The sequence below is a fragment of the Miniopterus schreibersii genome, assembly GCF_964146895.1.
Source record: "Miniopterus schreibersii genome assembly, chromosome: 2".
In the NCBI taxonomy this organism is placed as follows: domain Eukaryota; kingdom Metazoa; phylum Chordata; class Mammalia; order Chiroptera; family Miniopteridae; genus Miniopterus; species Miniopterus schreibersii.
The window spans coordinates 88,934,966-89,511,681 of NC_138102.1; the positions used below are offsets into that span (position 1 = coordinate 88,934,966).

The window sequence follows — 576,716 nt, forward strand, 5'->3', positions numbered from 1 at the left end:
TTTGACACCTTGAAGGAAAACTATTTTTGGCCCCCACACTAAGATTGCCCAATTTACAGAAACCTTTCAAATTATATATTCATGAAAGGTAAGGAATTGGACTTGGGTACTAACTGAGAGCCTGTTAAATACCCCTCAACCCACAGCCTATCTCTCAAACAAACTAGATCTCAAGACAAAAGGATGGCTGCAATGCCTCCAGGCAATAGCAGCTACCTGTGACATCTTACAGGAAGCAGAGGAATTTAATCTGTGGCAAAGTACTGTGATATTTCTATGAAACCAGGGAACTGGCTGACTGCAAGGTACATGGGAAAATATCAGGCCATTTTTTTGACAACCCAAATGTTACCTTACAAATGACTACTACCTTAAACCTGGCCATCTTGTTCTTGGACTCAGAGAGAAACTCAGATCTCCAACATGATTGCTTAGAAAGCATTGAAAAAGCTTATTCCAGCAGAACAGATCTATTTGACCAGCGACTGACAAAATCTGACTAGAAATTATATACAGATGGGAGCAGCTTCATGAAGAATGGTCAACCAATGACAAGCCAGGTAAAAGGTTGTCACCATAGACAAGGTAATAGAAGGCCAGCCCCTTTCTGTAAGAATCTCAGCACAAATAGCTGAACTGATAGCCCTCACCAGACCCTTTGAATTATCCCAGGGAAAGAACATTACCTTACAGTCTACACTGACTCTAAATATGCCTCATGGTAGTCCAAGCCAATGGGGTAATATACAAAAAAGGGGGCTCTTAACCTCAGGGAATAAAAATATCAAACATGTAAAAGAGATTCTAAAGTTGCTAGGAGCAGTAAATCTACTGAAGCAGATTGCCATAATGCATTGCCTAGAACACCAGAAGAATGGTTCCCAAACACGTGAGGGAAACCAAACTGCCAATAAAGCAGCAAGACAAGTTATCTCAAGGTCACCACTTTTAGGGGATTTAATTCCCCACCTGGACTTGTCAGAATTTAAAACCTATTATATAGAATGAGATGAAGAATGGGTCTGTGAATGGGGATCTTCTAATACCCTAATTTTATATGGAAGATCAACACTCATAGTATGATCTTACTCCCTAAAGCTCTAGTATATCCCATCCCAAAACACCTACATGAATAAATGCATTATGGAAAGGATGCTTTAATGGACCTCATTAGACCACATTTGAAGGGTCCTCATTTAGAAGGGAACATTCAGAAAATTATCCAATCCTATCAGATATGTGCCAAAAACAATCCTAAAACAGAACATGCCCCAACAGGAAAGGGAGTACAATATAAAAGGATACGCCCATTTGGTGATCAGTAAGTTGACTACACAGATGCCTAAAACCATAGGAAACTTTAAATTTTTATTAGTTTTTGTAGACACTTTTTCTGGATAAGTAGAGGCATACCCCACTAGAACTGAGAAGGCACCTGAGGTAGCAAAGCTTCTACTCAAAGAAATAATCTCTAGGTTTGGACATCTTTACAGCATTCAAAATGAACCATCATTTACCTCAGAAATCACCAAGAAGATAGGACACACACTATAGACTCAATGGAAACTATATGCATCTAAAGACCCCAACCTATGGGGAAGACTGTGAAAATGAACCACACAATAAAGAAGACACTGGCAAAAATATTCCAGAAAACACATTTGAAATGGGGCCAGGCACTTCCTGTTGCCTTGCTCTGGACTAGGGTAGCACCTGGAAGCAGGCTTAAATTAGGCCCTTTTCAATTACTTTATGGAGATCCAAGTTTCTGTTTTAGGAATACCCCTTTAGATTTGGAACATGAATAAAAAAATCAAACAATTTGTACATTTAGGGTCAACTCGAAAAACTTTGCACAAGTGTGCTCATTGCAGGTCTACCTACCCATTTGACAAGCCCTTATATTCATTCCAGCTGGGAGACCGAGTCTTACTAAAGACCTGGAAGATTCAAGGTTCTGAACAGCAGTTAGCCAAACAATGGACCAGTCCCTATGATGTTCTGCTGACAACACACTCTTTCCTAAATCTCATTGGAATCAATCCTTGGATCTACGACACATGGATAAAATGGGTGCTGCCTGAGGAGGACTTGGATCTTGCTGCTGCTGTTGATACTGCAAAGGAAAGCTGGACCTGCACTCTCAAAGGAGTTTTAAAATTCATTTTTTGGAAAGGGATAGTATCTCCCAAAACTAAGTGACAATGTTACCTTTTATTTTATTATTATTTTTTGAGAATTGCTATACTTTATGCCCATGTTTGGATGTTAACTCCTTTATCCATTTCCAAGACTGGTTTCCTCAGCAAACGTATGTGGCTGTTGGCTATGCCACCCAAAGTTCTGCTCAAGATTAGATCATCAGGATCCTTTAGTCTCTCCAGTTTCTTATTTCACTACAATTCCCCCTGTGCTACTAGGCATATCCCTCACTAAATACTTGATTGTTTGTCTACACAACATATCTCACTTTGGAAGCCCATCAACAACACTACCTCTTGTAATATGAAGCAGTTAACCGGTTTCTCTTGTTCAGCAGTGCCATCCTTTAGACACCACATATGCCTTTTGAAGACAGCAATCCTTCTCTCTCACATAAAGGCTTCCCTCCATTCTTGACTCCCTTCATCCTTTAGTAGAAAGCAACAATCTCTGGACCCAGGGATAGGTAATACTATACCCATTAACAGCAGGAAAATACTGCAAAACATGAGACCTTCATCCATTTACCCCTGTAAGGTTACAAGGGTCCAGAGTTTTGAAAGGGAGAATTGTTAAAGTAGACAGTCAATTGGAGTAGGGGCAGCTGAGTGCAGTGTCATCACTGGTCTGGAGGGGCTGGCTGTGCGGGGATTGTGTAAAAGATGTGGGAGCTCTGGGATTCAGGGGTGCCATGCAGACTCCAACCAACTCCTCCAGATGTGTGGGCACAATGTCCAGTGTCAGGAGATGGGCTGAGGGCTGAAGCATCTCTAGGCTTCTTGACGGTGGGTCCTGCAGCACCCCTCCTCACTGACCCGATACCACAGACAGTCAGGGAGCACATGGGAGTTTCTCCCATTGACCAAGATGTTGCAGGGGCTGGTTCTTACACTGCGCATGCCAAAAGCTCAAAAGCTGTTGGACAGGGATCCAGTGTGCTAAAAGCTTGCAAGATAATTGGATTGAAAAAAAGTCCTCCCTTCCAGATTCCTAGGCTTGAGCAGGAAGGGGGAGATGGTCTTTGAGAGAGGAGTCCACCATTTTCCTAAGGTTGCAGCACCTGAATAAACCTTTTTCCTTTTAAACCAGCACCTGTCTCACAAGTTGGGTCTTCTTTGGGGCAGGCAACTGAACCTCTGTTTCAGTAACAATACCAAAAATTGGGACTACTTTTTGAAGGTCATGATATAAAATATGCACTTAATCACAAAGCAAATAGAAAGTTTTGCGATTGTTAACCGAAGAGAGAAATTAACATATTTGCCTTTCAAAAACACATTGTTGTTTCTCAACTATTCCTCAAACCCTCATGTCTTTTCTAATAAGTAGCTCTTCCACAGTGGTTTTAGAAATAGATATGAAGCCACGCCAGTGTGGTTCAGCGGTTGAGCATTGACCTATGATCCAGGAGATCGTGGTTCAATTTCCAGTCAAGACACATGCCCTGGTTTTGTGCTAGATCTCCAGTAGGGGAAGTGCAGGAGGCAGCGGATCAATGCCTCTCTCATCATTGATGTTTCTATCTCTCCCTCTCCCTTCTTTTTTTCTGAAATCAATAAATATATATATATATATATACATATATATTTAAATAGATATGAATATATTTTAATAGGTAAAACAACTAATAAAGAAATTTCTTTGAATGGGTTCAAATGGTTCTGCTGTATTAAATTGCTCTAGAAAAAGCTGTAGTACTTTGTTATATGAAAAACAAGTAACTAATTTATAGGTATAGTATAATCCTATTCTTGATAAAAACAATAACAAGTCTATAACCTAAATTTGCACCGTATTTACATTTGCAAAGGCAAGGGAAAATATGAAAAACAGCAAATTGTTAACAGTCATTTCATTAGGAGATTAGGAATCAAGGAGCAATGGCAAATTTTAGTTAAGCCAGATTAATATTTTTTGAGTAGTCAAATATGTAAGTTTAACCTATGAAATTAAAATGATGGGTAGACAGGAATTAAGTGAAACAAATAGATATGCTTCAGAGCACCACTGTCCAATAGAAATGTACTGCAAATTACAAATGCAAGCCATATATATATATATTTAATTTCCTAGTAGCTACATTATAAAGTTAAAACAAATATAAAACTAATTAGTATATTTTGACCCAGTGCATCCAAAATATTATCATTTGAACATGCACTCTCTATAAGATATGAAGTATTTTACATTGTTTTCATACTTAGTATTTGAAATACAGTCTGTGTTTTACACTAAGAGCTACATTTCAAGTGCTTTGTAGCCATATGTGGATAGTAGCTACCATATTGGACAATGCAGCTCTAGGAAATACCAAATGTTTTGTTACTGGTGAATTTTACTGGCAAAGGCAGTTTCACTGTTTGTCAGCTTGGCCATATCTGGCTGGTCCCATGGTCTCAATCTTGGTTCAGCTTCATATTTTCCAGACCTATTATTTTTCAGTCAGAAAGCTTTAATATTATTTAATACATTTTATTATTACCAGTGTGAATAAAGAATTATCACAAAACCTACAGTTGAAGTGAAAACAAAAAAACAGTGTTTTTTAGAAAAGAATAAGAAACCAACTTTTAAAAAAAATCTATGAACACAGTATAGGGGGGAAAAGGGTATTATGAGACTAATTCTGAATTTTAACTATGGAAAGTTAAAACAAGTATAAATATTTCCTACTAAAGGGGAGGACAAAATTCTAGAAAATTAAAAATTCATTAGCCAAAACATTTATGACCTAATGTCTCATCCGAATATCTATATGAATAGTTTTTACTATAATTACAGTTCAGCAATTCGGTAGCTGAATATATTTGTGTAACTGCCATAAATACCCTCAGTATTAGTTTCTCCAGTTATTTATGGAGAATTTATTTAAAACAGTTCTAATTTTTTAAAAGTCATGCAATATAAACAAAATGCATTATAATATATTGTGAAATAACATTTTTGAGGTTGAATTTAAGATTGCCAGAGATATTAAATTTCTAAATTCTATGATTACTGGAAGGTTTGAACTTTAGAGAATACAAAACAAGAAAAAAGATACAATGAAGATCAACTAAAGAAAGTCTTTACAAAATGGTGAAATATGTTCATAAATTTGGCTTTTTAAAAAATTTAAAAAGTTTGAGTCATGCCCGGCTGGGTGTGCCTCAGCTGTTGAGCATCAACCTAGGATCCAGGCGATTGGGGTTCGATTCCAGGTCAGGGCACATGCCCCGGTTGCGGGCTAGGCAGCCGATCAATGACTCATCATTGATGTTTCTATCTCTCTCTCTCTATCTCCTTTCCTCTTTCTGAAATCAATAAAGATATATTAAAAAAAAATTTGCTAAAAGTTTGAGTCATTATAAACATATTTAGAGAGACATGGATAGTATTGGTAGGCTGATTTTTAGGGGTCCTATCTTAACTGTTTAAACTGGCAGCTGTGTAAACTGTAGAAGATTCTGCTCAAACACAATGCACAGTAACTAAGAATGTACAGATTTCAGAATTTGATATTGGCTCTTCAACACAAAGTCGTGGAAATGGACAATAATTCATTGAACTAAATCTCAGGATTATTAAGGATAATTGAATATTAGAAGAGTGAATTTTTATACCACTTTGGCTGAAAATTTGACTGCTTTTTTGGGAATAATATGATGTTTACTACTCTTAACTTTTCCTCATTTTTGTTTCTTTACATCCCAAGAGAAATTTCATCCCAAGAAATTTCATCATTTGGGGTTGTGTGTTTGTTTAAGAGTGTCAAGTTGCTATCTGGGTCAAGGGGAAAAAAGTGAGAATTCTTTTGGTGTATTTTAATTACCAAATAAAATGTTAGGGTATGGCCTGTGACGTGGGCTGTGAAAGAATTCACAACTAAAAGAAGAGATGCAGAGAGGAAGTTTATTTTACTTTTCAAGAGGGTGGGTGTATTAGTAGTCAACAGGGCATGGGACAAAAGGTGGCCTGCTCTTTTGAGCAGGGGCTGTTGCTAAGTGACAAGGAAGGGAGGGGGATTTGTGTTGAAACTGAGCAGATATCAGTGTGTCTTGAAAAATTAGTTTGCATTCCAGGAAACAGTCTGGTAGATATCCTACGGAGGTGTCTTATCAGCATTTCTCCCAAGCCTGTGAAACAAGCTTAGAACAAATGTTATGAAGCGTTTAAAAGAGGCTTGTTAGAAGGGGAAGGGAGAAGGGAACTTTGCACCAACTAGAGACTCCTTGGTGTGAATTATCCATGAGTCATGAAAACAAGGAGGGGGATGCAAGAATGTAGACTTGAGAGTGGTTTATCTTTTCCCAAAGTTTGAACAAAGGAGCTGTTTGAATCAGAGGATCCAAAAATCTTGGGGTTTAATTACCAGGTGCTTCTCATAAACTAGGGAAGGCCACTGCAAAGAAAAGGAGAGGCCTTTTTCTAACCTTACATAAAATACCTAATTTATGAAAATTTGATATACAAATGTCCAACTTATAAAACAATTATAATTTTGAGGAAAATCATCACTTTGAAAAGTAATTCACTACCTTTTCTTTTATCGTTTTCTTTTCTTTCTTTTACATAGACCATTTCTCTACTAAAGTTAATATACATTTATTTACATGGATATTTTCAGGTACATCTACCACAAACAGTGGCGTACATCTTTATAACATTCTTTCTTATTTTTCAAAATATATCAATGATAAGTGAAGGGCTTTGAATTTAACTTAATTTTATTAAAATTAAACTAAATTGTCTAGACACTTTCACCCAATCCTGGCAATAATAAATAAATTAAATAAATAAATAAATAAATAAATAAATAAATAAATAAATAAATCTGAGCAATTGCGTGATCAAGAGGGTGTGAAACAGAAAAAACATTATACAAATGAAGGTACGATGGCAAACTTCTCTTTGGTGTTTAAGACTTTCTGTTGATAGGAATCTGAGTAGAAATGAAAAGAAACCCCAAATCACTCATTTAAAGACCTCAAAAACATCATCCCTTAACTTGCAATCCTACCATTGTTTTATGTTTTCTTCTCCCCCCCCCCACTGATCATCTTCCTTAATGTTAATTAATATCAGTACATATTTAGAAAAATATTTAATTCTAGAACTTCTGATACTAACAACATCAAACACTTTGTTTAAATTCATAAATGTATCTGTTGGTGACATCTGGGAGTTGTTAGAAACCATCTTTTCTGGAACATTGAAAAGTAAGATATTACTGGCTCCAAATAAATTCATCTATGATCTCTGTGTTTACCTGTAAAATATCATCTCCCTAACCATGAATATAAATTAGCTACTGGGGAAAAAATTTTTTTTGTCCTCGTTGTTGGTGTCATTTGAAGGAACAGAAAAAATTGAAGTTACATTCTTATAGTGCATATAGATGGTGATGTATATGATCTTTACTTTGGGGAACAAAACAAAAAAAAATCAGCAGCAAAAAAGAAACTGTTGGAAAATACCCTAAGTATTGAGAATAAGTTTACAATTCCCTACTACTGTCTGCCTGATTTAGAATAATTTGGGTATTTCACTATCCCCAGTGCTTATTTGAGTCCTAACATACTTGAGATAAAGGTGTGCTTGAAGCAAGAGAACATTCATTAGCATTGTTGTTTTCTCTAAACCTACTGGGCCCATTCTTAAATCCATAGGACAAAACCAGATTTAGGAATGAGCAGTGTATCAGTGCCCATGGTTTTTCTGAAAACTAAAATCTTATATTTCAAGTTGAATTCTGATATTCCATACCAAATGTGTTTTTAAAAGTCTGTAATATAATTGAGCCTAAAGAATCACATATTTTACATCATTAATTTTGGGCATTCCTCTTGCTTTATAACAAAGGTTACAGATTTATGGAGTTTACTCATTTACTCTCAAAACATAGCATTTCAGAAGTGGCAATAATAAATCAAAAAGTCATGGGACTGGACAATCATTCACTCATTTAAATCACAGCATTATTATGTGCACATGTTTTTGCTTGGCCTATCGCTTAGTATGAACCCAGCCTAGTTAGTACTTGCCTCATTTTCTTAATCTATAAAGTGGGGATAAGAATAGTGGCTATCTCAGAGTGTTGTTAGGAGCAGTGCATATGTGTTAATACATGCATAGCACATAAAACTGACTGGCAATGTTATTGCTGTTATTCCTTATTTTTATGTATTGTAATCAGAAACTGAGTTTTGCAACACAATGCAGTTTTTGGTTAATGCTATATCACATACAGTTTGTCTAGCCCATGGAGGTAATCTTTGAAGTAAAATGAACTCAGCATTTTTCTATTGATTTGAAATAAATGTTAATTGCATGTGGTCAGAAAACTTGCATTTCCATGGTGACTTAAATAGACACAAGTTATACAATTTAAACTTTAAAAAGTTTCCAGTACCTCAGTACACTTACCCTTTAGTAGTTAAGTGAGGGAGTGAAATATTGCTAAATTGCTTTGAAAACAATAGAAGAAATAAGCAGTTAAGAATGTTGTCCCAAGGATATGTACATTGGTTGCAGGCTTGATCCCTGGCCATCAATTGATGTGTCTCTGTCACATTGATCTTTCTCTCTCTCTCTCTTTCTCCCTTACACTCTCTCTGAAAAGCAATTGAAAAAATATCCTCAGGTAAAGATATAAATAAATAAATAAATAAATAAATAAATAAATAAATAAATAAATAAGCATGGATGGACCTACAGAATAGTATGCTAAGCAAAACAAGCTAGGCAGACAAAGACACATGATCTCACTTATATGTGAAATCTAAAAAGCAAAATAAACTGATGAACAAAATACATCCAGTGACACAGAAGCATAGAACAGACTGATGAATCTCAGAGGGAAGGCGGGAGTGGGTAGGTGGGCAGAGATTAACCAAAGAATTTTTATGCATAAACGCACAACCCATTGACACAGACAATAGTGAGGTGAACGCCTGGGGCAAGGTGTGGGTGTGGGGTAGAAGGGGTCAATGGGGGGAAAAAGGGGACATCTGTAATTCTTTCAACAATAAAGATAAATAAATAAAAATAAATAAATAAAAAATAAAAAATAAATAAATAATGTCCTTATAGGGAAAACTATATTTCTATATCTACTGCTAAAATTAATAATTATTTTGGGTAATTTTAATTACCCCTGAATTTGTAACTGTCACTGGAGGAAAAAAGAGGAAACTGCTAGGTTTTTGAATGTCTTTAGAATTGACAATAATATTGTGCTGATTGAAGATAGAATTTAGTTTTGTTTCATGATTGTTAGAATTAATTTTCATCTGGATATTATGAGCATGCAATCAATCATGTTCTGTTTAAGGTGCTTAAATTATTCTTATTGATTGTAATTCTTTTCTGGCACTGAGAACTTTTGTCACCTTTTTGAAATTTAGGTCTATTCATAAAGCCTCATTTTTATACTGATTAGTAGCTGAACCTGAAAAAGGCCACTTCAAAATAAAGTAAAACTTTTTTTCTGGCAAAATGTTCAGTCATCCAAATTTATTAGGACAAACATTTCTTGACTTTCTGAAAGAAAAAACTGGGCAAACTAAAACTCTATGAAGTATACCAGCTTTCTTTTCTTTTTTTTCTTCAGTCTTCAAACTGAGGATACATTTATTGATTTTAGAGAGAAAGGAGGGGAGAGGGAGAGAGAGAAAGAGCGAAAGAAACATAGAACCCTCACAACCTGAGTATGTGCCCTGATGGGAATTAAACCTGCCAACTTTCTGTGTACAGGATGACACTCCAACCAACTGAGAATTTTCATTTTAAAGAAAGAGTTTGATCATGACCCCATGAAAAGTGTTCCTTGGTTTAATTGTGTACTATAATTACTTATTTGTCCTTAAGAAATAATTTGCTAATATTTATGTTTTAAAGCTAAACTGTAAGGCTGAGTGAAAAGTCCTTGATAAGTACCCATATCTAGAGACCTTAAAATTTTATGAGAAGCTCTAATATTTCAGCTACATTAATTTTTGGATATAAAATATCTATTATAGGAGTCAACTACCACATGAAGTTGAATTTGTTTTAATTGAAAAAGATAGTTAAAAATTTCCTGTGTTATTGTGACAGTGCAAGATACAAGGTGAGTTTATTTATTAACAACAAAAAAATGTAAAACAAATTCTGAAAGCAAAAGTGGACTACAAAACAAAGGTTTTTGATAGCTTTCGCCTTATTTAAATATGTTACACATCATTATGCCACAGCTGATAAATGCTATAGAGTGTAAGTTAGCATTTGATAATTTACTTTTAAACATATCCCCCCAACTCAGTGCACTATGGAAACAAAATATATGCATGATAAACTCTTCCTCCTTCAAGTATCACAGTCTTGTGGTCACATAATCTTCATGGGTGACTGTGTTTATGAGGGCTGCATCATAGTCTGTATTGGAGTCCTCTTCCCTTGCATGCTTCTCCTTTGGTATTATTGGGACAGTGTCCTCCACCACTGCCTTCTCTGATTTGAAGGAACACATTATCTTGCCAACCTGTAAACCCAGACTGTCCGCATTCCTTTCCCGGTGGTCTACTAATATGCATTGTTCACTGAGACCAGGGATGCTCAGGTCACCCCTTGAAGCTAATCCTCGAGATTCCAGTTGGCTATTTCTCTCCAGTGATGCTTCAGCCTGTTGACAAGCAACCTCTTCTGAAACAGAGAAGATTTGGTTTGCATTTTGCTCTGCAGCATTTTGTTTTGATCGTCTATAAAATAGCCCGAAGTTTTTGATATCGGTCACAAAATTCATTTTTCTCTGCTTTTCCCGCGGGCGCTCCTGCACCACTGGAGGGGAGCCATTGCTTATGTTGTGTCTTTCTGCAGCAATTGCTGCTGATCGAGGGTGGATCAGGGTGGTTAAATCGAAAAGACTAAAGTTCTTCTTCTTGTCTTTGCTGGTACCTTCGTTATCACTCTTTTCATCAGACCCTGCTGAATTAGAAGAGTCCTTCGTGGCCTGAGCAGACTGTAGGGCAGACAGTTTACTTCCTCTTAGTAACCCCAGGACTTCAAAGCGAAAACTAGAAATGTCTTGCTTTAGCTCCTAAATGAAATTTAAAATGATGAATTTAGTTTGTGACTTAAATAAACATTAGGAAACATTATTTGCTCATTTCACATATGGGTCTGATGTGTTTTCAGGCATTTTTAAGAGCTAGGATTCTACTCTGCTGTGGTTCTATCTAGCATTTCCAGTTTTCTTCCAGGTACTTATGTCATTGTGATGTCTATTAATTTTCTTATTCAAGTTCTGTAGTAATAAGGAGATTTCTTAAGGCTCATGTAAAAAGAAACAGGAAGAGTTTTCTTTTTCACCACTGTGTAGTCTAATATATTGGTTTTTTTGGGACTACACTTTCAAATACATCCTCTTCAAATATCCTTCTGCTTTTAAATCACCTCACACTCTTTCAAGGATACATTTTGTAAAGATTTTTAATATAGACATATTTTGCTGTCCAAACAGACATATATAACAAAACAATGAAAATGAAGCCTGCCCTTTCTAGCGTTGGCAGTAACTTTCCATTGTTTATTACCTTAAAGTTGATTTTACCTCAACACCTGGGTTAGCCACTAAATCTTGCAAATTGCTTCATTCAATTAGACAACATTTCTGAAATTCATCCTTTTTCTTCTCTTTTTGGACATCTGAATTCTCAGTTCTAACCTGATGGTGACCTTTGGGTTAGGCCCTTGTCTCTATCCTATCTCCCAAAGTACCAAGAAACACTTAATTCTAAAATTTGAATATTGTGTCTATAAAGAACATATTGGATCCTAGCCAACTTTCAATGTGCTTTTAGTTTTGCAATTTATCTTCTTAGCTAATTGGCTGCTTATATTTGTTCTCTGTCAAACTTGCTGCTTTTCTCTGTTAGAAGTCTCCTGTAGTATGCTTTTTTGTTTGTTTGTTTTTCCTATAAGATCTTATTGACTTTAAACATTCTTCCAAAATATTGAAAAACTCAGGCAGAATAATAGAGGTATTTTATACACATGATATGAGCATATATATATGCATATATTTATATTTATTTAAGTATTTCATGTATTCTATCTATCTCCTCTGGTCACAATAAAAAGAAAACTCAGGGAGAAAAGCTAAGTTTCTAAGTTACAATTTTCTAAGTTTCTAAGTTAAAATTTTCTTTAACCAAAGCTGTGCAAAGCACAAAGAAGGTTTTTGTTGTTGTTTTTAATATGTTCACTACTAAATGTTTCAGGATTAGAAATCAGACTGAAATTTCAAAAACTAAAGCTCACTCAGTAGAGTGTTTTTGGGATAGGCAAGTCAGAATGCCACAGGCTCTAGGATTTCTCCTCCTCCAAATAAGTCATCTTGACATGTCAGATTAAGTATGTTTGAAAACAATGCATTTTGAGAAGAAATGCCATCACTTTTTTTGATAATTCAATAGTGCTTTAATTTAAAAATCAGAAGACACACAATCTTGCTGGAACACATGGCTGCATTTCCTGTTCTGATTTTCAATGTGCTGTGAGTGCACCTCTTGGTGATTTCATTATGAAAATAAAAATAATTACCTTAAAGTTCTCTTCAGTCAGGCCTTCTTCAGTTTTGGCATCTCTAATCATTGCAGCAACATATCGCTTCACCAGGTTCCTCATAACTTCCTGAGGTATTTTAAAATAACACAATTTATATTCATGTATAAATATGATTTCCTTCTTTAGTCAGTTCTGAAAAGGGGACTGCATTTTATTTTATTTTTTTAAAGTTTTTATTGGTTTTAGAGAGAGAGGAATGAAAGGAAGAGAGAGAAACTTCAGTGTGAAAGAGAAACATTGATTGACTACCTTCTGCACACCCCCTAATGGGGATCGAACCTGAAACCTGGGCATGTGCCCTGACTGAGAATGGAACCAGTGACCATTTGGTGCATGGGATGGTTCTCAACCAACTGAGCCATATCAGCCAGGGTTGAAGAGGGGACTGTATTTTAATGCAAATTTCAAGATATAATATAACTTACTTGATACTGGTGGTGTCGTCTCAAATTATCAGCAGCTCGCCTCTAAAAAGGAAAATGATATTTACTTTTCAGTTATATTGATATATTACCATTCTAGAAAATAATTCATTTGTTCTTTTAATCAAGAATATTTTTCCCTCATTTCTTCAAAGTGGGTATTTAACTAGACAATGGACAATTGCCAGAGAGTGCTTCACGTGGATCAAAACAAGGAGTGAATCAAAACAGCAAGTGCAAGGTTATAATCTGTATGGCATTTGATATATAAAATAAGTTAAAAATAATGGAAATATTGCTTTTCTAATATAAGGTGATGGGGAATTAGGTAATTATAATTGACACATAACCCAAATCACTTGAAATGATACTAAGAGAAATAGGTGGACCATATCAAATAAAATATAGAGCAAATATCAAATAAAAACAAAAATTCAATAGAATAAAAGCTATTATAATAACATAAAGGTTTTCATAAATATCAACATAGCAAGATTAAGTATTTAACCGTGACATTTAACATGTAATAAGAAACATGGTTACACAGTAAACACTCCAACACTAATTTCAATCAGAAGTACATTAAGAGAAAATTGCTATTTTAATTATGTGTTTGGATTTAACAATAAAATAAAATAAAAGATTCTGTTCAAACATAGAGTTAATTATTTTACACTTATTTTTAAAATAAATATGAATCTCAGATATCATTTTGAAGAGATAAAAATGGTTTGCAAGCACAACTAGGGTTAGCACAGAACAGTGATTCTGGAGTGAAGAATGGAGAGAAAAGATGTTTAATGATTTAAAGAAATCTATTATAAATTGAATTAAATAATAATACTAAAATTACGCATTTGAAGATTTCACAACTATTCTAAAGATTCTAGAGGGAAAAAGCTATCATTATCCCAGTTTTATGTATGTTAAATAAATACCAGTATTGATTCTTAAAGAAGGAAACTGGCCAAAATAATCTAAAATAAAAGTATTTCTGAAATAAAAGAATGAATCTGGTAAATTGTGAGAAAGCAAAAAAAAACTAACATATCTTAGTTTTAAATAAGTCTTTTTTGATCTTGTTGCTTACTAAATACTTAACCATAGGCTGATAAAATTGAATTTGGAAAGAGTTATGCATACATCACTGTGAAAATGGTATTAGAAAAAATAAACAATTCAAAAGACAAAAGTAACTTTTATTTTCTCTCTCTCTTTAGGGAATAGGAGAAAATGGCATTTTTGGTAGCCATAAGAATGGATTTGTCTTTCCTAATTATTAGTAAAAAAATTTTATGACTGAGCCACCAGATGGAGTTATGTAACTGAGACATAGCTCACTAAAATCCAAGACAAAAAAGTACTTCTATAAGAAAACAAGCCTTTCAGATCTCCTTAAATTTACTTGAAGTGAACACAGTTTATAAAGCCAGCTGTACACCAACTTCTTTAACACTCTCACTATAAATATTTACAGGAAACCCATGTTCCATGATTTAAATAAATAGAAATTCTGAATTTAATATGGGATTTAGTGACTCAAGTTATTTCCCATCATCTTTCATTTTATTCCTGATTAGTAAGATGATTTAATAGTTTTTAAAAAATATTCTTGAACCAAGAAAATTGTGGATAGTTTGACATATATCAGGATTACTTCTGAGGAAGTAAAAGGATATACTTAAATGTAATTATCTCTTAGCCATACCGGCCAGGGTTCTCTCCGTGTGATTAGCATGGCATTTCATACTTGAGGAGAGCATTTTCATTAGTTATGGAGCTGGAAGCTATCAGCCTAGGCAGAAGAGGTTTGGAAGTAAGAAATTTGTATTTAAGTAATAGGGTGAGGGTATGGTTCCAGTAAATATGGATAGATTTAACACATTACTGTAGGCAGTGAATTTTATTTTATTAAGACATTTTTTTAGAGCAATTTATGGTTCACGTTAAAATTAAGAGGAAGATGCAGAATAAAACCAGGAGGAGAGAAGATGGCTGCACTGTGACAAGAAGCAGAGCGCCCTTGCTCCCAGGCATGGACTCAATTTATCATTAAAATACTGTGTAACCAGCTTGGAAAAACAAGAGAAATATACCTGAGTGTACATATTTCAAGTAGGGAGCACTGAAGAAACATCATAGAGTCTGGTTGGGGGGGTGGGTGGTATAGAAAGGGGGAGTCCCTCTTGAAACCTGTGCTGGGCTCGGAGGCCAGAAGGCTAGAGGCTGCAATGTTCCCTCCCCTTGGGAGTATAGCATCCAAAAGCTGGGATCTCAAAACCAGAGCAGAGGAGAGGGGAAGGAGAGCCTGTACAGGGCAGGCAGAGGGAGCCAGGGGAACAGTATGCCTGTGAGGAGGGAATCACGACTCCCCAGTGAAACAATGCATCTAATGGCAGCAGATGGGACAGGAGCCTTTCACCCTGGGTGCTGACCATGGGAAAGGCTGTCCCACAGTGTGTGGCTTCTAAACAGAAAGGAGCATGAGGGTTGCACTGAGCAGCCACATAAAGGGACCCTCTGTTTTCCTGTAAGGCATTGTGTAGAACCCCAGAAAGCATCTGAACTGTGTGACATGGGGAAGGGGAAGAGAGCCCTCCCACTGGCAGAGAGGGACTGGAGCCATCAGTGGGGCAGATCGGGTCTCCAGCCACCGGAGCTGCTGGAGCAGCAAATTGGGGATTTTTGACCCACTCTGAGGGTAGCCTGGAGGGTGTGCAAGAAGCTACCCCAGCTTTACTGAAATTAGCTGTACAGGGGACCTGCATTGGGCTGACTTTGTGAGTTCTCCTGCTTGGTTCTGAGGCCTGGGGGCAAAGGGACCCCGCAGAGTAGGTTCTCTACCTGTGTGTTGCTTTGTGCATTTTTGAGTTTTTAATTGCTGAATGGGTGTCCATCTTTCTGGCTTGCACTGAGGAGACAGACCAGCAAAAGCTGGTATTTCTGCATTGTGGGGAGTTTGAACTGAGCACCCTGTGAGATCAGCCAATCGTATCTGGGAAAGCAGGGACAGAGCACACCTAACTCTCCTGCAGGCTAGGAGTACCACTCCCAACAGGAAAGGAGCTGGTTCATCTCACTGAAGCTCCAGATATCCCCCACATGGCACAGTCCTGAGAGGGAGGGGAGAACAGCTCATAGGATGACAATACCAGACTAAGACTCTTAGGGACTATTATTTGGGAACTGGAGGAAAAGCTTAAAACCCCTGCTGGGGGCTGGGCAGGCAAAGGGCTCACCAGAAGTTTTTTTTAATCAAACCCACTGAGCCCAGGCTGCTGAAACTGCCCATATAGAAAAAGCAACAGACTAAAATCAACCTGAAACTGCAGTAGACCACTATGTGGTCAACTAGAATTGGAGGACAGGGTAGAGACTAAGGAGCTGGTTTTGAAGCAGAGACTAACTTCCCCATAGTGATGGATTGACAGTGAAGCCTCTAAGTAAGGGGAGCAATATCCCTAGCTACAATAGCCAGCCTACACCCAAAAGACTCTTCAGAAGATTCTGGAGTCTAAGATCAGGCAACCACAAGTGAGAGGCAAAATAGCTGACAAGTGGAGGTGGTCCACAGAGAGACTCAGATCAGCCAGCTACCTAAGGACACCAGAGCCAGTCCTAGAAAGCTCCTGACATTGGCTGATACACAAGTAACTCCCAGGAGAACCTAAATTAGCATACAAAACAGTGAGCCTCATAAGCTGCCCAGATGAAATTCACCTGGCTTTTGTTTAGAATAAAGAAGGAAAAGAAAAAAATTAATTTCTAATTTGTTTTGCTTTATTTTGTTCTGTTTTTTGTTCTATTATCAAGATTTTCTTGATATTCCCTGCTTAATTGCTGGGATATTATCATTATTACCAAAAAATTTACTGCTTTTCTCTTTGTGTTTTCTCCCCTTTTATTCTCTGCCTTCTCTTTTTGTTTGTAAGTTTGTTTCCCTTTGTCTCTTTATTTTTAGTTTTTCTTTCTCAAATATTTTCCTATTCTTATGCTCTACCCTTAAATTTTGTTCACCCTTCTTTCAGAATCTTTTCTCTGCCCCTTTTATCTCCCACTAGCTCTTCTATTTGTTACTTTTCATTTTGTTATTATTTTGTATTTTTTTTTACTATTGGCAATAATATCCTTTTTTCTCTCCCTCTCTTTTGTTTGCTTTTTATTTTATTTTATTTTTTTGCTTTATTATTTGTGTACTTCCTTTGCTCTCCCTATTCCACTTTCTCATGTGATGTTTTCATTATGATTGTCAGGATGTTTTGTAAGGTACTTCTTGTTTACTGGCAGTTTGGTTGTGTTTTGTTTTGCCTGGCCAGCACCTGTACAACAGCTCACATGACATAGTTGGAACTGAGCCACAGAGTTAGCCAACCTGAGAGGAGAGTCCTCCTAAGGGCGGGTCAAAAAAATCTAGAACCAATCACAACAAGAGAGCACAAAGAACACACAAAAGGGACACCCACAGAAAGCACAAGCCCTGAGCAAATAGATCAGAAGTATAAGGAAAACACACCTCTGGGCTCCACTGGACATATTCTATAAAATTCCACCCCACAAGACAGGGAGACAGGAAATATTTCTAATATACAGACACAAACACTAAGTCACCAAAATGGGGAGACAAAGAAACAACCTCCAAACTAAAAAAAAAAAAAAGGAAATATTGTCAGAAAAAGACCTTGATGAGATGGAATTAAGAAAGTTATCAGAAATAGAGTTCAGAGTAATGGTTATCAATATGCTTAAAGAAATTAATGAGAACAATAGGACACGTAATGGAAATGTCCAAGAACTTAGTGAAAACAGGAAAAAAGAGCTAGTTATGATAAATAAGAACAAGGCAAAAATGAGGACTACTATATTTGATATCAAGAATATGCTGGAAGGAATTAAAAGCAGGCTCAGTGAAGCAGAGGATAGAATCATGTGATCATATTAATAGATACAGAAAAAGCATTGGATAAAATCAAGCACCCATTGTTGATAAAAACTCTCAGCAAAGTAGGAATAGAGGAAACATGCCTCAACATAATAAAGGCCATATGCAACAAACCTACAACCAACATCATACTCAATGGGCAAAAACTGAGACCATTTCCCTTAAAAACAAGAACAAGACAGGGATGTCCACTTTCACCACTCTTATTCAACAAAGTACTGGAAGTCCATGCTATAGACATCAAACAGGAAGAAGACATAAAAGGTATCCAAATTGCAGGGAGGAAGTAAAACTGACATTATTTGCAGACGACATGATATTGTACATAGAAAACCTAAAGAATCCACCAATGTACTACTAGATTTGATAAATGAATTTGGCAAAATAGCTGGATACAAAATTAACATTCAGAAATTGATGGCATTTTTATACACCAACAATGAACTCTCAGAAAGAGAAACTAAAAAAAAAATACCATTTACCACTGCAATTAAAAAAAATAAGATACCTAGGAATAAACTTAACTAAGGATGTAAAAGACCTGTATTCAGAAAACTACAGGACACTGAAAAAAGAAATAGAGGAAGATATAAACAAGTGGAAGAATATATACCATGTTCATGTATTGGACGAATTAATATCATTAAAATGTCCATACTACCCAAAGCACTCTATAGATTCAATGCAATTAATATTAAAAATACCAACAGCATATTTCACAGAGCTAGAACAAAAATTTCAAAAATTTCTATGGAACCCAAAAAGACCCCAAATAGCTGCAGTAATCTTGAGAATAAGAACAGAGTGGGAAAGATCACTTTAACAGATATCAAACTGTACAACAAAGCCATTGTAATCAAAACAGCCTGGTATTAATATAACAATAGATATAGGTCAATGGAACAGAACAGAGACCCCACAAATAGACCACGTCATTATGGTCAGGTAATATTTGACAAAGGAGGCAAAAGTGTACAATGAAGTAAAGACAGACACTTAAATAAATGGTGCTGGGAAAATTGGATAGGTACATGCAAAAAAATGAAACTATATCACCAACTTACTCCATACACAAGAATAAATTCAAAATAGATAAAAGACTTAAATGTTAAAAACCATAAAAATCCTGGAAGAAAACTTAGGCAGTAAAGGCACAGACATCTCACGTAGTGGAATTTTCACTGATACATCTCCTAGGGCAAGAGAAACAAAGGAAAAAATAAACATATGGGACTGCATCAAATTAAAAAGCTTCTGCACAGCAAAAGAAAGCAACCTCAAAATACAAAGGAATCCCACGGTATGGGAGAACATATTTGCCAAGGATATATCTGATAAGGGGCTAATTTCCAAAGTGTACAAAGAACTCATACAACTCAACAAGAGGAAGACAAACAATCCAATTTAAAAATAGGCAAAGGGTCTGAATAGACACTTCTCCAAAGAGGACATACAGGTGGCCAAGAGACATATGAAAAAATGCTCAACGTTGCAAATCATCAGAGAGATGCAAATTAATACCACAATGAGGTATCACTTCACACCTATCAGAATGGCTACCATTAACAAATTAACCAATGACATGTCCTCATGAGGATTAGAAGAAGGGAAACCGTGGTATACTGCTCGTGGGAATGCAAACTGGTGCAGCCACTATAGAAAACAGTATGGAGGTTCCTCAGAAAATTAGAAATGGAACTGCCTTTTTACCCATTGATCCCACTTCTAGGGATATATCCTAAGAATCCTGATACACTAATCAGAAATAATATATGCACCCCTATGTTCATAGCAGCACAATTTACAATAGCTAAGATCTGGAAATAGCCCAAGTGCGCATCAGTAGATAAGTGAATAAAAATGCTATGGGACATTTACACCATGGAATACTATGCAGATGTAAAGAAGAAGGATCTTGTACCCTTTGGGACAATGTGAAAGGACCTGGGGAATATTACATTAAGCTAAATAAGCCATGGAGAGAAAGACAAACATCACATGATCCAGCTTATATGTGGAATCTAAAGAACTAAATAAACTGATCAACAGAAATGATTCAATGACATGGAAGCATGGATCAGACTGATGAATCTCAGAGGGATGGAGGAGGGCGGTGGGTGTAGGGGGAGAGATTAGCCAAAGAACTTATATGCATATATGCACAACCCAAGGACATGGACAAGGGTGTGGAGAGCGACTGGGGAGAGGGGTGGGATGGGGTGGAATGGGTCACTGGGGAGAAAACGGGGCATGTGAAATATTTTGAACAAAATATGCTGTGGGACATTTACACCATGGAATACTATGCAGCTGTAAAGAAGAAGGATTTCATACCTGTTTGGGACAGTATGGATGGATCTGGAGAATTTATGCTAAGAGAAATAAGCCAGGCAGAGAAGTACAAACATAACATGATCTCACTTATATGTGGAATTGAAAGAACTTACTAAGCTGAAGAACAAAATAGGTTCTTCATGAAAGCAGGGGTCAGACTGACGAATCTCAGAGGGAAGGTGGGTTGGGTGGGGGGATGAGATTAACCAAACAATTTATATGCATGTATGCATAACCCAAGGACACTGACAATAGTGTGGTGATGGACTGGGGAGGGGGTTTACTAGCGGGTGGGAAGGGTCAATGTGGAGAGAATGGGACATCTGTAATATTTTGAACAATAAAAAAAATAAAGATTAAGAAACAATACAATTTGATAAATTTTCACCAAAATAAAGTCTGAAAGTATAAGCATTTTTTTCCTTTAGTGATTATAGGTGGTGCTAACCCATTCACAGTTGCTAATTTTCTTGCAGTGACATAACTTAGCATTTTTGTGGCAACTTCTCATGTGTGAAATTTCCACCTGTAGTTCTAGAACTGAGGGGTGGTAAATTACCCTATGTACTCCTGAGAAAACTAGAAAGTGGAAAACATTAAATTAAAGAAGTAAAAATCATTTTTAATGATATTTTGAGAAATCTTAATATTTTTTGTTTCAGCATAATGACCTGTTCACTTAAGCATTCCATTTGGAAACTTAGTCTATGGCATTAAACATGTTTTATTGAGGACCCAAGATGCCTGTGGAGTAGGTGGAAACTACACTCACTTCTTCCCAGCACCTAACTGAATTAACAACTGAATTATAGATAAATCAATCTGAATAACCAACAGAAGACTAGCTGAACTAAAATATCATAACCAAGAATCTACAGAAGGAGCCACATAGAGACTAGTAAGAAGGGCAGAGACAAAGAAAGGGCTGGCCCCACATCCACATGCAGCAGTTGAGAATCCAGAAGGATATCTTGCCTGCAAAGGTCCTCACTTAGAAGCGAGGGATTTCAACCCAATGTTGAGACTCCCCACCCAGAGCACCAGAGTTAGGAAGAGGAGTCTGCTTAACAGCAGGCTATAAAAATCAGTGGGGATTCTTTCTGCCAGGGAGCAATGGGAGTCTTCTAGAAATCCAGGTGCTTTCTTAAAGGGTCAGTGTACAGTGTACTGTGAACCTGGGTTCTCTGGTGGAGGGATGGTAACTCAGGACAAACTAGAGTCATACAGAGAAGACGTGGGTTGCATGGTCCCAAGAAAAAATCTGGAGGGTCAGACACAGAGATCTTTGTGCTGAGTCTTTCTCCAACACCATCCACAGACACCGCCTTCCCTGGTTCAATCACTCCTATCCCTATAGCACCAGCCTGAGGAGTGCACTAGCCCAGTCCTCTAGTACCAACAGCACCATTCTTCTGAGCTCACTTTCTGCAGAATGTTTGCTGGCTGCATGCAACCGAAACTTTTGGAGTGCTTTTCTTCTTGGAATGCTCTTGTCAGAGACTTGAACTGTCACTGAGTTGTGTGGCTCCAGAGCAGTGAACATTTGTTCCCCTCTTTGTGCTGCCAGCACCCATCCCTTAACAGGAGACCCATCTGTCCTGTCCTTCCAATTCCTGGTGGCCCTCCCTATTGAGTTCAAGTCCTCCAGAGGGGTTGGCTGGCTGCACCCAACTGAGATTTTTGGCGTACTTTTCTTTTTGCGGAGTCCTAGTTGGGGACTCAGACAAACACTTTACTTGAGTGGCTACAGAGCAGTGGCCATTTCCCCACACTGTGTGCCACCAGTGCCAGTTCCCCAGTGAGACACTCACTTGTCTTGTCCTGATTCCCAGGTAGCCTCACCCTGCTGAATTCCTGTCCTGCAGAAGGCTTGGCTGGTTGCACCCAGACAGAACCTATGTTGTGCTCTTTTGAGGGGAGCTCTGGTGGAGACTCAGAGACAAAGTGGTATGGCTCTGGAGTAGGAACCACTTTATCCCCACTGAGTGAGTGACTGCATGCTTCTAAACAAGAGATCCTTTAGGTCCCTTCTCCTGACCCCAGTATCTCAACCTTGCACCTTTTGGAAGGGACTATGGGTGGAGGCCAGCCTGTGGCCACTCTAAAGACTTTCTTGAGAAGGTTTTGAAGAAGTCCAGGCAGCCTCAGGGGGTGGTTAAGCAGCAGTCAGGTGGAACAGATCTTGGGATTCACCGGGCCTTTTATTTATCTGCTGTCCTCGCTAAGAGCTGGTGGAAGCTCACAGTGTACACAACTTGGAACCTCCCAAGCACACTCAGGCCCAGTACAGGTAGGCATAAAACGTGGATTGCTTGGTAGCTCCAGACAACTAGCCCAAAGCAACTTACAGCGAGGGTCTAACATGGACCTGCACTGAAGTCCCTCCCAAGTCATCACAGAACAACTCAACCAGTGGTTGGCTTCAAACCACACCAGAGCATGACCCAGCTAGCCACAAAAGTGGCACAACCAAAGGGAAATCCCAGCAGGCATCAAGATCTTCCTGGGCCAAATTCCACTTAGGAGGGCAGCTCCTGCACAGCGGCTCATAAACTGTGGTTCAGTTTGATTCTCACAGTCAGCCAGACTGAGGGATAACACCACTCACAGACAGGCCAATAGCATTCAAGACTCAACTGCAAAAGGAAGGCTAACAACTCACACAAGAGACATTCCTGGAGCATCAGCTCATATAACACACACAAGAGATGTTCCTGGAGCATCTAGCTCAGGTGATCAGAAAGATTGCACCACTGAGCCTCAGAAGAAGCCTACTATATAAGACCACAATAGGCAAATGCAAAAATGCAGACAAAATGGGGAGACAAAAAAAATGGCCCAAATGAAAGAATAAGAGAAATCTCCAGAAAAAACAAATAAAATGGAAGCAACCAAGCCAACCAATGCATAGTTCAAAGCAATGGTTATAGGATGCACAAGGTACTTAGAGGAAAAATGGATGATCTCAGTGTGAACTTAAAAAGATAGCAAGCATTAAAAGAACATAGAAACCAAAAAAGATCATCAGTTAGAAATGTAGAATACAATATTTGAAATGAAGAATACAGTAGAAGGAATCAACAGCAGATAAGATGAAGCAGAGGATTGAATCAGAAAATTAGAGGGCAAGATAGCAGAAAATACCTAATCAGAGCAATAAAATTAAAAAAAAAAATTAATGAGCAAAGTCTAAGAGACATCTGGGGCAGCAGCATGTGTAACACCATCCACATCATAGGGGTAACAGAGGGAGAAGAGAGCAAGGGATCGAAACCTATTTGAAGAAATAATGGCTGAAAATTTCCCTAACCTGGTGAAAGGAAAAGGACACACCTGTTCAGGAAGCACAGAGAGTCCCAGTCAAGATGAACCCAAAGAGGCCTACACCCTGACACACTATAATTAAAATGACAAATGTTAAAGACAAACAGATAATCTTAAGAGGAGCAAAAGAAAGACATTTAGTTATCTACAAGGGCACTCCCATAAGGCTGTTAGCTGATTTCTCAAAAGAAACACTTCAGGCCAGAAGGGATTGGCATGGAATATTTAAAGTGATGAAAAGCAATGACCTAAGAAGAAGACTACTCTACACGGCAAGAGTATCTTTTAAAATAATAGGAGAAATAAAGAGCTGCTAAGAAAAGAAAAAGCTAAGGGAGTTAATTAACACAAAGCCAGTTTGACCAGAAATGTTATAAGGTCTTCTATAAAAAGAAGAAAGAAAAAAAAGCATAGAGGGACTTAGACATAAGGAATAAAGTGGCCATAAATATGTACCTATCATTGTTTCTTTTAAATGTAAATGGACTAAATGCTCTAATGAAAAGAAATAGGGTAGCTGAATGGAGAAGAAAACAAGACCTATATATATGTTGTCTACAATAGACCCACCCCAGAACAAAATACACACAGATACTAAAAGTAAATGGATGGCAAGTGATATTTCAAGCAAATGGAAACATAAAAAGATGGGTTAGCAATATTTATATCAGACAAAATAGACTTAAACAAAGGCCATAACAAGAGAAAAAGAAAGACATTACATAATACTAAAGGGATTGATAAAACAAGAAAATATAACTCTTGTTATATATGCACCCAATATATAAAGGAGCACCTCAATATATAAAGAAAATCTTGGTAGACATAAAAGTGAGTGATCAACAGTAATACAGGTATAGCAGTGGATTTTACCACCCCATTGACATCCGTGGTTAGAACTTTCAGACAAAAAAATTCAATGACACTCTATAACAGATGGATTTAATTGATATTTTCAGATCATTTGGTTGCAAAGCAGCAGAACATACATTTTTTTCGAGTGCACATAGAACAGTCTCTAGGACAGACCAAAATGTTAGAACACAAAACAAGTCTCGTTAAATTCAAGAAGATAAAAATCATATCAGAATCTTTTCTAACCACAATGGTATGAAACCAGAAATCAAGTATAAGAAAAAAAACAAAAAACACACAAACATATGAAGGCTAAATAACATGTTACATTAACGAGTTAACAATGAGATCAAGGAAGAAATCAAAAGTTACCTTGAGACAAAAGAAAATGAACATACAAGAACAAAAATCTAAAACAACTGTTAAGGTGAAATACAAGCCTACCTCAAAAAGCAAGAAAAACCTCATCTGGCCCGGCCGGGCGTGGCTCAGCAGTTGAGAATCGACCTAAAATCAGGAGATCTCTGTTTGATTCTCCGTCAGGGCACGTGCCCGGGGTGCGGGCTCAATCCCCAGTCAGGGGCGAGCAGGAGGCAGCCCATCAATGACTCTCTCATCACTGATGTTTCTATCTCTCTCCCTCCCTCTCCTTTCCTCTCTGAAATCAGTAAAGACATATTAAAAAAAAAAAAAAAGCAAGAAAAATCTCAAATAAATAATCTAACCTTACATCTAAAGGAACTAAAAAGAGAACACGAAACAAAGCCCAAAGTGAGTATAAGAAAGCAAATAATAAAGATTAGAATAGAAATAAATGAAAAAGAGTCTAAAAAATACAAAAGATACATGAAACCAAGAGCTGGTCCTCTGAAAAAATTAACAAGACTGATAAACCTTTAACTAGACTCATCAAGAAAAAAGGAGAGAATATAATACATAAATCAGAAAAGAAAGAGGAGAAGTAATGACTGACAACAAAGAAATACAAACAATTTTAAGAAACATTGTGAACAACTGTATGCCAATAAATCGGACAATCTAGAAGAAATGGATAAATTCCTAGAAACACATAATTATCCCAAACAGAATCATGAAGAAACAGAAAATCAGAAAATCTGAACAGATTACAATTAATGAATCAAGACAGTAGTCAAAAGACTCCCAGGCAATAGAATCCTGAACCAGATGACTTAATAAGAGAATTTTACCAAAAATTCAAAGAAAAATTGACATCTATCCTTTGAAAACTATTCCAAAAAATTCAAGAAGAGGGAAGAATCACAAGCTCATTGTATGAGGCAGGCATTATCTTATTTACAAAACCATATAAAGACACTACAAAGAAAGAAAATATAGGCACATATCTCTGATGAATACAGATGCAAAAATTCTCAGCAAAATATTAGCAAACTGAATTCAGCAATACATTAAAAAACTCATAAGGGGGTGGGGGCGGAGTGGAAGGGGTCAATGGGGAGAAAACAGACATCTGTAATATTTTGAACAATAAAAAATAAAATCATAAATAAAAAGCTCATAGCTATGATCAAAGAGAACTTATAACTGGGATGCAAGGTTGGTACGATATCCACAAATCAATTAACGTGATACACCATATAAACAAAATGAAAAATAAAAAACATATGACCACATCAATAGATGAGGAAAAAGCATTTGACAAAATCCATCATGCATTTAAGATAAAAAAATCTCAGTAAGTGGGAACAGAGGGATCATACTTCAATATGATAAAGGTGCCGCATAACAAAACTACAGTCAACATCATACTCAATGGACTAAAACTAAAAGTGTTTCCCTTAAGATCAGGTGCAAGACAGGAATGTTCACTTTCACCACTCCTATTTAACATAATACTGGAAGTCCTAGCCACAACAATCAGATAAGAAGAAGAAATAAAGTGTATCCCAACTGGAAAAGAAGAAGTAAAACTTATAATTTGCAGATGACATGATACTGTATATAGAGAAACTCAAAGACTCTGTTCAAACAACTACAGGAACTGATAAATAAATTCAGTAAAGTAGCAGAATACCAAATTAATATTCAGAAATTAGTTGCATTTTTATACACCAATGATGAATTATCAGATAAAGAAACTAATGCACAGCAAAAGCAACCATCAACAAGACAAAAAGGGAACCCACTCTATGGGAGATCATGTTTGCAAATGATTCATCAGATAAGGGGTTAATCTCCAAAATATATAAAGAACTTATACATCTCAACACCAGGAAGACAAATAATCCTGTAAAAAATGGGAAAAGGACCTGAATAGACACTCCTCAAAAAAAGGACATAGAGATGGCCAATAGACATATAAAACTGCTCAAGATTACTAATCATCAGAGAGATGCAAATTAAAACAACAAAGAGGTACCACCCTACACCTGCCAGAATGACTACCAGCAACAAATCAAACAAGTGCTGGTGAGGATGTAGAGAAAAAGGAACCCTAGTACACTGCTGGTGGGAAGGCTGGTGGGAAGGTAGGGAGGGCAGGAAGAGATCAATGAAGTAACTTATATGCATATATGCATAGTCCATGGACACAGACAAGAATGTGGGGAAGGCCTAGGGGGGCAGGAGCAGGATGTAGGGAGGCAAAGTAGGAGAAAATGGGGGACATCTGTAATAGAATCAACAAAGAAAAAAAAGAAAGAAAGAAAAAGAAACTAAAGACAATCCTATTTACAATTGCATATATAATAAGGTACCTAAGAATAAATTTAGCCAAGGAGATAAAAGACTTGTACTTGAAAAATCATAATATACTGAAGAAAGAAAGCGAAGATACAAATAAGTGGAAGCATATACCGTGTTCATGGACAGGAAGAATTAACATCATTAAAATGCCCATACTACTCAAAGCAATCTATAGATTCAATGAAATTCCTATCAAAATACCAATGGCGTTTTTTACAGAGCTAGAGCAAATAATCCAAAAAGTTATATGGATCCACCAACGACCCCCAAATAGCTTCAGCAATCTTGAGAAAATAAAACTAAGTAGGAGGTATCAAACTACTTGATATCAAACTATACTATAAGGCTATAGTAATCAAAACAGCATGGTACTGGCATAAAAATGACATATAGATCAATGGAACAGAATAGGAAGCCCAAAAATAAACTTATGCCTATATGGTCAATTAATATTTGAATAAGGAGGCAAGAACATACGATGGAATAAAGATAGCCTATTCAAAAAGTGGTGCTGGAAAAATTGGACAGATACATGCAAAAAATGAACTAGATCTTCTTACACCATACACAAGAATGAAGTAAAAATGGATTAAAGACTTAAATGTATGATTTAAAACCATAAAAATTCTAGAAGAAAAGATAGGCAGTAAATCTGACATTTCTCTTAGCAATATTTTTTTCTATATATCTCTTAGGGCAAGGGAAATAAAAAAGTAAACAAATGGAACTACATCAAACTAAAATGATTTTGCACAACAAAGGAAACCATCAACAAAACAAAAAGACAACCTACTGAATGAGAGAGCATATTCTTCAATGATAAATGGATAAGGGGTGAATATCCAAAATTTATAAAGAACTCAGACAAGTTAACACCAGAAAAACAAACCTAAGTGGGCAGAAGACATGAAAAGATGCTTTTCCAAGGAAGACATACAGATGGCCAATAGACATTTGAAAAGTTGCTCAAAATCACTAATCATCAGAGAAATGCAAATCAAAACCCCAATGAGATACCACCTTACTCCTGTCAGAATGGTCATCATCATCAGTAAATCAACAAACAACAAGTGTTGGTGAGGATGTGGAGAAAAGGGAACCCTAGTGCATTGCAGGTGGGAATGCAGATTGGTGCAGCCACTATGAAAAACTGTGGAGGTTTTTAAAAAATTAAAAATGGAATTTGTTATGATCCAGGGATTCCACTTCTGAGACTATATCCAAATAAACCCAAACACTAACTCAAAAAAAAAAAAAAAAATGCATCCTTATGTTCACTGAAACATTATTTACAATAGCCAAGATATGGAAGGAACCCAAGTGCCCCTCAATAGATGAGTGAATAAAAAAGCTATGGTACATATACAAAATGTAATACTACTCAACCATAAAAAAAGATTGAAATCTTACCCTTTGTGACAGTATAAGACCAAGAGAGTATTACTGTTAGTGAAATAAGGCATACAAAGACAAGGACCAAATGATTTCCCTTACATTTGGAATCTAATGAACAAAATAAACCAACAAATAAAATAGAAACAGACTCATACATACAGAGAACAGACTGATAGTTGTCAGAGGGGAGGGATGTTGGGGGCTGGGTGAAAAAAGTGAAGAGATTAAGCAGTAAAAATTGTTAGTTGCAGAATGTTCACAGAGGTGTAGATTATAGCACAGGGAATATAGTCAATCATATCGTGATGACTATGTTTGGGGCCAGGTGGGTACTTGAAGCAGTGGGGGGAACATTCTGTAAAATACATGATTTTCTAACAACTTTGCTGTATACCTGAAACTAATACAGAATAATATTGACTGTAAACTGTAATCAAAATTTAAAATATATATATATCTAAATAAATGTTTCATATTAATTAAACACTGGTGAAGTATTGCATTAATTGCTTTTTACTTTAATTAAGTGATCTAAACCTCTCAGGCCACAGGTAGAAACATTGGTTTTGTTTTAGGATAAAAGCCTGATCTAGACACCAGTCCTTTTTTTTTTTTTTTTTTTTCCTTTTTTTTAAACAGGAGTTTCTAATTAAAGGTACAAGCTATAAGTGCTGTTAAAATGGAGATTCCTGATGATTCCAATAACATTAAAGTTTGAGAACCAGTGTTTTAATACTGAGAAAGGTTTTGCTGATAAAATGAGATTAAGCAAAAAATTCAGTGGGTAATATAAAAAACCAAAAAAGCTACAATATGTTTCAAATTTTATTATCGCACTCTCAATAAGTTGTCCCTTTGGTAGGATTTTTATGATTTCCCAGAGAGAAGCGATTTCTCAATGAGTTTTCTCCCTACAATAAAGGTTTTGATCAATAAAGCATTTCTGCTTCATTTATGCTCTCCCCCATAAAACATTCCAAATACAAAGTTAATGTACCTGGAACACCTAATTATCCATAGAAGAAAGTCCAAAGTTTTTTTTTTTTTTAGAGTTATTTAAGCCTGGCCAGCATGCTCAGGGGTTGAGGGTTGACCTATGGACCAGGTGGTAAAGGTTTGATTCCCAGTCAGGGCACATGCCCAGAATGGGGGCTTGATTCCCCGATTGAGGGCTCGATCCCCAATTGGGGGTGTGCAGGAGGCAGCCAATCAATGACTCTCTCATCATTGATGTTTCTGTCTCTCCCCATCTCTCTTCCTCTCTCTGAAGTAAATAAAAATACATTTAAGAATCATTTAATTCTTCAGGGCTAGTTGTATTAGTATTACCCAGTAATCATAAATAGCAAGATAAAATTGCCAGTGATGGAATCCTAGAGAGGGCCAATGGTGGCAAACCTAAAGGGAAGTTAAGAGAATGAGCATCAGTGTGACATTCAGGCAGCTGTTGGGTGACAAGAGTCAGTAAATGAATCACAAAAATACCTCAAAGAATGCATAAACTCTACCTAGAGTTTAGTTTCAATTTTCTGTTTCAAAAATATGGAATAAATATAAGCAAGTTGGGATGAGAGCAGAAGGTAACTTATCCTGTTAAACAAGAACTTTGAGATACAGAAACCTAAGAGGCAACTGGAAAACAGCAAAAGCTGTTGAGAAAACCTGAAAGATGAATACACAACATAGGATGTATTGTTGAATGGTCATCAGACTTTTCAGGGAAACAAGAAAAGGCAGTGAAAAACACATTGAACTGGGAAACAAAGACCCAGGTTTTTTCCCAGCTCTGCCAACAGAAAGGGGACCCTGAAACACTGGGCAACATAAACAAGTTCTCTTTTAAAGGAAATAGTTGAATTAAATGATTTCTAATATCCCTTTGAAGTGTAATGCGTGATTCTAAGCCATGTCTTGGTTATCCAAAGTGACTGCCACCTTTTTATTAATGGCTATGTATATATACCCTAATCTTCATGTTTATACAAATAACTATTAGGAAGATTATCCAAACTGAAAGGAATTCACAGCAAAAACAATGCATTTTTGACATTATTTTCTCATTTAACTCCTCTATTAATATTAGAATCTTCTTAATTTACTTTTTGTTTATCTTATATTTTTCTTACAAATGATATATACTATTTATTTCCATCTAAAATATAAATGCATAAAACTCAACTAAGAGTATGCAAACCAAAATATTATAATCTTTTCATTCTGGAAATGCAGTCTAAGTAGAGGGTAAATTTTTAGCGTTCATTGAGTTTGATTAGGCTGGTGCTTTCCCAAAACCTTAGCTTGGCAGAGAAGAGGCAGGCTTGAGAGTGGGATGAGGCTGGAGAAGAGAGACAACATTCACAATATTTATTTAGTTTGTCATAAATTCCCAAAGCATAAAACTATCCAAAGGTTAGTAAAATTAACATGGCTAAGGAAAAAGGAATGGTTTGACATCACAATTGTCAATTATCTTTCTGTGCATCACCTTGGATAAAAATACTTAAATTTAGAGATAGAGACATAAGAATAAATATTTTTTAATGTATAGAAAAGAAGCTTTTAAACTTTACCTTCTCCCTCTGAAAGGAGTGAATCATTGCTTTAATAGGAAAGCCCAAGTCAGTATTAAGCTCCTTTTTGCATCTAAGAAATGATGGTAACATATTCCTAGCAATGCATCAACAGTGTGGTGGGGATGGGAGAGTTGGAAATCAATTTTTTAGAGTGGTTCTCCATGATTCTGGTGGCTGCACACATGGAGTTCTTAAAACAGTAGAGCAGAGCCTCATATCTTCTTAAAAGCTTTGTGGTATCTTAAAACCCCAAATTCCAATTAATATGGCCTAAAATTAAAATATTAAAGACAAATTTCTTTTGTGTGTGGCCTTTATTTTTGGACCCAGAAACTCAAATTAAATCAAAATACTCCTATGACAGGTAGCATAAGATAGTATTATTCACTAATAGCTTCTTAAGGATTATATAAATTTCTTATAAATTTAAGAAAAAGATAGGAAAAAAGGCATGTATATTTTGATGTGAAAAGGTATAAGCCAGAGATTGGCTTCTTTGAAACCTTTCCCTATTTATCTTAAGGAAAGCATTATTTCTTGCACTGTTTAAATTGCATTTTGCATGTGATTATATTATAATGTCAAATATTTTATATAAAATTATAGCAATATGTTCTCATATCTGTATCTCCCATATTAGAAACATGAATACCACCACAAATTCCTAGCTCATCCCCACCCCAATTCCTAGCTCAGTTACTAGCATGTGGGACACATGCAATAGTTGCCTATTGAACTTAAATCATTACATTTATTTTTCAACTATAGGGTATTTTTTAATAATTTGAACTTATTTTTTAACAGAGAAATTAAATGTTTGGAGTAAAATAATTTATCTGTTCTAAAATCAGTGAGGTAGTCTATAAATTAGTATACAGATTTCATTGTAAGGACAAATCATAATCTGTTTCGAAGATCAGGTATATGCCCAAATTTAAGTCTTCCAAGTTTATGAAGTAACAGCTTAGAAGGAAGAATATATCTGCCCTTCCTAACCACCTCTCTCTTTGCTATACTCTCTTGCCAGTCAATTTCTCTTTAGAATTAGAATTGTTACTGAGATTATAGAAATATCAAGGCCACTTTCAGTAGAGAAAACCCCATTTTATGCTGATAACAATGCCTTGGGCAATTAAGTTAAGAAGTGAGAAGGACCACTTAGGTCATAACTAGCTGTCATAAACTATATTAAATAAAATTAAAAACCAATTATAATTTTTAAATTAAATAACTGATTTTAATATAAGGGCATATTAGAATACTCCCCAAAACAATTTCTCTTAGAAGGTCAAAGTGACTAATGAATATTAGGGTATTAATTTCCAAAGCATCACTATGAGAACTTTGAAAATTAGGATTCGAAGTGAGAAATAAATGAGGAATGACTTGTCCCATGTCAGTGGTTTGATGAAAGCAAATACCTAAGTCTATATATTTTCTGCTTTAATTGCTTGAACTCTTGGTTTCCAGAAGAAATTTCCTTTTTTTTGTTTGTTTTCTTGTTTTTTATTAATTTATCTTCATTGTTGAAAGTATTACAGATATCCCTTTTTCCCCCATTGACCCTCTCCACCCCGCATCCACCCCACCCCCAAGCCTTCCCCATACCAATGTCTGTGTCCACAGGTTATGCATATAAGCATATAAGTTCCTTGATTAATATCTTCCTACCCACTCCCCCAACCTCACCTTTCCTCTGAGATTCCTCAGTCTGTTTCATGCTTCTATGTGTCTGGATCTATTTTGTTCATCAGTTTATTTTGTTTATTATATTCCACATATGAGTGAGATCATGTGGTACTTGTCTTTCTCTGACTGGCTTATTTCTCTGAGCACAATACTCTCCAGTCCCATCCATGCTGCCCCAAAGGGTAAGAGATCCTTCAAAGTATGTAAAATCTTCCAGTATAAGAGGAGTGTAGTTCTGAGCAGTCCTGATATTTTTTACAAACACAACTTCTTGGCATTTAGTATGATTGAGAGTAGAAGCAAAATGTTGGACAATTAAACATATTCTGAAATCACTGTGCCTGAATATGACACAGCATTTTCTAGTTATAACAATTATCTAATCATTTGAGAAAATTTTATGAATCATAATATGCTCTAGAAGAAGCCTATGTTAGGCACTAAGAATAATGAAAAAATATTCAATACAAAATACAAATATATTTAAATACACAAAAGAAAGAGGAATACTAACATGCTGTGGTCTTACCCCTATTGTTCCAAAACTTTCTGGCTTTCTTCTCATCTTTTTCTTGCACAGGTGTGTCCATATCCATTTGATCAGGTACCAAAGAGACTTGGGACTCGGGATGACATTGAAGGGAGTAGGCAGGGTACCTCCTTCTTCAAAATAACTCATCCAAAGCTTTGTTCGAGCAAATTTCCATTCTATATCTGCATGGTCCTGAAGAGAAAAATATGACAGCTGCTGCTAAGTTTCTTAATTATTAAGGTTAGATAAACCTCACAGAGAGCCTGTAACCTGCCTTGTGTGGCTCTTGGAACATTAATTAAATTACTCATGAAAACACTGCTGAATCCTGGAGATAGTCATCTAAACATTTCAGAGGATGGCTTAACCTGGTAAGGAGTCACAGCTTTCTTGTCAGTTTTCATCCTTTCCTCTTCCCTGAAACAGGCATCTAAAATAATTCCATGTTATAGAGACTTCAGTGATTAGTTATACCTTGAAGATGAATCTTAATTTCCTGCATTGTAGGCTTACATTAGGCTCAGTTTCATTAGATTTTGGCCACAAATAGGGCTTTATGTCTTATCCAAGCCTTTGAACCCTTGCCTATGTGAATGTCACCCTCATGGGTGCTCATGGTTTAGTCTCCTGGTATTTCCAGGAAAAATCTTACTTGATACATTTCCATGTGAATAATTAGTATTCACCTTTAGGCAACAGGCATAAAGTCAGAAAGAAGTCCTCTAATAAGTGTAGACTATAGACTCTGACACAACACTGAACCTTGACATAACCCTGGCCAAATTGCACCAAACAGGAGACTGGTGGTTGCCCACAAGCCCGAGATTATCCTTCATCATCATTTGTTAATCATTTTACTTTATTTATCTCCTGGAAAAATTTAGGAACATTTGTGACATTTAGTTAGATAGCAGCCAGTCTTCTCTTAAATTAGCCATAAACTGAATTAAGCAGAAAATTTGGGAAGTAGGAAGTGCTAGAAACTAAGCATACATATAGTTAAAGAATTCAAAATAATTCATTTTATTGCATTGCTATTATAAAAAAGAACTCAGACTTTAGAGTAACGTATTAGATTATGCATCATTCTAATATTCCTAAATTGCTGTGTGCTAATGAATGCATATGTTGTATATACGTTTCTACTATGAAAAATATAGATTTTAGTCTAGGCACTGGGCAAATTGTACTTTCAATAGGAATCACTATATCTAGAAAATGCATGGCCTACATTATTGCTTAGCAAATGTGTGATTGGAGGGATCTATCAATAGATGGAAGCACAGAAGTTAGTTTTCCTTCCATTTTCTCTCCTGTTCCTCTCTAGTTTCCTCTTTTTTTCTTTCTTTCTAAACAAGCTTACAGATTCTAACTTAATGAAGAAAAATATATTTATTTGCTATAGTTATGGAAAATGGGACTCAGCAGAATCGGCTTAAGGTAATAAAGAGGTAGTCACTTAGGTAAAGTATTGGCCTGTGAGTAACTTCTGCTCCTCCTGATTCTCAGGGAGTCACAAAGTAAGTGTTATCTTGATCCTATTATGTGCTTTTACTATTAACACAAAGCAGATTCTCCCTTTGTTCCTGGTTTGGGATTCTGAGAGAGTATAAACAAAGTCTACAGTGGTTAGAAAAACTGGGACTGTTGATAGATATGCATTTATTTCCATTTTATTGTTCATACTTTTGATCTTCTTCTTCAAGAATACTCTTCAGTATTTCATACAATACTGGTTTGGTGCTGATGAACTCCGTTTGCTTTTTCTTGTCTGGGAAATTATTTATATATCCATCCATTCTAAATGATGGCTTTGCAGGACAGAGTAATCAAGGATAGAGAGATCCTTGCTTTTCATCACTTTGAATATTTCACGCCACTTCCTTCTGGCTTGCAAAGTTTCTTTTGACAAATCAGTTGACAGTCTTATGGGAGCTGCCTTGTAGGTAGCTAATTGCTTTTCTCTTGCTACTGTTAAGATTCTCTTTCTCTTAAACCTTTTGCATTTTAACTACAATGTGTCTTATTGTGGGCCTCTTTGTGTTCATTTTGTTTAGGACTCTCTGTGCTTCCTGGACTTATATGTCTGTTTCCTTCACCAAGTTAGGGAAATTTTCTATCATTATTTTTTCAAATAGGTTTTAAATTTCTTGCTCTCTCTCTTCTCCTCTGGCTTCCCTATAATGGGAATGTTGGTATGCTTGAAGTGCCAGTGGCAATAAATACATATCTATCAACAATTGAATCTACAAACAAAGTGAACAAGCAGAACAGAAACAGACGCATAGATGCATAGAATTTTTTGTTGGTGGCCAGATGGGAGGAGGTAGGGAGTGGGTGAAGAGATCAAGAAGTACAAATTGGTTGTTATAGAATAGTCATGGGGATGTAAAGTACAGCATAGGGAACATAGTCAATAATATTTTAATAGCTATGTGTAGTGCTGGATGGCTACAAGATTTATTGGGGTAATCACTTATTAAGTTATGTAATGTCTGGTCACTGGGGTGTACACCTGAAACTGATTTAATGATGTATGTCAACTGTAATTGAAAATAAAAAATGATTTAAAAAATGAACTAAACTAGGTTGGTGATGACTAAAAACCACCTTTTGCTACCCATCTTCTAATTTAGTCAATATTTAAAACTTCACTTAGGTATTTCCTCTCATAGGAAGCTTGCCCCAATTGCCATTAGCCTCAACTGCCTCCCACCCTAGTATGCATGGTCCTCTCTTCTGTACTTTCATCACATTCTCAAATCCCTTTTCTCAATATTAAAATTATATATTTTGTCCCCACACTACTTTACATTTTTCTTGAGGGCAGAGACTTCATTATTCTGTGTATCCCTAAAGGGAAGCTTATGCTTGGCATATATTAGTTGCACAATAAATATTTGCTCAAAGAACAAGTGAATGAGTGAGAAGCAAGCTTTAGATATGGCTTGCCTTATTGCTTTTGCCTTTTAACTATTAAACTTTACTCTTTTTTTATGCTTTACCCTAAAACTCCGAGTTAGGACTAGTAAGACAAAAGAGAAAGCCCTCAGGGTAAATTCTGATATTTTAGGACAGGGGGAAATAAAATACTTGGCATGTTCACATTCCAAGGAGGCATCATGTGCAGGATGCTGGGAAGGACACCTGGTTCAGTTTTTGAGTGTCTGGTGTCCTCTCAAGTAGTTTTAGTGTTTGGGCTAAACAAAAATAGAGATTTGAAGCTCATTCTCATCTCTTTAAGAAGTAACACTCCACAAAGAGGCAAAAAGAAAATGTCATACTATTCTTGAATAGTGTTCTATTGATAAAATCCATACATTTAATGTTTTATAGAATCCAAATTGTATATACAGCTTCTTTGTCTATATCTTTATAATTAAAGGCTTCCTAATGTTTTTGAATGGTTAGTCTGGAAAATAGAATTCACATTAGGGAAATGTGTTGACTAGAGGAATACAGAAGTTTTCAAGCAAATATATAGGGATTATCTAAACCATTTCAGATTTGTAAGATGCTTAAATGAAGTTCCACAAATTTAGCTATTCACATGTAAATCCTAGGACCTAGGTATACCTGTGTGGGATTATGTTAGATTGTGAATCAGTAAATGAAAATCTTTTATTCTTATATTTATGCAGTTTTTCACTTGTGAGAGGTTTAAGTAAAATTCAGAATGTTGCTTTTCAAAATAACAATAATACTCGAGAGTTTTAGCAATAGATTCCAAGATGCAATATAATTGTAGTTATTTATGGAGAAAATAAGCAGCCTATAATTATCCTTATAAAATGATACTTGTCTAAGGCATAAATATTAAAGACTTAAAAAACATATCTCATTCCAGTATGATGTATTTTATTACTATTGTTATTGGCCATAGACATATATCATTAACATGTAAGTTCATGGGGTTTAAAGGCTTTATCACCCTTGTTCATTGCTGTATTTCTAGTTCCTAGAACAGTACCTGGCAGCAGAGTAAATATTCAATAAGAATTTGTAGGATGAATGAATAAATAAGTTAAACTAAGAGTTTGGAGTCCAGATTCAAATAAACACATATAATATTCTATGTTCTGCTACAGAATTCAGGGTTACACCTATATTGTTTTTGCTAGGTTTTAAGAAACTGAAAATCCTCTGACATTTTCCCTCAGACTCCACTCTGAACTATCTTTTGTATCTTGCCAAGATAGCCTGAGTTTGCTTATATCAAGATTGTAGGTTAAATGGACAGAGACAATGCAAAGTCCAAAGGGCACTTAATTACAACCATAGCCAATGACAGCCTGGAAAGATAAACCTAGTTTATTTTATAATCATGTGTAATATGATAACACTAAATTAGTACACAGGTAAATACTTCTTAGAAACTTCAAAGTAACCATTTATATTATAATTCTGTCTTATCACTAGCCAATTAGAAACCTTATTTCCAATGATAACAGGATGGAGTATAGCTAGGAACAATGCACTCTAAGGGGAGATATTGAATTAAAATAAAATTATTCAACTTACAGCAATAAGTTGGTAAGAATTATTCATCATAGCTATTAACATGTTGAGTAGGACAACCAGAGAGATGACATTGTAGGTCCCAAACATGGTAGCACCAACAAACTCAGTGAATTCATGCTGTGCTTTAACATTGGTCACATATAAATTGATGAGCCCAAATATTGACCAAAACAGGGACTGGAGTGTCTCAAATAACCTGGAATAAAGATAAAATGACACTAATAGCTATATTAATAAAACCAGTATACAAGAAGATATAAGAGTAAAATTTGAATGCTGTTATGTATATATCATTAATTTAAAAATATATGTACTCTTTTGGGTATCTACCCTCAAAATTTGAAAACACTTATTTTCAAAGATATATGTACCCTTGTGTTCATTGCAGCACTATTTACGGTGGCTAAGGCACAGAAACAACTGAAGGATCATTTGATAGATGATTGGATAAAGAAGATGTGATACATATATAATATGGAATACTACTCAGCCATAAGAAAAAATGAAATACTTCCATTTGCAACAACATGGATGGATCCTCAGAATATCATGCTAAATGAAATAAGTCAGGTAGAAAATGTGAAGAACCATGTGATATAAAACTGAAAGAAACAAATGAACAAACAAGAAACACAAACAAAAATAACTCATAGACACAGACAACAGTATGGTGGTTACCAGAGGGAAGGAAGGTGAGGGGATAGTAAAGGGTAAATGGGGTCAAATATATGGTGATGGAAGAAGATTTGACTTTGGGTGGTGGGCACACAATGCAATATACAGATTATGTTTCACAGAAATGTACATTTGAAATTTTATATAATTTTATTAACAAATTTCACTCTAATAAAATTAAAAAGAAAAATAAATAAATGAATGAATGAAAAAAGGAAAAATACATGTCAATAGTAAAATAAAATTTTAATGTAATTATAAAATTAAACTTAATAAAAAGAATAAATGGTGTACTTGATTTTCCTAAGAGTTTTGAAAGCTACATTTAGTTTTCTAAGTCAGAGTTGAAAAATCTGACCCACAACCTGTTTTTGTATGACACCTGAGTTGAGAATGATTTTTGCTTTTGCAAATGGTTGGGAAAAACAGAAGGAAGAGTGGTATTTTGTGACATGTGAAATTATATGAATTCACAATTCAATGTCCATAAATAAAGTTTTATTGAAACACACCACACTCATTTATTTATGCATTGCCTATGGTTTATTTTGTGTTACAAAGGCAGAGATGAGTAGCTGCAGCAGAGAACATATGGCCCACAAAAGCCTAAAATATTTACTATGTGTCTTTTTCATAGAAAGTTTATCCCATCTTAGAGCAATTAGTAATAGTTAACAAATAATAGAGCCTCAAGCCTACTCTTTGAAAAATGTAATTTTTTACCTGATTTTGCTTTTAGTTGTAGGAGGATTAAAAATAAAGTTATCAATATCGATTTCCACATTGGCAATTAAAATTGCACAAAGTGAATGCTGTAAGATGGCATAGTGTCTAAAAATGCTGAGATAATAAAATTTGCTCTTTTTTTATTTCAGGAAACATTTTACTTATTCTTATCAAAGAATGAATTTGGTGATTTCATTGAAAGTTAAGTTTCTTTCATTTACTGCAAAAAATGGAGACTGTCTGAACTTAATGAAGAATTGTTTCAAGAGGACCATTGTAACGCCTTAATATGCCATAAAAAGACAACAGAATTCTTCTATGCTTTGATAAATGGTTACAACAATACTTGCTCTTAAAGTACAATTTATATTAGATATTTTACACCAGACTTCTCTAGTCATACTCTACTTGGATGGAGATTTAAATTAGTTAATAATTAATCATTTACCATGAAGTTACTAATAGGGCAAGGGGATTCCTGGGAGTTTTAGGGATCATAAATTAGGATGAGATTAAGTATAACCTTGTTAGTTGCAGATGAATCAGATTTCTGAGATGAGGTTGGGATCTTGGAACCAGAGCTCTTCCCTGAATTTAAAGAAGACATGGGAGGGTACTCATTTCTACATTCTTTCTGGAATACAAAGCATGGAATCAGAAGAATATGGCAACAAACGTAGATGGCGTGGTATTGGCAAGCAGTTTGCATCACGGTATGCAGTCCAAAGTAACAAAGAAGCTGTGCAAGACAGAGCATGCATAAGGGCTCTCCATCAGAAATCTGTGAGTCCAGTAAGCAGACAGACAATATCCAGGAAGCTTGCTGGAGGTGGAATTCTAAGGGGAAGTGGTAGGATCTGACCATTGTAAACCCTTAGATGCTAGAGGCAAATACCAAGACATGGATCACAAATGAGTGGGGAAAGATAGGTTCAGGTATCAAAACTGAGATAGCAGCCCAAGAGCATGCTAGTCACAAGGATGTTGTTGCAAGGGATTCATTCAACCTGCCCTGTCCAGAGTCAGAAAAGAAGATACGGAAGACAACAAAGCTAGGTAAGGTCATCAGGTGAAGAAATGCTCTTTAAGCCCAGAAGAACAAAGAGTCTGGGAGTAAGGGATTACACTGCAAGGGGAAGCTGGAATGACTTTTTGTTTTCTTTATGATTTGTTATTTGTAGCGAATCTATTTCTGAAAAGATTTGAGGCAGCTAAGGCAGCAATTAAAATTTCATGTGCAAATACTCAGATCTTGATTAATTAAAATGGGATCAAAGATAAAATAGACACAGAATTTAATCAACAATTTTTTTAGCCATAAGTGATTTAGTTCATGTGAGGTTATTAATTTCCTTCTACTTGAGAAATTACTGTACTCTCTTATATTACATAAATTTCTATAATGGCCCATGAATAGGGTCTGACTTTTAAAAGTCATCTACAATATGGCCATGTATTCACATATGGTTACTGTGTAGATGAAAATTGCCTAACTTCTTCATTAATCTGCTAACTGTTTATCAGAGTGGGAAGGAGATGGAGAGAGATATGTAGAGGTATATTCCATGAGAACTGTGTGAGCATCAAACAGTCTTATTGTAAGATATAGATGGTGATACTAGACAAGGCCTATTGTTTTTCAGGCGTAAGGGCACAGAAAGTTTTGTCTGTATAATAACAATGGACTAGGTTTGGATTATTTCTACAAGCTTAGATTTTTTGTGTGGAAAACTAGAGAATCAAAGGGACATGTGAAGGGACTGTTAACTTCTGGAAAACACTGAAAAAGGACTGAAAAGCTCTTGGATTTTCTTACGATTGCTTTTACATGTATACATTCTATCTTTTAATGTGTATGTAAGCTGTCAATAGTACACAGATTTCCATTTATTCCACATTTTTAAAAAGTACATATGGATCTTGAGAATATCATACTAAATGAAATAAGTTGGTCAGAAAAAGCTAAGAACCACATGATTTCACACATATGTGAGATATACAACTAAAATTCATAGACACAGACAATAGTAAGGTGGTTATCAGAGGGAAAGGAGTTGTAGGGGTAGTAATGGGTAAAGGGGGACAAATATATAGAAACAGAAGACGATCTGACTGTGGGTTGTGGGCACACAATGCAATATACAGATCATATATCATTGAAATGTATACTTGAAACCTTTGTAATCTTATTAACCAATGTCACTCCAATACACTTAATAATAACAAACAGTATATATAGGTATCTTTTTGTGAGGTCATTTTGAAAAAAAAGTTCATTTTACGAAAACTTAGCTAAAGAACCTATATGCACAGCCCATAGACACAGACAACAATGTGGTGATGGCCAGAGGGAAGAGGGAGCAGGGGCTGGGTGGGGTGTGCAAAGGGCAGGGGAATGGGGACATCTGTAATAATGTTAACAATAAAAATAAAGTTAGAAAAAAAGGACTATTTAGTATGAATACCATGAAGATAACCAAAGAATAAATGATAATTTTATTATTTTTCTTTCACATACTATATGACTTCGTTTATATAAAGCACCGCAAAAAGCAAAATGAACGAATGAATCAATGAATAAATAAATAAATAAATAAATAAATAAATAAATAAATAATAAATAAATAAAATGTAATTTTTTAAAACTGAAGGAGGCTTATATACAAAGACATGCTAATTCTGTTCTCTGCATTAAGCATAATTTTTTTTGCAACCACTTGTCAGATTTTTCAAATTCATAATGTATTACATTCTAAATTTTGCACAAAATTCCTGATAGAAATGTTTGGACTTACGTTGAAAATGCATTATTCTGCTTTTCACATCGTATGCCTTTGCAGTTTAACCCTTTTGTTTCTTCGTAGTAGAAATACAATTGATTTAGGCCATTAGCAAATGCTAACAACACAAGGCAGTATATGAATAGAAACTTCAAAATGTCCAGGAGCATTCTTCCCAGAGATATCTGCAGAGGCCCCAGGTGAGAATTTGCAGTAAAGAGTGAGATCAGGCGTAAGGAACTGAAGATGTTTGCAATCGCAAATAAAGCTTCAGCCACCAGAGTAGGATGCCACATGTCCCAAGATTCTCGAGGATTAAGAGCACTGTACTGAAGAAAAGAAAGAAACAAAGGGAAAGTAAAACAAACACAAACATATGAATATGCCAAGTTCAGGCCAGGATGCTTTTTCAGGTAGGTCTAGCACAATGACCTATCCTCAGGAAGCTAATGTACTTCACAACAATGGCAGCAATACTAATCTGCAAAAAATTAAAAAAAAATTGTCAATTTATAATTATAAACTTCAAAGTGCCTTTCTCATTTGTCCTTGACATTTGTAGTATTTGTTAATATGTTAATTATGTCTGCTTTTGCCTTTCCAAAGGAATTTCAAAAAAAGAAGTGTTACATAGGGAGGAAAAATCTGACTTTATATTCAGAAAATATAGCAATATTATTATAACAAAGAAAAATACATTATAAATGAAACACGCTAAATTTTTAACAAAATAATCAATGACTACTTACCACATTTGACATACTTGGTTATTCTAGAGGAATGCACACATGATACAAATTATATATAAATAGTGAAAGTAGTGTTCTGTTGCCTTGTAACTACCAATATAGGCATAACAGTTAGTACTTTGTATCTGTTATATTTTAAATGTAGTTTATCACCACCAAACCATTATTACATGAAATGTTGAAGGGTCTTCTTTAAGAAGAAGCTAATGAACAACAGAATCTGACAAACTAAATAGATCCAAAGACATGGAAGCATGCAACAGACGGTCATGTCTCAGAGGGAAGAAGGAAGGGAGGTGGAGGGTGGGAAGAGATTAAGCAAAGAAGTTATATGCGTATATGCATAACCCATGGACACAGACAATAATGGGGTGAAGGCCTGGGGAAGGGGGGAAGGCCTGGAGAGGGGGTGAGAGCGAGGTGGAGGAGGTCAATGGGGGGAAAAATGGGATACCTGTAATACTTTCAACAATAAAGATAAATTTAAAAAAAAATTGAAACAGAAAAATAAATAAATAAATGTAGATAAAACCTAACTTGGAAATCATCCTGGGTGTCAATGAATGGCTAATTTTTTATATTTAATGTGTAGATAATGTGATATTTATCAGAACATGTCTTAACTATATAACATGTGATTTGAGGAAAAATATTTGCTACATTAAAGTTTGACCAACAATTATTTTAAAAGTGTTAAATGTCAGCTTTGAATTATCTTGATATTGAGCTATATAAGAGCACAATAAAATGTATTCCTTATAGTATCAAAGAAATTTATTCCCTTTAAAAAAAGTCAAATATGCTCTTTGAAATATTGCATTATGAAAACCTATAATTATATCTGTATAAGAAGTGAACAATAAATTGAATTTTCTTCTTCATACATGTCACTAATAAATATGGCTAGGCAATTGCATATTTTTCCTGTCAAAATAAACTTTTTACTTCTGTATGAGTTCCATCAGAATATTTTTCTCTTTTTATTGTATTTCATACCAGTGACTTTACAAACGTTAATTCTCTTGAAAATAACAGATAGTATTTTTTAGTCTCCCTGGGGGAAAAATACATCACAAGTGACTGATTTTGTTCAACAAGCAGACTTTTGCTTGGGTGACAGTTTAAAACAATTGAGTTTGCCACAGAAGCTGTACCAATTTGCATTCCCATCAACAGTGCACGAGGGTTCCCTTTTGTCTATATCCTCACCAACACTGGTTGTTTGTTCATTTATTGATGATAGTAGTTTCCTCAAAAAATTAAAATTGGAACTGCCTTATGACCTAGTGATTCCACTTGTGGGAAAATATACAAAAAAAACCCAAACACTGATTAAAAAGCATATATGCATCTATAGGTTCAATGCAACATTATTTACAAGAGCCAAGATTTGGAAGCAGTCCAAATGCCCATCAATAGATGAATGGATAAAAAAGCTGCAGTACATTTAAACAATGAAATATTATTCCCCCCTTGGCCATAGAAAAGAAGGAACTCTTACCATTTGTGACAGTGTGGATGGATTTGGAGAGTATAATGCTAAGTGAAATAAGCCAGTCAGAGAAAGACAAGTACCACATGATTTCACTTATATGTGGAATCAAATGAAAAAAAATAAACTAACAAAATAGAAACAGACTCATAGATACAGTGAATAGACTGGCAGCTATCAGAGGTGAGCGTGGTTGTGATAGGGGAAGGGTATGTAATAGAAATAGAATCATAGTTGTTTAATAGCTACTCATGGTACAGAGAGATTTTCTTACAGATTCTGGAAAACTGTGTTACAAGAAGAATAGGCCCTGGAGATAAGGCAGTCAGAGCCCAAGTCATGGACAGAACCTATCTGAAGGGAGACAGCATTCCATGCTAATCTTTGCAAGAACAATGGAAAAAGGCAGGTTCTAAGAACTAACTAACTTTAGATTTTTCCCCCCACCCACTAACTCTATATAAGAGTTTGTTTAAAATGAAATGCCAAGGAGTAGGTCTCCCCCTCCCGGGAATTATCCCTGCTGCTCACTCCATATTGTTGGCAATATGAAATAAATGTTTATAAATTATCCAATCTTGTGTTTGTTTATTGGCTCAGTAGTGACAGGCAGTGATGGACTTGATTTTGGGGTTCAGTTTCAAATTCTGTGTCCATGGCAGGACTGAAAAGCTGGACCTTTCCCTGGGTATTACAGAGATCCTGCTGACTGCCTGGACTGTGGGCTCACAGGGCTGAAATCAGGGCTCTTTTTCTTACTTGCAGTGCTGCCAGGGATTTTCCTGTTGAGTTCCACTTTCAGTTCCAGCAATTCCCATTGTTTCACTTAAATTGAATTGAGTGTTTCTTTGTGCGGATATGGGAAGTATCTGTTGCCTCCTGTCTGGGTTGAGCCTGATCAGCTCCAGGGTGCAAGAGAAACTCCCACAGTCCTTGCTCAGTCTCTGAACCTGACCGGTTCTGGGTTGAGATATTACTCTGTTAATCAGTTGGTTTCCTAACACAGGGCATTCTGATTCTGTGGCTATCCAGATAAGAGGGTACGGTAAGCCATAAAGCCCTTTTCTGTCTGTTGTGCACACTTGTAAATATTCTATATGAGTTTCTCTATAGATTATTGTTTTGCGCCTCTTTGTTGCTTGATTTGTTTAAAGATGGGGGCATATCCCACTTAGCTTGGGGCACCAGCTGCTTGTGGCAGGCTCACCTGTGTCAGCGATTACAGGAACTTCCCAACAGCTGCTGAGAGTTGTCTGGGGACTCTCCCTGCTCTCCATATCAAGGCATCCATTGCCTGAAACACTTAGCCGGTGAAAGGAAACAAGTCTCTGGGGAGCCGACAGACTCCAAGTTTGACTGGGTAAGTCAAACTGGTGTGTATGCTGGGAGTTCTCTATCACTTCCATCTGGGCTTTTTAGCCATCTGAGACTTGACAGTAAGTAATCTGTGGTACTGTTTTGGCAGGGGATAAAACTCTGTGATGTTAATCCCAGTTCTTCCACAAGAGGAAGTCACTCTCAGTCCGAGAACTCTTATTTGTATGTTGTGTTCTGTTTAGTCTAAGAGCTCTCTGAGAGCTCTTATCTGTCAAGTGAAACTTTGATTACAGATATTCTTTACTTGCTTTCTTATCTTTTGGGGACTTGGTTTGCTCTTTTCTGTTTTATGAACAAAGGGAATTCCCTGTCTCAGTCATTTGGGCTTTGTGACATTTAGACCCTGTGAAGGTTATTTGCTGTACCAGTTGGTGTGAAATAAGATTCTAAGGCTAGTGTCCCAGTTCCTCCTTTTGAGAGTACTTGTTTGTTTGTTTTAGATGTTGTTTTTGTTTGTTTTGAAATGGGATAAGATCTCTTATGTACAAGTTTTCATGTTGTTTCATCATAATAATTTCACTCAGAAAGAAAAATATGGGAAAGCAAATCTTATAAACACACCAAGTTCTTCTCCTGGAGGTCCAGAGCTGCAGAGGTGTCCTTACACAGGCTGCACAAGCTGGGGGTGAGGAGGAACTCCCCACTTGTAAAGGAAAAAAATGATACTTTTACGCTAAAGCCCCTGGAGGCCCAGGAATTGCTGCAGTCCTGGTAAAAAGCCATAAGGCCTGATATCTCCCTTCCCCAACTGCTTTTCATCCAGCTTCCTAAGGGTTGTCAAGGTTATGTTATCTCTGTTATGCCTCTTAAAAATGTAAATTTATTTTCCAATGGAAAAAAGCCTGTTTCTGAAAGTTATGAAATGTTTTCATAAATTTACCAAACTAAAGAATGCTGATTGCTTGCTTTTAGTTTTCACTAAAAATTAAGTTTTCTAAAAATTGAGAGAGGAAAAAAAGGTGAAAAGGAATACTCAAGAAGGTAATAGAAAAGGGAAACATTTTTCTTGTATCTGCCTAGAAAGCAAAGGGTCTATACATTATTGAAATAGTTATATGATATGTTATGATAATCAAGTATTTGATTACTTAAAAAAACCATCTTCTTAATCATAGGAACTGAAGTTTTGCTAGCCTGTGTTTGTGTTTAACACCTTTTGTTGTCACTTTGGAGGAATATTTAATATTATTTCATAATGATATATGATTTTTGGTCCAATATGTTTGACAATGTTCCCAGGGATTGGATCTGAAGAGACTTCGTTGACCTAGAATTAACTTTGGATCATTCCAATGTGCCCCTGGAATGCCTCAAAGATTTTTGTCTCCTTATGAGGGAAAATTTTATACTGAAGGTACATGGAAAGATTTGTCAAATAAATAACTATATTAAAATAGATATTCTAGAGATTGTATAAAAATTTCTAAGGGCCTACAAAATTCTGATATGCTCTTATTTATAACTTTGATTGTTATTCTGAAATGTTGTGTCTTGCAAAAAGGGCAGGGTTCCATGTGAATCACATTATAATCAAATCCATAACCATGTTATTTTAAGTTTTTTTGTTACTTAGAGACAGTCACTATTTGATTATAATACATTTTCAAAAATGTTACATCTTCTGAGAAATATATGGAAAGGACTCTGACTTATTTTGAATGGCATACCTCTGAGAATAAATTTTCAGATCATCCCCTTGAATTGGATGAAGATTACTAGAACTCTGGGGATTATCTAATTTATTGAGGTACTGGTGAATGATCAGGAGAAACAAAAATTTAACTGAATAAACTGAAGATGATTGTAGTTTTTGTAACTTTTTTATTGAAAGGATTGCTGATTTTTTAAATCCTTTTGTTTTTCATACATAAGGAAACTTAAATTTTAAAGAAGTTTAGTAAGTTATACCTTAGTAAACAATATTAAAGCACTTAGATTTTCTTCCCTACCTTATCCCTCTAGAATTTGAAAACTCTTAATGAGCAAGTATTATTTAATTTCCAAGGCAATATGGTTGTTTGCATGAATTCAATGAGAACCTGTTCTCTTTGTAACAGGACATAATTGAAAACTGATTTTATTTACCAAGACTTTGAGTGGCCTGTCGTGTTTGAAAGAGGCATGCATAGACTCTGAATGTCACCAGAAAACTTTAAGGAATTAAGATTGACTTTGACTGACTCCAAATCTTGACTATTGTAAATGAAAAACTCACAAACAACAGTATGGTGATCACTAGAGGGAAAAGGATGGAAGGAGTAAGAAAGGATATGGGGGTGATAAATGGTAATATAAGGTGACTTGACTTGGGGTGGTGAACACACAAAGCAGTATACAGATGATGTGTTGTAGAACTGTGCACCTAAAACTTTTGTATGCTCTTATAAGAAAGGGACAACAGCAGTATTGGCATGAAAATACCAACAGGCTTATGAGGAGGCAAAAGAGCAATTAAACAGGTACAGGCACTTAGTATCTATCATCCGGTCCTACCTGGAGAATTGAATGTACATGTAACCAAGGAAGGGATGTCATGGGGGTCTCTGGCAGCAATAAGGGAGACTCTGCATCCCAAAAGGGTTTTGATCCTATGTATGGAAAGGGGTTGAAGAAAAATAAAACCTAATAGAGAAACAGCTTTATGCCACATACCATGTCTGGCAAACAACAGAGCCTACAACTGGAAGCTCCATTCTAACAGCGAAGACCACCTATCCCATCACAGGGTAGCTGCATGCAGCATGGCATGTCTCACACCCTCAAATCTGGTGCAGCACAGACACAAACTATGAGATGGAGTGTTTACCTGCAGCAGAGACATGTCCATTCAACATCCCCTCTTAGCCAGGAATTGCAGACACCATTGGGGCCAGTCACCTTTGTGTCAGAAGAAGATGCTGAAAAGGCACTCAAGGAAAAGCCTATTGGCCATTTGCCAATGAAAGTAGGAACAGTTCCAGTACCACCTGAAACATGGTATACTGATGGCCCATGCAAAGGACATCCCTCTAAATATCATTTTTAGGACTGGACTATTAACAACACATCCCTATGGGGATAAACCATGTAGGTTGGCATATGGACAGTTGTACAGACTAAGGAAATGACCCTATATCATGTCATAGGACATCAGCGATTTCAATGTCCAGGGAATGATGAAGTAAATGTGCTTGCTTGCATTCAATGGCTAGAAGAGGCCCCAGCAGAAGACCTGGCTACACAGGAAAATGAAACATACAGGGCAGAACATCTGGTAAGCAACAACTAAAGCCTGGGGCCTCCAACCAAAAATGACTGATATCATCACAGCTTGTCAACAGTGGTCTGTATGTGTGGAACAGCAATGTGTGTCCCTGACCAGCAATTAAAGGACATTATGTGCAAGACTGGGCTGAGAGCCACAACACCAAGCGGTGATGACACCTAGGTTATAATCCAACTAGAGCTGGACTGATAGAATGTTATAATGGACTGTTGAAAAATGCCTTGAAAACAGGGAGGGTCATTACAAGGATGGACCACAAGACTCTCTGACTTACTACTAACCATGAAAGTAAAGCTCTGGCCAGATGCAGCAGTAGATGTGGGCATCCCCACTGAGAATGCAACTAAGATAAGACCTTGTTGGGGAGTGGAAAATAACCTGTTGTTGCCAGCACCTTAGGATATATATCCCCTAGAGTTAGTATGTTAACTTGGCCCTTGGAAGCTCAAGTGGTACCTACTAGTGTACTGTACTAGCCCCTTGTGGGAGGATCTTGCCCAGGGTTTGCTCATTAAATCTATCATAATTAGTAAACAGCCAACTACTATTCCATATGGTAGATTCATATTCCCTCTCTCACAGCTAGTATTCTAGGCTGGAGGGGACATCACCAGTCAAAAGGTGTAGTACAGAAGGCCAGGAATACCATCTGAATAAGCCACTATTCTTACACAGGACAGAGCAACAGGCTGTATTCTACCCACTGGTACTGATTTGCCTCTGTTGGTGACTACTAAACATTTGTCTTATTTTCCTTAGTTGAGTGCAGGCTAACAGCTTTACAAGATGGGCTGATAAAATGGCTCTCCAGTCCAATGTTTCAGACGGGTATGTTTGAAGATGCCTTCTCTGTCACTGCTGGGCTGCCTTGGAGAACAAATCCAATCAAGCTGACAGAATAGTCCAATCTCAACATGATTCGAAATGTTTTATTGGAACTGGAAAACTGCTTTACATATTCTGATACTAATATGTATGTCTGTTATTCCTTTACTGTATGTTATATTATTGCTATAAAATATAAATGCAATGTCTCATCTATCCTCCTCCCTCTCCAGAATACAAATGGAAAATATTACAGGCATATCGTATGGGAATGGAAAGAAAAAAAACCCATATTGGGGTAGTATGTATAATATTAGGGTAGCATGGCCCCATCCCATGCTCCAACTCCCCCTCCTACCTTGTGGAAAATATAATGAAGACCATCTGTAAACAAAGCTGTAATACCTTGGGATAGGCAGGACTCCTTCACCTCACTCCCTTCAGCAGCAAGGTGCTTTCTATATGAAACTAATCGCATAGATATAAGGTTTAAAATTAACAGGGGGAATTATAGGGGAGAAGCACATAATAGAAATAGAATCACAGTTGTTTAATAGCTACTCACTATTAAGAAGAGATTTTCTTACAGACCTTGGGAAACTGAAGGATATGTTACAAGGAGAATAGGCCCTGGAGATAAGGCAGACCAGAGCCCAGGTCACAGACAAATAGAACCTATCTGAAGGGAGACAGCATTTCATGCTAATCTTTGCAGTGTTCTGGGGTTAATATTTTCAAAGACAATGGAAAAAGGCAGACCCTGGGAACTCCCTAAATTTATATATTTTTCCCCACTACTAACCTTATATAAGAGTTTGTTTAAAATGAAATGTCAGGGAGCGGTTTATTTCCCCACCCAGGGAATCATACCTGCTGCTTACTCCATATTGCTTGCAATATGAAATAAATGTACATAAATGATTCAACCTTGTCTCTACTTAATGACTCAGTAGTGACAGGCAGTGATGGACTTCATTTTGGGGTCTGGTTTCAGTTGTGGGGGCTGGTGAAGGGATTAAGAAAAAACAAACAAACCTTATAGACACAGACAACATTATGATGATTACCAGAGGGAAAGGGGGATGGAGGGAGGTAGAAGAGGGTAAAGGAGAGATAAATGATGATGGAGGAGACTTAACTTGAAGTGGTAAAAACACAATACAATGTACAGAGGATATATTATAGAATTGTTCACCTGAATCCTGTATAATTTTATTAACCAATGTAACTCCAATAAATTCAATAAAAAAATAAATATATCTCTCAGAGATGGAAATGGATTTATTAGAAACAACTCTGACATTCTCCCAGGACCAAACTGGAATTACAACTAAAATGTGGAAAAATCATTCTGAATAACCAACTGTAGAGCAGCTGGAGAGAACCAGTGTAAACAACGATGTAAAGAGGAGGCTTCATCGAGACTGGTATGAAGTGCAGAGGCATGAGAGGGATGGCTGGGCTCCTAAAGGCAGAAGCTAAAGTTCTGGAGGGATATCTCAGCTGCCATAGGGTTTTCCCCAAGAAATCTGTAGTCTAAACCCCAAGCTGGGCTCCCCAGCCCAGAGTAACAGAACCAGGAAAGTGGCCCACATAACATCTGGCTGTGAAAAGCACAGGGGCGGGGACATGTCTGTCTGGCAGCTAGAAACACAGGGCCAACACACTAAATTTCATTTGCAGCAACCCACCTTGGGTGCTGGCAGACAGACAGCAGAGTGGACTACAGCTGCATGAGGAAAGTCTGGGGTTGGAGAGTACAGCAACCAGGATCTCTGTGCTGAGCCATTCCCCCATACTACAGAAGCCATCCTTCTCAGGTAGAGCTTTCCCATCAATGCAGCTTTAGCTTGGCAGGAACCAATTGCCCCATCCATTGGAAACCCGCTCACTGCACCCTGCAGAGTTTATACCTTGCTGAGGACTAAGGCCTGAGGTTCATTAAGTGAATGAGACTAACAGAGGCATGCAGGCAGAGGCGGACCTCTGGATGCTTAGAGTCTTTGCTTAAACTGCTTCTGGGCCTGGGCTAGGAAAAGCAGACCTTGGTGTGCAGTTTGGTCCCTTGCATGCACACCCAGCCTCAGAAGAGGAAGCCACAAGCTGTGGATCACTGATAGCTCTAAACAAGGTACTCAGGGCCAAAGACAACGCTTGATATTGGCCTGCACCAAAATGTTCGTCAACAGAGACATTTGAAAACCGAGGTACCACTGTATATGACAAAACAGACTTCAAAGCAAAGGCCATAAGGGACAAAGAAGGTCACTACATAATACTACAGGGATCACTCCAATAAAAGTATATAACCCTGGTAAACTTATATGCATACAATATAGGAGCATCTAAATATATAAAAATTCTCTTTCAGGACTTTTAGGGAGAGATAAATAGCAGTACAATCACAGTAGGGGATTTCAAAACCCTACTGACTTCATTGGATAGATCTTCCAGACTAAAGTCAACAAGAAACAGTGACTCTCAATGACATACCAGATCAGATGGGTTTAATTCACCTTTATAGAATATTCAACTCCAAAGCTGCAGAATACACATTACTCTCAAGTGCACATAGAACATTCTCAAAGATAGAACACATGTTAAGACACAACACAAGTCTCTACAAGTTCAAAAACATTCAAATCATTTCAAGCATCTTCTCAGATCATAATGGCATGATACCAGAGATCAACTACAATAAACATCCCTAAACATTCAAACACATGAAGGCTAAATAGCATGTTATTAAAAAATGAATGGGTTACCAATCAAATCAAGGAAGAAATAAAAAACTTCCTGGAAACAAATGAAAATGAACACACAAATACCCAAAACCTATGGGACACAATGAAAGCAGTCCTGAGAGGGAAGTTCATAGCATTCCAGGCCTACCTCAAAAACAAGAAACATTTCTAATGCATTATATAACCCTAGAACTAAAAGAATTAGAAAGAACAAGAGAGGCACAGAGTAAGTAGAAGTAAGGGAATAATAAAAATCAAAGTGGAAATAAATAACATAGAGATAAAAAAACAAAAAAAAACAAAAAAATAAAAATATTGCTGAACCACTAGCTAGACTCAGCAAGAAACAAAGAGAGAGAACCAAATTATCAAAATCAGAAATGAAAGACATGAAATAACCACTAATTGCAAGAAAATGCTATGAAAAACTATATGCCAACCAGGTGGACAACCTAGGCGAAATGGACAAATTCTCAAAAACATGCAATCTTCTAAAACTGAATCACGAAAAATTAGAAAATCTGAACAGACAAATAACAAGTCATGAAACTGAAGCAGTAGTATAAAAATCCCTGCAAACAAGAGTCCTTGACTGGATGGCTTCAGAATGGGTCATAACATACAGTCAAATAAGAACTAACACCTATCCTCCATAAACTATTCCAAGAAATTCAAGAGAAAGAAAGACTTCCATGCTCTTTTTATGAGGCCAGCATTATCCTTATTCCAAAATCAGATAAAGACATTACAAATAATGAAAATTACAGGCCAATATCCTTGATGAACATAGATGCCAAAATCCTCAAAACATATTAGCAAATCAGATCCAGCAATATATTAATAAGATTATTCACCATGACCAAGTGAGATTTATCCCAGGGATGCAAGGCTGGTCCAATATTCACAAATCAATAAATGTGATACATCACATAAACAAAATGAAAGATAAAAAATCATATGATCTATTAATAGATGCAGAAAAAGCATTCAACAAAACCCAGCACCTGTTTTTGATAAAAACTCTCAGCAAAGTGGGAATAGAAGGATCATACGTCAACATGATAAAAGCCATATATGACAAACCTACAGCCAACATCATACTCAATGGGCAAAAACTAAAACCATTTCCCCTAAGAACAGGAACAAGACAAGAATGTCTGCTCTCACCACTCTTATTCAACATAGTACTGGAAGCTCTAGTCATTGTGATCAGGGTAGAAGAAAACATAAAAGACATCCAAATAGGAAAAGAGGAAGTAAACTGGCATTATTCGCAGATGACTTGATATTGTACATAGAAAACTCTCAAGACTCTACCAAAAAACTACTAGATTTAATAAATGAATTCATCAAAGTAGCAGGATACAAAATTAACATTCAGAAATTGATGGCATTTATATATACAAATAATGAACTCTTAGAAAGAGAAACTAAAAAAAAAAAATTTTTTTTAAATGCCATTTACCATTGCAACAACAAAAAAATAAGATACCTTGGAATAGGCTTAATGAAGGATGTAAAAGACCTGTGCTTGCAAAACTACAGGACAGTGAAAAAAGAAATAGAGGAAGATACAAACAATGGATTGAAAGAATATCATTAAAATGTCCATACAACCCAAAGCAATCTATAGATTTAATGCAATCCCTATTAAAATACTAATAGAGTATTTCACAGATCTAGAACAAATACTCCAAAAATTTATATAGAACCAGAAAAGGCTCCCAATAGCCTCAGAAATCTTGAAAAAGAAGAACAAAGTAGAAGGGATTACAATACCAGATATTAAATTATACTACAAAGTCATTCTTATCAAAATAGCCTGGTACTGGCACAAGAACAGGCTTATAGATCAATGGAACTGAATAGAGAACCCAGAAATCAACCCAAGTCATTATACGCAATTAATGTTTGACAAAGGAGGCAAGAGCTTACAATGGAGTAAAGAGAGTCTTTTCAGTAAATGGTGCTGGGAAAATTGGACAGGTACATGCAAAAAAATGAAACTAGACCACCAACTTACACTGTACACAAGAATAAACTCAAAATGGATAAAATATATAAATGTAATTCATGAAACCATAGCAATCCTAGATGAAACCATAGGTAGCAAAATTTCAGACATCTCTCATAGCAACATGTTTGCCTATACATCTCCTAGGGCAAAGGGAAGGGAAGGGAAGGGAAGGGAAGGGAAGGGAAGGGAAGGGAAGGGAAGGGAAGGGAAGGGAAGGGAAGGGAAGGGGAAAGGAAAGGAAAGGAAAGGAAAGGAAAGGAAAGGAAAGGAAAGGAAAGGAAAGGAAAGGAAAGGAAAAAGGAAAGGAAAGGAAAGGAAAAAGGAAAGGAAAGGAAAGGAAAGGAAAGGAAAGGAAAGGAAAGGAAAGGAAAGGAAAGGAAAGGAAAAAGGAAAGGAAAGGAAAGGAAAGGAAAGAGGAAAGGGGAAAGGAAAGGAAAGAGGAAAGGGGAAAGGAAAGGAAAGAGGAAAGGAAGGAAGGAAGGGGGAAGAAGAAAGAAAAAACAATTGGGACTACATCAAAATGAAAAGCTTCTGCACAGCAAAAGAAACCATCGATAAAATGAAAAGAGATCCCATTGTATGGGACAACATATTTGCTGTGATACATCTGATAAGGGGTCAATTCCCAAAATACATAAAAATCTATACAACAATACAAGGAAGACAAGCAATCCAATTAAAAATGGGAAAAAAACCTAAATAGACAGTTCTCCAAAGAGGACACACAGATGGCCAAGAGACACATGAAAAATGCTCAGTCACTAATTATTAGAGAGTTGCAAATTTAAATGACAATGAGGTATCTCCTCCCACCTGCCAGAATGGCTATCATCAACATATCAACAAACAACCGATATCTATTATTAAACATTCCCACTATATAACTTTAACATAAAACAGCTAATGACTGAAGACGGGAAAAAAATTAAAATTTAAGATTTAAAAAATTCATTATAACAAGTATCAGAGTAAGGATTTGTGGTATCAAACAATACCAAATGACCTCCACATATTATGTCATCTTTTCCTCCAAAGACTACGATCACAATTGCCTCCTTTTTTCACTTTTCTGGAAAGACACACATTTTTAAGTTGAGAACATCGTCCCCCTTTGTTGTTGGCTAATTTTATATTTCTTTCTTACTTTGTCTCTCTGTTCTGTGTCTCTCCTTCTCTCTCTCTCACTAACATGGCTTATGACTACATCTCAAAATGTACAAAAAATAAAACAAACAGTGAGCATTCTTATATGATCGTTTTCTGGGAATTTCTCACATTTAATACAGTGACACTGCATGTAATAGCTGCTCAAGAAACATTTTCTCCCATCAAGTATTCACATACCTGTGTGGATGACTGGCACAACTAACTGAAATAAAAATGACCTAAGAGATTAACATAAAGTGCTGTTGGAAAACAGAATTGAAATTGGTAATTCAGCCTGGGGCTGAACAGAGATTATATGTTGTTCACTGTTTGAGGATCCTCCAATTGTCAAGTCCAGTAGAGATGCTGGTCCTTTTTCTAAGTTTTACAGCCAGGTCAAAGCAGTTCGATGTGAAATGCATCATCACATGGTGAATGACCATCTCAACTGGGATTTGCAAAATTATAAGAGAAAGGTTTTCTACTTCACAAATCATGAAATGCTGGATTCTGTGCCAGTATATTTGCATAAATCCCCTTCAGAGTCTAGCACTTCTGGTAATTGTTGGGAAACAATGTTACATAAATATGTTCGTATTTATGCATGGTTAGAGTTTCCTGAGCAAAACATTTCTGGTCCAGGGTTAAAGAATGTTTGGTTGACAAACAGTCTTGTAAATTAAAAATAGAGACCTCCTGAGAGATTTGGAAACCTTTTCCCTGGAACCATCTGCTTACATTCTAAGGATAATAAACTTAGGGACCTTTGCCTCTCCACAGTGAATTTGTTTAGTTTTGAAGTTAAGGTCTTTCTCCTTCTCCATGAAGAAGATGAGCAGCTGGCACAGCTACAATATGAGATTCATAATTTTCTAGTTCCTCTTGTGTGTGGCACAAACTCTTGTATGCGAAGGGTATATCTGGTACATCCATTACCCTGTGGGACAATGAAGTATGGGGGACCAATTCTAAGATTGTCATGTAAGTAATTTGTTTGTTCCCTGACCCAAAAAACTTGTTTCCTGTCAGGAATACAGTAGTTCCCCCTTATCCATTGTGGAGACATTCCAAGATAACTAGTAGATACCAGAAACAGCAGAAAGTACCAAACCCTATATATACTATGCTTTTTCCTCTACACACAAACCTATGATAAAGCTTAATTTATAAATTAGGCACAATAGAAGATTAACGACAATTACAAATTATAACAGTATACTGTAATAAAAGCTATGTGAATGACTTTGGGGCCATTATTAAGTAAAATAAGGGTTACTTGAACACAAGCACTGTGATACCATGATAGTAGATCTGATAACTGAGATAACATAAGCGACTAATGGGTGCGGAGCACACAAAATGTGGAGATCCTGTACAAAGGGGTAATTCACATCTGGGCAGGACAGAACTTTCATCCTGCTACTCAGAACAGCACAATTTATAACATAAGTTGTTTATTTTTGGAATTATACATTTAATATTTTCAGATCGTGGTTGACAGCGGGTAACTAAAACCATGGAAAGTAAAACCGCAGATAAAGGAGACTACTGTAAGTAGAGATAGAAACATTATTAATTATCTGTTTTCATTCTTTTAAATTTTGCTTTTTAATTTTTCTCCTGTTATTTACACATATATATAGCCTATGTTTTTAAATATAGCCACTGTTTTATAAAGCGCTTTAAAAACATTTTGCAAACCCTGATGTACTTTGTATTTTTAGAGAAAATTGTGATTCTTCAGTTAATAAATGAAATTTTTACACATATTAGAAATTAAAAGATTAACTTGAATTTAATATTTTTGCCTATATTTTCTAAAAAATATTCACAAAATCTATATTCATTTTTTTATGTTTGTATGTTTGTATTCAGCCATTTGTGATGCCTCTTCTCAGTATGCTTTGCAGGTTTCTCTTTCTCACTTCCCCTTTAAATGTTGAGTTTACTTTGCAAGCCTCCCCTCCCCTCCCCTCCCCTCCCCTCCCCTCCCTTCCCCTCCCCTCCTTCTCTCTTCTCTTCTCTTCTCTTCTCTTCTCTTCTCTTCTCTTCTCTTCTCTTCTCTTCTCTTCTCTTCTCTTCTCTTCTCTTCTCTTCTCTTCTCTTCTCTTCTCTTCTCTTTTCTCTTCTCTTCTCTCTTTCTCTTCTCTTCTCATTCAGTCAACGCTCCCTGGATGTTTTCTATAATTTCAACTGTCAGTTATGTGCTGATGACTCTCAGTTTCACATCTCCAGCCCAGACTCCTCACCTACATTCATATTTTATATTTTAATGTCTTGTTGACTTTTCCACTTGGGCATCTCATAGGCATCTCAAGCTCAGAGGCCAGTATTGGAACTCATCATCTTTTCATCCTCAAATTCTTTCTCCATTTTTGCTTTCTGATTTTAGTGAACGGCAGAAAATTACCCAAGGCAGGAGTTGAGGTTTATCCTTGAGTCTTCCTTTCCAAATTCCCAGCCTCTAAACCTGTATCTTATGTATGTTGCTTATTCCTCTTCATTAGTATCCTCACTGTCTTAAAAAGATTTTCTATTTCCCATAGAAATTATTATTATAGCTCTTAATTGCTCTCCCTGATTTGAACATTATCTCTACAGTCATCTATTTTCTCTAAAATCATCTGTTAAAAGGGCAAATGAGATCATCTCACATATTGCTTAATGTTCTTCAGTGACTCTGCATTATCCTCAAGATGAAATTCCAATTTCCCAAAATGTCACATAAAGACTGTGGAACCTGAGTCCTGTCTTCCTCTTAAGATTGACCTGCCTGTTCCCAGTTAGACACCTAATGCTGTGATTCAAACATTTATCACTGGTAATTTCCCAAATTACCCTCACATTCTCACCAAAATGCTTTTCTATTATTACAGGGCCCTTTGTCTAGAATGGATTTAAATTCTAATTATTTTCATTTTTCAACTGTTATTCATTCATCAAATATATGTACTCTGTATCAGACACTATCTTCAGGGTTCATCATCTTTATCAAACAATATACAGTTCATGCCACATGGGTTTATGATATACTGAAGAAGACAGATATCAGATAAGTAACTCTAATTTTTCCTTTGATAGGTACTCTTTGACTGCAGATGACTGGACACTAGTATTCTGCTGACCAGAGCTAGTCCACTCTATGCTGTAGAATAACCTTGACAGTGTGAAATCAAGAGCTACCCGAAACACCCATAGCCTATCTAGGACCATCAATTCCTGCTTTCTTCTTTCTCTCAAGTATTTGCTTTCTAGTTTAATCCTGACATGGTCTTGTTTTGCCCTAAGCCTTTATTTCTATTCAGATTCTTTAAAAGACCTGTCCCTTTGCAGACCTGTAAAGATTATTCACCCTTAGATTATTTGTCAGTTTTCCACGCAGGGAGCTTTGTCTAGCAATGTCATGTGCCGGACTTATATGGTAGAATTTCAAAAACATTTGAGGGAGAAAATCATAAGACATATTCAAAAGCAAGGTTTGTGAAAATCTGAGGATCTTAATATAACTGGAAAATTGAAGGGAAAACAGTGAGATTAATCTGAGAGGAAGTTGGAGCAAGGACATGAAGACTTTAACAGAAGTGTTAAGAGAGGAAGATATATTGAATCATAACGTTGGGGCATAAATTCCTTGAATACAGGAAAATATATGTTAGATCATCTTATCTTTTAAATTTTATTTTATCTTTGTTGTTGAAAATATGACAGATGTCCCCTCTCTACCCCCATTGATCCCCTCCACCCTGCATCCACCCTACCCTCAGGCCTTCCCCAGACCAATTCTTTGATTAATCTCTTCCAATCCATCCCCCATCCCCACCTTCCCTCTGAGATCCCTCAGTGTTCCATGCATCTATGCCTCTTGATCCGTTTTGTTCATCAATTTATTTTGTTTATTACAATACACATGTAAGTGAGGTCATGTGGTACTTGTCTGTCCCTGACTGGCTTATTTCACTTAGCATAATACTCTCCAGTTCCTTTCATGCTGTCCCAAAGGATAAAAGGCCCATCTTCTTTACAACTGCATAGTATTTCATGGCGTAAATGTACCACAACTTTTTATCCACTCATCTACTTATGTGAACCTGGACAGTGTCCAGATCTTAGCTATTATAAACTGTGTTGTTATGAACACAGGGGTGCATAAGTTCTTTCTCATTGTGGTTTTGGGTTTCTTAGGATATATTCCTAGAAGTGGGATCACTGCATCAAATGGCAAGAAAATTTGTAATTTTTTGAGGATATTACAACTGCTCTCCACAGTGGCTATACCAGTCTGCATTCCCACCAGCAGTGTACTAGGGTTCCCTTTTCTCCACACCCTCACTATCTCTTGTTTGTTGATTTGTTGATGGTAGCCATTCTGACAAGTGTGAACTGATATCTCATTGTGGTTTTAATTTGCATCTCTCTGATGCAAATATTTTTTTCATAAGTGTCTTGGCCATCTGCATGTCCTCTTTGGAGAAGTGTTTATTTAGGACCTTTGCCCATTTTTTAATTGGATTTTTTTCTTCCTTTTGTTAAGTTGTACGAGTTCCTTATATATTTTGGATATTAACCCTTGTCAGATGTGTCATTGACAAATATGGTCTCCCATAAAGTGGGCTCCCTTTTTGTTTTGTTCATGGTTTCTTTTGCTGTGCAGAAGCTTTTTATTTTGATGCAGTCCCGTTTGTTTATTTTCTCCTTTGTTTCTCTTGCCCTAGGAAACGTACTGGCAAAATTTTGCTAAGAGAGATGTTAGGTTTTAATGCTTATGCTTTCTTCTAGGATTTTTATGGTTTCACATCTTACAATTAAGTATTTTGTCCATTTTGAGTTTATTTTTGTGCATGTTGTACGTTGGTGGTCTAGTTTCATTTTTTTGCAGGTGCCTGTCCAATTTTCCCAACACCATTTATTGAAAGGACTGTCTTTACTCCATTGTATGTTCCTGCCTCCTTTGTCAAAAATTAAGTGACCATACTGGCTTGGGTTGATTTCTCTGTTCTCTGTTCTGTTCCACTAATCTATGTCTGTTCTTGTGCCAGTACCAGGCTGTTTTGATTACAGGTGCTTTGTAGTATAACTTGATATCTGGTATTGTGATCCATCCAACTTTGTTTTACTTTCTCAAGATTGTTGTGGCTATTCAGGGTCTTTTTTGGTTCCAAATGAATTTTTAAGATATTTGTTCTAGATCTGTGAAATATGCTGTTGGTATTTTAATCAGGATTGCATTGAATTTATAGATTGCTTTGGGCAGTATGGGCATTTTAATGATGTTAATTCTTCCAATCCATGAACATGGTATATTCTTCCACTCATTTATATCTTCCTATATTTCTTTTCTCAATGTCCTGTAGTTTTCCAAGTACAGGTTTTTTACATCTTTGGTTAAGTTTATTCCTAAGTATCTTATTTTTTAAGTTGCAATGGTAAATGGGATTGTTTTTTTAGTTTCTCTTTCTGAGAGTTCATTATTGGTGTCTGAAAATGCTATTGATATCTGGGTGTTAATTTTGTTTCCTTCTACCTTGCTGAATTCATTTATTAAATCTAGTAGTTTTTTGGTGGAGTCTTCAGGATTTTCTATGTACAATATCATGTCATCTGCAAATAATGACAGTTTTATTTCCTCCTTTCCAGTATGGATGCCTTTTATGTTTTCTTCTTGTCTAATTGCTGTGGCTAGAATTTCCAATCTATGTTGAATAAGAATGGTGAAAGTGGACATTGTTGTCTTGTTCCTGTTCTTAGGGGAAATGGTTGTAGTGTTTGCCCACTGAGTATGATGCTGGCTGTAGGTTCATCATATGTGGCCTTTATTATGTTGAGGTATGATCCCTCCATTCCCACTTTGCTGAGAATTTTTATCAAAAATCGGTTTTGGAATTTATCAAATGCTTTTTCTGCATCTATTGATATGATTATGTGATTTATGTCTTCTAATTTGTTTATGTGACGTATCACATTTATTGATTTGTAAATATTGTATCAGCCTTTCTTTCCTGAAATAAATCCCACTTGGTCATGCTGTATGATCTTTTTTAATATATTGCTGGATCTGATTTACTAATATTTTGTTGAGGATTTTAGCATCTATGTTCATCAGAGATTCTCTTTCTTTGTAGTGTCTTTATCTGGTTTTGGAATTAGGCTAATGCTGGTCTCATAAAAAGAGCTTGGAACTCTTCCTTCCTCTTGAATTTTTGTAATAGTTTCAGGAGGGTAGGTTCTTGTTTTAATTATTGGTAAAACTCCCCTGTGAATCCATCCAGGCCAAGGCTTTTGTGTGCTGGGAGCCCTTTGATTACTGCTTCAATTTCATCAGCAGTTATTGGCCTATTTAGGCTTTCTGACTCTTCCTGATTGAGTTTTGAAAGATTATATTTTCCTAGGAATTTGTCCATTTCATCCAGGTTGTCCAGTTCGGTGGGGTAGAGTTTTCATAGTATTTTCTTATAATCCTTTGTGTTTCTGTTGGGTCAGCTGTTATTTCGCCTCTTTCAATTATCATTTTGTTTATTTGAGTCCTCTCTCTTTGTTTCTTGATGAGTCTGGCTAAAGCTTCATCAATTTTGTTTATCTTTTCAAAGAACCAGTTCTTGGTTTTATTGATCTTTTGTATTGTTTTTTTAGACTCTATGTCATTTATTTCTTCTCTGATCTTTATTATTTCCTTCCTTTTACTTAATCTAGGCTTTTCTTGTTCTCTTTCTAAGTTTGTAAATTGCAGGATTAGAGAGTCTATTAGATTTTCTTGCCCGGACAGGTGTGGCTCAGCGGTTGAGCATTGACCTAGGATATAGGCGATCAGGGTTCGATTCCTGGTCAGGGCACATGCCCAGTTGTGGGCTTGATCAATGACTCTCTCATCATTGATGTTTCTATCTCTCTCTCTCCCTCTCCTTTCCTCTCTCTGGAATCAATAAAGATATATTTATTTTTTTTAAAAAAAGGATTTCCTTGTTTTTTGGGGTAGGCTTTTAGTGTTAAGAACTTCCCTCTCAAGACTGCTTTCATTGTGTCCCATAAATTTGGAGTTGTTATATGTTCATTTTCATTTGTTCCCAGGAAGTTTTTTCTTTCTTTCTTGATATCTTTGGTAACCCATTCATTGTTTAAAAACATGCTATTTAACTTTCATGTGTTTGAATTTTTTTAGTGTTTTTATTGTAGTCGATTTCTAATTTCATGCGATTATGGTCCTAGAAGATGCTTGATATGATTTCAATCTTCTTGAATTTGTAGAGACATGTTTTATGTCCTAACATGTGGTCTATCTTTGAGAAGGTCCTGTGTGCACCTGAGAAGGATGTATATTCTTCAGCTTTGGGGTGGAATGTTCTGTAAATGTCAATTAAATCTATCTGATCTAGTGTGTCATTTATGATCACTGTTTCCTTGTTGATTTTTTGTCTGGAAGACCTATCCGGTGAAGTCAAGGGGGTGTTAAAGTCCCCGAGTATGACTGTATTGCTGTTTATCTCTTCCTTAAAGTCCTCTAGAAGTTTTTTTAATAAATTTAGGTGCTTCTATATTGGGTGCATATATGTTTATCTTGCTGGATTGATCCCTTTAGTATTATGTAATGACCTTTCTTGTCTCTTGTTATGGTCATCATTTTGAAGTCTATTTTGTCAGATATGAGTATTGCTACCCCAACTTTTTTTTTCATTTCTATTTGCATGGAAAAAATTTTTTTCCATTGCTTCATTCTCATCCTGTGTGAGTCTTTTTTTCTGAGGTTGGTCTCTTGTAGACAGCATATATTTGGGTCATGTTTCCTTATCTATTCAACCACCCTATATTTTTTATTGGGGCATTTAGTCATTTACATTTTGGTTATTATTGATACTTATTTATTATATTAATTCTTTGTACCTATGTTTCTCTCTCTGTCTATTTCTACTTCTAATTACAGCAGTTCCTTTAACATTTCGTGTAATGCTGTTTTGGTGGTGATAAACTCCTTTTGCCTTTTTTTTTTGTCTGGGAAGCTCCTTATTTTACCATCTATCTTGAATGATAATGTTGCTGGATAGAATAGTCTTGGTTTCAGATTCTTGTTTTGCATTACCTTGAATACTTCATGCCATTCCCTTCTGGCCTGTAGAGTTTCTGATGAGAAGTCAGCGGACAGCATTATGGGGCACCTTTGTAGGTAACAGATTATTTTTCTCTAGCTGCCTTTAAAATTCTTTGTCGTGAATTCTTGGCATTTTAATTATGATGTGTCTGGGCATGAGCCTCTTTGTTCTTTTCTTGCTTGAGACTCTGTGCCTCCTAAACTTTTGTGACTTTTACCTTGACCAGGTTAGGGGAGTTTTCTGCAATTATTTCTTCAAACAGGTTCTCTAACCCTTGCTTACTTTAGACCTCCTCTGGAGCTATCAACAATCCTCAGCTTGAGGTCTCCTCTTCTGGGGCAGGGTGCATTTGGACAGGAAGAAGATGCACACCAAAGTCTGCTTTTCCAAGGCTTGGGTCCAGAAGCAGATCAAGCAAAGACTCAAAGCACTTTGAGGTCTGCCTCTGCCTGCAAGCTGTTTAATCTGATTCTCTTAATCAGCCTCAGGCTGTAGAAGCTCCACACGGTTGAGCTGCTGGTTGTTATTAGTCTCTTAACAAGCCTCAGGCTGTAGAAATGCCTCTGGGTAGGACAAGAGGCTTCTGGCAGGGTGGGGCAACTGCTTTCCCCTTCAGGCAAAACCTGAAAATTGTCTGTCTGAGAAATGTGTCCTCTGCAGTCTGGGGGAATGACTAGGCACAGGAATCCATGTGGATGCCCTTTGATCTCAGTTTCCAAGCCCACAACCCAGGATTCTCCCCACACAGCTCCAGTCCACTCCACCCTCCCTTTGCCAGAGCCCAAGGAAAGTGGTTGCACACAAAAATTTGTGTGTTGGCTCTTTAAGAGGGTTTCCACAGTGGTGCATTTATACAATGTAATACTGTGCAGCTGTAAAAACAGGATGTCTTACCTTTTGTGACTGAATGGATGGACCTGGAGAGTATAATGCTGAGTGAAATAAGCCAGTCAGAGAAAGACAAATAGCACATAATCACACCTATAAGTGGAATCTAATGAACATAATAAACTGATAAAATAGGTCCAGAGACATGGAGGCATGGAACAGACTGACATATCTCAGAGGAGAGGGCGAAGATGGGAAGAATTTAACTGAATGACTCATATACATATATGCATAATCAATGAACATACACAGTAGTGTGGTGAAGGCCTGGGGTTGGGCAGGGGACTGGGAGGAGGTGGTAAAGGGTGGGGGAAATTGGGGGAATTTTTAATACTGTGAACAATAAATTAAAATTTTAAAAACAAAGAGAGAGAAAAAGAGGGAAAAAGAAATGCAAGAAAGAGAAGGTGATAATATTATGGCTGGAAAAACATCCCCCAAAGTACAAAATAATCCCAATTGTTATTGTAGAACAAAACTGTTGAACATAAATTATGTAATTTGGGATAATATTGCTGTAGTACAGATTTCGGGGAGGGGTAATGGGTGTGTGAGATTTCAGGCACTGTCATGTTGAATAGGATGAGGTAAAAAAAATTATATTCTGTCCTAATAATATCAAACTATATTAGTTTAAAGTGAAATAATAATTTTAGTGCTTTGAAAGAGTAATATTTTGATCTGTCTATGTAATTTCATCAGTTAGTTATAATTGATAAAAATAAATTTGGGGGGCCCAATCTTAAAGTATTTGAGGTAGAATTTCATTTGAAATTGAAAGAATTAGAAACAAGAGAAATTATTTTGAATAATTTTGAGGCATCTTTCAATTTAGATACAAGAAAATTGGCTGACAACTTCTAATTGTTCATTAAACTTTTTCTATGATTATAAATTATGTATTATCTATGTATTTTATACCTATCTATCAACAAGGTAATGACCTGGTGAATATCACATATAGATAAATAATACTCTAACAATATTAATAAAATCGATAACATTTGAAAGTATATCAATATTTATCAGAATTCATGCATTACCAACAACATAAACAATAGTTACCTTTACAAATGCAACAATTTTCAAGGAGATTGTTGCTAAATATAAGGAGTTCATCACAAAATCCATTAGATTCCACCAATCATGGATATAATCTTGAAGTCCACCATCCCACATTTGTTTTATTTCTCCCCATATAAAACCTGCAATTATAGAAAGGGTTATTGTCAGTGTAATTTTCAATCAAATTACTAAAAACAGATTTACAATTTAAGAATTATAGACTCTTGGAGCTATGAGACCATATAGTTATACTAGATGCAGTATCTATTACTAGAGGTAATAACATTGAGTCCCAGACAGATTTTAGAAATTTCAGGACTCTCAACTAATTGTAGAGAATGTTATTAGAGCAGCTTCACTTTCTTTTACATAGTATTTGAAAAATTCATAAGAATGTGGAATTTTTAAATCAAACTGTAATTTCTCTTTAATTATATATTTTTTTCATGGAAAATAGCATAACATTTATTTGTAAACAAATACTTTAAGACATTCTTCATCCCAAGTAAAAAACAGTGTATCTAGTAAAAATATCTGGCTTAATACCATTAAACAGAGCACTTTGTTGTGCTTTTGTAAGCAATTAGCACCTCTAAGATCTGACATCAGGTGTAGACCAAAGGCAATTATAATATTCATAGTACTTCATTAAATATTTATCAATAACATTAAAGGTACAACCAGAAAAAATAAAAACCCTTTTTATTTATTACGGTCATATTTTTAATAGAAAATGTTTTGTGTTGGATTTTTCTTTTTAATTCTAGGAAGTAAAATATCACTGTATATCATTATTCTATTTTCATCATCTTATTAAGATTTTATAATTCTGCTTTTAGAGCATAATTATGAGGAGGATATATCAAAGTATCTAGAATCAGGAAATATTAAAAGAATAAATATGATTTTATAAGTACATTAATACAAGCAAACAATAAGATTCTTTTAAGAAAAATGATAGCCTGGAAAGTCAAATGTGTAGCACAGATCTTTACATCTTTTCAACACTAAAAGCAAGTAAAAGCCACATTAACTATAAAATCATGACTTTTCATGAACCCATTAAAGAGATGAGACACCAAGGAGCCTATACTTGAAGGAAAAGCAGGTTTCACCAAAGAGAGCTACAATGTGAGCATTAGGTCACCTGTGGCAGAGTGCAGGGATAAGAGATGTTGGCATTATACAAAGGAGTAAGAAGGTTTCAGAAAGATGTGAATGTGAGCTCTCATGGTAGGACAGAACTCCTGGGACACAGACACAAGGGGAATTTGCACCCACGTGCATGATCTTTTCCATAGATTCCACCCACTACTCAAGAGGCTGATTCCAGGGGAAGGGCATAAAGCCCTACCCAGGCTCCTGACCCCTAAGGAACAAAACATTTTAACCCTATTGGAAAAGCAGGAAACAGTTCTAGGTCTAGAGTTTACACAAATATTATTAAAGATTCCTACCAAAGGGGGAAGGTCAAGAAACCCACTTCTGCACATGGCCAGCAAAGATTTACTGTCATGAGAAGAAAGGTGTGGATCATTGAGAAACTCAATTCCCCAATGACCAGGCATAGGCTTACCTAAGTCTAACCCTAGACTGGGACAACAGAAAATCTTCGCTCCCTCCCCTCCCCCCATCACCAGGCCGATACCAGGTAACATCCAGAAGCTGACAACCACTGGAGGAGTGACAAGAGCATGGATAGAGACACCTCCACCCCTGAGGAATAGGTGCACCACAGTAGCCAAAAGCTGTGGGTGGAACTGGAATTCTAATATCATTCTTCCCCATTTGTCTTAGTCATTTCAGACTGCTATAACAAAGTATCATTGAATGGGTGGTCTTATAAAGCAGAAATTTATTTATCATAGTTCTGGAGGCTGCAAGTCTAAGATCAGGGTATCAACCTGGCCCAGCTGGTGAGAGCCCTCTTCAATGTTGCAGACCACTGACTCTTCTTTGTGTCTTCACATAGCAGAAAAAGAGTGAGCCAGCTCTCTGACCTCTTCTTATAAGAGCACAAATCCTATTCATGAGGGCTCCACTCTCATAACCTAATTGCCTCCCAAAGGCCCTACCTCCAAATACATGCACATTGGAAGTCAGGATTTCAACATATGAATTTGAGGGGGACACAGACTTACAGTCCATAACATCACCCTAGGCAGAAGTATATGGTGTATTGAAACTGTAGCAATAAGGAAACCCAAACCCAGCTCACCTCAGCTCCTGACTATATTGCCTCAATTCCTAATGTTCTAGCAGAAGATGTGTTTCTATTTTCATAAAGTACATAAATGCTAATTACTTCTATCTAGTCTTCTGCACAGGTAGACTCAATACACTCAAAACACAAACACACATATACAGCATGATCCATAATGTCCACACTGTTTTTAAAAAAATAAGAAAAAGTACTGAAGGCATCAGGGTGGGATGGCATGGAAATAAAAGTCACACTGCACACAAAGGAATGATATAAGACTGATATAAAACTTGTCTGAAACTATGTAAGACAGAGTGACATCACTAAAGTGCTAAAAGAAAAATGCCAACCCAGAATTCTATACACAGAATGAATAGTGCTAATAAGTGAAGGTGAACAAAAGATACTTTTTAGACAATGAAAAACTCAGAGTTTATTGCCATATGACCCATGCTACGAGAAATGCTAAGTGGATATTTTTTGGGCAAAAGGTATATGATAATAAACAGAAACCTGAGTTTAAAAAAAAAAATCAGACTCTATATCCAGATATGGCTAAAGTAAAAATAAATCTAAAGATATTTTTAAAAACTTTGAATTGTTCTAACATGTAATCCACTGCCTAAAGAAAAACTAGTAGAAATTTATTATGGTTTATAACACTTGTGGCATATGTAAAATTAAACTGTATAACAACATTAGCACTGAAGATGAGAAAGCAAAATTTATAACATACTATCAGAAGGTTCTTATATTACATGCAAAACAAAATAATATTATTTGAATTTAGACTGTGATCAATTAAAATTTCAAAATCCTAGGAAATTCTCTTTAAATATTTTAAATGTATTAATAAAGAGCAATAAATGTAAATAAACATGGAGTTATAAAAAATACTCAATCCATAAGCAGGCAGAAAAAGAAATATTTAATACAACAAATAACAGATAGAGCAAATAAGAAAAATGATAGTAATGGAGTAGATTTTAAATCCACCTTCATCAACAATTACATTTAATGAAATATATGTTCTAAAACAATTATTAAAAGACAGATAGCAGTACAAGATAAAAATCCAAATCACAACTATATCAAGGGGCTATATCAATGAATGGATATATATCAGAAGAAATGTTAGTAGGTATGTAAAGGGATACAATGTAAGGATAAAAAGGTCAACTCACTGAGAAGACAGAACAATACTAAATATGTATACAACTAACCAAATAATCTTATAATGCAAGATACCATAATTATCAGAACCAAAATAAAAAATGAAGGTACAGTTACAGTTAGAAACTTTATTTATTATCTCTGTAACCAATGAAAACAGTAGGCAGAAATTTAGTAAGGATATGAAAGTCCTGAATAACACTATATAACAACCTGACAACAGCAGAATAAACATATTTTTTTGACTACGTGGGGAACATTTACAATGATAAGCTATGTTATGGACTATGAAACAAACCTCAAATACTTATACAGGTTGAAATCATACAACATAATAAACAACAAATCAATAAGGAAATGTATCTGGAAAATGCCCAAGTAGTTTGCAAGTAAACAATGAACTTCTAGTAACTCTTGGTCAAAGAGAAATTGGTGGAGGTGGAAGAGGGCATAGAGTAGATAAATGGTGATAGTAAAAATTAAAAAAATAAATTAAAAAGAAAATATTTTGAATTCATTGAAAATAAAATTACAATAAAAACCTGTGATGCAGCCAACGTCATACTTAGAGTGAAATTTATAGGTCTAAATGCTTTATAAAAAAGAATAAATGTCTCAAATTAGTGTCCTCAGCTTTAACTATGATGCTATAAAAAAAAGAAGTATTTAAGCCCAAAGCAAGCAGAAGAAAGAAAATAAAAATGATAGTAGCAGTAATCAATGAATTTTAAAATATAGAACTTGAGAAAAAAATCAATGAAAACTGAATATAGATATTTGAAATAATAAAACGTGATAAAACTCTAGCTAGAATGATGGTCAAGAAACAGAGAAGATATACATAATCAATATCAGAAATGAAAGAAAGGCCATCAATACAGATTATACAGATTTTATAAATATAACAAGTAAATAAAATGAAAAACTTGGTACTCATAAATTTCACAAATTCAATGAATTGGACATTTTCCCTGAAAGAGACAAACTTCTAAAGTGATTCAAGACAACACAGAGTAACCTGAATTGTCCTATATTTATTTAAGAAAGTGAACTTATTGTTAAAAATCTTCTAACAAAGTTTTAGGTACAGTTGTTTCCTGATGAATTCTACCATATATTTAAGGAAGAAATAATACAAGTTTGAATCAAACACAAAAATATGACGGAAAGTAACATTTAAGAAGCAAGTATTATTATGATAAAATTCAGACAAAAATAACACAAAGAAAACTGAAGTACACACTCATAAACCTTATGAATATGCACAAGAAATGCTCAAAAGTATTAGTACATTAAATACAGTAATACATACATTAATAATAAATCATGACCAAGTCATGAATGCAAGGTGGTTTCAACATTTAAGAATCAATCTCCCTTAAAAACAGGAGCAATCCAGGATTGACTGCTTTCACCACTCTTATTCAACATAGTACTGGAAGTCCTTGCCACAGCCATCAGACAGGAAGAAAACATAAAAGGTATCCAAGTTGGAATGGAGGATGTAAAACTATCATTATTTGCAGATGACATGATATTGTATAAAGAAAACCCAAACACTCCACCAAAGTACTACTATATTTGATCAATAAATTCATCAAGATACCTGGATACAAAATTAACACCCAGAAATCAGTGGCATTTTTATACACCAATAATGAACTCTCAGAAAGAGAAACTTAAAAAAAAAATACCATTTACCACTGAAACTAAAAAAATAAGATACGTAGGAATAAATTTAACCAAGGATGTAAAAGACCTGTACCTGGAAAACTACAGGACACTGAAAAAAGAAGTAGAGGAAGATATAAACAAGTGGAAGGATATACAATGTTCATGGATTGGAAGAATTAATATTATTAAAATGTCCATACTACCCAAAGCAATCTATAGATTCAATACAATTCAAACACTAACATCATATTTAACAGAGCTAGAACAAATATTTCAAAAATTTATTTGGGACCAAAACAGACCCCGAAGAGCTGCAGCAATCCTGAGAAAGAAGAACAGAGTTGGAGGGATCACTTTACCAGATGTCAAACTATACTACAAAGCCATTGTAATCAAAACATCCTGGTATAGGTACAACAGACATACAGATCAATGGAACAGAACAAATACCCCAGAAATAGACCCATGCCATTATGGCCCATTAATATTTGACAAAACAGGCAAGAGCATACAATAGAGTAAAGACAGTTTCTTCAATAAATGGTGTTGGGAAAATTGGACAGGTACATGCAAAAAAAATGAAACTAGATCAGCAACTTACTCCATACACAAGAATAAATTCAAAATGGATAAAAAACTTAAATGTAAGTCATGAAACCATAAAAATCCTGGAAGGAAACATAGTCAGCAAAGTTATAGACATCTCACATAGTGGAATTTTCACCAATACATCTCCTAGGGCAAGAGAAACAAAAGAAAAAATAAACAAATGGGACTACATCAAACTAAAAAGCTTCTGCACAGGAAAAGAAATCAGCCTCAAAATACAAAGGAACATGACTATATGGGAGAACATATTTGTCAAGGATGCATCTGATAAGAGGCTAACTTCCAAAGTGTACAACGAACTCATATAACTCAACAAGAGGAAGACAATCCAATTAAAAAATGGGCAAAGGACATGAATAGACACTTCTTCGAAGAAGACATACAGATGGCCAAGAGACATATGAAAAAATACTCAAGGTCACAAATCATGAGAGATGCAAATTAAAACCACAATGAGGTATCACCAACTTACTCCATACACAACAATAAATTTAAAATGGATAAAACCTGTCAGAATGGCTACCATCAACAAATCAACAAATGACATGCTTTGGCGAGGATGTGGAGAAAGGAGAACCCTGTACACTGCTGGTGGGAATGCAGATGGGTGCAGTCACTATGGAAAAAAATATGGAGGTTCCTCAAAAAATTAAAACTGGAGCTATCTTTTGACTCAGTGATATCACTTCTAGGAATATACCCCAAGAATACTGAAACACTAATCAGAAAGAATATATGTACCCTATGTTCACAGCAGCACAATTTACAATAGCTAAGATCTGGAAACAGCCCAAGTGCCCCACATAAAAGAATGGATAAAAAAGCTGTGGACATTTACACCATAGAATACTTTGCAGCTATTAAGAAGAAGGATCCCATACCCTTTGGGAGAGTATGAATGGACCCAGAGAATATTATGCTAAGCAAAATAAGTCAGGCAGAGAAAGACAAACATCACATGATCTCACTTATACGTGGAATGTAAAGAACTTAAACTGATGAATAAAGTAGATTCAATAACATGGAAGGATGAATCAGAGTGATGAATATCAGACGGAAGGTGGGAGTGCATGGTGGGTGGGTGGGGAGAGATTATCCAAAGAATTTATATGCATATATGTGTAACCTATGGACACAGACAATAGTGAGGTGAAGGTCTGGGAAGGGGTGTTGATGTGGGGTGGAAAGGGCCAGTGGGGAAAAAAGGAGACATTTGTAATATTTTGAACAATGAAAAACAAAGAATGAAAAAAGAAATTAGCTATAAAAAAAATCACCAAAAAAAAAAAAAAAAGGAATCAATCAATATATTATCAGCAGATTATTGAAAAAATGAAAAGAGCCTGACCAGTGTGGTTCAGCAGTTGAGCACCATCCTATGATCCAGGAGATCAAGGTTTGAGTCCCGGTTAGGGCTCATGCCCAGTTATGGGCTTGATCCCCAGCAGGGGTTGTGCAGCAGGCAGCCAATCAATGACTCTCTCTTATCATTGATGTTTCAATCTTTCCCTCTCCCTTCCTCTCTCTGAAATCAATAAAAATGTATTAAAAAAAAGAAAAATGAAAGATCTTCACAGTAAATGCAGAAAATGCATTTGATAAAATTTAACATGTATTCATGATAAAAATTTTAAGACAAGCATAAATTAAAGAGAAATTTCTTGATTTGATAACAAACATCTATTGAAATCTACAACTACCATCATATGTATTCTCTAAATAAATTAATACTTTAATAATATTAATAAATAATTTAGGGTTTGCAATTAATAATTGGGTATGGCTGTGTTACAGTGAAACTATAACTGTCATAGGGCCAGATTTGGACTCTAGGCCATAGTTTGCCAATCCCTGTATCTTGATTTTGGTGATACAGGACTCTTAAGTGTTTATCAACATTTCAGATATTAAAAAAATGGTACTACAACTTAATTTGAAGGCAGCAAAATTTATGAGATTGATGTTGATGGATGAATGGAAATAGGGATAGTTTAAGAATAGAGAAAAATACTAATTGTGATATTCTGGTGACAGGTAAAATATGCATTAATGTACATGTCTTTTGCATTTCCTGTAGATTTGAAAATTTTCACAGTCATACTTTGGAATAAATAAAAGATTATTAGACATGACGGTCTATCATTAATTGTTGGAAAGTAACAATGGCTATTTAATGTTTTTAATAAAGTTTTATTTATTCATTTTAGGTTACATTTAAATGAATAGCACAAATAAAGACTGATTCAGTTGAATGATTATTGTCTATATTTTAAAGTCTGCTGTAGGCCCCTCCTTTATTTTACATTTGGTGTTTACATTCTAGCTTCCCCTTTGAGGTTTCATTCATAAATAAATCCCTTTTGAGAGTTTACATAAGATTGGGGGACTTATAATGGCCACCACCTCCATTTTGAAGAAATGACTATATCAGAACTGAATAAAATATGATGCATGCACTGCATTGTAGAGCTTGTGTGAATTTTAGAATTTATTTATCCACAAAAAAATGCTCAGTGCTTCTATGGTACTTTTTATTATTGAGTCTGGGTACAGTCTCAGGATACAGAATGCAAGCACAATGTAGAAAAGAAAACTAAGGCACAAAGAGGCAGCGTAACTAATATTATGCTATTGGTAAATGGAGAAACTAGGACTGAAGCTCAGTCTCCTTAATGTAGTGCTCTTATACAACATTTTCTAATTTTTGAGATTTCACAATATATTTTATTCATTTTGTTTTGCTTGAATCTTTGCTAGTTCCCAGAGATTAGAAGATGTGCGCATGCAATCATTGATTGAACAAATGGATTTCAAACTAACTTTCCTCAGAATATATAGTAATAAGAATTGGACTGTCAGGTCTACATATAGAACTATACAAGGACTACCCTTCTACCACAATGATATAAATAGGCAGATATTGCTGCTTCCTATTTATCAAAATTTTACTAAAATAAACCACCATAATGGCTGCCATGAAAGATTAAAAATGACTTTGTAGCTGAGGACACAGACTTGCTTTGGTCTGCCTCAGAAAGCAGAAGTTGGATTTTTGGTATGAAAATCATAGAAAGGAACCTTTTTGCTCAATATGAGGAAGGCAATCCAAATTGTTCCAAACTGGAATGTATCACCCTGTGGAATCAGGATTCCAGTCCAGAGCCTGTAATATCTTCCATCAGTTATACTCCATAGAAATTCTAGGAATAAGTGGAAACCTGGCCTGGCTGATCTGTAAAGGACATTCCAACTCTGACTCTGTTATTTTGTTGTTTTCAAATTTGCATGTATCTTAAAATGAAATATATTTCCAATACCTACTAACCAACCAGAGTTATGAAGCTTATGATAAGGCAACATTTTAACCTATGTCTCCTTAACATCTGAACAGACTCTGTTCTTATTAAATGGGTTCAAGGAGATGTCACATTTAATATCTGAATAGACTCTGTTCTTATTAGATGGGTTCAAGGAGATGTCACATTTAACATCTCCGATTTCTGTTGGAAGTCTGGACTAGAAGACCTGTGAAGTTTCCTAGGGAGAGTAACAACAAAAACTCACAATCTGGATATATAACACTTCCTTTGGAGTTGAGAGAGGAGACTTTAAATCTGACTTTCCTGGCAGCATAAAGATAATTTACTTCTGACCTTTGTAAGGCACAATTCTGTGGGAAAAAGAGATCCTGATCTAATTGAGAACTCACACCATTTTTTTAAAACTTTGAGCTGTACATAATACTGTAGATTAGTGATAATCAGCTAATGGAGTTTGGAATCTTTTGTTTTTAAAACACCAGATTAATCACTGCTTGTGGCTCTAGTCACCTCATACCTGTTTGAGGACTATTGATTTCTATTTGTTATAAGCACGTTACTGAAATACCAAGTGCCCTTTATTCTGGCAACATTCACTGAAATTTTTGAAGAAACAAGGCTTTAGAAAAACTAGAGGGTGGCATTAACTCACTGAAAAATGCATTCAAATAATAAACTGTTCATGGTAACTAAAAAGGCTGAAGAGAACAAAGCTGGAGGGAGCCTCTGTCACAAACTGTTCTGTTCCCACAATGGGAACATTTCAAAATTGCTCTCTGCTGTTTATAAAAGTATGACATGGTTTCTCAGAGTTGTCTAATTACAAGCATTGATGTCAAAGCTGTGGGGACCAACAAAGGAAAGATCACAGTGCAAATGAGTCAGAGAACTTCCTTTTAAAAACATATCTGGATGCCTGGAAGTTTTTACAATATTTTTTTCCAGCTTTCCCATAAGAGTTTTCATCAGGGCTATTTGAGTGTTCTGTTATATTCTGTCATATGAAACTGGCTGTGAGGATGAAATGAAGTAGGCAGACCTGAGATGTCACATTTAACATCTCAGATTTCACATAAGAAATGTGTAATACTGCAACAAGACCTCTTGACTTGTCCTTTTTTGATGTCAGTAGTAACACAAAGATGTCAGTACTTGCCCAAACAAAGGGCAAGGCACCTTTTCACCTTTGGCAACCTCCAAGGGACTGTTATGGCAACCTAAAAGCTAGCGGAGGGATCTAACCATGGGAGTTTCTTAACAGAACACCGAGTTCCATGCTGCAGTTCCAAATCAGTGAAGAGAAAAAGAACAGAAATAATTCCTCCTTGCTGACGTTTGTTTGTTTGTTTCAAATTGGGGAACAAAAAAGTAGTCTTTAGTCAAATTTCTGCTTCTGTTCAAAGAGAAATCTAAATAGTTATTATATGCAGTAAAGACACACATTGTGCTGGACCATAAGAGGCACTAAGTTAAGGAACACCTCCCACTGTCTCAATGTTATACTTAAAATTCAAACGAAGATAAAGAGCCCCAAGTATCCACTTTCTAAAGAGCTTACAGAAAGAGGCATGAGGACCATATCTGTTACCAGCTACCTACCACTCTAACCCTATGGTTTATACAGAAAAAAAGACTGGGAAGAGGTGACAAGAGAGCCTTGATCTAAGAGGACATACCAGAAAAAAAGATGAGGCTGATTACTCACCAGCACTACCACCTCCCTAAGTTAAGGGAGGGAGACGCCAAGAAAACCCTCCATAAAAACTGAAGATTTCCACAAGGAGAAACTTGCATTTCAATCCCCAGTTGGGCATCTGCTCAAGCAATTGTCTACCCCTCCTTGGGTCTATTTCATCAGAGAAAACAGAAAAACAGAAAAACAGTGGGGCTTGGCAGTAGGGCAGCTGGCAGCAACCTAACCTCTTGCCATTCAATGTGGCAAGGTTTTGTAATTTGTTGTGGAGTGAGTGTATATCACAGGGAGATGCTGAGCTTGAGTCATCTTGTCTTTCCATTTTTGCTAGGATCACAGGACCCCCAAAGGGGGCCAACAGCTATTTACAAGAGTTGAGGAACCAGATGTCATGCAGAGCTGATTCAGAAAACTGTGCAGTGTAGAAACACACAGGGCCCTCTAAAGAACACCCATACAGTGATTAGGAGAGTCAATATGTCAAGACCTATCATACAGGCTACTCAGCCTTAGTCAGAGATGCAGCAACCAACAAATAATGCAGATGTTTAATTTTTCCTGTCATCCCTCTCCCCAGTAGCCAAGGAAAGGTGAGAACACGAAGAGTCTGTGTTCCTCTTTCCATTCTTGTGTTTGGATTGAGGATGAACAAAAGATGGATAATTGCAAGTCCTTCAAGCCAGGCATCAGGGCTTTTGGGGGAAAACGGAGAGCTGTAAACTGATTATGAGATTCAAGTTTTAAACTGATCAGGGACTAGTTCTTAATAACTCAAAATTTCAAAAATTGATGATATCTTCTAGACATATAATTAAGAGACAGGGAAAGGATATTTGGTACAGGGCGGTTAGGGAGAGGGATTGGAAGTAAAACCATTTCGTGTTTAAGATTGTAGTTGAGACTCCATAACAAAGCCTTTACATGAATATAAAATCTGGTTTCCAGAATTGTTTCTCAATCTAATGTTTAAAGATCTCTGGAAATTAGGAATCATTCAACAGAGAAGAAAATTCAAATTCTAAATTTTCTACAAAAATACACGATGATTATGATTTTATTCAGCCTACACCACCTCAAGAAACATAAATAGTTAAATATGCTTAGTTTGACATCTATAAGCCCTTAAATTGCTATGGTTTTGACATCATCATATTAACACTTAGAGAAAATAAGTAGGAATATACAATTAAGGAAGTATGTATTTTCAAAGTGAGAAAGGATGCCATGATAGTTTTGGATTAAGATGTAGAATGTAGAACTCTAGAATTCTGGGTCATCTGATAGCTTATGACCAAAATATAGTAACTTAAAAATCAATTAAGTTTTTATCAATGCAGTAAAATACTTTTTAATAGAATTTATGTTTAAAAGTTTCCATGAAAACTAAGGCATAAGATGTTTATATAGATAAGAAAACAATGAATGCATATTCCTCCAAATCTTTGCTCAAGTCACTTTTCAATGAGTGGTAGTAGTTACACAATATATATATTTTAAAGAGTGAATATTAATGACTATTAATGTTTTCACTATGAAAATTCCAATTTTTCACCAAGTGCAAACCTCTGACTATTTTTAAAACAATTATATACAAAGAAAATATATTTATCTCTACATAATTCTGAGGACACACCTATACATACATATACCAATGAAAATTTTAAAAAAATTAATGATATTCTTGGAAGGAAGGCAATTTAACTTTAAGTCTTAGTAAATGATCATGAAAACCAAAAAGGAAATATCTAAAGGAATTTATTCTTTCTTTCTTGAAATAGATTGCTTTTTTCAGTGTTAGGGAGCCACATATGCATGTGTTTTAGATTGGAGACAGGGGTGGTGGCTGAGATGGTGATGGAGCTAGTGGTGATATGATGGTGATGGTAGTGATAAATTTGGTATATTAGTATACATGATATTCAATAGCAAATTATATCAACTGTGCATCTTAAAGAGTGTTACATCCTTAATGAATTGTAAACAAGGCCCATTCAAATTCAACCTAGGTAAAAATCAAAGTTGGTAAAGAGGCAGAGAAAATAGGAACTAAAGTTTTGTTTGAAGACTTAAGTTCCTGGGCTATTTTTGCTTCCTTGAATTTTACTTCTCACATTTCTAGGGCAGTATATATAGGGGATGAAGGCTCTACTTCTGCAGTTACACTGATTGGAGTTTGAATCTAATATCTACCATTTGTTAACTCTTTGATCCTGGGCAAGTGATCTCATTTGTCTAAGTCTTTTTCTTCTCTGTAAAATGAGATAGTAGCACCATTTTTAATAGTTAAATGAAATGGAGTTACTGTGAAGTTCAAATGAGACCATACATTTCAATCACTCAGCACAGTGCCTAACTTCTTAGTTTCTATGATTATTACTTTTATCACTACTACTACAACTACTACTGTTATTCTTTTTCTTTGTTTTTTAATAATCCTCCCCTGAGGATATTTTCTCCATTGTTTTTCAGAGCGAGTGGAAGGGAGAGAGAGAGACACACAGAGAGAAAGAGAGAAAGAGAGAGAGGGAGGGAGAGAGAGAAACATCTATGTGAGAGAGACACATCGGTTGACTGCCTCCTGCATGTGCCCTGACTGGAGCCGGGAACTGAGTCTGCAACTGAAGCCCTTGACCGGAATCAAACCTGAGACCCTTCAGTCCTCAGGCCCACGTTCCAACCACTGAGCCAAACTGGCTAGGACCTACTATTGTTATTCTTAACTAATAAAAACCACTTTAAATTTCCCTCCCTTCCTTTACTTAGACCCTTCCTCATTTTGTATCTACTCTTCTTTTCCTACCTTTTCCCCTTCCCTTGAACCATCTGAACCCGTTGCCAAACAGTCTCTCAAAGCCTGTAGATTTGACTTGCAGTGTATCAGATTTGTATTGCATTGTCCTGACATAAAAGACTTAATTTCCTCTCCAATAAAAAAGTCATTTTATCAGCAATAGAATATGCAAAATCAACAATTTATATCTATATAAATACTTTGTTTGATATTTTAACTTCTTAATCTTGATAAATCTGTAAAAGTGACTTTAAAAATGTTTTTACCAACAGGAAAACAGGAAAATGAGGTACATATGTCATACTGTAATAATTATCTGATTTTTAAAATTAAAATATCCCTTTAAATTAATAAAAGGATGTTCTACAGCTACATTTGAGTGTCTTCAGCTAGCTAGATGAGGTAGTTAGAGCACTTTGCCAAATGAGAGAGTAGGGACAAACTATTTCTTATTTCTTATAACTGCAAGAATATCTTTTGGGGATGTTTGAGAAGATAGATAATTCAGGAGTAAGGCTGAAAGTATGTGTTAGATGGGCCAGGTACAGAAACCCAGGTACAGAAACTCACCAGGGCAGGAAGCCCCAGATGCCTAGAAATGGGAAAACAGAACTTTGTCCCCAGGGTAATCTATTGCTGGTCATGCAGTTTAGACCCCCTGAGCATTCCTCTCTAAAGATAACTTCTAGGCCTCAGTTGTATTTCAGCTCCAGGCACAGATAAGCAGCAAAACCAGAAAACTGGCTGACTCAAGACCAGGCACAGAGACTAATGGCCCCCTGCCCTGGCATCAACCCATCAATGGAGACCAGGACCCTTAAAGAGAATACCTGGAAAGATGATGAATACTCTATTGAGACACTCCTCTGAGACCTCTCATATGAAAGGAAGAGATAAATATGCTCAGGACAAAGGACCCAGCACTGGCTCCCTATCAGGGGAGCATGCCAGCACCATCTCCATCCATCCGAGGGGACACCACAAGACTTTCAGCCAGGGGAGCAATGGGCAGTAGCAGCTCATCTCAGGCTTACTCCCTGAACCTGTCTCCAAGGTCCCCGAACCTGTCTCCAAGGCCCCCTTCTCTCTCTCCTACTCAGTGAGCCAAAGCAGTTCAGCCTAGTTTCTCCTGTTGCTTTTTCTATGCTCTTTCTTGTTTCACTGTCCCAAGTATATTTTTGCTGCCATCATTGACCCAATACCCTTTGGCTCAGTGCTGTGTAGCTCTTCTCTTTGAATATCTATCTATCATCCCCTTTTCTTAAATAATTTCTTTTTTTTTTTTATCTACCATCTGAGATGGCTACTTAGCCTACCTGTGCACCACCATCGGCCTTTAACTTTTCAGTATGAGTATCCGAAGCCATATGCTCTTAATATCTATTAGACAAAAGATGAACAAATTGTCACCAAAAAGGGAGAATATTTATATGATTGTTTGTCTTGATGAGACTTTATCTACATAAGAATATGATCACCCTTTTTCATTTTACATTTTCAACTTGGTAGGCCTTGTTGAAATTTTCAGGTTTGTTAATATCAACCTTTTAAAAGATAAAAATATAAAATAAGTCATGGAAATAAGAGGCACGTTTTGTTAGAGAGAACCTGTTAAATAACTATGTGTTATAGGCAAGATGTATAATTTGGATACTATGAGCAATTGTTGGCTTATGCCTAGGAATTCACTAGAGGTTATTTTAACAAAACTTAGATGTCTTCCTATGATACATCTTTTCCTCAGTTCACCATTTTCATCATCATGGTCAGTGTGCATAGATTTATATATGTTAAATAATTATGGTATATTCTTAGGCACACAGAAAATATCAACTTACTTCAGCAGCTACATTTCTCCCATTGGGAACAAAGTACTTCCTGCTTTATTATTATAATAGCCTTCACTAATAGTCTACTTAATTTATATAAAATGTTATCAGTTTTATAATTCATACTAAGGTGATAACATAAGTCTACATCTGGATATTTTATGTGCACACTAAAATATTTTTGATGGAAATAAGCTATGATACAAATTTGATTGTTATAATTGAGTTATAATGAATTCTGTGGAAAAAAATAAAAACCAGTTTTGGGAAAGGCCTTAAAAATTAGCACCCAAGTAGGAATTCAAAATGACTGCAGAGTAGCTGGAACCTCCAACCACTTGCTCACATCAGACTAATTTGTGGCTGAACTGCAGGGCAACAGGCTTGAAAAACCAACTGAGCTGTATTTGATTTGAAGTACTGTGAGCAGGGAATGTAGAGGAAAGACAGAAGAAAATACAGAGAGGGTGAAGCAACTTAAGCAGGTACAGGGCCAGAAGCCGAGGGATATTGTGGCAGCAGAGCCCCTGCCCCACTGGGAGCATGGAACCTCAGCCCCATGCAAGAATCCCCAATCCAGAAAAACAGAGAAGGGAAGGGGAATGCATGTAGCATTGGGTGGTGGTAAGCAGTGGAGATTCAGTCTACCTGGGAAGCTCAAACTGTAACACCCCAGGCAAAGGATGATCTCTTTGTTGCAGCACCAGGCAGAGAAAAATCACTCTGACCTGGGACTGGGGAGGGGCCAAGCAGCAAAGCTCCACATCACAGAGCTCTGCCTTGGAGAGGGCTGATCAGTACATTCAGCAGTGACTTAGAGGTCTTCCATCCCCTGGTGGAACACTGGGTAGAGTGCCAGATATTGGCTGGTCTGAGTGATTTGGGGGAAAAAAAGAGATCCCACCTCAAGCTCATGGACAGCAACTCACCCCCAACCTGAGAAACTGCTAAGTCTGCCCAGTTCTGTGGTGATCCAAGCCAAAGGAAAATGGGGTACAATTAGAAATTTGTGCCCAGGGAAGGGGAGATCCAAGATGGGGGCAGACAGTGGAAGCTACACTGACAGTATCCTGGGATGAATCTGGATTTGCAACTAAAACATAGAAAAACCCTCATAAAAACCAACTGAAGACTAGCTGGAGAGCACCCTCAAAATCAAGGAGGAAAACTGGAGAATGCACAGAGACTGGTAGGCAGTGTGGAGGCACAAGAGGGCTGGCTGGGCTCCCACAGGCAGCAGATGAAGGTTCAGAGAGATATCTCAGTTGTGGGCGGTTCCCACTGAGGACCCTGGAGTCTAACCCCCAGGCTGAGCTTCCCAGCCAAGAGCCTCAGAACTGAGAAAGGTGCCCAAATAACATCTGACTGTGAAAAGCAGCTGGGTTTCTGTCTTCCAAGGAGAGGCAGCTGGAACTGCAGGCACCCTCTTAAAGAGACAACCCACAACATTTCCTCTGCAGCCACTCACCTTGCTCCAGTGGAGGGGGAGTGGAGTAGACTGGAGCTGTGTGGGGAGAGTCTGGGGTTGTATGCTTTGGAGAGTGAGATCAGGAGATGCCCATCTGGATTCCTGTACCTAGTCATTCCCCTAGACTATAGAAGACATCTTCCTTGGGCAACAAATTTTCGGCTTTTGCCTGAAGAGGGAAGCAATTGTCCCACCCTGCTGGAAAGCCTCTCACACTGCCTAGAGGAGTTTCTACAGCCTGAGGCTCATTAAGAGGATCAAATTCATCAGTCTGCAGGCAGAGGAAGACCTCAGGGTGCTTTGAGTCTTTGCCTGATCTGCTTCTGGACCCAGGCCATAGGAAAGCATACTTTGGTGTGCATCTTGGTCCTGTCTAAATGCACCCAGCCCCAGCAGTGGAGGCCTCGAGACTAGGGTTGTTGATAGCTCCAAACAGGGTACTCAGGGCCAGTCGCAAACTGCGCCTGACATTGGCCTGTACCAGAGGTGCTCCAAAAAGACTGAGAGTTCTAGAAGATCTGCTTAACACTTAAAAACAAACCCAAAAATGTAGCCAAAATGGGGAGACAAAAAATAAGCCCCAAATGAAAGAACAAGAGAAGTCTCTAGAAAAAGAACTAAATAAAATGGAGATAAGCAATCTCTCAGATACAGAGTTCAGAATACTGATCGTAAGGATGCTCCATAGCATGAAAAAAGATATGGAAACTATGAAAAATGACCAGTCAGAAATGAAGAATGAAATAGCAGAAATAAAGAACACATTGGAAGGAATAAACAGCAGATTAGAGGAAGCTGAGGATTGGATCAGTGAATTAGAAGACAAGGTAGAAAAAAATCATTCAATCAGAGACCCCCAAACAAAAAACAATTAAAAAACAGGACAGTCTAAGGGAGCTGTGGGACAGCATGAAACAAAACAATATTCTTATTATAGGAGTGCCAGAGGAGGTCAAAAGTAAGCAGGGGTTAGAGAACCTGTTTGATGAAATAATGGCAGAAAACATCCCAAACCTGGTCAAGGAAAAAGTCACACAAGTTCAGGAGGCACAGAGAGTCACAAGCAAGAAGAATCCAAAGAGGCCCATGCGCAGAAACATCATAATTAAAAAGTCAAGAATTCAAGACAAAGAGAGAAGGAAGCTAGAGAAAAGCAATCTGTTACCTACAAACGAGCCCCCATAAAGCTGTCAATTGACTTCTCGTCAGAAACTCTACAGGCCAGAAAGAAATGTCATGAAGTATTCAAGGTAATGCAAAACAAGGATCAGAAACCAAGACTACTCTATCCGGCAAGATTATCAATCAAGATAGATGGTGAAATAAAGAGCTTCACAGACAAAAAAAAGGCTAAAAGACTTAATCACTACACAACTAGCATTACAGGAAAGGTTAAAGAGACTGCTATAATTAGAAGTAGAAATAAAGAGAATGAGAAACGTAGGCATAAAGAAACAAAATGGCAGTAGATAAGTATCTTTCTTTTTAAAAAAATATATATCTTTATTGATTTCAGAGAGAGGAAGGGAGAGGGAGAGAGAGATAGAAACATCAATGATGAGAGAGTCATTGACTGGCCACCTCCTGCAAGCCCCCGACTGGGGATGAAGCTCACAAACTGGGCATGTGCCCTGACTGGGAACCAAACCACCATCTCCTGGATCCTAGGTCAATGCTCAAAAACTGAGCCACACTCAGCTGGGCGATAAGTATCTTTCAGTAATGATTTTAAATGTAAAATGGATTAAATGCTGCAATAAAAAAATACAGGGTGACTGAATGGATAAGAAAACATGACTCAAATATATGCTGTCTACAAGAGACCAACCAACCTCAGAACAAAAGAATCACACAGGATGAGAGTGAAGGTATGGTAAAATATTTTCCAGGGAAATGGAAATGAAAAAAAAGCTGGGGTAGCAATAGTCATATCTGATAAAATAGACTTCAAAATGAAGACCATAACGAGAGACAAGAAAGGACATTACACTAAAGAGATCAATCCGATAAGAGACTATAACCCTGATAAACATAAATGCACCCAATATAGGAGCACCTAAATTTATTAAAAAACAACAACTCTTGAGGACTTTAAGGTAGAGATCAACAGCAATACAGTCATACTAGGGGATTTTAACACCCCACTGACTTCACTGGATAGGTTTTCTAGATAAAAAATCAACAAGGAAACAGTGACCCTAAATGACATACTAGATCAGATAGATTAAATTGACATTTACAAAACATTCTATTCCAAAGCTGCAGAATATACATTCTTCTCAAGTGCAAACGGGACATTCTCAAAGATAGACCACATGTTAGGACAGTAAGTCTCTACAAGCTCAAGAAGATTGAAATCGTATCAAGCATCTTCTCAGACAACAGTGGCATAAAATTAGGAATTAACTACAATAAAAACACTAAAAAACTTTTAAACACATGGAGGGTGAAAAGCATGTGTTTGAACAATGAATGGGTTACCAAAGAGATCAAGAAAAAAATAAAAAACTTTCTGGAAACAAATGAAAATGAACACACAACAACTCCAAATTTATGAGACACAATGAGAGCAGTCCTGAGAGGGAAGTTCACAGCCCTACAACCCTACCTCAAAAAACAAGAAAAACTTCTAATAGACTCTCTATCCTACAACTTACAAACTTAGAAAGAGAAAAACAAGAAAACCCCAGAGTAAGTAGAAGGAAAAAAATAATAAAGCTCAGAGAAGAAATAAATGACATAGAGACTAAAAAAAATACAAAGATCAATGAAACCAAGAGCTGGCTCTTTGAAAAAATAAACAAGATTGATTAACCTTAGGCCAGACTCATCAAGAAACAAAGGGAGAGGACCCAAATAAACAAAATGAGAATCAAAAGAGGTGGAATAACAACTCGCCCAACAGAAATACAAAGAGTTGTAAGAAAATAATATGAACAACTATATACCACCAAGCTGGACAATCTGCATGAAATGGATAAGCTCCTAGAAAAATAGAAACTTCCAAAACTCAATCAGGGAGTCACAAAGCCTAAATAGGCCGATAATTGCTGATGAAGTGGAAGCTGCAATCAAAGGTTTCCCAGCATACAAAAGCCCTAGCCCCAAAAGTTCTCTTCACAGGGAACTTTTACCAAACATTCAAAGAAGAATTAACACCTATACTCCTCAAATTATTTCAAAAAATCCAAAGGAAGGAAGAGTTCCAAGTTCTTTTTATAAGGCCAGCACTAGCCTAATTCCAAAACCAGATAAGGACACTACAAAGAAAGAGAATCTCTGGTAAACATAGATGCAAAAATCCTCAACAAAATATTAGCAAATCGGACTCAGCAATATATTTAAAAGATCATACACCATGACCAAATGGAATTTATTCCAGGGATGCAAGACTGGAACAATATTCACAGAGGAATAAATGTGATACATCACATAAACAAACTGAAAGACACATGATCATATAATCACATGATCATATCAATAGATGCAGAAAAAGCATTTGATAAATTCCAATGCCCATTTTTGATAAAAACTCTCAGCAAAGTGGGAATAGAGGGATCATACCTCAACATAATAAAGGTCATATATAACAATCCTACAGCCAATATCATATTCAATGGGCAAAAAACTAAAACCATTTCCCCTAAGAACAGGAACAAGAGAGGGGTGTTCACTTTCACCACTCTAATTCAACGTATTACTGGAAGTCCTAGCCACAGCTATCAGAAAAGAAGAAAACATAAAAGTCATCCAAATTGGAAAGGAGGAAACAAAACTGTCATCATGTGCAGATTACATGATATTGTACATAGAGAATTCTAAAAACTCCACCAAAGAACTATAGATTTAATAAATGAATTCTGCAAGGTAGCCGGATACAAAATAAACACCCAGAAATCAATGGCATTTTTATATACCAATAATGAACTCTCAGAAAATGAAACTAAAAGAATTCCATTTACCATTGCAACAAAAAAAGTAAGATACCTAGGAATAAGCTTAACCAAAGATGTAAAAGACCTTTACTCAGAAAACTACAGGGCACTGAAAAAAGAAATAGAGGAAGATATAAACAAATGGTAAAATATACCATGTTCATAGATTGGAAGAATTAACCTCATTAAAATGTCCATACTACCCAAAGCAATCTACAGATTCAGTGAATCCCGATTAAAATACCAACAGCATATTTCACAGATCTAGAACAAACACTTCAAAAATTAATATGGAACAAAAAAATACCCCAAATAGCCATGGCAATCTTGAGGAAAATGAACAAAGTTGAAGGGATCACAATACCGGATATCAAGTTATACTACAAAGCACCTGTAATCAAAACAGCCTAGTACTGGCACAAAAACAGACATATAGATGAGTGGAACAGAACAGAGAACCCAGAAACTGACTCAAGCCATTATGGTCAATTAATATTTTACAAAGGAGGTGAGAATATACAATGGAGTAAAGACAGTATTTTCAATAAATGGTGTTGGGAAAATTGGACAGGTACATGCAAAAGAATGAAACTAGACCACCAACTTACATCACAGTAAATTCAAAATGGATAAAGTCTTAAATGTAATACATGAAACCATAAAAATTCTAGAGGAAAACATAGGCACTAAAATCTCAGACATCTCTTTTAGCAGTATGTTTGCTGATACATCTCCTAGGACAAGAGAAACTAAGAAAAAAAATAAACAAATGGGACTGCATCAAAATAAAAAGCTTCTGCACACCAAAAGAAACCAACAAAACAAAAAGGGAGCCCACTATGGGAGAACACATTTGCCAATGACACATCTGATAAAGGGTTAATATCCAAAATATATAAGGAACTCCATACAACTTAACAAAAGGAAGAAAAAAAATCCAATTAAAAAATGAGCAAAGGACCTAAGTAGACACTTCTCCAAAGAGGACATACAAATGTCTAAGAGACATATGAAAAAATGCTCAAAGTCACTAAGCATCAGAGAGATGCAAATTAAAACCATAATGAGGTATCACTTCCCCCCTTTCAGAATGGCTACCATCAACAAATCAACCAACAACAAGTGCTGGCGAGGGTGTGGAGAAAAGGGAGCCCTAGTACACTGCTGATGGGAATGCAGACTGGGCAACCACTATGGAAAACAGTATAGGATTTCCTCAAAAGATTAAAAATTGACCTGCCATTTGACCCAGTGATCCCACTTCTAGGAATATATCCTCAGGAACTAGAAACACCAATCACAAAGGGCTTATGCACCCCTATATCCATAGCTGTGCAATTTACAATAGCTAAGATCTGGAAACAGCCCAAGTGCCCATCACTAGATGAGTGGATAAAAAAGCTGTGGTACATTTACATCATGGAATACTATGCAGCTGTAAAAAAGAAGGATCTTTTATCCTTTGGGACAGCATGTAGGGAAGTAGAAAGTATTATGCTAAGTGAAATAAGCCAGTCAGAGAAAGACAAATACCACATGATCTCACTTATATGTGTATTGTAATAATCAAAATAAACTGCTGAAGAAAATGGATCCAGAGACATAGAATCATGGAACAGACTGAAGGATCTCAGAGGGAAGGTGGGGAGGGGGCAGTGGGTGGGGAGAGATTAATGAAAGAACTTATATGTTTATAAGCATAACCCATGTACACAGACATTGGTACAGAGAAAGCCTGGTGGTGGGATGGATGTGGGGTGGAGGGCATCAATAAGGATTAAAAGGGGCCTAATGTAAAAAAAATATATATATAATAAAAAAAGAAAAAAAAAAGAAATCTGTGCCCATCCTGCTCATTCTGATAGTGCAGGGTACATGGACATTTAGCCCATTTGAGCCTCGGTGGAGGCCCTGCTCAAAAGGGCTGGCTGTGGGGAAAGACTGGAGTGCCTTTGGATCCCCTCCTACCTTGTGTGGTGTGGCAAAGGGGTGCCAGGAAGCCAAGTAGAGCTGAGATGTTGCAACAGTGTTTCCTGGGTGGGTTTCTATCCAGAAGACAGACAGGCACGTGATGGGCCCTTGGCAGCATTACAAAGAAATAGATCAGAGCTCCCCACTGCGTATAGCCAGCAGCCAGTGCAGCCCAGATAAAAAGAGGAAGTGCTGTTCTTCACTCCTATAGATTACAAGCACCACCCCCAATGTTAAACCATCCAGGTCAGGTCCTGGATACCTCTGCAGAGCATAGATCCATGGGGGAAGGGATAGTAACTCAGAGCAGGAACATTCAAGGATGTGAGACCCAATGTAGACCCAGTCTTTTGACTTCAGAGGCCCACCCAGCAGACTATTTGGAGCTCTGCCCTGCTGAGCATCAAACTGGTGGCTGAAATTGTTCGCATCAAAGAACCTACGGGTAGGTCTGTGAAAGGCCCACCAAGGGGCCATTCATGAAAACATCAGAGCAAAATCTAGTGAACATCACAAATAGCAGTGCCAAAGTTTGAGCACAGCAGGCACTGAAATCTGTAGAGGTGAACTCAACTTTTTTTTCCTTTTCCTTTTTTAAAAAATTTCTTTATTATTATTTTGTGTATAATCTTTTTTCTTTTATTTTTTTATATTTTGTTTTGTTCTCTTTTTCTTCCTCTCATATCCCTTATTTTTCTTTCCTTGTCTTCATCTATTTTTTCTTTCTCTTTGCTTTTTAAATTTATATTTATTTATTATTTTTATTTTTTTTGTTTTTCTTTTCCTATTCCATATATTATTTTATTCATTATTATTAACTTTTTAAAATTATTATTTCATATATATTTTTTCACTTTTTTAAATTTAATTTTTCTCTACTTTCTTTTCTTCCCTTCTCTGCTTTCATTTCCCACTGTCTGCTCTAATGCTTTTAGTCTCTTGTATTATAGTATTCTTTTTTTTTTTTACTTCTCTTTTCTTATACATTTTTTGTTATTGGTGGTGTTGTTTTTGTTCTTGTTATTAGTTTTTAGTATGTGTGTGTGTGTGTGTATACATGTGTGTGTGTTGTTTACAGTTTTGTCTTGTTTAGTTCTGTTAGCATCTGTATAACAGTCGCCATGACATAATTGGGGATGAGCCTCATAGTCAGCTAGTCTGAGGGTTGAGCCCACCCATGACTTGGGACAAGAGCAATCGAGAGCCAATGACAATGGGAGGGACCACATAACTGACACAAGTGACATTCCTAGAGTACCCAGCTCAGAAGATCAAGGAGACTACACCATTGGGTCCCACAAGACACCCACTATAAAGGCCACAACACTAGGACTGGGAGTAATAGCAGATATACCTAATGAATAGAAACAAGAACAAAGAGACTGCCAAAATGGAGAGACAAAGAAACAGGCCCCAAATGAAAGACAAAGAGAATTATCCAGAGGAAGAGATAAATGACATGGTGATAAGCAATTTATCAGACATAGAGTTCAGAGTAATGATTATAAGGATACTCAACAGCATGAAAAAAACATACAAAACATGAGAAACAACAATTCAGAAATGCAGAATGACATAGCTGATATAAAAAAATACACTGGATGAAATAAACAGAAGGAAGCAAAGGACTGAATCAGAGACCTTGAAGACAAGGTATAAAAATCACTCAATCTGAGCATAAATAAATAAGCAAATAAATAAATAATAAATAAATAAATAATAAATAAATAAATAAATAAATAAATAAATAAATAAATAAATAAAATAAAATAAAATAAAAACCAGAAATACAGTTTAAGGGAGTATTGGGACAACATTAAACATAAGAACATCCACATAATTGGTGTAGCAGAAGAAAAAGAAAGTGAGTAATTGAGAATGCTGTTGAGGAAATAATGAAAGAAACCTTACCTAACTTCATGAAGGAAAAAATCACACAAGTTCAGGAAGCACAGAGTCCAAATCAAGATGAACTCAAAAAGGCCCACAACAAGACACATAATAACTAAAATGACAAAAATTAAAGACAAAGAAAATCTTAAAGGAAGAAAGTGAAAATCAATTAGTTACCTACAAGGAGCTCCCATAAGGCTGTCAGCTAATGTATGAATAGAAACACTATAGGCCAAAAGGGAATGCATGAAGTATTCAAAGTAATGAAGACCAAGGATCTGTAATCAAGACTACGCTATCCAGCAAGGCTATCATTCCAAATTGAAGGTGGAATAAAGAGCTTCACAGTGAAGAAAGTCTAGAGGAGTTTAATACCTCTAAACCAGCATTGGAAAAATGTTAAAGAGACTGTTGTAATAAGAAATAGAGAGATGAATGTAAGCATAAAGAAAAAACTGGCAATAAATAAGTCTAATAAACTTAAATGTAAATGAATTACATGCCATAATCAAAAGACAGAGTAGCTGAATGGGTAAGAAAACATGACCCACATATATGCTATGCAAAACAGACCCACCTCAGACAAAAGATTCACACAGATTGAAAGCAAAGGGATGGAAAAAATATTCCATGTGAATGGAAAGGGAAAGAAAAGCTGGTGTAGCAAAACTTATATCTGACAAAACAGACTTCAAAACAAAGAGCATAACAAGTGACAAAGAAGGCCACTACATAATAATAAAGGGGTTGATCCAACAAGAGTACATAACCCTGGTATACATATTTGCACCCAATATTGGAGCACCTAAATATATATATATATAAATACACTTTTGGAGAATTTTAAATGAAACCTCAACAGTAACACAGTCATAGTAGGGACCCCAGTGACATCACTGGATATATCTTTCAGACAAAAAATCAACAAGGAAACAGTGATCCTAAATGACACACTAGATCAGATGTATTTAATTGATATTTACAGAACATTTCATCCCAAAGCAGCAGAATATACATTCTTCTCAAGTGCACATGGAACATTCTCAAAGATAGACAACACTGGAGGATACCAAGTAAGTCTTAACAAATTCAAGACTGAAATCATATGAAGCATCTTCTCGGATCATGATGGCATGAAACTAGAAATAAAAAACAATAAAAACACAAAAAACATTTAAACACATGGAAGCTAAAAAGCATGTTATTAAACAGTGAATGGGTTATCAATAAGGTTAAGGAAGAAATAAAAACTTCTTGGAAACAAATGAAAACGAAGAGGTAACAACCCAAAATTTATGGGACATAGTGAAAGCAGTCCTGAAAGGGTGGGACATAGCATTATAGGGCTTTCTCAAGAAACAAGAAAAATCTCAAATAAACAATCTAACACTACAACAAAAATAACATGAAAAAGAAAAAGAAAACCCTAGAATAAGTAGAAGGAAGAAAATTATGAAGATCATAGCAGAAATAAATGACATAGAGGCTAAAAAATATATACAAAAATAAAGGAAATCAAGAGCTGGTTCTTTGAAAAGATACACAAGATTGATGAAACAAATAGAGAGGACCCAAATAAATAAAATCAGAAATGAAAGAGGTGAAGTAACCACTGACATCACAGAAATACAGAGGACTGTAAGAAAATACTATGAACAACTATATGCAAACACTTTGGACAACCTGGGTGAAACACAAATTCAAAAGAGCATACAATCTTCCAAATCATAATCAAGAAGAATCAGATAACTGGAATAGACCAATGACAACTAATGAAATTGAAGCAGTAATAAAAAAACCCTCCCAGCAAAAAAAGTCCTAGACTGGATGGCTTCGTAGGTGAATTTAACCAAACATTCAAAGAACTAACACCCATCCTCCTCAAACTATTCCAAAAATTTCAAGAAAGAGGGAGATGTCTAAGCTTTTTGTTGTTGTTGTTTTTAAAAAAAGGACAGCAGTATTGTAACACCAAAACCAGATAAAGATACTACACACACAAAAAAAATTATAGGCCTATTAATATCCTTGATAAACATAGATGCTAATACCCTCAACAAAATATTATCAAATCAGATCCAGCAGTATGTTAGAGATCATACACAAGGACCAAATAAGACTTATTTCAGGGATGCAAGTATTGTTCAATATTTGCAAATAAATAAGTGTGCAACATCACATAAACTAAATGAAAGACAAAAATTACATGATCACATCAATGGACATTATCCAGCATTAGACAATATCCAGCACCTATTTGTGATAAAAACTCTCAACAAAGTGAGAATAAAGGGATCATACCTCAACATAATAAAAGTAATATGTAAATACTACAGCTAACATCATACAACATGGGCAAATTTTAAAATTGATCCATTAAGATCAGGAAAGGGACAGGGATGCTGTTTTCATCACTCTTATTCAACATAGTGCTGCAAGTCCTACTCACTGAAATCAGACAAGACAAAGCAATAAAAGATATCCAGATTGAAAAGGAAGAAGTAAAATTGTCATTATTCACAGATGACATGATATTGTATGTAGAAAACTGTAAAGAATCCTATAAAAACTACAAGATTTAATAAATAAATTTGGTGAAGTAGTAGAATACAAATTAATATCCAGAAGTCATTTGCATTTTTAAACACCAATAATGAACTAGCAGAAAGAGAAACCAAGAATTCCAGATACCATTGTAAAAAAAAAAAAAAAAAGGTGCCCAGGAATAAACATAAACAAAGAGGTAAAAGTTCCATACTCAGGAAATTATAGGTCACTGAAAAAGAAATAACAGAAAGATACAACATACCATGTTCATGGATTGGAAGGCTCAACATCATTAAAATGCCTGTACTACCCAAAGCAATCTATAGATTCAATGACATTCCTATTAAAATACTAATGGCATATTTTACAGAACAAATATTTCAAAAACTTATATGAAACCAGAAAGACCCAGCAATCTTGAGGAAATAGAACAAAGTTGGATTGATCACAACACTGGATATGGAACTATACTACAAAACCATGGTAATCAAAACAGCATGGTACTGGGACAAGAAAAGGCATATGGATCAATGGAACAGAACAGAGAGCCCAGAAATCAACCCATGCCTTTTTGGTCAATTACTATTTGACAAAGGATACAAGAGAATACAATGGAGTAAGACAGTCTCTTCAATAAATGATGTTGGGTATGGCTTGCATGGCTCAGTATTTGAGTGTTTACCTATGAAGCAGGTCACAGTTTGATTCCCAGTCAGGGCACATGCCAGGGCTTCAGGCTTGATCCCCAGTAGGGTTGTGCAGGAGGCAGCCCATTAATGACTCTCTCTCATCATTGATGTTACTCTCTCTCTCTTCCTCTCCCTTCCTCTGTCTGAAATCAATAAAAACATAAGAAAATTTTAAAAATAAAGAAAAAAAATGATGTTTGGAATATTGGACAGAAACATTAAAAAAAGCAACTATACCACCAACTTACACCATACACAAGAATAAATTCAAAATGGATAAAAGACTTAAATGTAAGTCATAAAACCATACAATTCTTGGAAGAAAACATAGGTCATATCTCAGACATCTCTTGAAACAATATTTTTGCACATGTATCTCTGAGGGAAAGGAAAACACAGGAAAAAATAAACAAATGGGGCTACATCAGACTTAAAATCTTCTGAACAGCAAAAGAAACCATCAGCAAAATGAAAAGGGAACAAATCATATGAAAGAACATATTCACAAATAATTCATCAGAAAAGGGGTACTCTCCAAAATACATAAAGAATTTATATGACTCAACACTAGGAAGACAAACAGTCCTTTAAAAAATGGGCAACACTTCTCCAAGGACATATAGATTGCCAATAGACATATGAAAAAATGCTCAAGATCACTAATCATCAGAGAGATGTAAATAAAAACTACAATAAGATGTCACTTCACACTAGTCAGAATGGCAACTATAAACAAATCAACAAACAAGTGCTGCAAAGGATGTGGAGAAATGGACACCATAGGACACCATTGGTGGGAATGCTGTCTAGTACAGCCAGTACGGAAAATGTTATGGAGTTTCCTCAAAAAATTTAAAATAGAACTGCCTTTTGACCCAGCAACCTCATTTTTGGGTGTATATCCTAAGAATCCTAAAACACTAATTGGAAAGCATAAATGCACCCCTATGTTTGTAGCAGCACTATTTATAATAGCCAAGATCTGGAGACAGCCCAAGTGCCAATAAGTAGATGAGTGGATAAAAAAAGCTGTGTGGTACATATACACAATGGAATACTATGCAGCTGTAAAAAAATAAAGATCTCTTATCCTTCATGACAGCATTGGATGGACCTGGAGATTATTATGCTAAGTGAAATTAGCCAGTCCGAGAAATACAAATATCACATGATCTCACTTATATGTAGAATCTAAAGAACAAAATAAACTGACGAACAAAATAGGACCAGAGGTATGGATTACTAGAACAGACTGACAGATCTCAGATGAGAAGAGTGTGGGGAGGATGGGAAGAGATGAGCCAAAGAATTTGTATGCATATATCCATAACCCATGGACACAGACAATACTGTGGTAAGGGCTTAGGTGGGGTAGGAGCAGGGTGGAGGGAGGCAAATGGTGGGGGAATAGGGGACACCCGTAAAGAGTCAACAATAAAAAAAAATTAGTATCCAAAAGGTTTATTTTCATGTTTTACTCCACATTATCTCCAAAAACAAATGACATTTATTTGAGATAAAACTGCTACTATAATATAGATGAATTCTCATAGTATATATTATGCATATACATGCTATATTTAGTTTGCATGTAACTTTTACGTAAAACGGACTTTCTCATATGAATATTTTAGTCATTTTGTACTCTTAGTATTTTATGTTAAAAATCAAGCCCTAAATAAATTGAAAGCCTCAAAATCTTTGTCCAGTAGAACTTAGATGTAACTAGGTCTCTAATCTCACACCAGGCTCCTTTTATTTCATCATTTAGTATTTCTAATGGCTCTTTCTAGACACTTTAAAAGTATATCTCTGTTACAGGTCCATATGCATGCTTGTTAAAGCTATTGTTTTACTTATTATTCCAGTTTAAATGGGTAATTTGACAGCCAGGAGGTATATTTGTGTCTATCTGTCCATTACCTACTTATCTATTTAGGTAGTTATAACTGAATTATCTCTAATGGTTTTTGAAATTCATTTTTATTTTTTTATTGTTGACAGCATTACAAATGTCTCCCATTTACCATCTGCTCTGCCTTCTTCCACCCAGCACCCACTCCACCCCAGGACTTCACAAATTATTGTCTGTGTCCATGGGTTTTTATGTTGGTCATCTCAAAATGACTAAATCATAAGTTTGATTTCTGTATAAGGGTTTTAGATTTCTTTGCTTATATGCTAAATTTCACTCTTACAGCAAACATCTGCAAGAACTCTTAAGGCTCTCAGATGGGAAAAGATGTGTCCATAACCTTCAATACAGGTTGAAAGTGAAAATTCATAATATAAGTTTATAAAACAAATAAAAGTCTTTGTCAGGATAAACAAAATGGAAGCCGTAAAAACAATTATTTTTCATAAATTATGCTATCATAGGTCTGAGGAACATTCTCTGAATGTAGCAGGAAAGTAAATTTAATAGGAATAAAAAAATATTTCTTTACCCAATGAGTAGCTCATGGTTTGGTCATGAGTTGAAAAGATAAGCTGTTTTAAGAAGACTTTGTAGAAAACCATGCACAAAGCTTCAGTCTGTCATCAGAGCTTCAAACTATCATGTATATCATCATGATGAGGGACACATTAATAAGCCATACTCTTCTCCATAAGTTGTTCAGTCCTATTACATATCTAAATCCTTACAATGGAGGGAATACTTACTTTACCAAAAGGTAGGAAAGAGTGAGAAAATATAGAAGACTCATTAATATAATCATCAAATCATATTATACCTTTTTTTCTATATCACACTTTTGATAAAAGGTTAAATCATGTTGTCTTTAATCTTCCTCTTCAACTTGTCCAATAAAAATATAGGCCAATTTTCTGTGCTCTAATGATGATAGCTCCCCAGCAGTAATGGCACTCAATGGGACTTAAGAAATCATCATGCTAAATTATTAATTTTATTAATAAAGATATTGTGAAATTGAGCCCAAAGTCAAGGGAAGTAAAGGGGAAAATAAATGAATGGCATTATATCAAACTAAAAAGCTTCTGCACAGCAAAAGAAACTGACAACAAAACAAACAGGCAGCCAACCAGATGGGAGATGATATTTGCAAACAGTAGTTCCGACAAAGGTTTAGTTTTCAAAATATATAAAGAACTCATAAAACTCAACAACAAACAACCCAATCAAAAAGTGGGCAGAGGACCTGAACAGACCCCTCTCCCAAGAAGACATATGAACAGCCATACAGAAGGATGTTAAACTTCACTAGCAATTAGGGAAATGCAAATCAAAACTACAATGAGATACCATCTCACACCTGTTAGAGTAGCTGTTATCAACAAGACAGGCAATAACAAGTGTTGGAGAAAAGGGAACCCTCATTTGCTGCTTGTGGGAATGTAGAATGGTACAACCACTATGGAAAGCAGTCTGGCAATTCCTCAAAAAATTAAGAATAGAGCTATCATATGACCAGCAATTATCATATTACCCAGCAATCCCTCTCCTGGCTATATACCTGAAAACTCAAAGACATGTATTTGCAAATATATATGCAAACCTACGTTTATTGCAGCATTATTCATGGTAGCCAAGACATAGAATCAAACAAAATGTCCTGTGATAGAGGACTGGATAAACAAAATGTGGCAGATGTACGCAATGGAATACTACTCAGCCATAAGAAAGGATGAAATACTACCATTTTTAACAACATGGATGGACCTTGAGAATATTATGCTAAGTGAAATAATCAGAAAAAGCTAAGAACTATATTATTTCACTCATATATGGTATATAAAACTGAAACTCATGAACACAAACAGCATTGTGGAGGTTACCAGAGGGGTGAAGGGGTGAGGGTGAAGAGGGTCTTAATATATGGTGACAGAGAAGATATGACTTTGGGTGGTGGGCACACAAAGCAATCAATATACAGATCTTGTAACATAGAACCCCACACCTGAAACCTATATGTTCATATTAACCATTGTCACCCCAATAAATTTGATAAAGTAGAAAAAAAGATATTGAAAATTCTGACAGGTTGCTACTGTCCATAATTTAATAATCCCTTGGTGGTAGAACCTGAGTATGTATTCAAATTGGTTGCTTTTTCTACAAGAGCCCAGTAACATAGATAATACGTTTTATAATCATGGGTCTAACAAACCAGTTAGAACTCAGTCTTAGGTATGAGGCACTCGCAATTTACCAGGCTTGATGAACAAACTGTTTTGACAGATCTATCTGATATTTAAACATGATATTTTATGCCATGTTATTTACGCAAGATAATTATTCATATGGTTTTATTTATTTTTTATTTTAGAAAATCTCCTTTCATCCTAAAAATTCCCAGATAAATGAAGTCCTTGAAGTTAGGATATCTAAAAAATGTTGTCTTTAGCAGATATTTCTTTTGGCTTGAGTTATAATTCTCACAATTAAATTTATTCAATATTTAACCATTCAGCTGTGGCTTGGATATGACTTTTCTAGCTAGCTTTTTTGGAAAATTCTGCTACAACTTCTGCAGAAGACAAACAAATTATTAAAAGTTTGAAGTTTCTATTTTTAATATTATTTACCATTTTCTGGCACTAAACAACATATCCTATTATTTATTATCCACTTTTGTCAATAAAAATTAGTTTTTATAAGGGTAAGGGACTTTTCCTCTCTTTTGTTTTCTTTTCCTTTCTCTCTTTACTTTTTATTTTATATATATAAATTTATTTATTTATTTATTTATTTATTTATTTATTTATTTATTTATTTATTTTAATCCTCACTCAAGGATATCCTTTCCATTGCTTTTCAGAGAGAGTGGAAGGGAGAGAGACGGAGAGGGAGGGAGGGAGCGGGGGAGAGAGAGGGAGAGAGAGAGAGAGAGAATGAGATCCCTGTGAGAGGCACACTGATTGGTTGCCTCCGTCACATGCGCTGACCAGGGCCAGAGATTGAGCCTGCAATGGAGGTATGTGCCTTTGGCTGGAATCAAACCCAGAACCCTTCAGTCCTTCGTCCAACATTCTAACCACTGAGCTAAAACGGCTAGGGCTCTCTCTTTACTTTTATAACACTATTGTCCTGCATAAGAACTCTACATACTCTACATATTTTTACTGATTTCCTATAGAAAATACTAGGGATAACATATGTGCTTATGATGTATTGTATCTATAGCATTTTTCAGAATGCAACATTTTGTATTTTAGTTGGGATATCAGGAGTTTTAGATATTCAATAATGGGAAATTTAATTTCTTACACTCTTTAAGAATTGTTCTCAATAAATTTTCTGTAAAGAAAACTCCATACAGGATATATTCCTAATGTGAGATAATCGATTGAAATAGAAACAATCAGGGTAATTTTATATTGAATATAAACTGCAATGGCATATTTTTTTTTACTCAGAAAGGCACAAATTATCTAAAGTCCTTCTAATTTAAGGAAAGATCTTGTGTTCATACTTTAGACTCTACTTTAAGTTCACTTAAGAAGAAGTTTCTTTCCAGTAAGTTAAAACATATTTTGTTCCTATGCACTTTTTTTAATCCTCACCTGAGTGTGTGTATGTGTGTGTGTGTGTGTGTGTGTGTGCGTGTATATATATATATATATATATATATATATATAAATTTTGTTTTTACAGATAGAGAAAGGGAGACAGAGAGAGGAGGGAGTAGAGAGAGAAACACCAATGTGAGAGAAACACTGATTGGTTGCCTCTGACACACACCCCAGCTGGGTTGAAACCCACAAGGTATGTGTCCTGACCAGGAATTGAACTCGCAACCTTTTGGTGTACAGAATGACTCCAATCAAGTGAGCCACCTGACCAGGGCTTATGAACTTTTCTTATGGTCAGTACTTAAAGTATTTAAATCTTCAAAATTGAAAAGTGTATCTAATCTCAGTTTCGGACACTGTCCTGTCGTATTTTTCCTGTTTTTTCATTTTACACTCCTGGCAGAAGTTTTGACAGTTAACTCAAACCGAACTGAGATTGTAAATCATGAAATTTGTCACACATTTTCAAATAAATAAATAAATAAACAAACAAATAAATAAATGACAATATGGAGGTTTAAAATTAGCAAAATTGAGAAAATGTAATTTTTTAGAAAACCACAGTGGGATAAAGGAAAGAATAATTAAAATGTAAATCTTAACCATGTCTATAATAACAACAGGAAAGGAAAACAGGGTTTTTGCTAGCTACTTTAAGATTTTCTACCTTACCAAAATTTGCTGCAGATCCAAAACATTTCTCTTTCCATAAAATGAATAGATAGAAATTAAAGAATGCCCTATTGTTAAATGTACTATTATTTTGATTTAATATATAATTTCTAAGATAAACTTAAACGGATTTTAAAGACTGTTTACAGTTATTTTATTAACAGAATTACTAATTCTGCAGAGTAATTTGTACTTATCTTTTAGAATGCATATCTATTAGAAAATTAGAATAATTATTTATATATGGCCAATGACACATGTTGCAAGGCTTTAAAACACAAACATACAAACAAAATCTCAGAGAAACATTCATGGGACATGAAATCATTAAAACATAGAATTTTAAAACCTAAGGTTACATTTTATAGGCTGCATGTAAGAGCGGGTCAACCCAGCTGTAAAATAATTATTTAACTTTGGGGAATAGGCCTTAGACTCACAGGAGTGGGGGACCTTTTTTCTACCAAGGGCCATTTGGATATTTATAAAATCATTCTCAGGCTATACAAAATTATCAACTTAAAAATTAGCCTGCTATATTTGGTCAAACATTTAATTAGCTCAACCCTAATGTGATGGCTGGAACTGCTTCTCTTTGGTGAGGCCTTGGCAAGGCCAGACCAAATGATTTCAAGGGCCAGACATTCCCCACCCCTCCCTAGGAGCTACAATGAAGAGAATCTGTTTTAAACATTCTATGTCCTAAACTTTGATTAATATTCTTTTCTGAGCAACAAAATTTCATTGCAGTATCACATTTTTATATTTTCTATAGTAACACATTTACCCAGGACCCATGGTAATATCATCCACTCGACGATGGTTGGTGGTGGACCTTGCCTGTTCAAATCTGATCTGTCGATGTGTTGAGAGGCAAGCAACAGGAGAAACAAGAAAGTCAAATATGATGCTGTATGACAGATAAACTTGATAAATGGCTTTCTGATGAACAGTCCAAGAGGGCTTTTAGGAGCTATAAGGTAGCACAGGGAGAAGACAGGAAAAAGAAGTCCTATTATGAAACATGTCACCATCTTCACTGCCCAGTGTCTTCTCCTCCACCCTGGGAACTCGTCATACCAGCGAGATGCAAGCAGTTGTTGACAATTGGGCTGGGCAACAAACTAAATGGAAAGGAAAAGGAAAAGGAAGATTCAGTGTTACATATAAAGGCTTTAGTTAATGAATAATCTTATTAACCAATGTCAACCCAATAAATTTAATAATTTTTTTTAAAAAGAACACAGTTATCTTTAAAGTCAGAAGTTTTGTTTTAAATAATTTTATATTTGAACAATCACAAAGTCTTGAAGTCATTCTCAGAATTAGCCCACTTATTGAACATTTTATACTCAAAGCATTGTGCTATGTGCTTGCCAAACACAAGAGAAATCAAAATACTATAGCTATTTTGAGGAAGCAAAATAGAGCTGGGAAAGAATATAATTTATAAGTTATGTTCATAAGTGAACCAAGCTGCATAGAAAGATACACACATATATATGTATGTATGTATGTGTGTGTGTGTGTGTGTGTGTGTGTGTGTGTGTGTATATATATATATATATATATATATATGAATTATAATATACGGGAGTGGGAAAAAGTAGGTTTATAGATGTGAGTACAGGAAACACAGAGTTTATTCTTGTATTATTATTTATTCTTGTATTATATATTTTTCCATATGAACAACTGTAAACCTACTTTTGCCAACCCCTTTATATGGCAAAAAATAAAAATGTTAATAGTGGTTATTTCTTGGTTTAGTGGTTATTTTCTGTGACAAGTATAACATATACTTGTATTTCATTTTTTACTGCCATGTACTTTTAATATTTTCTATAATAAGCACTTAACTACTTTTATCATCTAGAAAAAATAAATATACTTTTATTTGGATTGAGGCAATAAGAAAAACATACATGAAATCATATTAGGATGACCAGTATGTAAATCATCATAGCTGAACTTCATGGAAATAAAGCAAAGTCCTTACCTAAGTATAGTCAATTGTCATATACAAAACATTTCACAAACATGACACTATGTTTGACATGTAGCATAGACTTTACTTATTTTAAGAATGAGGATAGAGGAAGTTATAAGAGGTCAGTAAATTTATTCAATATTACATATCTAGTAAATGATGAAATGTTTGACTATCTGGTCCAGATTTTTATTTTTTTCCTGCACACTACATTTCTTTTTGGGATTGACATTTCTTCTTTTTATATAAGCATTATATAAATTCAGATGACGTTTTCTCTTCCAGATGGAATCGTCTGAGAACACTTCCCATTAGGTAGATCTGTTAAGCAGAGAAGAGAAGGGAAAGCAATTCAAGAAAAGGTAAGGTGGGAGAGAGATCATATAACCTGGTAAGAAAGTGTACAGTGTGTTTAAAGGATGCCCATGGGTAGTTTTGACTGTAGCAGAAGTTTTAGTCCTTTGTTTGGACCTTAGGAAAATTCTGTTTGCATTAAAAATAAGCCTACCCTATGCTTTTCAGAGCAAAACACTTTCATGTACACTTTCTTAAACACCTTATAACAAATCAGAAAGTAGACATTATCATTCCTAATATTCAGATGTTAAGAAAAACTTTCAAAATTTGGAGATAGGCAAAAAGGTCCTTTTGATGTCTAACAGGATTATCTAATTCTCCCAGGCATTATGTTCTATATCCTCTACTGGACAAACAAGAGAAAGAAAAACTAAAAGAAAAGAGATTGCAGCACAGAAACAGCGGCCAATGTAGAACTTAGGAAAAAAAATAAGCGATCCCAAGATGCCTGTGGAGTAGCTAGAAGCTCTGTTTGCTTGCTTCCAACACCAGACCTGCCATATGGCTAAACTTCAGAGCAATTGCCTTGAAAAAACAGTTGAAATGTAGCTGATCAGAAATATTGAGAGCATAGAATATGGAGGAAGGACAAGAGGAAATGGAGAGAGGGTGAACCAACTCACCCAGGTGTGTGGCTGGGAAGCCAGAGGGATATTGCAGCAGCAGAACACCTGCCCCCTGGAAGCATGGGGTCTCAGCCCCAGGCCAGTATCCCCAATCAATAGCAACAGAGAAGGAAAGGGGAGTCCAGGTAGCATCAGGCGGTAGGAATCAATAGGGATTCAGTCCACCTGGGAGACTCAGACTGTACCATCCCAGGCAAAGAACAATTTCTTTGTTACACCAGCCTGGGAAGTTTGCTCCAATCTGTGCCTGCAGGAGGGGCCACAAGACAAAATTCAAGCTGGTGGGGGGGTCTGACCGGTACACCCAGCAGTGACTCTAAGGGTCCCTTTATTCTCTGAAAGAACTTTGGACAAAGATCTGGATGGGGCTGACAGTGTGGCTTGGGAAAGAGGATTGGTCTTGCCCATCTTGAACACAAAGGCAGTGCCATGGGGTGCCAGGGAGCCAGGCAGAGCTGAGGCATTGGGATTCTGTCTCCTGGGTGGGTTTCTCTCTGGGGAGACAGACAGGTGTATGCTGAGCTCTTCAGTGCATTATGGGAAAGGAGAGGAGATTCACAGTGAGTTCAGCTGGTGCAGCCCTGGGAAGGAGAGGCAGTGCCTGCTCACCCTCCTACAGGGTATGGGCACCACTGACAATGTGAGTATGTTTAAACCACCCTGGCCAGGTTCCAGATACCCATGCAAACTGCAGTCCAGGAGGGGGGAGAGAGGAGCTCAGAGCAAGGACATTCAACACACAAGACCCAAGTCAGAGCCAGCCTTTGAGCTCTGGAGGAGACTGCTCGCAGTCTACTTGGGACTCCACTCAGCTGAGCTTCAGTGAGATTGCTGAGGGACAGCAAGGGACAGCGAATGGCATTGGCTTGCACCAGAGAACCTCCCGGGAGGCTTAGAGACTGGCACACCAAGTAGCCAGACTGGGACACAGTGGAGCAAAATCTAGTAGGTTCCACAAATAGCAGGTCCAAAGTGTAATTACAGCTGGCATAAAAATCTGCAGAAGCAAACTTTATGTATTTATATATTTTTTAAATCTTTTTTTTCCTTTTCTTTTTAAAATTGTTTTATTTCTTCTCTATTTTCTTTTGTATCTCTTATTTCTTTTTCCTTTTATTATTCTATTTTTCTTTCTCTTTTCTTTTTTCTTTTGATTTATTTTTCTTTCCATTTTCTTTTTCCATTCTATATTTCACTTTATTCATTAATATTATTTTTAATTATTATTATTTCATTTATTATTTTTCTTTTTTTTTAATTCTTTTTCTTTTTCTCCCATCTTTTCTTTCATATTCTCTTTTTTGCTCCTCTTTTGTCTTCTCTAATTCTTTTGGTCTCTTGTCTTTGAGTATTCTATTTTAAAAATTCTTTTTGTTGTTCTTTTTGTCGTTCTGGCTTTGTTTTCAATTTGGCCTTGTTTTGCTTTGTCAGTACCTGTGTAAAAGTTGGCATGATGTGGTTGGGGCTTCACAGTCAGCCAGACCTATGGCTGAGTCCATCCACGAACAGAACAAGAGCAATCAAGACCCATTTACAACAGGAGGGTCCACATAACTCACACAAAGGACATTCCTGAATGCCCACCCAGCTCAGAAGATCAAAGAAACTATACCACTGGGTCTCACAAGACACCCACTACAGAAGGCCACCCCACCAAGACTGGGAGTCATAGCAGTTGTATCCAATACATAGAAACAAACACAAAGAAACAGCAAAAATGGGAAAACAAAGAAACAGGTCCCAAATGAAACAACAGGAAGAATTTTTAGAGAAAGAGCTAAATGAAATGGGGCAAGCAATTTATCAGAAACAGAGTATAAAGTGATGGATTCAAATATGCTCAACAGCATGAAAAAGGACATATAAGTGATGAAAAAAAAAAGGTCAAAAATGAAGAATGACATATCTGAAATAAAGAATACACTTGAAGGAATAAATAGTAGGTTAGAGGAAGCAGAGAATCTGATCAGGAAATGAGAAAACAAAGTAGAAATAATCAGTCAATCAGAGAAGCAAAATGAAAAAAAAATCATTAAAAAGTATGAAGATAGTTTAAAGGACTTTGGGACAACATGAAATGTAACAACATTAATATCTTAGGGATACCAGAGAGAAAGATACTGAGCAAGGGACAGAGAGCCTCTTTGAACAAATAATGACATAAAACTTCCCTAATGTGGTGAAGAAAAAAGTCACACAAATTCAAGAAGCACAGAATTCCCAATCAAAATAAACCCAGAGACCTAAACCAATACACACCATAATTAAAATGGCAAAGATTAAAGTCAAAGAGAGAACCTTAAGGGCAGCAAGAGAGAGACAGTCAGTTACCTGCAAGGGAGTTGCCATAAGGTTGTCAGCTGGTCTCTCAACAGAAACACTACAGGCCAGAAGGGATTGGCATGTAATGAAAATAAAGAATCTGAAGCCAAGACTCCTCTATGCAACAGGGTTATCTTTCAAAATTGAAGATGAAATAAAGAGCTTCCCAGACATAAAAAGGTTAAAGGGGTTTACAACCACCAAACCAGCATTGCAAAAATGTTAGAGACTTCTGGAAAAAGAAGATGAAGGAGAGAGAGAGGAAGAGGAAGAGGAAGAGAAAGAGAGAGAGGGAGGAGAGAGAGAGAGGAACATAGGGATAAAGAATAAAGATGGCAATAAATAAATATATATCAATAATAAACTTAAATGTAAATGGGATAAATGCTACAATTAAAAGACATAAAGTAGCTGACTCAACAAAAACAACATAATCCACGCATATCCTGTCTACCAGAGACCAATCTCAAAACAAAAGACTCACTCGGAATGAAAGTGAAGGGATGGAAATAAATTTTTCAATGCAAATGGAAATGAAAACAAAGCTGGGATAGCAATACTTATATGTGACAAGACAGATTACAAAACAAAGGCCATAAAAGAGACAAAGAAGGTCAGTACATAATACTAAAGGGATCAATACAAGAGGATATAATACTGGTAAACAAACATTCACCCAAATTGGTAACACCTAAACATATATTTAAAAAAAAATCTTGGAGGAATTTGAAGGTGAGATGGACAGCAATAAAGTCATAGTAGGTGACATTAACACTCCACTGACATCACTGGATAGATCTTTAAGTCAAAAAATCAACATGGAAACAGTGACCCTAAATGACACACTAGATCAGATGGATGTAATTGATATTTACAAAACATTTAATCCCAAAGCTTCAGAATATATATTCTTCTCAAGTACACATGGAACATTCTCAAAGATGGACACAAAATAAGTTTTAACAAATTCAAAAAGGTTGAAATCATATATAACATATTCTCAGATAACAGTGGTATGGAATTAGAAACCAATTACAATAAACTCAGAAACAGTCACATACATGGAGGCTAAACAGTATGATATTAAATGGTGAAGAGGTTTAACAATGAGATCAAGGAAGAAATCAAAAACTTCTGGGAAACAAATGAAAATGAACACACAACAACCTAAAATCTATGTGATACTGAAAAAATTAGTTCTGAGAGGGAAGTTCACAGCCTTACCTCAAGAAACAAGAAAAATCTCAAATAAACAATCTAGCCATACAACTAAAAGAACTAGAAGAAGTACAATAAGAAAAGCCCAGAGTAAGTAGAAGGAAGGAAATAATAATGATCATAGCAGAAATAAATGACATAGATACAGAAAAAAAAAAATACAGAAGATCAATGAAACCAAGAGCTGGTTCTTTGAAAAGATAAACAAGATTGAAGGGCCTTTAACCAAACTAATCAAGAAACAAATAGAGATCACCCAAATAAATAAAATCAGAAATAAAAGAGGTGAAGTAACAACTGACTGACAGAAATACAGAGGAATTAAAGAAAAAACTAAGAACAACTATATGCAAACACTTTGGACAACCCAGGTGAAATGGATAAATTCATAGAAACATACAACCTTCCAAATCTCAATGAGGAAGAATCAGAAACCAGAAAAAACAATAACAATTAATGAAATTGAAGCAGAAAAAAAAAACCCCAAAACAAAAAAAAAACTCCCAGCCAAAAAAAATTCCCAAGAGGAAGGCTTCCCGGGTAAGTTTAACCAAACATTAAAAGAACTAAAATCTATCCTCATCAAACCATATGAAAAAACTCAAGAGGAAAGAAGACTTCCAAGCCCTTTTTATAAGGAGAGCATTATCCTAACTCCAAAACCAGATAAAGATACTAAACAAAAAGAAAATCATAGGCTAATATCTCTGATGAACATAGATGCTAATATCCTCAACACAATATTATCAAATCAGATCCAGCAATACATTAAAAAGGTCATACACCAGGACCAAATGGGATTTATTCTGGGGATGCAAGTATTGTTCAATACTCACAAATAAATTTGATACATCACATAAGCAAAACGAAAGATAAAAATCACATGATTATATCAAAAGATGCACAATAAATGCATTCTGCAAAATCCAGTACCCATTTGTGATAAAAACTCTTAACACAGTAGGAATAAAGGGATCATACCTCAACATAATAAAAGCTTTACATGAAAAACCTGCAGCCAATATCATACTCTGTGGGCAAATTATAAAATGTTTCCCTTAAGATCAAAAAAAAGAACAGAGATGCTGCTTTCACCACTCTTATTCAAAATAGTACTGGAAGTCCTTGCCACAGCAATCAGACAAGAAGAAAACATAAAGGCATCCAATTTGGAAAGGATTATGTAAAACTGTTATTATTTGCAGATGACATGATATTTTATATAGAAAACCCTAGAGACTACACAAAAAGCTACTAGATCCAATAAATGAATCTGGCAAATTTGCAGGCTACAAAATCAATATCCAGAAATCGATGCCACTTTTATACATCAATAATGAACTCTCAGAAAGGGGGATTAATAAAACAAAAACATTACTATTGCAACAAAAAATAAGTACCTAGGAATAAATTTACCCAAGGAGTTAAAAAATCTATACTTGGGCACAGCCGGGTGTGGCTCAGTGGTTGAGCGTCGACCTAGGATCCAGGTGATCAGGGTTCGATTACTGGTCAGGGCACATGCCCAGGTTGTGGGCTTGATCCTCAGTCGGGGGCGTGCAGGAGGCAGCCGATCAATAACTCTGTCATCACTGATGTTTCTATCTCTCTCTCTCGCTCTCTTTTCCTCTCTCTGAAATCAATAAAGATATATATATATATATAAAAATCTATACTTGGAAAACCATGGGACATTGAATAAAGAAATTAAGGAACATACAATAAGTAAAAGCATAAGCCTTGTTCATGGACTGGAAGAATTAACATCATTAAAAAGCCCATCTTACCCAAAGTAATTTATAGATTCAATGCAATTCTTATTAGAATACCAATGGCATATATTACAGATCTACAACAAATATTCCAAAAATTTATATGGATGAAAAAAAACACACTGAGTAACCTCAGCAAACTTGAGAAAGAAGAACAATGTTGACGAAATCACAATGCAGAATATCAAATATCACAAAGCAATTGTAATCAAAACAGCCTGGGACTTGCACAAGAACAGGCATATAGATCAATGGAACAGAAATGAGATCCCAGAAATCAACCCAAGCCATTATGGTCAATTAATATTTGACAAGGGAGGCAAGAGGACATAAGGAAGTAAAGTCAGTCTTCAATAAATGGCATTGGGAAAATTGGACAGGTACATGCAGAAAAATGAAATTAGACCACCAAATTACACCATACACAACAATAAACTCAAAGTGGACTAAAAGCTTAGATGTAAATCACTAACCCATAAAAATCTTAGAAGAAAATGTAGGCAGTAAAATCTCAGACATCTCACACAGCAGTATTTTCACTGATACATGTCCTAAGACAAGAGAAAGAAAGAAAAAAAATAAAATGGGACCATATGAAAGTAAAAAGTTTCTGAATACAAAAAAACAAAATGAGAGGGAGGATCAAGATGGCAGTGGGTTGAGTGCAATCTATACTGACACTATCCTAGGACTAAACTGAAATTACAACTAAAATACAGAAAAATCCATCATGAATATTCAACTGGTACTGAAGACTAGCTGGAAAGTGTCTTCATAACCAAGGATGAAGAGAGGAGACCACATAGACACTGTAGGAAGTTCAGAGGTGAAAGAGGGCTGGCTGGGCTCCCAAGGCAGCAGCTTAAGGTCTGGAGGGATAGCTCAGCTGTGGAGGTTCCCTCTGAGGACTCTAGGATCTAAATCCCAGGCTGGGATTCCCAGCCAAGAGCACCAGAACTGAGATAGGCACCCATAGAACATCTAGCTGTGAAAAACAGCGAGATTTTTGTCTGCCAGGGAGACACTGCTGGCAATCCAGGTATCCTCTTAAACAGCCAAGGCAGAAACTTTCGTGTGCCGTCACTCACCTTAGGCTTTCAGCAGAGGGAAGGGAGAGTGGACTGGAGTTGTGTGAGGATAACCTAGGGTTGTGGGCTCTGGAGATAAAGCTCAGAGGGCAGCCATTTGGATTCCTGTGCTGACTTATTCCCTCATAATGCAGAGGACATCTTTCAGAGGCAGACATTTACTTTCAAAGCAGCTTTTGCCTGAGCAATTGCAGCATCCTGCTGGAAAACCTACCCTGTGGAGTTTCTACAGCCTGAGGCTCATTAAGAGAATCAGATTAATCACCCTGCAGGTAGAGGCAGACCTCAGAGTGCTTTGAGTCTTTGCCTGATCTGCTTCTGGAGCTGAGTCTTGGAAAAGAAGACTTTGATGTGCATCTTGGTCCTATCCAAACAACCCCAGCACCAGAAGAGGGGACCTCAAACTGTAGGTTGTTGGCCGTTCCAAGCAGGTTACTCAAGGTCAGTCATAAACAGTGCCTATCATTGGCCTGCACCAGAGACCCTACAAAAAGACTGAGAGTCCTAGCAGATTTACCTAATACATAGAAACAAACCCAGACAGACAACCAAAAAGGGGAGAAAAAATAAAGCCCCAAATGAATGAACAAGAGAAGTCTCCAGAAAAAGAGCTAAATGAAATGGAGATAAGCAATTTCTCAGATATAGAGTTCAGATTACTGATTGTAAGGATGCTCAACAGCATGAAAAAAGATATAGAAACTATGAAGAATGACATAGCAGAAATAAAGCCTACATTGGAAGAAATAAACAGCAGATTAGAGAAAGCTGAGGACTGGATTAATGAATTAGAAGACAGGGTAGAAAAAAATCACTCAACCAGAGTTCCAAAAAAAACACACACAAAAACATTTAAAAAACTAGAGGACATTCTAAGGGAGCTGTGGGACAAAATGAAACATAACAATATTCACATCATAGGAATTACAGAAGGGGAAGAAAAAAGCAAGATAGAATTTGTTTGATGAAATAATGGCAGAAAACGTCCCTAACCTGGTCAAGGAAAAAGTCACACAAGTTCAGGAGGCATAGAGAGTCCCAAGCAAGAAGAATCCAAAGAGGCCCAACTCAAGCAGATCATAATTAAAATGCCAAAAAATCAAAATCAAAGAGAGCATCTTAAAGGCAGCAAGAGAACAGCAATTTGTTACCTACAAAGGAGCTCCCATAAGGCTATTAGCTGACTTCTCACCAGAAACCCTACCAGTTAGAAGGGAATGGCATGAAGCATTCAAGGTAATGCAAAACAAGGATTTCAAACCAAGAATACTCTATCCAGCAAGATTGTCAATCAAGATAGATGGTGAAATAAAGAGCTTCACAGACAAAAAATGGCTAAAAGACTTTATCACTACACAACTAGCATTACAGGAAAGGTTAAACAGACTGCTGTCAGATGATTTCTCATCAGAAATTCTACAGGCCAGAAGGGAATGGCATGAAGTATTTAAGGTAATGCAAAACAAGGATCAGAAACCAAAACTAATCTATCCAGTAAGGCTATCATTCAAAATAGATGGTGAAATAAAGAGCTTTCGAGACAAAATACAGGCTTAAGGAGATTATTACCACCAAACCTGCATTGCAGGAAATGTTAAAGGGACTGCTGTAATTAGAGGTAGAAATAAACATAGGCATAAAGAATTAAAATGGCAATAGATAAGTATCTATTATTAATAACTTGAAATGTAAATGGATTAAATGCTCCATTAAAAAGACATAGGGTGGCTGAGTGAATAAGAAAACATGACCCATATATATGTTGTCTACAAGAGACCCACCTCAGAAAAAAAGACTCATACAGGATGAGAGTGAAGGGATGGAAAAATTTTTCCATGCAAACGTAAATTTAAAAAAAAAAGGTGGATAGCAATACTCATATCTGACAAAATAGACTTCAAAATGAAGACCATAATAAGAGAGAAGAAAGATCAATGCATAATAAAAAAAGGATCAATCCAACAACAGGATATAACCCAGATAAACATACATGCACCCAATGTAGGAATACCTACATTTAATGAAAAAACTATGGAGGACTCTAAGGGAGAGATCAACAGTAATACAGTCATACTAGGGGGTTTTAACGCCCCACTGACTTCCCTGGATAGGTCTTCCAGAAAAAATCAACATGGAAATAGTCACCCTAAATGACATACTAAATCAGATGGATTTAATTGACATTTACAGAACATTTCAACCCAAAGCTTCAGAATAAACATTCTTCTGAAGTGCACACTGGACCTTCTCAAAGATAGACCACATATATGAACACAAAACAAGTCTCTATAAGTTCAAGTAGACTGAAAACATATCAAGCATCTTCACATACCTCAATGGCATAAAATTAGAAATCAACTACAATAGAAACACTAAAAAACATTCAAACACATGCAAGATAAACAGCATGTTTTTATACAATGAATGGGTTGCCAAAAAGATAAAGGAATAAATAAAAACTTCCGAGAAGCAAATGAAAATGAACACACAACCACCACAAATCTATGGGACACAGTGATAGTAGTCCTGAGAGGGAAGTTCCTAGCACTACAGGTGTACCTCAAAGAACAAGAAAAACTAATAAACTCTCTAACCATTCAACTTAAAGACATACAAAGAGAACAACAAGCAAAGCCCAGCATAGGTAGAAGGAAGGAAATAATAAGGATCAGAGAGGAATGAAATGACACAGAGATGAAAGAAACAATAGAAAAGATCAATGAAATGAAGAGCTGGTTTTTTGAAAAGGTAAACAAGATTGATGAACCTTTAGCCAGACTCATCAAGAAACAGAGTGGACGCAAATAAACAACATCAGAAACAAAAGAGGTAAAGTAACAACTGACCCAACAGAAATACAATGGATTGTAAGAAAATACTATGAACAACTATATGCCACCAAGCTGGACAACCTGGATGAGGTGTACAAATTCCTAGAAAAATACAACCTTCCAAAACTCAATCAAGAAAAATCAGAAAACCTATATAGGCTGATAACTATTGATGAAGTTGAAGCGATTATCAAAACACTCCCAGACCACAAAAGCCCTGGTCCGGACAGTGTCACAGGGGAGTTTTACCAAACATTCAAAGAAGAACTAACACCCAACCTCCTCAAACTATTCCAAAAAATCCAAGAGTAAGGAAACCTTCCAAGATGATTTTATGAGGCCAGCATTACCCTAATTCCAAAACGAGATGAAGACACAATAAAAAAGAGAATTACAGGCCAATATCCCTGATGAACATAGATGCTAATATCCTCAACAAAATATTAGCAAATCAGATCCAACAATATATTAAAAAGATCGTACACCATGACCGAGTGGGATTTATTCCAGGGATGCAAGGCTGGTACGATATTCACAAATCAATAATTGTGATACATCACATAAACAAACTGAAAGACAAAAATCACATCATCATATCAATAGATGCAGAAAAAACATTGGACAAAATCCAAGACCCATTTTTGATAAAAACTCTCAGCAAAGTAGGAATAGAGAGTACACACCTCAATATAATAAAGCCATATATGACAGACCTACAGCCAACATCATACTCAGTGGAGAAAATCTAAAAACATTTCCCCTATGAACAGGAACACGACAGGGATGTCCACTTTCACCACTCTTATTCAACACAGCACTGGAAGTCCTAGCCTCAGTGATCAGACAGAAAGAAAACATAAATGGTATCCAAATTGGAAAGGAGGAAGTAAAACTGTCATTATTTGCAAATGACATGATATTGTACACAGAAAACCCTAAAGACTCCACAAAAGCTACTAGATTTAATAAATGAATTCAGCAAGGTAGCAGGATACAAAATTTTATAATTCAAAGAAGAACTTTTCTTAACACACTATTTGCATATTATTCCGTTCAAAGTCAGGTATTTGAAAGTGAAAATTGAGTTCTTCCTGATACATCTGCAGACTACTGGCTAAGAGTGATATAGGACATTAACAAGCTCTGTTTTATTTTTTTTAAATTAATTTTTATTATTGAAAGTATTACAGATGTCCCCATTTCCCCCTATTGATCTCCACCTGACATCCCTCCCCTCACCCCAGGCCTTCTCCACACTATTGTCTGTGTCCATTGGTTATGCATATAAGTTCTCTGATCTATTTAAGAGTTGGTCCTCCCCCTCATATGCAATCCTTCTCTCCTCTCATCAGCACGTTATGAACAAATCATAGTCTGTCATCTTATTTCTATTTTTCAAATATTCTTTGTAGTATTAGAATTAAGCATAGTTGAGAGGACTTGATAGAAAGGAGTTGAAACTAATGGAAAATGCAAGATATAATGATTAATTGCTATATTCGTTTTAATCCTCACAAACTGAAGAAACACTATAAGGGACTAAGTATGAATAAAACATTTCATATATACAGGAAAGGTGGAAAAAAATGTACTTTTGTCCGCATGGTCTGGGTGAATTGTGGAACTAACAAAATGCACGTCTTGGCAATAATTTCGTTTGAGCATGGAACACCAGGGCAACTGAGCAAACAAAGTTACTGGAAGCACTTAATATTTCCTTGGATAAATATTTCTGTTGCCCTAATACACACATATAGACTCTATTAAGTTACCTAGAAGAAAGAAGCAAATCATTTAATCCTCACGGAACACCCGCCTTTGCCAAGCACAAGTTTGGCTTTAATTTTTACTAATGCTTTTTCATAAAAGGTCTTTTTCTTTATATACTGGAAAGTATACATCTGTGCTTAATAAATGAACACATACACATTTTTTATTAATCATAGACATGGTATGTTCATGTATAAGTAAAGAATAGAAATAAGACTATTTAAGTAGAACAGGAGTGGGTGTAATACACAAGCTTTCCAAAATGTAAATATTGGGCTATAAATTTGTTCTAATCATAGAATTGAAATAACCCAAAAAGTATTCCTAAGAATCACTTAATCTGAACATTCTCGCATGGTTTCTGTTTTTTTTCTACTAAAGCTGTTCACTACATGTCCACACCAGCATTCCCCAAAGCTTTTCTATTATTGAAAAGATTTTCCATAAAAAATGGATTTCCTGTTTAAATTAATTACCACATTAAGGATGAAAAAAATAAACTTTTATATTACAGAATTTATCAGAGTCTTTAACTGCTAAAATAGATTAAAACTTTCAATGATTTTATGTTTCGTTTCTTCTTTCTGTTGCTTTTTCCTCCATGCTTTCTTTTTTTAAATTTTGTTTCTTCTTTGTCTCCTCTTTCCTTTCTTTTTTCTCCCTACCCCTGTCTCTTGCTTTATTTAGATTACTTATATGTATAATCAGCCTGACCCTAGTTCTTTCTAAAGGACACCCTCAGCAAAAAAGATCACCCTCTCTTTGACACCTGCCACTGATCTTTTCCAGCAATCCCTTTCCAAATGGGCCGTCATATTGCCTGCAGCATGCTTGGGGGTATATAGCTCCTGCCTCCTCTGTTCCATCTTTGAGCCACAGGAACTACCATCTTTTGCAACATTCCGGGACTGAGAAGAGTGGGGTTACTTTTCAGGCACACTGTATTAAAGCCAGTTCTCTCCCTAAAGTTGTTGGCCAAGTCCAGCACAACTCCTACTATCACATTAAAATATATATTTAAAAAATGTAAACTTTCAAATTCACATTTGTCCCTTGCATTTATAAAAGTTACTGAAAAAAACAAAGAAAAAATTCCTATCCCTCTTTTTTGAAAACCTTTAAAAAAGTTTCATAAGCCTGATCTCATAATTATTTATGTTAGGATGGTTTACCTATGGCCTGTTTTACCCAATAAGCTTTATTTAACATCTTCCGTCCAAGCATGTTTTTCTCTAGAGTTTTGGGCCATTGATGCAGGCAAGCCCACTTCTAAGCAAAGATAGGGCCTGACCATTCTGCTTGATCAAGGCTGCACCTGCAAAACATCCTGTTATCCTCAAAGACATTCTGACAGTTCTTCACGGCTGGCAGATGCAACAGTGGCCACGCATTATACCCTACCTTAAGTCCCTATAAAAGAAAGCCTAACTCCACTTTTGTTGCTGACACCATACTGATGCACTCAGCCCACTGTGAGAGAATGCTTCAATAAAATTTTCTAAAACCTCTCAGAGTGCTTCTCTGCCTGGTTCCTCTCAGCATTGACCTAACATACTGGTGCCGAAACCCGGGACACACAGAGGGGAACCTGAGGGACTTTTCCACTTCCTGGCTGCCCACTCTGGCATTCGAATTCTGTCCTGAGTAGGTTTCTATTTTTCCCAAGCCTCTGATTGGCTCTCCTCCCTTTTAAGTTCTCGAGGGACGCCCTGGAGAGTCAGCAGACTCACTCCCTTTTCCAGTGTTTGGTCTCAACGAAGACAGGGACACCTCTCACCTTCAGGAACAGTTTCCTACTCTCTTGACACTTCTTCATATTTGGCTGTTTTTCATCCTTATTATGAGTAATCAACAATCTGCCTCGCTTAAGCGCTCCCCCTTAGGTTGCCCTCTAAAAAAATCTTGATCATCTTGGCCTTGTGCCAGACATCATACCCAAGCAACTCATCTTTTACTGCAACACAACTTGGCCCCAGTACAAGCTCTATGATGAGTCCTTGCGGCCTGAAACTGGAACTTTTTATTTCAGTATTCTTACTGATCAGAATAATTACTGTCACCACACCAAGAAGTGGCTGGAGGTTCCCTATATCGAGGCCTTCCTTCTTCTTTGAAATTGCCCCGCTCTCTGGAAGTTTAGCATGCTATATCAAGTCTTTCTACTTCATTCCTCTCAGCACACTCCTAAATCCCTGCCAGTGCTGTCCCTTCCGGATGATACTCCTTTCCACCCAGCAGATGACTCTTCTCCAAGACCCACCACACCTTCCCCCAGGACCCCTCCCTGGTCCTCCACCTTATGAAGGCCAGCCTCAAGCCTTAGATGATCCAGGGCATCCCAATCCCCTCTCCCTTCCCCACACCCAACCTCCTTCCCAGCTACATGCTCTGGCCCCTCTTCTGCCTCTTCAAGAAGTGGCGGGTGCCGAGGGCATAGTGAGGGTCCATGTTCCCTTTTCTACCACTGACCTCTCTCAGATTGAATGCTGCCTAGGATCTTACTCTACCGACCCAACAGCTTATGCTATGGAATTTGAATATGTCGCCCAGTCCTATGACTTCACCTGGCATGACATTTATATAATTCTTACTTCTTCCTTGACCCCTGAAGAAAAGGAGCAAGTTTAGCTGGCAACCCAAGCCCATGCCCATGCACGAGCTCCATCGCCAAGATAATACAAAATCCACTGGAACTGAAGTGGTTCCCAGAGAAGACTTCCACTGGAATTATCAATTTCCACAAGACTCCCCAGGTACACAGTCCCTTAACCATATGATTAAATGCCTTATAGCGAGCCTTAAAAAGGTTTGAAACAAGGACATCAATTATGATAAAATTAAAGAAGTTACTCAGGGTCTCAATGAAAATCCAGCCTTCTTTCTCACCCACCTTACAAATGCCCTACAAACTTATAGGACCCTCAATCCAACCTCACCAGAGGGAATTCTCCTGCTTAACATGCATTTTATTTCCCAATAGGCCCCTGACATTCACAGAAAACTTCAGAAATTAGGCACAGGCCCACAGACCCTCCCCAAAGAGAATTTCTTAACACTGCCTTCAAGGTTTTCAATAAGAGACTAGGAGCAAAAATTAGAAAAACAAAAGTGGGATCAGGCTAAGGCTGAGGCACAGTGGGAGACCTTTCAGCTCCTGGCTACTGCCCTGCAAGGCTCTACTAAGCATGCCACAAATCCTAGGGGGAAGGCGAGTGCAATGCCTCCTCCAGGGCCCTGCTTTAAATGCAAGAAAGAAGGGTATTGCGCCCAAATCCTGCCCAAACCCAAGAACCCCACCTGGACTCTGTCCAACGTGCATAGAGGAGGGCCACTGGAAGTTGGGCTGCCCCTGTGTCTCTCAAGGTGCAATGGCATCCTCTCCAAAAAGGGGTCCTCCCAAGTCTGGTTTAGAGCTGCCCGTCCTTCTTGGCCTGGCCGAGGAAGACTAAAAGTGCCCGGGGCCCTCGAAGACCATCACAGTGATGGAGCCAGAGGTAATTATGGCAGTAGCAGGTAAGCCAATCTCCTTTTCTCTGCTTCCAGAATTTAATGGGGCTTTTGTCCCATCCTCTGTCTCTATTATGGGGATCCATGACCTTATCTCAAAACCACTAGCTACTCCCTCCTTACATTGCACTATTTATAACACCCCTTTCACACACTCCTTCCTTGTTATTCCCAGTTGCCCGACACAGCTCTTAGGAAGGGATATCCTCTCAAAATTCCTGGCTTCCCTCACCATTTCTCCCTTATCTCCAGGTAATCCAGACTCCTCAACAGATTTGGCATTCCTTTTTCTCTTTGCTGTGCCTGGGAAACACAGCATACACAATTCTCCCATAGGCCCCTATGTAGTAGACCCTAAAGTCTGGGACACTTCCACTCCCTTGGTTGCTACTCACCATCAACCAGTTGTTATAACCCTAAAGGATTCCTCCCCCTCTCCATGTAAGGTGCAATATCCCATCCTACTAGAGGGACAGAGAGGCCTGTAGCCTACCATCACTGGACTCTGACAAGATGGCCCCCTGCGCCCCCCTACCTTCCCATATAACACTCCCATCCTCCTGGTCAGGAAACCAACTGCTTTTACCCATTAGTACAGGACCTCCAAGCCATAAACCAGGCAGTCAACCTCCTTCATCCAGTTGTCCAGAATCCTTACACTTTACTCTCCTTGGTCCCCACCAACATAACCCACTATAACATCCTGGACCTCAAAGATGCTTTCTTCACAATTCCCTTAGCAGCAGAATTGCAGGACCTATTTGCTTTCATGTGGATGAATCCAGATAGTAACTCTTCTCGGCAGCTTACATGGACAGTCTTACCTCAGGGTTTCAGGGACAGCCCTTTACTTTTTGGGCATGCCTTGGCATCTGATCTCCAGAACTTAGGCCTGACCCTTAGTGCCCTCCTCCAGTATATAGAAGACCTTTTACTCTGCAGTCCATCACTAGAGCCATCCCAACAGCATACTGTTGTTCTCCTAAATTTTCTTGGCCAGAAGGGATATTGTGTCTCTTATAGAGCAGAAAGCTCAGCTCTCCATATCCAAGGTTACTTACTTAGGATTTTTTCTAAGTCCCCCAAAATGAGCCGATACTTTGGACCATAAGCATCGTATGCCCTTACCTAAAACCGAGCAAGAAATTCTTTCCTTTTTAGGACTAGCAGCATACTTTAGATTGTGGATACCAAGCTGTGGCATCATCACCAATCCTTTGTACGAGGTAGCTAAGGGCTCCCTGAATGAGCCAATTGACCCTACCCACAGTATTAAGACCTCATTTAACAACCTAAAGCAGGCTTTAATCTCGGTGCCAGCCCTTTCCCTTCCCAATCTTTCCAAGCCTTTCATCCTCTTTACAGATGAAAGAAAGGGAATTGCATTGGGCCTCCTGAGACAGAAATCAGAACCAGTTCTAAGATTAGTCATTTACTTTTATAGGCAGTTGGACCCGATGGTCCAAGGATGACCAATTTGTCTCAGAGCTTTTGGAGCAGCTGCACTCTTAGTTCAAGAAAGCCAGAAATTGCCTTTTCCCAACCAATGACCATTTACTCCCCTCTCTCTATTCAGGAACTGATCTTCCAACAAAGCTTCCCATTTTCTATCCCAGTCCAGACTGCAGGCTGTTCATCTATCACTCATACAAGTCCCCCATATCACACTCTCTAGAAGTGCTACCCTTAACCCAGTCACTCTCTTCCCTATCCCTACCACTGATATCTCCCACTCATGCCTAGAGGTCATAGATTTCAGAGCTCCTTATTTCTCTCATATAACAGACAATCCAATTCCTCATGAATCAGAAACTTGGTTCATAGACGGTAGCTCTAGCATCATTGGAGGTAGGAGGGAAGCGAGGTATGCTATTGTCTCTCATACTTGTGTTCTTGAAGCTGAACCCCTTCCTCTAGGAACCTCTTATCAGAAAACTGAACTTATTGCACTGACTAGGGCTCTTGTTAGGGTGAAGGACAGAAATGTTAACATTTATACTGACTCTCGATATGCATCTCATATTCTACATTCACATGCAGCCATATGGGAAGGAAGCAGCTTTCTTACCACCCAGGGGTCATCCCTCACCAATTCTCATCTTATCCTTAAGCTGCTATAGGCCACCAAACTCCCTAAAGCAGCCACTGTCATACATGGTAAGAGACATCAGGCAGATGGGGACCCAATTTCCAAGGGAAATAACAAGGCTGATTAGGTGGCAAAGGAAGCTGCAAGAAAGAGTGTCTGGAGAATTTGTTGCCCTCCCTGAAATCACTCATGAGTATTCCCTACAAGAAGCAGACACTCTAAAACAAAATGGGGCAATAGGGGAGGGCTCATGGCTCACTTCTGCAGGGAAACCTCTTTTACTTAAACAGCAGGCTAAACAGATTTTAACTGCCATTCATAGCTCCTTCCATATAGGATTTAAACCCCTCCTCAAGTTTCTTTCACCCATAAGGAGCTGTGGCCAGATGGCTACTCTACTATAGGCCATCACTCAGTCTTGCCCGACTTGTGCCCAGGTCTCACTGCAAGGAGCCATTAAGCCTCCCCACTCTTTCCTGACACACCAAGCCCAAGGATATACTCCAGGGCAGGACTGGCAGGTAGACTTCAGCCATATGCCAAAAGTAAAGAAATATAAATGCATTACCATGGTTGACACATATTTGGGTTGGATAGAGGCCATCCTCACTACCTCTGAAAAGGCCTCAAAAACTGCCAATGTCTTAATAACATCATTCTCTGATTCAGGATCCCTTATCTATCCAGTAAGACAACAGTCCAGCATTCATATCCAAAATAACTCAAGGAATAGCTAAATCCTTGCATATCACAAGGGATCTACCTATTCCCTATCATCCCCTTTCATCTGGAAAGGTGGAAAAAGCCAATTCCATCCTAAAACAACATCTCACTAAATTATGCCTAGGACTGGGTATTGCTCCTACAAATAGCTCTCCTTTGCATCAGGGCAACTCCATGGGCCCCTACTTTTCTGAACCCCTTTGTAGGAAGGCCTTTTCTATTAGGAAACTTTCCAGGCACCCCTAGCACCCTTTGGGACTATCTCACAACTTTAAACCTTACCTGGCACCTCCTCAGACAACACGCTGGTTCTGTCCTTCCCAAGCCAATCTTCAAGGTGCCCACTAACATAACCCTCAAGCCAGGGGACTGGGCTTACCTTCAAGAAATGGACAGCAGAGTAAACCTTAAGCCAAAATGAACTGGTTCATATCAGGTCAGATTGACCACCCCCACTGTGGCCAAATTAAAAGGATTATCTCGGTGGTGTCACTCCTCCAGGCTGATGAAAGACCCCACAGCCTCTATTGAGCTACACAAATTGAGAGGCCAGACTTCAGCCCAGTTTCGTAGCCACCAACTTGGCCCTACCACTCTGCCTCACCAGGATCCTTGAGGAGAAGGCAGACATGGATTCATAAGTATCTTATGAATATCAGAGGATATTTACTCTGTGATTCTGCTCCTTTTAGCAGAAATCCCTTGCTCCTTCAGACCTACCACCAAAGCCCAACTCCTAACTTTCCTCTGGGACTGTCACCTCCAAGGGGATTTTCTCAACTATTGTTGGCAACAGATTGTAACTTGCCTAGGGCCCACTGCTTGGCCACCGCTTAGTGAGAATTCTTATCCTGATGATTGACCAAGAGGTTCTAGCACACCCCTTATTCTGGATTATTCTCTCCCTTGGAATACTACTCATTGTCCTAGACTTCCTTATGTGCCACTGTCTAATGCCTGCTGGGTGGAACCACTGTCACAAATAAGGTCATGGCCACTCATATGCTCATTCCTGTCTTACCTTACCAACATTTACCATATCTCTCTTACACAGTGTATCCCCCACCATACAATCTATAGCCTCAGTCACTGACACCACCAATTGTTGGGTTTGCCCAAAAACCACTAACACATCTACAATTGGTCTCTGCACATTTCATCCTAGTGCAGAGAGTCTGTTGGCCATATGCCCATCATATCATGGATTTGGGGTATGTTTTGACAATCAGACAGTAGCCAAACATGGCACTAACATTTATACTAATGAAGTGAAACTTAGGACATGGGACCAATTAAGAGAGCCAGTCCAGAACCAGGAGAAAACAGAACCCACATATCCAATCAGCAAAGTGGAGACGATAACGGGAAAACCGCTATTTTGTTTCCATCATTACTCCTTACACCTGGGGGCCACACACCTAGGATATCTCAATCACTCTTTTTTTTAACCATACTCTCAAATTCAACTCCACTGCCCTCCTATGGGAGCCTGTGGAAGGGGACAAAAGTTATGACTACTACCACCAGTCCATCACTCTTTTCTGGGGAGGCGGGATCTGCAATGCCTCTAATAACTAAACAGATGAACAAATATACTCATACAGTAGTACAAAGACAGTGAAAAAACGCTTTGGTATTGGGCATTTTATGGACACCATCTTCAACATTTCAAATTCTGCTGATTTAACTGAAAGTGACCCTTTCAACACCACCTCCTCACAGAACATTTTCCAGTTTCTCTTTCATAACCTCTTATGTCAAAGTCCCAATCACACTCATGACCCTAATGATACCCAGTACTCCCCACTCTGAGTAGATGAGTATTTCTCCAGTCATCAGATAGTTTACTTCCAAAATCTCTTTCTCAGTAATCCCCATGTTTGGGCCCAGCTAGAAGGGCATACCATGGTGATCTCCCTCTTAGGCATGGAGTATTATTCATTATGTGGCTCTAACCTATACCTGGTTTTGCCAAGACGGTGGTCGGGAACCTATACTGTAGTCTCTGTACTCCCAGAGGCAGAAATCCTGACCCCCACTCAGATGGCCTCATCAGGTGCAATGGCCAACCTAGGATCCTTCTTCGAGCATACTCTACTCAGGAGGCAAAAGAGGGATCATTCTCACATTGGGACCACTGAATTTGGTTACCATGCCACAGATAATACCATTTTCAAGAAACTGTGGATCAAACATTCCATCTGGAGAGGACTTTTTGGTTTGCAGGTATCCCTATTTTGGAAAGATCTGTTCTAAATATCTCTATCATGATACAAAATTCCTGGGAGGCCACTTTGAAGGACTTAGAAAATCAGCAGCAATCCTTAAATAGCTTAGCAGATGTAGTTCTTCAAAATATGTGGGCTTTAGGTGTTTTGACAGCAGAACTGGGAGGTACTGGTGCCATGCTAAATTAAACCTGTTTTTTGTTGTTGTTGTTTTTCATTAGCAGCACTGGACAAGTAGTAGAAGATTTAAACATCCCCAAATAAAATAGCCAGATTATACAGGATACTAGGAACCAATCAGCAGCACAGGACTCCTGGTTAGGCACAATATTTTCTTATCTAGATTCTCCCCTGAAATCCATCCTCATATCTCTGCTTACCCTTATAATAATGATTTTCCTATTTGCATTACTGGCCCCTTGATTCATTAGACTTCTAATCTGTTTCATCCAAAACACCATCCAGGCAGTAACTAGCCATCAAATGGGAGAACTTTTTCTTTTACAGCAATGGTGATATCACTCCCTCCCTCAAGATCATCCTCTCTAGGGACATCTCTACATCCATACCCAGCAGAAAGTAGCTATAGAAGATGAGATCTTCATCCTTCATCAACCCTAGAATATGAAGAGAAAGGAATATTAGGATGGTTTACCTATGGCCTGTTTTACTCAATAAGCTTTATTTAACATCTTCCAACCAAGCATGTTTTTGTCCATAGTTTGGGGCCACTGATGCAAGCAAGCCCATCTGCAAGAAAAGATAGGACCTCACCATTCTGCTGGACCAAGGCGGCACCTGCAAAACATCCTGTTATCCTTCAAGACATCCTGTTATTCTGACAATTCTTCATGGCTAGCAGATGCAACATTGGCCCCCCATTACACCCTATTTTAAGTCCCTATAAAAGAAAGCCTAAGTCCACTTTTGGGGCTGACACCATACTGTTGGTATCAGCCCACTGAAAGAGAGTGCTTCAATAATATTTTCTAAAACCTCTCAGAGTGCTTCTCAGCCTGGTTTCTCTTGGCATTGACCTAACAATGTATAAAATCTGAGTCAATTCCAAATATTGAAGAAACTGCAAATTATTGGATCTAATCTCATTTTTACAAATGAAGAAAGTGAGATCCAGTATCACTGATTTAAAAATAACTACTCAAAACACTAAAACACCCCAAACCACGAAAGGAAAAAAAATGATGAGAAAAAGGATAAAGTTGAAAAGTAAAAACAAACAAAAAACAAAAAACAAAACAAAGAAGCTTTACTACTACATGGAGATAAATTAAAATATTAATTGAATGTGTACAGCATATGCATAAGAGAATTAAAAAATTAATGGAAACCTAATAATTAAAATAACTATGGATCAGATTTGGTAATTTTCTTGTCTTTGCCTTTTCAGTATATTTTTCTTGTTTAAAATTTTGTATCCAAAGTTCTGACTGTGGCCATAATCTCTAGAAAAGCAAAGTTTGTATTCTGGAACAATGAACCTGGCTACCTTATGCATCTTAAATGAGTCAGAGGAGTCTCAATTAGCTGCTGACTGATTATAAAGAGAGTTGAAACTCTCTTTATATTTGGGGTTAAATGTATTATAGTGATTAGCATAAGAGGAATCTGATTCCTTTACTTAGCAAGGATCATAGATTCATATGCAGCCAGTTTCTCTGGGTTTTACTATTTATTTTTTAGTAATTCACAAATAATCTATATCCTTGGGAACTTTATTTCCTTTGCCCAGGAATATTTTTCCAACAATTCCTTTTGTAATGCTGATAGCAAGACTTAAGTATTATTTGTAGGCAGAAGAACTTCAGGAATTATTTTGTCCATAGCTGAAAACCCATTCTTTCACTTCAGGCCACAACTCCCTTCATAGCTGCCAATGGCCTTTAATTGTCCGTGCCTCTTTGCTTCCTAGACATAGCTCTAGTTGTGTTCCTGATTAAAATAATTCTTCTGGTCCTCAGAAGCACACTCATACTAAATAACTTTTCAGATTCTCCTATGTCATTAATTAAAGCATCATTTTCACCTGGTCTTCCCTAATTTAATGAAGTCAATAGTTTTCCACATCATTTATGAGTAGAACACTGGTTAGATAAGTAGGGAGAGGAGCAAGATCTGTAAGAATCAGATAAATATGTCTCTCGGAACATAAAATATCTTGGGGACTGATTATGGGACTACATAGCTTAATACAGAGCATGATATAATTTGTTAAAAAAAGAGGTAGAGAGTATAGGGATTATACCTAACGTGAAATAATCACAAAACTGAAGAATTTGTTAGTTAAGCATAAAAAAAGGTGAAATTTTGACAGGCACAGCTTTGTACATGGAAGTATTTTAATTGGAATGTAAAAATGATGTTGTTAAAAACTTGAAGATGAAGATAAGTATGTTCAGATAAGCTTGTGCTAGAAGGTTTCGATAAATGGTAGATATACTAGAGATAAAATAAAAGAGAAATTGCAGCCATATTTTTGGATACAGATGAAAATGTTTATTGTGGCAATGCTGAGTCTAAGTCCTTGCTGCTCAGTACAGGCCAAGGCCAAGGCCAAAAACATTAGCATTAACTGAAAATTCCTTAGTGACGCAGAATCTCAGGCCACACTTCTGCTGAATAAGAATCTGCATTTAACAGTGTGATTTCTACAAATGTTAAAAATTTGATTAACACTGGTTTAAAGGATTTGATGTCTAATGAAGTTATATTTAGTTCCATTGTATCTAATAAACACTTAAAAAATAGTTTTAATTCAATATAAATATATAGTCGAATGCTTATAAATCCTGGGAGCAAATGTGTATGTGTGTGTGTTCAGGAGTTTTAAACTAAGCCCAACTGTGGGTGCTATGAGAACTTGGGTGATAGGGACTAGCCATGGAGTGATGGTTCTACAAGTTGAGTAAGCAACAGGATCACCTTCAGGTGTGTTAAACCAAGTTCCTGAGTGACACCTCCAGCATTTCTGATTTTGTCAAAGTGAGGTCCTAAACTCTGTATTTCTACAAGTTCCCAGGTGATGTTGTTGCTGGTGTAAAGACCAACTTTTAAGAACCACTGTCTCACAGAAAATAACTTTGAGTAATATAGGATAGTCTTCAAGTTTTCTAATTTTTCTATATTTCTCTCTCTCTATCTCTATATATTTGCTTTATTTAAGGTCCGTCCTCTTATTGAAGTTTTAAGCAGGTGAATTTAGTTGAGCAAAAATGGCTTTGAAGGGAGCTACTTAGAAGTCACACACATAGCAGATATTCTATGGTACAGATTAGTGTAATATTTAATTATAGGAGTAAATACAAAACTATCAAAAGTAATCCCTAAGTCACTGAACTCTAGTGCAGGTAGAAAAGCTGAACACAGTGCAACGGCAGTCAGAGGATGAGAACTGACTAATTTTCCATATAAGTATGAATGCCAGAAGCAACCTAAATCAAATAAACTGAAACACAGAGAACATGAGAGATATGAGAAGATAATAAAAAAAAGTCTCAGCCAGAAAAGGAGAAAAAAAATTCTCATACCTGGCTTCTGATAGATCTTTACACTATGCATCACCATATGCCTTCATCATAATCCTAAAGTGAAATGTCAAATCATATTGTTATATAAGTAGGTAGGCCAACATGAGCAGAGCAAGTTACAAGGGGCCAGGTACAGAAACTCACCAGGGCAGAAAGCCCTGGATGCCTATCAAGGGGCAAAACTGGAAAACAAGAACTTCATCCCCAGAGTAACCTTTCCACCCCTAACATATTGCTGGTCATTTGGTTTGGAACCCTCCTGACTTTTCATATAGCTAGTCATTCAGTTTAGAGTCCCCTGACCTTTTCCTCCGTAAAGATAACATCTAGATCTCAGTTGCGTTTCAGCTCCAGGCCCAGAAAAGCAGCAAAACCAGAAAAGTGGCACTGTGGCTGTCTCAGGGCCAACTACACTGACTAATGACCAATCAGTGGAGCCCATGACACTGAAAGAGCACACCTGGAAAGCTGATGGATATTCTATTGAGACACTCCCCTGAGACCTCCCCTAAGATTTCCACCTGCAAGAAAGAGATAAATACGCTCAAGACAAAGGACCCAAGGCGCTCTTCCTCTAGGGAGCATGCCCATTCCATTCCCTCCTCTCCTTCCCCCTAACGGACACCATGAGACTTGTAACTAGAGGAGCAAGGGGGCAAAGGCAGCTCATCCTGGGCTAACACCCTGAACCTGTCTCCAAGTTCCCCTTTCCCCCCTTTTCTCTGACTTCCCAGTGAGCCAAAGCAGCCCAGCCTAGGCTCTCCTGTTGCTTCTTCTATGCCCTTCCTTGTTTCACCATCCTAAGTATATTTTTGCTGCAATAAATTCTATTTTGCTTTTCTACACTTTGTCTCTTGATGGAAATCTTTCCTTCAAGAAGACAAGACCTGAGGTCTCATCACCTCCCTGTCTCCCCAGTAACAATATTCTCCTTATATTATATATTTGGATGTTGTCAGAATGAAGAGAATATAAGCCTTAGAATAGCCCAGTGGGATTTATTTATTTTTTCCCACTGGGATTTAAATCCTTTATCTAGTGTTTCCTGATTGTGTGAACATTAATAAACTACTCAGTTTTTAGTGTGCATTTTTCCTGACCTGAAAAACGGAAATTACAGAAATAATTGTCATATAAGATTATTATAAAATCAAATAAATTAATACACAAAAATACAGCAGTTCTTAGATCATTGTATGTGTTTAATAAATGCTAGATATTACCATTGTTACATATACAGATATATTCATACTAATAAGGATATATGTATACACTCATATATCCATATAAATGTATAATCACTTAAAGTACACAATAGTGTAAGTACAGAACATATAATATTTTTCCACTTTCAGCATATTAGAGTATTGTAGACATGCCAATTTATAAATATTTATATATTATATAACCTAATTTTAATTAAAATACTGTCACAGAGTTGGGGATCAATTTTAAAAGATTTCTGTGAGAAAGTTACATTCAAAAGATAATTTAAGCATTAGGGAATAGCAATAAAATAAGTATGAAATAAATTAAGTTTTCATCAACCTTATTAAAAGGTTAAAAAGTAAGATTTAATTGTATCTGAGAACACATTGGTTAAAAAGCTTGAGATTTGTCAAGAAGGCGAATGGATAAACTTTAGATTCTATCTTCCACAGACTACATTGACCAACAATTGCCCTGGGTCTGTCAAGTTCAAAGAATCTCCAATCCAGTCATCAAATCACCTGATTATTTTCCTTGGACATGAATGTCAAATTCGGATTTGCAGACTGGAATTTAAGGAATACCTCAAGGCACATTACTATGGATCCACACTTCTGATATCTACAAATCCAGAAGGGGAGATGACAAATAAACTCCATTTGACAGTGTTGGTGATGTGGGGTCAGAATTAAATTTCTTAAATCATTTCTAGGCCTAAATTAAAAATTGGTTTGGCAACTGACCTGGGATAATGAGTGGGCAGTAATGGAAAGTTGAAAATGCAAAAGCTAAGGAAATAAGGTGAGAGGTAATAAACCCAGCACTGCATACATTAAACTACTGAACTTGGCAAACAAACAAGGCCCAGTTTAGGCAGTGGGAAAATAGTCAATAGATGTTAATTCTTTGAAAATTACAAAGGGCAGTAGTTGGTAGAAATTCCACATCTATTCACCAATGAATACCCCTCTTCAGGTTATATATGAAGAATTATTTTAAACTGTCATGAAACATCAAAGAAAAACTGCCAATCATTTCTAGATGACTACCTAGATACTTTCTTAAACATGAAGACAGATGTGGAGGCAGAATATTATATAGTTTTTAAGGTGCCACCATTTGACCACTGGCTATAAGTGAATATAGGTGAGAATGGTACATGGAAAAATGAAGAAACTTTGCCTTGGCTGGTGTTCTCAGGGGTTAGAGCATTGGCCTGCACACTGAAGGGTCATGGGTTTGATTCCCAGTCAAGGATACATACTTGGATTGCAGGTTTGATCCCTGGTCCTGGTCGGGGAGTGTGCAGGAGGCAACCAATTGATGTGTCTCTCTCACACTGATGTTCCTCTCTCTTTTTCTCCCTCTCTCCCTTCTACTCTCTCCAAAAATCAATGGAAAAAACATTCTCCGGTGAGGATGAACAAAAAAAAAAATGAAGAAAATTTGGCTCTAATCTTGACATCTCCTCCCCCCCCCCCCCCCCGCAATGTGCTGGGCCCCCTGATGAGCCACCAACAGTTTCTGCACATAAGAGTGGCATGTTCAGAAAGGGCATCCACTCTTAAAGTCTCCTGGAGAAACTCCTAGTTTAGAGGACTAAAATCCTATTGTCCATTAGGACAAAAATACAGAAGAGAAAAAAGAGACACAATGGGAACGAATACCAGCTATACTTATGAGTTGAAAGGATATAGTTACTCTTCTTTTCTCTTCCCTATTCTTTTCCATATAATGTCAAGATCAATTATTTCTGAAAATATTAAATTGTACAAGACCCTATAAGATAGGGTCTTCTTTATACCTTCTTTTCAGGATCAACAGTTAATTTCACAGAATTGAATCTTTCCTCTACCCTGTCAATTTATACACACAAATAATTTAAGTGGAGAGTTATATTTGTTTTGAATGTGTTAGATCATATAAACAGATAAGCTTTTAACTCTAGCCTCAAGGTCAAGAATAATATCATTTTCTTCTCTAAACTCTTTGCTTTCCTGACAATAGCCCCTTAGACTATCTTGGCTAACACATTTCCTGAGCAAAAAAGTAATACTCGGTTGTACATCATCTGTTTACTGAGGTTAGAACAAAATAAACTAGTCTATGATGGGGTGAGAAAAATTATGCGTTTTTGAAACAGCAATGCTCACAAAGTAACTGACCCAGCTAGTGCTATCTGCTCCACCTTGTATGACAACAGAGGGAAGAACTGAGCATAAACAACACATAATAGAGTCAAAGGTGAAAACAAGTTTCATATGTGCCTGCCAGTATTTGACATCACTTGCTTAAAGTGGAGAAGAATAAGAATAAATGTGTCTGTTAAAAGACAATATTCTTTGATGTTGCTTCTCATTTTTTCTTCCTCCCTCACTCATCTAATTGTTTGCAGTGTTTCTCCCATGCTGGCCCTTCCCTCCACCCTTTTTGCCTCAATTTCTCACAAGGATTATTGAGTAATAGTCTTCTTTTTCTCTTTTTTTAAAAATGACCTATGTTATGTTCTTTAAAAGGAGGGATGTATCACTTCCTCTCTCTCATCATCAATTTCAGGATTTTCACTTGCCATGAGTACAAGTGTTGCTTGTTCACATCCTGATCGGTTTAACCTTATGATAACTCACTGAATTAATGTACATCTCAATGTGTAAAGGCCAGATCATGAAGCATGTGTGAAGGATGACTTAAAAATAAGGAATATTCTATGTATGTGAGGAATTTGTGTGTGGAAAATTGGACCTGCAACCATCAATAGGAATTCTTCAAGGGAACTCAACCTCAACCCAAAGCATTAGAGTGCAAATATAAACTTCATTATTTTTTTTCTAAACCAAAGTACTGTTATCCTTGTGAATATTGAAAGACTTTGTATATAAACTATATTTCCATATGATCTCTGAGGTTTTAATAAAGTACCTTTGCTTATTGTATTAGGTTCCTAAGGCTACCATAACAAAGTGCCACAAACTAGGTGGCTTAAAACAAAATAAACATATTATCTCACAGTTCTGGAGGTTTGAAGTCCAAAATCAAGGTGTTGACAATGTCATGCTCACTTTCAGAATGCTTCCTTGCCTCTTCCTAACTTCGGATAGTGACATTTCTTAGCTTGCAGCTGTATTATTTCATCTCTGCTGTTGCATGACATTCTGCCCATGTGCTTCATTTTATATTATCTTTTCTCTTCCTGTAAGGACGCCAGTTGTATTGGATTACAAGTCTATCCTACACCAATATGACCTCATCTTAACTAATTTTATATGTTATGACACTTTTTCCCAATAAGGTGTGGGGGGTTAGGAGTTTAATGTATCATTTTGGGAGACAGAATTCAAACCATAACATTGATAATTATTCATTTTTTAGTAGTGCCCTAGTATATAGGTTGTTATTCTATAGTTTACATAAATATTGCTATTTTGAATGCTCCAAATATATTTTAAGTCTATAAATAATTTTTAAAAACCCTGCCTTCTACTCCATGTTAAATTTACCTCCCTCTCCCTACTCTATTTTTATATTCACTTATTTTCTCACAAGGACTGATGATAAATGACAATGAGTAAGAAGGAATAAAGATCAAATTATCAATAACATTATGAAATGAGGGGACTCTAAACATAGGTAGTGAGCTACCAATATGGTTCAAGTTTAAGATTTTTCTGAAAAAAAAAAAAAAAAAAGTCCTATACATACAATCATCTCCCATATTGGTCTGTTACTGCAATTAAATCTTTTTCATAAGGACTTTCTGGAAAAAAGCATAGTTTAACTGGCATAAATTATTCAACTGCTTAGGCAACAAGACATTAAGTGTTACACAATTGTTACCTAGTTGAAATAGGGGTTTCATGTGATAAGATAAAAAATAAATAAAACTTTGGTGACTGGAAAAATGAGAGGCATGAAAACTTGACCTAGTTCAGTTCTATACTCTTAGTGAAGAGCTCTAAAGATACACGGGTAAATATAAAGAAACTTATCTGAGAAAAGATATCTGGGATGGGGTATATAATAGAAATCTCCAACATAAGAAAAACTTTGACTACCTAGAGGTTTGCCTGGTTTGACCATATTCTTTAAATTGCCAGCATATATATATATTTTTTCTATCAGAAAATTATCACTTGAAAGTCACACAGATACAAATAACTCAATAAGTTCCTAATTAATTATTTTGGACAATAACATTGCTTATATACCTGTATGTATATATTGCTGAGTAGTATAACATCTGCCTAGATTAGATATGAACTCCTCTTCATCCACTCATGGTCTAAGATACGATCTAGATTGTCCCTGGCAGCAAAAAGCTATGTTGGTTATTTAACTCTAATTCTCTCTGACCATATGTACTTCAACTATCCAACCACAATAACAAGAAAACAACCAAAATTAAAAAAAAAAAAAATGGGCTCAAGATTTGAACAGATACCACCAAAAGATATACCAATGTCGAATAAGCATGTGAAAAATACTCAATATAATTTGTCATTAGGGAAATGCAAATTAAAATCACAATGAGATACCACTACATACTCATAAGAATGGCTAAAATAAAAAGGACTAACCATGATATGTACTGGTAGGAGTTTGGAGAAACTGGAACTCTCATACATTGCCCATCAAAATGTAAATGGTCAATAACTTTGTAAACAATTTGCAGTATATATTTTAAAAATTAAACATATACTCATCATAAAATGGACTCGTTTCAATCCAGGCATTTGTCTCAAAGAAAAGAAAGCATATGTCTATTCAAAGACTTGCATACAAATGTCATATAAGGTTTGAAGTAACAGCAGAAAACAAGAAAAATTCAAATTTCCCATCAAACAGTAAATGGATAAACTATGAAAAATTACTCAGTGATAAAAAAGAAGGAACTATTGATAGACACACATGGTTGAGTCTCAAAATAATTATGAATTAAAAAGCCAGAGGTAAAAAGAGCATATGTTGCATAATCTCATTTATATAAACTCTAGAAACTGCACACTGGTCTACAGTGACAGAAAGCAGACCAGTAGTTGTCTGAGAAAGGGCAGGGTGTGCAAAGAGAGCGTAATAAAGGGCAAAGGAAACTTGTGGGGGTGATGGATATGTTCACAATATTAATTGTGGTGATATTTTCAAGGTCTGCACATATAAAAAGTTATCAAAGTATTCACTTTAAGTATGTAGAGTTTATTGTATATCAATTGTACTTCAATAAAGTGTTCTTATTTTGCTGGTGTTACAAGCACATTCATGATGATTTACCTCAATCTGTTACCAATGTTATCAAGTTGGCCTCTCTCTTGTATTCATCTTCTTATTTCATTGTAATACCACTTCTTAGTTCAATTAACATGAGGTATTATCATAATATCAGCTGTCATTATCACGGGCCTAAACTAGGAAAACAGGTCTATTTTCTGCCCAAGCTATTAGCCTGAGTTTTTCTAACCTGTACACCATAATGCTGAGATGAAGGGCCTTGCAAAATGCAAATGTTACTGTGTCTCTTTCTGATTTAAAAGTCTGTACTGGTATTTCATAGTCTCCAAGAAAAAGGCCTAGGTTTATGGAAGGCCTATGAAGCCCTAAGATATTTACCATGACCTTCTTTCCCCCAGCCATGCATATCTACACTTCGGCATACACACTATTCAGAATTTCTGACTATATCTGCACTTTTCTTACTGTTGTAGGTTTGCATTTGCTGATAATTTTGCCAGTAATTATCCACTTCTCATTTTCTCATAATGAATTCCTTTTGGTCCTCCAACTTAGCTTCTAACTCTCCTGGTTACTCTTAGAGTTAATTGTTCTTTTTCTCAGTACTAGTGTTGTACTTTGAACATACATTTATAATTATACTTATTTTTGTTTTCTCCTATATTTTAATTATGGGTTACAGTGAGCTATTTTAGAAGGGACTGTCTTTTTTCACCACTCAATCCCTAGCACCAGTACTTGGCACTGAGATGCCAATGAATGTTTACTCAATTCAATTAACTGTTGAACATTCTCGAGGCTTATGGGCCCATTTAATCAGGTACTAATAATTCATGTAAGTGCCATAGAAAAGCCTGAGTTGAACTCATTAACCTCAATAATAAGAACGACACTTTACATTCTTCTCATTTCCAGAAATTACAAAATCATCTGCTTCTCTTTCCTTTTAATGCAACAATTTTCAAACTTTTTCACCTCAGGGCACAAATAAACTATTTACTAAAATTCTGCAACACACCAAAAGCATATTGTATTTTTTTACCTATCTGACAAAAAAAAAAGGTATAATTTTGAATCATTCATATTGGATTGCTGTTGTGTTGACTGTTGTCATTTTTTATTTGACAATCTAAGGAAAAAGAAATCAGGGCCCCTGACTAAATAGTCAGGTTTTGCATGTTGTAAAATTCTTGCGGCACACCAGTTGAAAATTGCTGTCTTAATGTAATGTGAAATAGTCCAGGCAGGTTCCTAGGCATTCCACTGTGTTTTTGAGTGTAGGTCGAGTAGGCTGTCTCAGCCCAGGTTAGATGTCAGTGCTTAGAAGCTATTAACAATCAAGTATGTCTTGGAAAATACATCTTTACAAGGAGTACAGAGGTAGAGTATTTCAAGTAATTGCCAAGGAAAACTGTTACAGAGAAATGTAGTCCAAAACCTGGAAGTGGCAAATATGGTCTTCAGTAATCTTTAATGCTCCTAATTTTGTTTTAAATGAAGATCATAATAATATTCTTCCCTCTACTTTGCTCTTTTGTGCAATCAGAGATATGTATGTCTGATGAAAAATGTAAAAAAAAAAAGATAAATCAATCTCAAGGAACTTGTTTCCTTGGATATAAAACTATTGATGATGTCCAAATATTGGGGAAAAATACCAATGTTGGGCTCATGCAAGAAAACACTGATGTTAAAATACATACATATGAAATATTAATCTTTCTAAATCACTTTTCATCTTTATACAGAGGATAAGTATTATTCACTACTCATATAAAACTGAATTACTTTAAAAGCAGATTCAAAGTTTTGTTCTCTCATGTTATTATGAACAGGTGGTATATACCCAACAACATATATTGATAGGCTAAAGCAACTTGTACATTTTGATTTGAATTCTCAATATTTAGTATTGTTACAGGATAGTGAGAAACTAGGAGAATTCCTAAACAAGAGGAATAGGGTAAGTGAGATAAGAAAATTAAATGAGTCCAAACAGTTTGGGGGCTTACAGCCAGCTTGTAAATAACAGGTCATTGTCTTCCCCAACCAAAGAAGGGCACTTGAGATCAAATGTCTAAATACCCCTCCTCACTAACAAAAAGAATGAAGGAAAGAAGAGGGAAGGGAAGAGGGAGAGAAAGGGAGTTTTAATGCCTCTTTTTCCCAACCAGAGTATACATAGCATAAATCACCCTGGACCTGCTAAGGCATGGGGGAGGGGGGTGGGGCAGGAAAAAAGAAAGAGCCTGTCTCACTAAAACTAAACAAAGAAGTCAGTATTTTGGGAAAGAAAAAAAGGGAGGCAGTTTTATTTCATTCTCTAAACAGAGAAGCTATCATTCTTGGGGCTTGTCTAGATAAAATTGTCAGATGCTTCTCATAAATTATAGGAAAGCCATAACAAAATAAAAGGAGAGACCCTGAGAGTTAATATGTACCAGGATATCTAGAGGAAGAATTTTAAAACTTATAGACAAAAGGATATATGGCCCCTTGAACCCCCACCAAACTCGCTTTTTCCAAACTAGTTGGGAAAGCCCACCTGAGCCCCAGCTCAGATATAATTTAGTAGATTTGTTTCCCTTGCTTTTTAAATAAATTTGCTTTAATTTTTTAATAAATTTGCTTTATCACAAAGCAATCATCTGGAGTCACTCCTTTGAATTCATTCATAGGAGAAGAGAAGAATTAAGGAGGGAACAGCCCTCTCCTTTGGACTCGGGCGAGGGGGAGGGGGAGGGGGTGTCTGATAACAGCTCTCTGGTGTCTGTGAGACGTGCCTGTAACAGTATCACTCTGCTCCAAAGGATAAATACATACCCAAACTGCATTTCACCAAATTATAAACTTCTATAGATTAGGGATTGTCTCTAAAATTTTTTTCAGTAGTTATATTTAAGTATTATAATATATGAACATAAAGCTTAGGAGTTAGTTGTGCATATATAATCTGATTACAAATTCCAAGGTAAATTCTACAATAAGCCTAGTATGTAGAAAGAGTTCAATTTATATTGTTTCCTATGCCATTACCAGTAACCATTTCTACCCCGCCTCTCCCTCCCACCACCAAAGCTACCACAGCATGATTCAGGCAGTCCTGTGGACAGTAAACCAACTCTTAATCCTCCTGCTCTCCTGGGTAAAAATTGTATATCTGCTTTCCTAGCAGCAGAACCAAGACTGTCCCTCTAGAGCTGCTTATATTTAGGAATAGTTTGATTATTAGATGAAAATAATTCCTACAAAATTACAGCTAATTGTATACACCTTAATCTTTCATTATTTATTTAAGAAATGTGGAATCTAAAGAAGTTAATAAACTGATGAACAGAATAGATTCAATGACATGGAAGCATGGATCAGAATGATAAATCTCAGAGGGATGGAGAAGGGTGGGTGGGTGGAGGGAGAGAGATTAACCAAAGAATTTATATGCATATATGCACAACCCAAGGACACAAACAATGGTGTGGAGAGGGACTGGGGGAGGGGGTGGGACAGGGTGGAATGGGTCATTGGGGAGAAAAAGGGATATCTGTAATATTTTTAAAAAAAAGAAAAAGGGGAAAAAAAAGAAATGATAAAAGATAGTGAATGACAGAGATTCAGGTGCCAGAGCTCAAGGAAATATGCCTTTCCATCTGGGGTTCTTCCCACTATGCCATTACTCTCATGTTTGGTCTGAGTTCTTGATTTTTACTGTTCAGAGAGTAGGAACAGCAAGCAGTTATCATGTTCTCAACCTTCAATGCAGGGATTGAATCCCTAAAATAGGGATTCAATTTTTTGGTTCAGGCAGGAGGCTTCCATACTGATAGTAAACAAAAGTACAATCTTAGCATAATAAGGATAATGATAATTACACAGGATGCCTTTTTTTTTTTTTAGTACCTAGACTTTCAGTAGAAATAAATGAAAGCTATGAGGACATTTATAAATACTCAAGAATTTCGTACTAAATTCTTCTCTAGTGGTGGAAAGTCCATTTTGATAACAAGTAGAACCTATCTGCTTCATATCATCTAGACATATTATGGCCAACTTTGAACAGTTATTTAACCATCTCCAAACATTAATAATGCAATTTTTGGTACATCATATATGTGAAAAATATAGTCAATATATTTACTTATATTTTAGTCAGGATAATTTCACTTTACCTAAAACATTGTTGAAAGCTGAAGACAGTTTAATTTTTTTTTCCTTTTTCTAAATTCAGTAATACCATGATAATATTTTGGACACTGACATAGGTACCTCATTCCCTAAATCCAAAGGAATTCAAAAATCACAATAGAAATTCAAAAAATGAGATATTTTCATATTTCCAGAATTTAAAGACTAATAAGGTTACAAAAACATATAATATTTAAATAGAAAGTATTAATTTGCAGTACTTGATATCATTTACTTAGCTGGCTGAAAATGAAAAAGCCAAAGGCCAGAACAGTGGCAAACTTCATTTTCTTTCTCCATATAAATAAATGTCAACCAAATAATCTTTACTTTCTCAACATGCTGAAAATAGCTCATTTAGCAAATGGCTGGAGAAGTCTTTATATTAAAATTTCTTGGGATTGACATATTTTCTCTATTTCATTTTTACCATAATAATCTTCTGTCATGTCTGTAGAAATCACAAATCTCCACAGGGTAGGAAATATCCTCTTCTAATTGGAGCTAAATCCAAGCCAAAATTTCCTTCCCCAGGATATTGTGAAGGCAGGGAAATATGGGGAGTTTCTTTTGAGATAGGGTTTCACAGTTTCATTGCAGTATTGACCTCAAAATGTGGCTAAATGTTTAAAGATTGAGAATATTAAGTTGAGAACTTGAAACATTCATTCACTCATTATCTAAGAGGTGATAATACCTTTTTTGGTATAAATGTTGTTAACCTCATGCTACGCAATTCCCCGTACTTGAAGAGAATACAAAAATATCATAAGGATCTCTGAATTACATTGGAGAGATGTCAAATCAGTATAAAATACAGGTAGCTTTGTTCTTCACAGAACAAACATTTAAAACAACATTTAAAACAACATTTAAAACAACATTATTATTAATCAATAACCACTGTAGAATTTCTAAGAGAGGAAGGCACAACTTTGTATGTGAAGCAACTAGAAAATGAGAAATTCATCATTTCACTTTTCCTCCCTTCATGTACACATCTTAAACTACAGTAGTCCTCTGTCCCAAACACTGCCTCCTCCTCATTTAATAACTACAGTCATCATGCCATGTTCCTCTCTGGCCAGCTTTCATTATGAGAAAGAAACAACTTTTACAATGGTAGGTTTTCTATATATGAACATATGTCAGCATCAATTATAACATATAACATAGTTAACTCTTTATTGATACATTTATCTTTGTATATGTCCATACTAATCTGATATTATTTACCTGTGCATCTACAATGCTTTGTATAGTTTCTGGTACAAAGAAGATTGTTGAAAATATTTTTAGAAAGAATAAATATATGAGTAGCAACATCATAAATACACATTTTATTTAATACATTTAAAATTGTTGGGGGGTAAACATTAACTGGTCTAAAAATTTTTTTAAATAAAATAAAATTAAATTAAATTAAAATAAAATAATAAAATAAAATATAAAATAAAATAATAAAATAAAATAAAATAAAAATAATAATAATTGGGGGGAAGATGACAGCACTGTGAGAAGAAGCAGAGCCTCCTTGCTCCCAGCCATGGACTTGATTTACCGCTAAAATACTGTGTAACCAGCTTGGGAAAACAAGAGAAATATACCTGCGTGGACATATTTTGAGTATGGAGCACAGAAGAAACAACATAGAGTCTGGTAAGGGGGCCCGTAGAAAGGGAGAGAGTCCCCCTTGAAGCTTGTGCTGGGCTCTGAGGCCCAGGGCTAGAGGCTGCAAAGCTCCCTCCCCTTGGGGGTGTGGACTGGAATCCAAAAGCTGGGATCTCAGTCCCTGAAGAGAAGGGAAGGAGAGCCCCGCATGGAGGGCAGAGGGAGCCAGGGGAACAATGTGCCTGTAAGGAGGGGACCATGCCTTCCTAGTGAAACAAAACTTCCAATGGTGGCCACAACAGGCGTCTTTCAAGTACGGTGCTGATCATAGGAAAAGTAGTCCCACAGTGTGTGACTCTTAAATAGAAAAGGTCCAGAGGGCTGCACTGTACAGCCACATATAGGGACCCTTAGCCTTCTTGTAAGGCAATGTATACAACCCCAGAAAGCATTTTATCTGTGTGACATCGGGAAGGAGAAGAAAGCCCTCCCACCACCAGAGATGGACTGGAGCTGCCTATGGGGCGGAATGGGTCTCCAGCCATCTGAGCTCCTAGAGGGGCAAATCTGTGATTTTTGACTCACCCTGAAGGGTGCCTGGATAGCTCACAAGGAGCTGCCTCTGCTTTACTGAGATCAGCTGTTCAGGGGAGCTGGGTGGGACTGACTTCTTGACCCCTACTGCTTGGTGCCTAGGCATGAGGGCGATGACACCTTGCAGGGCAGATTTTCTGCCTGTGTGTTGCTTTGTGCATTTTTGAGTTTTTGATCTCTGAATGGGCACCCAACTTCCTGGCTTGCATTGGGCAGACAGACTAGCAGAATCTGGGATTTATGTATGCATTGTGGAGAGTTTGAAATTAGCACAACCCCATGCAAATAACCAAGTGGATCTGGGATAGGAGGGTCAGAGCACACTTACCTCTCTTGCAGTCTAGGAGCACCACCTGAATAGGAAAGAGGTTGGTTCAGCTCTCTGAAGCCCCAGATATCCTCCACAAGGCAGTCCCGAGGAGGTAGGGTGAACAGCTCACAGGAGGACATTACAAAAATAAGACTCTCAGGGACTATTGTTTGGGAACTGGAGGAAAAGCTTAAAACCCCTTCTGGGGGCTAGGTAGGCAAAGTGCTCATTGGAATTTATTTTTTAATCAAAACCACTGAGCCCAGGCTGCTGAAACATACAGAAAAGGCACCAAAGTGAAGTAAATCTGAAACTGTAGCAGGCCATTGTATGGGGAAGTAGAATTGGAGGATAAGGTAGAGACTGAGGAGCTGGCTTTGAAGCAGAGACTACCTTCCCCACAGTGAGTGCCTGACAGTAAAACTTCTAAGTAAGGAGAGCGATATCCCAAGCTACACTAGTCATCCTGTATCCTAAAGACTCTTCAGAAGACTCTGGAGTAATACCAGGCAACCACAAGGTGGAGACAAAATAGCTGACAAGTGAAGATGGTCCACAGAGAGCCTCAGATCAGCCAACTACCTGAAAACACCAGAGCCAAAGCTAGACAACTCCTGACATTGGCTGATACACAAGTACCTCCTGGAAAAACTGAAATCAGCATACAAAACTGTGAGTCTCAGACAGCATAAGCAGCCCAGATGAAATTAACCTGATTATTTTTTTCCTTAGGGAAAAGAGAGAAAAGAAAAAGAAATTCCCTTTAAAATTAAAAAAGAAATTTAATTTAAAAATATTTAAGTTACTAGTATTTTTTAAAATTTGTTTTGCTTTGGCTTTTTTAAAATTTATTTTGTTTTGTCTTTTGTTATATTATCAAGATTTTCTTGATATTCTCTGCTTAATTTCTGGGACATTATTATTATAACCAATAAGTTAACTGCTTTTTTGTATCGCCTCCCCCATATGTCTTATTGGACTCCCTCCCTGCCCCTGCTTGATCTCTCTCTTCTTGATCCATTGGCATAACTTTTTTTCCTTTCTTTTATTTTTCTCCTGTTTGTTTTCCTGTCTTTTTGTTTGATTGTTAGTTTCTGTTTGTCCTTTTATTGTATTTTTATTTTTCCATTTTCAACTTTTTTCCTATTCCTATGCTCTATTCTTAATTTTTTGCTCACCTTTCTTTTAGGATCTTTTCTCTGCCCCTTTTATCTCCCAGTGGCTTCTCTTTTTATTTTAGTCTATTATTATTTTTAAAAATTTTTGTTACTATATCAATAGTATCCTTTTCTCTATTTTTTCTCCCTCTTTTTTTTCTTTTTTTTCTTTTGCTTTAGCATTTGTGTTCCCAATTCACTCTCCCAATTCTATTTTCACTTGGGATGTTTTCATTGTGATTGTCAAGATATTTCCTAAGATATTGCTTGTTTCCTGGCAGGTTGGTTGTGTATTGTCTTGCCTTGCCAGCACTTGTACAAGAGCTCACATGACCTGGTTGAGGCTGAGACACAGGTAGCCAACATGAGAGGAGAGTCCTCCAGAGAACAGGTAAACAACAATCTAGACAAAATCACAACAGGAGAGCCCAAAGAACACACAAAAGGGACACACACAAAAGGGAAAACTTAAAGCAAAAATCCCAGAAGTATAAGAAAAACACTCTTCTGGGCTCCAAGAGACATACATTACAAAATCCCACCCTACAAGACTGAGAGACAGCAAATATATCTAATATATAGATACAAAAAATAAGAGCAACCAAAATGGGGAGACAAAGACAAAAAAAAAACCCAAACTAAAGAAAAGGAAAAATCACAAGAAAAACACCTTGATGTGATGGAGTTAAATAAGTTATCAGAAATAGAGTTCAGAGTAATGGCTATAAAGATGTTCAAGGAAATTAATGAGAAAAACAAGATACTTAATGGAAAGGTTGAGAAACTTAGTCAAAACATAAAAAAAGAGATAAATATCATAAATAAAAATCAGGCAGAAATGAAGAATACTGTATCTGATATCAAGAATACACTGGAAGGAATTAAAAGCCGGCTCAATAAAGCAGAGGATAGAATAAGTGACTCAGAAGATAAGGTAGCAAAAAAACAATCAGAGCAGCAAAAAGAAAAATCACTTTGAATGCATGAGGACAGTCTAAAGGAACTTTGGGACAACATGAAGCACAACAACATTCACATCATAGAGGTACCAGAGGGGAAGAAAAGAGACCAAGGGACAGAAAACTTGGTTGAGGAAATAATGACAGAAAACTTCCCTATGTTGGCGAAGGAGAAAGCCACACAAGTTCAGGAAGCCCAGAGGGTTCTAAACAAGAGGGACCAAAAGAGACCCACTCCAAGACATCATAATTAAAATGGCAAATGTTAAGGACAAGGAGAGGATACTAAGGGCTGTGAGAGGGAGACAAGCCAGAAGGGAGTGGGATGAAGTTCCCAAAGTAATGAAGAGCAAGAATCTTCAACCAAGACTGCTTTATCCAGCAAAGCTATCATTTAAAATTGAAGGTAAAGTTAATAACATCCCAGACAAAAGAAAGCTAAAGGAGTTGAGTACCACCAAAAAAGCACTACAAAAAGTGCTAAAAGGATTGCATTAAGAAGAAGAAGAAATATTGAAGGAAAGGTACATCAGCATAAAGGGGAAAATTGACATTAAATAAGTATTTATCAGTAGTAACCTTAAATGTAAACAGAATAAATGCTGCAGTCAAAAGACAAAAGGTAGCTGAATGGATAAGAAAAGAAGACTGAAATATATGCTGTCAACAAGAGACCCACCTGAGAGCAAAAGATTCAAACAGGCTAAAAGTGAAGGGATGGAATAAAATATTCCATGCAAATGGAAATGGAAAAAAAAAAAGCTGAAGTAATAATACTTATTTCTGACAAAATGGATTTCAAAATAAAGACCATAACAAGAGACAAAGGTCACTACATAATACTAAAGGGATCCATCCAACAGGAGGAAATAATCCTTATAAGTATATATGCACCCAATATAGAAGATGCACGTAAGTATATGAAAATTTTCTTGGTGGACTTAAGAGCCAGATCAACAGCAACACAGTCATAGTGGGGGACTTTAACATCCCATTGTCATTACTGGACATACCATAAAGAAAAAAAATCAACAGGGAAACAAAGACATTAAATGATTCACTATTTTTCAATAATAGTAAAATTTATTTCATAGCTTTGGTATGAAAATTACTTGTTTTTATATCAAAGAGAAGGACACAACTTAGAACTATAAACATCAGATTGTTTTCTAGCTAAATATAAGACTAACATATACTACTTACTAATCACATTTATTCTTTCTACAGTTTTAGAAAAATTCTTCAGCTGATGACTAACCTTCTTTGCAGGTCTTGAATTTCTCTTATCTCTGTATGACTGAAGATATCTGGCTATGGATTTAATTAGTTATAAATTATTTTTCTCATTTATACTTTTAATTGAACATATTGGGCTACATTGGTTAATAAAATTATTTAAGTTTCAAGTGTGTGTTATAGATTTTCAGTTAGCAAGGGAACTGTCTTAGTTCATTTGGGCTGTTAGAACAGAATACCATAGACCATATGACTTATAAGCAACAAACACTTATTTTTTACAGTTCTGGAGACTGAGAAATCCAAGATCAAGGCTAGCATATTTGAGGCCCTAGTTTCTGATTCACAGACAGCAATCTTTTCCCTGTATCCTCACATGGCAGAAGGGGTCTCTTTTAATAAGGGTACTAATCTCATTCTTGAGGACTCTACCCTTATGTACTAATCACCTCCCAAAGACTCCACATCCAAACAGCATCACATTGTGTTTTCACATATAAATTTTCAGGGTGGTGGCATTGGACAAAACATTTAGTCTATAGCAGGAAAGCAAGTAAACAACAAAAAAAACTTTTGAAGAGAAAGACTATGACTTTTATATCAAGGTAATGTATTGAGAAGTAAATTTCTAGGGCTTATACAATGCTCTGAAATATGTAATTAACTATTATCTCTTATACCAAGCAAAGATAGATTTTATACTTTACAATAAGATATTATTTAATAGTTTTCCTCACAAAATAACCATAAATCAAAGTCCATTGTAAATTTATGAATTCTCAAGTCAGTTTGCTAAACATCACATAGAATCAATTTAGATAAAACAATACTACACATCTTTTGTTAAAAGATATGTGCTTTTTACTAGAGGTCTATTACTGCTGTTCAATTTCTAAAACTATTTTTGTTGTATTATTAAAACCCACAAATAAAGATAATATATTACATGAATTATTGTAATATCATATTAAATGAATGATCATAGGAATAGGTATTTCAAGCAGAAGAACTTCTTTGCGGCATAATCTAAGCATTTACAATGTAAGCAACAATACTCTGAAAAGTTAGGTATGCAGTGACAATCATATTGGCTTAATTTGAATTCATTAATTAGTTATGGGAATAACAAATCCCTGACTCTAGCTTAGATGCTTGACTTATTTGTCATTTACTTATTTTTACACACATTTACTTTCCTCAGTTTAATTCAGTGCTGCCTCAAGAAATATAATGTGAGCCATATGTATAATTTAAAATTTACTAATAAACATTTTAAAAAATGAAAAAAGGTTAAACTAATTATCATAGAATACTTCATTTAATCTAAGATATCTAGTATCTAATTTTGAGATATAAGCAATTTAAAATTTATTAACGAGGTATTTTTTTATTCTTACCAAGCCTTTGAAGTTTGTACCAAGCTGGTATGTATTTGACACTTATATTATACCTTAGTTTGGACAAACTGCATTTCAATTGCTTAACTGCCTCATGTAGCTAGTGGCTACTGTTGACAACACAGCTCTAGTGTTTTTCAAATTATAGACTAATAGATACCTTTTGAAATTTCTAAAGGAATCTCTAAGAGTGTCACTGAGTACTGATTGTAGAAAGAGTAATTTTGTTTTTTCAGTGACTCACTGTATCTATTTTCCTGTCTGCCCTTTTCTTTAACTGGAGTCAAGCATAGTTAATTATATTTAATGATTTTCACAATTCTTCTTACCCCCACCCCAGTGCCACTTGGTGCAGGGGATTTGTAGTCCTCTCATCCCTTTATAGCATCCCTTCCTTATAATACTAAAAGATTAAATGACGGAGATCTGTTAGATTTTAGTAATGGAGTGTGCAGTCACAGACCTTTGTTCTTAGGATGCACCTTCAAGGCAGATATCCCTGTCTAGACAATAAGACCTACTTCCACACATTTCTTCCTTTTGACCCAATCAGTAAGCAATCTTCTGGTGTTAATAGTTACTATTTTAAGGTGAAAATAACATTGGAGTCGTTCAGTCTACCAGTCAGTGACATCTTTGTATGTAATATTTTTGAACAGGAAATAAGATTACTTTTCTTCCTGCTAAGGTTACACTTAAGAACATGGGAGAGCTGTTCAGCTTTGATTTGGGAGCACTTCATCAATGGGTTTCCCTGCCAAAGGGAGATTTGGAAAACCTAATTGTCCTGGAAGAGTGAGTGTAGAGATGAGTGAGAGACTGAAATGAATGGGAGGAGGTTAAAAGATATGGCCTGAATATTACCAAACATCTCAAATGCTTAACATTGCAAATGCCTGGCTTCTGTTTATCTGCTTTTATCATCAAAGGGGAAAGAAATAAATTATGGTTTTTTTTCTAACATTTGTAATAAGCACATGATTGACAAAAATGAACTAAAAAAACATGCTCACACTTTGATCTGACACTTTGTGTCAGACTTAACAAGATTTGTCTTCCTTAGAAAGTTAGGGATGGAAAGTACTTCAGAAATCATCAAGCCTCACCTCTCCATTTTAGAACCAGGAAATTGAGTTCCCTGGAGGTCAGATGAACTTTCCAGGACCATAAAATTAGTTAACAGCAAATGCAGATGTGGTGATGATAGGGTGTGCAGGGTGAGAAAGAGGAGCTCAGGACTGAAGGCCACACCCCAAATGAAGTCAAAGTTGTACAGCTATAATTTCAACTCAGTAATTACAGATTCTGGATGTGGCATTATCACTAAAATCATCTTGTATCATTTTACACCTTTCATGTAGACAATAAAATACATAAAATCAATAATACTAGTTGAGTTCTAAAATTTAGAAGTAATAAAAGCTAAGCATTCAGTTCAAAGGCCTTGACTTTGTAGTTAAGGGGGCTTTTCTTTTCTTTCTCCTGATTTTGAGTCCCTGAGATTATTGTAGACTCTGTTTCTCATCATCTAGATAACTCACAACCCTGAAAGAAAAAATAGTCTGTCCCCAAAAGAACGAGTATTTACACTGCTTATCCTTTAAATCTTACTTGGTGTTTTCTAAAGGAAATTAAAAGAAAGTCTCAAGCTGAAAGGATTGAGGGAGAAGTATAGTTTTTACCTCGGATGAGGTATAGTGGCTTGGACACGTATGGGGAGAGTGGGGAGATAAGCCAGACAGGAAAAAAAAAATTTGGGTGCTTTGTTTTGCAGTTTAGTTTTCCTTGAACTTTCCAAACAGGGCAAAATTTATAGCACTTATTGATGCTAAGGATTATGGAGCAATTTTTCTTTCTACAAGAGAGAGGTGCTCAGGAATGTGGGAAGATAGATGCACTTAACTAAGCAGTGACCACATTCAATGGGAATCTGTATTTATCACTTCGATTTCAACTCACATAGGAAGTATTTGGGTTCATCATTTTCCCTCACTCCACATATTTAAGCATCACGGGAAGTATAATTTTTCCTGCATTTTTTTATTCCTCACTCTTTATTATCATCATCCTAGCCCAAGGTACCATAATTTCTTATCTGAAACTCATCAGTTATTTTCCCCAATCTATTCTAAACACAGCACTTAAAGTGATCTTTTCAAAACACAAATTTAATAACCATAGTTTACATTCAATATTACTTGGTACTAGTTTCGGGTGTACAGCATAGTGGTTATATAGCAGGATAGTAAGAAGCAAGTAGAATGGGGAAACTGAGACAAGAAAATTTCAAAAGGCAAAACAGTTTGGGCAGCTTGTGGCCAGCTTGTGAATGGCAAGACTTTACCAAAACTCCCCTATACACTCATTGTAATGCATCAGCACATTAAAAATGCACCTGGAAAGCTGCATTTCAGAATGGTCTTCTGAAACCCTCCCCTTTCCAGGAATGAACTTTTTATTTCTTCCTAAATTCTAAGGCTCCCCACCAGACTTGCAGCCAGGGGAGCAGTAAGCAGTGGCAGCTTGACCTGGGCTCACCCTCTGATCCTATCTCCAAGCCTCCATTTGTCTCTGTCTTCCCAGCGAGCTAAAGCAGCCCACTCAGGCTCACTTCTATCATTGTGACCTTCACTTCCCAGTGAGTTAATGGCACCTCCACCTTGGCTCACTTCTTTCCTATAACATTTCTAGAGAGTCAAAGCAGAGCACCGCCTAGGTTCTCCCATTGTTTCATCTACCCTAATTTCTTCCTTTGGTTCAATGTCACCAGCTTAATAAACATAGTCTCAAACCCATCTGGATTTGTATTTCAAAATTTTTCCTACACAAAGTCAAGGATCCACACACTACAGGCTGGCCTGAGGCAGACCTGCTCTGGGCCAGCCCATCTGGTAACGTTTATACGGTCATATACTTTACAAAGTGTTACCTCCCTCCTCCCCCCAGTATTTCTAGTACCCAACTGGTATCATACATAGTTATTACAATATTATTGACTATATTCTCTATGTTGTAGTTTACATCCGTGTGACTATTTTGTGATTACCAATTTGTAGTTCTTAATCCCTTCACCTTAAAGCCTTTTGATGGTTTCTTGCAGATTTTACGATAAAAACAAAAATTCTTAATGAGGACACGCCTGATCTGACTCTTACCTATCACTCTCCAGAGTTTCTCATACCACTTGCCCTGTTGTTATCTGTGCTCTAGTCCCACCAGTTCCTCCCCACCATAGAATTGCCCTACATGATGCTCCCTTTTCTGCAGTGCTACCAAACCCCTCACCACTCCTTTAATTCTTTAAGCCCTATACTTTGGTCAGTCTGCCTGTAACATCTAGAGTAGTTTAGATTGCCTGCTCACATTGTTACATAGATTACTGCATTCTCCTTCACTATACTTTTCAAAGACTGCACTAATACACTTATTTTAGTAATGATTTGTAACATTATTCTCTCCCATTGAACTAGTTACATAAGGGCAGGAACTATGCTTTTCATATCCAACTCTGCATCTCCAGTACTAACACTGTCTGGCACATGTGGGTAAGCAAATAATATTTGTTTAATTAATAAGTAAACATGTGTATGCTTGCATAAATAAATGAATACAAGAAAAAACACCCCAAAAACCCTGATTCTCATCTCTCCTCTACTAAAATACTTCTTCATGTCCCAAAGAATTTGTGAGATTCTCATCGTCTGAACCTGGAAGTTTTTGTTTAACTTCTAGACTTCTCCACTGTTTTCCAGGAATTTTAACTGGAATATAGCTGGACCACCTGATGTTGCCAAAGCTGAGAGACATATCATTTGCAGGCTACACATGCATATCACCTGTGCCAATATATAGAACTATAAGATAGCTAACAAGGTAACTATTTTTTACCATAAATTGAATAATAGCAAATAAGTATAAGAATCTTCAGATTCACAGATAAAATAATGTGGTATGATATGAAGTGTATAGGCTCCAGACCCAGGAAGACCTGTCTTTAAAATAAGGATTATAACCCTAGAAGGTCTTTCTAAGTGGTTAGAGCATCAGCCCACAGACTAAAGGGTCTCAGTTTTGATTCTGGTAAAGGGCACGTCCCTCAGTTGCAGGCTTGATCACAGTCCAGGACACTTGCTGGAGGCAACCAATCGATGTGTCTCTTTCACATCAATGTTTTTATCTATCTCTCTTCCACTCTCTCTGAAAAGCAATGAAAAAAAAAAAGAGAATTATAAAAATAGCTGCCCTTTTCTTTTGAAGAATAAAATGATACAAAGTATAAGAAGTACTGGGTGGATCTAGGATGATGGAGGAATAGGTAAAAATTACACTCACCTCCTCCCAGGATGAAAGTGGAATTACAAGTAAATTATAGAACAATCAACCTGAATAACCAACTGAACATTAACTGAAGTCTTATAACCAAGGATTTACAGAAGCAGCCACATTGAGACTGGTAGGAAGGGTAGAGGTGCAAAAAGGGCAGGCCCAGCTCCTATAGGTGGCAGCTGAGAATCTGGAGAGATATCTCAGCTGCAAAGATTACCCCTGAGGAGTGTGGGGTCTCAACCATACACCAAGCTCCCCAGCCCAGAGCACCATAGGTGGGAAGAGGAGCCCATATACCATTTGGCTATGAAAATCAGCAAGGATTTTTTTTCCCCAGGGAAAGACAGGAGTCTGCTAGAAACCAAGGCACCCTTTTAAAGGGCCAGTGCACAAAATCTTGTTCCTACCACTCACCCTGGACTCTGGTGGAGGGAGGGTGAAGCCAATTTCAGTCCTCAGGGATTTTTTACTTCAAAGGATAGCTGAAAGAACAGCAGCCAGGATCTCTGTGCTGACTCCCTTTCCCACACCACAGATGCCATTTTTCTTAGTTGAAGCACTTCCCTCCATAACACAATTACCTGAGGAATGTAATAGCCCCATCCTCCTGATTCCCTGTCACCCCACACTGAGGAACTCAGTGCCTTGTAGAGAAGTCTGCTGCCTAGCTCTGGGGTGTAGAAGTCCACCCCAGAAGGGGGTGTCAGTGACAGAGTTGTGTGGCTGTGGAGCAAGGGCTATTCCCCACACCATCATATGAGCCTGTCTGGCACCTCCCCCTTATTGGAGATCAACTAGCCACACTACAAATTTCCAGGGGCTTACCCTGAATAGCTCAGGCTCTCCAGAATGTTCAAGCAGAATCAGGAACAGACTGAGTTGTATGATTCTAGGAGGGGTGTCATTTTTCCCTCATACACTGGATCTGTGCAGAGCCTTTCCTTCACATGGTCTGTGGGTACCCAGTGGGTGGCAGCTAACTTTGGTGTACCCTGAGATTTTTGCTGAGTCACCTCAGACAAAGCACTGGCACTGAGTTTGAACCTATATCAATCTGGTAAAAACCATTTGACCCTTCTTGGTGACTAACTGAGAACCTACCTCATACAACTCAAGTACCACCAGAGACTCTTTCAGTGACTGACCCTATCAGGGAGCTGGCAGGTGCAGGCAGGTAGAGATGGGTCTCAAGGCACATTGGGCCTTTTGCTGACCTGCCCCCAGGCTCAGGGCTCATGGAAACAGGCCTTGGTGTGCAGTTTAGTCCTTACCCAGGCCCAGCAGATGCACCTGCACACTGTGGATCATATTGTAGCTCCACAGGTTGCAGGTTGCCCAAGACCAGTTACAGGCAGCCTCTGACAATGACCTGTTAAAGAGGCCCAAAACCAACACACCAGGTGGGTAGCTTTGGACAACATTAGAGCAAGATCCAATTAGTTTCACAAGAGGCATATCTAAAGGAAGATCTCTGCATGCACCATACCCTACTGAGGTAAATTCTGCTTTATGTGATCAGCTCATACACTATGGTCATGGTCAATTCTAAGAGACAGCCAGCCTGAGGGTTGACCCCATGCATAAATGGGCCAATAGCAATCAAGACTCAATTACAACAGAAGGGTTCACATAGCCCACCCAAGTAGATTGCTGGAGCACCAACTCAGGTGATCAAGGAGACAGTACCTCTGGATCCCACAGGACACCTACTACATTAGGCCACCCTACAAGACCGGAAGACATAGCACATCTACCTAATACAGAGAAAAAAACTCAAAGAGGCAGACAAATGGAAAGACAAGAAACATGCCCCAAATGAAAGAACAGGAGAAATAACCAGAAAAAGAGGTAAATGAAAGGGAGACAAGAAATATACTAGATGTAGGGTTCAAAAAATGTTTATAAAAATGCTAAAGAAACTTAGTGAGAACTTCAACAGCATGAAAAGTTATATAGAAACCATTAAGGAACCAGTCAGAAATGAAGAGTACTATAGGTTGTCTCCCAAAAATGTATACACACTTTGAATAATTATTAATTCCAATGGGTTATACCTGAAAAGAAACAAACATCAATCGAGCTTTCAGCTGTTAAGTGTGTATATTCTTTTAGGACACCCTGTGTATTTGAAATGAAGAATACACCAGAAAAAAATAAACAATAGGATAGATAAAGCAGAGAGTCAAATTAGTGATTTGGAAGACAAGGTAGCAGAAAACATTCAATCAGAGCAGCAAAAAGCAAAAAAGAATTTAAAGAATAAGGATAATTCAAGGGGCCTTTGGGGCAACATGAAGCATAACAACATCTGCATCATAGGGTTACCAGAAGGAGAACCAAGAGGCCAAGGGATTAAGAACATATTTGAAGAAATAATGACTGAAAACATCACTAACCTGGTGAAGAAAAAAGACACACAACACCAAAAAGTGCAGAGAGTCCCAAGCAAGATAATCCCAAAGAGTCCCACACCAAGATACATCATAATTAAAATGGCAAAGGTTAAAGGCAAAGAGAGAATCTTAAAGGCAGCAAAAGAAAGATAGTTAGTTACCTACAAACAAGCTTCTATATGACTGTCAGCTTTTTCTCAGTGAAACACTTAGTCTAGAAGAGATTGGTAGGAAACATTCAAAATGATGAAAGGCAAGAACATACAATGAAGACTAGATTAGGCAGCAAAGCTATCATTTAAAGTTGAAGGAGAAACAAAGCACTTTGCAGACAAGAAGAAGCTAAAGCAGATCATTACCACCAAACCAAGATTTCAAAAAATGTTAAAAGGTCTTATTTATAAAGAAAAAAAGAAAGAGAAACCTAGTTATAAAGACTAAAAAGGCAATAAATAAATACCTATCAATAAACACTTTAAATGTAAATAACTTAAATGTTCCAATCAAAAGACATAGGGTAGCTGGATGGACCAGAAAACTAGAACCCATATAAAGGGTAGAGCAAAAGAACACTTACAGTTTTTTATATGGAAAATAATACAATAATACAAGAAAAAACTGTATTTTGCAAACTCTCAAGTGTAAATCTACTTTTATCACACCCTGCATATGCTATCTACAAGGGAGCCACATCAGAATGAAAGACACACAGAAACTAAAATTCAAGGAATGAAAAAATATATTTCATGCAAAAAAATTTTTTAAAACAAGCTCAGTAGCAATATTTATATCAGACAAAATAATCTTTAAAACAAAGGCTATAATAAGAGACAAAGAAGGACACTACATAATAATAAAGGGACCAATACAAACAAGAGGATATAACCCTTATAAACATTTATACACCCAACACAGGAGCACTTAAATATATAAAGCAAATTTTGATGGACATAAGGGAAGAGATCAACAGTAATACAGTGAAAGAACAGGTCTTTAATATCTCATTGAAAAAAAAAAAGTTAGATCTTCAGATAGAAAATAAACAAGAAAAGAGCTGCCTTAAATGACACATTAGATCAGATGGATTTAATTGTTATCTCTAGAACATTTCACCCAAAGCAGCAGAATATAAAATGTTGAATGCTTATAGAACATTTTCTAAGATAGACCAAATGTTAGGACACAGAACAAGTCTCAATAAATTTAAGAATGTTGAAATCATACCAAGCATCTACTCTGACTTTAGTATGACACTAGAAATCAATAATAAGGGGAAAAAACTGAAAAACACACAATTACATGAGGCTAAATAATGTTACTAAACAGTGAATGGGTTAACAATGAGGTCAAGAAAGAAATCAAAAGATATGTTGAAACCAATGAAAATGAGAATATAAAAGCCCCAAACCTATGGGACACAGTAACAGCAGGCCTGAGAGGGAAATTCATGAAAATGAGAACACAACCACAAAATTTATGAGATATAGCAAAAGCAGTATTAAAAGGGAAATTCATAGCATTAAAAGCTTACTTCAACAAACAGGAAAAATATCAAGTAAGCAATCTAATCATAAAGGAAGTAGACAAAGAACAACAAACAAAGCCCAATGTGAACAGAAGAAAGAAAATAATAAAGACCAGAGCAGAAATAAACAAAAAAGTCTAAAACAAATACAAAAGATCAATTAAACCAAGAGCTGGTTTTTAAAAAGATAAACAGGCCCGGCCAGGTGTGGCTCAGCAGTTGAGAGTTGACCTAGGATCCAAGCAATCGAGGTTCGATTCCTGGTCAGGGCACACGCTCAGGTTGCAGGCTCGATCCCCAGTCAGGGGCGTGCAGGAGGAGGCAGCCAATCAATGACTCTCTCATCATTGATGTTTCTATCTCTCTCTCCCTCTCCTTTTTTCTCTCTGAAATCAGTATATATTTAAAAAACAAAATAAATAAAAAGATAAACAAGATTGAAAAAACTTTAGATTCATCAAGAAAAAAAAGATAGAGGATCAAATAAATAAAATCAGAAATGAAAGAGAACTAACAACTGACACTAGAGAATTACAAAGAATCATAAGAAAATATTATGAACAACTACACAGTAACAAATAAGACAATTTGAAAGAAGTAGACACATTCCTAGTAATGGGCCTCCTTTCAAAACTGAATCAGGAAGAATCAGAAAATCTGAATAGACCAATTACAGCTAATGAAATCAAAGTAGTTTTTTAAAAAAACTCCCAAAACCAGTCTTGGACCGGATTGCCTCACAGGCAAATTTTACCATTCAAAGAAGTAACACCTATCCTTCTCAAACTATTCCAACAAATTCAAGAGAAGGAAAGACTTCCAGACTTATTTTATGAGGCCAGCATTATCTAATTTCAAAACCAGATAAAGGCACCACAAAGAAAGAAAATTGTAGGCCAATATCACTGATGAACATCAATGCTGAAATTCTCAACAAATATTACCAAACCAAATCCAGCAATACATTAAAAAGATAATACACCAAGGGGACTTAATATGGCTGTGCTCTAACAAGAGGCTGAGTGTCCTTGCTCTCAGCCATCGACTGAATTTATAGCTAAAATACTGCATGGGTCAGTTTGAAAAAAACAAGAGAAGTGTAGTTGATTGGATATATTTTGTCTAAGGAACACTGAAGAAACAACATAGAGACTGGTAAGAGAGGGGAAGTCATATAAAAGGGGGAACCCTCCTGGAGCTGGTGCTCAGCAGAGGGGCCCGAGTAATAGTGGCTACAAAGCTCCCTCCACTTGGGAGTGTGGCCTAGCACCTATGCACAGGGATCCCAAACACTGAACAGCTGAGAGTACAAGGAGAGCCTGTGTAGCATAGGGCAAAGGGATCCAGGGGAAACTGCCTGGGAGGCTAGGTCTGTACCTTCCCAGTGAAAGAGTGTGCCTAAATTTCCTAGCAGGAGAGACTCGCCCTAGGCTCTGACTGCTGGAAAGACTGCTCCGCAGTGTGGCTCCAGATAGAAATGGGCTTGTGGACTGCACCCAGCAGTGACTTAAAGGGACCACCTGCTTTCATGAAAGGCATTGTACAGAGCCCCAGATAGTGTCTAAACTCTGTGGCATGGGGAAGGGGAAGAGGACTGTCCTGCCACCAGAGAGGGTTTGGAGCTGGCAGCAAGGCAGATAAGGGATATTTGACCCTCACTGAGAAGAGTTGGAATCACAAGCAAAACTGGGATTCTTCGTCCCACTTTATTGAGATCAGCAATGTGGAGATACAGGAGTCCTGCATGGGGCTGATCTTGCAACCCCTTCTGCTTGGACCTGAGGCACAAGGGCCCTGGGTCCTAACAAAGCAAATTTTTTTTGTTTTTATTTTTGAACAGCATCCACTAGGAAGGCTTATATTGGGGAGATAGACAAGCAAGAGCTGGACTTTGTGATTGCATTGTGGAGACTCTGATCTGAACACCCATTGAGTTCAGCCAGCCAGTACTGGGAAAGGAGGGGTGCAGTATATCTCTCTCTCCTACAGGCTGGGAGCACCTACCCCAACAAGAAAGGCCTTGGATCAGCTCTCTGAAGCCCCGCATATCCCCACGTGGTGCACTTTTGTGGGGGTAGGGAGAACAGCTCAGAGAAGGATATTCCAAGAGTAAGACCCTGTCAAGCTATTGTTTGGGACCAGAAGGAAATGCTTAGTCCCTCTCCTGGGGGCTGGCAGACAACATGCTCACCAGAGACACTTTTGATCAATCCCACTAAACCCAGGACAACTGAAACTCCCCATACAGTAAAGGCAGCAGACTGTATCCCAGTATCCAATCTGAACCTGCATCAGGCAATTTTAGGGGGAGCTAGAGTTGGAGGATCTGGCAGAGACTGAGGAATATGACTTTGAAGAAGAGATTAATTTCCCCTCAGTGTGTGCTTGACTGCAAAATCTCTAAGAAAGGGGCCCACTAGCCCTAGCTATGCTAGCCTGCCTCCACCATAAAGAATTTCTTCACAAGACAGTGGATAAATACCAGGCAACCTCAGGGAGAAGGAGGAGTAGTAGCTGACAGGTTGAGGCAGTCCTCAGAGAGCCACAGACAAGCCAGCTACAACAAGACATGGAGAGCCAAACTTGGACAGCTCCTGACATTGGCAGACACAAAAGTGTGTCTAAAATCAGCATACAATGAGCCTCAGAAAATATAAGCTGTCCAGACAAACTTCACTTGGCTGACTTTAAAAAATTTGTTTTGTTTTGTTTTCTTTGCTTGTTTTTTTCCTTTTGTCAGTGTTTTCTTAATTGTTTCTGCTTTATTGGTTTGATATTATTAATATTGTCAAGATTTTGCATTTTTCTCTATTGTTTATTTCATATCTCTTATTGGCCTCCTTCCTTTACTTACTCTATCTTCCTTTTTTCCCATTTTTCTTTTCCATCCTTTCTTTTGATTTACCCCTTTCTTCTTGTTACATTTGCATAATTTTTTTGTCTGTCTTGTGTTTTTTTTTACCATTGTCCTTTATCCACACTCTACTGTTATTGTTTGCTCTTCCATCATTCCTTTCAGAATCTTTTTTCTGCCCCTTTAATCTTTCAGTGCCCTCTTTGTTTTTTATTTTACTATTAGAAATATTATCCTTTTATCTCTTTCTTTTTTGCCTTAGTGTGGGGAGCCGTTGTGGCCCCAGGCACGGAGGAGCTGCCTGGGTGAGCTGCAGATGTGCTCCCCTGCTCCCTGGGAGATGTGGGTGAGCTGCTGTGGCCCCAGGCACAGGTGAGCTGCAGATGTGCTCCCCTGCTCCCTGACTCAGACCTTGAGGCACCAAGGTGATACTAATTTAGCTTGCAGCCTTAGATTCTAGAAAGGCTTATTAGGAAGTTGGCCCCGGCCTGAAGGGTTAAGGGACAGTCAAGCCACATACCAAGCCAAGGACTTAATCCCCGCCAAAAGTTCCTATTAGAAGCCGAGACAAGGTTAGTTACCAAGGTCTGAGCTCCTGCAAGAGGCAGGATGTTTACTCAGAAAGAGCAGTCGTAGGGTCTTAAAGGAATTACTTAGTATTGGGCAAGGGGGAGAAAAACAGGCCCGGGTGCTGTTCAGCAAAAACAACAGCACCGGTGTAAAAAGAGCTTGGAAAATAAACTCGGGGCTGGCAGCTGGCAGCAGGCACGAGCTGCAGCCCTCCCAGTCCCATCTTTTTTGTGTCTGTCTTTTCTTCATCCTCACCCCTTCCTCAGGACCGTTCGACTCTGCCGGCGGGCCTCGGCACCTTAGTATGAGTGCTCTCTCTTCACTAATTCTAATTTCTCTTGTGATGTTGTCATTGTCATTGTCAAGACATCTTGTATGTTCCTGTTTGTTTCCTGTCTGTTTTGTTTTATTTTGTTTTGCCATGTCAGCACCAGTACAACAGCTTAAACAACGTGGCAGTGGCTGAGCCTCACAGCTACCCTGAGAGGAGAGTCCTCCCATGAATAGGACAATGATCAAGACCCTGTTACAACAGGAGAGCCGAGATAACCCACAAAAGATTCACACTAAAGCATCAGCTCAGTAGTACAAGGAAAATACACCACTGGGTCACACAGGACATTTACTACAAAACCCCACCCCACAAGGACTGGGAGTCAAAGTAAGTATATCTAATACATAGATACAAACACAAAGAGACAAGTAAAATGGGGAGACAAAGAAACAACCGCCAAATTAAAGAATAGGAGGAATCACCAAAAAAAGACCTAGATGAGATGGAAGAAAGCAAGTTATCAGACATAGACTTTAGAGTAATGGTTATAAAGATGTTCAAGAAAATTAGTGAGAACTATAAGAAACATAATGGGAACTACCAGGAACTTAGTGGTTACTACAAGAAACACAGTGGAAGCTATATTGTCATGAAAAAATATAGAAAATATGAATAAGAACCAGGCAGAAATGAAGAACACTATGCCTGACATCAAGAATACTCAGGAATAAATTAAAAGCAGGATCAATGAAGCAGAGGCTTGAATAAGTAAATTAGAAGATAAGGTAGAAAAAAACAATGAGAGCATCAAAAGAAAAAAAAAATACTTAAAGAGCATGAGAATAGTTGAAGTGAACTTTGAGACAATATAAAGTCGAACAACATCCACATCATAAGGGTACAATAGAGATAAGAAAGTGAGGAAAGAATAGAGAAACCGTTGGAAGAAATATTGACAGAATATTTACCTAACATGGTGATGAAAAAAGTCACATGGATACCAATCAAGATGAACACAAAGAGACCCATTCCAAGACACATCATAATTAAAATGGCAAAAGTCCAGGACAAAGACATAATCTTTTTTATATTTTTTAATATGTATTTATTGATTTCAGAGGGAGGAAGGGAGACAGAGAGAAACATCAATGATGAGAGAGATTCACTGATTGGCTGCCTCCTGTATGACCCCCACTGGGGATCAAGCCTGCAACTCAGGCATGTGCCCTAACCCGGAATCAAACCAAGATCTCCTGGATCATAGGTCGATGCTCAACTACTGAGCAACTCTGGCCAGGCAAAGACAGAATCTTATGGGCCATATGAGAGAGACAGTCAGCGACCTACTAGAGAGCTCCCATAAGGCTGTGAGCTGCTTTCTCAACAGAAACTCTATGGGCCAGAAGGGAATGGCATGAAGTATTCAAGGTAATAAAAAGCAGGGATCTGAATCCAAGACTACTGTATCCAGCTATCATTCAAAATAGATGGTGAAATAAAGAACTTCCCAAACAAAAAAGGCTAAAGGAATTTATTATCACCAAACAGCATTGCATGTAAAGTTAAAGGTGCTGCTACGATAATAAAAAACAGATATACAGAGAAACTTAGGCATAAAGAATAAAAATAACAATAAATACGTACCAATTAATAATAATCGTAAATGTAAATGGCTTAAATACTTCAATAAAATGACATAGGGTAGCTAAATGGAAAAGAAAACATGACCCACATACATGGTATCTACAAGAGACCCACCTCAAACAAAAGACCCACAGAAGATGAAAGTGAAGGGGTGGAAAAAAATTTTCAATGGAAATGAAAAGGTATAGCAATAGTTATATCTGACAAAATGAAGGCCATAACAAGAAACAAAGAAAGTCACTAAATAATACTAAAGGGATCATGCAAAGAAGTGAATTAACAATGGTAACTATCTATTCACCCAATATAGGAGCAGCTAAATATATAAAAAAATCTTCTGGAGGAATTTAAGGGAGAGATGAACAGCAATACAATCATAGTAGGGGACTTTAACAACACACTGACTTAATTGGATAGAATTTTCAGACAAACAATAAATGAGGAAACAGACTTTAAATGACACACTAGATCTAATGGATTTAATTGACATTTACAGAACATTCCATGCCAAAGCTGCAGAATATATTCTCAAGTGCACACTGGACATTCTCAAAGAAAGACCATATATTAGAACACAAAGTTCAAGAGGATCGAAATCATAGCAAGCATCTTCTCTGATCACAATGTCACAATGGCATGAAACTAGAAATCAGCTACAATAAAAACACTCAAAAACATTCAAATGCATGGAGGCTAAAAAGTATGTTATTAAACAATGAATGGGTTACCAATTAAATATAAAATGATATAAAAAAATTCCTGGAAACAAATGAAAATGAACACACAACAACTGAAAATCTCTGGGACACAGCAAAAGCAGTCCTGAGAGGAAAGTTCATAGCATAACAGGCCTACCTCAAAAAAATAAGAAAAAGATCTAATAAGATATTTAACACTACAACTAAAAGAATTAGAAAGAGAACAGCAAGAAAAGCCCAGAGGAAGTAGGAGGAAGGAAATAATAAAGATCAAAGTGGAAATAAATGACATAGAGACTAAAAAAACAAAAGATCCATGAAACCGAGAGCTGGTTCTTTGAAAAGACACACAAGATTGATGAACCTTTTGCCAGTTTCATCAAGAAACAAAGAGAGAGGACCCAAATAAGTAAAATTAGAAATGAAAGAGGTGAAGTAACAACTGACACCAAAGGATGGTAAGAAAATATTATGACATCTATATACCAAGAAGCTGGGCAATGTGGACGAAATGGACAAATTCCCAGGAAAATACAATCTTCCAAAGTTGAGTTGGGAAGAATAAGAGAGCAAGAATGGGCCCAAACCAGCTCATTAAATTGAAGCAGTAATAGAAAACTCCCAGCAAATAAAAGCCCTGGCCCAGATGGCTTCATAGGGGAGTTTACCAAGCATTCAAAGGAGAACAAACACCTATTAAACTATTCCAAAAAATCAAAGAGGAAGGAAAACTTCCAAGCACTTTTTATGAGGCCAGCATTACCCTAATTCCAAAAACAGATTAAAACACTAGAAAAAAAGAGAACTACAGGCCAATATCCCTGATGAACATAGGTGCTAAAATCGTCGACAAAATATTAGCAAATCGGATTAAGCAATATATTAAAAAGATCATACACCATGACCAAGTAGGATTTATTCCAGAAATGCATGGCTGGTACAATATCTGCAATCAATAAACGTGATACATCACATAAACAAACTGAAAGACAAAAATTACATGATCCTATCAACAGATGCAGAAAACCTGAATAGGATGATAGCAACTAATGAAATGAAGCAGTAATAAAGAAACACCATACTCCTAGCTTACAAAAGCCCTGGTCCTGATGGCAGCACAAAAGAGTTTTACCAAACATTTTTAAAAAAACTAATGTGTATCCAACTTTATTCCAAAAAATCCAAGACAAAGAATACTTCCAATTTCTTTTTATGAGGCCAGCATTATCCTAATCCTCAAACCAGAAAAAATACACTACAAATAAAAAAATTACAGGACAATATCCTTGGTGAACATCGATGCTAAAATCCTCAACAAAATATAGCAAATCAGATCCAGTAATATATTATAAAGATCATACATCATGACCAAGTGGGATTTATCCCAGGTACGCAAGGCTGATACAATATTCGCAAATCAATAAACATGATACATCGCATAAACAAATTGTGAGACAAAAATCACATGATCATATCAATAGATGCCAAAAAATCATTGGACAACATCCAGCACTCATTTTTGATAAAACTTCTCAGCAAAGTGAGAATAGAGGTATCACACCTCAACATAATAAAGTCATCTATAACAAACCGACAGCCAACATCATACTCAATAGGAAAAAACTAAAAGCATTTTCCCTAAGAACAGCCATAAGACAGGGATATCTGCTTTCACTACTTTTATTCAACATAGTATTGGAAGTCCTAGCCACAGCGATCAAACAAGAAGAAAACATAAAGGTCATCAAATTGGAAAGGAAGAAGTAAAACTGTAATTATTCAAACTTGACATGATCTTGTACCTAGAAAACTCTAAAGACTCCACCAAAAAATGACTAGATTTAATAAATGAATTCTGCAATGTAGAAGAATATAAAATTAACACCCAAAAATTGATGGCATTTTTATACACCAATAATGAACTCTCAGAAAGAGAAACTAAAAATAAAAAAAAAAATCTAATTTTTGCCAATGTTACGCCTGATAAAAAATTAATTTCCAAAATATATTAAGAACTCATACAACTTAACCAAAGTAATACAAGAAATTCAATTAAAAAATGGGCATCCCTGGCTGGTATGGCTCAGTGGTTAGCAGGGGTTGGGAACTGTTTTTCTTCCAAGGGCCATTTGGATATTTATAACATCATTCTAGGAGCATACAAAATTATCAACTTAAAAATTTGCCTGCTATATTTGGTCAAACATTTAATTAAATTTATTTAATTTCTGGTCCTGCCCATGGTTGCCTTGGCAGGGCCAGAACAAATGATTTCTTGTGCCGAATATGGTCAGCAGGCTGGACGTTCCCCACCCCTGGGTTAGAGTGACAGACCACTGACCAAAGGGTTTGATTGCCACTCAACATCACATACCTGGGCTGCAGGCTCGATCCCCAGCCCAGGCTGGGGTGTGTGGGGGAGTCAACCAATAGATGTGTCTCTCTCACATGGATGTGTCTCTCTCATATCAATGTTTCTCTCTCTCCCCCTCCTCCCTCCCTCCTTTTCACTCTAAAATATAAAATAAAATAGGCAAAGGACCTAAATAGACACTTCTCCAACGAGCACATACAGTTGGCCAAAAGACATGAAAAAAAAGGTAAAAGTCAATAATCATCAGAATGCAAATTAGAACCACAATGAGATATCATCTCACACTTTTCAGAACAGCTATCATCAGCAAATCAATAAACAACATGTGCTGGAGAGGACGTGGAGAAAATGGTATCCTAGTACACTGCTGGTGGGAATGCAGACTGGTACAGCTACTATGGAAAACAATATGGGGTTTCCTCAAAAAATTAAAAATTGAACTGCCATTTGACTTATAATCTCACTTCTGGGGATATATTCTAAGAATACCAAAACACCAATCAGAAAGAATATATGCACTCCTGTGTTCATAGCAGCGCAATTTACAAGAGCTAAGATCTAGAAACAGCTCAAGTGCCCATCAGTAAATGAGTCGATAAAAAGATGTGGAACATTTACACAATGGAATACTATGCAGCTCTAAAAAAGAAGGATCTCTTACACTTTGAAACAGCATGGAGGGGCATGGAGAGTATTATGCTAAGCAAAATAAGCCTGTCATAGAATGACAAGTATCACATGATCTCACTCATATGTGGAATATAATGAACAAAATAAACTGATGAACAAACACTATCCAGAGATGTGAAACATGTAACAGACTGACGAATCTCAGAAGAAAGGAGGGTGGTGTGGGGTGGGAAGAGATTAACCAAAGAACATATATGCATATATGTGTAACCCATGGATGCAGATAATAGTGCAGTGGAGGCCTGGGGGTGATGGGTCAGGGTGTAGGGGGTCAGTGGGGGGAAAAATGAGACATTTATAATACTCTCAAAAATAAAGATAATTTTTTAAAAAACGTATCAAAGATCTAATTAGAAGATTTAAAACAATGAATTCCATAGAAGAAAATATAGGTACTAAATTTATGAATTTTGGTCTTGGAGAAGATTTCATGAATTTGACCCCAAAGGCAAGTGAAGTGGAGGCAAAAATTAATGAATAAATCAAAAGCTTTGGCACAGCAAAAGAAACCAACAACAAAACAAAAATTCAAGCAACTGAATGGGATAATATACTTACAAAGAACAGCTCCAAAAAGGGCTTAATATCCAAAACATATAAATAACTCATACAACTAAACACCAAACAAACCATCCAATTATAAAATGGGCAGAGGAGCTGAACGGATAATTCTCCCCAAAAGGCATGCAAAGGGCCAACAGATATATGAAAAGATTCTCAACTTTACTAGCTATTAGAGAAATGCAAATCCAAACTACATTGAGATACCACCTCACACCTGCTAGAATGGCTATTATCAACAAGACAAGTAATAACAAGTATTGGATAAGTTGTGAAGAAAAAGGAACCCTCATTCACTGCTGGTGGAAATGTAAATTGATACAGCAACTATAAAAAACAATGTGGCAGTTCCTCAAAAATTAAAAGCATGATCTCACTCATATGTGGAATCTAAAGAACAAAATAAAGTGATGAACAAAATAGATCCAGAGACATAGTAGCATGGAACAGACTGAGGAATCTCAGAGGGAAGGTGGGGGTGGGCAGGTGGGTGGGAAGAGATTAACCGAAGAACTTATGTGCATATAGGCATAACCCATGGACACAGACAATAGTGCGGTGAAGACCTAGGGCAGGGGACAGGCGTGGGGTAGAATGGGTCAGTGGGAAAAAAGGGGCATCTGTAATACTTTCAACAATAAAGATAAATTAAAAATAAATACATAAATAAATAAATAATTTAAAAATTTTTTTAAATGAAAATGCCTTATGACTAAGCATTTCCAGGCTTGGCCATATATCCAATGAAAACCAAAATACTAATTCCAAGGAATATATGCACTTCTATGTTCATTGTAGCATATTTACAAAAGCCAGTCTATGGAATCAACCCAGATGCCCATCAATAAATGATTGGATAAAGAACCTGTAGTACATATACACAATGGAATATGGTTCAGCCATAAAAAGAAATGAAATCTTACCATTTGCAAAAGCATGGATGGACTAAGAGGGTATTATTCTAAGTGAAATAAGTCAGTCAGAGAAAGTCATATACCATATGCTTTTATTTATATGTGGAAGCTAAAGAACAATGTAAATGAACAAATAAAATAAAAACAGACTAATAGATACAGAGAACAGACTGATCAGACTGATGGTTGCCAGTGGGGAGAGCTGTTGAGGAACTGGATGAAAATGATGAAGGGACTGAGATGTACAGATCGGTAGTTACAAAATAGCATGGGAATGTAAAGTACAACATATAGAATAGAGTCAATAATATTGTAATAACTATGTATGGTGCCACTTGGGTACTGGAGATATCAGTGGAAATACTTTGTAAAGTATATGATTGTCTAACCATTATGCTGTACACTTCAAACTTTTACAAAATAATACTGAATGTAAACTAATAAAAAAATTAAAAGAAATTTTAAAAAGATCTTGGCAATTAAAATAAATAAATAAAAAGTGTTAAATGACGGCTGGCTATGGGAGTACAAAATCTGAGAAGCCAGGTAAAGTAAAAAAGCTTTGAACAGGGGCAGGGTGGAGGGAGGCAATAAGGCAATGACTTTACCTTCAGTAAAATCAGTAACATTCAAAAAATAAATGCTTACCATAATACCAGGTGCAAAAATATCATTAGTTCTTTCTTTTCTCTCACCCTCTCTTCCCAATGTACATATCTCCACTGAGGCATTCAGCAGTTCAAAGCAGTTTGCAAATCTGTCTATATTTACCTGCAACTCTATAATGAGAAGCAGGTTTACTGAACGCAGTCATGTGTTACTTACTCCAGGTACTGCATATGACTTTATAAGAAATAATTATTCACTGGATCATAACTTTATAGGCAGTTTTTTACAAAAGACACGGGAAATCTGCCTATTGCAGTTGCAATGTGATCTTGGTAATCATCCAGTTGCAAATATGAAAAACGGTGTCTATCTTTCTTCCCTATAACTGTATGTGGAGGTTTGACTGTGGCCAGAAGTGAGTTGCTGGCTAGGAATTATCACTGCCAATTTATGAGAGATACAGCAAAGTGACTAAGACAAGCTGAGGGAATGTGCCTCAGTGCTCCCCTCCTTCTCAGTAACCAAGGGCATACCTTAGTCTCCTGATTAATTTTTTTACATATAAACTTTTGTCACGTCCTTATGAAACTCTTAACTTGATAAACCTTTGCTATAATTATATTGTTTTTGTGTGTATTTTATTTTATTTTTTTATTTTATTTTTTAATATATCTTTATTGATTTCTCAGAGAGAGGAAAGGAGAGGGAGAGAGAGAGATAGAAATATCAATGATGAGAGAGTCATTGATCGAGCCCACAGCCCGGGCATGTGCCCTGACCGGGAACCGAACCCCGATCGCCTGGATCCTAGACCGATGCTCAACTGCTGAGCCATGCCCGGCCCAGCTGTTTTTGTGTGTATTTTAAAGACTAAGAGGAGCATGATAACAGTTTTCTTTTTCAGCTGCAAATCAAAAGCACAGAACAACTATTATTTATATATATTTTTTCCCCATAAGATAAAGTACCTCTGTAGTTGCTGTGACTTCCTGCATAGTTTCTTAGATAGAGTAATGATTTGGTTTATACTTTAGCCCTAAGGTTTAAGAAGATTTTACATATTTAAAAACTCATGTAGGAGTGTTGAACAAGTTCATTACAGAATGGGTACTTCCTGGTAAAGAAGAAAAATAACTAACCAACATTTTTTTTTTTTTTAAATATATCTTTGTTGATTTTAGAGAGAGGAAAGGAGAGGGAGAGAGAGATAGAAACATCAATGATGAGAGAGTCATTGATCGAGCCTGCAACCCGGGCATGTGCCCTGACCGGGAATCCAACCTGTATTACCTGGATCCTAGGTCGACGCTCAACCGCTGAGCCACGCCTGGCCAGGCTAAGCAACATTTAAATTGGTGAATGTATTTGATTAAGTATGGGCCTTCCTAAGAAGGAGTGTTGCAATACATCTTTACCTTACTGTTAAAAATTCCTAGTGAAGCCTCTAATTACCAAATTTAAATTAAATTTTAAATGAAATTTTGAATCATAAAGTTAACAAATTAATTAACTTTAAAACCATTCATTTAAATTTTCATCTCTATTTTATATCAAGATTTCATGAGCAAAATTTCTTTACCATGCATTCAACAAGAAGGGATAGTTCAGGAAGAGAACACTGGATTTGAGTTTCTTGCCAAGTGTTTTACAGAAAAACTTCTAAACTGAGTTATTCTGTTTCAAAATAAAATTGAACTCTAAACTTACAAAGCTTATTCAGGAAGTGGTTAATACTGTGGGGGGTAAAATTGGGGGTGGTTTACTCTGTGGACTCGTAAGACATTACAAATGAAATATAAACTTAGATTCTTAAATATTTTTGACATAAAATCTCAGATAAACGGATCTTAAAAAAACAATCTCTTTACTTAAAGTCTATTTTTAATCATTGCAAGTCTCAACAAGCATGACATTTTTAAACTAGGAAGCTGGAAAAAATTATTTTTAAACTGTTCTCTGTGAGTTTATTTTCCTCATAGCTGCTTCTCTTGGATTTTGTGAGTTTTTAAATAAATTTGTATAGAAGACAGTGAGAGAGAATGGTAAAGTATCATAGAATGAGTATATATTTATATGCACACATGTGCACTGTTTAACCCTTTGATGTGGAGACTTACGGTGATGGTGTAATAATAAATGTGGGTAGAAAACTAAAACATAAGAACTGAGGTTGCCCAGGAGATAACAGCTTATTTCCATGGCAATAGTTTATATTCACAACATATTACAGGCAGCTGTAAGAGGAAGAAATAGGCTCAAATACAATTTTCCAGATTGATAACAGAATTTAATTGTCATAAATGAATTATCATAATTTAGAAATTTAAGATGGTTTATACTGGAGTTTTTTTTACAAAAAAATAATAGCTAATAGATGAAGACTTTAGAAAATAGTTTTAGAACAGAGTACTGCATCTAGTTTACACACTTAAAGTATTTAAATGCACATTTTAAATACTGTTGGTTCATTATTATTCTATTAAAAGATGCTAAAATAGTTCAGAGTTAAAACGTTGCCCATAATCATGAAATTTAAAGCAGTGTCACTAATATAAAGACTCATAAATGCTTTAAAAACGGTTTCTAAACATATGATTAGTACTCTTTAAAAAATTTGTTAGTTTTTTTTTTAATTATTGTTTTCCAATAATATTGTTTCAATAAGAGAACAATGGGAAAGCAAAATAATGTGCTCATTTAGATTAATTCAACAAATATGTTTAACCATCTATCAGGTTCTCTGTTGCATTCTAGATTCTCCGATTATGCAATGAACAGAAAACACCTGTGTTGGTGTAGTTTACTTTCCATTTGGGGGTGACAGGCAACAAAATAAAATAAAACAACACATAATACATGAATATTTGATATAGTTAATAAAATAGTGTAACATGTTTACAAATTTGAAGAGCACTATAAGGACTTTGGCTCTAACCAGAGTGAAACAGAGTTGCTGGGAAGTTAGGTACGAGAACAGTGAGCAATGACATTATATGTTCTGTGTTTCAGTTCACAAGCTGGAGTAGACGCAAGCCATATTGTGAAGATAAATTCAACAGAAGTTGGTCATTGGACATGAGGCATAATGGAGAGAGTATGTTCATACTTGTGATATTGATATTTACTGATGGTAGATTGCATTTAGGCAGCAATGTAGACTTAATTTTTGAAATTAACGCTATACTTGAAATTACAGGAAAAGGGATGGAAAATATGTTTTATCTTACATGCCAACATGAGTTTATTAGTAATAGCTGCTGGGAACATACACTGAAGAGGAGTCTGAGACTAAATTAGAATTCAGAGGAAAAATTTATCCTGTCCAATGTCTCTAATTTTCGTGGCTGAGTTTTAGTCTAGTATGGCTTAAAATTTCCTTATATTCTGTTATGGACTAGATTGTGTTCTCTCAAGATTCATATGTTATAAACTACTAAATCCCTACTATTTCAAAATGTGACTGTGTTTGTAGATAAGGTTTTTAAAGTGGTAATAAAGTTAAATTTGGCATAGAGAAAAAGCCATGTGAAGACAGAGGAAGATGACAGTCATCGACAAGCTGAGGAGAGTGGTTTCAGAAAAAGAACAATCCTGTTCACACTTTACTCTCAGACTTCTAGCCTACAGCATTGAGGGAGATTAAATTTATGTTTTTACACACTCTGGTACTTTGTTATGGCAACACTAGCCAGACTAGTAAATAGACCAACCCTCTTGAAAATAACAACTATAACTTTATATAAAATAAAAAGTACTATGCAATTCTAAAAAAAAAAAAAAAATGTAGCATCGATCCATGAACCAAGAGTTCACAGTTCAATTCCCAGTCAGGGCACATGCCCAGCTTGTGGCTTGATCCCCAGTACGGGGCATGCAGGAAGCAGCCGACTGATGATTCTCTCTCACCACTGATATTTCCATTTCTCTCTCCCTCTCCCTTTCTCTCTCTGAAATCAATAAAAACGTATTTTTAAAAAAATTATAGGCAGATTCTGGAAAAGAGCAGAAACCTGGAAGAAAAGACCAGGAGAGTAAGTTTCTTTATCTATCTATCTAATCTATCAGTCTATCACTACTATATTGTAATGTGGAGTGGCAAAGACTCTGAAAAATCAAAATAATTCTGGTCTGCAGAAATAGATGATAGCATTTAGGGCTACCAAAGCTGATGGAAAGTGAAGAGAGAATTCCAGAAGGGAAGAGCCAGAGATTAGGAATCCCAAATTCTATGTAGAACCCTGAACCAGGCAATTGTATGGCAGACTGCCTAGCTCACTGGGGTATAAGGGAGAACTGAACTGAGATTTTAAGTAAATTGGCTTCATATTTAAAAAAAGAAAATACTTGAGATGATCGTAGCGGAATCTAGAGTCTCCACAACATAACTTTTACAATATCCAGGCTATAATGCAAACTTTCTCCATACAGAAAGAACCAGAGAAATATGACCCATTCTTAAGAGAAAAGACAATCAATGAAAGCTGACCCCTAGATGATTCAGATTATAAATTTAGCAGACACGGACTTTAGAACAGCTATTATAACTATGCTCAAGAAGACAAAGAAAATTATGGTCATAATAAATTAAAAAAACATTAGAAATCTTAGCAAAGAAATAGAAACTATAGAAAAAAAGCCAAATGGAAAGTCTAAAAGTGAAAATAAAATAGCTAAAATTTAAAAATACTAGTATGAGAAAGAGCAAAGGTATTCAATAAGCATTTGTTGATTGAAAAAAATACTGAATGAACTTTAAAGTATAATAGAGAAAAAAGAAAAAGAGTAAGCCAACTTGAAGATAGGTCAATAAAAAATATTCTATCTGAAGAAAAAAATTTTTTTTAAATCTAAAAAATTTAATGGGACGTCAAACATCTGTAAAACATAATCAAAAGATATAACTGAAGTCTCAGAAGAATGAGAGAAAAAGACTGAGTCAAAAAAATATTTTGAGAAAAATAATAGCCTAGATTCCACAATGGCTGCAGAGTAGCTTAAAGCCCCACCAACTTGTTCCCAGGCCCAAACCTATCTTACAGTTAAATTACAGAGCAATCAACTTGAAAAAACAATTGAAGCATAGATGATCTGAAATATATTTAAGAAGCACAGAAGAAGCCAAGAAGAGACTGGCAGAGATATGGAAAGGGTGAGTCCCCTCATGCAAGGGTGGCAGCTGAGAAGCGTGAGGGATATCAGGGCTGCAAAATCTCCCTCTCCAAACAGCCATGGGGTCTCAATCCCATGCAGGGATCCCCAGCCCATAGCACCAGAGAGAGGAAGAGGAGCCCATGTATCACCAGGTGGTAGGAATCACTGGAGATTCTATTTGTCTGGGAGACTCAGACCCCATCATTCCAGGGAAGGAGTGCTCCTAATTGCTACAGAACCAGCCCGGAGAGTTCGCTCTAGTGTCTGAATGCTGGAGAAGCCATGCTACTATAATTAGGCCATGAAGAGGGGCCTGCTCACTGCACCCAGCAGTGACTTTGAGGGGCCCTCTATTCTCTGAAAAGGCTTTGGGCAGAGAGCCAGCCATGTCAAGTGCACAGTTTATGCCCCTGCCCCCACCTGCTGAACAGCTTGGTCTGCTGCATCTTACTAGGTTTGGTGGCACAGGAGAAAGGCACAGGGTGATGATTTTTGGCTCATTCTGCTTGGTTTGATGACACACATGAGCCAGTCTTTCAGCCCATCCTGCTGGGATCAGAGCTTGAGCAAAGCTGGGAATTACAGTCCCACCCTGCTGAGACTGCCACACAAAAGATCACAGTGCCATGCAAGGCTGATTCTCAGCACCCTCCTGCCTGGTTTGAAGGCACATGGGAGGGGAGGTGTTGGGGAATTGTGCAGAGGTGGATTTTTTGGACTGTGTCTAGCTGTCAGATGGATGAGTTCACAGCTCTGCAGCTGCATTGTGGGGAGGCAGATCTGAGCTCCACTGAGAGGTCAGGTCATGCTGCCCTATGAAATAAGAAAGTGCCTGCCTCCACTATAGGTTGCTGGCACCACCCCAAATGGGAGATTGTTTGAATCAGCCCTGCCAAGTCTCAGATACCTGACTGGGCATAGTTCCATGGGGGAAGGGAGAGAGGCTCAGAGTGGGGATATTCAAAGTGTAAGAACCTCAAAAGCTATTGTTTGGAACCAGTAGGAGGAGCTTAGACCCCTCCTGCAGGCTAGGCCAACATTGCCCTCAATGGGAGAATTCAATCTATGCCCCCGAGCCCAGGATGGCTGAACTTGCTCCTGCTGATGAGATAGCTGGCTACACGGCTAGCTGTTCCCAACATGAACCTCCAGGGAGCCCTGCTAGGGGGAACTAGATTTAGATACTCTGGTAGAAACTGAGGGGTTTAGCTTTGAAGCAGGGGCTAATTTTTCCTCATGGACAACTGTGTGATTCCAAAATAGAGGGCCTATCTTGGCTAGCCTGGGTTCATCCTACAGTATCTCTTCAGAAGGATCTAGAATTAGACCAAGAAACCTCTGGGGGGAGGTGGAGTAGCTGACAGGTGGAGGTAGACCTCAGGGAGCCTCAGTCCTAGCCCAGAACTGCCTCCAGCTCTATTCTGGAAGAAGCTGACCCTTTTGTGCAGATTGACCCTCAAACACACACGCAGGTCTAGTAGGCACAGACACAAACCGTGAACAGTGTGGTGTCTACAGACAGGTAGCCAAAAGATAGTTACATACAATGCCTGAACCTGCAACACATCCCAGTGGACCAAAAACAAACAAAACCAGTGGTAGTTTTCAGACCACACCAGAACTTAACCTAACTAGCCACACTAGCAACACAACCAAAGGGGGATTCCAGCAGGCACCAGACACTTCTGAAAACAACCCCTCCTTAGGGAGCAGCCATGGCACAGCTTCTCATGCAAGGTGACAGAGGTTTACCCATATAATCACTCAACTTGAAGGGTTAACTACACCCATGAAAGGCCCAACAGCAATTAAACCTCAACTACAATGAGGGTGGACATAACCCACAAGAGACATTCCTGAAACATGGGATTCAAATGAGTTGGAAGAATGTGCCAATGAGCCCCCCCAAAACACCACAAGATAGTACCTGCACAGCTGCTTACACACTGTTGTTGGGGTTGAGCTTCAGAGTAAGACAGCCTGAAGGTTTATCCTACCGATGAGCCAGCCAACAGCAATCAAGACCCAATTTCAAGAGGAGGGCACACATAACCCACAGAAGGGACATTTCTAGAGCACCAAGATCAGAAAATCAAAGAGACTGCACCACTGGTTGCCACAGGACACTTAATACATATAACCACCCATAAAGACTGGGAGTCATAGCAGTTCTATCTAATACATAGAAACAAACACAAAAAGTTAAAGTGGGGAGACAAAAAACTAAGTCCAAAATTAAAGAACAGGAGGAAACTACAGAAAAGAAAAGAAAAGAAAAAGAGCTAAATGAAATGGAGGCAACCAAATTATTAGATATACAGTTCAAAGTAATGGTTATAAGAATGCTCAGGCACTTAGTGAGAACTACAACAGCATGAAAAAGGACTTAAGAAACCAGGAAAAATGACTAATAGGAAATGAAGAATGACATCAAGAATAAACTGGAGGGAATAAAAAGTCAGTTAGATGAAGCAGAATATTTAGTTAGGGATTTGGAAGATACAGTAGAAAAAAACACCCAATAACAGCGGCAAAAAAAAAAAGGAAAATAAAAAAGCATGAAGATAGTTTAAGGAAACATTGAGACAACATCCGCATCATAGGAGTGCCAGAAGGAGAAGAAAGTTAGCAGGAAATAGAGAGACTCTATGAAAAAATAGTGCTGGAAAACTACCCTACCCTGGTGAAGGAAAAAGTCACACAAGTTCAGGTAGCATAGAGAATTGCAATCAATATGAACTCAAAAGAGACCCACACCAAGACACAAAATAATTAAAATGGTAAAGGCTAAAGACAAAGATAATCTTAAAGGCGGCAAGAGAGAGACAGTTATCAGCTGATTTCTCAACAGAAAGACTTCAGACCAGAAGGAATTGGCATGAAGTATATAAAGTAATGAAAAACAAGGACATGAATTGAATACCAGTCTGTTGAGCAAGGCTATGATTTAAAATTGAAGGCAAAATAGAGAGCTTCCTAGACAAAAAAAAGGCGAGAAGAGCTCATTACAGTAAAAGATCAATGTAAAAGATTATTCATGTAAGGGAGTGTCCATCAAAACTAAAAACCTGTTATATAATAAAGTAGGTTTTCTGAATGCATATGTTAAAATATTGACAAATTAGTTAGTTTACCTGTTTTTAGTTATGTAAACAAGTTTGTGTAATTAAAATTAAGTATGTATGAAAAGTTTAATTCACAGAAAAGTTTTGTATATGTATTACTGTACTTTTAAATTTATATTGAATAGATCTAGTAAATATGTGCATTCACCAGTCACTGTGAGTAAACAAATGCATACAGCTGGGGTGTGGCTTGGCCAGCACATGCTAAAACTGTTGTAGAAAGTCACACCGTGCAACAACAGAACCAATTACAGCATGAGATGAACTGTAATCATGTACTCATCTATCACAGAATATTGTTTACAAGCAGTAACTCTTGGATTTAAATACGTAGACTATAGTTGTAGATGTGTAATATTTACTTATGTTGGCAAAATTACTACAGTGTTTTTTCCAACACATGGGCCTATTCACTAAAATTTGCTAAAAATAAGAGTGAATTAATAACAAAAATAACCTGTTAATTTAATTATAAGCAAATCTTGCTTTAAAGCATTTTAAAATTAACAGGGTATTAAGTTTCCCATATGATATACTGAAAATTTTGTCCATTAAATCCAAAGTCCATTAAATCAAGGTCTGCAAAATCAGGGGTTTACTGTACCACCAAACCAGCAGCATTGCAAGAAATGTTAAAGAGTGTACTCTAAGAAGAAGAAATATATATAGAGAGAAACACAGGTACAAAGAACAAAATGGCAATATATAAATAATTATCAATAATGACCTTAAATGTAAATGGATTAAATGTTCCAATCAAAGGAGCATTGTTTATAAGCAGTGACTCTTGGATTTAAATATGTAGACTATAGTTCTAGTTTCTTATCCAATCAACTATCCATAGGGTAGCCAGATGGATAAGAAATCATGACCTATATATATGCTGTCTACAAGAGACCAACCTCAGAACAAAAGATTCACAAAGGCTGAAAGTGAAAGGATAAAAAACCACTTCATAAAAATGGAAACCACAAAAAGCTGGAGTAGCAAACATATCTGACAAAATAGACTTTAAAACAAAATCCATAGCAAGAGAGAAAAAAAGGTCACTATAGAATACTAAAGGGGTGATTTCAACAAGATGATATAACAGTGGGAAACATATATACATCCAAAATAGAAGCACTTAAATATATACAGAAAACTTGGTGAGCTTTAAGAAAGAGTCAAAAGCAATATAATCATAATAGGGGACTGTAACACCCCACTGACATCACTGGATAGATATTCCAGATAAAAAATCAACAAGGAAACAGTGACCTTAAATGATACATTAGATCAAAAGAATTTAATTGATATTTACAGGACATCTTATCCCAAAGCATCAGTATACATATTCTTCTAAACTGCACGTAGAATATTCTCAAAGATAAGCCACATGTTAGGACACAGAATAAGTGTTATCAAATACAAGAAAATTGAAATCATAGCAAGCATCTCAGAAGACAATGACATGAAATTAGAAATAAACTACAATGAAATAATCTAAAATACTCAAACACAAGGAGACTAAATAGCATGTTTTTAAAGAATGAATGTGTCACCAATGAGATGAAGAAAAAAATAAAAATTACCTGAAAACAAATGAAAATGAACAGACAAAAACCCAATATCTGTGATACACAGTGAAAGCAGTTCTGAGAGGGGTGGGGCATTATAGGCCTACCTCGAGAAGAAAAAAAAAATCAAATAAATGATCCAACCCTACACATAAATATTAGAAAAAGAACAACAAACAAAGATCAGAGTACACAAAAAGAAGGATATAATAAAGCCCAGAGTGGACAAAAGTGACAGAGACACTGAAAAAACAATACAAAAAAATCAGTGAAACCAAGAGCTGGTTCTTTGAAAAGATAAAAAGATTGATGAATCTTAAACCAGATTTAATAGGAAAAAAATAGAGAGGTCCCAAATAAATAAAATCAGAAATGAAAGAGGAGAAATTAAAACTGACACCTCAGAAATATAAAGGATTGTTAGAAAATATTATGAACAACTACACGTCAACAAATTGGACAACCTGGGTGATACGGACGAATTCCTAGAAACATACAATCTACCAAATTTCAATCATGAAGAATCAGAAAACCTGAGTAGGCTGGTAACAACTAATGAAATTGAAACAGTAATCCTAAAAACTCCCAGCAAATAAAAGTCTTCACAGGTGAATTTTACCATACAATCAAAGAACTTACACCTATTCTCCTCAAACTATTCTAAAAAATTCAAGAAGAGGACAGAATTTCGAGCTCTTTTTATGAAGCCAGCATTATATTAATTTCAAAAGCAGATATAGACACTACAAAGAAAGAAAATTATAGGCCAATAACCGTGATGAACACAGATGGTAAAATTCTAAACAAAATATTAGCAAATCGGATCCACAAATACATTAAAAAGATCATACAGCATGATAAAGTGGGATTTACACCAGATATGCAAGGTTGTTACAATATTTGCAAATCAATAAATGTAATGAGCCGGCATGGCTCAGCAGTTGAGCGTTGACCTATGATTCAGGAGATCACAGTTCGATTCCCAGTCAGGGCACATGTCTGGGTTTTGGGCTTGATCCCTAGCAGGGGGTGTACAGGAGGCAGCTGATCAATGACTCTCTCTCATCATTGATGTTTCTATCTCTTTCTCCCTCTCCCTTTCTCTATCTGAAATCAAGAAAAATATTTCAAAAAAATATTACATGATCATAATAGTGGATGCAGACAAACATCCAGCAACTGTTTATGATAAAAATTCTTAGCAAAGTGGAAATAGAGGGATCATACTTCAACATAGTGAAAGCCATATATGAAAACCTTACAGCCAACATCATATTCAATGTACAAAAGTTAACAGCATTTCCCTTAAGATTCAGAACATAGGGATGCCACTTTATCCACTCTTATAGTGCTGAAATCCCTAGCAACAATGGTCAGACAAGAAGAAATAAAAGTCATCTAAATTGGAAAAGAGTAAATTAAACTATCATTATTCACAGAAGACATACTACTGTACATGTTAAACCCTAAAGACTCCACCAAAAAACTACTAGATCTAATAAATCAATTTGGTAAAGTAGCAGAATACAAAATTAAGGTTCAGAAACTGCTGGCATTTTTATACACCAATAATGAACTATCAGAAAGAGAAACTAACAAAATAATCGCATTTAGTATTGCAACAAAAAAATAAGGCACATAGGAATAAATTTAACCAGGAGGTAAAACACCAGTACTTGGAAACCAATAAGGCACTGAAGAAGAAAACTGAGATGTATACAAATAAGTGAGAACATATACCATGTTTATGGATTGGAAGAATTACATCATTAAAATTTCCTCAATACCAAAAGTAATCTATAGATTCAATATAATTTTTATTAAAATACCAAAGGCATGCTACACAGATGTAGAACAAATATTCCCAAAATTTATATGGAACCAAAAAAGACCCCAAAATAGCCTTACCAATTTTGAGAAAGAAGAGCAAAGTTGGAGGTATTACAATACCAGCTATCAAACTATACTGCAAGGCCACTGTATTCAAAACAGCATGGTAGTGGCTTAAGAACAGTTTTATAGATTAATGGAAAAGAACAGGGTGCCGGAAATCACCACCTGCCATGGTCAACAAATATTTGATAAAGGTGGCAAGAGTGTGCAATGAAGTAAAGAAAGTTTCTTCAATAAATGGTGCTGGAAAAATTCGACAGGTATATGCAAAAAAGTAAACTAGGCTACCAACCTACACCATACATAAGAATGTACTCAAAATGAATTAAAGACTTATATGTTAGTTGCAAAACAATAAAAAAGCCAGAAGAAAATAGGTAGTAAAATCTCAGAATCTCTTTTTGCAATATTTTTACAAAGATTTCTCTTAGGGCAAGGGAAACAAATAATATAATAAACAAATGGAAATACATTAAACTAAAAAGCTTCTGCACAGCTAAGAAAACCATCAACAAAATGAAATAAAACCCTCTGTGTGGGGAATCATATTTGCCTATGATACATCTAACAAGGGGTTAATTTTTAAAATATATAAAGAAGTTATACAAATCAACACAAGGAAGAGAATCAAGCCAATTAAAATATGGGCAAAAGACCTGAATAGACACTTCTCCAAAGAGGACAACCAGATGGCCAAGAAATATATGGAAAAATGCTTAACTTCACTAATCATCAGAGAGATGTAAATTTAAACCACAATGAGATGTCACTTCACACCTGTCAGAATGGCTACCATTAATAAATCAACAAGCAAAATATGCTGGTGAGGATGTGGATAAAAGGGAACCCTGGCACAATGCAGACTGGTATAACTACTGTGGAAAACAGCATAGAGTTTCCTCAAAAAATTAAAAATGGAAATGCCATCTCACTCAGTGATTCCACTTTTAAGAATTTATACAAAGAAACTAAAACACTAGTTTGAAAGAATTTATACTCCCTGTGTTCATTGCAGCATTGCTTACAATAGCCAAGATTTGAAAGCAGCTCAAGTGCCCATCCTTACATAAATGGTTAAAAAAAAGCTATGGTACATTTATACAATGGTATAATATGCAGTTATATAAAAGAAGGAACTCTTACCTTTAGTGAAAGCATTGATTGACATGGAGATATTATTCTAAGTAAAATAAGTGAGACAGAGAAAGACAAATACCATATGCTCTCACTTATATGTGAAATCTAATAAACAAAATAAACTGATGAACAAAATAGAACCAGAGACATTGAACAGACTGACAGAGGGGACAGGGGGATAGGGGAGACAGGATGAAGCAAAATGAAGAGATTAGCCAAAGAACATATATGAGTAGCCTATGGACATAGACAACAATGTGGTTATGATCAGAAGGTGAGGGTCGGGGGCTGGGTGGAGAAGAGAAAAGTGGGGGGTGGAATCAGGGACATATGTAATAGTGTCAATAATAAAAAAAGTAATAGTCTAAATTTTTCCCAAATTGTTGAAGAAAATAAATTTATATATTCAAGAACCTCATTAAATCTCAAACAGAATAAAAATAAAGAAAACACAGTGTTAAGGCACATAATTGTCAACATCTGAAAATCAAAGTATAAAGAAAAAAATCTTAAAAATAGCCTAAGATAAATAGCACATTATATACAGGAAAATTGCAATTAAAATTATTGCTGCTTTTTTTATCAGAAATTATAAAGACCAGAAGAAAGTGGGCAAATATCTTAAAAGGGTAAAAACGAAAAGCAGAAACTGTCAACCTAGAATTCTAAACCCAACAAAAACACTCTTCAAGAATGAAAGTGTACAAAAAGACATTTTCAGATTTAAGAAAACTAAGAAATGTGTTACTAAATATGCTAAAGACAATTCTTCCATTCAAAATGAAATGATACCAGAGGAAAATTCAGATTACTTAGAAGGAATAAAACACATAAGAAAAATAAAATATCAGATAAAAACAAAATTATCTTCCTACTATTTAAAAATATGTATATTAATATTTAAAGCATAAATTATATATTGTCATGAGGTTTATAATGTATTGAGTGTATGTCAATCAGAGCATGAAGGACAGTGGTGTATGGTAAATGAACCTGTTCTGTGCTAACCATTCTATATTTTAAGTGAAGTTGTACAATAAATACTCTAAATACATTGTGAAAAATTAAGGATGTCTTTAGACAGAATAATGGCCACCCAAATATGTCAACATTCTAAACCTGAGAACTTGTGAATACTTTATGTTAAAAGGCAAGGGGTAATTAAGTTTACAGAAGAAATTAGGTTGCTAATGAAATTACCTTAAAATAGGGAAATTATACTGGATTATTTAGGTGTGCCCAATGTATTCAGAAGGGTATTCAGAAAGATGGAAAGAAGGAAAAAGGAGGCAGAAGAGGAGGCCAGATTGATGCTAATGGGAAGGCCTAAACCTGCAATTGCTGGCTGTGAAGAAGCAAAAAGAATGCCATGGCCAAGGAGTATGAGAAGTCTTTAAAGTTGGAAAAATCAATGACACAGAATCTTCCCTGGAGATTCCAGGAGGAATATAGTCCTGATGTCTCAATATTATACCAGTGAGACCAATTTCAGATTTCTGACATAAGAACTCTGATAATACAATTTTGTTCTTTTGAGCCATTATGTGATCATTTGTTATTAGTAGCAAGAGAAAACTAATAAAGGTGTATGAGGTGATTCTTAAAGTAACGACTAAAGCACAATGTAAAATGATATAGATATCTACCATGCATCCTAGGAGGAAAGAGGATGCCAGATAAGTGCCATTCTTGTTAGAGAGAAGCTAGAGCCTGTCCTTTGTTTGTGCTTGAGAAGCAGAGCAATGCCTCTCATTTTCTAATGCTTTCTCCTAGGATTACTATTTTTTACATTGATACTAGTTTTCTAAGTATATAATAAAAACTGGTTGAAAATGATATTTTATTTTATCTTGGTATCAGATATTTTATACAGAAATTTAACCTAGTGGTAAAAATTTTATAGGTTAAAAGAAATAGGAGAGAGTGACATCAGAGAAATGGCAGCATGAGATATCCCCTTGTCTCTTACCTTGAAGTTTCAACAATCTGAACAGCTATAACTCAACAAAGCATTCCTTGCTTAATGCACAGACATGCATAGGAAATTTGTGCATTGAAACATCTAAAAGTGGACAAGTGGGAATGAACTGAAGAGGCAAGAAGGGAGAAAATCTGAGGCAATCCAGAGATGCAGCCCTATAGCCAGGAGCTTATGGTAAGTCTCAGCCCAAAGAGGGAAGGAATCAGCTTGTGGCTGGCACTCCCTTCAGATGGGAGGAGCAAAAATATTCAGTGAATATTCCTACAGGAGTAGATATTACAATCTGTGGCTAAGCTCAGAAAACTGGGAAAGAAAAGAAACAGGTGAGGCCACAGTTGTCAGATGGTTGGAATTCCAGACACAGAAACAAAGCCACAGAGCCTGGCTGTGCTAGAACCTATAAGAGTATTCTTCCCTTCGCCCTTGATGTAAGGTGGTAGAGCACAGTATCTGCAAACCCAAGAACCGGTACTTCAGAATCACTTTTTACCCTGAGCAAAAGGTGGACTCTGTGATGGTCCCAGAGTCCAGGAACTGAAAAGCCAGAGAAGTACAAAAAAGTTAAAAACTTGTGATTCTGCACTTCATACTAGGGGAAAAAAGAAAAAAGAAAGAAAGAAAGACATCTTTATATTAATCTGCTAGAGAAATGCCACTTATACATAGATGACTAGACAGAAAAGGAATACATCAAATACCATGAATAAGAAAGGTAGAAAGGCAGCTCAGAAAGAAAGAAAGAAAAAAAATCTCCAGAAAAAAAACCTTAAAATCATGAAAATATGTGAAATAACTGCCAGAGAATTCAAGATTGCAGTTCTAAAAAAACCCAAAAACCACAATGACATGCAAGGAAATCAATGAACAAAATGAGTACATTACCAAAAAGATAAAACCTTAAAAAACAAACAGAGGTTCTGGACATGAAGAACTAAGTAAAAGATATTAAAAATAAACTAGTGAGCACAGGTTGTACAGCTGACCAGGCTGAGGAAAGAATTTATGATATCAAAGGTAGAAATCTAGAAATGATGCAAAAGAAAGGAGAGACATAAGCATAAAAGAAAGAAATCTATGAGAACTATCTGATTCCATCAGAAAAAAACAATATAAGAATGATAAGCATATCAGAAGCAGGTGAGGGGGAGAAGGAATGAAGAGCCCATTCAAACAGCTGATGAGAACTTCCCAAACCTAAGGAAAGAGCTAGATTCTTGAATCCAAGAAGCAAAAAGAACACCTAGTTACCTCATTCTAAAATGGCTTTCTCCAAAGCACATTGTATGAAACTCATAAATTAATGACAAAGAAAGAATTCTCAAGGCAGCCAGGGAAAAGTAGTAGAAAGTAACCTACAAAGGAAAGACCATTAGGTTATCATTGGACTTCTCAGTGAAATTCTACAAGTCAGAAGAGAGTTGACCAAATATTCAAACTACTGAAAGAGAGAAATGACCAGTCAAGCATAATATATACAGCAAAGTTACCCATTCAATATGAAGTATAAATAAAGACTTTTCTAGACATACAGAAACTTACAAAATTTAGACCTTCATTGCAGGAAATACTCAAGGGAGTAATTCTACCTGAAACAAACAAAAGGTCACAAAACTATGAGTAACGTCACCAACAAACTTACAGCATAAATAGGATAACTAGTGACCAAACCCCCCCCCCAAAAAAAACATAAAAGCAGGAAAGGTAAAGGTCTAAATTTGGAAAGGATGGTAGGGATCAGATACTTTCAAAAGAAAAATGACTACTATATATATGACACATTCTTTTTCATAAACCTAATGGTAACTACATAAAAAAAGCCCCAAACTGAGACACATAGCTTAAAAAAGGGAAACAGAGAAAAGATGTATGGAATACTACCAATCATAAACAACGAAGAGAAATACAAAGGAAAAGAACAAGTAGAGGCACAGAGTTACCAGAAAACAAAACATAAAATGGCTATAGGAAATCCTCATACATTAATAACTACCCTAAATGTAAATGGGCTAAATTCATCAATAAAGAGGCACACGGTAACAGATTGGATCAAAAAAACAAAACCCAACCATACGCTACCTAAAGGGAACACATCTAAGCTGCAAAGACAAAGTTAGACTCAAAATGAAAGTGTAGAAAATGATTCTCCAAGCAAATAGCATCCACAGAAAAGAAGTGTAGCTATACATATATCTGACAAAATTGATTTAAAGATAACAAGAGATAAAGATGGACATTTTATAATGACAAAGGGGACTTTACAAGAAGACATAACACTTCACACTGCACCCAATCATGGAGCATGAAAATATATAAAGCAACTACTCACAGAACTAAAGGGGGAAATGGACAATAATAGTGTGGACCTTAATACTCCATTGAAATCTCTAGATAGATCATCCAAACATAAAATTAATAAAGAAATATTGGCTTTAAATGACACATTAGACCAAACGGACATAATTAATAATTTAAAAGCCTTTTTATCCCAGAACATCAGATTATACATTTGTGTCCAGTGCATGTGGAACATTCTCAAGGATAGACCATATGTTGGGTCACAAAACTAGCCTCAAATAAATTAAAGAAGATTGAAAGCACACAAGGCATAGTCTCTGACCACAATCACTTGAAATTAGAAATCAACTGCAAAAAGGAAGTAAAACCACAAATATGGGGAGATTAAACGACATAGTACTAAAAAATGACTGGTCAAAGAAATAAGAGGTAAACAAAAGATATACAGGCAAGTGAGAACACAGCATATCAAAACTTCTGTGATGCAGCAAAAGCAGTAAAGAGAAGGGAGTTTTTTTTGTTGTTTTGTTTTGCTTTTTAAATATATCTTTATTTATTTCAGAGAGAGGAAAGGAGAGGGAGAGAGAGATAGAAACATCAATGATGAGAGAGACATTGATCAAGCCCGCAACCTGGGCATGTGCCCTGACCGGGAATTGAACCCCGATCGCCTGGATCCTAGGTTGACGCTCAACTTCTGAGCCATGCCCAGCCGGGCAAGAGAAGGAAGTTTATATAATTATAGGGCTATCTCAAGAAACAAGAGAAATTTCAAGTAAACATTGTTCAGTGTTACATCTTAAAGAACTAGAAAAAGAACAAAAGCAACCTAAAGTCAGCAGAAGACAGGAAATAATAAACATTAGAGCAGAACTGAATAAAATAAAGAACAAAAGACTACAAAGTATTAATACAAAAGCTGGTTCTTTGGAAAGATTAATAAAATTGATAAACCCCTGGCTGGACTCACTAAGAAAAAAAGAGAAAAGACTCACATAAATAAAATCAGAAACTAAAAAGAAGTTACCAAAGACATCACAGATATACAAAGAATCATACTACAATACTGTGAAAGGTTATATTCCATCAAATTCATTAACCTAGAAGAAATGGACAAGTTCCTAGACATATAACCTTCCTAGATTTAATCATGAAGAACTGGAAAATCTAAATAGACCTATCGACAGTGATGAAATTGGAACAACCATCAAAAACCTGCCAAAAAATTAAAATCCAGGATCAGATGGTTTCACTAGTGAGATCTAAAGAACGTTCAAAGAAGATTTGATAGCTATCCTTTTCAAACTCCTCCAAAAAATTGAAGAAATGGCAATACTTCCTAACATATTTTATGAGGCCAACATAACTCAGATACCAAAACCTGGCAAGAATAACACAGAAAAATAAACCTACAGACCAATATCTCTGATGAATACAGATGCAAAAATCTTAAACAAAATACTAGCAATTCAAATGCAACAATATATTAAAAAAATAATACATTATGATCAAGTGGGATTCATTTCAGGGGCACTAGGATGGTTTAACATATGCAAATTGATCAATGTAATACATCACATTAACAAAACAGAAGATAAAAATCCCATGAATCTTAATAGATGCAGAAATAGCATTTGATAAGATACAACATCCATTTATGATTAAAACACTAAATAAAATGGGTATAGAAGAAAAGTACTTGAACATAATAAAGGCCATATATAACAAACCTCAGGTGATATCATACTCTATGGTGAAAAACTGAAAGCTTTTCCTCTAAAATTCAGGAACAAGACAAGAATGTCCACTCTCTATACTATTAAACATAGTTCTGGCAGTCCTAGCTAGAGCAATCAGGGAAGAGAAAGAAATAAAAGGCATCCAAATTGGGAAGGAAAAAGTAAAAGTGCCACTCTTTGCAGATGACATGATTCTGCACATAGAAAACCCTAAATATTGCACCAAAAACTATTAGAAACAATTAACAAATACAGTAAATTTGAAGGATAAAAAATCAATATACAAAAATCCAGTTTTCCTATATGCTAACAATGGAACTTCAGAAAAAAAAACCAAAAAAATCCCTTTGCAATTGCAATAAAAAGAATAAAATACCTACAAATAAATTTAACAAAGGATGTTAACGGCCTATATACTAAAAACTACAAAGCATTAATAAAAGAGATTGAAAAGATACAATGAAATGGGAAAATATTTTATGTTAATGCATTGGAAGGATCAACAGTGTGTAAATGGCCATATTGCCCAAAGAAATATACAGATTTAATGCAATCCTCATCAAAATCCCAATGTCTTTTTTTTTTTTTAATCCTCACCAGAAGGTATTTTTTCCAATGCTTTTCAGAAAGAGTAGAAGGGAAAGAGAGAGAAAAACATCAATGTGAGAGAGGGACATCAATTTGCTGCCACCTGCACTCTCCCTGATTGGGGCAAGGGATCAAGCCTACAACTGAGGTATGTGCCCTTGGCGAAAACAGAACCTGGGACACTTTGGTCTGCAGGCCTATGTTCTAACCAGTGAGTCAAATGGCCAGGAGCCTAATGTCATTTATTAAAGAATTAGAACAAAAATCATGAGATTTGTACAGAACCACAAAAGACCCTGAATAGCAAAAGCAATCCTGAGAAAAAAAAATGAAGCTGAAGTTATCACATAATCTGACCTCAAATTGTATTGCAGATCTATGATAATCAAAACAGCGTGGTATTTGCAGAGAAACAGACACAGAAATCAATTAAACAGAATCAGGAGCCCAGAAATATAACCACATGTATATGGACAAATAATTTTTGATAAAGGAACCAAAAACACACAATGGAGAAAATCAAGCCTCTACAATAAATGGTGCTAGGAAAATGGGAAAGCCACATTCAAGAATATGACACTAAATTACAGTTTGTCCCCATGTATAAAAATTAAATCAAAATGAATCAAAGACCTAAATATAAGATCTGAAACAGTAAATTACACAGAAGAAGAGATAAGTACTTACGGGCCTTGATTGTAGAGAACATTTTATGAATTTGACCCCAAAGGCAAGGGAAGTAAAGGAAAAGTAAATGAATAAGACTATATCAAACTAAAAAGCTTCAGCATAGCAAAAGAAACCAACCACAAATCAAAAAGGCAACCAACTAAATGGAATATGACATTTGCAAACAGCAGCTACAACAAGGGGTTAATATTCAAAATATATAAATAATTCATACAACTAAACACACACACACACACAAAATCCAATTAAAAAAATGGGGCATAGGACCTGAACAGACACCTCTGCCAATAAGACACACACATGGCCAACAAATATACAAAACGATTTTGAAATTCACTAGCTATTCAGGAAATGAAAATCAAAACTACAATTATATACCACCTCACATCTATTAGAATGGCTATTATAAACAAGACAAGTAATAAGTATTGAAGAAGTTGTTGAGAAAAAGGAACCCTCATTCATTGCTGGTGGGAATGTAAACTGGTACAGCCACTATGGAAAACAGTTTGGTGGTTCCTCAAAAAATTAAAAATAGAGTTACCATATGACCCATCAACCCTTCTTTGGGTATCAAGACATGGAGACAGGCTGTGTCCTTTGATAGAGGACTGGATAAAGAAGATGGGGTACATATACACATTGGAATACTACTCATCCATAAGAAAAGATGAAATACTGCAATTTGAGACAACATGGAAGAAACTTGAGAATATTATGCTAAGTGAAATAAGTCAGTCAGGAAAAGCTAAGAACCATATGATTTCACTCATATATAGGATATAAAACTGAAACTCAGGCACAGACAACTGTATGGTGGTTATCAGAGGGAAGAGGTGGTAGGTAGTACAATGTAAAAGGGGCAAAATATATGGTGATTGAAGATGATCTGACTGTGGGTTGTGTGCACACAATGCAACATGCAGATCATGTATCATAGAAATGTACACCTGAAATTTATATGATCTTATTAACAAATGTCACCACAATACATTTAATAAAAATAAAAAATAAAAAAGGAATGATCACCCAGCACACAAAAGCCCTGGTCTGGATGGCTTCAAAGGGGAGTTTTACCAAACATTCAAAAAGAACTAACACCTACCCTCCTCAAACTATTTCAAAAAACCCAAGAGGAAGGAACACTTCCAAACTCGTTTTATGAGGCCAGCATTAGCCTAATTTCAAAAACAGATAAAGACAGTACAAAGAAAGAGAAATACAGGCTGATATCCCTGATGAACATACATGCTAAAATCCTCAACAAAATATTAGCAAATCAGATCCAGCAATATATTATAAAGATCATATATCATGACCAAGTGGGATTTATTTCAGGGATGCAAGGGTAGTACAATATTCACAAATCAGTAAACATGATACATCACATAAACAAAGTGAAATACAAAAATCACATGATCATATCAATAGATGCAGAAAAAGCATTTGACAAAATCCAACAACCGTTTCTGATAAAAACTCCCAGCAAAGTGAGAAAAGAGGTATCATACCTCAACATAATAAAGGCCATATATGACAAACCTATAGCCAACATTATACTCAATCGGCAAAAACGAAAAGCATTTCCCCTAAGAACAGGTACAAGACAGGGGTATCCACTTTCACCACTCTTATTCAACATAGTACTGGAAGTCCTAGCCACAGTGATCAGACAAGAAGAAAATATAAAAGGCATGCAGATTTGAAAGGAGGAAGTAAAACTGTCATTATCTGCAGATGACATGATATTGTACATAGAAAATTCTCAAGACTCCACTAAAAAACTACTAGATTTAATAAATGAATTTCACAAGGTAGCTGGATAGAAAATTAACACCCAGAAATCCATGATATTTTTATACACTAATAATGTACTCTCAGAAAGAGAAACTTAAAAAACAAACAAAAAATCCCCTTTACCATTGCAACAAAAAGAATTAAGACACTTAGGAATAAACTTGACCAAGGAGGTAAAAGACTTCTATTTGGAAAACTACAGGACTTTGCAAAAAGAGATAGAGGACAATATAAACAAGTGGAAGAATATACCATATTCATGGATTGGAAGAATCAACATTATTAAAATGTCCATACTATTCAAAGCAATCTATAAATTCAACATAAACTCTATTAAAATACAAACAGCATATTTCACAGATCTAGAACAAACACTTCAAAAATTTATATGGAACCAAAAAAGACACAGAATATCCAAGGCAATCTTGAGAAGGAAGGACAAAGTTGGTGGGATCACAATACCAGATATCAAGTTATACTAGAAAGCCCCTGTAATCAAAACAGCCTGATTACTGGCACAAGAACAGACATATAGATCAGTGCAACAGAATAGAGAACCCAGAAATCAACTCAAGCCATTATGCTCAAATAATACTTGACAAAGGAGGCAAAACATATAAAGGAGTAAAGACAGTCTCTTCAATAAATGGTGTTAGGAAAATTGGACAGTTACATGCAAAAAAATTAAACTAGATCATCAACTTACACCATACACAAAAATAAACTCAAAATGGACAAAAAACTTAAATGTAAGACATGAAGTCATAAAATCCTGGAAGAAAACATAGGCAGCAAGATTTCAGACATCTCTCATAGCAACATGTTTGTCAATACATCTCCTAGGGTAAAAGAAACAAAGGAGAAAATAAACAAATGGGACTACATCAAAATAAAAAGCTTCTGCCCAGCAAAAGAAACCATCAACAAAATGAGAAGGGAGCCTACTATATGGGAGAACATATTTGCCAACACATCTGATAAGGTGTTAATATCTAAAATATATAAGGAACTCATACAACTTAACAAAAGGCAGCCAAACAATCCAGTTAAAAAATGGACAAAGGACCTAAATAGACACTTCTCCAAAGAGCACATATAGATGGCCAAGAGACATGAAAAAATGCTCAAAGTCAAATTAAAACCTCAATGAGGTGTCACTTCACACCTGTCAGAATGACTACCATCAACAAATCAACAAATGATAAGTGCTGGTGAGGATGTGGAGAAAGGGGGTCCTTTGTACACTGCTGGTGGGAATGCAGACTGGTGCCACCATTATGGAAAACAGTAAGGAGTTGCCTCAAAAATTAAAAATTGAACTGCCATTTGACCCATTGATCTCACTTCTGGGAATATATCCTAAGAAATGCAAAACACCAATCAGAAAAAACTTACGCACCCCTATGTTAATAGAAGCACAATTTACAATAGCTAAGATCTGGAAACAGCCCAAGTCACCATCAGTAGACAAATGGATTAAAATGCTGTGGTACATTTTACCATGAAATACTATGCAGCTGTAAAAACAAGGATCTCTTACCCTTTGGGACAGTATGGATGGAACTGGAGAGTATTATGCTAAGCGAATTAAGTCAAGCAGAGAAAGACAAGTACCATATGATATCACTCATATGTAGAATATAATAAACAAAATAAACTGATGAACAAAATAGATCCAGAGACATAGAAGCTTGGAGCAGACTGAGGGATATCAGAGGGAAGGTGGGGCTAGGGGAGTGGTCAGGAGACATTAATCACAGAATTTATATGCTTATATGCATAACCTATGGACACAGACATTAGTATGGGTAAAGTTTGGGGGTAGGGTGGGGGTGAGGTGGGGTGGGAGGAATCAATGGGGGAAAAAAGAGGACATCTGTAATACTTCAAGAATAAAGATACTTTTTTTAAAAAAAAGAGGAATGATCAGTATTTGAGAGTTTTACAAACAAATACTATTTTAAACCCCGGATAAACGTGGATACAAATACATGTTGAAAAATTAATTCATTGAACTTGTAATATTATGCAATTGTATTTAGTAGTGGATTAATTTTTCCATTTTCCACCTGAGCACCTATTTCCCATACTGTTAATGAAAATTTTGCTCGTGTCCATTCTGAATATACTTCATTTTCAATTCTTTAGGAATGTATATTTAATAATATGCAAAGACAAAGCTTAGGAATTTTATGCAACTCAACAAGTGGTGGAGTCTAATCTTTAAACATATTGATTTGTCAATGATTTACACAGCAAACTCATCACCTAATGTAAAAACATTTGTCAGTGCTTGGCAAAATATTTATTATGAGTACTTGGAAGAATTTGGTAAAAGGACCATTAGGAGATACGTCCCCTTAAAAGAACTCCTTCTTCCTAACCTCAGAGTCTAAACACAAAGGTTCCCAAAAGCCAGAGTAGAAAGCCAGAAAAGAACTCCTTCTTTCTAACCTCAGAGTCTAAACACAAAGGTTCCCAAAAGCCAGAGTAGAAATATTTCTACTAAAGAAGAACTTCATTTACAGCCTGCATCTTTTCATTTTTCATAACTGCTCTTATAGAAACTATTTGTTCACTGCTAAAGAAACCTGGTAATAAAGCCTCTTGTTTCTATGTGGCTTTTCCTCTGATAATGTTTTTAAAATAAAAGTTTATTTTTATAAACTGGAGGAAGAGGGAGAGAGACACAGAGAGAGAGAAACATCAATGTATTATTCTACTTATTTATACATTCATTGGTTGATTCTTGTATATGCCCTGAACTGGGATTGAACCTGCAATCTTGGTGTATAGGGATGATGCTCTAACCAACTGAGATACCCAGCCAGGGTCTAAAATAAAAGTTTAGCAAATGCATTCATAAACTCAGGTTGTTGTTTTTGTCTAACTACCTATATTTTTTAAAAAATTAGACTTGTACAGTAAGTTATTTGGAGGCAAAAGACTGTTAATCAAAATGTACCTGGGAATGTTGTGAAGTGTCATTCAAAATATATATTTAGATATGATTGTTATAATCTGGGGCTTTCCAAGGGGGAGCTTTGGTGTTTATATGTGCTATTTTTATCCATTGTGCTTGGCCCTCCTTGTACCAATGAATATTATAAAGTAGCCCAGAGTGACTAGCCAATCAAATAGGTAGATTTGGCTGAACATTGAAAACCATCCAATTTTACATTTGAAAATGGAACCAAATGTGCAAATATTGTTCAACTTTTCATTTTCAAATGACTCATTTATAAATAAGTTAGAAGAAATATTTTCCAAATAATTTTATTTGAATAAATTTTAATTTCCTCATCTCATATTTCAATCTTCTATTGTAAGAACAATATAATTTGTAGGCTACTTTAATTCATGACTTTTCAGGTAAAAAGTTATATTCAAGAATACTATTATTATATTAACACCTATTCAGATATTATGGTTGAAGGTTATGGTTCATCCAATTTAATGTAACAATTTTAGAGGTGCACAGGGAGATATGTAAAAAGCAATAATAAAATATACCATTTACTGAGCCCCTGCTACACCCCACAGAGTTTAGATGTTGTTCATTATCTTTCCAATAACCTTACAGGATAGGTATTATAATATCTGTTTTACAGATGAGGAACTTGAGATTCAGAAAGGTTAAGTAATTATCCAAAGTTATACAGCACTAACTGTCAGAGAAGTGGTTTAGTATTCTCTCTTATGAATCTTGATCTGTTAGGATTTTTCTTACTATACTACACTCTTGCCTATCTAGCCACATCAGCTGAGTCAGCCTTGGGGATTAGTGGATTGAAGTATTGGAGTTAAATCAATGACATACAAAAGTTTTTCTAATAGCCTTCTACCAATGACTAGATTGAATCAATAATTGACAGGGGAAAAAGGTTTGATTAGGTCAAATTGGATGAAATCAGAAGATTTAATTTTGCTGTGACCTCTGGTTCAAGTACTGGTAAATACTCCCAATGACATATTTGGTAGGTCCACTAAACCGAAGAGTTGTTAAATATATCAATTTCTTTAATACCATATGAGAAGAATGCATTTTTATATATAAAATAATTTTTTAGAACTACCACATACCTAATTTTCTACAGTGTTCTCATAGAAAAGATGTTGACTTTTAAGAGTTCTTTATATATTTTAGATAATAGTTCCTTATCAGATGTGTGTTTTGAAAATGTTTTCTCATACTCAGTACCTTGTTTTCTCATTCTGTTGGCATTATCTTTCACAGTAAATTAATTTTAATGAGGTTCAGCTTGTCAATTTTTGCTTTCATAGGTCATCCTTTTGTTGTATTTAAAAAGTTGCTATACACAAGACCAACTCACTTTACTTCTATATTATAATTTAGGAGTTTTATAGTTTTTCATTTTACATTTAGTTCTATGAAACATTTTGAGTTAAATTTTGTAAAAGGTATAAGGTCTGTGTCTGGATTCATTTTGGGGGTTTTTGTTTGTGTGTTTGGTGTGGATTCAGTTGCTCCAGCACCATTTGTTGAAAAGATTATATTTGCTCCATTGACTTGCCTTTCTTCCTTGTTTGTCAAAGATCACCTGACTGTATTTATGGGTGTCTATTTATATGCTCTCTATTCTGTTTCATTGATCTATTTGTTCATTCATTTACCAACACTTGTCTTGATTACTCTAGGTGTACAGTAAGTCTTGACATTAAAAAGTATCAGCCTCCAATTTTGTTATTCTCCTTCATATTATATTGCTATCTGGAGTCTTTTGCCTCTCCATATAAACTTAAGAATTAGTTTTTCAATATATACAAAATAACTCCTGAGATTTTGATTTGTATTATATTGAATCTATCTATAGATCAAATTGGGTAGAACTAATACCTTGACAATCAACTCTTCCTATTTATGAACATCTCTATCTATTTAGCTCGTTTTTTACTTCATTCACCAGAATTTTATAGTTTTGTGTGTGTATTTCAAATAGATCTTACACATATTTCCTTAGATTTATATCTCAGTATTTTATTTTGGGGGGTACTAATGTAAATTATATTGTGATTTTAAATTCAAATTTCATTTGTGCATTGTTAATATAAAGAAAAGCAATTGACTTTATATTAATTTTGTATCTTGCATCATTGCCAAAATCACTTAGTTTCAGAACATTTTTATGGGGATTTTTTTCAGATTTTCTACATAGATGATCATGTCATCTGCAAACAAAGACAGTTTAGTTTAATCCTTCTAGTTTGTACATGTTTCATTTCCTTACTTTGTCTTAATTCATTAGCTATAATTCCCAGCAAGTGTTGAAAAAAAGCTGTGAGAAAGAACATTCTTGCCTTTAATTTGACCTTAGTGGGAAAGCTTCAAGCTTCCAAACATTAAATATAATGTTAGCTGCAAGTTTTTTGCAGATATTCTTTATTAACTCAAGGATGCTCCCATGTATTCCTAGTTTACTAAAAATTTTTATCATGAATGAGTGTTGGATTTTGTCTTTGACTTAGATTTTGTCTTTTTCTAAAAAATCAGTAGACGCTGTTAAAATTGGTTTCTGTATAATATTAAAATAATAGGATTGTGGAGATAGGGTCACCCATACCTTCACTGTATAAATGATCAAAGTGAGACGACTTATATAACATGGTAACATGTTAAATATTAAAATATTATTGATACCACTAGAGTTAATATTCTTACAGATTATCATTGTTACTTCTTTGATTGAGTTTTCCACTGCTGAAAAAAAAAAAAGTTCAAATTCTTTAGCAAAGCTTGAAACTGTCATTACCATAAAGAATATTATATCATATGCTAAATATTGTTGCCTACAACCCTCACTACCTCTCTCAGAATATCCCTGAAATGTTTGCTCATGGAGATCTTTCTAACAATTTATTGCCTACTATAAACAGTTCAAAACACAGCAAAGTTGCATATTTTGCATGAAAACTTTGTGAATCATTTCATGAACTATCAGAGCAAAAATAAGCATCACTATGAAACTAGGTGATTTGATTTACATAACTAATTAAATTTATTTAATATAATCAGCTAAAAAAAACTTGCTGTATTTGGCTTATGATTAAATTATTCTCTAAATGTTAGCAGCATTACCCCCTTTATTCCCATGTTGATAATGTCCTATATAATAAATGCTTGGTTAAATTAATTAAAATTTATGCATACATCCTTCCTTTGAAGCCTATAGAAATAGCTCTTCATTCCTTAGTTTAATTACAATTAAATTTTCAAAAGGCTTAAACATTTTCATATCATGATATCATATTCATTTCTATACACATACACACACAAATTCATTTCAAATACAAGGTGTTAGACAATCTTGATTCATCTGAAATCTAAGAAAGAAAAAAAAAAAAGGTCTCAGACAAGTTGAATAAATGTCATAGCATTCAGACATTTATTCTTATGCATTATATTTGCAAAGTAGTTCTTCATTCAGACTTTTTTTGCCTCTGTTGTCCAACCCTTCTGCCTGTCCAACCCTTCTGACTTCAATAAATGTTTGGTGATCTAATACTGTTTCTCTTCAAGTCAGACATTCCAGTTTTTTAATACCTTGATATAGTTATTACGTTGCTTAATCTGAAACTGATTAAAATAAGTAAAGACAAAAGATGGCTGCACTCTAAGAAGTGCCATCTGCCTGCTCAGACGGGACTTGTGGTTATTTGGCAGAACATTCAGACTTGAAAAATCTGTTGAAAAAAGCTGATCAGAAATACTGTCAGTGGGGAGTGTGGAGAGAGGACAGAAGACAGAGTGGGTGAGCCAAGTGTGGCAGCTGGGCAGTGCAAATCCTGGGCCCTGGGGTCTCAGCCACACCCAGAGATTCCCAAACCACAGCAACAGAGAAGGGGAGGGGAGTGGTGTAGCACTGGACAGTGGGAATCAGTAATAATTTAGTCCACCAGCGGTACTCAAACTGCCTTATTCAAGCCAAAAAGCAAATGCTTGTTTATAACACCAGCCTGAGAAACTCACCTAGATGGTGTCTGTGGGAGAGGCCACTTAGCAGAACTCCCCACTGAACAGAAGGGTCTGAGGGGACCACCCAGCAGCGAATCTGAGGGGTTGATTATTCCGGAAAGAACTTTCAGCAGAGAGCAGGACTGGGGTCAGGTAGAGTGTCCTGAGGAAGAGATGTCATCTTCCCCACCTCAAGCAGAAAGAACTGCCGTGATGAAAGATTAGAGAGCCAAATGGGGCTGTTTCCCATTCTTCCTTTTTATTTTTGTAATCCCTGACTACTAGAAGTGGCAACAAGGGGATGCCAGTGACCCAGGCAGAGCTAAGGCATTGGAAGGAGAGGAAACACCAGCCTGCCCCTCCTACAAGTTACAGGCACTACCCCCAATGCAAATCTGTTGAAACCAACCTGACTGTGACTAGATATTCCACAGAGTCCAATTCTGTGGGGAAAGGGAAAGCAGCCTAGAACAAGTACACTCAAGGGGTGAGCGGCAAAACAGACCCAGCCTCTGGGCTAGGGAGGCCCTCCCCACTGGACTACTTGGGAATACACCCTGCAGGGCTTCAGCCAGGCTGCCCAGAGCCAGGCAAAGACAGTGACTCACCAAAGAACTGCCTGGAAGACTTGGGACCCACAGACAAAGGGACCAGATACACCAGAACTGCAGCACAACCCAGTGAACTCCACAAATAGCATATCTAAAGGTTTTTTGGGTTTTATTTTTCTCTTCTCTTCTTCTCTTCCCTCCCCTCCCTTCCTCTCCCCTCCCCTTCTCTCCTCTCTTTCTCCTTCCCTCCCCTTCCCTCCCCTCTCCTTTCTACTTTCCCCTTTCCTTTTTTCTTTTCTTCTCTTTCTCTCTCTCTTTTTTTTTTTTGGTTTGTTTGTTTTTCTTTGGTTTGGGTTTTCTGACTCTTCTTTTTCCCCCATAATCTCTAATTGCTATCCTTTATTTTAGTTTAATTTTTTTTTCTTTCTCATTCTCTTCACTTTTTGTTAATTCTTATTTTTAATTCAATTTTTTCTTCTTTTCTATTTTCTCTTCCCATTTTTCCTTTCCTACTTTATATTTCATTTAATGCAGTATTATTACTTTTAAAAATTATGATTATTTTGTTCATTATTTTCTGTATTTTATTTTTTATACTTACCCTATTTCTACTCTCTTCTTTCTTTGCTTTCCTATTCTCTTTTATTTATTTTTTTGATTTTTTTTCCTCCCCTAATTCTTCTGGTCTCATGTATTTTAGTATTCTTCTTTTTCTTTGTACGTTTGTTTGTATATGAACCTCTTTGTTGGGACTGTAGTTTTTATTATGGTTAGTGTTTGTTTTTTTGTGGTTTGTTTTTCTTTGTGTGTTTTTTTGCTTTTCTTTTTTTCTTTGTGTTCTTTGTGGCTTGATCTGGCTTTGTCGTGTTTTATTTGTCAGCACCTGTATAACAGTTGACATGATGTGGGCAGGGTCAAGATTCACAGATAATAAGCCTGAGACCTGAGCCTAACCGCCAACTGAACAGCATCCAAGACCCAAATTCAACAGGAGAACCCACATAACCCATACAAGGGCCATTCTTAGAGCAACCAGCTCAAAAGATCAAGGAGACTACAGCACTGGGTCCCACAAGAAGGCCACCCCACCAAGCTTGGTTGGAACAGCAGTCTTCTCTGACATACAGAAACAAACACAAAGAAACAGAAAAAAATGGGGAAGCTATGAAACAGGGCCCAAGTGAAAGAACAGGAGGAATCTCCAGAAAAAGAGCTAAATGAAATGGAGGCAAGCAATTTATCCGATATAGAGATCAAAGTGATGGTTATAAAGATGCTTAAATAACTTAGTGAGAACTACAAGTAACTTAATATGAATTATGAAGAACTTCATGGAAACTGTATCAACTGAAGAACTCCATGAAAACAGATATAAAAACCATGAATAGGAAGGAGTCAATAGGAAATGAGGAATAACAGCTAAAATAAATAATGCCCTGGAAGAAATCAAAAATAGATTAAAAGAAGCTGAGGACTGAATCAGTGAATTAGAAGACAAGGTAGAAAAAAACAAAAGCCTATAATGCCCCAATTAGAAAAAAAGGAAAAGCAGCATAGTTAAAGGGAGATTCAGGACAACATGACATGTAACAATATCCACATCATAAGGATACTAGAAGGAAAAAAATCTGAGCAAGGACTAGAAAACCTGTTTGAAGAAATAATGACAGAAAACTTCCCTAACCTGGTGAAGGAAGTTAATTTAGGTCAGGAAATACAAAGAGTCCCAATCAAGATGAACCCCAAAAAATCCACACCTAGACACATCAGAATTGAAATGGCAGATATTAAAGACAGAGACAGAATCTTAAAGGTAGCAAGAGAGAGACAGAAAGTTACTTATAAGGGAGCTATCACTAGACTGTCAGCTGATTTCTCAATAGAAACCCTTTGGGACAGAAGGGAGTGGCATGAAGTATACAAAGTATTGGAGAGAAAGGGACTAAATCCAAGACTACTGTATCCAGCAAGGCTATCATTCAAAATTGAAGGTGAAATTAGGAGCTTTGCAGACAAAACAAAATATCTAAAGGAGTTTAATACCACCAAACCAGCATTGCAAGAAATGCTAAAAGGACTGGTGTAAGAAGAAGAAATATTGAGAAAGAAAGGAACACTGGTATACAGAATAAAAATGGCAATAAACAAGTACCTATCAATAACAGAAAACTTAAATGTAAATGGCTTAAATGTTTCAATCAAAAGACACACAGTAGCTGATCGAAAAGAAAGCATGACCCAAATATATGCTGTCTACAAAAGGCCCATCTCAGAAAAAAGACTCACAGAAATAAAGTAAAGGGATGGAAAAAATTTTTTGATGCAAATGGAAATGGAAAAAAGCTGTGGTAGCAATACTCATATCTGAAAAAATAGTCTTCAAAGTTAAGGCCATAACAAGAGTCAATGAAGGTCACTACATCATACCAAAGGGATTGATACAACAAGAGAATTTAAACCTAGTAAACATATATGCACCGAATATAGGAACAGTCAAATATATTAAAAAATTCTTAAGGACACTAAGGGAAAGGTAGATAGCAATACAATCATACTAGGGGACTTTTATACCCCACTGACATCACTGGATAGATCTTCTAAACAGAAAACAACAAGGAAACAGTTACCCTAAATGACACACTAGATCAGATCGAATTGACATTTACAGAACATTCCACCCCAAAACTGCAGAATATACATTCTTCTCAAGTACAGATGGGTCATTCTCAAAGAGAGACAACATGTTAGGACACAAAACAAGACTAGAAGTTTAAGCAGGTTGAAATCATATCAAGCATCTTCATGGATTCACAATGGCATGAAATTAGAAATCAACTACAATGAAAACACTCAAAACATTCACAACATGTAGACTAAATAGCATTTTATTAAACAACGAATGGGTTATCAAAGAGGTCATGGAAGAAATAAAAAATTCCTGGAAACAAATGAAAATGAACACACAAAACCCCCAAATCTATGGAACACAGCAAAAGCAGTCCTGAGAGGGAAGTTCATTGCATTACAGGCCTACTCCAAAAAACTTTTAATAAACTATATAATTAAGACTTAAGGAATTAGAAAGAGAACAACAAGAAAAGTCCAGTGTAAGTAAATGGAATGAAATAATAAAGGTCAGAGGGGAGCTAAGTTACATACTTAGAAAACAATACAAAAGTTTAATGAAACCAAGATCTAGTTCTTTGAAAAGATAAACAAGATTGATTAACCTTCAGCGAGACTCATAAAGCAGAAAGAGAGAGGACCCAAATAAATAAAATCAGAAATGAAAGAACTGAAGTAACAACTGACCCCACAAAAAAACAAAGGATTGCAAGAAAATACTATGAACAATTAAACGCCAAAAAGCTGGACAATCTGGATAAAATGGACAAATTCCTAGATAATTACAGTCTTCTATATCTGAATCAAGAAGATTCAGAAAACCTGAATAGGCTCACCTGAACTGATAATATTGAAGCACTAATAAAAAAAACTCCCAGCAAACAAAAGCCCTGGCTCAGGTGGCTGCACAAAGTAGTTTTACCAAACATTCAAAAAATTAACACTGAACCTCCTCAAACTATTGCAAAAAAATCCAATATGTAGGAACATTCCCAAGTTCTTTTGATGAGATCAGCATTACCCTAATTCCAAAACAAGATAAAGACACTACAAAGAAAATTACTGGCCAATATCCCTGATGAACATAGATGCTAAAATCCTCAACAAAATATTAGCAAATCAGATCCAGCAATATATTAAAAAGATCATATACCATGACCAAGTGGGATTTATTCCAGGGATGCAAGGCTGGTATAATATTCACAAATCAATAACACGATATATCACATAAACAAATTGAAAGACAGAAATCACATGATCATATCAATAGATGCAGAAAAAACATCTGACAAAATCCAACAATCATTTTTGATAAACACTCCCAGGAAGTAGAATAGAGTGATCACACCTCAACATAATAAAGCCCATATATGACAAACCTACATTCAACATCATACTTAAGGGGCAAAAACTAAAAGCATTTCCCCTAAGAACAGGAATCACACAGGGATGTCTGCTTTCTCTACTTTTATTCAACATAATACTGGAGGTTGTAGCCACAGCATTCAGAGAATAAAAAATAAAAAAGGCATTCAATCTGTAATGGACAAAGTAAAACTGTCATTATACACAGATGATGTGATATTGTACATAGAAAACCCTAAAGACCCCACTAAAAAACTACTAGATTTAATAAATGAATTCTGCAATGTAGCAGGATATAACTACATCTGAAAATTGATGTAACATCCAAAAATTGATGGCATTTTATATACCTTGTCCATGGAATTAGTAGAATTAACAGCATTAAAATGTCCATACCACCCAAAGCAATCTATAGTTTCAATCCAATCCCTATTAAAATACCAATATTATATTTCACCGATCTAGAAAAAACACTCCAAAAATTTATGTGGAGTAAAAAAAGACCCCAAATAACTGTAGCAATCTTGAGAAAGAAAAACAAAGTGGGAGGGATAACAATACTGGATATTGAGGTATACTACAGAACCACTGTAACCAAAACAGCCTGGGACTGGCACAAGAATAGTCATTTAGATCAATGGAACAGGACAGAGAACCCAGAAATCAATGCAAGCCGTTATGCTCAATTAATTTTTGACAAAGGAGGCAAGAGCATACAATGAAATAAAGACAGCCTCTTCAATAAATGGTGTTGGGCAAATTGGAAAGGTACATAAAGAAAATAAAAAAGAAAGAAACTAGACTACCAACTTACATCATAGAAAAGAATAAACTCAAAATGGATAAGAGACTTAAATGTAAGTTGTGAAAATATAAAAATCCTAGAAGAAAACAGGCAGCAAAATATCAGACATCTCATATAGCAGAATTTTCAATGACACATGGCCTAAGGCAAGAGAAACAAAGAAAAAAATAAACAATGGGACTACATCAAAATAAAAAGCTTCAACACAGCAAAATAAACCAGCATCAAAATAAAAAGGGAACCCATTGTATGGGAGAACATATTTGCCAATGATACATCTGATAAGGGATTAATTCCAAAATATATAAAGTACTCATAAACTCAAAAAAGAGGAAGACAAATAATCCAATTAAAAAGTGGGAAGAGGACACTAAATACACACTTATCCAAAAAAGACATATAGATGGCAAAGGGACATGTAAAAAAATGCTCAATGTCACTAATCATCAGAGAGATGCAAATTAAAACCACAATTATGTATCACCTCACACCTCCCAGAATGGCTACCATCAATAAATCAACAAAAAACAAGTGCTGGTGAGGATGTAGAGAAAAAGGAACCTTAGTACACTGCTGCTGGTTAGGCAGAGTGGTACAACCACTGTGGAAACAGTGTGGAGTTTCCTCAAGAAATTAAAAATGGAACTGCCATTTGACTCAGTGATTCCACTTCTATGAATATGTACTAAGAAGCCTGAGTACCAATCAGAAAAAATATACGTACCCCTATATTTATAGCAGCACTATTTATAATAGCTAAGATCTGGAAACAGCCCAAGTGCCTGTCAGTAGATGAGTGGATAAAAAAGATGTGGTACATTTACACCATGGAATACTACACAGCTGTACAAAAGGATATCTTACCTTTTGAGACATCATGGAGGCACCTGGAGAGTACTATGCTAAGGAAAATAAGCCAGTCAGAGAAAGACAAATATCACATGATCTCACTTATATGTGGAATCTAATGAACAAAATAAACTGACAAAATAAATAGATCCAGAGATATGGAAGCATGTAACAGACTGAGGATTCTCAGAGGGAAGTGGGGTGGGGGGGTAGGAATAGATTAACCAAAGAACTGATATTTATATATGCATAACCTACGGACACAGACAATAATGTGGTAAAGGCCTGTGGAGGGTGTGGGAGTGGGGAGGAAGGGGGTTAATGGGGGATAAGATGGTGACATCTGTAATACTTTCAACAATAAAGATAATTAAAAATAAAGTTTGATGTAAAGCAGTATGTTGTGTTACCCTGAAAAATACAATACAATACAATAAAAATAAATAATATAAATATATAAATATAAATAATATAAATATAAATATAATAGAGCAGCTGAGCCCTGGCCAGGTGGCTCAGTTGTTTGGAGCATCATCCTATTCACCAAAAATTTATTGATTTGAACCCATACCTAGGTTGAAGTTTCAATCCCTGGTCAGGGTGCATACAGAAGGCAACCAATCAATGTTCCCCTCTCTCTCAAATCACTAAAAAATATATTTTTTATAAAACCTGAAAGAAGTCTGATAGAGAGATTTCAAAATTGAGGTGAGATTTCTGCTAAAATTCCATATAGGCAAAAATAGCTATTAATATCAGTGCTTTTAAAAATCCTAAACTTAAACCTAGACAACACAGTACAATAGCTGAGGTTTATTAAAAAGTTTATATTATTTTAAAAGGTTAATTATGTTCTGTGCATTTTATTTAAAAATGAGGCAATATGTTAGCTTTTCAGGCAATGAATATCATGCAATATGAATACATTATAAGGGGGAAAATGCCATTTAAATTTCAACTATTTGGAATATCATCAGTATTATTTTTAGATATATTTCTTCTTGAATATCCTTGGATAAAAGATTTGAAGGTGATATGATTAACCAAGGAATATATATGCATAACCCATAGACACAGACACCAGTGAGGTATCATGGCCTGAAGGAAGGGGCCGGGGTCTGGGTGGAGGTGGGCAAAGTGAGAGGAGGAGTCTCGGGGGGGGGGGGTGTGAATAGGGACACCTGTAATAATGTCAACAATAAAAATAAAGTAAAAAACAATTGTCTTGCCTACACAGGCACCACATAGAAGATACATTACTTGCAATATCTCAAAGGTCAGTAATGTTGCTTATATGTTCTGTGACAGTTATTTTTCCTCAACAGAGAAAACTGCAAAATTTAAAACCTCAGCCTTGAGAGCCAAAGTCCCATCCAGAGTTGTATCAGCAACTAGTAGCTCATAAAGAAATAACAAGCAATTAGTGAAACGGGAATAAAAATAAAGTACATTGAAAGGACAAAAATAAAATGCCTCAATACAAAATTTCAGTTATATTTTAATAACTATTACAGCTTCTTGGTACCTAAACTGTAATGACATGAACATGATCGATACTATGTGAACAATATTTACAGCAACATTTGTTTAAACAGATAAAATTCAAACTGTATAAATGATAAAGATGGAAATATTATTAAATACATTTTATTTTATGTTAAAAATAAATTCTTTAATAAAAATAATTAAAAGAAAAGTCATACAAAAATTGTATTTTTATGTTTGCCTAAATATTATTTATGTTGTACTTCCCTTCACACATCCCTAAGGGAGCTACATATTGTTTATCTCTCCCCATAGCATTTACCAGTGTTACACACATAGGGGTCAGTTAACAAAAATTTTAGACAAGTCTTTGCTATTTTCTCCTCACCAATGATCATGTTATTCTGGAACATATAATCCTTTAGAAAGGCTACCATCGGGTTATTACAAAATGGAATTTTGACTTGAAGAGAAATAGTATTAGTTCCACACACATTTGTTGAACTCATACCATGTGCTACTGCCATCCCAAATACTAAATATGGCAAAATAAAAATCATGGTTCTTGGCTTCAAGGGACTCAGTTTCATGAAGGGGAGAGACATATACACAATTAATTATAATATAATGTGGTGAATGTACATGTTCAAGACATAAAAGGTGGAATGCAAACATAGCCTGAGAGAGAAAATATAGGAACCTTTCTGAAGCCTGAGTCTTAATGTCTTAGAGTGAGTACAATTTAGCCTGAGGTAATGGTTATATTTCAAGGTAATAAAATAACAAAAAAAATGTAGAGGTAACATTCACAGAGCACAGCTTAGGAGAAAAAATACTAGCAAACTGGAATTGCTGAGCACAGAATGGAAGTCAGTAAGTGGTCAGAGATGAAGCTAGGCAGAAATTCAGGATTCAGGTATAACATATCTTGTTAAGGAGCTTGGGTTTTACTTTATAGAATCTATAAAGTAAGCAATAGAGAACAGGGTTAAATTTTAAAAAATAGAAATGAAATTTTAATATGTTATAAAATGGGTAAACCTTGAAGACAATATGCTAAGAGATATAAAGCAAATACAAAAGAACAGATATGATATGATTCCGCTTATATAAGGCACCTAGAATAGTCAACTTATAGAAACAAAAAGTAGAAAGTGGTTTCCAGGAACTGGAAGATGAGGGAAGGGGAAGTTATTGCTTAAAGGGTATGAAGTTTTAGTTTAGGACGATGAAAAAGTTTTGAAGATGGATAATGGTGATGGTTACACAACAATATGAATATACTTAATGTCACTGAACTGTATACTGAAAAATGGTTAAGATGGCACATTTAATGTTACTTTTGCCACAATAAAAAGTAATATAATAATGTTGATTATATTTTAATAGAATAATTTTAATATGAGGAATGTTTACTTATTATATATTCTGGAGTGTAGTATAAATTTGGATGAGAAACGATTGGAGTCATGAATGCAGGAAAACTGGTTGAGGCACATTAGCCTAAGACTACCTCTAACAGAGCAGAAAGGGTAAGGCTGGAAGTGAAGAAAAATATTTAGGAAATATTAAGAACGATAATTGGAAATACGGTTGCCAGGCTTTAATGGTGGACAATTAATTATATATGTTTCAGAACTTACTGGCTCAAGATAACAATTTGTGATATTTCACAATTTTGTGGATGTCTTAGTTCAGGGTGCTGTAACAAAGTACTATAAATAGACAGCTTCTCAGAATTCAGCTTCAGAATTACAAATCATCAAACTATAGAACAGACATTATCAGTCCTAGAGACTTTTACAATATGTTTTTGTTTTCAAGAATTCAAATAGAAGACAACTGACTTCTACTAAGAAAAACTGTGAATATGCCTCACAGGGTAAAAAAATGGGGGTGGGGATAAGTTCAAAAGTTTTCTATCATATACAGGGTGGGGTAAAAGTAGATCTTCAGTTGTTTGTATGGAAAATAATACAATAATTAATAAATAATATAACAAGAATAAACTCTATTTCTTGTATTCACAACTGTAAACCTATTTTTGCCCCATCCTGTATATACTATTAGAAAACACAAAAAGCAGGCTATATTATCTCTCAAGAACAACAATGTTTCTGTTTCATAAATTTCCAAAAGATAACCTATTATTTTTTTCTTTATTTTATTTTATTTTATTATTTTATTTTATTTTATTATTTTTTTATTTTATTTTATTATTTTATTTTATTTTATTTTATTTTTTATTTTATTTTATTTTATTTTATTATTTTATTTTATATTTTATTATTTTAATTTTTTCCCCATTACCATTTATCTCCCCATTCCCTCTTCCACCTCCACACCCCCTCACTCCACCACACAGTCACTACACTGTTGTCCATGTCCATTAGTTCTTTCTCTTTTTTTCTTTTTTGCTCAAGCCCTGTACCTACCCCCCCAACCCCCACCAGAGCTATCTGCCTGCTTGCTATCTATGAGTCTGTCACTATTTTGCTTGTTAGTTCAGTTTGTTCATTAAATTCTACATATGAATGAAATCATATGGTATTTGTCTTTCTCTGATTGGCTTATTTCACTTAACATACTGTTCTCCAGATCCATCCAGGCTGTTGCAAAGGGTAAAATTTTCTTCCTTTTTACAGCCCAGTAGTATTCCATTGTGTAAATGTATCATAGCTATTTTATCCATTCACCTACTGATGGACACAGGCTGCTTCTTAATCTTGACTACTATAAATGCCACTACAATGAACACAGGGGTGGGTATATTCTTTCAAATTAGTGTATCAAGATTCTTTTGATATAATCCAAAAAGTGGAATTGCTGGGTCATAAGGAAGTTTCATTTTTAATTTTGGGGGGTAACTCCACACTTCCTTCCACAGTGGCTGCACCAGTCTGCATTCCCACCAAGAGTGCATAAGGGTTCCCTTTACTCCACATCCTTTCCAACACCTGTTTGTTGACTTATTGATGATAACCATTCTGACAAGTGTAAGGTATTATCTCATTAATTTGCAATTCTATGATGATTAGTGACATTGAGCATCTTTTCATATGTTTATTGGCCACCGATATGTCCTCTTCGAGGAAGTGTCTACTCAGGTCCTTTGCCCCCTTTTTTTTTTTAAATATCTTTACTGATTTCAGAGAGAGGAAGGGAGAGGGAAAGAGAGAGAGACAGAAACATCAATGATGAGAGAGAATTATTGATTGGCTGACTCTTGCACATCCCCCATCTAGGGATTGAGCTCGCAATGCAAGCATGTGCCCTGACCTGGAATTGAACTGCAAGCTCCTGGATCCTAGGTTGATGCTCAACTGCAGATCCATGCCCAGCTGGGCCTTCTGCCCATTTTTAATTGGATTGTTGGGAGTTTTTTTGGTGTTGAGTTTTATAAGTTCCTTATAAATTTTGGATATTAACCCTTTATCAGATTTATTGGCAAATATGTTCTCCCATTCAATGGGTTGTCTTTTCATTTTGTTGATGGTTCCCTTTGCTGTGAAAAAACTTTTTAATTTGATGTAGTCACATTTGTTTATTTTTTCTTTTGTTTCCCTTGCTTGAGGAGATTTATCAGAAAAGACATCCTAACATTTTTTTATTTTTTCAAGAATATGTGAGTTGGAATAAAATGTTAAACCCAAAATTTCAAAAACTAGTAATTCTCAATTTTGTTTAGTGATGAGTGACAGAGAAAATATGGTCCATTAAATAATAACCCAAGAAAAGATAACTCTCAAATTTAAATGTAAGCATTTGTGTGAAAGATACAAAATAAATGGTTCTTCTTCACTGACAACCTAAATTATTGCATCTGAATAATGGAAATTAGCAGATTTTATCAGTCTTCATGGAGTCAGAAATGGAAGTTTTAAGTAAAAAAAGTAATTCATTTGAGAACCAAGAAAAGTTGTTTATATACAGTAATTTATTTTTTAAAGATATCAGCATAATGTGTTTATGTAGGGCAAAAGCTACAATGGAAAGGATTGCTTATACTGCAGATGTACATTTTGTCACATGAATAGAAGAACATGCCTCTAAAAAGAAATTGTTTAATATTTTCCTTTTTGTATTTATTTAAAGCAGTATCAAACAAAAACTATATTTATGTCTAGTTTAAAGTTAAGGTTTGCTATTTTGTGTTTTATAAGATAAATTTATCACTTTATAATCATGCAACTTAAAATGATATATTTATATAATGTTTGGGGCATAAAATTTCATATTTAATCGTGGAAGAAAAAAATTCACTGTCAGGTATGAATTAGGAAAAAGTAGTTATATGTTATTTAATTAGTTGTAAAGAAACTCATGGGAATTAGATCCCACACTCTAATAACCTAGGTTAAATTAAATACTTAATGATGTATCAAAGTTCTGTCACCCAGGCTGACAAATTCTGAAAAACCATTTGCTTCATATAGTGGGAGGTACTGAAATATTTGATCCCTAGGAAGAGGTTGGGCTATTTGGGAGCCAGTAATCTATGTTATCTTTGCCTAGTGACAGCAGGTGAGGGCACACACACAAATAGGACAGAGAAGTGGGCTCAGAAATTGAGCAGTGAGCAAGTATACTCCCGAAGACTGCAGGGGAGAAAACTGAGATATAGGAATGCTGCCTGTTATCTCCTTTACAAGTTTCATAAATATTTACATCACTCAGGGTAGCCTCATGCATTAAAATTCTACCATATGCCTAACACTTTTTATGAGCACTGTTGTGATATAAGTTCCTGATTCTGAGGTGTTGTTGCACTCAGGTTCAAAGGGCAGACATAATCAATGTCTCAAATACATTTAAAATGCAGGTAGGAAGGGAAAATTAAAATCAAGTGTCTTTTATCAATAATGGAAGTTCCTTTTGTAGGCTAGGTGAAGATGGTGGCACTCTGACAAGAAACAGAGCTCCCTGGCTTCCAGCCACTGACTAGATTTACAGCTAAAATACTGCATAACTAGCTTGAAAAAACAAGATAAATATATTTGAGTGGACAAATTTAAAGTAAAGAGCACTGAAGAAATATCATAGAGTCTGATAAGAGAGAAGGGGCATAGAAAGAGAGAGTCCCCACTGAAGCCTGTGCTGAGCTGCGAGGCCCAAGGGTTAGAGGCTGCAAAGCTCCCTCCCTTTGAGAGTGTAGACTGACATCCAAAAGCTGGGGTCTCAAACCCAGATCAGAGGAGAAGGGAAGGAGAGCCCGTGCACAGAGAGCAGAGGAAACCAGGGGAACAGTGTGAATGTGCGGAGGGGACAGCGACTTCCCAGTGAAACAATGTACCAAATGGCAGCAGTGAGGGCAGGAGGCTTTCACCCTGGGTGCTGACCACAGGAAAGGCTGTCTTGCAGGGTGTGGTTTCCAAATAGAAAGGAGCCAGAGCTCTGCACTCAACAGAGACCTAGAGGGACCTGCTGCTTTCCTGTAAGGCATTGTGTAGAACCCCAGAGAGCATTTGAACTGTGTGGCATAAGGAAGGGAAAGAGAGCCCTCCTGCAACCAGAGGGACTGGAGCCACCAGTGGAGCAGATCAGCAGCTGCAGGAGCTGCTGGTGGGGTAAATCACAAATTTTTGACCAGCTCCGAGGGGAGCTGGGATAGCACACAAGGAGCTGACCCAGGTTTACTGAGATCAACTGTGCAGGATACCTGTGTGTGGCTGACTTTAGACCCCTTCTGCTTTGTTCTGAGGCATGGGGGCACCAGGACCTCACAAGGCAGGTTCTCTGCCTGTTTTTTGTTTTGTGTATTTTTGATTGCTGAACTGCATCCAACTTCCTGGCTTGCATTGGGGAGACATACCAGCAGAAGCTGGTATTTGTGTCTGCCTTGTGGAGAGCTTCCAACTGAGTGCCCTGTGAGATCAGCCAACCAGATCTGGGAAAGTAGGAGAGGAGTTCTCCTATCTCTCCATCAGGCTAAGAGCACCACACCCAACAGGAGAGGGGCTGGTTCAGAGCCCTGAAGCCCCAGATATCCCCTGCAGGGCACAGGCCTGAGGGGGAAGGGAGAACAGTTCACAGGACAACAATATAAGAATAAGACTTTCAAGGACTATTGTTTAGGAACTGGACAAAAATTTTAAACCTCTTCTGGGGGCTGGGCAGTCAACATGCTCACCAAAGTCTTTTTTAATCAAACCCACTGTGCCCAGAACACTGAAAGTGCCCATCCATAAAAGACAACACTTGAATTCAATCAAAGCCTACAGCAGGCCATTGTATGGGGAAGTAGAATTGAAGGATATGGTAGAGACTGAGGGCTTGGCTTTGAAGCAGAGACACAATGAGTGCCTGACAGTGAAACCTCTAAGAAAGGGGAACAATATCCCGAGCAACACTAACTGACCTACACTCTAAAGACTCCCTTCAGAAGACTCTGGGGTATGACCAGGCAACCATAAAGGGGAAACAAAATAGCTGACAGGTGGAGGTGGTCCACAGAGAGTTTCAGACCAGCCAACTACCTAAGGACAGCGGAGCCAAACCTAGGCATCTCTTGACATTGGTTGACATACAAGTACCTTCCAGGAGACACAAAATCAGCATAAAAAACAGTGAGCCTCAGACAACATAAGAAGCCAAGAATAAACTCATATGATAGACTTTCTTTTTTTTTGAAAAAAGGAAAAGAAAAATTTTTTTAAAAATTTTAATTGTTTTTAATTTTTAAATTAATTATTTAAAATTTTGTTTTGTCTTGCATTCTTGTTTTTTTGCTTTGTTTTGTTTTTGGTTCTATTATCAAGATTTTCTTGACATTCTCTGCTTTATTGTTGGGATATTATCATTATAACCAATACATTTATTGCTTTTCTCTATTATTTGCCCCATATTTCTTATTGGTCTCCTTCCCTGCCCTTGCTTTACCTCTCTCTCTCTTCTCGACCTACTGGCATAACTTTATTTTTCTTCTTTTCTTTTTATCTGCTTTTATTCTCTGTTTTCCCATCTTTTTGTTTGTTTGTGTTTGGCTGTTTTTCACACATTTTCCTATTCCTACTCTGTACCCTTATTTTTTTGGCTCTCCCTTTTTTATTTTCAGAACCTTTTATCTGCCCCCTTTATCACCTAATTGCTTCAGTATGTTTTACATTTTATTATTATTATTTTACTTTTTTAAATATTAGCAATAATATCCTTTCTCTTTCTTTCTCTTTGTTCTTTTTTTTGATTTAGCATTTCTGTTCTCAGTTCACTCTCCCAATGCTGCTTTCTCTTTGGTTGTTTTCATTGTGATAGGCTATTTTGTAAGTTGCTGTTTGTTTCCTCACAGTTTGGTTGTGTTTTGTTTTGCCTTGTCAGTACCTGTACAACAGCTTACAGAATGTTGTGGCTCAGACAAACAGCCAACGAGAGAGGAGAGTACTCCCTAGAATGGCTCTACAATAATCTAGACTCAATCACAAAAGGAGAGCCCAAAGAACACACAAAAGGGACATGCCTAGAGCAAATAGCTCAGAAGTATATAACAAAAACACACCTCTGGGTTCCACTGGACATACACTACAAAATCTCATCCCACTAGACTGGGAGAAAGCAAATATATCTAATGTACAGAAACAAACACTAAGAGTCACTAAAACGGGGAGACAAAGAAACCACCCAAACTAAAGAAAAGAAAAAATTGCAAGAAAAAGATCTTAAGGAGATGGAGTTAAGAAAATTATCTGAAATAGAGTTCAGAGTAATGGTTATAAAGATGCTCAAGGAAATGATTGAGAACCACAAGACTCTTAATGGTAAGGTCCAGGAATTTAGTGAAAGCATGAAAAAAGAGCTAGATATGATAAATAAGAACCAGGCAGAAATGAATAATACTATATCTGATATCAAGAATAGTCTGGAAGGAAAAAAAAGCAGGTTCAATGAAGCAGAGGGTAGAATAAGTGATGAAGAAGATAAGGTAGAAAAGACCACTTAGAGCAGAAAAAAAACACTTAAAAAGCATGAGGAGAGTCTAAGGGAGTTTTGTGACAACATGAAAAGAAACAACATTCACATAATAGGGGGACAAGAGGTAGAGAAAAGTGAGCAAGGAATAGAGAAGCTGGTAAAGAAAATACTGACAGAAAACTTCTGTAAGCTGGTGAAGTAGAAATCCACACAAGTTCAGGGAGCACAGAGAGGGCCAAAAAAGAGGAAACCAAAGACACCCACCACAAGACAAATGTAAAAGACAAAGAGAGAATATTAAGGGCTGCAAGAGGGAGACAAGCAGTGACCTAAAAGGGAACCCACATAAGGCTGACAGCAGATTACTCAACAGAAACACTTTAGGCCAGAAAGGAATGGCATGAAGTTCTCAAAGTAATGAAAAGGAAGAACCTACAACCAAGACTGCTTTATCCAGAAAGGATATCATTTAAAAGTAAAGGTAAAATCAAGAGCTTCCCAGACAAAAGAAGGCTAAAGGAGTTCACCACCAAACCAGTATTGCAAGAAATGCTAAATGGACTGCATTAAGAGGAAGAAATATTGAAAAGTACATAGCCATAAAGGGAAAAATGGCATTAAATAAGAATATATCAATAATAACGTTAAATGTAAATGGACTAACTTCTCCAATCAAAAAACACAGGATAACTGAATGGATAAGAAAACAGGGCGCATATATTTACTGTGTACAAGAAACCCACCTCAGAGCAAAAGATTCACACAGGCTGAGAGTGAAAGGATGGAAAAAATATTCCATGCAAATAGAAAAGAAAAAAAGGTGTTGTAGCAATACTTATTTCTGAGAATGTAGACTTCAAAATAAACACCATAACAGGAGACAAAGATGGTCACTACATTAAAGGAATTGATCCAACAGGAGGAAGTAACCCTTATCAATATATATGCACCCAATACAGGAGCACCTTAACATATAAAATATTTTTGTTGGACTTTAAGGGGGACATCAACAGCAAAACAATCATAGTGGGGAATTTTAACATCCCACTGTCATCACTGGACAGATCATCAAGACAAAAAATCAACAGGAAAATGAAGACTTTAAATGATACAATGGATCTAATGGATTTAATAGACTTTTAGGGATCATTTCATCTCAAAGCAGCAGAATACACATTCTTCTCAAGTGCACATGGAACATTTTCAAAAATATACCACATGTTATGGCACAAAGCAAGTCTCTACAAGTTCAAGAAGTTTGAAATCATATAAAGTATCATCTCGGATTGCAATGCCATGAAACTAGAAATCAACCGCAATAAAAAAACAAAAAAATATTTAAACACATGGAGGCTAAATAGTATGTTATTAATGAATAGGTTACCAATGAGATCAAGGAAAAAATCAAACACTTCCTGGAAAAAGACAAAAATGAACAGACAACAACCCCAAATCTATTAGAAACATTGAAAGCAGTAATGAGAGGAAACTTCATAGAATTACAGGCATATCTCAAAAAACAAGAAAAAGCTCTACTAAACCATCTAACACAACTAAAGAATTAGAAAGAGAACAGCAAAAAAAGCCCCAAGGAAGTAGAAGGGAGGAAATAAAAAATATAAGAGCAGAAATTCATGACATAGAAACTAAAAAACAATGCAAATATCAATGAAACCAAGATCTGGTTCTTTGAAAAGATAAAAAAGACTGATAAACATTTAGCTAGACTCACCAAGAAACAAAGAGAGAGGACCCAAATAAATAAAATAAGAAATGTAATTGGTGACATAACAACTACCCCAACAGCAATACAAAGGATTCAAAGAACATACTATGAGCAACTATATGCCAACAAACGGGACAACCTGGGTAAAATGGATGAATTCCTAGAGACATACAATCTTCCAAAGCTGAATCAGGAAAAATCAGAAAACCTGAATAGGCCAAAAATAACTAAAGAAATTGAAGCAGTAACAAAAAAAAACCTCCCAGTAAACAAAAGTCCTGCACCAGATGGATTTCCAGGAGAGTTTTACCAGACATTCAAAGAAGAATTAACACCTATTCTACTCAAATTATTCCAGAATATTCGAGAGGAAAACTTTGAAGCTCTTTTTATGAGGCCAGCATCATCCTAAACCCAAAATCAGGTAAAGACACTACAAAGAAAGAAAACTACAATCCAATGTCCCTGATGAAAATAGATGCTAAAATCCTCAACAAATACTAGCAAACTCAGTCCAGCAATACATTAAAAAGATCATACACCACAACAAAGTGGGATTTATTCTGGGGATGCAAGGCTGGTATAAAATGCAAATCAATAAATCTGATACATCACATAAACAAAATGAAGGAAAACAATCATATGATCATATCAATAGATGCAGAAAAAGCATTTGACAAAATCCAGCACCCATTTCTGATAAAAACACTCAGCAAAGTGGGAATAGAGGAAACATACTTCAACATAATTAAGGCTATATATGACCAACCTACAGCCAACATTATACTCAATGGTAAAAAACTAAAGCCATTTCCCTTACAAACAGAAAGAGGACAGGATTGTCCACTTTCACCACTCCTATTCAACATTATATTGGAAGTCCTTGCCGCAGCCATCAGTCAGAAAGAAAACATAAATGATATCCAAACTGGAAAGGAGGAAGTAAAACTGTCATTTTTTGCTGATGACAGGGTATTATACATAGAAAACCCTAAAAACTCCACCAAAGTACTACTAGATATGATCAATGAATTTGGCAAGGTAGAAGGATACAAAATTATCATCTAAAAATTGACAGCATTTTTATCCCCCAACAATGAATGCTCAGAAAAAGAAACTAAAATAAAAATACCACTTACCATTGCAACAACAACAAAAAAGATGCCATGGAATAAAATTAACCAAGGATGTAAAAGAACTGTACATGGAAAACTACAGGACACTGTAATCTATAGATACAATGGAATTCCTATTCAAATACCAACAGCATATTTCACAGACCTAGAAAAAATATTCCAAAAATTTAAATAGAATGAAAGACGACCCCAAATAGTGGCAGAAATCTTGAGAAAGAAGAACAGAGTTGTAATTATTGATTTCTGAGTATCAAAGTATACTACAAAGCCATTGTAATCTAAACAGCCTGGTATTGGTGCAACAACAGACATATAGATAAATGGAACAGAACAGAGACTCCAGAAGTAGACCTAACCATTATGGTCAGTTAATATTTGAAAAGGAAGCAAGCACATACAATGGAGTAAAGACAGTCTCTTCAATAAATGGTGGTGGGAAAATTGGACAGGTAAATGCAAAAAACTGAAATTAGATCAACAACCTACACCATATACAAGAACAAATTCAAAATAGATAAAAGACTTAAATGTAAGTCATGAAACCATAAAAATCCTGAAAGAAAACATAAGCAGTAAAGTCACAGACATCTCACGTAGTGGATTTTTCACCAATACATCTCCTAGAGCAAGGGAAACATAAGAAAACATAAACAAATGGGACTACATTCAAGCTAAAAAGCTTCTGCACAGCAAAAGAAATCAGCCTCAAAATACAAAGGAACCCACAGTATGGGAGAACATATTTGCTAAGGATGAATCTGATAAGGAGATAATTTCCAAAGTGTACAAAGAAATCATACAGTTCAACCTAAGGAAGATAATCCAATTAAAAAATGGGTGAAGGACCTGAATAGACACTTCTTCAAATATGACAGATGGCCAAGAGACATATTTAAAAATGCTCAACATCACTAATCATCAGAGAGATACAAATTCAAATAACAGTGAGTTATCACTTCACACCTGTCAGAATGGCTACAATCAATAAGTCAACCAATGACATGTGCTGGCAAGGATGTGGAGAAAGGGGAACACTGGTACACTGCTGGTGGGAATGTAGGCTGGAGCAGGAATGGAGGGAATGGAGGTTCCTCAAAAAATTAAAAATGGAACTGCCATTTGACCTAGTGATCCCACTTCTAGGAATGTATCCTAATAATCCTCAAACACTATTCAGAAAGAATATATGCATCCCTATGTTCATAGCAGCACAATTTACAATAGCTAAGATCTGAAAACAGATCAAGTGAACATCAGTAGATGAGTGGATAAAAAAGCTGTGGACATTTATGCCATGTAATTCCATTCAGTTGTAAAGAAGAAGGATCTCGTACCCTTTGGGACAGATATATAGAGATATCTATATACCTATATATATAGAAAGAACACACATCCACATAACTTTCATTACAATATATTGTTATAATTGTTTTCCTTTATTGTTGGTTTTTTAAAAATTTTATTATTGTTTAAAATATTACAGATGTCCCTTTTTCTCCCCAATGACCTGTTCCACCCCGTTCCTTCCCCCTCCCCAGTCCCTCTCCCCACCACTGTCCATGTCCTTGGGTTGTGTATATATGCACATAAATTCTTTGGTTACTCTCTCCCCCTCCACCCTCCAGCCCTCCTCCATCCCTCTGACATTCGTCAGTCTCATCTATGCTTCCATGTCATTGAATCTATTCTGTTCATCAGTTTATTAAGTTCTTTAGACTCCACATATAAGTAAGATCATGTGATGTTTGTCTTTCTCTGCCTGGCTTATTTCATTTAGCATAATATTCTCCAGGTCCATCCATACTATCCCAAAAAATATGAGATCCTTCCTCTTTAGAGCTGCATGGTATTCTATGGTGTATATATCCCACAGCTTTTTTATCCACTCATCTACTGATGGGCACTTGGGCTGATTCCAGATCTTAGCAATTGTAAATTGTGCTGCTATAACCATAGGGGTGCATATATTCTTTCTGATTAGTGGTTCAGGATTCTTATGGTATATTCCTAGAAGTGGGATCACTAGGTCAAAAGACAGTTCCATTTTTAATTTTTTGAGGAAACTTTATACTGTTTTCCATAGTGGCTGCACCAGTCTGCATTCTTAACAGTAGTGTACCTGGATCCCCTTTCTCCACATCCTTGCCAGCACATGTCATATGTTGATTTGTTGATGGTAGCCATTCTGACAGGTGTGAAGTGATATCACATTGTCATTTCAATTTGTATCTCTCTGATGATTAACCACTTTGAGCATTTTCTCATATGTCTCTTGGCAATCCGTATGTCCTCTTTGGAGAAGTGTCTATTTAGGTCCTTTGCCCATTTTTTAATTAGATTGTTTATCTTCCTCATGCTGAGTAGTATGAGTTCTTTGTACACTTCGGAAATTAGCCTCTTATCATATACATCTTTAGCAAATATGTTTTCCCAGGCTGTGGGGTTTCTTCGTATTTTGAGGGTGCTTTCGTTTGATGTGCAGCAGCTTTTTAGATTGCTGTAGTCCCATAAGTTTATTTTTTCTTTTGTTTCTCTTGCACTAGATGTATCAGTGAAAATTCCACTATGTGAGATGTCTGTGACTTTACTGCCTGTTTTCTTCCAGGATTTTTATAATTTCACAACTTACATTTAAGTCTTTTATCCATTTTGAGTTAATTTTTGTGTATGGTGAAAGTTGGTGGTCTAATTTCATTTTTTTTGCATGTAGCTGTCCAATTTTTCCAGCACCATTTATTGAAGAGGCTGTCTTTTCGCCATTGAATGTTCTTGCCTCCTTTGTGAAATATTAACTGGCCATAATGGTTTGGGTTTATTTCTGGGGTCTCTATTCTGTTCCACTGATCTATATGTCTGGTGTTATAGCAATACCAGGCTCTTTTGATTACAATGGCTTTATAGTAAATTTTGGTATCTGGGAAAGTGATCCTTCCCACTCTCTCCTGTTTTCTCAAGAGGGCTGCAGCTATTTGGGGTCTTTTTTGGTTCCATATAAATTTTCAAAATGTTTGTTCTAGATCTGTGAAATATGCTGTTGGTAATTTAATAGGAATTGCCCTGAATCTATAGAGTGCTTTGGGTATTATGGACATTTTAATGATATTAATTCTTCCAAGCCATGAGCATGGTATGTTCTTCAAGTTGTTTGTATCTTCTTCTATTACTTTTTTCAGTGTCCCATGCTTTTACACGTACAGGTGTTTTACATCCTAGGTTAATTGTATTCCTAAGAATCTTATTTTTTAGTTGCAATGGTAAATGGTATTGTTTTTTTAGTTTCTCTTTCTGAAAGTTGATTGTTGATGTAAAAGAATGCCACTGATTTCCATATGTTGATTTTGTATTCAGCTACCTTGCCAAATGCATTTATCAAATCTAGTAGTACTTTGGTGGAGTCTTTAGGGTTTTCTATGTACAATATCATGTCATCTGCAAATAATACAGTTTTACTTCCTCCCTTCCAATTTGGATACCTTTTATGTTTTCTTCCTGTCTACTGGCTGTGGCGAGGACTTCCAATACAATGTTGAATGAGAGTGGTGAAAGTAGACATCCCTGTCAGTCCATTTTAAAGAAGAGAAAGCAGAGGAGGGAAGATGGTGATACTGCGAGAAGCAGAAGAGTGCCCCCGACCCAGTCACAGACTCGATTTAATCCCAAAATTCTATGTAGCCAGCTTGGAAAAACCAGAGAAACATACCTGAATTTACATTTTGTGAGTAGCGGGAAATCAAGCCCAGCACGGGCTTCAGAGGGCCTCCCTTTTTCTACACCCCCCTCTCTTACCAGACTCTATGATGTTAGTTTCTCTTATTCTCTTTACTGAATTTTTAATTAATCATTTTCAACTATTATTCTATTCACATTCTCTCACTTAATTGTTTGCTGGCCATTCTTTCAGAATCTTTTCTCTGTGTTATAATCTCCCAGAGGCTTCTCTATTTTTTATATTTTAGTTTATTATTATTATTTTCTAAATTTTCATCACTATTAATAACAACATACTTCTTTCTCTCTAAGCTTTCCTTTTTCCTTCCTTTTATTGAGCATCGTTTTGGTTTTTTTGTTTTGTTTAATTTTTTCTCTAAAATTTGTGTTCTCCCTTCACTCTCACAGTTCTATTTTGACTTGGGTTGTTTTCACTGTGACTGTCAAGATACTTTGTAAGATACTCCTTGTTTCCTGGAAGTTTAATTGGGTATTGTCCTGACCTGCCAGCACCCATACAACAGCATACACAACGAGGTCAGAGCAGAGTCACACAGTTAGTCAACCTGAGAGGAGAGTCCGAAGGACTGGTGAACAATACTCTAGACCCAACCACATCAGGAAAACCAAAAAAACCCACAAAAGGGACATGCTCACAAGGAGCATGCCCAGAGCAAAGAGCTCAGAAGTATAAGGAAAACACACCTCTGTGTTCCACTGGTCTCACAATACAAAATCCCAACCCACAAGACTGAGAGACAACAAACATATCTAATATATAGATACAAACACTAAGACCTACCAAAATGGGGAACAAAGAAACTCCCAAATTAAAGAAAAGGAAAAATTGCCAGAAAAAGACTTTGATGATATGGCGTTAAGCAAGTTATCAGAAACAGAGTTCAGAGTATTGATTTTAAAAAAAAACTTTTATGTTCAAGGAACTTAATAAGACACTAGATGATAAGATCGAAGACCTCAGTGAAAACATAAAAAAATATATATATAACATAAACAAAAATCAGACAGAGATAAAGGATGCTGTATGTGATAACAAAAACACACTGGAAACAATTAAAAGCAGGCTCAATGAAGCAGACAATAGAATAAGTGACTTAGAAGACAAGGTAGAAAAATATCACTCAATCATAGCAGCAGAAATAACACTTAAAAAGCATAAGGAAAGTCTAAAGGAGCTTTGGACAAAAATGAAGCAAAAAAATATTCACATTATAGGAGTACCAAAGGGGGAGGAAAGAGACCAAGGGATAGAGAACTTGGTGGAGAAAATATTGACAGAAAACTTGCTTATGCTGGCAAGGGAGAAAGCCACACAAGTGCAGGAAGCAGAAGCACAGAGGTCTCCAAACAACAGGGACCCAAAGAGACCCACTCCAAGACACATCATAATTAAAATGGCAAATGTCAAGGACAAAGAGAAAATATTAAGGTCTGCAAGAGAGAGACAAGCAGTGACCTACAAGGGAATCCCCAAAAGGCTGACAGCCGCTTTCTCAAGAGAAACTCTTCAGTCCAGAAGGGAGTGGCATGAAGTTCCCAAAGTAATGAAAACCAAGAACATGCAACCAACATTGCTTTATCCAGTAAGGCTATCCTTTAAAATTGAAGATGAAATAAAGAGCTTTTCAGACAAAAAAAAAAAAAAAAGCTAAAGGGGTTCAGTACCACCAAACTAGCATTGCAAGAAATGCTAAAAGGACTGCTCTAAGAAAAAGAAGAAATAGTGAAAGGTACATCAGCATAAAGATTAAAAATGGCATTAAATAAGTTCATACCAATAGCAAGCTTAAATGTAAATGGAATAAATGGTCTAATCAAGAGATATAGAATATGTGAATGGATAAGAAAACAGGACCCATATATCGGCTGTCTACAAGAGATCCACCTGAGAGCAAAAGTTCCACAAAGGCTAAAAGTGAAGGGATGGAATAAATATTCCATGCAAATAAATGTAGGAAAAGAAACCTGAGTAGCAATTCTTATTTCTGACAAAATAGGCTTCAAAATGAAGACTATAACAAGGGACAAAGACAGTTACTACATAATACTAAAGGGATCAATCCAACTGGAGGAAATAATCCTAATAAACATTTTTTTCACCTAATATAGGAACACCTAAATATATAAAAATTTCTTGGTTGACTCATAGGGGGAGATTGACAGCAAGACAATCATAGTGGAAGACTTTAACACCCCACTGTCAGCACTAGACAGACCACCAAGAAAAAAAATCAACAGAAAACACAGACCTAAAATGATTCATTAGACCTAATGGATTTAATTGACATTTACAGAATATTTCATTCCAAAACAGCAGAATACACATTCCTCTCAAGTCAACATGGAACATTCCCTAAAACAGATCACACACTAGGGCACAAGGCAAGTCTCTACAAATACAAGAAGACTGAAATCATATGAAGCATCTTCTTGGATCCCAATGCCATATAACTAGAAAGCAACCACTATAAAAAAAAAACTAAAAAATATTCAAACACATGGAAGCTGAATAGCATGCAATTAAACAACAAATGGGTTACCAAAGAGATCAGGGAAGAAATCAAACAATTCATGGAAATAAATGAAAATGAACAGACAAAAACCCAAAATCTATGGGCCACAGCGAAAGCAGTCCTCAGAGGAAAATTCATAGCATTACAGACTTATGTCAAGAAACAAGAAAAAGATCTAATGAACCATCTGAAACAATAACTAAAAGAAGTAGAATGAGAACAGCAAGAAAAGCCCCAAGGATGGAGAATGAAGGAAATAATAAATATCAGAGCAGAAATTAATGACATAGAGACTAAAAAAACAATACAAAAAAAATCAATGAAACCAAGAGCTGGTTCTTTGAAAAGATAAATAAGATTGATGCACCTTTAGCCAGACTCACCAAGAAACAAAGAGAGAGAACACAAATAAATACAATCAGAAAAGAAAGAGGGGATATAACAACTGACCCAACAGAAATACAAATGACTGTAAGAAAATACTATGAGGAACTACCTGCCAACAAGTTGGATGACATGGGTGAAATGGACAAATTCCTAGAAGCATACAACCTTCCAAAGCTGAATCAGGAAGAGGGAGAAAACCTGAATAGGCCAATAACAACTAATGAAATTGAAGCAGTAATCAATAAACTCGCAGCAAACAAAAGTCCTGAACAAGACAGGTTTACAAGAGAGTTTTACCAAACATTCAAAGAAGAATTAACAGCTATTCTATTCAAACAATTCCAGAAAATTCAAGAGGAGGGAAAATTCCCAAACTCTTTATGAGGCCAGAATCATCCTAACCCCCAAGCCAGATAAAGACACTACAGAGAAAGAAAATTACAGGCGAACATCCCTGATGAACAAAGATGCTAAAATCCTCACTAAAATACTAGGAGACTGGATCCAGCAATACATTAAAAAGATCATACACAACGACCAAGTGGGATTTATTCTGGGGATGCAAGGCTGGTATAACCTCTGCAAATCTATAAATGTGACAAATCATATAAACAAAATGAAGGACAAAATTCATGACCATATCAATAGATGCAGAAAAAGCATTAGACAAAAGCCAGTACCCATTTCTGATAAAAACTCTCAGTAAAGTGGGACTAGAGGGATCATACCTCAATATAATAAAGGCTATATATGACAAACCTACAGTCAACATCGTACTCAATGGTCAAAAACTAAAACCATTTCCCCTAAATCAGGAACAAGAAAGGGATGATCACTTTCACCACTCTTATTCAACATAGTACTGGAAGTCCTTGCCACAGCCATCAGCAAGGAAGGAAACATAAAAGGTATCCAAACTGGAAGGGAGGAAGTAAAACTGTCATTAGTTGCAGATGACATGATATTGTACATAGAAAACCCTAAAGACTCCACCAAAGTACTACTAGATTTGATAAACGAATTTGGGAAGGGGACCAGATGCAAAATCAACATCTGGAAATCAATGGCATCCTTAAACACTAACAACAAACTTTCAGAGAGAGAAACTAAAAAAACAATTCTATTTACCATTGCTACTAAAAAAATAAGATACCTAGGTATAAACTTAACCAACGATGTAAAATACCTGTACCCAGAAAACTACGGGACACTAAAAAAAGAAATAGAGGAAGATATGAACAAGTGGAAGAATACACCATGCTCATGAATTGGAAGAATTAATATCATTAAAATGTCCATACTACCCAAATCAATTTATAAATTCAATGAAATTCCTACTAAAATACCAACAGCATAATTCACAGATCTAAAACAAACATTTCAAAAAATTATACAGAACCAAAATATACCCAAAAGAGCTGCAGCCATCAAGAGAAAAAAGAACAAAGTGGGTGGAGTCACTTTACCAGATATCAAACTATACTACAAAGCCATTGTTATCAAAATAGCCTGGCATTGGTACAACAACAGACATATAGATTAATGGAACAGAACATAGACCCAGAAATAGACCTACATCATTATGCTAGGTTAATATTTGAAAAAGGAGGCAAGAGCATACAATGGAGTAAATACAGTCTCTTCAATAAGTGGTGCTGGGAAAACTGGACAGTTACATGCAAAAAAATGAAACTAGACCACCAACTTTCACCATACACAAAAATTAATGTAAGTCACAAAACCATAAAAATTCTGGAAGAAAACAGGCAATAAAGTCACAGACATCCCATGTAGTGGAATTTTCACTGATATATGTCCTAGGGCAAAAGAAATGAAAGAAAAAATAAACATATGGGACTACAACAAACTAAAAAGCTTCTGCACAGCCAAAGAAAACAGCCACAAAATACAAAGGAACCTCTTGGTCTGGGAAAACATATTTCCCAATGATGTATCTGATAAGGGGCTAATTTCCAAAGTATACAAAGGACTCATACTACTCAGCAAGAGGAAGACAAAAACTCCAATTAAAAATTGGGCAAAGGACCTGAATAGACACTTCTCCAAAGAGGACATACAGATGGCCAAGAGACATATGAGAAAATGCTCACAGTCACTAATCATCAGAGAGATGCAAATTGAAACCACAATGAGGTATCACCTCACATCTGTAAGAATGTCTACCATCAACAGATCAACATATGACATGTGCTGGTGAGGATGTGGAGAAAGGGGAACCCTAGTACACTGCTGGTGGGAATGCAGACTGGTGCAACCACTATGGAAAACAGTATGGAGGTTCCTCAAAACATTAACAATTGACCTGCCCTTTGACCCAGTGATCCCACTTCTAGGAACATATCCTAAGAATCCTGAAATACTAATCAGAAAGAATATATGCAGCCCTATATTCATAGCAGCATAATTTACAATAGCTAAGATCTGGAAACAGCCCAAGTGCCCATCAGTAGATAAGTGGATAAAAAAGCTGTGGGACATATAAACCATGGAATACTATGCAGCTGTAAGAAGAAGGATCTTGTACTTTTTGGGACAGTATAGATGGACCTGGAGAATATTATGCTAAGTGAAATAAGCCAGGCAGAAAAAGACAAACATCATATGATCTCGCTTATATGTGGAATCTAAAGAACTTAATAAACTGTTAAACAGAATAGACTCAATGACATGGAAGCATAGATCAGACTGACGAATGTCAGAGGGATGGAGGAGGGATGCTGGTTGGAGGTGGAGAGATTAACCAAAGTATTTATATGCATATATGTACAACCCAAGGTAACAGACAATGGTGGGGAGAGGGACTGGGACGGGGGATAGCATGGGGTAAAATGGGTCATTGGGGAGAAAAAGGGACATTGTAATATTTTAAACAAACATAAACAACAAATAAAAATAAATAAATAAATACTTCTAGAAAAACATAAATAATTAAAAATAAAGAAGAGAAAGTATAAACTCAAAGGATAATTTCTTTAATATCACATACCTGGTTAGTAAGAATGATCTTTTTAGTTGTTCAGAAACAAAACAGAGAACAGTATATATTTAATATTTAATTGCCTCTTCATAATAGACTAAAAGCTGTACATGGGCAGAGCCATGCCACCATTGAGTCCTTAGTGCCTTGCATGTTGCCTGGAATGTGTTTTGTAAAATAAATGTTCAAAGAGTTAGTGAAAGAGGAAATAAATGAATGAAATGTATAAAAGTAACTTTTCAATAATAATGTAAACATATTTGATAAAAATATTAACATGTTATATGTAAGAAATTCATATTAAATGTTTTGTTTTGGACAACTCTTGACAAGAATTTGGCAGCTTCAGTTGATTAAATATCACTGTAGTATTTCATTATGAGGGTATGGTAAAAGAATCAGAGTGGTTTTTTCAGTGCCTTCACAAAAGTCATATTGGCCAAAGATAATGTTAAATCAGTTATGATATCAGGATCAAAATCACTGTAGTTATCAGTGAGAACAAAAGTGAAACAACTGGGCACAGCTGGCTGCTACTGTATTCTTTGTTTTATTTCATGGATAGAGCATTCTGGGAATTTTATTACACTCATCACTTATAGGATAATATCAAAACTGAATAGATATATCATAAGAGAAGACCTCTGTAATCATTGTGTCAATCCTTAAATTCCCATTCTCCCCCAAAACTAAATAAAGTAAAACATAATATTGTGTTAATAATATATATTTAAGAAGGCCTGGCCCAAATTCTGAGGCCACATCAATATTTTACCTCATTTTATCAGTTCTAATGCATGGGATTACTTTTAACTTTCATATTTTTTAAACTTTAAAATCTTTAATCAAATGAAGTTTGTCATCAGTTTCTTATAGTTGTATATTCAAATGATTCTAACCCCTTTAAATGATCAGATCCCTGAGACCTAAACACATGAACCTATGAAAATGAATTAATATTTTTGAAACAGTTCAAAGTAGCGTATGTGTTTTTAGAATCACATGCAATGCACACAAAAGAAGTTGCTTCTTTCCTTGTTAGGCAAAGCTCCTTTCAACTAAGTTCAGGTTCCCCTGACAAATGACTAAAAAAACTACAAGAGAAACTAGAGGAAGCATGTTCAGGTATCATGAATTATAAATATTTAGTAAGTAACAATAGACAAAGCAGCCAGGGCTAATTCAAAGCTAAGTTCAAAAGGAATCAAATACATTTTTTTAAAATTCAGAAATCTCATTTTCTTTTTCTTTCCTTTTCATCTTATATAGATTTTTTTTCAAATTGTTGTTCTGGAATAAATAATTACTGTAATTAAAAATTGAACAGAGAACCAATTTTCTGAAGATAGAAGTAAACAGGTTTTGGAGAACTCACAACTCAAACAGTGATGGAAACAAAAACACAATTATGGTGGGTAATAAGTGTAATAGATATGAATTTCCTTATTTTATAATTCAAATCCATGAAATTTTTCATGAGAAATTTATTACTCTCCTACTATTAACTTTCTTAACTTCTTATTCCTAAAAAAATCAAGAAACTTAACCAGACTTTAGAAAAGTTTTAGTATTTTATCTACTGTTGGACCAAAGACTTTTCCTTTATTAATAACTTCTAATAATGTATTTTATTAATGTAATACCTTATAATTCACTAAGAGCCTTCACATATATCCACACATTTTACATTTCCTATAAATCTGTGAGGGACATCCTTTATATAGATAAATACATATATAATCAAATGTTATACGTTTAAAGTTCATTAAGTAGATGGGAAAAGAGAAGCTCAGGGAGATCTGTGTGACTATCTAAAGTAACAAGGTGTAAATGAGAGAACCAGAACTCTCAGTCTGAAAATTCTAAAATTTATGGGTTTTTAAAATTATGCCGAAGTAAATGTGTCCATTCTAATAGAGATACCAAAACCATCATCAATTATGAAATCATTTATCATTCTTCAATGTCTTACATAATTATTAATCTGACAAATAAATATCAATCAAACAATAAACATCATCTACTTACAGTTAAATAGAAAATGCTCATGCATAGAGGGGATAAATGGTGATAAAAAAATTAAATTAAATTAAATTTTAAAAAAAGGAAATGCTCATACATAGAGGGGATAAAGGGTGATGGAAAAAATAAAATAAAATAAAAAGAAAGAATGAAAATGCTCATACCTAATTTTGTAGTATCAGTTTACTGCACTGTGATTAAATTTTATGGCATTTTGATGGATAAAGTATGGCAACACTCACCTCTTTTTGACGGTACTTAATGGCCAATTTTAGTCTTGCAAGATCATTTCCACTTTGTTCTTCTATGAGACTACTGTCATCTCGATAATTAAGAATGATTTCTAGTTCTCTGGAGCTTCTTGTCTGATCCAGTAGGTCCTTAGCAAATTGTTTGCACTGTCGTGACAGTTCCTCATACTCTGACTTGAATTCATTTTCCACTTTGCTCAATTCCTGAAGCTCCCAACTTAACTGAAAGGCTGTGAGAAAAGGATCTTCACTTGACAATGCAATGAGAGAGGGGCTTGCCAAGGCCTTATAGATGTTGAGTCTGGAGCGTGAGTGGCGGAGGCTATCCACATCTGAACTGGAGATGCATTCAACACAGTTACAGCGGACCTCATGAGGTCTGGGCACTGAGACTCCTTTCTGAACTAAAAGTTTTATTATCTCATAATTATTTGTGTGGGCTGCCAAAATGATTGGTGTAATGTCCGGAGTGAATTCAGAGAACTGCTTATCAAGGAGTATGGGAGGCACCTAGGAAAAAAAGGAAAAAGATGAATATTTATTGTTCAAGCCTGTGAATTTCAAACAGCATGCCATAAAGTGTTAATCAGGGTTCACAATTTTTTGCCTGTTTATGCAGGAGAGATATGGTTGTTTTTCCCAAAAATGCAAGAGAAAATTACAGAAAAAAATAATGGTCCTACATGTTATTCTTTCTTTAATCTGAATTACACTTTTTTAGGAATCTTAAATAAGTGACTATGGAAACTCTCTATTTGATTATAGCCCTTCTTGCTCCCAACTTATTTTCTGACAATCTTTGTTTTTCTTTCCCAGAGATGTTGACTCCCTAAATAATCAAGAATTACATTAAAAAATAGTTAATGATTTGTTTTAAAACCAAGATTTCCTCTGTAATAGAAGTATTTCAATTCTTTAGTTTTGTTGTTGTTTTTGTGTTTTGTCTTTTGCATTCCTAACATCCAACTAATGATTAAAGGTGGCAGCAGAACAAAAGAGGTCTAGCCTCATGCTTTCTGTTTTGATCTATTCCTTGGTATATTTTCCAGATGACAAGGGATGCTCCATTGTTAATATCATTGTTTTTATTAAAAATAAACAAATGCTTCCTAGTAAATCAGGTCACTAGTGTGTCTATGCATAATTTCCTTTTAGGTTATACTCTAGAAATAAGCACTATTTAGTAATCACCTGCTAGGCACATTAAACCTCCCCATTAATTATTCACATATTATAGATGTGATCCCTCAGAAAGTAAGTGGAAGGCCTGCCCTTTGAACCTGAGTCCACTTGTTTGACACTCAAGTCTATATGTCTTGCATTACACCATGCTGCTGTACAATTTTTGGTTTAATATTTCTTCCTCCTGGCAAAAAGTCATACTGGCATCTGTGAAAATCAAAGCTACATAAGGGCAAGTTAAGCAGGCATGGCAGAAAAAATAATGACACATTTCACATTAAAATATGCTGCTAAAATATAAAGGAAACCACAATAGTATCAAAAGTAAAACAACCATGCAGAAAACACCAATACTGATATGAAGCTTCAATTACATTATTCTTTAGTAGAGGTGTAGGCTTTATATGTGAATAATTAAACCTACATGTTTTTATTTCATCTGTCCATTTAGAATATCCATTTGTTTTATAAGAAACACCATATAAAAGTTAAAATGATGAAATTATCTATTTGAAATATATGCAATCAGTTTGTAAAAATAGTAACAACCCTGATATTTAAAATGTGCTTATTAGGGAAACCATACTGCCTTTTGAGATAGTAGGTTACATTTAAATAGGGTTAATACATACCTCATTATTTTTAAGTAATCTTTCATTTTAAAGATAATATTAATTAATAATTTTGTTATATATCTACTACAAAGAGAAAGAAATTCATTAAACAAAACTGAATAAGAGAATATTTTTAACTATTCTCCAAGTATTTTCTGTGGCAGACATTTACGGAAAAACAAAACCATAAGTAAGTACCTAAAATAAATGTAGATTTAAGTCACAGACAGATGTAATTTAATGGGGTTTTCTGGATTCAATATAATTTCATCAGGATTTCTGTTGTTAAAAGTGTCAACAATTCATTAACTATAAAATGTAACTTTGAAAAATTTATAGGAAATTTTATGGAAAACTTTATAAGATGACCATAATGAAAAGCATACATTTTGAACACAAAACAACCCAAAATCTATAGGACACAGCAAAAGCAGTTCTGAGAGGGAAAGCTCATAGCATTACAGGCATAGCCCAAGAAACAAGAAAAATCTCAATCGAACCCTTCACCTAAAATGCCTAGAGAAAGAACAAGAAAAACCCAGAGTAAGCAGAAGGAAGAAAATAATAAAGATCAGAGTGGAAATAAATGACCTAGAGACTAAAAATATAATACAAAAGATCATTGAAACCAAGAGTTGGTTCTTTGAAAAGATAAACAAGATTGATGAACCTATAACCAGACTCATCAAGAAAAAAAGAGAGAGGATCCAAATAAATAAAATGAGAAATGAAAGAGGAGAAGTAACAACTGACTCCACAGTAATACAAAGGATTATAATAAAATGATACAATTATATGCTAACAAATTAGACAACCTGGGTGAAATGGACAAATTTCTAGAAACAGAATTTTCCAAAATTCAATCAGGAAGAATCAGAAATCCTGAATAGGTCAATAACAACTAATGAAATTGAAGCAGTAAGCACAAAGCTTTCAGCAAACAAAAGTCCTGGACTAGATGGCTTCACAGGCAAATTTTACCTAACATTCAAAGAAAAATGAACACTTATTCTCTTCAAACTGTTCCAAAATATTTAAGAGAAAAATAGACTTCCAAGACATTTTTACAAGGCCAGATTATCCTAATTTCAAAAGCATTACAAAGATATTACAAAGAAAGAAAATTATAGGCCAATATCCCTAATGAACATATATGCTAAAATCCTCAATAAAATATTAGCAAATCAGATCTAGCAATATATTAAAAAGATCTTACATCATGCTTAAAGTGGGATTTATTCTAGGGATTCAAGGTTGGTATTATATTCACAAATTTAAAAAATGTGATACATCACAGAAACAAAATGAAACTTAAAAATCACATATTCTTATCAATAGATATAGAAAAAACATTCAATAAATTCCAGCACACATTTATGATAAAAACTCTCAGAAAAGTTTGAATAGAGGGACCATTCTTCCATATAATAATGGTCATATATGAAAAACTTACAGCTAACATCATACTCAATGGGCAAAAACTAAAATCATTTCCCTTAAGATCAGGAGCAAGACATGGATGTCTGCTTTTACCACTCGTATTGAACATAATACTGAAAGTCCAAGCCAGAGCATTCAGAAAAGAAGAAGAAATAAAGGTCATCAAAATTGCAAAGGAGAAAGTAAAACTGTCATTATTCACAGATTACATGACATTGTACATAGAAAATTCTAAAGACTCCATCAAAAAACCACTAGATCTAATAAATGAATTCATCAATGTAGCAAGATACAAAATTAATGTTCAGAAATTGGTGGCAATTTTTATACACCAACAATGAACTATCAGAAAAAAAAAACTAAGAAAACAATCCCAGTTACTAATGCAACAAAAATTAAGGTACCTAGGAATAAATTTAACTTAGTAGGTAAAAGACCTATACTCAGAAAATTGTATAACATTGAAGAAAAAAACTGAGGAAGATACATGTAAGGAGAAGCATATACTGTGTTCATGAATTGGAAGAATTAACATCATTAAAATGTTCATACTACCCAAAGCAACTTATAGATTCAACACAATTCCTATTAAAATACCAATGTCATATTTCACAGAACTAGAACAAATACCCCCAAAACGATTTATATAGAATCAAAAGACTCCGAATAGCATCAGCAATCTTAAGAAAGAACAAAGTTGGAAGTATCATTATACATGATGAGATAATACTACAAGGCCATTGTAATCAAAACAGCCTGATACTGGCATATGAACAGGCAAATACTTCAAAGGAACAGAATGTAGATACAAGAAATCAACCCACATCTTTATGGTCAATTACATTAGACAAAGGAATTAAGAGCATACAATGGAGTAAAGACATTCTCTTTAATAAATGGTATTTGGAAAATGGAACAGGTACCTGCAAAAAACTGAAACAAGACCACCAGATTTCACCATATATAAAAGTAAACTTAAAATGGATAAAAGACTTAAATGTAAGTCAGAAAACCATAAAAATCCTAGAAGAAAATATATGTAGTAAAATCTCAGACACAGCAATATTTTTGCCAATGTATGTCCTAGAGCAAGGGAAACAAAGGAAAAAATTAAAAAGCTTATAAACCTAAAAAGCTTCTGCACAGCTAAGGAATCCAGCAACAAAATAAAAAGGGAACCGACTGTATGAGAGAATATATTTGCCAATGATATGCCTGATAAGGGGTTAATTTCCAAAATATATAAAGAACTTATAAAATTCAACACCAAAATAACAATTCAAATAAAAAAAAATAGGCCAAGGACCCGAATAGACACTTCTTCAAAGAAGACATAAAGATGGCCAATAGACAAATGAATAGATGCTCAATGTCACTAGTTATCTGAGAGATGTACATTAAAACCACAATGACATTTCACCACACTCCTGCCAGAATTGCTACCATTATTAAACCAACAAACAAGTGTTGGCAATGATGTGGAGAAAAAGAAACCATCGTGTACTGTTCATGGGAATGCAGACTGGTTACGCCACTGTGGAAAACAGTATGGAGTTTCCTTGAAAAATTAAAAATGGAACTGCCTTATGACCCAGCAATTCCATTTCTTGGAATATATCCAAAGAAATTCTAAACACTAAATCAAAAGAATATACCTAACCCTGTGTACATTGTAGCATTATTTATAATAGCCAAGATCTGAAAACAGCCCAAGTGTCCATCAGTAGAGGAATGGATAAAAAGCTATGGTACATTTACACAATGGAATACTACACAGTTATAAAGAAGAAGGATTTCTTATCTTTTGTAACAGCATGGATGGACCTGCTACAGATTATCATTCTGAGTGAAATAAGCCAGCCAGAGAAAGACAAATACCATATGATCTCACTTATATGTGGAATATAATGAATAAAATAAACTGGCAAACAAAATAGAACCAGCGGCATAGATACATGGAACAGACTGACAGATGTCAGAGGGGAGAGTGGTAGTGGATACTGGATGAAAGAAAGTGAAGAGATCAACTAAAGAACATATATGCATAGCATATGAACACAGGCAACAGTGTGGTGATGGACAGAGAGATAGGTGTGGGGGCTGGGTTGAGGTTGGTAAAAGGGGAGAATAGAGGATATCTGTAATGTCAACAATAAATTTTTTAAAAAAGCATTCATTTTTCAGAGAAAAGGTGAGTGTCATATTAGAGATATAAATAAATAATTGACTAAAATATGAGAATATACCAAGAATATTCTGCTTATGATTTTTAATTCTAAATAAATCATTGTGAGTTTATAATATTTAATAATTAAACATTTCTAATTTTATTTTTATAAGAACTTCAATTTTTAAAAATAATTGTTAAATAGTTATATTATATAGGACCACAAATATATTCAATAATAATTTATTGGTCAATAATTTTTTTGAAATTACATAATTTTAATTATTGTAGTGTTTCTTGTTGCTCTTACAATAAATCATATGTTGTCTTTACCATTAATTGCTTATCACAATAAAAGGAATAAAAGGCTTTATGCTTAAGCAGCTAATAGAATGAAACCCTTAGTAAATAAAAAGGGGCCACTAGGTTTTATAAAAGTTATTAATATAAAATATAAACAATTCTAAATAATGAAAAAAAAAATGTCTTCAGTTCTTTCCCTCCACTACTTTTTCAAAAAACTTATTTTCTTAAAATACTACCATGACTTAAAAATCTTTGTAATTCAATAATATGTTCAACTTCAATCAACAAATATTAATTGAATCTGTTGTCTGGCACTGTGTTAGGCTCTCATAATTGAGAAAAATAAAGATGAAACAGTCTATATCCTCAAAGGGATGACTGCCATTGTGACAGAAAACACACATTTCCCATATCTCTCCAGTAAATTAGTTCAAATATTTACTAAATTACTATAAATTCAAACTATAATAGATACTGTGTGAAATAGTTTGAAAAATAAAAAAACAAGTGTTTTTTAATGTCATATCTGATATATGACATATTTTAATCATTCTGAAAATTTTCCAGGTACAGTAATTTCTGTTTATCTGCAGTTTCATTTTTCATAGTTTTGGTTATCCACAGTCAAGTGTGGTGTGAAAATATTAAATAATAAATTCCTGGGAAAAAATTCATAAATTTTAATTAAGTGATGTCATGAGTAGTGTGGTGAAAATTCATGCCATCCTGTTCTCTCCTGCCAGGGTAGTGAATCATTCCTTTGTCTAGCATATCCACACTGTATAAACATAATAATGAGGTATTTTGACAGAGAGAGATCACATTCACATAACTTTGATTATAGTATATTGTTATAATTTTTCTATTTTATTATTAGTTATTATTTTTAATCTCTTACATGCCTAATTTATAAATTAAACATTATCATAGGTATTGCATTTATAAATTAAATTTTATTATAATATATGAAAACATATATGCTATGTTTTTCCTATATATGGTTAAATATATATGGGAAAAACATAGTATATATATGGGGTTTGTACTATCTGTTGTTTCAGGCATCCACTGGGGGTCTCGCAAGGTATCCCTGTGAGTAAGGTGGAGGAAAACTGTACTTGCTGAAATCTCAGGGTAGTTTTACTGCTTTATACTCCCTACAATGCATTAGTAGAGTTAAAATAAAATATTAACTGTAAGAATCTACTATAGACCACATAACATAAGAATTATTTGCTAACTATAACTTTTTTCAGTGTTAACAAGAATTTGGTATTTTGCAGCATTTTACATTCTTTAACAATATTGTGAGCAAAAAACTGCCAATTCAAACAGATCCGGAGACATAGGAGCATGGAACAGACTGATGGATTTCAGAGAGAAGGCAGGAGTAGGTGGGAAGAAATTAACCAAAGAACTTATATGCATATATGCATAACTCACGGATATAAACAATAGTGTGGTGAAGTCCTGGGGAGTGAGGAGTGCACGGTAGAAGGGGTCAATTGGGAAAAAGGGAGGACATCTGTAATACTTTCAACAATAAAGATAAATTAAAAACAAACAGTTCTTTTGGAAATGTTAGAATATTTGAGCTGGTATTATTTTACCACTTAGGTAAAGTCCTTAGCAGGTAGTGTGTGGTCCACACTATAATCCATTAATTTTTACTGCATGTGCAGGTGATTGTCATTTCTATAAGGTGAAGTCATGGAATCAGCGTTCTGGGCTGTCCTTTTAGTAACTGAATCAAACTCAGATGGCAAAAAGATTCAAAGAAGGTGAAACAATGTAGGATAAATAGACACTTCAGTTTTTGTTCTTAAGAACTGATCTTTCTCAAGAAAAATTAAAATATCACTCCCATATCCCCACCAACTACCCTGTTTTAATTTGCTTTCTCTGGCTCTCCTTTTAGATAGTCCTAATGTTACAATCTTTCACATATAAGCAAATGATTTTTGGAGCTTATATAGACAAAAAGTCTCCATTTTTCTCCCTAGATGACTGGTACATTTAGTTTATTCCAGGTAAATGTCTTAGGTTTACAGATTTGCAGCTACTCAAACAAAATATGAAAAAAAATTCACTAAGTCTTATAACATAATAAATCAAGTCCCATGAATGTCTTTCATTTAATAAACAAATAATTACAAGATACAGCAATATGCAAGAAAATGTCCTATGTGTTAAAAATGTGCTTTCTGCCCTCAAGGAGCATAAAATCTCTCTCTCTCTCTCTCTCTCTCGCCCTCTCTCTCTCTCTCTCTCTCTTACACACACACACACACACACACACATACACACACACTCATACACAACATAGGCAACATAGTATAATATTATACAAATGAACTTTAGCATAAGAACTTAGTGAATTCCCTAGAGAGAGTATGAAGAAAGCAAAAGGGAAATTGATTTAGAGAGGTGAGATTATATTTTCTAGGTAGAATTAGAAAATAACTTGAGGAAGAGTTTACATTTAAGCTTGGCTGGAACTAGTAGGGATATACAAAAGTGATATAGGAAAATGACAGCAACAAGAAGAAAATATAAAAAAATAGATTCATAGAAAATCTATAAGCCATATAAAGGTAAATAATTATAAAATACCTCAATGTAGATTAGATAAAGATTAGAGAAAGTTTTGAATAGCATTATCTGTAGACTTTGGTGGAGTCATAGAAGAATTTAGACGGAAGTGTAATAAGATAATTCTTAAGTATTAGCATTATGCTACCATATTTTGATAAATGAATTAAAAATTAGAATGGCTGGAGGCAGATAAAGACTCCTGGTAACTAGTGCAGTCTGAAGTAGAGTTGTAGCAATGGAAATGTGATTACACTCTGTCAAATAGGCAGACAGAGAGAGGGAAAGCAGAAGCATGGAGTATAATAATTCAATTCAAAAGTGTCAGAGAATTTGAGAGGGTACAGTCCAGATGCCCAGGATGTCTTGTAGTTCAGTGTCCACTTGTATGGGAGAAAAAATCTGAACATTAACAAAACTAAAAAATCTAAAGTTATATTGCAGAAGATTCTAATGGCAATTTGCCAGCTCTAGCACTAAAAAGATACTTTCAGATAAGTCTCAAATCCATTTAGGGCAAATTACCCTTCCTCTTTCCCTGTTTCTTGGATGGCTACGAATAAGGGTTGATAAAGGGGCACTTCTTACTAAACTTGTAGGTGAGAGTTCCATCTCAAACCACCTCATGCCCTGGAAGATGGGCAGTATTGAAGCCATTAAGAGGGCAGAAAAATGCTGCAACTCATGGAGTCCTGTTTGCTAAGCTCTTGCAGCTGATAAATTTTTCAGTCAATTGCCAACTTTAATATCTATTCAGAAATCCAAGTAAGTCCAAAACAAAAGGCATGTGACCTCAGAAACATTTAGAAAACCCAGAAAATGAGCTTTCTCCCTCTTTTCATGTTTCATTTTAAAACCAGTGTATTTCCTACCTTAATCTCCCTCATTTGCTTTATTCAGTATCTTTGATATGCAACTTTTCCTCTTTCCTTTTGATGCTCCAATCTCACAAGTGAAGAACACATTTTAACATTAAAAGAAAGAAAGAAGTTACAATAGGTGCTTACTATTAAAAAATACTTTTGATAGAAAATTTTGATTTTCAAATTTTTCACTTAGTACATTTAAGGACAGATGAGAATGTCTTCACTATAACCCTCTGTAGATAAAAATCACACTATACTTATTTTAACAGAAGTAAAATCTACAGACATAAATAAAACTTTACACCCAGGCAAACAGATATGCATAAAAATATACACTAGCATCACTAATAAACAAACAACACACACCCAACTATTTTTAAAAATTTCCAGTAATTAAATTACATATTTATTTCACTCAGTAAACTACAACTAAGTAGAAGAGGCAATTAAAATAGGATCCTGAAGCCAAATAAATGTTCCTGGTTTTATATTGTGTAACTGGAAAATTGTTCTGTCTTTTATTCTGCCCAGACTGTATGAATGAATATTTATTCAATGTATTTTTCTCAATCTTACCATAATTGAATTATTTTCATGTCACATAGCATTAAAAATGACTGGCATACACAAGGAATATATTAACTCATAGACTGATTATTTTTCTCAGAATTAATCCAAATTATTTACCTTGAAGTGACTCAGCACCATTCTGGTGCATATATTTTAAATTTAGAGTGTGCTATTTTACCCAAATATAGAAAAAATTTAGGAGAGAAATTCAGCTGGAGTAACATTCACTCAGTTGAAGAGTGCTTGCTTTCTTAAATTAAACATTTATTAGAGTGAATTGTATAAATTGAGTAAAATAAATTTATTTACATATTATATGGTGTGTCATAAATTTTTAAGACTAACTAGGTTTATGATATAATCTAGTTTTACCCTTAATTGGCTGTATTACCTTGTTTAACTCTCTTATTATCTCTGTTATATGAGAAAGAATATCCCTGTAACATGAAATTTTCATGATTCAAAAATCTTTGTTATACTCTGCTTGATAGCACAATAATAGAATATTTGAGACTTTTATCAAGTGCTTCAGTAAAAATTTATTGAATTATTTCATTTTCTTTTAATTTTAATGTTGTTTATCTAATGTATCAAAACCTACATTTAAAAAAAACTCAGGATTATAAATATCAAATTTACCTCTCTTATACATCAGACTGACTTCCTAATTCAAACTAACATAAGAAAGATTCAACTTAGAATTATATTTTAAAATACATTTATCAGTTATTTAAAACTCAAAATAAACTCTCACACACACAAACACATATACAGGCACAATGAACAAAACCAAGTGGTTGCTATGTCAATGAATGAATGAATGAATGAATGAATGGACAAATGAATGGATGAATGAATGGTTAGGTTACAATATTACCCCAGAAAACTCAAATTTATTATTTTAGGCCCAAACTATTGCCTGGAATGACTAAACTGAAGTCAAAATTCTACTTGTGCAGAAAAAGGAACTGCCTCTCTTCTTAGCTTAGGGCTAATGATGTATAAGTATTTTCACAGCTGATCTATAGGAGCAAAGGCTTTTGTGCCTTTCACTGCTCTGAGTGCTGAATTTTTAAAGATACTAAGAGTTTGGTCTGATATGTAAGGAAACCTTAATCCAGAAAATAATTATAAAAAAGCTCAAAAGCAACCAGCCATCATTAAATACATATGACTCTCATCAGGGGTTCTTAAATTTTCATGTGCCACAGACTCCTTCAGAAACCTGAAGCAGTCTGTGGATCCTTTAGAAAGAATATTTTTAAACATAAATGCACACTATTACAATAAAAAATGTATTTAAATATATTTTAAAATAAAATTGTGAAGTGGTAAACATATATGCTTCTCTATTAGTGCATTAAATAAAAAGATCTACTGGCAGGTAATTAGACTAATTTTAAAGTAATGTTCAACATATAAATAAATCAGATACATGGTAAAACAATGATATGACAGTAAAACATCTATGATTTCTACTATTGACAAACACATAAGAATTGCTAACAAAACTATTTTTTTAGCCTATGTTCATATTTGAAGGAAATTATATATTCAGTTTAGAATTTATAAAAATAAGATGTAATTTTCTCATCCTAGTTCATAGACATCATTAAGATTTATCTATTGCATCTAAGAAACTCTTCAAGTCTGATTAAATTGGAATTGGAAGTCTCATATGAGAATTTTAACTAGAACTTACAAAGAAGAGACTTGTTTTTGGGGGAGACAACTATAGAATTACAAAGACTTTCTGGAAAATAAATGTAAAATATTATTTTTGAAATTTAAAAACTATTTTCATCTTTATTCAAAGATAAAATGTTCTATAATTATAAATTTCCTAAAACATCAAGGAGAGTAAATACATCACAAACACACACAAAGATATTTACTTCATGAGGGAAAATCCTGGAGATTTGGGGAAAGATGCAGAAGACTTACCATGTAAATAGATTATATTTAAGAAAAAAATAAAAAACAGATGGTGAAAATGCACACAAATGATTCATAAACAGCAAGTAAATTTTTCTTATTCTAAGAAAATGTTGGGTCTGTAGACAGAGAAATCCTTTGATTGAAATAATAAAAACAATGGTATATACTTAGAAACATCTTGGTGATACTCCAAATTACAAAAAAAATTTAGAATGATTAAGAAAGTAAAGTTGCCAGTTATATAGATTAAGCAAGTAAGAATGGACATGCAACCAATATTAAGCTCCTTATCTTTCCTCATTAAAGAATGCAAGTTAGTGTATAGACAATTTTTAGTGAAAAAATAAGGGGACTGGGGGGAGGTAGAAGAGGGGATAAATAGTGATCAAGAAGACTAGAATTCGGATGGTGAACCCACAATATGATATACATTTGATGATTATAGAATTATATACCTAAAACCTATATAATTTTATTAAACAAGTTCATCTTAATAAATTCAATTAACAAAAATTAATAAAAAATACCTTAAATAAATAATAACCTTAAATGTAAATAGAATAAATGATCCAATAAAAAGATATAGGGTAGCTGAATGGATAAGAAAATAGCATCCATAAATATGATGTCTAAAAGAGACCCACCCGACAGCAAAACATTTACACAGGCTGAAAGTGAAGGGATGGAAAAAAATATTCCATGCAAATAGAAAAGAAAAATGTAGGAGTAGCAATACTTATTCCTGACAAAATAGACTTCAAAATAAAGAACATAACAAGGGACAAAGATGGTCACTACATAATACTAAAGGGCCAACAGGAGGAAATAACCCTTATCAATATATATACACCCAATATAGGAGCATCTAAATATATAAAAAATTTCTTGATGCAATTTAAGGGGGAGATCAATAGCAACACAATCATAGTGGGGGACTTTAACACACCACCGTCATCACTGGACAGATCATAAAGACAAAAAATCAACAGGGAAACAGACCTTAAATGACACACTAGTTCTAATGGATCTAACTGAATTTTACAGAACATTTTATCCCAAAGTAGCAGAATACATATTCTTCTCAAGTGTACATGGAACATTCTCAAAAACAGACCACATGTTAGGGAACAAAACAAGGCTCAAAAAGTTCAAGAAGACTGAAATCATATCAAGCATCTTCTCAGATACCAATGCCATGAAACTAGAAATCAACCACTATAAAAAAACTCAAAAATATTCAAACACATGGAGGCTAAATAGCATGTTATTAAACAATGAATGGGTTAGCAATGAGATCAAGGAAGAAATCAAGCACTTCATGGAAAAAAAAAGAAAATAAACAGACAACACCACAGAATGTATGAAAAATAGTGAAAGCAGTCCTGAGAGGAAACTTCATAGCATTATAGGCATACCTCAAGAAACAAGACTAACCTCTACTAAACCAACTAACACATAAACTAAAAGAATTAGCAGGATAACAGCAAGAAAAGGCCTGAGGAAGTAGAAGGAAGGAAATAATAAAGATCAGAGCAGAAATTAATGACACAACAGTAAAAAAATGCAAAGATCAATAAAACCAAGTTATGGTTGTTTGAAAAAATAAATAAGATTGATGAACCTTTAGCCAGACTCACCAGGAAACAAAGAGAGAGGACCCAAATAGGTAAAATCAGAAATGAAAGAGGTGATACAACAACTGACCCAACAGAAATACAAAGTATTGTAAGAAAATATACCAACAAACTGGACAACCTGGGGTGAAATGGACAAATTCCTAGAAACATAAAATTGTCCAAAGTAGAATTAGGAAGAATCAAAAAACCTGAATAGGCCAATAACAACTAATGAAATTGAAGCAGTAATCAAAAAACTCCCAGCAAAGAAAAGTCATGGACCAAATGGATCTATACGCAAGTTTTAGCAAACATTCAAAGAATTAACAATTATTCAATTCAAACTATTCCAGAAAACTCAAGAGGAGGGAAAACTCCCAAACTATTTTTATGAGGCCAGCATAATCCTAATCCCCAAACCAGATAAAGACACTACAAAGAAAGAAAATTACAGGCCAATATCCCTGATGAACATAGATATTAAAATCCTCAACAAAATACTAGCACACTGTATTGAGCAATACAATAAAAACATCATACTACGACCAAGTGGGATTTATCCAGGGGGATGCAAGGCTGGTATAATATTAACAAATCAATATCACATAAACAAAAAGAAGGACAAAAATCATTTAATCATTTCAATAGGTGCAGAAAAAGCATTTGAAAAAATCCATCACCCATTTTTGATAAAAACTCCTAGCAAAGTGGCAATAGATGGGACATACCTCAAAATAATAACGGCCATATATGACAGGCCTACAGCCAACATCATACTCAATGGTCAAAAACAAAAACCATATTTCTCTTAAGCACAAAAACAAGACAGGGTTGTCCACTTTCAGCACTCTATTCAATATAGAAGCGAAAGTCCTTGCCACAGCCATAAGACAGGAAGAAAACATAAAAGGTAACCAAATTGTAAAGAAGGAGCCAATGCTGTGATTATTAGCAAATGACATGATCGTGTACATAGAAAACCAAGATGAAATCCAAGATGATGGTGGACTGACTGAGTGGAAGTTACACTGACACTCTACTGGGATCAGTCTGGATTTACAACTAAAACATAGAAAAACCAACCTGAAAATAAACTGAAGACTAGCTGGAGAGCACACTCATAACCAAGGAGGAAAAGTGGAGAATGCACAGAGACAGGTAGGAAATATGGACTCAAGAAGACTGGTTGGGTGGTTCCCACTGAGGACACTGGGGCCTAAGCACCAGGTTGGGCTTCCCAGCCAAGAGACTCAGAACTGAGAAAGGTGCCCAAATAACATCTGACTGTGAAAAGCAGCTGGGTTTCCCTTTGCCAGGGAGAGGCAGCTGGAACTGCAGGCACCCTCTTAAAGAGCCAATGCACAACATTTCCTGTGCAGCCACTCACCTTGGGCTCCAGGAGAGGGGGAGTGGAGTAGAATGGAGCTGTGTGGGGAGAGTCTGGGGTTATGGGCTTTGGAGAGTGAGATCAGGGGTTGCACATCTAGATTCCTGTGCCTGGTCATTCCCCTAGACTGTGGAGGACATCTTTCTTGGGCAGCAAATATTCAGCTTTTGCCTGAGGGGGAAAGCAATTGCCCCACCCTGCTGGAAAACCTCTCACCCTGCCCAGAGGAGTTTCTACAAGATGAGGCTCATTAAGAGAATCAGATTAATCAGTCTGCAGGCAGAGGCAGACCTCAGGGTGCTTTGAGTCTTTACCTGATCTGCTTCAGGGCTCAGGCCTTAGGAAAGCAGACCTTGGTGCACATCTTGGTCCTGTCCAAATGCACCCAGCCCCAGCAGTGGAGACCTCAAGACTAGGGTTGTTGATAGCCCCAAGCAAGGTACTCAGAGCCAGTAAAAAACTCAGTCTGACATTGGCCTGTACCAGAGATCCTCCAAAAAGACTGAGAGTCCTAGCAGATCTGCCTAACAATTAAAAACAAACACAAAAATGTAGCCAAAACAGGGAGACAAAAAAACAAGACCCAAATGAAAGAACAATAGAAGTCTCCAGAAAAAGACCTAAATGAAATGGAGATAAGCAATCTCTCAGATATAGAGTTCAGAATATTGATTGTAAGGATGCTCTACAGCATAAAAAAATATATGAAAACTATGAAAAATGACCAGTCAGAAATGAAGAATGACATAGCATAAATAAAGAATACATTGGAAGTAATAAACAACAGATTAGAGGAAGCTGAGGATTGGATCAGTAAATTAGAAGACAGGATAGAAAAAAATCACACAATCAGAGACCCAAAAACAAAAAACAATGAAAAAACAGGAGGACAGTTTAGGGAGATGTGGGACAGCATGAAACATCACAATATTCTTATTATAAGAGTGCCAGAGTAGGTCAAAAGTAAGGAGGGGTTAGAGAACATGTTTGATGAAATAATACCAGCACACATCCTTAACCTGGACAAGGAAAAAGTCACACAAGTTCAGGAGGCAGAGAGAGTCCCAAGCAAGAAGAACCCAAAGAATCCCTTGCCTGGAAACATCCTAATTAAAACACCAAGAATCCAAGACAGAAAGAGAATTTTAAAGACACCTAGGGGAAAGCAATCTGTTACCTACAAAGGAGGTCCCATAAGGCTGTCATCTGGCTTCTCATCAGAAATTCTACAGGCTAGAAGGGAATGGCATGAAGTATTCAAGGTAATGCAAAACAAGGATCTGAAACCAAGACTGCTCTATCCAGCAAGATTATCAATCAAGATAGATGGTGAAATAAAGAGCTTCCCAGACAAAAAAAAAGGCTCAAAGATGTTACACTACAAAACCAGCTTTATAGGAAATGTTAAAGGGACTGCTATAATTCAAAGTAGAAATAAAGAGAATGAGAAACATACGCATAATGAAACAAAATAGCAGTAGATAAAGACTTTAAATAATAACCTTAATTATAAATGGATTAAATGCCCCAATAAAAAGATGCAGGATGGCTGAATAGATAAGAAAACATGACCCAAATATATGCTATCTACAAGACAGCCACCTCAGAACAAAAGAACCACACAGGATGAGAGTGAAGGGATGGAAAAATATTTTCCATGTAAATGGAAATGAAAAAAAAGCTGAGATAGGAATACGTATATCGGACAAAATAGACTTCAAAATGAAGATGATAGCGAGAGACAAGAAAGTTCATTACATTATACTAAGAGATAAATCCAACAAGTACCTATAACCCTGATAAAAATATTTGCACCCAACACAGGAGCACCTAAATTTATAAAAATCTTCTAGAGGACTTTAAGGGCAAGATTGGTAGCAATACAGTCATATTAGGGACCCTTAACATCCCACTGATTTCTCTAGATAGGTCTTCCAAACAAAAATCAATAAGGAAACAGTGACCCTAAATGACACACTAGATCAGATGGATTTAATTGACATTTACAGAACATTCTACCCTAAAGCTGCAGAATATACATACTTCTCAAGTGCACACGAGATGTTCTCAAAGACAGACCATATGTTAGGGCACAAAACAAGTCTCTACAATTTCAAGAAGACTGAAATCATATCAAGCACCTAAGATCACAGTGGCATGAAATTAGAAATCAACTCCAATAAAAACACTGAAAAACATTTAAAACATGGAGGCTGAGAAGCATGTTTTTAAACAATGAATGGGTTACAAAAGAGATCAAGAAAGAAATAAAAAACTTCCTGAAAACAAATGAAAATGAATACACAAGTACTCAAAATCTATGAGACACAATGAAAACACTCCTGAAAGGGAAGTTCATAGCACTATAAGCCTACCTCAAGAAACAAGAAAAACTTCTAATAAACTCTCTAACCCTACAACTTAAAAACTTAGAAAGGGAACAACAAGAAAAGCCCAGAGTAACTAGAAGGAAAAAATTAATAAAAACAAGAGCAGAAATAAATGACATAGAGACTAAAAATACAATACAAAAGATCAATGAAACCAAGAGCTGGTTCTTTGAAAAGATAAACAAGATTTTTGAACTTTTAGCCAGATTCATCAAGAAACAAAGAGAGAGGACCCAAATGAACAAAATGAGAATCAAAAGAGGTGAAATAACAACTGACCCAACAGAAATACAAAGGATTGTAACAAAATACTATGAACAACTATATGTCACCAAGCTGTACAACCTGGATGAAATGAATAAATTCCTAGAAAAACATAACCTTCCAAAACTCAATCAGAAATAGTCAGAAAGCCTACATAGAACAATAATTGTTGATGAAGCTGGAGCAGTAATCAAAGGACTCCCAGCACAGAAAAGCCCTGTCCTGGTTGTCTTCACAGGGGAGTTTAACCAAACATTCAAAGAAGAATTAAAACCTATTCTCCTCAAACTGTTTCAAAAAATCCAAGAGGAAGGTACACTTCCTAACTCTTTTTACAAGATCAGCATTAGCCTAATTCCAAAACCAGATAAAGACACTACAAAGAAAGAGACTTACAGGCCAATATCCCTGATGAATATAGATGCTAAAATCCTCACCAAAATTTAGTAAATTGGATCCAGCAATATATTAAAAAGATCACAAACCATGACCAAGTGGGATTTATTCCAAGGATGCAAGGGGGTTACGATGTTTGCAAATCAATAAACATGATACATCACATAAACAAATTAAAAGACAAAAATCACATGATCATATAAATAGATGCAGAAAAAGCAATCAATAAAATCCAACACCTATTTTTGATAAAAACTCTCAGCAAAGTGAAAATAGAGGAATGATACTGCAACATAATAAAGGCCACACATGACAAACCTACAGCTAACATAATACTCAATAAGCAAAAACTAAAACCGTTTCCCCTAAGAACAGAAACAAGACAGTGTGTACACTTTCACCACTCTTATTCAACATAGTACAGGAAGACCTAGCCACAGCTATCAGACAAAAAGAAAACTTAAAAGACATCCAAATCAGGAATGGGAAAACAAAAACTCATTATTTGCAGATGACATGATATTGTACATAGAGAATCCTAAAGACTCCACCAAAAAATTACTAGATTTAATAAATGAATTCAGTAAGGTAGCAGGATATAGGGTTAACACCCAGAAATTGATAGCAGTTTTATACACCAACAATGAACTCTCAGAAAGAGAAACTAAGAAAACATTCCCATTTACCATTACAACTAAAAAAATAAGATACCTAGGAATAAATTTAACCAAAGGTGTAAAAGACCTTTATTCAGAAAACTACATACAGTGAAAAAATAAATGGAGGAAGATATAAACGGAAAAATATACCATGCTTATGGATTGGAAGTATTAACATCATTAAAATGTCCATACTTCCCAAGGCAATCTATAAATTCAACGCAATCCCTATTAAAATTCCAACAGCATATTTCACAGATCTAGAACACACACTTCAAAAATTTATATGGAACCCAAAAACACCCTGAATAGCCATGATAATCTAGAGATGAAGGTCAAAGTTGGAGGGAATCACAATACCCGATATCAAGTTATAAACCAAAGCCACTGTAATCAAAACAGCCTGGTACTGGCACAAGAACACACATATAGACCAGTGGAACAGAACAGAGAACCCAGCAATCAACCCAATCCATTACACACAAATATTTGACAAAGGAGGCAACAACATACAATGGAGTAAAGAGAGTCTGTTCAATAAATGGTGCTAGGAAAACTGGACAAGTACATGCAAAAGAAATGAAACTAGACCACCAACTTACACCATACACAAACTAAATTTGAAATTGACAAAAGGCTGAAATGTAAGACATGAAAACATAAAAATCCTAGAGGAAAACATAGGCAGCAAAATCCCAGACATCTCTCATAGCAATATCTTTGCTAATACATTGACTAGGGCAAGAGAAACTAAGGAGAAAAACAAATGGGACTGCACCAAAATAAAAAGCTTCTGAACAGCAAAAGAAGCCATCAACAAAATGAAAAGGGAACCCACTGTATGGGAGAACATATTTGGCAAAGACACATCAGATAAAGGATTAATATCCAAAATATATAAGGAACTCATACAACTTCCAGAAGTAACATAGACAATCCAATTATGGGCAAAGGACCTAAATAGACACTTCTCCAAAGAGGACATACAAATGGCTAGGAGGCATATGAAAAAATGTTCAATGGTGCTAATCGTCAAAGATATGCAAATTAATACCACAATGATTTATCTCTTCAAACCTGTCAGAATGACTACCATCAACAAATCTATGAACTACAAGTGCCGTGAGGCTGTGGAGAAAAGATCACCCTATTTCACTGCAGGTGGGAATGCAGACTGGGGCAGCCACTATGGAAAGCAGTATGGAGTTTCCTTAAAAGATTAAAAATGGAACTTCCATTTGACCCAGTGATCCCACTTTTAGGAATATATCCCAAGGGACCTGAAACACCAATCACAAAGAACTTATGCACCTCTATGTTTGTAGTGGTGCAATTTACAATACCTAAGATCTGGAAAAAGCCCAAGTGCCCATCAATAGATGAATGGCTAAAAAAATCTGTGGGACATTTACAAAATGGAATACTATGCAGCTGTAAGAAAGAAAGATCTTTTATTCTTTGGCACAGCATGGAGGGACCTGGAAAGTATTATGTAAGTGAAATAAGCTAGTCAGAGAAAGACAAATACCACATGATCTCTCTTATAGGTGGAATATAATAAACAAAATAAACTGATGAACAAAATGGATCCAGACACATAGAAGCATGGAACAGACTGGGGGATCTCAGAGGAAAGGTGGGGGGGGGAAGGGGAGATTAATTAAAGAGCTTATATATTTACAAGCAGAACCCATGGACACAGACATTGGTATGGGAAAAGCAGGGGGTGGGATGGATGCGGGGTAGAGGGGATCAATGTGGATAAAAAGGGGACATCTGTAATATTTTCAATAAAGATAAACAAACTTTAAAAAAAAAAAATAACAAGAAAACCCTAAAGACTCCACCAACGTTCTTAAAATTTGATAAATGAATTTGGCAGGATAGTAAGATACAAAATTAACATCCAAAAATTCACAGCATTTTTATACACCAAAACTGAACTCTCAGAAAGGGAAACTTTAAAAAAATAACATTTTGCGTTTTACCTAAAAAAATAGGCTACCTTGCTAGAAATGTAACCAAGGATGTAAAAGATCTATATATGGAAAACTACTGGACACTGAAAAAAGAAATAGAAGAAGAATATAAACAAGTGGAAAAATATAACATGTTCATAGATTAGACTAACGAATATCATTCAAATGTCCATACTACCCAAAGGAATCTCTAGATTCAATGCATTTCCTATTCAAATACCAACAGCAGACTTCACAGAACTAGAACAAATATTCCAAAAATTTATATATAACCAAAGAAGACCATAAATAGCAGCAGAAAACTTCAGGAAGAAGTACAGAGTTGGAGTGATCAATTTATTTACTATCAATGTATACTACAAAGGCATTGTAATCAATACAGCCTGGTATTGGTACAGCAACAGACACAGAGAACAATGGAACAGAACAGAGACCCTAGAAATAGACCCACACCATTATGGTCAGTTAATATTTGACAAAGGAGGCGAGAGCACACAATGGTCTCTTCAATAAATGGTGTTGGAAAAATTGGACAAGACCATACAAAAAAATGAAATGAGAGCACCAACTTACTCCATACATGAGAATAAATACAAAATGGATAAAAGACTGAAATGTAAGTCACAAAACCATAAAAATCCTGGAAGAAAACATAGGCAGTAAAGTTACAAACATCTCTTGTAGTGGAATTTTCACCAGTACATCTCTGAGGGCAAGAGAAACAAAAGAAAACATAAACAAATGGTACTATATCAAACTAAAAGGCTTCTGCACAGCAAAAGAAATCAACCTCAATGTACAAAGGAACCCAGAGTATGGGAGAACATTTCTGCGAAGGATGCATCTGATAAAGTGCTAATTTTCAAAATGAACAAAGAACTCATATAACTCAACAATAGTAAACCAAATGATCCGATTAAAAAATGGGCAAACAAACACACATTTTTGATAAAATCTGTCATCAAAGTGGTAATAGAGGGATCATACCTCAACATAATAAAAGCCATATATGACAAACCTAGAACCAACATCATACTCAATGGTCAAAACTAAAACCATCTCCCCTAAAAAATGAAACAAGACAGGGATGTCCACTTTCACCACTCTTATTCAACATAGTATTGGAACTTCTTGACACAGCCATCAGACAGGAAGGAAACATAAAAGGTATAGAAATTGGAAAAGAGGAAGTAAAACTGTCATTATTTTCAGATCACATGATATTGTACATAGAAAACCCTAAAGATTCTATCAAAGTACTACTGGATTTAATAAATGAATTTGGCAAGGTAGCTGGATACAAAATTAACATCTGGAAATTGATGGCATTTTTATACACCAACAATAAACTCTCAGAGAGAAACTGAAAAAAATATCATTTATCACTGCAAGTAAAAAAAAAAAAAAAATACCTGGGAATAAACTTAACCAAGGATGTAAAAAAGACATGTACTTAGAAAACCACAGGACAGTGAAAATAGAAATAGAGGAAGAAATAAAGTGGAAGAATATACCATGTTCGTAGGATGGAAGAATTAATATCATTAAAATGTCCATACTACCCAAAGCAATTTATAGATTCAATGCAATTCCTATTAAAATACCAATAGCATATTTCACAGACCTAAAAAAAAATCCAAATATTTATATGGAACCAAAGCAGACCCCAAAAAGATGCAGCTACCTTGAGAAAGAAGACCACAGTGGGAGGGATCATTTTACCTGATATCAAACTGTATTACAAAGCCATTGTAATCAAAACAGCCTTGTATTGGTACAACAACAGACATATAGACTAACAGAACAGAATAGAGAACCCAGAAATTGACCCATGCCATTATGGTCAATTCATATTTGACAAAGGAGGCAAGAACATACAATGGAGTAAAGACAGTCTTTTCAATAAATGGTGTTGGAAAAATTGGACAGATAAATGCACAAAAATGAAACTGGACCACCAACTTACACCATACACAAAAGTAAATTCAAAATGGATAAAAGACTTAAATGTAAGGCATGAAACCATAAAAATCCTAGAAGAAAATAGGCAGTAAAACCTCAGATATCTGTCATAGCAATATGTTTGCTGATACATCTCCTAGGGCAAGAGAAACTAAGGAGAAAATAAACAAATGGGACTGCATCAAAATAAAAAGCTTCTGCACAGCAAAGGAAACCATCAACAAAACAAAAAGGGAGCCCACTGTAAGAGAGAACATATTTGCACATGACTCATCGGATAAAGGGTTAATATCCAAAATATATAAGGAACTTATACAACTTAATAAAAGGAAGACAAACAATCCAATTTAAAAATGGGCCATGGACCTAAATAGATACTTCTCCAAAGAAGACATACAAATGGCTAAGAGACATATGAAAAAATTCTCAATGTCACTAATCATCAGAGATGCAAATTAAAACCACAATTAGGTATCACTTCACACCTGTCAGAATGGCTACCATCAACAAGTCAACAAGCTACTAGTTGTGGCGAGGGTGTGGAGAAAAGGGCACCCTAGTCCACTGCTGGTGGGAATGCAGACTGGTGCAGCCACTATGGAAAGCAGTATGGAGTTTCCTCATAAGTTTAAAAATTGACCTGCCATTTGACCCAGTGATCCCACTTCTAGGAATATATCGTAAGGAACCCCAAACACCAATCACAAAGAACTTATGCACCTCTATGTTCATAGCAGCACAATTCACAATAGCTAAGATTTGGCAACAGCCCAAGTGCCCATCAGTAGATGAGTGGATAAAAAAGTTGTGGCACATTTACACCATGGAGTACTATGGGGCTATGAAGAGGAAGGACCTTTTGGCCTTTGGCACAGCATGGATAGAACAAGAGAGTATTATGCTAAGTGAAATAAGCCAGTCAGAGAAGGGCAAGTACCAAATAATCTCACTTAAATGTGGAATATAATAAACAAAATAAACTCATGAACAAAGTGGATCCAGTAACATAGAAGCTTGGACAAACTGAGGGATCTCAGAGGGAAGGCAGGGATGGGGATGTGCATAGGGAGAGATTAATCAGGGAACTTGTATGTTTATGGGAATGGCCCATGGATGTGGACATTGGTGTGGGGAGGGCCTGGGGGTGGAATGGATGTGGGGTGGAGGCGATCAGTGGGGTTAAAAGGGGGGCATCTGTAATGGTCTCAACAATAAAGATAAAGAAACATTAAAAAAAAACACCCAATTTTGATTATTATAATTATCATCATCATTTTCATTATCATCAATATTTTCTCTGGTTACTCTTTCTCAGTCTCACTCCCTGGGGCCTCTTCTATTGATTCTTGCCTTGATCAATGTTCTTTTCTAGGGATCAAACTTAAGCCCAGGGTTCTTCTCATTCTATATAAAGAATTCACGTTAGTTTTTAGCTTTATGTTAATCATAATCTCTATGTGCTAATTTTTATTCTTCCAGCCATTCAATAATACTTTGGAGCAAACATTTTATTGCAGTCACTCTTCAGAGTTGGGTAAAATAGCAATTAACATAACAGAGAGAATCCTTAATTTATTTATCTCAATAATCAAATCTATCGGTCTTTTCCAGCAAATATTGCTCAGTGTAACCCAAGTACCAATTCATTAAAATAGGTCAACATCTATTGGAATGAATGTCATGCATATCATATTTTGAATAGGCTAAATAACTGCTTTACTTTTAATCTCAGAAAGTCTTGTCCACATGCAAGCTTCTAGCTCTCGAAAGAGACTTAGGGTTCACATATTTTTAATTAAATGCAATATTATTTATTTAATCCATGTGGAATTCATTTATTTGATATTAATTTATCCCTTGACAGATTTTAGTACAATATTTTAATTAAAATTGTGATGATAGTACAATATTTTAATTAAAATGATACTGTAATTTACATAATCACCTCGATTTTGAATACATGAAAGTATGAGTGATTAAATAGGAATGCTGTTTTTTCTTTGTTTTTTTTTTTTGCTAAACATTGCCAAATTACTTTTCCAAAAGCATTCAGTTCCAACAAAAATTAAGAGTGCTAGTTTCATGATATTGATGAAATACAAAATAATAAAAGACTGTATAATTTGTGTATTTATCATTCACTATTAAACAGAATTACTTTTATTAATTTTGTTATGTTTTATAAATTCATTTTTTTTTTTTTGTTAATAAATATATCTTTATTGATTTCAGAGAGAGGAAGGGAGAGGGAGAGAGAGAGATAGAAACATCAATGATGAGAGAGTCGTCATTATTCGGCTGCTTCCTGCATGCCCCTGATTGAGGATTGAGCCTGAAACCCGGGCATATGCCCTGACTGAGAATCAAACCATGATCTCCAGAATCCTAGGTCTATGCTCAACTGCTGAGCCATGGCTGGCAGGGCTAAATTCATTTTCCTATATACTTTTGATTTTCTGATTTTATTTTCAATACACAAATAAATACATACTATTAAATTATCACAGAAATAATCTTGAAATAAATCAAATATTTCACAGATTAAAAAACAAACCAAGGTTAATCTTTATTTTTTCTTTAAAAAAAATGTATCCTTATGGTTGAAAGTATTACAAATGTCTCCTTATTTCCCCATTAACCCTTCCCAACCCACATACACTACCTGCCCAGGTCTTCATCACACTATTTTCTGTGTACATTGTTCATGCACATAAGCATATAGGTTCTTTGGTTAATCGTCCCACCCACCCACCCCCAACTTCCCTCCAAGATTCATCAGTCTGTTCCATGCTTTTATGTCACTGAATCTATTTTGTTCATCAGTTTATTAAGTTCTTTAGATTCCACATATGAGTGAGATCATGTGATGTCTGTCTTTCTCTGGCTGGCTTATTTCCCTTAACATAATATTCTCCAAATCCATCCATACTGTCCCAAAAGTTATAAGATCCTTCTTCTTTACAGCTGCATAGTATTCCATAGTGTAAATGTCCCACAGGTTTTTTATCCACTCATCTACTGATGGGCACTTGGGCTGTTTCCAGATGTTAGCTATTATAAATTGCACTGCTATGCACAAAGGGGTGTATATATTCTTTCTGACTAGTGTTTCAGGATTCTTGGGATATATTCCTAAAAGTGGAATCACTGGGTCAAAAGGAAGTTCCATTTTTAATTTTTTGAGTAACTTCCATACTGCTTTTTATAGTGGCTGCACCAGTCTGCATTCCATGGTTCCCCTTTCTCCATATCTTTGCCAGCACATGTCATTGGTTCATTTGTTGATGGCAGCCATTCTGACAGGTGTGAGGTGATACCTCATGCTAGTTTTAATTTGTATCTCTCTGATGATTAGCGACATTGAGCATTTTTTCATATGTCTCTTGGCCATCTGTATGTGCTCTTTGGAGAAGCAACTATTCAGGTCCTTTGCCCATTTTTTAATTGGATTGTTTGTTGTGCTCATGTTGAGTTTCATGAGTTCTATGTACACTTTGGAAACAACCCTTTTATCAGATGCATCCTTGGAAAATATGTTTTCCCATATGGGGTTGCTTTGTATTTTGATGTTGATTTCTTTTGCTGCATAGAAGTTTTATAGTTTGATGTAACCCCATTTGTTTTTTCTTTCTTTTATTTCTCTTGCTGTAGGGGATGTATTGGTTAAAATTCCACTACATGAGATGTCTGTGACTTTACTGCATATGTTTTATTCCAGGATTTTTATGGTTACATAACTTACTTTAAAATTTTTTATCCATTTTGAATTTATTCTTGTGTAGGGAGTAAGTTGATGGTCCAGTTTCATTTCTGTGCATGCACATGTCCAATTTTCCCAGCATCATTTATTGAAGAGACTGTCTTTACTCCATTGTATGCTCTTGCCTCATTTGTCACGTATTAACTGACATAATGGAATGGGTCTATCTCAGGGGTCTCTGTCCTGTTCCATTGATCTATATGTCTATTGTTGTACCAATACCAAGCTGTTTTGATTACAATGGCTTCATAGTGTAGTTTGATACCCAGTACAATGATCACTCTCACACTGTTCTTCTTTCTCAAGATGGCTGCAGCTATTTGAGGTCTCTTTTAGTTCCATATAAATTTTTGAAATATTTGTTCTAGCTCTTTGAAATACGCTATTGGTATTTTAATAGAAATTGCATTGAATCTATTAATTACTTTGGGTTGTATGAACATTTTAATGATGTTAATTCTTCTAATGCGTGAACATGGTACATTCTTCCACTTGTTTTTATCTTCCTCTATTTCTTTTTTCAGTGTCCTGTAGTTTTCTGAGTACAGGTCTTTTACATCTTTGGTTAATTTTATTCCTAGGTATCTTAGTTTTTTAGTTGCAATGGTAAATGTTATTTTTTTCAGTTTCTCTTTCTGAGAGTTCATTGCTGGTGTATAAAAATCCCACTGATTTTTGGATGTTAATTTTGTATCCAGCTACTTTGGCAACTTCATTTAAGAAATTTAGTAGTATTTTGGTGGAGTCCTTAGGGCTTTCTATGTACAATATTATGTCATCTGCTAATAATGACAGTTTTACTTCCTCCTGTCCAATTAATCTTTATTTTTTCTGCCTTTATTTTTCTTTATTTAGTTTATTTAAAATGTGCTGCATATAAATGAATGAATAAAATTTGATATAATTTCCAAGTCCTGTGATTTGAGGTACCAACAACTGTATAGAATAAAATATATCTTAGTTTATGTTAAATTTAAAGAAATATTATCAAGCTTGGCTGTAATTTTCAAGTTGCCTGAGACTCTTAGGGCAATTATGTTCTTCATGTTGGATGGAGCATGGGTGGCAGGAATGTAGGGACAAATGACATGAATCCTCACATCCTAATCCACTTTAATTGAATAATACTCAAAGTATGTTTAATGTAGAAGTATAGCAACAAGGTCTTACCATTCTAATTTGACAATATGCTTTTACATACTGTTATTAATACTTAAATTTCTTTTAAAAATTCTATGTTACACTGGAAAATTCACTCTGCTTTTCTCAGTCACAGAACCTGCTTAATACAGGTAAGATAAAAAAAAACTTCTTATGGATCTTTTCTTGACAGTGAGAGACACAGCAGAATCACATTAATAGTATGTTCTAATGAAAAATATTCTGGTCCAAAATTCCAGGATATCAAAATGAAGATAGGCAAAGTGAAAATATGGAATTAGTAGTTGAAGCCAAGAAGACAGGAAAGACTGCAGTTTAGTAAGGTGTTCAGGGTAAAGAGTCTCAGTGTCTGGCTATTCTGAATTGCCTAGAGCTAGACATGTGATTGAATCAGTTACCTAAAAAGGATTCAGAAGATAAAGCTGAGGAGACAGGCAATCTTGGCCCATCCACTATCAGTGTAGTCTTCAGCACATCTTTCAATAGCCACTATTAAAAATAGTATGGATTATCTTAAAAAATGAAAAATGGAACTGCCATTTGACCCAGTGATCCTACTTCTAGGAATATATCCTAAGGGACCTGAAACACCAATCACAAAGAACTTATGCACCCCTATGTTCATAGCAGCGCAATTTACAATACCTAAGATCTGGAAAAAGCCCAAGTGCCCATCAGTAAAAAAGTGAATAAAAAAGCTGTGGGGCATTTACACCATGGAATACCATGCAGCTGTAAAGAAGAAGAATCTCTTATCCTTTGGGACAGCATGGATGCACCTGGAGAATATTATGCCAAGCCAAATAAGCCAGGCAGAGGAAAACAAATATGATATGATCTCAATTATACGTAGAAGCTAAAGAACAAAATAAACTGATCGACAAAATTGATCCGGAGACATTGAAGCATGGAACAGACTAATGAATCTCAGAGGGAAGGCACATGTGGGCGGGTGGGTGGGAAGATATTAACCAATAATTTATATGTATATATACATAACCCATGGACGCAGGCAACAGTGTGCTGAATGTCTGGGGCAGGGTGTGGATGTTGGGTATAAGGGGTCAATGGGGGGAAAAAAGGAACATCTGTAATACTTTCAACAATCAAAACAAACAAAACAAAAAACAGCTTTACTTTTAGAGATAAGAGCACTGCCTGTTTTCTCACAGAATCAAATGACATTTGACAGAGATAGGGTGATTTATAAATGTGAGGAGAAAGTAAACTTTACCTTCATAATATTGAAACTGAAGATACAGATAATTATTATAATTATGGCTTTTACTTTTCTGTTAATAATGAAAAATTAAATTTAAAAGTACTAATTTTATTCACCAATATCACCCAATAAATTCAATTAAAAATATGTAATAATTAAATAAAAATACTAAAAATTTTAGAGTTCATTTTTGGATACTAAAAGAACTAGCTTATTGAGAGCATGTAAGATGTCTAAATGTTATGTCCCTTTTATTTAATGCTATAATAGTTCTATTAAAGACTTCTAAAGAAACAACTCTAATTTTATATTTAACCTAATCTGCCCATATATTTAATAAATTCCTTCTAATCAATTGACTTTTGCTGTTGTGGTATACATAAGCATTATAATCTTTGATACAAGCACTGACTTTTGCCTATTTAAAAGGCTATATATCATTATTGCCTATAGATGTTTTAAATGTCAAAATATACAACAGGAAGCTTGGCCCATGCATTTCAGTTGGTTGGAGCTTCGTCCCATACACCAAAATTGGCTGGTTCAATTCCTGGTCAGGGTACATACCCAGGGCTTGGTCAGGGCTTGTGCTGAAGAAAGCCAATCAATGTTTCTCTCTCACATTGCTCTCTATCTCTTTTTTTTCTAAAAATTAATCTTAAAAATCTTTTAAAGTACAAAAGGAGAATTTCACCCTAAATTCCACCACCCAGAGATATCTACTGTAATGGATAAATGTATATGTACACATGTATGTTTTATATAGGAAATTTGGACTGTGCTTTATATTTTTTAAATAATTACAGACTCTTGAAACATTGTAATTGCTGCAAAGAAGTCTGCATACTTTAGGTGGAACTTTTAATTTTCAAGATGTAGTGAGGCTCCTCAGAACACTATCTTTCACTTACAATCCAACACAGCATAGTGGTAAAATATAGAGCCAATTTAAAATATATACCTATTCCCAGAAAATTTCATAACAAATGTATTAATAATCTTGTTTAAATTCTGATGATGATATAAATCAGAATCATAAGCTCTTTGATGTTCGATTTTATCATGCCAGATTGTTCTTTTTGTGTTTTATTTTCATGAGTGATGGTAGGAATTTTTAATCCATCATTTTACCCATCTACCTTCTGTTCAACAAATGTACTTAATACCTACAATGTACACAGTATTTTGTAGACAAAAACAAGACTAAGATTTGATTTGATTTGATTTGATTTAATTCATGCCTGAGGAACAGACTGGTATTCATAAGCTTAAGAAGAAAGTGAACCTACCATCACAAGTACAACAGACAGAAAAATAATTTACATCCACAGCTAAGAGTTTTTTATATTTATATAATAGTAATCACATGAAGTAACAAATTAAAAGGAATAAAACTTAATTTAAAACAATTAGCAAACTAAAGTAAATGAGGATGGAAATACAATCTATCAATATCACAGGATCTACTGTGTTGGTAAGTTTGTAGGTAAGGTGAGACCACAACAACTTTGTCTTTCAGAATTAAAAATATAACACTATGGATTGCTACTGAAATAACTTGTTTTTGAAATTTCTCCTCTGGGATTGCATAAAAATAACTGAAATAACACTTGAAAACATTCTAGAAATGGACAGTGTGAAGCTAATCAGAAAAGATACATGGTAAATCATGTCATCCATGTAGCAGGGCTTCCTAGGAAAGAGAAAAGTGATGGGCACCCACTTCTAATGAAATTGTGGCTTTATTCTGGCTACAGCTAATGAAATATCACTTCAATTTTTGACTGGATGTCTGAGGAATGCACATGGAAAGATAAATAATCTCCCCATTCCTTTCTTCCATTTAATTCCTTTATCAGTGGACCTGAATCTTTAGGTATAAGAATGAAAGACTTCAGCAATTTATGAGTTCTGTAGCATCCACCTAAGATGATACTTCTTAACCTCTATTTTAATGTGTCAAATATATATACAGCAGGGTAAGTGGAGGGGCAACATTTTACTAGAAAAAAATTGGAGATTAATTTCCCTTCTTTTCTGCCCCAGATAAAATATACAGAAGAAGCTAAGCCCCAGGAAAAATCAAAACATGATTCCAACTATAGCACAAATTACAGAATGAAAAATGATTTCCCCCTGCTCTTTGCCTTTCAGATAATATTTGTAATACATGGAATGTGTTAACATTATAGTAATTCCTAAAGTACCATTTTAATAATTTTGTCATACAATTAAGTAAAGGAGAAAAACAAAGAAACATAGATTATGGTGGTTCATAAATTTTTATTGCTTTTTTTGGTAACTTTTCATCTGCATTAGGTAACCTATAAAACATTTGTATCAATTAATAAAATCATGTAAAAATAGACAAATTCCAAGAAAACTTGGATTATATGGTGCCTAACACAACTCTGCTAATATCGCATAGCGAAAAAAACTATGATCTACAAAAAAAAAAATCAATAAAAATAATATAAGGTAGAGGACTATTATTTTGAAGTTCATGCCAGATGTTTAAAATTAGTGCATTAATCTTTAAAAGCCTCAAATATTCATCATGTGTCAGTCTTTTCCTTAAGTGTGGTCAAAACAAATGATTTGCTTTACATCATCTATTAAAAGAGACACTGTGCCTTAGGTGAGCTGATATCTTGCAATAATTTTGACAATGTTGAATTTTAATGTCCTGTCTCGTCTGAAAACATAACTCCAAAGGGAATGTGCTTATTCTTTTATGAGATCGTCTTCAATCATTTTTCTTTATCATAACATTTCCTTTCTTTCTCTTTATTGAGAGTGAAACTATATTTTATTTGATAATTAAGAACATGTTTAGATTATAGTTATTTATATTTCACTGTAGTCTTATAAGCCTGGTCCCTTTCTTCTCTCCTGACTTTTAGATATCTCTGGATTAATAATGGTCAAGTTCCCTGGCTCCATCTAACCTCTCATAGATTCACAATTTTCCCAACCAGTATGTGAATATCTAGGAAGCCTTTCTTCTGAGGTTTCATCACCAGAATTCAAGTAGTTTGCTTCTTGTGTTCTTTATTGGCATATGCAAAACCTAATCATAACAATTTAGAAGCATAATGCAAATGTGGATCTTTAGACATAGATCAAATTATCATACTGGGTTCTAAAGTGAATGATGATAATTATGATAATAATAACAATACTAAGTGAAATGTGAATACACTAGGCACCTTATATGAAATAATTCACATTTCTAAATCTCATAATAATGGTGAAAGGTAGCCATTACCATTTTATGTTTCAAGCTAAATGACCACCATTGGGTCACAAAAGTAGTATGGGGTGGAACTAGTACCCCAAACCTCATCCTTTTCTACCAGGAAGCATTTCCTTTTATGCGAAAGTAAGCCTTAAACATTTATTTATATTTATATATTTTCCTTAAAGCTGGAATTAAAGTGATGTTTATGACAAATATTTCTACTTGATTTTAGACAAATTTGAATTCCAAGCCTGACTCAAGAAAAAATAATGTCAGTTATCTTTGGTAAGTTTCCTAAACTCCTCTAAACTTTACTTTCCTCATATCTGTGTAAGCTGATGGTTCCAGTAGTCAGTGTGTGTTGGGGGTAGAAAAGCAATGAGGATAATATCAAAATGCTCTTTAATTCTCTCTGATTTCACAGTTACACATTGAATCTTTGCTTTTATATTGTTTGTTTTGTGCTTTTTTAAATTTAAATTTTTTCAGTTACTTTCTTTTCATTTAATTAATTAATTATTTCAATTACAGTTTACCTTCAACATTATTTTGTATTGGTTTCAGGTGTACAGTACAGTGGGCAGACAATCACAAACATCACAAGGTGTTCCCCCAACCCATAGCTCCAGCACCCTCCTAGCACCACACATAGTCATCACAACACTCTTGACTATATTCCCATGCATTACCCTACAACCCCATGACTAGTTTGTGTTCCTCCTCCTTATGTATTACTAGTAGGTAAGGTTTTGATTAAGAAATTAGCTGATTATTATACTATTAATTGTGTAAATTGTAACCTTACAAATTGTGTATCTAGTGCTAATGCAAACCTAGATTTGTTGGTATTGCACCAACCTGCATTTGTAATGCTCCCAGTTAAGATGCAAGGACGCTGGTATACTAATGAAGGACTTGAAGTGTTGCAAGAGTTAAATGAACTTTTGGAGAGACCTAAAAGGTTCTTGGGACTGTTGATAGCTGGTATTGCTGCTTTAGTTTCTATTATTGCTACAGCTGTTGTTGCTAGAGTTGCTCTTACTCAAGAAATACATACAGCGAATTTTGTTAATGGGTTAGCAAAAAATGTATCGGATGCTTTGGGAACTCAAGAAAGAATTGATAAGAAACTAGAGGATAAGCTGAATGCCTTAGAAGAAACTGTATTACTTATAGATCAAATTCAAAGTGTAAAGGTGAGAATGTCGTTGCAGTGTCATGCTCAATTTCAATGGGTTTGTGTTACTAAGAAACCATATTGTAACTCTGAATGGGGGTGGGATAGGGTTAAAAATCATCTTATGGGGATATGGAGTCAAGATAATGTATCTATTGATGTTGCCCACTTACATGCTGATATAAATGCTATAGAATCTGCTCTTCCTCTAGATACCTTACCCGCTGACTTAGCAAAAGAACTCTTTGACAAGTTTTCTAATATTATCTCTGGGCATAGTTTATCCTCATTATTTTATTCTGGTATTATGTTGCTGGCTGTAGTGTTAATATTCCTATGTTTATTCCCAGTCTGTGTCCAAGCAGGAATGCGGAGCATCTCAGAGCTGCAGACAGGAGTCCACTAGCTCAAATTAAAAAGTAAAGAAGGGGGAGATGTTGGGATCCGGTGACGTGTCTGGATATGGTCCATGTCACCTGAGGGTCTGGAGTCAAGAACTCGACCCTCCCCACAAGTCCCATGAGGAGCCGAGATAAAGAAATTACCTAGGTCTGGGCTCATGCAGGAGGCAGGATATTTACTCTGAAAGAGTGTTTATGCAGCCTTGAAGGAACTACTTTGTATCACGCTCACCTCATTACTAATTGTTTGTTACTTACTGTATAATAAAGGCATTGAAGCCATTTGGTGCTGCTCCTCGTTAGAGGGCAGTCCTCCTGATCCCATAACTTTGTTTGTCTCTTTCATTCCCACTGCTTGAACTCAGGTTTGTTCATTTTTCAGGCTGGTTCCTGATAGTTTGTAACTACTAATTTTTGATTCTCAAACTCTTCATTTTTCACCCAGTTTTTTGCTACTTAGTTGAGTAATTGAGCAAGACAGGCAGCAAACTAGGTACTGGTTAAGCAGAATGTGGTTTAATGAGGTAAAATTCACCCATAACATACTTCTAGAACACAGGATTTAATGAATACTACCTGTAAGTCAGGAATTAAATTTACTCTGAAAAGCACTAATTTGACTACACTTGAGGTATACTTTCCTAAGGTGGCTAATTTCAGATCAGGCCAGAAGAACCAAAAGCTCCTCAGATGATAAAGGATTAAAGGACTCTGATACTCTAGAATAAAACCTGCAAGAAAGCTACAAATTAGAAACATGTATTTAATTTATCAAGTAACTTTTATTTTATTTTAAGAATTCCATTGATAGAGCTCTTACTTATATGTGTTCAAAGCAAAAATATTTCATATTGATTCCATTTAGAGTGAAGAGTATAATATATATATTATTGTGCATGCAAATATTTTTCTAATATGCAAATATATTATACTTTCCCCAAATCCTTGAATGCTATTTTTATACACTTTTACCATCTTCACAGAAACACAAAGTTCTGGTCTCTTTCTTCTTTTATTGATGTTGGTTTCTTTAATTTTTGTGTCTTGCTTAATTTAATATGAATATTTCTTAGACCTTAGGCACTATACCCACTCCAACAAAAATATAGATGTAAATACAATTGGAAAATCACTATTGTTTAAAAAACAAAGCAAACAAAGGTGCACATTATATATTATTACTTTTATTTGTCTTAAAGTTGCAATTTATTGCTAGGTCAGATTCCTTGAGGTCAAGGATTTCTTTGTGATCATATTTTAACAATCTTTTGGTCACAGTAGGTGGTCAAGGAATTTTAAAGATAATAAAGTAGACCTGGCCTGTGTGTTTCAGTTGGTTGAGCATCATCTCATGCACTGAAAGGTCACTGGTTTGATTCCTAATCAGTGCATATGACCAGGTTGTAGGTTTGATCCCCAGTACAGGAGGCAACAGATCAATGTTTCTCTCTAGTTCTCTCTCTCGATTCCACCCTCTATATCAATAAAGATATATTTTTAAAAAGAATTAAAATAGAAGAAATGAGGAAATACATGATTTCTTTGTTGAAACTTTGTTCACCCAAACCATTCCCCTAACTTTCCTACCTGTCTCTTCATCTTGACTTGTTCTTGCTGCTCTGTTACAGTGGAGTTAAAAAAGGAGCAGAAGTAGTGATTCTGAATCAGTAATAATATAGTGATTCTGTATGTGTGACTTTACCAAATAACCTTTAGAATCTTTATCAAACCTAAGAAACTATCTATGATTTCATGAATAGTAGTTCAATTTTCCATTATTTTTATTATGAAAGGGTATGTGTGCATGCACAAATATGTATATGTGTATGTGTATTTAGGAAGAAGGCAGGTATAAAGAAAAAATAAGTTTGGATTGGTAAAATTCATTTCTTAGCATAAGGAGGGAAAAATTACTAATAGACATCAGCTACTATTTGGCCAACATTTATTGAACACATATGCGCTAGGAACTCTACTGGGTGTGTATGCACATGCATACATACATATATATATGTGAAAGAAAACTAATATTTTTTCAAGAGTTGAGAGATGATTTGATATAGGTAATGGGATATTAATATGGAAGTTTCTATAAGTACTAATTACAGTAGATAAGAGATTCCCAGTTCAAAATTCTTGGACTCATATAGAGGTCTCTGATCTACCTCAAGAATACAAAGAATGGAGACAATGGAAATAACTGATACATAGTTTGAGGAAGATTTTTTGTAGAAAAATGAAGTTGGGCTGGGAGTTACATCTGATATCCCCAAAAGGAGAGTGAGAGATCACTGCCTACCCAGTTACCTCAAATGAAGCACAGGTGCTGTATAGGACCACTGACTGACACCCAGAAGGCCCCCACAGCAGTTGGTGACTTTATTATTAGTATGACTAGTATGCCATGCTCTTGTACCTTAAACCCCTCTCTCATCTCTCCCCTCCCAAAATTAAACACACACACACACACACACACACACACACACGTTAGTATACTGAAAGATAAAAGAAAACACTTAGTTGGGCTACTATGTATATAACCTAAGAATGAGATATAAATATGTCCAGTGTCTGGAAACACCATACCAATGAATAAATTTTAAAGAAAGGATAGGGAAAGGAATGTATATTAGAAGTTTTAATATAAATCAAGCCTATGCCTATGAAAATACATATATTACATATGCCTATGTTAGATACACATGCATGTGCATGTATTCCAAGAGGTATGAAGAAGTATATAGGATATGATGGTAGCAAAGAAGAGGGACATTTAATTCCATCAGTGATTCTAATTTATCTTACACATAAGTGAGGAAAAGGATTTGTGTTGTTTGCAAAATAACCTCCTTTAATCTGGGAGGCAGGGTCTGTCTGTGCAGACTCTCCACCACCAGGTCTAAATTCAAAACCAAGTTTCTCTCTGAGTCTCAACCAACTGTGTCAAGCCCAACCACAGGATAACACTGAAATGTGCATTGCTTGACATGTAACATTACCATTGTTCATGTGCTCTACTCATCTCCCTCTTCTTAACAATTTCTTAATGTACCAGTAGCATGTCCTTCTTACTGCCAATATCTTCCTACTACAATCTAAGAGGAATTGAGAAAATTGTATAACTAGTTTGGTTAAATCAGTAATTTTAAAGCATTTAAGATTTAGCCAGGAGTCTCTGGCTGAAGGAATTTCAGAATGTTCCTGTAGAGTCAAGGAAATAATGAGACCTTTCTATGTTGCACCAGGACCACATTTTACTTGTAACTTGTAGCATGTTTTGAAGGATTGAGATTTCTGGACATCTGATGGCCAAAGGAACAGGAAGTTTGGCAAAGGAAGAATAAAGGCCATGAAAATAATGGCCCTTGTTCAACTCTCCCTGGGGCAAGTTGTTTGATTTCATGGCTTTAGTTTCCTTATCTGTAAGTATTAGGAGTAACTGGGAGGAATCAATTAAGTAAATGTAAAAATACACACTGGGCCATCAAAGGAAAAGTTTTGTTGCAAGAATGATCTCTGCAATTCCCTTAGTAGTGTCTATGGGGGCTGCTGGAGGGGAGAAAGGCAAGTTAAGTCCTTAGTTACTGATGGTGGCTTTGGACAAGCTAACATGAGAGAAGTTATCACAAAGGTTGTTATGAGGTTTAAATGAGATAATGTTGAATGGTCTTAAGAGAATGATTGGTACATTGTAATGCTGAATTATTGTTAGCAATTTTAATTATTATTCCTTGAGCTACAACCACATTATGGTAAATGTAATAAAAACGTACAATGCACATCAATCTACTTGTTTTTCTCAAATTATGTATTGTTTTTGAGAAAAATTATTCAATATACTGCTAATTGAGGATTTTCTGATAATTTGGACAGTGGAAAATACACATAATATGAAGTCTAAATAATGTCTAAGTAATTGTTTCTAATTTATATTTTATCTATCATGATATTATTGTATTAAAATTTACATTTTTGCCCGGCCAGGCGTGGCTCAGTGGTTGAGCATAGACCTAGGATCCAAGAGATCAAGGTTCAATTCCCAGTCAGGGCACATGTCCCGGTTGCGGACTTGACCCCCAGTCGGGGGCATGCAGGAGGCAGCCAATCAATGACTCTCTCATCATTGATTTTTCTATCTCTCTCCCTCTCCTTTCCTCTCTCTGAAATCAATAAAGATATATTTTTTTAAAATAAAATTCACATTTTTATCTGATGGTACTATTGTTGCTTAACAATTCATCCTTTTTTCCAGTTCAAAAAAATTTATATACTTTCCCTAGAATATTCCAGAAACCAAGAAGAAATGTTACAATTAGATTACACACATGAGGGGGTGAGGATAATGCAAAGCTAAACCCACTCCACTCACCTATTATGATCTCATTTAAGGGAAAAGAGGTTATGAGCCTGGCTGGCATAGCTCAGTGGTTGAGCATCAACCCATGAACCAAGAGGTTGCCAAGAGGGCACATGCCTGGATTTCAGACTGGATCCCCAGTGTGGGGTGTGCAGGAGGCAGCTAATTGATGATGTTTCTCTCTCATCGATGTTTCTATCTCTCTATCCTTCTCCCTTCCTCTCTCTCAAAAAATTAATAAAAACATATTTAAAAATGAAAAAAAAGAGACATTATGCATTCAGTTGATAAATTGGCAACTATAATATTCTCTTACCCTCAAAAGCCACCCACTCCTTCTGGGTGCATGTGAACATTCTTTCAGAAGGCTACATTCTACATAGACTTAAAACTCAGTTTGGAATTGTTTTAGGACAGTAAAAAGCTAGGAAAATTCCTGGGCAAGTAGACTAGGGAAACTGAGGCAGGAAAATTAAAGCCAAAAAACTGCAGGCTGCTTATAGCAGGACCTTATCTTGAGAACAAAGGGTTAAAACCTCTCCTCACAAAAGTATGAAGGAGAGGAGGGGAGGGAAGACAGGAGGAGGTACCATAATTCAAACAAATCAAAGACTACTTAGTGCAAATCATCCTGAAGCTCTTAAAACAGCAGGGAGGAGGGGGAAAGAAGAGGGCAGTCTATCTCATCCTGCTGTTTAAACAAAAGAAGCCAACAGTCTCAGGATTTAATTGCCAGATGCTTCTCATAAACTGTGGAAAAGCCATAACAAAGAAAAGGGGAGATCTTCAGAGTTAATCTGTACTAGGATATCTAACAGAGGAACTAAAAAAAAAAAAAATCTATAAACAGGACAAGAATCTAGAATTGAGGTTGGGGCCAGCCCTCTCCCTCTGACTCAGGGGGCTGTCTGATAACACTTCTCTGTTGTCTGTGAGAGAAGCATGTCACAAAATTGTTAAATGTTTCTAATACATGACTCAAGCAATAGCAGCTTGAAACACTGACATATCTAGAAGTTAACTGATCCAGAAAATTATTAATAATTCAAAAAGAATAAATGGGAGAACTCTTTCTAAATGGTTGCAAAATTGTAGTATACTTCATAAGTCTTTATTTTCTTGTGTTTCAGATGTTAAAGCAATAAAACTATTTATTTTGCCTCTAACCCAGAGAATAAGTAAATATAGTAGGATAAAAGAAAAAGGCATTTAAAACAAAAAGATTTTTATTGACTTTAGAGAGAGAGGAAGGGAGAGGGAGAGAGAAATAGAAACATGGATGAGAGAAACATCTACATCAGTTGGCTACCTCCTGCATGCCCCCTGCTGGTGATTGAGCCTGCAAACCAGGCATGTTCCCTGAACAGTAATTGAACCAGTGACCTCTTGGTTCATGGGTGTATGCTCAACCACTGAACTACACCAGATGGGCAAGAAAAAGGCATTTAAAAATATATTGACTTTTTTGGGATGACCTTGGTTAGTAAAATGATATAGGTTTCAGTTGTACAATTTCTATAATAGTCTGTATTGTGTGTTCATCAAAGTCAACTCTCCTGTCACCATTTATCCCTACTTTACCCTTTTCTAACTTCCCCCATCCCCCAACACTCTGTTTATGAGACAATCTAATTACAATATGTATTTTTTAATATTCCAAATTATTTTAACACCTTATCTATACTATTAATTACAATTATTAAAAAACTCAGTTATTTCTTAGTGATTATATTTTAAGTATTATATTTAAGGAAGTTAAATTGGTATATTGCTTACTGAGAAATCATGTTATTATTTTTAGATTTAAGCAAAACTTTTATAATGGATTGGGAGGATTTTAATATATGACCCCCAAAATACTTTTTACCAAAGTTTATATGTGAAAGATTAGTTTCACTCTCTCTTATTTTAACATAAACTCACTTTTCAAAATAGCACTATCACATTACAATTCACTTGTTTTGAGGAATATTTAGCCTCTTCAAAGCACATATGCATTTTAAATTAAGTTAAAATTAATAAATGTAAAATGCTCAGATGGGATCAAGGTGGAGGGACCTATATATACTAAGCTTTCTTTTTCTTTTTTTTTTTAAATATATCTTTATTGATTTCAGAGAGAGGAAAGGAGAGGGAGAGAGACAGAAACATCAATGATGAGAGAGTCATTGATCTGCTGCAGCCCACAACCCGGGCATGTGCCCTGACCAGGAATCAAACCCTGATCACCTGGATCCTAGGTTGACGCTTAACCACTGAGCCACGCCCGGCCGGGCATATACTAAGCTTTCTTAATATTAGGCATTTCAGTGTGTTAACTATTTAATCTTGAATCTTCCTGGTGAGCAGGGACTATAATCCCCCTCTTATTTATGAGAAAGTCAGGGCTCAAAGACTGAGATTATAAAACAGGATTTATACCCACATATTTCTCTCTTTCATCCTTCTTCATTATATCTCATTCCTTCAATCTAAACTTACATGCTTTAGTTTCTCTGTCCAAAAACAGAGAACAGGGCCCTGTCATGTATTTTCTTACTGCTGAATGAAAATAACTAAATGCTTGGAGGTATTGTCTTATTGCTTGAAGTCCTTTTTCCCATTTGATTTTCAGGAGGGGCTAAAAACCTTTTACTCTTGTGGGTTCCAAACATATTTAATGATGTGTTTTTAAAATTGAATAATAAGTGTGGTATGCTGTGAGAAAATATAATTGGAAGGAATTATATTTTTCTATAATTTGATGGTCTTTAAGAAGAATAAAATATTAGTAGACAGTTCTGTCCCAAACATCTACAGAAACATTTGATCCACCCCAAAAGGTCCTTGAAATGCATCCTACAAAAATGTCTATGACCATACTTGGTCCAGCCAAATGGTCCTTGATATTCAGTTCTGTCAAAAAACATCCATGCATAGGTAATGTCCCTGTGTTCACACAGCCTATTATTTATAAGTTAACTTATACTTTTGGATTACAGGATTAATACATAAAAATACTATCATGGTAATAATTGTGTATGGCTGTACTACTAGTAATAACCCTTCTTGCATCCAAAGCCTAATGGGGCATGGCACATGCGGTGAGGTAGATAAGTCAGTGTGAATCATGGTTGTTTTGGTCAGCACCAAATACTAAGGACCTTTTGGTGCAAACCAAATGTCTCTGGGGACATTTTGGACAGGACCAAATGTACTGCAAGAGATACAATGTCAAAGTGACTAAGGAGGTTAAATGCTGTATTATTTTATGAGTCAGAATGACCAGTTGGCTTAAGCCACTAACATTTAAATTGTGCAGCATACTACATCTTTTAAAAATTCTTTCATTTAGGACAGAATTATTCAGATATTTTATGATTGCCATTGTTCTGCTAACTAAATACAATCTATACTATGTTGTAATACCTTTCAAACTCCCTGTTGTGAAATAATAGGACAATTTAATTTGAGACATTAAATGTACTTATTAAGGACTTTTGGTCAAAACAGTGGTATAGGTAAAAGTGGCAGTCCCATCCTCCCACAACCACATTAAAATTACAACTAAACCACAGAACCACCATCATTCAGAACCGCCTGAAATCTGTGCCTGAAATCTGGCTGAACAGAAGTCCTACAACTAGAGAATTAAAGAAGCCACATTAAGACTGGTAGGAAGGTCGGAGGTGCTGACACCCATGTGTGGCATTTTTTTATTCAGGAGGGATATCTTGGCTTCAGAGGTCTACATGAAGAGCAAGAGGTCTCAACCCCACACCAGACACCTCAGCCCAGGGTTCCAGTGCTGGGAAGAGAAATTCTCATAACTTTGGGCTATAAAAATCAGCAGAAATTGTGGTTGAGTGACACAGAGACTGCTGGAGTCCCAGGTGATCCTCTTAAAGGGCCAGCACATGGACTTACTCAGACTCACTCCCTCTGAGCTCCAGTGCTGGGGAAGCAGATTGAAAGGATCCAGGGACATACAGGGAGGAACTAAATTGTCTGGTATCAGGGCAAAAACTGGGGGGCAGCTTTCTTCCAGACAAAAGCGCTGGCAGAGGTCATTGTTCCTCTGCTGAAACCTCCCCGCCACAGTGCAGGCAGTAGCCATAACTGAGTCTCCATCAACTGGGCCCACACTGTTCTCCCCACCCTGGTGACTCCCTGAGACCTTGCCCCACCCAATTTGCAGCCCTACCCAAGCTTGTTGCAGTGGTCTTTCCATATGAATGGCCTGTTCAGGATCATGCTTCAGGCTTTTCTAAAATCCCCCAAAACTGCTGCAGCTGGCCTCAGCACTGTCCCACACCTCTCAATAAGAGGCCCCAGGGCTCCAGGCACTCACAGCAGTCTGCCTTGGTTCAGAGCTTGGCCTTTCCTGGGCACCTCCAAGCCCAACACAAGTAGAAGCCATCTGCAATGGCTCTGTAGCCCGTGCTTAGTGGCCCCAGTCAGGGGAAAAAAAGTAGCTGACTTTGCATCTGCCAGGAGGCCCCAGGGCCAGTGCACCCGTGGTCAGCTTCAGATCACACCAGATTACAACCCTACCACCTCCATGGGTGACACACTCAAGGCACAGACTCGGTGAGCACCAAAGTTCCACTGAAGCAAGTCCTGCTCCATAGGGGCATTTTCTGTACAGCAGCTCTTCCACTGAAGTTGCAGCTGTTCTACATAGCTGACTGGCCTGGGGATCAATCCCTCCCAGTGATGCCAACAGCATTCAAGACTCAACTACAATAGGACAGTGCACAAAGCCCACACAGGGGTATACCTAGAATGCCCAGCTCAGGTGACTGGGGAAGCTGAGCCCCTGAACCCTATAGGACACCACTACATAAGTCCACTCTACCAATTGCAGGAGACAAAGCAGCTCAACCTTATACATAGAAATAAACACAGGAAAACAGCCAAAATGCAGAAACAAAGAAAAATGTCGCAAATGAAAGAACAGAATAAATCTCCAGAAAAGGAACTAAATGAAATGGAAGCAAGCAAACTACTAGATACAGAGTTCAAAGCAATGGTTATAAGGATGCTCAAGGAGCTTACTGAGAACTTCAAGAAACTTAGTGAGAATTTCAAGAAACTTAGTGAGAACCTCAATGACATCAAAAAGGACCAGTCAGAAATGAAGCATACACTAACTGAAATGAAGAATGATTTACAGGGAAACAATAGTAGAGCAGGGGATGCCAAAAAACAAATCAGTAATTTGGAATATGAGGAAGCAAAAAACACACAATCAGAAAAGAAAAAAAGAAAAAATAATCCAAAAATATGAATATAGTGTAAGGAGCCTTTGAGACATCTTCAAGCATACCAATATTCGCATCATATGCTAGGTGTCAGAAGTAGAAGAGAAGGAGCAAGGAACTGAAAACCTATTTTAAAAAATAATGACAGAAAACTTCCCTTAACCTGGTGAAAGAAATAGACTTACAAGTACAGGAAGTGCATAGAGTCACAAACAAGAGAAACCCAAAGAGGCCCACACCAATACATATCATAATTAAAATGCCAAAGGTTAAAGACAAAGAGAGGATATTAAAAGCAGCAAGAGAAAAGCAGTTAGTTATCTACAAGGGAGCACTCATACAACTGTCAGCTGATTTCTCAACAGAAACTTTGCAGGCCAGAAGAGAGTGGCAAGAAATAGTCAAAGTGATAAAAAGTGAGGATCTGCAACCAAGATTACTCTACCCAGCAAGGCTATCATTTAGAATTGAAAGTCAGATAAAGAGCTTTTCAGACAAGAAAAAGCTAACAGAGTTCATCACCACCAAACCAGTATTACATGGAATGTTAAAGGGTTTTCTTTAAAAAGAAGAAAAAGATAAAAAATATGAACAATAAAATGGAAATAAATACATATCTATCAATAATTTAATCTAAAAATAAAAATAATCAAGAAATCTAATGAACAAAATAAATGGATGAATAAAGTAGCACCAGAGGCATGGAAACATGAAACAGACTGAAGAATCTCAGAGGGAAGGAGGGAGACAGGAAGAGAATAACCAAAGAATTTAGGCATATATGCATAACCCATGGACACAGACAATATGGTGGTGAAGCCCTTGGGTTGTGTAAGATCCAGGTGGAGGGAGACAATGGGGGGAAAAGGGGCATCTGTAATACTCGCAATAATAAAGATTTAAATAAAAAAGTACTTATTGATAAAAATATTTTAAATTGGTTACTATTTTATGTTATAAAGTTTATACTTAAGGATAATTTTCACCTTTTGCATTATAATGGTAGACTTAGATGATATTGTAAACAACTTTTCTACTGATAGTTTACATAAAAACATAAAGAAAGTATATCTGATCATTTATCTAGTTATGTCTCACAATAGGATAAATATTTTGGGGGGGTGAACATCTTTAATATTTTATTATAATTCTCCCTCTTTCTCTCTCATTCTTGATCTCCCTTTTGTGCTCTCTGAATTTTTATAGTAATATTTTATAATTTTTATAGTAATGATTTACACATATATTTATGTTCACTTACTATAAATATCCAGGATATACTAAAAACAAATAGAAAGGTATAATCCCAACTGGTTAACCACTAAGGAAAGTTGAAGTGTTTTCATTCTGCAAGGGGCAGCTCTAAAGACTAGAACACATAGGCTGTCCTGGCATACACTGTCATTTAATAGCACCATAGGACTACAATAGGTCATAAGATTACAGAGGCAAATTACCTTTTCCAAAGCCCAATCAGAAAAACCAAATGAATGCAGGAGTTAAACGTAATTTTTTTCGGGCCTTATGAATTTTAAAGCAGAAAGTAATTAGATCCTATCTGAAAATTTCAGGTTGTCTAAAGAACATAGTTATTTGTCAGTAACCAGGGCTATATTTATTAGCATCTATATCAATTGGATAGTGTTCTTTATTTTTAGTCAGTAGGGTATATTTTGAGTTGATAGCATATTTGCATTAACATGTTAATCTCAATCTCATATTTCAGACTCTTTGATATTCTGATCATTTAATAGGTACTGTTTCTACAGTCACAAATTTTATTAGCAAATATATTGAAACTATTTCTTAAAAAAAGATTTCCTTGTGGCCACTAAGATGAAAAAACAAACAAACAAAAAGACTAAACTGAATTAAATTATCCTTTACTCCCTTTTAACTGGATTTCTATTTCTAATGATTGCATTTTTTAAATGCAAAAATGTTGTTAACTCTAGAGAGTAAATTGCCAATGCTTAACTTTATCTTTTCAGCATATATTATTAGTATATTTGTTTGTCAGTAGGAAGACAGATTATGGCATAATACAGTAATAATAGTATATTAGGCTGTTATTATATTACCTTATAAAGCACTTTTTCAGAATTTGACCACCACCAGACTTTAAAAAGCAAGTAAATTCATACTATAATCCTAATTAACTGCCCAAAAAAACAACACTGAGTGTGATTCAGAGACTTGTCCTGTTAGGAAATGGTGAACATGCTAGAATTCAGCATTTCTATGACTCAACTCTGCTCTTTTGCAGCACTTCGCAGCTTCTAATGATATTGCTATTCCTTGGTATTTATTGAGCAACTAAATTATAAATGGCATTACAATATTCCAGATGGACATACAGCCTGAATATGTAGATTTAGAGGCTCTTTTGAACTGATTTAACTCAAATCCTAAATTAGGATAATTAACCAATGATTTAAATGACTCCCATTTAAATTAGTGCAGTGGCTAGAACCAGAAAGCACAGTGGTTACCTTTTGTTGATCCTTGAGTTCCAACACTGTACAAATACACGTATTCTATAACTTTCAACATTCTCTAAGGAAGCTGTTCTCAAAGGGTTGTCTACAGACCAGAGCAACATTAGTATTACCCTGGTACTTGTTAAAAATACAAGTTCCAAGGTCTCATTCCATACCTGCTGTTTAGACTATCATCATGGGATAGAGCAATCTGTGCTTTAACAAGCCCTTCCAGTGATTCTGATGACACTGAAGACTGAGAACCACTATCTAAGTGAAGAATGGAAAGGAACGTTCTATTTTTGATAATTATTTACTGAAGCAGCTAAAACTGAAATTGGATCTGGCTTTAGAAGACTTCAAAGAGAAAGTTCTGCCAGAAATAATTAAAAGTCAAGTAACCAATCAATTGACTGAATCAGGGCTAAAAAGTCACTCAGTTATTTCCTGTAGAGAAATAAGGTACTGAAAATGTTAAAGAAAGGCTCAGTAAAATTATCAAAGAATATCAGAGTAATAATGATTCTAGCAAGGGAGCAGTAAAAGAGCATATTTTCCTGTTTAGCGCAAAGAAACAAATGTTGTTGTTTTATGTTTTGTGTGTTTTTTTAAATATGTCTTTATTGATTTCATAGAGATGGAGAGGGACAGTGATAGAAACATCAATGATAAGAGAGTCATTTATAGGCTGCCTCCTGCACGCCCCCTACAGGGGATCGAGCCCAAAACCCAGGCATGTGCCTTGACCAGGAATCAAGCCTCTAACTCCTGGATCATAGGTCAATGCTAAACCACTGAGTTACACAAGCTGGGTGAAACAAATGTTCTTTATGCTGTCTACTACATGAAATAAATTATTTTTCTAATTTTTGATACAAAAATAAAAATAAACACTAAGAGCTCAATACTTTGATATGAAGGTCTATATTAAAGTCTATATGAAATATGGAAGGAAATATTTAATTATCTAAGCCAAACAGGCAAAACCTAAATATCTTCATTAAATACTCCATTGAAAAAATATTTTAATATATTAACAATCACAAACATTTAAACAATATATAAGGGCAAGAGGAGAAAATGTCAGAATAATAGGAAGACAACTGTTTCTATTTGCTTCAATGTCCTCACTATATTTATATAGCAATCCCAGATCCTTTCTTAAGTCCAAAATGTTTAATTACTTCCTACTGAAATTCAATAAATAAAAAACTGAGTATATCCAATCAGGTCCCTGAAACCTTTTCTCATAGTACCTATCCCAATTAAAGGAGTTAATTTTTTCCAGCTATAAACCCTTACACCTTCTTTCTCTTTCTCATCTAGGCCCTTCTCCTGCTCCCTCATGCTCTCTACCCAATAACATTTTTTATTTACCAAATCCAGTTCATTTAAATTCATAATTGCATGAGTACTTGTTTTTCTTTCCCCCTTTCCATTGTGATCACCTTTATTCATATTCCCACGTTATTTCTACTGTCTCTCTTCATAACTAGACCTTAAGACTCTGGCAAACAGGAACAATGTCTCCTCCCCAGAGCCAAAGCACAATAAGAATCCTCAGATTTTTCTCAGGAGAATGTACTGGATGAAAACACAAACTAATCTGAAATCTCAAAGCCCTTGTGATTTCAGGATGCCATCAAACACTGAATTTTTTTTCCAGAGAAATAAAATAATATGTGACAAATTTGTAAAAGAATATATAGTCTAATCGACATGTGTCAGATTTGCATGGTTTTTGTATTAGATTCTGTTTCTTGACTCATTTTAAGACAAGTTATGTTTATTTTGTCCACTTGGCTATTTTTGTTTTTAGGCTTTAACACTTGGCTTCAATGACCTCACCAAAATTAATGGCAAATTTGGGGGATATCCATGAGACTGAGGCTTAGGCAAATTATGATATCAAAATTGACTTTCAACAATCTAAAGATTCATCTAAAGAATTACAATTTGTGAAAGAAAAAGTTCCAGTCTAGAACATATTTGCTACATACAACACACTGACTTATAGAAACCTATTCCAGAAGATGTTGGCTGTCTTTAGGAGCTGTATTACCTAAGTAAATCACAGATAAACATCCAAGCTTTAATAGCGTTTGACTGCATCTCCAGGCCCCAAAGACATCTTTTGTGTGCTGTATACTATATACATTTCATGTTGTAACAACCCGTTTTATTGTACAACATACCAAGATCTCAGCGTAGGTAGTTTGGATTTGCTCTTTCAAATTATAAAGTTCAAACAAAAAGATACAATTTTATTTATTTTTTTAAATTCTCAGTGCTTTCACTGAAGAGGAAAATTTTTGGCCAGAAAACGGATTCAAGAGGAATCTTCCAAAAACACATGGCCTAGGATGTTTTAGACTCTTTGCAGATTTCAAACCTTTACTGCCTTTCATTAACAAAGTTTAGATCAGGAGCCAGAACCTACTTGTGAGATAAGAATTTAGCTCAAAAGTTTAACATCTTCCAACAAACACTCCAATAATAGCAGGTATCTTCCCTAGACACCAAATAACTCTAGCCACCACAAATGTCATTGACTAAAGAGACATTGAAATGTATAGCCAATGTTCTCTACAGAATAGAACTAAGTCTATTTTATAATAAATGTGAAAAACACATTTAATAGCAATTTTATTCTATAGACTTGTTGCAATTTAAATGATTTAGACCACAGTCACAGCTGTCTTATGGTTTCCTATATAGGCATAAAATAAGAGGGTGTGCACTCTAAGGTCTTTATTATTAGAAAATACAAATACTTTAGGGATATAATTATGGAAGGAATTTCAAAATCACAAGGTGACAGAGGAAGTAGCACCTGAACTTACACAGATAAAAATACACTCCTAGTCACTCTTAAGTATCCTATACTCTCTTGGTGAAAAAGTGGGATATAACATTACATATGTCATTAGATATTACCATTACCTGTCTATCCCTATCAAGTGTCATATAACTTTGAAAGGATAGATGAATCAAGGAAATTTTTCTATCAGTAAAATTTAGCAATCTAAAAAGGTAAAGCACAGACACCTGAATATGAAACAGACAACAAAGAGTGAGCAAAGCCTGGCTGGCATGGCTCAGAGGTTGAGCATCGACTTATGATCCAGGAGACTGCAGTTTGATTCCCGGTCAGGGCATATTGCCCGGGTTTCAGGCTCAATACCCAGTGAAGGGGATGTAGAAGGTAGCCAATCAATGACTCTCTCTCATCACTGGTGTTTTTATCTCTCTCTCCCTCTCCCTTCCTCTCACTAAAATCAATAAAAACATATTTTAAAGAAAGAATTAACCAATCAGATGCAACCTTATTATGGGAGGGGGCCAATATGATGCAACTCTAATATATGACCTATATATTTATGATTCAAGACAGGGCATTCACACCAGACTGCTATTATTGTGTTGGCTGTTGTGATTTTTTTAATTTGATAATCTAAAGGAAAAGAGGTCAGTGTCCCTGACTAAATAGTCAAGTACTGCATGTTGTAAAAAATTTTGCAGCACAGCCTGGTTGAAAATCGATGCTTTAAAAGAACATCAAGTCTCCTAACAGTCTATCATTTGCAGAAATAGAGATTTGTGGATTATCAAAGTGGGCAGAAATTGCTAGAGATGTAATAACACACACATTTAATAAGATTTTACTTTAAAAGACAAATTTTGAGCTACTGCGGTATGTTCAATGTCTTTTCAATTAGTAAAATAGACTTCATGCAGGGAAGTGAAGAGTTCAGTGTGAAAGGAAAAGGATCAAATAGACAATTCAGATACAGGGAAATAACAAAGGGGAGGGTCTAGACCAGGAGTGGGGAATGTCCAGTGGGCTGTATACTGCCCCTGAAATCATTTGGTCTGGCCCTGCCAAGGCAACCACGGGCAGGACTCAAAATTCAATAAACCCAGGAGCTTTTTTCATACCTAATTTTTAAGCTGATAATTTTGTGTGGCCCTCAAATGATGTTATAAATATCCAAATGGCCCCTGGCAGAAAAAAGCTTCCCCACCCTGGTAGACAGACAAATACAGTCTTTATTCATTTCTATCTGATTTCTCTATTCCTTAGTGATAAAAACAGGGAAATAACAAGGAAAAAGAAAAACATATTGTGTGTCATTTTAGTTTATTTTCTACTGATGATATTAAGATGTAGCTTAAAATTTTGCCAATAATAAATTTGATATTAAGTTTATAGTCAGAGATTAGTTATTTTCTGGTAAACTATTAAAAAGTTTAAGTCTCAATTTAAGACAATCCACTAGAATTTGCTGAAGAACAATATCAAAATTTGATGACACAATTCACAGTCTCAAAACAGGCAAGCAGCTTAAACAGAAAAACACAAAAAAAAATTCAGCCTGCTACTGTAGAATGTTAGAAAATGAAAGGCAAGAGGGAAAACACCCACACCTGCACAATAAGTCCCAAACAACATTATATGTTGAGCATTACATAGAAATGTTTCCAATGGAAAGAAAGCCAACATAGGTTACTTTGTTTTGCTTTGGTTCTCACTAAAGGTCTGATTTGCCAGGTTAAGTGGTGGTGGCAGTGACTGCTGGAGGATATGAACTGGGTGCTTAACAGTTTTCTATCATAATAATTCTGATTTCAATGTTTCTATTAACATTTGAGGGAATGTGAACACCCATAGAAACCTTCTGCAAGTAAAATGAATTAAAAACAATATTTTTGCACATACCTGTTTTTCTCCACTGGGCTTTTTGTGGTTCAATAACAGCTCAACAGCTCCAACAACTTCTTTCCTGATTGCATGTAATAGAGCATCGCCAACATAGACATTAAAGCTTAAGAGTAGTTCAATGAGCTCCAAGTTCTCATTTTCAATTGCAATTAGGAGAGCAGTTCTTCCAAGAGGATCAATGCAATTAATATTGATTTTAAAATAAATTTCAGCTTCCTCTAGGGATTTCTTGACACTTGCATAATCTCCCTTTTCCACAGCATTTAAGTAGGCTTTTTCTGATGGAGAGAGTTCTGATTCTGCTCGAACTATCCTTAGAGGGATGCGGTCTCTGTAGGGTGCATTAACATTTCTTTTGTAGTAGAACTGAGCCATGTTTTATGCCATGCTATTTCTTTTTGTCTCTGAAAGCACAAACAAAAACAAAACAAAAAACACAAAGATTAGTGTTAGTACACTTTTAATTATTATGCATTACACTTAACTCACAATTATGTTAATAACAATAATGATGCTATTATCATTAAGTAATAATAGTGAAGTTTTTTCCCTTAAACAATGGAAATGGATTTAGTAAGTATTCAATTACCTGCAAACATAAGTTACAAAGTCCTAATCTAAGAGGAATAAAAAAAGGTTAGTATTTGCAAGTTATTTTAAAAAATTACTTTGCTAGTGACATTTGTCAAAGGATATGCCTATAGATTTTTGGAAATTTGTAAGATTTATCATAAGTATACATAATTTTCAGCAGAAAAATCTTGAAAATCAGAGGCTGTATCTTTCAGATTCCAAAATTGGACTACAGATCTTCAAATATATCATTCATTATCAATTTTGCTAATCATGGAGATGCTGTTGAGATTACGAATATCACTATCTTGGACATATTTTTTTGTCATGTAGTATATTCTAAATGTTAGTAAGTATTGACATTAAAGTTAAAGTGAATTAATGATATCAATGTCAATAAAATGTTATATTGAGCATAATTTTATTTTTTGTTTTGTAAGTAAATTCACTGAAGAGGAAAGCATGTGTACTCAATATATTAATGATCAAAATGAGCTCAGGCAATTCAATGTTCAAAGGAAGGATTTAGAAAAGGATTAAATGGAGAATTTATTATGAACAGGCTATTTTCTTAATTCTATTACCTTTAGATCATGAAGCAATAAACCACAAGGTAGTAATATAATTATTATAAAATGTATTATTATTTGAACTTGATAGTAAAAATATAGTTGTAGATGAGAAAATTATTTTAAATAAATAAAAGCTCATCTTAAGATAGAGTAATAATAAAAAGGTTGCTGATAGCTATATTGATTTAGTATCACCTTAGTGTCACAAATTTACAGAAAAAATGTATTATATTTTGAATGTAATTTTTATTATTGTTAGTTTTTTATTTCATACTCATGATCTGAACTATTTTATTATTTATTCTATGTCATTTATATTCAAGTCACATGTTTATTTACAAACCCTTGCCATATTAAATTAATATGAATGGGGCATTCCAGGTACCTGAGCAAACATATTAATCTTAATTGATCTTTTTAGACCAAATATTTTAGAGTAAATTAACTTGATGTGAATAATGCTTTAACTATAGACTAAATATATATTGCACTAACAAGTGTAATTGTATTTAATGTAATGTTTTCATTTTGAAAATTATGCATTGTTTGCATGCTAACTCAGTTTAATAGAAATTTCAGTTATCAAGCCAGGTAAGTTTTACCCTTTGATGCCCAGATTACTCAGTATGATTTCTCAAATACCTAGGTTTGGGAACAAATATGTAAAACTGTTATTTTATAATTTGTTCCTTTCTGGCATATTAAATTGAGTATTTTATAAGATGACTTTAAAGACTAAGCTAAAAGTGGGAATCCAATAATCCTGAAAATTTTTCTCAAATATTTTATTAGTCTTTGTATTTTAAATGTATAATATTACCAACTACACAGCATGACATAAATTTATTTTCACAATTGCACACGGGGTATTGTGAGTTTTTTAAATGCCAATATTTTAAAGAGAAATAAAAAATAATTTTTAGAGAAAAATAAAGAGTAATGCTGGTGTTTAAATGTATTAATTTAGATATGCAAATTACATGCTTGAAGTTTGATTATAATTTTATTATTTTGGGAGTCCTTTAACTCAGTAGAATAATAGAAATAGAATTTATATTATTAGATGAAAAGGACAATTTATTATTCCTCTAGTATAGTTAAAACTTCAATAAAGCAAGATAATTATGATGTTACATATCTCATTCTAATTTTCTGATCCTGAATGCCCCATTTATGTACCAGTGGTAATGATAAAATATTTGCCTTAAAGTGACAGTTATCACCCACTTCCCCAACACTTCTTTTCCCACTTCATGGAAACATCCAGAAGAGTGTATGAGATCAATGTTGTAGCTTTCATATTCCAGTTTTATCAGGACTAAAATATACATGCTTCATAATGATAATAACTGGTATTTATATTCTATTTCAGCAGTATATATTCTTCTCCATTACCTCTCATTGTTCTTACCTATTGCTCTTGGAAAAATATAAGAATATGCCATTTTTAGAGCTGAATTTGAGGTTTCCTACCAGTAATGTTTTTATGTAAGACTACTGTTTGCATGCAGCTTATCCAAAATATAGGTTAAAATGAAAGTATGAACACACACATACACACACACACATAATCAGAACTTCATGTGAATTGTGACTCAATCAAGACTAGGAGTCACCTAGAGGATGTAAATGTATTCCATTCTGCTTTATTTCATTTACATTATTTTATTAAGACAGTGTCAAACAGAGAATTAGATATTAAATAGCATTTGACTTCTCTTTTTCAAAGTGAAGGATGTCAGTGATAGTGAAGGGATTGGTGAACAACATAGAAGCTACTGAGAACTTGGGAGAGGGGAGGGGACAGATAATGAGAATTAGGCTTGTTAAAATCTATTTAAGTTAATCCATATAACTGCCACAAAAATAAATTACATAAGTAAATTTTTAAAAGAGTGATACACTGAAAAAAAGGCATTTCTAGTCAACATTGTTAAGATGTGAACTGGGCATAAGACATTAATTATATGTATACTGTTTATCCATCCATAAAGTGAGGTAAACAACAACTCACAAAAGAATGGGGGGAGAACCAAAGAATGCTAAGAAGGATCTTTTATTAACTGTAATGACCACTTCCAATACAGTAAATTTGAAAAAAATAAGAACTCATATTGGGAAGACTAGATGGTTTTGAAATATATTTAAAATTTAAATACATCAAATAAATAAAATTTAAATATTTACAGTGTAATATTAAAACAGAGGGAGAGAGAGAAGACAGAGAAGGCAACTGATGGCAAAATACCTTAAAAGAGTAAGGAAGGTTATTTTTCAATACATAGACTTGTCTTCCTGGGTTATCTGAGAGGTAGCAATACATCTAATAGGTGGGGGAAAATCAAGTTTAACGTTTTAAAACTGATATACAAATGCAACAGCGAGTGGAAGGTGCTGAAGAGGCCGATGGAGTTTCTAAACTGTCATATTTATCAGCGACAATGGAATTGCTACTGAATAGAAAGACAGTAAAAGAACAGGGGACACAGCTGAGAAAATATCTTGACCTAAAATGTGGAAATAAAAGCCTGCTCCTGGTCCTGCACTTTCAGAATAAACTTTCTGGAGGGGAAAAGATGTTTATTGCTATGAAATTACATTATTTAACAAAGCCTTTAATTTCAATGTTCCCTTTATAACACATATACCAGAAGTGAAGTGACTGCTTCATTAAGTTAAATTTCATAGAGTCAGAGGAGATATGGGAAGTGATGGCAAAAAATAAAAGAAGAAAAAAAAGATGTGAATTTTTAATTAACCTAAAAGTTATCTTCCCTAAATTTGTTGGAGATTTAAAAAAACAAAACTGTGGAGAGAGCTAATCTTGACATCAATCCCAAGAGTAATTTTTAAAAATTGTCATTAGATATGAGAACCACAATTATCTAATTAACATACAGACATTCCCTGACTTACAATGATTGGACTTAAGATTTTTCAATGTACCAACTTTACAATAGTACATTCAGTAGAAATCCTCTAGTATAATACTCTCTCATGATGCTAGGCAGTGGCAGTGAGTCTCAGCTCCTAATAAGCCACTCCATCACGAGAGTAATCAACCAATACTCTAGATGTACTACATTGCCAGAGTTATTTTGATATTGTGTTTTATGCGTCACATCCCATCATGTCTACAAAATGCACATCTGTGTCTCCTGCTTCTAATGAAGAAAGAAACTCAAGATGGCTAAGGTAAGTGTTCTGAGCACACTTAAAGGTAGGCTAGGCTAAACTATGATGTTCAGTAGATTAGGTGTATTAAATGCATTTTCCACTTAGGATTGCGTTCATTGAGATGTAACACCATTGTAAGTTGAGGAGCATCTGTACAAAAAACACACAAAACTTCTAGATATTTATATGGATCAGAAGGCATATTCCCTAAAGGATAAACTTAATTGTGCAGTAGAAACAATGAATTTGAATTCCAAAAATCACAAAGGAAAATAATTATACAGAAACCTCAACTCTTGAGCATACATTATTAAAGATAAAATAAAATTTCCCCAAACATCTTTTTTTGTGTGTATGTGCTTTTTATTTCCTAGTTCACTGTCAAAAGATACGTTTCCAGGTGTGTTCTCAAGATATAATGAGGAATAAAGACTCCCATTTTTTCTTAGGTTACCACTATACATCTTCAGTTGCATTTGTACTTCTTCTGGAATCTGTTATGAAATAAAATTTTCCTGGATAATTTATTCACACTCCAATTCAGATACTTTTTCTTTCTATTGGTATATTATCTCAATAATATTTGGCATAATATATACTGCACAAAAAAGCATAACACTCTGTTTTTCCTACTATTCTGAATTCCAGATTCATTTCTACTTCCCTTAAGAAGGACACTAAATGAACATTTTAGTAGTTGTGTGTCTTATACCAGAAATGCCACATATTGACTGAAATGTTTTGTGACAACCTGACCAACATTTAACTGCCAATTTTTTCCTCTTGTTTTGATGTTATATTTTGTGTAGTACAATGAACTACTAAATTCTGTCAAAAATTTTAGGGACATTTCTATGAATTCTAAGATGATCTTACATTACTCAGTGAAAGAAAAAGCACATTATAAACTATAATATTCTGATATCCTAGCCCTGGCTGATGGCACAGTTGGTTGAAGCATTGTCCTATATGCCAAAAGGTAAGAGGTTTGGTTCCTGGTCAGGGCACATACCTAGGTTGCAGTTTGATCCCTGGTGGGGGCGTGTACAGGAAGCAACCAAATGATGTTTCTCTCCCACATTGATGTTTCTCTCTCTTTCCCTTCCTCTCTCTCTAAAAATTAATTTTTAAAAAATCCTCAGGTAAGGATAAATAAATAAGTAAATAAATAAATTAAATATTTTGACATCCTAGGACTTTAAAGAAGTCAGGATTATAATTATTTTTTTAAATTAAAGCCCCATATCATTTAAAAAGCACCACACTTAAAACTAAACATTAAATATCTCCTTTTAAAAAAATACACATACTGAGAAGAATGGCATATGCACAGTGAAATTTTTTATTTATCTCTCTTTTTTTTTTATCTCATGGAAGTTAGGAAATGTGCTTTAGAAAATAATTTAACAGGCAGAGTTTGAATTTCTACCCTGAGAATTAGAATGAGTGCACTGATCTATTTCTCTTTTTCCCTCCAATTTCAAAGGAAAAGATTCCCTCCCTATTCTAGCTATTAATGCTGCTGTTTGAGCTTTCATCCATGTCTACTTCTCTGAGATTCATACCTTAAACTTCTTTCTGCAAATGAACTCTTCTAAAATTATAAATGTACTTAATTTTAACATACTTATTTTAAAATCCTAATTATCTTTGGCAATTCTTTCTCTCCTATCTGTGATTTTCTTTATTCTATAACTTTAAGCTTATCTCCCATTTACTCTAACATGGTGTTTATCTCCATCACAGAATACATTTTTTTCTTAAGGTCAGTCATGTCCTGCTAGTTGCCAGATACATTTTGGCACTTTTTGAACCTTATGACATTTAACTTTTTCAGAAGACTCTAATGACTGAGCCCTCTGAAATGAAACTTGTCTTGACTTGAGTTCTATGACATTCTCCTCTTAGCACTATCTAATTCTTACCTCCCTCTTAGTAGTTCACCCAGACTCCTTTTCTCCCATGCAAAGCTAAAATGTTGTTATTACCAGTTGCAACTCATGGCTCCTTTCTCCATCAGTTATTCTCATGAGTTATTCTCATCCATTACTCATTATTTAAAATGTTCTATAGAACCCACATATATGTTTTAAAATATACTAAGTTTTCAATATGCTCTAAAATGCATGTTGCCAGACAATGCCTCTCTCTAAAGTGCTAGATCTACACTGTCCATGTTGGTAGCCATTAGTTACATGTGACTACTTAAATAGAAATTAATCAACATTAAATTATGTAAAAAATCATTTTTTAAGTCTTACTGGCCACATGTGAATTGCTCCATGCATTCCCTTTCCATATTGCTGACTTTATCTCCTATCACACAGCTATAGCAGTATCCTTCTAAAAAATATCACTAATATTATTCTTACATCCTCCCTATTTAGCCTCCACAATGCCACATACCTAAACTTTCTGAAATGTAAACCTGATCAAATCACTTTCTCATTTATAATTCTTAAATTACTGATAATCATTCACAGGAAAATACAATCCTAATATAAAATACAGGAACTTTTATGACCCAGCTTCTAAATGCCTTCTTAGACCTACAGTATTTCCCAAGACTGGCCTTATAAGCCCTTATTTTACACTGATAAGTATATCAAACTACTTAGCCACTATAACTCTCAGCACTTTCTTATAATGTTCTTTAAACAGAATAACTTTTCACCTCTTAAGCCTATAGAAATTCCAGCCATATTTTAAAACCTTCTGTGAAGTATCGTAGTCTCTGAGAATTTTTCTTTTCCTCCTCTTAAGGCAGGGTTAATTGGCCTTTTTAAAGTATCTCCATAAACTGTGGATCTCTTAAATTTAGAACATTCCTTACTATATAGGTGATTGTGGCTTATACAGGTTTTCATCCAAAGTGCTAACCAAATAGTAAGTGCCCAAAAGTCGATGAATCAATGCATTAATGACTATGCCTTTATAGTTATTCCACTGCCATTTTAGATAAAATAATAAAATAAGGAGGATCAAATTGCTTTAATTACCTGCCTTTAATTATTAGCATTTGCCAGCCTACTGAATGCAATGACTAAACATCCAGGCAACAGTTACTAAGCTATCAAATAGCGTGCACAAATGGTTTTCATTTTTTACTTTTCTTTTCTGCATATCTTTACCCCCAGGATTTTGTTAACCATATGAAGGATTACAACTGTAATGTGTATATCAAAACATGTATAGCTCACAGCTTTGGAATATGCTTCTCACCTCTACTACCTAAAATCATCAAAAGGGCATGTGACTTTAGTCACTTGGTTGATGTTTTCAGAGCAAAAGGAGCAAAGAGAAAAATACAAGACTGGCTGGAAAAGCAATTTCAATACCTTATAATAGGAGCAGGAGAGTTAATTTATCAGATGATAAAAATATGCATATTAATATGTACACAATTATAAAAGAGGAGGGAAGAAAAACAGGAATAAGAAATCATTAAGAAGAAGTAACTGAAGACACTGGTAGAATGACAACCCAATGACTCAGTGAACTGAAAGTTCAGGTCATAAAATTGTGCCAGTTTGTAAAATAAAAAAGTTAAGAGTGAGAGGGAAAGATGGTTATGCCCTGACAAGCAGCAGAGCTCCCTTGCTCCCAGCCACAAACTCAATTTACCACTAAAATACTGCATAACCAGCTTGGAAAAACAAGAGAAATATACCTGAGTGGACATATTTTGAGTAAGGAGCACTGAAGAAACACCATAGAGTCTGATAAGAGAGTGGGGTGCTGAAAGACGGAGTCTCCTCTGAAGCCAGTGCTGGGCCATGAGCCCCAAGGTTTAGAGGCTGCAAATTTCCCTCCCCTTAGGAGTGTGGAATGACATCCAAAAGCTGGGATCTCAAACCCAGAGCAGAGGAGAAGCGGAGAGCCTGTGCAGGGCTGGCAGAGGGAGCCAGGGTAAAAGTGTCCCTGTGAGGAGGGGACCGCACCTCCTCAGTGAAAAAACACACCTAGTGGCAGCAGCCAGGACAGGAGACTTTCACCCTGGGTACTGGCCACAGGAAAAGCTGTCCCGCAGTGTGTGGCTTCTGAATAGAAAGGGGCCAGACGGCTTCACCATGCAGCCACCTACAGGGACCCTCAGCTTTCCTGTACATCATTGTGTAGAACCCCAGAAAGCATTTAAAGTGTGTGGCATGGGGAAGGGGAAGAGAGCCCTCCTGCCACCAGAAAGAGGACCAGAGCCACCAGTTGAGCTGATCGGGTCTCCAGGCATCTGAGCAGCTGGTGGGGTGAATCAGATTTTTGACCTGTTCTGAAGGGAGCTAGAATAGCGGACAAGGAGCTGACATCGTTTTACAGAAATCAACAGTGCAGGGGACCTGCATGGGGCTGAATTTGTGACCCCTCCTGCTTGGTTCTGAGGTGAGAGTGTGCCAGGAACTGGCAGGAGGGTTCTCTGCCTGTTTGTTGCTTGGTGCATTTTTGAGCTTTTAATTGTTGAATGGGCATCCATCTTCCTGGCTTGCACTGGGCAAACAGACCAGCAGAAGCTGGGATTTGTGTTTGCAGTGTGGAGAGTTTGAATTGAGTGCCCTGTGAGATTAGCCAATCAGATCTGGGAAAGGAGGGGTGGAGCACGCTCACCATTCCTGCAGTCTAGGGGCACCACACCCAACAGGAAAGGGGCTGGTTCAGCTCACTGAAGCCCCAGATATCCCCTGCCCGGTACAGGCCTGAGGGGGGAGGGAAAACAGCTCACAGGATTATAATACAAGACTAAGACTCTCAGGGACTATTATTTGGGAACTGGACAAAAAGCTTAAAACCCCTTCTGGGGGCTGGAGAGGGGATGTGCACACCAGAATATTTTTTTTAATCAAACAAAATGAACCCAGGCAGCTATAATTGCCCATACAGAAAAGGTAACAGACTGAATTCAATCTGAAACTGTAGCAGGCCTTGTATGGGGAACTAGAATTGGAGGACTTGGCTTTGAAGCAGAGACTAATTTCCCCACAGTGAGTGCTTGATAGCAAAACGTCTAAATAAGGGGAGCAATATCCCAAGCTACACTACCAGGCCTGCACCCTATATACTCCCTTCAGAAGACTCTGGGGTAAGACCAGGCAACCACAAGGGGGTGGTAAAATAGCTAACAGGTGGAGGTGGCTCATAGAGAGCCTCAAACCAGCCAACTACACCAGAGCCAAACCTGACATTGGATGAAACACAAGTACCTCCCAGGAGACCCGAAATCAGCATACAAAACAGTAAGCCCCAGACAGAAGAAGCTGCACAGATGAAACTCATCTGATTGACTTTTTTTTTTTTTTTTGATAAAAGAGAAAAAACACACAAAACTTTGATTTTTAAATTTTTTGTTTTTAATTTTTTTCTTTAATTTTTTAAATTTGATATAGCTTGCATTGCTTTTTTTTTTCCTTTTGTTTTTTTGTTCTGTTAACAAGATTTTCTTGATATTCTCTGTGTTATGGCTGGGATATTATTATTATAACCAATAAGTTTAATGATTTTCTGTATTGTTTCCCCCATAACTCTTACTGGACTCCTTCCCTGCCCTTGCTTATCTCTCTCTCTTCTTGTTCCACTGGAATAATTTCTATTTTTCTTTCTTTTCTTTTTCTGCCCTTTTAGTCTCTGTCTTCCCGTCTTCTTGTTTATTTGTGTTCATCTCTCTATTTTATTTTTATTTTTAATTCTTCAATCATTTTCCCATCCCTACTCTCTACTCTGTTTTTTGCTCACCCTCCTTTCCTTTCAGAATCTTTTCTCTGCCCCTTTAATCTCCCAGTATCTCCTCTATCTTTTACTTTTTATCTAATTTATTATTATTATCATTAATATTTTGCTATTAGCAATAATATCCTTTTCTCTCTCTCTCTCTCTTTTTGGGGGGGGGGGCTTTAGCATTTGTGTTCTACCTTCACTCTCCCAATTCTGATTTCTCTTTCCTTGTTTTCATTGTGATTGTCAGTATATTTTGTAAGTTACTGTGTGTTTCCTGGCAGTTTGGTAGTTTGGTTTGCCCTATCAGCTCCTGTACAATAGCTCACACAATGTTGTGGTGGCTGAGCCTCACATTTAGCCAACATGAGAAGAGTCCTTCCATAAATGGGTTAACAATAATCTACACCCAATCACAGCAGGAGAGCCCAAAGAACCCACAAAAGGGACACCCACAAAAGGAACACACCTAGAGCAAATAGCTCAGAAGTATAAGGAAAACACACCTCTCCACCCTACTAGACATACACTACAAAATCCCACCCCACAAGCCTGGGAGACAACAAATATATGTAATATACAGAAACAAACACTAAGAGTTACTAAAGTGGAGAGACAAAGAAACAACCCCCAAACTAAAGAAAAGGAAAAATTGCCAGAAAAAGACCTTGATGAGATGGAGCTAAGAAAGTTATCAGAAATAAAGTTCAGAGTAATGGTTATAAAGATGTTGAAGTTTGAACCACAAGACACTTAATGGGAAGGTTCAGGAACAAAGTGAAACATGAAAAAAGGCTAGATACAATAAATAAGAACCAGGCAATAATGAATACTATATCTGATATCAAGAATACTCTAGAAAGAATTAAAAGCAGGTTCAATGAAGCAGAGGCTAGAATAAGTGACTAAGAAGATATGGTAGGAAAAACCACACAATCAGAGCAGCAAAAAGAGAAAATACTTAAAAAACATGAGGAGAGTTTAAGGAAGCTTTGGAACAACATGAAGCAAAACAACATTAGCATCACAAGGGTGCCAGAGTGGGAGGAAACTGAGTAAGAAATAGAGAAATTGACAGAGGAAAAAATGACAGAAAACTTCCATATGCTGATGAGGGAGAAAGCCACACAAGTTCAGGAAGCACATAGGGTCCCAAGCAAGCGGAACCCAAAGAGACCCACTCCAAGTAACATAATAATTAGAATGTCAAATGTAAAGGAAAAAGAGAATATTGAGGACTGCAAGAGAGAGACAAGCAGTGACTTACAAGGGAACCCCCATAAGGCTGACAGCAGATTTCTCAACAGAAACTCTTCAGACCAGAAGGGAATGGCATGAAGTTCTCAAAGTAATGAAAAGCAAGAAACTGCAACGAAGCCTGTTTTGTCCCATGAGGATATCATTTAAAATTGAAGATGAAATCAAGAGCTTCCCAGTTAAAAGAAGGCTAAAGGAGTTCAGTACCAAACCAGCATTTCGTGAAATGCTAAAAGGACTGCTTTAAGAAGAAGAAATATTGAGAGAAAAGTACATCAGCAAAAAGGGGGGGAAATGGCATTAAAAAAGTATATATCAACAGTAATCTTAAATGTAAATGGAATAAAAGACATAGGGTAGTTCAATGGATAAGAAAACAGGACCCAAATATATGATGTCTACAAGAGGCTCACCTGAGAGCAAAAGATTCACACGGGCTGAAAGTGAAGGGATGGAAAAAAATATTCCATGCAAATGAAATGAAAAAAATTCTGGAGTGGCAATATTTATTTCTGACAAAATAGACTTCAAATTAAAGATCATTACAAGAGACAAAGATGGTCACTACATAATACTAAAGGGATCCATCCAACAGGAGGAAATAACCCTTATCAATATATATGAACCCAATAATATAGGAGCACCTAAATATATAAAAAATTTCTGGTGATCTTAAATGGGGAGACTGACAGCAACACAATTATAGTGGGGGACTTTAACACTCCACTGTCATTATTGGACAGATCATCAAGTCAAAATATCAATAGGGAAACATAGACCTTAAATGATACACTAGCTCTAAAGTATTTAATTGACATTTACAGAATAATTCATCCCAAAGCAGCAGAATACACATTCTTCTCAAGTCAACATGGAACATTCTCAAAAACAGACCACTTGTAGGACACAAAGCAAGTCTCTGAAGTTCAAGAAGAATGAAATCATATCAAGTATCTTCTTGGATTACAATGGCAAAAACTTGAAATCAATGACTAAAAAATCAAAAATATTCAAATGCATGGAGGCTAAATAGCATTTATTAAACAATAAATGGGTTAACAATGAGACCAAGGAAGAAATCAAACAGTTTCTGAAAAAAAATGAAAATGAACAAACAACCCAAAATCTATGGGACTCAGCAAAAGCAGTCTAGGAGGGAAATTTATAGGATTATAGGCATACCTCAAGAAACAAGAAAAAGCTCTACTAAACCATCTATCGCAACAACAAAGTATTACCAAGGGAACAGGAAGAAAGCCCTTAGGAAGTAGAAGGAAGGAAATAATAAAGATCAGGGCAGAAATTAATGACATAAAACTAAAATAACAATGCAAAAAAAAAATCAATGAAACCAAGAGCCAGTTCTTTGAAAAGATAAATAAGATTGATGAACCTTTAGGCAGAATCACCAAGAAACAATGAGAGAGGACCCAAATAAACAAAATCAGAAATGAAAGAGGAGATATAACAACTGCCTCAACAGAAATACAAAGTATTGTAAGAAAATACTATGAGCAACTATATTTCAACAAACTGGACAACCTGGATGAAATGGATAAATTCTTAGAAACAAAATCTTCCAAAGCAGAATTAGGAAGATTCAGAAGACCTGAATAGGCCAATAACAACTAATGAAATTGAAGCAGTAATAAAAAAACTCCCAACAAACAAAACTCTGGGACCAGATAGATTTACAGGGTAGTTTTACCAAACATTCAAAGAAGAATTAATACCTATTCTATTCAAACTATTCCAGAAAATTCAAGAGAAGAAAAGTCTCCCAAAATATTTTTTATGAGGCCAGTATCATCCTAATCCCAAAACCAGATAAAGCCACTACAAAGAAAAAAAATTACAGACCAATATCCCTGCTGAACATAGATGCCTATATCCTTAAGAAAAATACTAGCAAATTGGATCCAGCAATAAATTAAAAAGATCAAACACCACGATCAAGTGGAATTTATTCTGGGGATGCAAGGTTGGTACAATATTCACAAATCAATAAATGTGATATATCACATAAACAAAATGAAGGGCAAAAAAATATGATCATATCAATAGGTGCAGAAAAAGCATTTAACAAAATCCAGTACCCATTTCTGATAAAAACTCTTGGCAAAGTGAGAACAGAGGGAACATACCTCAACATGATAAAGGCCATATACGACAGACCTACAGCCAACATCATACTCAATGTGCAAAAACTGAAACCATTTCCCTTAAAAACAGGAACAAGACAGTGATGTCTGCTTTCACCACTCTTATTGAACATAGTAATGGAAGAAGGCCTTGCCACAGCCATCAGGCAGGAAGGGAATATAAAATGTATCCAAACTGGAAAGAAGAAAGTAGTGACAGTTTTGTCATTATTTGCACATGATGTGCTACTGTACACAGAAAACTCTAAAGACTCCAACAAAGTACTACTTGATTTGATAAATAAATTCGGCAATGTAGCTGGATACAAAATTAACATCTGGAAATTGATGGCATTTTTATATACCAACAATGAACTCTCAGAAAGAGAAACTAAAAACACAATCCCATTTACCATTGCAACTAAAAAATTAGATACCAAGGATGTAAAAGACCTGTACTCAGAAAACTACAGGACACTGAAAAAAGAAATAGAGGAAGATACAAACAAATGGAAGAATATACCATGTTGATGGATTGGAAGAATTAATATTATTAAAATGTTCATACTACCCAAAGCAATCTGTTGATTCAATGAAATTCCTATTAAAATACCAACAGCATATTTCACAGAGCTAGAAAATATTCCAAAAATGTATATAGAATCAAAAAAGACCATGAATAGCTGCAGCCGTCTTGAGAAAGAAGAACAGAATGGGAGGGACCACTTTACCAGATAACAAACTGTACTACAAAGCCAATGTAATCAAATAGCCCGGTGTTGGTACAACAGATGTATAGATCAATGGAACAAAACAGAGACCCCAGAAATAGACCCAAGCTATTATGGTCAGTTAATATTTGTCAAAGGAGTCAAGAGCATACAATCGAGGAAAGACAGTCTCTTCAATAAATGGTGTTGGGAAAATTGGATAGGTACATGCAAAAAAATGAGTAAGTATGCACCTTACTTCATACACAAAAATAAATTTAAAATGGATAATAGACTTAAATGTAAGTCATGAAACCATAAAAATCCTGGAACATAGACAGTAAAGTCACAGGCATCTCACATAGTGGAATTTCCACTGATACCATCTCCTAGGGCAAGAGAAACAAAAGAAAAAATAAACAAATGGGACTACATCAAACTAAAAAGCTCCTGCACTGCAAAAGAAATCAGCCTCAAAATACAAAGAAACCCCACTGTCTGGGAGAACATATTTGCCAAGGATGTATCTGATAATGGGCTAATTTCCAAAGTGTACAAAGAACTCATACAACTCAACAAGAGGAGTGGAATCCTCCATTCTGGCTCTGGCTCTATTACAAACAGTTCTTAAATTTTTGTTAATTTTCTCTGTTTCTTAGGGATCCTTTTGCCTTAGGAGAACTGAGGAATTAAGCTCTAATTCTAATTGATATGAGCCCACATCACCTCAGGTGAAACAGTTTATTAGCTTTGTAAACAATTGCTGATTTATTAAAATTATCATATAAATGAAGACAAGAGTTCAAATTTTAGTTTTGAATTTTCCACTTTCATTTCAAAATTAAAATCCCAATATGCCATGATACTAAAAACCTCGTAGACTTTCTGTATGAACTGCTGGAACATTATTGGGGTAACATTGGTTAAGAACATTATATAAATTTCAGGTATACGATTATGTATATAATACATCATCCTTATATTGCATTGTGTACTTATCCTCCAGAGTCTAATCTCCTTCTCTCATCATTTATATGGCTCCCATTACCCTCTTTGTCCCCCCCTACCCCACTTCTTGATTTTTACTCATCCAGAGCTAGTTTGTTCCACAAAGTTGATGCTTTCAACCACTGTAGTCTGGACAGAATTATTTAACTCAAAGTTATGTTTCCTTATGTGTAAAATTGGGATAACACAACTATCTCAGAACTTTGTGTTAAAGAGTCAAGATAATGTAGTAAGTGAAACAGGATGCTAGACTCTTAGAATACATATAATAAATGCTATGCAGTTTCAGTCCTGATGTTTTGTTTCCTGTAATTTTAAAAGTTCAGGAGTTGAATTAACCCTAAATATACTGCAAGCACATTGTAATCCAATAACTTAAATTAATAGCCCAGTAAGTTTTGGTCTGAGGTATCTCAGGTAGTTTTACACTTATCATAAGTTTGAAACACTAGAGCTGTACTAGTGTGTCTTCTAAACAGACAGTGAAAGGTGTGTTTGTTTTGGAGCCAAAACTATTGGGCTATTGAAATCTCCTTCTGTAATTTAGCCTCAAGTTAGTTATTCTCTTCTTGGAGACATATTCCCTCTACATGTCAAGGTAGATGATGCTGTTCACATGTAGGGTTGTTGCTATGCAAATGTGATATGATACACAAAAGTGGCTTATACATAGGTATGCAATTGATGCTGGCCATATTCAGTTTCACTATATCTAAGTGGCAAAATTTCAGGATGTAAACTCAAAAAAATAATCTGTAAAAAATATTCTTTATTTATTTAGTGGGTGAACAATCCAATTCTTGGTGAATTTTGCTTTACAATGATAGAAAGAACCAATATTGGAGGATCAAAAGAGATGTTACTATGAACACTTGCCTTCCAGAAGCCAGTTATCCCTGTGGTAACTATTCTGACACCTCCTGCTTAAAACCCAAAAGGTCAGAAGGATTGTGATGTCCCTCTTTTACAGTCTATATTCTACTGAAAATCGAGATCAAGCTAGCTTTTGTCCTTCTGCTCCATGGGAGGTTTCTGTTTTCCCTGAGTTCACGTTATGACACCTGATTACTGTTTGACAGGTGTACTGCCTCATTTAAACTCCCACCTGGCACTAATACTAGAGGGGGGTGCAGCAAGCACATGGTGCCAGAAGCCAGAGTCCTTCTCTACTCAGCACACCCTGCCACCCATCAGTAAAAAAAGGCTAAGAATAGTGGTATTTTTGCCAGCAGGATTAGAGGATCCTGCCATGTCCCCATATGGGACCTGGGGCACCAGGGTACTCCCACTTATTCTTACACCTCTCATGTCTCTTCATGTGGACTAGAGTCAAGCTCAACAGTGTCTTCTTTCCCTGTTGATTCCACCAAGCCTGTGCCCTTGGCTGTGGTTTTCCTGGATAGAAGGTAGGCACAGTGGCAATCTCATTCATACATTCATGAGGATCACTAATGAGATAAGGACACATTTTGCTGCCTTAAGAAAATCAGTTACTCCTGCCCTTTACTGTGCTTCATTGATTTTCTACACTTTGACAATCAGAACACTGGGCAGAAATCACATCCAGTTAATACCCACAGAGGGCCTTCCAGTTATTTGTTTAAATTAAGCTTAAATTCCTTTATTAAAACAATTATAAATTGACCCACATATCCCAGGATATATGTGATAAAAATGTAATAACTACATAGTGTTGTTTTTTAAATTCAAGAAATATTTAGATTAAATTTATGAAATTAATTTCCACACTATTGGGGATATATGAATCAGCTAGGCTCATAGCTTATGAGAGAAACAATTTCTAATAATCTGCTACCATCCCATGTATTTAATATTTAGCTCTGTCAGCTTCAGTTCTCAGACTGGGAAAATATAACTGTTTCTCATAAAATTAATGGAAATATGAATGAATTACTTATGCTAGAGGTATTCTCCAAAACAAAGGATAGATAGATGATAGATCTATGATAGATAGATGATAGATAGATGATAGATAGATAAATAGATGATAGATTTAAGAACTACTAAGATAAAATATATACATTTGTATAGAAATGCACTTTTATCAATCACTTATATAAATAGAACAGGACATTAAATAAGTATATTGGCTATATTATGAATCAATGTATACCATAAAATTATAATACAATATACATACTTTAGACTTTGTGATTTAAATTAATATGAATTTCATATGGTCTATATTTCAAGTAAAGAGCCTCACAAGAGTATTTGCATTCTATTTAATGGCTTGACTTTTCTAATTCATGGACACAATAACACATAAATACTAATAAAAAATATATACATTTGTGAGTGAGTGATCTCACCAAACTTCAACTGACCAAGCATTACATCACCTCTTCTTTTGACAGAAAATATTTGGAAGATCATTTGTTTAAGCGTAAAGTTCAGTCCACATTTCATTTGTGCAATAAATAAGGCAATATACCTTAAATGTAAAAATGTGAATATATTTTATTGTTACTGTGGAGTGTAATGTAAAATTTTTCTTATAGTTGTTTTTGCTGAATGGGGAAGATAATTCTGTAATGGCAAATATTTTAAAAAGTGGGCATCTTTCTCCTCTAGCAGGAGATCTATTTAAGATACCCTGAAAGATAGTGGAAACTTTCTCACAAAACAGAATGAATGAAAAGGTCATAATAGATGTTCTCAAACTACAACTGGGAACAATAATTATGTAGTACTAAATAAGCTGTTTGAATTGTGTTTATAAGGTAATCACTTAGGTATATAAAATGAAACTTAGTCATGGGTTCTAGTAAGTTAAGAAAGCAAAATAAAAGAGAAATTATAAATAAAAACAACATGAATCTTTTATTCCAATTCCGTAATTGAATATAATAACCATGTCAGATACGTAAAACAATCAGTTATTAATTCTCTCATTCATACATGGAAACATCATTAAACCTCTACTGTCTTCGGGCACTAAACTGAGTATTAAAAAATTAAATATGGTTCTTCCTTTTAGGAAGCACATGTTTTTAGATGGTGAGAAAACCATATAAAGTATCAGGTATTGTATCATGAGAACAAAAAAATATAGTAAGATTTGTAGATACTTGGAGAGATTCACAGAAAGATAATATTTGAACTGCATTTTGAAAGATAAAAAATATATATCTGGTAGGAAAATAGCAGAAGGTCATTTCTAAAAGATGGAAACAGTGAAAAAACAGTATAAAAAATGACATGTATACTCAAAGGAAATTATTTGGCTAGATGGGAGTTCTGGGATCACTTATAAATCAATGAAGATAATTTTATAGCTATGTAAAATTTTTACTATAAAATATATTAATTCATTTAAAAAGCAGCTCAAGTGCCCATCAGTAGATGAGTGGATAAAAAGCTGTGAGACATTTATACCATGGAATACTATGCAGCTGTAAAAAAGAAGAATCTCTTACTCTTTGGGACAGCTTGGGTGGGCCTGGAGAGTCTATGCAAAATGGACCTAAGCAAAATAAGCCATTCAGTATCACAATGATCTCACTTGTATGTAGAATCTAAGGAACAGAATAGATTGATGAACAAGACAGAACCACAGGCATGGAAGCATGGAACAGACCGACAGATCTCAGAGGGAAGGTCCGAAAGAGGGCAGGAAGAGATTAACCAAACAGCTTATAAGCATATATGAACAGCCCATAGACACAGACAATGGATAGGTGGGGCCCTGGGGAGGGGTTGGAGATGGGTGAAGGTAGTAAGAAAACAGGAGACAATCTTATACTAATCTTATTAAAAGTAAATTGGTGTCTCACTTGATTTCTCCTCACTTTTAGTAAACATTTCCAAAATATCTAAAAAAAGGCTTTGTTAATGCAGAATCTATGCTAGGAGGTGGATTTAAAACACTTCCACCATTTTCTTTAACTTTTTATTTTGAAATAATTTTAGATTTACAGAAAGAGTTGCAAAAGATAGTATAGAGTTCTCTTAGCTTTCCCTGTTAGATTCATACATAAGCATGTTTTTTTTTTTCCTCAAAAATAAGAAATTAACACTGGTAAAATACTATTAACTGAAGTACAGACTTGATTAAAATTTTTTACCATTTTTCTCTCTAATGCAACAATTTGTAACTAGTGTACCCAAGAATTTTCAAAACATGCAATACCTAACTATTTAGTCAGGGCACTAACCTATTTTCCCTTATATTGTCAAATTTATAAATGACAACAACCAAAACAATAGCTGTCTGGTGTGAATGATTCAAATTACACATTTTTTTTTTTTTGCCAGATCTTTATTGTTTTTAATTTATCTTTATTGTTGAAGGCATTACAGATGTCCCCTTTTTTTTCCCTTCTTCCCCTCAACCCCCACCCCAGGCTTTCACCACACTATTGTCTGTGTCCATGGGTTATGCATATAAGCATATAAGTTCTTTGGTTAATTTCCCACCCACCCCTTCCTTCCTTCTGAGATTTGAGTCTGTTCCATGCTTCTATATGTCTCTGGATCTATTTTGTTCATCAGTTTATTTTGTTCTTTAGAGTCCACATGTGAGTAAGATCATGTGACACTTCTCTTTCTCTGACTGGCTTGTTTTACTTAGCACTACGGAAAACAGTATAGAGCTCCCTCAAAAAATTAAATCTGGAACTGGCATTTGACTCAGTGATCCCACTTTTAGGAATATATCGTAAAAACTCAAAACACCAATTAGAAAGAATATGCACCCTTATGTTCATAGCAGCACAATTTATAATAGCTAAGATCTGGAAACAGGCCAAATGCCTATCAGATGAGTGGATAAAAAAGGTGTCCTACATTTACACCATAGAATACTAAGCAGATATAAAAAAGAAGGATCTCTTACCCTTTGAGACAGCATGGAGGGAACTGGAAAGTATTATGACATTGACACTTTTGAAGGTTACTGGTCAGGTATTTTGATGAATGCCCCTCATTTCAGGTCTGTCTGCTTTTCCTCGTGATCAAACCAAGGTTATGTATTTGAGTAAAGAATGCCACAGAAGCAATGTGGCCATCTCAATTTATCATTAAACAATATCAACAGGACTTATTACAAATATTACAGATGATGTTAACCTTGATCACTAGATGAAGTCATGCCTGCCAGCTTTCTCCACTCTTGTACTTGATAAAAGTAAATCAAATTGACAAGTCCAATTCGTGTTCAAGATGAGGGTGATTAAGCTTCATCTGCAGGGAGGATTACTGAAGAGTTTGGGGACATATGTTAATATAATTAAAAAATACCATATGTCACAATAATTAAAAAATACCATGAGGAGACTCTTTGAGGTAATGCAAAAATATTTTTTCTCCTTGAAATTTTGTCTACAAATTTATTTAAGCATATCCATCTGTGAATTCTGCCCACAGCAATTTTACTGTGGTGATCTAATGGTGATTTTCTATTTTTCTCATCCCTTCTACATTTATTACCTGGAATTATACTTTAAGGAAATTTTTGGTTTTGTCTTAACCCTACTTATTCAATCGTTTATTTATATTATCATGGATTTGTGGGTATTTATTTTATTCTTGAGTTATAATTCTATTATTATCTCTTTTGTTCAAACTATTTCAGCATTAGTTATTAGGAACTCTTTTTTTTAGGTTGGCATCTGTGTTCTTTTGACATGCTCTCATTCTTTTTATTTATTTATTGAGCATTTTCTTACTTTCTGATACTACAACATGCTCCAGGCTCATCTTACTTTTTCCTGCCTCAGCCCTAGAAGCAACCATTTTTCAATGGAGCCTCAGTTCATTTATAGGAGCATGGTATTTAGAAATTAATATCTGGGTACTAGGTATTCCTGTTGCTACTGAAGTGTCATTGATGCTCATGTTATTATTCCCCTTTGCTTGTTTGTAACTCCTTTTTCTGACAATAACAAAACCTGGCTCTCATTTATCTGCAACATATTAACCTATTTGTTGAACCTTAGCACAGACATAAAATAGTTTCAGAATTGCAAGACCATACCCGTGAGAAACAAATTTATCAATTAGAATACAGTTCTTTGTGTCTCAGCCTTGTAATATCTAAATAAAATGTTATTTTCCAATGACCATCTTGTTTCTTTCCCACCATATTGCTTTTCAGTTTTCACAGTCCAAGGGAGATTGACAAATTAATGTGTTGAACAAAAAATGTAAAGCTTATGCTAGATTCCTTAAATCAATGAAGTGAAGTGATCCTGCTTGAGTTTAATGATGAAGAAAAACCCCTAACCCAAATCATAACATGTCAATATTATTGGGTATCGTGTAGCACAAAACCCAGTAATATTTGTCATAACATATCATGAAATTGTCATTTGGTAAAATAATAAGAAATTTATCCACTCAAGGAATATTATTGAGACTTAAGTACATATTTGACGATGTGCTAGTAAAGTTTTAGATAGATAGGGCATGATCCTTCTTCAGAAGATTTATCTTTATGTGAGTTAGTGATGTTCTAGGGACATTTACAAAAGGCAGTTGCTGTGAGGTCTCATCCAGTAGTTATGCAGTACTTAATAACACTTCCAAATTTATTAATCAATAATGTAAACACTTACAACCTAATGTGTATAAGATAGAAAGACTCTCAGTGTCAACAACTTTTGTGTAATAGAGTTCCGTTTTCTGGGTGGAATCTTGTTGGAAATTGTTCTCTTCTGACAAAGCCTGGAAAAGTTAAAATCTCAGTATTGGAACAAAGTCGAGAGGAAAAGAGTATTCACAATGTTTGTACATAAAAAAGGGACAGTCAACAGAAAGTGGACCTGGAAAAAATAGAAAGTCAGTATTTTGTAGAAAATGTATTGGAAGTGCCAGCATTGTGCACTTATGTTCAGTAGCTAGGTCTATAAGAACACAATTGCTCCACATATTTACCTCCACCTAAATTTTAAGACACAACTCAAGCACCTCCTCTTGGAAGAATTCCCTGACCCTGCTCACCCCAGTAACAACAGGTTCAGAAAAGCGTTTCATTTTCATTCCCTGCAGCTAGAGGCTCATGCTTCTGAGCTTTCCAAATCTTCATTGTATTCACTGATTTTCTATTTTTGTCTCCCACCATACCATAATATATTTTCCTGAATAGCAAGGACTGCTTTGCTGATCCCTGTATTTCCAAAATCTATCCTATAATAATCAGCTTTGTTTTGTCAAGCAAATGAATTAATGATGATTGTGCATGTGAGCTATTTATAAGAGCAGATGGAGATTAATATGCATACCATTTGTGTTAGAAACCTCTAGATAAAACTGAGACTGTTTCAGGCAGAATTGCATGGAACAATAAGGTGAATAAACAAAACATGATAAATAGATTGTCACAAGCAGAATCTACACTTCCTCAGAAACAATGAATTTTGTTACATTTATCAGAGGCTTACCCTCAAGTTTTTAGATAAAAGTAATTAAATGTTATAAACCAGTATATACTTTGTTTTATAATGTTTGTATATATAAATATGCTTGTTAGCTATATAATAAACTCATGCAGTCATTTTTCCAAATATGAAAATAGTAATACTTACTCATATTTTTTTAAAAATCTAAACAAAATAATCTTCCTCAAGTTGTGTAAGGTAGACTCTATCAGAAAATTGTCATCAATTCTAGACCCCAATATGGGCTCCTCTTATAAAATTAATTTGACAAAGGCCTTTGTGTCTAAGGGAGGTGTACATTATAGGAGCACATAGGAGAGAGAGATCATTTTTTTTTCTGTGTAAGTCTTGAAGAGGTTCACAGAAAATGGATGAGTGCAATTATGACAAATAGAGAAAGGCCACCAAGATGTACAACTTGTTAATGTTGAGCTTCAAGATCTAGCTAATTGAGTGTGGCTCCTGAAGACTCTACTCTAGGGGCCACAAAATCATTAACAGGTGCAAAACTGTCTGAAATGTCAAATCTAGATAGTAAAATTCCTGATGGCCCAGATATTTAAGGAACCCTTTACGTATTAGGAGGTAGGAACAGATTAGAAACTTCCAGAGGACCTCAGTAAAGAAAGCTGACATTCAATGGATAGATAGTATATTCTTGGCTCTCTTTCAAGTGCTTTATATTTACTATCTCAATTCTCACAACTCTAAGAGAAAGTAACATTATTATCAGTGCTTTATAGATGAGAAAACTGAAGCACTGTGAGATTAAGGTATTTCCCTAAAATCACACAACTAGTAAATGGTAGAAATGAGGTATGAACCCAGGCAATTTGGCTCCAGACTCCACACACTTCACTCTTGCATTCTTTTTGTTTTTCAATACAAAATGAAAAGACTAATGAATAGTGGATATCAGTTCTCCTGAAAATAAAAAGAGATTATGACTGATAATTATTTTTATTAATAAATACTTATATTGTATTTTATAGGTTATAAAGCATTTTTACATTTCTTCAAATTTCACTTTGTGAATCTATAATAACAATGAAATGCTTGAGTATTTTAGAAAGTATGTAAGATTGTACTTGATAATTTGAAAAAAGCTATAATAGGCAAGTGAATGCCAATGAAGATATGAGTCTAATATACACATAGTTGTTTACTCTTTCAGTGTTTTTACATATATGAATCATCTAACAATCCAGGAGGAAGATTCCAAAGGAATCTTGCACTTACTGGAACAGTTTGAGAAGGACAGGTATTAAATCTTCCTTGAGTGTTTGATAAAACTCACCAGTGAAGCCATTCCGTACAGGACTTTGTTGGGAGTGTTTTGATTACTGATTTAATTTTCTTGGTTGTGATTAATTGATCTGTTCAGATTTTCTGTTTCTTTTTTATTCAGTCTTTGAAGAGTGTATGTTTCTGGGAATTTATTCATTTCTTCCAGATTGTCCAATTTGTTGGAATATAATTGTAGATTTTTTTTATATATAATCCTTTGAATTTCTGTGGTGTCAGTTGTCAATCTATTTCATTTCTGATTTTATGCATGTGTCCTCTTTTTTTTTCTTGATGAGTATGGTTAAAGGATATCAATCTTGTTTATCTTTTCAAAGAACTAGCTCTTGGTTTCATTGACCTTTGGTATTGTTTTTTTAGACTGTTTTGTTTATTTCCACTCAGATCTATATTCTTTCTTTCTTTCTACTCACTCTTGGCTTTGTTTGTTGCTCATTTTCTAGTTCCCTTAGGTGTAATTTTAGATTGTTTATTTGAGAATTTTCTTGATTCATGAGGTCGACCTGTACTGCTATGAATTCTCTCTAGGACTGCTTTCACTGTGTCCGATAGATTTTGGGTTGTTGTGTTTTTATTTCATTTGTCTCAAGGTATCTTTTGATTTCTTCCTTGATCTCATGGTTAACCCATTCATTGTTTAGTACCATGTTATTTAGCCTCAATATGTTTATGTGTTTTTCAGGGGTTTTTTTAATGTGATTGATTGATTTGTAGTTTTATAACATTAGGATCAAAGAAGATACATAATATGATTTCAATCTTCTTAAATTGAATATTGTTTTGTTGCCTAACATGTAGTCCATTCTGGAAAATGTTCCATGTGCACTTGAAAAGGGTGAATATTCAGCTACTTTGAGGTGAGATGTTCTAAAATATCAATTAAATCCATGTGGTCTAATGTGTCATTTAAGGCCACTGTTTCCTTGTTGATTTTCTGTCTGGAAGATCTGTCCATTGGTATCAATGGGGAGTTAAGTCCTCTACTATAACTGTATTACTATCAGTCTTTCCCTTTATGTTCATCAGTATTTATTTTACACATTTAGTTGCTCCTAGGTTTTGTGCATAAATGCTTATAAGATGTATATCCTCTTGTTGGATTGATACCTTTATCATTATGTAATGTCCTTCTTTTTCTCTTATTATAGCCTAGATTTTAAAGTCTATTTTGTCTAAGTATTGTACCTCAGCTTTTTTTTCTTTTACATAAGATATCTATTCCCATACCTTTATTTTTAGCATGTACATCGTTTGATTTTCAGTGGGTATCTTATAGACAGCATATATACGGGTCTTGTTTTCTTATCCACTCAGCTACTTTATGCATTTTGATTGGAGCATTTTTGCCATTTTCTTTTAAAGTGATTATGCATAGATACATAGTTATTGCCATTTTGTATTCATATATATATTTATTCATATATATATAGTCTTTTCTTTTTCTTAAAGAAATCCCTTGAACATTTCATATAATAGGTGTGGTGATGAACTACTTTAGCTTTTTCTTGCCTGGGAAGCTCTTTATCTCTCCTTCAATTTTCAATAATAGCCTTGCTGGATAACATGGTGCTGTTTGTAGTTCCTTGTTTTCCTCACTCTGAATGTTTTGTACCAATCCAAAATTCTGTTGAAGTATCAGCTGTTAGTCATATGGAAGCTCTCTTGTAGCCAATTAACTGCTTTTACCTTGTTACTCTTAAGATTCTCTCTTTAACCGTTGCTGTTTTAATTATGATGTGTCTTGGTGTGGAATTCTTTGGGTTCATCTTGTTTAGAACTCTCTGTGTTCCCTGGCCTTGTGTGCCTTTTCCTTCACCAGGTTAGGGAAGTTTTCAGTGACTATTTCTTCAAATATGTTCTCAATCTCTTGTTCTCTTTCTTTTCCTTCTGGTACCACTATGATGTGGATGTTGTTAAACTTAATGTCCTTTAAACTATTCTCATTTTTTAGAATTCTTTTTTCTTTTTGCTTCTCTTGATTGGGTGTTTTCTGCCACCTTGTATTTTAAACCACTGATTCCATCCTCTGATTTTTCTGTTGATTTTTTTCCTAGTGTATTATTCATTTCAGATATTTTACTCTTCATTTCTGACTGGTTCTTTTTTTATGGTTTCTATGTCCTTTTTATATTTTCTATCTCTTTGTTGAAGTTCTAAGTTCCTGAGTATCCTTTAACTGCCAATAGTAATATTTTACATAGTGTGATCTCCATATGTTAACTACAATTTTAGTACAAATCCAAAGATGGCCTCTTGATATTACTTTACAAAACAATGTAATTATTGAGTGTAATTAAAGACAAAAGACACCATAATATAAAATCTGGCAGGTTTGTTATCATACTCCATGGATCAAATGGTACTTCACCAAACCTTTTTTGATACCAAAGAAGCTGAGATATACCGTATATGCTGGGCATTTAGAACACAAATACTGAACAATTCCTTGGACAACTGCAATGACATTTGTGTAACTAAAAAAAAATCCTTACCCTTGTCCCTATTAACCTCTTTAGTCAGAGCACCTAACCTATGAAAGCTTCTGTTTGGGAGTAAAAAGAGATTTATTTAGGCTGAGTGGTCTTCAGAGCCAAAGTGTGAGGTCAGCAAGATAATTATAATCATTGCTTTCTTCCTAATTTTTCCTGATTAATCAGAGGGAGCAGGAGGATGGAGTATGTGCTTCTAGTAGTTCCAAGTCTAAACAAAAACCCCTTGTGTTTTCCTCTCACATGCTGCTCCAGCAGGCTCTGGCCTCTTTGCCCTGGGCCCTTTTATTGTATCTGCTTGCCTCTACTGATTCTGGAGCAGCAGGTCATGCCAATCCTAAAGAATTGTCTAATCAAAACTTCAGCTTTAGTAATATCTATGAAGAAAACAAAAGAAAATTGTATAAATCAATTTATAAAAAAAAAAAAAATTTCTAGGGCACCTTTTATATTCAGATACTCTATTACAGTTATTACATGTGCCAACTTCTTCCCATACTTTTTCTTCATATTTGTTTAAGAATTAAAACTGAACCAAACACATTCATGTTCTTTCTCTTCCTCTCTCTATATTCAGAGTTTGTCAATGTGCTATAACAATTTCTTAAGGTCCTCAAAACACTTCATTCCTGATTGTCATCGATGCTCATAACTACTTCTATATCTGCACAGAAGAGCTGCTGATCCTTATGCAAACATTCCATTTGGGCATTTGGATTAGAAACTAATCAAAAGCAAACGGTCCCTTAAAATGTGAATGTTTAAGTGTTACTCCCTTTTCAGCCTCTTTCAGAAAAAGCATTTTCATTGTCATCATCATCAGCAGCAGCAGCATGTTAGCAGTAATGTTGTTTTAATTTGTTGAAAATCAAGAACTCCATCTAATTACACCTGAGTCATAATAATTTTAGTATCTTTTTGAAGAAAAATAAGTCAGCAATATAAAATGTGAAATATTACAAACTACTTGAAGGCAAGACATCTGGGTTCCTCTTCCTCTGTCACAACCATATTGCTCTGGAAAAGGCTCTGTTCTGGGCCCACTATAAAATATAAAGTCCAGTATAAAGGAAATTAATCAGTTTATACTGGCCAAATACATATCCACTGCACAGCCATATCCAAGGAGAAATAGAGATTTAAAAAAATATTTTCATCTTTCAGTGATGAATTATGAGAACTATTGCTCTCGTATCAATTCTATTTCTGAAATAAATGACAAATTGTTTTAAAGTAGAAAGAGACACTTAGCCTAAGGCTTAAAAAGCTTTTTAAATGTCATACTTTGAGATCTTCAATTAAATGTTATAAATCTAGTTTTGTAAATTGTTGATTTGAAAATGTGAATTTTACTTATATTTAAAAAAAAGACTCTGAAACAATTCTGGTCATAGAAAGTACCATAAATTCTATGATTATAGCCCCCCTTTCAATCTCACAGGTGCTAAAGAGCCTTGACCTCCTCATATCTAGCTCCTTTCTTTCTTTTACTATACGGACATTTCTCTTTTTTAAGGACCTTTGTGATTACATTGGGCCCACCTGAATAATCCATGATAATTGCCTTATTTTTTAAATAAAATTGTATTAAATTTATTGGAGTTACAATGGTTAATATGTACATATAGGTTTCAGGTGTGGGTTTCTATGTTACAAGATCTGTATATTGCTCTGTGTGCCCACCATCCAAAGTCATATCTTCTCCATCACCATGTGAACCATATGACTTCATTCATATGTGAGATAAAAAACTAAAACTCATGGACACAAACAGCAGTGTGGTGGTTGCTAGATGAACATTTCTAAGATTCTGGTTTCTCTCTTCAGAAATCAAAGGAAGAAATAAATAAAACTCTGAAGGAAATTAAGTTCTTTGAATTAAAAATTATGCTACCAAATTATAATCTCAATGTTATGTTTAAAAGATTCACTGAAACACCAAAAGTCCATGGCTATTCAAAAGGTCTTTAATGAGGGGCAATGGTGCCAGGAAGAGGAATCCCCTTAACATCTAGCTGTGAAAACCAGCAGGATTGTGTCCAAGAAAGAAAAAGAATTGCTAGAGATGGAGATGCTGCTCTTAAAAACCCTGCACAAACTCAGTCAGTCACTCTAAGTTCCAGCTCAGGGGCAGCAGTGCAAAAAACAGTAAGGACATATGAGGAGGAAATAAATTTACAAAATTAAAGGTAAGGGCTGGAGGCGCAGGGGTTGGGTTAACTCTCTCCAGGGATAGAAGTACTGGCAGTGTCCATTTGTTTCCTTGTTGTAACCCTCCTCCCACTTAGCTGGCCCAGAAAAGGCAAGCAATAAATACATGCTTGCCATTAATCTGACTAACACAATGCCAGCTCCCTGATGATTCCCTGAGAACCCACCCCACCCAACCTGCTTACATGGCTTAAGCCTCTTCCAGTGGCTACTCCACTTATGCTTCAGGTTCATTCAAAGGATGGCAAACACCATACAAATGGTGGATTTCCTAGATTTGCACTGCAGACATTCCCAAAGGTACACAATTCCAAACAATCAGAGGCTGACCTTGACACTCACTGTAGTCCTGCCAATCAGCTGCAACCCCATCACAAGTGGAAACCCATTTAAACTGGTATTGTAACTATAATCAGATAGCTCCAAGCCTGGTGCAAGTGGCAGAAAGCCTCATTTAGCAGCATAGCCTCTTTGAAGACACTTGAAATCCAGAACAAAGGCTACACTTCACTTTGTAGTACAGATCACTTTGTAATGTCTACCAAGTGACTGCAACCCTGGCACAAGTGGTGGCTGAACTTGGCCAATACTGGAGCCCCTCCCAACAAGCCCATACTCAGCACACCCACTGTCCAGCATGAGAATATACCAGAGCCCCACCCAACAAGCTCCACAAATGGCACACTCAAGGACAGAATCAGCTGGCATCTGAGCCCCATTAAAGGTAATCCTGTTCCCTAGAGTCAGCCCTCAAACAGCAGTTTGTCCACTGTAGTCACTTCCAGTCCTCACAGCCAGCCAGTGTGAGGGTAAAGCAGACCCACTGACATGCCAGCTGAAATCAAGACCCAACTACAACAGGAGAGCACACACAACCTATACATGGGACACCCCTGGAGCACCCAGCTCAGGTGACCAGGCAGACTGTACAATGGGACCCCACAGGACACATACTACATAAGGCCAGTCTGTCAAAACCAGTAAACATAGCAAACCTACCTAATTCATAGAAACAAACACAGGGAGGCAGCCAAAATAAGAACACAAAGAAACATGTCACAAATGAGAGAACAGGACAAAACTCCAGAAAAAGAACTAAACAAAATAGAGACAAGCAATCTACCAGATATAGAATTCAAAATACCAGTTATAAGGATGCTTAATAAACTTAAGGAAAGAACAGATGAATGCAGTGAAAAACTTCAACAAATAGATAGGTAATATAAAAAAGGATATAGAAAACATAAAAAATAATCAGTCAAAAGTAAATAATACAATAACTGAAATGTAGAATACATTAGAGAAAACAAACAGCAGATAAGATGAAGCAGAGGATCAAATTAGTGGTCAGAAGACAAGGTAAGGAAAAAACACCCAATCAGAACAGCAAAAAAGGGAGGGGGATAGAAATAAATGAGGATAGTTTAAGGGACCACTGAAACAGCACTAGGTGTACCAACAGTCACATCATAGGGGTGATGGGAGGAGAAGAAAGAGAACAAGGAAATGAAAACCTATTTGAAGAAATAATGACTGAAAACTTCCCTAAGCTGGAAAATGAAACAGACATACCATTCCAGGAGGTGCAGAGAGTTCCAAACAAGATGAACCCAAAGAGGCCCACACCACAACACATTATAATTAAAATGGCAAAGGTTAAAGACAAAAAGAGAATCTTAACAGCAGTAAGAGAAAAGCAGTAACAAGGCAGCTCCAATAAGACTATCAGCTGATTTTTCAGAAGAAACTTTGCAGGGTAGTTGGAAATGGCACTAAATATTCAGTGATGAAAGGCAAAATCTACAACTAAGATTACCCAGCAAGGCTCTCGTGAAGAATGAAAGGAAAGATAAAGGGTTTCCCAGAAAATAATAATAATAATAATAAAGCTAAAAGGATTCATCACCATTAAACAAGTATTTTGAGAAATAAAGGGACTTCTTTGAGTACAAATATAAAAAATATGAATAAGAAATTATAGAAAAAAAATATTCTCACTGACAAACAATTTAGTAAAAGTAGTGGATCAACCAACTATAAAGTGAGTACAAAGATTAAAAAAGAAAGGTAAGAAGAGCAATGTGTAATTATAACAATTAATTAAGGAAAAATACAAACACATACACACTAAGGAAGTAAAGGTTGAAGACAAAAACATAAATGTGGATGGGATGAATAAAAATGGTAGGTATTTCAGAATGTGTTCACAAATGACCATCAACTTAAAATACACTGGTATAAACAAATCTTGCTATATATGAAGCACATGGTAACCAGAAACCAAAAATCTATGAGATATACCAAAAGTTATGAATCCAAAGAAGGCAACAGAGAAAGTGATCAACATACAAGAAAAGAGATCAAGAAAATAGAAAATGAACAGTAAATAACTGTAAAAACAATCATAAAACAATAAAATGGCAATAACTACATACCTATCAATAAGTGTTAATGGAGTAAATACTTCTATAAAAAAGAAAAAAAGAGTTGCTGAGTGGATTTGAAAAACAAAATCCATAAATATGCTGCCTACATGATACCCACTTCAGATTGAAAGACACACAGAGAATGAAAACAGACGGATAAAGATAGTTTATGCAATGTAATGGGAAAAACTGGGGTAGCAATAATTATATCAGACAAAATAGACCTTAAAAAAATACTGTAACAAGAGATAAACAGTGGTATTATATAATGATAAAGGGATAAATCCAACAGGAAAATATAACTTCTGTAAACATCTAGGTACCCATAGTAGGAGTGCCTACATATAGAAAGCAGTCACTGATTAACATAAAGGGAGAGGCTGACAGTAAGATATTAATAGTAGGAGATATTGGCACCACATTGACATCAATGGATAGATCATTGAGACATAAAATCATCAAGGAAATAGTGGCCTTAAATAACATATGAGAGCAGATGAACTTAAGAAATATTTTTAGAATACTTCAGTCAAATGTAGCAGAATGTCCATTCTTTTCAAGTGAACATGAATGATTTTTTAGGGTAGACTATGATAGGACAGAAAACAAATCTCAATAAATTAAAGAAGATTGAAATTATATCAAGCATCTTATTAAATCACAATGCTATAAAACTATAAATCAATTATTAAAATAACCCTGAAAAACTCAAAAATGTGGAGGCTAAATAATATTCTACTAAACAATGAATGGTTTAAAAATGAGATGGAGAAAGAAAACCAAAAGTTACTTGGGAGGGTGAGTGGGTAGGGAGAAATTAATCAAAGAACTTATATGCATATATACATAACCCATGTATATATGGACACAGACAATAGTGTGAAGGTCTGGGGGTATGTGGATGTGGGGTGGAGGGGATCAATGGGGGAATAACAGGGAACATTTGTAATACTTTCAGCAATAGAGATAAATTTTTAAAAAATCAGAAAACACCAACCCAAAAATCTATGGCACACAGCAAAAAAATTTAAGATGGAAACTCATAGCAATACAGGCCTACTTCAAGAAACAAGAAAAATCTCAAATAAACAATCTAAACTTACATCTTAAGGAATGAGAAAAACAACAACAAACAAAGTCTGAAGTGAGTAGAAGGAAGAAAATAACAAAGATTAGAGCATAAATAAACAAAATGGAGTCAAAAAAATTAGAAAACATCAATGATGGTTTTTTGAAAGATAAACAAATTTGAGAAGCCTTTATGTACACTCATCAAGAAAAAATGTGAGAGGGCCCAAATAAGTAAATTGTAAATGAAAGAGAAGTGACAACCAACTCCACAGAAATACAAAAAATTATTTTAAAAAATCTACAATTATATGCCAAAACACTGAACAACATGGAGGAATTTGATAAATTTTTAGAAACATACAATATTCCAACACTGGAACAAGAAGAAACAGAAAATTCTGAACAGACCAATAACTAATAAAGAAATTGAATCAGTAATCGAAACATCCCCAACAAACTAAAGTCCTGGACCAGATGGTTTCACAAGAGAATTTACGAAACATTCAAAGAAGAATTAATCCCTATAATTCTTAAACTATTTCAAAAATTCAAGAGGAGGGAAGGTTTCCAAGCTCATTTTATGAGGCCAGTATTATCCTGATACCCAAACCAGACAAAGACATTACAAAATGCATATATGCCAATATCTCTGAAGACATAGATGCAAAAATCCTCAAAAAATAATTAGCAAACTTAATTCAGCAATACAATAACAAGGTCATACATCATAATCAAGTGAGATATATTTCTGGGTGTCGCAAAACAAGTAACATGATACACCATGTTTATTTTATTTTTATTTTATTTTATTATTTTATTTTATTATTTTATTTTATTTTAACATATCTGTATTGATTTAAGAGAGAGGAAAGGAGAGGGAGAGAGAGAGAGATAGAAACATCAATGATGAGAAAGTCATTGGTCAGCTGCCTAGCCTGCAACCCAGGCCTGTGCCCTGACCGGGAATCGAACCCTGATCGCCTGGATCCTAGGTCCACGCTCAACCGCTGAGCCATGCCCGGCCGGGGTACACCATGTTTAAAAAAATGAAAGATAAAAACCATTTGATCATATAAATTGATATAAAAAAGCATTTGACAAAATCCAGCATTCATCTATGATTTAAAAAAATTCTGAGCAGAGTGGAGAGAGAGGTATCAATCTCAAAATAATAAAGGTCGCATATGACAAAATCACAGCTAACATCACACTCAATGATGAGAAGTTGACAGTTGTTTCTATAAGATCAGGAGCAAGAAACTTTCACCACTTTTATTCAACACAGTATTGAAAGTCTTAGCAACAGCTATCAGTCAAGAATAATAAATAAAAGGCATCCAAATTGGAGAGGAAGAAGTAAAACTGTCATTAATTGTAGATGGCATGAAATTATACATATAGAACCCTAAATATTCCACCAATAAACTATTATAACTAATAAATGAATCCAGTAAAGTATTAGAATACAAAATTAATATTCAGAAATCAGTTGCAATTTTATACACCAATAACAAACTATCAGAAAGAGAAATTAAGAAAGCAGTCCCATTTCAAATTGCATCAAAAAAATACCTAGGAATAAATTTAACCAATGAGGTAAAAAAAACCTTTACTCAGAAAAATATAAGACATTAAAGGTAGAAATTGAAGATACAAATAAATGGAGGACATTCTGATATGAAGAATTAACATTAAAATGCCCATACTGCCTGTTGCAATCTATGCGGAATCAATGCACACCCTATCATAATACCAATGGTGTATTTGATGGAGCTAGAACAAATAAGCCTAAAATTTATATGAAACTACAAAAGACCTTGAATAGTCACAGACATCTTAAGAAAGAACAAAGCTGTTGGTATCAGGCTACCTAATATCAAACTATACTACAAGGCTATAATAATGAAAATAGCATGGTATCAACATAAAAGCAGACACATAGATCAATGGAGCAGGATAGTGAGCCCCAAAATAAACCTATATGCTCATTTAATCTGTGAGAAATAAGGCAAGAATATACAATTGGGTAAAGACACTCTTCCATAAATGATGAGGAAACTGGATAAACACATACAAAAAAGAGAAACTAGATCATTTCCTTACACCATATACAAAAACAAACTCAAAATGGTATTGAAGATTTAAATGTAAAACCTGAAACTATAGCCAGACGGCGTGGCTCAGCAGTTGAACATTGACCTGTGATCCAGGAGATCCTGTTTAGATTCCAGGTCAGGCACAATGCTTGGGTGTGGGCTCGATTCCCAGCAGGGGGTGTGCAGGAAGCAGCCTATCAATGACTCTCTCATGATTGATGTTTCTATCTCTTTCTCCCTCTATCTTCCCCTCTCTGAAATCAATAAAAATATATTAAAATAACCACAAACAAACAAAAAAACCCAAAATCTGAAACCATAAAACTCCTAGAAGAAAACCTAGGCAGTAAACTCTGACATCTCCATTAGCAACACTATATTGGATATGTCTCCTTAAGCAAGCAAAACAAACAAAAAAATAGACAAATAGGACTAGATCAAACAAAAAAGTTTTTGCACAGTAAACTATGCAAAACAAGAAGACAACATATTTATTGAGAGAAGATACCAATGATGCATTCAATAAGGGGTTATTTCAAAATATATAAGGAAATCAATAACTTAAGATAAAAAAGACAAAAAATCCAATTTAAAAAATTGGCATAAGACCAAAATAGATGCTTCTCCAAAGAGGAAATGCAGATGACCAAAGCCATATGAAACAATGCTCAACATCACTAACTATCAAGGAATTTCAAAGTAAAATCACAATGAGATATCACCTCATACATGTCAGAATGGCTATTATCAATAAAACCAACAAACAAGTTAGCAAGAATGTGGAGAAAAGAGAACCCTCATGCACTGTTGGTACATTTGTAAATCGGTGCAGCCAGATGAGTAATGGTATGGAGGTTTTTCCAAAAATTAAAAATAATACTACCATATGACCCAGCAATTGTACTTCTGGGTATTTATCTAATAAATCTAAAAAGGCAATTCCAAAAAATAGTTACACCTCTATGTTTATTGCAGCAATATTTACAATAGCCACCTAAGTTTCCCATCAATAAATGAATAGAAAAAGATGTGGTGTATGTGTGTGTGTATACACACACACACACACATATATAATTTATCATGGAAAATTAGCTATAAAAAGTGAAATCTTGCCATTTGCAACAACACAGATGGAGGAGGGTGTTATGCTAAGTAAAATAAGTCAGATGGTGAAAGACAAATAGTATATGATTTCACTTATATGTGGAATCTAAAAAAAAAACAAATAAATGAACATATAAAACAGAAACAAACTCAAAGATACAGAAAACAAATTGATAGTTGCCAGATGGGAGAAGGGTTTGGGGGATGGGTGAAATAGTAAAAGCATTAAGAAGTACAAATTTGCAGTTTTTACAAATATTAACAGGCATATAAAATACAGGATAGGGGATATAGTCAATAATATTTAAAACTATGTATGGTGTCAGATTTACAAGGTGATCACTCCACTAGGCATGTTAATGTCCAATCACTATGTTGCACACCTGAAACTAATATAATACCGTTTGTCAATGGTACTTCAAAAATAAATTTAAAAAATAAATAAAAGGTTTTTAATGAAATTGAAATGAATATGAAAACATTGGCAATCCTGTCTCAGAAAATTACATTAGTATTTGCTTTTTGAATTTTGCGGTGTGGGGTAAATGATATCTAGTGCAATGATCAACTTAGGAAAAAAAGAGGGATGTCCCACATTAACAATTAAATAACTCTGAGCTCATTATAATTGTAGCTAGAGTTTGGGGGAAAAATTTTTGTGGCTCTATAATGAACCATTCAGATCCCCCTTTAAAAGGTGAATGCTTTATTCCTCAGCTGTTGATAATGTAGATAAGAGACAGCTTTTAGCTTCCAACCTCTTCAGGGATTGCCTCAGCTACAGAGAACTGCCTCACCAAATGACACACCTATTGTGGCAGGGGCACATTAAATGATTAATAGAAGTAGGAGTGGAAAATCCAGTTATACTGCCCAAAGTCAGGTATACCTGGAGTCAGGTTAGCCCTTCAGCACCCTATGGGATCAGTCAAAGTTACCGCTGAACCTGCACTACAGGTTTGGTGCTCTTGCCAATCCTGCTTCCTTTCTTTTCCTTCCACAGGTGTAGATTCCAAAGGCACTCAATAAATATCTAACACACTATAACCTCCATTTCAGGCTATATATAACCTTCTCTGTTCTCTATAATCTCTGTTTCAGAGAACACAACCTGCAAGAGCCTTTCAAGTTAGGTGGAGTTCATACATTAGTTGTCAGGCTCTCAAAAAATTATCTTTTAGAGTGTTCTTTGCTTTCAAAAAAAGTTTTTAAACCTATACAGTTTGTATTATGGTGAAGATGAGTGACTTATGTTTCAAAGTTTATATAACTTGTTTATCTTACAATAGGTTTATGGAACTTTAATTAAAGTCAGATAATATGAAGCTTTTGTTAAAGGTTTTACTATTTATTTTATATATTTTTAAAATTTATTGGGGTGACATTGGTTAATAAGATCATATAGGTTTCAAGTGAACATTTATATGACACATAATTTTTATATTGCATTTTTGTGCACACTACCAACAGTCAAATAATCATCCATCACCAAATATTTGGCCCCCTATACTCCCCACCACACTGTTGTCTGTGTCTATGAGTTTCAGTTTTATATCCCACACATGAGTGAAATCATATGGTTCTTAGCTTTTTCTAACTGACTTATTTCACTGAGCATAATATTCTCAAGTTTCATTCATGTTTTTGCAAGTGGCAGTATTTCATCCTTTCTTATGGCTGAGTAGTATTCCATTGTATGTATAAACCACATCATCTTTATCCAGTCCTTTATCACAGGACACTGGTTGTTTCCATGTCTTGTGAATAATGCTGCAATGAACATAGGGGTGCATATATCTTTGCAAGTAAATGTTTTAAACTTTCCAGGTAGATACCTAGGAGAAGGATTGCTGGGTCATATGGTATTTCTATTCTTTAATTTTTGAGAAACCTCCAGCCAACTGTCCAAAGTGGCAGTACCGGTCTACATTCCCACCAAGAGTGAATGAGGGTTCCCTTTTCTCTACAACCTCTCCAACACTTGTTATTTCTTTTCTTGTTGAAATTCACCACTCTAACAGGTGTGAGATAGTATCTCATTGTAGTTTCTATTTGCATTTCCCTAATAGCTAATGAAGTTGAGAATCTTTTCCTACATCTGTTGGCCATTTGTATGTCTTCTTGGGAGAGGTGTTCAGGCCCTCTGGCCCCCTTTTTTTGTCTGTGTGTGTGTTTTGTTTTTGTTTTTATTTATTTATTTTATTTTTGAAAGTATTAGAGATGTCCCCCATTTTCCTCCCTTTACACCCTCACCCCATCTCCCAACACTCCTCAGCTCTTCCCCTGTCTGTTGTCTGTGTCCATGGACTGTGCATATATGCCCATTTTTTAACTGGATTGTTCTGAGTTGTATGAGTTCTTCATATATTTTGGATATAACCTATTGTCAGAGCTGCTGTTTGCAAATATCATCTCCCATTTAGTGGGATGCCTTGTTGTTGGTTTCTTTTGCTGTGCAGAAGCTTTTTAGTTTGATATAGTCCCATTCATTTATTTTTGCCTTTACTTCCTTGCCTTTGTGCTCAAATTCATAAAATGTTCTATATGACCCAGGTCCATAAGTATAGCACCTATGCTATCCTCCATGGAATTTATTGTTTCAGATCTTATATTTAGGTATTTGACCCATTTTATGTACATGGAAAAACTATAATGTAGTTTCATTCTTTTGTATGTAGCTTTCCAATTTCCTGAGAACCAATTATTGAAGAGGCTTTATTTTCTCCATTGTGAGTTTTTGGCTTCTTTGTCAAAAATTACTTGTCCATATACATGTGGTTTTGTTTCTGGGCTCTCAATTCTGTTCCATTGGTCTCTTTTCTGCTTTTCTGCCAACAACATGCTGTTTTGATTATTGTAATTCTCTATTATAATTTGAAGTCAGGTGGTGTGATACCTCTGGCTTCATTCTTTTATCTCAGGATTGCTTTGGCTATTCAAGGTCTGTTCTGGTTTCATAAAAATCTGAAAAATTTTGGTTTTATTTCTTCCTTTTCTTAAATACTCACTAAAGAATATGTTCCATTGGTTTTTAGAGAGTGAAGATGGAAGGAGGGAGGGAGGGAGGGAGGGAGGGAGGGAGGGAGGGAGGGAGGGAGGGAGGGGGGGAGGGAGGGAGGGAGGGAGGGGGGGAGGGAGGGAGGGAGGAAAAAGGGGGGAAAGAGAGGGAGAGAGAGAGACAGAAACAGACATTGATCCTTTGCCTCCTGTATGCACCCAGGCTGGGAATAGAACCTGCAACCTAGGGATGTGCCCTTACCAGGGATTGAATCCACAACCTTTTGTTGTACAAGGTGATGCTCCAACTGCCTGAGCCACATGACCAGGGCTGTTCTATTTCTTTAAAAAAAATATATTGTGATTTAGATGGGGATTAAAATGCATTAAATCTATATATTGCTTTGGGTAATATGGCCATTTAAACTATGTTGATACTGTGCTCTTAAATGCTATCTGTTAAGATCTTAACAGAGCTTACAGGTTGTGTGAGAATTAAATAAGGTAATATGCAGGAAGGTTTTAATGTAATGAGTATGTGCTCAATAAATGGTAAATACGGGTAATATTGTTATTGTGATCCAAGAAGAAGTTGCAAGGATTCTCATCAACAGGATGTCTTTAGCTCAACACCCTCCCTCCTGGAGCTATCTTGTGCTCTCTCTTAATCATCTTCCTCAATTCAGAGGAATCCTTGCTTCACTGCAAATCAGATGGGAAGGACTACAGCAGAAGCCATGAGTTCTTGACCTCCAAAACTGTAGTTTGATCACATCTCCCTCTCTCTTTAAAGTTTAAATAATACAGTTATAGTCCAGGACATTACTTGTTGTACAATTTTGCAGGTGTTGAGACATATCCAGGGTTAACCAACATCTCTAACCATTAGGGAGAAAGAGCATGATTCCATATGACAGTTACAATCATTCAGCTTAGAAATAACCTGTGAACTGTAACTCAATTTTCTTAATTAAGTTTCAGTAATAAGTTATTAGCTATGATTCTTCCACTTAGGGGGAAATTATTATGTTCCTGACACTGTGATATAGTATATTATATATCTTACCAACTGTACTATTGGTTAGATATTTTTATTCTCAGTTTATAGATGAGAAACCTGAGGATTAGAAATATAAAGCAATTTATACAAGGCTATCTGAGGGTCAAGATTCAAATTAGAGTCTATATAACATCAAATCTGAGGCTTTTAATAAATCTTTATTTTTTAGAGTATTACAGATGTTCCCCTCTTTTTTCCCCCAATGCCCCCTTCTACCCAGTTCCCCCTCACCCCAGGCCTTTACCACCCTATTGTTGGTGTCCATGGGCAATGCACGTATGCATATAACTTCTTTGGTTAATCTCTTCCCACTCCCCTGCCCCTTTTCCCTCTGAGATTCGTCAATCTGTTCCATGTTTCCATGCCTCTTGTTTCATTTGTCAGTTTATGTTGTTCATTAGGTTCCACATTAAAGTAAGATCATGTGATATTTATCTTTCTATGACTGGCTTATTTTACTTAGCATAATAATCACCAGGTCCTCCATGCTGTCTAAAAGGGTAATATATTTCCTTCTTTTCTTATAGCTGCATAGTATTCCATTATGTAAATGTACCACAGCTTTTTAAACCATTCATCTACTGATGGGCACTTGGGCTGTTTCCAGATCTTAGCTATTGTAACTGTGTTACTATGAACATAGGGATGCATATATTCTTTCTGGTGGTGTTTTGGTATTCTTGGGATATATTCCTAGAAGAAGGACAACTGGGTCAAATGGCAATTCCATTTTAAAAATTTTTTGAGGGCATTCCACACTGTGGCTATACCATTATGCATTCCCACCAGCAGTGTAAAACTAACCCTAACCCTAGTTCCTTTCTCTCCAAATTCTTGCCAGAACTTGCTGTTTGTTGATTTATTGATGGTAGCCATTCTGACATACCTCATTGTTGTTTTAATTTGCATCTCTCTGATGATTGATGTTCAACATTTTTTCATATGTCTCTTGGCCATTTGTATGTTCTCTTTGAAGAAGAATCTATTAAGATCCTCTACCCATTTTTAAAATAGGACTGTTTGTCTTCCTTTTGTTGAGTTGTATGAGTACTTCAGATATTTTGGATTACAGGCCAATATCCTAATGAACATAGATGCTAAAATTCTCAACAAAATATTAGCAAATAGAATCCAACAATATATCAGAACAATCATACACCATGACCAAGTGGGCTTTATTCCAGGGATGGAAAAGGCTATTACAATATTTGCAAATCAATAAATGTGGTACAACACATAAACAAATTGAAATATAAAAATCACATGATCATATCAATGGACACAGAAAAGCATTCAACAAAATCCAGCACCCATTTTTGATAAAAACTCCAGCAAAGTGGGAATAGAGGGATCATACCTTAACATAATAAAGGCCATATATGACAAATCTACAGCCAACATCATACTCAATGGGCAAAACTAAAAGCATTTACCCTAAGAACAGGAACAAGACACAAATGTCTGTTTTCACCACTCCTTTTCAACACAGTAATGGAAGTAGCAATCAGATAAGAAGAAAAATAAAAGGCCTCAAAATTGGAAAGGTGGATGTAAAACTGTCATTATTCACAGATGACATTATATTGTACATAGAAAACCCTAAAGACTCCACCAAAAAAGGACTAGATTTTTTTAATTTAAAAAAATTTTTAAAAATATATCTTTATTGATTTCAGAGAGGAAGGGAGAGGGAGAGATAGAAATATCAATGATGAGAGAGTCATTGATCAGCTGCTTCCTGCACACAAACCTGGCATGTGCCCTGACCAGAAATTGAACCGTGATCTCCTGAATCACAGATCAATGCTCAATTGCTGATCTACACCGGCCAGGCAAAACTACTAGATTTAATAAATGAAGTTGGCAAGTGTAGCAGGATACAAAATTAACATCCAGAAATCTATGGCATTTTTATACATCAATAATGAACTCTCAGAAAGAGAAACTAAAAAAAAAAAAAAAAAAAATCCCATTTACCATTGCAACAAAAAAATTTAAGATACTAAGGAATAAACTTAACCAAGGAGGTAAAAGACCTATCTTCAGAAAACTACAGGATGTTGAAGAAAGAGACAGAGGAAGATATAAACAAGTGGAAGAATATACTGTGTTCATAGATTGGTAGAATCAACATTATTAAAATGTCCATACTAACCAAAACAATCTATAGATTCAATGCAATCCCTATTAAAATACCAACAACATATTTCACAGACTGAGAACAAATACTCCAAAAATTTATGTGAAACCAAAAAAGACCCCAAATAGCCCCAGTGATCTTGAGAAAGAACAACAAAGTGGGAGGGATCAAAATACCAGATATCAGACTATATTACAAAGCCATTTTAATCCAAATAGCCTGGTACTGGTACAAGAATAGGCAAGAGATCAATGGTACAGAACGGAAAACCCAGAACTTGACCCAAGGCATTATGCTAAATTAATATTTGACAAAGGAGGCAAGAGCATATAATGGAGTAAAGACAGTCTCTTCAATAAATGGTGTTGGACAGCTACATGCAAAAAAATGAAACTAGATCACCAAATTACATCATAGAAAAGAATAAACTTTAAATAGGTAAAAGACTTAAATATAAGTTGTGAAACCATAAAAATCCTAGAAGAAAACATAGGCAGAAAAATATCAGACATCTCACTTAGCAGAATTTTCACTAACACATTGCCTAGGGCAAGAGAAACAAAGGAAAAAATAAACAAATGGGACTACATCAAAATAAAAAGCTTCTGCACAGCAAAAGAAACCAACAACAAAATAAAAAGGGAGCCCAGTGTATGAGAGGACATATTTGCCAATCATACATCTAATAAGGGATTAATTTCCAAATCGGAGACTTTTTTGTTTTTAATCCTCACCTGAGGATATTTTTTTCCATTGCTTTTCAGAGAGATTGTAAGGGAGAGAGAGAGAAACATTGATGTGAGTGAGACACATCTATTGACTGCCTCCAGAACCCTGACCAGAGCTAGAGATGGAGCCTGTAACTCAGGCACATGTCCCGGACCCGAATCAAACCTGAGACCCTGAGACCCTTCAGTGTGCAGGCCAATGCTCTAACCATTGAGCAAAACTGGCTAGAGCCAAACCTGAGGTTTTTAATCACTGCTTCCCATATGACTAGAGTGATTTAGCAGAATTCAAATGACTGACATTTTGAAAGTATATCATCATGCTATCATTTTTCTCCAATGCAGCTAACCATAATATTCTATCAACCAAAATATTCCACACTCCTAGAGTAATTTAGTGTAAAAACAATCACATTTGAGTCTGATATATGATCTTTTTATTAGATCATCAATAATTAGTTTTCAGACAAATTTTATCTTAAGCATTATTTTTGCAAGCAGAAAATAATACGTATTTTCTTGTGTTTTAATGTTTCACTGTACAACTTTGTTAACAGGTTATATCAGTGAAGATACTGGGAATATAAATTAAATCAACAAAATAGAGAATGATTCTAGAAAAAAACATTAATTATTTAATTCTACTTTTTCATTATTACTGTTGTCAGGTATCTGTTACTATAGGGAAAATTTTTTTTTAGCTGTTTCAGACAATGGGCTTTTGTCTGAAATGCAATGCTTCAAATAAAGTGGATTAATAAAAATTAGAAATCTTTAATGGAAATATTATTCTAAAAAGGCATCAGAAGTCTATATTTCAAAATATTTAGGCATTTCCTAAAAATATTAACAATGGAACTACCATATGATCCAGCAAACCCACTTCTGGGTATACATTTAAAGGAAATGAAAAGAGAATATCAAAGAGATATCTGTACTCCCATGTTTATTGCAGCATTATTCACAAGAGCCCAGATATAGAAATTACCTAAAGTATCTGTTAATAAATCAATGGATAAAAATGGTACACACGTGTGTATGTATGCATATGTGCATGCACACAGACACACACACACACAGATACCAGAATATTAGCCATGAGAAAGAAGGAAATTCTGCCATTTGAGACAACACAGATGGACCATGAGGGCATTATGCTAAGTGAAATTAACCCAAAAGAGAAAGACAAAGGCAAATACTATATGGTCTGAAGTATATGTGAAATCTAAAAGGGTCAAACTCATAGAAATAAAAAGTATATAAATGGTTGCCAGGGTCTGAGGTGTAGGGGTGGAGAAAATAGGAAGATGTTGGTAAAAAAGTATCAACTTCCAGCTATAGATGTATAAAGTCTGAGGATCAACTGTATAACATTTTGAATATAGTTGATAAAATTATATTGCATAATTGAAATTTGCTAAAAGAGTAGAATATAAATGTTCTCATAAAAATGATATATATATATATGGTGGTGGATATGTTAATTAATTAGATGGGAGTAATCTTTTCACAATGTATACATATATCAAATTACCAAAATGTACATCTTAAACATCTTACAATTTTATTTGTCAATTATATCTCAATAAAGTGGAAAAATATTTAGGTAATTGCATTCCCCCCCACCCCCATCTCATCATCTTGGGAAAAACAGATCCAGTTAGATGATGATTGAAAGTTTACTGAAATCATTAATGTCTTCAAACAGACTAGGGAGGCCTATAAAAAGGTGTTCTTGGTCATTATTACTAGTAAGAGAAAAGTGGCATGATGGCTTTCTGGCAAATCTATATGGTGTGTGAAAAAGAAACAAAATACTCAAGTCAGGAAGAATTAAAGACAAAGAATTTAGAGTAGAAATTATATGACTCTTTAGGATGGGATTGAGAGACCCCAAACATCTGCTCGTTTCTCAAGGACTACTTTGGGGATTCCCCAAAATTCCCCAGGTGGCATCTCACAAATTTTGGGGAAGCCTGGTTACCTCCATCCAGATATACCAGGATATTTGCTAAAGTCCCATCACAGCCTATTGCAAAGGCCTAGATTCCCATAATTAGATAAAATGTATGAACTTCCTGGGTTGGATACTGGGTGTGCAGCTATGAAGGCCCAGGTCCTTAATAGAAAGGTAACTCTGGGTGGGGTTAAGTGAGATTGTGGATCATTATGCCTTCCAGCTTGTTCATGTTGTTGTCTGAGCTGATACGAAAACTGCTTCATCTACACCATGGAATAGTACTGAGAAATAAAAAAGGAACAAGATATTAATCCATATAACACTTAGATGAATCTCGGGGTTGGTAGCCAAGATGTTCCATTGGAGGGAAGTATGACTTTAGAGTACGTTTTTCTGAAGCTCAGAGATGATGTACTTGCTGTTGACCGTGAGACAAACTCCTTTCCGTGGTAGCAGATATAGTGTTGAGAACCATGGTTACATGATAACGTCAGATTTTGGATAGATATACAGGTTAGGAATGTCAGCCCAAAAGACAAATGTGGATCTCTTTTGGGACATGACCAACCAGGACTGAGTCTAGAATTTAATCTAACTCCTCACTATGCTGTGAGTAAACCTAAATGTTATTTCACCCAGGCCATCCAAAAGGGCCTCACTGTACTTAAAGCCAGTATCAAATTGGAAAGGGCTGTGGGAAAAACTTAGACTCTCCAGCCCCGGAAGGTTCAGCATTGACAACCTAACTCTTATTTTGTCAGGCTGGAGCTGAGAACATGCAGCGTTGGTCAAGTCTGTATTAGGAAAATAGTATCCCATTCATCCACTTCTGTATCCTTTTTGCACTGATCAAAAAACTACAATGTATATGTTTTAAAAAGATAGATAATGCACATATTAGGGTAAATAAGTCTGATTTGGATTACATAAAATAACTAGTAGATATATTAATCATATGCTGCAATGATACAGATGATAAAATCCGAGATGATATCTCTCTCATTGGAAGGTTTGGATGATGTCTTAAGTTATATGAGCTAGTGTAATACAGTGTTAGGCACATCTGCAGAGCAACTTTAAGGATATGCATTCTATCAAGCCTTAGGCAAGTTTAGCAATAAGAGTTATAAGTGTAACACAAACAGCAGTGAGCGATAGCATTTTCCCATCCTTTTATAATGTACTTTAAGTGGGAAAAATGAAGATTACTCAGAAAAACAGCAGGACTGAAAAAAAACCTCACCTCAATGACAAAGGTCAAACTGCTACCACATTATAATGTCTCTACATTTTGTTCAGTTAATGGTGTGTTTACTATTTGATAAGAAAGAGCTATTAGTTGAAAGTTAATTACAATTGATTTGTGCCACATTAAGATGGTTTTATTTAGAATTTCTTACTTTATACAAAATAGCTTTAAAGTGTTTTTTAGCTTCCAAGGTCAAAGACTTGGTAATTTTGCATGAATAATGTTACTTATGTGCTAATAAAATTTAAACATTCCAAAACTCTCTTGCAGTTGCTATATTTATCCCTCTATTGGTATAATTATGTACCTATACTGCATCATATGAGTATAATTTCTTTAAAAAACATTCTGCCTAAATTTTTCAGTAAAGTCAAAATATGAAATAAAAAAGGGCTTTAGTTTCTAACTATGTTAGAATGGCATGCAGAGGACTAACATTCCTTTTGATACCACTTAGAAAAGCTGGGTAAATATAAACAATCCAATAAACAAACTTCTATCTAAAGAGAGTTGCAGAGCAAACTATATCTTAGGAAGCCAATTTCTGAGATAGAAAGAAACTACAGAAAGATAAATGGATCTTCTACAAACCATGTATCCTCTAAAGGCATTTTCTAGGTTAACCAGAATGCAAGGTCCCCATGTCCAGTAAGAAGTATCATATTCAGCAGCTCTTCTCTTGAGATTTGTTAAAATCTTAAGCTTTGCAGAAAAATATGTTAGACATTTATCATAAAGCTGCTGAAAATCAGAGCACATATTCATCAATCTCACAAAATGCTGAGACAAAATTCACTGTTCAAGACCACACAAGGAGAATTGGTCTTATTTAATAGCCTAGGTTTCAGACCCTGGGGACCTATAACATATTAATGGGGTAAACCAGGGATTCATAGAGCCTTGCAAAGTCTGATAATTTGCCTCTCATTAGCTCAGTTTGTGATTGGATTAAGATGTTCACTCCAACCTATCTTCTTACTAAAAGGACAGGGTGTATCTTCTCTCTCATAGGAGATGGCAAAGTTTCTACAGTTTTTGATATACCATTTTTACCTTTAAATAAAAAAGTATGAGACATTAAAAAAAAATTAAGTAAAATGACCAACACATAACAGGCATTGGCCTCATGCTTTAAAAGTAAATTTCAAGGATATTCAGAATTTAGACAGAAAAATGTAAAATTTTATGAGGAATCTAAATCTATGAAAATTGATAAAATTGAAAAACTTGAAGTGAAAAATGCAATAATTAAAAGCAATAACTTAATAAATAAGTTTAAGAGCATATAGAACATGGTAATAAAAAAAAGAGGATTCATGAATGGAAAGTATACAGATCATAGCACAGAGAGAAAAACTAAATGGAAAATATATTAAAATAAGAATTAAAAGAATAATAGAAATATGGCACAAAGTAAAAAGGTAAAAAGGTGTAATTGTTTAAGGGAGAAAGAAAGGAAAGTACAAAACTGTCTCTGAATAGATAATGACCAAGAATTTTCTAAAACTGGTAAGATATCAAGCCATATTTAAGAAATGCTCCAAATGTCAAGCAGCAGGAATTGAAAGAGATTACCGAGGTATATTACTATAAAACTTCTGAAGACAAAAGACTAAAATAAAATGTAAGAGCAACCAAAATTAAGAAAACATTGTCCTCAAAGGCCCAACAATCAGACTGATGGCTGACTTCTCTACAGAAATGATGGAAAGTAAATGTCAACTGAATGACATATTTACTAAAGAAAATAATGTCCAACATAAACTATTCTACCCAATAAAAATAGCTTCAAAAGTGAGATGAAGCCCTGGCCAGGTTGGTTGAAGTGACTTCCTGTACACCAAAAAGATTGTGTGTTCAATTCCTGGTCAGGGCACATGCCTAGGTTGTGGGTTCTACGCCCAGTTGGGGCACATACTGATCAGTGTTTTTCTCTCACATAGAAGTCTTTCTCTCTCTCTCTCTCCCTCTCCTCTCCCTTCCTCTCTCTATAAAATTAATAAAACCATATCCTCAGGTGATGATTAAAAAATAATAAAAATAAAAGTGAGGTGAAAGTAAAAATATTTTTAATTAAAAACTTAAAAAGTTCATTGCCACTGACAAAATTCACTGACACTAAGCATAGTAAAGAGAACTCCTGATTCCCCATAGAAGCGTGATTGTGTGAGAAGGAACAGAGCACTTTAAAGCCCGGCTGCTTGTGGCTCAGAAGTTCAGTGTTGACCTAGAATCCAGGCGATCAGGGTTCAATTCCCAATCAGGGTACATGCCCAGGTTGTGGGCTCAATCCCCAGTCGGGGGCGTGCAGGAGGCAGCTGATCAATGACTCTCTCATCATTGATGTTTCTATCTCCCTTTCCTTTTCTGTCTCTGAAATTAATAAAGATATATTAAAAAAAAAAAAAGCAGCAGTTGTGATATCTGCAATTATAAATGAAAAAGTAAACTAAAATAGAAAATGAAGCAGATATCTTTCAACTATATCTAGGTTAGTCAATGATAGGTCATTTCAAATATTTTATTTGTTTACATCTTCTAAGTTTGTTTCTTGCCCCTATTTTACTATGCAGATATCTATTTTTTAAAAATAAGTTGCTAAAATATATCATAAAAAAAGATCCTTTGCATTTTTGTTGGCAAAAATTATTACCACTATTATTCTGAAAGGGGAAATTTTCAATATTTAATTGTATCCAATATTTCAATTACAGCCATGAAATAACTGGTAAGAAAGTATTTAAGCATGTTGAAAATTATGCTTTAAGTTCAGGTTTTAATAGTTTACTGGTAAGTGTAACAGAACACAAAACAGTTTTTATTCCCCGCATTAAAGTTAAAGTTGTTGATGTTTTATATGTTGGAAGCATTCTTTATTATAACTACTATTATAATGAAATATTGTTTTTCATTAAAGCTTCTTTTATTCACGAAAGGGCAAAATCATTTCCCGGTTCATTTTGTTCCAAGAACGTGCTGAAATGCTAAATGAAAATATACAGTTCAGGCCTACCCAGTTTTCCCAGTGGTTAGAGCATTGATCTGCACACTGATGGGGCAAGGGTTCAATTTCAGTCAAGGGCACTATACGTTAATTGCTGGCTCAGTCCCCAGCCCTGGTCAGGGAATGTGTGGGAGGCAACCAATTGATGTGTCTCTCTTACATCCATGTTTCTCTCTGTGTGTCTGTCTTTCCTCTTCCCTTCTACTCTCTCTAAAAAATCAATACAAAAAATATCCTGGGGGAAGATTAAAAAAAGAAAAGGAAAAGAAAATACACAGTTCAGCTCCTCTATGCTTGCTCATTACAAATCAAAATGTTAACCTGTGAGGTTAAAATGAACCAGATAAACAAATAAGTCTTTCCCCCTGAAAACATTTTCTTCTTATACAGCACATGCAGAGGGATATCTTTTTTTAAAGATATAAAGCTATTTAATATCCTACAGAGGCAACAATAACTCTAAAATTTGAGTTTTCCTTAGAAATAGTTCTTCTCAATTGTAAAGGTTCTCAGAGGCTTAGAAGTAAGCATTCTAATTATTTCACATAATAACTCTCAGAAAGCAAAAATTCTGGAAAAGAGTGGGTAGTCCTAGGGATGCAGGTCCCAAAAATAATTTTTAAAAGGTTAATATAGCTAGTTCAGTCCCTTTTTTGTCCACATTATTTAATATCATGAAAAGATGGACTATTTCAAGTCTTCAATAGATTCTCAGCTCTATACAGAAGAGCTTACTAAAGAACACAAACAGCAGATACTGAGAACACCTAGATGACTGCAGAATAGATTCACCCTTCCAACAATATCTTGAGTCAACATCTTTCAGGTCCCAAGAGAAAGGTGTAGAAGGTGAGAATTCAAGTCACTACTTCCCTGGCTTTAAAACTGTTTTTTAAAATTTATCTTTATTGTTGAAAAAATTACAGATGTCCCCCTTTTCCCCCATTAACCCCTTCTATCCTGCTTCTCTTAGGTTTGCTTCATTGGTTCCAAGAAGGATTGGGCAAAATGTGAATGCATCACCATAAATCCATCAAGACTTTGGGAAAAAAACATCTCCTAAAATGCATTGCCTCTAAATGGTAATTTAGTAATATCTGTAGAAAACAAAAGCACCATCATTAATAATATCAGTAATGCTATTTAGATTTAACATAGATTTATAGTTGGAAAATCTAAGTCCTATTCTTATAGGAAACAATAATTTGAGGTAAGGAGGATGCATTTGAATTTTTTTACAACATGAGCCAATGTTTTGTTTTGTTTTAATTCCATGTATACACCATATTTATTATAATACCATTATACTATTTCCTTAATGAGTTCACCATTTCCATGAAAAAAGATAGGAGACAATAACACAGTAAAATATCTGTAAGATAATATGGGATACTGAAATGTGATAATTAGAGGTTTATGAGACTTCTTTGTTTGAAATCTTATATAAAAATAAAAATATGTGCCTCTCTGTATTCTTAGCATCTAGAATAGTGACTGTTAAATAAACCTTTAATAAGGCATCCTATATGTGCATATATATGTAATATATGTATATAATAATCATTTAGTAAAATTTGAGTTGCTTAAAAACAGACTTTTGAATTAGATCACCTTCCAAGTCATTTACTACACATCCAATCATTCTATAGGTATGATTATTGGCAAGTAACTTCTATTGTCTTTTATGGGCTACCCTACACTCTTCGATAACAATTTGTATCTCACCATCACTGATATTGATCTGTAGGCATTTATTAAGAGCTTATCACCCAGGAACAGTCTTCCGCTCTTTAATATTCTTTATTACTGACATAGCAATATTTGTATATATGTATATGACTCTAAATGAAATCCAACAAGGCCCAACTGTGCTTACCAAACTACAACTACCAGAGAAGAGTATTCATTTAAAGTTTAACTTTCTATGTGATCTTCAGGGTATGCAGTTTCACTCCATTTAACATGAGAAAGATCTTAACATAAGTGATCTGTGCTGTCACAGTGAGAATGATTATATATAAAGCATGACAAATTCTCCACTCTTCACACAATGTACACTATGCATTATGCCTACCCTCTCATCATGTTTTAGGGGATTGCTATTGATGTATGCCCAGTTACTTAAAAGAACAGCATGTTAAGATACAGGGCTTGAACACAACAGCTGACAGCAGATCAATTATCCATGCATTCATTCTATTCATCTATTCAAAAAGCACATATTGAACAATAATTATACTAATTCTGTGAAAATAAAAACTACAATGCAATACACTATGAACTATGCCCCTGGTATGCACAGGGTACTAGTTTATATAGTTGTGCTGTTGTTTTTTTACTATCATTTAGAGCAGGGGCAGGGAAACTTTTTTATGCCAAGGGTCATTTAGATATTTATAGCATCACTCTCAGCCCACACATAAGTATCAACTTAAAAATTAGCTATGAAAGGAGATGGGAAGATGCTGGCACTGTGACAAAAAGAAGAGAGCCCTTACTCCCAGCCACGGACTTGATTTACTGCTAAAATACTGAGAAACTAGCTTGGAAAAACCGGAGAAATATATCTGCGAGGACATATTTTGAGTAGGGAGCAATGAAGAAATATAGAGTCTGGTAAGAGAGGGGGGGCATGAAGAAAGGGGGAGTTCACCCTGAAGCCTGTGCTGGGCTCTGAGCCTGAATGGTTAGAGGCAGCAAAGTTCCCTCCCATTTGGAGTGTAGACTGGCATCCAAAAGCTGGGATCTCAAACCTGCCGCAGAGAAGAGAAGGGGAGCCCATGTGCAGAGGGCAGAGGGACCCAGGGGAAACAGTGTGCCTGCAAGGAGACCCAAAGGCACTTTTCATACTGGGTGCTGAGCATAGGAAAGGCTGTCCCACTGTGTGTGGCTCCTGAATAAAAAGGGACAAGAGGGCTGCACTAGGCAGCCACATACAGGAACAATCTGCCTTACTGTAAGGCATTGTGTATAACACCAGAAAGCATTTGATCTGTGTGGCCTGGAAAGGAAACAAGAGCTCTTCTGCTGCCAGAGAGGGTCTGGAGCCAGCAGAAGGGTTGATCAGGACTCCAGCTGCCAGAGCTGCTGGGTTTTTTTTACCCACTCTGTGGGGAGCTGGATAGAGTACAAGTAGCTGCCCAAGCTTTACTGAGATCAGCTGTGCAGGGGAGCTGCATGGGGCTGACTGTGTCACACCTCCTGCTCGGTACCAAGGTGCAGGGACAAGGGGTCTTCCCAGGGCAGATTTTCTGCCTCTGTGTTGCTTTGTGAGCTTTTGAATTTGTGATTGGTGAATGGATGTCCACCTTCCTGGCTTGCATTGAGAAGACAGGCCAGCAAAAGCTGGGATTTGTGTCTGCATAGTGGAGAATTTGAAGTAAGCCCCATGTATGACCAGCCAACCAGATCTGGGGCAGGAGGGGAAGAGCACGTCTATGTCTCCTGCAAGCTAGGAGCATCACCCCCAAAGGAAAGGGGCTGATTCAGCTCACTGAAGACCCAGATATCCTCTGCAGGGCACAGTCCTGAGCAGGGAGAGAGAAACCCCTCACAGGACAATACAAGAATAAGTCTCTCAGGAACAATTGTTTGTGAACTGGAGGAAAAGTTTAAAACCCCTTCTGGGGGCTGGGCAGGCAAAGTGCTCACCAGAAGTTTTTTTTTTTTAATCGTAACCACAAAGCCCAGGCTGCTGAAACAGCCCATACAGAAAAGGCAACAGACTGAAGTCAATCTGAAACCAGCTGGCCATAGCATGGGGGATTAGAATTGGAGGATAGGGTTGAAACTGAGGAGATGGCTTTGAAGCAGAGACTAACTTCCCCACAGTGAGTGCCTGACAATGAAACCTCTAATAAGGGAGAAATCTTGCGAGTTACACAGGCCAGTCTGAACCCTAAAGGCTCTTCAGAAGACTATGGTGTAAGACCAGGCAACCACAGGGGGAGGTAAAATGGCTGACAAATGGAGGTGGCGTACAGAGAGCCTCAGATCAGCCAACTACCAAAGGACACCAGAGCCAAAGCTAGACAGCTCCTGACACTGGCTGATACACAAGTACTTCCCAGGAGAACTGAAATCAGCACACAAAACAGTGAGCCTCAGACAATATAAGCTGCCCAGATGAAAATCAGCTGATTGAGTTGTGTGTTTTTTTTAGAAAAAGAGAGAAAATAATTTTTCTTTTTAAATTTTTTAATTAACTTTTTAAAATTTAAAATTGTTTAGCTTAGCTGTTTTTTTAGTGGTTTTTGTTTGTGGTTTTTTTCTCTCTCTTTTTTTGCTTTGCTTTGTTTTGTCTTTTGTTCTATTATCAAGATTTTGTTGATAGTCTCTGCTGAATTCCTGGGGCATTATCATTATAACTAATAAGTTTACTGATTTTCTGTATTGTTTCCCCCATACCTCTTATTGGACTCCCTCCCTGCCCTTGCTTTATCTCTCTTTCTCTTCTTGTTCCACTGGCATAAATTTTTTTTTTCTTTTTCTTTTTTTTCTCCCTTCTGTCTTCCTGTCTTTTGGTTTCTCTTTGTCTCCTTATTGTTTTATAATCCTTATTTTTCAACTATTTTCCTATTCCTATGCTCTACCCTTAATTTTTCACTCACCTGTCTTTCAGAACCTATTCTCTGTCCCTTTTATCTACCCAGTAGCTTCTATATATTTAATTTTATTTTCTTATTATTACTTTTTATTTTTTGTTACTATTAGAAATAATATCCTTTTCTCTCTCTCTCTCACCCTATTCTTTCTTTTTTTTTTTTTTTTTGCTTTAGCACTTGTGCTCTTGCCTCACTCTCCCAAATCTACTTTCATTTGGGACTTTTTCATTGTGATTTTCAGAATAGTTAGTAAGATACTGTTTGTTTCCTGGCAGTTTAGTTGGGTATTGTCTTGCCTTGCCAGCATCCATATAAAAGCTCATACAATGTGGTTGGGGCTGAGCCACACAGTTAGCCAACCTGAGAGGAGAGTCCTCCCAAGAATGGGTCAACAACAATCTAGACCAAATCACAACAGGAGAGCCCAAAGAACCTACAAAAGGGATACCCAAAAAGGGACACGCCAGAGCAAAAACCTCAGAAGTATAAAGAAAACACCTCTGGGCTCTACTGGACATACACTACAAAATCCCACCCCAAAAAACTGGGAGACAGCAAAAAATATATCTAATATACAGATACAGACACTAAGAGCCACAAAAATGTGGAGGCAAAGAAAAAAAATCACAAAATAAGAAAAGGAAAAATCTCCAGGAAAAGACCATGACAACATGGAGTTAAACAAGTTATCAGAAATGGAGTTCAGACAAATGGTTATAAAGAAGCTCAAGGTAATTAATGAAAATAACAATACACTTAATGGAAAGATCAAGCACCTTAGTGAAAACATGAAAAAAGAGCTGAATATAAAAAGTAACCAAGTAGAAAGAAAGAATAAGATATCTGATACCAAGAATACACTGGAAGGAATTAAAAGCAGGCTCAATGAGGCAGAGGATAGATTAAGTGACTTAAAAGATAAAACAGAAAAATCCACTCATTCAAAGCAGCAAGGAGAAAATACACTTAAAAAGCACAAGGACAATCGAAGGGAGCTTAGGGACAACATGAAGCAAAACAACAATTACATCATAGGGATGTCAGAGGGGGAGAAAAGCAAGCAAGGGATAGATAACTTTCTGGAGTAAATAATGACAGAAAACTTCCCTAGGCTGGCGAGGGAAAAAGCCACAACATTGCAGGTAGGACACAGTGTTCCAAACAAGAGGGATCCAAAGATACCCACTCCAAGACACATTATAGTTAAAATGGCAAAAGAGAGAACATTAAGGGCTGAAGAGAGACACAAGCAGTGACCTACAAGGGAATCCCATAATGCTGACACCAGATTTCTCAACAGAAACACTTCAGGCCAGAAAGGAGTGGCATAAAGTTCTCAAAGTAACGAAAAGCAAGAACATCCAACAAACACTGCTTGATCCAGCAAGGCTATCATTTAAATTGAAGATGAAATAAAGAGCTTTCCAGACAAAGGAAGATAAAGCAGTTCAGTACCACCAAACGAGCATTGCAAGAAATGCAAAAAGGACTGCTTTAAGAAGATGAAATATTGAAGGAAAGGTACATCAGCATACAGGGCAAAAATGGCATTAAACAAGTATATATAAATAGTAACCTTAAATGTAAAGAGAATAAATGCTCCAATCAAAAGACACAGGGTAGCTGAGTGGATAAGAAAACAGGACCAAAATATATGCTGACTACAGCAGACCTACCGGAATGCAAAAGATTCACACAGGCTGAAAGTGAAGAAATGGAAAAAAAATACCATGCAAATGGAAATGAATAAAAGCTGGGATAGCAATAATTATTTGTGATGAAATAGAATTCAAAATAAAGACCATAACAAGAGACTACATAATATTAAAGGGATCCATCCAACAGGAGAAAATAACTTATCAATATGTATGCAACCAATATAGAATATACAAAAAAAATTCTTGGTGGACTTTAAGAGGGAGGTCAACAGCAACACTACCATAATGGGGACTTTTACACCCCACTGTCATCATTGGACAGATCACCAAGGTAAAAAATCAACAGGGAAACAGAGACATTGACTGACACACTAGATCTAATGAATTTAATTGATATTTACAGAACATTTCATCCCAAAGCAGCATAATACACATTTTTTTCAAGTGCACATGGAACATTCTCAAAAACAGACCACATGTTAGGGCACAAGGCAAGTCTCAACAAATTCAAGAAGACTGAAATCATATAGAGCATCTTCTCAGATCACAATGCCATGAAACTAGAAATCGACCACTGTAAAGACACACAAAAATATTTAAACTCATGGAGGTTAAAAAACATGTTATTAAACAATGAATGTGTTACCAATAAGATCAAGAAAGAAATCAAACACTTCCTGGGGGGAAAAAATGAACAGAAAACAACCCAAAATCTATGAGACACAGCAAAAGCAGTTCTGAGAAGAAAGTTCATAGCAGTACAGGCATACCTTAAGAAACAAGAAAAAGCTCTATTAAATCATCTAACACAACAACTAAAAGAACTGGAACAAAAACAGCAAGAAAAACCATGAGGAAGTAGAAGGAAGGAAATAATAAATGTCAGAGCAGAAATTAATGACATGGAGACTAAAAAAATGCTACAAAAAAATCAATGAAACCAAGAGCTGGTTCTTTGAAAAGATACATAAGATTGATGCACCTTTAGCAAGACTCTCCAAGAAACAAAGAGAGAGGGCCCAAATAAATAAAATCTGAAATGAAGGAGGCAATATAACAATAGAAACAACAGAAATACAAAGGATTGTAAGAAAATACTATGAGCAACTATATGCCAACATACTGCACAACCTGGGTGAAGTGGATAATTTTCTAGAAGCATACAATCTTCCAAAGCTGAATCAGGAAGAGGCAGAAATCCTAAATAGGCCAATAAAAACTAATGAAATTGAACAGTAATCAAAAACCTCCTAGCAGAAAAAGCGGGGACCCCACACCCAGAGCGACGAGGGGAAGGAGCACCCCGCGCACAGGGCAGAGGATCCCAGGGGAGCGGTGAGTCCCGGAGGGAATCACACCTTCCCAGGAAACAAAGCCTCTAGTAGCAGCTGCGACCAGCATCTGGTGCTTGGGGGGCTGACCACAGCGAAGGCTGTACCAAGGGCTATGGCACCCAAGTGGTAAGGGACCAGAGGAATGCGCTGAGCAGCCACAAATGGGGAACCTCTGCCTCCCTGAGGGGCATTGGGTTGAGCACCAAAAGTGCGGAATCTGTGTGGTGTGGGGGAGGGGAGGAGCCCTCCCCGCCCTGAGCACCAGGTGCTGGGAGGCTGGGACCTGTGACCAGCCCTGAGGGGCGCCATGGTGGCGCTTGAAGTCGCTCCAGCTTTGCTGAGACCACCAGCACAGGGAGCTGCTTGGAGCTGACTTTGGGTCCCCTCCCGCTGGGTGCCTCGGAGCGAGGGCGGTGGGACCCTGCAGAGCAGACTCTCTGCCTGTGTGTTGCTTTGTGAGTTTGCAAGTTTGATCATTTGCAAGTTTGATTGTGGAACCGGTTTCCACCTTCCTGGCTGGCAAGGCTCGGTCAGACCAGTGGAGGCTAGGGTTGGGGTCTGCACTGGAGACGGTCTGAGAGGCCGGACTGGTGCAACCAGCCACCCAGAGCTGAGCACGGAGGGGCAGAGCCCACTGTCTTCTCCTGCAGCTGGGAGCACCCCTCCCAACAGGAAAGGGGCTGGTCCTGCTCACTGATGGTCCAGACATCCCCCAGGGCACAGTCCTGAGGGGGAAGGGAGAGCAGCTCACAGGAGGACTTTATAAGAATAAGACTCTCAGGGACTGTTTGGGAACTGGAGGAAACGCTGAAAACCCCTGCAGGGGGCTGGGAAGGCAAAGGGCTCACCAGAAGGTGTTTTTAGTTGGACCCACTGAGCCCAGGCTGCTGAAACGGCCCAGACAGAAAAGGCAACAGGCTGAAATCAATCTGAAACTGCAGCAGGCCAGAGCCTGGGGAACTAGATTCAGAGGACAGGGTAGGGGCTGAGGCGCTGGCGGTACAGTAGAGACTAACCCCCGCAGAGTGAGCACCTGACAGCCACACCTCTAGGGGGAGTGATACCCTGAGCTACACTAGCCACCCTGCACCCTAAAGACTCTAAAGAAGACTCTGGAGCAAGACCAGGCAACTACAAGGTTGCAAAATAGCTGACAACAGGAGGTGGTCCACGGAGAAGAGCCTCAGATCAACCATCTACCTAAGGGCACCAGAGCTAAACCTAGACGGCTCCTCACATTGGGGTGATACACAAACACCTCCCAGGAGAACTGAAATCAGCACACAAAACAGTGACCCTCAGACAACATAAGTTGCCCAGAAAAAACTCACCTGCTCGACTACCTTTTATTTTCTGCTGTTTTTTTTCTTTTGTATGGTTTTGTGTTTTTTTTGGTTTTGGGCATTTATTTTGTTTGTTTTTTGTTTGTGGGCTTGTTTATTTTTTCTCTTTTTTCCTTAGGAAGAAGAGTAAGGAGAGAAAACTTGTTTTTTCTTCTTTTTTAAATTTTATAATAATTTCTTTTTCTACATTTTTTTTTTTTTTTTACTAAATTTTTTTTTCCTTCTTTTTATAAAAGAATTTTGTTTTGCTTTGCTTGTTTTTCAGTTTTGTTTTGGATAGTTGCTTTGTTTTCTTGTATTCTTGCTTCTAATATCAAGACTTCCTTGATATCCCTGCTCAACGATATATCCAAGTTTACTCCTTCCCTCTATAGTTTCCCCCAAATCTCTTACTGGACTCCCTCTCTGCCAGGGCTTTATCTCTCTCTCTCCTCTCAATCCATCAACATAACATTATTTCTTTTTCTACTTTTCTTTCATTCTTTCATTATGCTCCCTTCTGTCTTCTTGTCTGATTGTTAGTTTCTCCTACTCTTTTCATTGTATTTTTGTTTTCTCATTTTCAACAACTATCCTATTTCTATTCTCTCCATTAATTCTTTGCTGGCCCTTCTTTCACAATTTTTCTCTGCTTCTGTTACCTCCCAGTAGCTTCTCTATTTTTTACATTTTAGTTGATTAATAGTTTCTAAACTTTCACCAGTATCAACAACTATATACATCTCTCTCTCTCTAAGCATTACTTTTCTTTTTCTCTTTTTTTTTTTTTGTTTTTGTTAAGCATCTTTTTTGTTTTCTCTCTGTATGTGTGTGTGTGTGTGTGTGTGTGTATGGATGTGTTGTGTTCTCCCTTCAGTATCCCAGTTCTACTTTCACATAAGTTGTTTTCATTGTTACTATCAAGATATTTTGTAAAATACCTCTTGTTTCCTGGAATTTTAATTGTACATTGGCCTGCCTTGCCAGCACCTGTACAACAGCTGACATGTTGAGGTTGGGGCTGAGACACAGTTAGCCAACTTGAGAGAAGGGTCCTCCCAAGGACTGATCAACAACAATCTAGACCCAACCACAAGAGGAGAATATAAAGAAACCACAAAAGGGGCACACACAAGAGGTGACGATTAGAGAAAAGAGCTCAGAGGAATAAGGAAAACACACCTCTGGGCTCCACTGGACCCACAAGACAAAATCCCATCCCATGAGACTGGGGGCCAGCAAATATGTCTAATATATAGATACAAACACTAAGACCTACCAAAATGGGGAGACAAAGAAACAACCCCAGAAAAGACAAGGAAACATCGCCACAAAAGGACTTTGATGAGATGGAGTTAAGCAAGCTATCTGAAATGGAGTTCAGAGTATGGATGATGAAGATGTTCAAGGAACTTAAGAAGACTTTAGATGATAAGATCGAGGACCTTAGTGAAAATATGAAAAAGGAGATACATACCATAAATAAAACTCAGACAGAGATAAAGAATGCTGTATCTGATATCAAGAATGCACTGGAAGGAATTAAAAGTAGGCTCAATGAAGCAGAGGATAGAATAAGTGACTTAGAAGACAAGGTAGAACAAATCACACAACCAGAGCAGCAAAAAGCAAAAACACTTAAAAAACATGAGGACAGTCTAAAGGACCTTTGGGACAACATTAAGTGAAACAACATTCGCATTATAGGAGTGCCAGAGGGGGAGGAAAGAGAACAAGGGATGGAGAACTTGGTGGAGGAAATAATGATAGAAAACTTCCCTAGGCTGGCGAAGGAGAAAGCCACACCAATTCAGGAAGCACAGAGGGTTCCAAACAAGAGGGACCCAAAGAGACCCACTCCAAGACACATCGTAATTAAAATGGCAATTGTCAAGGACAAAGAGAAAATATTAAGGGCTGCAAGAGAGAGACAAGCAGTGACCTACAAGGGAACCCCTATAAGGCTGACAGCGGATTTCTCAACAGAGACTCTTCAGGCCAGAAGGGAGTGGCATGAAGTTCTGCAAGAAATGAAAAGCAAGAACATGCAACCAAGTTTGCTTTACCCAGCAAGGCTATCATTTAAATTTGAAGGTGAAATAAAAAGCTTCCCAGACAAAAAAAGGCTAAAGGAGTTCAGTTCCATGAAACCAGCATTGCAAGAAATGCTAAAAGGACTGCTTTAAGAAAAAGAAAGGATAATGAGAGAAAGGTACATCAGCACAAAGGGGGAAAATGGCATTAAATAAGTTGATATCAATAGTAACCTTAAATGTAAACGGAATAAACAGTCCAATCAAAAGACATAGGGTAGCTGAATGGATAAGAAAACAGGACCCAAATATATGCTGTCTACAAGAGACCCACCTGAGAGCAAAAGACTCACACAGGCTAAAAGTGAAGGGATGGAGTAAAATATTCCATGCAAATGGAAAGGAAAGGAAAGCTGGAGTAGCAATTCTTATTTAAGACAAAACAGACTTCAAAATAAAGACCACAAGGAGAGACAAAGATGGTCACTACATATTACTAAAGGGATCAATCCATCAGGAGGAAATAACCCTTATAAACATTTATGCACCCAATACAGGAGCACCTAAATATATAAAAAATTTCTTGGGGGACTTTAAAGGGCAGATATTGACAGCAACACAATCATAGTGGGAGACTTTAACACCCCACTGTCAGCACTGGACAGATCATCAAGACAAAAAATCAACAGAAAACGCAGACCTTAAATGAATCACTAGACCTAATGCATTTAATTGACATTTACAGAACATTTCACCCGAAAGCACCAGAATACACATTCTTCTCAAGTGCACATGGAACTTTCTGAAAAGCAGACCACATGTTAGGGCACAAGGCAAGTCTCTACAAATATAAGAAGATTGAAATCATGTCAAGCATCTTCTCGGATCACAATGCCATGAAACTAGAAATCAACCACTATAAAAGGACTCAAAAATATTCAAGCACATGGAGGCTAAATAGCATGTTATTAAACAATGAATGGGTTACCAAGGAGATGAAGGAAAAAAGCAAACACTTCATGGAAAGCAACAAAAATGAACAGACAACAACCCAAAACCTATGGGACACAGCGAAAGCAGTCCTGAGAGGAAAATTCATAGCATTACAGTCCCATATCAAAAAACAAGAAAAAGATCTAATGAACCATCTAACACAACTAAAAGAACTAGAACGAGAACAGCAAGAAAAGCCCCAAGGAAGTAGAAGGAAGAAAATAATAAAAATCAGAGCAGAAATTAATGACATAGAGACTAAAAAAACAATACAAAAAAATCAATGAAACCAAGAGCTGGTTCTTTGAAAAGGTAAATAAGATTGATGCACCTTTAGCCAGACTCACTAAGAAACAAAAAGAGAAGACCCAAATAAATAAAATCAGAAATGAAAGAGGCGATATAACAACTGACCCAACAGAAATACAAATGATTGTAAGAAAATATTATGAGCAACTATACGCCAACAAATTGGACAACATGGGGGAAATGAACAAATTCGTAGAAGCATACAACCTTCCAAAGCTGAATCACGATGAGGCAGAAAGACTGAATAGGCCAATAACAACTAATGAAATCGAAGCAGTAATCAAAAAACTCACAGCAAACAAAAGTCCTGGACCAGATGGATTTACTGGCGAGTTCTACCAAACATTCAAAGAAGAATTAACATCTATTCTATTCAAACTATTGCAGAAAATTCAAGAGGTGGGAAAACTCCCAAACTCTTTTTATGAGGCCAGCATCATCCTAATCCCAAAACCAGATAAAGATACTACAAAGAAGGAAAATTATAGGCCAATATTCCTGATGAACATAGATACTAAAATCCTCACTAAGATACTAGCAAACCGGATCCAGCAATACATTAAAAAGATCATACATCATGACCAAGTGGGATTTATTCCAGGGATGCAAGGCTGGTACAACATCCGCAAATCAAAAAAATGTGATACACCACATAAACAAAATGAAGGACAAAAATCATATGATCATATCAATAGACACAGAAAAAGCATTCAATAAAATCCAGCACCCATTTCTGATAAAAACTCTCAGCAAAGTCGGAATAGAGGGACCATACCTCAACATAATAAAGGCCATATATGACAGACCTACAGTCAACATCATACTCAATGGGCAAAAACTAAAACCATTTCCATTAAAAACCGGAACAAGAGAGGGATGTCCACTTTCACCACTTTTATTCAACACAGTACTGGAAGTCCTTGCCATAGCCATCAGACAGGAAGAAAACATAAAATGTATCCAAACTGGAAAGGAGGAAGTAAAACTGTCATCATTTGCAGATGACATGATACTGTACATCGAAAACCCTAGAGACTCCATCAAAGTTCTACTAGATTTGATAAACAAATTTGGCAAGGTAGCTGGATACAAAATCAACATCCGGAAATCAATGGCATTCTTATACACCAACAATGAACTTTCAGAGAGAGAAACTAAAAAAGCAATACCATTTACCATTGCAACTAAAAAAATAAGATACCTAGGAATAAACTTAACCAAGGATTTAAAGACCTGTACTCAGAAAACTATGTGACACTGAAAAAGAAATAGAGGAAGATTTAAACAAGTGGAAGAAGATACCATGCTCATGGATTGAAAGAATTAATATCATTAAAATGTCTATAATACCCAAAGCAATTTATAAATTTAATGCAATTCCTATTAAAATGCCAACAGCATATTTCACAGACCTAGAACAAACATTTCAAAAATTTATATGGAACCAAAAAAGACCCCGAATAGCTGCAGCCATCTTGAGAAAAAAGAACAGAGTGGGAGGGATCATATTACCAGACTTCAAACTGTATTACAAAGCCACTGTAATCAAAACAGCATGGTATTGGTACAACAACAGGCATATAGATCAATGGAACAGAACAGAGACCCCAGAAATAGACCCACGCCATTAAGGTCAGTTAATATTTGACAAAGGAGGCAAGAGTATCCAATGGAGTAAGGACAGTCTCTTCAATAAGTGGTGCTGGGAAAATTGGACAGATACATGCAAAAGAATGAAACTAGACCAGCAACTTTCACCATACACAAAAATAAACTCAAAATGGATAAAAGATTTAAATGTATGTCATGAAACCATAAAAATCCTGGAAGAAAATATAGGCAGTAAAGTCACAGACATCCCACGTAGTGGACTTTTCACTGATACAACTCCTATGGCAAGAGAAACAAAGGAAAAAATAAACATATGGGACTACATCAAACTAAAAAGCTTCTGCACGCAAAAGAAAACAGCCTCAAAATACAAAGGATCCCCATGGTCTGGGAAAACATATTTGCCAAGGATGAATCTGATAAGGGGTTAATTTCCAAAGTGTACAAAGAACTCATAGCACTCAGCAAGAGGAAGACAAACAACCCAATTAAGAAATGGGCAAAGGACCTAAATAGACAGTTCTCCAAAGAGGACACAGGGATAGCCAAGAGACACATGAGAAAATGCTGGACGTCCCTAATCATCAGAGAGATGCAAATTAAAACCACAATGAGGTATCACTTCACACCTTTCAGGATGGCTGCCATCAACAAATCCACAAGTGTCGTGTGCTGGCGAGGGTGTGGAGCAAGGGGAACCCTGGTACACTGCTGGTGGGAATGCAGACTGGTGCAACCACTATGGAAAACAGTATGGAGGTTCCTCAAAAAATTAAAAATGGAGCTGCCATTTGACCCAGTGATTCCACTCCTAGGAATGTATCCTAAGAATCCTGAAACATTCATCAGAAAGGATATATGTACCCCAATGTTCATAGCAGCACAGTTTACAATAGCTAAGATCTGGAAACAGCCCAAGTGCTTATCAGTAGATGAGTGGATAAAAAAGCTGTGGGACATTTACACCATGGAACACTATGCAGCTGTAAAGAAGAAGAATCTCATACCCTTTGGAACAGTATGGATGGTCCTGAAGAAAATTATGCTAAGTGAAATAAGCCAGGCAGCGAAAGAAAAATATCACATGATCGCGTTTATACGTGGAATCTAAAGAACTTAATAAACTGATGAGCAGAATAGATTCAATGACATGGAAACATAGTTGAGACTGACGAAATGTCGGAGGGATGGAGAGGGGTGGGGGGGTGGAGGGGGAGAGAGTAACCTAAGAATTTATATGTATATATGCACAACCCAAGGACATGGACAGTGGTGGGGAGAGTGACTGGCGAGGGGGAAGAAACAGGGGGAAATGGGGCATTGGGGAGAAAAAGAGACATCTGTAATACTTTAAACAAAAATAAAAAATTAAAAAAATAAATAAAATAAAATAAAATAAAATAAAATAAAATATTAAAAAAACCTCCTAGCAAACAACAGTCCTGGACCAGATGGATTTACAGGCGAGTTTTACCAAACATTCAAAGAAGAATTAACAGCTATTCTATTCAAAGTATTCCAGAAAATTCAAGAGGAGGGAAAACGCCAAAGCTCATTTTATAAGGCCAGCATCATCCTAATCCCAAAATCAGATAAAGAAACTACAAAGAAAGAAAATTACAGGCCAATATCCCTGATGAAGATAGGTGCTAAAATCCTCAACAAAATACTAGCAAACTGGATCCAGCAATAAATTAAAATATACAACATGACCAAGTGGGATTTATTCTGTGGATGCAAGGCTGGTATAATATCTGCAAATCAATAAATGTGATACGTCACACAAAAAATGAAGGACAAAAATCATATGATCATATCGATAGATGCAGAAAAAGCATTCGACAAAATCCAGTACCCATTTCTGATAAAAACTCTCAGAAAAGTGGGAATAGAAGGATCATACCTCAGCATAATAAATGCAATATATGACAGACCTACAGCCAACATCATACGCAATGGTCAAAAACTAAAACCATTTCAGTTAAAAACAGGAACAACACAGGAATATCCGCTTTCACCATTCTTATTCAACATAATATTGGAAGTCTTTGACAAAGACATCAGACTAAAAGAAAACATAAAAGGTATCCAAATTGGAAAGGAGGAAGTAAAACTGTCATTATTTCCAGATGATATTTATACATAGAAAACCCTCAAGTTTCCACCAAAGTACTACTTAATTTGATAAGTGAGTTCATCAAGGTAGCTGGATACAAAATTAACATCTGGAAATCAATGGCACTTTTATACAACAACAATTAACTCTTAGAAAGAGAAACTGAATACAACAATCCCATTTACCATTGCAACTAAAAAAATAAGATACCTAGGAATAAACTTAAACAAGTATGTAAAAGACCTCGACTCAAAAAACTACAGAACATTGATACAAGAAATAGAGAAAAAAGTAATATAAACAAGTGGAAGAATATACAGTGTTCATTGATTGGAAGAATTAATATCATTAATATGTTCATACTACCCAAAACAATTCATGGATTCAATGCAGTTCATATTAAAATACCAACAACTTATTTCACAGAGCTATAATAAATATTCCAAAAATTTATATGGAACGAATAAAAACACTGAATAGCCACAGCCATCTTGAGAAAGAAGAACAGAGTGGGAGGGATAACTTTTCCTGATATCAAAATGTACTACAAAGCCACTGTATTCAAAACAGCCCTGTATTGGTACAACAACAGAAATATAGGTCACTGAAACAGAACAGAGATCACTGAAATTGACCCACACAATTATGGTCAGTTAATACTTGAAAAAGAAGGCAAGAGCATAAAATGGAGTAAAGACATCCTCTTCAATAAATGTTGCTGGGAAAATTGGACAGGTACATGCAGAAAAATGAAACTATACCACCAAGTTACACCATGTACAAAAATAAACTCAAAACGGTTAAACACTTAAATGTAATTCATGAAACAGTAAAAATCCTGGGGAAAAAATGGGCAGAAAAGTCACAGACATCTCATGTAGTGGAATTTTCACAGATACATCTCCTAGGGCAAGAGAAATAAAATAAAAAATAAAAAAATGGGACTACATCAAACTAAAAAGCTTCTGCAGAGCAAAAGAATCAGCCGCAAAATGCAAAGAAACCCCGTGGTATGGGAGAACATATTTGCTGAGGAAGTATTTGATAAGGGGCTAATTTGCAAAGTGTACAAAGAACTTATACAACTCAGAGCACCCCTGCTCCCAGCCACAGACTCGATTTACTCCTAAAATACTATGTAACCAGCTTGGAAAAACCAGAGAAAATACCTGAGTGGACATAGTGCACGTAGGGAGCAATGAAGAAACACCATAGAGTCTGATAAGAGAGGAGGTGTAGAAAGGGGGGGTTCCCCCCTGAAGCCTGTGCTGGGCTCTCAGCCCTGGGGTTTGGAGGCTGCAAAGCTCCCTCCCCTAGGGAGTGCAGATGGCATCCAAAAGCGGGGATCTCACACCAGGAGCAGAGGAGAAGGGAAAAAGTTACCGGTACGGAGGACAGAGGGACCCAGGGGTGCAGTAAGTCTACAAGAAGGGGACTGCACCTTCCTAGAGAAACAAAGCTTCTAATGGTGGCCACAACCTGCTTCTAATGCTCAGAGCACTGACCATAGGAAAGACCGTCCCAGAGCATGTGGTATCCGAGTAGTAAGGGACCAGAGGACTGCACTGAGCAGCGGCACACAGGGACCCTCTGCTTCCTGTAAGGCATTGGCTTGAGCCCCCAAAAGCATTGAATCTGTGTGGCTCAGGGAAGGAGAGGAGAGCCCTCCTGCAATAAGTTCCTGGTGGGGAGAGTCTGGGACTTTCAACCAGCCCTGAGTGGTACCCTGGTGGCACATGGAGCCGCCCCAGCTTTACTGAGATCAGCAGTACGGAGAGATGCATGGAGTTGACTTTGTGTCCCCTCCCACTGTGTGCCTTGGTGTGTGGGCGGCTGGACCTTGCAGGGCAGACTCTGCTTTTGTGTTGCTTCCTGCATTTTTGAGTTCTGATTGCTGAACTGGCTCCCACCTTCACGGAGTGCACTGGGTGAACAGACCAGCGTTAAGTTGGGATTGCTGTCTGCACAGTAGACTGTTTGAGGGGCGGGCCTGGTGAGACCAACCAATCAGATCTGGGAAGTATGAGGTGGAGCACATTTCCCTCTCCTGCAGCCTGGGAGCACCACCTTTAACAGGAAAGGGGCTGCTGTAGCTCACTGAGGCCCCAGACACACCCACCGGGCATTGTTCTGAGGGGAAGGGAAAACAGCTCACAGGAGGACATTACAAGAATAAGACTCTAAGGGACTGTTGTTTGGGAACTGGACGAAAAGCTGAAAACCCCTGCTGGGGGCAGGGCAGGCAAAAGGCTCACCAAAATGATTTTTAATCAAATCCACTGAGCCCAGGCTGCTTAAATGCCCCATATAGAAAAGGCAACAGGCTGAAATCATGCTGAACCTGCAGCAGGTCAGAGCATGGGGAACTAGAATTGGAGGATAGGGTGGAGACTGAGGAGCTGGTTGTGGAGCAGAAACTAACTCCCTCACAGTAACGGCCTGACAGGAAAACCTATAGTAAGGGGAATGATACCCTGAGCTACACTAGACATCCTGCACTCTAAAGACTCTACAAAAGACTCTGGTGTAAGATAAGGCAACTACAAAGTTGCAAAATAGCTGACAAGAGGAGGTGGTCCACTGAGAACCTCAGATCAACCATCTACCTAAGGACACCAGAGCCAAACCTAGACAGCTCCTCACACGGCTGATACACAAGTACCTCCCAGGAGAACGGAAATCAGCATACAAAATAGTGAGCCGCAGACAACATAAGCTGCCCAGAAGAAAGTCACCTGATTGACTTTTTTTTGTTTGTTTGTTTGTTTTTTTGTTTTGGGGGTTTTTTGTTTTGTTTGGTTTGGTTTTTTGTTTGTGTGTTTGCTTTTTCTCTTTCCCTTAGGAAAAAGAGAAAAGGGAAACAATTATTTATCTTCTTTTTAAATTTTATAATAATATATATTTTTTAATTTTTAAAAATATATTTTTTTTCCTTTTTTTTATATAAAAGAATTTAGTTTAGCTTAGGTTGTTTTCTGTTCTGTTTCTCTGTTTTGTTTTATTTGCTTTGTTGTGTTTTATCTTTGCTTCTACTATCAAGACTTTCTTAATATTCCCTGCTTAATTGCTGGGACTTTATCATTATAACCAACAAGTTTACTGCTTTCCTCTATAGTTTCCCCCAAATCTCTTATTGGACTCCCTCCCTGCATGGGCTTTATCTCTCTCTCTCCTCTCAATCCATCTGCATAACCTTTTTTCCTTATTTTCTTTTTTTTTGTTTTCCTCCCTTCTGTCTTCCTGTCTTTTTGTTTGATTGTTAGTTTCTCTTATTCAATTTATTGTATTTTTATTTTTTCATTTTCAACTATTATCCTATTCCTATTCTCTCCCTTAATTTTTTGCTGGCTCTTCTTTCAGAATCTTTTCTCTGCCTCTATTATCTCCAGGTAGCTCCTGTATTTTTTACATTTTAGTTTATTATTAATTTCTAAATTTTCATCACTATTAACATTATACTTCTCTCTCTCTAAGCTTTACTTTTCTTTCTCTCCTTTTTTAGGCTTTGTGTGTGTGTGTGTGTGTGTGTGTGTGTGTGTGTGTGTATTCTCCCTTCACTCTCCCAGTTCTATTTTCACTTAGGTTGTTTTCATTGTGAATGTCAAGATATTATGTAAGATACCCTTGTTTCCTGGAAGTTTAGTTGTGTATTGTCCTGCCTTGCCAGCACCCGTACAACAGCTTACATGACGAGGTTGGGGCTGAGACACACAGGTAGCCAACCTGAGAGGAGAGTCCTCATAAGCACTACTCAGCAACAATCCAGACTCAACCACAAAAGGAGAACCCACAAAAGGGACACCCACAAAAGGAACACACCAAGAGCAAAGAGCTCAGAAGTATAAGGAATGCACACCTCTGGGCTCCACTGGACTCACAAGACAAAATCCCACCCCACAAGACTGGGAGACAGCAAATATATCTAATATATAGGTACAAACACTATGACCTACCAAAATGGGGTGACAAAGAAACAACCCCTAAACTAAAGAAAAGGAAACACCACCAGAAAATGTCTTTGATGAGATGGAGTTAAGCAAGCTATCAGAAACAGAGTTCAGAGTATTGACTATAAAGAAGTTCAAGGAACTTAATGAGAAAAACAAGGCACTAGAGGATAATATTGAGGACCTTAGTGAAAACATGAAAAAAGAGATACATAACAGGAACATAAATCACACAGAAATAAAGAATGTTGTATCTGACATCAAGAATACACTGGAAGGAAGTAAAAGCAGGCTCAATGAAGCAGAGGATAGAATAAGTGACTTAGAAGGCCAGGTAGAAAAAAAAAATCACTCAATCAGAGCAGCAAAAAAAAAAAAAAACACTTAAAAAGCATGAGGACGGTCTAAGAGAGCTTTGGGACAGTATGACATGGAACAACATTCGCATTATAGGAGCACCAGAGGGGGACGTAAGAGAGCAAAGCATAGAGAATTTGGTGGAAGAAATAATGACAGAAAACTTCTCTATGCTAGCAAGGCAGAAAGCCACACAAGTTCAGAAAGGACAGAGGGTCAAAACAAGAGACCCACTCCAATACACATCATAATAAAAATGGCAAATGGCAAGGACAAAGAGAAAATGTTAAGGGCTGCAAGAGAGAGACAAGCAGTGACCTATAAGGGAACCCCGATAAAACTAATAGCTGATTTCTCAACAGAAACTCTTCAGGCCAGAAGGGAATGGCATGAAGTTCTCAAAGTAATGAAAAGCAAGAAAATGCAGACAAGATTGCTTTATCCAGCAAGGCTATCATTTAAAATTGAAGGTTAAATAAAGAGCTTCTTAGACAAAAAAGGCTAAAGTTGTTCAGTACCAACAAACCAGCACTGCAAGAAATGCTCAAAGGACTACTCTAAGAAAAAGAAGGAATAGAGAAAGGTATATCAGCATAAAGAGAAAAAAATGGCATTAATTGAGTTTATATGAATAGTAATCTTTTTTTTAAATATATCTTTATTGATTTCAGAGAGAGCAAAGGAGAGGGAGAGAGAGAGATAGAAACATCAATGATGAGAGAGTCATTGATCGGCTGCAGCCCACAACCCGGACATGTCCCCTGACTTGGAATCGAACCCCGATTGCCTGGATCCTAGGTCGATGCTCAACCACTAAGCCACACCCAGCCAGCAATAGAATTCTTAAATGTAAACAGAATAAATGGTTTAAACAAGAGACACAGAGTAGCTGAATGGATAAGAAAACAGGACCCAAATATATGCTGTCTACCAGAGACCCACCTGAGAGCAAAAGACTCACTCAGGCAGAAAGTGAAGGGATGGAATGAAATATTCCATGTAAATGGAAAGGAAAAGAAAGCTGGAGTAGCAGTTCTTATTTCTGACAAAACAGACTTCAAAATAGACCATAACAAGAGACAAAGATGGTCACTACATAATACTGAAGGGATCAATCCAACAAGAGGAAAGAACCCTCATATAAACATTTATGCACCCAATATAGAAGCACCTAAATATATAAAAAATTTCTTGGTGAACTTTAATGGGGACATTGACAGCAACACAATCATATGGGGGACTTTAACACCCCACTGGCAGCATTGGACAGATCATCAAGACAAAAAAAATCAACAGGGAAACAGACATTAAATGACTCACTAGACCTAATGGATTTAATTGATATTTACAGAACATTTCATCCCAAAGAAGCATAATATAATGCCATGAAACTAGAAATTGCCCGGTCAGGCATGGCTCAGTGGTTGAGCGTCGACCTAGGATCCAGGAGATCAGGGTTCGATTCCCGGTCAGGGAATATAACCAGGTTGTGGGCTCGATCAATGACTCTCTCATCATTGATGTTTCTATCTCTCTCTGTCCCTCTCCTTTCCTCTCTCTGAAATCAATAAAGGTATATTTTTTTTAAAAGTACATTTGAAAAAAGAAAGTAGAAATCAACATTCTTCTCAAGTGCACATGGAACTTTCTGAAAAGCAGACCACATGTTAGGGCATAAGGCAAGTCTCTACAAATACAAGAAGAGTGATATCATATCAAGCATCTTCTCAGATCACAATGCCATGAAACTAGAAATCAACCACTATAAAAAAACTCAAATATATTCAAGCACATGGAGGCTAAATAGCATGTTATTAAACAATGAATGGGTTACCAATGAGATTAAGGAAAAAATCAAACACTTCATGGAAAGAAAAAAAAATGGACAACAACCCAAAATTTACGGGACACAGAGAATGCAGTCCTGAGAGGAAAATTCATAGCATTACAGGTTTATCTCAAGAAACAAGAAAAAGATCTAATGAACCATCTAACACAACAACTTAAAGAATTAGAATGAGAACAGCAAGGAACACTCTGAGGAAGTAGAAGGAAGGAAATAATAAAGATCAGAGCAGAAATTACTGACAGAGAAACTAAAAAAAAATACAAAAAATCAATGAAACCAAGAGCTGGTTCTTTGAAAAGGTACATAAGATTGATGCACCTTTAGCCAGACTCACTAAGAAACAAAAAGAGAGGCCCAAATAAATAAAATCAGAAATGAAAGAGGCGATATAACAAAGGAACCAACAGAAATACAAAAGATTGTAAGAAAATACTATAAGCAACTATCTGCAACAAATTGGACAACATGGGGGAAATGGACAAATTCCTAGAAGCATACAACCTTCCAAAGTTGAATCAAGAAGAGGCAGAAAACCTGAATAGGCCGATAACAACTAATGAAATTGAAGCAGTAATCAAAAAACTCCCAGCAAACAAAAGTCCTGAACAAGACGGATTTACAAGAGTTTTACCAAACATTCAAAGAAGAATTAACAGCTATTCTACTCAAACAATTCCAGAAAATTCAAGAGGAGGGAAAACTCCCAAACTCTTATGAGGCCAGCATCATCCTAATCCCAAAACAAGATAAAGACACTACAAAAATAGAAAAATACAGGCCAATATCCCTCATGAACATAGATGCTAAAATCCTCACTAAAATCCAGCAATGCCAGATCCAGCAATGCATTTAACCCTTTGCGGTCGTATTAAATTTGGACATGGGTGTCGTACTGGTCGGAATTAATTTCCATTGAAAGAGCAGTGATACATAACATGCAAGATTATGAAGGATAAACAAGGTTTATGAACTGATACAGGAATGAATAAGAGTTAAGATTCGTACGGTTCCTTGCTGTGGTGGCTGAGAGCAGACATACGACCGGAACGGTAAAAAAGCTTTGGTGGCTGAGAGTAGACAAACGACCGCAAAGGGTTAAAAGATCATACACCACAACCAAGTGGGATTTATTCTGGGGATGCAAGGCTGGTACAACATCTGCAAATCAATAAAGGTGATACATCGCATAAACAAAATGAAGGACAAAAATCATATGATCATATCAATAGATGTAGAAAAGCATTCTACATAATCCAGCACCCATTTCTGATAAAAACTCTCAGCAAAGTGGGTATAGAGGGATCATACCTCAATATAATAAGGCCATATATGACAAACCTATAGTCAACATCATACTCAATGGGCAAAAACTAAAACCATTTCCCCTAAAAATAGGAACAAGAAAGGGATGACCACTTTCACCACTCTTATTCAACATAGTACTGGAAATCCTTGCCACAGCCATCAGACAGGAAAAAAACATGAATGGTATCCAAACTGGAATGGAGGGAGTAAAACTGTCATAATTTGCAGATGACATGATATTGTACATAGAAAACCCTAAAGACTGCATCAAAGTACTACCAGACTTGATAAACGAATTTGGCAAGATAGCTGGATACAAAATCAGCCATATTACCAGACTTCAAACTATACTACAAAGCCATTGTAATAAAAAGGGCCAGGTATTGGTACAGCAATAGGCATACAGATCAATGGAACAGAACAGAGACACCAGAAATAAACCCATGCCATTATGGTCAATTAATATTTGACAAAGTAGGCAAGAGCATCCAATGGAGTAAAGACAATCTCTTCAAGAAGTGGTGCTGGGAAAATTGGACAGGTACATGCAGAAAAATGAAACTAGACCACCAACTTACACCATGCACAAAAATAAACTCAAAATAGATAAAAGCCTTAAATGTAAGTCATAAAATCATAAAAATCCTGGAAGAAACATAGGCAGTAAAGTCACAGACATCTCATGTAGTGGAATTTTCACTGACACATCTCCTAGGGCAAGAGAAACAAAAGGAAAAATAAACATATCAGACTACATCAAACTAAAAAGCTTCTGCACAACAAAAGAAAACAGCCTAAAAATACAAAGGAACCCCACGGTCTGGGAAAACATATTTGCCAAGGATGTATTTGATAAGCGGCTAATTTCCAAAGTATACAAAAAACTCATACTATTCAGCAAGAGGAAGACAAACAACCCAATTAAGAAATAGACACTTCTGCCCGGTTGGGCTTGGCTCAACAGTTGAGCATCGACCTAGGATCCAGGTGATTGGGGTTCGATTCCCGGTCAGGGCACATGCCCGGTTGAGGGCTTGATCAATGACTCTCTCATCATTGATGTTTCTGTCTCTCTCTCTCCCTCTCCTTTCCTCTCTCTGAAATCAATAAAGATATATTTTAAAAAAAGAAAAAAAAAGAAATACACACTTCTCCAAAGAGGACATACACATGGCCAAGAGACACATGAGAAAATGCTCAACTTTGCTAATTATCAGAAATATACAAATTAAAACCACAATGAGGTATCATTTCACACCTATAAGAATGGCCAACATCAACAAACGACTCCTGCTGGCAAGGATGTGGAGACAGAGGAACCCTAGTACACTGCTGGTGGGAATGCAGACTGGTGCAACCACTATGAAAAACAGTATGGAGGTTCCTCAAAAAATTAAAAATGGAGCTGCCTTTTACCCAGTGATCCCACTTCTAGGAATATATTCTTCGAATCCTAATACACTAATCAGAAAGAATATATGCAGCCCTATGTTCATAGCAGTACAGTTTACAATAGCTAAGATCTGGAAACAGCTCAAGTGCTCATCAGTAGATGAGTGGATAAAAAAGCTGTGGGACATATACACCATGGAATACTACACAGATGTAAAGAAGAAGAATCTTGTACCCTTTGGGACAGTATGGATGGACTCAGAGAAATTATGCTAAGTGAAATAAGCCAGGTAGAGAAAGACAAACATCACATGTTCTTGCTTATATGTGGAATCTAAAGAACTTAATAAACTGATGAACAGAATAGATTCAATGACATGGAAGCATAGATCAGACTGATAAATGTCAGAGGGATGCAGGAAGGTGGGTAGGTGGAGGAGGAGAGATTAACCAAAGAATTTATATGCATATATGCACAACCCAGGGACACGGAAAATGGTGGGGAGATGGACTAGGGATGGGGATAGGATGGGGTGGAATGGGTCATTGGGGAGAAAAAGGGACATCTGTAATATTGTAAACAAAAATAAAATTAAATTAAAAAAATAGGAAGACAAACAATCCAATTAAAAAATGGGCAAAGGACCTGAATAGACACTTCTCCAAAGAGGACATATAGATGGCCAAGAGATATATGAGAAATGGCTAATCTCATACATGGCTAATCATCAGAGAGATGCAACTTCAAACCACAATGAGGTACCACCTCACACCTGTCAGAATGGCTGCCATCAACAAATCCACCAATGACATATGCTGGCGAGGTTATGGAGAAAGGGGAACCCTGGCACACTGCTGGTGGGAATGCAGACTGCTGCAGCCACTATGGAAAATAGTATGGAGGTTCCTCAAAAAATTAAAAAGGGAACTTCCTTCTGACCCAGTGACCCCACTTCTAGGGATATATCCTAAGAATCCTGCAGCACTAATCAGAAAGAATATATGCACCCCTATGTTCATAACAGCACAATTTACAATAGCTAATACCTGGAAACAGGCCAAGTGCCCATCAATAGATGAGTGGATAAAAATTCTGTGGGACATTTACTCCGTGGAATACTAGCAGCTGTAAAGAAAAAGGATCTCGTACTCTTTGGGTCAGTAGGGATGAACCTGGAGAATATTGTGCTAAATTAAATAAGCCAGGCAGACAAAGACAAACATCACATGATCTCACTTATATGTAGAACTGAAAGAACTTAGTAAACTGATGAACAGAATAGATCCAGAGACACAGAAACATGGAACAGACTGACGAATCTCAGATGGAAGGCAGGTAGGTAAGGAGAGATTAACCTAAAAACTTATATGCATATATGCATAACACATGGACACTGACAATAGTGTGGTGAATGCCTGGGGGGAGGGGTACAAGGTCGAGGGGATCAATGCAGGGGAAAAGGGGACATCTGTAATACTTTCAACAAAGAGAAATTTAAAAAATAAAAATAAAATTTTACCTGGAAAAAAAATAAACCCTTTTTTCCCTTTCCACATATATTACATTTATATTCAAGAATAATAAAGGAAATAATTTTGAGAACAACCTTCTTAAGATTGAGTGTTATATCTCCTGCTCTGTTTCAATTCTTGTGGAGCTTTAGTTAAGAGTTTACTGTTCTAAACTGTAGACTCATAATGGGTTTATGTCCCCATGTTACATTATTTCAAAAATCAAAGAAATTTATAGCTTGAAGAATTCAATGAATTTAAGAATCTTATTAAAAGTATGCTAATTTTCTCTTTGAAACTATTAAGGCTTAAGTACAAAGTGTATTGGATTTAGAGAGAAGTGGACATGGGTTCAAATCCTGACTCTCCTACAAAACAGTTTTGAAAATTTTTAGAAATTTAATATTTTCAGATTATTTAAAAGGTGGTAAAAATACTTCAGTTTTAAGATAGATGTGAAGATAAACATGAAAAAAAAATTTTAAGTTTCTAGCATACCGCCTGGCATACATTAAGTACCCACAAATATTGATTCCTTCATTTTATTCTTTTCTTTCTTTCATAATAGCTCCTGTTTTCCTGTCTTAAATAAATTTTAACTCTTAATGGCATTTGTTCAAGCAAATTATTTATGTTGATTTTTTCAACATATATCAAAAATATAATAGCAAACTACAAGCAAAATATAATAAATGCATATCTGATTCATTTCATTGTACCTGCCATTTCTCAAAAAAGAATGCAGTGTGCTAGATAAAGCTATCAAGGCATATTTTTAAATTAATGTTTTAATTAACATTTCTGATTTTAAATGTAAAATCATGTTCATGTGTCATCTGTTACCTCTCAATGATTCTATGACGCTGCTGTACTTCAAATATAATGTTGTTTTTAAAGGAGACAAAACATACACTAATATTAATGGGATATAATTTACGGTTTAATTTAAAAAGCAGATCAAGTACTGAAACTATTATCTTTCATATCCTACTTAAGTAAAACTGAACTTTCAGAAGGATCATTAGATATTTTAAAAATTTAAATAGATAATTTACCAAACCATTCCTAGAATAATGTAGTTTTAAATTGATATATTTTCAATGCATGTCTTCAATTTTAATTTTCACAGATGAATGACATATTTCCCTAAATTCATTTTCATCATAGAGTTACTTAGCAGTACTAATGTTCTCAGAGACCAGGACTATATTTATGCAGATTAAAAAGATATATTCATGATATTATATCCCTGATCAAAATATTCCCAAATCTCTTCAAATATTGAGGTCTCAATGCACTGATATTTACATTATTAAGTACTGAACAAATGTGTGCATATCCTTTTGTTCCAAGATATGAGTGAATTAGAAAAGGCAGATTATTTCAGTTTTCAGCTGCTAAATGTAATGTTGATAATCTGAATTGCAACCACTTATCCTGGCAGTTAAACTACAGTTATAAAGATATGACAATACTTTTAATGATATATTTGTAAAGTATTTTTTAATTCTGTAGGGTTCATCACTAAACATCCTAAGGGCTATCATTATACTTTGATAAACACTTAATAATTTTAATAACAGGGTTTAAAAGTTTAAAACATATGTATTAAACAAGATATTCAAATTTCTCCTAATCAGAAAGAATAAAAGCAATGTTTCTGGTGTTTCTTATTTATATAAAGTATGAATTAATTAAGGTTATCTTATATGGAAAATTATTTGGTCTCTTACTATTTTAATAACCAAAATGGACATAAAATTCTTAGAGGACTTTAATTTTCTCACAGTTTTCTCTGTGCATTTTTGTCTTGACTTCCAAGAATAACTTCAACAGAGAAATAAACAACATGAAAATGGCAAAATTTTGAAGGTTATACATAACGGAAATGTGTTCCACCCCTTACAAACTTTTGAGAATGACCATTAAGCAAGTAAATTTAAAGTTATCTTACTTTTCAAGATCAAAGATTTTTTAGAAACATTGTTAATGTTTGACGGTTTTACTAAAGAAACAAGTTTCTTGTATTTGTGGAGCTTATATACTTTACACTTTGACGAATGCCCATGTTCAAGTTTTTACTTAAGAAGAAGAAATTTTCTATATTTGCAATTACACATCTCCTCACTATGCCTTATTTTAACTATTTAAACATATATATTTATTCATTCAATGACTATTAAGCACCTCTTATGGATCAATCTCTTCGACCTGTTAGTATTTTTCTTTGTGTATCACTTTCTTGGCATAAATCTGTGAACTCTTCACTCCAACTACCACAAGCTTAGCAGAGAGGAGCTTTCTCTCTCCCTCTCTCCTTCTCTCTCTCTCTTTTCATCTGTACCATACTTTATTAATTGAAGACATTTTCATACATTACTTTGATAAAGTCCATTGAATGTCTACTGATGCGATGATTTGCATTAACTGCTTTAATTCATATAGTTTTTAAGTGTTTCTTTACCATCTTATTAAAATTTGACTCTAATATCTGAAGTACTAGTTATCCCTATATCTTATTGATTTTTCCCTTAAATACTTAAGGGAGGCAGGAAGTGTTTCCTCATCTACTGTCCAGGTAAATAGAACTAGGTATTACAAATATTACAAACATAAGATTAAATAAAACCATACTACTATGATGACAATTGGAATGTTTTAAAATATCCACGCACTCATACTCTCACTGTCTAATTCAAAGGTTTACTTTTTTAAAAAAAAATCTACATAACCCATGGACACAAACATTGGTGTGGGGAAAGCCTGGGGGTGGGATGGATGCAGGGTGGAGGGGATCCATTCAATGGGGATAAAAAGGGGACATCTGTAATATTTTCAACAATAAAGATAAAGAAACTTTAAAAAAAAATTTAATTCTAGTTAACCTTTTTCTTAAGCAATTTGTAATTTGTAATATGATAGGAAAGTTAAAAAAGATAGACCTGAATTTTTTTTTTTTTTAGTTTTACAAGTGCTCTAAATTTATTTTTAATAAAACAATTAAATCTTGCTTTTGCCTCCTCTCACTCACTTTATAATTGGGTAAGGTCCCCTAAGAAACCCTGTGAACAGGGATACAACATAGTGGATACAATGTAGTGGGTACAGACAAGATAAGAGCTCCCTTTCTCACTCTCAAATTCTCTATTCCCTTTCAGTATTCTCTAGTAACAAAAGGCAGCTGAGTTCACAGCTGAAACAAGTTGTGCTGTGAATCCCAGTGATTTACCCAAGTAGTAAACAGTCATTGGGATTTCAGTTGCCAAGCTTCCTAGGAATCCCTAGCCTGGGTCCAGCAACAGGCATAAAGTGTTTCTGTTTCTTGACAGAATAAAAATGATTCCGAGTGTAACTGATCGATCGACAGGATATTGAGAACTATCCTTTCTTCATTTCCCCAGTTTAGGTACCCAGAGTGGCTAGATAGGGCTCACTTATATATATATTCCCAGTGGCCACCAAAATCTCTCATTTCTCCCAATGCATAACAGGCTAAAAAAACAGCTTTCCTCCCCAGCACCGCGGTGTGGCTACAGCTGCTTTGTTTACCTTATAAGTCACACCGGGGGTTCATTCCTAGCCCTCTCTCCTGCTTTAAAGCCGGGTGTGGTGAGAGGCTGAGAAGCATCCCCTAACTCCAGCTCACCACGAGTCAACCACAGAAAGCTTCACAAATCCGGTGGAGCCTTAAAGAGAAACCATGCATCCGGGAGCCTTTTGAACTCCTAATCCCCCAAGGATGTCAGTCCGCCTCCCAGGAGGGATCCGGCTTCCCAGGCAGCTTGAGAAATTTAACCGAGATCCTAGAAAGGAGGCGAGGTGCAGCTCTGGTCAAACGGGACTGTGTGAGGCGACACCCTATTTACCTGTAAAGTTGCAATCTTCTGGCTGAAGATGGATCGGTCCAAGGGCTGGCGCCACGGCAAATTCTAATGGAATTTCCTTAGTCTCTGCGGAGTTTCAAAGCATTCCAAGGAAGACGCATGAAGCTGGAGCCCACGCAGCTGGCACCAATCTGGGCGAAGAGAGGATGCTCCCAGAGCTACGCCTTGGGAGGCGGGGGAGGGGTGGCTCTGGAGGGGGAGGTGAGCACCAAGGGAGGAGAACTCGCCCACCCCCGCCCCCACGGATCCCTCAGGACAAAGTTAGCTTTCCCACAGATGACAACAGATGAGCAGAGGAAGGAACCCCGCCCTCGGTGCCGGCTGGCAGGCTGACTCCGTGTCCTCGCAGACTCGTCTCAGAAGGAACAACCTCTGAAGATGCGCGTCCCACGCACGGCACTGCGTGGCAGTGGAGGACACCAGCGCACTGGCAAAAGCTGACGCTTGGTTCCCAGTCTGCTGCTCCGGAATAGTCCAGGGGCATCAGCCAGTTTGGCAGGCGAGCTCACCACAGGCCAGTCTTCATCAAGGCAAGTTGGTGGCCAGAACTCATCCAGTTTTCCCGGAAGCAAGCCACACCCCCAGGTTTAGGCAACCTCTGCTTAGATGTCGGACTTCAGCTCCTGCCTGAACTCAGCTTCTGTAGCCCTGCTCCCACCCCAGTAAACAAGCATCCGGGAGGCAGGCCTCCCGACTTGAAAAAGTAAGCTCACCCCCACTGGCAACTCAAAGCTTCTCCCACCCTGGCTCCTCTGGGCTCTGCACCCTCCCCCATTCCTCAAGGTGTCAGACTTCCCCTGCAAGAGAAGGATTATTTAGCTTGCCACTAGAGTCAACAATGGAGACAGTCGCAATGAACAAATGAGGCACAGTGTTCCTCCCACCCCCACCCAGCTTGGTCTTTTCAACAGGCACAGGAAATCAGTAAGTTTCCGAATATTAAATTATTAAAATACCAGCCTATGAATACGAGGTTCAGTGTCTTCAAGTGTGTGTGTGTGTGTGTGTGTGTGTGTGTGTGTGTGTGCTGCTCCAATAGCTACTGAAATTTCAGGATAAAAGTGATCTCCTGGCCAATCTCTGGTATTCACACATTAAAACAAGATTCAAGCTCAGAGAAGTAAAGCTATATAATAGGAAAGCTGGCACTAATTTACTTGCTGTAACTGCAATGCTGTGATTCCCAGCTTGTCTCTCACAGAGGCTTGGTTGGTGTAGATCCTATGGCTTGAAAGACCATTGTAAAATCGAGGATGGTGGCCATGTGTAATCTGAGCTAGCAAATATCCCGTTAAAGAACTTTTGGTTTCTACTTGATTTTATTTTCCTAAAGCCATGGGGTGCTGTTAGTTGCCAATGGCATCTGAGCATATGCCTGCTCCAGGTTCCTGCTTGTGCAACAGATTAGTGGCAACCCTTTCTGCTCCTGTCAGCCAAGTGTCGTTACACCTTCTGGGAGTCAGGAGCTGGGTCCAAGGAGGACAAATTTCTTCCCAAAGAATATTACCCCAAGGGAGTCAAGGGAGGTGCAAGCTGCACCCACATACAACTTCTATTAATGGATTTCTTTCTTGGTTATCTTTTTTCCCTCTCCTTAGTTCACATGAGTCAAGGGTTTGTTTGTTTTTTTAATATTTACATGAATAAAGAGGGTATCATTAGAGAATACTGGTGTGATGTGCATGCTGCTTTTTTCCCCCTCTTAAATCACTTTCCTTACTTTCTAAATTTCTCTTTCCCTCTAGCAGACAGCTTTTCTCATGGGTTTATCTCAAGCCCAGCTTTGACCTGGGTTCTAAATTTCCAAGAGCACTACCTCTAGATCATCTTATCCAAAATACTGAAGAACACTGAAGCAAAACTGGTTCCTATAATATCTCTCCATAAAACAACCAAAAAGAGAAAAACAAGTTTTCCTTTCTTTCACCGAATCTCTTTTTACTCTTCACCACAAAAGTACATTAACATCTCTAAACAGTTTTTAAATTTTCTTAATGTTAAACAATGGCTTTTATAAAATATGCAAGAACACACCTATCTGTAGACATAGTAATGAACTTTATAACACATGTAAGTCAACTTTCTAACAAGGGTGGAGGGACAATATATATGAAAATCTATTGTATGCAATGCAACTATATTTTTGTATTTTTTCATTAAATAATATTCCCATTAATCATCAGTAATTGAAATGTTTTAATGCCTAAGAAACAAAAGTGAGGCTAACATTTATTGATGTAATGTTTTGTCTCACTCTGATAAACAATATTCTACATATTCTGAGTGTGTCTTTAAAAATAAGCCTCTAATAAAATTTCACATACTGAGATCCTTATATGTCTTTATAATACATTTTAAAATACATTCAGAAGACAGTGCAACAGTGACAAAACATACCCATTGATTAGAGATTAAGAACTTTACTTTTTGCAACCTTAGCATCTGTACCAAATTATATATGCCTTCCTGCCTCTTTGAGGATATGTTCTTTATAATAAATGCCATCTCTGTCATGATATTGGTGAGAGGCATTTTTGCCTATTTCCCTAATTTGTTATTTTCCCCATAACAAATATGCCTGTGAATCTATAATAAATACAAAATGGAAAGGAACAGTGAGGGTAACCCTCTGAGTAAGCTATGTTTCCATGGGAAGAAGAATGTTCTATTGAACAGTGAGGTGCATTTTCAAAAGTTTTGTGTAATTATTGATTGCTAACCTCGTGCCACCTACTAAAGTGATTAGCAATTTCAAGAAAGTTATTTGAAATATATTTTAAAACACAGTGAACTGCATATACTACTGCCATTAGCAGTAGAAGGAAGAAGGCTTGTTTTTGTTTATAATTTTTAAATACAAATTTGATATTATTTCACAAATCTGCATTCCACTTAAAATGCAATTCACTAAAGTCAAAGTAATGTACAGTAAAATGCTATATGCTGAGTGGAAATTTCTTCAGCACCTTAATCAGAAAAACAAAAAAACACTCTTGTTTTGAAATTAGCAAGAGTCAAGTAACCCAAGAAATGGTAGCAGTAAGATCATTCTCTCTAATGCTTATTCATGGCTAAAATATATCATGAAACTGAAATTACTGCTGTTTTAGGAACTCAGCTTTCAACCTATTTCTAAATATTACTTTCACTTAGAAGCTGATAGGTAGTATGTGGAGTACTTCCTGACTTAGAGACAATCAAAGATAAAGATATTGAGAAAATTAAATTTTGCACATGTATCACTATTAGCATTTTATGTGACAGAAATACTCTATATGTGATGTTGCCATCACCAAATACATGATAATGACTTTTTCTTATCTTAGGTAAATTTGGGAAATAGGTTAGCATTGTCTTTGAGACCCATGTGACCTATGTTCTACTTATTGACCAGAACTTTCCCTTATTCTAAACAAGGGCTCACTGATGGTCCCTCCCTTACTGAAGGGCTAGGCCCTGCTCAGCTTCCCCTGCAGACAGCAGCCCTTGCTCCAGATTTTTGCATGCCTGATTTGCCATCAGTTGTGACTATTTGATCTAATTTGCATGGATCATGCCACCAACAAAGTTTTTGGCCTGACTTTGTAAAAAATTTAATATTTTCAAAGTTACCAAGTTTTCTTTAAAAACATTTAAATAAATCACTATATGTTTCTATGAAATACTTAAATATTTCTCATCTTGCAAATGTGATTAGTTTTTATAATATTATTTCATATGGTTAGATTTTCTTGAGAGCCTTTGTACACACTAGTCTTTACTAAAATATATGTACTCAGAATAGATTCTTAGAAATAGAGCTACTGCATCAAAATGAGAGACTGATTTAAAACTCATGATATATTATACATATTTTACCGAGCCCTTATAACATGGGATATACATAGTTTTCTTTTCCCTTTTCTTTTTTATATTTTTTCTAACTTCTTATTTTAAAAAACTGTCATCTCAATGTAATAAGTTGTATTGCCCTTTGTGACAGTATGGTTGAACCTGGCAATTATTATGCTAAATGAGATAAGCCAGTCAGAGAAAGACAAATACCATATCATCTTACTTATATGTGGAATCTACTGAACAAAATAAACTGACAAACAAAATAGAACCAGGTACACTGATACATGGAACAGACTGACAGATCTCAGAGGGGAGGGGAGTGGGGGTCACTGGATAAAAGAAGGTAGCAAGATTAGTCAAAGAACGTATATGCATAGCCTGGACACAGGCAATAGCATGGTTAAGGCCAGGGGAGTGGGGGGGTGTGGAGGTGGACAAAGGGGGAAAATGGAGGACATCTGTAATAGTATCAGCAATAAAAAAAAGAAAAAATTTGAAATATTATATTTTATGCTTTGCTAGTTTACTTTTTTGTGAGTTATATATACCTTTCCAATACTTATAGGGGTTTTGGTGCCTTTTTCCCCCATTTGATTCATAATATGTCTTAATATTAAGAACATTAATTCTCACCATATTTATAGCAGATATTGCTCATTTTATTTACTGTTAAAATTTTAGATGATATTATTTGTTTTTAAAAAGGTTTAATTCTGTTTTAAGATTAAGTTTATTGGGATGACATTGGTTAATAAAATTATATAGGTTTTAAGTACTGTATACAATTTTGTAATATATCATCTTTATATTGCATTGTGTGTTCACTACCCAAAGTCAAATATCCTTCTGCAAACATATATTTGATCTGCTTTAACCTTGTCTACCTTCCCTCACCCCACTTCTCTCTGGCTACTACCACACTCTTATCTGTGTCTATGAGTTTTTGTTTGTTTGTCTTCTTTGTTCATTTGTTGCTTTTAGTTTATATCCCACATATGAGTGAAATCATATCGTTCTTGACTTTACCCTTTGACTGACTCCATGTAGCATATTTTCAAGATCCATCCATGTTGTCTCAAATGGCAGTATTTCTTTTCTTATAGCTGAATTGTATTCCATTGTATATATGTACCACATCTTCTTTATCCAATCATCTCTTGAAGGATAATTTAGTTGCTTTCATGTCTTCACCACCATGAATAATGCTACAGTGAACATAAGGGTAAATATATCTTTGTGAATAAATGTTTTCAAATATTTTGGGTAGATACCCAGAAGAGGAGTTGCTGAGTCGTATGGTAATTCTTTCCTTAGTTTTTTTAGGAGCTTCCATACTGTTTTCCACAGTAGCTGTACCAGTCTACATTCCCACCAGCAGTGAATGAGGGTTCCTTTTTCTCCGCTGCCTCTCTAACACTTGTTATTACCTATCTTGTTGATAATAATTCTAACAGGTGTGAGGTGGTATCTCATTGTGGTTTTGACTTGCATTTCCCTAAAAGCTAATGAAGTTGAAAATCTTTTCATATATCTGTTGAGCATTTATATGTCACCTTGGGCAACGTGTCTGTTCAAATCCTCTGCCCATTCTTTTAATTGGATTGTTTGGTATTTTGCTGTTGAATTGTATGAGTTGTATGAGTTTTTATTATGGATATTAACTCTTTGTCGGAGCTGTTTGTAAATGTCTTCTCCCATTCAGCTGGTTGCTTTTTGTTTTGTTGATAGTTTCTTTTGCTGTGCAGAAGCTTTTTATTTTGATATAGTCCCATTCATTTATTTTTGCTTTTACTACCCTTGTCTTTGATGTCAAATTCATAAAGTTCTCTCTAAGACCAAGGTCCATAAGTTTAGTACTATGTTTTCTTCTATGTATTTTATTGATTCAATCTTATACTTAGGTCTTTAATCCATTTTGAGTTAATTTTTGTATATGGGAGGAAATAGCAGTATAGTTTCATTCTTTTGCATGGGGCTTTCCAATTTTCCCAGCACCATCTATTGTATGTTTTGGCTCCTTTGTCAAAAATTATTTGCCTGCATATATGTGAGTTTATTTCTGGACTGTCAATTCTGTTCTATTGGTCTGTGTGTCTCTTTTTCTCCTAATACCATACTGTGTTGCTGTTGTTTTGTTTTGTTTTATTATTTATTTATTTATTTATTATTTATTTAATTTAAAATTTTTATTTTTGTTTAAAATATTACAATGTCCCTTTTTCTCCCCAATTACCCGTTCCACCCTGTCCCACCCCCCTCCCCAGTCCCTCTCCCCACCATTGTCCGTGTCCTTGGGTTATATACATATGCATATAAATTCTTTGGTTACTTTCTCCCCCTCCACCTACCCACCCTCCTTCATCCCTCTGACATTTGTCAGTCTCATCCATGCTTCCATATCATTGAATCTATTCTGTTCATCAGTTTATTAAGTTCTTTAGATTCCATGTATAAGCGAGATCATGTGATGTTTGTCTTTCTCTGCCTGGCTTATTTCACTTAGCATAATTTTCTCCAGGTCCATCCATACTGTCCCAAAGGGTACGAGATTCTTCTTCTTTACAGCTGCGTAGTATTCCACAGTGTATATATCCCACAGCTTTTTTATCCACTCATCTACTGATGGGCGCTTGGGCTGTTTCCACATCTTAGCCATTGTAAACTGTGCTGCTATGAACATCGGGGTACATATATTCTTTCTGATTAGTGTTTCAGGATTCTTAGGATACATTCCTAGAATACCACGATGTTTTGATTATTGTAGCTTTGTTGTATAATTTGAAGTCAGGGAGGGTGATATCTTCAGCTTTTTTTCCACTCAGAATTGCTTTGGCTATTTGGGGTCTTTTGTGGTTCCTTATAAATCTGATGATTTTTTGCTTCTATTTATCTAAAAAATGCCATTGGTATTTTTATGGAGATTGCATTGAATCTGTATATTGCTTTGGGTAATATATCCATTTTAGCTATGTTGATTATTCTAATCCATGAACACAGAATTTCTTTTTTTCTTTTTTAAGACCCTGAATAGCCCGGCTGGTTTGGCTCAGTGGTTGAGTGTCAGTGTTGACCCATGAACCAAGAAGTCACAGATTTGATTCCTGGTCAGGTAGGCTCGATCCCCAGTAGGGCGCGTGCTGGAGGCAGCTGACTGATGTTTCTCTCTCATCTATGTTTCTATATCTCTATCCCTCTCTCTTCCTCTCTCTCTAAACATCCATAAAAACATTTTTTAAAAAAGATCCCTAATAGTTTCAGCAATCTTTTTTTTTCTTTTTTATCCTCACCAAGGACATGATTTTTTAATAATGGATTTTAAAGAGAGAGGAAGGGCAGGTGAGAGAGAGACAGAGAAAAAAACATTGATGTGAGAAACATCCTTCCTGCATGGGACCCAACTAGGGATTGAACACACAACCTGGGCACGTGCCCCAACAGGAATCAAGCATGGGATGTTGCTCCAACCGAGCCACTAGGCCAGGACTTCAATTTATTTTAATAGTGTCCTTTAGTTTTCAGTGCATAGATTGTTCACATTCTTCATTAAGTTTATTCCTAGGTGTTTTATTCTTTTACTTGTAATTACAAGAGAAATTTTTTTCCCACTACTTTTCCTGAAATTTTATTGTTGGTATATAGGAATACAAAGGATTTTTGTTCATTGTTTTAATATCCTGCAACTTTCCTGTATTCATTTATTGTTTCTAATAGTTTTTTGGTGGAGTATTTAGGTTTTTTTATGTAAAGAATCATGTCATCTGCAAAAAGTGACACTTTTACTTCCTCCTTCCCAATTTGGATGCCTTTTATTTCATTTTCTTGCCTGATTGCTCTAGCTAGGACTTCCAGTATTATGTTGAATAAGAGGGTGAGTGTGCACTTGCTTGTCTTGTTCATGATCTTAGAGAAAAAGCTTTCAGTTTTTCACCACTGAGTAAGATATTAGCTGAGGGAATGTCATATATTGCATTTATTATGTACAAGTACTTCCCTTTTATATCCATTTTATTGGGTTTTTCTTAATCATAAATGGATGTTTTATCTGATCAAATGCTTTATCTGCATTTATTGATATGATCATATTATTTTTATTCTTTATTTTGTTACTCTGGTATATTACATTGGTCAATTTGCCTATGTTGAGTCATCCTTGCAGCCCTGGAATGAACCCCACTTGATTATGATGTATTTTTAAAAATTTATTGCTGTATTCGATATGCTAGTATTTTGTTTAGGAGTTTTGTAACTGTATTCATCAGAGATATTGGTCTGTAGGGGTGTGTGTGGGGGGGGGGCATGTTATCCTTGACAGATTTTGGTAACAAGATAATGCTGGCCTTATAAAATGAGTTAGGAAGTATTGCCCCTTCTTCAATTTTTTGGAAGATTTTGAGAAGGATAGGTATTAAATCTTCTTTGAATATTTGGTAGAATTCACTAGAGAAGCCATCCAGTACTGGACTTTTACTTTTGGGGAAGTTTTTGATGATTGTTTCAATTTTCATATTGTTGATTGGTTTATTTACAGTTTTCAATTCCTCATGATTCAGTCTGGGATGGTTATATGTTTCCAGGATCTTATCCATTTGACGGCATGTAGACTTTCATAGTATTCTTGTATAGTCTTTTGTATTTCTATGGTGTCTGTTGTAACTTCTCTTTTATTTCCAATTTTGTTGATTTGAGACTTTCCTCGTTTTCCTTAGTGAGTCTATCCAGAAGCTTGTCAATTTTATTAATCTTTTCAAATAACCAGCTCTTCATTGAATTAATTTTTTCTATGGTCTTTTTGTTCTCAACTTTATTTAATTCTCTAATTTTTATTTTTTTCTTTCTTCTGGTGACTTTGAACTTCACTTGTTCTTCTTTCTAGTTATATATATATATATATATATATATATATATATATATATATATATATATATATATATGTATAATATTTTTTTATTGATTTCAGAGAGAGGAAGGTAGAGAGAGAAAGAGATAGAAACATCAATGATGAGAGAGAGTCATTGATCAGCTGCCTCCTGCATACCCTCTGCTGAGGATCGAGCCTGCAACCTGGGCATGTGCCCTGATGGGGAATTGAACTGCAATCTCCTGGACCATAGGTTGATGCTCAACCACTGAGCCGTGGCCAGCTGAGCCTGTTTTCTAGCTCCTTAAGATTTAATGTTAGGTTATTTATTTGGGATTATTCCTATTTCTTGAAATAACCCTGTGATGATATAAACTTTCCTCTTATTCTTTTGCTGTATCCCAAATGTTTTGATATGTCACATTGTCATTCTCATTGACTTTATGTATCTTTTGATATTTCCTTTTATTTCTTTTATGGACCCAGTCATCCTTTAATAGCATGTTGTTTAATCTCTACATATTTGTGATTTGTCCCTCTTTCTTTTTTCAGTTGATTTCTAATTTCAAACTGGTTGGAGAATACGCTTGTTATGATTTCAATCTTCCTAAATTTGTTGAAGCTAATTTTGTGTCCCAACATATAGTCTACCCTTAAGAATGTTTCATGTGTACTGGAAAATAATGTATAATCTGGTGTTCTTAGGTAAAAGACTGTCAATGTTGATTTTTGTCCATTTGGTCTAATGTGTAATTTAAGGCCAACATTTTCTTCTATTTGGATCAGCTATTTACAGTTCTCAATGGTGTATATAAGTCCCCTTCTATAATTGTGTTTTTGTCCATTTTTCCCTTTAGTTCTGTTAGTGTTTTTTTATTTACTTTGGTACACCCTGGTTGGATGCATATATATTAATAAATAGTAAGCCTTCTTCCTGTATTGTCCCTTTATTATTATAAAAATGCCCATCTTTGTCTCTTGTTATCTGTTTTGTCTTGAAATTTATCTTGTCACATCAAGTATGGTTACACAGATCTTCTCTGGATGCCATTTGCTTGGAGTATCATTTTCTACCCTTTCACTATGAGTCCTTTCTCCCAAGACACCCTGTGAGCTCCAGGCTGCTTCCATGGCATCTGTCTCTGTTCTTCCTCCTTCATTACTCCCATTTGCTCGGATTCACCCACCTTTGGATATTTCAATGAACAGATCTCTCAGACACATTTGTGTGCTGGGCAGGAAATCCTTTGTTGAATTATAGCTGTGAAACTTGTAACTTTAATAGGAGAGGCCAGGGAAACTTCTCAGGCTGCCATGCTTATGATATCATACTAGGTTTAATTTTTGTATACTTTAAACTACCACATTTTCCTGCATGATTTCTATTAGAACTAGAATATTCCTGAAGCCTTTTTTCTCCCATGTTGATTAATTTTTTTTCAAGTATTTTTTTAATAATTTCATTTTTATGCAATTTTTTAGTCATAAATTTTATGAACTCTAGAATCATGGTGCCTATGTCTAAAATCCCAGTCTCATCATTTATTCAACAAATATTTATGGAGTCTCTATTGCATCTGAAGCACTGTGATAGGGGATTAGTATACATCTGTGAACAAAACAGGTAAGTTCATGTCCTTGCAGGCCTTACACTTCAGGGAAAACAAACACATTTAATAGACATATTAAATTAATTAATTATAGACAATGTTAGAGAGTGACTAAAAGAATAGGGTATGGGGATTAGAAGTGCTGATGAGTCAGATGGTGATAGTGAATTATAATTTTAGATAAGTTGTCAGGATAGACCTCATCTGAGCAAAACCTTGAAGGTTAGGGAGCTGGCCATGGGAATTAATTAGGGAAGCAGTGCTCCAGGTAGAGGAGTAATCTGATCTGATTTATGTTCTAAAGGATTATTCTGGCCTCTTTATTGAGAATAGAATGTAGGGAAGCAGCTTTGGAAGCAGGGATACCACTAAGGTGGCTATGGAATCAAACCAGGAAATACGGTATGAACCAACTCTCAGTCATCAGAATTTCCAAAATGTTCGCATACAAGTTATAAGAATAAAGATGGCCATGAGAATTTTTGTTTGAGTAACTAGATAACTCTGAGTAAATAATCTCTGAGACAGAGATGAGAGAGCAGATGTTTTTAGGGAGAAGACTAGAAATTTGCTTCTGGAAGGTCATAATTTTTTATGAATTAGCCCCAAAATGTCATTTGTCTTATTCTCTAACCCTGCCCTCTGAGGAGTTGGTCATTTACTAATTACCACAGCTGGAAGCCTGTGTTGAACTGCTCCCCCATTAGTTCTTAATGTCTAAATGGGTACAGCTAGTGAGAGCCATTATTGTGAGGATGTGATGAACTAATACCTATAACATGCTTGTAACAGCAATGAACACATATACATGCTCAATAATGTTGAATGCTGTTAGCATTATCAGTATCCATCAGTGAATGAGGCTCTGCTAGCCCAAATTGAATAATTGTTTACTACCCTACCCCCAGCCTTGTTGCTCCTTTACATCCAGTCCTGGCAAACTTCTCTCCCGAGAACACACTGCTTATCTCATCACTTCTGTTGTTTACAAGCAATCTGGAGACATTTCACAGCATATAACTTCACCTTTATTAACTATTCTGTTCCACAAATCCCTACTTTGTTATTTTCTGAAAGTTGCAATCTCTTTCTATATCTGGTGTGGAAATAAGTACCATTGGGGGACCTGAAAGAAACATTTGGCTGCTTCAATAAACAGAAGTAGTAGACTTGCAGAAAACCACTTTTCTAATCGATACTAAACTTATACTAATGTGCATAATGCATACTAATTTTGTAAAAGGAAGGAGATAATAAGAGATGGCTAAAAGGCTTTCTTCCTGATTTCAAGAGGACAGGTTTGCATAATTTTTAAAGGAAAACACTGGTGCAAAATAAATTTTGCTCTACAATCCATGTTCTATTATCTTTGAATTTAACGGAATTCTTCCACATTCCCCAGTAATAGAGCAACAATTTTTTTATCTCTACATAATATCAACATTGTAATGAAATCTCTTTTTTGGACATGAACTTGGGGAAAGTTAAGAAAAGTTATAAAAGGAATGCTAGCTAGGCACTATTTTAAGCTGGAGTATTTTACCTAATATTTAAAATCAGGTTATTCTTAAAAAAGAAAAAAAAAAAGCTTAACATTATTGGTTAGATAACAGTTTTCCTCATCAATTTTTTTAAAAATATGTCTTTATTGATTTCAGAGAGAGGAAGGGAGAGGGAGAGAGAGAGAGAGAAACATCAATGATGAGAGAGTCATTGATCAGCTGCCTCCTACACAACCCCCACTGGGGATTGAACCCACAACCCAGGCATGTGCCCTGACCAGGAATCAAACCATGATCTCCCAAATCATAGGTTGATGCTCACCCACTGAGCCACACTGCCCAGGCTCCTGATCAATGTTGTGTCTTGAATTATCTGCGTCTTCACTGTTTATTATAAGACATATATTTCTGAAAAAGTAAATAGATGTCAAATGAATAGAATTGCTCGTATCTACCTTCCAATGGCAAATCAAATAATATTTCAAAAAATAATTCCTAAGTTATGGATTATACTTAGTTGGGTTACAAAGGAACCCAATTAATTCTGCATGATCAGCCATCAATTGTTACTTAATTATTAAGAATACATCAACAGCCCTAGCCTGTTTTGTTCAGTGGTTAGAGCATCAGCCCACGGACTTAAGGGTCCCAGGTTCAGTTCTGGCCAAGGATGTGTACCTTGGTTGCAGGCTCAATCCCTGACCCCAGTTTGGGTGGGTATAGGAGGCAACCCCAGTTGATGTATCCCTCTCACATAAATGTTTCTCTTTCTCTCTCTCTCGTTTCCACTCTCTCTGAAAAGCAATGGAGAAAATATTCTCAGGTGAAGGTTAAAAAAAAATAATATATCAACTGATTCAAGATGGCAGTAGAGTAGTAGAGTAGGTGGAAGGTACACACGCTGCTTGACAGCACCAAACTAGAATTACAACTAAAATATAGAACAATTAACCTGAATAACCAACTGAAGACTAGCTGAATAGAAGTTTTATAACCAAGGACTTACTGAAGAAGCCACATTGAGACTGGTAGGAAGGGAAAAGATGCAAGAAAAGGACTGGCTCCACTCTCATGGGCAGCAGCTGAGATTCCAGAGTGATATCTCAGATTCAGAGGTTTTCTATGAGGAGCATAGGGTCTCAACCACACACCAGAAACCTAACTCAGAGCATCAGAGCTGGTAAGAGATGCCCACATAATATCTGGCTGTGAAAATCAGCAGGGATTCTGTCTGTCAGGGAGAGACAGGACTGTGCTAGAGACACAGACACCCTCATAAAGAGCCAATGCACAAAATCTCATTCATAGCCACTTACTCAAGACACCAGTTAATGGAGGGTAGAGTGGATTAGAGTTGTTTGAAGAGAGAGTAGGGTTTATCGCTCTGGGGAGAGAGCTGAAGGGACAGCTGCCCAAATCCCTGTGCTGAGTCCCTCCCAACACCACAGATGCCATCTTTCTTGGGTGGAACACTCCCCGTCTTACAGCATTAGCCTAGGGGAATGTAATACCCACACCCTCTCAACTCCTTGTTGCCCCACCCTGCAGAACTCATGCTCTGCTGAGGAGTCAGCTGCATGGGCCAGGGTGTCAGTGACTGAGTTGCATGACTTTGGGGTGGGAGCCACTCTCTCCACCATCTCCCAAGACTAACTGGTGCCTCATGGGAGATCCACGAGCCCCACACTCCAAAATTCCAGTGGTCCTACCTTGCTGCGCTTTGGCTTCCAGCAGAATCTGGGATAGACTGAATTGTGTGACTCTAGGACAGGCATAATTTTTTTCCTCACACATCAGACTAGTACAAAGCTTCCTCTTCATATGGCCAAATTTTGGTCTGTTTGGGTCTGATAAATTCTATTGACCTCACCCTGATGACTTTCAGAGATCTCACCCCATCACAAGGTCTGTGGGCACCTGGTGGGGAGCATCTAGACTAGGTACAACCTGGGAATTTTGCTGAGTTGCCTCAGGTCCAGCAAAAGGGCACCAAAGTTGAACCTGTATAAATCTGGTGAACACCACTTGCCCTTACATGACAACTAATTGAAAACCTACCTCATGCAACTTAAGTATGGCCAGAGGTTCTTTCAGTGATTGAGCCTACCAGGTAGCCACCCACAGAGGCAGTTGAAGGCAGATCTCAAGGTGCCTTGGGCAGTTGGCAGACAGAAGCAAGTAGAGCTAGATCTTGGGTATCTTGGGCCTTCTGTTATCCTGCACCCAGGCTTGGGGCTGGTGGAATCTGGCCTTGATACACAACTTAGTCCATCCCACATACTCCAAGGCCCATTAGAGGCAGTCAAAAAGTGTGGATCACTTTGTAGCTCTAAACAGATTGCCCAGGGCCAGTCCCAGTCAGCATTTGACACTGGCCTGCACCAGAGTCTCCCAAAAGGCCCCAGAAAAGACATACCCAGTGACCAGCTCCAGATATTAGAGCAGGGTCCAGTTAGCTTCATAAGTTGTATATCCAAAGGGAGATCATGGCAGGCACCAGACCCTGCTCAACAAATTCTGCTTTATGTAGTCAGCACTTGCTCAGCAGCTCATACAGTGTGGTTGGGGTAAATCCTCACAGTCAGCCAGCCAGAGGGCTGACTCCATTAATGAATGGGCCAATAGCAATCAAGACTCAGTTACAACAGAAAGGTTCATATAACCCACAAGGGACATCCCTGAAGCACCCATTTCAGATGACCAAGGAGACTGTGCCACTGGATTCCACAGGACACCTATTTCCTAAGTCCACCCTACCAAGACACATAAAAGAATTATATCCAATTCGAGGAATAAAAGCCTCATAAAACTCAACCCATAAAGAACACACCTCAACCTACTACATAACATCCCTAAAAAACTTTGTCAGACTCTACAAATATCTAAAAATAACACTAAAATTATCGTTAAAAAAGGCTCCAAGGCTGAGAACTCTCAAAACCCAGCCCTCATTAATACACCCAATAAAAAGCCTTTTCTTAAAAATAATTTACAAAAATAAAAAAGTTAACTAAAAATAATATCAAATTAAAATGGCCAAAATACAATTGTTTTTTAAATACTTAAATTAATTTTTACATATAAAAATTAAAAAATACCAACTCTAAAATTAAACTAAATAAAAATTATGATTTAAAATTAAAGGCTTCATAAAAACACTAATAAATTATTTTTTTAAAAATTAATTAAAAAATTTAAAGACTCTCTATGCTCTTCTAAAACTAATTAATGCATACACCCCATTCCTCCCCCTTCTATAACTCCTTAACTATATCCTTTGCTCTATAAGGTTCATTGTCCAGGCTTACCCTTCTCCTCCCTTCTTTCTTGCCCTTCTATCTCCTCCACTACCACTCCCTAATAACTTAAAAAATAAAAAATACATATTCTAACAATCTTTGCAAAAGAACTAATCTCAGGAGAAAAAAAGAAAAAACTATTCCCAATTTTCTCTGGGACCCTAATAAATTCACAAAAAAAGAAATGTAACTATTAAAATATATAATCCTGACTATTCTCACCTATTCCAATTAATATACCTCTAATTTCTAAAAACAAAACTAACATAATTACTAAATAAAATTCACAAATAATCAATAAAAAGTCTGTCCACTTTAAAAATTATTTTTAAAAAAGCTAAAATAAAATTTAAAAACAAATATAGAACTACTCTAAAGATGACAAAAAGATGTTTCCCCTTCTCATTAATAATTTTTAAAAATTAAAATTACCGTTAAAAAACTTATAATTCCATATACAAAGCTCTATAATTCTTCCATCCTTCCAATAAAAAAGCAAATTAATAAATGTAGACTTATACAAAATCTTAAAATTATAAACTGATTATTCCCAGACACCTATGATTCCAAATCTACATAACTTATTTTTCACCATTCCTATAATTGCCAATATTTTTTAAGAATAAATTTATATAATGCCTTTTTCAACATTCCAATAAAAAAGAAACAGTTAATACCTCTTTACATTCACCTAAAAAAATTACAAATTTACTAAAATAATAATACCCCAAAATATACAAAACATCCCACCTATTGTCTTAAATAATAAAAATTAATGTAAATAATGAATTTCTTAAATATTCCACTCTAATCCTACATATAAATAATTTAGTTTTATACTCTAAAAAATTACTAGACTCCATTAAAACACACAATATTCCTATTAAAACAATTAACATAAAGGGACATAAACATCCAAAAACTCTAATTCTGTTTACCTCAAATAAAATACTTAAATTATCTGAAGTCTAAAAATAAACTACTAATTAACTCTAAAGAGTCAAAAAATCTTATCTTTATCTCTTTCAAAAACAAACAAGCCTGGCCAGATGTGGCTCAGCAATTGAGCATCGACCTAGGATCCAGCAGGGAACTTGCCTGGGTTGCTGGCTCGATCCCCAGTCAAGGGTGTGCAGGAGGCAGCCAATCAATGACGACTCTCTCATCATTGATGTTTCAACTCTGTCTTTGCCTCTCCCTTCTTCTCCCTGAAATCAATAAAGATATATTAAAAAAACAAACAACTTTTAAAATTTCTGTGTTTGACTAAATATTATCACGGTTGGATTCTAAATTTTCATTAATGGCTGAGCCTTTATATATCTTATTAAAATCAATTTAACCTAATCCAATTCAATAAAACTGAAAATGAAAACAACTATAAAATATCTATAAAATTAACTAAAACTTTCACTGTAAGACAACTTAATTATAAAAAATATAAATCATGGATCTGGGAGGATGGTGGCACTGTGACAACACACAAAGTGCCCTTGCTCCCAGCCATGGACTAGAATTACCGCTAAAATGCTGTGTAACTAGCTTGGAAAAAACAGAGAAATATAGCTGAGTGGACATATTTTGAGTAGAGAGCACTGAAGAAACGCATAGAGTCTGGTGGGGGGTTGTAGGAAGGAGGAGTCCCCCATAAAGCCCGTGCTGGGCTCCGAGGCCCTAGGGCTAGAGACTGCAAAGATCCCTCCCCTTGGGAGTGTGGACTGGCATGCAAAAGCTGGGATCTCAAACCCAGAGCACAGGAGAAGGGAAGGAGAGCCCCTGCAAGGGCAGAGGGACCCAGGGGAACAGTGTGCCTACAAGGAGGGGGCCATGACTTTCCAGTGAAACAGAGCTTCTAATGGCAAAGACTGGACAGGACCCTTTCACCCCAGGTCCTGACCATGGGAAAGGCCTTCCCATAGTTTGTGGTTCCTGAATAGAAAGGGGCCAAAGGGCTGCATTGAGCAGCCACATACAAGGAAACTCAGCCTTCCTGTAAGGCATTGTGTAGAACCTCAGAAACCATTTGATCTGTGTGGTGTAGGGAAGGGAACAACAGCTCTCCTACTGCCAGAGAGGGTGCAGAGGCACCAGAAGGCTGGATAGAGACTCCAGCTGCCAGAGCTGCTGGTGCAATAAATCTTGGTTTTTTACCTACTCTGAGGGGAACCAGGATAGAGCTCAAGACACTGCCCCACCTGTACTGAGGTCAGATGTGTAGGGGGCTGCAGGGGGCAGACTTTGTGACACCTCCTACTTGGTACCAAGGCAGAGGGGCAAGGGAACCTCCCAGGGTGGATTCTCTGACTCTCTTGCTTTGTGAATTTCTGAGTTTTTGATTGCTAAAGGGGTGTCCACCTTCCTGGCTTGCATTAGGGAGACAGACCATTGAAAGCTGGGATTTGAGTCTGCATAGTGGAGAGGTTGAAATAAGCGTCAGGTGAGATCAGCCAACCAGATCTGGTAAAGGAGGGGCAGAGCATACCTACCTCTAGTGCAGGCTAGGAGCATTACCCCCAAAAGGAAAGGGGCTGAGTCAGCTCACTGAAGCCCCAGATATCTCCCACAGGGCACAATCCTGAGGGGAAAGGGAGATCAGTTCACAGGATGATAATATAAGAATAAAACTCTCAGGGACTATTGTTTAGGAACTGGAGGAAAAGCTTAATACCCCTTCTGGTGGGAAGGCAGGCAAAGTGCTCACTGAATTTTTTTTTTTTTAATCAAACACGCTGAGACCAGGCTGCTAAAACTGCCCATACAGAAAATGCAACAGACTGAAGTCAATCTGCAACTGCAGTAGGTCATTGTAAGGGGAACTAGAATTGGAATATGGAGTAGAGACCAAGGAAGTTGGTTTTGAAGCAGAGACTAACTTCCCCACAGTGAGTGCCTGACAGCAAAATCTCTAAGCAAAAGGAGCAATATCCTGACCTATACTAGTAGGCCTGCACCCTAAAGGCTCTTCAGAAGATTCTGGAGTAAGACCAGGCAATCACAAGGGGGAGGTAAATTAACTGACAACTGGAGGTGGTCCACAGAGAGCCTCAGATCAGCCAACTACCTAAGCACATCAGAGCCAAAACTAGACAACTCCTGGCATTGCCTGATAAACAAGTACCCCCCAGGAGAACCAAAATCAGCACATAAAAGAGTGAGCCTCAGACAACATAAGCTGGCCCAAAGAAACACACCTGACTGAGGGGTTTGGTTTTTTTTCAGAAAAAAGAAAGAAAAAAAATTTTTTCATTTTAAATTTCTAAATTTCTTTATAATTTTTAAAAATTTTAATTCATTTTTTAAAAATTTTGTCTTGCTTGTTTTTTGGTTTCTTTTGTGGGTTTTTTTTTCTGTTTTTTGTTCTATCAAGATTTTCTTGATATTTGAGCTTAATTGCTAATATTGTATCCTTGTAACCAATAAGTTTACTGCTTCTCTCTATTGTTTTCCCCAAATCTCTTATTGGACTCCCTCCCTGCGCTTGCTTTATCTCTCCCTCTCTCTCTTCTATTTCCATTGGCATAACTATTTTTTCTTCTTTCTTTTTTTCTTACTTTCTTTTCTTTTTCTCCCTATTGTCTTCCTGTCTTTTTGTTTTTCTCTTTATTGCAATTTTATTATTATTTTTCAACTGATTTCCTATTCCTACAATCTGCCCTTAATTGTTTGGTCACTTTTCTTTCAGAATCTTTTGTCTGCCTCTTTTATTTCCCAGTAGCCTCTATATTTTTTACTTTTTATTTTAATTTATTATTGTTATTATTTTATTTTTGTTACTATTAACAATAATATCTTTTTTCTCCTGCCATCTCACACCCTGTTTTTTTTCTTCTTTTTTTTAGCACTTGTGTTCTACCTTCACTCTTCCAAATCTACTTTCACTTGAGATGTATTCAGTGCGATTGTCAGGTTAGTAAGATATCGCTTGTTTCCTGACAGTTTGGTTATGCACTGTCTTGCCTTGCCAGCACTCATACAACAGCTCACACAACGTGGTTGTGGCTGAATCACACAGTTAGCCAACCTGAGAGAAGAGTCCTCCCAAGAATGGGTCAAAAACAATCTACATCGAATCAAAAGAGGAGAGACCATATAAACCACAAAAGAGACACCCACAAAAGGGACATGCCAAGAGCAAATATCTCAGAAGTATAAGGAAAACACCGATGGGCTCCACTGGACATAAACTACAAAATCCCAACCCACAAGACTGGAATACAGCAAAATGTCTAATATACAGATACAAACACTAAGAGCCAACCTAATGGGGAAACAAAGAAAAAAAAACCCAAACTAAAGAAAAGGAAAAATCTCCAGTAAAAACACCTTTGTGAGATGGAGTTAAGCAAACTATCAGAAATAGAGTTCAGAGTAATGGTTATAAAGATGCTCATAAAATTAATGAAACAAGACACTTAATGGAAAGGTTGAGGAACTTAGTGAAAACATGAAAAAAGTGCTATATATGATAAATAAGATCCAGACAGAAATGAAGAAAATGATATTTGATACTAAGAATATGCTGGAAGGAAATAAAGCAGGCTCAAAGAAGCAGAGGTTAGAATACATGATGTAGAATATAGGGTAGAAAAAAACAATCAATCAGAGCAGCAAAAAGAAAAACACACTTCAAAACCATGAGGACAATCTAAGGGATCTTTAGGACAACCTAAAGTGAAACAACATTTGCATCATAAGGGTGGCAGAGGGGGAGGAAAGTGAGTAAGGAATAGAGAACTTGGTGGAGGAAAAAATGGCAGAAAACTTCCTTATGCTGGTGGGGGAGAAAGCCATACAAGTTCAGGAAGCACAGAGGGTCCCAAGCAAGTGGAACCCAAAGAGACCCACTCCAAGACACATCATAATAAAGATGGCAAATGTTAAGGACAAAGCGAGCATATTAAGGGCTGCAAGAGAAAGAAAACCAGTCACCTACAGGGGAACTCCCAGAAAGCTGAAAGCAGATTTCTCAACAGAAACCAGGCCAGAAGGGAATGGCATGAAGTTCTCAAAGTAATGAAAAGCAAGAAACTGAAACCAAGACTGCTTTGTCCAGGAAGGCTATCATTTAAAATTAAAGATGAAATCAAGAGTTTCCCAGACAAAAGAAGGCTAAAGGAGTTCAGTACCATCAAACTGGCATTGCAAGAAATGCTAAAAGGACTGAATTAACAAGAAGAAATATTTAGAAAATGGTACATCAGCATAAAGGGGGAAAATGTAATTAAATAAGTATATATCAATAGTAACCTTAAATGTAAACAGAATCAATGGTCCAATCAAAAGACATAGTAGCTGAATGGATAAGAAAACAGGACTCATATATATGCTGTAAACAGGAGTCCCACCTGAGAGCAAAACATTCAAACAGGCTAAAAGTGAAGGGATGAAATAAAATATTCCATGTAAATGGAAAAAAACACACAACTGGAGTAGCAATACTTATTTCTAACAAAATAGACTTCAAAATAAAGACCATAACAAGAGACAAAAATGGTCACTACATAATACTAAAGAGATCCATCTAACAGGATGATATAAACCCTATAAACATATAGGAGTGCTAAATATATAGAAGCACCTAAGTACATAAAAAAAATTCTTGGTGGGCTTTAAGGGGCAGATGGCCAGCAACATAATCATAGTGGGGGGCTTTAACATCCCATTATCAGCATTGGACAATTCATCAAGACAAAAAAATCAACAGAGAAACACAGACCATAAATGATCCACTACATCTGGTGGATTTAATAGACATTTACAGAACATTTCACCCCAAAGCAGCAGAATACACATTCTTCTCAAGTGCACATAGGACATTCTCAAAAATAGACCACGTGATAGGGCACAAGGCAAGGCACTACAAATTCAAGAAGATTGAAGTCATATCAAGCATCTTCTAAGATCACAATGGCATGAAAGTAGAAGCTACCACTATAAAAAAACTCAAAACTATTCAAACACATGAAGGCTAAATAGGATGATATTAAATAATGAACCTGTTACCGATGAGGTCAAACACTTCTTGGAAAAAAAAAAAATGAACAAACAACAACACAGAATGTATGGGCAACAGTGAAAGTGTCCTGAGAGGAAAGTGCATAGCAGTACAGGCCTATCTCAAGAAAAAAGCTCTAATAAACCATCTAACAAAACAACTAAAAGAACTAGAATGAGAACAGCAAGAAAAGCCCTGAGGAAGTAGAAGGAATGAAATAATGAAGATCAGAGCAGAAAATAATGACATAGAGACTAAAAAAAAAAAAATGCAAAAAATCAATGAAAGTAAGAACTGGTTCTTTAAAAAGATAAATAAGATTGATATATTTTTAGCCAGACTCACTAAGAAACAAAGAGAGAGGACCCAAATAAATAAAATCAGAAATGAGAGAGGTGATATAACAACTGACCCAACAGAAATATAAAGGATCATAAGAAAATACTGTGAGCAACTATATGCCAACACAATGGACAACATGGGTGAAATGGACAAATTCCTAGAAGCATATAATCTTCCAAAACTGAATTAAGAAGAAGCAAAAACCTGAATAAGCCAATAACAATTAATGAAATTGAAGCAGTAATCAAAACACATTCAGCAAACAAAGGTCCTGGACTAGATGGACACAAGCAAGTTTTTCTAAATATTTAAAGAATAATTAACACCTATTCTCCTCAAAGTATTTCAAAAAATTCAAGAGGAGGGAATATTACCAAACTCTTTTTATGAGGCTAGAATCATCCTAATCCCAAAACCAGATAAAGACACTAAAGGAAAGAAACTTACAGGCCAATAACCCTGATGAACATAAATGCTAAAATCCTCAACAGAATACTAGGAAACTGTATCCAGCAATACATTAAAAAGATTATACACCACAACCAAGTGTGATTTATTGCGAGAATGTAAGGCTGGTATAATATTGCAAATCAATAAATGAGATACATCACATAAACAAAATGAAGGACAAAAATCATATGATTGTATCAATAGATTCAGAAAAAGCATTCAACAAAATCCAGCACCCTTTTTTGATAAAGACTCTCAACAAAATGAGAATAGAGGGAACATACCTCAACATAATAAAGGCCATATATGAAGCACTTACAGTAAACATCATACTCAATGGTCAAAAGCTAAAACCATTTCCCTTAAAAACAGGAACAAGAGAGGGATTCCGCTTTCACCATTCTTATTCAACATTTTCTTGAAGTCATTGCCACAGCCATCAGAGAGAAAGAAAACATAAAAGGTATCCAAATTCAAAAGGAGGAAGGAAAACTGTCATTATTTGCAGGTGACATGATATTATACATAGAAAACCCTAAAGACTCCACCAAAGTAGTACTAGATTTGATTAATAAATTCGGCAAGGTAGCCAAATACAAAATTATCATCTGGAAATCGACAGCAGTTTTATACACCAACAATAAACTCTCAGAAAGAGCAACTAAAAGAACAATAGCATTTACCATTAAAACTAAAAAAGTAAGATACCTAGGAATAAGCTTAACCAAGGTTGTAAAAGAGCTGTGCTCATTAAACTACAGGACGCTGATAAAAGAACTAGAGGAAGATATAAACAATTAGAAGTTATACCATGTTCATGGATTGGAAAGATTAATGTCATTAAAATGTCCGTACTACCCAAAGCAATTTATAGATTCCATGCCATTCCTAATAAAATACCAACAACGTATTTCACACGTCTGGAACAAATATTCCAAAAATTTATATGGAACCAAAAAAGACCCCAAATAGCCACAGCCATCTTGAGAAAGAAGAACAGAGTCAGAGGTATCACTTTATCAGGTATCAAACTATTACAAAGCCATAGTAATCAAAACATCAAGGTACTGGTACAACAACAGACATATAGATCAATAGAACTGAACAGAGACCCCAGAAATAGACCCTCATGATTATGGTGAGTTAATATTTCACAATGGAGGCAACAGATACAATGTACTAAAGACATTCTTTTCCATAAATGGTGCTGAAAAATTGGACAGGTATACATGCAAAAGAATTAAACTAGACCACCAACTAACTCCATACACAAGAATAAATTCAAAATGGATAAAATACTTAAATATAAGTCACACTACCATAAAAGTCCTGGAATAAAACATAGGCAGTAAAGTCATAGACATCTCATGAAGTGGAATTTTCACTGATACATCTTCTAGGGCAAGAGAAACAAAAGAAAAAATAAACAAATGAGACTATTCAAACTAAAAAGCTCTGCACAGCAAAAGATATCAGCCTCAATATACAAAAGAAACCCATGGTACTGGAGAACTTATTTGCCAAAGATGTATCTGATATGGGGCTAACTTCCAAATTGTACAAAAAAATCATACAACTCAACAAGAGGAAGACAATCCAATTAAAAAATGGGCAAAGGACCTGCATAAACACTTCTCCAAAGGGCACATACGTATGTTCAAGAGACATATGTAAAATGCTCAACATCTCTAATCATGAAAAAATGCTCAACATCTCTAATCATCAGAGAGATACAAATTAAAACCACGATGAGATACCACTTCATACCTGTCAGAATGGCTACCATCAACAAATCAACCAATGACATGTGCACATGAGAAAGGGGAACCCTGGTATACTGCTGGTGGGAATGCAGACTGATGCAGCTACCATTGAAAAGAGTATGGATGTTCCTCAAAAAATTAAAAATGGAACTTCCTTTTGACTCTGTGATCCCACTTCTAAAAATATATCCTAGGAATTTTGAAACACTGTTCAGAAAGACTATGCACCCCTATGTTCATAGCAGCATAGTTTACAATATCTAAGATCTGGAAACAGCCCATGTGTCCATCAGTAGATGAGTGGATAAAAAAGCTGTGGGACATTTACACCATGGAATACTATTCAGCTGTAAAGGAGAAGAATCTCATACCCTTTTGAACAGTAGGGATGGACCTGGAGAATATTGTGCTAAGCAAAATAAGGCAGGGGAGAGAAAAACAAACATCATATGATCTCATGTATATGTGGAATCTAAAGGATATAATAAACTGATGAACAGAATGGATTCAATGACATGAAAGCATGGATCAGACTGATGAATCTCAGAGGTAAGTAACGGATGTGGGTGGGTTGTGGGTGAGAGATTAACCAATGAATTTATATGCATATATGCATAATCCAGGACTCAAGCAATGGTGTGGTAAGGGACTGGGGAGGTAGGTGGGGACACTGCCAAAGGGCTCTATGGAGAGAAAAGTGACCTCTGTTAAATTTGTAACATTAAAAAAAATATTAAAAAAGTAAAGCTAAAGAAAGAAAGAAGAAAGAAAGAAAGAGAGAGAGAGAGAGAGGGAGAGAGAGAGAGAGAGAGAGAGAGAGAGAGGAAGGAGGAAGGAAGAAAGAAGAAAGAAAGAAAAAGAAAGAAAGAAAGAAAGAAAGAAAGAAAGAAAGAAAGAAAGAAAGAAAGAAAGAAAGAAAGAAAGAAAGAAGAGAGAGAGAGAGAGAAAGGAGGAAGGAAGAAAGAATGAAAGAAAGAAGAAAGAAAAAGAGAGAGAGAGAGAGAGAGAGAGAGAGAGAGAGAGAGAGAGAGGAGAAAGAAAGAAAAAAAGGAAGGAAGGAAGGAAGGAAGGAAGGAAGGAAGGAAGGAAGGAAGGAAGGAAGGAAGGAAGGGGGAGGGAGGGAGGGAGGGAGGGAGGGAGGGAGGGAGGGAGGGAGGGAGGGAGGGAGGAAGGAAGGAATCATCCTAAACCTTTAGGCTATTATAATCAACAACTAAACTCAATAACTAAAGGATTCCCACCCTTCATAACAGCCTTTTTATACTATAAACCAGTTATTCAAACAAACCAAAAATAATTTTAAATTCTCCTTTATTTATATCCCTCACTCTATTCAGTCTTCACTAAATTCTTATCACTTTCAACACCTGTCAGCCAACTGATTCTTGCATTCTACACCTAATTACACTTAAACTAAATATAAGAATCTTAATGCAAAAACTTTACTACTCTCTTTACAAAATAAAAAATCACAATTGCATTTTACTTACAATTCTTATTCCTAGGAATCATTTATTTAAAAATCCTTATAATACTGAATTTAATTAAAAAATAAATCTTTAATAAAATAAACAAAAATATTACTGAACTAGTTATACAGTAACGTCCATAATAGACATAATTAAAGGGTCTTATATACCCAAATAAAACCTGCTCAACAAGCTTCATTGTTCTAATTTGCACTTGACAGTTGGCCAAAAATCAACCAATATTTACACTAATATCTATTCTTTAATATAACTCACAATGTTAAAATATTACAAACACAACAAAACTTCTTAATTTTTCTAAAAGATACCATTTAAAAATCAAAAATAATTGCAAAATGATTAAATATCATACACAAATTTAAATAATTCACAATTTTCAAACTACCAAGACATTCTAAAGCTGACACCTATATACATGAAAAAAAAAATTGTTTAACTTATACTACAACTAAACCTACTTACCATTCCCAAGGAAAATGAACATATTCCATACATCTAAGCCTTTATCACTCTCAGAGACAACTCCAAGCTGTATACTAGAAAAATGTAGTCAAATAAAAAAAAAAAAATTCCTAAAGTGGGTAGATAAATTTTTCAGTTTGCCATGATCATTTAAATGACAGCTGAGGTATTAAAATAAAATTTAAATTATCCTTAGCCACAGCTTAATAAATCAATTTAACTTAATTCAACTATTCTTTTCTAAATTAATAAATTTAATAAAAATTATTAAATATCTAAATATGTTTAAATTTCATAAATTTCTATGACATTATTTAACAAGTCTTAAATTCACTTGCTTTTAGCTTTTATCACAAAGGAGCTATAAAATTAAAATATGTGTCTAATACTTTATTAAAATATATTTAACCAGTATTTATAAAGGTTATAAAATATATTCAAAAAAATCAATCAAGGGAATATTAATTGCTTACTTTTTTATTTATCATTGAAAAGTAAAATTTCTAAAAGTTAAAAATTATAATTAAAATTTTTAAATTATAATTTTAATAATATACATGGAGTATAAAAATTAATTTTTGAAAGAAAAAATGAATTAATCTAAAAATAATTCTTTCTAAACAAATAAGAAAATGTTTCAAAATTATTTTAAAATTTATAAAAAATTAAAAGGAGTATAAAATTTTATAAAATTTTTTAATTTATTAAAAGTAAAAACCCAGCTGACTGTCCTGTTAATTTATTAAATTAATGCCAAACTTTCTTTGATGCCACCACTCATTCACAGCTCTTGAGATTGTTATTAAAAGCCTCAACAACCCTTCCTACTTGATAATTAAGACCTTCCCTCCCTTTTTCTAGTCTTCTTAAAAATTATCAAAGACAAAAAATATCTTACGTTTTTCTGCAAATATTAATAATTCAAATTATGTACATAATCTTTAAATATATGGTCTTTATATAATATATATTCATCTTCATAATATATATGGTACATTTGCAGCCTCCAAATAACATTACTACATATAATCATTAATTGGCCTAAAAATATTAAATACTTATATAAATTAAACAAAATTCTATAGTACAGACAAAATATTTAATATTAAAACTATTTTTAAGTTTTATTAATGATTTTAAAGTTGTTACCATAAAAATGTTTATTTTACCCAAATTTACAAAATTTATATTATAGTCTTTTCGTTAAATTTATTTGACAACTTTCCCAAAGTTTAAATTTTAAGACTTTTTTAACCAAAAACTGACTTTAAATTATTCCGATGGTCCCTAAAATACCTCAAAAATTTATTCTTTCTCCTTATAAAAAAATGTTTTAAAGTAATTAGGCCTATTAAATATTCTTAAAATTACCTAAAATCTTGGCCAAATAAAAAATAATAACTATTCTATTTATGTACATATATTTATATTAAAATAAATATTCTAGAAATTTCAGCCTACCCTCCCCCTCCAGAAAAAAGCTGACAAAATTCAAAAGCAAATTAAAACAGGGAACTCCCAGGCATAACAAATATCCTGCCAATTACACCAGATAAGCCAAAAGTAAAAATTCCCTATGGGGGCATCTGACAATAATACTGCAAGTATTTATAATCCACATATTGGGAATTTATAAATTATTTCCAATATTCAATACACCCTTCCAATAAGCCATATAAAATATTTTAAAATCTTACATATTATTTATTCTTTATATATTAAAAATTATATATTAAATCTAAAAGTATATACACATATATATAAACTTTATATTATTCTCTATATCACTTTACAACAATTATTACTTACTGAAAAATTATTCTTAAAATATATCTTACAGAAAAACAAATTTTTTTATCACTTTCATTATAAGCAAATCTATAACCATGCCACTTTGCTTTGTCACTTATAAAGTCATTATTTTACTCTTTAAAAAATCCATAAAAAGGACTCTGACTTCCTCTAAATTAAAAAAAAATTCTAAATAGATCAAATCTTTAAACTAAATAAAAATTTATAAAATTCTAAAAATTAACTAAATTTATATAAATACTGACAATCACAATAAAAAATAATCATAAAACTAAATAAACTGAAAATAATTATTATCCTTATGATTCTGTTTTAAATATCACTAATTTTTAAATCTTTTTGTTTTCCAAAATGAGGCAGTCTACATTATCAATGACTCATTAACCAAATTATAGAAAGTAATAAATTAATAACATTCATTTCACAATATACTCCCAAAAAACACACACTTCAAAAACCACACTTACAACCAAAAAATTTTTATCCATTACAAAAAAAACACATTAATAAGAAACTCTCTCCAACAGTGATGAAAGAGACCTTACCTTATCAATGCCTAACCATGAATAAACATCTACCTCTGTCTCTGACACTTGCCTCCATCTACAGTAAAAATCAGACTTTTCAAAGATGGAAACTCAAACATCAGAAATAAATAGCCATCCCAAGACCCTGACAGGCATATATACCTACAAGTTAATATTATTGCTAATATTAATAATAATTATTCTTTAGGCTTTTCTCAACCCTTATATATAGCCCAGCTATTAATAAATATACAAATTAACTTTTTATACTATCAATAATACTGTTTTTATTGTTTCTCTTTTAAAATGTAATTAAACACTATTACAAAAAATTAATTTAAAATGTTTTTAAAATTTTATATATAAATGTTAAAAACTAATTATAGAAATATACATACCCCCTAACCCAACAAAGACCACTAACTATATTAATTCCAATAAAAACTACAATAACTATAAATCATAACCCTCTATAACTCCTACTAAGACAAAAATTTACTTATAAAACTCTTACCTTGCCTCTGGAAATTTAAATAATAATTATAATTTATAACATTATATTCTTATAGCCTTAACCTCAATTTTTAAAAAAAATCACATAAAGTTACAACTTCCAATTACACAATAGTAGTAATTACATTAATAACAACTCCTAAATATTTCCAAGAAAAAAATCAATAAACCATAATAAAAACCCATCTCATAATCAAATTATAAAAACTAAAAAACATATCCTCAAACTATAAATAAGTATACTAAATACAAAATATAAAATATAAACAACAAAACCTAAATCACAATAACTTACAAATTTAAAATAATCCAAAATATTTTTCTTAATAAAAACCCATAAAACCCAACTACCTCCCATTAACTTGCCTGTCACTTTGGGAAAAAAAATTCTGCCTTGACTTCCACTGAAGATTATGGTCTTGCCCCTTCCTCGATAGTCCATTATTCAACAAAACAAATACTAACACTAAAACTTCCTAAAAATAAGCCTTCCTAACAACATGGGACCTCATTATCCAACCAAAAGTTTGCTCATCAATACATCCTTTGAATTAATTTATAACCAAAGGGGGATGTGCGGACAAAAAGGGGCCACCTGCTAACCTGACAAGCACAAGGAAGGCCTGTGTGGCAGCCTTGCAAACTCAGAGACCTAAAATAATCACAAAGAATGGTCTAAAATTAAAGCTTTTTAACTAAAAACAGTTTATGGCATGTAGTCATGTCATAGACTAAAATCTTCCCTAACAAAAGTCAGTCTTTACTTTAACTAAATCTGTTTATTGTCTTTTACATCTACCAGTACATACCTTGAAAATGTCAGAATAACACCCCTTTTTCCAGACCCCTCAGGGCACAGCCAATACACCAACACAAAAACCATAAATCCTCTCATTGTTATTATTATTATCATATTCATTACTGCATATTAACTATCCTACACACACACACACACACACACATTATAGTGCAAATGATCAAGGCCAGGGAGGTTCACACTAGATCCAGACAGTCTGAAGGAAAACTGTGGGACTGAAGGAGGATGAAACATTTCCTTTATTCAGCTGACAGCAGGGATGACATACATGAGAAACAAACTGTCTCTTCACAGAGGTGGCCAATTGGGCATTCACGGGGGACAAACCACACTCTGGGGGACAAAAGAGACCTGAGCTGTGCTCTTTCTTTTTTGGAGAAACTATAGATAGTCTTAGATTAACATTGAACTGAGTGGCTTGAGAAGAAGAGCTAATCTTCCCTCCTCCCACTGGCTAGGGGTACCATCTCCAATGGAAGGTTCCCTGGGCAAGGTCCCCCAGGCAGCTGCAGAGCTACAGAGAGGCATGCACTTGTAAACCTCCATTCAGGATCTCTGGTGGAGCGCCACCATGCTAGAAAGCCAGTGGCTAACTACCCTGCCAAGGACCTGCACCACCACCAAATAAAGGTTTGCCTGGATTTGCATCCTCAAAACTTGTTGGCACCACCAGCCAAGTGGGAAGGAACCCACAGTGGGAAGGAAGTGTAAAGCAGAATATGGACATTTGGAACCAACCCCTCAGAGTCCATCAGGGCCTCTGTCAGTGAGCTGCAGAGAGAGAAGGAGGTGACAAGCTCTCTATTCCCCCCCCAAAAGCTAGCACCACCCCATGAAGAAGGGGCAAAGTTGGCCTATTACTCCACACCCCACTTGAATTGCCCTGCTGGTGAACCTTCACAAGGTAAAGAGGTCACAACTAAGAACTGTGAAATCTTGTGCAACCCACTTGGAGCTTCCTTTCTAGAGCTCTGGTGGGGCATCACTGAGCTAGAAGGCAAGTGTCTAAGTGTCTATCTCCTTTCCCAAGGGCAGAGGGTCAGCACCACCTCCAACAATGGGCTGCCTGGATTTGCATTCCCAAAATCTGCTTGCACCACCTGCCAAGCACAGTCTCACAGGGGGAAGAAAGTGCAAATCAGAACTGGGTCATTTGGAGCCACCCCTTTGGAGCACTCTATCAGTGCCTCTGGCAGTGAGCTGCAGAGATAGACGAAGATAACAAGCTCTCTAGCCTCCCAAGAGCCAACACCACCCTAAGTAGATGGGGCAACCTTAACCTATTCCCCCAAGCCCCACCAGTACCTTCTTGATGTAGGTGCAATCTTGCATGGTAAAGGGATCACAACTAAGAACTGTAAAATCTGGTGTGACCCCTTTGGAGCCTCCCTTCAGCTCCGGCATGGAACTATACAGAAAACAGCTACCTCCCCCCTTGAGATTTAAGGCTCCAATCAAAGGGTGGATTTGATTTACATTCCCAGGTTCTGCTGGCCCCACCCTGCTAATCTCATATCCACTGTGGGAAGGAAGCACAAATCAGAGCTTGGACATTGGACCTGACTTACTCAGAGGACCCCAACAGAGCTTCTGGCAGTGGACTTCAGAGAGAGAAGGAGGCAAGAAGCTCTCTCTCCCCTCCCCACTTGGAGGGAGAAGCCTTGTTCTCTTCTTCCAAGCCCTGCTGGCATATCCTTGCTGGTTCAGCCTCATAGGGGAGAGTAAATAAAACTCAGAACTTGGTCATCTGGTGTGACTCCTTCAGAACATCACCTAAGGGTTTCTGAAGGGGCACCACTGAGCTAGCAGGCAAGCAGCTACCTCCTCTCTCAAGGTGAGAGCCTGTATCACTCCAATCAGAAGGAAGATTGGATTTACACTCCCACTTTCACCTAGCCCCATTCTGCTAAGCTCATTTCTGGGGGGTTAAAATTGATCCCACCCACAAATGGGCCAACAAAAATAAGCTCCCAATTATAATTGGAGGGTCCACATAACCCAAAGAAGGGACATTCCTAGAGCATTTAGCTCAGGAGATCAAGGAGACTTTAACAATATGTTTCACAGGACATTTACTACATAAGGCCACCCCATGAAGACTGGAAGTCATAGTAGTGCTATCTAACATATAGAAACAAACACAAAGAGACAGCTAAAATTGAGCATCAAAGAAACAATCCCAAGTGAAAGAAAAGGAAAAATCTCCAGAAAAAGAACAAAATTAAATGAAAGAAAACAATTTATCAGAGTTCAAAATAATGGTTATAAGCATGCTCAAACATCTTAGTATGAACTACAATGAAATTAATAGGAACTACATAAATGAGAAAAAAGAAATAGAAACTCTAAATAAGAACTAGTTGGAAAGAATAACCTATCTGATATCAAGAATACACTGGAAGGAATTAAAAGTAGGCTGGATGAAGTGGAGAATAGAATCATCTATTTGGAAGACAAGGTAGAAAAAACACCCAACAGTACAACAAAAAGAAAAAGGAATTAAAAAGAATGAGGATAGTTTAAGAGAACTGTGAGATGACATGAAACATAACAACATATGGGTGACAGGGGTACCAGAAGGAGAGGAAAGTGAACAAAGGATAGAGAACCTGTTGGAAGAAATAATCATAGAAAACTTCCTGAATCTGATAAAAGAAAAACTACACGAGTTCAGAAAGCACAGAGAGTCCCAATCAAGATGAACCCAAAGAGACCCACACCAAGATACATCATAATTAAAATGGCCACAGCTAACAACAAAGAGGGAATGTTAAAGGCAGCAAGAGAGACAGTTATCTACAAGGGAGCCCCCATAAGGCTGTCAGCTGATTTTTCAACAGAAACATTTCAGGCCAGAAAGGGTAGGCATGAAGTATTCAAAGTAATGAAAAGAAAGAACCTACAACCAAGACTGCTCTATCCAACAAAGGTATCACTTAAAATTGAAGGCAAAATAAAGAGCTTCACAGACAAAAGAAGGCTAAAGGAGTTCAGCCACCAAACCAGCACTGCAAGAAATGCTAAAAGGACTGCTTTAAGAAGAAAAAGAAATATAAAGAAAAAGGTAATAGGCAAAAAGAAAAAAATGGCATTATATAAGTACATATCAATAATAACCTTAATTTAAATAGATTAACTACTCCAATCAAAAGACATAGGGTAGCTGAATGGATAAGAAAACAAATATTCCAAAAAATTTATATGGAACCAAAAAAAAACCTGAATAGCTGCAGATATCTTGGGAAAGGGGAACAATGTTTGAGGGGTCATGATACTGGATATCAATCTATGCTACAAAGCCACTGTAATCCAAAGAGGCCCAACAGCTGTGGCTCAGTGGTTCAGGGAAAACAGCCTGGTACTGGCACAAGATCAGGAATTCTGATTAATGGAACAGAACACAAAACATAGAAATTGACCCAGGCTATTATGGTCAATTTGTATTTGGCAAAGTATGCAAGAGCATACAACGGAGTAAAGGCAGTCTCTTCAATAAATGGTGTTGGGAAAATTGGACATATACATGGGGAAAAAAATGAAACTAGACCACCAATTTACACCATACATAAGAAATAAACTCAAAATAGATAAAAGACTTAAATGTAAGTCATGAAAACATAAAAATCCTAGAGGAAAACATAGGTAGTAAAATCTCAGACATCTCTCAGAAGAATTTTTGCCAATACATCACCCAGGACAAGAGAACAAAGGAAAAAATAAATAAATGAGACTACATCAAAATAAAAAGCTTCTGCACAGCAAAGGAAACCATTAACAAAATGAAAAGGGAAACCACTGTATGGGAGAACATATTTACCAATGATGCATATGATAAAGGGTTTTTTCCAAACTATACAAAGAACTCATACAACTCAACAAGAGGAAGACAAACAATTCAATTAAAAAATGGGCCAAGGAACTGAAGAATAAACACTTCTCTAAAGAGGACATACAGATGGCCAGTAGTCATATGAAAAATGCTCATTGTCACTAACCAGCAGAGAAATGCAAATTAGAACCACAATGAGATTTCACCTAACACCTGTCCCAATGGCTATTATCAATGAATCAACAAACAACAGGTATTGGTGAGGATTTGTATAAAAGGCAACCCTTATGCACTTTTGGTGAGAATGCAGATTGGTGCAGCCACTATGCAAAACAGTATGGAAGTTCCTCAAAAAATTAAAAATAGAAATTCTTATGACCCATCAAATCCACTTTTGCTATATATTCAAAAATACCTAGAATACTAATTTGAAAAGATATATGCACCTCTATGTTTATTGCTGCATTATTTGCAATAGCCAAGATATGGTCATAATCCATGTGCCCATAAATAGATGAGTGGATAAAAATTTGTGGTACATGTATACAGTGGAATATTACTGTTCCTTAAAAATAATGAAATTTTACCATTTGTGATAGCATGGATGGTCATAGAGTATACTGTGCTAAGTGAAATAAGTCAGACAGAGAAAGGCAAATACCATATAATTTCACTTATAAGTGGAATTTAAGGAACAAAGTAAGTGAACAAATGAAACAGAAACAGACTCTTAGATACAGAAAACAAGCTTGGTGGCTGGGTGAAAAAGGTGAAGGGATTAAGAAAAAAACCAAACAAACTCAATAGACCCAGACAACAGTATAGTGATTACCAGAGGAAAAGGGGGGTGGGTGGAGGTAGAAGAGGGAAAAGCAGGGATAAATGAAAACTGAAGTAGATTTGACTTTGAGTGGCAAAGAGACAATACAATATACAGATGATGTTCTATAGAGTTGTATACTTCAAACCTATATAATTTTATTAACCAATGTCACACCAATACATTTAATAAAAATTTTTTAAAAATAATACACCAACTCATCAAATGGCTTTTAAAAGTGGGTGAAATGGTCATGTGTATGTCCTCTTTGGAGAAGTCTCTAAAATGGTCAGGTCCTCTGCCCATTTTTTAATTGGATTGTTTGTCTTCCTTTTGTTGAGTTCTATGAGTAATTTATATATTTCAGAAATTAACCCCTTATCAGATGTACCATTGGCAAATATGTTTTCCCATATAGTAGGTTCCCTTTTCATTTTGATGATGATTTCTTTTGCTTTGCAAAAGATGTTTAGTTTGATGTACTCCCATTTGTTTATATTTTCCTTTGTTTCTTTGCCCTAGACAATGTATTGGTGAAAATTCTGCTATGTGAAATGTCTGAGATTTTGCTGCCTATGTTTTCTTCTAAGGTTTTTATGGGCAGAGGACCTGAATAGACAGTTCTCCAAAGAGAACATACAATTGTCCAAGGGTTATATGAAAAAATGTTCAATATCACTAATAACCAGAGAGATGCAAATTAAAATGACAATGAGGTACCACCTCACACTTGCCAGAATGGCTACCACAAACAAACAAGTACTGGTGAGGGTGTAGAAAACATGAACTCTAGTACACTGCTGGTGGGAAAGCAAACTGGTACAGCCACTATGGAAAACATTGTGGCATTTCCTCAAAAAATTAAAAATGGAATTACCATTTGACCCAAAGGTGCTCCTTCTAGGAATATGTCCTAAGAATCCTGACACAAATCAGAAAGAATATATGTACCCCTATGTTTATTGCAGTGTTATTTATAATAGCTAAGAACTGGAAACAGCCCAAGTGCCCATCAGTAGATGAGTGGATAAAAAAGTTGTGGTATATTTACCCAATGGAATACTAGGCAGCTGTGAAAAAGAAGGGTCTATTACCCTTTGAGACAACATGGAGCACCCTGGAGAGTATTGTGCTAAGTGAAATAAGCCAGTGAGAGAAAGATAAATATCATATGATCTCACTTATATGTGGAATCTATGGAACAAAATTAGCTGATGAATAAAATAGAACCAGAGGCATGGAAACATGAAACAGACTGAAGAATTTCAGAGGGAAGGGGGTGGGGCAGGAAAAGGTTAACTAAAGAATGTATATGCATATATGACTTGCCCATGGGCACAGACAATAGGGTGGTGAAGGCTTGGGGAGGGGTGGAAGCCTGTTAGAGGGGGCAATAGGGGATGTCTGTAATACTTTCAATATAAAGATTAAAAAAATGTAGGTGAAATGGACAATATAGTACAGTGGACAAGGTACATATTCTCCAGCCAGAGTGCCTAGGTTTGAGCACAAGCTCTATCACTTCCTGGTCATATGTATTTGGGCATATCACCTACCCCTTTTAACTCAGTAAATTTATTTGTAAAATGGAAAATATATTAGCACCTCCTGCATAGAGCTGTTTTAGAAATCCTCATACTTAAATGTAAATTAGTAATTGTAAAATGCTTACAGTACCTACTATTATAAGTGTTACATGTTGCTTTATTTTTTACTTTGCATAGAAATATATTCCTTTTCTGATTTTTCACAGAGGGTGAAAGTGTTTCCCAAAATGGTAACAGAAATATGGAATATTCAAGAAAGTTAAGGCTTATTTTGATAAAATTCCTACAATGTTTCAGTGCAGAAAAAAGTAGAGATGTGCAATTGTCAGTGAATTTAAGCAGAAAAAAAAGATCAAACTCAAGAAACTCAGAGTTTCAAGATAAATTCCATCTTGAATTATCTGGATTGTCTATTCTTTCAACTATGCTGAAAAAGCCAGCTCCTACTATATAGGAAATAGTACAAAACCACGGGAAATTATGTCATAGAATGAGCACTGAGTTCTTAAGTTTTATAAAAATAACGTTGATCTTTTAACACATATATTCATTTGTCTTCTGAAGTAAGAAAGCTGGGTATCTTATCTCTTTCATTATATAAAGTTTTAAATCATTTTCTTTTCAAGTACTCAATTTTGTATGGTAATTAAAATCATGGGCTTTAGAATCAGAATACCTGTATTCAAATCCTGCCTTTACTCCTTTCTAACAAAGTGACCTTGGGCAAGAATAATTTACCAATCTGTGACTCTCGTTCTTCATTTGGAAAATGGACATAATAATAGTATTTGCTTCCTATGGTTGTTATGAGCATTAAAAATGTTGTGGTATGCCCTTGCTACTTTGGCTCCTTGGTTGGAGCATCATCCAGTATGCCAAAAAGCGGCAGGTTTCTTTCCATTCAGGGCACATACCCAGGTTGTGGGTATCCCAGGCCAGAGCTCGTGTGGGAGGCAATGGATCGATGTTTCTCTTTCACATCTCTCTCTCTCTCTTACTCTCTCTAAAATCAATTTAATAATGTGATAGTATTTGGAAAGCACAAAATAAGAGTTCAATAAATGTATTCAATTTTATTCCTTCTTTTCAATGCAGGAAACTTGCTTTAAGAGCTTCTATAAAGAACAATATGTTAAATGTCAGTCCTAAAACTATAGTTTTTATGTAAGCACATATTATCTTTAAGTTAAGAAAACCAGTGAAAGTGTCATCAGTTTTAGGTATGAAAGGGACACTTAAATGTTTCTCTGTAACATATGGTAAAGACATGGAGTTTAATAATTCACAGTGCTTAAAAGCAAACACCAAAATTTGTTGCTAAAGCTAACCCTGGTATCTGGCCTAGTAATATGTGTGTATATCAACCCTGCTTCCTCTAATGGAACCTGGGTCTTCTCTTTTATTTTATTTTATTTATTTTTTATCTCAAAGAAATGAAATTCCTAGTTTATAATTATATATAACATCAAAGAAGTAAAGCCTTTTCTTAATATCCCAATCATAGAAAAGACTTCTCTGTTGTTTTACCTTGAAAAAGCTCAAATTTATTTTGTTGAAATACTCATGGCCCTATATGATTTTACATCTTTGTAGAGTAAGTGGTTCATTTGAATTTTCTCAAGACATTCTTGGTTTTAGCACTGAAAGTCCTGCCCCCTTGGAATCTCCTCAGTACTAGGCAAATCAGTTGGGCACCTTACTGTTTTAGTTGTCAACTCCAACCTAAGTGACTTCTTTTGCTTCTGAATATCCATGTAATATCCTTAGCATTTACATTCATTTGGTGCTTACAGAGTTCATCTGGTTATGTATACAGGGTTTTATCACATAAAGGTTTTTATTAGATTTTATTTATTTTTAATTTTTAAAATTATATTGTTGAAAGTATTACAGTTTCCCCCTTTTTTCTCCCATTGTCCCTCCACCATGCATCCACACAACCCCCCCCCAGGCCTTCCCCATACTATTGTCTGTGTCCAGGGGTCATACATATATGTTTTTATTAGATTTTAATTTGTCAAGGAGGCAGCATAATATATATGGATTTTACATGTGCACTGAAGCCAATAAAGCTGAATTCAAATACTGCCACTTATATCAGCTCAAAAATTCTAATTTGTTGCCTTTAAATATGAAGATTTTTTTACTCATGAAAGAATAACAATATCTGTTGGGAATAATTCTCAGTCTACAAACTCAATTGAGAAAGTTTTAAAATATGTTAAATATGTGGCAGTCCTAAATACAATGTAAACCCTATTTTTACTAGAGTAAATTTGAAAAAAATATTGTTTTGTTAAATTAGAATATAAAACATGTAGACAAAATTGAAAATGCCTACTTATATTTAATTTATTAATTTACTTGTCAATACATTTAAAACTGTATTATACAATGTAAAAATATTTGAAAAATATTTTCATTTTTGTTCCCATATTTCAAAAAATATTAATTCAAAATCTTCACCTGCAATTTCAAAATAAATTCTCTAGTTATCATTAGACCATTATTTGAGATATCTAGTTTTATAGAAAACCTCTTTTCATTTTTCTATCACTTGAAAGTTTATCTTATGCCTCAAGAATCCATTTACATAACAGTAGAAAAATTTATTTCTTCATCTCATATATGTATGGGAACAATCATCAAAAAACAGTCAAATAAAAACATGTAATGCTTTTTAAAAATGTAAGACTAATTTACAATGTTATTGAATACGAATTGTAAGCACATATTCTTAGAAATAATTACAACATCTGTATTGTATTTCTTTGTCTTTTTTTTTTTTTTTTAACTGATGACTCTAACTGGTGAGCTCTATAGCATCTATGACCTGCATTGATTAAGGTCATTTAATATTACTTTGCTGAATATTACTTTATATTTTATTAATCAAAATGAGGTCATTAAGAAAATTCTCAATCCCAAAAATGTATAATATAGAAAGCTACTTCAGGACTGTGAGAAGGGTTATATTATTTCTTTCCTAAGTTATAAATTGAGACAAAAAATGAAAATGAAACATTAAATTGAATTACATGGTAGGTGTAGTTGTGCTGAAAGCTATATTAAATGCCAAAGCAGCTCTTTTCTGGTGTTAGTTCAGGTATTCTGATAGCACTAGTCCTTCATTAGGAAGAAAATATAGCAGTTATGAGTTGCCTCTAAGGAAGAGAGAGAGAAAGAGAGAAAGAGAGAGAGAGAGAGAGAGAGAGAGAACAGGAAAGAGGAAAGAAGGAAGGGAGAAAGTAAAGGAAGGAAAGACCTGGTCTCTAGATCCTAGAATTATGTCTTTCCTTCCCTACCTTCCTTCCCTGTCTAGTGAGTCTAACTCCCTGAATTCTTTAAAAATATAATAGATAAAAGTATTCTACCCTTTCACTGAATTGATTCATTTTATTATTCTTAGACCATGTAATGGTGGTTTAAGATCAATGGTGCCACTTTTGTTTCAGAGGTCCTTTGAATCAAATTCAAGATAGTTGTAAACATGACCCCTGCCATGACTTATCACAACCTGAATGTCAGCTATGAAATGCTTCTTATTTAGAAATACATTTTTTATATAGCGGAATGCAAAAAAGCATCTCAGTTTCTCTAGAAAGAGAAATGTTATATTGATGTTTTTTGTTTGTTTCTTTTGAAGCATCTTTTTCTTTCATAAAAAAATGTAAGGTTGGTTAAATATATTAAAAGGCAGGCTTTTGCTGTTTCTGTTTGGAAGGGGTTGGAATATACAGGTGAATAACTGAAAGAGTTGTTCTTTCAGTGTCCTTCCCAATATAGATTTAATGCTATATACAAATTCTGAAATAGCATGTTTTGAATATTTTTTATTGTTGAAATATTTTAATTTCAGGAAAATAGTTGATTTTCTACAGAATATAAATACCTGTTAGATAATTGCAAAATAAATTTATGAAGAAAACAAGGTCTTATTTCTATAAAGCCAAGCCCTAGACAAAGTTTGGTTTATACTACATATGATAAGCCTATGTGGTCTCAAAAAGTTTGCTCAATTTTATAAATCAGGTTTCTCATCTGTAACTAGGAAGTAATAGCATCTTGCATGGTAATCTCACAAAATTTTGATAAGTAAAACTTTCTTACAAAATATATAGAACTATATCATATCATACTTATTTATCCATCTTACATTGGATTAATTTTCCTTTTTATTTATGTACATGGACATTTAAGGTACCAAATTTTATTTCAGGGTTATTAACCATGTGTAGTAGAACTAGTTTCAAAGGCTATTTTATTTTTTTAAATTTTTATTTTTTTAACACTTTATTTCAGTTATTGGCGTGACAATGGTTAATATGAACATATACGTTTCAGGTGTGTGTTTCTATAAACAATCTATATATTACTGTGTGTGCCCAACACCCAAAGTCATATCTCCTGTCACCATATATTAGGACCCCCTTTACCTGCCCCTTCCCTCTGGCAACCACCACACTGCTGTTTGTGTCCACGAGTTTCAATTTTATATCCCACAAATGACTGAATCATGTTTCTTAGCTTTTTCTGACTGACCTTTTTCACTTAGCATAATATTCTCAAGGTCCACCCGTTACAAATGGCAGGAATGCATCCTTTCTTATGGCTGAGTAGTATTCCATTGTGTAAATCTACCACATTTTCTTTATTCAGTGTCTTTTCTTTCTTTCTCTTGCTTTATTGCTCTGGCTAGGACTTCCAGAATTATACTGGATAAGATTGGTGAGAGTGGACATCCTTGTCATGTTCCTGACCTTAGAGGAAAAGCTTCCCGTTTTTCACCTTTGAGCATGATATTACCTGAGGGTTTATCATATATTGCCTTTATTATGTTAAGATACTTTCTTTCTATTCCTATTTCGTTGAATGTTTTAATAATAAATGGATGTTATATCCAATGCTTTTTCTGCACTTATTGATAAAATCATATGATTTTTATCCTTTCATTTGTTACTGTGGAATATTACATTGATTGATTTATGTATGTTGAACCATCTTGTAACCCTGGAATGAACCCCACATGATTGTAATTTATTACTTTTTGATGCACTATTATATTCGATTTGCTAGTGTTTTTCTTTAGGATTTTTTTATCTGTATTCATCACAAATATTGTTTTGAGGTGGGTCTCTTATAGACAGCATATACTTTGTTATTGTTTTCTTATCCATTCAGCTACCATATGTCTTTTGATTGGAGCACTTAATCCATTTACATTTAAGGTTGTTATTGATAGGTACTTATCCATTGCCATTTTAATTCTTCAGTCCTATGTTTCTCTCTCTATATATTTCTATTTCTCATTACAGTAGTTGCTTTAAGATTACTTGCAATTCTGGTTTGCTGGCAATAAATTCCTTAAACATTTTTTTGTCTGGAATCTCTTATTTCACCATCTATTTTGACTGATAACCTGCTGGATAAAGTATTCTTGGTTTCAGATCCTTGCTTTTCATTACCTTGAATACTGCATGCCATTCCCTCCTGGCCTATAGAGTTTCTGATGAGAAATCAGGTGGCATCCTTATGGGAGCTCCTCTGAAGGTAACAGATTTCTTTTCTCTTTCTACCTTTAAGATTCTCTCTGTCTTGAATTTTTGGCATTTTAATTATAATGTATCTTGGTGTGGGCTTCTGGGTTCTTGCTTGGGAATCTCTGTGCCTCTTGAAATTGTGTGACCTTTCCCTTCACCATGTAAGGGTAGTTTTCTGCCATTATTTTTTCAAACAAATTCTCTATCCCTTGTTTATTCTCTTCCCCTTCTTGCATTCCTATGATGTGAATATTGTTATATTTCATGTTGTCCTAAATCTTCCTTAAACCATTCTGTTGTGGGGAGCCGTTGTGGCCCTAGGCACGGAGGAGCTGCCTGGGTGAGCTGCTGATGTGCTCCCCTGCTCCCGGGGAGATGTCGATGAGCTGCTGTGGCCCCAGGCACAGAGGAGCTGCCTGGGTGAGCTGCTGATGTGCTCCCCTGCTCCCGGGGAGATGTCGATGAGCTGCTGTGGCCCCAGGCACAGAGGAGCTGCCTGGGTGAGCTGCAGAGGTGCTCTCCTGCTCCCTGACCCAGTCCTTGAGGCACCAAAGCAATACTAAATTCTAGAAAGGCTAATTAGGAAGCTGGCCCCCTCCTGAAGGGTTAAAGGATAGTTAAGCCACATACCAAGCCAAGGAATCAATCCTCCCCAAAAGTTCCCATTAGAAGCCGAGAGAAGGATACTTTCCAAGGCCTGAGCTCCTGCAGGAGGCAGGGTGTTTACTCTGAAAAGGCATTCGTAGGACCTTGGAGGAATTACTTAGTATCGGGCTAAGGGAAGAAATGTGGGGCGGGGTGCTATTCAGCACAATCAACAGTGCCTGTATATATTAAGCTGAAAAAATAAACTCGGGGCTGGCAGCCGGCAACAGGAATGAGCTGCAGCCCTCCCGATCCCATCTTTTTTGTGTCTGTCTTTTCTTCATCCTCACCCCTTCCTCAGGACCGTTCGACTCTGCCGGCGGGCTCCGGCATCCTGTTTTTTAACTACTTTTTATTTTTAGTTCTCTGATTAATTTTTTCTACCCTCTGTACTTATTTGCTGATCTGATTCTCTAATCTGCTGTTTATTCCTTCCAATGTATTCTTTATTTCTGCCATGTCATTCTTAATTTTCTTTATAGTTTCCATATCTTTTCTCAGCCTCCTAACAATATTTTGAATTCTATATCTATAGATTGCTTATCTCTATTTCATTTAGCTCTTCTTCTGGAGAATTCTCTTGTTCTTTCATTTTTGCTTGTTTTTTGTTGTGGTGGTGTTGGTTCTTTGTTTTTTGTCTCTCCATTTTGGCTACCTATTTGGGCCTATTTATGTATTAGGTAGATATGCTAAGACTCTCAGTCCTTTTGGAGTGTCACCGATGCAAGCCAGTGTCAGACCCTCTTTGTAACTGGCCTTGAATATCCTGTTTGGAGCTATCAACCACCCATAACTTGTGGCTCCTTCTTCCAGGGCTGGCTTACTTTGAACAAGACCAAGATGCACACCAAAGTCTGCTCTTCCATGGCCCAGGTCCGGAAGCAGGTCAAGCAAAGTCTCAAAGAACCCAGAGGTCTGCCTCTGCCTGTAGCCTGATTAATCTGAGTCTCTTAATGAGCTTCAGGCTGTAGACCACAGCAAGATGTAAACTCTACAGGGTCAGGTGAGAGTTTTTCTAATGGGTCGGGCAATTGCTTTCCCCACCCAGGCAAAAGCTGCCTGCTTGTCAAAGGACTGCCTGGTAAAGATGTCTTCTGAAGTATGGGGGAATGATTCAGCTCTGCTTTCTGAGCTCTATCTTCAGAGCCTGCAACCTAGTTTCTGCTCACACAGCTCTAATCTACCCTGCCCTCCCTCTGCCAGAGCCCAAGGTGAGTGACTACACTCAAAATTTTGCTTGTTGGCCCTTAAGTGGGTGCCTGTATTTCCAGTAGCCTCTCTCTGGCAGACAGAAATCTGACTATGTTTCACAGCCAGCTCTTATGTGGGCAGCTTTTTCAGTTCTGGTGCTATGGCTGGGAAGCCCGCGTTGAAGTTTAGGCCCCAAAGTTCTCAGTTTGAAGATCCCACAGCTGAGTTATCCCTCCTGACCTTCATCTGCTGCCTGTGATAGCTCAGCCAGCCCTCTTGAACTTCCCCAATTCCTACCATTCTCTATGCAGTCTCCACTTTATGTCCTTGGTTATGAGTGTGCTCTCCTTCTAGTCTTCAGTTGATTAGTCAGTATGGGGAGCCGCTGTGGCCCCAGGCACAGAGGAGCTGCCTGGGTGAGCTGCTGATGTGCTCCCCTGCTCCCAGGGAGATGTGGGTGAGCTGCTGTGGCCCCAGGCACAGAGGAGCTGCCTGGGTGAGCTGCCGATGTGCTCTCCTGCTCCCTGACCCAGTCCTTGAGGCACCACCAAGGCAATACTAATTTAGCTTGTGGCCTTAAGTTCCAGAAAAGCTTATCAGGATGTTGGTCTCGGCCTGAAGGGTTAAAGGACAGTCAAGCCTCATACCAAGCCAAGGACTCAATCCTCCCCAAAAGTTCCCATTAGAAGCCGAAACAAAGATAGGCACCAACGTCAGAGCTCCTGCAAGAGGCAGGGTGTTTACTCTGAGATAGCATTCAACGGCCTTGAAGGAACTACTCAAGGGGTAGGAATGCAGAGCGGGGTGCTATTCAGCAAAATTAACAGTGTCTGTATAAATTGAGCTGGGAAAATAAACTCGGGGCTGGCAGCTGGCAACAGGCACGAGCTGCAGCCCTCCCGATCCCACCTTTTTTGTGTCTGTCTTTTCTTCATCCTCACCCCTTCCTCAAGACTGTTCGACTCTGCCGGCGGGCTCCGGCAAGTCAGGATCTTTTTTTTTAAATATTTTAGTTTTAACTCCAGTTTGGTCCTGGGACAGTGTCTACATAGCTTCCAATAATGTGCTGCCATTTTGGAATCCCATTTACACATTTTAATACTATGCAGCAATACTCCATTCCATTTCCAGCTTCTATACTCTGCCCCGTTCTTTAGCTTATGGCCTCTTTAGATTTTCAAAGTCAGGAATGGTCAATGCAATCCTCCATTCACTTCTCTCTGATTCTTATCCTATGAATGCATCTCTCTATGTTCCCCAGAAGTTTTGATATGTTGTATTGTCATTTTATTTGCCTCTCTATATCTTTTGATCTCATCTTTTATTTCTTTTTTGACCCAGTCATTTGTTAGTAGTATGTTGTTTAATCTCCATGCATTGATGGGTTTCTTTACTTCCTCTTTGCAGTTGATTTCTAATTTTCAATTCATTCTGATAAGAGAATATGCTTGGTATAATTTCAATCTTCTAGAACTTGTTGATGCTAGTTCTGTGATGCAACATATGGTCTATCCTTGAGAATGTCCCATTTGCACTAGAGAATAATATATAATCTGATATTCTGGAGTGAAATGCTCTGTAAATGTCAATTATGTCCATTTGATATAGCGTTTCATTTAAGGCAGATATTTCTTTATTTATTTTCTGTTCGGTTGATCTGCATAGATCTGTCAATGAAGCACAGAGGTCCCAACTATAATTGTGTTTTGATCTGTTTCTCCCTTTAGTTCTGTGAGTAGTTGCTTTTATATATTTTGGTGCTCCCTGGATGAGTGCATATATATTAACAAATGTTATGTTTTCTTGATGTAGTGTCCCCTTTATCATTATGAATTGTCCATCTTTGCCTCTTGTTATCTTTGTTGTCTTGAAATCTATTTTGTCAGATATAAGTATGGCTACACCTGCTTTTCAGTGGATGTTATTTGCTTGGGGAATCATTTTCCACCCATTTACTTTGAATCACCCTTGCCTTTGCAGATTAGATGTGACTCTTGTAGGCAGCATATGGTTGGATTTTGTTTTTTGATTCGCTTGGCTACTCCGTGCCTCTTTATTAGAGGATTCAGGCCATTTATGAGGATTTCCTATAGCCATTTTATCTTTTGTTTTCTGGTAGCTCTGTGCCTCCACTGGTTCTTTTCCTTTGTACTTCTGTCTGTTGTTTTAGTTTGGTGATGTTTCATACTTCTTTCATCTGTGTCATTTTTTCTTTAAGATATGTGTTCTGGTTTGGGGATTTTTGTGTGGTTACCATTAAGTTTATAAAAGGTAAAGTTGCATATATACAATATTTTTTTTCTTTTGAGTGCATCTGATGTTCATCCTTTTTTTCCAGTTCAGATTTTTATGCCCTCCACCCTTTATGTTTCTATTGTCACAAATTATCTCTGTTTATGCTGTAAATTTTTTGGTGATCTTATTTGTACTACTGTGACCTTATGTTCTTTGTTTCAGGCAGAATAATACCCTTGTGTATTTCCTGGTCATAAAATCTCTCAGCTTCTGTACGTCTGGGGACGTCTTTATTTCTCCTTCATATTTAAAGGATAATTTTGCTGGATATCCTATTCATTGCTGGTAATTTCTCTCTTTCAGATGTTTGAATATTTGTTTCCACTTTCTTCTGGCTTGTTGAGTTTCTGGTGAGAAGTTGGATGAAATGCTAATGGGTTTTGTTTTAAATCTCACTATTTCCTTTTCCCTGGCTACTTTGAGAATTTTTTTCTTTGTTATTAATTTTTTAAAAAATATATCTTTATTGATTTCAGAGAGAGGAAAAGAGAGGGAGAGAGAGAGATAGAAACATCAATGATGAGAGAGTCATTGATCGGCTGCCTCCTGCATGCCCCTGACTGGGGATTGATCCCGCAACCAGGACATGTGGCCTGACTGGGAATCGAACCCCAATCGCCTGGATCCTAGGTTGGGGAATTGAACCCCAATCACCTGGATCCTAGGTCCACGTTCAACCTCTGAGCCACGCCCAGCCGGGCGTCTTTGTTATTAACTTTTGACAGTTTTAATACAATATGCCTTGTAGAGGACCTCTTTGGATTGAAGTAACCAGGTGTTCTGCTTCCTTCATGGATTTGAGGATCTAGTTATTTCCATAGGTTTGGGGAGTTCTCATCCACTATTTGTTTAAATAAACTCTCTGTTCCCTTATCCCTCTCTTCTTCTTCCAGGATGCCTATTATTCTATTATTGCTTTTTCGGATGGAGTCAGATAGTTCTTGTAGAACTTTCATTTTCCTTTATGCTCAGGCTTCTCTCTTCTTCCTTCTGTGTAATTTCTATATTCCTATCTTCAATATCACTAATTCTTTTCTCCATCTGGTTGGATCTGTTTTCTATGCTCAGTAGCTCATTCCTGATCTCCTTAATTTCATGCTTCTTTTCCAGGATTTCTGATTGTTGCTTTTTTAAGTTTTGATGTCTTTGGTAAAGTACTCATTTTATTCATTGATTTGTTTTCTGAGTGTATTGAATTGCCGGTCTGTATTTTCTTACATCTCATTGAGTATTTTCAGAACTGCAATCTTGAAATCTCTCATTTATTTTACATATTTCTCTGTGTTCCAGCTTGCTTTTTGGGGATTTTTCATTTCCCTTCTGATCATCCTCATTACCATGGTTATTCATGATATTTGCTACTATCCTTTTCTAATAAATTTATCTTCTACAGCAGCATTCTCTGAAGAGTTCTCTCTACTCTATTCCTGTAGATTGTGCTGAATTGCAAGATTTTTTAAACTCTGTGGTCACACAGACTTGATCTCCCTGGCTTCCATAAGGCACTACAACTGTGCTGCTTGGGGTTTGTTTTGCCCTCATGATAATGGTGGCCCCAACCTCTATGGGGTTCTGCCCTGAGCACCATACCTGGGGATCAATTAGAGGGAAAAATGGTTCCACTGCAATAGCTCTTTTTTTACAGAGACACTGAGGGCAATGGGAGGTGAGTTTTGAGAGTTCAAGGGGGAGAACAGTACTCTGTGGTTCTATTTATTTGTCAGAAACACCCCCACCTGACAGTGGAGAGCCACATGGTAGAACCCTGTGTTCTGTCAGGCTCTACTGGCTCAGTAACTATTCACTTTGCTCATCCTCTTAATCTGGCTTCCAACAGCAGCTCTCTGTTCCTCCAGGCTCAAGGAAGTGCCTGCTCCTGCTTGCTCCCTCCCCTTTCCTGGCCAGGCCATGAACTCCTGGTTGCAGGGCTGTGTCTGAGCGCTGTCTGAGCTCTCTTTTCTTCTCATATCTCCACTTATTCCCTGTTTCCCACCTTTAGACATTTTGATGACTGGGTCTCTCAGACATGCCTCTGTGTTGAGTAGGGAAATCTTTGTTGAATTATAGTTGGTTAATTAGTTGAAATTTCAGGGGGAGATGCCAAGGGTATCTCTCATGTCACCACTGCTCTGATGTCACAGGGGTTCTTTGAAAAAATAGTATATACAGGGTGACCCAAAAACACATATACACACTTTAACAGCTGACAGCTTAATTGATGTTTCTTTCTTTTCATCCAGACTAAGCTTTGAACAAAGACATTTTGTCCTAAAATTGCTACTGGAAGTTTGGAAACACAGTTGAAGTACAAACACTGCCTTTATAGTTATTCAAAATGTATATACATTTTTTGAGACATAGAGTGTTCCCCCAGAAATTTATACACATTTTAACAGCTGATAACTCAGTTAGTTTTCACTCCTTTTCACATTTAACTTATTTAAAATAATGAATGAAGCCAGACTAAGCTTTGAACAAAAAAAAATTTATTCACTAGACTTTTTATGGGGATACATAGCAGATAAGGTTCATGGTTCAAAACTTCAAGAGTTGATTAATTGAAGGCATACAAATACTAAACAAAATAATTTTTGATGTTTGCAAATCCATTTCTTCACGTTATCAGCAGTGTCTGGACTGTTATCAGTTTAAAAACAGGTGCTGACAAAAAAATTATTCATTTCTGTAGATCTTTTAAAGTTTTAAAATGAACTGTATGTTAATAACACTGACTTTATAACCCCTCAAAGTGTGTATACATTTTTGGAGGACACCCTATACATTTATATGCATACATACATTAGTATGTATAAAAAGGAGTCAAGCAAAATAATGTCTAATTGAAAATGAATGAGTCAAATTATTGAATATAGATATGAAATCTTTCTATTTTCACACTAAATGTTAAAATGTTCTTGCAAATAGACACTATTAAAAATAATGCTGTAAACTAAAAGTAAAAGGGAGATTACTGTTTAATCATTTAGCACAAATTATACCCCAAATGGCAAGAAACTAGTCAAGAGCAAATAAATTCAGCTTTTAGAATTATAGGTATCTTGATTCAACAAATAAATAATTTATTTAAAAAATTTTGACATTATTTATAAAGGAACACTATTTGAAGTATACATATTTTTGTATACCTGGTTTTCAGTTCATGTCATTATTATTTGTCCAATTATTTCAAAATTGGAAGTGAAAAAATGTTAATGGCAAACAAAAATTATATCTTCAGTTAACTAACACTGTAAGAAAACAATGGAATTAGCATGGCTTGAGAATAGACTCAATAGGCCTATAAATGGTGCTGTGAAGAAAATTTGTTAGATTTAGTCTTTTTTGTCCTGACACCACACTTCTGTACGCACACAAAAAAGTGATAGATATCATTAAATTTTTAAAAAATTATCATCTAGAAAGAGTCCTAAGATTTATTCTAAAATGGATAAATTATGAGTGGTTCTATCTCACAGGGAAACCAGGTATACAAAAATGTGTATACCTCAAATAGTGTTCCTTTATAAACAATGTCAAAAAATTTTAAATAATATTATTTTTTTGTTGAATCAAGATAATATAATTCTTAAAGCTGAATTTTACTCATCTGGCAAATTATGAGTAGATAGACTTATGTGAGCAAAATAGTAACAAATAGGCTAAGTTGGTTAGTTACTGACTGATGTGAAATACTTAACCACAAAATATAATTAATAAAAGAGCAATGTGGAGGTTGCTAAGACACAGAAATTTATTTTAAATAAGAACAAGTAAAATGAAAGGAATACAGTATGCTTCCCCTACCACTATCAAATTACTTTTACAAAACTTTTAGGAGAGTCATATTAACTTTATAGAACTTATGATCTATCTGATTTCGTATGAGCATAGTCATTCATAAGTGCATGAGAAATCCTCAAGGGGACACATCTAGTAACTTCTGTTCTATTCAGGTTAAAAAAAAAAACAACACTATCCATGCTTTCCTCACATAGTTTGCAGACTTTTACTGCTTTCCAATATTTTGCTCTAGATTTATTTCCTTACTTTAAATGAGCCCTTTTCAGCATGAAAGGTATAAAACAGCTAAATGAAACAAATTTGTATTTTATCTTGGTGTTTCAACATATATTCTTTCCCCCCTAAGAAGCCAGACAATTATAAAGATTTCTTTTGGAATCTAAATTTACATTTTAACAAATGTCTACCAAATAATGAATAATGACACAATCTATTTCTGAACTGGGTCTTAGCCAGGATAAATCACATGAGACTTTAAATCACTTCAGATATCACGTGAAAAAGAAGAGAGATGAACTTTATATAAGTATATAAAAAAGTATCCAGAGAGAAGAATAAAAGAGAGAGGGTGTAATGGAAATAATGGAGTGACTAAGGTGATGAGGGGGGCAAAAAGGTTAATATAATAATTACCAAAACTTCTCTAAATGAAAAGGAGAGGGAATATTCAATTGTTCTAAATTGAATGGAATACCTACTCAGGCTTTAAATTTTCAGTCAGAAAACTGAACTAGAAATAGAGCATAGTGCAGAACCAAGAAAGAGTAGATTGATTGCTAAAATACTACTCGATACCTCAGTGAAGATGGTTCATGAAGTGATGTCATTGTCATTTTCAGGATTGAATACTCCTGGGAATTATTGGGAAACCCTCTTGCCCAAATAACTATAGTATATTTGCAATTCTCTCGTAGAGGTGAAGCCCTTCCTCTTAAATAAGCTCCTCACTTTCCTTTTTCCTTAAGCATGCTCAGCCTTTTAAGTCAACAAACTTAAAATATCTTCTCAAAAACTATATTTTTTCTTCTTTATTCTTTTTTCTTTTTTTGCAAGCTTTGCAGTTCCTTATCTTGTTTAAGAAAATGAGCAAGTGAGAGTCACTTTTATAACTCGTAAAAAAGCATGGCTTTTCCTTTCATTCTCTCTTGAATTATGAGTCACATTGTTTTGTGACTCTTAATGTAGAATATAGAACTTTTTTTTTTTCTGTTTCTGTTCAATGAGACTTCTTCTTTTCTTTTTTTTTTTTTTTGTGTGTACTGTTACTAATGTTTTCTATTAGGCTTAATACCCAAAGTGAATAAAGTGTTTGTCAGGTTTTTCTGGGTAAATGCAATAAATCAACTATTAGTTTATTTTATGAACCTAGAGAAAGTGACATCTGTGATAGGCAGGAATAGGATTTTACCTATCATATTATTTTATTGTTAATGGTTTAATGACTGCAATAAAGCAGGATGCTGAGTGATTGCATTGTTTCCCCTGAGTAGCCTGTGTCTCAGCTTGGATATCCTATTTTTGCTTTAACACTTTTAAGAAAGAACGACTGTTTTTCTTTTTCCATTTGATTGTTTGGAAAGGGCAAAGAACAGTAAAAGAGAATGAATGGGACAGGGTTGCTAATGAGTATACCTTCCATTCAAGTATCTCTTCTGGATTTAAATGTTTTATCTCTTTTTCAGTGTTTCCCTTTCAACACCCTCTCAACACTGAGGTACAATATCAATATGAACAATGTAAAAATATGATTAATAAGGAAGAATGTTAAAATGACCCTAAGATTACATTGTTCAAGTTAAGCATTGTGGATGATTTCTTGACTGAATTATTTCACATCATATCACTTTTCAAATGTTACTTATTTGTGAAATACATAAGGAGAACTTAATCAGAAAAATGGGAATCTTCTAAAAGCTGGTTGGACAGAATTTTAGTGAATCAGAAAATGTGTACATTGGGTAACAACAAATGAATATTCTACACTCTAAAGTGAATTACTTGTTGAACAAAATACTGGCTAAGGCAAGGTTCCACAGGGGAAAAACATGTACCTCAGAAATTACAATAAAATGTGAAATAATGATTATAGCTTATTTTAATAGCTGAAACTGAAAATCTATCAATAGCAAGTAAGTGTGGACTTGTGATATACTTAAACTATCATCTACTTGATGTTTTTTCTAGAGTGTAGTTTTATTATTATTATTATTATTATTTTATTATTATTATTATTTTACCTAATGGTATAACTACATATATTTTCTTAGTTTTAATTTTCTTGTTTACAGATGGTATTATATCCTGTTTTCCCCCCTCAGTACTAAGCGCTGAATACATAAAATATATATATATATAGTTCTAGGAGAAAAAATTACAGCTTTTATTAAATATGATGAGAAATCTAAGACACAGGAAGGGTGGAATGTCTTAAAGTCACACCACCTGTTAGTAATAAAATCTGGGACTCTTAAAATCTAATCATGTGCTTATGGTCAGTAATGTTTGCTAACTAATGTTAATCTCAATGATCTTTATGGCTAGAGAAAAAGTAAAAGAAAAAATAAACTTCCTTCTCCTTTGACTTGCCGAATAATCCAGTTAGCCAGACTTATGTAAAGTCATGTTCCTGTTCTAGAATATTAAGAAAATCACTTTATAAAAAAGGCATTCATTTATTTCAGATTATGGACATATAAGCCATACCTCTAGAATTACATTACCTTTCTCTTTACCTTTTCCCAGTACAGGGTCATACTCTCATCTGGAATGTCTCAATGGTATTTATCAATGTTTAAAACTTTGCATGTGATATACACACATTATATACTTTAAACTAAGAATAGCCCTGTACAATCAATACTCCCACCCCCACTTTATAGATAATTCAGACATCTGAGACTGAACAACCTAGGAAACAGTTAAGGGCCACTCAGAAGTACAGTGGAACCACTTTGCCCAATGCAGTTTTTCTGATTCCAGAGCTTCTGCTTGTCTGTTTCTCTATACTACTTCCATACAGAAGAATGGATCTCAACCCTACCCATACTTTAGAATCACTTGGTTGGGGAGCTTAAAATAAGGAAGAAAAAAAAAAAAAGCACTCCAGACAAGACTTCACCTATGATGGATTAAACTGGAATCTCTGTTTGTGAAACCTGGGTACAAAAGGTCAACAGATGATGCTAGTGATCACCTGGATTTTTATCCTTTTAAATTTTTTCCTGTCTTCTCTTTTTTCTTTAATGTCTCTTATTTCTCTCTTTCCAGCTCTTATTTAACTTTTTCGCTTTATCTTTTCTTTTTAAATTTTTCCACTTCTCTTTTCCTATTCAACATTTTGTTTTATTATTTATTATTACTTTTTAAAAAATATTATTTTATTTATTATTTTCTATTGTTTTCATTTTTAGTTTTTAATTTGTCTTTATTGTTGAAAGTGTTACAGATGCCCTCTTCCTCCCCCCACAATAATCCCCTCCACCCCACGTCTGCCCTACCCTGGGCCTTTTTATTCTTATTTTTTTTCTATTCTCTCCTTTCATTTCTTTCATGCTCTGTTATTCATTTCACTTTTTTTTATCTCTAATTTTTTTAGTCTCTTGTCTTGTAGTATACTCTTTTTTATTCTTATTATTGTTTCTGTTTATTATTATTGTTTCTGTTCTTTTATTTTTATTGTTTCTGTTGTTGTTGCTTTGTTTTTTTCAGTATTGTTTTCATTTTAGTCTTGTTTTGTCTTGTTTTCTTCTGTCATCACCTGTATAACAGTAGGCATGACATGGCCAGGGTTGATCCTAACAGTCAGCCAGCCAAAGGGCTGAGCCCACTCACCAAAAAGACAATAGCAATCATGACCCAATCACAACAGGAGGGCCCACATAACCCACAGAAGGAACATTTCCAGAGCACCCAGCTCAGAAAATCTAAAAGACCACACTATTGGGTTCCACAAGACACCCACTACAGAAGGTCACCACACAAAGACTGGAAGTCACAGCAGTCTTATCCAATACATAGAAACAAACACAAAGAAATAGCAAAAATGGGGAAACAGGACCCAAATGAAAGTACAAGAGGAGTCTCCAAAAAAAAAAAAAAAGAGCTAAATGAAATGGAGACATGCAATTTATCAAAAATAAAGTATAAATTAATGGTTTTTAAGAATACTCAACAGCATTAAAAAATTCATGGAAACCATGAAAAGAAAAAAATAGCTGGAAATGAAAAATGACGTATCTGAAATAAAGAATACACTGGAAGGAATAAGTACTAGATTAGAGGAAACAGAGTACTGAATCAGTGAATTAGATGACAAGATAGAAAAAAATCACTCAATTAGAGCAGCAAAGAGAAAAAATAATTAAAGAGTATGAGGATATTTAAAAGAACTTTTGGACATAAAATGTAACATCCACATTATAGGGGACCCAGAGGTAGAAGAAAGTGAGCAAGAGATAGAGAACCTATTTGAAGAAATAGTGACAGAAAACTACCCTTACATGGTGAAGGAAAAAGTCAAACAAGTTCAGAAAGCACAGAGAGACCAAATCATGATAAACCAAAGACACCCGCAACAAGACACATCATAATTAAAAAGACAGAGTGTAAAGAAAGAGAGAGAAGCAGTCAGTTACCTACAAGGGAGTTCCCATAATCAGCTGATTCCTCAACAGAAACACTTCAGGCCAGAAGGGAATAGCATGAAGTATTCAAAGTTATAAAAAGCAAGGATTTAAACCAAGACTAATCTATCCAGCAAGGAGGCCATTCAGAATAGATGGTGAAATAAAGAACTTCTCCCCCCAAAAAAGCTAAAGAGTTTAATGCCTCTAAAACCAGCATTGCAAAAATTTTAAAAAGACTGATGTAAGAAGGTGAAGAAATAGAGAGAGGAACATAAACAAGAAGAAAAAGGCAATAAAAATAAATAAATACCTATCACTAATAACTTTAAAGGTAAATGATTAAATGATCCAATCAAAAGATACAGGGTAGCTGACTGGATAAGAAAACATGATCTATATATGTACTGTCTACAAGAGACCAACCTCAGAACAAAAGACTCTGAGGATGAAAGTGAAGGGATATAAAAAGTATTCCGTGCAAATGGAATCATGTAGCAGTCATCTAATTTGACAACAAACTCATTAATGTGAAAAACACCATGACCCGCCTCCTTAAAATTGACTAAGAAGGTGTGACTCTCTCCAGCATACTACCATCCTCCCTGCTCCTCTTTAATTTTGCATGTTGAGATTGTAACTCATACTACATGTCCTGAAGATCCCCAACACCCTCTTTTTCTCCTAAGTACCAGGAGAATTGGATTGTGAGTTCAATCTTCAGAGCTCGATTTGGCTGGGTTGTTTCTAGTAAGAATTATTTTATTATTTCTGTACAAACTATAATAAAAAACCCAATGCTTAGCTTTGAGTGCATCTGTCTGATGTCTGATGATCATAAACTTGCCATTACCAATTGAGGACAGGAAAGTTAGAGACATATTCATAGGCTTCTGCTAAAATCTTCCAAGTCTTTTCTTAAATCATTTTTTTTCTAAAGAAAGACCCTAAAAGTTGATCTTCAGATAATTTCATGATCTTTTGAATTCCTCCTTTTTGCTTCATCTCATAGTCAGTGAATTTGCACCTGAGTGATATATGTGTTGTCTACTCACTCTCAGAGGATGAAAATGAAGGGATGGAAAATATATTCCATGCAAATGGAATCATGTGGCAGTCAACTAATTTGACAAAAAACTCATTAATGTGACAACACCATGGCCACAATAGGAAATGGCAGACTCAGCAGTTCCCCAGGTGTGGGGAGGGGTGCCACCTGCGTGCTCAACTTGGGCAAGACCTATCATCTTTCTAAAGTCACACTGTCCAGCACCCACCCAGCTCTCTGCCCAAAGTTTTTCCAGATAATAGAGTATCTACTGGGTTTAGAGATCAGATCGTTTTGCCAGCCCAAGCTCTGCTATGTGGCCCCTCCTGCAGATACAGATCAAAGAGAACTTCTCAGGATGGTGTTCTAACAAAGAAGTCTCTCTTCGCCTGGGATGGTGTGGGCTGAGTCTCCCAGTTGGACCAAATCCCCACTGATTCCCACTGCCCAATGCTATGCAGTCTCCTCTTCCCTGCTTGAGCTGAGACCCTACACTCCTAGGGGTTGGGGGCTTTGCTGCCATAAAATCCTTCAAGCTTCCCAGCTTTGTGAATTGGCTCACTCTCTCTGTGTCTTCTCCTGTCTGTCCTCCATGATCCCTGCTCTCAACAATTCAGATAAGGCACACATCAACTAGGTTTTCAAGCAGATTGCTCTGCAGTTTAGTCACAAATCTGGTCCAGTGTTGAAATCAAATGGATGGAGCTTCTGGCTACTCTGCAGTGACCTTGGAATCCTTATAATGAAAACTCCTTACTAATCTCAAGGTAGAGCATCTGTGTTTGCACACAATCCCTCCACTCTAGGAATGAGAAGTTCTTGAAGTTTCTCTTCTGGGTTTTCTGGGTGCATGGTCTTGCACTGCTCAGCTGGCCCATGGGCCACTGCCCAAATGCCAGCACCAGCATCACTTCCCTCAGAATAAAATCTTGTCATTTGTGACAACACCGGTGGACCTAGAAGGTATTATCCTGGGTTTAATATCAGTCAAGGAAACACAAAGAGTGTATGATTTCACATATATGTGGAAACTAAAAGACAAAACAAGTCAATAAACAAAACAAAATTGAAATAGACTCATAGATACAGGAAACAATCTAGTGGATACCAGATATGGGAGGGGTTAGTGGGTGGGCAAAATAGGTGAAGGGGATTAAGAGGTACAAACTCCCAGTTATAAAATAAATACATCATGGGAATGTAATATGCATCATAGGAAATATAATCAATAATATAAAACTTTTTATGGTGACACATGGTAACTAGATTTATTGTGGTGATAATTTCTTAATGTATGTATTGAATCACTCTGATGTGCACCTAAAACTAAAATCTATTATATACCAGTTTTACTTCAATTAAAAAAACAACATTGGACATATATAGATTAAATTTGTGAATTATTTTTATTTCTACATACAGTTGAGAAACAAAGTCTGTCTCAAGATCAATTTTTACTTCTAAGTTCCTATTTGGTAAAACTTTTATTTCTGTTGTTTATTATTTGCTTATTATTTTTATTTACTTATTTTTTATTTATTTATTTACTTTTCAATGTACCTCAACAGGATTTTTTTTAGCTCTCTGTCCCTCCGCTTGACTTTAGAAGACAGCTTTAGTGAACTTGATAATAGTATTTTTTTAAACTTTTATCTTTGACTGTTTTTTTTCCTATTATATAGAAATACAACGCATTATATATATATATATTGAGCTTATAACCATTAATATTGCTAAATTGACTTATTCATTCTAATCGTTTTTTAAATATATTCTCCTGAGAACCACATACAAAGAAGTTCTCAAGGACCTGGAAAATGGAATCTCAGTATGCCCCAAGGGTTAAGACTGTGACTTCTTTTTTTTAAAAAATATATCTTTATTGATTTCAGAGAGAGGAAAGGAGAGGGAGAGAGAGAGAGAAACATCAATGATGAGTCATTGGTCGGCCACCTCCTGCCGACTGGGGATGGAGCCCACAGCCCCAGCATGTGTCCTGACTGGGAATCAAACCCCGATTGCCTGCATCCTAGGTCAATGCTCAACTGCTGAGCCACGCCTGGCTGGGCAAGACTGTGACCTCTTGAACCAAATTCCGGGGCTTAAATTCTTCCACTTGCTAGCTGTATGTCATTGGACAAAGGTCCCCTCCCCCCCACCACTATTTTTTTGTCTCCATTTTCTTACCTATAAAGTAAGGATAATAGCACTTACCTTACAAGTTAGTTGTGTGGATTAAATGAGTTAATATGTGCACAGTACTTACAGCAGTGCCTGGCACAGAGTGAGTGCCCCATAGATACCAGCTCTCTCTGCCTTGGTCTCCCTTCCCAACACTTCCCCAGGTGTCTGTCCACATTGTTCTTCATGCTCCAGCCTTAACAAAGGGTCTCCCCATTGCCCGGAAGACACTTCTACCTCTCTTTACCTCACAAACTCCTTATTTCCTAACTTGCAAGTCATAGCGCTGCCTTGGAAAATGGAACCCTCACTACCACCCCAGCCCCAACACCACAACAAACTATACAGCCCTCTTATGGCCAAAAACACAGCAAGGAACAGAAAATACTGCCCTCAGTCACACACACACACACAAGATACAGAATTCTATTTTTTATTTATATTTTACTTAAAGGACCAATTCAGTGTACTCCAACATTTATACTGAATTAAGCTGATCAACTCTATTAGACTATATCTTCAGTTAATTATAAACACTCTATGAGAAGGATATTTTTCCATATAAAAAGAATTTTAAACTCTTGTATTAAAATTGTATGTGTTGGCAGGAAGATGGCAGCACTGTGAGAAGTAGCAGAGCACCCCTGCTCCCAGCCAGAGACTTGATTTACTCTTAAAATACCACATAAACAGCTTGGACAAATCAGAGAAACATACCTGAGTGGACAAATTGTGAGTAGGGAGCACTGAAGAAACATCAGAGTCTGGTAAGAGAGGGGAACATAGAAAGGGGGACTCCCACCTGAAGCCTGAGGCTTGGACGCTGCAAAGTTACCTCCCCTCAGGAGTGTGGACCGGCATCCAAAAGCAGGGCTCTGAAACCCCAAGCAGAGAAGGGAAGGAGAGCCCCACATGGAGGGCAGAGGGACCTAGGGTAGCAGTGTGCCTGTGAGGAGGGCAAGGCGCTTTTTTAGGAAACAAAACTTCTGATGACTGCCTTGACATGTGTCTAATGATCAGGGTGCTGACCATAGGCAAGGCAGTCCAAAGTGTGGGGCGCCCGAGAAGTAAGGGACCAGAGCTCTGCACTGAGCAGCCACACACAGGGGCCCTCTGCCTCCCTGTAAGGCATTGTGTTGAGCCCCAGAAAACATTTAATCTGTGTAGCATGGGGGAGAGGAGAAGAGCCCTCCCACCCTGAGCTCCCAGTGGAGAGATTCTGGGATTTGTGACCCGCCCTGAGAAGCACTGTGGTGGTGCGCAGAGCCACCTCAGCTTTATTGAGATCAGCGGTGCAGGAAAGTTGCGTGGAGCGGACTTTGGGTCCCCTCCTAATGGGTGCCTTGGTGCACAGGCGGCAGGACCCTGCATGAGGGACTCTCTACTTATGTGTTGCTTTGTGCATTTTTTAATTTTTGATCCTTGAACTGGCTCCCACCTTCAAGGCCTGCATTGGGCAGACAGACCTGTAGAAGCTGGGATTTAGGTCTGCATAGTAGTGTTTGAGGAGCCCCATGCCTGGTGTGACCAGCCAAACAGATCTGGGAAGGGAGGGGCGGAGCATGCTTACCTTTCCTACAGCCGAGGAGAGCCACCCCCAATAAAAAAAAGGCTGGTTCAGCTCACTAAAACTCCAGGTATCCCCCACAGGGCACAGTCTTGAGGGGGGAGGGAGAACAGCTCACTGGAGGACATTACAAGAATAAGACTCTAAGGGACTATTGTTTGGGAACTGGAAGAAAAGCTGAAAACCCCTCCTGGGGGATGGGCAGGCAAAGGGCTCACCAGAATTTTTTAAATCAAACCCACTGAGCCCAAGTTGCTGAAACTGCCCATACAGAAAAGGTGTCAGACTGAAATAAATCTGAAACTGCAGCAGGCCATTGTATGGGGAAGTAGAATTGGAAGATAAGATTGACACTGAGGAGCTGGCTTTGAAGCAGAGACTAATTTCCCCAAAGTGAGTGCCTGATAGCAAAACCTTTAAGTAAGGAGGGCAATATTGCAAGCTACAAGGCCAGCCTCCACCCTAAAGACTCTTCAGAAGACTCTTGAATAAGACCAGGCAACCACAAGGGGGAGGCAAAATAGCTCACAAATGGAGGTGGTCCACAGAGAGCCTCAGGTCAGCCAATTACCTAAGGATACCAGAGTCAAACCTAGACAACTCCTGAGATTGGTTGATACACAAGTACATCCCAGGAGAAACAAAATCAGCGTACAAAACAGTGAGCCTCAGCAACATAAGCTGCCAAGATGAAACTCACCTGGTTGACTTTTTTCTTTTTTTTTCTTTTATTAGGAAAAAAAGAGAAAAGAAAAATTTTTTAATTTTTATTTTTTTTAAATTTTTAAATTTTTAAATTAATTTTTTTTAAATTTTGTTTTGCTTATTTTTTCCTTTGTTTTGTTTTCTGTACTATTATCAATATTTTCTTGATATTGTCTGCTTAATTACTAAGATAATATCATTATAACCAATAAGTTTACTGATTTTCTCTATTATTTTCCACAAATCTCTATTGGACTCTCTCCCTGCCCTTGCTTTATCTCTCTCTTTCTTCTTGTTCCATTGGCTTAACTTTTTTTTTCTTTTTTCTTTGCCTTCTTTTTTCTTCTTTCTTTTCTTTTTCTCCCTATTGTCTTCCTGTCTTTTTGTTTGTTTGTTTCTGTTTATCTCTTCATTGGGTTTTTACTTTTTATTTTTCAACAATTTTCCTATTCCTATGCTCTGAAGTGAATTTTTTGGTTGGCCTTCTTTCAGAACCTTTTCTCTGCCCTTTTTTTATCTCCTAGTAGCTTCTCTTTTTTAATCTATTTTATTTTTTTTATTATTATTTTTTCTATTAACAATAATATCTTTTTCTCTCTTTTGCTCTATTTGTTCAATTCCTTTTCTTTCCTTTGCTTTAGTATTTGTTTTCACTTAACTCTCCCAATTGTATTTTCACTTGGGATGTTTCCATTGTGATTGTCAAGGTATTTTGTAAGATACTGCTGCTTTCCTGGCAGTTTGGTTGTGTATTGTCTCGCCTTGCCAGCACCCATCCAGCAGCTCACACAACATGGCTGGAGCTGAGATAAACAGTTAGACAACTTGAGAAGAGAGTCCTCCCAAGAAGTCAACAACAATATAGACAAAATCACAACAGGACCCAGAAAAGGGACACCCACAAAATGGACACGCTTAGAACAAATAGCTCAGAAGTATAATTAAAACACACCTCTGGGTCCACTGGACATACACTACAAAATCCAACCCCACATCACCGGGAGACAGCAAATATATTTAATATACAGATACAACTACAAAGAGCCACCAAAATAGAGAGACAAAGAAACAATCCCCAAACTAAAGAAAAGGAAAAATCATCAGAAAAAGACCTTTACAGGCTGGCAAAGGAGAAAGCCACACAAGTTGAGGAAGCACAGAGGGTCCCAAGCAAGCAGAACCCAAAGAGATCCTCTGCAAGATACATCATAATTAAAATGGCAAATATTAAGGACAAAGAGAGAATATTAAGGGCTCTGAAAGAAACAAGCAGAGACCTACAAAGGAACCCTCATAAGGCTGATAGCAGATTTGTTAACATAAACACTTCAGGCCAGAGGGAGTGTCATGAATTTCTCAAGGTAATGAAAAGCAAGAACATCCAACAAACACTGCTTGATCCAGCAAGGCTATCATTTAAAATTGAAGGTGAAATAAAGAGCTTCCAAGACAAAGGAAAGCTAAAGGAGTTCAGTACCACCAAACCAGCATTGCAAGAAATGCTATAAAAACTTCTTTAAGAAGAAGAAATATTTAGAAAAAAAGTACATTGGCAAAAGGGGGGAAATGGCATTAAATAAATATACATCAATGGTAACCTTAAATGTAAACGGAATAAATGTTCCAATCAAAACACATAGGGCAGCTCTGTCAGGCGTGGCTCAGCCATTGAGCGTAGGCCTAGGATCCAGGTGATCAGGATTCGATTCCCAGTCAGGGCACATGCCCAGGTTGCAGGCTCCATCCTCAGTCAGGGACCTGCAGGAGGCAGCTGAAAAATGACTCTCTCATCATTGATGTTTCTCTCTTTCTTTCCCTCTCCCTTCCTCTCTCTGAAATCAATAAAGATATATTTAAAAAAACACACACAAAAACATAGGGCTGCTGAAAGGATAAGAAAACAAGACCCAAATATATGCTGTCTACTGGAGACTCACCTGAGAGCAAAATATGAACATAGGCTGAAAAAGAAGAGGTGAAAAACAATATTCCATGCACATGGAAAAGAAAAAAAAGCTGGAGTAGCAATACTCATCTCTGACAAAATAGACTTCAAAATAAAGACCATAACAAGGGACAAAAATGGTCAATACATGACACTAAAGGGACGAATTCAACAAGAGGAAGTAACCCTTATAAATATATATGCACCCATTATAGGAACACATAAATATATGAAACATTTCTTGGTGGATTTTAAGGGGGAGATTGACAGCAACACAATGATAGTGCGGGACTCAAACACTCCACTGTCATATTGGAAAAATCATCAAAGTAAAAAATCAACTGGGAAACAGAGGCGTTCAATGACACACTAGCTTTAATGGATTTAATTGACATTTACAGAACATTTTATCCCAAAGCAGCATAATAAACATTCCTCTCAAGCGCACATGAAACATTCTCAAAAACAGAACACATCTTAAGACATAAGGCAATTCTCTACAAAGTCAAGAAGACTGATATCATATCAAGCATCTCCTTGGATCATAATACCATGAAAGTAGATATCAACCACTGTAAAAAAACTCAAAAATATTGGAATACATGGAAGCATGTTATTAAACAATGAATATACATGATATCAAGGAAGAAATCAAACATTTCTTGGAAAAGAATGAAAATGAACAGAAAACAACCCAAAAGTAGTCCTGAGAGGAAAGTTCATAGAATTACAGGCATACCTTAAGAAACAAGAAAAAGCTCTACTAAATAATCTAACACAACAAAACTGTAATGAGAACAGCAAGCAAAGCCCCAATGAAGTAGAAGGAAGGAAATAATAAAGATCAGAGCAGAAATTAAAGACATAGAGACTAAAAAAAGAGTTTAAAAAATCAATGAAACCAAGAGCTGTTTCTTTGAAAAGATCAATAAGATTAATGCACCTTTAGCCAGACTCACTAAGAAACAAAGAGAGAGGACCCAAATAAATAAAATTAGAAATGAAGGAGGAGATATAACAGCTGACCCAACAGAAATAAAAAAGGATTGTAAGAAAATACTATGAGTAAATATATGCCAACAAACTGGACAACCTGAGTGAAATGGACAAATCCCTAGAATCATACAATCTTCAAAAGTTGAATCAGGAAGAGTCATAAACCTGAATAGGGCAATAACAACTAATGAAATTAAAGCAGTAATCAAAAAACTCCTAGCAAACAAAAGTCCTGCACCTGATGAATTTACAGGCAAGTTTTACCAAACATTCAAAGAATTATTAACACCTATTCTATTCAAACTATTCCAGAAAATTCAAGAGGAGGAAAAACTCCCAAACTCCTTTTATGAGGCCAGCATCATCCTAAACCCAAAAACAGATAAAGACACTACAAAGAAAGAAAATTACAGACAAATATCCCTGATGAACATAGATGCCAAAATCCGCAACAAAATACTAACAAACTGGATCCAGCAATACATTAAAAATATCATACACCACAACCAAGAGGGATTTATTCCTGGGATGCAAATATAATATCCACAAATTAATAAATGTTATACATCACATGAACAAAGTGAAAGATAAAAATCATATGATCATATCAATAGATGCAGAAAAAGAATTCAACAAAATCTAGCACCCATTTTTGATAAAAACTTTCATCAAAGCGAGAATAGAAGGAACATACCTCAACATAATAAAGTTCATATACGACAAACCTACTGCCAATATCATACTCACACAGTCAAAAACTAAAACCATTTCCCTTAAAAACAGCAACAAGACAGGGATATCCGCTTTCAGCACTCTTATTCAACATAATATTGTTAGTCCTTGACACACCCATCAGACAGGAAGAAAACATAAAAGGTATCCAAATTGGAAAGGAGGAAGTAAAACTCATTATTTGAAGATGACATAATATTGTACATAGAAAACACTATAGACTCCACCAAAGTACTGCTAGATTTGATAAATGAATTCGGCAAGGTAGCAGGATACATACTTAACACCAGAAAATCAATAGGATTTTTATACATCAACAACGAACTCTTAGAAAGAGAAATTAAAGACACAATCCCATTTACCATTGCAACTAAAAAAAAAGATACCTAAGAATACACTTAACTAAGGATGTAGAAGACCTATACTCAGAAACCTATAGAACACTGAAAAAAATAAATGGAGGTAAATATAAAAAAGTGGAAGAATATACCATGTGCATGGATTGAAAGAACTACTGTCATTAAAATGCCCATACTACCCAAAATAATTTGTAGATTCAATGCAATTCCCTTTAAAATACCAACAGCATATTTCACAGAGTTATAACAAATATTCCTGAAATTTATATGTTTTCAATAAATACCACCAATAGCTGCAACCATCCTGAGAAAGTAAAACAGAGTGGGAGGGATCACTTTACCCGGTATCAAACTGTACTACAAAACCATTGTAATCAAAACAGCCTTGTATTGGCACAACAAACATATAGATCAAAGGAACATAACAGAGACCCCAGAAATAGACCCACACCATTAGGGTCAATTACTATTTGACAAAGGAGATAGGAGCATACAGTGGAGTAAAGAAAATCTTTTCGATAAATGGTGCTGGGAAAATTGGACAGGTTCATACAAATCAGTGAAAATAGATCCCCAACTTACTCCATACACAAGAGTAAATTCAAAATGGATAAAAAATTTAAATATAAGTTGTGAATCCATAAAAATTCTGGAAAAAAACATGGGCAATAAAGTCACAGACATCTCATGAGGTGGAATTTTCACTGATACATCTCCTAAGGCAAGAGAAAGAAAAGAAAAAATAAACAAATGATGCTACCTCAAACTAAAAAGCTTCTACACAGCAAAAGAAATCAGCCTCAATATACAAAATAAATCCATGATATGTAAGAACATATTTACCAAAGATGTATCTAATATGGGGCTAATTTCCAAAGTGTACAAAGAACTGATACAACTCAACAAGAGGAAGATAAACAATCTAATTAAAAAATAGGCAAAGGACCTGAATAAACCCTTCTCCAAAGAGCACATACAGATGGCCAAGAGACATATGAAAAAATGCTTAATGTCGTTAATCATCAGAGAGATGTAAATTAAAACCACAATGAGGTATCACTTCACATCTGTAAGAATGGCTACCATCAAGAAATCAACAAATGACGTCTTGGCAGGGATATGGAGAAAGGGGAACCCTGGTACAGTGCTGTTGAGAATATGGACTGTTGTAACCACTATAAAAAACAGTATGGAGTTTCCTTAAAAAAAATCAAAAAGGGAACTGCCTTTTGACCCAGAGATCCCACTTCTAGTTATATATCCTAAGAATCCTGCAGCACTAATCAGAAAGAACTTACGCATCCCTATGTTCATAGTGGCACAATTTACAAGCTAAGATTTGGAAACAGCCCAAGTGCCCACCAGTAGATGAATGGATAAAAAAGCTGTGGAACATTTACACCATGGAATACTATGCAGTCATAAAGAAGGATCTCTTACCCTTTGGGACAGTATGGATGGATCTGGAGAATATTATGCTAAGTTAAATAAGCCAGGCAGAGAGAGACAAACATCACATGATCTCACTTATATGTAAAATCTAAAGATGTTAATAAACTGGTGAACAGAATAGATTCAGTGACATGGAGGCATGGATCAGCCTGATGGGTCTCAGAGGGAAGGAGGGGAGGTGGGTAGGTTTGGGGGAGAGAGTAACCAAAGAATTTATATGCATATAAGCATAACCCAAGGACTCAGACAATGGTGTGCTGAGGGTGTTGAGGGTGGGGTGGAAGGGGTTAATGTGGAGAAAAAGGGGCATCTGTAATATTTTTAACAATAATAAAAATTAAAAATATAAAATAAAAAGGCAATAAAAATTTAGAACCTTCTCCTACCAGTAATGTTGTGGCTGCAATAAATTTATGACAGTGTGGTCATCCCTGTGCCACTGACTTTAAATATTTTGATAGATCACTTATTGGTCTTTTGGTTGGGCTAAGAACCTGTGTTTGGACCCCCAAGGCTATTCCTTTTTTTCTGTTACATATAGTTGAAATGGCTTATCTAGTATTCAGAATCCAACAGCTGGGGCCTGGGTTAGGGACTGTTTTAGCTCCCTAAAATCCTGTCTTTGCTCTTGATCCAAGAGCAGGGGATCAGTATCTGTCTCTCCCCTTGGGGCAGAGTATAGGGGCTTTGCAATTCCCCTGTATCCTAAAATCCAGAGTCCACAATATCTTGTTAACTCTAGAAAGGCCTGGAGTTGTTTTTGGGTAGTCGGGGTAGGAATTTGGGCAATTGCTTGGATTCTTTCCTAGAAGAGGCTACATCCTCCTGGTGTCAAAATGAGTTTACTTTTGTTTAAGTAATTAAGCCTTAGTCTTAAAAACTTTGTATCCTTTGTCTGGAAGAAAGTTCAAAGTCCTAACAGCATGTTATATTCCTTTTTCCTTGGAGGGTGAGCAAATGAGTAAACTCTCTACATATTGCAGGAGCCTTCCACCCCCCTCAAGAGTCAGATCCCTGAGCTCTTTGGCTAGTGCCTGTCCAAATAACAGGGAGGATAGGTGTATTGCAGGACAAGTTAGTAGGAATTAATAGTCCATGCTCTAGGAATTTATTAATTATTATTTAACGTCCTTTTCTTGCCTTTGGATTAATAGGATATTGTTTCCTATGGGGAAAGTTTGTGGGTTCTTTTATTTTTATTTTTATAGGTATTGCTGTCCTAGCCCTTCCTTGTATTCCGTTGGCTCAGACCTCCAGGATGTCTCTCCCTCAGTAAAAGTAGGGTAGGGAATTCTGACAATACTTGAAACTAATGGTAAGAGAATGGTCCCAAAGGCAGCAAAGAGGAGGAGTAAATCTCCTGATAGTGGATTGTCCACTAACCCCAATTACCTGGCAGGAGTTGGAAGTTAGAGGTCCAGAGAAATAATTTATCACAGAGTAGGCAGCTCTCATATCTAAAAGAGAAAGTACAGTCCTACCTTCCATATCTAGGGTGACCCCTTGTCTCGGTCCCATTCAAATGGATGGTCCTGTTGGAAGCTGGCCAGAGCAGAGGGCCTCCTCAGTCAAGGGTCATGAATGGTTCTGGCCCATGTCCCCTGCAGGACTCAGAACAGTTACAGGCCCAATGACCATGCTCCTTACATTTGGGACAAGGTGTTTTTGGCTTCACCTTACAGTCTGGTTTCCAATGGCTGGGTTTTCCACAGGGATGACAGTTTCTAACAGGTACCTTTGGGCTCTTCCCTTTTGGAGAAAGCTGGGCCTGAAGTGGAGCAAGTAGTTGAGCCTGCCTTTTGTCTTTGTGCCTTTCTTTCTCTCTGTTCATCCTCTATTTCTCTATTATAGTAAATTGAGGATGATGCCTTTAGGATCTCTGTCATTGGTGTTCCTGGACTTCAGGCTAGTTTTTGTAATTTTCATTGGATATTTGGGGTCACTTGAGTGAAGTAGCAATCTTTTAAAATTAGTTGTCCCTCAGGTGAGTTGGGATCTAGGTTGGTATGTTTAACAAGAGCTGCTTTTAATCTTTCTAAAAGAGCAGAGAGGTTTTCTGGGGGCCCTTGATCAGTGGCTGATAGTTTATTATAATTTATGGATGTCTTTTAATTCTTTTTATTCCTTTTATTAAGCAATGTAAAAAGTGACCTCTACTTTTTACAGGGGGCCGCATTTGGGTCTGCAGTATCTCCTATGGGATATATTTGACACTGAGCAAGGTCGGTGTCATCGCCAAATCTTTGCGCCACTTCAGTTATTTTGGCTTATTGTTCTAGTAAGTGTCTGCCCCATAATCCCTGCAATGTCTTTCCAAGCAAAATCAAAGGTTCAGGTTGGTTTAAGGAAGTTCTCAAAGTATATCTCAGGATCATCTGTAAAGGTTCCAAAGTCTGATTTCATCTGCCTATAATCCAGAATGGATAATTGGACCTGGACCACTGTAGGTCTAGTAGATCTGGCAATGTCTTATAACGGGCATAGTTGGGAGGTTGAAGGTCCTATGTCAGGGAGGGAAGGATCATGAGTAGGGTACTCAGCATCTTAGCCAGGGCTCGCAGCATCTGTTGGGCTTAGGATCTAAGGTGGTCTTTGCTTTAGACTGGGGGATCTGGCTAATAACCTAAATGACAGCTGGATTTAATTTATAAGAGCTGCAGAGCTTGGGATTTTCTCTGAGGGCCAAAGAGGCTTGTATGTATGGGACTCAGTCCATTTTCCTTGCTGGTGACAAAACAGGTCTAATTGGAGAATAGTATAATTTTTGCTTCCATTGTGGAGCCAGGCCTCTTGTCATTTAATGTATATTGTGGCCAGGCCATATTATAGAAGAAGATTAATTTCTTTTTGAGGGTTTAGGGGTCAAATTTTTCCCAGTTCCTGAGAATGCATAATAATGGTGAATCCTGTGGTATAGGTGGTATAAAGATGGTGTTGCCCATCTGGAAAATAGAAGAGAGAGTTATGGGCAGTGAGGCTAGAGAGCAGAATGTGAATGGGCCAGACCATCCTAATGACTTTGTTCTAATGAGTAGAGAGTGTGCACAGGCTCAGATGTCCCCTCTGCCATGTCCTATCTGTAGAGTATTTCTAGAACTCTTTAAAAATTTCCTAAAGCTTTGATCTTAGCACACCTTACTAAAGCTTCCTTAGTGACTCAAAATGTCCAGATTTTGGATTTTGGGGAGCCTTATATTTTCATCTCTCTAGTTGATCCCTTCCCCTCCCTTAAGTGTCCCATTTCTTAGGTAGTCTATCTAACCACCAGGATAGCATTTTTAAGAGTCAAATTCTTGCTAACTCTTGAAGCATGAATGGCTTGCTCTGTCTTCTGATTTGTCATTGACAAAGATATTTGAAAAATCTGACCCAACTTACTAAAGGTATCTGAGTCTATGTAGGATTTTCTTTGGGATATCTCAATCCCGATAGGGCTTAATCCTGGACAAATAAAATATTTTTGGCCAGGGAATCCTTTTCTGGTAAAGAATGTCATTGGGAAACCTGACTCATTCCAGTAGGGGTGGTGACAAAGATAGCAAAGGTGCTCTCAGGAGTTAAGGTCTAAAAATTCTAAATATTTTAAAAGGAGGTATTCTTGACTCTCAAGGGGAGCAGAGTCAGTTGATAAACTGACTTAAAAAAGAACCCTGCCACAAATAAACAAAAGCTTCCCTGTGGGAGATGCTGGGCCGGCTGATAGAAGTAGCTGAACCTGACTAAATGAGAGAAAAGTCCTTCAGAGGTTGGTTATAAATGGAGCTCTATAGAGTCCCTGGGCAGTTGTAAAACCAGGAATAAATAACCAGCCAATTCATCACAGAATTAGGCAAGCGTCCTCTCCTTATGTGGTGTAACAGGCAAGGAAAAGAAGAATCATCTCCCTTCATCTGAGGAACTAGAAAGCCTGAGGGAAAATGCTGATCTGACTCTTCACATACATAGCGGGAACCCTGCCTGTAGATTAAACACAGTTGTGAGGGATGTAAAGCAAAAGAACATCAGATGGGTAAACAAGATTCAAGAGATGAAATGTAGGGGCTCTTGAAAGAGTATGTGCAGAAGAAGCCAGTCATCTGGAAAGAGGCATAATTGAATCATAAATTTATTGAGCATGAGCAAAGTCCTCCAGGAATGTGTCATGCATCAGTGTGCTACTTGTGGGAAGGGCTTCCAAGGGGCCATTACCTGCCTTGCCATCCCAATTGCTTCTATGTGCCTTGGTTTCTCTCTGGCTGTTTAAGGTGGACAGGAGGACTGAGTGCTGGGTGACCAACTCTTATACCCACATCCCCAAATGAGTCAAATTTTAATTACAGGTGACATTTGACTTCCCTGGAGAGATGTTTGCCCCAAGTTCAGATATTGGGCCTCACTGAATACTATGACCAGGTTAAAGTGCGAGAGTGAAAATAAGAATCTCTTCCTCTCTCTCGAGAACTATGTCCTAAAAGGAATTGCCAAAGGGTTGGGGCAGTATTGAGACATTCTCAGCCTTTGTCTTCTGGGTGGTGGGTTAACTACCCTGGGCTGAGGACCACTTTAGCTTTTCACAGGAGTCTTCAAGTGGAACAAACCCTTCCAGAATTTAAGTGGGTGGCCTGTGCCCAAAAGAGTGTAGAGAAAGAGAGAGAAACTCAATGTTTAACGCGTGAGGGCCTTCTGGAATCACTCTTGGCTGGCTCACCAAAAGCTGTCAGCAGCACTGGGGATCAACAAGATCAGGTTCTTGCCTCTTGAGGAAAGTTTTATTTAAAAGCAAGGGTACATCTGAGGGACACTCAGACAGGCATCATAAGTGGGGTTAGACTGCTTTGAATGGATCTAGTTATCTGGCTTTTTATCTTATTTTTGCCCTTTCTACTTTCTGTCTTTTAATCCTTTTGTAGTATTTGTCCTTTAGCTGGTGGGCTTCCAAGAATTCTGTTTGCCACCTTAACTGGTGGGTTTGCTAGAATTCTGTTTGCCTGCTTAACTGGTGGACTTGTAAGGTTTGCTTCTTTGATGTTGTGAGTCTCTTTAACTGTATTTATATCTACTTGTTTTTTATCTAATTGTCATGATTGTTTATAACTCCTTACCCCTCTGTTGTATTCAAGCATGATCTGTATATCCTGTTCCTGCCCTGCTCATATATATATAACTAGCTATTCTAACAGATGGACCTGGAGAGTATTATGAAAAGTGAAATAAATCAGTCAGAGAAAGACAAATATCATGATCTCACTTATATGTGGAATCTAATGAGTAAATTAAACTGACTAACAAAGTAGGTCTAGAGTCATGGATGCATTGAACAGACTGACAGATCTCAAAGGGGAAGACATGGTGAAGACAGGAAGAGATTAACCAAAGAGCTTCTATGCATATATGCATAGCCCATGGATACAGACAATAGCGTGGTGAAGGTCTGGGGTAAGATGAGGATTGGGTGAGGGGGAACAAGGGGCGAGGGGAAATGGCCAACATCTGTAATACTGTCAACAATAAAAAATTTTAAAAAAGAAGAAAAATAAACACTACAAAGAAGTCCAGGTTTCAATAAATCAGAGTTTGGAGTGAGGAAAGGTTTGTTGATCAAGAAGGACTAGCTGGAGAAGATGGAAAAAGTAATTCTCAAATCCATTTTAAGAGAGTTCAAAATTCAGGCATCTTATATATCAAGGGAAGGAAGGATGGGTGAGGCAAGAGGTAGGTGGGGACTGCAGCCAGCCAGGCACCCAAAATGGATTTCCCCCTGCCATCTCCCCAAAAAAACACAGAAAATTTCTAAATATTTTTGTTCCCTGTTGTCCCATTGATCCCCACTTATCTTTTTTTTTTCTTAAAGTTTTTTTGTTTGTTTGTTTTTTAAATATATCTTTATTGATTTCAGAGAGAAGAAAGGAGAGGGAGAGAGAGAGACAGAAGCATCAATGATGAGAGAGTTATTGATTGGCTGCCTTCTCCACGCCCCCTGCTGGGGATCAAGCCCACAACTGGGCCATGTGCCCTGACCAGGAATTGAACCCCAATCGACTGGATCCTAGGTCGATGCTCAACCGCTAAGCCATGCCCGGCCAGGCGATCTCCACTTATCTTAATCCAGTCTGGAGACTCCTATAAATCTTTGTAAAACAGAGACTACTTTGTACGTGTTTTCCCACCTCTTCACTGACAAAGGGGTTGCTCAAGACTCAAGCAGAATTTCTTAGTAAATGAGCATATCTATAGCAGGAGCTATTAGCTTGAAGGTTATCAGAGAGAAAAAAACATTTCACTCTGAGGGGGCACAGGAAGAAGTCACAAATTGGGGCAATGGTAATCTAGACCCCAGTATTCTCAGTATTATGCACACAGGACAGAGTCTCCAACTGCACTAGTTAAGGCAACAGGCAGTTGAGGGCAAGGTGAGAATTGCTGAAATCCCTTTCTTCCTCAGCAGATAACCCTCTGCCTGGGAGCTGGAAGAGGTGAACACAGGGAACCTTGTGTTCTTGGCTCAGTTACACCTCACTGCTTTGGGAGGGTGGGACAGGCAGGGTCTTCTTTCAAATACCACATATTATTGCCTTTCATATATATTCTTTACAGGTTATATAAATAGAGATTTTTTTTTTCCTGCTTGCCTTTAGGACCATTTCCAGAGTCTTCAAATGGATGTTTTAAAAATAATTGTCTTCATTTTTACTGGGGAGCAAATCAGTGGAGTTTCTCATACTTTCCTGACCCCCTGTCTTGCTATATAAATTGATCACCAGTGCATTATTTCTTAAAACATTAAGTGAATCCATAATTATCTCAAAATAGAAGGTTGATTTAAAATATAGAATAACAACTGTCAATTTAAGAAATGTCCAAAACTGTAGAGAATTTTATGAGTTCATTTAAGCCAGACTGATGACAATTGCCAGGAAACAAAATCTCAACAGATTAAGAAAACACTCTGGAGAATGGCAGTGATTATTTTATACATTAGAGTCAAAGTGTTAGCGGGGAGATGATGAGGAGACCTCAGTTCTTGTCTTCTTGAGGGAAAGATTCAATCAAGAGACAAAGTGTAGAAAAGCAAGCAAGAATTTATTGGCCTCAGCAAAAATATACTTAAGATGGTGAAACAAGAAATGTGCATAAAAGAAGCAGCAGGAGAGCCTAGGTTGGGCTGCTTTGGCTCACTGAGAAGTCAGATTGAGAGTGGGCCTTGGAGACAGGTTCAGGGGGTAAGCCTAGGATGAGTCGCAACTTCCCATTGCTTCCCTGGTTGCAAGTCTCATGGGATCCCCTCTGAGGGGAGAAGGAAATGGTGCTGGCGTGCTCCTCTTTGAGGGGAGGGGAGAGCGAGCTGGGTCATTTGTTCTGAGCATATTTATCTCTTTCTTACAAGTGGGAAAACTTAGGGGATACCTCAGGGGACTATCTCAATAGAATATTCATCAGCTTTCCAGTTGTGCTCTTTCAGGGTGGTAGTCTCCACTGATTGGTTGGTGCCAAAGTTATTAGTCAATGTAGCTGGTCCTGAGGCAGCCATGGTGTCACTTGTCTGGTTTTGCTGCTTTTCTGGGTCTGGAGCTGAAACACAATTGAGTTCTAGATGTTATCTTTAGGGAGTAATGGTCAGGGGGTCTAAACTGCATGACCAGTGACATGTTAGGGAATGATAGATTACCCTGGGGACAAAGTTCTTATTTTCCAAGTTTCACCTCTTGTAGGCATCCGGGGCTTCCTCCCTTGGTGAGTTTATGTACCCTAGGTTTTGTACGTGGCCCATCTAACACAAACCATTTACTCTCAAGTGTCCTTGGTTTAAGGAAGATAGGATTTACTGGGTAGCTACAAACTTCTGTTTAACAATCTGCCTCAATTTCCCTATTCCGATTGTCATGGAATTTTCCTAGCTTTCCATCACAAAAGGATGAGATGTAAGGAAAATTACATAAAATTCATTGGTGGTAGAAAAAAAACCTGGGAATTCTCTGAGATTGGAAGAAAAGTAAAATAGAGAGACACATACTTTTTTTTTACATTGGTGAGTATAGGATTGTTAACAATTAACATTTACAGCACATATTTTAACAACAAGATGACAATGAGGGGTTCCATGGTCTGATGCTGAAGTGGGAGATCGTGCCCTGAAGGGCCTGAAAAAAGGGATTAATTACTCTGACATTCCAAAGGTATGTTTTTGTAGATGCAAAAAGACAGGCTTACTTAAGGTAAAGATTTATCTTTGTCAAGGAAAATACTGACCTAAGACATGGCTACCTGCCATGACTTGCTTGGGAGTTTGAAAGTTTCATTTTCAAACCATTCTTTTGTGGTCACTTTCTATTGTGAGCAAGGGAGCATCCCTGAAAGAAGTCACTCACACACATTTGTGTCTTTCCACAATGTCGGTTTTATTAGGAAAACCTTCCTCAGTAAGCCAATGGAGTCATACACAGGTTAAACACAGAGAGTGGGAGCATGCACAATAGAAACTAACAGAGCAAGAATCCAGTGTAAAGTCCTGGTCACTGGCAGTGTCTGTAGGTGGAGAGGTGAGAGGTAGGTGCTGGTCTCAAAGCACGTGGCTACAGTGGTAGCATGTGTCTGGTGTAGTGGAAGCCCAGCAAGGTTCCAAGTGTGACTTGTGCGGTGCAGCCAAGCTTGCATGTTGGGTGGCCAGAGCTCTGAGTTCTTATAGCCCACAAGGGGTGGTGGTCCCACTCATATAGTGTCCAGATAGAGTTCTTATCCAAATGTTCAGACTTGTAGTTTGGAGTGTCCCAAGCCCCTCCTAAGGGCATTCTTGTTATATCCCATTACTTCAGTCTTGACATAGCGCTTGACATAACTGTAATGGCTGACAGTGACTCCATATTGGATTATCTGAGGCAGCAATTTTCAACCTTTTTCATCTCATGGCACACATCAACTAATTACTAAAAATTCTGTGAGACACTATAAATATATTATTTTTGCTGAATTGATGAAAAAAATAGGTATAATTTTGAGTCATTCACACCAAACAGCTATTGTTGTGTTGGCTGTTGTCATTTTTTTTATTTGACAATCTAAGGGAAAAGAGGTCAGTGAGTCTGACTAATAGACAAGTCTTGCATATCTTAAAAATTCCTGCAGGACACTAGTTGAAAATCTCTGGTCTAAGGTGTCCAAAATGTCTGCTCTGCTCTTGCTCTATACACTTTCAGTCTCTGAGTTTGTAAGACCTGTCATGCATGCCTCCCCTGAGCTTTTTCAGTTTTAGTATATGACCCATTTTTTGTCCACACAACAAAAGTAGTTATGCAAAATAATTATTCAGTTCATTTCTCTGTTTCTAAGAAAGCTTTAAATAGGCAAGAAAATTAATTTTCTTCTGCAGAGAAAGAAGGTGTTCTTCCACTTTCTGCAATCCATTAATATACTGCAAATAGCAAGTTACTTTTTGGGGGGTAATGTAAATAGCTTTAGTATTGTTACCATAGGTAGCCATCAGTCAGAGCACAGGCCTGGCTAGCCACTTCAGAGGGGCAGGCAAGGTGGGGACTGCACAGAGGACAAAGGGAATCCAGGATCCAGGGGTGTCCCACAAACTCCAACTGGTTCCCCTGAATGTGCAGGTTCTCTGTCCAGCATCAGGAGACTGGGACATCTCCAGGTTTCCTGATGGCAAGTCTTGCAGCCTTCCTTCCCCACTACTGTAGAGAGTCAGGGAGCTCTGGGGAGTGTCCCCTCTTTGCAAAGATGGTAGGTTCATACGCACAGTGTGCTTCAAGCTAGAAGGACGAATGGACAAGATCTGAAAGCCCTGAAAGCTACACAGATAAATGGACAGGACCCAAGGTGACTGAAAGCTAGAGAGTTGAATGAACACAACCACAATGTGCCAAAAGCTAGCAAGATAATTGGATAATAATAATAATAAAAGCCTTCCCCTCCCTATCCCTATAAGAACAGCAGGCATGAGCAGGAAGGGGGGGGTGGTCTTTGACACAAGATTCTACCATTCTCCCAGGTCGTGTGGAACCTGAATAAATTCTCTTTCCTTTTGCACCACCACCTGCCTCACAAGTTTGACTTTCATTGTGGCAGGCAGCTGAACCTGTAATTTTCAGTTACAGGATGATAAAGCTTATTGACAGTTCAAAGGAGAAGATTAAGGTATATACACTGAACACCCTGCACTTAGTATTTTCATCAATTGTTTTGTTAAGTGAATTATGGAATGTCCAATTAAGAAATAGAGTAAGTCTTAGACAGTATGGGGCTAACCCTGGACTTCATCTTAATTGAAAGAACTTCATCTTAGAGGCCTGGCTATGAGTCCTTGCTTTTAATAAAATTCTGTGGTTGAAATTAACCTAATTGCATCCTTAAAGGAAAGAATGTATGGCAATAACATTCTTTCTTAACATTATGTTCTGGAAAATAGTTGTTTTGTGGCCTGACTGGTTTTGTGCTGTGGGCTGGCCCTGCCCTGACTCCATCCAGGACCTCTGGGCTCTTGACTCATGCAGGAAAGAATTCGAGAACAAGTCCAAATGACAATCCAAGTGAGAGCAAAAACAACTTGTATTCATGTAGAAACAAAGACACTAGGACTGCTGCTGTGAAAGAAGAGAAAGTACACATTCTAGTGAGCGCAGGCAAACAGGAGTGTTGTGTGCCTGGTCAGTCAGTTCTTGGGATTTTATGTTTCTTCAAGGGTGGGTTGTTTCTGAACTTTGTGGAACCAAATTTTGACTCGACCTTCTGTTTGGGGGGAGAGTCATGTTCCTAATATGGTTCATTTTGGAAGTGTTATGGTGTTCATTCCCCTGTGCCCCCCTTCTACTTGTGGTGTCATTTTTCATTATAATAATGGTATAATGAGCTTTGAGGGTCATTCTCTGGTTATTTTTTTCTTTATCTCGGGTTGATCTGATTGTAGCCAGTCCTTGTTTTTGTTGATTTCTATGACTACCACAGGGATTTTCTGCCATAAACTGTTTCCCTTTGATCATGCATGGAGGTAGCGGCTCTGGTGAGAGGACCTATCTGCTTAATGGCCTGTGATGTCCAATAAGACGTGTGATGTCCATTACTATTTCCTCATTCTGCTTGTCAGGACTTTTCTCTAACTTCTTTCTATCCTGTCTCGGTTTTGCCAATTAAGTGGTAACTGGAATATTTGTGCAAGCTTTATTTTACAGGGCTACAAGATGACAATCATGGGACAACTGACCTCATCCTCATTCCTAAGCCCTACACCCACCCCAAAGCCCCTATATTAGCAATCTACTAGAACCCCTTGGGAGCTCAACTTTTCTATTTTCTAGTCAACTCCCTTGTGCACAAGCTCTTCTAGTGCTCATTTCCATGACACTGAAACTTCCATGACATTTCCATTCACATTCAAAGTTCGATAAAAAATAGGGTCAGTATTAATGTTGTTACATTTTCAGGTTTTCTTCACAACCACTACCTTACTCTTCCTAGTTCCTCATCATTATCATCATTTAAAAAATATTTAAAATGTCATGAATATGACATTGTTCTGCAGTCACTCAGAAACATTCAGTAGTGATGCTACTGAGAAGGTTGTCAAGATCTATTTTATAAATATACTGTATGAAATGAGAATGATAGAGGTGCTATTTTTTAGATTTTTACTCAATGTCTCTGTATGCCTGTGACAACCTGTTTTACAAAGACTCTTATTTTATGGTTTAATTTTTTTTTCCAGTGGTCAGACAGACAAGGGCTAAGCAGGTGTAGAAAAGTGCAGAGGCATATTAGACACTGAGTGTGACCTAAGAAGTCACTGAAGCAAGGAGGAGGGGCCTAGATATGATAAACACAGGAGAGTTTGGGAATTGCTAACTGTTGCTTAATGAAAATGTGAAGCCTCTGTAATGCCTTTTGCCTTTTTAAAATTTTGGGCAAAGCCTATTTTGTTTTCTGAAATAAAACATTAGCATGCTTAGAACATTACACCATGTACCACGTGTGGATGTCATGGGGGGAGAGAGCAAACAAAAAAGACTAATTTATAACCCAGAAAAGAAAGTTGATTTGGAAATGCAGACCACTAACACTGAATAATTTCATCTCGCTATAAATAGTACATTAACTGAGAAGACAAATCAGTCAGGCAATGACTGAAAAATGCTCCAGAATGCTAGCTTTAATCTCTTTTTATGGAAATGTGTTCTTTGACTGTAGTAACTGGTGAATTAAATGAAGTACTGGCTGCATGAAAATTCAGCACAAATTAAAGAGATTTCTTGGTTGCCTTATTTGTTTAGTACAGAAAATAAAGTTGGAAAATGTAAGTCAAAACATTTTTGTCCTAGGACTCAATAAAACTCCACTGGATGTTCACATAAAACAAACTAGATAACCTTCAAATCTAATTTTGTTCTCCACAGATAAATCATAAAAGAATAGAAATAGTTTCAACCAGAACAGCAATACTTCTCTTATCTATAAGGCTTTTGTTAAAAATATTGCTATTCTAAATTTGGAAATAAGAAAAAAAATGAATGTTTTAATTTATGCATGAGAAAGCTCTCAGGTTTTTATTCATAGTCTCCAGAACTATAGATTTAATATAAAAAAAAAATTTTTAATGGTGTTCCCTAATATAGCTGCTTAAGAATAATTAGAAATTAGAAGAAAGGGACTAGAGATTTGTTGGGATAAAGATACTGAAAGCAGGAGAGTGATAGCCAAGAGTCCAGGCTCTGATTTTATGTAATGTTTAAATCTTCATTCTAAATATTTGTTAAATCTGTGTCTTTCCTGTCAGATTCCAAGCTCACAAGACACAGATTCACTCTTATTCATTGCTGAATCCACAGTTCCAAAAACACAGACTAAAAAATTTTAGCTATAAAAAATACATGAATAATACTCTAAGATTTTTTTCAATGGAGCAACTATTTGATATGAGGGCAGAGCCACAGACAGTCATGTTTCTTAGTGTTCTGGAGTCAGCAGCATCAAGAAAAGGTGTGTTGGAATCCAAATGGGTCAGAGTGCCAGCTTGCTAGCTTGGGGAACAGGTTATAAAAATGGTGTTGTAGTCATTAGAGCTACTCACAAATATTCTACCTCTTCTCCAGACAGGAACATGAGAGGCTTGCACTTTCTCACTTTCTTTCAAGTTCTGATCATTTTAACCAATGAAATGTAAACAGGCCACACTATATTACCAATAGTTTGTGCACAATTTTTCATGTTTCCTGAAATGTTCATCTTGGAATCATGGATCAAATTGGAGTCACCATCAGCCAAGGTCCCTGAGAGGCTCCCAACCTTTGTGAACTTAAATACATTTAAAAAAATATTTTCCTGCTTTCAATTCTACAGTTGAAAACACTATAATTTTCTCTATTTTTTCAAAATTATGAATAAATGGAATATCAGTTAAAACAGTACGGAAAAGCCAATCAGTGGCATGCTCACATATATCTACAAGATATATCTGGATAACAACCAGAGTACTTAACTGGCAATTTGATGGTTTGTCAGATTGTCAAAAAGGAACACTGGTGTTCTGAAATTAAATCCATGTTATATCCAGTTTCACAACTTGTCTTACATTTTCTACTATATTGTCACAAACCTTAAACTTCAGTGTATTAGTAGTTTCTAGGGAATACTTTTTAGCTAATAAACATAAGAAATAGTTTATGTATGAAACATTATGAGAACAAAAATGCCTGAAATATAACAGCATAAGATATTCTTATAAAATGAAACAAACTATAGAATTTAATGCTCTTATTATTTATTCTTGGGCTATTTTGCAAAATTGAGAGACGGAGATGAGTATAAATATATGCAAATGAAAAATGATTAAAAAATATATAGTAATAAAACAATAATTTAAGAACTTGTTCTTCAACATGAATAATTCAATTCTTAAATCTTGATATAATTGCATGCTTCAGATAGGATTGAGAAAATTATTAGGTTAGGTGTTTTTACATTATTTGCAGCTGAGTTGGAACAAGTGGATCTGGTCACTACTTTGCTACTTCTCTCATTCTCCTAAACTAAATTCCCAGGAATTCTAATAACCAGTACTTAGTAACTATAATCATAAAAACAACAATACACACACATCCTAATACATAATATCAACAAGAGTAATATCTCATATTTATTTTGAACTTTAGTTTTATCAATTAATTTATATCCCATTATAACCCGATGAGGTAGCAACTATTATTATTTTTATTTTTAATGATAAGAAACTGAGTGACAAAGAAAATTCTGAATGATATGCCACAGACTTGCTCTGTCTTTTAGACTTTCCCCTGTACTTGCTATGTCAGCTTCAGATCATCTCCTCACTCAATAGAACAAAGAAATGAAGTATATAGGATTTGAACTCAGTACACCTGCATTGTAATTCATACACTAACAGGAACTAGCTATCCTCATTCTAAAATGGCAAAAATGAATACAATTAGGACTTTGTGAGAATTAAATAATATAATATCTGTTAAGCAATTAGCTCAGAACCTGCCAAATAGAGCATTCTGAATAAATTTTATCAATTATTATAAATTCTTGCTTCTCAGCTGCTAAGAATATTGAGGATCTGATGAACTATACTGATTGCTGATATCGTAAACTACTACTATATGGTTACAACAGACTTTATGCTATCTTGCATGTATTATTTAAGCTATTGGATAAATCAATATTTCAAATGTTATTCATACTGAAGCCCATGTTAGATCCACTCATATTTTGCCAAAAAAGCCTAGTCATACAGCATGAGTTTTTTCATTCACAACATATAAATTGATTGAGTTTTTAAAAAGTAGTATGATGTAGGGGTCAAGAGCTTGGCTTTTGGAATCAGATTCCCCACTTTAATCCTAGCCCTGACACTCTTTGTACTTATTTTCTAATTTCTAAAATGAAAAAATACTCATAGTTCTTACTTAATAAGTTTGTTTTGAGGCTGGAATACATTAATATATAGAAAGTGATTTGAACAGTGCCTGACACTTAGTGTTTTATAAGTTTTGCTAATATTAATCAAACTTTATTAGATATCCTCTATGAGCTAATATATTGATGCTTAGAATTTAAGAAAAAGGTTATAATTCATACATAAAGTTTACCCACAAATAATCAAAAATCTTTTAGTTATGAAAAAAGTTAGATATGCTAATACGCAGCTAGAATACTAAGTTGTAAGTACAATACAAGATGTACAAAAAATTACAAGGAAGCAGTGTAGTGTACTAGTGATAAAATTGTTAGAATAGACAGTAATATTGTTCCCATTTTCTGGAGAGACAAATAAAAACTTAAAAAGATGAAGTAGTCATGCATCCCCTGAATATTAGAGAAGACTCCTGAATCTAAACAGTTTGGACCACAATTTTTCCACTATTTTCTCTTTATTCTGCTTTCTCACTTAAAAATATATTTTTTTTAATCTAATAAGTCAGAAAAAAACTTCAAAGAGAATTTTCTCATCTTGTCACCAAAGTAACCAAACTATTTATATTTGAAGCCATACATTTTATTAACAATTCATACTCCTATATAAGGTCAGATTCTTATGCATTTGACCCTGTTTTCTCTGAACCACTGAAGTTCTTTTATACTGAAATTCTATCCATACTCCCCTGCACTATTATTTTCTCTTTTTTTGAATTGCTCTTGTTGTCATATTAACATGCTCTAAATTACACCCCCTCCAGCTTCTGTTTTATTTTTCTGCTTCATTTTATGCCACAATTTTAAAAAATATAGTCTCTGTCCCTAATCCCTCATCTTCCATTGCCTCTTGAGGCCATAATAGACTATTTTTCCCACTTCTCCAATGAAATTGCTTGTTGATGTCATTTATGAACTCTATAAAGCCAAATCCATTGGTTATTTTCCAGTATTTACCTCAACAGAGTGGAGTAAATGGATAAATGAATGAAGAGTCAAAAACCCTAGAGGCTATTAGGGAAAACTGTTGATCAGGAACACTAGAGTTCATAAAACTAAGCAAGAGGAACACAACCTTGAGGTATTAGTATGACTCAACAGGGAACTTTAGAAATGAGTACTCTTAGGATTTGGTAGTTGAGGTTAGTTGTAGGGTCTTCATAAACTAAAAAGTGGTTAAGTGTGGTGTATATATTGAAGTTTAGATCTGTGTGAGTTGAGGGGCCAGGGATGGGAGAAAGACAATGGTTGTACCTTAGGAATAGAGGAGTCCATTCAGTGTATATCTCTGGTAAAAGTGCTGCTGTTAAAACTTCTGAGAATGGATAGATTTCTTTGCATTTATGTTTCATTACAGGTTATCACTTTTGAAAATTATTGTACAGTATTTTATGCAAGTTGGAGCTTCTATTAAATTTTTCAAAAGAATTTTTAGCTAGGCTGAAAAAGATTAATGAAATTGAAGCTGTCATAAAAAAACTCTCAACAAACAAAAGTCCTGGACCAGATGGCTTCACAGGTGAGTATTACCAAACATTCAAAGAATAAATAACATCTATCTTCCTCAAACTATTGCAAAAAATTCAAGAAGGAACACTGTCAAGGTTTTTTTGAAATTTATCATTATTGTTGAAAGTATTACAGATGTCTCCTTTTTTCACCATTGAACCTGTCTACCCTAAAATCATCCCCACACCACAGACTTTCACCACACTATTGCCTGTGTACATGGATTATTCATATAAATTCTTTCATTAATCTCAACCTACCCACGCACTGAACCCTGCCTTCCCTCTGAGATTTGTCAGTCTGATCCATGCTTCTATGTCTCTGAATCTATTTTGTTCATCAGTTTATTTTGTTCTTTAGTTTCCACATATAAGTGAGATCATGTAATGTTTATCTTTCTCTGCCTGGCTTATTTAACTTAGCATAACATTCTCCAGGTATATCAATGCTGTCCCAAAGGGTAAGAGGTCCTTCCTTTTTACAGCTGCATGGTATTCCATGGTGTAAATGTCCACAGTTTTTTTGTTTGTTTGTTTGTTTTTTATCCACTCATCTACTGATAGGCACTTGGGCTGTTTCCAGACCTTTGCTATTGTAAATTGCACTGCTATGAACATAGTGGTGCATAAGTTCTTTGTGATTGGTGTTTTGGGTTTCTTATGATATATTCTTGGAAGTGGGATCCCTGGGTCATATGTAGCTCCATTTTTAATTTTTTGAAGAACATCCGTACTGTTTTCCATAGTGGCTGCACCATTCTGCATTCCCACCAGCAGTGTACCAGGGTTCCCCTTTCTCTACATCCCTGCCAGCACTTGTCATTTGTTGATTTGTTGATGGCAGACATTCTGTCAGGTGTGAAGTGATACATCACTGTGGTTTTCCTTTGCATCTCTCTGATGGTTAGTGATGTTGAATATTTTCTTATATGTCACTTGGCTATCTGTATGTCCTTTTTGGAGAACTGTCTATTCAGGTTCTTTGCCCATTTCTTAATTGGATTGTTTGTCTTCCTCTTGTTGAGTTATATGAGTTCTTTGTATATTTTGGAAATTAGTCCCTTAACAGATGTATCTTTGGCACATATGTTCTCTCACATCATGGGATTCCTTTGTATATTGAGGCTGATTTCTTTTGCTGTGCAGAAGCTTTTTAGTTTGATGTAGTCCCATTTATTTATTTATTTTTTTGTTTCTCTTGCCCTAGGAGATGTATTAGTGAAAACTCCACTAAGTGAGATGTCTGTGACTTTACTGCCTATATTTTCTTCCAGTATTTTTATGGTTTCACAACCAGCATTTAAGTCTTTTATCCATTTTGAATTTATTCTTGTGTATGGAGTAAATTGGTGATATAGTTTCATTTTATTGCATGTACCTGTCCAATTAACCAAACAACATTTATTAACGAGACTGTATTTATTGTATGCTCTTGCCTTCTTTGTCAAATATTAACTGACCATAATGACATGGGTCTATTTCTGGGGACTCTGCTCTATTCCATTGATCTATGTGTCTGTTGTTCTACCAATACCAGGCTTTTTTTTTTTTTTTTAATTATTACAATGGCTTAGTAGTATAGTTTGTTATCTGGTAAAATGATCCCTCCAACCCTGTTCCTCTTTTGCAAGATTACTGTGGCTATTCGGGGTCTATTTTGGTTCTATATACATTTTTGGAATATTTGTTCCAGCTCTGTGAAATGTGCTGTTGGTATTTTAATAAAAATTCCATAGAATCTATAGATTTCTTTGGATAGTATAGACATTTTAATGATATTAATTCTTCCAGTGCATGAACATGGTATATTCTTCCACTTGATTATATCTTTCTCTATTTCTTTTTTCAGTGGCTTGTAGTTTTCTGAGTTCCAGTCTTCTACATCCTTGGTTAAGTTTATTCCTAGGTATCTTATTTTTTTAGCTGAAATAGCAAATGGTATATATATATATATTTTAGGTTTTTTTTCTAAGAGTTCATTGTTGGTGTATAAAAAAATACCATTGATTTTTGGATGGTAATTTTTTATCCAACTACCTTGCTGAATTCATTTATCAAATCTAGTAGTACTTTGGTGGAATATTTAAGGTTTTCTATGTACAATATCATGACATCTGCCAATAATGAGTTTTACTTTCTCCCTTACTATTTGGATGCCTTAATTTTTTTCCTTTTCTTTTCTGAATGCTATGGCAAGGACTTCCAGCAGTATGTTGAATAATAGTGGTGAAAGTGGACAACCTTGTCTTGTTCCTCTTTTTAAGGGAAATTATTTTAGTTTTTGACTATTAAGATTGCTGTTGGGTGTAGGTTTGTTATATATAGTCTATTTTGTTGAGTCATGATGCCTCTATTCCCATTTTACTGAGAGTTTTTATCAAAAATGGGTGTTGGATTTTGTCAAATGCTTTTTCTGCATCTATTGATATGGTCATATGATTTTTGTCCTTCATTTTCTTTATGTGATGTATCACATTTATTGATTTGCAAATATTATACCAACCTTGCATCCTTGGAGTAAATTCCACTTGGTCATGGTGTATGACCTTTGTAATTTTTTGCTGGGTTCGATTTGCCAATATTTTGTTGAGGATTTTAGTATATATGTTTGTCAGAAATATTGGTCTGTAATTTTGTGTCTTTGTAGTTTCTTTATAAGGTTTTTGGATTAGGATAATGCTGGCCGCATAAAAAGAGTTTGGGAGTCTTCCCATCTTGTGAATTTTCTGTAATAGATTGAGAATGGGATTTAATTCTTTTTTGAGTGTTTGGTGATATTAGCCTGTGAATCCAACTGGTCCCAGACTCTTGTTTTCTGGTGGTTTTATGATTACTGCTTCAATTTTTTCGGTTGTTTTTGGCCTATTCAGGTTTTCTGATTCTTTCTGATTAAGTTTTGTAAGATTGTATGTTTCTAGAAATCTGTCCATTTCACCCTGGTTGCCTAGTTTGTTGGCATATCGTTACTTGTACTATTTTCTTATAATTCTTTGTATTTCTGTGGTGTCAGTTATTATATTGCCTCTTTCATTTCTGATTTTATTTACTTGGGTCCTCTCTCTTTGTTTTTTGGTGAGTCTGGCTAAAAGTGCATCAATCTCATTTATCTTTTTAAGGAACCAGCTTTTGGTTTTGTTTGTCACTTGTATTGTTTTTTTGTTTCTATGTCATTAATTTCTGCTTTAATCTTTATTATTCCCTTCCTCCTACTTCCTCTGGGCTTTTGCTGCTGTTCTTTTTCTAATTCTTTTAGTTGTAGTGTTAGATAGTTTTTTAGGGCCTTTTCTTGTTTCTTGTGGTATGCCTGCAATGCTATGAACTTTCCTTTCAGGACTGCTTTCACTGTGTTCCAAAGAAATTTAGGTCATTGTTTGTTCATTTTCATTTGTTTCCAGGAAGTTTTTTATTTCTTCCTTGATCTCTTTGGTAACCACTTATTGTTTAAAAACATGCTATTTAGCCTCTATATGTTTAAATATTTTTGAGTTTTTTTATATTGATTGATTTTTAGTTTCATGCAATTTTGATCCGAGAAGATGCTTGATATGATTTCAGACTTCTTCAACTTATAGAGACTTGCTTTGGGCCCTAAAATATGGTATATTTTTGAGAATGTTCCATGTGCACTTGAACAGAATATATATTCTGCTGCTTTGGGATAAAATATTTTGTAAATGCCAATTAAATCCAGTAGATCTCGTGTGTCATTTAAGGTCTCTGTTTCCTTGTTGATTTTTTGACTGGACGATCTATCCATTGATGACAGTGGGGTGTAAAATTCCTCCACTGTGATTGTATTGTTCTTGATCTCCCCCTTATCATCCACCAAGAAATTTTTTTATATATTCATGTGCTCCTGTGTTTGGTGAATATATTTTTAAAGGGGTTTATCCTTCTGTTTTATTGATCCCTTTAGTATTATATAATGATCTTATTTGTCTCTTATTATGCTCTTTATTTTGAAGTCTATTTTGTCATAAATAAGTATTTCTACCTCAGCGTTTTTTGTTTTGTTTTTTTTTTCCATTTCCATTTGCTTGGAATATTTTTTCCATCCCTTCATTTTCAGCCTATGTGAATCTTTTGCTCTCAGGTGAGTCTCTTCTAGACAGCATATGTATGGGTCTTGTTTTCTTTTCCATTCAGCTACCTTATGTCTTTATTGGAGCATTTATTCCCTTTACATTTAAGGTTATTAGTGATATATACTTATTAAAACCATTTTTTCTTTATGCAGATGTACTTTTCTCTCAATATTTCTTCTTTTTGAAGTAGTACCTCTAGTATTTCCTGTAATGCTGGTTTGGTGGTACTGAACCCCCTTAAGTTCTTTTGTCTGTGAAGCTCTTTATAGCACCATCTCTTTTGAATGATAGCCCAGCTGAATAGAACAGTATTGGTTGCAGTTTCTTGCTTTTCATTACTTTGAAAACTTCATGCCTGTCCCTTCTGGCCTGAAGTGTTTCTGTTGAGAAATCTGCTGACAGCCTTATGGGGGCTCCTTTGTATTTCACTGATTGTTTCTCTTGCAGCCGTTAAGGTTCTCTTTTGTCTTTAACATTTGCCATTTTTTATTATGATGTGTCTTGCAGTGGATCTTTTGGGGTTCCTATTGTTTGGTACCCTCTGTGCTACCTGAACTTGTGTGGCTTTCTTCTTCCCCAGCTTATGGAAGTTGCCTGTCATTATTTCTTCCAACAGGTTCTCTATCTTTTGCTGAATTTCCTCTCCCTCTGGCACCCCTATGATGTAGATGTTGTTTTATTTCATGTTTCCCAAAGCTCCTTTAAACTGTTCTCATGCTTTTTAATTATTCTTTCTTTTTACTGCAATTTTTTTCCTACCTTATCTTCTAAGTCACTTATTAGATCCTCTGCTTCATTGAACCTGCTTTTAATTCCTTCCAGTGTATTCTTTGTGTCAGATATAGTATTCTTTATTTCTGCCTGATTCTTGTTCATAATATATGTGTGTTGTTGTTTTTTATGCTGAAGTAGCTTTCACTAAGTTCTTTGTATTTCCCACCAACTTTCTGAATGTTTCCATTAAGGGTCTTGTGATTCTCACTAATTTCCTTGAGCATCTTTATAATCATTACTTTGAACTCCATTTCTGATACCTAGGTTACTTCCATCTCATTAAGGTCTTTTTCTGTTGATTTTTCCTTTTCTTTAGTTTTGGTGGTGTTTCTTTTTCTTCCCATTTTAGTGACTATTAGTGTTTGTATTTGTATATTAGATATATTTGCTGCCTCCCAGTCTTGTGGGATGGGCTTTCATTGTGAATGTCCAGTGGGACCCAGATGTATGTTTTCCTTATACTTCTGAGCTGTATGCTTTAAGTGTGTCACTTTTGTGGTTATTTGGGCTCGCCTGTTGTGATTGGGTCTAGATAGCTGTTGGGTCTGGACCCATTCATGGAAGGTCTGTCCTCTCAGGCTGGCTAAACTGTGAGGCTCCACCACAACCATGTCATGTGAGCTATTGTGCAGGTGCAGTCTCTACAATGTTTCTTCAGTGCTCTTTAGTCAAAATTTGTCCAAACAACTATATTTCTCCTTTTACCCCAAGCTACCTGCATAGTATTTTAGCTGTTAATCCAGTATGTAAATGGGGACAATGGCACTCTGCATCTTGTTAGAATGCCACAATCTTGCCAAAGAAAACCGCTTCCAAGCTTTTTTTACAAGGCCAGAATTACCCAAATTCCAAAACCAGATAAAGACCACACAAAAAGAAAATTACAAACCAATGTCCTTGAAAAACATAAATGCTAAGATCCTCAATATAATATTAGCAAATTGAATCCAACAATACGTTAAAGAGATCAAACACCATGACCAAATGGGATATATTCTGGGGATGCAAGGCTGGTACAATATTTGCAAATCAATAAATGTGATACATCACATAAACAAAATGAAAAATAAAAATCACATGATCACATCAATGACACAGAAAAAGTATTGGACAATATCCAACACCCACTTTTGATAAAAACTCTCAGTAAAATGAGAATAGAAGGATTATATCTCAATATAATAAAGGCCATCATTTACAAAACTGCAGCCAACATTATACTCAATGAGCAAAAACTAATAGCATTTTCTCTTAGAACATGAACAAGACAGGGGTGTACACTTTCACCACTTATTCAACATAGTACTGGAAGTCCTAGCCAGTGATCAGACAAAAAGAAAAAATAAATGACATCCACATTTGAAAAGATGAAGTGAAATTTTTATTCACCGGCTCCACCAAAAAATACTAGATTTTTTAAAAATAGATTTTTTCTTCATTGTTGAAAGTATTACAAATGTCCCCTTCTGCCCCCCCTCCCCGGTTGTCCCCCTCTACCCATAGTTTTTTGAAGGGAGCAGATTAATCAAAAGACTACTAAATTTAATAAATGAATTTGGCCAAGTAGCAGGATACAAAATCAACATCCAGAAGTCAATGGCATTTTTATACACCAACAATGAACTCTCAGAAAAATTAACTAAAAAAAAAATCCCATTTACAACTGCAACAACAAAAAAAATTAAGATGCCTTTGAATAAATTTAACCAAGGAGGTAAAAGACCTATATGCAGAGAACTACAGGGCTTTGAAAAAAAAATAGAAGAAGATACAAATGAGGGTAAAAATATACTCTGTTCATGGATTGGAAGAATTAACTTTATTAAATGTCCATACTACCTTCCTAAAGCAATTTATATATTCAACTAATTCATTTTAAAATGCCAATGGCATCTTTCACAAACCTAGAGCAAATATTACAAAAATTTATATGGAACCAAAAAAAAAGTCCCAAATAGCCACAGTAATCTTGAGAAAGAAGAACAAAGTTGGAGGGATCACAATACTGGATATCAAACTATACTACAAAGCCACTGTAGTCAAAACAACCTGATACTGGCACAAAAACAGGCATATAGATCAATGGAACAAAACAGAGAACCCGGAAATCGACCCATACCATTATGTTCATTTAATATTTTACAAAGGAAGCAAGAACATACAATGGAGTAAAGGCAGTCTCTTCAATAAATGGTGCTGGGAAAACTGGACAGGTGCATGCAAAAAATTAATCTAGATCATCAAATTACACCATACATAAGATAAAACTTGAAATTGATAAAAGACTTAAATGTAAGTTGCAAAACCATAAAAATCCTAGAAGAAAACATAGACAGCAAAATCTCAGACATCTCACGTAGAAGAATTTCCACCAATACATCTCCTAAGGCAAGAAAAACAAAGAAAAAAAAAATAAATGGGACTACATCAAACTAAAAAGCTTCTGCACAGCAAAAGAAACCATCACCAAAATAAAAAGAGCACCCACTGTATGAGAGAACATATTTGCCAATGATACATCTGCAAAAAAGAATTCTTTACTCTTTGACATGTAAGGGATTTGTAACAGTTTATCTGGCTACTGAAGTACTTAGCTTTTAAAGAATATTTTGATTTTTATCTTTTTGTAACTTAATCAGTTATAATCATGCTAATATATATATTTCTGTTTATAAGAATCAATGTTTTTAGGTGTATTTTCTTTCTTTTTTCTTTTAATATATTTTTATTGATTTCAGAGAGAGGAAAGGAGAGGGAGAGAGAGAGACAGAAACATCAACGATAAGAGAGTCATTGATTGGCTGCCTCCTGCACACCCCCGACTGGGGATCGAGCCCGAAACCCAAGCATGTGCCCTGACTGGGAATCGAACACTGTTGGCCTGGATCCTAGGTCGCCGCTCGACCGCTGAGCCATGCCTGGCCAGGCTAGGTGTATTTTCAAGCATACATTCTTATTGCCTTGTACTGTGCTTCTTCAGTTACATAAATAACATTCTGTCTGAGTTGGAAACAATTCATGACACCAATTAATAATTGTTACTCTTGCTGTTGCAGACTTCCTTTCAACTCAGTCTTCTGGAACATTTCTAAAATCCTAAAAATAACAAAAAACCCACTGAGATAGAGAAAAGGTTAATGTTCTGTGGTTTTTATAATTTACCTACTAGGAAATACTTGGGGTAACTGATGATTAAATAACTTCAATCATGTTATTTTCTAACCCATAGCAGTGTAGATGCTAAAGATTAGATATGATGGGGACTACTATTAGGTACTGGTACTCAGTCAACAGTGAACACTGATTACTGAATATCTACCAGCAGAGAATGATGGAAGAAAGACAAAAAATCTGAAAGACTAATGAAGATACATTTGCCTTTCTAATATGCATTACATGTTTTATGACATAATTTATATGGCTGTATATAACATAACAATATTTTTATGATTCAAAGTTATTGTTTTAATTATGATAATACACTAAAGACCTCAGAATCTGGCTGAGTTTTATATTATCCTAAATAACTATCTTCCAAAGGACTCACTGCACTGTGAGAGTATAACAATAAACAAAAGTCATAAAAAGATGAAATGTATTTTAGAAAAATTTTAATAAAAATTAACATAATTTTTTAACAGACAAATATCAGGATTTAAAGAATTATTTACATTGGTAATCTGGAAAAGTTTTGGGGGGTTAAGTCTTACTCTGTCCCTGGTGCCAGAAAACTGACTCCTTCTCTATCTGATCATTTAAATGCACAATGCAGAAAAAAATCGAGAATGTTGTATCTGGTTATCATCTTGTAGTGATCTATCTTGGTCACACCCATAGGACGGTTATCATCTTCCAGTACTTTGGACATCATTACACAGTTTCTACACATAGATAGCTGTTACCTTAATGCAATTCTAATTGTAGCATTTGCCATAATAAGCTATGTAGGTTAGAATACTCTAAATAAAGATGCTAATCAGATGATTATTGTAATCACTGTTTTTTAAGATTTTTAACAGATAGTTGCAGGTTAACAAACATGTGGCTTTCTTAATCTTTCTTTGACAGTGGTGAATTGTATTCACTGAAGGACAGTAAATAATATGAAAAGAAGAGGTACACACCTTCTTTTGCTACAGCTGTGCTTTGTTTAAAGATTACATATTTAAGCAGCTGCTTCACACTATCCTTGCCCTCTGTACCTGGTGGAAATGCTGCTACTATGAGTTAAATAGGATGTCCTACTTTTCTTTCAACATTTCCTAAGCATGCTCTGACATGATATTTCATAACTTATTAAAACGAATTTTGCAAGCACCACATTGAATTCATACTTTTCTGTGATTACCTTTTTTTCTTGTCTATAAACCACATTTTGACTGCATATTATTCTGATTCCTCACATATTTGTGATTTATCAAGTGTTCATTACCTGTAATTATAGAACAGTATATTTTTATCATCTGACATGGCGGAATATTCTAAAAAATTGTTATGATCTCATTTACTAGCATTCCTTCAGAAATACGAATCTGGACAAAATAACACTGATTCAAAATTATAAACATTCTTGTGCATTGTACTTGATAGGAGAAAAAATTAACTGACAATTCATCCTTTAGAAATAAATTAGGCATTATAAGAGAAACATTAATGAAATGAAAGTAATAATTTAGTGTTGTGGTGTATATTAAAGCAGTGTTTTAAGAAACTCTAGTGACAGGAAAAAAATATTACATCTGTTAAAATATAATTCTACAGCTCTGTTTATATGCCATTACAAAATAAGCTCTTTTTAAATCAACATGTTTTTTCTGAGAAAAATTAAGTCATTCTCTGCACTATCATTTAGACAGATCTGTAGTGTGATCAACTCTACATTTACAGTAACAAATTAAATGACAGACTTTCAGGTCTGGTCCTTAGATAAAGTCATAAATTAAGCTAAAACCTTGCTTGGAGGCCTGACTAATGTCTGGAGCTAGATTGTATCTAAATACTTCAATGTATGGCATAAATATTAAATACATTTTCTTTGAAATCACATAAGCTATAGATTAAGAAAGCTCTACATACAGTCAAAATGTAAACCCTGTGAAGTATGCCAAAACCTAAAAGAAATCAAAGGGTGAAAATGAAAATTACAGAGCAGACCTAAAAAGAAGTAGTATACAGTATCATGCTTTGTCTTATCTTTATAGAAATTTGTGTCAGCTTCAACTGGGAGAAATAGTGCAGGCCCCATACCTTGTGCTTGACAGCTGACATTGGAGCTAGCAAATACAACTGTCTTCCAACTTCCCTTAGTTTGCCTGACCTTAAATATCTCAGCCATCCCACTATAAAAAGTTGCAAAAACAATTGTAAAGACAAAGAATGCATAATAAAAAGGCATCTTGAGTCCCTCCACTACTCTCTATCCCCACTGCTTTCCTAGCATCAGTCAAAGGTCTTTATTTAATAGTATGTCTAAACAGCTATTGGTACAAATAGCTTGCAAGGTTGACTCAGGTTTTGGGACATAGCAAAATGTAGGAATTTTTGTAAAATACGCTGTATGCACCTCTCCTTTTAAATATAATTTCACACAGAACTCGATTGTATAAAACAGACAAAAGTAGATATCCCATGGTAGAATCACAAATGTCAGCTTCTGAACACTTCGGAGGAACTGCTGGACTCCTTGAAACTATGAGGTAGTGAAAATGAGGTGATATGGTGTAGTGATTAAGGGAATCATCTCTGGACCTAAGTTTTCTGGTTTTGAGTCCAAGTTCCACAATTTTCTAACTGTGTGAGGCAACTTAACATTTAAATATTGTTTTGGTTTCCTTACCTGTAATATAGAGTTATGAGAATTAAATAAGTTAACAAAGCATTTACTATATACAAATGTTTTTTAAATAGTCTTTCTTCATTCTTTCATTTTAGTATTCTTTGAAATGAGCAGTATAAACAATGTGGTATTATAGGACAAAGTTTTATTGCTTAGGATATTGTACTTTCTAACCAGATTACTCCTCAATCTACTATTCCTTGGTTAGTAATATACTGGAAAGATCAATGACCACAGTGATTTCAGACCTGGACACATGTTTTACATGTATTCCTATTTGATCTTTTCCCAGGTGGGACATGTCACATTAATTACTGAGTGTTAATGAAAATTTAAAAATAATAATAAAAATAATTCTTTATAAGTTAGGATCAGTTTCTCAATCTGCTCTTCTTCGACATTCTCTACATATTAATTCAACTAACACCTAGACTAATATAGCTTCATACTGTCTCAAAAAAAATCCCAAGACATTTTCAATGGTTCCAGCAATTATTGTACAATTTTCATTTAATCTGAAATACAGTATGGGCAAACAATAGTCTTTTACCAATGAACCTGTGTTTTCTATGTCTTTAAAATTTGAATGAAGCCATCATAAATCAGAAAGGATTAAAATTTAAGAAGTGATCATAATACTAGTTTTCATTAGGGTTTTTTGTGGTAATTTATTAAACTATTAAAACAACCAGATACAGCAGGAGAGATGAAGGATGACAATGCCAATCACAGAGAAATAGCTGCTTGACATTACTAATTATCTGCTGCATGCTGGAAGTCTCACTTATTCTTAGCTGACAACTTTGGCTATTTGGGGTCAGTCTTTCTGGTTTACAATGCAGATTTTTTTTAAAAATGTATCTTTATTGTTGAAAGAATTACAGATGTCTCCTTTTTTTCCCCATTGACCCCTTCTACCCCACCCCACCCCCCTCCACCGCAGGCCTTCACCACACTATTGTCTGTGTTCATGTGTTATGCATTTATATATGTAAATTCTTTGGTTAATCTCTCTCCCACTCACCCCCACCTTCCCTCTGAGATTCTTCTTTTCCATGTTTCTGTGTAACTGGATCTATTTTGTTCATCAGTTTTTTTAATTTTGAAAAAAATACAGCCAATGGTGAGGTATAAAATTTTTGACATATGTGAGAGAAATAGGGTATTTAATAGCATTTATTTCTGGGGAAAATCACAAGAATTTGTATTCAATTGGAGAAAATGACAGTAAAATAGGGAAAACACACTGTGCTACAGAAAGCAAAAAGCACTTTGAGTCCTTGTACATTTATTACCCACTGAGTTCAAATGGAACACAGTTCTTTCTACAGAACCACCTCCATGATTAGGACTTTAAAGGATGGTGGCACAGTAAAATAAGAAGCTGATTGGGAAAATTGCTAGTTGGAAGGATGTACTTTTTTAGATTTATTGCAGATAATGGGCTTACATAATGCCATCATTACCTGTGACGACATCTGCACGTGTACAGTTAGAAAAGGTCATTTAATTTGAGTCTTCTTAAAAAAAAACAGTTAAAAGAATAAGATAGATTAAATTGCTGAAATAATGTCAATAACTTTTGAAAACAGCATGCTTTCAGCTACTTTAATATCTGCATTCTGGGCTCAAAACAAACATTTCCCATTTCATCCCACTTAAAGAATATTTCATTTTGGAAATAAGCAAACAGAAAAACAAATAAATATTACAGAAAAAATATTAGTTTTAAATTGTCATTTTCTAAAGTAATGGTTACTTTTCTGATTACAAAGTGATACATACATTGTATAATACATGGAAAAAAATAATGATAAGAAAATAAAAACAACTATTAATCTACTGGTGATATTTAAAGTAGCTACTCCTTCCCACACATTTGTGTGTGTTCATATATTTGTGTATCTGTTGAGGGAATATGAGAGCTAATATTTCTATATTTTTAAATTTTACTTAAATTATACCATAAAACATCCCCACATTATATATATTATACATATACATATATATTTCATTAACTGGACATACTAAGATTTATTTTTTTAGCTTATTCTGCAATTATGAGTATATACATAAAAATAGTATTATGATAAATATTGACGCACAGCTCTTTTGTACATAATTTATTTCTCTAAGATAAAATTTTAGAAGTGTCAATGCACTTCTAAGTGATTGAGTATGTATGTATAAATCTGAATAGCTTGACACCACTTTCCAGATGTCTATCAATTTCTACTAGCACCAACAATGTATGCCACAAGTTTCACCATGTCAGCCAACTATTATTATAAATATGTATTTTATATGGTAAATATTTATTTCCATTTTGAATTAACAAAAACCAATATCATCTTATTTTAATTGGTACTTGATTTGTATCCTAATCTTCATCTCTCAGGTTTAGGTACTATGCACTGTGGAGCCATCACAGATAATCTTGCAGAGTCCCATGAAGTCTTTCTTGGTACATGTAAGATCTTTAGTAACCACTATTGACCTTGACATAAGACTGCTCTACCTGAGGTGGAATGACATACAGTGGTAAAACTGCAAGGTTTTGTGGATGATATAGCTGAACTAAATGTGCTTTCATTCACATAAGCATTAAATTCTGAAAATTTGTAGAGTGATTGCATATATATATGTACACACATACACACACACACACACACACACACACACACACACACACACACACACACATATATATATATATATTAGAGAGAAAGAGGGAGAGAGAGATGGAAACTTCAATGATGAGAGTCATTGATCAGCTGCCTCCCGCATACCCCCTGCTGGGGATCGAGCCTGCAACCCAGGCATGTGTCCTGATTGGGAATCAAACCTCCATGTTCTGGACCATAGGTTGACTCTCAACTGCTGAGCCATGCCGGCCAAGCATGATTGCATATTTTTTAATCAAGTCACACTTTAAGTCTCTCAAAGTAATGTTTAAAGAAAATATATTTAGGAATAAATCCTTTTAAAAAAATTTGGATCAGAATATCCAAGAAATAAAAATGTCACACATAAATCATCTAATGTGAGCCTTACAAAAAATTATGACCAACCATTTGAGAATGGCATTTCTATTACTTTCTTTGTATGATAAGGAAACTGAAGCTTGTGATAAGGAATGATAAGATGATTGGGAAATTTATCATCTATAAGAAATTGTCCCACATCACACAGCCACTGGGTACTGTGTTTCTTTCTCTCTCTCACACACAAGCACATGTACAAACACACACACAATCATACATACATATACAACACATATACATATGCATATATATTAATTCAAATATATATACTCACACAAACATATGTATATATTTGAATTAAGTGTTCAACGAGTTCAGATGTGTGTGTTTGTGTATTGTGCTATATGTGTATCTCTTAATAAAACAGTATCTCAGAGCTTCAGAATGTTCAAGCACTCATTAAAGACTAGATATGATAATGAAAAATCATTGCTTTTTTAATTCTGTCCAGTTTTCTAAGTTATCTGTGACTCATCTTCAACATAAGCTTTTTTGTCCAGGATAAATATATCCAAATCAGAGAAGGTTTGCCCTGGTGTCTCCTTGCATTTGGGAGAGTATACCAGGCAGATATTTATGTGTAAGGTCTGTCAGTTCAGCCTTAGTTTTAGTAAATCTAGACAGTCCACTTTCATAATGAACTCTCTGAGCCACCTTTAAAGCCTCTGCCAACAAAGATTTGAGAAAAGCCCTGAGGATTATTGTTATATCCATTTCAATGAGCTGTCAGATGCTGTCCACTCTAAGCTGAATTGCTGATCCCTAATTTGAGAGCTAAATGAGCATTAGTGGTTTACTAAAAGATCTTAAATGTCCTAAGCTTTAGTTATCTCATTGACATCTGGAGAATAGATGTCAGGAAATCAAGATGAGTCAAAGAGGTGAGGAATTGAACTACAATATTCTATAGTTTAAGAACCTGGTATGAGAAAAATTTGGCTAAGTAGATTTCAAATGGAAAAATTAGTAAAGATTGACTAAAATTCCTATTTTTACTGCTATTAGAACTTCCTTCACCATGTAATCTAATGACTCCAAAGATTATTTGAGTAACATAGATACCAAGAGATATTTAAAGGTAAATAAAATCTATTGTTTCAAAAAATATTTCAACTTTTAATGAATGTAAAGTATGTGTGTGTAAACACAGATATAGAGAGCTATAAAATGAATAGTCAAGCTTTTCTTCATTAGAGTAAAAACTTCCTTGACTATTTTTAATATTCCTAATTGTAAATTCAGTAACTCTAAATAAGGTATTTAAACCATTATTTTTTTATTTATAACTGCTTGTCAATGTTTATTCATTATCTATTATAAAAAATACTCACACTATCTCATGTAGTCATTTCTCCTCCCAATGTCTTTTAAAATATATATGTTGTTTTAGTCTGTTGATTATTGTCTTTAAAAATAACCTTAATACTTATTTATTGGTTGAGGAATTTTAGATAGTATCTCAATTTCCCTCTGTATAAGAAGAAACACTATCTTTCTATTTCTATCTACCTTTATTTCCCCACAACTCATTACTCAATTTCTCACTTACACTCTTACATTTAAATGTAAGTCATTTAAATGAATTACACTCCTGTAATTATTCAAAATTTAGATCATTTATATATAAATTTATAAATAAATGATTTAAATCATAAAATGATATATATAAAATGATTTATATATACAAATGATGTAAATTTTGAATTTAGATTAATTTAATCTAAAATTTTTTAGATTAAAAAACAAAAAAACCTCCCAGATGCTCTGTATAGAGAAGTGGTTCTCAACCAGGAGCAACTTTACCACTTTCCTGCGAAAAGACATGTGGTGATTACTGGAGACATTTGAGATTGTAATGACTGGAGTGCTAAAGACATCTAGTGGGTAAAGGCCAAGGATGCTGCTAAACATCCTGCAATGAATAGAACAGCCTCCTACAGCAAAGAATTACCTAACACAAATGTCAGCAGTGCTACATTTGAGACACCATGGACTGCTAGGTTTATTCTGAAAAATGAAAACTAAAAAAGACAATTTTTAAAATATCATGCAGTAGAATCAATTAAAGTTTCTGTGATGTTTAAAGGGGAAACTTGGAGGTACCAACATTGAAAGTCATCCATTTTCTTAAAATTCATCACTCATTAGGAATCATACCTCATTACTTCCTACTTGGATCATGATTTTTTGGTATACTTTTGTAATGCATGGAATTTTTAGTTGCTTACTTTAATCTCATCAAGAGAAGAAATATATGCTTCTTTATTACTTTACTTAAGATTATGGAGCTTCTTGATAAAAGGTCAGTTTTGGACAGACTAAACTTTTGACTGATGCATATCTGTCATTCAGGTATTTTTTAATCTCTCTTTCCTTCTCCCATGCCTGTCCTCAGTCTTTCTTAGGTTTGACATCTTCATATCATATAAAGAGAAATGTTTGAATACCTTTATACTTGATGGTTTGGCAAGCTATAAAATCTCAGCCTTAAATAAACAAAAAAATTATAATTTTTATCTTTAATAAATTTTATAAAAATTGAATTTATTTTTATAAAATTAGTAAAGATATTATTCTATTGTCATCAAGTATTTAGAAGTTTCATTTTAATTCTTTTGGGGGTATTCTCCCCTTCAAAACTTTTGGAACTTCTAAGTCTTACTTGTGTTTATTGGGTTATTTTTGGCAGCAGCTAAAAAATACAGAAAGAAAATAACATAATAATGTGTTTATATTTTTCATGTAAAAGAAAATATGAAGATAGGTGCTTCTGGATCTGATTTGAGGGTTTTCACCTAGCTTTTTGTGAGAGCCTCTATGCTGTATCTTATGGTTGCAAGTCAACTTCAGAACCATAAGCATCATGGCCTCCTGAGCATGCATGATAGCGTGAAGGACTTCTCCTCCTCGTTTTCACCCTCCTTTTCTCTTCCTTTTCCTTCTCCTCTTTTTCCTCCTCTTTCTTCATCTTCCTCCTTTTCTATATACTCTTTCTTTATCCTCCTCGCCACCACCACTATTTTTCTTAATCAGAAAATATTTTTTTCTTCAAAGCTCCCTTTAGCCAATTTCCTCTTTTATTTCATTGGCCATAACGCAAACATCTGCACTCAACCAGCGATCAAGTAGGCAGTATGTGACTTATCTCTTGTGATTGGGAGACTTTTAACCTTCTCTTATGATATTACCTCCCAGTAGATACCTGAACATATTCAAATTCTTGTAAGTAAAAAGGAGTAGACTATATGCCAGCTGAGTAAATAACAATGTCTTCTGCAAAGTATTTTGAAATTTTACCAGTAACGTGATGTATGAACTGCTTTTTATTATTCCCCCTTGGTACTCAATGGTTCCATTCAATCTAAAGAGGTGTTTTTATTAGATTTGGAATTCTCTGCCCCCCACCCCCACCAATCTCCCTATAATTTTTCTCCTCTTTTTCAGAAAATACTAATAGAGAGATGCTGTCCCTCTTGGCCTGATTATCTTTGGCTTTTGTTCCCCTCTCAAATGGTTTTTATGCCTTTTTTGTAAACTGCATTCTGAAAAAATAATTCTAATTTTTCTTCTTACTTTCCCATGATATTTAATTATGTGACTAATTTCTAGTCCTTATATTCCTTACATTGTTTCTTTTTAAATATAAACTGCTTTCAAGTTAGTGAGAGATTTTGAATCTGTCATAAAGTACTAATTGTAATTTTTTAAAGTTTTATTTTCTTCTGAAATTATCTTTGTTTGACATAGGGCTCCATGTCTTGGTTAACTAACACTTGATCATGCTTTTTCATGCTGAGGATTTTTCTCATATCTTTGATAACATTGAAACATTGATTCCATGCCTAAATTCAACCCCCTTTTTCCCCCACTCCCAGTCATCTCTGCCATAAATGAGAATGTATAGTACAAACTCCAAGCATGATGGCAGGGCAGAAAATCCAGCAAACAGCTCCTCAATACCACCACCAGTGCCACAAGGAGAATCCTATCCTGGGACACCAAGCATTACTTTGAAAATTTTATCTACTTCCAGAAGATCACTTTGTTTTTATAGAGGACTTTTTTCATTTAGACTGAAAGCTAAATCCCCTCCCCCTCACTCTCACTTTATATATATAATGTTTGCTGATTTGGGGATTGTTTAAAGGATATGACAGATAGTAGTTCACTCTATCACTTCCATTTCTGCCTTTTCCCCAGCTCTCCCTCTTCACATCAGCTGAATTTAAGGGCAAGATAACAAAAAATGTTTCCAATCTCCAAGACTTCTCTGTATGCTATGGCTGTGACTTTCTCCACTATTGTAATCCCCAAATTATATCATAGTAGTCTCCTATCTTTCTGAAATTTATCACAGTCTTTAGTTCATTCATTGCCTCTTTAACCACTCACATTTAAAAAAATAAAAGTACGTAATTTTTTACTTTCTAATTTACACTTTAATGATTATTTGGGAGTCATGAAAAATAAAACCTGATGTTTTTCTGCAGTATTTAAAAGAAAATAAAATCAAATTTTATTTTATTGGCTGCATTACCAACTCAGGCAGATTTACTGAATATGTAGGTTACACAATTCTGCATGGTCATGCAAGAGCATATGTAACTCCACCATTCTATTCCTTGCTCATATATCAAGCCCACATAAATCTAATCTTCATAACGTTGTCCTCACTGCATTCTATAATATGCTTACCTTGTTTACACCAAAACTGCATCTTTCAGAACAGTGACTAGCACATGGTAAAAGCTCAGGGCATATTATCTGTATTCATGGATTAATGAATGTTCACCAATCCAAAAATATTTCAGAAGAAAGGCATGTTGATGGTTGTCAAAAGCAGCTTTGTAAACCACTCATCTACTGAAGAGCACTTGGGCTGTTTCCAGATCTTAGCTATTGTAAATTGCACTGCTGTGAAGATAAGGGTGCATATATTCTTTCTGATTAGTGTTTCAGGACTCTTAAGATATATTCCTGGAAGTGGGATCACTGGGTCAAAAGACAGTTTCATTTTTAATTTTTTGAGGAATTTCCACACTGTTTTCCATAGTGACTGCACCAGTCTGCATTCCCAGCAGCATTTTACCAGGTTTTTTCTTTCTCCACATCCTCACCAGCATGTCATTTTCTTGTTTGTTGATGGTAACCATTCTGACAGGTGTGAAGTGAAACCCCATTGTAGTTTTAATTTGCATCTCTCTGATCATTAATGACTTTAAGCATTTTTTTATATGTCTCTTGGCCATCCTTAAGTCCTCTTTGGGGAAGTGTCTATTCAGGTCTTTTGCCCATTTTTAATTGGATTATTTGTCTTCCTCTTGTTGAGTTGTACGAGTTCTTTGACACTTTGGAAATTAGCCCCTTATCAGATGCATCCTTGGCAAGTAAGTATGTTTTCCCATATCATGGGGTCCTTTGTATTTTGAGGCTGATTTCTTTTGCTGTGCAGAAGCTTCTTAGTTTCATGTATTCCCACTTGTTTTTCTTTTGTTTCTCTTGCCCTAGGAGATGTATCGATTAAAATTCCACTATCCGAGAAGTCTGTCACTTTACTGTCTATGTTTTCTTACAGGATATTTATGGTTTCATGACTTACATTTAAGTCTTTTCTCCATTTTGATTTAATCTTGTGTATGGAGTAAGTTGGTTGTCTAGTTTCATTTTTTTGCATGTACCTGTCCAGTTTTCCCAGCACCATTTATTGAGGAGACTGTCTTTACTCCATTGTATGTTCTTGCTTCCTTTGTCAAAAGTTAACTGACCATAATGGAATGTGTCTTTTTCTGGACTCTCTGTTCTCTTCCATTGATTTATATATCTGTTGTTGTACCAATACCAGACTTTTTTTATTACAATGGCTTAGTAGTATAGTTTGATATCTGGTAGTGATCCATAAAACTTTGTTCTTCTTTCTCAGTATTGCTGCTGCTACTCTGGGTCTTTTTTGTATTCATAAAAATTTTTGGAATATTTGTTCTAGCTTTGTGAAATATCCTGCTGGTATTTTAATAGGAATTGCATTGAATCTATTAATTGCTTAGGATGGTATGGATATTTTAATGATATTAATTCTACCAATCCATGAACATGGCATATTTTTCTACTTGTTTATATCTTCCTCTTTCTTTTTTCAGTATCTTGTAGTTTTCTGAGTACAGGTCTTGTACTTCCTTGGTTAAGTTTATTCCTCAGTATCTTATTTTTTTAGTTGCAATGGTAAATAATATTGTTGTTTTGGGGTTTCTTTGTTTCTCTGTGAGAGTTCATTGTTGAAGTATAAAAATGTCAATTTTTGGACTTAAATTTTGTATCCAACTACCTTGCAGAATTTATTTATATAATCTAGTAGTACTTTGATGGAGTCCTTCAGGTTTTCTATGTACAATATAATGTCATCTCTAAATAATGACAGTTTTGCTTCCTACTTTCCAATTAGGATACCTTTTATGTTTTTGTGCTCTCTGATGTCTGTGGCAAGGACTTTTAATACTATGTTGAATAAGTATGGTGAAATTGCACAACCTTGTCCATTTCTTGTTTTTAAGGAAAATGGTTTTAGTTTTTCACCACTGAGGATGATGTTGGCTGTAAGTTTGTTGTATATGGCTTTTACTTTGTTGAGGTATGCTTCCTCTATCTCACTTTGCTGAGAGTTTTGTTTAAAAAACAAATTTGGAGGGATCACAATACCAGATGTCAAGTTATACTACAAAGCCACTATAATCAAAACAGCCTGGTACTAGCACATGCACAGACATATAGATCAGTGGAACAGAACAGAGAACCCAGAAATTGACCCACACCATTATGGTCAATTAATATTTGATAAAGGAGGGAACAGCATACAATGGAGTAAAGACAGTCTCTTCAATAAATGGTGTTGGGAAAATTGGACAAGTACATGCAATAAAATGAAACCAGACCACCAACTTACACCACACTCAAAAGTAATCTCAAAATGGATATAAGACTGAAGTGTAAGACATGAAACCATAAAAAACCTAGAGGAAAACATAGGCAGCAAAATCTCAGACATCTCTCATAGCAATTTGTTTGCTGATACATCTCCTAAGCAAGAGAAATGTAGGAGAAAATAAACATATAAAACTGCATCAAAATAAAAAGCTTCTGCACAGCAAAAGAATCTATCAACAAAATGAAAAGGGAGAACTGTATGGGAGAACATATTTGCCAACAACACATCTGATAAAGGGTTAATATCCAAAATATATAAGGAACTCATACAAGTTAACAAAAGGAAGACAAACAATCCAATTAAAAAATGGGCAGAAGACTTAAAGAGACACTTTTCCAAAGAGGACATATAGATGGTTAAAAGACATATGAAAAAATGCTCAATGTTGCTAATCATCAGAGAGATGCAAATTAACACTACAATGAGGTATCATTTCACACATGTCAGCATGGCTACCAATAACAAATCAAAAATGACAAGTGCTGACAAGGGTGTGGAGAAAAAGGAACCCTAGTACATTGCTGGTGGGAACTCAGACTGGTGCAGTCACTATGGAAAGCAGTATGGAAGTTTCTCAAAAAATTAAAAATTCATCTGCCATTTGACCCAGTGATCCCACTTCAAGGAATATATCCTAAGAAACCCAAAACACCAGTCACAAAGAACTTATGCACCCCTATGTTCATAGCAGTGCAATTTACAATAGCTAAGGTCTGGAAACAGCCCAAGTGCCCATCAGTAGATAAGTGGTTAAAAAAAGCAGTGGTACATTTACACCATGGGATACTATACAGCTGTAAAAAAGAAGGATCTCGTATCCTTTGGCACAGCATGGAAGGAACTAGAAAGTATTATGATAAATGAAATGAGCCAGTCAGAGAAAGATATGTACCACATGGTCTCACTTATATGTATAATGTAATAAACAAAATAAACTTATGAACAAAGTAGATTCAGAGATATAGAAGTATGGAACAGACTGAGGCATGTCAGAGGGAATGTGAGGTTGGGATAGTGGGTAGGAGAGATTAATCAAAGAACTTATATGTTTATAAGCATAACCCATGGACTCAGACATTGGTCTGGGTAAGGCCTGGGGATGTGGTGGATGCAGGGTGGAGGGTATAAATGGGGGTAAAAAGGGGCATCTGTAATATTTTCAATAATAAAGATATAAAAAATTAAAATAAAAAAATAACACCCCCTCCACCCACACACATGCAGAAAAACAAACTGGGTGCTGGATTTTGTTGAATACTTTTTCTGCATCTATTGATATGTTCATATGGTTTTTGTTCATTTTGTTTAAGTGCTGTATCACATTCAATCCCCAGAATAAATAACACATGGTAGTGGTGCATGATCTTTTTAATGTATTGCTGGATCCAATTTGCTAGTATTTTTTGTGGATTTCAGCATCTATATTCATTAGATATATTGGCCTGTAATTTTCTTTCTTTATAGTATCTTCACCTGGTTTTGGGATTAGGATGATGCTGGCATCATACTAAGGGCTTGGGAGTTTTCCCTCTTCTTGAATTTTCAGAATAGTTGAGTAGGATAGGTGTTAATTCTTCTTTGAATGTTTGGTAAAACAGCCTTGTAAATCTATCTGGTCCAGGACTTTTTTTTGTTGGGATTTTTTGATTACTGCTTCAATTTCATTAGTTGTGATTTTCCTATTCATGGTTTTTGATTCTTCCTGATTCAACTTTGGAAGATTGTATGCTTCTAGGATTTTTTCCATTTCACCCAGGTTGTCCAGTTTGTTGGCATATTGTTTCTCAGAGTATTTTCTTATGGTCCTTTGTATTTCTGTTGAGTCAGTTGTTATAACGCCTCTTTTATTTCTAATTTTATTTATTTGGGTTCTCTCTCTTTGTTTTTTGGTGAGTCTGGCTAAAGGTTCTTCAATCTTATTTATCTTTTCAAAGAACCAATTTTTGTTTCATTGATAATTTGTACTTTTTTTTAGTCTCTATGTCATTAATTTCCCATCTGTTTTTTATTTCTTCCTGCATTCTTCTTCCTTGGACATTTTCTTGCCTTTCTCTTTCTAAAACGTTTATTTGTTGTGTTGGATGGTTTAGTATAGCTCTTTCTTGTTTCTTGAGGAATACCTGTAATGCTATAAACTTTCCTCACAGCACTGCTTTTGCTGTATACCATAGATTTTGGGTTGTTGTCTGTTCATTTTCCTTTTTTTCCAGGAATTTTTAAAATTTCTTCCTTGATCTCATTTGATAATCCATTCATTGTCTAATAACATGCTATTTAGCCTCCATGTGTTTGAATATTTTTTGTTTTTTTATAATGGTTATTTCTAGTTTGATACCATTGTGATCTGAGAAGATCTTTGATACAATTTCAATCTTCTTGAATTTATATAGACTCGTTTTTTTCCCAAACATGTGGTCTATTTTTGGGAATGTTTAAATGTGTACTTGAGAAAAATATGTATTCTGCTGCTTTGGGATAAATTGTTCTGTAAAATGCCAATTAAATCTATTATCTCTAGTTGTCATTTAAGGTCTCTGATTCCCTTTTGTTTTTTTGTCTTGATGATCTGTCCAGTGATGACAGTGGTGTGTTAAAATTTCACACTATGAATGTGTTGTTTTCACTCTCCCCCTTAAAGTCCACCAAGAAATATTTTTTATATATTTAAGTGTTCCTCTTTTGGCTGCATATATGTTTATAAGAGTTATTTCCTCCTATTGGATCGATCACTTTAGTATTATATAGTGATCTTCTTTGTCTCTTGTCATGGTCTTTATTTAGAAGTTTATTTTGTCAGGAATAATTATTTTTACTCCAGCTTTTTTTGTTTCCATTTTCATGAAATATATTTTTTCCATCCATTCACGTTCAGCCTGTGTGAATCTTTTGCTCTCAGGTGGATCTCTTGTAGACAGTATAGATATGTCATGTTTTCTTATCCATTCAGTTAACCTATGTATTTTGATCGAAGCATTTAATCCATTTACATTCAATGTGATTATTGATATATACTTATTTAATGGAATTTTTCTCCTTTATGCCAATGTTTCTCTCAATATCTCTTCTGCTTCTTAAAACAGTCCTTTTAGCATTTCTTGTAATGCTGGTTTGGTGGTATTGAACTCCTTTGGCCTTCTTTTGTCTGAGAAGCTCTTTATTTTCCCTTCAATTTTAAATGATAGACTTGTTGGACAAAGCAGTCTTGGTTTCAGTTTCTTGCTTCTCATTACTTTGAGAATTGCATGCGAATCCCTTCTGGCCTGAAGTGTTTCTCTTGAGAAATCTGCTGTCAGCCTTATGGAGGGTTTTTTGTAGGTCACTGCTTGTCTCTCGCAGCCCTTAAGATTCTCTTTTTGTGCTTAACATATGCCATGTTAATTATGATGTGACTTGGAGTGGATCTCTCTTGGCTTCTCTTGTTTGGAACCCTCTGTGCTCCTGAAGTTGTATATCTTTCTCCTTTACCAGGTTCGGGAAATTTTCTGTCATTATTTCTTCCACCAAGCTCTCTATCCCTTGTTGACTTTCCTCCCCCTCTGGATCCCCTATGTTGCAAATGTTCTTTCACTTCATGTTGTACCAAAGCTCTGTTAAACTGTACTCATGCTTTTTAAGCATTTTTTCTTTTTGCTGCTCTGATTTTTTTTCTACCTTATCTTCTAATTTTCTTATTCTATCCTCTGCTTCATTAAGCCTGCTTTAATCCCTTCCAAAGTATTCTTGATAGCAGATATAGTATTCTTCATTTCTGCTTGGTTTTTATTCCTCATAACTATATCTTTTTTATGCTGATGAAGCCTTCTCTAAGTTCCTGGACTTTACCATTAAGTGTCTTGTGGTAGTCTTTAATTTCCTGGTGCATCATTATAACCATTACTGTGAACTCTCTTTTTGATAACTTGCTTTACTACATCTCATCAAGGTCTTTTCCTGCTGAATTTTCCTTTTATTTAGTTTGAGGGTTGTTTCTTTGTTTCCCCATATTAGTGACTCTTGATGTTTATATCTGTTTATTAGGTATATTTGCTGTCTCCCAATTTTATGGGGTGGAATTTTGTGGTGTATGTCCAGTGGGACACAGCAGTGTGTTTTCCTTATATTTCTGAGCCATTTGCTCTAGGCATGTCTTTTTTGTGGGTGTCCTTTTTTGGGGTCCTTTTGGCTCTCTTGTTTTGACTGGGTCTAGATTGTTGTAGATCTGTTAATGGGAAGACATACCTCTCAAGTTGGCTAACTGCAAGCTCAGCAACAACCACATCACATGAGCTCTTGTACAGGTACTTACAAGGTAAAACTAAACACAACCAAACTGTTAGGAAACAAACAGGAATTTACAAAATATCCTCACAATCAAATGAAAACCTCCCAAGAGAAAGAATTGGGAGAGCAAAGCGAGAACACAAATACTAAAGCAAAAAAGAGAGAAAAGATATTAGTGTTACTAGTAAAATAAAATAAAAATTTTAAAAATAGAGAAGCTTCTGGGAGTTAAAGGGGTAGAGAAAAAATTCTGAAAAGAAAGAAGGGCAAGGATAAAAAATAAGGGTAGAGTGTAGAAATAGAGAAATCATTAGAAAATTTAAAAAATTTACAAAGACAAACACAGCCCAGCCGGGTGTGGCTCAGCGGTTGAGCATCTATCTAGGATCTTAGGCAATCGGGGTTCGATTCCCGGTCAGGGCACATGCCTGGGTTGCGGGCTAGGCAGCCAATCAATGACTCTCTCATCATTGATGTTTCTATCTCTCCTTCTCTCTCTCCCTCTCCTTTCCTCTCTCTGAAATCAATAAAGATATATATTTTTTTAAAAAGACAAACACAAACAAAGAAACAAACAAAATGACAGGAAGACAGGCTAAAATGGGGAGAAAATGAAATAAAAAAAGAAACCTATGCCAATAAAATAAGAAGAGACAGAGATGCAGTGCAATGGCAGGGAAGGAGGCCAATAAGAGATATGCAGGAACAATAAAGAAAGCAATAAACTTATTGATTATAATGATAATATCCCAGTAATAGAGAATATGAAGAAAATCTTGATAATAGAACAAAAAAAAACAAACAAACAAGCAAAGCAAGACATTACAAATTATAAAGAAAAATTAATTAAAAATTAAAATAAATAATTTTTGAAAAATTCCAATTTTTTCTAGAAAAAATTAAAATAAAATAAAAATTTTTAAAAAGTCAACCAAGTGAATTTCATCTAGGCAGTTTATGTTGCCTGAAGCTCACTGTTTTGTACGCTATTGCAGGTCTCCTGGGAGATACGTGTGTGTCAACCATGTCAGGAGCTGTCTAGGTTTGGTTCTGGTGTCCTTATGTAGCTGGTTTGTCTGTGTCTTTCTGTAGACCACCTCCTCCTGTTAACTATTTTGCTTTCCCCTTGTGGTTGCCTCATCTTTCTCCATAGTCTTCTGAAGCGAGTCTAGGGTGCAGGCTGGCTAGTGTAGCTCGGGATATTGCTCCCCTTACCTAGAGATTTCTCTGTCAGGCACTCACTGTGGAAAAGTTAGTCTTGGCTTCAAAGCCCACTCCTGTTTCTACCAAATCCTCCATTTCTAGTTCCCCATACAATTGCCTCCTGCAGCTTCAGATTGACTTCAGCTGTTTCCTTTTCTGTATGGGCAGTTTTAGCCACCTTGGCTCAGTAGGTTTTATCAAAAGAGACTCTAGTGAGCAGGTTGCCTGACCAGCCCCCAGCAGAGAATTTAAGCTTTTCCTCCAGTTCCCAAGCAATAGTCTCTGAGAGTCATATACTTTATGGTCATCCTGTGAGCTGTTCTACCTTCCCTCTCAAGACTGTGCCCTGCAGGGGATATCTGGGTCTTGAGTGAGCTGAACCAGCCCCTTTCCTGTTGGGGGTGGTGCTCTTAGCCTGTGGGAGGGGTAGGCATGTTCTGCCCCTCCTTTCCTAGATCTGGTTGGCTGACTTCAAAGGGCTGCACTCAGCTCAAACTCTCCACAATGCAGTCACAAATCCCAGCTTTTGCTGGTTTGTCTCCCCAATGCCAGCCAGGAAGGTGGATTCCCTTTCAGCAATCAAAAGCACACAAAGCAACAATCAGGCATAGAATATGCTCTGTGAGAATCTGGTTCCCTTGCACCTCAGACCCAAGCTAGAGAGGTTACAAAGTCAGCCCCATGCAGGTCTACTGCACAGCTTATCTCAGAAAAGCTGGACCAGGACCTGGTACACTATTCTGGCTCTCTTCAGAGCAGGTCAAAAAACCCCAATTCACTGTACCTGCAGCTATGGTCTCTCTTTTGGTGGGAGTCCCACTTGCTGTTCTGGTCCCTCTCTCTTGTAGTGAGATTGCTCTCTTCCCCTTCCCCACACTACACAGTTCAAATGCTTTCTGGGGTTCTGCACAATGCCTTACAGGAAAGCAGAGGTTCCCTTCAAGTCTCTGTTGAGTACAACCCTCTGGCCCCTTTTTATATTGAGGCTCTATGGGAGAGCCTTTCCTATGGTCAGCACCCAGGGTGAATTTCTCCTGCCTGCACTGTTGCCATTAGGAGTGTTTTTTCACTGGGAAGGAGGGGTTTTCTCCTTTTAGGCACACTGTATACCCCTGGCTGCCTCTGCTCACTGTGCATGGGCTCCCCTCCCCTTCCCCTCCACTCTGGTTTTGAGAACCCAGCTTTTAGGTGCCAATCCACACTCCCAAGGGGAGGGAGCTTTGCAGCCTCTAATCATTGGGCCTTGCAGCCAAGCACTGTCTTTAGGATGGACTCTCCCTTTTTACACCCACCCTCTCTTACAGAAGTCTATGATGTTTCTTCAGTGCTCCTTACTTGAAATATGTCCAAGCTGGCTATGCAGTATTTTAGCTGTAAATTCAGTCTGTGTTTGGGAGCAAGGGCACACCAGTTCTTGTCAGAATGTTGCCATCTTCCCTTCTCTCAGATAATGTCTTCTTGTGATGTAACTGAAATACAGTAAAAATTGTATTGACATTTACAAAATCTTTTAGAAGCTCAGAATACCCCTCTTGAGCCATGATTACCTTAATATTTTAATATAATTTCCTCATGTTAGTGCTGTATTTAAAATATAATTGTAGAAGCTCAAAGGAAACTGATTTTGTGCATACATAATGTCATACAATATACTTTTAGAGCTTGAGCTATTTTTATGTTATAACTTAGTCATAGAAACATAGTTGAAAGTCAAAGGACTTGCTTTTTTCTACTGTTAGAAAAATTGAATATTTAATAAAAAAATCTTCCCACAAATAAAACTCCAGACACAGTTGAACTTTTATGAAACACTTAAGGAATAAATTTATACCCTTTTACACAAACTCTTTGAGAAATTTGTGGAGGAGAGAACACTTTCCATCTCATTTTATGAGGCTGACATAACCCTGACGCCAAACCTGGACACATATTACAAGCAAAATTATCAACTAAAATCTCTCATGAGAATAGACACATTAATCTCTACAAAATATCACCCAATGGAATCTAGCAATATACAAGGAGATACATATTTAATTATTATTTTTTATTTTTTAATTTAATTTTTTTCTTTATTGTTGAAAGTATAACAAATGTCTCATCTTTTTTGTTTTCCCATTGACTCCTATCCTGAACCCACCCCCACTCCAGGCCTTTATAACACTACTGTCTGTGTTAATGAGTGACTTGCATTTTTTGTTTCTCAATAAGCTTTTAAAGATATTCTTTGCTTTAGAAGAGGCCTTGTCACTAAATACACATTTATCTGAATTAAATAAATTTGCTTGTGGTATAATAAAATGGTTTAATTAGTTTTCATAAAAATATCATAACAAAAAAAACTTTATTTTCCAAACATCTTGCTTTTTAAATTTATTTTTTCTTGACACTATTACAGATGTCCTCCATTCCCTCTCTTTGTCTACGTCCACCCAGCACTGGCCCCCAATCCCCAGCCTTCAACACACTGTTGTCTGTGCCCATGGGGCTATGCGTATATGTTCTTTGACCAGTCTTTTAACCTTATTTTTTCCAGTTCTCCCCCACTTCTCACCCCACTGAGATGGGTCAGTCTGTTCCAAGTATCAATGCCACTGGATCTATTTTGTCACTATATTTTGTTCATTAGATTCTAGATATAAGTGAATTCGTAGGTATTTCTCTTTCTCTGATTGCCTTGTTTGGAAGTCTATCTTGTCTAATATAAGTATTGTCATCCCAGCTTTTTTGTTTGTTTGTTTCCATTTGCATGCAATATTTTTTCCATGACGTCACTTTTCATCTCTATGTCTTTTGTATTAAGGTGGTTCTCTTGTAGACATCATATATATGGGTGGTGTTCTCTTATCCATTTGGGTACTCTGCCTTTTTATTGGAATGTCCAACCCATTTACATTTAATGTTATTATTGACAGGTACTTATTTATTGTCATTTTTTTCTTTATGCCTATGTTTCTCTCTATATATTTCTTCTTCTTAAAGCAGTCCCTTTACCATTTCTTGCAATGCTGGTTTGGTAGTAATGAACTCCTTTAGTCTTCTTTTTACTAGGAAGCCTTTTATTTCCCTTTCTATTAAAATGATAGCCTTACTGGATAGAGAAATCTTGGTTGCTGCTTCTTGCATTTTATTACTTTGAATGCTTCATGCCAATCCCTTCTGGCCTAAAGTATTTCTGTTGAGACATCAACTGACAGCCTTATGGGTACTCCCTTGTAGGTAACTGACTGTTTTTCTCTTGCTGTTTTTAAGATTCTCTCGTTTTGTTTAATTTTGGCCATTTTAATTATGATGTGCCTTGGTGTGGATCTCTTTGTTTTATCTTATTTGGGACTCTGTGTGCTTTCTGAACTTGTGTAACATTTTTCTTTTCTAGGCTTGGGAATTTTTCTGTCATTATTTGTTTAAACAGGTTCTGTATTCCTTGCTTGCTTTCTTCTCTTTGTGGCACCCTTATGATGCAGATGTTTTCACATTGTGTGTTGTCCCATAGTTCCCTTAAACTATCCTCCCACTCATTAATTAGTCATTTTCTGTTCTGATTGATTTTTTTTCTATTTTATCTTCTAATCTATTGATTCACTCCTCTGCCTTGTCATTCAACTGCCAACTCCTTCCAGTACATTCTATATTTTAGATGTGGTTTTATTCATTTCTGCCTTATTACTTTTCATGGTTTCTATATCCATCTTCATAGTGTTGTTCTAATTTTCTTGAACATTCTTATAACCATTACTTTAAAATCTCTGTCTGATAAATTCCCTGCCTTCATTTCATTTAACTATTTCACTTAGCTCTTTTTCTGGAGTTTCCTCCTGTTCTTTCATTTGGGGCCTGTTTCTTTGTCTTCCCATTTTGGCTGTCTCTGTGTTTGTTTCTATGTACTAGATAGGATTGCTATGACTCCTAGTCTTGGTGGGATGACCTTCTGTTCTAGGTGTTCTCTGGTTCCTAGTGATGAAGTCCCATTAAACTACTGAGATGAGTGTTTTAGGAAGGTCTCATGTGTGGGTGTTTGTACCCTCCTACTGTAATTTGGTCTTGATTGTGGCTGGCCCTTTCATGGTTGGGATAGACCCTCAGGCTGATGGACTACGAGTCTCAACCCTGACCATGGTGTGCAAACTGCTGTGCAGATGCAGTCCTGAGGTGTCTTTATTTCCTCAGTGGCACATTCATTAACCCTTCAGGCTGTGTATCTATAGAGATAAACTTTTATTACCATGCATGAGATAAGCAGAGGCTCCCCAAAGTGAAATTGTTCCCAGCAGGTTTTGGGGCCTACTGGCTTCCACCTTTGGGTGTGCCATTTGTTTCTAGTTGGTTCATGCATGCTCTGGTGTAGTCTGAGGTTTACTATTCATTGTGATGGTTTTGGGTTCTTTTAGTTGTGTTTCAGATGCAGTTTGCTGTGAGACATTGTGTGTGACTGGCCTTGGGTTGCTGCGTGCAATTGCTACTCAATTCACTGTTCGTGTCTGCATTTGCTAGACCTGTGTTTTCATCAGAGGGACCATTCTGTGTATTTGAGTTAGCTTCCTTTAGATTAGAGCTGGAGGCATATCTGTCATTGGACCCAGTCTTCCTGATGTCTGCCTCCACCTGTCAGCTAGTCTGCACCCCCCTGAAGTCCCTGGCCTTCCCCCAATGCCTTCCAAAGAGAGTCTTTAGGGTGGATCCAGGCTAACCTAGCTCAGGCAAAAGGACCTCCTGCATAGAGGTTACACCATCAGGCACTCAATAAGGGGAAATCAGTCTCTGCTTCAAAGCAAAACTCCTAATTTTCTATCAGAGACTCCAACTCTAGTTCCTCCTAAGGTAGCCTTCTGCAGGTTCAGGCTGGGTACAGCCTGTAGTCTTCTCTGAAGGAGCTGTTTCGGCTGTCTTGGGCTCAGAGGCATTGATCAGAGTCTCCAGTTGTGAATGTGCCAGCCTAGCTCACAGAAAGGGGCTCGGCACTTCCTCCTGGTTCCAGAAAATATCCTCTGAGTGCCTCATACTTTGAATGTCCTGCTCTGAGCTGCTCTCCATTCCCCATAGAACTGCACTCAGCTGGGGTATCTGGGACTTCACAAAGCTGTACCAGTCTTGTTGCTGGTAGTGTTCTCAGCCTGCAGGAGGAATAGCTGGGCTCTACCTCTTCTCCCCGTGTCTACCTGGCTACACTCACAGGGAACACAGATCACTTCCCCACAGTGCAGTCACAAACCCAGCATTTGCTCGTTTGTCTCCCTGATAGAAGCTTTCCAATGGGATACAATCTAAGATCCCAGCTTTGGCCACAGGTCCAAGCAGGAGGGGATACAAAATCAGACCCCAAAAAACTCAACTATTTTTGTGTGCCTGGTCTGAGCAATGCAGGGGACAAAATTTCTAGCTCTGTTCATGCTCTCAGCTCTGCAGTTTGGGCCAAAAAACCCCTACCTGCTCTGGTCTTCCACGCTGCTCTCCCCACAGCATGGAAGCAGTAAGGATGCTTCATAGGTGGGGGAAGGGTTCCAACACCACACTCAAGGTGGAAGAATCCTTTTCTCTTTCCCCAAGCCAAACAGTTTAGTCACTAACTGGAGCTCTGCACAATGCCTTTTGAGAAAGAAGATGGTCCCACAAAGTCACTGCTATGTGCAGCCTGCAGGCCCTCTGCTGAACCCAAACACTGTGGCACTGTCTTTCCAGCAGTCAGAGCCTGGAGTGAACGTCTCAGCATGGGATGCTAACAACTGGAGTACCAACTAAAGCACTGAGAATGTGAAGTCCCAGTTTCCCAGGCAGACAGAATTCCACTGGTTCCCTCTGTCCAATGCTACCCAAGCTATTCTTCCAGACTCTGCTGCTCTAGGTTTGGGATCTCTGCATGGGTTTGAGACCCCACACTCCCAAGGGCAGGGAGAGTTGCAGCCAATATCACTCAGCCTCTCAGCTGCACAACTACTCCAACAGGACTCTGTCTTTACTCAATTTCCCTCCTCTTACCAAACTCTATGTTGTTTCTTCAGTGCACTTTAAATATATCAAATGAGCTACACTTCTCTTGGCTTTTTAGGTTGATTCCTCAGTATTTTAGCTATAAATCCAGTCCTTGGCTGGGAGTAAGGGCACAGAGACTTCAGTTACTGTGCAGCTTCAGCTACTGTGCAGCCATCTTGCCTTTCCACTTTTTAAAGTTATTTTAGGTATAGGGTTAGATGGTTTATTTGAGATTTTTCTTGCTTGTTGAGTTAGGTTTGTAATGCTATGAACATCTCTCAAGACTGCATTTGTAGTGTCCCAGGGTTGTTGTGTGCTCATTTTGATTTTTTTCCAGGAAATTTTTTTGATTACTTCCTTGATCTAATTGGAAACTCATTCATTGTTTAATAACATACTATTTAGCCTACATGTGTTTGAATGTTTATGAGGGTTTTTTATTGTAGTTGATTTCTAGCTTCAAGCCATCATGATCAAAGGAGATGATTGATATGATTTCAGTCATCTTGAATTTGTTAAGACTTATTTTGTGTCCTAACATGGGATCTATATTTTAAAATGTTCCATGTGCACTTGAGAAGAATGTATATTCTTCTGTTTTTGGATGAAACATTCTGAAATATCATTTAAATCCATCTGGACTAGTGTGTCCTTTAAGGTCCCTGTTTCCTCATTGACTTTTTTGTCCAGAAGATCTATCCATTGATGATAATGGGGTCTTAAATTTCCCTAATATGAGCATATTCCTGTCAATTTCTCCCTTAAGCTCCACCAAGAGTTTTTGTTTTTTTAAAAACATTTTTAGGTGCTTTTATATTGATGCGTATATGTTTATAAGAGTTATAGCCTCATGTTGGGTGAATTCCTTTATTGTTATATAGTGACCTTCTTTTTCTCTTCTTATGGCCTTTGTTTTGTCTATTTTGTCAGATGTCAGTATTGCTACTCAAGCTTTATGTTTGTTTGTTCATCAGTTTGTTTCCATTTGCATGGATTTTTTTGCCATCCCTTAACTTTTAGCCTCTGTGAATCTTTTGTTCTGAGCTGGGTCTCTTGTAAAGAGCATATACATGGATTGTGTTTTTTATCCATCCGGCTACCATATGACATTTGATTGGAGCATTTATTACATTTACATTTAAGGTTATTATTGATAGGTACTTGCATATTGCTGGGGTTTTTTATTTATTTATGCCTATGTTTCTCTGTCTTTCTATTTTTTCTTCTTCTTAAAACAGTCTGTTTAGCATTTCTTGTAATGCTTGTTTGGTGGTAATTAACTCCTTTAGGCTTTTTTTTTTTTTTAGTCTGGGAAACTTTTTATTTCACCTTTGATTTTAAATGATAGCCTTACTTAATAGAGCAGTCTTGGTTGCATTTTCTTGCTTTTCATCAATTTGAATACTGCATGCCAATCCTTTCCGGCCTGAAGTGTTTCTGTTGAGAAATCAGCTGACAACTTTAGGGAAACTCTCTTGTTGATAAGTGACTCTTTCTCTCTTGCTGGCATTAGGATTTTTTCTGTATTTTATCTTGGCCATTAAAATTATGATGTGTCTTTGTGTGGGTCTCTTTGTGTTCATCTTGATTGGGACTCTGTGCTACCCAAACTTGCATAATATTTTCCTTGACCTGGCTAGAGAAGTTTTTTCATCGTTATTTCTTCAAACAGGTTCTGTATCTGTTGTTCGCATTCTTCTCTTTATGGTACAGGTGTTGTGACATTTCATCTTGTCCCAAAGTTCCCTTTATCCTCCTGCTTTTTCTTTCTTTTTTTTTTTTTTTTGCTTCTGTAATTGAGTGATTTTTTTAAAAAAAACTTTGTCTTCTAATTCACTGATTCAATCATCTGCTTCATCCAGCTTACTGTTTATTTCTTCCTATACATTCTGTATTTCAGATAAGAAGACATTGTCATTTCTGACTGGTTATTATTAATGGTTTCTATATCCTTCTTCATGGTGGTGGTGTTCTCACAAAGTTCTTTGAGCATCCTTATAATCATTATTTTGAAATCTTTATCTGATAAATTGCTTGCCATAATTTAATTTAGCTCTTCTTTATGGAAATTCCTCCTGTTCTTACATTTGGGGTCTGTTTCTTTGTTTACCCATTTTGACTGTCTCTTTGTGTTTGTTTCTATGTACTAGATAGGACTGCAATGATTCCCAGTACTAGTGTGGTGGCCTTCTGTAGTAATAGTCCTGTGGGATTGAGTGGTACAGTGTCCTTGATTTCTTGAGCTAAGTGCTCTAGGATAACTTTATGTGTGGGTTGTTTGGTCCCCCTTGTTGTAATTGGGTCTTGATTGCTGATGGCCCTTTCATGGGTGGATGAACTCTCAGGGTGGCTGAATATGAGGCTCAACCCCAACCATGGTGTGCAAACTATTATACAGGTGTAGTCTCAAAGGCTTAGTGGCACAATTGTTAACCCTTCTGGCTTGGTGTATATAAAGGTAAACCTTTATCATCTTGTATGAGACTGTGTAGGGGCTGTTCCCCCAAGGTGGGGTTGTCCCAGCAGGTTCTGGAGCCTGCCAGGATCCACCTTTGGTTGTGCTGTTTGAGTGTCTAGTTGGGTCAAGGTCTGGTGTGGTCTTGAGCCCACCACTGTTTGTGTTGATTCTGGGCCATTTTTGGTGGCATTCAAATGCAGGTCTCTGTCAGATGTTGTGGTATAATTAGCCTTTGGCTACCTGTGTGTAGTTATCACTCTGTTCATTGTTTGGGTCTACTAGACTTGTGTGTACATGAGTTGGCTTCTTTTAGCTTATAGCAGATCTGTTGTCAGACCAAGGTTCCCGAAGTTCTACCTCCACATTTCAGCTAATCCACTACCCACCTTCTCACCCTGAGGTTGCCTGGTCTTCTTCCAGAGCCTTCTGAAGAGAGTCTGTAGTATGAACACAGGATAGCCTTGATCAGGCTACTGGGCCCCCTGCTTCAGTATTACACAGTCAGGTATTCAATTAGGGGAAATTTATCTTGGCTTCAAAGCCAAAGTCCTCAGTTTCTACAAGAGATTACAGCTCTAATTCCCCTTAAGGGGGATTCCTACAGGTTCAGGTTAGGTATAGCCAGCAGTCTCCTTTGCTGGAGCAGGTTCAGCCATTCTGGGTGCAGGGAGAAAGATCCAAAGAATCTCAGGTTGAGGATATTGCTAGCCCAGCCTGCAGGATGAGGCTAAGAACTTCCTCTTGGTCCCAGTCAATAGCTTCTGATGGCCTCATACCCCACTCTGAGCAACTCTCCCTTCCCTACAGAAATGCACCCAGCAGGGTTATCTGGGACTTCATAGAGCTGAGACAAACAGTTTCTTGGTGGATGTGGTGGTTGCAGCCAGCTGGAGGGTGGACTCTACCCCTCCTTCCCTGGGCTGCCTGGTAGAACTCACAGGAAGTTGTGATCTACCTCTCCACAATGCAGTCAGGGAGCTCAGCACTCATTCATCTATCTCCCTGACAAAAGCCTCCCCCAGGGATACAGTCCAGAAATCCCAGCTCTGCATGATCCAGTGCTATTGTGTGACCAATCAAAGCAAGCAGGTGTAAAAAATCAGCCCCACACACAACTCAGAATTTCCCTTGTGGCTGGTCTCAGCAAAATGTGGGCCCAAATTCCCAGCCCCATTCTGGTGCCTAAAACTATGCTTTGTGGGCAAAAATTCCCAGACCTGCAGTGCTCCTTCATGCTGCCAACCCAGTTGGATGAGGCAAGCCAGGTGGCTCCACAGATGAGGGGAGTGTTTCCAACCATGCGCTCAATGTGGGAGACACCTTTTCCCTTTACCCAAGCAAAACAGTTTAGTCACTGGCTGGGGCTCTGTACAGTGCTTTTAAAGAAACTAGAGGATCCGTCAAAGTCACTGCTGGTCGCAGCCTGCCAACCCTTCCACTGGACCCAAAAACAGCAGCATGGTTTCTCCAGCAGTTGGAGTCTAGAGTCAACATCTTAGGCTGGGGCTGCTAGCAACTGAAGTGCTATTTCACTGGATAAGTGCAGTCTAAATCTCCCAGGCAGACAGAATCCCCCTGGTTCTCTCTGCCAAATGCTACATGGGCTCTTCTTACCTTCTCTGCTGCTCTGTGATTGGGATCCCTGTGTGAGGTCAAGACCCCACATTTCCAGAGGGAAGGGACTTTGCAGCTGCTATGTCCCTCCAGCCTCTCAGCAACCACACCTGCTCCAGGGGAGTTCTCATTTTCCATAGCTCTGCTCCTCTTTTCAGTCTCCGCATGACTTTTTCAGTGCCCTAAAGATATAATATTTCTAATCAGCTACACTTCACTTAGTTTTTCAAATTGATTGCACTGTAGTTTAGCTGTAAATCCATTACCTGACTGGGAGCAAGTGCACTCAGCCTCCAGCTAATCTGCAGCCCTCTTGCCTCCCTCCCTGTCATTATATCTTCAGGCTTTCTCTCCATTGCTCAGTTTCTTCTCCTTCCTCTACCTCTATAATCTGGATGTTGTTACATTTTTGGTTGTCCCAAGACAACTATCTTTATTCTTTTTAATTTTTTTATTGCTCTTATTGGATGTTTTATCTTCTTTGTTTTCTAAATTGCTGATTTTATCCTCTACTTTATCCAACATTCTGTTTATTCCTTCCAGAGTATTCTTTATTTCAGATATGGTATTCTTCATTTCCATCTAGTTATTTTTCGTGGTTTCTATATCTGATTTCATGATGTTGAGCATCTTTATAACCATTAGTTTGAACTCTGTTCCTGTTAAATTGCTTGCCTCCATTTCATTCAGCTTTTTTTTGTGTTTTTTTTTTTGGAGTTTCCAACTGTTTCTTTATTTGGGGCCTGTTTTTTGTCTCTTGATTTTGGCTATCTGTGTGTTTGTTTCTATGTATTAGATAGAACTGCTTTGACACCTAGACTTGGTAGGATGGCCTTTTATAGTAGGTGTCTTGTGGGACCCAGTGGTGCAGTCTCATTGATCTCCTGATCTGGGTGTTCTAGGAATGTCCTTTGTGTGAGTTATGTGCATCCCCATTTTATAATTGGGTATTGATAGCTGTAAGTCCATTTGTGGGTGTGCTTGACCCTCAGTCTAGCTGACTTTGAGACTCACCCCTGGCCATGTTATGCAAACTGTTGTACAGGGGCTGACAGAACAAAACAAAACAAAACAAAACAAAACAAAACAAAAACAAAACAAAACAAAACAAAACAAAACAAAAACAAAAGAATACTTACAACAAGTGTAAGGACAACAACAAAAACAAAAATAATAAGAAAAGGAAAGAAAGAATCACAAAAGACAATAGACAAAAATAAAAAGAAAATATAAAAGAAAAAAGAATATGAAAGGAAAGAAGGAAGAGATAAAAAATAATAACAATTTAAAATTTTTAAAAAATAGAGTAGGAAAGGAAAAACAGAAATAATAAGAAAAAAAAGAAGAAAAAATAGAATAAGGAAAAGTAAGAGGGAACTAGGAATATGAAAGAAAAAAAGGGAAGAAAAGAAAAAATAGAAAATAATAGAAAGAAAAAAGTGGAATTTTCCTCAGAAGAGTTGAGTGCCTGCTGCAATCACCCTTTGGATATGTTGTTTGTTAAGTTTGTTGGATCCTGCTCCAATGTTGTCTGAAGCTGGCAACTTAGTATGTTGTTTCTGGGCTCCCCAGCAGGTTTTCTGGTGCAAGCCAATGTCAGATGCTGTCCCCACCTGGCCCTCAGCAACTTGTCTGAAGCTCAGCAGGGTGGAGCCTTTAGTACTCCAGTGAGTGGATCCTCTGGAGCCCAGAGGTTGGGTCTGCAGTGGGTCTGGCACTTTGAATGTCCCTGCTCTGAGTTGTTCTCTTTTCTTCCAAGGAACTACACTCAGCAAGAGTATCCAGGATTTGGCAGGGTGATTCAAACAATCTCCCATTGGGACTGGTGCTTATAACCTGCAGGAGGGTGGGGTGGGCACTTTTTCTCCCTCCTGGAGCTGCATATTCTTAACTCACAAGTGAGCATGTATCAGCTTCTTTGTAGTGCAACTGCGCAGTCCAGTACTTGCTTGTATGATTCCAGGACATATACCCTTGGAAGACACAGAACCAAAAACCCAGCTCTGCATGGCTCCCTGGCACCCTCATGCCACCAAACCAAGCATCAGAGGCCAAAAATCAGCCCCACTCAGCACTCTGATCTCTCCACTCAGCTGGCCACAGCAGTGTGGGACTGAAATTCCCAGCTCTGTGTGGGTTTTGAACAGACCAAACCAAGCGGGTGGACCTAAGTTACGAGCCTTTCTCCATTCCCCTGTTCTGCAGAATACAGCAGGATGGAGCAGACCAAGCAGTACAGTGGGTACAAGGAGGGACATTGCCCTTGTATTCCATGGGGGTGAGACTAATCTTCTTTTCCAAACCTCACCACTTAGTCACTGACCAGCCATCTGCCCAAAGTCCTTCCACGGAATAGAGGGCTCCTCAAAGTCACTGCTTGGTATATTGAGCAGACCCTTCTACCTGTACCTGAGCACAACTGCATGGCCTCTCCAGCAGTCAAAGACTAGAATGAACTTTCCAGGCTGGTGGTGTAACAATAGAAGCTTTCCTTTCCAGGGATGGTGTGGTACAAGTCTCCCAGGTGGATAGAATCTTCACTGCTTCCCACTGCATGATATAAGATAGCAGGATCCTGTTAATTTTCCTTGAAACTCTGGCCCAGAATAAGATTTTATTCTCCTTCCTGTAACTTCCCTGCTAAACAGTTCTCATCACATACTTAATAAGGTGAAGCAGAGTTTCTAGCAAAGTGATAACTTGCACAAAAAATGTGCAGCAGAGGAAATGGATACTCTGTCTTGTTTCCTTAGCCACCATTTTTTTATTTGTAGGCATCTCCTTTCTTCACAAATATAATCAGCCCAAAAACAAGACAAAAAGAGGGAACTAGAAATAAAGAGTCATGACTAAAGTTGTCTGTGGAGAGTAAAAGTGAAAGAAATGATGATGGGAGGAATGGTGGCTCATCCAAACTGATAGCAAGTGTTATCAGTCATTTTTGAGTAACAACATGGAAAATTCAAGAGCTACCCATACTTAGCAGAACAAAGTTCATTTGAATGTGTAAGTTTAGGTATGCATACTAACAACCAGTTATATTATAACACCTCAGAGTAACATTGAGAATGACAAATAATCTTCCATTTAAAATAAAATATATGAACTAAAGCTATTTTCAGGTTCTACAAAAGAAGAAACTTTAAATAGGGAGTTAGATCTTATTTTGTCTAAGTGTTGCTGTGTTAGTTTGATGTCAAAGCTGTTTACCACAGATTAAAACTGAATAACAGAAAATTTCAGAAATGTTTGATTTTTAAAGAATGTCAAACTAAGAAGCACAAATAGTTATTAATATCAAAATGGAAAAAATAGTTTAATTTTCCTCATTTTTTATGCTCCTCTAGTGGGTCTTTTATTTTAGTGCTTGTTGTATAGAATTAAATCAAGTCTGTTGGATGATCCATAAGACTAAGATTTTCGAGGGCTGAGTCAGTGGTGTTCTGATAAACCTGTTCTGGAATGAGGGAGTAATGATGTGTGCCATATTCCACTTTTATTGGTGTAAGTACACCACCATCACTGATTTCAAGTTACCAAGATTTTAATTGCTTCACAAAACTGAATATTCAATTATTGGCTCTAGCATATGACTGACTGGGACAGTCTTTTACCATCTTGCCTAACGCGTGGCCCAGCACATACTGTATGTGTTTCCAGTGCAAATGGCGTTCTTTCAGAGAATCACAAGAAAGCATTTTTGAAGGCCCATGTATGGAAGGATGAGATGTAGTGGTACGATTTATTGGAATATAAACAGAAGGCTGCTCCCACTTTCCTGATATCTAATCTCCATTCCTCCCACTGTGGAAAAAGTCTAGGCTTGTCTTTATCAAGCCTAGAAAAATGGTCAAAGTGCAGAAATTATGTGCTATTGGTTCAGTCCATGTCAAAGCTTAGTCCAATTCAGCCTGTGTTCCTGTCCAGCTAGCACAGTCTTTATTTACAGCTTCACTCCAGTCCATGTTGTGTTATTGTATGCAGGCTTGTACTTGGAGCCCATGCTTAGAGCCTGCACAGCTGCCAGGCCCCAGGCAGCTGCTTAGGCTCACATGGACGCTACAGAGAGAGAATATGTGAACACATAAGTGCAGGAACAAACACATGTTACCAAGCAAGGGAGTATTTTAGGCTTAGATTTTATTAGCTAGACCTTAGGACCGACCAAGTACTCTTTCAAACTAACTAATCAGTTTCCCAATCCTTTGGTGGCTGTGCTGGGTCTTCTCCCTGACCAATCCATTTCCTAGATCTTCAGGGGTTCTGTGTCTCTTATCCAATCTGGTATTTTTCTCAGGCTACATAGACAGGCTTCTATGGCTGCCACTTTGGCCCCTAATGGGCATGCCCTCAGCGGAGGAATTTCCCATTTATTGTTTATTTCTATCTCCCATAGCCCCAAGGAGTGGATCAGTTGTACCTTGGGGAGATTGGAATGCCAATCTTTCCTCCTTACATGGAGTAAGGATTGGTGTTAATCTACTTATCAGGGCAGTGCTGTGATCCCCTAGGGTGTCTGAAGCTGAAACTTCCAGACTTAAACAGGCTTAGTGTTTGATTCAGCTCCCTAGTTGATTAGGCTTCTTAATGTCTGATTCCCTTTGTTCCCTTCCTTTATTAATATCGAGCTACCTGTGCTAACATATGCAATAAACAATTGCTCAATTCTAATGAGAGCTTTAGAACCAATGTTATGAGAATATTGGCTTTTCTAATTCTTCCATTGTTTTACTTCAGGGTTTGCCAGTTTTTATGTAAGCAATTTTACTTTCTCCATTTTTATACACCAATAATGAACTTTCAGAAAGAGAAACTAAGAAAAAATTATCAGTAAAAAGAAGGTTGGGTGTGGAGAAAATTATTTTTGCCAAAATCCAGTAAAACTTCATAAAAAATTTCCCTCGGCATGTTTTCATTTCTTTTTTCCCCTGAAGTGTTATTCATCAGAGCATTACCCCATCTTCCATCTTCTTCCTCTGAGTTTTCTAAAACAACACCTGGCCCCTGCCATGACACTTCCCAATTTCTAGGACTGGGATTTTTCAAGTAGTTATGCAATAATCTTTCTCATGAAGATTAGTTCATTCTTCTCTTTTGACTCCTTAAATCCTGTGACTTGATCCATTCAGAAGCCCAGAACTAAGCAGTAAAAAGAGTACTCTCTTTAGAAATCAGGTGGCAGATGAAAGCCATGTTTAGATCCCTATCCAATTCCTGTCAGACATAGCTCAACTTTACATCTCCTCACCCTACATGCAAACACTTGAAAATTAGTCAAAAAAGGAGGTTGGGGGGAGATACATCAGAATAAACCTAACCAAGGAGGTAAAGATTTGTACTCAGAAAATTATAGGGCACTGAAAAAAAAAAAAAAAGGGAGAAAGATACAAACAAATGGATGATTCCACATATATGAGATCATGTGATGTTTGTCTTTCTCTGCCTGGTTTATTTTGCTTAGCATAATATCCTCCAGGCCCTTCCATACTGTCCCAAATGGTATGAGGTCCTTCTTCTTTACAGCTGTGTAGTATTCCATGGTGTTAATGTCCCACAGATTTTTTATCCATTCATCTACTGATGGGCACTTGGGCTGGTTCCAGATCTTAGTTATTGTAAATTGCACTTACTTATACATGGAATCTAAAGAACTTAATAAACTGATGAACCAAATAGATTCAATGACATAGAAGCATGGATCAGACTGATGAATCTCAGAGGGATGGAGGAGAGCGGGTGGATGGAGGGGGAGAGATTAACCAAAGAATTTATATGCATATATTCACAACCCAAGGACATGGACAGTGGTGTGGAGAGGGACTGGGGAGGGGGCTGGGATAGCATGAAATGTGTCATTGGGGAGAAAAAGGGACATCTGTAATATATTAAACAAAAATTTTAAAAATTAAATTAAATTTAAAAAATGGAAGAATATTCTGTGTTCATGGATTGGAAGAATTAACATGATTAAAATATCCATACTACCCAGAACAATCTATAAATTCAATGCAATCCCTGTTAAAATACCAATGGCTATTTCACAGATCTAAAACAAATACTCCAAAAATTTATATGGAACCATAAAAGACCTCGAATGGCTGCAGCAATCTTGAGAAAGGTGAACAAAGTTGGAGGGATCACAATACCAGATATCAAGTTATACTACAAAACCATTGTAATTAAAACAGCCTGGTACTGGCACAGGAACAGGCCTATATATCAACAGAACAGAGAACTCAAAAATCAGCCCAAAACATTATGGTCAATTATTAATTGAAAAAGGAGCCAAGAGCATATAATGGATCAAAGACAACCCTGTCTTGTTTCTGTTATAAAGGAAATACTTCTACATTTTGCTCATTGAATATAATGTTGACTGTAGTTTTCTCATATATGGACTTTATTATGTTGAGGTATTATCCCTCTATTCTAACTTTGCTGAGAGTTTTATAAAAAATGAGTGTTAGATTTTGTCAAATGCCTTTTCTGTATCTATTGATATGATCATGTGATTTTTATTTTTCACTTAGTTAATGTGATGTATCACATTTATTGATTTGCAAATATTGTTCCAGCCTTGCATCCCTGGAACAAATTCCACTTGGTCAAGTTAGATAATTTTAATATATTGCAGAATCCGTTTGCTAATATTTTATTGAAGACTTTGGCATCTATGTTCATCAGGAATATTGGCCTGTGATTTTCTTTCTTTGTAGCATCTTTATTTTGTTTTGGAATTAAGATAATGCTGTCCTCTTTTAAAAAGCTAGAAAGTGTTCTTTCCTCTTGTATTTTTTGGAATAGTTTGAGGAGGGTAGGTGTTAGTTCTTTGAATGTTGTGTAGAATTCACCTTTGAAACTATTCAGTGCAGAACTTTTGTTTGTTGGAAGTTTTGTTTTTTGCTTCAATTTCAATAGTTGTTAGTTGTCTATTTAAATTTTCTGATTCTTCCCAATTCAGTTTTGTAATATTTTATATTTCTAAGGATTTGTCCATTTTATCCAGGTTGTCCAATTTGTTGCCTTATTGTTGTTTGTAGTATTTTATTAGAGCCTTTTTATTTCCATGGTGTCAGTTCTTACTTCCTCACTTTCATTTCTGATTTTATTTATTTGGGCTCTCTCTTTGTTTCTTGATAAGTCTGTTTAAAAGTTCATCAATCTTGTTTATCTTTTCAAGTAACCAGCTCTTGCTTTCATTGATCTTTTTTTATTTATTTTTTTAGTCTCTATGTCATTTGTATCCGCTATGATCATTATTATTTTTTTAACTCTTCTTACTCTGGGCTTTCCTTGCTGTTCTCTTTCTAATTCTTTTATTTACCTTAATTTTTATTTTTTAAAAATAATACTTTATTGAGATTAAAGATGGCAGCAGACTGAGTGGAAGCTACAGTGACACTCTCCTGGCACCAAAGTAGAATTACAATTAAAATATAGAAAAATTATCCTAAATAATCAACTGCAACTGAAGAATAGCTGCAGAGCACCCTCAAAAATAAGGAGGAAAAGTGGAGACCACATAGAGACAGGTAGAAAATGCAGAGGTGTGAGAGGGCTGGCTGGGCTCCCACAGGCAGCAGCTGAATGTACAGAGGGATATCTCAGCTGTGCAGGGCTCCCACTGAGAACTCTGGGGTCTAAGCCCTAGAATGGGCTTCCCAGCAGAGAGCACCAGAACTGAGAAAGGTGCCCAGATAACATGTGGCTGTGAACAGCAGCAGAGTTTCTGTCTGCCAGGGAGAGATGGCTTGAAATGCAGGCAGCCTCTTAAAGAGCCAACACACAAAGTTTCATGTGCATCCACTCACTTTGGGCTCTGGCAGAGGTAGAGTGGACTGGAACTGTGTGAGGAGAATCTAGGCTTGTAGGCATTGGAGATAGAGCTCAGAGGGAACTCCTCTGTATTCCTGTGCCAAGAGTTTCCCCCAAACTGCAGAGAACATCTTTCACAAGCAGACATTTACCTTTCAAGCAGCTTTTTCCTGAGGGAGAAGCAATTCCCCACAGAGCTGGAAAATCCTCTTGCCCTAACCCATGGAGTTTCTACAGCCTAGGCCAATTAAGAGACTGATATCAATTAGCTTCCCCACCCTGTGGGTTTTCTACAGCCTGAGGCTCATTAAGATAATCAGATTAATCAGTCCGCAAGCAGAGGCAGACTTCACAGTGCGTTGAGTCTTTGATCTCCTTCTGTACTGGGGCCTTGGAAAATCAGACTTTGGTATGCATCTTAGTTCTGTCCAACTGCACCCAGCCCCAGCAGAAGAGACCTCAAGCTGAGGGTTGTTGATATCTCCAATGGGGTACTCAGTGCATCACAAACTGTGTCTGACATTGGTCTGTCTTAGCAGATCTACCTAATACATAGAAAACAAAAACAAACATGCTGCCAAAATGGGGAGGGGGAAAAAAAGCTTCAAATGAAAGAACAAGGGAAGTCCCCAGAAAAGAACTAAATACTAAATGAAATAGAGATAAGCAATCTATCAGATATAGAGTTCAGAATACTGATTGTAAGGATGCTCAACAGCATGAAAAAAGATATGGAAACTATGAAGCAAATTAAGAATGACATAGCAGAAATAAAGAATACATGGGAAGGAGTAAACAGCATATTAAAGTAAGCTGAGGATCAGCTCAGCAAGTTAGAAGACATGGTAGAAAAAAAATCACTCAATGAGAGATCCAAAAAGAAAAAACAATGAAAAAAACAGAAGAACTGTGGGACAACAATAGTGTAACAATATTCACATCATAGGAGTACCAGAAGAAGTAGAAAGTAAACAGGTGTTAGAGAACCTGTTTGAAGAAATAATGGCAGAAAACTTCCCCAACCTGATGAAGGAAAAAGCCACACAAGTTCAGGAGGCACAGAGAGTCCCAAGCAGAAAGAATCCAAAGAGGCCCACACCCAGACACATTATAATTAAAAAGGCAAGAATTCAAGACAAAGAGAGAGTCTTAAAGGCAGCTAGAGAAAAGCAATCTGATACCTACAAAGGAGCTCCCATAAGGCCGTCAGTGAACTTCTCATCAGAAACTCTACATGCATGATGTATTCAAGATAATGCAAAACAAGGATCTGAAACCAAGATTACTCTATCCAGCAAGATTATCATTCAGTATACATGGTGAACTAAAGAGCTTTCTGGACCAAAAAAAAAAGGCTAAAGAGGTTTATCACCACCAAACGAGCATTACTGGAAATTTTAAAGGAACTGCTGTAGCTAGAAGTAGAATTAGAGAGAGGGAGAGGAACATAACCATAAAGTATTAAAATGGCTATAGTTAAATATCTATCAATAATAATCTTACATGTAAATGGATTAAATGTTCCAATAAAAAGACATAGGGTGGCTGAATGGATAAGAAAACATGACCCAAATATATGCTGTCTACAAGAGACTCACCTCAAAACAAAAGACTCATACAAGATGAGACTGAAGGGATGAAAAAAAATGTTCCATGCAAATGGAAATGAAAAAAAGCTGGAGTAGCAATACTCATATTGGACAAAATAGATTTCAAAATGCAGAACATAATGAGGGACAAGGAAGGTCACTAGATAATACTAAAGGAATCAATCCAACAAAAAGATATAACCTTGATAAACATATATGCACCCAATATTGGAGCAACTAAATTTATAAAAAGACTTTTAGAGGACTTTAATGGAGAGATCAACAGTAATACAGTCGTATTAGGGGACTTTAACATCCCACTGACTTCACTGGATAGGTCTTCCAAACAAAAAATCAACAAGGAAAGAGTGACCCTAAATGACATACTCAATCAGTTGGATTTCATTGGCTTTTACAGAACATTCCACCCCAAAGCTGCAGAATATACTTTTTGCCTAGTGCACATCAGTAGATGAGTGAATAAAAAAGCTGTGGTGCATTTACATTGTGCAGCTGTAACAAAGAAGGATCTTTTACTTTTTGGGACAGCATGGAAGGAACTGGCCAATATTATGCTAAGTGAAACAAGCCAGTAAGAGAAAGACAAGTACCACATGATCTCACTCATATGTGGAATGTAATAAACAAAATAAACTGATGAACAAAATAGATCCACAGATGTAGAAGCATGGAACACACTGAGAGATCTCAGAGGGAAGATGGGAGTTGAGGAGTGTAGGTGGAGTGATTAATCATAGAACTTACATGTTTATAAGAATAACTGATCAACTCAGACATTGGTATGGGGAATGCTTGGGGGGTGGAGTAGATGTAGGGTGGAGGGGATCAATGGAGGAAAAAGGCAGATATCTCTAATATTTTCAACAATAAAGATAAATTGAAAAAAATACTTTATTAAATTTATTGAAGTGACAATGATTAACATAAATATATAGGTTTCAGACGTTTTTTTCTAAGTTATAGGATCTGTATATTGCTCTGTGTGCCCACCACCCAAAATCATATCTTCTCCCTTCACCATATATTGAAATCCCCTTCAACTCACTCCCACCTCCTTTCTTGTGGCAACCACCACTGCTGTTTGTGTCCACAAGCTTCAGTCTAAAATCCCACATATGAGTGAAACTATATGGTTCTTAGCTTTTTCTAACTAAATTATTTCACTTAGCATATATTCTCAAGGTTCATCCATGTTGTTACAGATGGCAGTATTTCATACTTTCTTATGGCTGAGTACATGTGTACATGTACCACATTTTTTTTATTCAGTCCTCTGTCAAAGGACACTTTGGTTGTTTCCATATCTTGGCTACCATAAATAATGCTGCAAAGAGCATAGGGGTGCATATATCTTTGCACATACATGTTTTTGAGTTTTTTTGGTATATACACAGGAGGATTGTTTCGTAGTGTGGTAGTTTTATTCTTAATATTTTGAGGAATCACCAGACTGCTTTCTACAGTGCTTGTACCAGTCTACATTTCCACAAGCGGTGAATGGGCCTTCCCTTTTCTCCACAACCTTTCCAACACTTGTTACTGCTTGTATTGTTGATAATAGCCATTCTAAAAGGTGGGAGGTGGTATCTCATTGTAGTTTTGATTTTTATTTCCTCAATTCCTAGTGAGTTAAATATATTTTCATATTTGGCTCTTCATATGTCTTCTTCAGAGAGGTGTCTCTTCAGGTCCTCTGCCCACTTTTTGATGGGTTTGTTTGTATGGTGTTGAGTTTTATGATTCTTTATATATTTTGTAAACTAAACCTTTGTCAGAGCTACTATTTGCAAATATCATCTCCCATCTGTTTGCTGCCCCTTTGTTTTGTTGTCAGTTTCTTTTACTGTGCAGAAGCTTTTTAGTTTGATATAGTTCCATTCATTTATTTATGCCTTTACTTACCTTGCCTTTGGGGTCAGGTTCACAAAATATTCTCTGTGACCAAGGTCCATAAGTTTGGTACCCATGTTTTCTTCTATGTAACTTATTATTTCAGGTCTCACATTTAGGTCTTTGATTCATTTTGGGTTCATTTTTGCACATGGGGACAATGTGTAATTCAGTTTTATTCTTTTGCATGTGGCTCCTAGTTCTCCCAGCACCACTTATTGAAGAAACTATCTTTACTGTATTGTGTGTTTCTGGTTCCTTTGTTGAAAATTCTCTGCTCATATACATGTGCTTTTATATTTGGGCTCTCTATTCTGTTCCACCGATCTGTGTGTCTGTTTCTGTGCCAGTACCATGCTGTTTTGATTATCATAGCTCTATAGCATAATTTGAAGCCAGGTAGTGTGATATCTCCAGCTTAGTTGTTTTTTCTCAGGATTGCTTTGGCTCTTCTGGGTCCTTTGTGGTTTCATACAAATCTGATGATTTCTTGTTCTAGTTCTTTAAAAAAATAAAATTGGTATTTTTGATGGTTATTGCATTAACTCTGTATATTGCTTTGGTATTATGACCGTTTTAATTATGTTGATTATTCCATCACAAACACGGGATATTTTTCCATTTTGTTGTGTCTTTTTCAATCTCTTTTAATAATGCTTTGTAATTTTCAGTACATAGGTCTTTCATGTTCTTTGTTAAGTTTATTCCTAGGTATTTTATTCTTTTGGTTGCAATTGCAAACGGAGTTGCTTTTTGTTTCTTTTTTATTTCGTTTTCTGAAGTTTGCTGTTAGTATACAGGAAGGCAATGATTTTTGTACATTGATTTTGTATCCTGCAACTTTATTGTTTATTTATTGTTTCTAATAGTTTGGGTGGAGTCTTTAGGGTTTTCTAAATAGAGAATCATGTCATCTGCAAAAAGGGAGAGTTTTACTTCTTCCTTCCTTATTTGTATGTTTTTTATTTCTTTCTTTCTCTTGCCTTATTGCTCTGGCTAAGATTTCCTGAACTATGTTGAATAAGAGTGGTGAGAGTGGACATCCTTGTCTTGTTCCTGGTCTTAGAGGAAAAGCTTTCAGTTTTTCACCATTGAATGTGATACTGAAAGAGGGATTATGGTATATGGCATTTATTATGTTGAGATTCTTTTCTTCTATTCCTATTTTATTGAGTCTTTTAATCATAAATGAATGTTGTAGCTTTTCAAATGCTTTTTCAGCACCTGTTGATAAGATCATATGATTTTTAATCATTTCATTAGTTAATGTGGTGTATTACATTGATTGATTTACATATGCTGAATCATCCTTGCACCCCTGGAATGAACCCCACTTGATCATGATGTATTATTTTTGGATGTACTGCTGTATTCAATTTGCTAGTATTTTGTTTAGGATTTTTTAATATGAGACATTGTTCAGTAGTTTTATTTTTTTATGTTATCCTTGACAGATTTTGGTATCACTGTTATATTGGCCACATAAAGTGAGTTAGAAGTAATGCATCTTCTTCAATTTTTAGGAAGAGTTTGAGAAGGATAGGTTTTAACTCATCTTTCAACGTTTGGTAGAATTCACATGTGAAGCCATTTGGTCCTGGACTTTTGGTTTTTAGACGATTTGGAGGGTTGTTTCAATTTTTTTGCTGCTGATTAGTCTATTTAGATTTTCCAGTTTTTCATGACTTAGTCTAGGAAGGTTCTATATTTCTAGGAATTTATCTATTTCTTTTAGGTTATTGAATTTTGAAGAATATAGCCTTACATAATATTCTAGTATGACCCTTTGTATATCTGTGATGTCTGTGGTGACTTCTCCTCTCTCATTTCTGATTTTGTTTATATGGGTCTTTTCCTTTTTTTCTTTAGTGAGTCTAGCCAGTGGTTTGTCAATTTTATTAATATTTTTGAAGAACAAGCTCTTTGTCTTATTGATTTTTTTATAATCTTTTTGTTCTCTATTTTATTCAATTCTGCTCTTATTTTTATGATTCCTTTCTTCTGCTGACTTTGGGTTGCTTTTGTTCTTTTTCTAGTTCTTTAAGAGGTGATGTTAGGCCATATACTTGGAACTTCTCTTGTTTCTCAAGATAGGCCTGTAGTGATATAAACTTCCCTCTTATTACTGCTTTTGCTACATCCCAGAAGTTTTGAAATGTTGTATCATCATTCTCATTTGTCTCTATATATCTTTTGATCTTATCTTTTATTTCTTCTTTGACCCACTTATCTTTTAGTAGTATGATATTAAATCTCCATATATTTGGGGGTTTCTTTACTTCCTTTTTAAGTTGATTTATAATTTCAAGGTATTGTGGTCAGAGAATATGCTTGGTATTATTTCAATCTTCTAGAATTTGTTGATATTAGTTCTGTGATTTTATCTGATCTATCCTTTAGAATGTTCCATGTGCACTGGAGAAGAATGTATAATCTGATGTTTTCGGATGAAAAGTTCTGTAAATGTCAATTACATCCATTTGTTCTAGTGTTTCATTTAAGGCTGATATTTCTTTATTTTCTGTTTGGCTGATCTGTCTAGAACCATCAATGGAGTATTAAGGTCCCCAACTATAATTGTGTTTTAATTTGTTTCTCCCTTTAGTTCTGTATTTGCTTGATATATTTTGATGCTCCCTGGTTGGGTGCATATATATTAAGAGCTGTTATGTTTTCTTGATGTAGTGTCCCCTTTATCATTATAAAGTGTCCATCTTTGTTTCTTGTTGTCTTTGTTGTCTTGAAATCTATTTTGTCAGATATAAGTATGGCTACCCCTGATTTTCAGTTGATGTTATTTGCTTGGAGAATCATTTTCTGCCCTTTTACTTTGAATCTACCTTTGTCTTTGCAGCTTAGATATGTCTCTGGTAGGCAGCTTATGGTTGGATTTTGTTTTTTGATCCACTCTGCTACTATGTGCCTCTTTATTGGTGAATTCAGACCATTTACATTTAGGGTAATTATTGATATATGAGGATTCCCTGTAGTCATTTTATCTTCTGTTTTCTAGTAGCTCTGTGCTTCCATTGGTCCTTTTCCTTTGTACTTCTGTCTGTTGTTTTTGTTTGGTGGTGTTTCATACGTTTTTCCTCTGTAGACTCATTTTTTAAGCTATGTGTCCTGGTTTGGGGATTTTTGAGTGTGATTACCGTTAGTTTTACAAAAAATAAAGTTGCATATATACAATAGTTTTTTTCTTTTGAGTGCATCTGATGTTCATCCCCCTTTGCCAGGTTAGTCTTTTACCCCTCGCCCTTTTATGCTTTTGTTGTCGCAAATTATCCCTATTTATGCTGTAAGTTTTTTGGTGATCTTACTCATAATGTTGTGACCTTTTTTTTCTTTGTTTCAAATAGAACACCTCCCATGAGTATTTCCTGTAAAGGAGGTGTTCTGGTGATAAAATCTCTCAGCTTCTGTATGTCTGGGGATGTCTTAATTTCTCCTACATATGTAAAGGATAATTTTGCCGGATATCCTATTCATGGCTGGTAATTTCTCTTTTTCAGACATTTGAATATTTGGTTACCCTCTCTTCTGGCTTGTAGTTTCTGCTGTGAACACAGATTTAATTCTGATGGGTTTTCCTTTGTAGGTCACTTCTTTCTTTTCCCTGGCATCTTTAAGAATTTTTTTTTTTTTTTTGTCATTAGTTTTTGATGTGCCTTGAAGAGGGCCTCTTTGAAGTAATGAGGTGTTCTGTTTGCTTCTTGGATTTGAGGATCTAGTTCTTTCCATAGGTTTGGGAAGTTCTCATTCACTATTTGTTTAAATAGACTCTCTGTTCCCTTGTCCCTCTCTTCTTCAGGAATGCCAATAATTCTAACATTGCTTTTTCTGATGGAGTCAGATAGTTCTCATAGACCTCTTTCATTTTTCTTTATTTTCAGGTCTCTCTCTTCCCTCTGTGTTATTTGTAGATTAATATCTTCAATATCACTAATTTTTCCCCCCATCTGGTTGGCTGTTTTCTATCCTTAGTAGATCATTCCTAATCTCCTTAATTTTATGCTTTATATCCAAGATTTCTGATTTTTTTAAGTTTCAATCTCTTTCTTAAAGTACTTGTTTTCTTCATTGATTTGTTTTCTGATTGCACTGATTTGTCTGTTTGATTTTCTCACACCTCATTATTTTCAGAACTGCAATTTTGAAATCTCTGTCATTTATATCACATATTTCCATGTGTTCCTGCTTGCTTTCTGGGGATTTTTCATTTTCTTTCTGATTATCCTCATTACCATGGTTGTTAATGGTATTTGCTTCTCTTCTTCATCTAGGCATAAATGTCCCTTCTATAGCAGTGCTCTCTGAAGAGGTCTATCTACTATTTTCCTGTAGATGGCACTGAATCATAAGATTTTTTTACCTCTGTGATCTCCCTGACTTGACCTCCATGGGCTTCTGTAAGACATTACAGTCAGGTTGCTTGGGTGTGTGTTTTGTTTTGCCCTCACCTTAATGGCAGCCTTGCATCCTCCATGGGGTCTAGCCCCAAGCACCAAATCCTGGGGTCAGTCACAGAGGGAAACAGAAGTTCTACTGTAATCACTAATGGTTTGCAGATAAAATGTTCCTTGACCAGACACCAAGGGCAAAGGTAGGTGAGTTTTGGGAGTTCAAGGGACTACTGTGCTCTGTGGTTCTGTTTCTTTACCAGAAACACTCCTGCCTAACTGTGGAGAGCCTCAAGGCAGACCTCTCATGCTCTTTGAGGCATCTGCTGGCTTAGTCACTGTTCTCTGCCATCACCCTCCTGGGCTGCTCTTGAAGCTCTCTCTTCCTCCCAGCTGAAAGAAGCAACTTCTACCACTGGCTTCCTCCCCTTTTCCAGCCATGCTGTGAGCTCCTGGCTGCAGGGCTGCTTCTGAGTTCTCCTCCTTTCTCACCTCCTGCTTATTCCCATTTGCCAAACTTTAGATGTTTCAGCATGCTAGTCTCTCAGACATACCTCTTTGTTGAGTAGGGAATTCTTTGTTGATTTTAGTTGGTTAATTTGCTGAAATTTCAGGGACAGAGGCCAAAGGTATCTCTCACACTACTATTGCTTTGACGTCACTTTCTAATTCTTTTAGTTCTAGATTTTGATGATTTATTAAAGATTTTTCTTTTTCTTGGAAGTTTTGCCTGTAGCTCTATGGAATTCCCTCTCACCACTGCTTTCTCTGTGTCCCATAGATTTTTAGTTGTTGTGTGTTCATTTTTATTTGTTTCCAGGAGGATCTTGGTTTCTTCCTTGATATTTTGGTAAATGATTCATTGTTTAATAACACATTATTTAACCTCCATGTGTTTGAATGTTTCTGAGTGTTTTTATTGTAGTTGATTTCTAATTTCATGCCATTATGATCTGAGAAGATGCTTGATATGTTTTCAGTCTTCTTGAACTTATAGAGACTTAGTTTATGTCCTAATGTGGTCTATCTTTGAGAATGCTCCATGTGCACTTAAAAAGAATGTATATTCTGCAGCTTTGGAATGAAATGCTTTGTAAATGTCAATTAAGTCCATCTGATCTAGTGTGTCATTTAAGGTTGCTCTTTCCTTGTTGATTTTTTTGGTTTAGAATATTTATTGAATGAAGTCATTGGGGTGTTGAAGTACTGTACCATGATTGTATTGCTGTAATTCTCTCCCTTTAAGTCCTCCAAGAGTTTTTTTTTAAATATTTAGCTGCTCCTATATTGGGTGCATATATGTTAACCAGCGCTATATCCTCTTGTTGTATCAATCCCTTTAGTATTATGTGGTGACATTTTTTTTTTTTCTTTATGGGCTTTGCTTTGAAGTCTATTTAGTAGGATATAATTAATGCTACCCCAGCTTTCTTTCATTTCCATTTGCAAGGAAAATTTGTTCTCTCACTTCACTTTAATCCTATGTGTATTTTTTTTTATTTCCTAAGTCTATTTTTTAAAAAAATTATCTTTATTGTTTAATACATTACAGATGTCCCTTTTGTCTCCCCCAATAATCCCTTCCTCCAAGATCCCACTTCCTCCTCAGGCATTCACTGCACTATCATCTGTGTCCATACGTGTCCATGCATTATGCATATGTGCATATAAGTTTTTTGGTTAATCTCTTCCTGTCTTCCCCTTTCCTCTGATATTCGTCAGTCTGTTGCATGCTTCTATGTATCTGCGTCTATTTTGTCAGTTTATTTTGTACATTAGATTCCACATATAAGTGAGATCATGTGATATTTGTTGTTCTGTGACTTATTTTGCTTGGCATAATATTCTTCAGGTCCTATATGTTGTCTCAAAGGGTCATAGAACTTTAATTTTTACAACTGCATAATATTTTACTGTGTAAATGTACCACAACATTTTTATCCACTTATCTGCTGATGGTTATTTGGGCTGTTTCAGACCTTAGCTATTATAAATATTGCTGCTATGAACCTAGGGGTGCAAATATTCTTTATGATTGGTGTTCTAAGGTACTTAAGTTATATACCTACAAGTGAGATCTCTGGTTCTTATGGCACATACACTTTAATTTTTTAAAAAAATATATCTTTATTGATTTCAGGGAGAGAAAAGAAGAGGGAGAGAGAGAGAGATTAAAAGATCAATGATGAGAGAGTCATTGATTGGCTGCATCCTGCACACCCCTGACCAGGAATCAAACCCTGATCACCTGGATCCTAGATTGACACTCAACCACTGAGCCATGCCCAGCCAGGCTACACTTTAATTTTTGAGGAAATGTCACACTGTTTTTCATAGTGGTTTACCAGTCTACATTCCTACCAGCAGTGTACTAGGTTTCCTTTTCCTCCACATCCTCATCAGCACTAGTTTTTGTTGATTATATGGTATCAATTGTGACAGGTATGGGATGGTACCTCACTGTAGTTTTATTTTTATATCATTATTTTTTAATACTCACTTGAGAATATTTTTTTCATTGCTTTTCAGAGAGAGTGGAAGAGGGAGAGAGAGAGAAAGAGAGAGAAACATCAATGTGAGAGAGACACACTGATTGCCTACTGCACATGCTCTGAACCAGACCAGGGATCGAGCCTGCAAATGAAGTATGTGCCCTTAACCAGAACATACTTGAGACCATTTAGTATGTGGACCAATGCTCTAACCACAGAGACATACTAGTTAGGGCATCTAAATGCAGTTTTCATTTGCATGTTTCTGGTATTAGTGATGTTGAGAATTTTTTCATGTTTCTTGTCCATTTGTATGTCCTCTTTGGAGAATTGTTTATTGAGGTCCTCTGTCCATTTTTTAAAAGGTTTGTTTGTCTTCCATTTTTTTATTTTTATGAGTACTTTATAATCTTTGGAAAATAACATCTTTTCAGATGTATTATTGGCAAGTGTGTTCTCCATTATAGCATATTCCCTAATCATTTGGATGCTGGTTTCTTTTGCTGTGCACAAGTTTTTAGTTTGATTTAGTTGCAATTGTTTATTTTTTCTTTGTTTCTCTTGCCCTAGGAAACATATTGGTGAAAATTCTGCTACATGAGATGTCTAAGATTTAGTTGCCTATGTTTTCTTTGAAAATTTTTATGGTTTCATTACTTACTATTAAGACTTTTATCTATTCTGAGTTTATTACTTTATAAGGTGTAAGTTCTCTACTTTCATTTTTTTGCATGTACCTGTTCAGTTTTCCAAACATCTATAGAAGAGACTGTCTTCACACCATTGTGTTCTCTTGCCCCCCTTGCCAAATATTAATTGTGCATAATGGCTTGGGTCAATTTCTGGGTTCTCTGTTGTGTTCTATTCATCTCCATGCCTCTTCTTGTTCTAGTAAAAGGCTGTTTAATTTACAGTGACTTTGTGGTATAACTTGATATCTGGTATTGTGATCCCTCAAACTTTGTTCTTATTTTTCAAGATTGCTAACGCTCTTCGGGATATTTTGGTTCCATATAAATGTTTGGTACTTTGGTTCTGGATATGTGAAATATGCAGTTAGTATTCTAATAGTGACTGCATTGAATTTATAGATTGCTTTGGGTATTTTGGACATTTCACTGATGTTAATTCTTCTAATTCATGAAAAACATGGTATATTCTCCCACTTGTTTACATATCTCTTATCTTTTTTTAAACATCCTGTAGTTTTCTGAGTTTGGGTCTTTTACTTCCTTGGTTAAGTTTATTCCTAAATATCTTAATATTTTTTGTTGGAATAATAATGGGAATTTTTCAAAATTTCTCTTTCTGGGAGTTCATTGTTGGTGTATAAAAATACCATTGATTCCTGGATGTTAATTTTGTAATGCCAAAGTTCATTTATTAAATCTAATAGTTTTTTGGTGGAGGTTTTGGTTTTTCTAAGTACAATATTGTGTCATCTGTGAATAATGACATTTTTGTTTCCTCCTTTCTAATTTGGATGCCTTTTATTTTTTCTTCCTGTCTGATTGCTGTGGTTAATCTTCCACTACTATGTTGAATAAGAATGGTGAAAATGAACATCCCTGTCTTGTTTCTGTTCTTAGGGAAAATGTCTTTAGTTTTTGCCCTTGAGTATGATGTTGCCTGCAGTTTTTATATATAGCCTCTTTTATGTTGAGATATGATTCCTCTATTCCCACTTCTCTGAGAGTTTTTATTGAAAATGGGTCTTGGATTTTGTCAAATGCTTTTTCTGCATCTATTAATATGATCATTTTTTTAATCTTTCAATTTATTTATATGATGTATCACATTTATTTATTTGTGAATATGTACCAAACTTGCATCTCTGGAATAAATTCCACTTGGTCATGTTGTATGAGTGTTTTACTATATTCCTGGATCTGGCTTGCCAATATTTTTTAAAGGATTTTAGTTCATCAGAAACATTGGCCTGTAATTCTTTCTTTGTAGTGTTTTTATCTGATTTTGGAATTAAGATAATGCTGGCCTTGTAAAAAAAGCTTGGAAGTGCTCCTTTCTCTTGAATTTTTTGGAGTAGTTTGAGGAGTATTTGTATTAGTTCATATTTTAATTTTTGGTAAAACTCCCTTGTGAAGCTGTTCCATACTGGGTTTTGTTTGCTGGGCTTTTGTTGATCACTGCTTCAATTGCTTCAATTTCATTAGTTGTTATTGGTCTGTTCAGGTTTCCTAAACCCATCTGATCTAGTGTGACATACAGGGTTACTGTTTCCTTATTGATTTTTTTGTCTGGAAGACCTAGCCAGTGATGTCAGTGGGATGTTAAAGTCCTTTTCTATAATTGTATTGCTATCAATCTCTCTCTTAATGTCCTCCAGATGTATGTATATATTTAGGTGCTCTTATATTGGGTGCTTATATGTTTACTAGGTTTATATCTGCTTGTTGGAATGATCTTTTTAGTATTATGTACTGACTTTCTCTTGTTATTGTCTTCATTTTGAAGTCAAAATTTTATATATGAGTATTACTAACTCAGTTTCTTTTTCACATCCATTTGCATGGAATGTTTTTCCTCCCTTCACTTTCATCTTATGTGACTCTTTTTTTTTTTCTTTTTCTGAGGTGGGTATCTTGTAGACAGCATATATATGGGTCATGTTTTCTTATCTATTCAACTACCCTATATCTTTTGATTGGAGCCTTTAATTTATTTACACTTAAGCTTATTAATAGGTAGTTATTGTTATCTTTTTTCTTTATGCCTATCTTCATCTCTTGCTATTTCTTATTATTACAGCAGTCCTTTTGATATTTCTTGCAGTCTTGGTTTGGTGGGTATAAACTCCCTTAACTTTTTTTTTGTTAGTAAGTTTGTTTGGTTTTGGTCTAGGAAGCTCTTTATTTCACCATCTGTTTTGAATGATAGCCTTGCTGAATAGAGTGGTCTTGGTTTCAGATCCATGCTTTTTTTTACCTTTATTACTTCATACCAGTCCCTTCTGGCCTGTGCAATTTCTGTTGAGAAATCAACTGACAGCCTTATGGAAGCTCCTTTGTAGGTAACCGATTGCTTTTCTCTTGCTGCCTTTAAGATTTTCTCTTTGTTTCATTTAATTTTGGGTATTTTAATTATACTGTGTCTTGGCATGGTCCTCTTTGGGTTCTTCTTGCTTGGGACTCTTTGTGCTTCCTGAACTTGTGTGACTTTTTCTTTCACCAGGTTAGGGAACTTTTCTGCCATTATTCTTCAAACAGGTTCTCTATTTCTTGCTCACTTTCTTCTTCTTTTAGAACTCATGATGAGTATATTTTACATTTTATGTTGTCCCACAGATCCTTTAAGCTCTCCTCATGCTGTTTAATTTTCTTCTTTTTGATTCTCTGAATGAGTGATTTTTTTTCTACCTTGCCTTCTAATTTGTTGATCTGGCCCTTGGCTTCCTTTAATCTGCTGTTTATTCATTCCAGTGTATTTTTTATTTCTGCTATGTTATTCTTCATTTCTGACCAATTGTTTTTAATTGTTTCTATATCTTTTTCATGCTGTTAAGCATCAGTATAATCATCACTCTGATCTCTATACCTGATAAATTGCTTATCTTAATTTGTTTAGCTCTTCTTCTATAGAAGTATCTTGTTCTTTCATTTGGGTCTTTTTTTTATTGTTTCCCCATTTTGGCTACCTGTTTGGGTTTGTTTCTATGTATTAAGTTTATCTTCTGTGACTCCCAGTCTTGGTAAGGTTGCTTTATGTAGTAGGTGACCTGTGGAACCTACTGGTCCTGTCTCCCTGATCACCAGAAATTGGTGCTCTAATAATGTCCCTTGTGCACATTGTGTGGACCCCCCTGTTGTAATTTAGCCTTTATTGCTATTGGCTTATTCATGCACAGGATCAATCCTCAGGCTAGCTTACAGTGAGGCTCAACACCCAACACAGTATGCATGCTGTGCTGCAGGTACTTACCACACCATGTATTATTCACCTCAGCAGGATTTGGAACTTTCCAATATTTTCCTGTGTATATACAGCTTGTGAAGCTTTTTGGATCCTGCTCTGTTGGTGTCTGAAGCTGGACACTGGGTTTATTCATATTGGGCCTCTTCAGAGAGTCTGGTGCAGGGCACTTTCAGATGCTGATTGTTACAAACCCTGAGCACCCTGTTTGGAGGTATAAGTAATCCAGAGCTTATGTCTCCTGCTGGGGCTGAGTGCATTTGGAAAAGACCAACCTGTGCATCAAAGTCTACTTTTACTAACCCTGGTTTCATAAGCAGATGAGCCAAAGATTTAAAGCACCCAGAGATCAGCCTATACCTGCAGGCTCATTGTTAGCCTCACTTTATGAGCCTCAGGCTGTAGACTAATGCAGGGTGTAAAGTCCAAATGGTTGGGCGAGAATGTTTCCCATGGGTGGAACATTTGCTTCCTTTTAGGCTAAAGCTATCAGGATGGTAATGGTTTGCCTGAGAATGATGGCCTCTGCAGTATGGTGGAATGACTCAGCACAGGGATCCAGGCATCTGCCCTCTCAGCTTTCTCCCCAGAGCCACCAATCCAGGATCATCCTCACACAAACTAGTCCACTCTGCCCTACATTTGCTGGAGTCCAAGGTTATTAGCTGAACACAAAATTTTGTGCATTGGCCCTTTAAGAGGTTTTTTGCTTTTCCAGTCATCATTCCCTCGTGGAAAGAAACTGCAGTGGTTTTCACAGCCAAATGTTATATGGGCACCTTTCCCAGTTCTCATGCTTTGGGCTGAAGAACTTGGTTTGGGGTTTAGACCCCAAACTTCTCAGGGGGTGCACTTTGCAGCTAAGATATCCCTACAAGACTTCAGCTACTGCCTGTGGGAGTGTGGCCAGCCCTCTCATGCCTCTGCACTTCCTACCAGTCTTGATGTGTCCTCCTCTTTATGTCCTTGGTTATAAAGGTTCTCTCCAGGTAGTCTTCAGTTGGTTATTCAGGATTATTTTTCTATATTTTAGTTGTAATTCCAGTTTGGTCCTGGGAGAATGTCAGTATAGCTTGAACTTAGTGTGCCACCACCTTGGAATCCTCTTGTTGATGATACCTTCTTCTGGGCAAAAAGCTTTTTAGTTTTATGTGCTCTAATTTGTTTATGTTTTCCTTTGTTTCTCATACCCAATGAGATGTATCAGCAAAAACATTGCTATAAGAGGTGTTTGAGATTTTACTGTCTATGTTTTCTCCTAGGATTTTTATGGATTTGGAACATACACTTAAGTCTTAAAATCATTTTATGTGTATTTTTGTGTAAGGTGTAAGTTGGTGGTCTAGTTTCATATTTTGCATGTGCCTGTCTAATTCTCCCATCACCATTTATTGAATAGATTGTCCTCCTATTGTGTGTTTTTGTCTCCTTTGTCAAACATTTGTTTTCCATGTAGGCATAGGTTTATTTCTGGGCTTTCTATTCTGTTCCATTGATCTGTATTCCTGTTCTTATGCCAGTACCAGGCTGTTTTGATTTCAACAGACTTGTCATATAGTTTCATATTAAGTAGTGTGGTACTTCCAACTTTGTTTTTCCCCTAAAGATAGATGAGGATATTCAGGATCCATATAAATTTTTGAGCATTTGTTCTATATCTTTAAAACACGCCATTGGTATTTTAATAAGAATTGCATTGACTCTATAGATTGCTTTGAGTAGTATTGACATTTTAATGATGCTAATTCATTCAGTCCAAAAATATGGTATATGCTTCCACTTGTTTGTATCTTTCTCAATTTCTTTCTTCATTATCCTATATGTCTTTTTCCTCCTTGTTTATATTTATTTCCACTTATCTTATTTTTTGGTATAATAGTAAATGTGATTGTTTTCTTAATTTCTCTTTCTGATAGTTTATTATTGATGTATAAAAATGCCACTGATTTTTGAATATTAATTTTGTATCCTCATGTTACTTTGCAGAAAATATTGATTAGATCTAGTAGGGGGTTTTTTTGGTGAAATATTTAGGATTTTCTATGTACAATACCATATCACCTGGGAATAATGACAGTTTTACTTCCTCCTTTCCAATTTGGATGCCTTTTATTTCTCCTTGTTAGATATATGTTACTAGTACTTGCACTACTATGTTGAATCAGAGTGGTGAAAGAAGACACACCCATCTTGTTCCTGATATTAAGGGGAACACTTTTAGTTTTTCCCATTGACTGATGCTGGCTGTAGTTTTGTCATATATGGCCTTTATTATTTTGAGGTATTACCCATATTTTCCAAGCTTCCTAAGAGTTTTTATCATAAGTGATTGCTGGATTTTACCAAATGTTTTTCTGCATCTATTGATATGATCCTGTGATTTTTATCTTTCGTTTTGTTTATGTGACATATCAACTTTGAATCTTTAGAAAACGCCCCACTTGATAAACATGTGTGATTTTTTAAAAGTATTTCTGGATCTGGTTTGCTAATATTTTGTTAGTATCTATGTTCATTATGGATATTAGCCTATAATTTTCTTTCTTTGTTTTGTCTTTATCTGTTTTTGTAATTAGGGTAATGCTGGCCTCATAAACAGAGCTTAGTAGTCTTTTCTCCTTTTGAATTTTTTGGAATAGTTTGAGACAGATAGGTGTTAGTAATCTTTTGAATGGTTGGTAAAATTCACCTATGAAGCCATTTGACCCAGGGCTTTTGTCTCCTGGGCGGCTTTTTTTTTATTATTAGTGCTTTGATTTCATTAATTGTAATTTGTGTATTCAGGATTTCTGATTCTTCCTGATTCAATTTGGAAGAATGTGTTTTTCTGGGAATTTATTTATTTCACCAATGTAGTTCAATTCGTTGGCATTTAGTTTCTCTTTTTATTTTTTTCTGATACTTTGCATTTCTGCGGTGTCAGTTGTTACTTTTCTTTCTTCATTTCTGATTTTATTCTTTTGGATTCTCTTTCTTTAATTCCTGATGGGTCTAGTTATAGGTATGTCAATCTTGTCTAACTTTTCAAAGAATCAGCTATTGGTCCCATTGATCTTTTGTATTGTTTATTTATTTATTTTTTTTAGTCCCTGTGCTATTTATTTCTGGTGTATTCTTTATTATTTCCCTTCTTCTACTTCCTCTGAGCCTGTTGTCTTTTTCTAGTTCTTTTAGGTGTAGTATGAAATTGTTTATTTGAGATTTTTCTTGGTTCTTCAGGTAGACCTATAATGCTTTGAATTTTACTCTCAGGACTGCTTTCACTGTGTCCCATATATTTTGGGTTGTTTTATGTTCACTTTATTTTTTTCCAGGTAGCTATTGATTTCTTCCTTTATCTCATTCACTCATTCATTGTTTAATAACATGTTATTTAGGTTCTATGTATTTGAGTGCTCTTTAGTTTTTCTTTTTTAATTGTGGTAGATTTTTTGTTTCATAGCATTATGGTCAGAGAAGATGATTGATATGCTTGATGTTAATAAGGTGTTAAAATCCCCTACTATGGCTGTATTATTATTGCTCTTTTTATGTTTATCAGGATTTGATTTACATATTTGAGTGTTCTTATGTTGGGTGTATGAATGTTTACATGAGTTACATCCTCTTTTTGTCTTGCTTCCTTCAACATTATGTAGTGCCCTTCTTCGTGTCTTGCTATATATACTCTTTGTTTTGAAGTTTATATTGTTTTATGTAGGTATTGCTACTTCAGCTTTATTTTGTTTCCATTTGCATTAAATTTTTTTTTTCCATCTCTTCACTGTGAATCAATGTACATCTTTTGTTCTGAGGTAGGTCTCTTGTATAAAGCATATATAAGGGTTGTGCTTTCATATCCATTCAGTAACCTTATATCTATTCATTGGAATATTTAATCTATTTATAAAGGTATTATGTATAGGTACTTATTTATTGCCATTTAATTCTCTATACATATATTCTTTGCTTGCTTTCAAAGTATTTTTTCTTATTAAAGCAGGTCATTTAACATTTCTTGCAAAGCTTGTTTGGTAGTAATTAACTCCTTTAGTGTTTTTTGTTCATGTGTTTTTTTTGTTTTGCTATTTGTCTGGATAGCTCTTTCTGTAGCAATCAATTTTAAGTGCTAGTCTTGGTGGAAAGAGTAGTCTTGGTTGTAGCTTCTTGCTTTTCTACCACTTTAAATACTGCATGCCAATCCCTTCAGGCCTGATGTGTTTCTGTTGAGAAATCAGCTGACAGCCTTATGGTGCTCCCTTGCAGGTAACTAACTGCTTCTCCCTTGCTTTTATAAGATCCCCTCTTTGGTTTTAACATTTGTTATCTTAATTAGGATGTGTCTTGGTGTGGATCTCTTTGGGTTTATTTTGATTGGAATTCTATGAGCTTCCTGAACTTGTACGACGCTTTTCTTCACCAGGTTAGTAACATTTTCAGCCATGATTTCTTAAAAGAGGTTCTCTGTCCCTTGATCACTCTCTTATATTTCTAGTACCCCTATAATGTGGATGTTGCTGCACTTGATGTAGTCTTAGAGGTTTCTTAGAAGTTCCTAATTTAATTAATTTTTTTTTTATTTTTATTTTTTTGCTTGTTCAGGAAAACAATTTTTTCTATGTAATTTTTTTCTTTATTGTTGTAAGTATTACAGATGTCCTCTTTTTTACACCCATTGAACCCTTCCAACAGGCATCCATCCACAAACCCCCAGGTTTTCTCCACATTATAACCTGTGTCCATAGGTCATGTATATATGTGTCTAAGTTCTTTGAATAATATCTCTCCCTCTCACACCTCAACCCCAGTGCTCCATGGTTCTATATCTCTGAATCTACCTTGTTCCTCAGTTTATTTTGTTTATTAGATTCCATATATGAATGAGATCATGTGGTACTTGTCTTTCTCTGACTGTATTATTTCACTTAGTATAATGCTCTCCAGGTCGATCCATGCTGTCCCAAAGGGTAAGAGATCCTTCATTTTTATAGCTGTGTAGTATTCCATGATGTAAATGTACCACAGCTTCTTTATCCCCTCATCTATTGATGGGCACTTGGGCTGTTTCCAGATCTTAGGTATTCTAAATTGTTGTGCTATGAACATGGTGTGCATAAGTTCTATCCCATTAGTGTTTTGTGTTTCATAGGATATATTTCTAGTACTGGGATCACTGGGTCAGAGTGAAGTTCCATATTTAATTTTTTGAGAAAATTCCATACAGTTTTCCATATTGTCTGTACTAGTCTTCATTTCCATCAGCAGTGTACTAGGGTGCCCTTTTCTCTACATCCTGACCAGTACTTGTCAACTGATGATTCATCGATGGTAGCCATTCTGACAATTGTGATGTGATATCTCATTGTTGTTTTAATTTGCATCTCTCTGATGTTTAGTGACTTTGAGCATTTTTTCATATGTCTCTTGGCTTCATATGTATTTTGACTTCAGAGAAGTGTTTATTTAAGTCCTTTGCCCATTTTTTAATTGTATTGTCTTCTTTTTTGTTAAGTTGTATGAGTCCTTTGTATATTTTGGAAAATAATAATTTATCAGATGTATCATTGGCAAATATCTTCTCCCATACACTGGGCTCCCTTTTCGATTAGTTGATGGTTTCTTTTGCTGTGCAGAAGCTTTTTGTTTTGATGTAGTCCCACTTGTTTATTTTCTCCTTTTTTTTTTCATTGTTCTAGGTGATGTATCAGAAAACATTACTAAAGTAGATGTCCGAGATATTGCTGCTTACAGTGTCTTCTGGGATTTTTATGGTTTTACTACTTACATTTAATTATTTTATCCATTTTGGGTTTCTTCTTTTTTATTTTGTGAGTTAGTGGTCTAGCTTCATTTTTTTTTTTTTGCATGTTCTTATTTAATTTTCTCAATTCCATTTGTTGAAGAGACTGTCCTTAGTCCATTGTATGCTCTACCCTCCTTTGTCAAATATTAATTGAGTGTAAAGTTTTGGTTTGATTTCTGGGTTCTTTGTTCTATTCCACTGATCTATATGTCTGTTCTTGTGCCAGTACCAAGGTGTTTTGATTACAGAGGCTTTGTAGTATAACAATATTAGGTATTGTGATCCTGCAGAATTTGTTCTTTCTCAAGATTGCCATGGCTATTTGTGGTCTTTTTTGGTTCCATATAAATAATTGGAGTGTTTGTTCTGGATTTGTAAAATATGCCCTTGGTGCTTTAATAGAGATTACACTGAATTTATAGATTGCTTTGTGTAGTATGGACATTTTAATGATGTTAATTCTATCAATCCATGAACACAGGATATTCTTCCAGTTGTTTATATCTTTCTCTACCATTTTTTTCCCAATGTCCTGTATTTTTCTGAGTATAGGTCTTTTACCTCCTTGGTTAAGTTTATTCTTAAGTATCTTAATTTTTTTCTTACAATGGTAAAAGGGATTGCTTTTTTAGTTTCCCTTTTTGGGAGCTCACTATTGGTGTATAAAAATGCCAGGGATTTCTGGGTGTTAATTTTGCATCCTGTTACATTGCCAAATTCATTTAGTTTAGTAGTTTTTTGGTGGAGTCTTTAGGGTTTTCTATGTACACTATCATTTTATCTGCAAATAATGAGGGTTTTACTTCCTCTTTTCCATTTTGAATGCCAATTCTTGTTTCTTCTTTTCTGACCACTGTGGCAAGTACTTCCAATACTATACTGAATATACTATGGTGCAATTGGACATCCCTGTCTTGTTTTTGTTCTTAGGAGAAATGGTTTTAGTTTTTGCCTATTGAGTATGATGTTGGCTATAGGTTTGTCATACTTGGCCTTTATTATGTTGAGGTATCATCTCTCTATTCCCTCTTTCCTGAGAGATTTTATCAAAAATGGGTTTATCAAAAATGGTTTTATCACTCGGCCGAGCGTGGCTCAGCGGTTGAGAGTCGACCTGGGATCCAGGCAATCAGGGTTCGATTCTCGGTCAGGGCACATGCCCGGGTTGCGGGCTGGATCAATGACTCTCTCATCATTGATGTTTCTATCTCTCTCTCCCTCTCCTTTCCTCTCTCTGAAATCAATAAAGATATATTAAAAAAAAATTTAAAGAAAATGGTTTTATCAAAAATGGGATTTTTGTTGAATGCTTCTACTGCACTTATTGATATGATCATGTGATTTTTGTCTTTCAATTTGTTTATGTGGTGTATCACATTTATTGATTCCCGAATATTGTACCAGCCTTGCATCCCTGGAATAAATCTTACTTGGTCACAATGTATGATTTTTTAAAATGTATTACTGGATGTGATTTGCTAATATTTTGTTGAGGATATTAACATCTATGTTCATCAGGGATATTAGCCTCTAATTTCCTTTTTTGTAGTGTCTTTATCTGGTTTTGAAATTAGGCAAATATTAGGCTAATATTTGAAAATATTCCTTCCTTTTGAATATTTTGGAATAATTTGAGTAGTAGAGTTGTTAGTTCTTCTTTGAATGCTTGATAAAACTCCAGTGTGAATCCATCCAGCCAAGGGCTTCTGTGTGCTGGGTTTTTTGGTTACTGTTTCAACTTCATCAGTAGTTATCTGCCTAGTCACATTTTCTGACTCTTCCTGATTGAGTTTTGGAAGACTGTATTTTTCTAGGAATTTTTCCATTTCATCCAGGTTGTCCAGCTTCATGGCATATAGTTGTTCATATTATTTTGTTACAGTCCTTGGTATTTCTGTTGGATCAGTTGTTACTTCACCTCTTTTCTTTCTGATTTTGTTTATTTGGGTCCTTTCTCTTTCTTAATTAGTCTGACGAAAGATTCATCAATCTTGTTTATTTTTTCAAAAAACCAGCTCTTTGTTTCTTTGATTTTTCTGTATTGTTTTTTAGTTTCTATGTCATTTAGTTCCACTCTGATCTTTACTGTTTCTTTCCTTCTGCTTACTTTGGGTTTTTCTTGTTGTTCTCTTTATAAGTCTTAAATTTGTAGGGTTAAATAATTTATTAGAAGTTTTTTTTTGTTTTTCTGAGGTAGATCTGTAATACTGTGGATTTTCCTCTCAGGGCTGCTTTCATTGTATCCCATAGATTTTGGGTTGTTGTGTGATCATTTTCACTTTTTTCCAAGAAGTTTTTTATTTCTTCCTTGATCTCTATGGTAACGCACTCATTTTTAATAACATGTTTTTTAGCCTCCTGGTGTTTGGATGTTCTTTAGTGTTTTTATTGTAGTTGATTTCTTATTTTGTACCATTGTGATATGATATGGTTGATATGATTTTAATCTTCTTGAACTTGTTGAAACCTGTTTTATGTCCTAACATGTGGTCTGCCTGAGAATGTTCTGTGTGCACTGGAGAAGAATGTATAATTTGTATTTTGGGGGTGGAATGTTCTGTAAATGTCAATTAATTCTATCTGATATAGTTTGTCATTAAGGATCTCTATGTCATTGATTTTTTTGTCCGGAATATCTATCCAGTGACGTTAGTGGGGTATTAAAATCTCTTACTATGATTGTATTGCAGTCAATCTGTTTTTTAAAGTTCTCCAGAAGTTTTTGTTTGTTTGTTTGTTTTTGTATATGGGTGCTGCTACAATGGATGCATATATGTTTATCAGGGTTATATCCTCTTGCAGTATGGATCACTTTAGTGTTACGTAATGACTTACATTGTCTCTTGTTATGGTTTTCATTTTGAAGTTTATTTTGTCAGATATGAGTATTTCTACCCAGCTTTTTTTCATTTCCATTAGTAGGAAAAAATTTTTTTCCATCCCTTCACTTTCATTCTGTATGAGTCCTTTGTTCTGAGGTGAGTCTCTTGTAGACAGCTTATATATATGGGTCATGTTTTCATATCCATTCAGCTTCCCTATGCTTTTTGATTGGATCATTTAAGCCATTTACATCTAAGGTTATTATTGATAGATACTTATTTATTGCCATTCTTTTTTATGTCTTTTTTCCCCTCTTTCTCTATATTTCTTCTTCTTCCACTGGCCCCTTTAGCATTTCTTATAATGCTGGTTTGGTAGTAATAAATTCCTTTAGACATTTTTTGTCTGTGAAGTTCTTTATTTCACCTTCAATTTTGAGTGATAACTTTGCTGGATAAAGTAGTTTTGGATTCAGTCCTTTATTTTTCATTACTTTGAATACTTCATGCCACTTCCTTTTGGCCTGAAGTGTTTCTATTAGAAATCAGCTGTCAGTCTAATGGGTGCTCCCTTATATGTAAGTTTCTGTTTCTCTCTTGATGCTTTTCAGATTCTTTCTTTATCTTTAATGTTTGTCATTTTAATTTTGATGTGTCTAGGTGTGGGTGGGTTTTTTTGTTTGTTTGTTTGTTTGTTTCAGTTCATTTTGATTTGGGCTATCTGTGTTTCCTCAACTTGAGTGATTTTTTCCTTCACCGGGTTAGGGAAGTTTTCTGTAATTTCTTCAAACATGTTCTCTAATCCTTCCTTGGATTCTTTTCCTTCTGGAACCCCTGTGATGTGGATATTGTTACGTTTCATGTTGTCCCAAAGCTCCCTTAAACTCTCTTCTTGCTTTTTAATATTTTTTTCTAACTGCTGCTTTTATTGGGTGTTTTGTTTCTACCTTCTCTTCTAATTCACTTATTCAGTCTTCAGTTTCTTCTAATCTACTATTGATTCTTTGCCGTGTATTCTTTATTTTAGCTATGGCATTCCTCTTTTCCACTTGATTCTTATTACATTTCTTGAGCATCCTTATAATAATTCTTTTTAAGTCTATATCTGATATATTTCTTGCCTCCATTTCATCTATTTTTTTTTTTTTTGGCAATTTTTTCTTTTCTTTCTTTTGGATGTTGTTTCTTTGTCTCCTTTTTTTATTGTGCCAGGTGTCTGGGATACCAGGCCAAGGCTGCAGAACATGAATAAGGCCTCATTTTTGGTAGTCCCAGGGCACTTGGTACAGCAGACAGGTCCTGATGGCAGGCTTGTGTGTTTGTGTCAGTATGTCAAGGTCAGGTGCACTGTGTCAAGGCTGTAGGCCAAGTAGGCAGGTAAGACTTTCACACTGTGTCAAAGAATCAGGCAGGCAGTTAGGCAGGCCTGGAGGGTCTTGCCAAGGAGAAGCAGCAGGCAGGCAGGCCCAGAGGCCATGGGCAACCTGTCAAGGTGCACAGCAGGTAGTCATGCAAGCAGGTTTGCTATACTCTGTTAAGAAGGCAGGCCATGCCGGCAGACCTTGTGTGCCCTGTAATGAAGGCACTGCTGGCTGGGAGGCAGGCAGGCAGACATTCAGGTTGACTGTGCACTTCCATCAAGGAGACAGGCAGGTTGGTCATGTGCACCACATCAGGGAGGCGCCACTGGCAGGGATGCAGGCAGACCAGCTCTGTGACCTCATCAGGGAGGCAGGCAAGCCAGCAGTCAAGCCAGCAATGCTATCCTGTCAAGGAGGCAGGAAAGTCAGCTCTGTGACCCCCTCAAGGTGGCTGTCAAGCCAGCCGTGGTTGCTGTGTCAGGAAGGTGCCCCTGACAGGCAGGTTGGCTCTTGTTGCCATGTCATGGAGATGTGACCCCATCAAGGAACTGATTCTCTTTTCTTATTGTTGTTCTGCTTGTGTGCTTACTATTCTCTTGTCCTCTAAATAGCTAATTTGATCTGCTTTTTTCTAGTGTATTTTTTATTTCAGATATTGTATTCTTCATTTCTGACTCATTCTTTTTTATGGTTGTATGTTCTTTTTAATGCTTATCATCTCTTTGTTTAAGTTCTCACTGAGATCATCCAATTTTCCCTTAAGGCCCATAAGTATTCTGTAAACCATTGTTTTAAACTCTGCATATGGTATATCAGTTGCTTCTATTTTATATAACTTTTTCTTAAGATTTCTTTTGTTCTTTCATTTTGGTAATATTTCTCTGTCTCCCCATTTTGTTTGCCTTTTTGTTTTTAATTCTGTATATTAGGTAGATCTGCTATGACTCTCAAGCTTGTTATGAAGGCCTTTTATTGTAGGTGCCTTTGGGTATCAGTGGCATAATCTTCCAGATCACCTGAGCTAGGTATTCCAGAAATGATTGTTGTGTAGTTTATGTTCCCTCTCCTTTTGTAGTTTAGTATTGAATCCTTTTGGCCCATATGTGGGTAGAGTTAACCCTCAGGCAGGTGGACTATAAGGTTAGACCTTATTCACTCTGTATGAGTTGCTGTTCAGGGACAGCCTTCCAAGGCAGAATTGTTCCTGGCAGTGTCTGGTATCTGCCAGAGTCCCCCTTTGGCTGTGCCATTTGTGTTGCTAGTTAGGTCTAGCTCTTGTGTAGTTTTAAACCCACACTGGTGGTGTTGGTTTTGGATCTACTTGGCCAAGGTTCTGTGGCATGACAATGTTAAACATTGTGCATAACTGGCTTTTGGCTACTTGTCTAAACTACCATGTTATTCATTGTTTGTGGCTCTATATACTTGGCCTGTATATGTGTGTGAGGAGCCAGGCTGTGTACCACCAGAAAGAGCTTTCTGAAGCTCTGACTGCAGCAAGATTAGTTAATGTTCAAAAGCTTGTGAGGTCAGCATCTACTTGTTAGCTACTCATCCCCTCATCCCTGAGGTTGCCTTGACTTCCTCCAGACTCTAATGAAGAAAGGCTGTAGAGTGGGCTGAAACTAACAGTGCCCCACTCACCCTGCCATGTAGATCAAGCTCAGTAAGGCAGGGCAACTAGGTCAGGAGATTTGGCTTGTAGGTTTCCTACTTGAGGGTAGTATGGTCAGGCAATCAATGGGGAGAATGTGGCCCCTATTTCAGAGCCATACCACTTGGTCTCTGCTAGAGTCTCTAGCTCTTGCAGGGGGAGTTCACCGCATGTTCAGTTTAGGTGCAGGCAGCCATCCTTACTATAGGAGCAAGCTCAGCAGGTCAAGTTGTGCAAGACTTGGGCAAACAGATCAAGAAAGCCTTCCTTTAAGGGTGGCACCAGTTGAGCCACTGGAAGGTGGAGATGCCCTGACAAGCAAGTCTTCAGTTGTGGATGGTGCCTATCAAACCCACAGAAGGGTGAAAAATTTGCCCTTGTTCAAAGTTACACTGTTCAATGACTGTATGAGAGTCTGCCTATATTTTCTCCAGAAAAAGTGCACACCATGGGTTCCTATTGTGTATAGCCAACAGTCCTTTCTGCTGGACTCAAGCTTGGCAGGGTAGTGTCACCAGTATTTTGAGGACCAAGTTAGTGCACTCCCATATCTGGTGCTGTAAGAATAGAAGTGCCCCACCCTGGGAGATGGCCCCTGAGGGTGGTGTGGGATGTTGGCTCAGGACCAGGACCTTATTAGCCAACCCCCCAGATCTTTCTCCATAGTCCCACTACCATCTTCTCTTTAGGACTCCCAAATTCTCTGAGTCACCTTTCCTCTACCATAGCCCCAGATAAGTGCCCAAGAGCAAGCTCTTATGCAATGACTTTTTAGGAGAACACCTGGGATTCTAGCAGACTCCCTCCTCTTACCAGAAGACAGAGTTCCTGCTGATTTTCTCTGCCAGATGCTATGCAGGCTCCTCTTCCCAGCCCTGGTGTTCTGGTTTGGGAGTCTTGGCATGGAGCTGAGATGCCACCCTTTTCAGGGGGGATGTTTGCAGCTGAGAGATCTTTCCAGCTTCTCAGCCACTGCATATGGATGCAGGGGCCAGCTCTCTCTGTCTTTGTCCTTCTTACCAGTCTCTGTAACTTCTAAAAATCCTTGGAAGTAATATTCCTGTTCAACTGTCCTTCAGTTGGTCATTCCTGTTAATGACTTTATAATTTAGCTGTAAATCTGGTTTGGTGCCCAGAGGAGGTAAGTGTAGCTTCCACTTATTCTGTTGTCATCTTTGAACCCTGTGTTTTCTTCTTTTGAATGAGATTTTTACATAGCTCAATTTTTAATGATAAAAAACCTAAAAACATAGATTTTTTTAAAATGTTATTCCCTTTTGAAATTCTCTTCCATTGTAAACACAACATAATACTACTTTCAAAAGTTAGAAGTCATATTCAAATACAATTTGCATCTGCCTTCACATTAGAGTAATTTTTTTAAAAGATAGACATATAGTACATTACTGAGCTTTAATTATATTTCAGAACTGAATGTGTATGTAGGGAATAGTCAACAAGTTTAATGCATTGAAAATTGCAGATGTCAGTAGCATTATACATTAACAAAGTACAAGTAAACTATCTCATATCATTATCTTTTAAAAACCTCTTTAAACACATTGATATTCATAATCCAAATACATTTATTATTTTAAGCAAGAATTGTGTATGATTTGTGGCTTATAATATGAATCAATATGACTATATCATGTTAATTTTATTTTCATGTTGTGAAATATGACATAATTTACATAAACACACTCAATATACATATTATCATTTTACATCAACTAAATTAAAAATAATTTATTTGTCAATGTATTAGACTATTTTGTAGATTAAATATTATAATACTAATTTAGATCTTCTTGAATTATATTTCCAGTTTAGCTAAATTTTTTTGAAGTAAACAAGAGCTAAAAATAGAGCCTACATTGGATTGTGCTGTTTTAACCATTTTTTTCTTGTCATGTGTGTGTGTTTAAATTACTCAAACAATACATGGTTCTCATGCTGAGGTCTTTGTATCATAAAATTTTCATTCTAAATTACCTAAAATATATGTTAAATATCCTTTCCCCTGCCTCTGTCATTCCATATGGTATTTCATTTAAATAGAACTTATAACTCTGAAATGTCAACATTGACTCAGGTGATGCTGATGTACATCCAAAATTGCAAACTAATGGAGAATGGTATTAGAAACCAAGATCTCTGCATTAGATATGGTAGTGGAGTGCGATTCCTTTCAGGCCATCTCTAACAGTCAATATATAATATATGTATATATATATTATGTATTAATGTACTATTGTTGCTGTAAAAATTACCATGAACTTAGTAGCTTAAATATTCTCATACACAGCTCTATTTGCCTGACAAATGTTGAAAGATATATTAAAATGCATAATTTCTCAAGTCCCAGTCTCTGTGTTCCTATTAGTCTTTCACCTTATATTGTTTAATTAATTTGAGCTCTCACTTTTTCTTTTCTAGGCTGTAATGGAAATATTCCTGATTAGTTATTCTTTTCCCTTTGTTGTGCTTCCTGTTTCTCCTTTTAGGCTCATCTTTCATTGACATCAAATACATTTTTCTAAAATGTGACACTTTTCAAAATCAAGCCACAAATTTGTCTTCCTAGACTTATCCTCTCAAACTAAACTTTAAGCTGTCTGTACTCTATTTATACAAAAACTGTGCTGTCTAAATACACCAGGTTCTGGCCACATTATGATCAGTGTCACCTTTGCCTAAAATGTCCATTTTCTCTTTCACTTTCTAATTTACTAATTACACATCTGCTTAAATAAATTTATTGTTTTACAAAAGTTTTAAATTTACAAAGAAATTACCAAGATAGTTCAGATGGTTCCCATATATCTCACATCTATTTTCCCCTATTGTTAAAATCATATGATAGATTTGTCACAATTAATGAACCAATACTGATATATTATTATTAGCTAAAATTATGCCATATTCATATTTCCATAGTCTTAATTTAATATCCTTTTCTTTGAAGATCCCACCCAGAATGACTACTTAGTCATCATATTTTCTTAAGCTCTTTAGTGGTTCCTTGTTTTTTCTGGCTTTGATATTCACAGTGTGTATTGGTCAGATGTTTTGTAGTATGTGTCTCAATAATGGTTTAGATAATGTTTTTCCCATGATTAGACTGAAGTTATGAATTTAGAAGTGGAAGGATACATAGGTAAAGTGAATTTTCATCATATCATATCAAGGGTATATACTATCAACATGACTTATCATTGATGATATTAATGTAGTGTTCCTTCATTGTAAAATTACCCTTCCACCTAACCCTTTTCCATAGTGTACTATTGGGAAAAAGTTATTACCTACATCCCACACTTAAGAACTGGAGAACTATGCTCTACCTCCTTAAGTACAGAGTTTCTATGACAATTATTTGGAATCTTTCTACCCGGGGATTTTGTCTCTTCTTCCCCATTTATTTTATTTGATCATTTATTTTTATACATATGAACTTATGAATATTTATTTTATATTTTGCATTATAATCTAATATTTCATTATTTATTTTATTTCTCAAATTGTTTTACTTTGATAACTGAAAGCTCTTTCAGTTTGCTTCTGTGTCTCTGTCTTAATGCCCAACTTTGTGAAGTCTTTTTAACTTGTTAGAGCACTTCTTTACTTTCTGGCACTATAAAATACACAGGTTCATTTTTCATATTTCCTCACCCAGTTCTAGTATCAGCTATTTTTCCCCCCCAAAGAGCTATGGTTCCTTTTAATGGAGAATGGTATTAGAAACCAAGATCTCTGCATCAGGTATATTAGTGGAGTGTGGTTGCTTTCAGGTCACCTTAGTGGTGAAAATAAAGACATATATGTGTATACCATATTTATTTCTTATTGCTGCTGTAAAGAATTACCATAAACTTAGTAAATTTAAACAACACAAATTTATTCCCTTATTACTCTAGAGGTCAGAAGTCCAAAACAGGCCTGAATGGACTAACATAAAAATGTTGGTTTGGCTGTGTTTTCTTCTACAAGTTATGTAAGAAGTTATTCATTTTCTTGCCTTTCCAAGATTCCAGGGACTGGCCCCATTTCTTGGCACATACCTTTTTTCATATCCAAAGGCAGAATTACCTGGACTTGATTACATCACATCATTCTAACACTACTTTTGTATTTATAAGGACCCTTGTGAATACATTTAGCCTATCCAGAAAATTTAGGTTAATCTTCCCATCACATGCTCATATTACATTAAAAGTAGAAAAGAAGGCATTAGAACTGTTAAAATTTATTTCAAATAAACTAAAGAAATGTATTACAATTTTCCAAGGTATGCTTTTTGTTAATTTAATCTTGTCAAAATAATTTGAATAGGCCAACTAAATAAAATTATTGTTTTATTTATTTAAATAAATTGACAACATCTATAAAAATATTTAAATAAAAGCCAAGTGCATAAAGTTAGGACTGATATAACCACTAGATTTGAGAGAACCACTAGATTTGAATAGAATGACTTTTGTAATTTTAAAATTAGGCTGAAAATAAGAATATAATAGACTTTAGCAGGAGGTAAATAAATACAATTTATATATTTCTGATGAGACTAAGAGATTCTCTGAATGTGGTTCTTTGAAACATAAATCTTGCAAACTATTAGAATCACATGGGCTTAGTTATGAGAAATAGCACCAGGAGAGCAACAATATAATCTCTTTCTGCATTATAACTATGAATTCCTTGAGTTGACTCTAAATAAAATGGGGTCTAGATGTGTAGATTCCTCAGCACATATTGTTAATTGCTTTATAGTTACATGACCCTAGGCTTCTATGTTTTATGGAATGGAAAACAATATAACACAGGCCCTAACTGTTTAAACTTTGGAGGGGCAGTTCTTATTTAGACTTTATCACCTACCAACTATATAAACATGACAAATTATTTAAACTTCCTAGAAGTTATTGTTTTTTGATGTTGTTATTGTTCCCTTTTTGTATACTTATTTATTTTTGGTGAAGATTAAATAGCATTATACAGGTGAAGAGTTTATCACATTGTAAGTACATAAAGATGTCAGTTATTATTATTAATAACATTATTACTAGAGTTATATTCAAAGTGGCAGAAAACTCTAAAACAGAGTATTTAAAAAGCAGGATACCATGAACTATAAAATATAAATTTTAAGAAGAAAGACATCGCCATAGATGAGTTGTTGAAAGAAAACTTCTTCTTTACTCCAAGGAAAAATTATTGAAGCTAAAGTATTCATGTCTTTATTCTGATGGATCACTTTAATTCAATAATTAACAACATCAAAGGGACTCTTGAACCCTAAGTTTAAGATAAGTATGACAACACTGTCAATTCTAGTTGTCTTGCCCTCCAAAGCCACCATTCCATAAGTTAACCCCTATTCTGTCCAATTAAGTAACCTCCTTTCCTATGGCATTGCACTTTGCTAATTTCTTTCTCCTTTAGGCCTATAAATACACTGGTACCTGACCTTTAACACTTATTTCTCTCAATTTGTCCTCTTCATATTTTAGCATGAGTAACTTCTATCAACTAGATTTCAAGTCTTCCAAGCAGCCTGCTGGGGTCATGAATCTCCTTAATGCTGAGCAGCAACTAATATTTTCCATACTAGAACATAGATCCATATTTTGTTAACTACCAGTTCACTTGCTAGTTTAACTCTCTACATTAGTGATTTTCAATTTCAGCCCTATTGACATTTTGGGTTGTGTTGTTCTTAGTTGGGATAGTTTAGGAGAGAAATAGCCTGTGCATTATAGAATGTTCAGTTGTATCCCTGGTTTTTAACTATTATATCCTGGCATTAGATACTTTCATCCTCATTGTGACATCCAAATAAATCTCCAGTTATTGCAAAATGTTCCTGGGGAGAAAATTGTTCCTGATTGAAATTTAATACAATAGAAAAAAATTAATCTCAATCTTGGTTTGCAAATTGAAATTTCATGGGGAATTTTTAAAAAATGTATGTCTGGTTCTGTATTAAGAAAGTCTGTTTCACCCAGCCAGGCATGGCTCAGCGGTTGAGCATCAACCTGGGATCCATGCAATCAGGGTTCAATTCCCGGTCAGGGCACATGCCTGGGTTGCGGGCTCGATCCCCAGGCGTGGGCGTGCAGGAGGCAGCCGATCAATGACTCTCTCATCATTGATGTTTCTATCTCTCTCTCTCTCCCTCTCCTTTCCTCTTTCTGAAATCAGTAAAGATATATTTCAAAAACAAAAAAGTCTATTTCAATCTATTGTGTTTCAGATGAAACTTAATCAGGATCCAAAATAAAGAATAAGAAAAAAGAATAAAACCTTGACATTAGCTTGTACTAACCACAAAAGCAAGGGCTCTATCTTAGTTACAAACTATTACCAGCACAAAGTAAACTGGACACTGTTTGGGGGCAATTATTAGATATTTTGGCATGATGAAATGAATGAATAAATGAATAATTTTAGCTACTTGTTTTTATCTATATCACACACATGATTGCATTTTATTGTAGCTCTCTTTTTTATCTATATTATACATTCTTTGCAGGAATTTGTCTCTATATTTCCTTTTTATCATATTTGTATATATTTAATTTTTTTATTAATACTAACCCAAGGGTAATTTTTCCATTGATTTTTATTTTATTTATTATTTATTTATTTAATATATATTTATTGATTTCAGAGAGAGGAAGGGAGAGGGAAAAAGAGAGATAGAAATATCAATGATGAGAGAGTCATTGAAAGAGCTTCCTGCATGCCCCCAACTTCGAATCAAGCCCACAACCCAGGCATGTACCCTGATGAGAATCAAACGGTGATCTCCTGGATCCTAAGTCGATGCTCAACCACTGAACCATGCCTCACCAGGCTTTTCATTTACTTTCAGAGACAGTAGAAGTTAGGAAAAGAAAGAGAGAGGGAGGTGAGAGAGAGAAAGAGATAGAGACATTGATGTGTCACATTGATTTGTTGCTTTCCCACTTGCCCCAACTGGGGATGGGAATTGAACTTGAAACCCAGGCACATGCCCTTGACCAGGAATCAAACCCACAACACTTTGGTGCATGGGCCACTGCTCTAATCACTGAGCCACACCAGTCAGGGCTATTTAACAATTAATAAATATTTTTTAAAGGATAGATTAATGAGTGATTAAATAACTGCAGGAACCTTCATCCTTATTGTGGGAGAGACTGCTGGATGAAGTTTGTTATTATCAATAAAAGTTTGGCCATTCAATATCTGTCTTTTTTTTCTCAAGCAAAAAAAATGCTGATTTTATTAGGGAAAAAATATTCCAGCTTAGGGACCATATTTTCTAGCCTTTTTGTAACTGAATGTCGTTATGAGAATACATCTGGCCAGTGAAATGTAATAAAAAATTGTTGAATGAGGTTTCTGGAGAATCTCATTAAAAGTGGGGGGTGGGAAAATGACACATCTCTTTCTATGTTTCCTCTTCTTATTTTCTTGCTCCCTATGGATGACTGGAGATTCGAATGCTATCTAGGATTACAAGATGACTTTAGAATAAAAGCAATTTTCTCAAGATAGGAAGTAAAAGCCATAATCATGTGTTGCAATAGCAGCTTTGACCGTTCACCTTTAGATTTAATTAAGAGAACAATAAATTCAATCTAGTTTCTGATCTTTGTTACTAACAGCTTAATGCAATTTTTAGCTACTACATTAGTCAATAGAACACTGTTGAAAACCTATTTTCTTTATCTCTCATTATAGTAAGTACTTTTCAAGGGAAAAGGGCATACATTTTAATCATGACTCATTTTATTATAATGCTTATGAGAATGGATAAATCACCCTATGATTTGGGCATATGCATTGATCTGGATTCATATATTAAACTGTTGTGTTCCTTTATGAAAATCAAGTACAGAGTTTTTTTCTGCATTCCATAACGTCCCTTTAATACATGTCTAAATTCTCTTCACATTGTTCAATTGCCTTTAATGAGAATTTTCTTGCTGTCAACTTGTTCATGTACAAATGCCTCCTTTCGGAGTTTTTCTTAAGGATTGCAATCTACACATACAAAAATAAATAAATAAATAAATAAATAAATAAATAAATAAATAAATAAATAAAAAATACTGCCCTGCCTGCTGTTAAGTAGTTGCTTTTAGAAAAATAAATATTTTCCTTCAATCAAGATTCAGGTACTTAGCCCGGCCTGGCATGGCTCAGCGATTGAGTATTGACCTAGGATCCAGGTGATCTGGGTTCAATTCTTGGTCAGGTCATATGCCTGGATTGTGGGCTCAATCCCCAGTCAGGGGCATGCAGGAGGCTGCCAATCAATGACTCTCTCATCATTGATGTTTCTACCTCTCTCTCTTTCTTTCCTTTCCTCTCTCTGAAATCAATAAAGATATATTTTTAAAAAAGATTCAGTTACCTAAATTCACCCAAATGGAATGGAAATTGCCCTTTCTATTAATTATGTATTTGAAAATGTTCACTTAAAAATAATCGCCTAAAGGACCTGAATAGAAACTTCTCCAAAGAGGACATACAGATGGCCAAGAGACACATGAGAAAATGCTCAATGTCGCTAATCATCAGAGAGATACAAATTAAAACCACAGTGAGTTATCACTTCACACCTGTAAGAATGGCTACCATCAACAAATCAACAAACAACTCTTTGCTAGCAACGATGTGGAGAAAGGGAAATTCTAGTACACTGCTGGTGGGAATGCAGGCTGGTGCAACCACTATGGAAAACAGTACAGAATTTCCTCAAAAAATTATTAATGGAGCTGCCCTTTGACCCAGTGATCCCACTTCTCGGAATATATCCTAAGAATACAGAAACACTAATCAGAAAGAATATATGCACCCCTATGTTCATAGTGGCACAATTTACAATAGCTAAGATCTGGGAAGAGCCCAAGTGCCCATCAGTAGATGAGTGGATAAAAAAGCTGTGGGACATATACACCATGGAATACTACACAGCTGTAAAGAAGAAGGATCTAGTACCCTTTGAAACAGTATGGATGGACCTGGAGAATATTATGCTAAGTGAAATAAGCCAAGTAGAGAAAGACAAACATCACATGATCTGGCTTATATGTGGAATCTAAAGAACTTAATAAACTGATGAACAGAATAGATTCAATGACATGAAAGCATAGATCAGTCTGACAATGTCAGATGGATGGAGGAGGGCAGGTGGGTGGAGAGAGGAGAGATTAACCAGAGAATTTATATGCATATATGCACAACCCAAGGACATGAATATTTGAATGGTAAAATTGTGAAAATATGGTAATCTTTTAGTGAGAGAACTCTAAAATATTTGTAGAGATTATATTCTCCCACTAATTGCTTAAAAGTATGCACTCATTATCCCTCTTTCCTTCCGAGATCCCAAAAATATAATGATAAAAAACTTTGTCAATTTATTTTCTTGTAAAACTTATTACTTTTGTCACCAACTTAAAAGTAAGCTGCATTTTTGTTACACCTTTATATCACATTCATGTGTTTTAGTTCTGTTGTTTCTTGCATAGGCAAATAAGAAATATGTCATTCTATTGGAGAATAATAAGAAAAATTTTGAGTAGAAAATAAAATTTGAATTAGTACAATCATAAATACAGCAGTAACCTTTTGAAAGGCAGATTACTTAGTGTAAAGAACTATAATATGGATGGAGGATAAATTACCACATTATCATTGTCAAAAAATTAAAGTAAAGAAATATATTAACGCAGCTGTTTTAAAACAAATAAAAAATATAAATCTGTGGTAGTTCTAAAAGATCTTAAGTACAATTTTATTAATCTATTGAAAATATAATAGGGAGACCAATTTAACTTTTAACATTTATATCTCTCACTATTCCTTGGAGTATATTTACAATTTTGTGGGAAAAGTTGACATTCAATTGTTGACATGTATATTACAAGAGTTGACATGTATATTATATTCAATTAGATACATAAAAGACATTTTAGTTTATTGAAAAACATGATCCTCACTTCAGAAAATTATACACATTTCTTTCTTCAGTGTTTTTCTGATGACTATAATTAATGCTTTTCTGAATAAATTCCCACTTGACTAGGTAAAATTTATTAGAGAGTTGTGGCATGATAAGTGGACCTAAGAGGTACAAGTAGAGAATGAAAGCACTTGAAAAGGAGATGATAGAGGCAGTGGGGAAATTAAAAACCATGGACTAAAGTATTTTGGGAAGTGAGTCCTCAACATTCTCAAAATATTGTTGAAAAGATAAACAACAATAATGAACTTTTATCCAGACTCATCAAGAAACAAAGAGAGGTAAACAAATAAATAAAATCAGGAATGAAAGAGGCAAAGTAACAACTGACACAACAGAAATACAAAGAATTGTAAGAAAATACTATGGAAAACTATACTCCAACAAGCTGAAAAACCGAGGGGAAACAGAAAAATTCTTCAAAACATATAATCTTTCAAAACTCAATCAGGAGAATCAGAAAACCTGAATAGAGCAATAACAACTAATGAAATTGAAGCAATAATTAAACACTCTCAGCAAACAAAAATCCTGCAACAGATGGTTTCACAGGGGAGTTTTACCAAACATTCAAAGAAGAACTAACACCTACCCTCCTCAAACTATTCCAAAAAAGTCAAGAGGAAGGAAGACTGCCAAGCTCTTTTTATGAGGCCAGCATTAACCTAATTCCAAAACCAGGTAAAGACACCAAAAACAAAGAAAATTACAGACCAATATTCCTGATGAATATAAATGCCAAAATCCTCAACAAAATATTAGTGAATAGGATCCAGCAAATAATTAAAAAGATCATATACCATGATCAAATGGGATTTATTTTAGGGATGCGAGGCTGGTATAATATTTGCAAGTCAATAAACATGATAGATCACTAACAAAATGAAGGATAAAAATGTTTTAAATCCTATCAATAGATGCAGAAAAAAATGTCCAACAATATTAAGCACTCATTAATTATAAAAACTTTTAGCAAAGTGGAAATAAAGGTATCATACTTCAAAATAATAAACGCCATATATGACAAAACTAAAACCAACATCATACTCAAATGGAAAAGAAAACAAAAAATGTTTCACTTAAGAACAGGAACAAGACAGGTATATCCACTTTCACCACTATTATTCAACATAGTCCTGGAAGTACTAGCCACAGCAATTAGACAGGAGAAAAAATAAAAGGCATCCAAATTGGAAAAGACAAAGTAAAACACATTATTTGCAGATGACATGATAATGTACATTGAAAACCTTTCAGAATCCACCCAAAACTACTATATTTAATACATGAATTCAGCAAAGTAAAAGGATACAAACTAAAATGCAGAGAAGGATAGCATTTTACTATTGCAAGAACAAAAAAATAAGATACCAAAGACTAAACTTGACCAAGGAGGTAAAAGACCTGTACTGCATAATGGTAGGACATTGAAAAAAAGAGATAGAGGAAGTTACAAACAAGCGGAAACATGTCCTATGTTCATTTGATTTGAAAAATTAATATCATTAAAATGTCCATACTACCCATAGAATCTATAGATTCAACACAATGTTGAATAAAATGCCAGAAGCATATTTCACAATTATGGAACAAATAATCCAAAAATTTATATGGAATCAAAAAAGACCCCAGGCAGCTGTAGCAATCTTGAGAAAAAACAAACTGGGAAGGATCACAATACCAGATATCAAATTATACTACAAAGCTTTATATTCAAAACATCTTTGTATTGGCACAGGAACAAGCATATAGATCAATGGAAGAGAACAAAGAACCCAGAAATTTACCCAAACCATTACACTAAATTAATATTTGACAAGGAAGACAAGAGCACACAATGAAGTAAAGACAGATTTTCAATAAATGGTGTTGGGGAAATTATACAGGTACATGCAAAAAAATTAAACTAGACTACCACAGTACACCATACAGAAGAATAAACCTAAAATGGATAAAAGATTTAATTCTAAGTCATAAAACCATAAAAATCTTAGAAGAAAACATAGGCAGCAAAATCTTAGAAATCTCATGTAACAGAATTTTCACTGATACATCTCCAACACCAAGAGAAATAAAGGAAGAAATAAAAAAGTGGGCTACACCAAACTAAAATGCTCTACACAGCAAAAGATACCATCTTCAAAATGAAAAGGGAAATCGCCCAGCCGGGCATGGCTCAGTGGTTGAGCACCGACCTAGGATCCAGGAGATCAGGGTTCGATTCCCAGTCAGGGCACATGCCCGGGTTGCGGGCTGCAGCTGATCAATGGCTCCCTCATCATTGATGTTTCTACCTCTCTCTCTCCCTCTCCCTTCCTCTCTCTGAAATCAATAAAGATATATTTTAAAAAAAAAGAAAAGAAAAGGGAAACCACAGTATGGGAGACCATATTTGTCAATGACACATTGGAGAAGGTATTAATTTCATATATATATATATATATATATATATATATATATATATATATATATACACACACACACACACACATATATATAAAGAACTCATACAACTCAACAAAAGAAGAACAATCCAATTAAAAATGGGCAAAGGACCTGAATAGATACTTCTCCAAAGAGGACATACCAATGGACAAGAAACATGAAAAAATATTCAAAGTCACTAATCATTAGAGACATGTAAATTAAAACCACAATGAGGAATCACCTCACACCTATCAGAATGGTAACTATCAATAAATCAAAAAACAACTGTTGGCAAGAATGTGGAGTAAAGGGAACCCTAGTACACTGCTGGTGGGAATGCATAGTGCTACAGCCACTGAGGAAAACAGTACGGAATTTAATCAAAAAATTAAAAATGGAACTGCCATTTGGCCCAGTGATCCCACTTTTAAGAATATATGCTAAGTATCCTGAAACATCAATCAGAAAGAATATATGCACACCTATGTTCATAACATCACAATTTACAATAGCTAAGATCTGGAAACAGCCCAACTGCCCATAGGTATATGAGTGGATGAAAAAGATGTGGTAAATTTACCCAATGGAATACTATGAAGCTGTATAAAAGAAGGATTTATTACCCTTTGAGACAGAGGGACCTGGAGAATATTATGCTAAGTGAAATATGCCAGTCAGAGAAAGACAAGTATCACATGATCTCACTTATATGTGGAATCTAATGAACAAAATAAACTGCGAAACAAAATAGGTCCAGAAACATGAAAGCATAGCACATACTGATGGTACTCAGAGTGAAGGTGGGAGGTGGGTGAGAAGAGATTAACCAAAAAACTTATATGCATATATGCATAACCTATGGACACACACAATACTGTGGTGAATGCCTGGAGCGGGGTGGGAACTGGATGGCGGGGGACAATGTGAGAAAAATTCAGGATATCTGTAATACTCTCAACAATAAATATAAATAAAAAGTTTTCTGAGAATTCAAGCAAAATAATGAAAGAATAGTAGATCATGAATTCTAATGAACATGGTTAATTGGTAGGATGACTATATATGTTGTGGTCCTGAATGGAATGCCTTTAAAATGAGACTTACAACTAGTTATGATGTATAATATCATTTCTACTGTGGAGGAAAAGGGACCACATGCTAACCTGACTAGCTCAGGGAAGGCCTGTGTGGCAGCCTTGCAAACTCAGAGACCTAAAGTAATCACAAGGATGGTCTGAAATTAAAACTTTTTAACTAAAAAGCAGTTTATGGTGGGTAGTCTTGTCCTAGGCTGGTATCTTCTCTGACAGAGGTCAATGTTTATCTTACCGAGCCTGCCTATTGTCTTTTTGCATCTACAATAACATATCATTGGAATGTCAAAGTAATTTTCTTTTTTCTGGGCCCCTCAAAGCACAAGCACTGCTCTGCAGAGACCACAAACTCCCTCATTGTTATTGAGTTAATTGTTGACTGTTTATCCTACACCCACCTAAGTAAAGTGTTTGTCTATCATTTTACTTTTTATCCAATCTCAGATGTTTCCCTGCTTTGCTTTCTTCCACTTCCATCTATCACCAATGGATTTCATGTAACCCACTTCCATCTCTTTTGATTGTAATGTATAAAACAAAGTGCAAAACTGCCATTCTCCTGAGCATTACCTCAATCTGTTGAGATTCTCCTCCCTGGTACAGTTCTACAGTTTGGCTCAAATAAATTCACAAATTTCTTCACAGGTTTGAATGTTTCTTATGTTAACATCATCCTTAAAGTCAAAAGAAACCACTAATTTACATGAAAATATTAGCATTGATATTTTATGTTATAGTTCATATATCTTAAATAGCTTATTAAAAGTTCCAAATATAAGTAATTACAAATTTTCCACATGTTGTGAAATGATGGCACACACACAATGTATTATAAAAACTCAATCTTTAATGTATGTTCCTCACTCAAAAAATCAAAATTACATGTTATACTCAACATATTTTATTTCAGCATATTTTATATTAAAAACCATAAAATTGAACTATACTATATTTAAGTGTTCTTCTGAATGATGAATCTACAGTGCTGTAAATTGTAGCACTGTCTAAATGCATGCATATACATATTGATATACCTCCACACTCACATCCTTATGCATAGAAGCCCATATTTTTTGAATACATATATTCATTGTTTGTGTAAATTCCTAATGTCCTTTCATTTATGCCTAAAATATTTTCTTTAATATTTTTTAGAATAGATGTGCTAGCTATGTATGTCTTAATTTCTTCTTCATTTTTGAAGGATAGTTTTACCAGACAGAACTATTTGATAGTTTGTTTTTCTCTCAGCAATTTGAATATGTTACCCCACCATTAGCTGTCTTCCATGGTTTCTACTGAAAATCAACTATTAATCTTACTGAATAGCCCTTCAGTGGAATGAATCACTAACTTACTGCATTCAAGATTCTTGGACTTTGAGAATTTGATTATAATATTTCTTAGTGTGGATCTCTTCATGTTTAATTGGAGTTTGTTGAGCTTCTTGGATGTGTAGATGTATGATTTCCATGAAATTTGGGGTTTTTTAACCATTATCTCTTCAAATATTCTATTTGTCCTTTTAACTCTGGCCCCTCCCAGTGGGACTCCTATTATGTGTATGTGGGTATGCTTGATGTTACAAGTCTCTTAAGTTTTCTAAATTTTTCTTTTTTTAAAAATTGTTTCCTAGACTGCATTATTTCAATCAATCTATTTTAAAGTTTGTTGGCTCTTCCTTTGACCTGCTCAAATATGCTATTGAGTGACTCTAGTAAATTTTTTGTCTTTAATTATTGTATTTTCCAATTTCAGGATTTCTAATTTCTCCTTTTAAAAATAATTTCTTCATCTTTACATTTTTGATTTTGATACATTGACCCCAGACTTTCCATTAGTATTTTTTCAATCCTCACCTGAGGATATGTGTTTATTGATTTTATAGAGAGAGGTAGGGAGGGAGAGAGAGAGAAACATCAATTGGTTACCTCCCATACGTGCTCAACTGAGAACAGAACTCACAACCTAGGTATGAGTTTTGACTGGGAAACAAACCCACAACTTTTTGGTGTATGGGATGATCCTCCAACTGATACACCCAGAGAGGGCTCCTTTAGTTCTATTTCTTTTTTAAATTATCTTTATTTTTGAAAGTATTATAGATGTCCCCTTTTTTCACCTCATTGATACCCTACTCCCCACTTCCACCCCAAAGGCTTTTTCCACAACTAATTATTGAATCAAGATATCTTAAAATGCCTGAAAACAGAAAACTTTGGTCTTTGCAGGGGGGCTCTATGTATGTGTTGAGGCACCTTTCAACACTCAGTCAGGCAGTTTATATCTTCCTTAGCTTTCATTTTCTCTAAGCACAGAATCTCAAGCTCAGGCAAAGATGAGGGCACACAGATTATTCAGATCTTTCCTGAGCATATGCCTGTCCCTGGTCATGTCTGCATGGCCTCTTAGCTTTCTATGAATATGTCATTTCTCTGTGTGTGTGTGTGTGTGTGTGTGTGTGTGAGTGTGTGTGTGTGTGTGTGTGTGAAGAAATAAGAACATAATTCCACTAATATAAGCTAGATTTGACATTCTTTATCTTCAATAATTATTATTTTACTGCTAGGAAAAGAACAACTATGTCTTCTCTTTTTTTTTTTTTTTTTGGAAAGATTAGTATTTACATTCATTTTTTTTAAAGTTATCTTTATTGTTGAAAGTATTACTGATATCCCCTTTCCCAACCATAGATCTCCTCTACCTGGTATCTACCCCAAAACTTCCCCTCCAGGCTCTCTCCAGACTACTGTCTGTGTCCATAGCTTATGCTTATATGCATATAAGTTCTTTGAGTAAACTCTCTGAACCAAATCCCCACCCCAATCTTCCCACTGAAATCCATCAGACTGCTCCCTGCTTCTATGTCTCTGGATCTATTTGGTTCATCAGTTTATTTTGTTCTTTTGATTCCACCTATGAGTAAGATTATGGAATACTTGCTCTATGACTGGCTTATTTTACTTAGCATAATACTTTCCATTTCTATCCATACTGTCCCAAAGGGTAAGATATCTTTCATTTTTACAGCTGTGTAGTATCCCATAGTGTAAATGTGCCTCTGCTTCTTTATTCACTCATCTACTGATGGGCACTTGGGCTGTTTCCAGATCTTAGCTATTGTAAATTGGCCTGCTATGAACATAGGGGTGCATAAGTACTTTCTAAGTAGTGTTTTGTGTTTCTTAGCATACATTCCTAGAAGTGGGATCACTGGGTCAAATGGAAGTTCTATATTTAATTTTTTGAGGAATCTCCATACTGTTTTCCATGGAGGTTGCACCAGTCTGCATTCCACCAGCAGTGTACTAAGATTCAGCTTTCTCCAAATCCTTGCCTGTGCAAGTCATTTGTTGATTTGTTGATGATAGCCATACTAACAGGTGTGAAGTGATATCCCATTGTGGTTTTAATTTGTATCTCTCTGATTAGCAACATTGCGTATTTTTTCATATGTCTCTTGGCCATCTGTATGTCCTCTTAGGAGAAGTGTCTATTCACGTCCTTTGTTCATTTTTTCATCAGATTGTTTATCTTCCTCTTGTTGAGTTGTATGAGTTCTTGTACACTTTGGAAATTAGTCCCTTATCAGATGCATTCTTGACCAATATGTTCTCCCACACTGTGGGGTCCCTTTGTATTTTGAGGCTGATTTCTTTTCCTGTGCAGAAGCTATTAAGTTTGATGTAGTCCAATTTGTTTATTTTCTCTTTTGTTTCTCTTGCCCTAGGAGACTTATCAGTGAAAATTCCACTACATGAGTTGTCTGTGACTCTACTGTCTGTTCTCTTCCAGGATTTTTATGGTTTTGTGACTTACATTTATATATTTTATCCATTCTTGTGTATTGAGTAGGTTGCTGATATGGTTTCATTTTTTGCATGTATCTATCCAATTTTCACAACACATTTATTGAAGAAACTTTTTAATCCATTGTATGCTCTTGCCTCTTTGTCAAATATTAATTGACCATAATGGTGTGGGTCCATTTCTGGGGTCTCGAGTCTGTTGCATTGATCAATATGCCTGTTGTAGTACCAATACCAGACTATTTTGATCCCAAAGAATTTGTAGTATAGTTTGATATTCCGTAAAGTGATCCCTCCAACTCTGTCTTTCTTTTTCATGATCACTGTTGCTATTTGTGGTCTTCTTTGGTTCCATATGAAGTTTCGGAATATTTGTTCTAGCTCTGTCAAATATGCTGCTGGTATTTTAATAGGAATTGCATTGATTCTATAGTTTACTTTGGGTAGTATGGACATTTTAATAATATTAATACTTCTAATCCATGAACATGGTATATTCCTCCACTTGCTTACATCTTCCTCTAGTTTTTTTTTCTTCAGTGTCCTGTGGTTTTCCAAGTACAGGTCTTTTACATCCTTGTTTAGGTTTATACCTTATTTTTTTAGTTGCAATGGTAAATGGTATTGTTTTTTTTAATTTCTCTTTCTGAGAGCTCATTGTGTGTAAAAATGCCATCAATTTTTGGATGTTACTTTTGTATCCAGCTATCTTGCTGAATTCATTTGTCAAATCTAGTAGTACTTTGGTAGAGTCTTTAGGGTTTTCTATGTACAATATCATGTCATCTACAAATAATGACAGTTTTACTTCCTCCTTTCCAGTTTGGATGTCTTTTATGTTTTCTTCCTGCCTAATGGCTAAGGCAAGGTCTACCAGTACTATATTTGAATAAGACTGGTGAAAGCACAAAACCCTGTCTTGTTCCTGTTTTTAAGAAAAGTGGTTTTTGTTTTTCACCATTGAGAATGATGTAGGCTGTAGGTTTGTCATATATGGCCTTTATTATGTTGAGGTATGTTCCCTCTATTCCCACTTTGCTGAGAGTTTTTATCAATAATGGGTGCTGGATTTCGTTGAATACTTTTTCTGCATCTATTGATATGATCATATGATTTTTCCCTTTATTTTGTTTCTGTGATGTCTCACATTTGTTGATTTGTGAATATTATAGCAGCCTTGCATCCACAGAATTAATCCTAGTTGGTTGTGATGTATGATGTTTTTAATGTATTCCTGGGTCTAGTGTGCTAGTGTTTTGTTGAGGATTTTAGCATCTATGTTCTTCAGAAATATTAACCTGTAATTTTCTTTCTTTGTAATATCTTTATCTGGTTTTGCAATTAGAATGATGCTGGAATAATTTGAGGAGAATAAGTGTTAATTCTTCTATGAATGTTTGGCAGCACTCTCCTGTAAATCCATCTGATCCAGGACTTTTGTTTACTGGGAAGTTTTTGATTATTGCTTCAATTTCAATAATGGTTAACAGCCTATTCAGGTTTTTCTGCTTCTTCCTGATTAAGCTTTGTAAGATTGCATACTTCTAGGAATTTGTCCATTTCACCCATGTTGTCCAGTTTGTTGGCATATAATTGCTCATAACATTTTCTGAACATCCTTTGTATTTCTGTTGTGTTGGTTGTTATATTGCCTCTTTCATTTCTGATTTTATTTACCTGTGCCCTCACTGTTTGTGTCTTAGTGAGTCTGGCTAAAGGTGCATTAATCTTATTTATCTTTTCAAAGAACCAGCTCTTGGTTTCATTGGTTTTTAAAAAAATTTTTTAAGTCTCTATGTCATTAATTTCTGTTCTGATCTTTATTATTTTCTTCCTCCTAGTTCCTCAGGGCCTTTCTTGCTGTTTTCATTCTAGTTCTTTTAGCTGTTGTGTTAGAAGGTTTAGTAGGGCTTTTTTTTGCTTCTTGAGGCATGCCTGTACTGCTATGAATTTTCCTCTCAAAACTGCTTTTGCTGTGTCCCATACATTTTGGGTTGTTGTCTGTTCATTTTTGTTTTTTTTCCTTAAAGTGTTTGATTTCTTCCTTGATCTCCATGGAAACCCATTCATTGTTTAATAACACGCTATTGAATATTTTTGAATTTTTCATAGTGGTTGATTTCTAGTTTCATGGCATTGTTATCTGAGAAGATGTTTGATATGATTTCAGTATAATCGAGTTTGTTGAGGCTTTCTTTGTGTCCTAACATGTAGTCTACTTTGAGAATGTTCTATGTGCACTTGAGAAAAATGTGGATTCTGTTGCTTTGGGGTGAAATGTTCTGTAAATGTCAATTAAGTCCATTAGATCTTGTGTTTCATTTAAAATCTGTGTTTCTGTTTTGTTTTGTGTGTTTTTTTTTTTTTTTTTTTGGCTTGATGATATGTCCAGTCCTTTCAGTGGGGTGTTAACGACACCCGTTATGATTGTGTTACTGTCAATCTCTCCCTTAAAGTCCACAAAGAAATTTTTTATATATTTAGGTGCTCTTATATTGGGTGCATATATATATTATATATATTAAGGGTTATTTTATTCTGTTGTATTGATTCCTTCAGTATTATGTAGTGACCATCTTAGTCTCTTGTTATATTCTTTATTTTGAAGTCTATTTTGTCTGAAATAAGTATCGTTACTCCAGCTTTTTTTTTTCATTTCTATCTGCATGGAATATTTTTTTCCATCCCTTCACTTTTAGCCTGTGTGAATCTTTTGCTTTTGTTGGCCTCCTATAGACAGCATATATTTGGGTCTTATTTTCTTTTCCAATAAACTACCCTATGTCTTTGGATTGGATCATTTATTCCATTTACATTTAAGGTTACTATTGATATAAACTTATTTAATGTCAGTTTTCCTCTTTATGCTGATGTACTGTTTTCTCATTATTTCTTCTTTTTCTTAGAGCAGTCCTTTTAGCATTTCTTGCAACGTCGGTTTGGTGGTACTGTACTTCTTTAGCTTTCTTTTGTCTGAAGAGCTCTTTATTTCACGTTCAGTTTTAAATGAATGATAGCCTTGCTGGATAAAGCAGTCTTGCTTGCATGTTTTTGCTTTTCATTACTGTAAGAACTTGATGCCACTCCCTCCTGGCTTGAATAGTTTCTGTACAGAAATCTGCTCTCAGCCCTATGTGTGTTCACTTGTAGGGCACTGTTTGTCTCTCACTTGCAGCCCTTAATATTTTCTCCTTGTCCTTAACAGTTGCCCCTTTAATTATGATGTGTCTTGGAGTCTCACTTGTTTGAGACCTGTGTTTCCTGAACTTGTGTGGCTTTCTCCCTCGCCAGTATATGGAAGTTTTCTTTCATTATTTCCTCCACCAATTCTCTATTCTTTGCTCTTTTTCCTCCCCCTCTGTCACCCCTATCATTTGAATGTTTTTTCTTCATGTTGTTCCAAAGTTCCTTTAGACTGTCCTCATGCTTTTTAAGTGTTTTTTTTTTTTTCTTTTTACTGCTGTGATTGAGTGGTCTTTTTTACTTTATCTTCTAAGTCACTTATTCTATCCTCTGCTTCATTGAGCCTGCTTTTTTTCCCCTTCCAGCATATTCTTTATATCAGATATAGTATTCTTCATTTTTGCCTCATTCTTATTTATAATATTTAGCTCTTTTTTCATCTTTTCAGAGTTCCTCAGCCTTTCCATTAAGTGTCTCTTTGTTCCCATTAATTTCCTTGAGTATCTTTATAACCATTACTCTACACTTTATTTCAGAAAACTTGCTTAACTCTGTCTCATCAGTCTTTTTCTGGTAATTTTTCCTTTTAGTTCGTGGGTTGTTTTTTGTCTCCCCATTTTGGCAGCTCTTAGTGTTTGTAACTGTATATTAAATATATTTGCTGTCTCCCAATCTTGTGGGGTAAGATTGTGTAGTTTATGTCCAGTGAAGCCTAGAGATGTGTTTTCCTTATACTTCTGAGCTATTTACTCTAGGTGTGTCCTTTTTGTGGGTGTTCCTTCTATAGGTTCTTTGGGCTCTCCTGTTGTGATTGGGTCTTGATTGTTTTTGAATCATTCTTGGGAGGACTCTTCTCTCCGGTTAGGGAAATGTATACCTCAGCCCCAGCCACATCATGTCAGCTGTTGTATGGGCGCTGGCAAAGCAAGACAATACAAAACCAAACTGCCAGGAAAACAGCTGTATATTAAAAATATATTGACCATCACAATGAAAACATCCCAAGTGGAACTAGAACTGGAAGAATGAAGTGATGACACAAATGTTCAAGCAAAAAAAGAAAAAAAGAAAGGAAGAAAAAAATAGAGTGAAAAAAAATTTTTGTTACTGGGAACAAAACATAAAAAAATAATAAAAACTAAAATAAAATGTAAAGAATGAAGAAGCTACTGGGAGGTAAAAAGGAGAGAGATAAGATTCTGAGAGAAGGGCAAGCAAAGAATTAAGGAGAGAGCATAAGAATAGGATAATAATTGAAAATGAAAAATAAAAATACAGTAAAGAGACAAACAGAAACTAACAATCAAACAAAAAGACAGGAAGACAGAAGGAAGAAAAATCAAAAAAAGGAAAAAAAGAAAATGTTATGCCAATTGAACCAGAGAGAAAGAGGGAGATAAAATAAAGGCAGGGAGGGAGATCAATAAGAGAAATGGAGGAAACTATAGAGAAAAGCAGTAGACTTATTGGTCATAATGATAAAGTCTCAGCAATTAAGTAGAGGCTATCAAGAAAATCTTGATCATAGAATAAGAGATAAAACAAAACAAAGTGGAAAACAAAACAAACAAACAAAAAACAAGCAAAGTGAAACAAATTTAAAACATTTATTAAAAAATTTTTTTAAAAAATTAAAATTTAAAAACTTTTTTTTCTTCTTTCTTTTTCCTAAGAAAAAAAGTTAATCAGGTGAGTTTCATCTGGACAGATTATGTTGTCTGCAATTCATTGTTTTGTATGCTGATTTCAGTTCTCCTGGGAGGTACTTGTGTATCAACCAATGTCAGGAGCTGTCTAGTTTTGGCTCTGTTTTTCTTAGATAGTTGGCTGATTTGAGGCTCTCTGTGGACTATCTCCACTTGTCAACTATTTTGCCTCCCCCTTGTGGCTGCCTGGTCTAATTCCAGAGTCTTCTGAAGAGTCTTTTTGGTGCAAGCCACCTAGTGTAGTTCAGGATATTTCTCCCTTTAAATAGACGTTTCACTGTCAGGTGCTCATACTGGGGAATTTAGTCTCTGTTTCAAAGCCAGCTCCTCAGTCTCTACCTTATCCTCTTCTTCTAGTTCCCCATGCAATAGCCTGCTGCAGTTTCAGATTGACTTCAGTATGTTGCCTTTTCTGTATGGGCAGCTTCAGCACCCTGGCTCAGTAGGTTCGATTAAAAAACATTCCTGTGGGCACTTTGCTTGCCCAGCCCCCAGCAGGGGTTTTAAGCTTTTCTTTCAGTTCACAAGCAATTGTTCCTGAGAGTCTTATTCTTGTACTGTACTCCTGTGAGCTGTTCTCCCTTCCCCCTCAGGACTGTGCCCTGTGGGGGATATCTGGGGCTTCAGTGAGCTAAACTAGCCCCTTTCCTGTTGGTGGTGGTGTTCCTAGTCTGCAGGAAAGGTAGGTGTGCTCTACCCCTCCTTTCCCATATGGTGTGCTAATTTCAAACTCTCTGTAATGCAGACATAAATCTCAACTTTTCCTGGTCTGTCTCCCCAATGCTAGCCAAGGAGGTAGACACCCTTTCAGTGATCAAATACTAAAATTTGTCCAAAGCAACACACAAGTAGGGAATCTGCCATGCAAGGTCCCATCACCTAGGTACCAAGAAGGAGGGGTAACAAAGTCAGTTTCATGCAACTCTCCTACAACTTTACTGATATCAGTAAAGCTGGGGCTGTTCCATTCATGCTGTCCCAGTACCCCACAAGATGGGTGAAAAGTCCCAGAATTGCCCCACCTGCACCTCAGGCAGCTGGAGAAGAAATCTATCCCACAGGTAGCTCCAGTCCCTCTCTGGTGGTGGGAGGGCTCTCTTCCCTCCCCCCCCCCACTACACAGATTAAATGCTTTCTTGGGTTCTGCACAATGCCTTAGAGGAAGGCAGAGAGTCGCTGTATGTGGCTGTTCAGTGCAGCCCTCCGGACCCTTTCTATTTGGGAGACAGACACTGTGGGACTGCCTTTCCTGTGGTCAGCACCCTGTGTGAAAGACACCTGTCCTGGCCACCATTAGAAGCTTTGTTCCACTAGGAAAGCACAGTTCCCTCCTCGGAGGCACACTGTTTCCATAGGTCCCTCTGCCTACCACGCGGGAATCTACTTCCCTTCTCCTCTGCTCAGGGATTGATATCCCAGCTTTTGGATGCCAATCCACATTCCCAAGGAGCGGGAGCTTTGCAGCCTCTAGCCCTAGAGTCTCAGAGCCCAGCCCAGGTTTCAGGAGGGACTCACCTTTTCTATGTTCCCCCCCCTTACCAGACACTATAATGTTTCTTCAGTGCTTCCTACACTAAATATGTACTCAGGTATATGTCTCTATTTTTTCCAAGTTGGTAATTTAGCTGTAAATTGAGTCCATGGCTGGGAGCAAGGGCACTCTGCTTCTTGTAACAGTGCCGCCATCTTCCCCCTCTAAGGCTTATTTTGATAGGTAATTATTTATTCGTCTTCTTTTTTTAATGGCTATGTTCCTCTCTCTTTGTTTATTCTTCTTCTTCTTACAGCAGTTCCATTAACTTTATTTGCATTGCACGTTTGGTTGCAATAAACTAAAGTCCATTTGCTTTTTTTTTTTTGGTCTGGTAAGCTCTTTTTTTCACCTTTATATTTGAATACCTTGGCTGGATAGAGTAGTCTTGATTTTAGATACTTGCTTTTTATTCCTTAAAATACTTCATGCCATTCCCTTCTCTCTTGTAGTGTTTCTGATGAGAAATCTCCTGACAGCTTATGGGAGCTCCCTTCTAGGTCACTGTCTCTATCTTGCTGTCCTTATTCCTTTAAATAGGTTCTCCATCCATTGCTCATTTTCCTCTCCCTCTGACACCCCTAAGATGGAGATGTTGTTCCATTTCAAGTTGTCCCAAAGTTCCCTTAAACTGTCCTCATGGTTTTTTATTATTTTTTCATTTTGCTGCTTTTATTGAGTAATTTTTTCTACCTTGCCTTCTAATTCATTTTCCAATCCTCTGCTTCATTGATTTTGCTTTTATTTTCTTCCATAATATTCTTTATGACAGATTTAGTATTCTTCATTTTCACCTGGTTCTTATTCATAATTTCTAGGTCTTTTTTATGCTAATGTAGCTTCCACTATGTTCCTTGTAGTTCCCCTAAGTTTCTTGTAATTCCCATTAAGTTCCTTGTAGTTCTCACTAATTTCCTTGAGTATCTCTATATGCATTATTCTGAACTCAGTGTTTGATAACTTGCTCATCTTCATCTCATTTAAGTTTTTTTCTTTAATTTGGAGGTTGTTTCTTTGTCTTCCCATTTTAGTTGTCATTTTGTGTTTGTATCTGTATATTAAATATACATGCTATGTCTCCCAGTCTTTGTGGAGGGACTTTTATAGTAAATGTCTTGTAGTACCCAGTGGTGTGGTCTTCTTGTACTACTGAGCTCTATGCTCTAGAGGTGACTCTTGTGGGTATTTAGGCTCTCCTGTTGTAACTATGTCTTGGTTGTTGTCCCATTTGTGGGTGATCACTCCTCTTGGCTGGATAAGTGTAAGACTCAGCCACAACTACATCATGCAAACTGGTCTATAGTGGTTGACATAGCAAAATTAAACCAAACCAAACAAACAGGAAAAAAACAAGAACACATAAAAGATATCAACAACAGCAGAAACAACCTTAAATGAAAAGAGATCAGAATAATAAACAATAAAGAAAAAGAGAAAAAGATAATATTACTAATAGTAAAATAAATAAATAAAAAACAATAATGGAAGAGAAAAGGAGAAGAAAAAATATTTTGAAAGGAAAGAAATGAGAGCAAAAAATAAAAGTAAAGAGTAGGAATAGGAAAATGGTAGAAAAAAAGACAAGAAGGCAGAGAAAGAAAAACAGTTATGCAAAATTAAAAAGAAGAGAAAGGTAAAGTGAAAGGAAGAGAAAAAGAAAGCTTGCATAAGAAAAGGAAGGAGGCTAATAAGAGATATGGAAGAAACAGGTGAGAAAAGAGCAAAACTATTAATAACAATAATAATGTCAAAGCAATAAAGAAGAAAAAATAAAGTTTTGAAAACAACAACAACAAAAGAGCCAAGTGAAGTTTGTCTAAGCATATTATATTGTCTGAGGCTCACTGTTTTGTATGCTTATTTCAGGCATCTCTGTAGTACTTTTTTGTCTGCCAAAGTCAGGAGCTGTCCAAGTTTGGTTCTCAGTGTCCTATTGTAGCTATGTTTGGTCTTAGACTCTCTAAGTACTCTCTCCATCTGTCAGCTACTCTGCCTTCCCAACCCCCACCAGGTTGCCTGGTCTTCCTCCTCTCTCTTCTGAAGAGTGTCTTTAATGTGGAGCCTGGATAGTGATAGCAATAGCATAGCTAAGGCTAGTGGGTCTCCTGTTTAGTGATTATGCCATCTGGCACTCAATGAGGGTAAATAAAGATATACTTCAAAGCCAAACTCCTCAGTCCCTAATGTATATTTCAACTCGAGTTCCCCCTAAGGTGACCTGGTGCAGGTACAGGTTGTATACATCCTGCCAACTTTTCTGCCAGAGAATTTTCAGCTACTTGGGCCCAGTGGGATTGATCAAGAGTTTCCAGTTGAGAATGTTTCCAGCCCTGCCCACAGGAGAAGCTAAGCATTTCCTTCTGGTCCCAGACAATAGCCTCTGAGGTCTTGCTCTTGGAATGTCCTAGCCTGAGTTGTTCTCCTGATAGCCACCAAACTGTGTCTAGCATGGTTGTCTGGAGCTTCATAGAGCTGATCTAAGCTGTTTCTTATTGGGAGTGGTGCTCCCAGCCCGTAGGAGGGGGAGATGTGCTCCACCCCATGTTCCTAGGAGTGGCTGGCTGAACTCACAGGAAGCTCAGATCAGCCTTCCCACAATGCAGTCCCAAATCCTAGCTCTCACTCATCTCTCTCCCTAATATAAACCTTCCCAGTGGATGCTGTCCAATAAAACCCTACCCTAGGAGGACCCAGTGCCCTTGCACCACAGGTCCAAGCAGAAGTGTTTACAAATTCAACCCCGAGACTTAGCCAGTTTTTCTCAGTGGTTAGAGCATTGGACTGAAGGGACTCAAAGTTTGATTCCAGCCAAGGGAACATACCTTGGTTGCAGGCTCAATCCCCAGCCCCAGTCTGGGCATGTGTGGGAGGCAACAAATTGATGTGTCTCTCTCACACTGATGTTTTCCTGCCTCACCCCCCCTCCCCCACTCTCTGAAAAGCAATGGAAAAAATATCCTCTGGTAAGGATTAAAAAACAACTACAAACAAATTCAGACCTTCACAGGAATTACAGCTGGTCTCAGTAAAGCTGGCTTTGAGAATCCCATTTCTGCTCAGGCTCCCAACTCTCCTCAGTGTGGGTCAATATTCCCCAATCTACCCTGCAGCCAACTCCATAGGACGGAGCAATCTGTGCAGTTCCACAGGTGGGAGTAGTGATTCCAATCCTGCACTTGAGGTGGAGAGTCTTCTCCCCTTTTCCCATGCCACAGAATTCAGTTGCTGTCTGGGTCTCTACATAATTATTTCAAGAAAGCATAGAGTCCTTCAAAGTATATGCTGGGTACAGTCCTCAGGCCACTTTTTTTTTTTTTTTTTAACCAAACACAACATCACAGCCTTTCCAGCAGTCAGAGCCTGGGTGAACCTATCCCACTGGGGTTGCCAATAATAAGGATGCTCGTTCACTGGGAAGGTACTGACCCAGCCTCTCAGACAGTGTTCTCTTGGATTCTGCTGCCCATTGCTACACGGGCTTTCCTTCTATCCTCTGCTTCTCTGGGTTTGGGATCCCTGCATGGAGATGTGAGGGCACACTCCCAATGGGCAGGAGCTTTGCAACCAATATCACTCAGGCCTCTCAGCTGAGTACCAGTTCCAGGGGGCACCTCTTTCTATGACTCCCCCACTCTTACCTGTTTCTACATTGTTTCTTCACTGCTCTTTACACAAAAATTATCCAAACAGCTACATTTTTTTTTTTTCAAGCTGACCATGCAGTATTTTAGCTGTAAATCCAGTTCGTAGCTGTGAGCAAGGGCATACAGTCTCCTATTATGCAGCATCCATCTTCCCCCCTCCCCTCAACCACGACTTTTAGGTGCTGAAAGTGTTTGATTTTTTAAGCTACTGCTTGAATATCATTAGCTGTTATTGGTCCATTAAGATTCTATATTTCTAAGAACTTGTCCATTTTTCCCAGGTTTTCTATTTTGTTGACAAAATGTTGTTCGTGATATTTTCTTACAATCATTTGCATTTCTGTAATGTCTGTTGTTACCTCCCCTCTTTCATTTCTGATCATATTTATTTGTGTCCACTCTCTTTTTTTCTTGATGAATCAGATTAAAGGTTCATTGACTTTGTTTATCCTTTCAAAGAATCAGCTTTTGGTTTCACTGATATTTTGTATTTATTTTTTAGTTTATATGTCATTTGTTTCTGCTCTGATCTTTATTATTGCCTTCCTTCTAATTCTCAGGGCATTTTCTGCTGTTCTTTGTCTAATTCTCTTAGGTTTAGGGTTAGACTATGTTCTAGAGATTTTTCTTGCCTCTTGATGTAGACCTGTAAAGCTATGAAATTTCTTCTCAGGATGCTTTCACTGTGTCCCACAGATTTTGGGTTGTGTGTTCATTTTTGTGTTTCCAGGTAACTTTTATTTATTCCTTGATCTCATTGGTATCCCATTCATTGTTTAATAACATAATATTTAGCCTCCATTTGTTTGTATATTTTTGAGATTTTGTTTTTGTGATTGACTTCTAGTTATATGTTATTGTGGTTGTAGAAGATAGTTGATATGATTTTAACCTTCTTAAACTTATTGAGACTTATTTGGTGTCCTAACACATGCTCTATCTTTGATAATGTTCCCTGTACACTTGAGAATAATGTATATTTTGCTGTTTTGGGATGAAATGTTCTATAGATAGCAATTAAATTCACCTGGTCTAGTGTGTCATTTAAGGCTGCTGTTTCCTTGTTGATATTTTGTCTGGAATATCTACCCATCTTTGACAGTGGGGCTGTTACAGTCTCCTACTATGACTATATTGCTGTCAATCTCTCCCTTGAAGCCCACCAAAATTTTTTTCATATATTTAGGTGCTCCTGTATTTGGTGCATATACATTTATGAGTTATATCTTCTTGTTGGATTGATTCCTTTATTATTATGTAGTGACCTTCTTTGTCTCCTGTTAAGGCCTTTGTTTTGAAGTTTATTTATCAGATGTAAGTATTGCTATCCCAGCATGGAATATTTTTTTCAATCCCTTCACTTTCAGCCTGTGTGTATCTTTTGTTCTGAGACTAGTCTCTTGTAGACAGCATATATATGAGTCAGACTGCCTCACCCATTCAGCTACCCTGTATCTTTTGATGGAGTATAATCCATTCACATTTAAAGTTATTATAGATAAGTATTATTTATTGCCATTTATATGCTTATGTTCTCTATATATATTTCTTGTTATTCTAAAAGCAGTCTTTTAACATTTCTTGCAATGTTGTTTTGGTGGTACTGAACTCCTTTAGTCTTCTTTTATCTGGAAAACTCTTTATTTCTCCTTCAATTTAAATGATAGCTTTTGCTGAATAGAGCACTTTTGGTGCAGGTTCTTGCCTTTCATTATTTTGTATAGTTCATGCCAATCCTGTCTGGCCTGAAGTGTTTCTGTTGAGAGATCAGCTGACAACCTAAGGGGAAATTCCTCATAGGTAATGACTTTCTCTCTTGCTGCCATTAACATTTCTCTTTGTGTTTGATCTTGGTCACTTTAATTACAATGTATATTTTACTGTTTGGGGATGAAATATTCTATAGATACCAATTAAATCCATCTGGTTTAGTGTTTTTGTGTGGGTTCCTTTGCGTTTATCTTGTTTGGGACTCTATGCACTTTCTGAACTTGTGTGATATTTTCCTTCATTAGGCTATGGAAGTTTTCTATCGTTATTTCTTCAAATAGATGCTGTATCACTTCCTTTCTTCTCTTTCTGGTATCCCCTATGATGTGGATGTTGTTACATTTCATTCAAAGTTCCCTTAAACTATCCCCCTGCTTATTCATTATTTTTTGTTTTTTCTGTTTTCATTAAGTGATTTTTTTTTTCTATTTCATCTTCTATTTCACTGAATTAATCCTCTGCCTCATCCATTTCACTGGCAATTCCTTTCAGTGTATTCTGTACTTCAGATATGACATTTTTCATTTTGGCCTGATTATTTTTCATTGTTTCTATACCCTTCTTCTTGGTGTTGCTGCTCTAAGTTCCTTGAGCATCCTTATAACCATTACTTTGAAATCTCTATCTGGTAAATTGCTTGTTTCCATTTTATTTAGCTCTTTTTCTTGTTTCCTCTTGTTCTTCCATTTTGGGGCCTGTTTCTTTGTGACTTCATTTTAGCTTTCTCTTTGTGTTTCTATGTTTTAGTAAGTACTACTATGACTCCCAGTCTTGATGGGGTGACCTTCTGTAGTAGGTGTCCTGTGGTTCCCAGTGGTGCACTGTCCTTGATCTCCTGAGCTGGGTGCTCTAAGAATGTCCCTTGTGTTGAATGTTTAGACCTTCTTGTTGTAATTGGGTCTTGATTGCTAATGGCCCATTCATGGTTGAGATCAACCCTCAAGCTGATTGACTATGAGGCTCAAACTCCACCATGGTGTGCAAGTGCAGTCTCAAAGTGTCTTGATGGGCTCAGTGGCAAAATCATTAACCCTTGAGTCTTGGTGTCGATAGTGGTAAACTTTCATCACCATGTACTCACTGTTTGTGTCTGTCTGCTAGACCTGTTTGTTCATAGGAGAGACCAATCTGTATAAATGTGTTGACTTCTTTTAGCTTAGAGCTGGAGGCATATCTATGGTCAGTCTGAGGTTCCTTGAAGTCTGCCTCCACCTGTCAGCTTCTCTGACTCCTCCTTGATGTTGCTTAGTCTTCTTCCAATGCCTTCTGGAGAGAGTTTTTAGGGTGGATGCAAGCTAGCCCAGCACAGGCTAGTGGACCCCCTGCATAGTTACAGCATCAGGCACTCAATGAGGGGAAATTAGTCTTTGCTTCAAAGCAAAACTCCTCATTTTCTACCAGAGACTCCAACTCTAGTTTCCCCTAACACCTGCTAATGGTTTATGTTGAGTACAGCCTTTAGCCTTCTCTGAAGGAGCAGTTTCAGCTGCCCTGGTTTCAGTGGGATTTATCCAAGTGTCCCTGGTTGAGAATGCTGCTGGCTTAGCCTGAAGGAGAAGACTAAGCACTTCCTCCCAGTACCAACAATAGCTTTTGAAGGTATCACACTTGAAATGTTCTGACCTGAGCTGTTTTCCCATTCCCCACAGGACTGTGCCCAGACAGTGTGGGTATATAGGACTTCACAGAGCTGAACTAAATAGTCTGTTATATTGGGGTAGTGTTTCTGGCCTGCAGGAAAGAGATTCAGGCTTGACTTCTCCTTTCTGGGACTGGCAGACTGAACTCATTGAGAGCTCAGATCAGATTTCCCACAATGTAGTCACAAAGCCTGGAACTTGCTCACCTGTTTCCCTGGATAGAAGCCTTCCTGTGGTATACAGTCCAAAAATCCCAGCTCTTTGCTAAACCAGTGCCTTCATACCAAAGGTCTAAACAGGATGGGTTACAAAATCAGCTCTCCACAATACTCAAATTTCTTCAGTTGGCTGGTCTTAACAAAGTGGGGGCCAACATTTTCAGCTCCGCTCATGTTCTCAACTCTCCACAGTTTGAGCCAAAAATCCCCAATTTTCCCTGGTACTCTATATTACTAAACCCACATGATGAGCAGTCCAAGAGGCTCCACAGGTGGGGGAGAATTATTCTTGTACCCTACATTCAAGGTGAGAGAATATTTTACCCTTTCCCAAAGCCAAACAGATTAGTCAATAACTGAGGCTCTGCACAATGCCTTCAAGAAAGTAGAAGGTCCCTCAATGTCACTTCTGGGTAATGCCCTGGGGCCACTCTGCTGGACCCAAACACCACAGTACAGCCTTTCCAGTAGTCAGAACCCAGAGCAAACTTCTCATGCTGAGGCTGCTAACAATAGGAGCATTCCTTAAATGGAAATATGCAGTCCCAGTCTCCCAGGCAGATAGAATTCCCCTGGCTCCCTCTGCCCAATGTTATGCCTGGTCTTCTTATAGTCTCTGCTGCTTTGGGTTTGGGACACTGCATGGGGTTGAGACCCCTCACTCCCTAAGGGAGGGAGATTTGCAAGCATTCACCTGCTATAGGGTTTTCCCACTTTCCATGACTCCCCTACGCTTCAGTTCTTCTTCAGTGCTCCTTAGGAATAATGTCTAATCAGCTACAATTCTCTTGCTTTTTCAAGTTGATAGTGCAGTATATTAGCTGTAAATTCAATCCCTGGTTGGGAACAAGGGCACATAACTTCCCGTTACTGTGCAACCATCTTCCTTCTCTCCAAAATTTTAAAACATAGACATAAAAACTATAACAAATAATCAACTAAACATACTAGAAATGAAAAAGCAATATTTGAAACAAAAATTCATTTGGTTTTTAGCAGGATAAAAACAAGAGAAGAAAGAATCAGTTAGCTTGAACAAAGATCAACAGAAATAATGAAATCTGAAGAAGAGAAAGAGAATAAACTCAGAGATCTGTGAGACCATATCAAATTGTGTAATATTTATTTCACTGAAGCTTAGAAGTGAAAGAGATGGAGACTGGTCAGAAAGAAAGTTTGAGGAAATAATGACAAAAATTTTCTTACAGTTGTCAAAAACTAAAACTTTCAGGCTTTAGAAGTTCAGCAAACACCAAATGTGATGAACTCAAAGAAAACCATGCCCAGATACCATACTCCCAACACTAATATCTTAACAGCAGCAAAAATAAAGAATAAATAAATAACACATTACATGCAGGAGAATTATAATTCTAAATAGACTGGAATAAGTTAAGTATGCATATTATAGTACCTTAACACAACTACTAAAAATAATACAAAAGGAAAGTGATTTAAAAAAAAAAACAAATATATAAAGTTAAATGGGATACTAAAATATTCAAATAATGCTAAAGAAGACAGGAAAGAGGAAACAGAAAAATTTTAAAAACTAAGAAACAAGACAAGGTTTAAAAAAAAATAGTATATATAAATTCAAATATATAAATAATTTTATTAAATGCAAGATTTTTTAAAAACCGTTCAAAAACATTGTCTTCCATATTTAATAAAATTATTAAATTATAAATATAGGGTCAGAAATAATAAAGTATACAGTTGTGAGTATGAGAAATACAGAGTTTATTCTTGAATTAATATTTATTAATTATTGCATTATTTTCAACATAAACAAATGTAAACTTATTTTTGCCCTACCTTGTATATAATATAAATAGCTCCTAAAGGGCATAACATGCAAACATTAATCAAAAGACAACTGGACAGCCTGGCCGGGTGTGGCTCAGCAGTTGAACATCGACCAAGGATCCAGTAAATTGAGGTTCGATTCCTGGTCAGATGACATGCTCGGGTTGTGGGCTCTATCCCCTGTCCTGTTGTGTACAGGAAGAAGTCAATCAATGATGACTCTTTCTCTCCCTCTCTCTCTCCCTCTCCCTTTCTCTCTCTGAAATCAATAAAGATAAATTTAAAAAAAACAACAAAAAAACACAACTGGACAGACTAGATCCAGAACAAGCAGTTATCAGAGCAAGAAATTCTATTTGAGATAAAGAGGTACATTATATAATAATAAGAGAAGATATAGCAATTCTAATATGTATATGCTTAATAACAGAGTTTTGAATAAATAAAATAAAAGGTAATGGATCAGAAAGGAATAATAGGCAAATTCACAATTACAATTGGAAGCTTTAATGCTTACTTTTTGTTATTGATAGAAAAAGTAGATAGAAAATACAGCAAGGGTATAGAATAACTGAATGATATTTCACAACCACATGATCCAATTAATATTTATAGAGTGCTCCTTCAGCAACAATAGAATACACATTTTTTTCAAATGCACAAAGACAACTTTCCAAGATACTATATTTTTTTGTCTACAAAACAAATATTATCAAATTTAATATAATAGAAATCATAAAATGTATGTTCTGTAATTACAAAGGAATTAAACTAGAAACTAACCTTCCCCAAAGCTAGAAGACTTTTAAATATTTGAAAATTTTAAAACTACCCACAGTTCTATGTAACCTATGTTCAAAAGAAAAAAATCCAAAAAAATCAGAAAATATTTTGAATTAAATAAAAATATTGCAATATATAAAATTTTGTGAAATGCTGCTGATTTAGTAGAAAGTCATAGATGGAGAATAAAGTAGTAGGTGAGGAAAGTAGTAGTTTTAGAGAAAAATTATAGCACTACACTACACACACATATTAGAAAAGAAGAAAAAGCCTCAGAATAACAACCTAAGCTTCCACTTTAAGAAAATAGAAATAGAAGAGTAAATTAAACTTACAGCAAGTAAGAAGGAGCAGGAATCAAAGAAGTTGAAAACACTACGGTAATAATGGTTAGAATCATGGAGCAAAACTTCTTCTTTGAACAGTCTAATAAACTTTTAAAACATGACCATGAATAAAAAATGGCAAGAAGATACAAATTACCAATATCCAGAATAAAAAAGGAACATTAGAGGGGTCAAAACTATAGATATTAAAGGTTAATAATAAAATGCAATGAACAACTTTATGCCTACTACTTTGACAACTTAAATGATGTGTAACAATACCATTAGTGACACAAACTACAAAAATAGTTAACAGATACTTGAGTACCACAACTGCTCAGAAAGAAATAGGTGACCTGAATAGGAAGCTATCAATCAAATAAATTGAATTCATTAAAAATATTAAACAATAAAACTTTGAACCTTAATGTTTTCATCAGAATATTTTGCCAGACGTTTAAGGTAAAAATGATACCAATTCCACATAATTTTCCCCATAAAATAAAAGTGATTTCTTCCCAACTTTATGAGGCCTTACCTTTCGTTAAAACCAAGCAGGGGCATTACAAGAAAATAAAACAATAGAGCAATATCCTTCAAGAGCAAAGATGCAAGAGTGCTTAATAACACGAGTAAATTAATCCAGGAACATAATTAAATAAAAGTACATCATGACCAAGTTGATTTTATTCTGGCAATGCAATGCTAGTTCAAAATCTGGAATATAATTAATGTAATTTGCCTAAATAATCAGTTAAAGAAGAAAACACAGAAGATCATCTAGATCAATGCAAAAATAAAACAGACGACAAAATTAAAAATCCATTAATGATAAAAACTCTCAGTAAGCTGTACATACATGAGAACATTCCTTACATGGTAAAGATCATCTACAAAAAATAAAAGTTCTAGCTAACATCATACTTAAAGTCAGAAAACTTAACGCTTCCCACGTAGAGTGGGAAACAAAGTTAGGTCTTCTATTCTTACTGCTTTTACTCAATATCACGTTAAAACTTTTCCATTACAGTAAGTGAAGACAAAGAAAAGAAATGATGCATATTTGAAAGATAATTATTACATAGAACAGTTTAACTAAAACAATGATTTTCATACTACGCAAGGCTATCTAGTATATTTTATAGGTTTGGAGCTTTATCTTAAAATGATGAGATGTCCCTGAGTAATTTTATATGGGCAGTAAAATGATCAGACTTGCTTTATGCAAAGGCACAGGGCCTGTGCTATTTAGAATGTATTTGAGGGTAGAGGTAGGGCCTGTGCTATTTAGAATGTATTTGAGGGTAGAGGTAGGAAGGCTAAATCCACAAACACATAGTTCAATTAGAAGGCTCCTGTTTAAATGTAGATGAGACTCAATGTTGTAATGAAGATGGAGCAGGGACATTGAATAAGGCATACTGTTTAATCGGATGTAAGGGTGAAGAAGATGATTAATACAAAGTATTCTTAGTATTTGATTCTTAGTATATGATAATTTTATGGGGAAAATGTTGCATTAGGATTGATAGATTTTATTTCAGAATCTGAATGAGCAGGTGAATCAAGTTAATCACATATCAAAATGTATCTTCACTGATTCAATTAAGTGTCATTCCTGATTCAACAGAAAATAGACAAGGCTAAGTTCTGAAGGGATAAGCACAGAAGGTGAAGGGTAGCATCCCAGAAGAGTTGCATTGTTTAGCTCTAATACAGGTTTTATTTAGGAACAAAAATTAAACCAGAACATCTTTCTGCTTTGGAATTTTTATTAAAGCCATATTGACAGCATTGCACTATTAAATATATTTGAAAGATAGTTTTTTGTATATTCACTTTATTTTATCAATTGTTCATGTATAGTAGACAATGAAAAAAAAATTGGATGTCTGCAAGCTTAATTTTTTATTTGTTTTTACCATAAAAGAACGTGAAGCAAAATATTCTAATTATTTTATGTGTTTGTATTCCAAATAAATGAAATATTTTCCAACAAAGTCTGAGAAAATCAGTCATTTCCACCTGCTTAAGTATATTAAAATTATCTAACTGTTTTCTTCCTCAACATTAGAAATATAAATAAGGTACAAATAACATAAGTGATTTAAATTTTCTGATATACGTCTTTGCAAATTATTCTTTTCTCCTATTTTTAATGTTCATAATTTTAATAATAAACTGTAACATATGATTAATTATTTTTGAATTGTTATATAAATTGTTGAATGACTACTGAGTGCATTTTGATTAAGAATTACATTTAATTTTCTTATAGAATCAAACCTGAAAGAGTAACATTTATTTCTTTTCTTTTTACTCAGAGCTGCTACCTTTAATCAATACTTTCTATTTGTATTAAAACACTACATCATTGTTCTCTTTGATGCATGACTTCCTTCATTTCAGGGAGCTATTTTAAATGCTTCTTTGTACCATAAACTTATTTTGATAAAAATTTTTAAAAGGACTACATTTTAAATAATAACCTTAACTGGAATTTTAACCTTCTGAATTACATGCAATGTTCTTTTTATTCACTGATATACTATTCCTATATAGTGTAATATTGTTTCATCTGAGATAAAATTTTAAGAATTAAAATCAATAATAATCTTAAATGTAAATGGATTAAGTGCTATAATCAGAAGACATAGGGTAGCTGATGGGTAAGAAAACATGACACAAATATATGCTGTCTATAAGAGACCCACATCAGAACAAAAGACTCACACAGGCTGAATAAAAACTTCTGGAGGACTTTAAGGGAGAGGTCAACAACAATACAGTCATAGTAGCGGACTTTAACACCCCACTGACTTTCCTGTATAGATCTTCCAGACAAAAAATCAACAAGGAAACAGTGACCCTAAATGACATACTAAATCAGATGGATTTAATTGACATTTACAGAACATTTCACCCCAAAGTACAGAATATACATTCTCCTCAAGTGCACATGGGACATTCTCAAAGATAGATCACATTAGGGAACAAAACAAGTCTCTACAAGTTGAAGAAGATTGAAATCATATCCAGCATCTTCTCATACATTTATACCATGGAATACTATGCTGCTGTTAAAAAGTAGGGCCCCTTATCCTTTGAGACAGCATGGTGGGACCTGGAGAATATTATGCTGAGCAAAATAAGCCTGTCAGAGAAATACAAATATCACATTATCTTACTCATAGGTGGAATCTAATGAACAAAATAAACTGATGAACAAAATAAATCCAGAGACATAGAAGCATGGAAAAAAACCTGATGAATATCAGAGGAAAGGCAAGGGGGTGGTGGAGAGAGATTAACCTAAGAACTTATATACATATATGTATAACCCATGGACATAGATAATAGTGTGGTGAAGGTCTGGGTGTGCTGCAGGGTGAAAGGGATCAATGGGGTGGGGAAGGGACATCTGTAATACTTTCAAAAATAAAGATAAATTAAAACATTAAAAAATCTCTCTTTTAACATAATTGCACATTATGGGGAAAATATATATTGGAAAAATAAGTTTTGAATTGTTTTTCATAACACATGTGTACATTTCTGCTCAGGTTTCTAATTCAAAAGGAACAACTGAAGAAAAGGAGCAAAGTTTAAGATTCTTATTCCCTGAGTGGCAGTTTTAGCTCTGCTACTTATTAGTTGTATAACCTTGGGCACAATATTTTATTTTTTACACATCAGATTCATCATCTGTAAAATAGGAAATGTGACAAGACTTGGTTCATAATGTAGTTATGGTGTTTAAATGAATTCATAATTGTAAGCACTGAGAATGTTTTCTGACACAGAAACGTTATGTAAAAAAATATAAGATGTACTCTCAGTTATTTTCAAATACCTGTCTTCATACAGGCTTTGGTCCACTTTGAAGTTTACTACACTTCATGGCCAAGAACAGATAAACTACATTAAGGTGAGACTTTTCTAAAGAATATGAATTCATTCATTCATTCATTCATTCATTCATTCTATAGAACTCTTTTTTATTATGAAAGATATGTTATCTTATGCCTCTTTGGTGAATATGTGACCTTTTTCTTGTGAAATATTAATCCTAGTAGATGATCATTCTTGTTATTCTTGCTATGTATTCATTTACTATCTAGAAAAAAAAGGGTCACAAAATTTAAGTTATTCATATAAAGTGTCTGCAATTTTATGAACTGAAAAGTTCACAAACCACTGAGTTAGAATACCTACTCTAATCTATATTTTTCTAGTACTATACACTTGCAAAGTGCCATAATGTAGTAGAAATAGAAATACATTAGATATAAAATCAGAAGACCTGGGTTAAAATTCATTTTTGTTTATCACTTATTTTGTCACAATAAACAAATAACAGCTTTCCTTCATTTAAGCTTTCTTATTTTGACAACAGTTAAAATGTATTTCTCCTTTGAAAGAATAGGTAGTATAGGACTTGGCATTCTAACAATAACTCCTATAAAATTGTATGAAATTTGAAGTCACTATTTTCAGACATTGAAAAAGAGGCAGTTCAAGACAATACTTGAGAAAATAAAATAAAATAATGTGAGCTCTAGTATTCCAACAATTGCCCCAACTTTGTCTAGGAGTACTTTACTTACCCAGAGCAGGAAAAAAGAACCAAACCTGAGTGAAAGTTTTGCTTAACTGAGGAGACAGAGTCTAGACTTGCAGGCTATTGAGGCAGCTGGAATTTGTAGGACAAGGCATTTGAGATGGGAAGGATACTTCTCCTTTTTCCAATGGCTAGGCTGAAAAAGTGAAGATTTGGGGAATCTGCCTGGGATTCCTAGCAGAGAATGGTTACTGTGGAGCTGACCTGTGAGAGAAATGACAGTTTGTCTAATGTAGAAGGAAATTATTCAACACATTGGTCTTCAGTCGAAACCCCAGAAAGATCATACATTTTTTAAAGGCCACATGCAAGAGTAAGAGCCAAACCTTAGTATTAAGTAAGAATGAAAGAAAAATAGATACTCCTCAACAACGAATGAATCCAAGTCTATCAGGACCATATTTATCTATCTACCAGCGATTTATCTGCCAAAACAAAGTCAACATACTTTAAGGGACTTAACATTATTCATTTGATCTACAACTATCATACTCAGTATCTAGCTTAAAATACAAAATTACCAAATGTGCAAAGAAAAAAATGAATAAGTAACATCCTGTCAAAAGATAAAGCAAATACTTCAGATATGAGAATTAGCAGAAAAAAATATGAAATATAAAGCTGCTATTAGGACTTAATTAAATATGGTGATAACATATGAAGAGATAGGAAATATGGAAAAGAAAAACAAAAATATGAGAAATTTTAAAAACATAACATAGTTATATTTAAAAAAATTACTGGATGAGTTTATTGCAGGTTGAGAATTAAAGAAAAAAAGAGTAGTGAACTTAAAATTATCGTTAGAAATTCTTTTCTTTATACATATGTGCAATTGCAGTTACCTAAAGAAGAAAAGCAATGATCGGGCAGAATAAATATGCAAATGTCAAACAAAATAAATATAGCAAAAACTAGAAACAGGTTCATCATATTAAATTGCTAATGACCAAGGATAGAAAAACATGAAGCAGCCAAAGTAAAAAGACATTACATGTAGTAGAATAGCAATAAGAATGACTGCATTTTGTTATCAGAGAGAAAGGTGGAGACCAGAAAACAATGAAAAATAACCTTTAAAGTGCTAAAATAATAAAAGACATACTATCAGCCCCAACTTATATAAACAATGAAAACATATATTAACACTGAAGGTGAAGTAAAATTTCAGATGAACAAAACCAGAAGAATTCACTCCTAGCAGACTTGCACTCTCAGACATACTGAATAAGTTAGTTTGAAAGAACAAAAGATTTACAGAAAAGGAGGAAAAGAACTAGAAATTGAAAATATGTAGAAATTATGCATATAAATATATGTACATATATCTATATTATATGCTCTTAATTCTGTTATTATTTAAAGGCATGAAACTATTTAAAATAACACAGACATTTTAATTATATATATTTATTAATATATAATACCTTAATGTGCAAAATTTCTCACATTTTTATCATGAATAGTATTGACTTTTTTCAAATGACTTTTCTGCATCAATTGATAAAATTATTGTGTGTTTTTTTTTTTCAAGCTAGGCTGTACATTTGGTAGAATACAGTAATTGACTTTCAAGAGTGATCTGTTTTTTCAGTCTGGCAACAAATGCCATTTCCTCATGGTACAGTATTCTTTTATGTATTATTATATTCTATTAATATTTTATTGAGGGTTTTTGTATCTATGTTCATGAGAGATATTTATTTATTATTTTTACTCTATGTTTGTGTGGGTCTTTTGTGTTGCTATTTTGGGTACTGTCTGGTTTGGATATCGGGGTAAAGCTTACCTCATAAAATGAGTTGGGAAGTATTTTCACCTTTCTGTTTTTCTGGAAGAGATTTTGTAGAATTCACCCATAAAAACATATGAAACTGGAGCTATTTTTTTCCAGAACATTTTATAACATGGAGTTAATTTCTTTGATCATAAACTCAATTTTGAACATAAATTCAATAAATAGTTATAGTTATAGAACTGTCTTGGTTGTATATCTCATCCCAGAGGAAGGTGGTTTTTTTCTGTTTGTGGATTTTAAAAAATTAGTTCATGTCATTTAAATAGTAGAACTCATCTGAAAGAAAATAAATAATTCAGTAGGAAGAAAGTGGGTCGACATTGCTCAGTAGTTGAGTGTTATCCCATGAACCAGGAGATCTCGGTTTTATTCCCCATCAGAGCACATGCCCAGGTTGCAGGAGGCAGCTGGTCAATGACTCTCTCTCATCATTGATCTTCTATCTCTCTCTCCCTCTCCCTATCTCTGAAATCAATAAAAGCATATTTTTTTTAAAAAAAGTAGAAAGACTTTAATAGATATGATACCAAAGAGGATATAGAGATGTCAATAACCATATAAAAACATATACATCATCATTATCCATTAGAAAAATGTTACTTAAAGAGAGAGGGGGAAGAGATTAACCAAAGAACTTATAAGCATATACGAACAGATCATGGACACAGACAATGGATAGGCAGGACCCTGGGGAGGGGTGGGAAATGGGTGGAGGGGGGTAAGAGAGGGAATGGGGGATGCCTGTAATACTCTCAACAATAAATAAATAATACATACATACATACATAAATACATACATAATAAAATAAGAAAGAAAAAAGTAACAAAAAATAATAAAGTCATGATAAGCTAATACTACATGGTTATTAGAATGGATAAAAATTTAAAAGAGTGAAACTATCCTCAAAAGACAATACCATAATGTTATATACTATATTATTTCATTTATAAATCAATCTCAAAAATAACAAAATCATAGTGATAAAAAATAGATCAGATGTTGCCAGAACTTTAGGTTGGGCAGATAATATGCTTATAAAAGGGTAATATTAGGAACTTTCATTAAGGTTATGAAGTAATTTGTGGCCTGTATATATCTACCTATCATCTATCTATCATCTATTTATCTATCATCTATCATTTATCTCTCACCTCTCTATCAATCTATGTATCCATCTATGTATTTATGTACCTATCACCTCTCTATCATTACTTTTCTAGAACTATACCTCAGAAAAATAAATTATTGGTGTGATTATATATTGTTATGTTAGAAATACACTGGATTTAGGATACATGGAGACACAATGAAAAACTTTTGCAACATTTTGTGAGCCTAAAATAATAACCTAGAATACAGGATTTACGTAATAGATAAAAATTTGATGAGGTCAAGTGTTACATAATAGGCCAAATAAATTTAGGCAACTAACTAACTTAATAATTAAATCAACATATGGCCATGCCAAATGATACTCAAAGTCTATAGTTCACAAAGCATGCTTTTAAAAGAGACTTAATCAAGTGAGCCCTTTACATAAAAATTTATCAGAAAAATGACATGAAGATTGAGAAGCATCAACAGAGTGTTTTTCTTCTACCCTCAAAAAGAAAAAAAATCACATTGTGGATAGGGTCATGAAGGTGAAAACCTCAGTCTCTAGAAGTTGACCCTCTATTGGCATTAACCAAGAAAACAGAAACATTTATGCTAGAAACAGCAGGGAACAAAGTTCTGTCAACAACTCGAATGGGATAAAAAAAAAATTAAGTAAGATAAGATTGGGTCTCTATTATGATTACTTCCAGTCAACTGATTAGTAACCAAGTCACTGAAGTTATATTCCATCACATACACAGACCCCACCAACAGTCAAGAAGAGTGGCAATCTGGGGTGAGGTGTGGGAGGGACTCATAAATCTGTCTATCATTACAGAAGACTAATTCACAAACAGAAAAGTAGTTCAACCAGGTGTTTTCCATGCTGTATTTGTTTTTGTTTTTTTAAATATATCTTTATTGATTTTAGAGAGAGGATAGGAGGGGAGAGAGAGAAATAGAAACATCTATGATGAGAGAGTCATTGATCAAGCCCGCAACCTGGGCATGTGCCCTGACCGGGAATTGAACCCCGATCACCTGGATCCTAGGTCGACGCTCAACCGCTGAGCCACACCTGGCCGGGCTCCATGCTGTATTTGTGAAATTGGTTTTTCAGGGGGGATATTAGAATTGCTATTCCACAAATTAATAAAAGTTAGTCATAAAAGTTTAACTGTAAAATGAAAGCAAATATCTGTGTATATAGGTATGTAAAAAAAGAAATCTTCTATTTTTAAAATTTATCTTTATTGTTGAAAGTATTACAGATGTCCCCTTTTTTTACTCCCCACTGATCTCCACCTGGCATCCGCCCCACCCCCAAGCCTTCCCCATACTATTGTCTGTGTCCCTGGGCTATACATATATGTATATAAGTTCTTTGATTAATCTCTGCCTACCCACTCACCCCACCCTATGAGATCCCTCAGTCTGTTCCATGCTTCTATGTCTCTGGATCTGTTTTGTTCATCAGTTTATTTTGTTCATTATATTCCACATATGTGTGAGATCATGTGATATTTGTCTTTTTCTGACTGCCTGATTTCACTTAGCATAATACTCTCCCATCCTATCCATGCTGTCCCAAAGGGTAAGAGATCCTTATTTTTTTACAGCTACATAGTATTCCATGGTGTAAATGTCCCACAGCTTTTTTATCCACTCATCTACTGAAGCACACTTGGGCTGTTTTCAGATCTCAACTATTGTAAATTGCACTGCTGTGAACATAAGGGTGCATATGTTCTTCCTTATCAGTGTTTCAGGATTCTTAGGATATATTCTTAGAAATAGGATCATTGGATTAAGTGGAAGTTCCATATTTAATTTTTGAGAAAATTCCATACTGTTTTGGATAGTGGGTGCACCAGTCTGCATTCCCACCAGTAGAGTACTAGGGTTCCCTTTTTTACACATCCTTGTCAGCACTTGTCATTTGTTCATTTGCTGAAGGTAGCCATTCTGACAGGTGTGAGGTGATATCTTATTGTCATTTTAATTTACATCTCTCTGATGATTAGTGACTTTGAGTATTTTTTTATATATCTCTTGGCTATCTGTATGTCCTCATTGGAGAAGTGTCTATTTAGGTCATTTGCTCATTTTTATTTTTTTTAAATTGGATTGTTTGTCTCCCTTTTGTTAAGTTGTATGAGTTCCATATATATTTTGGATATTAATCCTTTATCAGATGTGTCATTGGAAAATATGTTTTCCCATATAGTGGACTTCCATTTTGTTTTGTTCATGGTTTATTTTTCTGTGCAGAAGCTTTTTATTTTGATTTAGTCCCATTGGTTTATATTCTCCTTTGTTTCTCTTGCCCTAGGAGATGTATCAGCAAAAATATTGCTACGAGAGATGTCTGAGATGTTGCTGCCTATATTTTCTTCTAGGATTTTTATGATTCATGTCTTACATTTGGGTGTTTTGTCCATTTCGAGTTCATTTTTGTGTATGGTGTAAGTTGGTGGTATGATTTCATTTTTTTGCATCTGCCTGTCCAGATTTCTCAACACCATTTATTGAAGAGATTGTCTTTACTCCATTGTATACTCTTTCCTCCTTTGTCAAATAGTAATTGGGCACAACAGCTTGGGTCAATTTCTGGGTCCTTTCCTCTGTTCCACTGATCTATGTGTCTGTTCTTGTGTCAGTACCAGGCTGTTTTGATTACAGTGGCTTTGTAGTATTACTTGATATCTGGTATTGTGATCCCTCCAACTTTGTTCTTCTTTATCAAGACTGCCATGGCTATTCGGGGTCTTTTTTGGTTCCATATAAATTTTTGAAGTGTTTGTTCTAGCTCTGTGAAATATGCTGTTAGTGTTTTAATAAGGTTTGCATTGTATTTATACACTGCTTTGGGTAGTATGGACATTTTAATGATGTTAATTCTCTCAGTTCATGAACATGGTATATTCTTCTAGCTGTTTATATCTTCCTCTATCTCTTTTTGCCATGTCCTATAGTTTTCTGAGTACATATCTTTTACCCCCTTGGTTAAGTTTATTCCTAAGTATCTTAATTTTTTGTTGCAATGGTAAATCAGATATATTTTTAGTTTCTCTTTCTTAGAGTCCATTATTGGTGTATAAAAATGCCATCAATTGCTGGGTGTTAATTTTGTATCTTGATATATTGCCAAATCATATATTAAATCTAGTAGTTTTTTGGAGGAGTCTTTAGGATTGCGTGCATGATATCATGACACCTGCAAATAATGACAGTTTTACTTCCTCCTTCCCAATTTAGATGCTTTTTATGCTTTCTTCTTTTCTGATCACTGTGGCTAAGACTTCCAGTACTATGTTGAATAAGAGTGGTGAAAGAGGACAGCCCTGTCTTGTGCCTGTTCTTAGGCTAAATGCTTTTAGGTTTTGCCCATTGAATATGATGTTGGCTACAGGTTTGTCATATATGGCTTTTATTATGTTGAGGTGTGATCCCTCTATTCTCACTTTGCTAAGAGGTTTTATCAAAAATGGGTTTTGGATTTTGTCAAATGCTTTTCTGCATCTATTGATATGATCATGTGATTTTTGTCTTTTAATTTGTTTATGTGATGTATCACATTTTCTATTTGTGAGTATTGTACCAGCCTTGCATCCTTGGAATAAAGCTCACTTGGTCATGATATATGATCTTTTTAATATATTGCTGGATTCGATTTGCTAATATTATGTTGAGGATTTTCGCATCTCTGTTCTATTGGGATACTGGCCTGTAATTCTCTTTCTGTGTAGTGTCTTTTCTGGTTAAGGAATTAGACTAATGCTGGCCTCACAAAAAGAGTTTGGAAGTTTTTCTTCCTTTGGAGATTTTGGAATAGTTTGAGGAAAATAGGTGTTAGTTCTTTTTTGAATGTTTGGTAAAACTCTCTTGTGAAGCCATCTGTGGGCTAGGAGTTTTTTTATTAATGCTTTAACTTCATCAGCAGTTTTTCGCTTATTCAGGTTTTCTGACTGTTCCTGACTGAGTTTAGGAAGGTTGTATTTTTCTAAGAATTTGTCCATTTCTTCTAGGTTTTCCAGTTTGTTTGTGTTGATAGTATTTCTTACAATCTTTTGTATTTCTGTTGGGTCAGTTTTTACTTCACCTCTTTCATTTCTGATTTTGTTTATTCTGACCCTTCTCTTTGTTTCCTGATGAATCTGGCTAAAGGTTCATCAATCTTGTTTATATTTTCAAAGAACCAGCTCTTGGTTTCATTGATCTTTTGTGCTGTTTTTTTAGTCTCTATGCCATTTATTTCTCCTCTGATCTTTATTATTTCTTTCCTTCTACTTACTGTGCCTTTTGTTGTTGTTGTTGCTCTTTTCCTAAGTCTTTAAGCTGTAGGGTTACTTTATTAGAAATATTTCTTGTTTTTTCATGTAGGCCTTTAGTGCTATGAACTTCCCTCTCAGGACTTCTTTCATTGTGTCTCATAGATTTGGGGTTGTTGTGTGTTCATTTTAATTTGTTTCCAGGAAGTTTTTGATCTCTTCCTTTATCTCTTTGGTATCCAATTTATTGTTTAATAACATGCTAATTAGCCTCCATGTGTTTGAATGTTTTTATTCTTTTTATTGTAATTGATTTCTAATTTCATGCCACTCTGGTTTGAGAAGATGCTTAAGATTATTTAAATCTTCTTGAACTTGTAGAGACTTCTTTTGTGTCCTAACATGTGGTCTATATTTGAGAATGTCCCATGTGCACTTGAGAAGAATGTATATTCTGCAGTTTTTTGGGGGGGAAAAAAACCTTTTATAAAATAATATCAACTTAAACAAAGTAACCTCCAAAAGAGCAGACAGAAAAATTTAGGTAAAATACTGTTTTTATATTGATATAATTAAATAAACACTGAATGTCCACTATTCATGTAGACCCATGATTTTTAATTTAAGAAAAATTTGTTAGCCAATAAACTACTTTTCTCTTTCAGTATTTATATCATTTTATTATTGAACTGTTTTTCTAATTTCTTCTTAGATTTTTTTCAATAAATATTTTTGGTGTATATATGACAAGACACTTCAGTGATTTAGGAGAATTAGTGCAGTATAAAGGGAAATAAAACACATACTTTAGTAATAATATAATAATGAAGAAGTTCATGTATATCACAAACAATGACTTTTTTGGTTTTGGCACCAAAAACAGGCAAAGAAAGCAAAAATAAAGTTTGGGACTTTATCAAACTAAAATGTTTCAGCACAGCAAAGGGAACAATAAGTAAAAAGTAAAGGTGATCTATGGAATGGGAAAATGTTTTCAATCTTGATAAGGTGTTAATATTAAAAAATATACATTTTTAAAACACAAAAGGAAAAAAATAACTCAATGATAAAATAAGCAAAGAACCCAAATAGACAATTTTTACCTTTACTTTTATTGTTGACACTATTACAGATGTTCCCATTTTTTTCCATTTTTGTGTACCTCCCTTGCCTCCACTTTGTTATGGCCAACACCACACTATTGTTTGGGTATATGGGTTATGCATATATGTTCTCTAGCTACTTTACATTTTTTCATGCAGTCCCCTCTCCCACCTCACCTCTGTCCAATGTTAGTCTGTTTTTTGTATCTGTGCCTCTCTTCTTTAGTTTATTTTGTTCATTAGATTACACATATAAGTGATATAATATGGTATTTGTCTTTTTCTGTCTGGATTATTTCAGTAGCATGATAATCTCCAGTTCCATTCATGCTGTTGTAAAAAATTGATTCCTTCTTTTTTTACAGCCTTATAGTATTCCATGGTGTAAATATACCACAGCTTTTTTTTTTTATCCGCTCATTTACTTATGGGCAACTGGGTTGTTTACAGATCTTGGCTCTTGTAAATAATGCTCCAGTGAATGGGAGGGGTGCATATATTTTTTTGAATTAGTGTTCCAGGATTCTTAGGATATATTCCCAGAAGTGGGATTGTTGGCTCAAGAGTCAGATCCATTTTTAAATTTTGATGAAACCCATACTGTTTTCCACAATGACTACACCAATCTGCATTCTCACCAACAGTGCACAAGTGTTCCTTTCTCCACATCCTGGCCAGCACTTGTTGTTAGTTGATTTATTAATGATAGTCTTTCTTAGATATGTGAGGTAATACCTCATTGTGGTTTTAATTTGCATCTCTCTGATAATTTGTGATGGTGAGCATTTTCTCTTGTCTATTGACTATTGACTATTGGAAAAGTGTCTATTCAGGTTTTTTCCCCCATTTCTTACTTGGTTTGTTTGTCTTCTTTGTGATGAGTTTGTAGATCTTTATATATACTGAAAATTAATCCCCTATCAGATATGTTGGCAAATATGTTCTCCAATGCAGTCTGTTCCCTCTTCATTTAGTTGATGGTTTCTTTTGCTGTGCAAAGGGTTTTTATTTTGATGTTGCATTTGTTTATTTTTTCCTTTGTTTTTTTTTACCCAGGTAGATATACAGGGTGTCCCAATAAAATGTATACACACTATAATAGCTGACTGATGAATTTGGAAAATTAAATGTATTTTAATAAACACTGCCTTTATAATTATTCAAAGTGTGTGTATACATTTTTGTGGACACCCTATATTGGCAAAAATATTGCTGCAATAATGTCTGAAATTTTACTGCCTATGTTTTTATCTAAAATTCATATGGTTTCATGACTTACATTTAAGTCTAATTTGTTTTTTCCTGTGTATGTTGTAAGTTGGTGATCTAGTTTCATTTTTTGCAACTTTCTGTACAATTTTCCCAACTATTTATTAAATAGACATTTTTTTTACCTTATTATATGTTCTTATCACATTTGTAAAATATTAATTCACCATAAAGGCATAGGTTTATTTCTGTGATGTCTTATGCTTGTTCTTATGTCAATACTATGCTGCTTTGAATTACTATGGTCTTGTAGTATAGTTTGATGTCAGGTAGTATGATACCTCCAACTTTATTCTTACTCAATATTCCTGAGGCTATTTGGGGTATTATGTGGTTCCATAGAAATTTTTGGAATATTTGTTCTAGATCTGTGAGATATTCCATTGGTATTTTAATATGAATTGCATTGAATCTGCAGATTGCTTTGGGGAATATGGTCATTTTAATTATGTTAATTTTTCCTATCCATGAACAAAATATATGCTTCCACTGATTTGTGTTTTCCTCAATTTCTTTCTTCAGTATGTCATAATACAGGTCTTTTACCTCTTTGGTTAAATTTATTCCTAGGTATCATATTTTTTTACTGTTGTTGCAATAGTAAATGGGATTGTTTTCCTAAGTTCTGCTGACAGTTTATTATTGGTTTATAAAAATGCCACAGATTTTTAAATATTAATATTGTATCCTGTTACTTTGTTGAATTCATGTATTCGGTCTAGTATTTTTTAGTGGATTCTTTAAGGTGCTCTATATACAATATCATGTCATATGCCATAATGACAATTTTATTTCCTCCTTTCCAATTTGGATGCCTTTTATTTCTTCTTGTCAGATTACATTGGCTAGTACTTCCAGTACTAAGTTGAATAAGAGTGGTGAAAGTGGAAATCACTGTCTTGTGTCTAATCTTAAGGGAAATACATTTGGTCTTTAGCCCATTGAGTATGATGATGGCAATGGGTTTGTCATGTATGACCTCTGTTACTTTGAGGTATGTTCCCTCTATCCCCACTTTGCTGAAGAAGTTTTTATCATAAAGGGATGCTGGATTTTTATCAAATGTTTTTTCTGTACTTATTGACATGATCATGTGATTTTTATCCTTCATTTTGTTTGTGTGAAGTCTTACATTTATTGATTTGGAAATTTTGTACCAACCTTGCATACCTGGAATAAATCCACTTGACCATGGTGTATGATCTTTTTAATGTATTGCCGGATCTTGTTTGTTAGTATTTGTTGAGGATTTTGGCATCTATGTCCATTAGGGATATGGGCCTGTAATTTTATTTTTTTATAGTGTTGTTACCTGGTTTGGGAATTAAGATAATGCTGGAAATCTTCCTTCCTCTTGAATATTTTGTTATAGTTTGAGGAGAATAGGTGTTAGTTCTTTGAATGTTTGGTAAATTTTGCTTGTGAAGCCATGTGGTCCAGGACTTTGTTTGTTGGGAGTTTTTTAAATTACTGCTTCAATTTTTTTTGAGAGAGTGGAGGGGAGGGAGAAGAGGGAGAGAGAGAAACATCAATATGAGAGAGACATATTGATTGGTTGCCTCCCACACATGCATTTACTGAGGACAGGGATGGAGCCTACAACTGAGGTACATGCCCTTGACTGAGAATCAAACCCACAATCCTTTGGTCCCCTGGCCGACACTCTAACCACTGATCCTAACCTGTCAGAGCTACTTCTTTAATTTTGTTAGGTGTAATTGGTAATTCAGATGTTCTGATTCTTCCTTATTCAATTTTTGAAGAGCATATTTCTATAAATTTATTCATTTCACCTAGGTTGTCTAATTTGTTGGCAAATAGTATTTTCTTACAATCCTTGTATTTCTGTGGTGTCAGTTGTTACTTCTCGTCTTTTATTTCTCATTTTATTTATTTGGGTCCTCTCTTTTTCTTGATGAGTGTGGTTAAGTTTGTCAATCTTGTTTATCTTTTCAAAGAATCAGCTCTCCATTTCATTGATCCTTTGTATTGTTTCCTTAGTCTTTATTCATTTATCTGCTCTAATTCTTATTATGTCTTTCTTTCTACACACTTTGGGCTTGTTTTTTTTCTAGTTCTTTTAGTTTAGTGTTAGATTTTTTACCTTAGAAATTTCTTGCTTCTTTACGTAGGCCTGCAATGCTATAAAATTCTTTTTCAGATTGTTTTCTTTGTGTTTCACAAATTTGGGTTTATGTTCTCATTTTTATTTGTCTTCAGGTACCTTTTGATTTCTTCTTTGATCTCATTGTTAACACATTCATTGTTTAATAACATGTTATTTAGTTTCCAAGTGTTGAAATGTTTTTTAATTTTTTTATTATAATTAATTTTTAGTTTCAGACCATTGTGATCTGAGAAGATGCTTGATATTACCTCAATCTTCTTGAATTTATAAAGACATATCATTTGTCCTAACATGTGGTTTATCTTTGAGAGTGTTCCATGTGCATTTAAGAAAAATGTATATTATGCAGCTTTGGGAAGAAATATTCTGCAAATATCTATTAAAATCATCCAATCCAGTATGTCACTTATGGTCACTGTTGCCTTAATTTTTTGTCTGAAAAATTTATCTATTGATGTCAGTGGGGTGTTAAAATCCTCTATTATGACTTTGTTACTGTTGATTTATCCCTAAATGTACAACAAAATTATCTTTATATATTTAGGCACTCTTATGTTGTGTGCGTATATGTTTACAAGGATCATATCCTTTTGTTGGATTGATCCCTTTAGTATTATGCAGTGATCTTTTATGTCTTTTTTTTTTTTATGGCCTCTGTTTTGAAGTCTATTTTGTCTCATATAAGTATTTTTGCTCTAGCTTTTCCTTTGTTTCAGTTTTCATGGATTATTTTTTTCCCCATCCCTTCACTTTGAGTTTGAGTGTATTTTGTTCTGAGGTGAGTCTTCTATAGAAAGCATATATATATATGTCATATTTTCTTATGCATTCAGCTACCCTATGTCTTGATTGGAGCATTTAATCCATTTATGTTTAAGGTTATTATTGGTAGATATTTATTGCCATTTTATTTTTACATCTATGCTCCTCTCTTTCTTTTGTTTTTTCTTCTTGTTAAATCTGGCTCTTTAACATTTTTTGAAATACTGGTTTGGTGTTAATGAACACTTTTAGAATTTTTTTCTTTTGTCTGGGAAGCTCTTCATTTCACCTTCAAGGTTAAACGACTGCTTTGCTGGATAGAGTAGTCTTGGTTGTAGGTCCTTGCTTCTCCTTTCTTTGAATATTTTACAACAATAACTTCCTCACAGAATGTTTCTGTTGACAAATCTGCTGACAGTTTTATGGGAGCTCTGTTGTAAGTAACAAACTCTCATTCTCTTGCTGCTTTTAAGATTCTCTTTTTATCTTTTACCTTTGGCATTTTAATTATGATGTGTTTTGGTGTGGGCTTCTTTGAGTTCATCTTGATTTAACTCTGCAGCTGATCAATGACTCTCTCATCATTGATGTTTCTATCTCTCTCTCTCCCTCTCCTTTCCTCTCTCTGAAATCAATAAAGATATTTTTTTTTTAAAAAAAAGAGTCTCCCATTAGGAGTGGTGTTAGCCACGCCCACAGGACTGGGCCAAGCACTTCATCCTGGTCCCAGACAAGAGCCTTCTAGGGAAACACAGTCTGAATATTCCTGCTCAAAGAAGCACTCTCTTCTCTCCTTGGAGCTGAGCTCTGCAGGGGCCACCAGGACTTGGGACAACAAATCCAAACTGTCTCCCACTGGTGGTGGTGCCAGCAAGCCTGTGTGGGGGAGGGAGGGCACTTCTTCCTTTTCTTAAGGAAAAAGCCTTAGATGAACACAAAAGGTCCCAGCTCTGATCCCCTTGAGGGACTGAGATCTTCAGGGATGGATCCCTGCTGCCAGGAAAACATGTCAAATGAATCTCTCATTGGCAGAATGGCACATGCTGAGTTTGCAGAAGAGATAGGAGTGGTGATATAATCACACAACCCAGAAAAAAGCTTCCCTGGGAGATGTGTTTTAAAAGTCCCAGCTCTGGGTGTCCTGTAGGACTGTACTTATCTGGGTAGGGCCACAGAGTCATAGGGCAGGCCAAAATTATTTGACAGGTGGTGTGGTCATTGGCTGTATGCTCAAGGTGGGCAAATGGTCCTCTTTCAAAAGCTGTACAGTTCAATCACTGTCTTAGTTTTTGCCAAGAGCTTCTGTAAAAGAGCACCCCAAAGGTCCTTGCCAGGTGCCGTCCATTATGCAGGACTAAAGCTTGGCAAGGAGGTTTTGCCAATAGCTGGAGAACTGGGCAGTGCACTTCCCAGGCTGATGCTACAACAATTAGAGTATTCAATCCTGATAAGGTAGCATTTGAGTCTCTAGCCAACTCTTTTTTCTCCCAGGAAACCTAAATCCCTACTGATTTTCACCATCAGATGCTGTGTGGACTCTTCTTTCCATTTCTGTTGCTCTGGGTTGGGGATCCCTGCATAGGGATGAGACTGCAAGTTCCTGGGGGAAGGGAGTTTTGCAACTGAGATATCTCTCTGGCTTCTCAGCTGTGGCACATGAGAGCAGGGGCTAACCCTTTCTGCATCTCTGCCCTTTTTACCAGTCTCTTTATGGCTTCTTCTGTAAATCCGTGGTTATAATATTTCAATTAGATTTTAGTTGGTTATTTGGGTTGATTATTCTATAATTAAGGTGTAAATCTGGTTTGGGGCTAGAAGCAGGTTAGTGTAGCTTCTACTTATTCTGCAGCCATCTTGAAATTTGTCAATTTAGGATTTTATATTTGGGAGTATATTAATTACCCTAGTATAAAAAAAGAATGTTAGTCAAAGATGTAATGTGCAATTTTTAGCACAATAATAATGGAGTGATGTAAAATAAAAATGGTTCAGCATAAAAATGTAATTAGAATTATTACATATGAAAACATTCAAGGGGAAATATTTTCATGTAACATCAATTTAAAAGTGCACATTCAACACATAGATTTAGCTATGTATCATACATTTCAGCATTTGCTATTTACTTTTAAGAAAAATACATTTTCTGTATACTTTTTTGGTCTATTTTTATTGAAGAGCAAGATTTTGCATTCTTAATATTTTAAATTATGTATGACTACTTTTATATCTGAAACTTACATGCTGAAAACAATTAAACACAGCTAATACAGTTTACATTTTAGTTCATATGTATGAAAAGGGCCTACTATACCCTCACTCAGCTTTTCCTTTGAAAACACTGTTAATCTAATTCCTAATAAAGAAACTGCTTTGGACATTTATAGGAAAAAAACACAGGGGTTTCCTTGGAAACTGGAGCCATGTGCAGTCTCTCAGAACAGCTCCTCCTACACTCAAGTTTCCTAGGTAGCAGGCTGTATATATTTTATAAAGACAGTTGGGATCATGGGATAAATATTACCCTATTCAGCCCTGCATGTAAAAAGCTTCAATTGGAAAGATGCATTTGTTGTAATAACTGGTAATTTGAGTGAAAATGTTATTGTATAATTAGGTTTCTTTATCTGTCTAATTCAGGATTAACAGTTTAATCATGGTCTAAAATATAGTTAGGTGTTCATAAAAAATTTTTTACAAGTAGAGAAAAACCTCCTCCCACCGACATCATCCCCACTACTCCATCAACAACTTAGCTTATATATCTTTTTAGCTAAAGGTAAAGATAAGTTTCAGATGAGTACTTTCAAGGTAAATAGCAGTTACTTCACAGTTTATCAGAGCTCTGTCACAAGAGCAAAGAAGCTAATCTGTTATCTCACATGAATGGAAAGAAAGTAAATTTATTCATTCTAAAATTGTCTTTTAAGTGTCAAGTTTAAAACATCTAAACAAAACTTGTCTATAGATCTAGAAAATACTAGGAAATAAATAATGAATGACCTAAATGAAATTAATACTTACAGTAAAATAAAATAAAGAAGTGATATACAGTATATATACAGGGTTATTTCCTGGGGTAGGGATGGCTGGGGAAAATGAAATTCTATACATCATTCAGATTCTATTGTGCTAACATGAAAATATTCAGAAGAGATCAAATTAAAGAGCATATATTTATGATCACTAAATATGGATAGAGCCAATGCAACTTTTATGGCTAATCTGGAATCTTTAAAAGTCAAATATTTTAAAAATTATTTTTGAGACCTTTTTAAATTCTTAATTTTATATAATATGAGCTCTTATTCTCAGACATGCAACTCCTATTCTCTTACAATGCAATGAAGTATAATTATCTATGGAGTTGCACACAAAGAAAAATATAATTTATGTGTAATTAATCAGCTCTGTAACTTTGCAAATTTTAAAGTAATGCATGTAAATAGAGAAGTCTGGATTACATTGTTTGAACCTGATTTTCTGAATACTTAGTAAAACATCTACAACTAAAACTTGAAGGAAATCATACCATAAAGCACTCATTTTAATACCCCTATTGCAAGATACATTGTGGAATATTTTATGTGTTTATTTTTGAACCAAAATTCACTTTTATTGGATTAATCAAAATATTCTTGTCTAAAACATCTTAGACATTTTTCAGATTAACGTATATAACATAATGCAGCTACTTTATATCTTTAAATTAGTGTATAAATTCAATGTAAATTACTTAAATATTTATTCTCTGATTGACACTTTACTCAATTTACTTCAATTGTATACACAATACACAACACACAGACAGAAACTTGTGCATTTTTTAATATTTGCATGGGTGATGCAGAATTTGAGATTTGGTCTTGGAAAGTGATTTTGAGATTACAGTAACAGATTATAAATAATTTATGACAATAACAGCATAGACCTCTTATATTTGGAGTTGTTAATTTAGTGCATTATATGGTATGACAAAATCCTCAGTTTGCAGATTTTCTTATGTCTGCATGCAGATTTGCTAAGTTTGTGTTCAGCAACATTCCTTTTATTTTTTATATTTTTTAGCTTATCAAGTTTTTAATGAATTACAATAACTAAGAATAAAGCTTGAAAAGAAGAAGACATTAAAATTTATTATTACAGAAGAAAGGATGGGACTAAATTAAATGATAGCTCATACTATGTAAAAGTATTCACTTTGACATTCTATAATTCCACTTTGAGGTATCTTGATTTGTGATTTTATTGATGGATCACCTGTTTTTATTGGATAAATTTACATTTTGTACCATAATGGAATAAAATAAAGGATATGATTTGGCAGCATCTAAATTTGGTAAAGGAGAGACTACTTCTTGATGAATTCTGTCATGTAAAAAACATTTGTTGAAGATATATACTCTAAACAGAGGCAAAATAGCATATTTTAAGCAACATCCTTTTTAATTCTTGTTCTTATTCAAGCATACCTTCATTTTCTCCTCAGAATTCTAAATTCAACATTCCCTCTTCTATTTGCAAAAGCAAAAGTGTAATAGCAACAATAGACATTTACTTAATTATCTAGTTAGCTTTGGTTTTAGTATGTACTAATTAATAAGTTGTTGACTTTCACTAGAGGATCAAATACCAATTATTAATATCTGTTACTTGATTATTTTGTTATGCTTTCAGTCTTATTTCCAATATAACTTTATCAGACAATTCTGTTTACATTTTTTTTTTTTGGTATGTAGCTATGGTTTAAATGCCATCTTCTGGCTCTTTCTCAGATATGTTTTATTTTTTAAATAAGATGAAAACGCATGAAAACATGAAAATGAATAAAATGAGAAGTGAATTATATTAATGCATTGCATAATGATGTTTAAGGCCAATTATGGATGACATATATGGTGGTGGTCCCATAAGATTATAATGGAGTTGAATTTCCTATAACTAATAGAAGAATATGTGGTTTAGGATAATATTTTCTTTGTGGGAGCAATATATCTGAGGATTGACACTAGATTCCTTCTCAAAGCATCTCAAATTTGTATGCACAGATTACATCCCTGTGCTTAGTCAGCCACTAACCTATTTTAGCACAGAGGAGCCTGTCCCCCAGCACTACATATTCATAGTGTTAAAGCTCTCCCAGATTTAGCTTGAAAATTCTCATGTTACAGTATTGTCAATTCTTTTTGAGGACATAAGACCCTGTACAAAGACACCGGTCCACAGGAGCTACCTTAACAAGTATCATGAGCTACTGCCACTTTAGTAAAAGTTTTTGTTATAGTGTGGGGCCAGCTTTTCCCTGTACTTTGGAAATACTTTTCAGATTGTAATGATGTGGCTTGAGCATAGATAAATAAATCATAGATTATTTCTTCTATCAAGTCAATGCCTGAATGAGTCCTTTGTGCCAGATTGGCTCAATAGAATTCTTTAAAATTTCCAAAGTCAAAATATTAGGAAGTACTATATTTTACTTTTTATACCATATTTTTACTGTATCTTTTCAATGTTTAGGTGCACAAGTAATTCAATTGTGCTACAACTGCTTACAATATACAGTATAGGAGCATGCTGTACAGTTTTATAGCTTAGGAGCATTAGTCCATACCATATAGCTTAGATGTGCAGTAGGCTTTACCATTTAAGTTTGTGTAAGCATGCTCTATGTTTGTATGACAAAATTGTTTAATAATGCATTTCTCAAAATATATCTAATCATTAAGTGATGCGTGAGTCTACTAATACCTGATTTGATTTTGTAGAAATGATGCTTAGTTTTATGAGCTATAAAAGCATTCATTTATAAGGAGTAACTAGTTGCCATGCAGCATAGTGATCCCAAAGAAAGAATGTCAGAAAAATTTGTGTACATATTCTACCATAGCTGAATATTATTCTGCAGAACACTAAAATGGAGGTCATATGTGATAGATATATATAATTTAATACACTTCTAATTTTTATTATTTGGTTTATATATTACTAGTCTATATTTAAGAAAAAGATCTTTGAACTGAACAGAAGCTATTAATTTAGTTTGATAAATGAATGAACTTTCATGGGATGTTGAAAACAGAATCTGTTGTTTGGATAGATTTGTTTAGATATATTTCCTGAGCCCATTTCCATCTCTAAGGTACTCCAATTCTCATGTTGCAATCTTATATTATGATCATTATTAAAGTATTTGCATGGTGTTGAACTTTGTACCTTTTAAGTATCAGCTCCACTAGCCACAGATGGGAAGTTTTTACTCCCTTTTAGCAGAATGGTTAATCTTTAGCTAAAACTGGCAGATTTTTTTAATGAGTTAAAGCTATAGAATAATAAAAATACATCCGGCTCACTATTCAGGAAATAGTAAATATTTCTTACATGAAAGTGGTAACAAAGATGCCCCCAAAATAAATCTATTTGTAAATGATATGAATACATGATTGAAGAAAATAACAGGGTCACAAAAATCATTTTTTATTTGAAGGCTTATTGAAATGCATAAAATACATTTTTCATTAACCAGTTACAAAACTATAAAAATGTTCCAAAAATCCAAATCACTTTAAAAATTATAACTTTGACATTTATAAATACATTTATTAGGTTTAGGGGGCAGTGACTTGTTGACCTGAAAACACATTTGTTGTAGGGACAGTGTACCAACCACAAAAAAAACAACATTTCACAGACAAATTAAATTGGCATTCTATAATGAAGACCCTGACTATGAGTTCAAGATGATGTAGTAAGAAGATCCTGAGTTCACCTCCTCTCATTGACAACAAAAGTAAAACTATGTATAGAACAGCTATACCTGAGAACGACCTGAAGACTAGCAGAAAATAGTTTTTGCCACTACAAATATAAAGAAAAAGCTACATTGTGATGGGAAGGAGGGTCAGAGACTTATTCTAGTCAGCACCCACCCTATCCCCCACTCCCTGCAACCTACAAGGAGGAGGCTTAGCACAAACATAGGACCCTTCAAGGAATGAAGGGTCCAAGTCTTAGCCTGTGGGACCTGTACCAGGAAGAATAGCTCCCATAACCTGTCTTTGAAAACCAGTGGTGCTTATGCCTTGGAGAGCCAAAGGGCTGTAGAATCCAAGCTTCCATTCTTTCCAAGTCTCAGAGCAGAGACAATAGTTTGAAAAACACCTGGGTCTTATATGAGGGTGATACGTTGACCAATTTTAGGGCCTCTGCTGGAGAGTAGGGATCCGTTGGAATTTAATCCAGAGTCACAGAGGTTGGCTGGGGACATTTTTTCCCCCACCTTTAACCTAGCCCATCTGACACTGGCAGACACCATTTCTTTTTTTCTTTCCTTTCTCATTAAAATTTGTTTTAATGGGTCTCAAAATTCTGTGACAGATTTTTGGTCAAGTTGTTGCCATTAAAAAGTACTGATTTTAGATTACACATATAAGTGAGATCATGTGATATTTGTCTTTCTCAGATTGATAAACAAAATAAGACCACAGATATGGAAGCATGAAACAGATTGACAGATCTCAGAGAGAAGGCTGGAAGGAGGGCAGGAAGCAATTGACCAAAGAACTTATAAGCATATATGCACAGCCCATAGACACAGACAATAAATAGGGGAAGAACTGGGGAAAGGTGGGAAGAGGGGGGAGGGGGGAAAGCACAAAGCTGCAGAATATACATTAGTCTCAAGTGCACATGCAATATTTTCAAAGATAAAACACATGTTGAAACACAAAAAAGTTTCCAAGGGGGAGAAAATGAGGGACATCTGCAATACTTTCAAAAATAAAATAAATAAAAAATAATAATAATATAAAAAAGTATTGATTTTAAAAACTAGTAACTTAAAAACTGCAACACACACACACACAAATGATCCATGAAACATTCTCCTTTCCTTCTGAAGGTTTTATAATGCCTTGTAATCATTAACTAGTCATTTACTATTAAATTTAAATGGCCAATTGAGAAAAACAATTCCGAGACCATTCTTTCACCAGTGATAAAGACTGGGGTGGCAGAATAAAGCTGCGGAATATATATTCTGCTCAAGTGCACATGGGACATTCTCAAAGATGGAACACATGTTAGGACACAAAATAAGTCTCTACAAGTTTTCAAGAAGATTGAAATCATATGAAAATTTCAGATCATGATGGCAAGAAATTAGAAATAAACTATAATAAAAACACTTAAAAACATTCAAACATATGGAGGCTAAATAGCATGTTATTAAACAATGAAAGAGTTACCAAGAGATCAAGAAAAAATCAAAAACTCCCTGGAAACAAATGAAAATGAACACACAACAACCCCAAATCTATGGAACACAATGAAAGCAGTCTTGAAAGGGAAATTCATAGAACTACAGGCCTATCTCAAAAAACAAAAAAAATTCTCAAATAAATAATCTAACACTACACCTAAAAAAAGCTAGAAAAAACAAATAACAAAATTAAAAATCCCAGAGTAAGTAGAAGGAAGCAAATAATAAAGATCAGAGCAGAAATAAATGACATAGAGAATAAAAAAAAATACAAAAAATCAATGAAACAAAGAGCTGGTTCTTTGAAAAGATAAACAAGATTGATGAACCTTTAGCCAGAGTCACCAAGAAACAGAGAGAGAGGAACCAAAACAAAATCAGAAAGAAAAGAGGTGAAGTAACAACTGGCCCAAGAGAAATACAAAGGATTATATGAAAATACTATGTACAACTATACACCAACAAGCTGGACAACCTGGATAAATTGGACAAATTCCTAGAGAAATACGACCTTAAAAAACTCAATCAGGAAAAGTCAGAAAACCTAAATAGGCCTATACTATTGACGAAACAGTAATAAAAAAACTCCCAGCCCATAAAAACCCTGGTCCAGATGGCTTCACAGGGAAGTTTTACCAAACATTCAAGAAAGAACTAACACCTATTCTCCTCAAAGTATTTCAAAATATCCAAGAGGAAGCAAAACTTCCAAGCTCTATTTATGAGGCCAGCATTAGCCTAATTCCAAAACCAGAAAAGACACTACAAAGAAAGACAATTGATGAACATAGATGTTAAAATCCTCAACAAAATAATAGCATATTATATCCAGCAATACATTAAAAAGATCACACAATATGACCAAGTGGGATTTTTCCAGGGATGCAAGTCTGGTGCAATATTTGCAAATCAATAAATGTGATATATCATATAAACATATTGAAAGACAAAAATCACATGATCATATCAATAGCAGAAAAGCATTTGACAAAATCCAACACCCATTTTTGATAGAAACTATCAGGAAAGTGGGAATGGAGGGGTCATACCTCAACATAATAAAGGCCATATATAACAAACCTATAGCCAAAATCATACTCAATGAGCAAAAACTAAAAGCATTTCCCCTAAGAACAGGCACAAGACAGAGGTGTCCACTTTCACCACTCTTATTCAACATAGTACTGGAAGTCTTAGCCACAGTGATCAGAAAAGAAGAAAGCATAAAAGGTGTCCAAATTGGAAAGGGGAAGTCAAACTCTCATTCTTTTCAGATGACATGATATTGTACATAGACAATCCTAAGGCTTCCACCAAAAAACTGCTAGATTTAATAAATGAATTTAGCAAGGTAGCAAGATACAAAATTAATACCCAGAAATTGATGGCATTTTTACACACCAGTAATGAACTCTCAGAAATGAAAACTTAAAAAAAAAAAAAAAAAATCCAATTTATCACTGCAACAAAAAAATTAAGATACTTAGGAATAAACAAGGAGGTAAAAAACCTGTACTTGGAAAACTAGAGGACATTGCAAAAAGAGATAGAGGAAGATATAAACAAGTGGAGAAACATATCTTGTTCATGGATTGGAGTTATTAACATCACTAAAATGACCATACCAATCAAAGTAATCTATAAATTCATTGTAATCCCTATTAAAACACCAACAGCATATTTCACAGATCTAGAACAAACATTTTGAAAATTTATATGGAACCCCAAAACACCCCAAATAGCCACTGCAGAGTAATCATTCCTCTCAAGTGAAAATGGATCATTCTCAAAGATAGGCTACATGTTAGGACACAAAACCAGTCTTTAAAAGTTCAAGAAGATTGAAATCATATCAAGCATCTCAAATCACAAGGGCATGAAATTAGAAATCAACTACAGTAAAAACACTCAAAATCATTCAAAGACATGGAGGCTAAATAGCATGTTATTGAACAATGAATGGGTTACCAATAAGCTCAAGAAAGAAATCAGACTTCCTGGAAACAAATGAAAATGAACACATAAAACCAAAATTCTATGGGACATATAGAAAGCAGTTCTGAGAGGGAAGTTCTTAGTACTATAGGCCTACCTCAAAAAGCAAGAAAAATTTTTAGTATCTAACCTTACAACTTAAGATTTAGAAAGCTCCCTTGTGAAGCCATCCAGACCACAGCTTTTGTTTGCTGGGAGGTGTTTTTTTTTATTACTGCTTTGGTTTCATCAGTTGTTATTAGCCTATTCAAGTTTTCTGATTCTTCCTGATTCAGTTTTACATTATCTCAGTTATATATGGGATCTAATAAATAAAATAGACTAAGGAACAAAATAGATAAAGATACATAGAAGCATGGAACAGACTGATGAATCTCAGTGAGAAGGCAGGGGTTGGGGAGTGGGTGGGGAGAGATTAATCAAAGAACTTTTATGCATATATGCATAACCCATGGAGACAGACAATAGTGTGGTAAAGGTCTGGGGGGGGGGGCGGATGTGCAGTGGAGGGGATCAATGGGGGAAAAAGGGATATCTGTAATAGTTTCAACAATACAGATAAATTTAAAAAAAAACAATAAAAAACACACAAAAGAAACAGCAGAGTGACAAACTGACTAGCAATTTTCTTCAGCTAAAACCTTTGTAATCCTGCATCAGCTAATCATTGAAACACTCTGGGAGCAAGAAAAACTATAGACTAGACTCTATAGTCACTAGACTATGCCCTACAAATGAGGACATTTCCCAATAAGTGACATATCTGAGTCATCAGTAGGCTGTATTCCTAGCAGCTGGAAGAATGCAAGCTGTAGTAGTTTTCTATCACTGTGTTAAAAAATTACCACTTACTTAGTGGCTTAAAGCAACACACATTTATTACTTATAGTTCTGGAGGTCAAAAGTCTGAAATAGGTCTCATTGGGCTAATATAAATGTGTCACCAGGGTTGTGTTCTGTTCTGGAGGCTGTAGGGAAGAATTCATTTTCTTTCTAATTCTCCAGCTTCTAAATATTGTTCCCATTCTTTGATTTATGGTTTTCTTCTATCTCCAAAGTCAGTAGAGTGTTTCTCATGCTGCATCTCACTAACACTGACATTCCTGCCTCTTTCATTTAATAGGAACCTATGATTACATTGGACCTGCCTGGATAATCCAGGATAAATGACCCACCTCAAGATTAGCTGAGTATCAATTTCAACTTCATCTGCAACTTTACTTTCCCATTGCCATGTGACCTATCATGTCACAGGTTCTGGGGATTAGGACATAGACATTTTTTTATTTATTTGTTTGTTTGTTTAAAATATTACAGATGTCCCTTTTTCTCCCCAATGACCCATTCCACCTTGTCACATCCCCCTCCCAGTCCCTCTCCACCCCACTGTTCGGGTCCTTGGGTTGTGCATATACGCATACAAATTCTTTAGTTAATCTCTCCCCCTCCACCCACCCACCCTTTTCCATCCCTCTGAGATTCGTCAGTCTGATCCATGCTTCCAGGTCATTTAATCTATTCTGTTCATCAGTTTATTAAGTTCTTTAGATTCCACATATAAGTGAGATCATGTGATATTTCTCTTTCTCTGCCTGGCTTAGACATCTTTGAGGGATCATTATTCTGCCCATAACATATGCATTGACCACAAAGAAAATATGACTGGAGCACACTAAATATAGTTGCCAGACTGGTAAATTAGATGGTGATATAAATGGGGCCAACTTTCAATGGGAGTGGCACTATCTCTGTCACTTTCTGTCAGGATGTAATTTCTGCCAGGATATGTAATTTTTATAGCTTAACTGAGTTAATATTTATTTATTTATTTATTTATTTATTTATTAAATATATCTTTATTGATTTCAGAGAGAGGAAAGGAGAGGGAGAGAGAGAGATAGAAACATCAATGATGAGAGAGTCATTGATCAAGCCCGCAACCTGGGCATGTGCCCTGACCAGGAATCGAACCCTGATCACCTGGATCCCAGGTTGAAGCTCAACCACTGAGCCACACTCAGCCGGGCTGAGTTAACATTTAAATACCATAAACTCAGACACAAGTTTACAATCAAATTACTTTTGGTAAATTTAACCATCACTGCAATCCAATAATAAAAACTTTTCATTATTCTTGTAGTTTCCTCTTGCCAGTTTCAGTCAACCCCAACTTTTGTCAGCCCTAGACAACCAGTTACCTGCTTTTGATTTCTATAGCTTTGACTTTTATAGGCATTTCATATGAATACAATCATACCAAATATAGTCCTTTGCATATAGAAAATGTGCTATATATATAACACATTGTGTTTATCTATTTACTGGTGATACACATTTAGGTGGTTTCCAGTGTAAGGATGCTATGAATAATGTTAATATGAACATTCATATACAAATCTTTGCATTGGCATATGCTTTTATATTTCTTGAGTAAATACCTAGGAATGAAAATATGTCATATGATATATATATATATAATCTTCCAAATCTTTTTTAAATAGCTGAACCAGTTTTATTCTTACCAGCAATATATAAGGGTACCTATTCTTCCACATCCTTACCAACACTTGTTGTTTTATGTCTCTTTATAATAGCCATTAATACATGTTTATAGTGGTATCTTAATGTGTTTTTTAAATGCATTTCCCTAATTACTAAGAACATTGAGCATCTTTTCATGTGCATATGAGACATTCACATAAGTTTACTCATAAAATGTGTACTCAAATTATTTGCCTATTGTTCAATTGGAATTTTTGTCTTTTAAATATTGATTTGAAAGAATTGGTTATATAGTCTAGATATTAATCTTTTATTAAATATATTATTTTCAAAATTAAAAAAAAAATCATCTGTTTTCATTGGTTGGCTGAAACTTGGACCAAAAGTTGTGCCACAGTGAGCAAACTAATAATGCTTGACCTGCCTTGGTTGATGTCAAGAAATAGACTCAAAGGTTCAGGAAATTTTTAGATTCTACATACAAGTGATAAAAATATAGCTTTTTTAGTTGCTCTGACTTATCTCATTTAGCAAAATGACCTCAAGGTTCATCCATGTTGTCTCAAATGGCAGGATTTTATTTCTTCTCATGGCTGAATACTATTCCACATTACATATCACATCTTTATCCATCATCTGTTTACAGACATTTAGGTTGTTTCTGTATCTTGATTATTGTAAACAATGCTGCAATAAAAAGGAGTTTAGATATCCTTTCAATACCTAGTTTTTACTTTTTGAATATATGTGCAGAGTTGGGATTACTGGATTACATGGTCATTTTATTTTTAATTATTTAGGAAACTCCCTACTACTGGAAAGTTGCTAAAAGAGTAGATCTTAAATATTCTCACTGTGAAAAATAAATGGTAATTATGTGACATGGGGAAGGTGTTAGCTAACACTATGGGTGGCAAATACATTGCAATATATCACTGTATTAAACACATCATTGTACATCTCGAAGTTACACAATGTCATATGTAAATTATATCTAAAGTTGGGAGAAAAAAAAGCTTGGGAAGATTGGTTAGAATGGATTTGTTATTTAAAGCCTGTTCTCCCACCCTGGAAGGGTTCAGAAGACATACATTTTACCATAACTGTGAAAAATAAATTTTCAAGAGAACCCTGACTTTTTCAAATAGCTCTCTGATTGATCTCTGTAGGCCAAACTTTACAGTGTAAACTGGTATCATCAAATTGGAAAACATAAGTGCAATGGGAATAAATTGATCCTGGAGATGGCAGTAGCCAAGCGGTGGCATTCAACTACCAAAGGTATAGTGTATGTGGTTACCATAAATAATAATAATCAAAGATGCAATCAGAATAGCCTAACTTGCAGAGACCTATAGTGTTGGCTAGTTGATCATGGTATTCTTAGAAGTAAAATATATAGAAAGCCTAGTAAATATTTACTTTATAAACAGAAAAGTTTTTAATCAAGTGAATAAACTCTAACTTGAAACATAAAAACAGAGGATCAAGACTCCTCAATCAATTCTAGATTTGAGCTAGCTTACAGATATAAAACCACTTGAATGAAAGAAAGGCTTTAAGAAGTGCCATGGTACACTGTTAAAAATTTATATCGTTAATATTTCTCCCAGCCTTCCCCCAAAGGACCTACAGCCATTGACCATGGTAATTGTTGTAAAGTAAAATTAATTTTAAGTTGTAACAATGATTAAAAACATTTATTTGAGCAATAAGAGCTGCAGACCAAATGACACAGATACAAGTGGCAACCTAAATTGTGTCCTGCCAAGGCAAAGGTGAGGCCACCTTTTATAAATAATTTTCCTGTCCATGGTTCTCATTTTTATCTATTTCATGTAAATGAGTTTGTCAAATTGTACAGTTCTGACTTGTCTACATCATGAAGTTTGATTGTTCATTACAAATGAGGATATAATTTTCATAGTTCTAATTGGACAAGGCATGTCTCAGCCCATTGGTCAATTAATGAAACCAGAGCTTCCCTGCAGTGGTTGGCTAATAATGGGACATAATGTGGGAAGCCAAAATGTCAGTATGAAGTTCTTTCCAAAGTACCACAGCTTTTTTACCCACTCATCTACTGATAAACACTCGGGCTGCTTCCAAATCTTGGCTATTGTAAATAATGCTGCAATGAAAATAGGGTTACATATATTTCATATTTGTGTTTTGGTTTCTTCAGAAAAATTCCCAAAAGAGGAATCATTGGGTCATAAGTCAGTTCCATTTTTAATATTTTAAAATATTAAAATTTTTTTATGAGGTGCCTTCATACTACTTTCCACAGTGGCTGCACCATCTGCAATCACACCAACAGTGTATGAGGATTCTTTTTTTTTCACATCCTCACCAACACTAGTTGCTCATTTATTGATGATAGCCATTCTGAAAGATGTGAGGTAATATCTCATTGTGGTTTATGGTTTTATTTTGCATTTCTCTGATGATTAGTGATGTTGCATATCCTTCCATTAATCTATTGGCAATCTGTATGTCCTCTTTGGAGGAGTGTCTATTCAGGTACTGTGCCCTCTTTTTTTTTTTTTTGATGTTGAGTTTTAAAAGTTCTTTATAAATTTTGTATATTAACCCATTATCAAATGTATTATTGGTGAATATATTCTCCCATTCAGTGGATTATCTTTTGATTTTGTTGATGGTTTCATTTACTGTGCAAAAATGTTTTAGTTTGATGTAGTCTTATTTGTTTATTTTATCTTTTTTCCCTTTGCTCAAGGAGACATAGCAGAAAAAATACTGCTATAAGAAATGTCCAAGATTTTACTGCCTATGTTTTCTTCTAATGTGGTCTGTCCTAGGAAACGTACCATGTGCACTTGAAAAGAATGTATATTCTGATGCCTTGGGATGTAATTCTCTGAAGAATTTAAATCCACTGGATCTGGTGTGTTATATAAGGCTGCCATCTTTTTGTTGATTTTCTATTTGGAAGATCTATCCATTGATATTAATGGGGTGACAAAATCCCTTACTATAACTGTATTACTGTCAATCTCTCCCTTGTCCATCAAGATTTCCTTTATAGCTTGGCTGGGCATGGCTCAGTGGTTGAGCATCGACCTGGGATCCAGGCGATTGGGGTTCGGTTTCCGGTCAGGGCACATGCCCAGGTTGTGGGCTGCAGCCGATTAATGACTCATCACTGATGTTTCTATGTCTCTCTCTCACTCTCCTTCCCTCTCTCTGAAATCAATAAAGATATATTTTAAAAAACACACAATAAGCAAATGAAAATATCTGGAAAAAAACAATTTTTCTAATAGAAAAAAATTTTTAAAAAAATTTCCTTTATATATTTAGGTACTCCTATATTAGGTGCATAAATGTTTAAAAGGGATATATCCTCTTGTTGAATTGATACCTTTATTATTATGTAGTGTCCTTCTTTGTCTCTTACTATATCTTTGATTTTAAAATTTATTTTGTTAGATATAAGTACTGCGATCCCACATTTTTTCCTTTCCATCCCTTTACTTTTAGTCTCTATTTTTTGTTCTGAGGTGGGTCTCTTGAAGATAGCATATACATGGGTCTTGTTTTTTTATCCATTCAGCTACCTTATGTCTTTTGATTCAAGTATTTAAGCCATTTACATTTAACATTATTATAAATAGGTACATATTTACTGCCATTTTATTTTTATAACTATGTTCCTCTGTTGTTTTTTCTTTTCTTCTTCTTCCACTTCTTAAAGCAAGCCTTTTAACATTTCTTATAATGCTGGTTTGGTGGTAACAAACTCCTTTTTCTTGTCTGGGAAGCTGTTTATTTTTTCTTCAATTTTAAATGATAGCCTTGCTTGGTAAAGTAATCTTGATGTACATCCTTGTTTTTCCTCACTTTGAATATTTCTTGCCAGTCCCTTCTGGCCTGAAATGTTTCTGTTGAGAAATCAGCTGACAGTCTTATGGGAGTTCCCTTGTAGGTAACTGACTGCCTTTCTCTCGTGGCTTTAAGATACTATCTTTGTTTTTAACTTTTGGCATTTTAATTATGATGTCTTGGTGTGGGCCTCTTTGGGTCCATCTTTCTTGGAACTCTCTGTGTTTCCTTGACTATACGTCTTTTTTTCTATACTAGGTTTGGGAAGTTTTAAGACATTTCTTCAAATAGATTCTTGATACCTTGAGCTCTCTTCTTCTGGAATCCCTATCACAGATACATTGTGCTTCATATTGCTTTAAACTAACCTCATTTTTTAAGTTTTTTTGTTTGTTTTTTAGGGGTTCTTTGCTGTTCTGATTGAGTGTTTTTTTCCTACCTTGTCCTCCAAATCACTGATTTGATCTTCTGCTTCATTGAGCTTGCTGTTTATTCTTTCCAGTGAATTCTTTATTTCAGGTATGACATCCTTTATTTCTGACTGGTCCTTTTTTGTGGTTGCTATATCTTTTTTCATGGTGTTGAGCATCCTTATAATTATTACTTTGAACTCTATAACTGGTAAATTGCTTGCCTCCATTTTATTTAGCTGCCCTTCAGAAAAATTATCTTGTTCCTTCATTTGGGCCCTGTTTCTTTGTCTCCCCATTTTGGCTGACTGTGTTTGTTTCTATGTATTAGGGAGATCTACAATTACTCCTATTAATGTGGCCTTATGTAGTAGGTGACCTGTGGCACATGGTGGTGCTGTCCCCCTCATTACCAAATCTGTATCTTCTAAAAATGCCCCCTGTGCACATTGTGTAAGCCGTCCTTTTGTAATTGAGTCTTAATTGTTATTCGCCCTTTATGCATGGTCTCAACCTTCAGGCTGGATGACAGTGAGGGTCAACCCCCCACACAGTGTGCAGGCTCTTGTGCAGATGCTGATCACTGAAAATAGAATACATCTCAACAAGATTTGGTTTCTGCCAATATCTCCCTATGGATATGTTGCTTATGAAGCTTATTGGATCCTGCTCTGTTGGTGCCTGATGATGGCCACTTGGTGTACTTGTTCTGGGCCTCTTTAGGGGGACTCTGATGCAGGCCAATATCAGACACTGTTTGTCCTTGCCTCTGAGCAAACTCTTTGAAGCTACCAGTGATCCACAGCTTGTGACACCCTCTACTGGGCTTGGGTGTGTGTGGGAAAAAACAGGGTCTGTTTTTACTAGCCCTTGGCCCAGGAACAGGTCAGGCAAAGACTCCAGTCACCCATGGATCCTCCTTTGCTTGAAGGCTGTCAGTCTCAGTCACTTTATGAGCCTCTGGCTGTAGTCAGGTTGTTCCACAGAGTGAAACAAGAGGAATTCCAAAGGGTGGGCTATTGTTTCCCCCAGGCTACTGCTGCTGTATGGGAATGTTCTGCCTGAGAAAGATGGCTTTTGCAGTATGATGGAATGACTCAGCATAGGGATCCATGTGGCTCTCCTCTCAACTCTCTCCCCAGAGCCACTAACTCAAGACACTCTTCACACAGCTATAGTACACTCTGCCCTCCCTCTGCCAGAGTCCAAGGCTAGTGGCTGAAAAGGAAAGTTTTTTCATTGGCCTTTTAAGAGTGTGCCAGAATTTCTAGCCATCTCTCCCTGGTCGGCAGAAACCCTGCTGCTTTTCACAGCTCGATGTTATGTGAGCACATTTCTCAGTTCTAGCGCTCTTGGCTCAAGGAGACTAGTTTGAGGTTTAGACCCCAGGATTCTCAGCTGACGTATCCCTCTGAAACTTTAGCTACTGCCTGTGGGAGCCTGACTAGCCCTCTCACGCTTCCACACTTCCTACCAGTCTCAGTTATAAGGCTTCTCTCCAGCTAATTTTCAGGTGGTTATTCAGGATCATTTTTCTATATTTTAGTTGCAAATCCAGTTTCATCCTGGGGGAAGGTCAGTGTAGCATCCACCTAATCTGCTACCATCTTTCTTTCCTCTCAATTTTTCTACTTAGGCTGTATAAAATAAAGATGGATCATGGAGAATGACATTGGATTATCATAAGATTTACTAGGTGATGACTCTAATGGAAGCTTCTGTACCATATGTGGTTATATTGCTTATGTTAACACATCCCTTAGTACCTTGTATACAGCTATTGATTGGGCATATGCTTTTTTCTCTATTCCTCTTTTAAAATCAGTTTTATTTCAGCTCTCACAGCCAGAAATATATCTTTACTGTCTTATCTCAGGGGTATATCAATTCTTCTGTCCTTGTCATAATTTAGTTTTTAGAGACCTTGATTACATTTCCTTTCAATAAGATATTATACTGGACAATTATATTGATGACATTATGCTGATTGAACCTAGTGAGCAGGAAGTAAAAACTGCTCTAGACTTATTGGTAAGACATTTCTGTGTCAGAGGGTGGTAAATGAAATCAACAAACATTCAGGAGTCTTCTAATTCACCGAAATTTCTCGAGGTCCATTGCTCTAGGTAGGACATGGTGAGATAGTCTTTCTAAGGCAAAAAATAAGTAGTTGCATTTGGCCCCTCCTACAACTAAAAAGGAGGCCTTATGATCTGAGTTTAACACAAATGCTACTAAAAAGGTTTGTCCTCACCTAGCATGCAATAAAATCGCTAACCTTCTCCAGATAAATTTACCTGGAATATGGTAATGCTGTGAGAAATGATTCAGCTTATAAGTGTGAAATAAACAAGCCAAAATCTCAAAGCTCAGCATTAATCTGAAATGGCCAGTGTATCACCTGTGTAGAACAAGTATCATTATATTATGTAAGGCCAATGTTGAAAATTATTTGCTATGGCAAGAACTGATTAAAACAGGCTAGTACAGTGATAAGATATTCCAATTATTTTGCTTCACTTTGCTATTAAAAAGATGAATAAAGCGAGTAAATATAAAGTATAAGTGAACAAATACCTGTGGTCCTCTGATTTAACAAAAGAAGGATATAGATGGCCTGAGAGAAAAAGTAGGTTTTCTGCTAAAAATATCCCTGATTAACTCAACAAATAAAGAAAGGAAATAAGTATGATCATAATTGCACACAAGATTTATTAGGCAGTTCCATAACACAAATATGTGAAAATATTCTGATTTTTGTTATTACCCACTTTAAAATTGAATCTCTAAATTTTATTAATAAAATAAGATAGTCAGTCCTCCTAAATAAATGAATTCCACATACTTAAAGTAACACATATCCAAAGACATATTCAAAGAAAAATAGATATATTACTAGTTTTAAAGTTGATAATCATTCAATATATGGAAAATTCTCTACCTGGTTAGTAAGCAAATAAATTTAATAAAAATAATACTGAGACACCATTTTATATATCTATATAGTTGACTAAAATATCTTAGGTGCTTCTCCAAGTTGTGAGGTAGTCAATTTTATCCACTACTGATCAAAATCAAAATTAGTCTAACCAATGGGAAAAGTATTTAAAATGCATAAACATAGTCTTTACAGCTCACACTCATAAAACTTAAAATTCTAACATTTAAGATATTTTTAAGAAAATTAAATAAATATTTGCATAGAAAGTTTATGCAAATATATGTATAAATTTGTATTCTTAATAGCAAAAAATATTAATAAACAAAAATAAAGCAATCTAAAATTCTAACAACAGAGATTTGTTAATTGCAGTATTGTAGTTTTTCATAATTAAATATAATGGTATGCAGAAGCATTATTATAACATGAAAAATGGAGAATGTAAAACTGTTATAAGAGTATGGATCAAAATATTTTAATAAAAATATAATTGAATCGAATAACATAGGTTTGAAATATGCGGGTCCATTTATATGTGGATTTTTATAAATAAATGTCTTGGAAAAATTTTTGGAGATTTGCAACAATTTAAAAACTCACATACAAACCACATAGTTTAAAAATATGAAAAAAAGTTAAGAAATAAGATATGTCATATATGCATAAAATGCATGTAGATACTACTGTTTTGTTATTTACTTCTATTATATATACACAAATCTATATAAGGTTAAAATTTATGCAGACTTATGCACACAAATATGGACTGTACATGACACCATTTGCAGTCAAATGTAATTACACTATTAAATTATAACTGCATAAAATTAACTGTAGTACATACTATGTTAGCATATTAATATAATATCCACTTCCTGTTCTTATTGAAATAAGGTCAAGTGTTGCCAGTGTCTACTTAAAAATTTAAAACACTTTGTAATGTTATCTCCATGTGAACAGTTTTCTCTTCAGTAAATTGCATATTGCAGTAAAAAGTGATTTTTATGGTTCTTAGATTCTTCCTTCTTTGACATTTAGTAAAATATTGTAAACCTTGAATAACACCATAGGACCCATACAAATGCCACTAATGATTCTGGAAATGCTCACAAAAAGAAGAGAATCATTAAGGTTGTATAGTAAGAAGCTAGGAAAATTCCTTGGTAAGTAGAACAAGGAAACTGAGACAGATAGCTGAACAAACTGGCTGAGCAATTTATAGCCAGAAACAGAATGTCATTTCCCTAGAGATAACATCTAAGCCTCAGTTGTATTTCAGCTCCCAGCCCAGAAAAGCAGCAAAACCAAGTGGGAAATTCCAGGACCAGCTACAATAACAAATGACACCCTGCGTTGGCACTGACCAGTCATTGGAAACCATGATCCTGAAAGGGCACACCTGGAAAACTATTGCATATTCTGCTAATACCCTCCCTTGAGACCTCCACAAAGATTTCCATCATCCAGAAAAAGATAAAAGTTCCCAAGACAAAAGCCTCTCACCTGGGAGCATGCCCCTGTGTTTTCCTTTCCCGTCTTCCCTCAGGCATGCATCTCCTAAACTCTAAAGGACCCCATAAGACTTGCCACCAGTAGAGCAGTGGGCAGTAGGGGCTTCTTCTAGGTTAATCCCTCAAACCTGTCTCCAAGACCTCCTTTTCTCTGACTTACCAGTGAGCTAAATCAGCCCTGCCTTGGCTCATTTCTTTTCTATAACATTTTTAGAGAACCAAAGGAACCCAAACTAGATCTCTCCTATTTCATCTTTTATGCTGTCTTTTCTTATTTTACTGTCCCAACTTTAATAAATGTATTCTCAAGCTTATTGAGATTTTTCCTGCATGAAGTCAAATACCCACAAACTATCAGTGGTCCTAGGCAGACTTGATTTGGGCCAGGTCTCTTGTCCAGTAATACCATATTACAAGGAAAGTTGAATTTCTTGAAAATAGATTGAGTTTGGCAGCTGTGGTTTTCTACAATTTCAAAATGAGTCTGGCATAAGGAGAATTGATTTAGAAGAAGAAGAAGAAGAAGAAGAAGAAGAAGAAGAAGAAGAAGAAGAAGAAGAAGAAGAAGAAGAAGAGAGAACCATGGCTGTTTTTTCTCAGTGGTTAGAGTGTTGGCCCATACACTGAAAGGTCCCAGGTTTTATTCATGTTCAAATGCAGGTAACTGGGTTGCAGATTTGCTTCTCACCCCCAGTTCAGGTGCATATGGGAGGCAACCTAGTCAATGTGCCTCTCTCACATCAATCTGTCTGTCACCCCCTCTCCTTCCATTTCACTCTCTCTGAAAAGCAATGGAAAAAATATCCTCAGGTGAAGATAACAAAAAAAACAAAAAAAGAAAGTGAAAAATGTTGAAGCCACCACTGATATTACACGAGCAGGCATAAAAACCTTCCACATTTTGAGAAATACTTTTTTTAAAATACTCACTGAGAACATATTTTTATTCATTTTTAGAGAGAGAAGAAAGGGGGGAGAGAGAGGGAAAAAGAGAGAGAGAAAAACATCAATGTGAAAGAGAAACACTAATCAGTTGCCTCCCATATAGACACTAAATGGGGATCAAACCTACAACCTAGGTATGAACCCTGAACAGGAACTGAAACTGCAAAGTTTTGGTATAAGGGATAATCAACCAATTGAGCAACCCATTCAAGGACTTGAGATATACCTTTTTATCCCCTATTAAAAATGCAGCTTATGCATTGGTTTTGGGCCAGGAAGGTGGTGGCACTGTGACAAGAAGCAGAGTGCCCTTACTCCCAGCCTTGGACTTGAATTAGGGCTAAAATACTGCATAACCAGTTTGGGAAAAACAAAAAATATATACCTGAATGGACATATTTCAAGTAGGGAGCACTGAAGAAACATCATAGTCTGGTAAGAGAGGAGGGACCTAGAAAGGGGGAGTCCCCCTTGAAGCCTGTGCTGGGCTCCAAGCTAAAACACTCAAAAGAGCAGCAAAAGGAAAAAACACTTAAAAAGCACGAGGACGGTCTAAGGGAGCTTTGGGACAACACGAAGAGAAAAACATTTGCATCATTAAGGATTCCAGAGGGGTAGGAAAGAGAACCAGGTATAAAGAACTTGGTGGAGGAAATAATGACAGAAAACCTCTCTATGCTGGCAAGAAAGAGAGCCACAGAAGTTCAAGAAGCACTGAGGATTCCAAAGAAGAGAGACCCAAAGAGACCCACTCCCAAGTCACATCATAATTAAAATGGCATGTGTTAAGGACAAAGAGAGAATATTAAGGGCTGCAAGAGAGAGACAAGCAGTGACCTGCAAGGGAACTCAATAAGGCTGACAGCAGATTACTCAATAGAAATACTTCAGATCAGAAGGGAGTGGCATGAAGTTCTCAAAGAACTGAAAAGCAACAAAATGCAGCCAAGACTGCTTTATCCAGCAAGGTTATCATTTAAAATTGAAGGTGAAATAAAGAGCTTTTCAGACAAAAGAAATCTAAAGGAGTTCAGTACCACCAAACCAGCACTGCAAGAAATGCTAAAAGGACTGCTTTAA

At 35.9% G+C, this 576,716-nt stretch overlaps 1 protein-coding gene across 1 annotated transcript; it reads right to left on the reverse strand.

Moving 5' to 3' along the window:
- Positions 1–9,790: 9,790 nt before the first annotated feature.
- TRPC4 (transient receptor potential cation channel subfamily C member 4) lies at positions 9,791–351,991 on the reverse strand. The gene is made up of 11 exons (XM_081128497.1): positions 351,254–351,991; positions 272,665–273,071; positions 222,566–223,084; positions 100,711–101,047; positions 65,922–66,061; positions 42,291–42,604; positions 38,095–38,290; positions 33,571–33,765; positions 13,212–13,253; positions 12,763–12,852; positions 9,791–11,257 (listed from the first exon to the last, which is right to left on the reverse strand). Exons 2-11 carry the CDS (start codon positions 273,040–273,042, stop codon positions 10,535–10,537), a joined length of 2,934 nt encoding a protein of 977 aa, XP_080984623.1. The 5' UTR covers positions 273,043–273,071; positions 351,254–351,991; the 3' UTR covers positions 9,791–10,534.
- Positions 351,992–576,716: the final 224,725 nt, after the last annotated feature.

What these genes read in the sequence shown, in the direction of transcription:
- TRPC4 (XM_081128497.1), bottom strand. Translation starts at nt 273,042, where the DNA reads ATGGCTCAGTTCTACTACAAAAGAAATGTTAATGCACCCTACAGAGAC. An exon ending in TTAAGTACCGTCAAAAAGAG is followed by an intron (nt 101,048 to 222,565) that starts GTGAGTGTTGCC and finishes CTTTCCATTTAG; the next exon opens with TTTGTTGCCCAGCCCAATTG. An exon ending in GACGACACCACCAGTATCAA is followed by an intron (nt 12,853 to 13,211) that starts GTAAGTTATATT and finishes AAAATACCTCAG; the next exon opens with GAAGTTATGAGGAACCTGGT.